Source organism: Somniosus microcephalus, chromosome 18 (genome assembly GCF_052327205.1).
Source record: "Somniosus microcephalus isolate GS21.2 chromosome 18, FLI_Smic_1.0, whole genome shotgun sequence".
Lineage (NCBI taxonomy): Eukaryota > Metazoa > Chordata > Chondrichthyes > Squaliformes > Somniosidae > Somniosus > Somniosus microcephalus.
In genome coordinates, this window is record NC_141004.1 from 41,487,416 (window position 1) to 42,064,131 (window position 576,716).

A 576,716-nucleotide genomic window follows, 5' to 3' on the forward strand; every position below is an offset into this window, starting at 1 on the left:
ACTTGGCTGATGACACCTATGAGAAACCCAATCAATTGAAGCCCAAAAGTGGTACAATAAATGTCATATGACCACCAGATGTGTTACTGAGTAATTGATCAGCATACTCAAGATGCGCTTCAGGTGCCTGGACAGATCTGGAGGCGCCCTTCACTACGCACAAGGCAGGGTCTCCAGAATGATCATGGTGTCATGCATTGCACAGCAGTGAGGATTGGAGCTGCAGGAGGAACAAGACACAGAGCACATATCATCTGCAGATGAATCCGAGGAAGAGGAGGAGGAAGGTGGCAACCACAACGCAGCTCACATAGCTGCCTGGAATTCCCTTATAGGTGAAAGGGTCACCACTGGACCAATGTAGCAATCACATCCAACGACCACTCTCCTCTCTTCCCACCCCCCACCGCCCCCACCACCACCCCACCACCCACCCCCCCGCCCCAATCTCACTGACATAAACCAGTCCTATAACCAATCAGCCACCCATTGCACATCCCCTCATTGGTCCTCGTCAATTCATGTGTTCTCATTCATGAACAAGCAACTGAAAAGGCGAGTTGCCACCAGCAACCTAGAATAGGTAACACAGGAAAGTGGTGCAAATCAACACATTTTATGTGATTCTCCTAAAGAATGGAAACTCCACAATGTAACATTTTCTCATACATCCATGTGCATACCCTTGTGCAACTACAAAGCTTTACTCTTCATTTTCCTACCACTTCTACGTAGTACAACCCCTGTGGCTTCAGCAGAGATAGAGGCAAGCTGCTCAGTTCCTGCTCTAACTGTTGAGATTATATTGACCGATGACGTCTGGGTGTTGGACCCCGTGAGGGCCCCTCCAAAGACTGCTCCACCTGCACCTGTGCTGGGGCAGACTCAGTCATCAGGAGAGGAGGCATCATGTTGGATACTGATTGGGGGAGGGAGCAATGGATGAGAAGCGGGAGCGTTTGAGTGGAGTTCCCTTTTCCATGTTCCCTTTTGCCATCATCCCTCTCTGGGCCAGTTGCACTTCACAGCTACCACTCCGCTGGATAGCAGATTGGTGCAGATCAGTGTGGCGCTGTAAGGTCAAGGCTAAGGTATCTGTCATCCTATTTAAGGTGCCAGACATGTTGACATCCACTGTCTACACGGCCGTGGTCAAGGCCTGAATGGACTCATTGGATTGCTGCAATTGATGCCCCTTTGAGTTGGCCACCCTATCCATGGAAGAAGACATCCTCGCAACGTCCTGTGACATCAACCCACTCATGTTTGAGCCGGACTCCTCCGTTTTCTCTGCAATTGTGGACAGAGTGCAGAGAAGGTCTGGCAGTATGTTGTAGATTTTCTGCTGCCCCTCAATGATTATCCTTTTCATTGATGGCCCCCTAGATACAGCATCTGTGTCCAGCTGAGCAGAGCTTTGAGAGGACTGTGCCCTCCGACGCGGATTCTTCACATCTGTCGCTGCCACCACTGTCTGCTCTTGCTGACTTGTGAAATGTGAGTCACCAGGTGAAAACTCATCTATCTGTCCAACTGGTCCCACTGAAGTGTGAGTATCTGCGCTGGTGTATGGTAAGGATGAGTCCTGTGATGGTGCACCCTCAGAAGGAATCAGTTCCTCGGAGGATTCATCGTCTGGGTGCTCCATCGACTACTGCTGCACACATGAAGGCCCTGGCGGAGAGAAAAGATATGAATTAGTACTGGCAAGGTAAGAATGTTGCAACTTCGCATTATGAAGATGATCGTATTTCACTCGCTGTTGAAATCAAGTCAATATGACTGAGTGCCGTTTGACATGTGGGCCGATGATCTTTAATTCTGTCACTAGTAGTTGGGAGCTCCCCGTCTCCCCATCTCCGATAGCCAGGGATGCAGAAATGTCACTGATCTCCATCGCTTCCTCCTCTGCAGTTGTTAATGTGAAATCTGTGGAGGATCACCTCTGGTTCTCTCCCTCTCTCTAGTGTTCTGTGCTCTCTTCTCCTGCAACGGGGAAAAGAACAGACCTATGAGTGACTGTAGTGGCATTTGTTCAGCCGATGAATGCTGTGCATTTGGTGAGGGTGACTATCAGGGAGAGCCATCAAATTGCATAAGGATCAGGGTGAGTGGCACCGGTGGCTGGATAGATGGGGAAGTGCACAGAAAGTGGATGAGTGCACTGGCAAGATAAGTGGGTGCGAGGGGTGATGTGATGGAGTAGGCTTGACAAGGCAGAGTGAGGAGGTCGGGCGATGTGCACAACAGGATGTTGGTGAATGTACAACTCTACTCCTCTTTCCTGACCTGGTTAGGCCATTAAAGCACTTCCTGCACTGAATCCATGAGCATGGCACAATGCCCCTGCTACTGACCTCCTCGGCCTTATCCAGTCAGCTTTGTGGCAGCAGTAGGTTTCTTCCTCCCATTGCTGAGGAAGAGTATCTCCTAACAACTCCTCACTACCCCGGCAGTACATCAAGCGAGGTGTCGTTAAAGCGGGGCGCAGCCTTTGAGCATCCCGAGTCCATCTTCTACCATTTCTGCCTCAATGCAAAACCTCCCAACTCCTCCAAATTCCATCATTGCATTGGTCCTTTAAATACTTGAGTTGAGATCGCGCCATGCAGGTCCGCACAATGCCCACTGCTGCACAATTGATTACAAACCTGGAAGTAATATTATAATTAGGTGACTGCGTTAAAATTGCACAGACAGACGTGCTGAAAGTTCTTCCGGGTTTCCCACCCGATATCAGCCCCACCCCCCCTCTGATCGTGCCTCTGAGTTATTATCGGGGCCTTTAATTCACTTTACAGTCCCTCACATTTTTCATTCAAGCATTGTGTGTGGGACTGACCCAACCCCCAGGGTGTGTGGGACTGAGCCCATCCCCCAGGGTGTGTGGGACTGAGCCCATCCCCCAGGGTGTGTGTGGGACTGACCCAACCCCCAGGGTGTGTGGGACTCATCCCATCCCCCAGGGTGTGTGGGACTGAGCCCATCCCCCAGGGTGTGTGGGACTAAGCCCATCCCCCAGGGTGTGTGGGACTGAGCCCATCCCCCAGGGTGTGTGGGACTGAGCCCATCCCCCAGGGTGTGTGGGACTGAGCCCATCCCCCAGGGTGTGTGGGACTGACCCATCCCCCAGGGTGTGTGGGACTGAGCCCATCCCCCAGGGTGTGTGGGACTGACCCATCCCCCAGGGTGTGTGTGGGACTGAGCCCATCCCCCAGGGTGTGTGGGACTGAGCCCATCCCCCAGGGTGTGTGGGACTGAGCCCATCCCCCAGGGTGTGTGGGACTGAGCCCATCCCCCAGGGTGTGTGGGACTGACCCAACCCCCAGGGTGTGTGGGACTGAGCCCATCCCCCAGGGTGTGTGGGACTCATCCCATCCCCCAGGGTGTGTGGGACTGAGCCCATCCCCCAGGGTGTGTGGGACTGAGCCCATCCCCCAGGGTGTGTGGGACTGAGCCCATCCCCCAGGGTGTGTGGGACTGACCCATCCCCCAGGGTGTGTGGGACTGACCCAACCCCCAGGGTGTGTGGGACTGAGCCCATCCCCCAGGGTGTGTGGGACTGAGCCCATCCCCCAGGGTGTGTGGGACTGAGCCCATCCCCCAGGGTGTGTGGGACTGAGCCGATCCCCCAGGGTGTGTGGGACTGAGCCCATCCCCCAGGGTGTGTGGGACTGAGCCCATCCCCCAGGGTGTGTGGGACTGAGCCCATCCCCCAGGGTGTGTGGGACTGAGCCCATCCCCCAGGGTGTGTGGGACTGACCCATCCCCCAGGGTGTGTGGGACTGAGCCCATCCCCCAGGGTGTGTGTGGGACTGACCCATCCCCCAGGGTGTGTGTGGGACTGACCCATCCCCCAGGGTGTGTGTGGGACTGACCCATCCCCCAGGGTGTGTGGGACTGACCCGTCCCCCAGGGTGTGTGGGACTGAGCCCATCCCCCAGGGTATGTTTGGGACTGAGCCCATCCCCCAGGGTGTGTGGGACTAAGCCCATCCCCCAGGGTGTGTGTGGGACTGACCCATCCCCCAGGGTGTGTGGGACTGAGCCCATCCCCCAGGGTGTGTGGGACTGAGCCCATCCCCCAGGGTGTGTGTGGGACTGAGCCCATCCCCCAGGGTGTGTGGGACTGAGCCCATCCCGCAGGGTGTGTGGGACTGAGCCCATCCCCCAGGGTGTGTGGGACTGAGCCCATCCCCCAGGGTGTGTGGGACTGACCCATCCCCCAGGGTGTGTGGGACTGAGCCCATCCCCCAGGGTGTGTGGGACTGAGCCCATCCCCCAGGGTGTGTGGGACTGAGCCCATCCCCCAGGGTGTGTGGGACTGAGCCCATCCCCCAGGGTATGTTTGGGACTGACCCATCCCCCAGGGTGTGTGGGACTGAGCCCATCCCCCAGGGTATGTTTGGGACTGACCCATCCCCCAGGGTGTGTGGGACTAAGCCCATCCCCCAGGGTGTGTGGGACTGAGCCCATCCCCCAGGGTGTGTGTGGGACTGAGCCCATCCCCCAGGGTGTGTGTGGGACTGAGCCCATCCCCCAGGGTGTGCGTGGGACTGAGCCCATCCCCCAGGGTGTGTGGAACTGAGCCCATCCCCCAGGGTGTGTGGGACTGACCCATCCCCCAGGGTGTGTGTGGGACTGAGCCCATCCCCCAGGGTGTGTGGGACTGAGCCCATCCCCCAGGGTGTGTGGGACTGACCCATCCCCCAGGGTGTGTGTGGGACTGAGCCCATCCCCCAGGGTGTGTGGGACTGACCCGTCCCCCAGGGTGTGTGTGGGACTGAGCCCATCCCCCAGGGTGTGTGGAACTGAGCCCATCCCCCAGGGTGTGTGGGACTGACCCATCCCCCAGGGTGTGTGTGGGACTGAGCCCATCCCCCAGGGTGTGTGGGACTGACCCGTCCCCCAGGGTGTGTGGAACTGAGCCCATCCCCCAGGGTGTGTGGGACTGACCCATCCCCCAGGGTGTGTGTGGGACTGAGCCCATCCCCCAGGGTGTGTGGGACTGACCCGTCCCCCAGGGTGTGTGTGGGACTGAGCCCATCCCCCAGGGTGTGTGGGACTGACCCATCCCCCAGGGTGTGTGGGACTGACCCATCCCCCAGGGTGTGTGGGACTGACCCGTCCCCCAGGGTGTGTGTGGGACTGAGCCCATCCCCCAGGGTGTGTGGGACTGAGCCCATCCCCCAGGGTATGTTTGGGACTGACCCATCCCCCAGGGTGTGTGGGACTGAGCCCATCCCCCAGGGTGTGTGGGACTGACCCATCCCCCAGGGTGTGTGGGACTGACCCATCCCCCAGGGTGTGTGGGACTGAGCCCATCCCCCAGGGTGTGTGTGGGACTGAGCCCATCCCCCAGGTTGTGTGGGACTGAGCCCATCCCCCAGGGTGTGTGGGACTGAGCCCATCCCCCAGGGTGTGCGTGGGACTGAGCCCATCCCCCAGGGTGTGTGGGACTGAGCCCATCCCCCAGGGTGTGTGGGACTAAGCCCATCCCCCAGGGTGTGTGGGACTGAGCCCATCCCCCAGGGTGTGTGGGACTGAGCCCATCCCCCAGGGTGTGTGTGGGACTGAGCCCATCCCCCAGGGTGTGTGGGACTAAGCCCATCCCCCAGGGTGTGTGGGACTGAGCCCATCCCCCAGGGTGTGTGTGGGACTGAGCCCATCCCCCAGGGTGTGTGGGACTGAGCCCATCCCCCAGGGTGTGTGGGACTAAGCCCATCCCCCAGGGTGTGTGGGACTGACCCGTCCCCCAGGGTGTGTGTGGGACTGAGCCCATCCCCCAGGGTATGTTTGGGACTGACAGCTGCAGAAGTGGTGTGAAGGATCCAAAGGTACACTGGTGAGTTTCAGAGGTAAGGAAATGCTAGGAAAATCATTTTTAATGGCTTTAGACTTTTCTTAATGTAATAAGGTTTGAAGTATTTGTGTAGTCCCACCTCATTGGGAGAACCTCTCTCACCAGTGACAGATCGCTTCTGTAACCTCACCTTCAGCTGCCATCTGTTTTATCCTAAGGAGAGCGTTTCGGAAGAGCCTGGGTGCAAGGGCTCACCTTTGTACAGTGATCATCAGTGTTTGCAGCACCTCGATGCTGTCAAACACTGAAAAATCATCTGTCAAACAAAAATGAGCGTGTCCCCTTTAAGAATACTGGCAGATGACGTGTCATCAACTGACGTCATCTGACACCGACTTTCTCTTAATTGGCGGCAGGATCGGAACCTGCAAGTCAGCTGACCCGCTCCCAACTTGCCTCTTCAGGTAAGATCGCGGCCCAGGTTTTTGGCCATTCAACCATAGAATCTTACAGCACAGAAGGAGGCATTCAGCCCATCGTGCCTGTGCCGGCCCTTTGAAAAAGTCATCCATTGCTGACTTTCAACAAGGGACCGAGGATTCATGCTGGCCTCTTAGATTGGTTCTTCCTGGTCTCCTGGGTTCACTATTATAATCAGTATGATGTTCCTGCTGGTGTACAGCTACTGCTGTGTGATAGTTTATGCGTCTATCAGCACGATTTAATGCTGTGGCACTGTAAAAGCCAAATTAAAGTTGCAATAAAAACTACCAGTGGTTGAAACTGGAATTGTTCATTGCAGATTACAACTTTGTGGTTTTCCTGCTGTTTTCCCCTTTAGTTATGAGCTTAATCAACTCTCAGTGACTCTGGCTATAAGAATTACCAGTGGTCATTAACATCCAGTAGAAAATTCAACCCGATGGAAAAGGAGCCGCATGAAATGTGATACTGCTTCCTAAAGTGGAACAATCAGCATTAAATCTGCTCAATATTAACATCAATTAAAAATTCCTGGCAAAAGTCCTTTTGAAAAGTTTCATGTTTCCTTACTGCAAAGTCATTATCAGTCTTCAGCCAGAATCATACTTTGTTCACATGAGGTGTGGGCAAAGCACTACTTGTAAACTGGGCATTGTTATGCAGAAGATGAACAAGTAACTGGTCATTTTAATTGAATCAATTCAATGAATTTAACCTGTGCTTAAGGATTAAGCATGTAATAACAAATTCCTAAAAAATACCTGCACATTGTAATAAATCCAACTCTGATACCTTTTCGGTGGTGACTGGATTCTTCATTGAGGTGATCAAACCAAGCTCAAATTAAGACAATTATAGAAATAGTAGATGCATTGCTGGTCATCTTCCAAAATTCTATAGACTCTGGAACAGTACCCATGGATTGGAGGGTAGCTAATGTTACCCCACTGTTCAAAAAAGGTGGTAGAGAGAAAACGGGGAATTACAGACATCGGTAGTGGGGAAAATGCTAGAGTCCATTATAAAAGATGTAATAGCAGAGCACTTGGAAAACAGTGACAGGATCGGACAAAGTCAACATGGATTTACAAAAGGTAAATCATGCTTGACTAATCTACTGGAATTTTTTGAGGATGTAACTGGTAGAATAGATAAGGGAGAACCAGTGGATGTGGTGTATTTGGACTTTCAGAAGGCTTTCGATGAGGTCCCGCATAAGAGATTGGCGTGCAAAGTTAAAGCACATGGGATTGGGGGTAAGGTACTGACTTGGATAGAGAACTGGTTGGCAGACAGGAAGCAAAGAGTTGGAATAAACGGGTCTTTTTCCGAGTGGTAGGCAGTGACTAGTGGGGTACCACAGGGATCGGTGCTAGGACCCCAGCTATTCACAATATATATTAATGATCTAGACGAGGGAACTAGATGTAATATCTCCAAGTTTGCAGACAACACAAAGCTGGGTGGGTGTGTGTGCTGTGAGGAGGATGCAGAGAAACTCCAATATGATTTGGACAGGCTGGGTGATTGGGCAGATGCATGGCAGATGCAGTATAATGTGGATAAATGCGAGGTTATCCACTTTGGTGGCAAAAACAGGAAGGCAGATTATTATCTGAACGGCAATAGATTGGGAGAAGGGGAAGTGCAACGAGACCTGGGTGTCCTTGTGCACCAGTCGCTGAAGGTAAGCATGCAGGTGCAGCAGGCGGCTAAGAAGGCAAATGGTATGTTGGCCTTCATAGCAAGAGGATTCGAGTACAGGAGCAAGGATGTCTTGCTGCAGTTTTACAGGGCCTTGGTGAGACCACACCTTGAGTATTGTGTGCAGTTTTGGTCGCCTTATCTGAGGAAGGATGTTCTTGCCATGGAGGGAGTACAGCGAAGATTCACCAGACTGATACCTGGAATGATGTATGAAGAGAGATTGGGTCGATTAGGCTTATATTCGCTAGAGTTTAGAAGAATGAGAGGGGACCTCATTGAAACTTATAACATTCTAACAGGACTAGACAGATTAGATGCAGGAAGGATATTCCCAATGGCGGGGGAGTCCAGAACCAGGGGTCACAGTCTAAGGATAAGGGGTAAGCCATTTATAAAATATAAAATGTGTTTTTCAGTGCCAGAATGGTTGTTCAGCAGCCAATATGCCATTAATAAGCCAGTTCATCCTCTTTCAACAAGGCTTAACTTTTTCGGGGGGCTTTAACAGCGATGTTCCAGCGTAATGGGGAAGTTTTTGTCAGGAACTGAAATTTGAATTAATTGCTGGCTTTGGGGAGTTCCACAGCGCAACCTGTGGAGGAGCAGGGAATGACTGACAGCAACTTGTAGATCTTCGCGCTTATCTGTGCCTGCGCTGATTCCAGAGGTTGCTGTCCGTTTCAGAGGGGTACTGATGGTGAACGCTGACAGTTTCGCCCTCATTACCACCACAAAATCTGGGCCATTGTTGATTGGTTATTGTCCACTTGATGAGTTTAGATTGGAGGGAGATGAGGCCGACCAGCCATGAGTAGCTTATCTCAAAAGGCTAATTTCTTTAAGAGACCGGTATTGTTCAGAGCTACGGTGATTAAGATAAGGCTGGTTGACCATCGAAGCATTCTTACTAAATTATTTAAAAGACATTACCTAGGATTATAGTAGTGACTCTAAGCACAGGTTATTTAATCATTTTAGTTTTAACTGTTTCATTGCCAGGCAGCATATGTCCACCGTATCTACCTGGGCTCTTGCATGAATCTTCCTTGACCTGTCCATTCTTGCATCATCTCGTTTATGAGTTCATGAATTAAATCATAATGTTTTTTCTCTTATCATGTACAATACTCATCAATATATAATAGTTTTGTGTCTCTTAATTATTCAGATAAAATGACCTATTTTCAGTCTATGTGCTCCTCTCAGCATACACTCTGAAAGAAGCAGGTTATGTGATTAATAGGTTTCTAAGAAGCTAGACTCTCTTACCTGGAAAGTATGTCAATTTTCAACTGCAAAAACAAAGGATGCCACAATTCACGAGGTTCTTGGAAAAAGTACTCAGTGATTGTCTACTTATCCCAAGAATCTTGGACGCATGATTTTAGGCTCCATCTACATTACACCTGTAGAACCAGTAAAACTAAAATTCTGTCCAATTCCAGAGTTCGGTCACAACCTGACTCCAGAACAAAGCAGAGTGAAACTTCCTAGAGAAAGGAGTCTCACTTGGCTTTGTTCCAGAGTTAGGTCAGGCCCTGCTACTGGATTTATACCACGGGGTCGAGTTTCCAAGATTGTGTTTGCTAGAGTTTAGAAGAATGAGAGGGGATCTCATTGAAACTTTTAAAATTCTAACAGGACTAGACAGACTAGATGCAGGAAGGATGTTCCCGATGGTGGGGGAGTCCAGAACCAGGGGTCACAGTCTAAGGATAAGGGGTAAGCCATTTAGGACTGAGATGAGGAGGAATTTCTTCACCCAGAGAGTTGTGAACCTGTGGAATTCTCTACCACAGAAGGCAGTTGAGGCCAAATCATTAAATATATTCAAGAAGGAGTTAGATATATTTCTTAAGGCTAAAGGGATCAAGGGATATGGGGAGAAAGCAGGGACAGGGTACTGAATTTGGATGATCAGCCATGATCTCATTAAATGGCGGAACAGGCTCGAGGCGCCAAATGGCCTACTCCTGTTCCTATCTTCTATGTTTCTATGTGTTGCCGATAGCTGAGGACAGGTGAGTGTGAACAAAGAATTACCTCCTTAGTGTTTGGTGCAAAATGAAACTACTACAGTTGTAGTGTTAAGATGCATAGTGTCAGATCATAACCATAGGTTTTGGAGAGACTCATGGTAATGATGGATGATTGACCTAAGCGTTCAAGAGTTCCATAAGTGATACTGTCAAGTAGTTTTACACTAGGAACACTAACCTGTAAAAGATAGTCGCTAGTGGCAAATAAAGGCAACAAGATCACCAGTTGAACAGCAGTGGCTGAAATCATAGATCCGAACTTCATAAGTTAACAATTTCTGTAATTGTTGAAAGTAGTTATGTTAAGACAATAGTTAGAAAGGTAAAGGGATCACCTTTCTTTGGAAAACGGTGAACAAATGCACATTTCCCAAGAGAAAGAAAGGTGGACTTGGAATAAGAGAGAATGAACATACAGGCACAGTGAGAATAAAATTTGTTGTTGATTATAATAGTCAAGCAGAATGAGCTGTGAAGGTAGTTCTTTGCCAATATCAGCAAGATTAAGTTGGAAGAGAAAAACAAGCCAAAAGCATTCGCTTTCTGTTTAAGAAAGCTGACAACTGTACTTTAAGAAAGGATGTGGTGTGAAAAGGAGAATTTGCGGAAGTTAAAAGAAACAGCTGCTGGGTGGGCAGAAAGACTGCAGCCCTAATACTGGGTTTACAGAAGTCATGAAAGGAGATAAAGTTGGCACAGGATGATTCAGATTGATGAATACTCCGGGCGCGATAGGTAGCATTTTTACAAGAAACAGCAGAATGACAGACATGATTGAACCAAAATAATGCCCGCCATGATTATTCTAGCTGGAATAGAAGGTTTCATACCTCCCTTTGTCAGATCTAACAGGGGAAAAAATGTGGTATGAAACCTTTCATGCCAGCTAAAATACATAAGTTATTTCATGGACACAGATAGAAGGTTCAAAAGACTGAAAGTAGTAGTTGGGCTAGGGAAAGGCAGCAAAGATTTCTTAGACTGTTCTATTTGGCTGACTTATGGGGTAAATTTTATGAGTTAGTATCCCTGGCACAGAACTTTATGTCAGAAATGGCTAACTTGTAAAATTTACTTCATCATGCCAAACAAGATGGGAATAACTTACAGACTGATTTGTCGCAGGGTATTTTACAAGCGTAGACATGAGACTGCTGGGAACAGCCTAGCAGTGGGGAGGCAGATAATGTAGGGTTTGAGGTGAGGAAATGGTCTAGGAGATTAGCTGAATTATTGGGTTAATGAAGAAAATAGATAAGTTGACTTATGAGTTATTCGGGGTCACTCGAGATAGCAAAGAACTCTGCATTAGTTTACCCCTGATTGGTAGAAGAGAAGTCGAGCCATTGCTGATGATGAACTTTTAAATCTTTGAGAATGATGATTTGAACTGAGGGGAAGCTGGAACCAATAGCTTTAAGAAGAAAATGTACTTAAATGCCAATATGCATCAGCATCAACCTGGCTCAGGTGGAAGCACTGCTTGACCCTGAGTCATACAGTTGTGAAACTGAGTACCAGTCCAACACGCAAGCACATGATCTAGGTTGACACTCAGTGTGGTACTGAAAGAATGCTACATTGTTAAAGTTGTCATTTTTCAGTAAAGATGTCAAACCGATATCTTGTTTGTTTGTTCTGGTGGTCCAGATGGTTGAAATGGATGTTAAAAAATCTCAAGGCACTATTTGAACAAGAACAGGCAGGTCTCGCAGTATCCTGGCTGTAAAGTCTGTGGGTTGTGCAGTTAATAAATACACAGACTTCAGAAGTAACAAATAAACAGGTCTTTACTATTCGGAGGTCCGGGCGAATCTGCCCTAGTTATCCTGTAACATCACTTATATACTGGTGTGGTCACTGTCAGTATTACCGTATACAGAAGCCAATCAAATAGTGCCACACCTAAAGTAGTTCTCTTAAAGGTGAACGGTTACACTCAATCGTTCCCTTAAAGGTAGACGGGTACATACACTACAATCCTCCCTTTTTAGCTTATTACTTACAGGGTCCCCGTTAAACATACATATCTTCAACTTCACATAACAATTTACAGATATACTCTCGGTGGAGAACAAACAATTTACAGAGATAATTCCGGTGGAGTCAACGTCATATAAAACAGTTTACAGATATACTTTCGGTGGGAGCAGTGCACAGGTTCAGTCTCTGCGGAAACAGTTCATAGATTCAGTCTCTGATCTTGACTCGTTCCGAACAGCATCTCTTTGGTGTAGCCGGTTCACATGGCTAGCGTGACTCCTCCATAGCCTTTTTCTTAACGTAACAGCTTGACCTTCCGTCCTGTTGAACCAGCAGTGCGGACTTTTACAACCAACTGGCTGTCTTGATAATTTTCGGGTTTTCAACTAATTTAGCTCCTTTCATGGTGTCCCGCCTGAGATGGTAGTATTTTAGACAGTTATTATCTCCTGCTTCTTCTTTTTCTTTTCTGCCTTTTTGAAACTCTCGGAGCTCCTTTCTCTGCGGCCATCTGTAGCGCCACCAACTCTCTATGTTCATTAGACCTTAAGTGCTTCATGCGGATTTCTGTACTTTGGGAGTTTTCATCACAAACTGGGCAGACCAGATCCTCGTAATATTCAGTGTCACTCAATAGGTCAGGATAGTATTCGGGGTCGTCCTGAGTTGGGCCAGTGAGGGGCCCTTCTACTTCCTTCTTATCCAACTGGACGTTAGCCGACGGTGGTTCCTTCTCTGACCATCTTTCTTGAAAAGACTTCTTCAAGCATTCATATTCATCCCGCTCTTCCTGGGATGTCTGCCATTCCTTCACGCCTGACCTCATTTGTGAGTTCAATACCTTCCCTTCCATCGGGGATTCCGTTATCAGGCTATTTAATCCTTCTACTGAAGTAGCTGTTTCCGCATTCTTCTGTTCCCCTTGACGTAATTCAGCATACTTTTGACATCCATGTGCAAGCTGTGTTGCCCCCTCAGCTCTCTCCGTGACTTTTGGAAGCTCCGAATTCTTTCCCTTTGAAACCTGAAACTCGTGTTCCCATTTTGGAGTCTTGTCCCTCAGCGTGTATAAGAGTTGGCTGGCCGTTAACTCTTCTACGGGGACACTGTGGATTAGCGCCTTCTCCATTTCATCCACCTTTCCCTCCAATGTTTTCACCTTCCTTTCCTCCGGTCCTTTGGTTTTAAGCGCTCGAAGAAATTGCGCCTTGGTGTTCTCTAACTCCTGATCAGGGGCCATTCCTACAGTCTCTGTGTTCCTTCCATTGGCCTTTCCTTCCACTGCCCGGATTCCTAGTTGAATATGTTCTTCAAGTTGTTGGACCTCTGCCATTGCCGCCTCATATTTGTCTTGGGTTTCCTTCAATAATTTAACGAGTTCTTGGACATCTTGAATTTCATGTTCTGCTATGTCTTCCACCTCTAATTTTCCATCTACGGATGGAATCTCTACCGATGAGTCTGTCTTGGCCTGGAGCTCGTCAAACATTTCCTGCAGCCTTTGTAATTCTCGCTCATGTTCAAACTTTAGTTGTTCATATTCTTTCACGAAAACTAGCTTTTCGGAGGTTGCCGAGTTAACCCCTTCCAGGATTGTAGTCTGGGCCCGTTCATACTGTTCCTTCAACTTGTTACACTCTGCTTGCAATGAGTCGTAGAGATGAACTGGGATAAAATCCTGGCTTCCTGAAGATTCCTCTTCCTTTAGGTCGTTCTGTAAATAGTCTAGTTCCTGAACAGTTTCAGGGAGATGTGGTCGGTACTTGGCCACGATGGCTCTATGGTCGCTCTTTTCTCGAGCTAGCTGTCTCTGTTGTCTTTCCAGGTTCTCCCATTCAGTGTCCCAGAACTTTTCCATATTTTTCATCTCTTGTACGAGACGGTCACTCCACTGTTCTAATTGTTGTCGTACTTTGACATAAGTTTGAGTCCGAGCTCGGTGTTCTTCCGTCGTGGATGAATCCTTAGCTTGATCAGGCTCAGAATTCTCTGTCAACCTGGAGTTCTGCTCTGTAACTTTATTCTTCTTGGTGACATAAGTCTTTCTGCATGTCTTTGTTTCCTTCCCCATCGTCGGCAAGTCCCCTTTAGCCTTGTCATGCATATTTGAATTGGTCTTATCGTCATCCATCTCAGAATCTGAGCTGATAGCTTGCACCAAATCCTCCTTCATTATGGCTTTTAGGTAGTGCCATTCCATGTCTATTTTCTTAATCCACTCCCGTCCTAGAAGTGGTGGTCCTCCCTCAGGTAATACGTACAAATTCATTCTTGGGTGTTCTTTCCCTCTATCTCTCACCTTGACTCTTATTTTCCCCATGGGGTATACATTATGCCCCGTGTATGTCTGTAATACGAACTTGGTATTTCTGAAAGGTATGTGAGAGAATAGCCGGTGGTAGTCCCTTCGGTTGATGACTGATAGAGCTGATCCAGTGTCCAGCTCCATTCGTACTTGGACTCCAGCTATTTTTAGTACGACCCAAATCGTTTGTAGATCAGTTTCTTTCCCCACATTGTGGATCTTCAGACTACCCAGCTCCTGGTTGTTTGGGTCTGAGTCTGAATTCTGTTCATCTGAACTCTTTTCAGCCACCTTGTGTACCTTGTTGTACTTTTCTTGTGGTGGCTTCCGTTGATTGTTGGTCTTTTTCCCGGACCTGCATACCTTCGCGATGTGACCCAGTTTGCCACATTTCCGACACTCTTGGTTCTTAAACCAGCAGTGATTCTGGTCGTGCGTGGTCTTCCCACAACGGTAGCATTTTGTTGTGCTCGAAGTAATTTGGTCCACCCCGAGTGCTGCCGCCTTTAGCTGCATTTCGGCCGTTCCTTTCGCTGCGGCTTCGTGTGATGCAGCTATGAGGACAGCCCTGTCCAGTGTGAGGTCGTTTTCTTCCAGTAGTCGCTTCTGCGTTCCTTCTTTGGACAATCCGCATACGAACTTGTCCCGCAGTGCCTCTGTCAGATTCCCTCCGAACTGGCAGTATTTCGCTAGCCTACGCAGTTCGACCAAGTATTCCGCATTGCTTTCGTCTTTCCTCTGCGTTCTTGCGTAGAATTTGAATCGTTCAGCCAGCATCACCGGTGTGGGGTTCAAGTGGTCCTTCAGCACAGCCACAATCTCTTCGAAGGTCTGATCCGCTGGTTTAGCTGGTGCTATTAGATGCTTCAAGAGCCCGTATGTTTTTGCCCCCATCGAGTTTAGCAATATTATCGCCTTGTCGTCTTCCTCTATTTTGTTGGCTTCGCAATAGATCTCTATGCGTTCCACGTACGTGGCCCAGTCTTCTATTTCAGAATTAAAGTCGTTAATATTCCCTCGCTTAGGCATCTTTCTTCCCTTGGGAGCAGCACCAGTATTTCTTATTTATTTATTTGTTTCCAAGATGGCAGTTTTCCCGCGAAATCGGCGGTTTCCCGCTCTTTCCTTCTCTCCCCGCCCACTTCAATGGCGGTATGTCAATCAAGATGGCGGTTTTCCCGTGAAAATGGCAGTTTCCCGCTCTTCCTTTCTCGCCCCGCCCACTTCAATGGCGGTTTCCCGCCTCTGGCGTCTTCTCCGCCTAATGGCGGCTTCCCACGTTTCTTCCCGGTGGAAGGGGTACGCTTCCCCCTCAGCGGACAGGTTCAGCCGCTGGCTGGCTACCGCACAGCTCCCCTTACTCGGCTATGTCTTTTCCTCCCGCCCGCACGGCTCTACCGGCGCTGGGTACACCCCGTTAGCGGAGGACAGTTCAGCCGCTGGACTGGCTCCCGCGCAGTCCCTCTCTCCGTACCCGGCTCTGTCTCTCTCACCCGCACGTTCGATGCTACCGGCCCTGGGTACCCCGTTGGTGGAGAACAGCTCACCGCTGGACTGGCTCTCGCGCAGTCTCTCACCCCGTTTTCGGCTGTGTCTCTCACCCACTCCCGCACGTTCGGTTTTGCCGGCTCTGAGTACCCCGTTGGTGGAGAACAGCTCACCGCTGGACTGGCTCTCGCGCAGTCTCTCACCCCGTTTTCGGCTGTGTCTCTCACCCACTCCCGCACGTTCAGTTTTGCCGGCTCTGAGTACCCCGTTGGTGGAGAACAGCTCAGCCGCTGGACCGGCTCCTCGCAGTCTCTCTCTCCGCACCCGGCTCTCACCCGCACGGTTACCGTTCGCCTCCCCAGCCCTCTCGCAGACCGGTGTTTCCCTCCCCGGCTGCGGCTGGGTTTCTCTTCCCGCGCCTACTCGCAGGCTCAGCGCTTCGTGGCTGCGTAGCTGCCCCGATTGTCCCGCCGATCGCGGTCCGGCTGTCACCCGACGCCGTTGGACCCGACTTTTGGCCGGCACAGCTCCCCCTCGACCGAGGTCGAGTGCTCTGCCCTTATCCTCCGGATGCTTCTACACCTTCCCCTACTCACAGTCTCTTCGGCCGCCTTGTTTCTTGCTGGTCGGCTCACTCTGCACCGTGGCAGAAGGGTAGTCAGTGCCTGTTGCTGATACAGCTTTTGTTGTTAGTCTTCCAGCTTTCTGTTGTTGCAGCCTCGTGTTTTCTTTTGGTAGCACGACGAGGGCGGTTGTCTCTCTTCGACGCTCTTCGATGCTTATGGTAATCTTGCCGCAGGGTACGATCGGACTCGTCGCCACTGTAAAGTCTGTGGGTTGTGCAGTTAATAAATACACAGACTTCAGAAGTAACAAACAAACAGGTCTTTACTATTCGGAGGTCCGGGCGAATCTGCCCTAGTTATCCTGTAACATCACTTATATACTGGTGTGGTCACTGTCGGTATTACCGTATACAGAAGCCAATCAAATAGTGCCACACCTAAAGTAGTTCTCTTAAAGGTGAACGGTTACACTCAATCGTTCCCTTAAAGGTAGATGGGTACATACACTACACTGGCCAATATTTTTCTCTCAGCCAATAACAAGCAGATTAACTGGTCATTCATCTCATTGCTGTCTGTGGGATCTTGCTATGTGCAAAAATGGCTATTATAACACTAATCAAAAGTAATGAATCATATCTGAAGTCCTTTGAGATATTTCTGAGATGTGATCAGCTGTAATATAACTGCAAGTCTTTCTTTTTTCCTTCTTACACACATGCTAAAGGTGGTAAGAGAGATTGATGGGAGTGGTTTGGAAAGGTTCCTAACAATTAAACCAATACAAGATTATAAAAATGTTACAAAGTGTTTGAGATGTAATGGAGCATGGTGATTTTAAATATGCTCTGGGGTACTCCAGTTACATCCAAGCTCTGGAAATAAATTTTTAAACTGCTTTTAAGCAAGACTTTGTTGATCATTGCAGTTACCAGCACTACTAACTGAGAGATCGTGCTCTCCATAGAGAATTTTAAAAATTAAATAATTCTATTTTACATTTATCACCAATCTGACACGTGGGAAGATTTCTCCTGCTTGCTATATATAATGGATTTCTAAACCTGTTTATAAAGATCTATTGTGGCTTTGCACACAGCGAGTCAAGGCTAAGTGTAATCATCAGGTGGAAGAAGGTTCGAAAGCAAAGGGTAATTGAACAAAGCTCTGAAGATGTAATTCACTCCACATTTTAAAGTCATAGAGAAATTCGGATGGTTAGCGTCTCCCGTTAGCACTTCCAGGGGGCGATAATGGGGCACTAACGACTTACTGCTCGGGCACGGCAATGTTGCCGCCGCCCACAAAATTCACCTGGCGGTTGTAGCGGCAGTAATCCCTGGAACCACGCTCTCCTGCGCCCAGAGATTGTGACGTCATCCAGCTGCACAGCGCCCCGTTAGCGCCCTGGACCCGAAATTCAGTTCCGCCCCCTGCAGCATCGCTGCGCAACGACACCGACAGCTGCAGGAGGCGTTGTGCGGGAGGCCGGGCGCTTCGGGAGTCCTAATTAAAGGTAAGGCCGCTGGTTTTCAGTACAAATGTGTTTCCTTCCTTTTAGGGTGCATTTTGAAAGTTTTTAAATGGCGCGATTGATCAGCCCTGCACTCTGTTAGAGTGCTTGGGGCAGATCGTCGAGGATCCCGGCTGCTGTCGGCGACGAGGGCGATAGTTCAAATGCAGAGCCTTCAGCAATGGCCCTTCCCTTTAAGGGAGGGAAGGAGCCCTCGGACCCCGGCAGCGCTGCAGTGGTCACTGTGCCGCGCTGCATCTCTACCGCACCCCCTGCTTGGTTTAGCACTCCAGAAGGGAAGTGGTAGCACTTGATTTAGTGCTCCACTGCCTTCCTGGAGCGCTAACACTGAATTTACCGAAAGATAAGAATGATTAGCGCCTGGCACTAATTTTTCAAGCTTTCAAAATTTAGCGCCCCAAACGAGGCTATACCGAATTTCTCGCCCATAGAGTACAAAACTTCATTTCTTTATCCCTCTGTTTATACCTAAGAATGGAGCAATAGTGGAACCAAAATCACATGAGATGCAAAACTGTTGACTTACTATTGGTTGACCGCCTGTTCTAATTGTCGGGCGGGTCTTGATTTAGGCAGCCAGAGTTCCTGCTTGAAACATGGGGCCGCCCAATCAATATATGTTAATCAGGGAACAGATGATGATGTAATGAGGGTCCCAACATCATTCTCATATCTTCCCACGTTGCTACCACTAGTTTCCAATTGCGCCCACAACCCATGGGCGGCACAAGTCCACTATTGCTAATGATATTTAAATGCACCCTTATCCGCTGTCTGGTAAAACATTGGGAAATCTTAGGATTGGTGAAGAGGCATGGGAAGCAGGGATTAATAATGCTAAGGCTAAAGTAGGTTGGTAGAGAGCTGCGCAGAGAGTCAGAGGGATGTGAAGGAGAGTCTTAACTTGGCAGGCTTGGTGAGGTCATTAAGTTTGTGTCCTGGTTGTGGCATTCACATGTTCTGCCATCTCTCTCCATTGCGGCTGAGATACTTGTCTGGGCATCTGTCCATTGGTGGGGAGGAGGACCTCCTTCCTACTGCTGACTTGATCTATGAGCACCTCTACCATTGCATCAGGGAATCTGAGGCCCCTGGTTGAAGTCAACTGCTCCAGAATATTGCTGTGTATTCTCCACCATCGAAAAGTGCTCCTCCCCTTTAGGTGCTGCAGACTGCCTGTGATATCTAAGTACCTGTCTCTATGTATTCAAGAATGCTATGTGACCACAACCATTATTTACCGAAATTGTACATGATAATAAGATTTAGAAAAGATAGATCTCATCACAAAATTCAAAGGAATCATATTTCCCATATGTTCAGCACTGTTGTAAACTTTGTTTAGAACCATAAATAGCAAATGTACTGATAACTGGTCTATTTATTGATAATAAAGATTCTCTTGAAACAAAAGGACACAATTTTAATTGAAATCTTGTAACTAACACAAGTTATTTTTATCTTAATTCTGACCATCTGCCAAACTCAATCAGGACACCACCTTGTAAACCAAACAATTCAATCATTTATCCATTATGTTACCTGGGAATGACTAGCCTGCACATGAGTCATAAATCAATCTATTTACTCTGTGTAATGCTGGCCATTGTATAAATATGTCTATATTCTCTGCAAAGATAACCTTGGGCCAACTCTCCCAAACATTAATAAATGAATCAAAGGAAATGCATGACTCGAACATGAATAAGCAGAATTGCTTTTAAGGTGTGGAAGTCATTTGTGGGTTAAAATGAACAAGTACAGCCTGAGACACACTAGACATTCTTGTCTCACTGAGTGCTTATACTACCTGTTCTTTATTTTCTCACCAGGTTTCCAAAGTTGGTCTTTTTACATTGGCCTCCTCCATTCAGCCCCTTGAGCCTGTTCTGGCATTCAATTAGAAAATGGCTGATCTATACCTCAATTCCACTTACCCGCTGTTGATCCATATCCCTCGATTCCCTTACATAATAAAAATCTGTCAATCTCAGTCTTTAAAATTTCAATTGACCCAGCAGCCACAGGCCTAGAAATTGAGTTTTGGCTTAGCCAGGGCTTTAGCGCCGGAAGTTAGTGCCGGCGCTAAGTCCCCCTGCGCGCGCCAAAAATTCAGCAGTGCCGCGCCCAAACGGCTGCCGGCGCTACTGAAGGGTCTTTGCGGCGGTACATCGGCGCTAACTGCCGTTTCGCGCCGCAATTCCGGCGCTGCGGCACCCGATGCGGTGCGGCAGGCTCGGGAAGTGCAGGCCTCCTCCTTCCCTTAAGGAGGAGCTGCCTGCACCCGATCGCGGCCCGCGAAAATCTTTAAAAAAATGAGCCCGGCACCTCGGACAAGTGCCGGGCTTGCTTCTGTTCCGGGCGGGGGGGGGGGGGGGGGGGAAGTCCGGGGAGGGAGCTGCGGCCAGGCGGCCGGCGGGAAAGCGGCCGGCCGCCGCGGGGCCTTTAATGCGCCGGCGCAAAGACTCGTAAGACTCTGTTGCCAGAGTCTTAGTTGCGGCTGTCACGGGCGAGGCGGCCGCAACTGAATTTCGGCGCTGGGGCCCGTCGGCATGGCAACCGGGACGCTGCGCACACCGATGACGTCATCGGTGCCGGCGCAGCGCTACCGGTCTACCGCGGCGTAAGGGCCCCAGGCAATTTCGGCGCCGGCGCCAAATGCAGCGCTAGGCCCTCTAGCGCCGCAAAATCGGCGCTAAGGGCACTCAATTTCTAGGCCACAGTCTTTTAGGGGAGAGAATTCCAGATTTCCACTACCCTTTGTGTGAAGAAATGCTTCCTGATTTCACTCCTGAGTGGCCTATCTCTAATTTTAAGATTATGCCCCCTTGTTCTGGAATCCCCACCAGAGGAAATAGATCTTTTTTTATATAATTTTAAACACCTCAATTAGATTATTCCTCAACCATCTAAACTCAAGGAAATACAACCAATGTTTATGCAACTTGTCCTCATGATTTTTCACTTAACGTTGAATTTTGCAAGATTAGTAAAGGGATTTTGCATACCAGCTTCATTCTTGGTTCTTCTGACTTACTGTCATGTGTTCCTAGATTAGTGATTTTCTGTTATTGGCAAGAGTAAGTTTACCTTTTTAATCTTTATCAGGTTATTACTACCCTCATTGACCTTGCTGATGAATCCTTCCACCTTGCTATGGAACTCTTCTTCCACCCTCCCTCCTTGCTGCAGAATCTTCCCTCCTTGCTGCCACCCCACTAGTCTTGTTTCAGGTCTCATTTGTGTTGCTGCTACCCCTTGTTGTTCCCACCAGCGGTGTTGCAGTGCCATTGAACTCCTTATTACAGCTCCTGTTGGTGTTGCCAAGTAAATCGACTGCTGAATAAAATTAGGGTTGGGATTAATGTTAGATTTGAGGATAGAGTTAGTATTAAGCTGAGAGATAGAAATGGGCTAAGGGAAAGAGTTAGGCTGACAATTAGAGTCAAGTTGATTTAGAACTGGGTTCGGGTTGATCTTAAGTTAAGGGGGAGTTTATTTCAGGGGTTGACATTTGCTGAGAGTGCGTATTTCGATGGGGAAAACTCATTACTAGATTCATGGGAATGGCGGGGGGTGGGGGTGGGTGGGAGCGGGGCAGGGAATCTCTTACAGGGGCCAATATATTCCATGAAACCAACCAAGATGCTTCATTGCTGTTCCCTCTATTCTTTGCTACAAGTCATACTGCCACCGTTCCCCAATTTCAAAATTTGCAGTGGGAGGAAATAAATGGGAGGGGCCAACTATTACTGGGGTGGAGTCAAAACTGCACAAGCACGTGATGGGGTGAATATTCCCTTCTTAGCAAACTCCACTTTAACCGTGGTCCAGTCTTGGAACCATGACACCACTGATTTTAGGGAAAGCTTAGAGAACAAAGCCCTCAAAATGCATGGGTTGTGATCCCAGCAGTTATGCAGTCTGTGTTTTCCAGCACTGACCCCATCAGAGTTTTCAGGGTCAGTGGAAAAACACCTCATTTATATGGGGCCGGCAGGTACCCACGCCACTACAGGCATGCACTACGGGCATCTTGGGCAGCTGCCTGTGCCATGCTGCCAATAACTACAGCACCTGGCTGCCATCTGGGAGGGGTCATTCCCACATCTACCGAGAGGCCATTCAGTCGCCCCCTCAGCACCCTGTGTAAAGAAGCTAATAATATAATAAAACTTTACCCATCTTTGGGGATCCAGGCCACTTCCCTGACTCCATGTTGTGGCCCACTTCCATCCTTCTGGAGGCCAGTATACTTCATCTGACTCAGTATACCACCCTCCACTCTTACGCTAGATCCCTTATGGGTTGAGAAAGTGGAAACTCCCAGTTTTCTTTTTATTCGTTCATGGGCTGTGGGCGTCGCTGGCAAGGCCAGCATTTAATGCCCATCCCGAGTTGCCCTTGAGAAGATGGTGGTGAGCCACCTTCTTGAACCGCTGCAGTTCGTGTGGTGAAGGTACTCCCACAGTGCTGTTAGGGAGGGAGTTCCAGGATTCCTCTCCTGTTTCTGTCTCTTCGGACATGGCTTGCCTTCTAGGGCACAGGCAAAGGCCCAACCATTATAAACCTGAGCGCGATTTCCAAACCTGGCATACCTGGGTCCCAGCCTTTTTCTGAGTGGTTCTGGTGGACACCCGCCAAACAGCCAAGGTATTTCGGCCCCCATATGTTCAAAAGGCTGTTGCCCCTGAATCCCATGTCAACAGCAATGGGAATAGATAAAATACAGCAAGAGTTCAAAGCTAATTTCAACTCGTGCAAAGAACAACTGCTGCAGTATAGAATAGTTTCACACATAAAATCCAGTTGCAGTTGTAGTGTATGTAACTGTTCTACCTTTAAGAGAACTATTGTATGTAACCGTCCACCTTTAAGAGAACTATTTTAGGTGTGGCACTACTTTATCTTGGCTGCTGTATACTGTAATACCGACGGTGACCACACCGGTATATAAGTGCTGTGTCAGGATTTATTGGGCAGATTCGCCCTGATCTTCGAATAGTAAAGTCCTGTTAAAGTTACTCTTGTAGTCTGTGTATTAATTCGCCATAATACCTACAGACTTTACAGTGGTGACGAGTTCGATCTTACCCTGCGGCAACAATACTTCCGAAGCAGTTAACGAGCGTCGCGAAGAGGCACCCGCCCTCGTCGTTCTGCTGAGAGAAAACTCGAGGCTGCAGAGCAAGGAAGAAGGAAGAATTCAGACACGAAGCCTTCCATCAGCAACAGGCACTGATTGTCCCTTCTGCCACGGTGGTGAGTGAGCCGATCAGCACGAGAAGCAAGTCGGCCACGGTGACTGTGAGTAAAGGGAAAATAAAAAAAATAAACGGAGGATAAGGGCGGTGAACTCGACCACGGTCGGGGGAAAGGAGCCGGACAGAAGTCGGGCCCAGAGGCGCTGAGACTGGGGCAGCGTGGAGCATGGAAGCCGCGGTACAAGCGGGCTGGGAGACGTAACGGCGTCGTGAGACAGCTAGACCGCGACCGGCGAAAAAGGCCGGGCAGCTACCGAGGCCACGAGGCGCTGCGACCGAGATCGTAAGGCGCGGGAAGATATAAAAATAAATAAACCGTGGTGAACTCAGCCGCAGCCGGGGAGGAAAGCATCGGACTGCAAGGGGGCTGGGAGGCGCGATTGGAGTGAAAAAGGCCGGGCAGCGACCGAGGCCACGAAGCGCTGCGACCGGGATCGTAAGGCGCGGGAAGATATAAAAATAAATAAATCGCGGAGAACTCAGCCGCAGCCGGGGAGGAAAGCACCGGACTGCGAGAGGGCTGGGAGGCGTGATTGGAAGCCGCTGAGGGAGAGACAGAGCCCGAGTGAGCGGGAGAGACAGAGCCCGAGCGAGGGAGACTGAGCGAGATCCAGCCAGCGGCTGAAACTGTTCGCCGTCAACGGGTTGTACCCAGCGCCGGTTGCCCTGCCGAGAAAAGGGAACAAGGAACGCACTGAAGCCGACGCGCAGGCTGCGAACCCCGAAAGCCAGCGGTCGTCGCCCGAGGGAAAAGCTTACCCCTCCCGCCAGGGGAAGAAACGTGGGAAGCCGCCAGTAGGCGGGGAAGAAGACAGAAGCGGGAAACCGCCATTTTGAAAGTGGGCGGGGAAAGAAGACAAGCGCGGGAAACCGCCATTTTGAAAAAAAAAAAGTTAAAGAAATATTTCGTTGTTGTTTCTCAGGAAGAGTGTGAAGATGCCTAAGCGTAGTAACATCAACGGTTTCGATTCCGATGTGGAAGATTGGGCCACATATGTAGAACGCATCGAGATATATTGTAAGGTCAATAAGATAGCAAATTATGACAAAGCTCTAACCTTACTAAACTCAATGGGTGCGAAGACATACGGGTTATTGAAGCATCTTCTATCACCAGCTAAACCGGCGGATCAGTCTTTCGCTAATATTGTTGCTGTCCTGAAGGATCATTTTAACCCCGCACCGATGTTAGCGGAACGATCAAAATTTTACGTGAGAACGCAACGAAAAGAGGAAAGCAACGCGGAGTACCTGGTTGAACTGCGTAGGCTAGCAAAATACTGTCAGTTTGGGGTAAATCTGACAGAGGCACTGAGAGACAAGTTCATGTGTGGGATGTCGAAGGAAGGAACACAAAAACGACTGCTCGAAGAGAACGATCTTACACTTGATAAGGCTGTCCTTATTGCAGCATCGCACGAAGCCGCAGCGAGAGGCACGGCGGAAATGCAGCGGAAGACAGCGGTACTCAGTGTGGATCAAATGACTTCAGGTACAACGAAATGTTATCGTTGTGGGAAGACAACACACGACCAGAACCAATGCTGGTTTAAAAACCAGGAATATAGAAAATGTGGCAAGCTTGGTCACATAGCTAAGGTATGCCGGTCAGGAAAGAAGACCAGCAATAATAAGTCACCGCAGAAGAAGTACAGAAAGGTACATAAGGTGACTGGGAAGAGTCCAGATGAACAGAATTCGGACTCAGACTCCAACAGCAAGGAACTGGGTAGTCTGAGGATTCACAATGTGAGTAAAGAAGCTGACCGACAAACTATCTGGGTCACACTACAGATTGCAAAAGTCCAAGTGAAGATGGAAGTGGACACCGGATCGGCGTTGACGGTCATGAATAAGCAAGATTACAAAAAGTTATTCAAACATATTCCCCTACGGGATACGGAGATAGTATTGCAGACATACACGGGGCACAAAGTATACCCCATCGGAAAGATAAAAGTCAAGGTGAGATACAAGGACAAAGATCACCAAGGGATGGACATGTATGTGCTGCCCAAGGGAGGTCCACCACTTCTGGGACGGGAGTGGATCAGGAAAATAAAGATAGACTGGCATTCACTAAACACAATGACGGTAGATTCCGGAAAGGAAGATGTCAAACCTGAACGGTTGTCCAGAATATTGGACGAAGCTAAAGAGGTATTCCAGCAAGGACTGGGAACACTGAGAGGAATTAAAGCAAAAATCAAGATTGCAGAACATGCAAGCCCAAAATTTTTCAAAGCCAGATCGGTACCTTACGCGATACGACCTGCTGTGGAGGCAGAACTGGAAGAGCTTGAACGTTCAGGGGTACTGTCTAAGGTGGACTGGAGTGAGTGGGCCACGCCCATTGTTCCCGTCATGAAGTCTTCATCAAGTAACAAGCCAGGGGGACCGGGAAAGGTCCGCATCTGCGGAGACTTCAAGATCACAGTTAATCCGGTGCTTCACACGGTACAATACCCGCTCCCGCGGATTGAGGATATCTTTGCTTCATTGTCTGGCGGGAAACACTTCACCAAGATAGACCTGGCACAAGCATACTTACAAATGGAAGTCGAGGAAGAGTCGCGCCAGTATCTCACAATCAACACGCACAGAGGCTTGTATCGTTATAATAGACTGGTTTTTGGAGTAGCTTCGGCTCCAGCAATTTGGCAGAGGGCCATGGAGCAGGTCTTACAGGGTATTCCAAGCACGCAGTGTTACTTGGACGATATCCTGATTACGGGAGAAGACGAGGAGGAACACCTCACAAATTTGAAACTGGTGCTCACCAGGTTGAAGGAATATGGCCTTCGAGTTAATCGCCAGAAATGTGAGTTCTTCCAGAAACGGATCTCGTACTGCGGTCATGTCATTGACCAAGAGGGGCTGCACAATCACCTGACAAGATAGAAGCTGTCGTGAAGGCCCCCGCTCCGGAAAATGTATCACAGTTGAGATCGTTTCTGGGGTTGATTAATTATTACCACAAGTTTCTGCCAAATCTATCCACGGTGCTGCATCCGCTGAATGCTCTGTTGCGGAAAGAAGTACCATGGAAGTGGAGCGAGGACTGTAAGAAGGCCTTTCGCAGAAGCAAGGCGTTGATTACCTCTGAGGAAGTGTTGGCTCATTTCAACCCAACGTTACCTCTTCGTCTAGCTTGTGATGCTTCCCCTTATGGAATTGGAGCAGTACTTTCACACAAGTTACCAAATGGCTCGGAAAGGCCAGTCGCATTTGCGTCCCGATCATTGACCTCCGCTGAGCGAAATTATGCTCAGATAGATAGGGAGGCCCTCAGCCTTGTGTGGGGAGTAAAGAAATTCAGTCATTACCTGCAGGGCAAGAAGTTCACATTACTGACAGACCACCAGCCGTTGGTGTCCATATTCAACCCTAACAAGGCCATTTCCACTATGACAGCGCAAAGGCTACAGAGGTGGTCCGTGTTACTTGGGGCACACCAATATGACATCGAATACAAAAGGTCCAAACAGCATGGAAATGCTGATGGGTTATCGCGCCTACCGTTGCCAGTAGTAGAAGAGGCGGCTACAGTGGACCCGGTAGAGATGTTCCACTCATCCATAGTGGAATGTCTACCAGTAACAAATTCGATGATCGAAAATGAAACAAGAAATGACCCGACTCTCTCACGAGTCTACGATTTAACAGTGGAGGGATGGCCAGCACATGGCGAACCAACGCTGCCCGCATTTTCGCAAAGAAAAGAACAGCTGTCAGTGTGCCGAGGAACCTTGATGTGTGGATCTAGAGTGGTGATTCCACCCAAACTTCAGCATAAGGTGCTAAAGGAGCTTCACGAGGGGCATCTGGGTGGAGTGAAAATGAAGAACCTAGCAAGAGCGTTTGTGTGGTGGCCAGGTATTGATGGAGACATCGAAGAAATAACCAAGAGCTGTCTAGGATGCCAGAAGGTCCAAAACGCGCCACCACAAGCTCCTCTGCATCCATGGGAGTGGCCCTCATCTCCTTGGCAAAGGGTACACGTCGACTTTGCTGGTCCATTTATGGACTCAATGTTTCTAATCACGGTGGATGCACACTCCAAGTGGCCGGAGGTAATAAAGATGTCCTCCACCACCACGGAAAAAACCATCACAGTATTAAGGACCATATTTGCCAGGAATGGGCTGCCGGAACAGATCTGTTCTGATAATGGACCGCAATTTGTGTCCGAAGAATTCAGGAAGTTCTTAAAAAGGAATGGGGTCAAGCACTACACGTCAGCCCCATACCATCCCGCCACCAATGGATTAGCTGAAAGGTTTGTCCAGACCTTCAAGAAGGCCATAAAGGCCATGGGTAATGAAGACATCAACCTACAACATAAGGTAGATAACTTCTTGTTGGCGTACAGGAATGCAACACATGCGGTCACAAACCAAACTCCCGCCATGATGTTTTTCAATAGAAGACTAAGATGCCGGCTGGATTTGATTAAGCCAAACGTCAGAAGGGACGTAGAGAACCGGCAATTTCAGGGCATGAATGAAAGGCCAACTAGATCCTTTCAGATAGGTCAACAAGTTTTGGCCCGGGACTACCGTACCGAGAAATGGCAGCCTGGAACTATTGGGAAAAGGCTAGGGCCGCTGATGTATACCGTGGACATTGGTGACAGCATAATAAGGCGCCATGTTGACCAGATCATAGGGTCATCCACAAAGGACCAACCTACTCCACAACCTTACACGGCTAATGCTGAAGCAGAGATACCCAGAGCACCTACCTCCGATCTGGTAATACTGGAATCAGATGAACCTGACACTGTCCTTCAAGCCGAATCGACCTTGCCAGAAGAACCTACTACCCCGCCGAAAACTACTACACCACCGAGGCGTTATCCGGACAGAGTCAGGAAGCCTCCAGAGAGACTGAATCTGTGAACTGTTTTGCATAAGTTGTATATATGTTATGATGTTATGTTAATGGGGAATAAGTATGTTGTAAGCTAAAAAGGGAGGATTGTAGTGTATGTAACTGTTCTACCTTTAAGAGAACTATTGTATGTAACCGTCCACCTTTAAGAGAACTATTTTAGGTGTGGCACTACTTTATCTTGGCTGCTGTATACTGTAATACCGACGGTGACCACACCGGTATATAAGTGCTGTGTCAGGATTTATTGGGCAGATTCGCCCTGACCTTCGAATAGTAAAGTCCTGTTAAAGTTACTCTTGTAGTCTGTGTATTAATTCGCCATAATACCTACAGACTTTACAGCAGTGGCTTTTATTTTCACTAAGTAATATTTAGCCCTTTGCCTGCTATACACAAATTTCTACAGATTAAGAATCTGCCTATAATTACTGTATAAACAGTGGTGCGGTCTTGAAAAGATCATCTACTTTATTTCTTTTCATTTGATCATTTCTTTCCTTAGTTCTAATTTTTAACATTTAATTGACAGCTGGTAAAATCTTTTGAAATGATCAGTCTACAAATGCATTGTTAGATGCCTGCAAACAAGTCTTCTAATACACAACTTTGATATTGGATGATAATATTCTTCTACCCTTCCTTCCTAGCGCACTGGGACAAACAACAGTTCACTGCATCTGATGGTATATTTGCTTACTGTGTTACTGGGTTCTCAAGGAAAGACTTTTAGTCAATAAATTTTATTTCCATGGGAAACTTGCTCATTAAATGGGAGCAAAGCTCTCGGTGTAATTTTATGAATGTTAAGTGCTTGGCCTAAAAATTCGGTTGCTTTACGCCTCCCATCACGGGCGCAAAGCAACTCACGTCCAGACGCGGCGCCAGCAACACCTCCTGCGGGAGGTTAGCGGTGGGTGGTAACTGTTACCGCCCCGCGGCACTGCACCACTGGCAATGACGTCATCACCGTGCGCAGCTCCCCGCTCGTGATCTTCGGTAGTGCCCCGTGACTTACCGCCGGATGCTATGACCGATGGGGTCAGGGGGGCCTACCTGCGGCCGGGGCGGTGCAAATTAAAGGCGAGGTGCCGGGCGGCCATTTTTGTTGCTGGCTGCCTGCCAGCACCTGCCCCCATTGCCGTCCCTGGCCTCCTGTGCAGCCCCCCCACATCTCTTGAGTGCCGGGCTCTTTTGCATGTAGCATCGCGATAGTCCCTCACAGCGCCCCAAGAGGGAGGCGGGGTGCTTCCTGTAGCGCCCCGCTTCCCTCTTGGGGCGCTACCAATGAATTTCGACAGCGGGGGTGCTAATTTTTTCGGGCCCGGCGAAGTTAGTGCTCCAAAGGGGGCGCGACTCAATTTCTCCCCCCTCATCGCTAGATGTGCAATTTTTCCTTTTTAACAATCAGAATGAAAGGGTTCCTCTAGATTTCTGTTAGTCCTGCATTTACCTATGAAGCAGTAAAATGGAGCCACTCCAGTGACATCTGCCGAGGGGATTGCCCTTCTATTACTGGTATCAGTGTGCTCGCTCTCTTTCCCCTTTCAGTTTCTGCCAAACATTGCTATGTTTGACTATTTAAATAGGACCACTAACTTACGCAACACCAAAGAATGTTAAACACAATATTCTGGAGTTTTAAGAGCTCTTTAGGGGTGATTTTAACTCTCTAACATCACTGTGGTGGACTCTCAGCCCCATTCCTGCCCGCCACCATATTGCCTCAGTAGTTTTGAACGGCAGCTTAAGTGCCCGCCTGAATCAGGCAGGAGCCTCATCACTTTGTGCAAATTCGGGCACTATGCAATTCCGAGGGACCACTGAGCAGAGCACGCGCCACACACACTCCGTCCAGTGAAGAGGAAGAGGCTCCAAAAAGGTAAGTGAAAAGTGGGGCCAAGAGGAGCAGGATCCACTGCCGCCCTAGCTCCATCCACCTTCGCGATCGGTTCCCACCCCCTCTACACCGAATCTACCTTCCTGTCAGATATTGCGTCAGCCCAGATCAGGGAGCAGGCGCCATGCTCCACCCGGAAGCTCAAATCTATCCTTTTAGTTCACCTTAAGCATATGGGGTCATGAATTGCCCCGGCCACTATGCATATTTCTTCTGGCTCACGTTTCTAGCAAAATTATTGGCCCAGAAATTTGGGTCAGAGGCTTCCCGCTGGTGCAAGCCCCCGACCTGCACTTACCTTGTGTGCCGGCCGTTGAGCTGTGGGCCCCTGTGGAATTCCAATCCGGGGTCTGGTCCAGCTGCCGGCGCGCAGTGCTTGCACATCCCAGGGGCGCAGTTAGTTCGATGCATCCCCTGGGATCACGTGGGCCATGGGGAGCCAATCAGAGCAGGGAATGCTCCATTCATAAGTCTGACAGGAAGTGCTGTCAAGACTTATAAATACTACGGCCCCAAAATGGCACTAAATCTTCAAATAAATTTTTTAAAAATCACATTTTTTAAATAAACTATAAATTATATGAAATAACTATTTTAAACAATAATTTAAATTTTTGAAAAAAAAAATATTATTTTCTAATGGGGCTAAAAATAAACTTACCTTGCTTTAAAGTATTTAAAAATAATAAACCCGTGGAAAAAATGTTTTAATTTTAATTAATTCACCACTTACCTTGTAAAAAGCAGGCCTTACGCCTGCTTTTTACATTTCTAAATTCTGCAGGCTTACCCTCGCGGGAAAACCTGTAAAAAAAAAACGAAGTTCGATGCACACGCGCAGCATCTCCCGCGCACGCATTCGACCTCTGAACCTCTTCGTTCAGAGGAACGGAAGTGCCGGTTCCCGCGCGTGCGCAGTGCATGCAGGAAATCGGCACTTCCATTGGGCCTACGGGTGAGTACCCCGTGCGTACTCACCCATGGAGACCCGAATTTCAGGGCCATTAATTTTCCTCTAGAAATACCAACAAGGCATTTTTATGGTTGCTTTTAAGATGTCTTTGCACACAGTGACCAGAGTCAACTTTCCTCATGATGCTGAGCTTTTCGGTAATGGATTAGGGGTTAGGATGGTTGGCCACTGTCAAAAGTGTGCTAGTGTTCTTGATTAAAGTTCATATGTTTTGATCCATTCTGTGGCTCTAAAAATCCAAGATAAGTGGCTTTTAAATTGTTTTCTATGGGTCTTCATGTATTTTTTAGATATTCAAATTTGTTAAACTTCGCTGGAAACTTCAAATAACAAAAAAGCCATTTGTTTCACAGGATTCAGGACCATGATATGAAAATTTGATTCAAATTGTTTGCAAGCCTTATGCTACAGTTGAATCTTGATATCAAATTCACAGATTAACAAATTACGCAATGGGGTGTCAGCATTCTGGAACTCATTCAATTCCAGTATTAAAAGTTGATAAATGGTTCATTGTTGTTCTCAACTGGTTTTAAATTTAAAGACTGGGTAAAATAAACAATTTTTCCATTCTGGTTCAACAAAGGCAAGAGCCTTTATTAGCCTATGCAAAAAAGGCTGGAACACGCCTTTAAAATTGCCTACAGAGGCCGTGATTTTGCGTTTGGTGTCGGGATGGGTGCGTGTCAGCTGGTTTCCGAGTTCCAGTCCCGCCCCCAGCTGCCTTCGCTCCACAGACGTGATTTTCCCTTGATTGACCTTGTTAAGCCCGCCTTGTGGGTTTACCAGCCAATTAACAGTAAGCGGGTCTGATGACGTCATTTGATGACGCGTCATCTGCCGGTTTCCTTAAAGGGACCATGCACAATTTTATTTTGACAGTTGATTTCTCAGTGTTTGACAGCATTTAGGTATTGAAAACACTGACAAACTCTTGCACCCAGGCTCTCCAATGACTCCCTCCATATACTGCAATAGATGGCAGCTGCAGGTGAGATGACAGAAGCGATCTGTCACTGGTGAGAGAGGTTCTCCCAATGAGGTGGCACTGGACATATAGTTGGATTTAAAAACTTGTAAGATAAAGAAATCTGTATATGTTTTAAAAATGTAGTAACCAACATTTTCTTTGCTCTAAAACTGACCATGTGCAACATGGCATCCTTGACACCACTTCTGTAGCTGTCACCTTTTCACAAACATCAGACCAGACTCACAACACGCCACACTTACCTAGCGTGGTGTCCAGACATCGGGAAACCCGACCCAGAAACGGGAAAATCGAAGATCAGGCTGAACACTACTGACAAATACCTGTTCATAGGCAGGTAATTGCATTTAATCCATTTCCTGCTGCTAGATGTTGGGTCCATTTGCAAATCGGGGACCCGACACTTGGGAAGGCTGTTTGGCGGTGGGTTGACGGCGGGATCGTGACCTGCCGTCAATCAATAGGACTTTAAGCACTGACCCACCTCTCTGAGCACCAGCAAAATTGCGGCCATAGGTTTTGTTTGCTGACCTGCAATATGGTTTATTCTAGCAGCATCCAAGCTCTTTTGTCCTTGCGGGTCACCAAGATACAAACCATGGGACTTCATGAACCAAGTATAACATTTAAATAAACGTTGCTATTAATTTGTATATACCTCAAACTGTCATTACTAAAATACTTTGTTGTTCAGACAATGCTAGTAAAGTATATTGCACTTGCAATGTTCTAATGTAATCTGAATCTGTCAATGCATTGCTGTCCTACAACACCCATATGCATACCCTTGTGCAACTAAAATCTTAACTCCTCCTCTTCCTAGTACTTGTACGTGGTGCAACCCCTGTGGCTTCAGCGGAGGTAGAGTTAGGCTGCTCAGATCCCTGCTCTGTCTGCTGAGGTGCTCTTGGTTGACGTCCTCTGGGCTTTGGAGCCTGTGAGGGCCCCAACAAAGATTTCTCCATCTGTCCCTGTGCAGGGGAAGACTCGGCCATCGGGACAAGAGGCAGCATGTGGGGTACTGACTGGGGGGTGGGGCTACGGGTGATAGGTGGAAGCGCTTTGAGCCGAGTCCCCACTTCCATGTCCCCTTTCACCATCATCCCTCTCGTGGCCCAGCCGCCCTTCCCTGCTAGCAATGAGCACCTTGCTGCAGATCAGTGGGGCGATGAACGGCCAAGGCTAGGGTATCATTCATCCTATTTAAGGTGGCATTCATAGTGTGCAAGCCAATGGTGAAGGCCTGCATGCACTCGTTCGATTGCCGCGTTTGATGCTCCATGCAGGTGGCCATTCCTTCCATGGAGGAAGACATCATCGCAAAGGGCTGCGACATCAACCCACTCATGCTTGAGACGGACTCCTCCAATCTCTATGAAAGCGTGCATGGTGTGGCTGGAATGTCTGCCAGTACATCGCACATTCTTTGCTGCTGCTCCAGCCCCCATGGTAGAGCATCTGCATCCAGCTGAGCAGAACTTGGAGCATCCTGCGGCCTCCGATGCGGACTCTCCACTGCAGTCCCTGTCTCCACCATCTGTGAGTGTTTGAGCTGGTGCATGGTCTGCACAAGTCCTGTGATGGTGCACCCTCAGGGGGAGTGACCTCCTCTGAGGAGTCATCATTGTCCTCATGGACCACCTCCTGTGGGATGCTTGAAGGCCCTGTGGGAGATTAAAGACATGAATTAGAACTGTCAAGGTAAGAATGTTTTAAATGATCATTATGCACATACTCATATTTCACTCGCTGCTGCCATCAAGTCAACATGAGTGAGTGTTGTATGCCGTGTGGCTGTGTGATATTTCATTCTGTCACCAGGTAGCTGTCAAAAGTATGAATGGGGATGACTACAAAAATGCACCAACACACTGAAATAAATAAATAAAAACTATTACATATATAAAATTAATTTAAATGGTATTTAATGTTAAACAACAATTTAATTTCTTGATTTTTTTTTAATGGCCCAGAAATTCGGGTCTCCACGGGTGAGTACGCACGGGGTACTCACCCGTAAGCCCAATGGAAATGCCGGTTTCCTGCATGCACTGCGCATGCGCGGGAAAACGGCACTTCCGTTCCTCTGAAAGAAGGGGTTCAGAGGTGGAACGTGTGCGCAGGAGAGGCAGCGCGTGCGCATTGAACTTACGTATATTTTGCAGGTTTTCCCAGGAGGGTAAGTCTCCAGAAGTCAGACATTTAAAAAGCAGTCACAAGGCCTGCTTTTTACAAGGTAGGTGGTGAATTAATTAAAATTAAAACATTTTTTCCACAGGTTTATTATTTTTAAATACTTTAAAGAAAGGTAAGTTTATTTTTAGCCCCGTTAGAAAATGTAATTAATTTTTTCAAAAATTTAAATTATTGTTTAAAATAGTTATTTCATGTAATTTATAGTTTATTTTAAAAATGTGATTTAAAAAAAAATTTATTTGAGGTTTTAGTGATGTTTTGGGGCTTATAGTATTTATAGGTTTGACAGCCCTTCCTGTCAGACTTATGAATGAAGCATTCCCTGCTACCATTGGCTCTCCATGGCCCACGTGATCCCAGGGGACGCATTGAACTAACTGCACCCCTGGGATACGCAAGCACTGTGCGCCGGCAGTTGGAGGAGGCCCAGGATCGGAATTCCATGGGGGCCCACAGCTCAACGGCTGGCACGCAAGGTAAGTGCAGGTCGGAGGCTTGCACCCGCGGGAAGCCTCCGACCCGAATTTCTGGGCCAATATGTTTTAACAGGGCTTAATATAACCGTACCTTATTGGATAGGGTTTTTAATTTATAAGCGAGTGATAAAATCTTATTTTTCTATTTATTTAAACTCTTACGCTGGTAAAAGCAGGCCTTACACCTGCTTTTACCAGGTGTAAGAATTCTATAGCCTTTCAGCGAGTGGAAGTTGAGCAAATAGCGCAACTCTCCACCCGCAGAGGCACTTTCCTTGGGCATGCGGATGATCTGGCAAGAGAATGACAGATCGCAAGTTCCAGATTTCAGCGCATGCGCTTTGCATGCCTAAACCCGGAACTTGTACAACTTGTACACACATCATAAGCACCCGTGAGGATCAGAAATTCAGGGCCATTATTCCCCAAAACAAAAATAAACAGAGTCCTGAACCATAAATATAGATGTTTCAGTGGTTTATAGGTTCTGCTGTTACAGGGAAGAAGATCTTCAAGTAGCAATGAAATTGTACGCTCTATACTTATCTCCTTTGTGTCTTTGGGAAAGGCTCCTCTCGGTCAGTAACTAATTTACACTGATTTGTCTGCTTTTTTGGGTGCATATATTTAAACCAAGTTTACATACAGTTTTCTGCAACATTAGCCTTTAACTGATAAAGACACAACCAAGTTGTTGAGAATCTCATTCTTCCCGATTCTAGTTGGGCTAAGAGCTAAAGGATGTGTGACAACACTTTTTATTTTGTTTTTCTCTGCAATCTCTTGTGTCACAAATGTACATGTTTTGAAATAAGGCCATCCAACCAATGGCTCACAGGCTGTAAGTGACCTGCAAACCTGGTGATTAACCATAAAGTCTCAGCAATACAGCTTCTATTCACACGTGTATTTCTTACCCAACTAATTGCTCCTCTCTGAATTTTGGGGAGTTGACAGTTTGGAAAGGGCTGTTCCCATCCGGCTCCCTTCATTGGTTGATTTATGCTCTCCCACTCCTCCAGGCTCACAAAATTTAAACAGAAAAAGTCAGCAGCTAAGAAATATGTGTAAGTAGAAGCTGTGATGCTGAGGCTAGCCAGGGATCATGAGCTGCATGTAGCCTGTAGGCCATAATTTGCACACCGCAACTTCATTGCAACAAATAGATATTTGGGGCACAAAAGATTGCAGAGGAGAAGAAGAAAAGTATAGTATCTTGATGCTCCCCTTTGTGTAGTAAAGGTAAAAACTGTTCCACAACCATTGGATTACGTATGCCAGACTGCCAGTGAATTTGTAACATGGTACATACAGGGTCGTCACTGAAGCTTACAAGGGCCCAAGGCCACTAATAGAATGGAATTATGTCATGTGGTTTATTGTCTGCATATTTCCCATTGAAAGAACTGTTTTCTCAATGCTGTTTCATTCCTAATGAATGACACATATATACAATGCATCGTTTATCATTAACAAAAAGGATTTGGAATATGAGCAGCATTTATTTCCACAACTATATGGTTGAAGTGCTGTTTGAAAGAATGTCTTGTTTGCAAACCAAAAGATATCCACATGTGCAAACCATCTTCACTCTATACACAAAACATATTAAAAGACCTGTGACAGGACTCAGTTATTCATGAAAGAAAGACTTATGAAATGATACTGAGCGGCCTACGGGTGGCGCTGTTCAGGGAGAGTATAAATACTCGGGCACAGGCCCAGCTTGCGCAGGACAGTCTTAACAGGAACTGGTGAAGGACACAACTAGACCGCCATGTTGTAAAACAGTTGATTAAAGCTTTGTTTAACGCTTAGACCAAGTGCCTAGTAGTTTTCTTACATCAATTTAATCAACTGGAACTTGCTCCACGCTCTGAGTGATTTTGGGACCAGACGGCTACGACTCAAATGGTAGAAGGGAACCAGACGTAGTAATCAATCCATCATGGAGAAATTACTCAGACCCGCCCGTCTTGACCTGGACCTGAATTCACCTACAACTCCTAATGTATGGAAACACTGGTATCGTACCTTTAGCAACTTCCTCGGGGCTTGTGGTGAGAATGTTCCTGATAAGTTATAAATGCTTGCCAATTATGTATTTCCTCATGTGTTTGGCTATATCAAAGACTGTGTAGACTATGACTCCGCTATCCAAATACTGCAGCAACTATATGTTAAGGCCCCAAACGAAATTTTTGCTCGGCACTTACTGGCCACAACTCGACAAAAACCCGGGGTATCACTTGACGAATTCCTTCAAAGCTTTGCAGGCTCAGCAAAGACTGTAATCTCAAAGCTGTCTCAGCTGAGCAGTACCAGGAGGAATTAATTTGTGATTCTTTTATTAATGGAATTGAGTCTCCCTTCATACGCCAGCGTCTGTTGGAGAATAAAACCCTCGAGTTACAAGCTGCCTCTGACCAGGCATATTCTCTGGACTTAGCAAAAAAAAAATGCAGATGCCTATCTTTTACCACGTGCACGGACTGCTGCTATCACTTTTAGTGACTCCTCCGATAAGCTTCAGGCGGAAGCCCTCACTGATGACGACTCTATCCTAGCTGATGATGACCCTACCCTAGCGGCATCTTGGCAATCTAAAAAGGAGTGTTTCTGTGGAGGTGCATTTCACTATAGGAAATGTTGTCCTGCTCGTAATGCAACCTGCAATCATTGCAGTAAGAAAGGTAACTTTTCTAAAGTATATCAGTCAAGAGCCTCTCCTAGGGTTACAGCTGCTATCTGTAAAACTGCTCCTTCCTCAAGAGCCATTACTAATGTTACAGCTGTCATCTATAAAACTGCTCCTCCCCCAAGAGCCACTACTAATGTTACAGCTGTCAAGTATAAAACTGCCCCTCCTCCCATCACACCTGTTTTTCCCCAAAGCCTGTCCCATGCAGGATGAAGGTTTCGGTAAATGGACACATTTTGAGTGCACTAATCGACTCATGTAGCTCTGACAGCTTCATCAGTGAGCAGGCTTTCTGTAAGTTAAAACTGCATATTTACCCCTCGGACAGGGAAATTGCAATGGCTCTGACGACACTGACCACCAACTCTTCCGGCTTTTGTCTTGTCGACCTTATTCTCAATGGCCGCACTTATTTTTCCACCCAGCTTGTGGTGCTCAAAAACCTATGCAGTGATGTGCTCCTGGGACAGGATTTCCAGAAGCAACACAAAAGACTCACTTTCGAGTTTGGAGGGTCAAAGCCGGAGCTTACTATTTCCAAAGTACCATTTTGTGCGCTTTCGGTGGCTTCGCTTGGCAAGCCCTCCTTGTTTGCCAATCTTTCCCCCCGATGTAAGCCCACAGTCACTAAATCACGACGTTTCAGTCAAGATGATCTATCCTTTATCGAGGCAGAAATCTCTCGCCTTCTAGCGGACGGTATCGTTGAACCATGTTCATCTCCCTGGCGGGCTCAAGTCGTCGTTGTTAAAAATCCTCTGAAGCAACACAAGAAACGTCTTTGCATCGATTACTCGCAAACTATTAACCAGTATACCGACCTGGATGCCTATCCACTACCACGCATCGATGACATGGTCAATAACCTTGCCAACTACAGGGTATTTTCAACTTTTGATTTAAAGAGCGCATGCCATCAAGTACCGTTAAAGGACTCTGACAAAAAGTATATGGCCTTTGAGGCCAATGGTCGCCTTCCATTTGGGGTCACCAATGGGGTGGCCGTCTTTCAACGGGCAATGGGCAGCCTAGTCAAACAGGAGAACTTAACGGACACTTTTCCATATCTGGATAATATCACCATTGTTGGTCATGACCAGAAGGAGCACAATGCCAACCTCCAGAAATGTCTTGGCGTTCTCCGTCATCGCAACTTAACCTTAAATGAGTCCAAATCTGTGAAATCAGTACCATCAGTCAACATCCTTGGCTACTGGGTGGGCAATGGTGTCATCAAACCGGATCCGGAGTGACTTCGTCCGCTTCAGGAGCTCCCTCCTCCTACGAATCTCGGCTCTCTTCGTCGGGCCCTCGGCATGTTTGCCTATTATGTGAAGTGGATACCCCACTTTTCTGACAAGATCCAGCCCCTGCTTCATGTGAAGTCATTTCCGTTGGAGGCAATGGCTATTTCAGCTTTCGACCTCCTCAAGCAACAATTGGAAAAAGCCACGCTTCGTCCCATCAATGAAATTCTCCCTTTCGTGGTCGAGTGCGATCAGAAATGGCGATCTTGGCTACCTTGAATAAGAACATAAGAACATAAGAAATAGGAGCAGGAGTAGGCCAATCGGCCCCTCGAGCCTGCTCCGCCATTCAATAAGATCATGGCTGATCTGATCCTAACCGCCAATCTACTATCACAGAACCATCTCCTGAATCTAATAGAATTAGACACACGAAATAGGAGCAGGATCAGGCTACACGGCCCCTGGGCCCGCTCCGCTACCCACAGGGCCATGTCAGATCCGAACCTAGACTCATGTCCAAATTCCTGCCCGCTCCCCGTAACCCTTAATTCCCTTTACTTCTAGGAAACTGTCTATTTCTGTTTTAAATTTATGTAATGATGTAGCTTCTGCAGCTTTTTGGGGCAGCATATTCCATGGACCTACCACCCTCTGAGTGAAGTAGTTCCTCCTCATCTCAGTTTTGAAAGAGCAGCCCCTTATTCTAAGACTATGCCCCCTAGTTCTAGTTTCACTCATCATCGGGAACATCCTCCCCGCATCCACCCGATCCAATCCCTTCACAATCTTATATGTTTCAATAAGATCGCCTCTCATTCTTCTGAGCTCCAATGAGTAGAGTCCCAATCTACTCAACCTCTCCTCATATGTCCATCCCCTCATCCCCGGGATTAACCGAGTGAACCTTCTTTGTACTGACTCGAGAGCAAGTATGTCTTTTCTTAAGTATGGACACCAAAACTGTATGCAGTATTCCAGGTGCGGTCTCACCAATACCTTGTACAACTGAAGCAATACCTCCCTATTTTTATATTCTATCCCCCTAGCAATGAAAGCCAACATTCCATTGGCCTTCTTAATCACTTGTTGCACCTGCATACTAACCTTTTGAGTTTCGTGCACCAGGACCCCCAGATCCCTTTGTACTTCAGTACTTTCCAGTTTCTTGCCATTAAGATAATAACTTGCTCTACGATTTTTCCTGCCAAAGTGCATAACCTCACACTTTCCAGTATTGTATTCCATCTGCCAAATCTCTGCCCACTTACTTAGCCTGTCTATGTCCCCTTGCAGGTTTTTTATGTCCTCCTCACTCACTACTTTCCCCCCCATCTTAGTATCATCTGCAAACTTTGATATGTTACACTCGGTCCCCTCCTCCAAATCATTAATATAGATTGTAAAGAGTTGGGGACCCAGCACTGACCCCTGCGGAACACCACTAGTTACTGATTGCCAGTCTGAGAATGAACCATTTATCCCAACTCTCTGCCTTCTGTTAGATAGCCAATCCTCTATCCATGCCAGAATATTACCCCCAATCCCGTGATTTTTTATCTTAAGCAATAATCTTTTGTGTGGCACCTTGTCAAATGCCTTTTGGAAGTCTAAATACACTACGTCCACTGGTTCTCCTTTATCCACCCTATATGTTACTTCCTCAAAGGACTCCAGCAAATTTGTCAAACATTACTTTCCCTTCATAAAACCATGCTGACTTTGTCCTATTAAATTATCAAGGTGGTCGACCCGTTGCATTTCTGTCCAGATTTTGCAGGGTAGCGAGCTTCATTATCCTCCTGTCAAGAAGGAGGCTACGGCTATCATCGAAGCAGTACATAAATGGAGTCATTTTCTCGCTCGTCGTCACTTCACGCTTATAACCGATCAGCGCGCCATGGCCTTTATGCTGGATAACCGGAAACACAAGATACAGCTCTGGAGAATGGAATTGGCCGCCTTTGGCTACACCATACATTATCGACCCGGCAAAGATAATGTAGCCCTGGGTACCCTCACGCGTGCATTCTGCTCTTCCATGTCAACTTTGACTCTTGCGGATCTTCATACTGATTTATGTCATCCTGGCGTTACCCGTATGTTACACTTTGTGCGATCTAAAAATCTCCCATTTTCTACGGAATATGTGAAAAGAACATGTTCCACTTGTACAATTTGCTCGGAATTAAAACCGCAATTCTTCCGTCCGTCGGACGGCTCACTCATACACGCTACACAGCCTATGCAGCGACTCAGCATTGACTTTAAAGGGCCACTGCCTTCTTCAACGTGAAACACCTACTTGCTTACTATGGTGGACAAATATTCACACTTTCCCTTTGCTTTCCCCTGTCCCAATATGCTTACTTCCACAGTGATCAAATGCCTCGATCAGGTCTTTTCCCTTTGCGGTATGGCCAATTTCATCCACTCTGATCGGGGTCCCTCCTTCATGAACTCAAAAGTTATCTTTCCCAACGGGGAATCGCCACAAGTAAAATGACACCGTTTCATCCTATTGGAAACGGACAGGTTGAGAGATACAACGCTATCATTTGGAACGCTGTTCGTCTTGCACTGAGGTCACACAACCTATCAGACCAGCAGTGGGAAACTATGCTCCCTGATGCGTTGCATTCCATCAGGTCTATCCTTTCTACATCCACCAATGTTACTCCTCACGAACGATTCTTCAGGTTCCAGCGTCGCTCCACTCATGGGACGTCCCTACCATCATGGTTGGCAGCTCCTGGCCCCGTGCTGCTCCAAAGATTCGTCCGATCCTCCAAGAGTTTTCCCCTCGTCGACGAAGTGGAACTAACAGATGTCAATCCTACATACGCGTACGTGCGGTACCCTGATGGCCGGGAGTCTACAGTTTCACTTCGGGATCTGGCTCCCTGCCTAACCGGTCCCACGGACCCAATCGATAGAGGGATAGAGGGATCCGTATTAACGACGCCGATACTCTGTGCTCCTCCAAGGAATGCGCCCTACCTGGGATGTCAAGGGATCTGCCAGCTACTCCGCCGGTCAATCACCGACTACTGAGCAGGATGAAGCCAGCTCGGCGCCTGTGGGGGCCCGCACCCGGAGTCACGATCTCTCCAGTCCCCCTCAGGTCGATCAAGGCGACATGGGCTCTGACAGCCTGCCAGTACGAGCCAAGCGACCCAGGGACCCAGACACGGTCCAAGGAGACATGCCTTCCAGCCACAAACGGAGATCCAAATGACTGCGGCTATTCGTAGTCCGATTAATCCGATAGAAGGAAGTCGCCGGACTACCAATCGTTCAGGCGGGAAGAATTACATGAATCAGTCATTCATGAAAGAAAGACTTATGAAATGATACTGAATGGCCTACGGGTGGTGCTGTCCAGGGAACGTATAAATACTCAGGCACGGGCCCAGCTTGCGCAGGACATTCTTAACAGGAACTAGTGAAGGACACAACTAGACCTCCATGTTGTAAAACAGTTGATTAAAGCTTTGTTTAATGCTTAGACCAAGTGCCTAGTAGTTTTCTTAGGTCAATCTGCAATTCTGTCTCAACTTTTAAAATAGACTTTTTTTAAATCAGTTTCAAATACATCAGCATCTTAGAATTTTTCATGAAGTCTTCCATGTATATCATGGTATCAACTTCCTAGAGTGCGATAACTGACAGAGTGGTGGGGGGTAAGGGGAGGAAGTAATTCTACAATACTGGGATGTCGTGTCTATTTGCAACACCAAATTTTTGATTGGTCCCCTTGGAGGACAAGACAAGATTTCTGATTGGCCTCTTTGGAGGACAAGACACACCCAACAGTTTGTCTGGAATATGTAATTTGATCCTGTCTGCTGGAGAACATAAGAACATAAGAAACAGGAGCAGGAGTCGGCCAATCGGCCCCTCGAGCCTGCTCCGCCATTCAATAAGATCGTGGCTGATCCAATCTTGCCCTCAACACCACTTTCCCGCTCTCTCCCCATACCCCTCGACTCCCCTGTCGTTCAAATGTCTGTCAATCTCCGCCTTGAATATATTCAGTGACTCTGCCTCCACAGCTCTCCGGGGTAGAGAATTCCAAAGATTCACAACCCTCTGAGAGAAGAAATTCCTTCTCATCTCCGTCTTAAATGGGCGACCCCTTACTCTGAAACTATGCCCCCTAGTTCTAGATACCCCCACTAGGGGAAACATCCTCTCAGCATCCACCCTGTCAATCCCCCCTCAGAATCTTATATGTTTCAATAAGATCACCTCTCATTCTTCTAAACTCCAATGAGTATAGGCCCAACCTGCTCAACCTTTCGTCATACGTCAATCCCTTCATCCCAGGAAACAACCTAGTGAACTTTCTCTGTACTGCCTCCAATGCAAGTATATCCTTCCTTAAATATGGAGACCACAACTGTACGCAGTACTCCAGGTGCGGTCTCACCAGCGCCCTGTAAAGTTGCATCAAAACTTCCCTACTTTTATACTCCATACCCCTTGCAATAAAGGCCAACATTCCATTAGCCTTCCTAATTACTTGCTCTACCTGCAGGCTAACTTTTTGTGTTTCATGTACTAGGACCCCCAGATCCCTCTGTACCGCAGCATTTTGTAGTCTCACTCCATTTAAATAATAATTTGCTTTTTCATTCTTCCTTCCAAAGTGGATAGCCTCACATTTTCCCACATTATACTCCATCTGCCATTTTTTGCTCACTCACTTAACCTGTCTATATCCCTTTGCAGACTCTGTGTGCTCCTCACAACTTGCTAACCCACCTATCTTTGTATCATCAGCAAATTTGGCTGCAGTACACTCGGTCCCTTCATCCAAGTCATTAATATAGATTGTAAATAGTTGAGGCCCCAGCACTGATCCCTGTGGCACCCCACTAGTTACTGGTTGTCAACCGGAAAATGACCCATTTATCCCGACTCTCTGTTGTCTGTTAGTTAGCTAATTCCCTATCCATGCCAAAATATTACCCCGTGGAATAATCAAGATCTTTGCAATGTGTAATTTGATCCATTCATTGTGACAGCCAGGATCCAGAGCTCATAGTGCTAACAGTACTGCTCCCAAAGAATAGACAGGGCTCACTCTCTTGGGTTAGGAGCACTCACAGCACTCACACTACCAAGTTTAGGTAGGAAGGGATGAGGCCTTGGCGGGATTTTAACATGAGGTTGAGAATTTTAAAATCAAAGTGCTGGTGGACAGTGTTCCCCCTAATTTTTTTTGGGTGCGTGGTCCCTTTAACAGGCTGCGCGGGCCATTCAAAATTTTGTGCATGCGCAAAATCTCCCATTCAAAAGCCGTAAGCGGCCTGCGCAGGAACGTTGTTGGTGGACCATGAGCCAATGTAGGTCAACGAGCACAGAGGTGATGGGTGAATGGGACTTGCCGTGTGTTAGGATACGTGCAGCAGAGTTTTGGATGAGGTCAAATTAATTGAGGGTGGAAGATGGAATGTTGGCCAGGAGAACATGGGAGTAGTTGAGTCCGGCAAATAACACATAAATGTAATGTTATGCGTGTTGTAGGACCAACACAGTATACAATCTCATTTTTAAAAATTTATTTATTTATAGCCCATCCCTAGCTGCCTTCTTGAATCGCTGTGGTCTGGGGGGAGAATAGGGAGAATGTCGTACAGGTGTAATGGGGGTGAGGTTGGAAGAACGTGATCCAAGCCTAACAGAGGCCGGGAGAATGTGATCTATCTTCCCATCTGGATCACGTTCTTGCTCTCATCACCTCCCTCCTTTAGACCTGGAACACATTCTTCCCCCCTCCCCACTGTTCTCACCGTGCTCCTCCCCCCGCAACAGGTTCCTGACCTTCTCTCCCCGAGTTCCTGACCTCCCCCCCGAGCTCCTGACCTTCTCCCTGCCCCCCTGAGATTCCTGACCTTCTCCCCCCTCTTTGAGCTCCTCCCTATCCCAGCTCCTTTCTCCTCCCCGCTTTGATCTGCTCTCCTCCCTCCCCTTCAATCCCCTCTCCTCCCTTCCCCTTCGATCCCCTCTCCTCTCTCCACCCCACATCCAATCCCCTGACCTTCTCCGCACAGAGCCGAGAAAAGTGTGGCAGTGCAGGCCGCAGCCACTGTACTGTTTGGTGCTGCGCGTGCACAACCAAATCAAGGCATCCATGCGCAGAGGGAGTCAAAAATGGCATGCAAATAATCACTCCATGGGGATAGTGTGAGGGCAGTACAACCCACTGCAAATGGGCAGACACTTCGACCTAGAAATTCGCCATCGATAAAAACCTGCTGGTGGCACCGCGGGCTGTTGTTAACGGACGCCAAAATGGATGGCGCTGGCAGGACCAGTAAATTGGCGCTGGTGGCTAATTAACATTAGCCCAGTGCTAAACATACCATGCAAGGCTGTTCTGGTGACGTTCGTCCTGGCAGGAGGCCCCACTGTAGTGTAGCCTCCACTGTCATTGCAGCAAGAACAGCCGGCTCTTAAAGCAAGGCTGTCATTTCAGAAAACAGTTTGGTCTCTTAAAGGGGAAGTGCATTCTGAAATGAAAAGAATAAAAATCATGTAAACATAGGCAGTTTTTAGTCCTTGCAGCTCAACTGCCTTCTGAAAAAAAAACATTAAAAAGAATTCCCAAATGGGAGTCTTCAGCTCTTAAAGATGAATTGCCTTCTGCACGTAAAAAAAAATGCTAAAAGTGTTTCAGCACTAACACAAATGACTCAGCAAGCCAGGGAAGGGACACCCAGGGTCTCGCATGCAGCACTCCAGCTTTGTGCAGGGGGTCAACACTGCAATACAGGCCCTCTACCCACAGGGGCCAGGAGGCCCTCCAGAAAGAATGATGTGGGACCACGTCACTGAGGCCATTACTGCCAGCAGTGTCACCTCCACCACCTGGCTCCAGTGCCCAAAGAAGCTTTATGACCTCAGACAACTGGTCAAGGTCAGTGAATGCATCTTCAAAAGCCGTCTCCTACCACCTGCCCCACTAGCTTCACACACTGCTAATGCAAGACTCCCTCCCCCGCCTCCAATCACTCACCTATGAACAATCTGTACCAAATACAACGCACACTTCCCATTCCTAGCTTCACCTCAGCCCCTTCAAGGAAACTGGCCATTCCTGGCAGGGGTATGGCTGGGCCCTTGGCCAGCAGCAGGGCAGAAAGGATACAAGGTACTGGTATCCTCATATATTATCATCCTTCTTGCATGCACCTCTTGCTTTCCCACCCTCCCCTCACCACAACTCCACCCTTGTGCCTTCCTCATTTCACACACCCAGGAAATGCAGCCTGACCAGTCAGCGGGTGACCAAGAAGAGGAAGAGGGGAGTGAAGAAGAAGACGAAGAAGAAAAAACACCATCACTCGATTTCACACTCCCAGCCACCAGCTCCTCAAGGTCAACCAGCAAGGCCACTTTCAGTCTCCTCAACTGAAAGTCAGCAGCCTTCCACCAGCCATGCTACAGCCACTGGGGTAGCACTGTGTGACATCAGTCGGATAGAGGACACACAAGACAGTCACTAAGGGAATGCATAAGGGTGATGACTTGATTTCTTGATGTCATCCTGGATGGATAGATGTATAAAGTTGGATTGGAAAGTTTGCTTTGTGGTGGCTTTTATTTCAGTATTGTGGCCAAGAGGACACCGTGATGGTCAGTAACAGAGGGAAGATAAGGTGTGGGACAAATGTTGAAAGGAGAATTGGGGTTGTGGTCACTGGTACTGCAGGCGGATCATTCCATCCCAATATCCCAGCCAAAAAGGGGCTGTCTGGGATGCATCCTTCCTTCTGCTTCCTCCTCTTCTGTTTCCTCCTCTTCTGCTTCCTCCTCTTCTGCACCTGTCTCTTCTGCATCTTCTTCTTCTGCATCTTCCTCTTCCCTCTGTGGATGCTGGAAATCTGGAATAAAAGCATAAAATGCTGAAAATACTCAGCAGGTCAGGCAGCACCTCGAGCTGAGGCGCGAACTCGGCTTCTCTCTGCATAGATGCTGCCTGACCTGCTGAGTATTTCCAGCAATTTCTGTCTTCTCAAATGCCTTCCTTTACCATCTGAGGTCTTGCCAGCATCCAGCAGCACTCCCTGCACACTTAAAAAACTTTTAAGTTTGCAGACGACACAAAGCTGGGTGGGCGTGTGTGCTGTGAGGAGGATGCCACGAAACTCCAGTATGATTTGGACAGGTTGGGTGATTGGGCAAATGCATGGCAGATGCAGTATAATGGGGATAAATGCGAGGTTATCCACTTTGATGGCAAAAACAGGAAGGCAGATTATTATCTGAATGGCAATAGATTGGGAGAAGGGGAAGTGCAACGAGACCTGGGTGTCCTTGTGCACCAGTCGCTGAAGGTAAGCATGCAGGTGCAGCAGGCGGTTAAGAAGGCAAATGGTATGTTGGCCTTCGTAGCGAGAGGGTTTGAGTACAGGAACAAGGATGTCTTGCTGCAGTTGTACAGGGCCTTGGTGAGACCACATCTTGAGTATTGTGTGCAGTTTTGGTCGCCTTATCTGAGGAAGGATGTTTTTGCCATGGAGGGAGTGCAGCGAAGATTCACCAGACTGATACCTGGGATGGCAGGAATGACGTATGAGGAGAGATTGGGTCGATTGGGCTTATACTCGCTGGAGTTTAGAAGAATGAGAGGGGATCTCATTGAAACTTATAAAATTCTAACAAGACTAGACAGACTAGATGCAGGAACGATGTTCCCGATGGCGAGGGAGTCCAGAACCAGGGGTCACAGTCTAAAGATAAGGGGTAAGCCATTTAGGACAGTGATGAGAAGGAATTTCTTCACCCAGAGAGTGGTGAACCTGTGGCATTCTCTACCACAGAAGGCAGTTGAGGCCAATTCATTAAATATATTTAAGAAGGAGTTAGATATATTTCTTAAGGCTAAAGGGATCAAGGGATATGAGGAGAAGGCAGGGACAGGGTACTGAGTTTGGATGATCAGCCATGATCTCATTGAATAACGGAGCAGGCTTGAGGGGCCGAATGGCCTACTCCTGCTCCTATCTTCTATGTTTCTATGTTTCTATGTTTAACATGTATTGCGCCAAACCACTACTTCAATAAAACAAAAAAAAAATCCAGTCCAAAATCTTAAATGCAAACTTACCTGAACGATGTTTGTGTCCCTTTAAGAAGTGCTGACAGCATCTCTGTCAGTCTGCTGCACGCTCGCTTTTCAGAACGAGCTTAGGACCCAGCGCTAAACTCATGCCACGTCACGTCACGCTCTCCATATTTGCATCTCCAGAGCCAGCACTGCTTTCGGCAGTGCTAAGGCACACACACCAAAATAACGGCCGCCAAGTCTCGCACCAGAGAAGGGCGTTGAAGTGGCGGCCGCCATTGTTCACCAGGATTGCAGCGCTAACTCTTGGCGGTAAGGTGGGGAATTTCTATGCCTTTGATTTGCTGATTAATCTGCAGGAGCAAACGGCTGCCCTGAAAGGTGCTGTGGTTATGGCAACCATTAGCTCAAATACACAAACAAATTTACACCACCGATTCAGACCCATTAAATGTAAAACATCATAGAATGTGTTAATTATCACTTCATAGAATGTGTACAGGATGAAACAATCATGAGATCAGAGCCATTGTTCTACATGAAACCACCTTCACAAGAGCAGACTCCCTAAGGATAAATGTTCTTTCACGGGTTTTTGAATGGCAGAGGGATATTATCAAATGTTTAAATTGCTTAAGTATTCCAGTGACTTTTGGAACTGACTGCTTTAACACCGGTTGCTACTGAATATTTTTTCTTCACCAACGGGTATGTGTTCAATAAAGGACTGGACGTATCTCACACCTGCAAGAGTACTACAATGAGTCATTACTAGAAGGTAGGTGTGGTAATGCAAAATTTTGGCCTGTGTCAAAATCCAAGAACTGCAGAATATAAGGGGGGAGAAATTCAGTATCGCCCCGTTTGGGGTGCAATTATCGGCCGGGCACAAAGTTTAACGCCTGGCGCTAATAATCGTCTCCGACTGCAAACTTGGCTTCTATCGCCCCTGGAGGTGATTGGAGTGCTAAATCAGGCGCTACACACCTCTCTTAAGGCACTGACGCCGAGGAGCGAGGCGCTGCCGAGGAGCGAGGCGCTACCTCAGAGCGCCAGCGAAGCTCATGTGATGTCAGTCAGCAATGGAACACAGACACACTGGCGCTGGCCAGTTTTTAAAGGGGAGGGTCGATCTTGCTCTCCATCCACACCCTACTCATTGCAGCCTTGAATCTTGGCCTGGAGACACCTGTACATCAAATCTGTTGGAAAGAACAATGGAGAGGCCCAGGGAAAGAGCTCAGAGTGCAGCCCCCATAGTCTCTTCTAAATCGATGCAAGGAAGGTCAAATCAAAATGAACCTGCAAAGTGCTGCTCAGTATCCAAAACTCCTTCACACAGCGTTGAATCTCTCCAGAAGTCTCTCTCTCTCTCTCTCAGAATGCGTGGTGCAAAAATGTCGCAGACAAAAAAGGGCAGGAAGCGTTCGCCTTTAAATAGCGCTCCCCCACTCCCTTCCCAACTGCAAAACGTTCCCCTCAACCTGATGTTGCTAGCGGCAGGCAGTAAGGCAGGGGGCACCACTCAATATCCGGTCCGGGGTGCTACCGGGGCGTTGCACGATCGACTGACATCACAATCTGCGGGCACAGGAGATCGTGGCAGTAGTGTTTAGTGCTGCCGCAAAATGTCTGGTCAATTTTGCGAGCGGCGCAAACATTGCCGCACTCAGGCGCTAGTTGCTTTGCACCCAATTAGCGCCCTCTTAGGGCACTAACGGGAGGTGCAAAGCAACTGAATTTTCCCCCAAGAACTATTGTACTATATTAAATCACTGTGCCATTACACTGTTATGTAAGTCACCTTTTGTGCTTGTCTGCACAAGAAATATCATTGCCGGGGACTGGAAGAATTTTCCATTTTTTTTTGCATTGGATATCAGCATCAGCGGCTGTCAAAATTTGTAAAAATCTATTAATTACAAGGCAGTGGCTCATAGTGGGTTTGGAACTTTGCAGCTATATTTCAAATGTGTTGAAAATGATTCACTGATTATGTCTGGCTGCAGTGCAATGAGTCTAAACTGGTTGAAAATATGACTGATAGGCAAAAGACCTCAGCCAGTCTTAACATAAAAGGTGACAGCATCATCCAACAAAATGAGTTGCAATAAAATGCTCTGATAAAAATTGTTACAAATAAATTACAACTTCATATATGCAAAAACTCACGAGAAACTTCATTGCTGCCACCTCATTTTGAAATGCTTTTGAAAAGATACAGTACAGTGACAAGGAAATTCATCTAACTAATACTATGTTTCTTTTTAAACAGAAATTATTTCCTTCAGTTGTCTCCACTCCCCATGCAAAATCCTCTGTAAAGTATTTTAAAGCCATTGTTTTTATGCTGTAAAGAAATACATCTTGTAACATTTAAGGATTTCACCATTTAGGGCATGGCAGAACAGTTTCATCTTGTAGGTATAATGATGTTATTGTAGTTGGCTTGTATATTGGGTTTTGTGTACATGCATACACATACACAGTGGAACCTCCGATATTTAGAATTGTGGATGGGGCATCTGTTCCCTCCTGCTTCCTCTCTCCACAGTGGATAATGGCCATGCACAGTCCTAGAATAATACAGTACAGAGGGAGGCCATTCAGCCCATCGTGCCTGTGCCTGCAACATCCTAGGAACAGGACTGATGACAAGCACTAAACAATATCAAAAAAAACATAATGTAATTTTATTAATAAGAAATGGAGATGAAATTTAAAAAAAAAGGCACTGTGCAGTGAGGCGAAACTCATAAAGGACTTCGTTGTGAATTTTTTTCTGACAATAGAAATGCAGATAATAGAGGTTCCACTGTAAGTATATTTTTACTTGCTGCATTATTTTTCAGATAACTTGAGCAGCATGGTTACACTCAGTGTCAACTGGCTCCGCGGTAGCACTCCTGCCTCTGAGTCAGAATGTTGTGGTTCAAGCTCTACTCTAAGTTATGAGTACAAAATCTAGTCAGACATTTCAGTGCATTATTGAGGGAGGGCTGCATTGTGGAAGTGGTTCTTTCAGATGTGACTTTAAACTGAGGCTCTGTCTGCCGATTCAGATAGAGGTAAAAGATCCCATGGCACTATTCGAAGAAGAGCAGGGAGTTCTCCTGGTAGTGTTGTCAATATTCAATCCTCAACCAACACCAAAGCAGATTTATGTCATTTATTTTTCATGGGACCTTCCTGTATGTAAATTGGTTGCTATAATTTCCTACAAAACAACAGTAACTACACTTCAAAGATAATTAATTGGCTGTGAAGCGAAGCTCTTTGGGACAGTCTCAGGATATGAAAGACATTATATAGGTGCACATTCTTTCTCAACCAAGATATTCCCGAAAGTCTTGCAGTACAATAGAAATCATAATTAGCTAAATTATGCCATCCTTCCCAGAATACATTGTGACATGAATCTTGTCATTCATGTGGAAATGACTTATGAAGTAATACTGGGCAGCCTGCTGGTGGCGCTGTCCAGGGAGAGTATAAATACTCAGGCATGGGCCCAGCTTGCTCAGGACATTCTTTAACAGGAACTAGTGAAGGACACAACTAGATCTCCATGTTGAAAAACAGTTGATTAAAGCTTTGTTTAATACTCAGACCAAGTGCCTAGTAGTTTTCTTACGTCACATTGCATGAAGGAAAAACAGTGCCTTATTCCCAGTAGAGAAACATGCAACAAGATAGGCTCCTCCACAGCACAACAATGCATAGGCTAAAGTAATAAATGACTATAAAGTAAAGCATGTGATTTCAAGAAACACCCAGGGGGAAAAATTCAGTTGGTTAGTGCCTCCAGTTAGCACCTGGCAGGGGCACTAATGGGGCGCTGATGCAGTAGTGCTGGGGTGAGGCGAATCCAGCGACGCACGCCAAATCTGGCCCTCCCATAGCGCCGTTGCCAACGGTTACCGCCAGGGACTTCAATGCCAGGCAGATCATGACATCAGTGAGCATACAACGCTCACTGGGCGCCCGATCTGCAAAATTCATTTTCGCCCCCCTGCCTTAGTGCCTCGCCCCGACAGTGACAGGGAGAGGAAGTGTCAAGCAGGCGGATGCTGGCTCCAGCGGCGCCACATAAAGGGATCATTAGTAATGAGTCACAGCTGTCAGGTTACTGCTGTTTCACTGCTTCCTTGTCAGTTTGACATTGTGAAACTGATTCATTCAGTCATTTAAAGGTTGTTTAGTATCAGGAGTATTGTGGCTACTAAAAATGAGTTACATTTATTCTCACAACATATCAAAGTGCTACACTTGGTTATATTAATGGGGGCTGTACTGGCAGTCGACCTCGCCCTCCAGGATCTACGGTGGAGGGAGTGAAGCCAGCGAGAAAGATTGTAACATGTGGCCAGTGGCAGGAGAAGTGTCATGAGGGCTCTCAACAGGAGGCCTTACCCTCCGAGGGTATTCCGAGAGCACTTCTCCATCCTCCAATTAAGCAAGGAGCAGTGTATTAGAAGGCTCCGCTTCAGCAAGGAGATGGTCACAGAGCTCTACCACCTCCTGCAACCAGACATCCAGCCTCAGATCAGGGCAACCACGGCTCTCTCAGTGGCAGTCAAGATCACCGTCGCCTTCAATTTCTTCACCAGCAGATCCTTCCAGTCTGCAACAGGAGGTATAGCTAACATCTCACAGTTCGCTGTCCATTGCTGCATCTGGGAGGTCACAGAGGCTTTCTATAGTAGGAGAAGGGACTACATTTCCTTCCCCATCACCAGAGAGAAGCAGGACGAATGTGCATGTGGCTTTGCCAGGATAGCAGGCTTCCCCATGCTGAAGGGTGCCATTGACTGCACCCACGGGGCTTTCTGGGCACTGCATAACAATCCTGAGATCTTCCGTAACCGCAAAGGCTACCACTCAATGTGCAGTTGGTGTGCAACAACAGACAGCGAATCCTCAATGTGAATGCCTGCTTTCCTGGCAGCAGCCATGATGCCCTCATCCTGCGCCAGCACTCATTCAGCCACCACGTCAAGCTCGCGGCTGGCTGGTCGTAGGCAAGGGGTATCCGTTCTCCACCTGGCTCATGACTCCCCTCCGCCAACTCCAACACACCTGCCCAGCACTCATATAATGAGAGCCATGCTGCCACCAGGAACATCATCGAGCCGACCGTCGGAGCTGCCTTGACTGCTCGGGAGGAGCCCTCCAGTACTTGGCTGAGCGGGTGGCCCATTTCGTCGTGGTTTGCTGCATGCTCCACAACTTGGCCATCATGAGGACACAGCCCTTGCCACCAGGGATTGCGGGACCACCTCAAGAGGAGGAAAAGAGAGAGGAGGAGGAAGAGGAGAATGAGGAGGAAGAGGAAGACAAGGAGGAGAAGGAGAAGGAGGAGGAGGAACAGGAGAGAGGAAGGAGGCAGCCACTCAATCGGCCTTCCGGAAGGGCAGTCCGCGACCGCCTCATCAGACTGCGGTTCCAAAAAGTTAAACCCCAGAGCCCCGTTGTTCACCACACCCCCATCATTCTATCCCTCTCGCAGACCATATCACAGTGCAAAGATGAAATGAGAGACACCACAAAATAATCAATAAATTTATCAATCAGCGAACACATATTTGTCGTGTATGTGCTTTAAGTCAGAACTACTTTTTACAGCTCCTGTATACTGTAGTACCGGCAGTAACCACACCGGTATATAAGCTGTGCGCATGCCTCTGTACTCCAGTCTAGAGATGACCCTCCTCCAGTAAAGACCTGTTGTTTGTTTATATACAGCATCTGTGTAATTCTTTATCCACTGAACCACGGATCTAACAGTGATGATGAGTGTTGATGCAAATCTACCAGCAACATTAAACCAAAAAAAAAAAAAAAATAGTCGAGTCCAGGAACACGGGCGTCGACCGCGAGCAACCGCCCAGCAGTCAGGCAGAGATCCAACTTCGCTGGGGAGGCTGTGGAGAGCCAGGCTTGGTTCTCCAGCCACAACGAGCAGTAAGAGATCGACGACAGGTCCAGAGCAGACCCTTCCCGAGCAGCAGCGGCTGGAGCCAACCGACGGCAGAGAGAGAGAGCCGGGCAGTGTCGACGGGGTAAGAAAGAGGGTGAAGAGAGCAGGGTGCAGCCGGGGATTGATCACCGACCGGCGTCGAGGAATAATACTGCAAACCGGAGAGAGAGAGGGTAAGAAACAGCCGGGTTCTAGACAGAGCAGCGTCGACAAATATCAAGAGAAGAACGCGCAGAGCACAGCCAGGGATCACGGGCTGATCAGGGTCCGCGGGGCGAAGCAAGGGGAGACGCCATTGAGCCGCGGAGAAGCAGGAAGAGTGCGGGAGGCGCCATTGAGCCACGGAGAAGAAGGAAGAGCGCGGGAGACGCCATTATACGAAGCCACAGCGGAGAAGACGGGCGAGCGCGGGAAGGAAGGAAAGCGCGGGAGACGCCATTTTGTGCCAGCGGAGAAGAAGGGGAAGCGCGGGAGGCGCCATTGGGGATAGTTAACGCACAACCAAGGATGCCGAAGAGTGGCAGTATCTCTACGTTCGACAATGAAGTCGAAGATTGGGCGACATATGTGGAACGTATTGAGGTGTACTGCAGGGCGAATGAAGTGCCAGATGCTAATAAAGCACTGGTTCTGTTAAATTCCATGGGTGCAAAAACTTATGGGTTACTGCGAAATCTAATAACCCCAGAGAAGCCGGTAAACAAGGATTTTGGAAGCATAGTAGAAATCCTACAGGACCACTTAAGCCCCACACTGCTGCTGATAGCAGAACGATTTAAGTTCCATAAAAGGAACCAACACAAAGACGAAAGCAATGCTGAGTACCTAACGGAACTGCACAAGCTATCGAAATACTGCCAGTTTGGAGCGGGACTCGCAGACACGTTAAGGGACAAGTTTGTGTGTGGGCTACAAAGTGAAGGAACCCAGAAACGGCTTCTATCAGAAAAGGACCTTACGCTGGACAAAGCTTTCAATATGGCAGTATCACACGAAGCAGCCGCAAGGGGCGCTGCAGAGATACAACGGAGACCGCAAAAATACGGCACCAACGAAATGACCTATGGAACAGGGAAGTGCTATCGCTGCGGCAGAACAACACATGACCAGAAAGATTGTTGGTTCAAGGACCAAGTGTGCAGACAGTGTGGGAAAGCAGGACACATAGCAAGAGTCTGCAGGTCTGGGAAGAAAACCAACAGTAAGAAATCTCCACAGGAGAAGTACAAAAATGTACACCAGGTGATGGACAGTGGTTCAGACGAACAGAAAAGTGACACAGACTCCGGAAGAAAGGAGCTGGGTTGTCTGAAACTACATAATGTAACCGAAATAGAGGATCACCAGACTATCTGGGTTACACTCAAGATAGACGGAGTCCAAGTGGAAATGGAATTGGACACAGGGTCAGCTCTAACAGTCATAAATCAAAGCGACTACAAGCGGCTATTTTCACACATACCCTTGAAAGCTACAGAGGTTGTCTTGAAGACGTATACGGGGCAAAAAGTCTACCCCAAAGGAAAAATAAGGGTGAAAGTGACATATAAAGGTCAGGAAATACCTAAAATGGATATATATGTATTGCCAAATGGAGGACCACCACTGCTAGGACATGAGTGGATCCGGAAGATACATTTAGATTGGCATTCCATACAGGCACTGAAGGTGGAGGCCAAAAAGGATGACGACGTCACACCTGGACGACTGTCAAAAATGCTAACTGACGCAAAAGAAGTGTTCCAGGAGGGACTAGGAACACTAAAAGGAATAACAGCAACAATTAAAATAGAGGATAATGCAAGCCCAAAGTTTCTGAAGGCCAGACCAGTGCCTTATGCGATCAGACCAGCGGGTGAAGCAGAGCTGGAAGGGTTGGAACGTTCAGGAGTACTGTCCAAAGTGGACTGGAGCGAGTGGGCTACACCCATCGTCCCTGTAATGAAGAGGTCGTTGAGTAATACGCCTGGGGAACCAAAGAAGGGCCGCATCTGTGGGGATTTTAAGGTGACAGTGAACCCAGTCCTTCACACGGTGCAATATCCGCTTCCACGAATTGAGGATATTTTCGCCTCACTATCTGGTGGTAAACGCTTCACCAAAATTAATCTAGCCCAGGCGTACTTGCAAATGGAGGTAGAAGAAGCTTCGAAACATTACCTTACGATCAACACCCATAAAGGTCTCTATCAATACAACCGGCTGGTGTTTGGAGTAGCCTCGGCTCCGGCTATCTGGCAAAGGGCGATGGATCAGGTCCTGCAAGGGATTCCAGGGACCCAGTGTTATTTGGACGACATCTTGGTCACGGGCGAAAATGATGGTGATCGCCTCGCTAACTTGGAGAAGGTGCTCGCCAGATTAAAGGAATATGGGCTACGAGCTAATCGCCACAAGTGCGAGTTTTTCCAGAAACAGATCTCGTATTGCGGCCACTTCATCGATGAAGAGGGGTTACATAAGTCCCCTGACAAGATTGAGGCAGTAGTCAAGGCTCCAGCACCAGAAAATGTGTCACAACTGAGGTCGTTCCTCGGGCTGGTAAACTATTACCACAAGTTCTTAGCAAATTTGTCTACGGTACTACACCCGCTGAACACCCTACTGCAAACAGGGGTAGCATGGGAGTGGGATGACGAACGTAGACGAGCTTTCCAGAAGTGTAAAGAATTGATCACATCAAAAGAGGTGTTGGCCCATTTCAACCCAGCACTACCAATTCGTTTGGCATGTGATGCATCACCCTACGGCATTGGAGCGGTGCTGTCGCACAAATTCCCAGATGGGTTGGAGAGGCCAGTGGCCTTTGCGTCTCGGTCACTAACCTCAGCCGAGCGCAACTACGCCCAGATTGACAGGGAGGCCCTCAGCCTAGTAAGGGGAGTAAAAAAATTCAACCATTATCTGCATGGGCAGAAGTTCACCTTGCTGACTGACCACCAACCACTTGTCTCCATCTTTAATCCTAAGAAGGGCGTGCCAGTAACGACTGCACAGCGGTTACAAAGATGGTCCCTGTTTCTAGGGGCGAATCAATATGAAATAGAATATAAAGGCACGAAACAGCATGGGAACGCTTATGGGCTATCGCACCTGCCACTGCCTACGGTGGAGGAAGCACCAGCAGTGGACCCTATCGAGATATTTTATTCGTCGATAATTGAACGATTGCCAGTAACAAACGCGGATATAGAGAAGGAGACCCGCAATGATCCGACGCTGTCACGGGTATATGAATTGACGGTGAGGGGATGGCCAACACATGGCGACTCACTGTTGCCAGCATTCTCATCCAGAAGAGAACAGCTGTCAGTATGCCAGGGGACAGTGATGTGTGGATCCAGAGTGGTGATTCCACCCAAGTTAAGGGAGAGAGTGCTAAAGGAGCTACATGAAGGTCATCTGGGGGGAGTGAAAATGAAAAGCCTTGCTAGGGCTTATGTGTGGTGGCCAGGAATCGACCAACAAATCGAAGACCTAACTAAGAGCTGCTTAGGATGCCAGAAGGTCCAAAATGCACCACCACATGCCCCTCTACACCCATGGGAGTGGCCCTCCTCTCCGTGGCAATGGGTGCACATTGATTTCGCTGGTCCATTCATGGACTCAATGTTCTTAATAGCAGTGGATGCTCATTCAAAGTGGCCTGAGGTGATAAAGATGTCTTCAACCACTACAGAGAAAACGATTGCAGTCCTACGGACCATATTTGCCAGAAACGGTTTGCCAGAGCAGATCTGCTCTGATAATGGACCACAGTTTGTGTCCGACGAGTTCCAAAAATTCATGAAAAGGAATGGGGTAAGGCATTACACATCCGCCCTGTATCATCCAGCCACCAATGGATTGGCTGAGAGGTTCGTACAACCCTTTAAGAAGGCGATAAAGGCCATGTGCGACGAGGAAATTCCACTACAGCATAAGATGGACAATTTCTTATTAGCCTACCGAAACGCGACACATGCAATTACCAACCAGACCCCGGCCATGATGTTCTTTAACCGAAGGTTGCGATCTCGTCTGGACTTGCTCAGACCAAACGTGCGAAGAAATGTTGAGGACAAACAATTCCAGCACATCAACGAGAAGCCGACAAGGAGTTTCAATGTAGGGCAACCAGTCTTGGCCCGTGACTATCAAAGAGAGAAGTGGCAACCTGGAACGATATGTACAAGGCAAGGGCCATTAATGTACACAGTGGATGTCGGGGAGAACATTGTGAGACGCCACGTCGATCAGATCTTAGCGTCACAAGAAGGCGTCAACCCCATGTCTCGAGTACCTGGGGATGAACCCGACATACCGGTAGCATCTACTTCAGACCCAGTAGCAGTGGAACCCGATGAACTATCCGATGAAAAGGGGTCAGAATCGCCTCTGCACCAAGAACATGAACCTCCGGAAAGGCGCTATCCCGAAAGGGTCAGGAAGCCGCCCCAAAGACTGAATCTATAAATGGACTTTTTGTTATTGAATGTACATGTAAAAATGTAATTGTTATTTGAATATTAAGGGGGTATTATTAATCTAAAAAGGGAGGAATTGTAGTGTATGTGCTTTAAGTCAGAACTACTTTTTACAGCTCCTGTATACTGTAGTACCGGCAGTAACCACACCGGTATATAAGCTGTGCGCATGCCTCTGTACTCCAGTCTAGAGATTACCCTCCTCCAGTAAAGACCTGTTATTTGTTAATGTACAGCATCCGTGTAATTCTTTATCCACTGAACCACGGATCTAACAATATTTACAGAAACATTATCACCTATTCACCCTTGTGCAATCCCTTCGTGCCTCTCGTTACTGTGCCTTTTTCTACTCTAGTGCTCCTACAAAGTGTTGGCCCAGTGGCTGCAGCAGGGCTGGTGGAAGGCTGCCGAGTGTCCGTGCGGGAGACTTCAGATGGTCTTGCAGGACGCCCTCGACCAGCTCTGGGCCTGGAGGGCCCGGCTGTAGGCTGTACCACCTCAGTATGGCTGGCAGCAGTCTGGGCTGGCTGGGTGACAGGCAGCGACAAGGACAATGGCGGAGTGCCGGTGGTGGAAGCAGGAATGCTGTCATCCTGAGAGAGGACAGCAGCTTCCTGCTCCACTGACCCACCGCTACTCCCCCGGGGCAGCACTTCAGCATCCCTTGCAACCTGTTGCAGCACAGATTGCTGGCCTGCTGCAACACCATGAACGTCCCGGTTGACGGTGATAGACCCAGACACGATGGCAGCAGTCAGAGCTTGCATGGCATCAAGCTGAGACTGCATGAGAGCAGTCTGAGATTGAATACCACCAAGCATAGACTGCATTACAGCACTAAGACGTTGTGCTGCTTCCGCCTGTGCTGCAATGGAAGCTGCCAGATCACCCATCACACGCGGCATCAGGTCTGGGTCGCCACGGTCTCTCAGGGAGTTTACCATCCTTTGTAGACTGGAAATGATGGGATCCATGGTGTACGCAGAGCTCTGAGCAATGTTGGAGGCGGGCTCCTCCACACTCCTTATCATTGCCGAGAGGCTCTTGGGCACCCTTGCCATTGCACCTATCATCTCCATGAGCATGCCCATCACCCTTCTTTTAAAGGTTTCCCCATCGAGTTCCTCATCTGAGTCCTTTGCAGCAGAACTCACGCATGAACTCATCCGCCGGGGAGCTGGCTCCCAAGCTACCCTTTCCCCCTGGCCTTGCTGCAGCCCGCTCATCCCCAGTGCATCACACCGTGCAGATCCCGCTACTATACTAGCCTCTAAAGAATGCGTAGTGCCAGTATCTGAGCCGGTGCCTGCGGGTGAGACATGCAGTGACACGGTGTCTTCTTCCTCCTCCTCTTCTCCCGCCTCGCTCTCAACGGTACCCTCAGGGACTGGCTGCTCAGGTGCTTGCTCATTATCTGAAAGCATAAAGGCACAAGATTCGGGCTAAGGCAAGGGGAGGGGGCAGGAAGAGAGAACTGCATGCATGCAGCCACAGCGCCCACACCTGGTGCCCAATAATGTCCTCCAGCTCAGACAGTGGTTGGGTGTCGGCTTGTCCCCCAGGTGTGTGCTCCTGCTGTAGGGGGTGGTGTGTGGTGGTGCTGTTTGGCGCATACGTCCAGTCAGTTATGCTCCTGACTGTCTTGTGAGCGGTTCGAATCGCTCCCACGCCCCTGGGTTCTAGACACCGGACTTAGGTACAGTGAAGACTCGAGTAGACAGGTGGTTGGATGTAAACAAAAATGAAGATTTTATTGAAGAGGAAAAACTTGATACAATCTCATGGAAAAATTACTAGTGTACACTTCTACAGGCGAAAAATACAAAAGAAGAAAAACTATATTTATACAGGGAATGGGGAACACACGGCACATTGAGGGAAAACAACTATCTTAACAATCCCCTTATCATTATCCCACCGCCTATACCTAACTAGGTTAAGCTATGAGGGGTCAGAACTTCATGCTCACCAATCAAAAGGTTTGTTAAACCCAAAACAGCGGTTGGGTTCGGGGTTCGCTCTTGGTGCTCTCTGGAGCTTGCCGTCGTCACGTGGCCTCCGAGCGCTGCATGGGCGTTGTCCAGGTTTGAGTACCCCAAAGTTAAAGTCTCTGTTTGGGTACTTTACCTTGCAGGGATGATTCTTCGTCGACAGCCGCCAGATTGAGTTGGTGTGCAGATATTCGATGGTCGGCTGAGGCTGAAGGCCCGATAATTCGAAGTCTCCCCTCAGTTCGTCTCCTAAGTTGGTCTTCTTCAGCCAGTCTTCCTCAGGTGGCCTTCCCTCTGGTGGTCTTCCCTCCTCCCCTCGTCGCGTCCCGCCTCGCCTGGCCTGAATTGTCCGTGCCCGCCCGACCCGGTGCCGGGGCTAGTTCCAGATGGAGTGGGAAAAAGGCACGGGCAAAGGCCAGGGGGTAAGCTCGGGATGGGGAATGAGCGGCAGCCACGAGGGCGAGGGGCCGAAGAGCAGCAGCACCAGCACACCAACCAACAAAAGAACACACCGATTGCTACCCGGGGGCCTTCAATTATACCTTTGTCGAAAACCCTTATCTGCACGCCAAATCAGGTTAGTTCTTTGTCTTAATCTTGGCGGGCTATTTTAAATAATGGTAGCAATCCATACTAACTGTTTTTAGATGACCGGTAATCGCATCTACCGGCCCGATAATCGACTTGTATTGTCATGAAAGTTCCTTGATGGGCCTGTCCAGCCTCGATGGCTCTGTTGATCTGTTTCCAATAATATATGTAGACTGCTTGATGGCCTTAACTATAGGCCTAAACTGAATTTAGATTTGTCTCCAATTCGGTCTAATGCATAATTCAGAGTCCTGTCTGGTTTCAAAATACAAAGTCTCTCTTCACAGACACTGCAGCTTTAGTTTCAATCCACAAGCTGTCTGCGTTGCAGAGTCCATTAAAAAAATCTCATAGGCTTTCTGCCACGAGGCATGGACGCCATCTTGGGTACCCTTTTTGATTTAAAATGTCCACGCAGGGTCCCGTTTATTAATAATAACAGCCTTCGGGGAAATGCAGAAATTTTGCAAATCTTACACTGCTCCCTCCTGTTGTGAGCCACCTTAGCCTGCAAGAAAAAGGAAAGTGTGTGAGTGAGTGTGGAGCAATATGTTTGGGTGATGTGCCTGCCATAGTTGAATAGCTGTGATTGTGTGCAAGGTTTGAGATGTAGGTGTGAGTGTTGGTAGATAGAGATTGTTGGTGGGTGAGACATAATGGTACCCCCCACGATGGCGATGAATGTGAAAGGAATGGCTTACGCATTGTAGGGATGCTTTATGGTTTTGGTGTGGGGTGGTGCCAACTTGGTGCATCATGGGGGTACAGCCTCAAGTGAAGTAAATCTGGCCATGGTGAGGCCATCCCTGGCCTCCCGGGCAGCAATGTGGTCGGGTCCTGATGCCTTGTGTCCTGTTGATTGCGGAGAAGGTTGGTGTTGTTGTTGGTGCTGCTGGTGTGCCTGGTGCTGCTGGTGTTGGGGCTGATCATGGAGGGATTCTGAGGACCAAGTTGAGATAGTTTCAAAGGCACTGATGCTGATGTAATAGGTGGCAGGTGAAGTTGAGATGACAGAAGCAAATCTGTCAATGGTGAGAGAGGTTGTTCCAATGAGGTGGCACTGGATAGAGAGTTGGCTCCAAACACTTGCAACCTGCAGAAAGCTCAATCTGTCTCCCAAATGCAGTAAGCAACAGTTCCTGAGCTTGGAAAGTGAACAGCTGTGAGATGGGAGCTTTTAGACCACTTTTATAGCTGTCAAGTAATCAGATAATTCAATGCTGAATCCACTCATGACCTGCTGAGCTGATGTGATCCCTGAGCAGTGTATAACCCATGGGGGAACACGTAAAATTGAAAGGTAAGCTTAAAATACTATTTAAGTGCCTCTTAACAATCTCTTAATGATCTAAATTACCTACCCCATCACTTGGTGTTGGGTCTGTTCAGCGCTGACAGACCCGACATCTGGGAGACTAGCATGGAGGTGGGTTGACAGCGGGTTCCCACCCGACCCACCACCGATCGCACCCGCTGACCCGTCAGAGCGTAGCACCGCAGTATTACAGGCTTCCCTCCCCTGATTAAAGGGGAGGAGCCTAGCGCAGCACGCACCGGGGCCCTGCTGGTCCACCAAAGAGCGGGGTACCGGGAAAACAGCCCGGCACTCAAGAGGAGTGCCAGGCTGAGTGATCACGGCTGGCACCCCGCATGAAGAAGTGGGAGCGGGCAGCTGCTGACAGACGGTCCAAAAAACTGGCCGCCCGGCACCTGCCCTTTAATTTGTGCTGCCGTGGCCACAAAAACACCACCCTGACCCTGTCAGACATATCGTCCAGTGGTAGGTTGGGGGGCATGACCGAAGTATGCGGCCGGGGCGCAAGCGAGGTGCTGTGCACGGTGATGACGTCATTGCCGGAGGTGCAGCGCCATGGGGCACTACGGCTACCACCGCCACTAACCTCCTGCTGAATTTCACGGGAGGTCTTAGCGGCGCCGCGCCCAGGTGCTAGGGGCTTTGCGCCCTATTAGCCCCCACGGGGCACTAACAGGAGGCGCAAAGCAACCCAACATTTCTCCTTTAATGTGTTGTAATGCATGATGGTAGGGCTAATGTCAAGTGTGTGTTTATTCCCTGCTGTGTTCTGAATTAAAGTGTGTTGAGAGGGAAAGAGACCTGTTTTTAAAAATGTTTTTCATTCACTGGTTGTGGGCGTCGCTGGCAAGGCCAGCGTTTTTTTGCCCATCCTTAATTGTCCTTGAGAAGGTGGTGGTGAGCCAGCTTCTTGAACCGCTGCAGTCCTTGTTACAGTGCGTGAGTAACAAGATGGTTTGGCCCCATCTAGAATACTGTGACATTCTGGACGCCTCACATGGTAGAAGATGCAAAGGGGGTTAAATTCGTGAGTGCCCAACCCTGAGTGTTAACACCCCGCGCACAAATGGTGAGGTCCAAGGAGCCCCAGATATTGGGCCTTGGACCCCATCATCATGCAGCCGGCGCTATGGGCCTGGAGTAAGGTTGGATGTCGGGGCCAGGGCCTGGATGTCGGAGTTTGGGGTACTCGGGGCTAACCAGTGTCGCAGCACTGATCTGAAACAGGTGTTAGGCCTCTTATTTGCATATGCAAATGTGCTAACGCCTGCTTCAGGCGTGGGTAAAGGATGCTTCTTATTTGTCCAATATGGCGGGTGGCGCACGTCCTGTCAAAAGTGTGCCCACGCTTCCTGCCTTCCATTTTGGGACTTTAGAAGGCTACTTAGCGCCTGAAAGCCGGATGTTACTCGGTCCAATTTAACGCCGCAAAGGCTTCAGAAAAGGTTACTCGATTTAGCACCAAGTTTAAAAGCCCTAAGCTATCACAATAGGCTCAGGGAGCTGGGTATTTTTACTCTAGGAAAACATCGACTTCAAGGAGACTTAATTGAAGTATTTAAAATGATGAAGGGACTAGACTATGTGCATGTGGATAGATTAATCAAATTAGATAAGTTATAGAGAGCGAGCGGACATGTGTACAAACTACATAAGCAGAGAATTAGGTTAGAAGTCAGGAGGTGTGTCTGTTCCCAGAGAGTCAGTGACCTTTGGAATGGATTGCTGGATCATGCCTTGGGTGCAGATTCACTGCAAAGCTTTAAAAGGAAGTTGGGCATGTTTGTAGAGGAGGCTGATATCACTATGTACAGAAGGTGGGTGCTATATCGGGTAATGTAATTTTTGGTCCTTGTTATCTCATTAACTTGTTTATGACCACCCTTTGGGGTTGGAGAGGGATTCCAAGAATCATTTTTTCCCTGAATTGGTCTAGGATGTTTTGTTATTTTTGCAGCTCTCAAGATATTACAGGGCTGTTTGTGGATGGGGAGTATTGGAGTGGTGTTGCTTAGTTGTAATACGGCTCCTTCATGGCTCGGTGGATGAGCTGGTCTTTATCTACCCATTTTTTTTGTATGTATGTTCATCTGACTGTTCAGTATGGTTTTAGAATGGGTTCGAATGTTTTTCCCATTCATAATTAGTGTGCAGAAAAATATGTCACAAATGGATATAAGGATAGATTTTCCTTTAGCCTGTGTCTTGAGAATCACTGTTCCTCACACACATGGCAAAGCAAATGAGATGGAAACTCATTGGGCTCGAATTTCCAAGCCCCGTGGAGGTGGGTTTGGAGGCGGGAGTGGTGGGAAAATTGCAGAATCGGGGGGCAGGAACCCATCCTGCCCCCAACCCGCCTCTGTGCCAATGTCCCAGGAGGCAGGTATCCGACCTGTGCTGGGAGCCGCCTCCCCGAGGCGGGAAGGGGATTAGTGCCAATTAACTGCCTGTTAACAGGTAGTTAACAGGCAGTTTTTTGCCTAATCCCTATTTTTAACCCTGAAGTGTGGGCTTCCCGACTGCTCTGAACCACGCCAAGTTAGCGAGGCGGACCATCGGTCTGAAGGGTTTGGAGGGGTCGAGATGCCCGTTGTACAGGTGAGTGATGGGTGTATTTGTGCAGAGGTAAGTGTGTGAGGTAAATGTAAAGTGTTTTAATAAGTTTTACTTACCTTTACTTTCTCCTGCAGGCTTCCTTCCTTCAGTTCTCGGGAGTCCCTCAGCTCACCGGCACAGAAAGCAGAATGGCCGCTGAACTGTCAAAAGCTGCAGCCTCTGCTTTCTGGTCTGGAGAGCTCTCTAACTGAGTCTGAGTAGAAGGACTCAAGTTAGAAGACAGATTGTCAGTGTTTGACAGCTTCACAGAGCTGTCAAACGCTGATTTTTCATCTGTCAAAAGCTCTTGACAGATGAAATGTCAATCGCTGACGTCACCAGTAACCAGGTGTCCCTTAATTGACCTGCTGAGCCCGCTGGGCGGGCTTAACAAGGTCAATCAAAGGAAAATAGCGTGGGTTGGCCACAAATCGATGGAGGCGGGACTACAACCCTCTGACGTGTGAGTGTCTGCGCTGGTGCTGGGTGCGCTTAATTCTGCTGACTCTGCGCCCTCAGAGGTTGCAGCTTCCTCTGAGGAGTCTGGATGCTCAGGCTCTTCCTCCTGGCTAGTGGGGATGGGTGCTTGCAAGATAGAGTAGTGTTGTCACCTGGTGTATCACAGCTCACAAGTGAGCATCAGCAGATTGTGCAGACAGGGACAACAGTGGAGAGTCTTAGTTGGAGGGCGCAGGACTCTCCCAGCTCGGCTCAGCTGCATGTCGACCCTCTGCCTCTGTGTCCATCCACAAGATCAGCGGTGCTGGAACTCCATGAACAGATGCAGGAGTCTCTGGCAGGTTTTGTCTCCAGGGTCGCTGTGAGTGTGGAGCGAATGGAGGAGTCCATTGTGATTATGAGCAGAGCCCTTGTGGAGTCATTGGTGCATGAACGCATCACCATGGAAAGGATGGCAACCTCCATGGAGGTGATAAGTAGCCAGAGTGCAGAAAACATGGTGAATGTTCTGAATAGAATGACATTTCTGGAGGAGTGATGGTCATCTATTGAACAGAGAAACCAAACCTTCATGGAAGTCCTTCTGAGTAGGACTGCCAGTGCAGATACGGGTCCCCATGGCTCTGTTGATGTGCAGCAAGGTGCTCTCAAGCCACTTGCAAGCGCTGAGTTGGACCTGACCCATGAGAGTGATGATGGTGGCAGAGAACAAGGAAGTGGGGGCTCCTCTCCAAGTGCTCACACTTCCATGCCACTGACAAGTCCTTGGTCAGAGCCCCACCAGAGCCCCCACCCAACACAGGTTTGCAACCCCAGAGGACGCCCGCCAAAATTGTCAAGACAGGAGCAGCAAGAATCTGAGCAAGGGGCCTCCACATCTGCTGAAGCCACAGGGGAAGCACCACGTAGGAGCACGCGTAAGAGAAAGATACTGCACAAATAGTCACAAGGGTAGTCACTTGCGTGAAATTTGATGTTTAATGTTAAAAAACCATCAGATGGTTACTGTAAATAAAAAAATCTGATGGCTACTGCTGCAGTTGTTGCGTGTGTCATTTCGCTAATGGGACTTCCACATTGAGGGCTTAGGATTACTTGGAATTGGCAGTATGGTGGTCAAATTGTTAGGAATCTGCTGGTTCTTGGCCATTGTCGAAGCTCTGGTAAGAAGTTGTGAGGCAAAAGTGCTTGATTGGCTAGGCTAAGCAAATCTGGCCAAGATGAGTGTGTTCCTTGCATCTCGGGCAGCAATTTTCTCACGTACTGCTGCCACTGGTTGATGGGCCTCTGCAAGATGTTAGTTTTCGCTCTTCTCCTCCTCCTCCACCTCCACCTCCTCCTCCTCCTCCTCCTCCTCCTCATCTGAGGAGGATATGTGAGGAGCCACTTGATCCTCAGGAATCTGCAAGCCACGATGCTGTGCCATGTTGTGAAATGCACAGCAAACCACAACGATTCTGGAGACCCTGGCTGCTGAGTATTGCAGGGCTCCACCGGATCTATCCAGGCATCTGAAGCGCATCTTCAGCAAACCGATGGTTTGCTCGATTATGCCTCTGGTGGAAATGTGGCTGGAGTTGTAGCTCCCCTCAGCTTCGTTGGATGACCTCCTCAACGGCGTCATTAGCCACGTCTTTAGGGGATAGCCCTTGTCTCCAAGTAGCCATCCGTTAAGTTGGTCTGGCAGACAGAATAGCGGAGGCACACTAGACTGGCCCAGTATGAAGGAGTCATGGCAACTGCCAGGGTACTTGGCACAAACATGCAAAATTTCCTTCTTGTGGTCACACACCAGCTGAACGTTGAGGGAGTGGAAGCCCTTGCGGTTGACAAAAATACTTGGATTGCGATGGGGTGCCTTAAGGGCCACATGTGTGCAGTCAATGATGCCCTGCACCCTTGGAAAGCCTGCCAGATTAGCTAATCCAACCACTCGCACTGTGACACTTGCTTGATCCTTGGTGAAATGGATGTGATTGTGCGCGATGGCAAAAAGGGCATCGGTTACCTGCATGATGCAAGTGTGTGTGGCCACCTGGGAGATGCCGCTGATGTCTGCTGCTGATCCCTGGAATGAGCCGGAGGCAATAAAGTTGAGTGCTGTGGTGACTTTGACGGCCACTGGTAAGGGGTGTTCACCTGGTCCTCTGGGCTCCAGGTCTTGTTGCAGCATTGCGCAGATGTCACCCACTACCTCTCGCAAAAGTCGGAGCCGCCTTTGGCACTGCTGCTCAGACATGTTGAGGTAGCTGACCCTGTGTCTGTAGACCCTGTTTGGGGGGTATCTCCTGTGCCGACGTGCTTCCATGCGCTGGCCCCTTCTGGCCTGTGCAGCTTTAGGTGGGGGAGCAGCAGCTTGGAGCTCCTGTTGGTGCTGCTGCTGTTGGTGCTGCTGTTGTTCATGGTTCTGCTGGTGCCGTGGCTGGTCTTCGTCCTCATCTGATGTCCAGAAGGGAAGGAAATAAATGGCTCCCATGCTTCTGGTATATGCCTCAGTTGAGGAAGCGCTCAGTCAAGGTGGCAAGAGGGGTTTCCCAGGAGGTCACACTGGAGATGGGTGCTAGGCTCCAAACTTCCACAGCTGTGGTTATGCCTTCTAAAAGTTCCCCCAGACCTGAGACAACAAAGTCCTGCCACCTGCAAATGATTGCTGATCAAATATCCTATTTAATGGTGGAGCTGCAGCTAATAGTCAGCAATCCAATTATGTTCCCGCCAGGTTTCACCGTCGTGTTTCAGAGCAGGCATGATTCATGTGGGAAAAGGGTTAAAATCACAAAGGCCTTTCAAAATGGGATAATAGAGATAATAGAGTCAATTTAGTGCTTGTTAAGGGCGTTAAGGGCCTATCCCGCCTCTTGGAGGCGGGATGTAGATGGGAGCAGTAACCACGATTTAATGAAAATTGCTTGGAGGCGGGATGGAGGCAGGGTTGGGGGTTGGGCTCGCCCGCCACTTTTTGCAATTTTAACACCCCACACGCCTCCATTCCCGCCTCCACGGCCCTGGGAAATTCGAGCCCATAGAGTACAAAAGCAAGGGAGTTATTGATGAGCCTTTATAAAACACTGGTTCGGCCTCAACTGGAGTATTGTGTCCAATTCTGGGCACCACACTTTAGGAGGGATATGAAAGCCTTAGAGAGGGTGCAGAAAAGATTTACAAGAATGGTTCCAGGGATGAGGGACTTCAGTTACGTGGATAGACTGGAGAAGATGGGGTTGTTCTCCTTAGAGCAGGGCAGGTCGAGAGGAGATTTGATAGAGGTGTTCAAAGTCATGAGGGGTCTAGACTGAGTAGATATAGAGAGAAACTGTTCCCGTTGGTGGAAGGGTTGAGAACCAGAGGACACAGATTTAAGGTGATTGGCAGAAGAACCAAAGGCGATATAAGGGAAAAAAAATTTACGCAGTGAGTGGTTAGGATCTGGAATTCACTGTCTGAAAGGGTGGTGGAGGCAGATTCAATTGTGGCTTTCAAAAGGGAATTGGATAAGTGCCTGAAGGAAAAGAATTTGCAGGGCTACTGGGAAAGGACAGGGGGTAGTGGGACTAGCTGAAGTGCTCTTGCAGAGAGCCGGCATGAGTTTGATGGGCTGAATGGCCTCCTTCTGCGCTGTAACCATTCTAGGATTCTATGATTATAAGACAATATGTGGAAAGCCCTTGATAATTCAGGGACAGTTAATAAAATTACTTACCATCAATAAAACACTATCACATTCATTTGGTTACTGCTATGATCACTGTGAAGCAATTGAAAGTTCAAATTATAATGTCCAATACCTCTTACTTTATTGTTATGCCTGGACAATGTAAAGTAACTAGGTAAAACTATTTAGAATATATATAGCCTTGCAATATTGGCACATCTTTGGCTAATCAGATAACGACATCTTGTTTTAATTATCTACCCTTTGTGATCAATTAACTGCTTCATAAAATCGATTTAGACTTTGCTTTGGGAAACTATAGCACATGTCATTACCTACAAACTTTTGCGGTGTTAACTTGCACATCAATAAGAAAAATTGTGACGCAACAGTGATGGCTACATTGCAGGGCTGCACAAACATGGACGCAGGAAACTCTCTGTCCTTGAAAGACACCTCTAGTCCATTAAAGCAAGAAAACAGCATTAAATATATGAAGTTGTGGCGGTACCACCGAGTGTCCCTTACTTACCGTACATAATTCCCTTTAACGTAACGATGTATATATGCGGTTTGCCTGTGCGGGACGTTTCCCCTTTGGGAGCGCGGGCGAACGCGATGACGCAGGTAAACGCGATCACAGAAATCACAGAAACCTCACAGTACAGATAGAGGCCATTTCGGCCCATCGAGCCTGCACCGACACATATCCCACCCGATCCCCGTAACCCCTACACCAACACATATCCCACCCTATCCCCGTAACCCCATGTATTTAATCCCCCTAATACTAAGGGTCAATTTTTATCATGGCCAATCAACCTAACCCCGCACATCTTTGGACTGTGGGAGGAAACCGGAGCACCCGGAGAAAACCCACGCAAACACGGGGAGAATGTGCAAACTCCACACAGACAGTCACCCGAGGCCGGATTCGAACCCGGGTCCCTGGCGCTGTGAGGCAACAGTGCTAACCACTATGCCACCGTGCTGCCATGATGTCATGACGTGGGAAAACGCGATGACATCACGTCGCACATCACGTGACCGCCCCAAGCGTGGGCAAATGCGATGACGTCACGCCGCACATCACGTGACTGCCCCAAGCACGAGAAAACGCGATGACGTCATGACGCAATCCCCGGGACGGACTAGTCAGTCCTCGTGGCATCTCCGCCTGGTTAAGACCTACTTAATGGCTCTCCTGTACCAATCTCAGCCAGCTGTTGGAATTTGATTATTCTTGCATTAAAGAACTATTTGATTGTTCTCCTGGAGTCGACCTCGATTATTTGATAGGCATTCGTCCAACACCTACAATTGGTGAATCCGAATACCTACAAAGTAAATTATTCAGCCTATCCTTTGGAGAGAGAAAGCTTCACTGCACCAGTATGCGATTGGAGAAATACATTAATGGCTGGTGAGAATTAGTATCTGAAGTTTGTAGAACAAAGACAATTGAGCAAAATCAACATGTGTAGGGTAGGAGAGCAAGAGATTAGGTAAAATATTTAAATTTGTTTGTAAACTATTATTCATTTTTACCTTTAGAATCATAGGATAGAATCGTAAAATCATATAGCACAGAAGTGGGCCATTCGGCCTGTCGTGTCTGTGCCGGCTCTTTGAAAGAACTGTCCTCGTTGCCCTTTACTCTGTTTTCTCCCAGTCTATGTTAGGGTAATTGAAGTCCCCTACTGTTACTGCTCTATTTTTACATTTCTCTGAAATTTGCCTACTGATTTGCTCCTTTATCTCCTTCTCACTATTTGGGGGTCTATAGTAAACACCCAGCAATAACACTGCTCCTTTTCTGTTCCTTTACTCTAACCAAATAAACTCAGTACAGTATTTGAACCCTGTAGTATATTGTTCCTTTGTGGAACTGTAATATTCTTGATCAATACTGGCACTGCCCCCCATACCCCCAACCCCCCGACCCCCCTCCTGTATTTTTCCTTCCCAATCCCTCCTGAATACATTGTAGCCAGGAATGTTTAGCTCCCATTCCTGCCCATGTTTAAGCCAGGTCTCCGTTATAGCCACTATATCGTAACCCCATGTGGCAACTTGCGCCTATAACTCGTCAACCTTATTTGTAACACTCCTCCCGTTAACACACATGCATTCCAACACAATGCTATTCGGCTTTGCTTTCTTTCTCAATATAATTCCTGCTCTCTCTACACTAATCTTTGTTCTGTTACTGTTAGTCTGTTTTCTATGCGCCTTGTCTATCTTCTCTGCTGCTTCGCCCTGGTGCCCCTCCCTAGGCTAAATTAGTTTAAATCCTTTGACCAAATTTGTTTTGTGTGTAGGTTTATAAAAAGGTGCAGCTAGCTTGCAATGGCGGTGTAATTCAATCTCTACTTTGCTCATTATCAAAAAACAGCTTGTGGAAAGTATTAAATCAGTTCAGGTGTGAAGAGTCAGAATATTTTTCACTTTGGGAAATTATAATTTCTCAAACAGCACAGAATGGTAACGTTGACAGTAAATGAATGTTTTACTTAAAACTAAAAAATGTCAATCAGAATTATTGACAATTTGTACAATGAGCCACACATGCAGCTAGAATTCCCTTTGGTGCAGAGATATCCATCCGCTTCTGATTCATCACTGTCCTCGCTGTGTTGAATTCAAATCAGTTTTCCAGTAAAGTTTGGTGTACATTGGCTACTGGAGGATCGGGGCGCACATCAGTCTAACTTATGGAATCATCACCAATGTCACTGTTGCAGGAAATTCCCAGCCATAGTATTTCTCATGAATATCCAATTTGGAGTTCATTCCTGTTACCTCTGTTTTCCTCACTTTTTGAATTGTAAAAATTTCAAAATATTTGAATTTTTCACGACATTTTTCAGAAACCACTTCTCATTGCTCAGAATGTTCAAGTTAATTCCTTTTTTTACTCTTCTACCAGGAGTGACCTGCACTCAAATCCTTACCAATAACAGGAAGACATTAATAAACTTGCAGAATGGGCACATAATTGGCAATGAACTTCAATATAGATAAGTGCGAGGTAATACATTTTGGCAGGAAGAATAAGGAGGTCACATACTCCTAGGAAAATACGTGTCTAAATGTGGTAGGGGAACCGAGGGATCTGGGGGTACAGATACACAGATCACTAACGGTATCGACGCAGCTGAAAAAAGGACATAAAAAGCAAACAAACCTCTGGGGTTCATTTCTAGAGGGATCAAATTGAAAAGCAGAGAAGTTACATTAAACTTGTATCGAACCTTGATCAGATCACACTTGGAATACTGAGAACAGTTCTGGTCTCCATATTATAAAAGGGTTATAAAGGCACTGGAAAACGTACAAAAAAAAATTACTAGCATGATTCCAGAAGTGAGAGGTTATACCTATCAGGAAAGATTGAACAGGCTGGGACTCTTTTCTCTAGAAAAGAGAAGACTGAGGGGGTGACCTGATAGATTATGGGGGAAATTTAACATGAAAAAACAGGTGGGTTAGAAGCTTGTGGGGTAGTTAAAGTTTAAAAAATCTAAATCCCAACCCCAACCCACCTTCAACCCACCCACTTTCAACTTTTACTCAGGCGGAACGGGGGGTGGGTTGGCATCTAACAAATGATAATGAGGCCTTGCACTGCTCTAACCTGCTGTGCAGGTTTAACTGCAGCCGGGCCTCAGAATCCTGGGCCTCGGAATTCCTGGTAACTGCAGTGAGGCGAAAACAGCCTCGGGGAGCAATCCTTGTGGGCCGGGGGGAGCAGGAGTGCTTCCCGCAGCCCCCCAAGCTCGCCCACCAGCAGCCCACCCCTCCCCGGGGTTGAGGATCGGACCCCCTCAGGGATCAATCTCACCCCCGGGGTCGGGGATCGGAAACCCCCCCCGCCAGCCTCTTTGACCCAGCACCTACCTGTTGCGGCATCCTGTCCTGTGCAGCCAGCGTTCCCCACCTGACTGGAAGCCAGCCTGTCAATCAGGCTGGCTTCCAGGTGGGGAACCTGCCCATGCCATCACATGCACACTGAGGAGTTCCTGCGGTCTACCAACCCGCCCCCCCTGTAATGATCAGTAACATGTCATTCTAGAATGGTACACTAGGTGCAGCTGTATGTTTAGTAGTGGGCTACCCACAAGGCAGTAGTCAAGATGGATGCCTGTACACTAGTCCACATGGCTGAATAAATGAGTAGCTCAAGCTAGCTGTTCATAATGAAAACGTCTATTTATTTATGAACATAACATGGTACCAAGAGTGGTAATATCTGCTGAATATTGCAAAACGTGACATGGAGAATTTGAAGCCATTGGAGGGTTTGAAACTCACGGGGAATGTTGACTGCAATTGGCGGACTTTCAAACAACAATTCGAACTCTACATTTCCGCCATCGGGTTCGGTACGAAGCCAGACGCAAGGAAAATAGCGTTGCTGCTCACGGTTGCAGGGCCGCAGGTGATAGAGGTATTTAATATGTTTGTATTTGATCAAGAGGAGGACGGAGAAAAAATGGATGATGTGCTAAAGAAGTTTGATACACATTGTTCTCCCAAAAAGAACGAGACCTATGAGAGGTACATGTTCCGTTCACGGACACAGCAGCAAAATGAGACTTTTGATAGCTTTGTGACCGATCTGAAACTGAAAGCACAGACATGTAATTTCCCTGAACTGAAACCATCCATGATTCGTGACCAGATTGTGTTTGGTATTCATGATAAAAAGGTCAGGGAACGTTTGTTGAGAGAAACTGAACTAACATTGGAGAAAGCTGTGAAAATATGCCATGCCAGTGAGCTAGCTCAACAGCACGCAAAGACTTTCAGTGAAATTAATAATAATGCGGCTGTAGTAAGTGATAGTGCTGCTGTCGGTGCTGTGTCCTACAAGGGGAAGAAACGTGGGCAGAACAGAAATGCTAAGCAATCGGAGGATGGAATTTTTAATTGTAAATGCTGTGGTTACCAGCACCAGTCAAGACAATGCCCAACATTTGGGAAAATGTGCACAAAATGTAATGGAAAGAATCACTTTGCCAAACAATGCTTTTCGAAAGTAAAAACAAAGGAAGGGCAACAAGTCAATGTGATTGAGGACACTGATTTAAGTGAGACATTTTTTGTAGGAATGGTGTCATGTGACAATATCAAAAAGGATACAGAAAATGTGCAGCCCTCAGGAATGGACAATGCTGAACATAAAGTTAATGCAGTAAAAGAGGACAAATGGATGATGCCACTGCAGGTAAATGGAGCATTAGTTACATTGAAACTAGACACTGGGGCAAAAGCAAACTTAATCAGTATGAGTGACATTAAAAATATGAAAGAAAAGCCGAAAATACAGAAAAAGTCAGTACTACTGAGGAACTATAATGGACAGAAAATAGATAGCTTAGGTGTATGCACACTCAAAGTGACAGTCAAAGACAAAGTGCATCATCTCATGTTTTCTGTTGTGGCTGAAGGACTTGATTCACTACTAGGTGACAAAGCTTGTGAGGACTTAGAACTGGTCAAGAGAGTCTACCGTATAAACTGTGCCATAAGCAGACCAGATGACTCGGTGGATTCTGTCGTGAGTAATTTCCAGGATGTGTTCAAAGGATTTGGAGTTCTACCATTCACTTACAAGATCCAGCTAAAGGAGGATGCTCAACCAGTGGTACATGCTCCACGGAGAGTTCCAGCACCCCTGCGTGACCGGCTCAAGAAAGAACTGGACAGAATGACCACACTAGGAGTCATCAGGAAAGTCGAAGAGCCAACAGACTGGGTTAACTCCATGGTATGTGTAAAGAAAAAGAACAATGATCTAAGAGTATGCATGGATCCAAAGGACTTAAATGCAAACATAAAACGTGAACACTACCAGATTCCCAAGTGAGAAGAAATCACCAGTGAAATGTCAGGTGCCAGATATTTCACAAAGCTCGATGCCTCACAAGGATTTTGGCAACTAAAACTGGATGAAGAGAGCACCAAATACTGTACCTTCAACACACCATTTGGCAGGTATTGTTTCCTCAGAATGCCTTTCGGGATAATATCTGCATCTGAAATTTTTCATAGAGCGATGGAACACATAATTGAAGGTCTGGAAGGAGTTCGGGTCAATGTTGATGACATCATCATCTGGGGCTCCACACTGAAAGAACACAATGAGAGACTGACTAAAGTGCTACAGAGCATATGCCAGAATGGACTGAAGCTCAACAAAGCCAAGTGTCAGTTTGGCGTCCAGGAAGTCACTTTCCTCGGAGATAATCTATCTGGTAAAGGAATAGAGCCAGATATGGAAAAAGTAAACGCCATACTCAAAATGCCCCGACCCACTGACAAAAAAGGAGTGCTATGCATCATGGGGATGATAAACTTCATTGGAAAGTTCATTCCTAACTTGTCAGCCAAGACAGCCTGTCTGCGAGACCTGCTACATAAAACAAATGAGTTCACATGGACAGAAAGACATGAACAAGAGTGGATGAACCTCAAAACAGTGCTGACAACGACACCTGTACTCACCTTCTTTGACCCAACAAAGAGAATCAAAGTGTCAATGGATGCATCAAAAGATGGCCCAGGCGCGGTCTTGCTACAAGCAGAGGGTGAAGATTGGAAGCCTGTTGTCTATGCCTCCAGGTCTATGACTGATTCTGAGTGTTGATACACCCAGATTGAAAAGGAATGTCTAGGCTTGGTAGTTGGATTAGAAAAGTTCCATGGCTACATATATGGACTTCCCACCTTCACAGTTGAGACAGACCACTGCCCACTGGTTGCCATCATAAAAAAAAAACCTGAATGAGATGTCTCCAAGGATTCAATGACTCATGATGAAGCTGCAAAGATATGACTTTGAACTGATTTACACACCAGGCAAACACATAGTGTTAGCAGATGCACTATCCTGAGCACCCACAATGAGTCATGTGAGCTCTACTGAGGAAGACGTGGATGTTCATGTGAGTATGGTCACTGTTGCGCTGCCCGTGTCAGACACAAAATCAAAGCAAATAGCAGAAGAAACAGTAAAAGATACAGTGTTACAAACAGTAATAGAGAACATTCATCATGGTTGGCCAAAAGGTTCCTGTTCAAACTACTATCACATTAGGTCAGAGTTGAGTGTCGCAAGTGGACTATTACTAAAACAGAACAGAATAGTCATTCCACAGGCTCTACATCGAGACATGCTCGAAAGGATTCATGAGGGACACCTCGGAATTGAAAAATGCAAAAGGAGAGCAAGAGACACTGTTTATTGGCCTGGCATAAAGAAGGACATTGAGAACATGATAGGCATATGTGAGACATGTCAGAAACACCAAAACAAACAAGCAAAGGAACCAATGATAGTAGCTGACTTACCAACAGCACCATGGCAAAAGTTTGGTATGGACCTCTTTCATTTGAATGGTAAAGACTATCTAATAGTGATTGACTACTATTCTAACTATCCTGAGATGGCGCTGCTCTCAAGCACATCAGCAAGCAGTGTCATAATGCATGTTATATCCATCTTCACCAGACATGGAATTCCCAGGATTGCCGTTAGCGACAATGGTCCGTGCTTCAACTGTAAGGATTGGCAACAGTTTGCAGCACATTATGACTTTCAACACATCACATCCAGTCCTCTGTATGCTCAGTCGAATGGTAAGGCAGAGAAATGTGTTCAAGTTCTCAAACAGCTACTGAAGAAAGCAACATAAAGCAAGTCTGATCCTTATCTCGCCCTGCTGAGCTACCGAGCCTCCCCTTTAGACTGTGGTTCTTCACCTGCTGAACTCCTAATGGGTCGCAAGTTGCGCACCACGCTACCCTGTTGTGCAAAAGAAAAGCAGAGTAAGGAACTGAGACAGAGACTTCAACTGTTAAAGCTGAAACAGAAATCACACTATGACAAGTCATCCAAAACTCTGAAACCATTGACAAGGGATGATGTTGTCAGGATTGAGGATCCAGATGCATGGAACAGGAAAGCTACAGTTCTTGAGGAAGTAGGACCAAGGTCATACACAGTTAGAACTGAGGAAGGACAGATTCTCAGGAGGACCCACCATTCCCTCCTGAAAACACAAGAAACTATCCAAGAGCAAATCGATGACAATGCCGCAACTGAATCTTGTCACTCACCACCAGAACAATCTAACACAAACACACATACAGGCTCTCATGAAAATACATCAGACTTGCCTGTGCTGAGAAGATCTACATGTGAAGTAAAAAAGCCTGATAGACTTAATCTTTGAGTACAAAGAAAACTATAATAAAAGAATGAAAAGCTTAGAGTTCATAAAGTAAAGCTTTGAAAATGCATTGACTGTTGTGAAGATGTTTATGTCATTATGATTGATTGATATTGATTGATAATTGATTTTGTTTAACCTCTAAGGAAGGGGGATGTAATGATCAGTAACATGTCATTCTAGAATGGTTCACTAGGTGGAGCTGTATGTTTAGTAGTGGGCTACCCATGAGGCAGTAGTCAAGATGGATGCATGTACACTAGTCCACATGGCTGAATAAATGACTAGCTCAAGCTAGCTGTTCATAATGAAAACGTCTATTTATTTATGAACATAACACCCCCCACCCCCACCCCCGGCCCGGATGGCTCGGAAACTGGAAAATCCAGCCCTATGGAAGGGTTTGATAGGGTAAACGTAGAGAAGATGTTTCCACTTGGGGGCAATACCAGAACTAGAGGGCCATAAATATAAGGTACTCGCGAATGAATCTAGTAGGAAATTCAGGAGAATCTTCTTTACCCAGAGTGTGGTTAGAATGTGGAACTCGCTACCACAGTTGAGGCAAATAGCACAGATGCATTCAAGGGGATACTAGATAAGCATGTGAGGAAGTAAGTAATAGAAGGGTATGTTAATCTACAGGACTGTCTCTGAACACCACCGTTCCCTGGGCAATCGTTGGAATCCCATCATGATAGTTCCTTCTCCTCACTGGCAGAGCTAGGAATTTCAAAGACCACATTTATCTGATGGTGCCACCTATTTCAGAAGATTTCTCTTTTAGTCAGCATTTGCTGTATATCTCTAGCAAGTTTTGTACTTGTGAGTCCTGGACTTTGTCCAGCTGGAGGATTTGAGATGGAAACCTCATGCTCCATGGAGTAATTCCCTGAAACTCAGGTCATTGTTGCTGCACGTCTTGAGGTTTATCAGGCAGATCTAGCTTGGTGAAAGATGACACAGAATCCCATTATGTTTGTGTTGCAGTGCCAAACCTTTCAGCAACATTATACTGGCCACTTCAAAAGAATCAATTGTGTACCAGAAGGCCTGGTAATGTTCTGTACTAGCGGTAGTTCAAATTTAATTAATAAATTATATTGAGTTTGAGCATTTGCCCATAAAAAACATGTTTGTGCATTGTATGATTATAAAACAATTTTTAATCACCAACATAATTCTGCTTTAAAATAACAACAGAAAATGCTGGAAAAACTCAGCAGGCCAGGCAACATCCGTGGAGAGAAATTAGAGTCAACGTTTCGGGTCTAACCCTTTTTCCAAATTCTGCTTTACTCTTGCTGATAAAGTGCTTGGGTTCCGTCAGCTCGCAATAACTGTACAAAGAACAAACTGTATACAGGTAGACTATCCTTTATCCGAAACCTCGGGACCAGCCGTGTTTCGGTTTTAGGAAAATTTCGGATTTCGGAAGGTGCGTGAAAACACTTCGGTTTTCAGAGGTAATTCGGTTTTCAGGAGTGCGGATAAAGGATACACTATCCCTTATCCGAAAGGGTGGGATAAATAACGACTATAAATACTGTAGGTACAGGGATAAATACTGTAGTACAGTTTATTTGTGAGGAAAACATTCAGTAAAACTTCAAACATGTACAGGTACAAACTAAGCTAAATACCTGTACATAAACATGCAATAAAGGTACATTACATCTGGCTTGAGGATCTTGGAGAAGATGGTACATCAGTGTTGTCATCATTGTCATCAGGTTGGAGTTGGACATCTGAAGATGGGCCAGGAACAGGATTCTCAAGTGATGAAGCAGCATTACATCTGGCTTGAGGATCTTGGAGAAGATGGTACATCAGTGTTGTCATCATTGTCATCAGGTTGGAGTTGGACATCTGAAGATGGGCCAGGAACAGGATTCTCAAGTGATGAAGCATGACTACGACAGATGGCCTTTTTAAAGACTTCTTCCAGTGTCATCTGTCTCATTAACATTGGTTTCTGTCTAAGCAGTCTCTCTTTAATTGAGTAAACTTGCATAATCTCTTGCTCACTGATAAATGCACGTTTTTCAAGGCCAGCAATTAACTGATCACACATTGTCACCATATCGTCTATGGGGATTTTTTCACCTGTGTTCACAATGTCATCATCATCATCAGTACTATCCTCATGCTTGTCTTTATTTAACACCATTTCAGCAATTTCCCCATCACTCAATGAATTCACAACAGGTGCATCATTGTCAATGTTCAGCACTTCTTCGATGTCAGCTTCCTCTAACGTATTTACACTTTCGGATGATAAACCTTTGGCGTAAGTGAGGAGGTTTGATATCATCATCCTCTCCTGACTGACAGGAAATCCTTCAAACTCATCATCTGCAGGTCCATCTTCATGAAACATCGTTGAAGGCCAAAGTCTGTGCCAAGCATTTGTTAATGTTGGTTTGTCAACATCGTTCCAAGCATTAGCAACTGCATAAATGGCATCCTTAACATTGAATTCTTTCAGGAAGCTTTGGATTCCTTCGCCTCTGTTGATTGCATCAAGCATAGAGTTCAAAAAAACGTCTTTATACTTGCTCTTCATGGAGCGTAAAATTCCTTGGTCACAAGGCTGTATTAAAGATGTCACATTAGGGGGAAAGTTAATGCCGAAAACATAACTTTTCACAAGAAGTTCAGGAGGGGGATGTGTGGAGCAGTTGTCCAGGAACAATAAAATTTTGCAGTTTTCTTCCAGTCCAACTTGCCTGCAATGAGCTCGTGTCGCTGGTACGAAGTGGTTATTGAACCAGTGAGAAAATATTCCTCTGGTTACCCATGCTTTCCTGCTCGCATAATAATGCACAGGTAAATTGCATACACCTTTCAAACATCTCGGATGTTGGCTTTTTCCAATCACTACCAACTTTAACTTGTGTGTGCCTGCAGCATTGGCACACCCAAGAACAGTCAACCTGACCTTAGCATCCTTAAAACCTGCTGGTGCACTCTCATCAGCCGTTGCTAATGTTTTTCTAAGAACGTAGCGCCAGAACAGAGCTGTTTCATCAGCATTGTAAATTTGTTCAGGACCGAGGTTTTCATCCGATATTATTTTTGCAAACTCATCTATGTAATTTCCAGCTGCTTCATGATCAGCAGAAGCTTTTTCACCACAGATTTTCAGATATTTTATACCATGACGCTTCTTAAATTTATGCAGCCAACATTCTGAATATTCACACTCAACTTCAATGTTCAGTTCTTCATGGTATATTCTAGCTTGTTTCATGACCATCAAACCAGTCAGTGGCACACGTTCACCTCTGCGTTGTCGAATCCACTCAATCAGCACACGGTCAAGATCTTCATTTTTTGCCCTATGCAATGTTTTCCTAATTTTCATTAGTTTATGGTCATCACTGTCAGTGTAAAATTTCAACAACTTGTCTTTCTGTTTCTTTAAGTCATATACGGTGGTACTTCCCACACCATATTCTTCAGTAAGATGTCGCACAGACACACCACGATCAAGCTTCTGCAATAACTCCACTTTCTGCGATATCGATAATGAGTGATGCTTCCTTCTCTGCTTCTCACTGTTACCCATTGGGGTATCTGCAGCTCTTTTTAGCATTTTCACAAATTGTTAAAAGCCAGCAAATATCTAAGAGAGCAGCAAATATCTAAGAGAGCTGCAAATATCTAAGAGAGCTGCAAATATCTAAGAGAGCAGCAAATATCTAAGAGAGCAGCAAATATCTAAGAGAGCAGCAAATAGCAGCAAATATCTAAGAGAGCAGCAAATAGCAGCAAATATCTAAGAGAGCAGCAAATATCACACAGAGCAGCATAACACCTGCGTGGGTCAAGCATCGGCAGCGTCGGGTCATGCTTTGCGCCACTTTCGGCTTTCAGAGGTTTTCTGGTTTCGGATGTGCGGATAAAGGCTGGTACACTATCTCTTATCCGAAATGGGGTGGGGGTCGGCGGGGGTGGGGTACGGCAGGGGGGTCGGGGGTCGGTGGGGGTCGGGGGTCGGTGGGGCTCGGGTTCGGCCGGGGGGTCGGGGGTGGGGGTCGGCGGGGGTCGTGGTCGTGCGCATTTCGGTTTTCAGAAGTCATGCTTTGTTCCACTTTCGGCTTTCAGAGGTTTTCTGGTTTCGGATGTGCGGATAAAGGCTGGTACACTTACGCTGAGTGATTTCAGTTTTCAGAAGTGCGGAAAAATGCTACACTATCCCTTATCCGGCTAGGCCTGTAAGTCGTGCGCCACTCTGGTCATGTCGTGCGCACGACTTACGCTGACCGAAAAACCCTTCGGTTTTTAGAGGGTTTTGGTTTTCGGAAGTCCGGATAAAGGGTAGTCTACCTGTAGTAACAAAGCAAATTATGGGTGCAAATGAAGTGTGTAATCTCAATGGACCTTCAAAGCTAAAAAATATCCTTAAATAACCACGAATCTCTTGTTTAGGAATAATGTGTGACCCTGCACTATTATGTATGCTAAACAAAAGATTCTGCTCCCTCGATGCGTTAGTGAATAAGAGCACTGTCCTTGGAAAAGTTTCCAAGTCTGCGCCCTGTTCAATGCTGAGTTGGATGATCTCAGCAGGAGCAGATTTTGGGGTGCTTCAAATGGACCTGGGTTGGAATGGGAAATAAAAATCAACCAAGCTTCCTGCTTCTGTTTACTATCAAGAAGCCCATGTTGGATCGTGTTCATCCATTGTTGTCAGGTGAGGACAGAATTAGGCTTCTCTTAGATTGTCCAAGTGGACATTCTTCACATGTTTAAGCAGGTATTTGACTGTGGAAGGCATCACAGCTCACATGTCAGGAATGCCGACTTGGACAATGCGCTGAGGGACTGTCAGCACATGGGAAACTACTCTTGTAAGAGTCAGCAACTTCAGGAGAAAAGGGGAGAAAGGAATTAGACTATGTGCTATGTACCACTATATGTATTCAAGTACTATGGCTATGCAATGCATGCAGTCCTGTTGCTATGGCAGCAGGAGCACTGCTCTTTAGGTGCTGCATGTGACTGCAGCACTATGAGCGGACCTTGTACACAAATGTGAGGTCAACTGCGTTGCATACTATCACTGCGTTCATGGTTAACAGAGCGTGAAGCAAAGGGGTATATTATCGAGCACCCGCAGCTCTTAAAGGGGGGCGGGGGGGGGGGGAGTCGCTGGTTGCATTAAAGTTGTACTGCGACTCAGGGGTAAAAACGGCTACAGCAAAACAAGGATAACAAATAGCACCCTTCCAGGTTGCAGTTTTGAACGTCCTATTGCTGGAGGTGTTGGAGGGAGAAAGAGACGTCTGACAAATGCCATGAGAGCAGCCTGGGTAGAGGAAGCAGAAAGAATGAATGCTGTCTTACCTGTGGCCAGATTCTGAAATCAGATGAGAAAGATAAAAGTTTGTCACGGTAAGTGACTCACACTTCCCACAATTTTACAATGTTGTCTTTAATACATTTTAACAGCACTTCATTGTAAGCTTGGTGGAGCATCACTGCACTCCTACTTTCCAAATGTGCACATACCCATGTTTTAGCATGGCAGTTTGTATGGCTGTTGGCAATTATTTGTTAGAAGTACAAAAACTACAGTCCCCTTCATTATTATTAGGGTAGATTTCAGTGATCAGTCACAAGGGCCTCGATATTACCCCTCCCAGGACAGGCGGGAGAGGGCGGGGAGACAGGTTAAAAAGTGAAATGCATGGAACGCGACCCCAACCCACCGCGTGTGTGCGTGGCGCCATTTTTGCAGCGGCGGATATCGGGACGTCCGAGTGTCCCGCCATGGAAAGGCGGAATGCTTAATTAACATATTTAATTCGGGTTCCCACAGAGTACTGGCAGCCTCATTTAGAAGTTACTGATGCTGTGCGTGTTTCCCAGGGGTCGGGTAACTCGGCAGTGAAATGGGGGCGGGAGCTGCCGGCTCCAGGTTGATGTTTCAACACGCGTTGTGGGCCAGGAGTTTCAGACCTGTTCCCCCCAGGCCCTTCAAGAAAGCCTTTGGTCTCCCCCCACAACTCCCGATTGCAGGCCTGCCCCCCCTGCCCCCATCTCCAGCCTCGCCGCCCCCCCAGCCCTCCCGATCACAGGCCTCCCCACCTCCCCCGCCAGCCCCGATCTCCAACCTCCCCCTCCGCCAGCTCTCTTGATTTTTTCCAGACAGTACTTTGCACCACGAGTTGGTGAGACAGATGTACGTACTCGGAAACACTGAGAGATTTTACTCTGCCAGATAAAGGACCACTGTAATGGAAGGTTGACAAGTCGGGAGATTGGTGGGATCATTTTATCATTTTGCATTGGCATGGAGGGGCTTTCTAAACAAATTCAGCCAATAAATAAAGGAAAGGATGCAGTAACTATAGAATCGTAGAAATTTACAGCACAAAAGGAGGCCATTCGGCCCATCATGCCTGTGCTGGAAATATTAAGGTGTGTATTTCAGCCATTTGTTAACTGTTGTCCTTTACCTTTTATCTGTGTTTTTTCTGCTGGTACTTAGGTTCTCATCAATTACTGTAAAAAAAAAATCCCTAGCACTATTACTGACACAAATGGATTTTCCAATGGGAACTATCCTGCCTGAGGTGTTTGGAAGAGGAGAACGAATAAAGGGATGCCAGGCAGGTCAGGTTGCATGAGGGGTCGCATTCTGTGTCCACTCACAATAACCTGCACACCACAGCTGCAGACAGGTGAACATGCCTCACTTTGGTAGATTATTAGTGCTTGCAGACCTTTGACTTCTCAAAGGAAATTGGGACAGCAAACACGATGGCACCATTAAGACATGTGAATACTGACTAATCCTAATTTTGGCTGCCTCCTCTGCATGATTTCTGAGGCAGTGCAAGAAAACAGCAAGTAGAAAACATGCATTAATATATAGATATATCATAAATATGCTAACCTCAAGAGAACAGTTGACAGGTGATGAAAAATGGGGGAGATGGAGGCAGTTCAGATAGTTTATCTTGCTCAACAGCACAAGCACACACAGACCCATGCCTCATTTGTTCTCTACAGAAAAACAAAAGAAAAAAAGGAAAATTCAATCTCTCCTGATGTCTCAGGTGGTATCAAACTTTCCATCAGAAAACAGAATAGGAATAAACGGGTCATTTTTGGGATGGCAGGGTGTAACTAGTGGAGTGCCACTCGGATCAGTGCTTGGATCTCAGCTATTTACAATCTGTATCAATGATTTAGATGAGGGGACCGAGTGTAATATATCCAAGTTTACTGACAATACAAGAAGGTGGCAGATGGAGTATAATGTGGGGAAGTGTGAAATTATCTATTTTGGTAGAAAGAATGGAAAAGCAGAATATTTTTAAAAAGGTGTGAGACTAGTACATGTGGGTATTTAGAGGGATTTGGGTGTCCTTGTACACAAATCACAGAAAGTTAACATGCAGGTACAGCAAGCAGTTAGGAAGAAAATGGTATGTTAGCCTTTATTGCAAGGGGGCTGGAGTGTAAAAGTAAAGAAGTCTTGCTGCAATGATATAGGGCTTTGGTGCGACCACACTTGGAGTACTGGGTTAATTTTGGTTTCCTTTCCTAAGGAAGGATATATTGCCTTAGCGGGGGTGCAATAAAGGTTCCTGGGGTGAGGGGGCTGTCCTATGAGCAGAGATTGAGTGGAATGGGCCTATATTCTCCAGAGTTTAGAAGAATGAGAGGTGATCTAATTGAAACGTATAAAATTCTTAGAGGGCTTGACAGGGTAGATGCTGAAAGGCTGTTTCCCCTGGCTGCAGAGTCTAGAAATAGGGGTCATAGTCTCAGGATAAGGGGTCGGCCATTTAGGACTGAGATGAGAAATTTCTTCATTAGAGGGTTGCGAATCTTTGGAATTCTCTACCCCAGAGGGCTGTGGATGCTCAGTCGATGAGTATATCCAAGACTGAGATCGATAGATTTTTGGGCACTAAAGGAATCAAGGGATATGGGGATAGGGTGGGAAAGTGGAGTTGATGTAGAAGTTCAGCCATGATCTTATTGAAGAGCTGAATGGCCTACTCCTGCTCTTATTTCTTATGTTCTTCTGTTCTGATTGGGACTGGTAGGGAAAATATCCAGGAATGAGATTAGTTAATGTATATTTGCCAAAGAAAAACCATTAGAGAAATGTTCATAACTGTTGCTGTAGAAACTCATCTGCTCTCAGGGACATCATATTGATTTATTTAAAAGAACATTTCTGCCTATTTGCCTTACAGAAAAAGAAAAAAAGAATGAGAAACAGAGTTGGAGGCAAAGAGACAAAAAAGTATTTGAGAACGAGAGAGAGAGAGAGTGCGGAAGACAAATAGAAAGACAGAGGGGGTAATTTTAACCTTAGCTAATGGTGTAAATCAAGCAATATCGAGCAATGGCTTATTTTTCTTTCTATTGACATCAATTGGCACAGTGCACAGCCATACCTGAGGACAGTGCACAATCCTCCTTTTTTTGTGAAATTTATTGCATTATGCATTATAGGTTCTGGTGGCAGTAGAGGTTCAGAGCACACCTTTCAACCTTTAGATGTGGCTGCGTCCTGAAGCCTTTCTGCAATTGTACAGAGAGGAGGAGCGCTCCTTTAGGTGCTTTGCATGGTACACTTTTTCGGAAGCTGCAACTCACAATTTTCATAAAGTATGCAAAGCTGAGCACATTCTTCCCGATTGTATTAAGCATTTTCCTTATTTGTATCCAAGTCCTTTAGACATGCAATACTCCATTCACCTGCTTCCTCCATCCCTGCAGCTTGCACCTTGGATTTCAATGGAGAATTTCCTCCTGCTCCAAAGAATACCAACACCTTTGCTGTACCTCCTTCATGATGGTAGACAGTGGTGTTCCCCAAGGGTTAGTGCTGGGGCTAGTGCTTTTTTTGATATATATAAATGACCTGGATATTGGAATACAGAGTAGAATTTCTAAATTTGCCAATGACACCAAACTTGGGGGTATGGCAAACAGTGAGGATGATACCAAGCGACTGCAACAGGACATAGAAAGGCTAGCAGAATGGGCAGACAAGTGGCAGAGAAGTGTGAGGTGATGCATTTTGACAGAAGGAACAGGGAGAGGCAATATACACTTAATGGCACAGTTTTAAAGAGTGTGCAGGGACAGAGGGACCTGGGGTTAATGTGCATAGGTCCCTGAAGGTGGCGGGACATATTGAGAGAGTGGTTAGCCAAGCATATGGGATCTTGGGCTTCATAAATAGAGGTATTGAGTACAAAAGTAGCGAAGTTATGCTGAACCTTTATAAAGCGCTGGTTAGGCCACAACTGGAGTATTGCATCCAGTTCTGGTCACCACACTTTAAGAAGGATGTGAAGGCCCTTGAGAGGGTGCAGAGGAGATTTACCAGAATGGTTCCAGGGATGGGGGATCTTAGCTACAAGGACAGGTTGGAGAAGCTGGATTTGTTTTCATTAGAGCAATGGAGTTTGAGGGGTGATTTGCTAGAGGTGTACAAGATTATGTTGGGTTTGGATAGGCGAAATCCACGTTTTGGAGCTGGAGCTGTGGCTGGAGTCACTGTGGAGCATCTGCGAAGCTGAAATCTTCGTGGATAGCATGTTTAACGAGGTGGTCACACCACAGGTAAAGAGTGCACAGGCAGACAGGGAATGGGTGACCGCCAGACAGAGTAAAAGAACTAGGAAGGTAGTGCAGGAGTCCCCTGGGTCCATCTCCCTCTCCGACAGATTTTCCGTTTTGGATACTGCTGAGTGAGATGGTTTCTCAGGGGAATACAGCAAGAGCCAAGTCCGTGGCACTATGAGTGGCTCAGCTGCACAGGAGGGGAGGAAAAAGAGTGGGAGAGCAATAGTGATAGGGGATTCTATCATAAGGGGAACAGATAGACTGTGGCTGCAGACGTGACTTCAGGATGGTATGTTGCCTCCCTGAATGGCTGCAGGGCATTCTGAAGGGGGAGGGCGAATCAACGACATGGGTAGAAAGAGGGATGAGGTCCTTCAACAAGAATTTAGGGAGCTAGGTAGCAGATTAAAAAGCAGGACCTCAAAAGTTGTAATCTCTGGATTACTCCCAGTGCCACGTGCTAGTGAGTATAGGAATAGGAGGATGGAGCAGATGAATGCGTGGCTAAAGAGCTGGTGCAGGAGGTGTAGTGTCCGCGTATCAATAATACACGGACTGCAGGAGAACAATAATAACAGGTATTTACTGAACAGAGGGTAAGCTTAAAACTGAAAGTACAGAAGCCTGCTATGGCTTTATATACAGGTGTGGTCACTGCCGGTACTACAGTATAAAATCAGTTCTCTCTTAAAGGTACATACACAACAATTCCTCCCCTTTTAGATAAACAGTACATAGCATTCATTTAACAATTAAATAATAACTAATTACAATTACAATTTTCTCTGTACTATATACATCAACTGAAATAATATCATTTATAAGTTCAGTCTTTGAGGAGGCTTCCTGATCCTGACTGGATAGTGCCTTTCTCGAGTATCCTGTTCTTGCGGCGGAGTCGATTCTGGCTCATTGTCATTGGTTGGTTCGTCAGCTTCCAATACCACTGATTATGAGGTAGACACAATCTGTACTTCGGGTTCATTACCAGCTGCACATGCTCGTGGTATGGGTTTGGCTTGTTCCTGTGACTCTAGAATCTGGTCAGCATGGCGTCTCACGATGCTCTCTGCAACATCCACTGTGTACATTAGTGGTCCCTGTTGTGTGCATATCGTTCCTGGCTGCCATTTTTCTGTTCGGTAGTCGTGGGCCAAGACTGGTTGCCCTATCTTGAAGCTCCTGGTTGGCTTCTCATTGATGTGCTGGAATTGCTTATCCTCAACATCTCATCTTATGTTTGGTTTGAGCAAATCCAGGCGACATCTTAGCCTTCGGTTGAAGAACATTATGGCTGGAGCTTGGTTGGTGACTGCATGTGTCGCATTCCGGTAAGCAAACAAGAAATTATCCACCTTGTGTTGTAGTGGTATGTCGTCGTTATACATCGCCTTTATTGCCTTTTTAAAGGTCTGAACAAACCTCTCAGCCAATCCATTTGTGGCTGGATGATATGGGGCAGATGTGTAATGTTTCACCCCATTATTCCTCAGAAACCTCCGGAAATCCTCGGACACAAACTGTGGCCCATTGTCGGAGCAAATCTGTTCTGGCAAGCCATTCCTGGCGAAGATGGTCCGTAGGACTGCAATAGTTTTCTCCGTGGTGGTGAAGGACATTTTGATGACCTCTGGCCATTTCGAATGGGCATCCATGGCGATTAGAAACATTGAGTCCATAAATAGACCAGCAAAATCAATGTGTACCCGTTGCCATGGAGATGAGGGCCACGCGCATGGGTGTAGTGGGGCCTGTGGTGGAGCGTTTTGGACCTTCTGGCATCCTGTGCATCTCTTGGTCATATCCTCGATTTCTTTATCAATTCCCAGCCACCACACAAACGCCTTGGCTAGGCTCTTCATTTTTACCCCTCCCAGATGACCCTCATGAAGCTCATTGAGCACTCTATCTCTCAACTTGGGTGGAATTACCACTCGGGATCCACACATCAAGGTCCCCCGGCACACTGACAGCTGTTCTCTCCTTGGCGAGAATGCTGGCAACAGTGAGTCGCCATGTGCTGGCCATCCCTTCACCGTCAAATCATAGACCCGAGAGAGTGTCGGGTCATTTTGGGTTTCCTTCTCTATACTTGAGTTTGTAACAGGTAGACATTCGACTATGGTCGAATGGAATATCTCAACAGGGTCCACTGCAGGTGCTTCCTCCACCGTAGGCAACAGTAGGCGCGACAGCCCATCAGCATTTTCATTCTGTTTTGTACCCTTGTACTCTATGTCGTACTGATGTGCCCCTAGAAAAAGTGACCATCTTTGCAGCCGTTGCGCCGTCATCACCGGAACGCCCTTCTTTCGGTTAAAAATGGAGACCAGAGGCTGATGATCAGTCAGTAGGGTGAATTTCTGCCCGTGCAGATAGTGATTGAACTTCTTCACCCCCCACACCAAGCTGAGGGCTTCCCTGTCAATCTGGGCGTAGTTACGCTCGGCTGAGGTTAACGAGCGCGACGCAAAGGCTATTGGCCTCTCTGAACCATCAAGGAATTTGTGTGACAGCACCGCTCCAATGCCGTAGGGAGACGCATCACATGCCAACCGAATCGGTGGTGTTGGATTGTAGTGGGCCAATACTTCTTTTGAAGTGATTAGGCACTTACATTTCTGAAAGGCACGCTTACACTCCTCACTCCATTTCCATGTTACTCCAGTTTGCAGCAGGGCATTCAGTGGGTGCAGAATTGTAGATAAATTCGGCAAGAACTTATGGTAGTAGTTCACCAACCCGAGGAACAACCTCAGTTGCGACACATTTTCCGGTGCTGGAGCCTTGACTACTGCCTCAATCTTGTCTGGGGACTTATGCAACCCTTCCTCATCAATCATGTGGCCACAATATGAGATTTGTCTCCTGAAGAACTCGCATTTGGGGCGGTTGGCTCGTAGCCCATATTCTTGTAATCTAGTGAGCACCTGCTCCAGGTTGGCAAGGTGTTCACTGTCATTTTCGCCTGTAACCAGGATGTCGTCCAAATAACACTGGGTCCCCGGGATCCCTTGCAGGACTTGTTCCATCGCCCTCTGCCAAATAGCCGGGGCTGATGCTACCCCGAATACCAGTCGGTTGTACTGGTAAAGACCTTTGTGAGTGTTTATCGTGAGGTATTTCCAAGATGCTTCTTCCACCTCCATTTGTAGATACGCTTGGGCGAGATCAATCTTCGTAAAGCGTTTCCCTCCAGATAGTGAGGCGAAAATATCTTCCATCCGTGAAGTGTGTTACCTTGAAGTCCCCACGGATGCGAACCTTCTTCGGCTCCCCAGGCGTGCTGCTCAATGATTTCTTCATTACAGGAACGATGGGTGTGGCCCACTTGCTCCAGTCCACCTTGGACAGCACACCCGAACGCTCCAGACTCTCCAGCTCTGCTTCAACGGCTGGGCGGATCGCGTACGGTAACGGTCTGGCCTTAAAAAATTTTGGGTTTGCGTTATCTTCGATTTTTATCGTTGCCGTTACTCCTTTTAGAGTCCCAAGTCCTTGTTGGAACACCTTTTTCGCGTCAGTTAGAATTTTTGACAGTCGTCCAGGTGTGATGTCGTCATCCTTTTTGTCAGTCACAGTTAGCGCTTGAATGGAATGCCAATCCAATTGTATTTTTCGGATCCATTCACGTCCCAATAATGGTGGTTCTCCATCTTGTAATATATATAGATACAGTTTCTGTGTTTCCTTGCCGTTGTATTTAACTGGCACCCTTATTTTTCCTCTGGGGTAGACTTTTTGCCCTGTGTATGTCTTCAATACAATAGACGTGTCCTTCAAGGGTATGTGTGAGAATAGCTGCACATAGTCTCGTCGATTCATGACAGTTAGGGCTGATCCTGTGTCGAATTCCATCTTTACTTGGGACCCTGCTATCATGAGGGTAACCCAAATGGTTCGGTGATCCTCCTTTGCGATCACGTTGTGTAACTTTAGAAAACTTAGGCCTAGAAATTCACTATGGCCCCGGCAGCTGGCTAACGGCCAAAAGTTAGCGCTGGGCGCGGAGCCATGTGCGACCGTCCGATATTCACTTTTTGCGCCCCAAGTCGGAACTGGCCGCTATTCCAGGGTGTGCCCGCCCCCGCTTGGGGCGCTGAAACTGAATTTCAGCGCTCTAAGTGCCGCTGCACCACCCGATGCGGTGCGGCAGGCTGCGGTACTGCAGGCCTCCTCCTTCTCTTAAGGTGGAGGTGCCTGCAACGGGGACATTGCCGCTGGATTGTGCCGGCAAATGAGCCCGGCACCACGGAGAAGTGCCGGGCTCGCGGAAAGCAGCCGGCAATGCCGCGGGGGGGGGGGTGGAGGAGGCCGGGGAAGGAGGTGCGGGCAGGCAGCCGCCGAAAAAGCGGCCGGCCGCACCTCCACCTTAAAGCGCCCCAGTAGCGCAGCAGTACGGCCCCGTTTTTCAATCGCTGTTTGCGGCCGCTGCATAAGAGGCGGCTGCAACTAAATATGGGGTTTGGGCTGGAAGCGGGGCGGAACCGGGGCACTGCGCACACCGATGATGTCATCGGTGCCGGCGCAGCGCTACCGGCTACCGCCGCCATTACCGCAGCGCTGAATATCAGCGCACCCTCTTACACTGGCGCAGAAACCCTATTTGGACGGTAACTGGGCGCAAAGCCCACTGAATTTCTAGCCCTTAGTCTCCTGCTCCCAGAGTCATTATCACTCTCCTGATCTTCCGAACTACTGTCTGTCATTTTTTTTACTTTCTTGTACTTTTCCTTAGTAGTTCTTTTAGTGTTGGTTTTCTTTCCCGACCTGCAGACTCTTGCTATGTGTCCCATTTTCCCACATTGCCTGCATACTTTGTCCTTAAACCAACAGTCCTTCTGACCATGGGTTGTTCTGCCGCAGCGATAGCACTTTTCTGCTCCATATGCCATTTCGTTAGTGCTGTATTCTTGTGGTTTCTGTTGTATTTCCGCAGCTCCCCGTGCTGCTGCTTCGTAGGATACTGCCGCGTTGAAGGCCTGTTCTAGCGTCAGGTCCTTTTCCGAAAGTAGTCATTTCTGGGTTCCTTCACTCTGGAGCCCGCAGACAAACTTATCCCTTAAGGTGTCTGCCAGTCCTGCTCCGAACTGGCAGTGCTTCGATAACTTGCGTAGTTCTGTAAGATAGTCAGCATTGCTCTCATCTTTGTGCTGGTTTCTTTTATGGAACTTGAATCTTTCTGCTATCAGCAGCGGTGTAGGGTTTAGGTGTTCCTGTAAGATATTAACAATCTCTTCAAAACTTTTCTCCATTGGTTTAGCTGGGGTAATTAAATTCCGCAATAGGCCGTACGTTCTCGCGCACATCAAATTTAATAATACCGACGCCTTTTTTCCATCGGCCACCTCATTTGCCTTGCAGTACACTTCAATTCTTTCCACATACATGGTACAGTCTTCTACCTCATTGTCGAAAGCAGTAATACTGCCACTCTTCGGCATCTTGGGTGGTTTAAAATGGCGCCTCCCGCGCTTTTTCTTCTTCCCCAATGGATTAAAATGGCGCCTCCCGCGCTTTTCCTTCTTCCCCAATGGAATAAAATGGCGCCTCCCGCGCTTTTCCTTCTTCCCCTTGCTGCCACACTGCTCCTTGCGTTCTACAGGGTAATAGCGGCGACCCGCAGCTTCGGCGCGTCTCACTTTTCCTTCCCCTCGTTTTATTTTCTCTACGCTGCCCGGTTCTTGAGCATCGACCACGCCCTGTGCGCTCCACCCTCTCTCTCTCTCTTTTCCTCCCGACGACGCTGCACGGCCCCTTTGCAGAGCCGCTCGATTGAGCTCGAGCCCGCCGCTCCGGAAGGGTCAGCGCACTACCTGCTACCAGCACGATTTGCTGGAACACCTTGACTGGGGAGCCAAGCCCAGCTCTCCACAGCCTCCCCTGCAATTCTCCGAACTCCGATGGATCCCTGGGCGGTTGCCCGCGGTCGACGCCCGTTGCTCTGCCTTCAACCTCCAAGAAGCTTCCTTTCAGGGAAAGATCCCCGTGAGGTGATGCAGTACTGCAGGTGAGTTCGAACCTTCTCGTCGCCAGTGTAGTGTCCGCGTATCAATAATGCACGGACTGCAGGAGAACAATAATAACAGGTATTTACTGAACAGAGGGTAAGCTTAAAACTGAAAGTGCAGAAGCCTGCTATGGCTTTATATACAGGTGTGGTCACTGCCGGTACTACAGTATAAAATCAGTTCTCTCTTAAAGGTACATACACAACAGGAGGGAGGGCTTTAGTTTCCTGAATCACTGGATCTGCTTCTGGGGAAGGTGGGACCTGTACAAGACGGGACCAACATCCTTGCGGGAAAGTTTGCTAGTACTGTTGTGGGGGGAGGTTTAAACTAACTTGGCAGGGGGATGGGAAACGGAGTGGAGCTATAGTAGGGGGTGATGCACAGCCAAATATAGAAGAAAAAACAAGTCAGCCTGGAAGGCAGTGCAAATGTGTAACGGCACAAGGGAGTATGGCAAGGCTGGATGGAATTTATTTTAATGCAAGGAGTCTTGCGAGTAAGGCAGATGAATTGAAGATGTTGATGGTATGATATTGTTGCTATCACAGAGACATTGTTGAGGGAGGGGCAGGACTGGCAGCTCAATATTCCAGGGTATAGAATCTTCAGGCAAGACAGAGGGGGGTGTAAAAGAGGAGGAGGTGTCACAATATTAATCAAGGAGTCAATTACTGCTGTAAGGAGGGATGATATCTTAGCAGGTTCCTCTAATGAGGCCATATGGGTAGAACTTAAAAACATAAGGGGCAAGCACTTTGCTGGAAGTGTACTGTCGGCCCCCAAACAGTCAGGGGGAGATAGAGGAACAGATATGCAGGCAAATCTCAGAGAAGTGTAGAAATAATAGGGTAATAAGAGTAGGGGATTTCAACTTCCCCAATATTAACTGGGATAGTCAGAGTGTGAATGGCTTCGTGGGTGTGGAATTCTTAAAGTGCATCCAGGAGAGCTTTTTGAGCCAGCATGTAGAAAGTCCTACAAGAGAGGGGGCAGTACTGGACCTAATTCTAGGGAATATACCCAGGCAAGTGGTAGAAGTGTCAGTCAGAGAGCATTTTGGTGACAGTGGTCATAATTCAGTGAGATTTAAGGTAGTTGTGATGAAATATTCCATTCATCACTGCCTGTGACTGTGGTTGGTTTCAGGTTCCCCCTTACCACTGTATTGCCTGTGACTGTGGTTGGTTTCAGGTTTCTCCTCACCATTGTATTGTGTATTGGAATGTATGGAATGTGTTGTGTGTAGGGCTCCGCCCATACCTGGCCTCTATGTAAGCCAGCTCAGTCTGGCCTCACAGCCAGTACTGCAGACCTCCAGGGAAGATACCTCTCTCCTATCCGTGTTATCTTCTAAGTTAATAAAAGCCTTGTTTTGTTTCGCTAACATCGAGTCTCGGGATTATTGAGGCACATCAATTTTATTAACTTATTTTTCAACACAATGGATCAACTCCTGAAACCCGAACGTTTGGATTTGGATCAGCATGCTCCGGACGCATCAGCATGCTTCAGACACTGGTTTATGTGTATGGAATTCTTCCTGGACAATTCCGCAGCCGTCAAAGACGCTACGGACGCTGCGAGTATGAAACTCGGAATTCTGCGGAATTGGGTAAGCCACCGGGTTTACCCCCTCATCCAAGACGCCGACACGTACCTGGCCGCCTGCGACATCTTAAAGGCGCATTACCAGCAGCCTACGAATGAGGTGTATGCTAGGCATCTGCTCGCCACTCGCGCACAGCGACCTGGGGAATCGGTGGAGGAGTTCCGAGGCACCCTGAAAATGCTTGGCAAAGACTGCAAGTGCCGAGATGTAAAAGCCGCAGTGTACACCGACGAGCTTGTTCGCGATGCCTTTATCACAGGCCTCAGCTCCACTTACATCCGGCAAAGACTGCTGGAAAAAACGGGATTGGACCTGAAACAGGCTGCGGACACCGCGCGATCCCTGGATGTGGCCCAGAGAAACTCGGACGCCTACTCTTCAGTCCACGCCGCCACGTGTGCACCAAGGGCGCCGCCATCTTGGAAGGCATCTTCCCCGCCCGGCAGCCCGACACCGTCGGGGCCCCGCTCTCCCCCCCCCAGAAGCCCTACGACAGCCGCGCCGCGTCGGGGACCCAACTGCTACTTCTGCGGGCAGCCAAAGCACACCAGAAACCTGTGCCCGGCGAAAGGCACCACCTGCTTTAAGTGCGGCAAGAAGGGGCACTTTGGGAAGGTGTGCAGAGGGAACCCCGCTGGAAAACCAAAACCCGCCACCGCCACGTGTGCGCCGTGGGAGCGGCCATCTTGGACGCCATCTTGCCCGACCTCGTGGGGTCCGCCATCTTGTGAGCAGACAGCGCGGACGCCATCTTGTCTCGATCAGGGCCCTACAGTGGCATCGGTCACAGTGGACCAGACCAGGCCCCACCCGCTATCCAAATCAATGGTGGACATCGAGGTAAACGGGTGCGGGGTTAAATGTTTAATTGACAGTGGAAGCACGGAGAGTTTTATCCACCCGGAACTGGCACGACAACTCTCCCTAAAGGTGGTCCCTACTCGGGGTACCATCTCTATGGCTGATAAAACCCAGACATCGACCATTCTGGGTTACTGCACGGTACAATTGTTCGTTAACGGGACTGTATACGATAATTTTAAAGTATTAATCATGAAGAATCTATGCGCGAGCGTGATCTTGGGCCTGGATTTCCAGTGCAACCACCAAAGCATCACGCTCAAGTACGGTGGGTCCCAGCCGCCCCTCACAGTGTGCGGCCTGGCTACCCTGAAGGTAAAGCCGCCTTCACTATTCGCGAACCTTACCCCTAACTGCCGGCCAATAGCGACCAAAAGCAGGAGGTACAGCTGGGAGGACAGGCGGTTTATCGCAACCGAGGTAGACAGGCTCCTGAAAGAGCGCATTATTGAATGCAGCAATAGCCCGTGGCGCGCCCAAGTGGTGGTGGTAAGGGGTAGTGAGAAGAAACGGATGGTGATCGACTATAGCCAAACGATCAACAGGTACACCCAACTAGACGCCTACCCGCTACCCCGCATATCAGAAATGGTGAACCAAATCGCCCAATACCGGGTGTTCTCCACCATCGACCTCAAGTCAGCGTACCACCAGCTCCCTATCAGACCAGAGGACCGCCCGTACACCGCCTTCGAGGCGAACGGACGCCTCTACCAATTCCTCAGAGTCCCCTTTGGGGTGACGAATGGGGTCTCGGTCTTCCAGAGGGAGATGGATCGCATGGTCGATGACCACCACTTGCAGGCAACCTTCCCCTACCTCGACAGCATCACCATCTGCGGTCACAACCAGCAGGATCACGACTCGAACCTCGAGAGGTTCCTGAAAACCGCACAAAAACTCAACCTCACCTACAACGAGGACAAGTGCGTTTTCAACACCACGCGCCTCTGCATACTAGGCAGCGTGGTGGAGAATGGGGAAATCGGACCAGACCCCGACCGATTGCGCCCCCTATGGGAGCTGCCCCTGCCCAACACTCCCAAAGCCCTGAAAAGGTGCCTGGGGTTATTTTCTTATTATTCCCAATGGGTCCCCAACTACTCCGACAAAGCCCGCCCCCTCTTGAAAGCATCCTCTTTTCCGCTCTCTGCTGAGGCCCACGCCACCTTCAAAAGCATTAAGCAGGATATTGAGCGGGCCACGCTACAGGCAGTGGACGAGAACACTCCATTTCAAGTGGAAAGTGATGCGTCTGACTTCGCCTTGGTGGCCACCCTCAACCAGGCGGGGCGGCCCGTAGCTTTCTTCTCGAGGACCCTCCAAGGGCCCGAGATCAGACACTCCTCCGTGGAAAAGGAGGCCCAAGCCATCGTGGAGGCAGTGCGCCACTGGCGCCACTACCTAGCCGGCAAACGCTTCACCCTACTTACCGACCAGCGGTCGGTAGCGTTTATGTTCAATAATAAACAGAGGGGGAAGATCAAAAATGATAAGATTCTTAGGTGGCGGATCGAACTCTCCACCTTCGAGTATGACATCACTTACCGGCCAGGGGCCCTTAACGAATCCCCAGATGCCCTCTCACGAGGGATGTGTGCCAGCGCCACCGGGGATCGGCTACAGACCCTCCACAACGACCTCTGCCACCCAGGGGTCACGCGGCTGTTCCACTTCATAAAGTCCCGCAACTTACCCTACTCGATTGAGGAAGTTCGGTCTCTGACCAGGAACTGCCGCACTTGCGCTGAGTGCAAGCCTCGGTTCTACCACCCCGATAGAGCCCACTTAATCAAAGCTACACGGCCCTTTGAGCGGCTCAGCTTAGATTTCAAGGGCCCCCTCCCGTCCGTCGACCGCAATGTTTACTTCCTGAACATTGTGGACGAATACTCCCGGTTCCCATTCGCCTTCCCCTGCCCAGACATGACCAGCGCCACGGTCATTAAATGCCTCAACAGCCTGTTCTGCCTGTTCGGTATGCCGAGCTACATCCACACGGATAGGGGGGCGTCCTTCATGAGTGAAGAGCTACGCCAGTACATGCTGTCCAGGGGTATCGCCACGAGCCGTACCACCAGCTACAACCCCCGGGGTAACGACCAAGTGGAGCGAGAGAACGGGACAGTATGGAAAGCAGTCACTCTAGCTCTAAGGACCAAGGGCCTCCCTATCTCCCGCTGGCAGGAAGTCCTCTCAGATGTGCTCCATTCGATACGGTCGCTATTGTGTACTGCCACTAATGCCACGCCTCATGAACGAATGTTTAGCTTCCCCCGGAAATCCACCTCAGGCGTATCCATGCCGTCATGGCTCTCCACCCCGGGTCCGGTATTCGTGCGAAGGCATGTGAGGGGCCATAAGACGGACCCTCTCTTGGAGCCAGTGCACCTACTCCACGCCAACCCCCAATACGCGTATGTCCGGCACGCCGACGGAAGGGAGGACACCGTGTCAATAAAAGACGTCGCCCCAGCCGGTAACGACAACAACCACGGCAATAGCAGCGACAACGACCACAGCAACTCTTACCCACCCACTACTCTTTCATCACCCCCGGAAGAACATCGCCCAACGGCAACCCCACCAACTACCCCTTCAACAACCCTGGCGGCACCCCCGGCAGAGACCCAGGAGGCCACCGGGGACACCCAGCCGACACCCGCGACACCACAACAGCCACGTCGGCCGCAGAGGACTACCAAACCCCCGAACAGACTAAATCTATAGAAGGGGTGAATGTGATGAAATATTCCATTCATCACTGCCTGTGACTGTGGTTGGTTTCAGGTTCCCCCTTACCATTGTATTGCCTGTGACTGTGGTTGGTTTCAGGTTTCTCCTCACCATTGTATTGTGTATTGGAATGTATGGAATGTGTTGTGTGTAGGGCTCTGCCCATACCTGGCCTCTATGTAAGCCAGCTCAGTCTGGCCTCACAGCCAGTACTGCAGACCTCCAGGGAAGATACCTCTTTCCTATCCGTGTTATCTTCTAAGTTAATAAAAGCCTTGTTTTGTTTCGCTAACATCGAGTCTCGGGATTATTGAGGCACATCAGTAGTCATGGAAAAGGACAAAGATGGACCGGAAATAAAGGTTCTAAATTGTGGGAAGGCCGACTTTAATATGATAAGGCAGGATCTGGCCAAAGTGGACTGGGATCAGATACCTGTAGGAAAATCTACATCAGAGCAGTGGGAGTCTTTCAGAAAGGAAATGGAGAGAGTACAATGCAAACATGTTCCCGTAAAGGTCAAGGGTGGGACCAACAAGCCCAGGGAACCCTGGATGTCAAGGATGGATTAGGAAAAAAAGGGAGGCTTTTGGCAGATACAAAGGACTAAAAACAGTGGAAGCCCTAGAGGAGTATAGAAAGTGCAGGGGGGTACTTAAAAATGAAATTAGGAGAGCGAAGAGGGGGCATGAAAAAATACTGGCAGGCAAAATAAAGGAAAATCCCAAGGTGTTTTATAAGTATATTAAGGGCAAGAGGATAACCAGAGAAAGAGTAGGGCCCATTAGGGACCAAAGTGGAAATCTTTATGTAGAGCCGGAAGATGTAGGTGAGGTTTTAAATGAATATTTTGCATCTGTGTTCACTATGCAGAAGGACGATGTAGGCATAGAAATCAGGCAGGGGGATTGTGATATACTTGAACAAATTAGTATTGAGAGGGAGGAGGTACTAGCAGTTTTAGTGGGCTTAAAAGTAGATAAATCCCCAGGCCCAGACGAGATGTATCCCAGGCTGCCGTGTGAGGCAAGGGAAGAGATTGCAGGGGCTCTGACACAAATTTTCAGAACCTCTCTGGCCACAGGGGAGGTGCCAGAGGACTGGAGGACAGCTAATATAGTACCATTATAGTAGGGATAAACCAGGGAATTACAGGCCAGTGAGCCTAACATCAGTGGTAGGGAAATTATTGCAAAAAATTCTGAGGGACAGAATTAGTCTCCACTTGGAGAGGCAAGGATTAATCAAGGATAGTCAGCAAGGCTTTGTCAGGGGGAGATCATGTCTAACCAATTTGATTGAATTTTTTGAGGAGGTGACTAGATGTGTGGATGATGGTAGTGCAGTTGATGTAGTCTACATGGCCTTCTTAAAACTTTTGACAAAGTCCCGCATGGGAGACTGGTCAAGAAGGTAAGAGCCCATGGGATCCAGGGCAATTTGGCACATTGGATCCAAAATTGGCTTAATGGCAGGAGGCAGAGGGTGATGGTCGGAGGTTGTTTTTGTCACTGGAAGCCTGTGTCCAATGGTGTACCGCAGGAATCAGTGCTGGGTCCTTTGCTGTTTGTAGTGTACATTGATGATTTAGATATGAATGTAGGAGGTATGATCAGTAAGTTTGCAGAAGACACGGAAATTGGTGGAGTGGTAAATAGCGAGGAGGGAAGCCTCAGGCTATAGGATGATATAGATGGGTTGGTTAGATGGGCAGAACAGTGGCAAATTGAATTTAACCCTGAAAAATGTGAGGTGATGCATTTTGGGAGGATTAACAAGGCAAGGGAATATACAATGAATTGTAGGATCCTAGGAAAGACAGAGGATCAGAGGGACCTTGGTGTGCATGTACATAGATCCCTGAAGGCAGCAGGACAAGTAGATGAGGTGGTTAAAAAGGCATATGGGATACTTGCCTTCATTAGCTGCGGCTTAGAATATAAGAGCAGGGAGGTTATGATGGAGCTGTATAAAACGCTAGTCAGGCCGCAGCTGGAATACTGTGTGCAGTTCTGGTTGCCACACTATAGGAAGGATGTAGTTGCATTGGAGAGGGTGCAGAGGAAATTCACCAGGATGTTACCTGGGCTGGAGCACTTCAGCTATGAAGAGAGACTGGACAGGCTGGGATTGTTTTCCTTAGAGCAGGGAAGGCTGAGGTGATCACCTGATTGAGGTGTACAAAATTATGAGGGGCATAGATCGGGTAGATAGAAAGGAACTTTTCCCCTTAGTAGAGGGGTCAATAACCAGGGGCATAGTTTCAAGTAAGGGGCAGGTGGTTTAGAGGGGATTTGAGGAAAAACTTTTTCAACCAGAGGGTGGTTGGAACCTGGAACTCACTGCCTGAAAGGGTGGTAGAGGCAGGAGCCCTCACAATATTCAAGAAGCATTTAGATGAGCACTTGAAACGCTACAGCATAAAAGGCTACGGACCAAGTGCTGGAAAATGGGATCAGAATAGACAGGGCTTGATGGCTGGTGCGGACACGATGGTCTGAAGGGCCTCTTTCTGTGCTGTATAATTCTATGACTCTATGACTATGACTCTAGGCTAGACGGGGAAAGGCTGTTCCCACTAGTTGATGGTGCAAGGACAAGAGGACACAGATTTAAGGTTTTGGGCAAGAGATTCAGTTGGATGTGAGGAAAAACTTTTTTACGCAGCGAATGGTGAGGACCTGGAACTTGCTGCCGACGGAAGTGTTGGAAGCAGAGACACTCAATGGCCCAGAAATTCCAGAACGGGGCTTGCAGCGCGTGCAAGCCCCGTATTTGCACTTACCCCGCGCTCGTGCTGATCAGCTTCTGGGACGCCTGAACTTGCAGAAATAGAAAGCACATTCCCGGGCAGCGTATGACATCACGCCGCCCAGGAGTGCAGCCAGCGCGAAGCCAGGAGCGTGCAGTGTAAGTGAGACACGCCCCTTGAGGTCTCAGTTTCACTGGACACGCCCCCAATGTTTCTGTCAAGCTGCTAAGGATTTTTACATGCAAAGCAGCAGTTTAAATAGGTTTTTGGAAGTTTTTTGAAGATTTTGGTAACTTTTATAAACTTTTTAAAATGTTTACATTATTTTGAGTAATCTGAAGTAGTTTTAAAGAGAATTAAAGCAATTTAAAGACTTTTAAAAGCCCTAAAAGAATTTTTTTAATTCCATTTATTTATTTAGCAATGTCGTCGTCATACGTGTCTTCACACTGTTCCCTTTGGGGAACTGTATGAAGTGGTGGAAGGATTTATGGCCATGATTAACGCTCATTCCGTGACCGTAACCATCTTTGAACCAGCCATTAGGGCGGTTAGTCCTATGGCGGGAGGGTTTTACGGGCTCCCACAAGCTATACAAGGAGGGGGGTGCCACCCACACCCACAGACACAAATATCCCACTGGATGTCAACCCAGAATTTAGAGCCGGAGCTCCGACTCCACTTGCCGGGACTGTCTGGAGCGGGGTTCGAAACCCTACCCTGATCTGGCCCAGCAGCGGGGATCCTACCGCTATGACAAAGGCCCAATCCAATTAGCAACGTGAAATGGCAGCATAGGGCTCCAGTCGCGGGGAGGGAAAAGGCGCAGGAAACGTATGGGTGTCACCTTTTGTGCGGAGTGGGCCTTTTGCGTAGCAGTAAGCATCCCCGCCGCTGGGCCAGAAGGAGTAGGGTTTTGAACCCCACTCCAGACAGTCCCGGCAAGTGGAGTCGGAGCTCCAACTTTAAATTCTGGGTGGACATCCAGCAGGATACTTGCGTCCGTGGGAGTTGGTGGCCCCCACCCCCTCAGATGGGTTGTGGGAGCCCGTAAAACCCTCCCGCCATAGGACTAACCACCCTAATGGCTGGTTCAAAGATGGTTACGGTCACGGAATGAGCGTTAATCACGGCCATAAATCCTTCCACCACTTCATACAGTTCCCCAAAGGGAACAGTGTGAGGATACGTACGATGATGACCTCTTGCGCAATGCACCTCCTTGGGCCCTCAGTCGCAGATGCGAGGGGGCAAGTCGTGCAATTGTTAAATTTTTTATTTTATTGACATGTAAAATGTTGGCCCAGTAATTCCCTTCCAAATGCGCTAGTACGGTCGGGGTACTTACGCATCTGGCCGGATGAAATGCCGGTTTTCAGCATTCACAGTGCATGTGGGGAAAACCGGCATTTCCTGTCCTCTGAACGAAGGGGTTCAGAGGCAGAACGCGTGCGACTGCAGAGGCAGCGCGTGCGCAGTATAATTCGCCGCTTTCATTAATGCTTTCAGTGAGGTCCAGTCATTACAACTTACACATGAAAAAAGCATGGGTACAGTTGCTCCACAGGCTAAGGAGGAAGATATTTCTTATCGTGCAGCTTCTGAAAGTATGTATGTCTGTATATATTCCTTTGCGTGTTATGTATATATTCCTTTATTTATGTGTATGAATGTATTATTTAATTATGACTTTCAGAGGAAGTAACTTATTGGAAAATCATAATTAAAAACATACATTCATACACATTAGTAAAGGAATATAAAACATACATACATATACGTAAAGGAAAATATGTGGACATACATACATAACTCATTCTCACATTCCAGTCACACAGCCACAATTGCTCCTTCTACCTACCGTTCTGAAAACCCTTTTAAAAAAAAAATGTAAACTTTAAAACTTACTTAAAATTTCTTAAAATAACTTCCCTCCCTTTCCCAAACAAAAATATTGCATTTCAAAAGCTCCACGATAAAATATATCTTCCTCCGCAGCCAATGAACAACTTTACATTTGCTTTTTTCACGTGTAACTTCTAAGGACTTACCCTCACGGATTTCATGAATGAAATCCACGAAGTTCACTGCGCAAGTGCTGCCTGTGCAGTCGCACGCGCTCGAGGTCTGGAAATGCCAGCATTCCCCGCATGCGCTGTTCATGCTGAACGCCGGCATTTCCAACGGCCAGAAGCGTGAGTAAGCCGACCGTACTCACGCTTCTGGCCTGGAATTTCTGGCCCAATGTTTTCAAGGGGAGACTGGATAGGCACTTGAGGGAAATAAACTTGCAGGGTTACGGGGATAGAGCGGGGGAATGGGACTGACTGGATTGCTCTACAGAGAGCCGGCACGGACTTGATGGGCTGAATGGCCTCCTTCTGTGCCGTTATGACTCTATGGGGGAAAAATTTAGTATTGCCCCGTTTGGGGCGCCATTGTCGGCCGTGCGCAAAGTTTAACGCCTGGCGTTAATTATCGCCTCCGACAGCAAACTTGGCTTTTATTGCCCCTGGAGGTGATTGGAGCGCTAAATCAGGTGTGTGGTGTATGTGCCTTTAAGAGCAATTATGGTGTATGTGCCTTTAAGAGCCCCAGGTGTGCGTAATGCCGGTAATTGCCACTTGGGCTATATAAGCCTGTGTATTGTGTATATCCTTTAGAAACCCCCCCCAGACTTGCTTAGTAAATACCTATGAACCAACTCCTGTCTTCAGTGTCTTTATCTACACACGGACACTACAGTGGCGACGAAGTGGAAACGGACTTACCTGCAATTCGGCAGCACCTCAAGGACATCGATTCCTCCAGCGTCCAGAAGACTCAAGGAAGTAAGAGAAACTGTGGTTTCACCAGCTGGCCAAGCTGGTGACAGGTACTGCGCTAATCCTTCCTGGGCGTCAGGCTGGAGCTCCAGCGGCGGGCTCTACAGCTGAGACAGGCAGCGAAATCGGAGGCAAGCAATAACGGACTGGGAGGGTGCACTCGAGAGATGGCCGGCGCGGCAAGCAGGTCAGCGTTTAGACCTCCGTCGGGAACGAGTCTCCAACAGTGAATAAACGGAAACCACAGTAAAACAGCGTTGTTATCGGTAGCAGCGGTGGGAAAGCGCGGGAAGCGCCATATCGTTGCTACAGAGAGAAAAAAAAAAATGCGCGGGAAGCGCCATATCTTTTCTAAAATGCCTAAATCTGGTAATATTGAGGCTTTTGATGGCGAAATAGAAGATTGGACCACATACGTGGAAAGAGTAAAGGTTTATTGCACTGCAAATGGCATAGCAGATGAAAAAAAAGCTTCAGTACTTCTGAACTTAATGGGCGCGAAGACATACGGGCTGTTACGAAATTTAATCACTCCAGCCAAACCAAAGGACAAGACTTTTAAAGAAATTGTTGATACCCTGCAGGAGCATTTAAACCCAACACCGCTGCTGATAGCGGAACGATTCAAGTTCTTCAAGAGAAATCAACACAAGAATGAAAGTAACGCTGATTACCTAACCGAATTAAGAAAGCTATCAAAGTACTGCCAATTCAGAGCAGGACTATCGGATTATCTTCGAGACAAATTTGTTTGCGGTCTCTTAAGTGAAGGAACACAAAAAAGACTGCTTTCTGAAAAAGATTTAACATTGGACAAAGCTTTCAGTATGGCTGTATCATACGAAGCAGCAGCAAAAGGAGCTGCAGAGATACAACAAGAGACACAGGACTTCGGCACCCATAAAATGACACAGGAGTTCGGAAGATGTTATCGCTGCGGCAGGTCCACCCATAACCAGAGGGACTGCTGGTTCAAGGGCAAAGCATGCAGGCAATGTGGTAAGATTGGACACATTGCACGGGTATGCCAATCTGGACAAAATAAATCTACAGACAGAAAACAAAAAATCAATAAAGAAAAGTACAGGAAGGTACAAATGATGACGGACAATAGCTCCGAAGACCAGAATAGCGATAGCGACTCCGGAAACAAGAGACTAAGCTGTCTCAAATTACATAATGTACTTGCCAAAGAGGATTACCAAACCATTTGGGTTACCCTCACAATAGCAGGGTCCCCAGTTAAAATGGAGCTAGATACAGGATCAGCTCTAACCGTAATAAATCGACGAGATTACGAGAGGCTATTTTCGCATATACCTCTAAAAGACACATCCATTATCTTAAAAACATATACGGGGCAGAAAGTCTACCCCAAAGGAAAAATAAGGGTGCCTGTGGTATACAACGGCAAAGAAATACAAAAGTTGTATTTATACATTCTACAAGATGGTGGTCCACCGTTGTTGGGACGTGAATGGATAAGGAAGATACGTTTAGACTGGCACTCCATTCAGGCACTGACGGTGACCAGTAAGGAAAAAAACAATGATGACATCATACCTGAACGATTAAAAGACATCTTGGCCAACGCCAAAGAAGTGTTTCAAGAGAAACTAGGAACCTTGAAAGGCATCACCGCCTCAATAAAAGTGGAAGATACAGCAATTCCAAAATTTTTTAAGGCAAGACCGGTCCCATACGCAATACGTCCGGCAGTCGAGGCAGAGCTGAAGAATTTGGAAAAGGCAGGCGTATTATCCAAAATAGATTGGAGCGAATGGGCAACACCCATCGTTCCAGTCATGAAAAAAACATTGAAAAATAACTCTGAGGAACAGAAAAAAATTCGCATCTGTGGGGACTTTAAGGTGACTGTAAACCCGGTCCTTCACACGGTACAGTATCCTCTTCCGAGGATAGAAGATATTTTCGCCTCACTATCCGGAGGGAAACGTTTCACAAAAATTGACTTGGCACAAGCATATCTACAGATGGAGGTTGAGGAGACCTCTAAAAAGTATCTCACAATAAACACACACAAAGGCCTGTACCAGTACAATCGACTGGTTTTTGGAATAGCATCAGCTCCAGCTATCTGGCAAAGAGCTATGGAGCAAGTCCTGCAAGGGATTCCGGGGACTCAATGCTACCTAGACGACATCCTTATAACAGGAGAAAACGACAACGAGCACCTTGCCAATTTGGAGCAGGTGCTCACTAGGCTGAAAGAACGGGGCCTACGAGCAAATCGCCCCAAGTGCGAATTTTTCCAAAATCAGATATCATATTGTGGCCACATAATTAATAAGGAAGGGTTGCATAAGTCACCTGAAAAAATTGAAGCAGTTATAAAAGCCCCAGCACCTGAAAATGTTTCACAATTAAGGTCATTCCTGGGATTAATAAATTACTATCATAAATTTTTACCGAACTTATCAACTATTCTACACCCTCTTAATGATCTTCTACAGACAGGAGTGATTTGGAAATGGAACGAAGACTGTAAACGTGCCTTCCATAAATGTAAAGACTTAATCACATCCGAGAAAATTTTGGCTCATTACAACCCATCACTACCAATCAGACTGGCGTGCGATGCATCCCCTTATGGCATAGGAGCGGTATTGTCCCATAGATTCCCTGATGGCTCGGAACGGCCGATAGCTTTTGCGTCACGCTCATTGAACTCAGCTGAGCGTAACTATGCCCAGATAGACAGGGAAGCACTCAGCCTGGTATGGGGAGTGAAGAAATTCAACCATTACCTACACGGACAAAAATTTACCTTGCTGACTGACCATCAACCCCTCATCTCCATATTCAACCCTAAAAAAGGTGTCCCCATTATGACGGCACAAAGGCTACAGAGGTGGTCCCTTTTTCTAGGGGCACACCAATACAACATTGAATACAAAGGGTCAAAACAGCATGGGAATGCTGACGGTTTATCACGCCTACCGTTGCCAACGATAGAAGAGGCACCTACAGTAGACCCAGTAGAGATATTCCACTCTACCATAGTGGAATGTCTACCGGTGACAAATTCTGCCATTGAAAGGGAGACAAGAAATGACCCTACTCTCTCACGGGTCTACGATTTAACAGTGAAGGGATGGCCAGCACATGGCGAACCACTGTTGCCAGCATTCTCGCAAAGAAGAGAACAGCTGTCAGTGTGCCGAGGAACCTTGATGTGTGGATCCAGAGTGGTGATTCCACCCAAACTCCAGGATAAAGTGCTAAAGGAGCTTCACGAGGGGCATCTGGGTGGAGTGAAAATGAAGAACCTAGCAAGGGCGTTTGTATGGTGGCCAGGTATCGATGGAGACATCGAAGACATGACCAAGAGCTGCCTAGGATGCCAGAAGGTCCAAAATGCTCCGCCACAAGCCCCTCTACATCCATGGGAGTGGCCCTCATCTCCTTGGCAAAGGGTGCACATCGACTTTGCTGGTCCATTTATGGACTCAATGTTCTTAATCGCGGTTGATGCACACTCCAAGTGGCCGGAGGTAATAAAGATGTCCTCCACCACCATGGAAAAAACCATCACAGTATTAAGGACCATATTTGCCAGGAATGGGCTGCCGGAACAGATATGTTCTGATAATGGACCGCAATTTGTGTCCGAAGAATTCAGAAAGTTCTTAAAGAACAATGGGGTAAAGCACTACGCGTCCGCCCCATACCATCCCGCCACCAATGGATTGGCTGAAAGGTTTGTCCAGACCTTCAAGAAGGCCATCAAGGCCATGGGTAATGAAGACATAAAACTTCAGCACAAGGTGGATAACTTCTTATTTGCATATAGGAATGCAACGCATATGGTTACTAACCAAACTCCCGCCATGATGTTCTACAATAGAAGCCTAAGATGCCGGCTGGATTTGGTCAAGCCCAACATCCGAAGGGACGTGGAGAACCGGCAGTTTCAGGGCCTGAATGAAAGGCCAACTAGGGCCTTCCAGATAGGCCAACCGGTTTTGGCCCGGGACTACCGTACCGAGAAATGGCAGCCTGGAACTATCTGCACACGTTTAGGACCACTGATGTACACCGTGGACATCGGAGACAGCATAATAAGGCGCCATGCTGACCAAATCATCAAGTCATCCGAAAAGGGACAACCTACACCACCACTCTATACATCTAACGATGAAGTAGAGATACCCATATCTATCTCCGATCCGGTGATACTGGAGCCCGATGAACCCGACACTGGCCTTCAAGCCGAATCAGCCTTGCCAGAAGAACCTACTACACCACCAGAAACTACTACACCCCCGAGGCGTTATCCGGACCGAGTCAGGAAGCCTCCTGAGAGACTAACTTATAATTAATTAATACAGCAATGTATATTATTTTGCATATAACATGTAATTAATAATTACTTAAAATATGATGTACTAGTTAGCTAGAAGGGGAGGAATTGTGGTGTATGTGCCTTTAAGAGTCCCAGGTGTGCGTAATGCCGGTAATTGCCACTTGGGCTATATAAGCCTGTGTATTGTGTATATCCTTTAGAAACCCCCCCCCCCCCCAGACTTGCTTAGTAAATACCTATGAACCAACTCCTGTCTTCAGTGTCTTTATCTACACACGGACACTACAAGGTGCTTCACATCTGCCTTAAGGTGCAAAGGCCAAGGAGCGAGGCGCTACCTCACAGTGTAATGATATCAGCAAATAGTGATGGTATTTGCCTGTTTGATTATTATGCCTTACCAGCATGTTTGTCTGTTTGATTATTTATGCCTTACCAGCAGAGGGCATGTGAGGGAGGCAGAGCAGTTTCGTTTTGGATGGATCTCTAAGATGGTGTCTCCTGTAAAGCAGTTAACTTACTTGAACACACTTTAGATTAAAAGACATGGGCCTAGAAATTCAGTTGCGTTCGCCAGCCGTTAATGCCATAAGAGGGGTATATTTCCAGCGCTAGGCACTTAGCGCCCGGGCGCAGGCCGATCTGCGCCTACGCCCAAATTCAGTCGACATTTAGCGCCGGCGCAAAGTGTTTGCGCCCGCTCAGCTGCGCGCGCAGCTTATGACGTCATTTCGTCGTGCAACGCTGTTTGTGCGCCCCAAACCGGAAATTCAGTGGCGCCCGCCCAATGTGGGCGTGGCGCTGTTAAGAACTGTGAAGTGGAACGCAACAGAGACCCTGTGGGCCTCGGGGAGCACTAATTAAAGGGCACTTACACTGACCTATAAAGCCCAGCCATTTTGCTGCAATGACTTTACTGCTTTGGATTTCTGGACAGAGGCCAAGGAACAGAGCTTACTGATTTGGGACAACATAGGAGAGGTATTTTTGGCTTCTGGCCAGAGCTTTGACATTTGAATCATTGTGATTTCACTGTTTGCAAGTTTATTATGGGGGCTGTATGGGGTTCCAACCCTCAGTTGCAGCATTATGTGCGAAGGGCTCGCAGACGCTGTGTGAGAGGGCCAGCCATGCCTAGACGCAGAGGGGCCATCAGGCGTCGGCAACGTAGGCCTTACCCACTTAGGCAATACCGGCAGCAGGTGTCCTATCTCACCATGACTGCGGCGCATTGTGTTAAGAGGCTGCGCTTCAGAAGGGAGGTGGTTGCAGAGATCTGCCAGCTGCTTCACAGAGATCTGCGTCCACAGCTGATGTGCAGGACGTCTCTCTCAGTGGAAGTGAAGGCCACGGTGGCTCTGAACTTTTATGCAAGCGGCTCCTTCCAAGCCGCTGCTGGGGACATAGCGAACATCTCCCAGTTCGCTGCGCATCGCTGCATCCGGCAGGTCACCGATGCACTTTTTGCGAGGAGACACCAATTCATCTCCTTCCCCATGACCCTAGAGAGGCAGGAGCAGCGTGCAGTCGGATTTGGCAGGATCGCGGACTTCCCCATGGTGCAGGGCGCCATTGACTGCACGCATGTGGCTATGCGGGCACCTATCGACAATGCCGAGGATTACCGCAACCGGAAGGGCTACCATTCCCTCAATGTACAGCTGGTGTGTGACCACAGGCAGCGCATCCTAGCTGTCAATGCCCGCTTTCCAGGAAGCAGCCACGATGCATTTATCCTGCGCCAGACTACTGTGGCTGACATGTTCGAGGCACAGCCTCCACCAAGGGGATGGCTTATTGGGGACAAGGGCTACCCTTTGTGTACATGGCTCATGACCCCGCTCCGCGCGCCCAGGACCCCAGCGGAGGAGGCATACAACGAAAGCCATCAAGCCACAAGGAACATCATAGAGCAAACAATTGGCGTCCTCAAGCAACGGTTCCGCTGCCTGGATCATTCCGGCGGATCTCCACAGTATTCGCCGGATAGAGTCTCCCAGTTCGTCGTCGTGTGCTGCATGCTGCACAACCTGGCTATCCGCAGGACTCAGGCACTGCCACCTGACGTTGCACCACCACCTCAGGAGGACGAGCAGGAGGACCATGAGGAGGAGGAGGAGGAGTACCAGCCCAGGAGGGAGCCACAAGGTCCAAGGGCCGTCCGCCGGCGGCTTATTGAACGACACTTCTAGGCCCCCTGTCAGGGAATGGCCTGTGGCAATGAACGCACCTGAATGCAGCCGCTCCGCAAGCCCTCAGCCGGTTAACGCAACAACCACTTGAAACATGACACCTGGACATGCTGAATAAATAAAAAGCTTTATTTTACAAACTCAGGGCCCTTCCCACATGAAACAGAAAAACAGACGAGACCCCCAAAAAACAGTCAAAAACATCTGTCACTCCCACAACCTGGGGAGGAATAACAAAACTTGCCCATCCAATTGGCCTTCATCATCGGCCTTACAAAAATAAGCCCCCCCCTCCACAACACAAACACCCCCATAAAAACAAAAAATGCCTTCATCTTCGGCCTTACCAAAATAAGCCCCCCCCAGAACACGAACACCCCCATATAAAAAAAACCGCTATCACCACACTCTACTGGGTGTGCCGAGAGGGCGAGTCCTTATGCAGGCTTCTCCGGCCCCTGCCCGACCTGCTGCTCCACCTCAACCTGGGCCCTGTGGGTGTGGCAAGGCTGGGGGAAGGCTCATGAGGGCCACAATGCGTGACGGCAGATGCCCTTGGGGGTCGGCCTAGACGAGGCCCGGCCCGGGAGGGGCCGGCTGCTGACTGCTGCAGCTGTGGCTGCCCAGCATCAGTCTCAGCAGCAGCTCGTCGCACCTTGGCTGGGGGAGTGGCAGTGTCGGCTGCACCAATGGGGGCAAGCTGGCTGATGCCAGGCGCGCGCTGTTCGCCAGAGACACTGGCACTCGGCCGGGCTGGCAGTGCAGCAAGCGCAGCAATCTGGTGGAGGCCAGACCGCTGTGCTGCAGCAGGGCGGCGGGTGCCCTGGCGATGCTTCCGCGCCACAGCGAGTGTGGCAGAAGTGAGTGCCCGAACTGCCCTGGTATGTGCCCGCATCAGATCTGCCAGTGTCTGGACGGCACCACTCATGGACTCGCGACTCGCGTCCTGCGCTGCCGTGAGTTGCTGGACACCCCTGTCCTGCGCTGCTGCGAGTTGCTGGACACCCCTGTCCTGCGCTGCCGCGAGTTGCTGGACACCCCTGTCGTGTGCTGCCGCGAGTTGCTCGACCCCCCTGGCCTGTGATTCCCCGAAAGCGACCACACTATGAGCCAGGGACTCAATGGCCTGAGGCAACTGTCCCACAACCCCCATGAACTCCTTGTGGCGCCGCTCCGACGCCGCGAACATCTCATCAAGGAGGCGCACCTCCTGGGCGAGGACCGTCTCCGGACTGGAGGGCGGACTCTCCCTCTGGGGAGAAGGCCGCCGAGCTGCCCGACCCTTCCCGCGTGCCTCGACCCCACTGGGCCCAGGAACTGCCCTCCCCTGCAACACTTCCCCCCTCTGGGGAGAAGGCCGCCGTGCTGCCCGACCCTTCCCACGTGCCTCGACCCCACTGGGCCCAGGAGCTACACCCCCCTGCAACACTTCCCCCTGCCTCTCCTCCAGGCCAGACGTCTCCCCTCCATTGCCATCCCCTGGCGTGGATGAGGGTTCCCCCGATGTGCCGCCTTCCTCCTGGTCCTCGTCGTCCTCCTCCTCCAAGGGCCTGGCACTCTGAGCTTCAGGGACCACCTCCTCCTCACCAGCTGAAAGCAGGAAGGCACAAGAGTAGCTTTAGAGTGAGGACAGGGCGTCAGCGAGGGAGGCATGAGTGGTGGCATTATGCGCATTGGTCGGACAGTGGGAAAGGATGTAGATCTGAAGCGCAAGGGCAACGAGAGAGGTCCAACCGGTCATGTCCTTACCAGTGGGTCCCAGTACAGGGTCCGCATCTCCAATGGCAACAGGGCCAGTCACCCGGCCACGCATGAGTTGAGCCACGCTCTCCTCCAGCTCACTGAGCGCCTGGTACTGGGGACGGCCTCCCCCGGTGGCAGACTGGCTCCTCAAATTCCGCGCCAGCTTGGCCTGCAAGAGAAAGGACGGCCTCTAAGTACAGTGTGGTGCCCTGTTGCTGTGTGCACTGCCTCCCATGGTCGAATAGCTTGGCCAGTGTGGTGCCCTGTTGCTGTGTGCACTGCCTCCCATGGTCGAATAGCTTGGCCAGTGTGGTGCCCTGTTGCTGTGTGCACTGCCTCCCATGGTCGAATAGCTTGGCCAGTGTGGTGCCCTGTTGCTGTGTGCACTGCCTCCCATGGTCGAATAGCTTGGCCAGTGTGGTGCCCTGTTGCTGTGTGCACTGCCTCCCATGGTCGAATAGCTTGGCCAGTGTGTTAAGTGCAGAAAGTGCTATTGATGATCATGCCAGTGCCATAGCTGCGGGAGGAGGGCTGCCCATTCGGCCTTTGAGGTCCCTTTGCCCATAATGTGAGGTGCACATGCAAGGATGAGGAGGACACTGGAAAGGGTACTCACCTTCACCATCCGAGTGAGGTCGTTGTACTTCTTGCGGCATTGGTCCGCACTCCTGGGGACATCGCTGATGGATGACACCCTGTGGGCGATTTTCTTCCAGGCTCTCCTGTACTGCCTCCTGGGAGCCTTCTTGCCACTGTCCGGGCACAAGATCTCTCTTTTCTTTTCCACACCATTAACCAGCACCCTCAAAGCATGCTCTGAGAAGCGCTGCGCTCGTTCACGGGCCTTCTCCATGGCTTCAGGCGCTATTTGGGTCCACCAGCAGTGTTGAGGCCTAGCTGCAGGGCTCCACTATGCAGGGCGTGGCAGCAGTCAAAATCGACCCTTCCCCCTTTAAGAGCTGGCCGGCGTCAGGGTGTCTGCTGTCAATCAAAACATGACCGCACCTGCACTGCGCCCGGCCTCGGCGTTATCAGTCCGCATCGCCGGCTTAGCGCCTGAAGATAGCAGTGCAACGCCAGTTTCAGCGCTCGCCCAAACTCTTGGCCAAATCTACTGAATTTCGGCGAAGTGGCCTACACTTTCCGGCGGGCGCTCACTTTAGCGATCGCCCGACTTTACCGCCCCAAAAGTGGCCAGACTGAATTTCTAGGCCATACTCTTTCATCAATGTGTCGTCATTGAACCCACATAGAAAACAATACATGGTGTCAGAAGGGATTGAAAGAGATGAAGAGGAAAAATCTGAAGTTAGCAACTCGACAAGACAGTGAACGGAGTCGTGGCAAGTAAGCTACCCAGCGAAATCAGCTCTTCACATATTAGCAAACCAAAGAACATCGTTACTTACCTTTGGAGAATAGCTAACGAAGTGAAAAATGGAAGGTTTACACCCACCGGCGAAGCTTCAGTTGACAGGTAATGTGGCTGAAAGTTGGAGGAGGTTCAAACAACGTTTGGAGTTGTATTTAGCAGCAATCGGAGCTGACGAGAAAAGTGACAAAATGAAAGCGTCAGTGTTCTTACATGTCGTGGGTGATGAAGCGCTGGAGGTGTATAATAACTTCACATTCGCTGCTGATGGAGACAAAATGAAGCTGGATAAAATAATGGAACAGTTTGAGGCCTACTGCATACCTAAACGTAACGTGACATTTGAGAGGCACAGATTTTTCACATGTGTACAGAAAACGGGAGAGACTATTGATCAGTATGTGACTGAATTGAGAAACAGAAGCAAAACGTGTGAATTTAGGGGACTGACAGACTCGCTGATAAAAGACAGACTGGTGTGTGGTATTCCAGATAATGGTCGAAGGGAAAGACTGCTAAGAGAGCAAAATATAGACCTGGGAAAAGCCATAGCACTGTGTAGGGCTACAGAGACTGTGATGTCGCAGGCAAAGGAGCTGTTCAGTGACAATAGCTGCAACGTGGATGCAGTGAGAAAGAACGGACACAAACCGTTTAACAAAAAGAGCGCCAATGTGAAAAAAGAGGCGTGGCCAGCGAACAAAAATGAAAGGGGCAATCGAAAGTCATGTAGTCGATGCGGAACACAGCATCCACCAAAAAAGTGTCCAGCATATGGTAAAACATGCAATAGTTGCAACAAAAACAACCATTATGCCCGTTGCTGTAAGAACCAAGCGCAACAAAGCAAGGTCCATGCAGTAGATGAAAGCGAGATAGAGGAGTTCTATGTGGATGTTGTGTCTGAAAACAAAAAAGAAGAAAGAGACTGGATGTTGACACTAAAAGTGAATGACATACACATTCCATTTAAATTGGATACTGGAGCACAAGTTAATGTGATATCAGAGACTGATTTTAAGAAAATTAGACCCAAACAAAAGATACATGGAACAAAAGTGAAAGTGACAGGATACTCAGGTACTGATATACCAGTGAAAGGAAAATGCATTGTCAAAGTGACACACAAGGACAGAGAGCACACGCTAGCATTCATCGTGGTGCCAAAGGATGTGCAGGCCATACTAGGCTTAATAGCCTGTGAGAGACTGAACCTGGTAAAGAGAGTCCTCGTTGTGGAAAGCGAAGGAGAGACAGTCTATGATGAACTCATGAAAGAGTACGACGACCTATTTCAGGGTCTAGGCTGCCTTCCAGGAGAACACACGATCAGAGTAGATAAAAGTATGCCAACGGTCATACATCCATGCAGAAAAGTTCCGTTTGCTCTTCAAAAGCAACTGAAGGCAGAGTTGGACAGGATGGAAAGCCTGAACGTGATTCAGAAGATAGATGAGCCAACTGAGTGGGTGAGTTCCCTCGTCGTTGTGGACAAAAAGATTGGAAAGCTCAGAATTTGCCTGGATCCAAGAGATCTAAACAGAGCAATAAAGAGAGAGCACTTCAAGCTTCCTACATGTGAGGAAATCATGTCACAGTTTGCAAATGCAAAGTATTTCAGCAAGTTAGATGCATCATCAGGATTTTGGCAGATGAAACTGGATGAGGCAAGTTCAAGACTGTGCACGTTCAACAGTCCATTTGGCAGATACAGATTCCTAAGGTAACCATTTGGCATTGCCTCAGCTCCTGAAGTGTATCACAAAACTATCCATATGATCTATGAGCACCTGGAGGGAGTTGATACCTCAATGGATGACATCATAGTATGGGGAACCATGAGAACTGAGCATGACGAGAGACTGAAAAAAGTGCTGGAAGCAACAAGGAAAACAAACCTGAAGCTGAATAGAGAGAAATGCCAGCTCGGGGTGACAGGACTGACATTCGTGGGAGATATCCTTAGCAGTGAGGGCATCAGACCAGATCCCAGAAAGGTGTCCGCCATTGAGAATATGCCAAAGCCACATTGCAAAAAGGACGTGCAGAGGTTTAATGGAATGATCAACTATATGGGTAAATTCATATCCAACCTCTCAGAAAAGATGGTGCCACTGAGACGACTAACTGAAAAGAACATAGAATGGGAATGGAATCATGAGCATGAGAAGTCATGGAGCGATCTAAAGAAACTGCTCACAGAGGAACCAGTTCTGAGGTTTTATGACCCAGCGAGGCCCATCAAGATATCATCAGATGCATCACAGAGTGGGCTCGGTGCCGTTCTTCTGCAAAAATATGACGACTGGCAACCTATTTGCATATGCATCGCGCTCAATGACAGATGCAGAGATGCGATATGCTCAAATAGAAAAGGAGCTGCTCAGCATCACATACGCCTGTGAAAGATTTCACCAGTTTGTGTCAGGACAAGCAATCAGTGTAGAGACTGACCATAAGCCCTTGATTGCATTGTTCCAAAAGCCACTAAATGGATGTCCGCTTAGAATACAAAGAATGATGATCAGGCTGCAATGCTATACAATGAATGTTGCATACACCCCGGGTAAGCTGATGTATACAGCAGACACGTTGTCCAGAGCTGTTGACCCAAGAGAGCCCGCAAACACCAAAATGGATGAAGATGTGAACGCCTACGTGGACATGATCACAAGTGCACTGCCCATAGCAGATGCAAAAATGGAGCTCATAAAGACTGAGACAAACAAAGATGAAACACTGAGACGACTGAGGAAAAGCATCTTGGGTGGATGGCCCAACATGAAGCAAGACTGCTCACCTGACATGGCAGAGTACTGGAACTGCAGGGTGGAACTATCAGTGGTCGAAGACATCATCTACAAAGGAAGTAAAATAGTTATCCCAAAGAGTCTGAGAAAAGAGATGCTAAAAAGGATCCATGGAGGACATCTGGGAATCGAAAAGTGTAAGAAAAGAGCACGAGAGGTGATGTATTGGCCACGAATCAACCAAGATGTGACAAATGAGGCGTCAAACTGCACAATATGCCTGAAATATCAAGCAAGCAATCCTGTAGAACCGCTAAAGCCACACCCAGCGCCAGACAGACCTTACCAGAAGGTAGGCGCTGACCTATTCGTATGTCAAGGGAAGGATATTCTTGTAGTTACAGACTATTACTCCCTGTATCCAGAGGTTTGTAGACTGTGCACCACCACTGCAGATGCTGTGATAACATGTATGAAAGCCATATTCTCCAGACATGGCGTGGCAAGCGAGGTCTTCACAGACAACGGACCCCAGTTTTACAATGCAAGTTTCCGACACTTTGCCAAAGAGTGGGACTTTGTCCACACAACGTCAAGTCCTCACTTTCCACAGTCCAATTGATTAGTGGAAAAATCGGTACAGACTGTGAAAAGACTGATGTACAAGGCAAAAGACAGTGGAACTGACTTCTACCAGAGCATGCTTGTATACCGCACAACGCCGCTCGAGTGTGGTATGTCACCAGCCCAACTCCTTATGGGACGTCTGCTAAGGTCAAACCTACCCATCCCGGAGAACCTCCTGAAAACAAAAGAGGGGGAGAAAGTGAGGAAGTTCAAAGAACAACAGAAAGAAAAGCAAAAGTACTACTATGACAGAGGAACACAAAACCTACCTGAACTCCACACTGGTGACCAAGTAAGGTTCAAAAACAAAACAAACATATGGACTCAGAAGGGAACTGTCCTGAGTGAAGTCCAACCAAGATCATACACCATTCAGACAGATGAGGGTGCTGTTCTGCGAAGAAATCATCGGGATCTTCTCATGGGACCAGCCACAGCAGGTCAAAAGACTGATACTGTTGAACAACCTGATCACACAGCTGAGAACCCATCATCTGAGGCAACAACTCAGATTCAAGGACAATCAATCAGAAAATCCTCAAGACACGTGAAGCCTCCTGAGAGACTCATTGAGCAAGTTTAAGGACTCTTGTTATAGAAGGAAGTAATGTTATCTTATTCTCTCTTCAAGTTCTAGTGTACAGGTAGACTATCCTTTGTCCGAAAACCTCGGGACCAGCCGAGTTTCGGATAAAGGAGAATTTCGGATTTCGGAAGGTGGGTCGGCGGGGGTCGGCGGGGGGGTCGGCGGGGGTCCGCGGGGGGGTCCGCGGGGGGTAGTGCGCACGACTTACGCTGACGCTCAGCGTAAGTCAGTCGGGGTCGGCGGGGGTCAGGGCCGGCGGGGTCCGTGGGGGGGTCGGCGGTTGTCGGGGCTGGCGGGGTCGGCGGTTGTCGGGGCCGGTGGGGCCCGCGGGGGGGTCGGCGGTTGTCGGGGCTGGCGGGGTCGGCGGTTGTCGGGGCCGGCGGAGTCCGCGGGGGGGGTCGGCGGGGGATCGTGCGCACGACTTACCCTTTATCCGAACTTCCGAAACCGGAACCCTCTAATAACCGAAGGTTTTTTCGTTCGTACGCACGACTTACGCTGAACGAAAAAACCTTCGGTTTTTAGAGGGTTTCGGTTTTCGGAAGTCCGGATAAAGGGTAGTCTACCTGTATTTACATATTTCATGTGAACACACAAAACAAGGTTAAAAAACCTTGATAATGATAATGATAATGTAAGTTCATTTAGTGTTACAGTTAAAATGCAGAGTAATACAAAGAAAACATGTTGTTAGATAAAAGTAAAATACTTTTGTTTTAAGAAAGGGAGATGTAATGATATCAGCAAATAGTGATGGTATTTGCCTGTTTGATTATTATGCCTTACCAGCATGTTTGCCTGTTTGATTATTTATGCCTTACCAGCAGAGGGCATGTGAGGGAGGCAGAGTAGTTTCGTTTTGGATGGATCTCTAAGATGGTGTCTCCTGTAAAGCAGTTAACTTACTTGGACACACTTTAGATTAAAAGACATAGGCCTAGAAATTCATTGACGCCACTTTTGGGGCGCTAAAGTGGGGCGTCCGCTAAAGTTTGCGGCCGCCGCCAAATCTATGCCACTTCTCCGATATTCATTAGCTTCGCCCTACTAGTTCGGGCGAGCGCTAAAACTGCTGCTGGACGCCTCTCTTTGGGCGCTAAGCCGGAGGTGGTGATCGATAGCGCCGAGGCCGGGCGCAGCGCAGGTGCGGCCACCTCGTGATTGACAGCAGACACCCTGGCGCCGGCCAGCTCTTAAGGGGGAAGGGTCGACTGTGTCTGCTGCCACGCCCTGGATAGTGGAGCCCTCCAGCTAGGCCTGAACACTGCTGCTGGACCCAAATAGCGCCTGAAGACATGGAGAAGGCCCGTGAACGTGCGCAGCGCTTCTCAGAGCATGATCTGAGTGTGCTGCTTGCTGCTGTGGAGAAGAGGCGCCATGTTTTGTACCCGGACAATGGCAAGAAGGCGACGGTCCTCGTCTACAGGAGAGCCTGGAGGCATGTCGCCAGCAAGCTGTCAGCCAACAGCGACGTCCCCAGGACCGGTGCCCAATGCCGCAAAAAGTTAAATGACCTCACACGCATTGTCAGGGTGAGTACCCTTTCCAATGACCTCCTCATCCTTGCATGTGCACCTCACATTATGGGCAAAGGGACCTGAAAGCTCTAATGGCCAGCCTTCATCCAGCAGCTATGGGACAGGCATGAGCATCAATTGCACATTCTGCACTTAACACACTGGCCAAGCTATTCCACCATGGGAGGCATTGCACACCAGATCATGGCGACACACTGGCCAGGCTATTCCACCATGGGAGGCAGTGCACACCAGATCATGGCGACACACTGGCCAGGCTATTCCACCATGGGAGGCAGTGCACACCAGATCATGGCGACACACTGGCCAGGCTATTCCACCATGGGAGGCAGTGCACACCAGATCATGGCGACACACTGGCCAGGCTATTCCACCATGGGAGGCAGTGCACACCAGATCATGGCGACACACTGGCCAGGCTATTCCACCATGGGAGGCAGTGCACACAAGATCACGGCGACACACTGTACTTAAAGGCCGTCCTTTCTCTTGCAGGCCAAGTTGGCGAATAATCGCAAGAGCCGGACTGCGACCGGGGGAGGCCGACCCCATATCCAGCCACTCACCGACCTGCAACATCGCGTGGAGCGCCTCATGGGTGGCCGGGTGATTGGGCCCGTTGTATGTGGAGATGCCGACCCTGTTCTGGGCAGCAATGGTAAGGACATCACCTTTTGCACCTCTCTTGTACCACTTGCGCATCAGATCTACATCCTTTGCCACTGTCCAACCAATGCGCTGAATGCCACCACTCATGCATCCCGCACTGACGCCCTCTCCTCACTCTAAAGCTACTCTTGTGCCTTCCTGCTTTCAGATGGTCAAGAGGAGGTCCCTCAACTTGCCAGTGACAGACCCTCCGAGGAGGAGCAGGAGGAGGAGCAAGAGGAAGGCGGCCCATCAGGGGAACCCTCAGCCACGGCCACCCAGGCCAATGCAGGGGACACGTCTTCCCTGGAGGGCAGCGTGGCGGAAGTGTCGAAGGGGAGGGGAGCTCCTGGGACCTGCGTGCTGCAGAAAGGCGGGAGGGGGGTGGAAGCTCGGCGGCCTTCTCCCCAGAGGGGGGATGCGTCGGAGGGGAGTCCAATTGCTGGGCCCAGCGGCCTCCAGCAACGCAGGAAGGGTCGGCCAGCTCGGCGGCCTTCTCCCCAGAGGGAGAGTCCGGCCTCCAGTCAGGAGATGCTCTTCGCCGAGGAGATGGAACGCCTCGAAGACTTGTCCGCGGACTCGGAGCGTCGGCACATGGAGCTCATGGCGGCAGTGGCACGGTTGCCTGAGTCCATCGATTCCCTCTCTCGGAGTGTGGCCGAGTTCGGGCCCTTAGAGGCCACCAGTCGGGCGGAATACCGGGCAGACCTGTCAGCGACTGGCCAGGTGATCAGTGGTGCCGTCCAGTCACTGGCTGCTCTGCTGCGGTCAGTGAACAGGTCAACACGGGCACTCACTGCTGCCACACTCGCTGTGTCAGCCAGGCATCGCCAGGGCACCCGGCGCGCTGCAGCAGCACAGCGGTCTGTCCCTCGGCAGATTGGTGCGCATGCTGCAGTGCTGGCCCGGGCGAGTGCCAGTGTCTCAGGCGACCAGCGAGCACCTGCCATCCGCCAGCTTGCCGCCATTCCTCCAGCCGCCACTGCCACTCCCCCAGTGGAGCTGCTGCAGCGACTGATGCTGGCCAGCCACAGCTGCAGCAATCAACAGCCGCCCGCTCGACGGCCAGACCTCGACTAGGCCGACCCCCAAGGGCATCTGCCGTCACGACATGTGGCCCTCAGGAGCCTGCCCCCAGCCTTGCAGCAGCCAATGGCCTTACTTTGAGGCGGAGCAGCAGGGCGGGCAGGGGCCACCCAAAGATGGCCAAGGCATCGCCCTAGCGGGCCAAATAGTCGAATGTGTGGCCATTTGTGTTTGTTTCTTGAGGCCGAGAATTGGATGTTTGTTTTTTGAAGGCCGATGATGTGATGTTTGTTTTTGACGAAGGCCGAGAATGACGGCCATTTTAGTTGCCCTATTTTGTTAATCCTCTCCAGGTTGTGGGAGCGAGTAATGTGTTTGAGTGTTTTTTGGGGGTTTCGTCTGTTTTTGGTTTTCATGTGGGAAGAGCCCAGAGTTTGTACAATAAAGCATTTTATTTATTCACATTGTCCATGTTTGATCTTTGAAGTGTTTGTTGCCTTAACCGGCTGAGGGCTTGCGGAGCGGCTGCAATCATGTTCTATCATTGGCACAAGCCATTCCCTGACAGGGGGCCTAGAAGTGACGTTCAATAAGCCGCCGACGGGCAGCCCTTGGACCTTGTGCCTCCCTCCTGGGCTGGTACTCCTCATTCTCGTCGTCCTCATGCTCCTCCTGCTCCTCCTCCTGAGGTGGTGGTCCAACGTGAGGTGGCAGTGCCTGAGTCCTGCGGATAGCCAGGTTGTGCAGCATGCAGCAAACGACGACGAATTGGGAGACTCGATCCTGCGAATACTGGAGGGCTCCCCCGGAGCGATCGAGACAGCGGAACCGTTGCTTGAGCACGCCGATTGTTTGTTCTATGAGGTTCCTCATCGCTTGATGGCTCTCGTTGTATGCCTCTTCAGCAGGGGTCGTGGGCGCGCGGAGCGGGGTCATGAGCCAGGTACACAAAGGATAGCCTTTGTCCCCGATAAGCCATCCTCTTGGGGGAGGCTGTGCCTGGAACATGTCAGCCACAGTTGTCTGTCGCAGGATAAAGGCATCGTGGCTGCTGCCTGGAAAGCGGGCATTGACAGCTAGGATGCGCTGCCTGTGGTCACACACCAGCTGTACATTGAGGGAATGGTAGCCCTTCCGGTTGCGGTAATCCTCGGCATGCTCAAGAGGTGCCCGCAAAGCCACATGCGTGCAGCCAATGGCGCCCTGCACCATGGGGAAGCCCGCTATTCTTGCAAACCCCACTGCACGCTGCTGCTGCTTGTCCAGGGTCATGGGGAAGGAGATGAATTGATGTCTCCTTCTGAAAAGGGCTTCGGTCACCTGGTGGATGCAGCAATGCACGGCGAACTGGGAGATGTTAGCGATGTCCCCAGTAACGGATTGGAAGGAGCCGGAGGCATAGAAGTTGAGAGCCACCGTCACCTTCACTGCCACCGACAGAGACGTCCTGCGCATCAGCTGTGGCTGCAGATCTCTCTGAAGCAGCCGGCAGATGTCTGCAACCACCTCCCTTCAGAATCGCAGCCTCCTAACACACATCGCGGTAGACATGGTCAGATAGGAGGTCTGCTGGTGGTATACCCTGCGTGGGTAAGGCCTCAGTTGGCGACGCCTGTTGCCCCCTCTGCGTCTAGCCAGGGCTGCCACTCTCTCACGGCGTCTGTAAGCCCTTCTGGCATAAGGCTGAAATTCAGCGTTGCCACCCAATGCACCCCCCATTATATGCTGGCAAACACTGAGCTCTGAATGAAGGCAAAGATAATTGGTAAGCTCTGGCCTGAGCCAAAAATACCTGTCCAAGTGTTGGTCCAAACCAGTAAACTCTCCTCCTTGGTCTCTGTCCAAAAAACCGTTGCACAAGAGTGAATGCTGCAAAATGGCTGGCCTTTATACTGCTGGGTAAGTGCCCTTTAATTTGCGCTCCCCGCAGCCCGGCTGGCCTGTGTACCGTTCCACTTCACAGTCGCTCGGGCCGCCCGGCGCACAATGGGCCGGCGCGAGTGAAGTTCCGGTTTGGGGCGCACAAAGGGCGTTGCACTATTAAATGACGTCATGATCTGCGCCGGCGCTAAATGTGTCCTGAAGTTGGGGAGAGGCGCAGATCGCGCTGCGCCCGGGCGATAAGCGCCTAGCGCTTGAGATCTACTCCTCCTAAGGCGCTAACGGCTGGCGCGCCCAACTGAATTTCTAGGCCATACTCTTTCATCAATGTGTCGTCATTGAACCCACATAGAAAACAATACACACAGCGCTGGTGAAGCTCATGTGATGTCAGTCAGCAATGGAACACAGACACACTGGCACTGGCCAATTCTTAAAGGGGAGTTCAGACGAATGGTCATCGACCTGAAACGTTAACTCTGTTTCTCTCTTCACAGGTGCTGCTTGACCTGCTGAGTTTCTCCAGCATTTTCTGTTTTTATCTTAAAGGGGAGGGTTGATCTTGCTCTCCATCCACATCCTGCTCATTGCAGCCTTGAATCTCGGCCTGGAGAGACCTGTACATCAAATCTGCTGGAAAGAACAATGGAGAGACCCAGGGAAAAAGCTCAGAGTGCAGCCCCCACAGTCACTTCTAAATAAATGCAAGGAAGGGCAAATCAAAATGAACCTGCAAAGTGCTGCTCAGTACCCAAAACTCCTTCACACAGCGTTGAATCTCTCCAGAAGTCTCTCTCTCTCTCTCTCTCAAAATGCGTGGTGCAAAAATGTCACCAACAAAAAAGGCAGGAAGTGGTCGCTTTTAAATAGCGCTCCCCCAGTCCCTTTCTGACTGCAAAATGCTCCCCTCAACCTGTCGTTGTTAGCGGCAGGCGGTAAGGCAGGGGGCGCCACTCAATATCCGGTCCGGGGCGCTACCAGGGCGTTGCGCACTCGACTGACGTCACAATCTGCCGGTGCAAGAGATCGTGGTGGCAGTGTTTTGCGCCGCTGCAAAATGTCTAGTTAATTTCGCGACAGGCGCAAACATCGCCGCGCCTGGGCGCTAATTGCTTTGTGCCCCATTAGTGCCCTCTTAAGGCGCTAACGGGAGGCGCAAACAACTGAATTTTCCCTCCTACGACTATGACTATGACTCTATGGGCTGGATTGTACCAGCCGAGATGAGTTGGGGGCGGGACTGCTGCCTTCCAGGTTCTAGTCCCGCCCCCAGTGACGTCTGATGAATGCACGCTATTTTCCTTTGATTGGCCTTGTTAAGCTCGCCCTGTGGGCTTACTGGCCAATTAAGGGAAAGCCGGCGACAGATGACATCAGCGTGTGATGCTTCATCTGTCAAAAAAATTTTGACAAATGAATTGTCAGCATTTGACAGCTTGGAGATGATGTCAAACATTGACAATCTCTATTCTAAGGTGAGCCCTTGCATATAGGCTTCCCAAGACTTCTCTCCTCAGCAGAAAGCAGATGGTTGCAGCATCTGAGAATGCAGCAGCCATTCTGTCATCTCTGCCGTTGAGATGAGGCACCTTCGGATCCTCAACGGTTGAAGCCTGCAGGAAGAAGCAAAGGTAAGGAAACTTTTTCCAACACTTTACACTCACCTCTCATACTTACCTGTTCACACTTGCACCCATCACTCACCTCTACATCTGACATGTTGACCCCTCTCACCCCCGCAGACCCACTGCTCGCCTCGCTGACTCTGGCGAGGTTTGCAGCTGTTGGGAAGCCTACAGCAGAAGGCTCAAAATGGGAAAAAGCCTCAAAACTGCCTGTTACCTACCTGTTAACAGGCAATTAATTGGCTCTAATCTCCTTCCCGCCTCGAGGAGATGGGTCCCTGCGCGACTCGAGGACCCGCCTCCCGGGAAGATGGCACGGAGGTAGGTTGGGAGCAGGGTCGGTACCCGCTCCCAGTTTCTGCCATTTTCCCGGCAGTCCCGCCTCCAAACCCGCCTCCTCAGGGCTGGGATAATTCCCCGTATGAATCTATATGACCACCCTTATTGCATCTTCCTAAAAAGGGCCATTCTCCCCACATTGCTTCTTCCATATATTCCACATTTTTTTCCTGAAAATACACAAGCACTCCCTTGTCAGGGCAACACACTGAAATCCCCACCCTGCCCCCTTCTCTAGCCAAATCTGATCCTGACCTAGCTCTGAAAGTAGGTGTCAGCTGTGGCTCAGTTGGTAGCACTCTCGTCCCTGAATAAGAAGGTTGTGAGTTCATAGTCCCACTCCAGAGACTTGAGCACATAATCTAGGCTGGAACTTTTGTGCAGTACTTAGGGAGCCCTGCACTGTCAGAGGCGTCGTCTTTCAGATGAGACGTTAAACTGGGGCTCCGTCTGCTCTCTCAGGTGGATGTAAAAGATCTAATGGCACTATTCGAAGGAGAGCAGGGGAATTCTCCCTGGTGTGCTGGCCAATATTTATCCTTCAACCAACATCATAGGATTACATAGGATATACGGCACAGAAACAGGCCATTCGGCCCAACCAGTCCATGAAGGCATTTATCAAATCAAATCAAAATCAAATCAACTTTTATTGTCATTGTTAGTGCACAAGTGCAGTACAACGAAATGTAGGCTTGCGGCTCCCGAGAGTGTACATTTAGATTAAGACATTTAAACATTCAACATACATTTGGCTTGTAATACATTAACATAAACATAACCATAATAAAGTGCATTGGCAGATGTGCAGGCTTTAGAGTTTATTTGTGGAGTTCAGTAGGATGACAGCCCTGGGAAAGAAGCTGTTCCTAAATCTGGTCGTACGGGTGCGAATGCATATGTAGCATCTCCCAGATGGCAGGAGGGCGAACAGACTGTGGCTGGGGTGGGTAGGGCCTTTGATGATGGACCGTGACCTCCGTAAACAGCGTTTCTGGTATATGTGCTCTATGGTCGGTAGCCGGGTGCCGGTAATGCGTTGGGCAGTTTTGACTACCCGCTGCAGGGCTTTCCGGTCATAGTAGCTACAGCTGCCCCACTCGAGCCTCCTACCGTCTTTCCTCATCTAACTCTCAGCATAACCCTCTATTCCCTTCTTCCTCATATGCTTGTCTAGACTCCCCTTAAATACATCTATACTATTCTCTTCAACCACTACCTGTGATAGCGAGTTCCACCACTAAAACAGATGATCTGGTCATTTATTTCATTGCTGTTTGTGGAACCTTGCTGTATGCAAATTGGCTGCTGCGTTTCTTACATACGACAGTGACTACACTTCAAAAGGTATCTAATTGGCTGTAAAGCTGTTTGGGACGTTCTTAGGTCATGAAACGCGCTATGTAACTGCAAATCTTTCCTTTTCTTTCAAAAGCCATTGTCCAGGTGCTGGGAACCTTCATTATTATTCATGGGAGAGCTAACCTTGCAATTTATGACTAGGCATGCCCACCCCACTGCCAGCACAGCAGTGCCCCAAGCTGCTGTAACCCTATACTGACAATGCTGCAATTTCAGGGCCATTGCATTTAGATTTAAATAGTATTCATGAATATTTATTGTGCACTGGAATTATGTTTAATCATATATAAATTGTGTATTAAAAATGTTAGGACCAAGCAGAGACATTACTACTATCAGTCATTGCTAATTGCAGTTTGTTGGATCTCAGTTCCTCCCACAGCTACATGGAGATAAGTTCCTCTCTGGAGGTTGCTCCACCCATTGTTCTGTGTCACGGACAATAATTATGATCTTTGCCTCTAATAGCTTCATGATGCCATCAAGACACTTCCTGATGTCCATTCCAGGTATGGTTTGCCCTGGAGATTGTATTGGTAATCTCCCCATACTCTCTCATTTACATCTCGGGGTAGTGGGAATTACTCAAAGTGCTAATTTTGGCAGTAGGCTTTCCTGTTGCGCATTTTAATCTACTTTCAACACCTCAAGTTCTATGCATGTGGAGTCATTTCTGGCTGCACAATATCAGGTAGTAGTTTGAAGGGCTCATGAGCTTGTTACATTTGTTAGCACAATTATTGCAACAGTTTTCTGACTTTTCTTGGATAAGCAGGTAGGAAATGCACTGATAATGTACTTACATCAGGGTGGTAAATTTCTTCAATATGCACAAAGTATCACCCAAAAATGCCTTCGACAGGCTTCATAGAAACATAGACGATAGGAGCAGGAGTAGGCCATTTGGCCCCTCGAGCCTGCTCCGCCATTCAATGCGATCATGGCTGATCATCCAAATTCAGTACCCGGTCCCTGCTTTCTCCCCATACCCCTTGATCCCTTTAGCCTTAAGAAATATATCCAACTCCTTCTTGAATATATTTAATGAACTGGCCTCCACCGCCCTCTGTGGTAGAGAATTCCACAGGTTCACCACTCTCTGGGTGAAGTAATTCCTCCTCATTTCTGTCCTAAATGGCCTACCCTTTATCCTTAGACTGTGCCCCCTGGTTCTGGACTCCCCGACCATCGGGAACATCCTTCCTGCATCTAGTCTGTCCAGTCCTGTCAGAATGTTATAAGTTTCAATGAGATCACCTCTCATTCTTCTAAACTCCAGCGAGTACAAGCCCAATCGACCAAATCTCTCCTCATACGTCATTCCTGCCATCCCAGGTATCAGCCTGGTGAATCTTCGCTGGACTCCTTCCATGGCAAGAACATTCTTCCTCAGATAAGGCGACCAAATCTGCACACAATACTCAAGATGTGGTCTCACCAAGGCCCTGTACAACTGCAGCAAGACATCCTTGTTCCTGTACTCAAACCCTCTCGCTACGAAGGCCAACATACCATTTGCCTTCTTAACCGCCTGCTGCACCTGCATGCTTACTTTCAGCGACTGGTGCACAAGGACACCCAGGTCTCGTTGCACTTCCCCTTCTCCTAATCTATTGCCATTTAGATAATAATCTGCCTTCCTGTTTTTGCCACCAAACTGGACAACCTCACATTTATCCACATTATATTGCATCTGCCATGTTTCTGCCCAATCACCCAACATGTCCAAATCATCCTGGAGTTTTTCGACATCCTCCTCACAGCACACACACCCACCCAGCTTTGTGTTGTCTGCAAATTTGGAGATATTACATCTAGTTCCCTTGTCTAGATCATTAATATATATTGTGAATAGCTGGGGTCCAAGGACCGATCCCTGCGGTACCCCACTCGTCACTGCCTGCCACTCGGAAAAGGACCCGTTTATTCCAACTCTTTGCTTTCTGTCTGCCAACCAGTTCTCTATCCAAGTCAATACCTTGCCCCCAATCCCATGTGCCTTAACTTTACACGCTAATCTCTTATGCGGGACCTTATCGAAGGCCTTCTGAAAGTCCAGATACACCACATCCATTGGTTCTCCCTTATTTATTCCACCAGTTACATCCTCAAAAAATTCCAGTAGATTAGTCAAGCACGATTTACCTTTTGTGAATCCATGTTGACTTTGTCCGATCCTGTCACTGTTTTTCAAGTGCTCTGCTATTACATCTTTTATAATGGACTCTAGCATTTTCCCCACTACCGATGTCAGACTTACCGGTCTGTAATTCCCCGTTTTCTCTCGACCACCTTTTTTGAATAGTGGGGTAACATTAGCTACCCTCCAATCCATGGGTACTGTTCCAGATTCCATCGAATGTTGGAAGATGATCGGCAATGCAGCTACTATTTCTCGGGCCACTTCCTTAAGTACCCTAGGTTGTAGATTATCAGGCCCTGGGGATTTATCGGCCTTCAATCCCATCAATTTCCCTAACACCATTTCGCTACTGTAATGATATCAGCAAATAGTGATGGTATTTGCCTGTTTGATTATGATGCCTTACCAGCATAATTGCATGTATTGATTACTTATGCCTGACCAGCAGAGGGCATGTGAGAGACAAGCAGTTTAGTTCAGTTTTGGTTTCGCTTTAGATGAATCACTAAGATGGTGTCTCCTGTTTAGCTGTTAACATAGATGAACAGACTTTAGATAAAAAGACATCTCTTTCATGAATGTGTCGTCATTGAACCCACATACAAATCAGTACATGGTGTCAGAAGTGATTGAAAGAGATGAAGAGGAAAAATCTGAAGTTAAATCAGCTCTCCACATATTAGCAAGCCAAAAGAGAACATCGTTACTTACCATTGGAGAATAGCTAACGAAGTGAAAAAATGGAAGGTTTACACCCACCGGCGAAGCTTCAGTTGACAGGTAATGTGGCTGAAAATTGGAGAAGGTTCAAACAACGTTTGGAGTTGTATTTATCAGCAATCGGAGCTGACGAGAAAGGTGCTAAAATGAAAGCATCAGTGTTCTTACATGTCGTGGGTGATGAAGTGCTGCAGGTGTATAATAACTTCACATTCGCTGCTGATGGAGACAAAATGAAGCTGGATAAAATAATGGAACAGTTTGAGGCCTACTGCATACCTAAACGTAACGTGACGTTTGAGAGGCACAGATTTTTCACATGTGTACAGAAAACGGGTGAGACTATTGATCAGTATGTGACTGAACTGAGAAACCGAAGCAAAACATGTGAATTTGGGGGACTGGCAGACTCGCTGATAAAAGACAGACTGGTGTGTGGTATTCCAGATAATGGTCTAAGGGAAAGACTGCTAAGAGAGCAAGATCTAGACCTGGGAAAAGCCATAGCACTGTGAAGGGCTACAGAGACTGTGAAGTCGCAGGCAAAGGAGCTGTTCAGTGACAGTAGCTGCAACGTGGATGCAGTGAGTAAGAACGGACACCAACCGTTTAACAAAAAGAGCGCCAATGTGAAAAAAGAGGCGTGGCCAGCGAACAAAAATGAAAGGGACAATCGAAAGTCATGTAGTCGATGCGGTACACAGCATACACCAAAAAAGTGTCCAGCATATGGTAAAACATGCAATAGTTGCAACAAAAACAACCATTATGCCCGTTGCTGTAAGAACCAAGTGCAACAAAGCAAGGTCCATGCAGTAGATGAAAGAGAGATAGAGGAGTTCTATGTAGATGTCGTGTCTGAAAACAAAAACGAAAAAAGAGACTGGATGTTGACACTAAAAGTGAATGACATACACATTCCATTTAAATTGGATACTGGAGCACAAGTTAATGTGATATCAGAGACTGATTTTAAGAAAATTAGACCCAGACCAAAGATACATGGAATAAAAGTGAAAGTGACAGGATACTCAGGTACTGATATACCAGTGAAAGGAAGATGCATTGTCAAAGTAACACACAAGGACAGAGAGCACACGCTAGCATTAATCGTGGTGCCAAAGGATGTGCAAGCCATACTAGGTTTAAAAGCCTGTGAGAGACTGAACCTGGTAAAGAGAGTCCTCGCTGTGGAAAGCAAAGGAGAGACAGTCTATGATGAACTCATGAAAGAGTACAACGACCTATTTAAGGGTCTAGGCTGCATTCCAGGAGAGCACACGATCAGAGTAGATAAAAGTATGCCAACGGTCATACATCCATGCAGAAAAGTTCCATTTGCTCTTCAAAAGCAACTGAAGGCAGAGTTGGACAGGATAGAAAGCCTGAACGTGATTCAGAAGATCGATGAGCCAACTGAGTGGGTGAGTTCCCTCATCGTTGTGGACAAAAAGAATGGAAAGCTCAGAATTTGCCTGGATCCAAGAGACCTAAACAGAGCAATAAAGAGAGAGCACTTCAAGCTTCCTACACGTGAGGAAATCATGTCACAGTTTGCAAATGCAAAGTATTTCAGCAAGTTAGATGCATCATCAGGATTTTGGCAGATGAAACTGGACGAAGCAAGTTCAAGACTGTGCACGTTCAACAGTCCATTTGGCAGATACAGATTCCTAAGGTTACCATTTGGCATTGCCTCAGCTCCTGAAGTGTATCACAAAACTATCCATATGATCTATGAGCATCTGGAGGGAGTTGATACGTCAATGGATGACATCATAGTATGGGGAACCACGAGAACTGAGCATGAGGAGAGACTGAAAAAAGTGCTGGAAGCAACAAGGAAAACAAACCTGAAGCTGAATAGAGAGAAATGCCAGCTCGGGGTGACAGATCTGACATTCGTGGGAGATATCCTTAGCAGTGAGGGCATCAGACCAGATCCCAGAAAGGTGTCTGCCATTGAGAATATGCCAAAGCCACAATGCAAAAAAGACGTGCAGAGGTTTAATGGAATGATCAACTACATGGGTAAATTCATATCCAATCTCTCAGAAAAAATGGCGCCACTGAGAAGACTAACTGAAAAGAACATAGAATGGGAATGGAATCATGAGCATGAGAAGTCATGGAGCGATCTAAAGAAACTGCTCACAGAGGAACCAGTTCTGAGGTTTTATGACCCAGCGAGACCCATCAAGATATCATCAGATGCATCACAGAGTGGGCTCGGTGCCGTTCTTCTGCAAAAATATGACGACTGGCAACCTATTGCATATGCATCGCGCTCAATGACAGACGCGGAGACGCGATATGCTCAAATAGAAAAGGAGCTGCTCAGCATCACATACGCCTGTGAAAGATTTCACCAGTTTGTGGCAGGACAAGCAATCAGTGTAGAGACTGACCATAAGCCCTTGATTGCATTGTTCCAAAAGCCACTAAATAACTGTCCGCTTAGAATACAAAGAATGATGATCAGGCTGCATCGCTATACACTGAATGTTGCGTACACACCGGGTAAGCTGATGTATACAGCAGACACGTTGTCCAGAGCTGTTGATCCAAGTGAGCCCGCAAACACCAAAATGGATGAAAAAGTGAACGCCTACGTGGACATGATCACAAGTGCACTGCCCATAGCAGATGCAAAAATGGAGCTCATAAAGACTGAGACAAACAAAGATGAAACACTAAGACGACTGAGGAAAAGCATCTTGGATGGATGGCCCAACATGAAGCAAGACTGCTCACCTGACATGGCAGAGTACTGGAACTGCAGGGCGGAACTATCAGTGGTCGAAGACATCATCTACAAAGGAAGTAAAATAGTTATCCCAAAGAGTCTGAGAAAAGAGATGCTAAAAAGGATCCATGGAGGACATCTGGGAATCGAAAAGTGTAAGAAAAGAGCACGAGAGGTGATGTACTGGCCACGAATCAACCAAGATGTGACAAATGAGGTGTCAAACTGCACAATATGCCTGAAATATCGAGCAAGCAATCCTGTAGAACCACTAAAACCACACCCAGCGCCAGACAGACCTTACCAGAAGGTGGACGCTGACCTATTCGTATGTCAAGGGAAGGACTATCTTGTAGTCACAGACTATTACTCCCTGTATCCAGAGGTTTGTAGACTGTACACCACCACTGCAGATGCTGTGATAACATGTATGAAAGCCATATTCTCCAGACATGGCGTGGCAAGCGAGGTCTTCGCAGACAACGGACCCCAGTTTTACAATGCAAGTTTCCGACACTTTGCCAAAGAGTGGGACTCTGTCCACACAACGTCAAGTCCTCACTTTCCACAGTCCAATGGACTAGTGGAAAAATTGGTCCAGACAGTGAAAAGACTGATGTACAAGGCAAAAGACAGTGGAACTGACTTCTACCAGAGCATGCTTGTATACCGCACAACGCTGCTCGAGTGTGGTAAGTCACCAGCCCAACTCCTTATGGGATGTCGGCTAAGGTCAAACCTACCCATCCCGGAGAACCTCCTGAAAACAAAAGAGGGGGAGAAAGTGAGGAAGTTCAAAGAACAACAGAAAGAAAAGCAAAAGTACTACTATGACAGAGGAACACAAAACCTAACTGAACTCCACACTGGTGACCAAGTAAGGTTCAAAGACAAAACAAACATATGGACTCAGAAGGGAACTGTCCTGAGTGAAGTACAACCAAGATCATACACCATTCAGACAGATGAGGGTGCTGTTCTGCGAAGAAATCGTCGAGATCTTCTCATGGGACCAGCCACAACAGGTCAAAAGACTGATACTGTTGAACAACCTGATCACACAGCAGGTCAAATGACTGATACTGTTGAACAACCTGATCACACAGCTGAGAAACAATCATCGGAGGCAACAACTCAGATTCAAGGACAATCAATCAGAAAATCCTCAAGACACATGAAGCCTCCTGAGAGACTCATTGAGCAAATTTAAGCACTATTGTTATAGAAGGAAGTAATGTTATCTTATTCTTTCTTCAAGTTTTAGTGTATTTACATATTTCATGTGAACACACAAAACAAGGTTAAAAAACCTTGATCATGATAATGATAATGTAAGTTCATTAAGTGTTACAGTTAAAATGCAGAGTAATACAAAGAAAACATGTTGTTAGTTAAAAGTAAAATACTTTTGTTTTAAGAAAGGGAGATGTAATGATATCAGCAAATAGTGATGGTATTTGCCTGTTTGATTATGATGCCTTCCCAGCATAATTACATGTACTGATTACTTATGCCTGACCAGCAGAGGGCACGTGAGAGACAAGCAGTTTAGTTCAGTTTTGGTTTCGCTTTAGATGAATCACTAAGATGGTGTCTCCTGTTTAGCTGTTAACATAGATGAACAGACTTTAGATAAAAAGGCATCTCTTTCATGAATGTGTCGTCATTGAACCCACATACAAATCAATACACCTACAAATACTGATTTCTTTCAGTTCCTCGCTTTCATCAGACCCTATGTTCCCCGGCATCTCTGGGAGGTTATTTGTGTCCTCCTTTGTGAAGACAGAACCAAAATATGTATTTAGTTGAAATAACAACAGAAAATGCTGGAAATACTCAGCAGGCCAGGCAGCATCCGTGGAGAGAGAAACAGAGTTAACGTTTCAGGTCTGGGACCCTTCATCAGAACTGGAAAAAGCTGGAGATGTAACAGATATTAAGCAGGTGCAGAGACAGGGGGAGGGGGTTTAGGAGGGGAGGAAGGAATTGAAAGAATACCCTGTACTTTTGTAAGAGGCAGGAAAGATAAAATGTTGCAAATGGGAATGGCAAAAATCATACTGCATGAAAAATGGGGGTAGGGATAATTATCTGAAATTGTTGAACTCAATTTTGAGTCCGGCAGACTGCAAAGTGCCCAATCGAAAGATGAGGTGCTGTTCCTCGAGCTTACGTTGAGCTTCATTGGAACAATGCAATAGCCCGAGTTCAGAGAGATCAGAGTGGGAGTGAAGCGGTGAATTAAAGTGAAAGGTGACCGGAAGCTCAGGGTCACCCTTACGGACTGAATGGAGGTGTTCCGCAAAGCGGTCACCCAATCTGCGTTTGGTCTCCCCAATGTAGAGGAGACCGCATCGTGAGCAGCGAATACAGTATATTAAATTGCAAGAAGTACAAGTAAATTGCTGTTTCACCTGGAAGGGGTGTTTGGGGCCCTGGACAGTGGGAAGGGAGGAGGTAAAAGGGCATGTGTTGCATCTCCTACACTTGCACGGGAAGGTGCCAGGTGAAGGAGAAGGGCTGTTGGGGGTGATTGAGAAGTGGACCAGGGTGTCGCGGAGGGAGCGGTCCCTTCGGAATGCTGAAAGGGGAGGTGAGGGGAAGATGTGTTTGGTGGTGGGATCACGTTGGAGGTGGCGGAAATGGCGGAGGATGATCCGTTGAATGTGGAGGCTGGTGGGGTGAAAGGTGAGGACAAGGGGAACCCTATCGTGGTTCTGGGAGGGAAGGGAAGGGGTGAGAGCAGAAGTGCGGGAAATAGAACGGACACGGTCAAGGGCCGTGTCAACCACGGTAGAGGGGAACCCTCGGTTGAGGAAAAAGGAAGACATGTCGGAAGCACTAGTATGGAAGGTGGCATCGTCAGAACAGACGCGGCGGAGATGGAGAAACTGGGAGAATGGAATAGAGTCCTTACAGGAAGCGGGGTGGGAGGAAGTGTAGTCCAGGTAGCTGTGGGAGTCGGTGGGCTTGTAGTGGATGTATGTTCAAAGCCGATCGCCAGAAATGGAGACGGAGAAGTCAAGGAAGGGAAGGGAAGAGTCGGAGATGGACCATGTGAAGGTGAGGGAAGGGTGGAAATTGGAAGTAAAGTGAATGAACTTATCTAGTTCAGGGCGAGAGCAGGGAACGGCACCAATACAGTCATCGATGTACCGGAAAAAGAGGTGAGGGAGGGGACCTGAGTAGGACTGGAACAAAGAATGTTCCACATATCCCATGAACAGGCAGGCATAGCTAGGGCCCATGTGGGTTCCCATAGCAACACCTTTAATTTGGAGGAAGTGAGTGGAGTCAAAGGAGAAGTTGTTCAATGTGAGAACAATTCCAGCCAGGCGGAGGAGGGTGGTCGTGGATGGGGACTGGTTGGGCCTCTGTTCAAGGAAGAAACGGAGTGCCCGAAGGCCATCCTGGTGGGGGATGGAGGTGTAGAGGGATTGGACATCCATGGTGAAAAGGAGACTGTTGGGGCCAGGAAACTGGAAACTGTTAAAGTCATTGGCCTAGAAATTGGGTTTTGGCTTAGCCAGGGCTTTAGCGCCGGAAATTAGTGCCAGCGCTAAGTCCCCTGCGTGCGCCAAAAATTCAGTGGCGCCGCGCCCAAACGGCTGCCGGCGCTACTGAAGGGTCTTAGCGCCTGGAAAAGGGCGCTAACTGCCGTTTCGCGCCGCAATTCCGGCGCTGCGGCACCTGATGCGGTGCGGCAGGCTGGGGAAGTGCAGGCCTCCTCCTTCCGTTAAGGAGGAGCTGCCTGCACCCGGCCGCGGCCCGCGCAAATCTGCTTAAAAATGAGCCCGGCACCTCGGACAAGTGCCGGGCTTGCATCTGTTCCGGCGGGGGGGGGGAGAGAAGTCCGGGGAGGGAGCTGCGGGCAGGCGGCCGGCCGCCGCGGGGCCTTTAATGCGCCGGCGCTAACTGCAGTAAGGCACCTCTGACAAAACGCTGGTTGCGGCTGCCACGGGCGAGGCGGCTGCAACTCAATTTCGGAGTTCGGGCGGGTTACCACGGCAACCGGGACGCTGCGCACACCGATGACGTCATCGGTGCCAGCGCAGCGCTACCGGAGCAATGCCGATTTAGGGCCCCAGGGAATTTCACTACTGGCCATAACTCTGGCGCAAGGCCCTCTAGCGCCTCAAATGAGGCGCTAAGGCGACTGAATTTTCAGCCGATAGAGTCATAGAGTCATAGGCCTAGAAATTGGGTTCTGGTCTTGCCAGGGCTGTAGCGCCAGAAAGTTTGCGCCAGCGGTAATGCGGCAGCGCCCGACGAAAATTCGGGTGCACCGGGCCCAGACGGCGGCGGGCGCTAAAACCCTCCTTTAGCGCCTCAAAACGGGCGTGAACTTGGGTTTCCCGGCGCTAATCCCCCGCTGCGGCACCCGATGCGGTGCGGCAGGCGGGGGAACTGCAGGCCTCCTCCTCCTGTTAAGGAGGAGCTGCCTGCAGCCGACAACTGTCCGGCGGATTGACCCGACATCTGAGCCCGGCACCTCGGGGAAGTGCCGGGCTCGCATGAGACACTGATCAGGGCCGCGGGGGGGGAATGCAGGAGTCCGGGAAGGGAGGTGCGGGCAGGCGGCCGCCGGGAACGCGGCCGGCCGCCGCTCCACCTTTATGCGCCGGCGCACACTGGGGGAAGACTCTGTTGCCAGAGTCTTAGTTGCGCCTGCCACGGGCGAGGCGGGCGCAACTGAATTTCGGCTTGGGGCCGGGTTACCACGGCAACCGGGACGCTGCGCACACCGATGACGTCATCGGTGCCGGCGCAGCGCTACCGGTCTACCGCCGCGGAAGGGCCCCAGACAATTTAGGAACCGGCGCCAATTGCAGCGCTATGCCCTCTAGCGCCGCAAAATCGGTGCTAAGGGCACTGAATTTCTAGGCCATAGAGTTTTACAGCACAGAAAGAGGCCCTTCGGCCCATCGTGTCTGCGCCGTCCATCAATCCCTGTCCAGTCTAATCCCATTTTCCAGCATTTGGTCCATAGCCTTGTATGCAATGGCATTTCAAGTGCTCATCCAAATGCTTTTTGAATGTTGTGAGGGTTCCTGCCTCTACCACCCTTTCAGGCAGAGAGTTCCAGATTCCAACCACCCTCTGGGTGAAAAAGATCCTCCTCAAATCCCCTCTAAATCTCCTGCCCCTTACCTTGAATCTATGCCCCCTTGTTATTGACCCCCCTACTAAGGGGAAAAGTTCCTCTTTATCTACCCTATCTATGCCCCTCATCATTTTGTACACCTCAATCAGGTCCCCCCTCAGCCTTCTTTGCTCCAATGAAAACAACCCCAGCCTGTTTAGTCTTTCTTCATAGCTGAGGCGCTCCATCCCAGGTAACATCCTGGTGAATCTTCTCTGCACCCTCTCTAAAGCAATCACATCCTTCCTATAGTGAGGCGACCAGAACTGCACACAGTACTCCAGCTGTGGCCTCACCAGCGTTTTGTACAGTTCCATCATAACCTCCCTGCTCTTATATTCTATGCCTCGGCTAATGAAGGCAAGTATCCCATATGCCTTTTTAACCACCTTATCTACCTGTTCCGCTGCCTTCAGGGATCTATGTACATGCACACCAAGGTCCCTCTGACCCTCTGTACTTCCTAGGGTCCTACCACTCATTGTGTACTCCCTTGCCTTATTTGTCCGTCCAAAATGCATCACCTCGCACTTTTCAGGGTTAAATTCCATTTGCCACTTTTCCGCCCATCTGACCAACTCGTTTATATCTTCCTGTAGCCTGAGGCTTTCCTCCTCACAATTTACCACCCCACCAATTTTCATGTCATCTGCGAACTTACTGATCATACCTTTTACATTCTCATCCAAATCATTTATGTAGATCACAAACAGCAAGGGACCCAGCACCGATCCCTGAGGTACCCCACTAGACACAGGCTTCCAGTCACAAAAGCAACCTTCGACCATCACCCTCTGCCTCCTGCCACTCAGCCAGTTTAGGATCCAACGCGCCAAGGCACCCTGGATCCCATGGGCTCTCACCTTCTTGACCAGTCTCCTATGCGGGACTTTGTCAAAAGCTTTACTGAAGTCCATGTAAACCACATCCACAGCATTTCCCTCATCCACACACCTAGTCACCCCCTCGAAAAATTCAATCAGATTTGTCAGACATGATTTACCCTTGACAAAGCCATGCTGACTATCCCCGATTAATCCTTGCCTCTCCAAGTGGAGACTAATTTTGTCCCTCAGAATTTTTTCCAATAATTTCCCTACCACAGATGTTAGGCTCACTGGCCTGTAGTTCCCTGGTTTATCCCTGCTACCCTTCTTGAATAATGGTACTATGTTAGCTGTTCTCCAGTCCTCTGGTACATCCCCTGTGGCCAGAGAGGTTCTGAAAATTTGTGTCAGAGCCCCTGCAATCTCCTCCCTTGCCTCACACAACAGCCTGGGATACATCTCGTCCGGGCCTGGGGATTTATCCACTTTTTGGCCTGCTAAAACCGCTAGTACCTCCTCCCTCCCGATGCTAATATGTTCAAGTATGTCACAGTCCCCTTGCCCGATTTCTATGTCTACATCATCTTTCTCCATAGTGAACACAGATGCAAAAAATTCATTTAAAACCCCGCCTACATCATCTGGCTCTACACACAGATTGCCACTTTGGTCCCTAATGGGCCCTACCCTTTCCCTGGTTATCCTCTTGCCCTTAATATACTTATAAAACATCTTAGGATTTTCCTTTATTTTGCTCGCCAGTGTTATTTCATGGCCCCTCCTCGCCCTCCTAATTTCTTTTTTAAGTATGCCCCTGCACTTTTTATACTCCTCTAGGGCTTCCTCCGTCTTTAGTCTTTTGTAACTGCCAAAAGCCCCCCTTTTTTTCCTAATGCATTTTTGTATATCCCTTGTCATCCAAGGTTCCCTTTGCTTGTTGGTCCCACCCTTGACCTTTACAGGAACATGTTGGCGTTGTACTCTCTCTATTTCCCTTCTGAAAGCCTCCCACTGCTTTGATGTGGATTTCCCTATAAGTAGCTGCTCCCAGTCCACTTTGGCCAGATCCTGCCTTATCATATTAAAATTGGCCATCCCCCAATTTAGAACCCTTATTTCCGGGCCGTCATTGTCTTTTTCCATGACCACCTTAAATCTCACCGAATTATGGTCACTGTCGCCAAAATGCTCTCCTACTGACACTTCCACCACTTGCCCGGCTACATTCCCTAGAATTAGGTCCAGTACCGCCCCCTCTCTTGTAGGACTTTCTACATGTTGTCTCAAAAAGCTCTCCTGGATGCACTTTAAGAATTCTGCACCCTCTAAGCCTTTCACACTCTGACTATCCCAATTAATATTGGGGAAGTTGAAATCCCCCACTATTATTACCCTATTATTTTCGCACTTCTCTGAGATTTGCCTACATATCTGTTCCTCTATCTCCCCCTGACTGTTTGGGGGCCTATAGTACACTCCCAGCAAGGTGCTTGCCCCCTTTTTGTTTTTAATTTCTACCCATATGGCCTCATTAGAGGAACCCGCTAATATATCATCCCTCCTTACAGCAGTAATCGACTCCTTAATTAATATTGCAACACCCCCTCCCCTTTTACACCCCCCTCTGTCTCTCCTGAAGATTCTATACCCCGGAATATTGAGCTGCCAGTCCTGACCCTCCCTCAACCATGTCTCCGTGATAGCAACAATATCGTACTCCCATGTGTTCAACAACAACTTCAGTTCATCCACCTTATTTGCAAGACTCCTTGCATTAAAATAAATGCCTTCCAGCCCTGCCATATTCCCTTTTGCCTTCACATATTTGCTCTGCCTTCCCAGCTGACTTGTTTTCTCCTCCGTATTTGGCTGTAAATCACCCCCTACTATAGCTCCACTCTGTATCCCATCCCCCTGCCAAGTTAGTTTAAACCCCCCCCAGCAGTGCTAGCAAACCTCCCCGCAAGGATATTGGTCCCCCTCTGGTTCAGGTGTAGACCGTCCGACTTGTACAAGTCCCACCTTCCCCAGAAGCAGGGCCAGTGATCCAGGAAACTAAAGCCCTCCCCCCTGCACCATCCCTTTAGCCATGCATTCATCTGTTCTATCTTCCTATTCCTATACTCACTAGCACGTGGCACCGGGAGTAATCCAGAGATTACAACCTTTGAGGTCCTGCTCTTTAATCTTCCACCTAGCTCCCTAAATTCTTGCTGCAGGACCTCATCCCTCTTTTTACCTATGTCGTTGATACCAATGTGGACCACGACCTCTGCCTGTTCACCTTCCCCCTCCAGAATGCCCTGCAGCCGCTCAGTGACATCCTTGACCCTGGCACCAGGGAGGCAACAAACCATCCTGGATTCACGTCTACGGCCACAGAAACGCCTATCTGTTCCCCTTACTATAGAATCCCCTACTACTATTGCTCTCCCACTCTTTTTCCTCCCTTCCTGGGCAGCAGGAGCACCCCCAGTGCAGGAAGTTGGCTGCTGCTGCCTTCCCCTGGTGAGTCATCCCCCTCAACAGTATCCAAATCGGTATACCTGTTTGAGAGGGGAATGGTCACAGGGGTCTCCTGCACTACCTGCCTGCTTCTATTGCTCCGCCTGGTGGTCACCCATTTCCTTTCTTCCTGTGCAACCCTTCCCTGCGGTGTGACCAACTCACTAAACGTGCTATCCACGACCCTCTCAGCATCGTGAATGCTCAACAACCCATCCACCCGCAGCTCTAGCGCCTCAATGCGGTCTGCTAGTAGCTGCAGATGGATGCATTTCCTGCACACGTGGTCATCAGGGGCAGTGTCCCTGAATTCCCACATAGAGCAAGAGGAGCACATCACGGGGCTGGGCTCTCCTGGCATGACTTACCCTTTAATTAATTTAAATTAAATTCACTATCACCAATTAAAGATACCTCTAAGGCACTTGTATAGTCTACCTACAGTCCCTGCTGCACCAGAAAAGACCCTAGTCACTATAAACTACAGAGTTAAAGTTTAAAAAAGAGAAATACTCACCAACCAATCACTTACCTGCTCCCTGGTGATGTCACACACTGATTACTTTTTACCTCTCTCCTCTGCTGTTGATTTGGTAAGCCTCGCAACTGCCGCCGGTTTTTAAGCCGGGCTCCTCCTCGCGTGACGGAGGGCGCCGGAAGAGTCGCGAATGTAGGTGGGAAGAGACTGGACAAGGGGAGAAAAAAGAGAGTCGAGATAGGAAGAGATAAGTTCCGTGGGGCAAGAACAAGCTGAAACGATGGGTCTACCAGGGCAGTCCTGTTTGTGGATCTTGGGAAGGAGGTAGAACATCGGTGACTGTATTGGTGCCGTTTCCTGCTCTTGCCCTGAACTAGATAAGTTCATTCACTTTACTTCCAATTTCCACCCTTCCCTCACCTTCACATGGTCCATCTCCGACTCATCCCTTCCCTTCCTTGACTTCTCCATCTCCATTTCTGGCGATCGGCTTTCAACACACATCCACTACAAGCCCACCGACTCCCACAGCTAACTGGACTACACTTCCTCCCACCCCGCTTCCTGTAAGGACTCTATTCCATTCTCCCAGTTTCTCCGTCTCTGCCGCGTCTGTTCTGATGATGCCACCTTCCATACTAGTGCTTCCGACATGTCTTCCTTTTTCCTCAACTGAGGATTCCCCTCTACCGTGGTTGACACGGCCCTTGACCGTGTCCGTTCTATTTCCCGCACTTCTGCTCTCACCCCTTCCCCTCCCTCCCAGAACCACGATAGGGTTCCCCTTGTCCTTACCTTTCACCCCACCAGCCTCCACATTCAACGGATCATCCTCTGCCATTTCTGCCACCTCCAACGTGATCCCACCACCAAACACATCTTCCCCTCACCTCCCCTTTCAGCATTCCGAAGAGACTGCTCCCTCCGTGATACCCTGGTCCACTCTTCAATCACCCCCAACAGCCCTTCTCCTTCACCTGGCACCTTCCCGTGCAAGCGTAGGAGATGCAACACATGCCCTTTTACCTCCTCCCTTCCCTCTGTCCAGGGCCCCAAACACCCCTTCCAGGTGAAACAGCGATTTACTTGTACTTCTTGCAATTTAATATACTGTATTCGCTGCTCACGATGCGGTCTCCTCTACATTGGGGAGACCAAATGCAGATTGGGTGACCGCTTTGTGGAACACCTCCGTTCTGTCTGTAAGGGTGACCCTGAGCTTCCGGTCGCCTGTCACTTTAATTCACCGCTTCACTCCCACTCTGATCTCTCTGTCCTCGGGCTATTACATTGTTCCAATGAAGCTCAACGTAAGCTCGAGGAACAGCACCTCATCTTTCGATTGGGCACTTTGCAGTCTGCCGGACTCAACATTGAGTTTAACAATTTCAGATAATTATCCCTGCCCCCATTTTTCATGCAGTATGTTTTTTGCCATTCCCATTTGCAACATTTTATCTTTCCTGCCTCTTACAAAAGTACAGGGTGTTCTTTCAATTCCTTCCTCCCCTCCTAAACGCCCCCCCCCCCCCGTCTCTGCACCTGCTTAATATCTGTTACATCTCCAGCTTTTTCCAGTTCTGATGAAGGGTCCCAGACCTGAAACGTTAACTCTGTTTCTCTCTCCACGGATGCTGCCTGGCCTGCTGAGTATTTCCAGCATTTTCTGTTGTTATTTCAGATTTCCAGCCTCCGCAGTATTTTGCTATTACATATGTATTTAGTTTGTCTGCCATTTCTTTGTTCCCCATTAAAAATTCCCCTGATTCTGACTGTAAGGGACCTACGCTTGACTTCACCAATCTTTTTCTCTTCACATATCTATAAAAGCTTTTACAGTCAGTTTTTATGTTCCCTACAAGCTTACTCTCATATTCTATTTTCCCCTTCTTAATTAATCCCTTTGTCCTCCTTTGTTGAATCCTAAACTGTTCCCAATCCTCAGGATTATTGCTTTTTCTGGCCAATTTATATGTCCTCTCCTTGGATCTTATGCTATCCCTAATTTCCCTTCAGGGGAGGATTTTCTCCCACAGCCTTCAGGTTATTATTTGATAAACCATCAGATACAATAGGTATTCTTAACAGTGAACTACTAATTAATGGCACTTTTATATGACCAAGTGCTTCAAGAACAGCAGAAAAAACAACTGGACACATGTTTAAGTCACAGCTCGGGACTGCGTATCTGGTTCCTGTAACTTCCTCCACAGCTGGCCAGCAAGCCGAGCACAGGACAGTGAGTCAGTACAAGGGGGAGAAATTCTGGGCTGACTGGGCAGCAGTGTAAGGTCATCCGCGCAAAACTGTGAATCTAGAAGGATCAGTGTGGAACTGGCAACACAAAACCTTCTGTTGACACGATGTGGGGCTTCCACAATCCCACAAAACTACCCACCATTTTTGGGAAAGCTAGTGTGATCCAATCGTTAGTAACCCTCTGTCACCACACTGCTTCTGCTGGCTGGTCGTCACAAGGTAATCTGGAAGTTTTATGTGTCTGATGTTGATGTTTTCTTTCAATGAACTGCAGATTAGCCATTAGCACACAGTACGTTCTTCTTCTGATTAATCACCAACCAGAAACACTTTTGATTCACTCTTAGAGAATGAAATATTTGATGGAATATAAAACCTTCCCAACTCTGTAGTTTCAGTCATCTTGTTTATTTCCTGGCTCTGTACTTGCTTATAAACTGTTAAATCTCTAACTTCTTCAAGTTCTGATCAAAGGTCATTGACCTGAAATATTAACTCCATTTTTCACTCTCCACAGATGCTACCTGATCTTCTGAATGTTTCCAGCATTTTCTGTTTTCATTTCAGATTTCCAGCGTTCGCAGTATTTTACTTTTGTATATATTTGGACTGTTCTGTTTCCTATGCTACTACCTTTATTTTGGAATTTTCCTTCCGAAGTTTTTTTAATTGTATGTGGTAAAGGAGCAAACCACATCTGGGGGACTCAGCAGATTCTTTCTGCCGCTCCTGGCCCCACAAAAATAATTTCAACACTTACCTGTCACCCATCAGATTTTACTGAGCAGAACAGCCACAGCACACACTGGCCTAGAAATTGGGTTTTGGCTTAGCCAGGCCTTTAGCGCCGGAAGTTAGTGCTGGCGCTAAGTCCCCCTGCGCGCGCCAAAAATTCAGTAGCGCCGCGCCCAAACGGCTGCCGGCGCTACTGAAGGGTCTTAGCGCCTGGAAAAGGGCGCTAACTGCCATTTAGCGCCGCAATTCCGGCGCTGCGGCACCCGATGCGGTGCGGCAGGCTGGGGAAGTGCAGGCCTCCTCCTTCCGTTAAGGAGGAGCTGCCTGCACCCGGCCGCAGCCCGCGCAAATCTGTTTAAAAATGAGCCCGGCACCTCGGACAAGTGCCGGGCTTGCATCTGTTCCGGGGCGGGGGGGGGGGAGAAGTCCGGGGAGGGAGCTGTGGGCAGGCGGCCGGCGGGAAAGCGGCCGGCCGCCGCGGGGCCTTTAATGCGCCGGCGCAAACACATGTTGGACTCTGTTGCCAGAGTCTTAGTTGCGGCTGCCACGGGCGAGGCGGCCGCAACTGAATTTCGGCGCTGGGGCCTGTCGGCATGGCAACTGGGACGCTGTGCACACCGATGACGTCATCGGTGCCGGCGCAGTGCTACTGGTGCAACGCCGCTTTAGGGCCCCAGGGAATTTTTCAACTGGCCATAACTCTGGCGCTAGTCCCTCTAGCGCCTCAAAAGCGGCGCTAAGGCTAGTGAATTTCTAGGCCACTCTGTCCAGTGGACGGGTTAAAATTGCTTCAGGATTCTAAATACGTTATAGGACCCTGATTTGCATGGATTCATCAGACTCCCACTTGATTCAGGCAGGTGCCACGGCCCTCCAGCCGGGTGGTAAATCATCCACCTCAATTTTAACTCTACTGCTGCCCCATTAACAAGAAGTTAAAATCCCCCCTTCTATCTCCATAGAGATTTCTTAAAATATATTGGCTAGAAAAAAACAATACATTCATCATTTTTAATATTGACATCCATCGAGCCACAAGAAGTAGGTTGAAAATTTTGAATTTGTTTACAAGTTAATCCATCCTGTAGGAAATACAGTGAACTGTTCCACCCATGGGGTTGAATAAGCCTGTGTTGATTTTTCTGGTTTTCCTATGCATTTTGGCAAGTGTGATATTATCAAAAGGTTGCTAACAATATTTACAAAGTACTTAATGACAAATCAAACCCTCCACTTAAAACTTGTTTTCACTATGTCAATAAAGCAATGATAAGAAGGGACCATTCAATCGAATAATAACCCTTCCTGTCTCCATGTAGTTTTAACAATTTTTACATGTTTTTCCCTGTGTAATTGTTTTCCTCCTCCCCCGTTTTTCTAAAAACAGAGTACAAAAATTGATTTAGAAGATGTAAATTGTACACGGATGTTTACTAATATCAATCTACGTATTTAAACGTCTTGCATATAGAACATGTTAGTAAGCCTTCACACCTCCAAACTGGCTGACACATTTTAGGCTTTCACTTCAAAAATGTCCATTGGGCAAAACCTCATGATTGACTGAAATATCTCACTGACGTAAGTGCAAGACAATAGAAAGAACACTTTGATTCACTAAAAACGTAGGGAAATTAGGGTTAGATAAGGAGCAAGCACTACAATAGCACCCAATAAATCATGTTTCCACCACACTTCTGGTGAAGTTGAGGCAACAGAGCAATACAAGCTCTGAGGAAATATCTGGCCTTAACTTAATACATGTCAGTGTTGTAATTATTGAAATTGTGGCTCTTAAACACTTCCAATAGGTGTGAACGCAACAGAGATCTTAGTTTTAGATTAAATTACTTTTAATAAAATGTCTAACCGTTTGGCACTTGTTAGCTTGCTTTCCTTTGTGCTTCAAGGGGGAATAAAAGGTGCACAAAAAATGTTAAGATCAATCATAACTGGGTGATTATTAATCTTCTTCTTAGGCAGTCCCTCGGAACCGAGGATGGCTTGCTCCCACACTAAAAATGAGTTCTCAGTTGACGGATGAGTCCAATGCGGGATCTACAGACTCTGTCACAGGTGGGGCAGATGGTGGTTGAAGGGGCGGGTGGGTGGGGTGCTTGGGTTGACGTGCGCTCCTTGCGCTGCCTGCGCTTGGCTTCCGCTTACTCCCGGCGAAGAGACTCAAGGGCCTAGAAATTCATTAAGGCGCTGCCAGCTTTGCGCCCAGTTAACGCCTAAAGAGTGATTTTGCGCCAGAAATGAGTTTGCGCAGATATTCAGCGCAGCGGTATTGGCGGCGGTAGCCGTTAGCGCTGCACCGGCACCGATGACGTCATTGGTGTGCGCAGTGCCCCGCTTCCGCCCCGAAACCGGCCCGATCCCCATATTTAGTTGCGGCCGCCTCCTCCGAAGCGGCCGCAAACAGCAACCAGAAAACGGGGCCGCCCTGCTGCCTTAGTGGGGCGCTTTAAAGCGGAAGGTGCAGCCGGCCGCTTTTTCGGCGGCTGCCTGCCCACACCTCCTTCCCCGGCCTCCTCCACCACCCCCCCCGCAGCATTGCCGGCTGCTTTCCGCGAGCCCGGCACTTCTCCGTGGTGCCGGGCTCATTTGCCGGCACTGTCCAGCGGCGATCTCCCCGTTGCAGGTAGCTCCCCCTTAAGAGAAGGAGGAGGCCTGCAGTACCGCAGCCTGCCGCTCCGCAGCGGCTGGTGCAGCGGCGCCAAGAGCGCTGATATTCAGTGTCAGCGCCCCAAGCGGAGGCGGGCACACCCTGGTATCGCGCCCGGTTCCGAATTGGGGCGCTAACAATGAATATCTGACGATCGCTATAGGCTTCCCGCCCAGCGCTAACTTTTGGGCGCTAGCCAGCTGGCGGGGCCATAGTGAATTTCTAGGCCAAGGTGTTCGACGCCTTCCCGGATGCTTCTCCACCACTTTGTGTGGACTTGGGCCAGGGATTCCCAGGTGTCGGAGGGGATGTTGCACTTTTTCAAGGAGGCTTTGAGGGTGTCCTTGAAGCATTTCCTCCGCTCACCTGGAGCTCTCTTGCCATGTCGGAGCTTCAAGTAGAGCACTTGTTTTGGGAGTCTCGTATCGGGCATGCGGACGATGTGGCCCGTCCATCGGAGCTGATCGAGCGTGGTCAAAGCTTCGATGCTGGGGATGTTGGCTTGAGCGAGAACACTGACGTTGGTGCGCCCACAAATGGGAAACTGTTCAACCTCCGTCGCCTCCAGTCCAGATCCAAGGTCGTCCCATCCTCTGTCATCGAATTACTGTATGCAGACGACGCTTGCATCTGCGCACACTCTGAGGCTGAACTCCAAACCATCATCAACACCTTCACCGAAGCATACGAGAGCATGGGCCTTACACTAAACATCCGTAAGACAAAGGTCCTCTATCAACCTGCCCCTGCCACACAGTACTGCTCCCCGATTATTAAAATCCACGACGAGGCCTTGGGCAACATGGACCACTTTCCATACCTCGGGAGCCTACTGTCAACAAGGGCAGACATCGATGACGAAGTCCAACACTGCCTTCAGTGTGCCAGTGCAGCCTTCGGTCGCCTGAGGAAGAGAGTGTTTGAAGACCAGAACCTCAACCCGGCACCAAGCTCATGGTCTACAGAGCAGTAGTGATACCTGCCCATTGTATGCTTCAGAGACATGGACCATGTACAGCAGGCACCTCAAAGCACTGGAGAGTTACCACGAACGCTGCCTTCGCAAGATCCTGCAAATCCATTGGCAGGATTATTAATAGGCCAGAACTGACTCAAACTTGGCAAAAGTAAAATAAGCTTAATTTATTGATCAGTCATAATAGTTCAGCCAACACTAGAACAACAGCATGCAACAAACAGTCAAGTTCTGCCAACCGCACATAAGAAAAGCCAATTTGGTACATTGTAACTCAACCTCCAGTAACCTAACCCTCCAAATATAGAATCCAGCTGTATTTTGAACATCCCAATGATTTTGCTTCTACTACCTTGCCATGCAAATTATTTCTTTCTTTTGTATAAGAAGTTTTTATAATATATCTATTCTAATTTTACATTTCATTCATTGAAATTTATGTCCTCAATTTCAGCTTTCCTGACTTCCTTCAAAGTAATATTCTGGATTTAATTTTTCTGCTGCAAATATTATTTTATATACAAAAGCAAAATACCCCGGATGCTGGAAAGCTGAAATAAAAACAGAAAATGCTGGAAATTCTCAGCAAGTCAGACAGCATCTGTGGAGAGAGAAACAGAGTTAACTTTTCAGGTTGATGATGAAAGCTCATCGACCTGAAACATTGGGCTGGATTTTCCCAGCCCTGGGGAGGCGGGTTTGGAGGCGGGACTGCCGGGAAAATGGCAGAATCTGGGGGCGGGTACCCATCCCACCCCCAACCCGCCTCTGTGCCATCTTCCCAGGAGGCGGGTAGCCGACCCGCGCTGGGTCCCTTCTCCTTGGAGGCGGTAAGGGATTACAGCCACTTAACTGCCTGTTAACAGGGAGATAAGAGGATTATCCCCATTTTGCTCACACAAGTGCGGGCTTCCCGAAGGCTTCGAAGCCCGCCAGGGTCACCGAGGCGAGTAGTGGGTCTGCGGGGGTCAGAGGGGTGTAAAAGTGCGCTGTGAAGGTAAGTGATGGGTGCAAGTGTGGAGAGGTGAGTATATGAGGTACGTGGAAAGTGATAGAAAAAGTTTACTTACTGTAGTGTATGTACCCGTCTATCTTTAAGGGAACTATTGAATGTAACCGTTCACCTTTAAGGGAACTACTTTAGGTGTGGCACTATTTGTTTGGCTTCTGTATACTGTAATACCGATAGTGACCACACCAGTATATAAGTGTTGTGGCATGATTGCTGGGGCAGATTCGCCCGGACCTTCGAATAGTAAAGACCTGTTTGTTTGTTACTTCTGAAGTCTGTGTATTTATTAACTGCACAACCCACAGACTTTACAGTGGCGACGAGTCCGATCGTACCCTGCGGCAAGACTACCAAAAGCAACGAAGAGCGTCGAAGGGAGACAACCGCCCTCGTCGTGCTACCAAAAGAAAACACGAGGCTGCAACAACAGAAAGCAGGAAGACTAACAACAAAAGCTGTATCAGCAACAGGCACTGACTACCCTTCTGCCACGGTGCGGAGTGAGCCGACCAGCAAGAAACAAGGTGGCCGAAGAGACTGTGAGTAGGGGAAGGTGTAGAAGTATCCGGAGGATAAGGGCAGAGCACTCGACCTCGGTCGAGGGGGAGCTGTGCCAGCCAAAAGTCGGGTCCAACGGCGTCGGGTGACAGCCGGACCGCAATCGGCGGGAAAACTCCGGGCAGCGACCGCAGCCACGAAGCGCTGAGCCTGCGAGTGGGCGCGGGAAGAGAAACCCAGCCGCAGCCGGGGAGGGAAACACCGGTCTGCGAGAGGGCTGGGGAGGCGAACGGGAACCGTGCGGGTGAGAGCCGGGTGCGGAGAGAGAGACTGCGAGGAGCCAGTCCAGCGGCTGAGCTGTTCTCCACCAACGGGGTACTCAGAGCCGGCAAAACCGAACGTGCGGGAGTGGGTGAGAGACACAGCCGAAAACGGGGTGAGAGACTGCGCGAGAGCCAGTCCAGCGGCTGAGCTGTTCTCCACCAACGGGGTACCCAGGGCCGGTAGCACCGAACGTGCGGGTGAGAGAGCGACAGAGCCGGGTACGGAGAGAGAGACTGCGTGAGAGCCAGTCCAGCGGCTGAACTGTCCCCCGTTAATGGGGTGTACCCAGCGCCGGTAGAGCCGTGCGGGCGGGAGGAAAAGACATAGCCGAGTAAGGGGAGCTGTGCGGTAGCCAGCCAGCGACTGAACCTGTCCGCTGTGGGGGAAGCGTACCCCTTCCACCGGGAAGAAACGCGGGAAGCCGCCATTAGGCGGAGAAGACGCCAGAAGCGGGAAACCACCATTGAAGTGGGCGGGGCGAGAAAGGAAGAGCGGGAAACCGCCATTTTCGCGGGAAAACCGCCATCTTGATTGACATACCGCCATTGAAGTGGGCGGGGAGAGAAGGGAAGAGCGGGAAACCGCCGATTTCGCGGGAAAACCGCCATCTTAGAAACAAACAAATAAAGAAGAATACTTAAAGAAATACTGGTGCTGCCCCCAAGGGAAGAAAGATGCCTAAGCGAGGGAATATTAACGACTTTAATTCTGAAATAGAAGACTGGGCCACGTACGTGGAACGCATAGAGATCTATTGCGAAGCCAACAAAATAGAGGAAGACGACAAGGCGATAACATTGTTAAACTCGATGGGGGCAAAAACATACGGGCTCTTGAAGCATCTAATAGCACCAAATAAACCAACGGATCAGACCTTCGAAGAGATTGTGGCTGTGCTGAAGGACCACTTGAACCCCACACCGCTGATGCTGGCTGAACGATTCAAATTCTACGCAAGAACGCAGAAGAAAGACGAAAGCAATGCGGAATACTTGGTCGAACTGCGTAGGCTAGCGAAATACTGCCAGTTCGGAGGGAATCTGACAGAAGCGCTGCGGGACAAGTTCGTATGCGGATTGTCCAAAGAAGGGACGCAGAAGCGACTACTGGAAGAGAACGACCTCACACTGGACAGGGCTGTCCTTATAGCTGCATCGCACGAAGCCGCAGCGAAAGGAACGGCGGAAATGCAACTAAAGGCGGCGGCACTCGGGGTGGACCAAATTACTTCAAGCACAACAAAATGCTACCGTTGTGGGAAGACAACGCATGACCAGAATCAATGCTGGTTTAAGAACCAAGAGTGTAGGAAGTGTGGCAAACTGGGTCACATCGCGAAGGTATGCCGGTCCGGGAAAAAGACCAATAATCAAAGGAAGCCACCACCAGAAAAGTACAACAAGGTACACAAGGTGGCTGAGAAGAGTTCAGACGAACAGAATTCAGACTCAGACCCAAACAACCAGGAGCTGGGTAGTCTGAGAATCCACAATGTGGGTAAAGAAACGGATCTACAGGCCATCTGGGTCATACTAAAAATAGCTGGAGTCCAAGTAAGAATGGAGCTGGACACTGGATCAGCTCTATCAGTCATCAACCGAAGGGACTACCACCGGCTATTCTCTCACATACCTTTAAGAAATACCAAGTTCGTATTACAGACATACACGGGGCATAACGTATACCCCGTGGGGAAAATAAGAGTCAAGGTGAGAGATAGGGGTAAAGAACACCCAAGAATGAACTTGTACGTATTATCTGAGGGAGGACCACCACTTCTAGGACGGGAGTGGATTAAGAAAATAGACATGGAATGGCATTACCTAAAAGCCATAATGAGGGAGGACTCGGAGCAAGCTATTAGCTCAGATTCTGAAATGGATGATGATAAGACCAAGTCGGAAATGGAAGACAAGGCTAAAAGGGACTTGCCGACGATGGGAAAGAAAACAAAGACATGCAGAAGGACTTATGGGACCAAGAAGAATAAAGCTGCAGAGCAGAACTCCAGGTTGACAGAGAATTCTGAGCCTGTTCAAGCAAAGGATTCATCCATGACGGAAGAACACTGAGCTCGGACGCAAACTTATGTCAAAGTACGACAACAATTAGAACAGTTGAGTGACCGTCTCGTACAAGAGATGAAAAATATGGAAAAGTTCTGGGACACCGAATGGGGGAACCTGGAAAGACTACAGAGACAGCTAGCTCAAGCAGAGAGCGACCATAGAGCCATCGTGGTCAAATGCCAATCACATTCCCCTGATGCTGTTCAGGAACTAGAATATTTACAGAATGAACCAAAGGAAGAGGAATCTTCAGGGAGCCAGGATTTTATTCCAGTTCTTCTCTACGACTCCTTACAAGCAGAGTGTGAGAAGTTGAAAGAACAGTATGAACAGGCCCAGGCTACAATTCTGGAGGGGGTTAACTCGGCAGCCTCCGAAAAGCTAGTTTCAGTAGAAGCATATGAACAACTAAAGGTTGAACATGAGCAAGAAGTCCAAAGGCTGCAGGAAATTCTTGATGAACTCAAGGCCAAGACAGACTCATCGATAGAAGCTCCATCCATAGATGAGCAATTAGAGGTGAAAATCATGGCAGAGCATGAAAGACAGGATGTCCAAGAACTTATAAAAACATTGAAGGACACCCAAGACAAGTATGAGGCGGCAATGACCGAGGTTCAACAACTTGAAGAACAGATTCAACTGGGAATCCTTTCAGTGGAAGAACAGGACACTGTAAGAATGGTCCCTGAACATGAACTAGAGAGCATCAGGGCGCAACTTTGCCGAGCGCTGAAAGCCAAAGTTCAAGAGGAACGTAAGGTGGAAGTATTGGAGAAAGAGGTGGATGAAATGGAGAAGACTCTGATCCACCGTGTTCCCAGGGAAGAGTTAACGGTCGGCCAACTCCTTCATATGCTGAAGGACAAGACTTGGCAAGGGGAACAATCTGAACACGAGCTTCAATCTTCAGGGGGAACAAGTTCGGAGCTCTCAAAAGTCACGGAGATAGCTGAGGTGGCAACACAAATTTTACAAGGATGCCGAAAGTACATTGAATCACGTCAAGGTGAACAGAAGAATGGGGAAACCGTTATTTCAGTAGAAGGGTTAAATAGCCTGATAACGCAATTACCGATGGAAAGGAAGGTATTGAACTCACAAATGAGGTCCGTCGTGAAGGAATGGCAGATAACCCAGGAAGAGCGGGATGAATATGAATGCATGAAGAAGGCTTTTCAAGAAAGATGTTTAGGGAAGGAACCACCGTCAGCTAACGTCCAGACGGGTGAGGAGGAAGAAGAAGTCTCTCTCGCTGGCCTAACTCAGGACGAACCTGAATATTACCATGACCTGTTGAGTGACACTGAATATTACGAGGATGTGGTCTGCCCAGCTTGTGATGAAAACTCTCAAAGTGCTGAAATCCGGATGAAGCACTTAAGGTCTAAGGAACATAGAGAGTTGGTGGCGCTACAGCTGGCAGCCGAGAAAGGAGCTCCGAGAGTTTCAAAAAGGCAGAAAGGGAAAAGAAGAAGCAGAAGATAATAACTGTCTAAAATATTAGCACTTCTACCATTCCAGGCGGGACATTACGAAAGTAGCTAAATTAGTTGAAAAACTGGAAAATGTCAAGACAGCCAGTTGGTTGTAAAAGTCCGCACTGCTGGTTCAACAGGACGAAAGTTCAAGCTGTTACGTCAAGAAAAAGGCTATGGAGGAGTCACGCTTGCCAGGTGAACCAGCTACACCAAAGAAATGTTGTTCGGAACGAGTCAAGATCAGAGACTGAATCTATGGACTGTTTCCGCAGAGACTGAACCTGTGAACTGTTTCCACCGAGATTATATTTGTAAATTGTTTTATATGACATTGACTCCACCGAGATTATATCTGTAATTTGTTTTATAGGAATTTGAAGATATGTATGTTTAACGGGGACTCTGTAAGTAATAAGCTAAAAAGGGAGGATTGTAGTGTATGTACCCGTCTATCTTTAAGGGAACTATTGAATGTAACCGTTCACCTTTAAGGGAACTACTTTAGGTGTGGCACTATTTGTTTGGCTTCTGTATACTGTAATACCGATAGTGACCACACCAGTATATAAGTGTTGTGGCATGATTGCTGGGGCAGATTCGCCCGGACCTTCGAATAGTAAAGACCTGTTTGTTTGTTACTTCTGAAGTCTGTCGGCTGAAAATTCAGTAGCCTTAGCGCCTCATTTGAGGCGCTAGAGGGCCTTGCGCCGGAGTTATGGCCAGTAGTGAAATTCCCTGGGGCCCTAAATCGGCATTGCTCCGGTAGCGCTGCGCCGGCACCGATGACGTCATCGGTGTGCGCAGCGTCCCGGTTGCCGTGGTAACCCGCCCGAACTCCGAAATTGAGTTGCGGCCGCCTTGCCCGTGGCAGCCGCAACCAGCGTTTTGTCAGAGGTGCCTTACTGCAGTTAGCGCCGGCGCATTAAAGGCCCCGCGGCGGCCGGCCGCTTTCCCGCCGGCCGCCTGCCCGCAGCTCCCTCCCCGGACTTCTCTTCCCCCCCCCCCCGGAACAGATGCAAGCCCGGCACTTGTCCGAGGTGCCGGGCTCATTTTTAAGCAGATTTGCGCGGGCCGCGGCCGGGTGCAGGCAGCTCCTCCTTAACGGAAGGAGGAGGCCTGCACTTCCCCAGCCTGCCGCACTGCATCGGGTGCCGCAGCGCCGGAATTGCGGTGCGAAACGGCAGTTAGCGCCCTTTTCCAGGCGCTAAGACCCTTCAGTAGCGCCGGCAGCCGTTTGGGCGCGGCGCCACTGAATTTTTGGCGCGCGCAGGGGACTTAGCGCCGGCACTAATTTCCGGCGCTAAAGCCCTGGCTAAGCCAAAACCCAATTTCTAGGCCTGTGTATTTAACTGCACAACCCACAGACTTTACACTTACCTTTGATTCTTCCTGCAGGCTTCAATCGATGGGTATGCAGAGAGTCTTGTACCTCTGTGGCAGAGATGACAGATGGCCGTTGCATTCTCCAATGCAACAACTATCTCATTTCTGCAAAAGAAAGAGGTTTGATGAGGTCTTGCATTCAAGAACTCATCAAACTACAGAGAATGTCAGTGTTTGACAGCTTCACAGAGCTGTCAAACGATGACAATTCATCTGTCAAAAATGTTTGACAGATGAAACGTCATACGTTGATGTTCTCTGTAACTGGCTGTCCCTTAATTGGCCTGCTAAGCCCGCTGGGTGGGCTTAATAAGGTCAATCAAGGGAAAATAGCGTGGGCTGGCCAGAAGTTGATGGAGGCGGGACTGAAACCCGACAAGTGGGAGTCCCGCCTCCAAAAGCTCCCCCTTGGCAAAATCCAGCCCGTTAACTCTGTTTCTCTCTCCACAGATGCTGCCTGACCTGCTGAGTATTTCCAGCATGTTCTGCTTTTATTATTATTTATTATTTTATATATCTGTTAGCTCCTCCCTTAACCCCTTTCTTTCTGGACTCTAACAGCCTAATTAAACGTTTGAAAACAAAGCTTGGTGTTACCAATCACTTCCTGCCTTACTGTAGTGGCGCTTCGTAATTTCCAAACATGCAGCCACTGAGCTTTGAGGCTTTTAACAACGAGTAGACGCGTGTCGAAATAAAATGTTCCAAAACGTAACTTTGTCTTTAAACTGTTTACTGTAACACCTTACAAACAGAATTACAAAGCAAAACACGTTTAAACGAACACGGTCAAAAACTGTATTGCTCCAGCCCTCAAAGCCTTTACCTTCTCTCTAGCCTCGTGGAGCTTGAACTGTAAAATGGCTGGATACCATGTGACAAGCTTAAGGACAGTACCATTGTAGCAAGAATAAAGGGGGTATCTCAGACTATACTATTGGAGCAAGAAAATAGGGGGTTTCTCAATACAATAAGTCAGTCAGGTAAATTAACTGTATTATACTATTTAACCAATATTTTAAAGTATTTTCTTTCTTAAACTTTCATGACTCTTACACTTATGTCGTCTTCTCCTCTACTCTTTTCAAGCTTAGTAGTTTCGTGCAGCACCACCACTTTAGTGATGTCTCAAAGTATAATCCAATGACTTGGTTTTTGAATTATGCACCTCAGAATGCAAAGGATGCAATTCCATTGTTGCGCAGTATATTCTAGAGTGTGGAACATAAAGAAAGAAATTGCCTTTCACATCTTCAGGAATTCCCCAAAGTGCTTCACAGCCAACAAATTAATTTTTGAAGTGCCACTGTTGTTTTTGTAAGAAAACACAGCAGCCAGCAGTACACAGCAAGGTTCAGAAACAACAATGAAATGAATGACCAGTTAATTTGTTCGTTGAAGGATGAATGTTGGCTTAGACACCAAGAGAACTCCTTGCTCTTCTGTGAAAAAGTTTCATGGACTCTTTTATGTCCACCTGAGCAGGCACACAGGGCCTGAGTTGGCACACAGGGCCTGAGTTTACTATCTCATCTGACAGATGGCACCGCTGATAAAGCAGCACTCCCTCAGTCGTACTTTTGAAGTGTAATCAGTGTTTTAACATAGGAAAATGTGGCATCCAAGCTGCACACAAGGTTCCACAACAGCAATGAGATAAATGAGAAATAAACTCCCCTGCTCTTCTTTGAATTGTGCCATGGGATCTTTTACATTCACCTGAAAGGGCAGAAAGCTCTGGAATTCCCTCCCTGAACCTCTCTGCATCTCTACCTCTCTATCTTCCTTGAACATGAACCTTAAAACCTGCCTCTTTGACCATCTGACCTAATAGCTCCTGAAGTGGCTCGGTGTCAAATTTTGTTTGATAACACTCCTCTGAAGTACCTTGGAATGTTTTACTACATTAAATGCACTATATAAATGCAAGTTGTTGTAGTTGTTGTTGTACCAAGCAGACAGTGGAAAACGATAACGTTCAATCATGTTCTATCATGAAAAGGTGCTGTTGAAACTGAAAGCAATGGGAATTGAAGGTAAATCCTTGGTGTAGATGAATGATTGGCTGAAGGAAAGGAAGGACCAGATGCTTGTTAGGGGACTGACATCAGAGTGGTGGGATCTACTGAGTGAAGTGCCCTAGGGTTTTGTGCTGGACTCCTAATGTTCCTAATCTACATTAATGACTTAGATACAGAAGCTCAATCAATCTACTCAAGTTTGCATATGATACTAAACTGTGGGTGGGGCGGTGGACACATTGAGATGGACAAGGCAGCCAGGAAACTATAATACCAGTTGGAGAAAAGGCACATAAATCCAAGACATTACACCATTGGCAGGAATCCACGGGTGGTGTATAAACAGCTAAAGGTGAAGCAGAAAGGGATCTGGATGTGTTAGCAGCATCAACACTTTATATGTCAAATCATTATCGAACAGCAATAAACAAAGCAACTAGTATGTTTAATCATACTTGCTATATCAGCTAAGTATAAGTCAGAAGAACTCATGCTAAGAGTTTTCCGATAATGAAGCAGCCCATATCACCTACTGTAGGACCTGGATAACATTTAGGCTTGGGCTGACAAGTAGCAGCATTTGTGTCACCTAAGTGCCAGAAAATGCCCATCTCAAACAAGAGAAAGCCTAGTCATCGCCCCCAACCTTAATGGCACCACCATAATTTTGAGTCTCTGGTCATCAATATTTTGGTGGTCACAATTGACCAGAAGTTTAACAGGACCAGCCATATCAACACTGTGGCTGCGATGGTGGCCCACCTTTTGACCCCTTCAAAGTCAATCTACTATCTACAAGGTTCAAGTCAGGAGTGTGATGGAATAAACCCCACTTGCCTGGATAGGAGCAGTTGTAAGAACACTCAAGGAGCTTGACATCTTGCAGTCCACTTGATTGGAACCCCACTATTGGATTCAATATTCACTTCCTCCATCACCAACACAGGGAATGTATGTTTTTATTCTGGACCAGAAGACTTCCCATGGTGTTGCTCACAGTGACTGGAGAATATGGTGTTTTATGTTATGGAGCACACATTATATTATCAGAGCCACTGAATTATGATGATTCAATAAGTAAGATTGTGGGCTGGATTTTGTCAATGGGGATGCGTTGGGGGCGGGACTGCTGGTTGTCGGGTTTCAGTCCTGCCCCCAACGACGTCTGGCCAACCCACGCTATTTTCCCTTGATTGACCTTGTTAAGCCCACCCTGTGGGCTTAGCCAGCCAATTAAGGGCAAGCCGGTGACAGAGGACGTCAGCATATGATGTTTCATCTGTCAAAGATTTTTGACAGATGAATTGTCAGCATTTGACAGCTTTGAGAAGCTGTCAAACACTGACAATCTCTGTTCTATGGTGAGTCCTTGTACTGAAGCACGGTGGCATAGTGGTTAGCACTGTTGCCTCACAGCACCAGGGACCCGGGTTCGAATCCGGCCTCGGGCGACTGTCTGTGTGGAGTTTGCACATTCTCCCCGTGTTTGCGTGGGTTTCCTCCGGGTGCTCCGGTTTCCTCCCACAGTCCAAAGATGTGCGGGTTAGGTTGATTGGCTATGATAAATTGACCCTTAGTGTTAGGGGGATTAAATACGTGGGGTTACGGGGATAGGGTGGGATATGTGTTGGTGCAGGGGTTACGGGGATCGGGTGGGATATGTGTCGGTGCAGGCTCGATGGGCCGAAATGGCCTCTATCTGCACTGTGGGGTTTCTGTGATTTCTGTGATTTCTGTGAAGACTCACTAAACCTCTTTCCTTAGCAGAAATCAGATGGCTGCTGTACCTGAGAATGCAGCAGCCATTCTGTCATCTCTGCTGTTGAGATGAGGAGCCTCCAGATCCCCAAGGATTGAAGCCTGCAGGAAGAAACAAAGGTAAGTAAACTTTTCTAACACTTTACACTCACCTCCCATACTTACCTCTCCACACTTGCACCCATCACTCACCTCCACAGCGCACTTTTCGATCCCTCTCACCCCCGCAGACCCATGCTGACCCTGGCGATGTTCGCAGCCGTCGGGAAGCCCGCACTTGTGTGGGTAAAATGGGGAAAAGCCTCTTAACTGCCTGTTAACTACCTGTTAACAGGCAGTTAGCTGGCTGTAATCCCCTTCCCGCCTCGAGGAGATGGGTTCCATGTGCGAGTCGAGGACCTGCATCCCGGGAAGATGGCACGGAGGCGGGTTGGGAGCGGGTACGGTACCTGCTCCCAGTTTCTGCCATTTTCCTGGCAGTCCCGCCTCCCCAAGTCTGGCAAAATTCCCCCCACGTTTTTATTACAAATTATGATGGGAGTATTGTTGGAACGTCTGGGGTTAAATGATCTGATTATGTCCATATTTTTGTGGAAATTGTAAATCAGTGCCCTTGATTGATTATTATTATGTTTGTTTGGCTCTGCATTGGATTTTATGTTTTACCTTTCTTTTAATGTCTAGGATCCACAGGAAGATGGTAGGCTGCAGGTCAGTGGGAGTGGTGTGGAACTATTGAGGATGTGGAATGATGTGGTTTGGTAGTGTTGGGCACTGTTATTAACTCAGTCCATCTCCAGAAGCTTTAGAAAATGTTTTCTCCAGCACTGAGCAGGGAGAGGCAGAGAGGGGATGTCTATGAGGCCTTTATGCTGAGCTTAGTTAACCAGCCAAGCCCAGACCATGGCAAATGACCACCTGTTCAGTGCTGGTCATTGGAGACTGAATGATGGGGAAAAAAACCTCTTGCACACTGCAGCCTTGGCAAGAATTATGGATACATCATAGAAAATAAGGGCAAAAAATATATTTTATAATCATGCATGTAATTGGGAAACAGGTCTGTGGGAGGAAGCAGGAAATTATAAGCAAATAAATAAAATACTTGCATGGGAGATAGATCAAAAAAATTAAAATGTAAATAACTAATATCAGATTTTGTGAGGGAATGACAAAGTTTATATCTTAAGAAAGTTTCCTAAAGTAGTAGGCAAATGATATTAAAATTTTACATGTGAGGCCTGTGTCTTTCAGTAACAGTAACGTGTATAATATTTTCACTTCAAGTTGCTCATGTGATATATTGCTTCAGCGAACTTGTTGTATTGGGCAAAGTGCTATCATGTTTAATCTACAGTAAGACTATGGTACACATCAGAAACCACAAATTACCAGTAAGTAATACTGTGAGATCCACTAGTAGTTTTATAGTTTATTGTGTATGATTGAATCAAAAGCAAGAATCAAGAGAAACAAAGTACAGATGTGTAGAGACAAATTAAGGTATTAGCAAGAAAAAAATAATTTTATCTCTTACTTAGAATGTAAAAAATGACTCAGTGCAATCCCTTGGTGATTATTCAATATATTTATTTTGCCTTGGGACAAAGAAATTCTAAATCTTTAAAGTTACTTCAGCTTGCAAATTTCATCTAACATTTTAACAGAATCATCAAATGCCAGGTTCCTGCATGTTTTACAGGATGTCAGGACACTCCTGCTAGCTGGATACAAAAGGTGCAAACCTCAAACAAAAGGTTAATGCCACAACAAACTTCTTATGTAAAAAGCAGAAAAAATGCTTGCAGATAGCCTTGCATCATTTTCAGACAAAGTTCCCCAAGAGCTTTCATATTTAGGACATCTCCTGTGGCATTACTTCTGGGTGCCAACCAGGAGCGAAACTGGTGGACTAGAGGCAGGTTTATTTTTATTTGCTTATGGGATCTGGGCATCGCTGGCAAGGCCAGCATTTATTGCCCATCCCTGGTTGCCCTTGAGAAGGTGGTGGTGAGCCGCCTTCTTGAACCGCTGCAGTCTGTGTGGTGAAGGTACTCCCAGAGTGCTGTTAGGGAGGGAGTTCCAGGATTTTGACCCAGCGACGATGAAGGAATGGCGATATATTTCTAAGTCAGGATGGTGTGTGACTTGGAGGGGAACTTGGAGGTGGTGGTGTTCCCATGCGCCTGCTGCCCTTGTCCTTCTAGGTGGAAGAGGTCGCGGGTTTGGGAGGTGCTGCCGAAGAAGCCTTGGCGAGTTGCTGCAGTGCATCTTGTAGATGGTACACACTGCAGCCATGGTACGCCGGTGGTGGAGGGAGTGAATGTCTAAGGTGGTGGATGGGGTGCCAATCAAGCGGGCTGCTTTGTCCTGGATGGTGTTGAGCTTCTTGAGTGTTGTTGGAGCTGCACTCATCCAGGCAAGTGGAGAGTATTCCATCACACTCCTGACTTGTGCCTTGGTGGAAAGACTTTGGGGAGACACTTGCCGCAGAATACCCAGCCTCTGACCTGCTCTTGTTGCCACAGTATTTATGTGGTCTGCATGCAGGGGGAGAGATGGAAGGTGGGCCTGGCAGTCAGTGCTGGGAAGGAGAGATGGAGCCGGCAGGTTGAGAGATTGACAGGTCGAGTCCAATGGGAAAGATGAGACTAGAACTTGAGTATTCAAGTTGAAGCAGGCTGATGTGAGCCAGCCCAGGCCAGACAAAGAAGCAGTTGGAGTGGGTGGTGCGGGAAGCACACAGAGCTGGGCCGAGCTAGGCGGGGAAACATTCTGGACTGGTAAAGGGCATGCTTAGAGAGATACGTGTGGGTTGGGAAAGCCAACACTGATGACATTGGTTAGTGAGGTTGCACATGCATGAAGAGGCCTAAAATATACTTGGAGAGCAGGCCCAGTGGAAGAGGGTATGAGCAAAACTCAAGCCCTGGGCTTCTGAGAGAGGGTAGATCTCTGAGGGAAAATGTATTGGACGAATTTCTAACAGGAGTTAGGCAACTTCTTAAAAAAGATTTGGGGGAATTATTTAAGTTTTTTGTGATATGTATATAGTAGGCTAACTGAGGAAACTACATAGGCATTCAGAGAATTGCAATTTTTTGGAATGATTTGATTGGTATGTTTGTGACTTTTACCAGTTCCTTATTGACAATCTTGGGGGGGGGGGGGGCGATTTGATTGCTTGGTTTCGTGTGGAATATGCTGGTTGGTGATTCACAGCGTTTCCTCTCCTGTTATGGGTTAGTGATTGGCAGTTGGGGGAGCAGCATTGTCAGGTGGGCGGTTACTTTCGCTGGTTCCAGAGCTGCTCTATTTGTCGCCACAGTTAAGCGAAGGTTTATGGTTCGAGGCAAAATTAAAACGACACGAAAGTTTTCGTTACATTCGGTCTTCTAAACATGTTTTGTTTAATATAACAGCGAGAGTTATCCAACAGCACACGTGTGTGTGTGTCAACCTGATTGTGTCGTTTGAGACAGTAATCCTTTAGTTTTAAATGTTGGATTTCATGGGGAACTTTCTGCCTGTTTTTAAAAGACCAATATTGTAGACGAATGCCTCGAACACAGTGCATTTCGTCATTCGCAGTGATCTCTGAACAAACTGACTGGTTTCACACACTCCGAGGCAGGTTCTTGTTTTGCCCTGGGCTACAAAAGGGTGTTACTACTTGGCGATAAGAAGTTTGCATCAGATATTGTAAAACTTCCTGTATGATTTGCTCTCCTTTTCTATTGGACGCAGGTGGCCACATAGACGGAGGAGCGCTGGTGCAAATATTTGCAGCTGGGTTTTTGCTCTCTGACTGTCCCGCTGTGTGTTGATAGTGCGGGTGAGGTGATCTCGCGGGGCACGGCAGGCAGGCAGCGCTCACTCTGCCAGAAGTGGAAAATCTCTGCCCAACTTCCCGGGCTCTTCAGCGGTGGGCTGGCGTGCATCGTCCAACTGAAGGCGGCGGGACCGTCCGGATAGGAGAGCGCAATGTCTGAAATGTCAAGCTTTCTGCACGTTGGGGACATCGTCTCCCTGTACGCGGAAGGCACGGTGAATGGCTTTATTAGCACCTTGGGGTAAGAGACCATTGTGACTCGCACCTGCTCGCCAAGAAGCTTTCCTCTTTTTCCCGGGGTGTATATATCCCGACACTTTAAAACCTTCAAGCAAACTCTGATCAGGTGTTAATTAAATATGTACAAGTTCAGCAGATATGTAGGCAAGTCAAACACTTTTAAAGCTCAGGGACTCTACTGGGTCCTAACTTCCGTCGGGTTCCCTGTTCATGCCAGTCGAGTTGAAGGTTAATGCCGTGATAACAGATATAGATTTAGATTGATTTTTTTTTTAAAGAGCAATAGTAAGTACCACTTTAAATTTACTTTCTGCTATGCAGTTAAGGCCTAGGCCCAGTATGGGTGTACTCTTTTGGTTTGGGTGATTAAAACAAATCAACTGTAACTTAAGTTTTATTTAAAGTTTTATTAAAGTTTTATTAACAAATAAAATTAAAATTTTCTTGGCCGGGGTGATGATGCACTCCAGTCCCCGTGGTACCTACCAGTCGTGGAAGGCCTCGAGCTTGCTGGCGGACACCACGTGCTCCATCTCCAGGGCCACCCGGGCGCGAACATGGCCAGCCAGTATGGGTGTAACACCATTGGTACTCACAAGTACTTCTCTTGTGGCTGTTTGCATTACTGCCTCCTGTAACTTTCCCACTGTTCTTGTCGTTTGATGAAATGTAGTGCTTTGCATGTCCCGAGGTCACGAGAATCCTCGCTCTTTTAAACCTATTCTAATCTGCTTATTTTCTTTAATTTTCCACTTCTTGTTCATTTGGGCTACACAATGCTCTCCCGCTCCACAAAAAAACACATGACACATTTTGAACAGTGATGGCCTTTGTGGGGGCTGCATGGTACTGTAGTGAGTCCCAGACTTTGGAGTAATGGTGATTTTTAAAGGAGCACTCTCGCCAACGTGTGTTTTTAGTATCTGGTGGGAGAAGAGTCGCGTGTTCCTTTCATCACCGTGACCCCCATGTGCAAGGGGTTCGACATGATTTATGTTGTTACTTGTTTACAAACAAAACTGCTTACCAGACTTTTTAATATTTTTGGGATGTAACAGGCTTGGTGCAGGGGCGGGGAGGAAAGAACAAAAGGGACGGTCTGTGATCGGGTGGAATGCAGGAGTGGTTAAATGTTACAAATGGGGATGGCAAAATCCTCAACAACTGCCCCCTCAAAAAATGGGGGCAGGGGCAACGGTCTGAAATTGTTCAACTCCGTGTTGAGTCCAGAAGGCTGTAAAGTGCCTAATCAAAAGATGAGGTGCTGTTCCTCGAGCAAACATTGAGCTTCGTTGGAACAGTGCAAGAGGCCGAGGACAGAGAGGTCAGAGTGGGAGTGGAGCGGTGAATTAAAGTGACAAGCGACCGGAAGCTCAGGGTCACCCTTACGGACTGAATGGAGGTGTTCTGCAAAGCGGTTACCCAATCTGCGTTTGGTCTCCCCAATGTAGAGGAGACCGCACCGTGAGCAGCGAATACAGTATACTAAATTGCAAGAAGTGCAAGTAAATCGGAAGGGGTGTTTGGGGCCCTGGACAGTGGGAAGGGACGAGGTAAAAGGGCAGGTATTTCATCTCTTGCACTTGCATAGGAAGGTGCTGTGGGGAGGGGCTATTGGGGGTGATTGAGGAGTGGACCAGGGTGTTGCGGAGGGAGCGGTCTCTTCGGAATTCTGAAAGGGGATGGGAGGGCAAGATGCGTTTGGTGGTGGGATCACGCTAGAGATGGCAGAAATGGTGAAAGTTGATCTGTTGAATGTGGAGGCTGGTGGGGTGAACAGTGAGGACAAGGGGAACCCTATCATGGTTCTGGGAGGGAGGGAGTGAGGGAGGGAATGGGGTGAGAGCAGAAGTGCAGGAAATGGAACGGACATGCTTGAATGCCATGTCAACCATGGTAGAGGGGAATCCGCGGTTGAAACCTGTTGCATCTCTAACTGTTTCCAGTTCTGATGAAGGGTCACAGACCTGAAACGTTAACTCTGTTTCTCTCTCCATGGATGCTGCCTGACCTGCAAGGCATTTCCAGCATTTTCTGTTATTTCAGATTTCTAGCATCTGCAGTATTTTGATACTTTTTAATGAAATAAAATATTAAAAACAATAACAGTCCTGCTTTAGATGCAGTGGCAAGTTCAAAAAATGGTGAAAATTATAAGTGATTTGATCCACCATAATTAGAATATTAAGCTGATCATTGGGGATGTCTAAATATTGCAGGGTGACCATATCTTCTAAACGGAATCCGGGGAGACACAGTGTGGGAGCACAGCAAAGTAGCTAGGATGCATTTCAAGAAAATCGGCATGACAACTTTGTTCCTTCTGCTAGTGGAATACGCGTAGAGACAGTGCCATTTTCACTTTACACCAAATCTCAAATCTTGCGTGTGTTCTGGCAATAGTGCTATACCATCTATCCTCGTCCCCGAATACCCTAACTTTTAATTTCTCAATTTTTAATCTGTTCCAAGCAGACTGAAATTTCCCATATAAGGTGTGAAACACCCTGGGGGTGATTTTCTCAATGGGGAGCTTTTGGAGGCGAACTCCCACTTGTCGGCTTTCAGTCCTGCCTTCATCAACTTCTGACCAACCCACGCTATTTTCCTTTGATTGACCTTGTTAAGCCCGCCTAGCGGGCTTAGCAGGCTAATTAAGGAAAAGCCGGTTGCAGAGAACGTCAACGTATGATGTTTCATCTGTCAAAAATTTTTGATAGATGAAATATAATTGTTTGACAGCTCTGTGAAGCTGTCAGTGACATTCTCTGTCGTTTGATGAGGTCAAGACCTCATCAAACTTCTTTCTTTTACAGAAATGAGATGGTTGTTGCGCCTGAGAATGCAACGGCCATCTGTCATCTGCAACATGGAGGTCCGAGACTCTCCGCATACAAACCGACTGAAGCCTGCAGGAAGAAATAAAGATAAGCACACTTTGCACTTACCTCAGATATTCACCTCTACACTCTTGCACCCATCACTTACCTTCACACCACACTTTTGCACTCCCCCCGACCCCCGCAGACCCAGTACTCGCATCGCTGACCTGGCGGGTTTCGGAGCCTTCGGGAAGCCCACACTTGTGAGGACAGAATGGGGATAATCCTATTTTCTGCCTGTTAACAGGCAGTTAATAGGCTTTAGTCCCTTCCCACCTCCAAGGAGATGGGACCTGGCGCGGGACGGCTACCCGCCTCCTGGCAAGATGGCTTGGGGGCGGGCTGGGCACCCTCCCCAAAATTCTGCCATTTTCCCGCAGTCCTGCCTCCATACCCACCTCCCCAGTGCTGGCAAAATTGCCCCCCCTGGTGGGAGAATTTAGAACTTTCCTTATTCAGTTTAAAAAAAAAACCACAATGCACCACACTAATCTGAGGTAAAGTAAATCCACTCACCCATCAGCTGTCCCTGCGCCCTCGGCTTCTCCCGTGCATTTTAAAGGTTCTGCCCTCCGGCCAGTCACCATTGGCCGATACACGGGGTTAGGTGACTCAATTCCTCCAGAGTGCAAAGCGGCCTGAGCTATTGATGGGGCCTTTTCTCTGCCGTGCTGCATTGTGGGAAGGCGGGGCCACCATCGTCGTCTTCGTTCAACCAGCTCCTGGAATCCGTCCCTGAGCTCAAACCGGGCAGGAACGTGCCGAGAATCCCCCGGTGTTTCTGTACATTCGGGTTAAAAAAACAAAGACTATATATGGAGACATGTTTTCTGAACCCGGGACTCTTCCAGCGACATTGTTTGCCCGGGGACACTGTACCTAACCCAGGAACTGTCCCCGGAAAACCGGGACATATGGTCAGCCTAAGATATTATAATTTACTATTAAAGTTTACACAATCATAATTTGCTTGCAGCAAAGCACAAAATGTTGTCAGACATCATGCTACTTGGCAGCACGGTGGCATAGTGGTTAGCACTGTTGCCTCACAGCGCCAGGGACCCGGGTTTGAATCCGGCCTCGGGCGACTGTCTGTGTGGAGTTTGCACATTCTCCCCGTGTTTGCGTGGGTTTCCTCCGGGTGCTCCGGTTTCCTCCCACAGTCCAAAGATGTGCGGGTTAGGTTGATTGGCTATGATAAATTGACCCTTAGTGTTAGGGGGATTAAATGGGGATATGTGTTGGTGTAGGGGTTACGGGGATTGGGTGGGATATGTGTCGGTGCAGGCTCGATGGGCCGAAATGGCCTCTATCTGCACTGTGGGGTTTCTGTGATCTGTGATCTTAAAAGAAATATAAAAGAAAAACTTGCATTTATATAGTACCTTTCACGACCTCAGGGTGTCCCAAAGCACTTTTGCAGTGTCATCACTATTGTAATGTAGGAAATGAGGCAGCCAATTTGCAAACAGAAATGTGCTAATGACCAGATAATCTATTCCAGTGATGTCGGTTTAAAACACAAGAATGATCATATATGATCAATGTGCTGATGTTTGATGTGTGTCCTGGACAAACAGAAATGTTATAAGCGATAAGGTTCCACACAAGTGATTAGCAAAAATGAGAGCGCACTGAATTGGAGGCAGCCTTTTGACTTGGGTTGGAAATTGGTTGTGAGGTCGGAGACTGAGTGTGGAAATAAAGGGTAAATCCTCTGATTGGCGGGATGTGACATGTTTTTCCCCTCCAGGGATCTGTTTTGACACCTTTTAATGTTTCACTATATATTTATTAATGACTTGGATGAAGGAACAGAGAGTTGTCTATCCAAGTTTGCAGATTACACTAAGTTAGGAGGGATAGTAAGTAGTACATATGGGAGCAGGAAGTTGCAAAGGGACATAGATAAATTAAGTGAGTGGGCAACACTATGGCAAATGCAGTTCATTGTTGGCAAGTGCAAGTCATCCATTTTGGACCCAAGAAAGATAAATCTGAGTATTTTCTAAATGGTAAGAAATTAGGAACTGTAGCAGAGCAAAGAGATTTGGGAGTCTAAGTACACAAATTACTGAAAGCTAGTAGACAGGTATAAAAAGCAATGAAAAAAGCGAATTCAATGTTGGCCTTTATCTCAAAGGGGCTGGAACATGAAGGGGAGGAAGTTCTGCTTCAGTTGTATAGAGTCTTGGTCACACCCAGTCTGGCGTACTGTTCAGTTTTGGGCAATGTACCCCAGGTAGGTATATTGGCTTTGCAGCACAGATCCACCAGAAATATAGAAACATAGAAGATAGGAGCAGGGAGTAGGCCATTCGGCCCCTCGAGCCTGTTCCGCTAGCTTGAATGATAGCTTAGAGGGTTAAATTAGGAGGACAAGTTGCATAAACTTGGCCTGTTTCCTTAAGTATAGAAGATTGAGAGGTGATCTGATTGCGGTCTTTAAAATGTTAAAAGGATTTGATAAGGTAGATACAGAGAAACTATTTCCTCTGGTGGGGGAATCAAGAACAATGGGACATAATCTTAAAATTAGAGCTCGGCTATTTAGGAGGGAATTCAGAAAGCACTTATCACACAAAGGGTTGTAGCAATCTGGAACTCTCTCCCCCAAAAGGCTGTGGATGCTGGGCCAATCGGAGCTTTCAAGACTGAGATAGATAGATTTTTGTTAGGTAAGGGTATCAAGGGATATGGAGCAAAGGCTTGTATCTGGAGTTGCCCTGATCTAATTGAATGGCAAAGCAGGTTTGAGGGGCTGAATGGCCTCCTCCTGTTTCTAGTGTACCTGTGAAGGGATAATTATTAGTCCTAGCCCTTTTCGGGCTACCCCAGATCAGGCGTATTCCCCAGACGTTCACCTTCAACTAAAGTTAAAGATAGCCGAATTCTATAAGTCGCTTAATTGGGTCTAAAGGTTCAGACTACCTCTCCCTAAAGGAAAGGAACGACGTGAAGATGTTACCATCCTCCAGATAGCACTTTTAATAAGTTTAACTAGACTGTAACCTTCCGGATATTGTGAGGGTCCGGAAAACCCCCACAGAATTCTGCAACTCCTTACAAAAGAGTGTACAGAAATTGAGTTCGTGAGTTTGATACAGAAATACTCTGAGACAATTCTAAAAATATATAGATTTATTTAAGAGCCAACATACAGTTAACAGCTTGTGAGTCAATCGCAACTTTAACAGTTCAAAAACAAATAGCTTACATTTCTTATCCTCAGAGATCCTTATTCTCAAATCTTAACTTCGTACATTTTTACATTTCTTATTCTTCATTCTAATCCAGAATATCCACCAAAATCAAATTAAAAGTACCTTGATCCCCGAGACTCAGTTAAAAACTTACAGTGCGTGCTTCTGAAGTTGAGAGAATTGCTTTGCCCCTTTCCAGTGACTTCTGACTGTCTATCTCAGAAGCTCTATTTTTATACCTTTTTTTAGTGGTTTATCCTTTGAAGTTTTCTGCTGATGTAAGCTAATTATCTCTAGTCACCTTCCTGTTGACTTTTCTCTATACTTACTGCCAATTCAACTGTTAGCTTGCAGACTTCTGTCTGTTGTTTAGGTGTTTCAAAAACTTATCATAAAACACAATATGACAGTAGTATTTATTTGATGTCATTCTTATCGAAGGGTTTCCATTCAATTCTTAATATTGGCTTAACTGTTTGAAAGCAGATGTCGTGTCTACTAACTATTCCATTTTCAATACAAAAACCATGCGATTGCTTGGCGTCATCTATTGAAGTCATATCTTCAAAGTGTTCTGTTGGTATCATATTTACAACATGTAAATTAAAGACACTTCAACTAGGGTGTTTGTTTTCCTAGCCATCTTAGTATATTATAATCGTGTTTCCTGTTTCATTTGATGTTACTTTTATAAAGGCACATGGTTTTTTAATATTCTGTGTTCCTGTTCAAAGTGTTAGTGTTTAACACTTTACTTGGGTCATTCCATTGTGTTTCTCCCAAACTCCAGACCTTTAGGAAGTGCCAAACTGCTATTTCAATAGGACCATTGTTTTAGTATTTTTAACCAATTCCCATTTCAAAAGCTTGTGGTGTTTACAACTTTTATGTTATCAAACCATCCCATCTCAGAAGCCTGTTTGCACAGCTTGTGTCGTTGAGACTTTAGATTTTTTAACCCAGTATATCCTGTATTAATAAAATCAGAAATCTGTTCATAGGATGGTGTATTTTTCTGAAATATGGCTTATTCCTTCACACCTGTGTTCCTAGTTCCATCTGCAAAGGATTATTCATCCTTATGTGCTGTATTCAGTGCCACTTCCTGTAAGCTGCAGAAGTCAATAAAGGAGTCATTGGCACTGTTAGGTCACATTAAAGCATGCATTTCACCAACAGTATCTGTTGCAAACAATTGTAACAGCAATTCTGACAGTCTTGAATGCTGTTTTTTACATTTACTAGTTGATCTCCTGTGGTATTACAAACTAGAAGTCTGGATGCTGCCTGACCTGCTGAGTATTTCCAGCATTTTGTGTTTTTATGTTGGATTTCCAGCATCCGCAGTATTTCGCTTTTGTAGCAGTCTGGAGCATGGTTTAGATACTAAGGTTATTGCTGTGTTCACCATGACCTGATTTTTTAAAAAAGCTACTGAAACCTTATGATGAAGTGGTCTAAATATGCACACCCTGATGTCCTTTAGGGGTTATTTGCAGAAACAAGTTGCTGTAGATTGGCTGCCTGTTAATCGTGAACTCTGCTCTTGAGTGGAGGCCAGGCTCTTGACGTCAGAAAATTAGCAGAAAATAACTTTTTTTTCAATATATTTTTGAAACATTTAAGTGTGGCATCTGAATTGTCACAATTTATATAAAATATATCTTGAATTCCTGGAAAAAAAGACTTGCATTTATATAGCACCTTTCACAACCTCAGGACATACCAAAGTACTTTGAAGTACTTTTGAAGAGTAGTCACTGTTGTAATGTAGGAAACGCAGCAGCCAATTTGCACACAGCAAGCTCCCACAAACAGCAATATGATAATGACCAGATAATTTGTTTTAATGATGTTGATTGAGGGATAAATATTGGCCAGGACACCGGGGAGAACTCCCCTGCTGTTCTTCGAAATAGTGCCATGGGATCTTTTATGTCCACCTGAGAGAGAAAACAGGGCCTCAATTTAACATCTCATCCAAAAGGCGGCACCTCTGACACTGCAGCACTCCCTCAGTACTGCACTGGAGTGTCAGCCTAGATTTTTGTGCTCAAGTCTCTGGAGTGGGACTTGAACCCAGAATGGAGTGGGATTTGAATCCTGGCTTGGCTCAGAGGCAAGAGTGCTACCAACTGAGCCACAGTTGATAGCGTAATGCAAAACAGTGAGAGCTGATGATTATTCTGCAAGTCAATGCCTGGTGGTTCGGCTGACCTAACTGGACAAGCAGCTGGAAGTTCCAGGCTACTAAGTCATGTGATTTGTAGCTGCTTATCCCTATAAAGACTTGGGGTGTCTTTAAGGCTTGCTTCTTGCAACCTGCACCAATATTCCTGGACTGAGATAAATGATGTTTTTGTGGGGATAGAATGTGCACTTCATATATCAGGCAACCAAAAACTATCTTGGATGAGTTACTGTGCCTGAGAGTATAAGGGAACGGGATTACTTACAGTTAAAATTACAATTTGTCTTGAGTACCCTGTGTCTGTTAATGTTAATTCAGCTCCCTGAACATGTGGAACCATGGACCAGTTTGAATCTGTGCTTTTCAGAAAGGAGAGGAAAAATTAAAAGAAAAATGAAAGCCGTGTATTGTGGAATAAACGCTTCGATTGTCTGTATTGGCGCACTGCACTTGTGGCATCATGTACCAAAAATGATCTGAGTCATCGGGCATGAATGCAGAGTTCATTGAATTACTTAGAACTTATGTTCTGATTTATCAAATACAAAAGCATTTATTGCAGAAAGTGAAAACTATGAAATGTAAAGCAGCCTCATTCGTGCATTTGAACAGTTTTAAAGGAAAGGAATTAACAGAATTAATTGATCAACCATCACTCTTCTTTCTGATACAGTCTCTTTTTTAGCATGGAGTATTTCTAAGGCAAGTTCATCAGAAATATCCCTGCTGGTAACATCTTTAATCTTGCAGAAAAAAACCATAACAGTCAAGTTCACTGATCTAGAAATAGACATGCATACAAATTATACTAATAGGTGCATTGTTTGAAAAGTTCAAATTTTCAACCAGTAATGCAAGTTGCAGGATATGTGAGGTAGTGTGCAATTCTTGGGTGGTATCTGTCATTTGAATTAACTATCATTTCCAGATCTGTATACAGCAACACTTGCAAAAATGTTAGGCTTTCAGTACTACAGCTATTAAAAAATATCAAATAAATTGGGCTCCATCGATGACATAGTTGGTAAATGTGATGCCTGGTCTGATACAGAGCCATACAGACTAGGTAGGCCCTCCACTTTCATCTCTGATCTGTATTAAATTAGCTGGTAACTGCAAGAGCAGCAAGAATGCTACAAATAGCTTCAGTATCCCTGGACCAGACAGAGTGGAGGGAGGAGGAGGAGGTAGTGGGGGGCGGGGGGAAGGAGGAGAAATTGTCAGAGTTTTCACCTTTGACTGTTATTCATTGACACCTGCTGGAAAGTGTGCATCTGTAGACATAGGGACAAAATTGGACTCAATGATATTGGGCACATAAATAGTCTGCTGATATTCACTGTCTCGGTTCATACATGAGAAATATTCACTCTGCTCTAAAAATTTTTATGTATTGTTAAAAAAAAATCCATCAGACTTTTTATTGACAGAATTCATCTGATGGCTTTTTTTAACAATAGATAAAATTTCACCAAAGAGACTACCCTTGTGACTACTTGTGCTTTATTTTCCTCTTACGTGTGCTCCTATGTTGTGGTTCCCCTGTGGCTTCAGCAGATGTGGAGGCCCCTTGCTCACTTTCCTGCTGCTCCTGTCTTGGCACCTTTGGCAGGTGTCCTCTGGGGTGGCGAGCCTGTGAGGGCTCGTCAACAGTCTGCTGCTCCTGCGGCTGTGCAGGGGTTGAGACATCTATCTCACTTGGGTGTGGACTCCGGTGGGGCTCTGACCGAGGGCTCTGCAGTGGCATGTAAGTGTAAGCGCCTGGAGAGGAACTGCTGTATTTGTGGCGTGTGTCATTTCGCGAATGGGACTTTCACATTGAGGGCTTAGGATTACTTGCAATTGTCAGTATGCTGCACAAATAGCTAGGAATCCGCAGTGTCTTGGCCATTGTCGATGCTCAGGTAAGAAGCTGCGAGGCAAAAGGGCTTGATTGTCTAGACTAAGCAAATCTGGCCAGGATGAGTGCGTTCCTTGCATCCCGGGCAGCACTGTTCTGGCGTAATGCTGCCACTGGTTCCTCCTCATCCATATCCATCACCATCTCCCTCCTCGTCCATATCCGTCTCCATCTCCCTCCTCGTCCATCTCCGTCTCCATCTCCCTCCTCGTCCATCTCCGTCTCCGTCTCCGTCTCCATCTCCCTCCTCGTCCATCTCCGTCTCCATCTCCCTCCTCGTCCATCTCCGTCTCCACCTTCCTCCTCGTCCATCTCCGCCTCCTCGTCCGTCTCCATCTCCATCTCCGTCTCCACCTCCCTCCTCGTCCATCTCCGTCTCCACCTTCCTCCTCGTCCATCTCCGTCTCCACCTCCCTCCTCGTCCATCTCCGTCTCCCTCCTCGTCCATCTCCGTCTCCCTCCTCGTCCATCTCCGTCTCCGTCTCCCTCCTCGTCCATCTCCGTCTCCACCTCCCTCCTCGTCCATCTCCGTCTCCACCTCCCTCCTCGTCCGTCTCCACCTCCCTCCTCGTCCATCTCCGTCTCCACCTCCCTCCTCGTCCATCTCCGTCTCCACCTCCCTCCTCGTCCATCTCCGTCTCCACCTCCCTCCTCGTCCATCTCCGTCTCCACCTCCCTCCTCGTCCATCTCCGTCTCCACCTCCCTCCTCGTCCATCTCCGTCTCCACCTCCCTCCTCGTCCATCTCCGTCTCCACCTCCCTCCTCGTCCATCTCCGTCTCCACCTCCCTCCTCGTCCATCTCCGTCTCCACCTCCCTCCTCGTCCATCTCCGTCTCCATCTCCCTCCTCGTCCATCTCCGTCTCCATCTCCCTCCTCGTCCATCGCTGTGCCATGTTGTGAAGTGCCGATTCTGGAGACCCTGGCTGCTGAGTACTGCAGGGCTCCACCTGATCTATCCAGGCATCTGAAGCGCATCTTCAGCAAACCAATGGTTTGCTCGATAATGGATCTGGTGGAAATGTGGTTCCTCAGCTTCGTTGGCTGGCCTCCTCAACAGCGTCATTAGCCAAGTCCTCAGGGGATAGCCCTTGTCTCCAAGTAGCCATCCGTGAAGTTGGTCTGGCAGCCTGAATAGCGGAGGCACACTAGACTGGCGCAGTATGAAGGAGTCATGGCAACTGCCAGGGTACATGGCACAAACATGCAAAATCTCCTTCTTGTGGTCACACACCAGCTGAACGTTAAGGGAGTGGAAGCCCTTGCGATTGACAAAAATACCTGGATTGCGATGGGGTGCCCTAAGGGCCACGTGTGCCATCAACGATGCCCCGTACCCTTGGAAAGGCTGCCAGATGAGCTAATCCAACCGCTCGCGCCGTCACACTTGCGCGATCCTTGGTGAAATGGATGTGATTGTGCGCGAAGGTAAAGAGGGCATCGGTTACCTGCGTGATGCAAGTGTGTGCGGCAGCCTGGGAAAGTCCGCTGATGATCCCTGGAATGAGCCTGAGGCAACAAAGTTGAGTGCAGTGGTGACTTTGATGGCCACTGGTAAGGAGTGTCCACCTGGTCCTCTGGGCAGCAGCTCTTGCTGTAGCATTGCGCAGATGTACCTGTCGTGAAAGTTGGGAGCCGCCTTTGGCACTGCTGCTCAGTCATGTTGAGATCGCTGACCCTGTGTCTGTAGACCCTGTTTGGGGGGTATCTCCTGCGCCGACAGGCTTCCAGGCGCTGGCCCCTTCTGGCCTGTGCTGCCTCAGGTGGGTGAGCAGCAGCCTGTCGCTGCTGCTGTTGGTGCTGCTGTTGTTCCTGGTTCTGCTGCTGCCGCGCCTGGTGCTCGAGCTCCTCTAATGCCCAGAAGGGAAGGAAAAAAATGGCTCCCATGCTTCTGGCATATGCCTCCGTTGAGGAAGTGCTGAGTGAAGGTGGCAAGAGGGGTTTCCCAGGAGTTCACACTGGAGATGTGTGTGAGGCTCCAACCTTCCACAGGTGTGGTTAAGCCTAGTAAAAGTTGCCCCAGGCCTGAGACAAAAAATCCTGCCACCTGCAAATGATGGCTGATCAAATCTTCTCTTTAATGGTTGACCTGCAGCTGATAGTCAGCAAGCCAATAGTGCTCCCGCCAGGTTTCACAGTCGTGATTCCCACCAGGCGTGTTTTACGTGGGAAAAGGGTTAAAAGTGCAAGGGACTGTTAAAATGGCATTACAGAGGCCATTTAGTGGTGATTAAGGGCCTTAAAGACCAGTCCCGCCTGTTGGATGCGGGACGGATTCGGGACCATCAGACACGCCTGAGTAAAAATGGCTCGGAGTCGGGAACCAGGCGTGGGGTGTCCCGACCGCCAGTTTTTGCGTTTTTTTTTTTTTTTTAAACTCCCCGCATGCCTCCAAGTCCGCCTCCACGGCTCAGTTAAAATTGAGGCCATAAACTCTGATAGAATTGTATTCTTTCTTTTGTCCAAGTATTTGCATATAAATTGGCAATATAGTTGATCAATTTGTGTAATTTAGATACAAGTAGATTACGAGGCAAGTGTAGGTAATAGATTTTGAACCATTCCTACTTTGCTCCTCGCATTGTCAAAATTGGCATAGCTGTCCCAAACTGGGTAAGTCGAAGTTACCAGTGAGCTTACAAACTACCTCAACCTCTTACATTAGAACTCCATTGCAAAAGTTGTACTTTTTTTAAATATTCATTCACAGGATGTGGGCATTGCTGGTAAGGCCAGCATTTATTGCCCAACCCTAAATTTGCTCAATTTATCTTGCAAGTGCAACTTTTGATAAGACAAAATGAATTACTTTATTTTTTCTATATTTTTGACTTTAGCTTTATAAAACTGATGCTTAGGTTTTAAATGGAATTTCAAAGAAATGAATTCTAAAATATAAGGTCGTTGGAACTTCTCAAAATGGACATGAGTAAAATGTATAAAACATCTATAATCCACGGCTATTTCCTATCTGCAATTATTTGATTTAATGGTATTGTTTCACTGTATTCCTTTTGCCTGCAGCCAACAGTTTATAAACATGGCCAAAAGTTACATCGTTCGTTTGGTATATCAACACATATTTGTATCTATTTAGAACTTAAGAAATAGGAGCAGGAGAAGGCCATTCGGCCCTTTGAGCCTGCTCCGCCATTCAATACGATCGTGGCTGATCTTCTACCTCAACTCCTCCTTCCAGCACTATCCCCATATCCTTCGAGTCCTTTTAAAATTAAAATTTAAAAATCTATCGATCTCTGTCTTGAGTATACTCAACAGCTGAGCAGCCACAGCCCTCTGGGGTAGAAAATTCCAAAGATTCACAACCCTCTAAGTGAAGAAATTTCTCCTCATCTCAGTCCTAAATGGCCAACCCCTTATCCTGAGACTATGACCCCTAGTTCTGGACTCCCCAGCCAGGGGAAACATCCACCCTGCCAAGCCCATTAAGAATTTTATGACCTAGAAATTGGGGAACACTGGAAACCTGCCGGTAACGTTGGCGGCCAAGGATAACGGCCGCCGGCCGAGAGAGCGCAGGCAATACCGGCATTTTGGTACTGCCTGCTCATTATCATCAGCATGACGGTGATTTGCTAGTGCAATGCACTCTTCGCAGTGCTAATCTCAGAAGGAGGCCAAAGGTCGCCTCTGTCTCCGGCTCACAGTGTAGGGGAGCTGGAAAGAAAGGAGTGACCCAAACAGTTGCCGTACATTCTCCAAAAATATTAGCTGCCAGTCCCTGCCACCCGATGTTTATTGATATTTTTTTTTTGTGTTTTTTGTTGTTGTTTGTTTATGACGTGAATGCAGGTAAAAGAGATCTTATTACAGATCATCTTCAATCATTGCAATGGAGTTCACCCGTTGATTTACCGACCCACAAACACTGGAGGCCTCCCGGAAAGATGCCAGAAAATGCAACCCACCCACCTGCCACTGATGGGCAAAAAATGAAAGTTTAAAAGAAGAACCTTGGCAAAGGTGGCACTTGAAGTTCTGGTGTCCATCCTCAAGTCCTGCCAGATGCCTCATGGCCGTTAACACTGCCGAAAGACCTGTTAGCGGCAGCAAATACTGGCATGACTTAACGCAGGCAGCAATGTGAGCCGAGAACTCCAAAATGGATGAGCTGGCGTCAACTCGGCATTGCACGCCGATTGACCTCACGTGCCACTTCATTAAAATAGTCTCGCCGATAACTGTTAACAGCAGCGCTGATGACCTGCCGAAAATGGCGGCAGCTGTGGTACATGCCACCAGCTGGCAGAAGAGCGCTGGCTGCCGTTTGTTCGCCATTACATGGCGCTATTGGGTGGTGCAAACCATCTGAATTTCTAGGCCAGAATGTTTCAATGAGATCACCTCTCATTTTTCTAAACTCGAGAATATAGGCCTAGTCTACTCAATCTCTACTCATAGGACAATCTCCCCCATCCGAGGAATCAGTCCAGTGAACGTTTGTTCCACTCCCCCTAAAGCAAGTATATCCTTCCATAAGTAAGGCGATCAAAACTGTACACAATACTCCAGGTGTGGTCTCACCAAGGCCCTATATAATTGCAGTAAGACATCTTTACTCTTATACTTCAATCCACTTGCTTTCCTAATTGCTTGCTGTACCTGCATGTTAACTTTCTGTGATTCATGTACAAGGACAGCCAGGCCCCTCTGAACACCAACATTTCCCAATCTCTCCCCATTTAAAGAATATTCTGCTTTTCTATTTTTTCAACCAAAGTGGCTAACTTCACAATTTTCCACATTATATTCCATCTGCCATGTTCTTGCCCACTCACTTAACCTGTCTACATCCCTTTGCAGCTTACTTTCCCAGCTAGCTTTGTATCATCCACAAACTTGGATACATTACACTCGGTCCAGTCATCTAAGTCATTAATATAGATTGTAAATAGCTGAGGCTTAAGCACTGAACCTTGTGGTATCCCACTAGTTATAGCCTGCCAATCCAAAAATGACCCGTTTATTCCTACTCTCTGTTTTCTGTCCGTTAACTAATCCTCAATTCATGCTAATATACTACCCCCAATCCCATGAGCCCTAATTTTGTGTAATAACTTCTTGTGTGGCACCTTATCGAATGCTTTCTGAAAATCCAAATATACTACATCCACTGGTTCCCCTTATCTCCCCTGCTTGTTGCAACCTAAAAAAGCAACAAACAATTGGGGCCAATTTTTCTTTTTGATTCACCTTTGCTAGAGATGAGGTGCTTAAAGGGGGTGACAGTAACAACTCAAGGAACTAGGAATATAGGACATCTTTGTGTGAATATCAAAGAGCAAACTCTCGGCTGAAAGGTAGAGCCCTTTATTTAACATAGGTACATAAGAAATAGGAGCAGGCCATTTGGCCCTTCGAGCCTGCTCTACCATTCAATAAGATCATGGCTGACCTTCTACCTCATCTCCACTTTCCTGCACACTTCCCATATCCCGTGATTCCCTTAATATTCAAAAATCTATCGATCTCTGTCTTGAATATACTCAATGACTGAGTCTCCACAGCCCTCTGGGGTAGAGAATCCCAAAGGTTCACCACCCTCTGAGTGAAGAAATTTCTCCTCATCTCAGTCCTAAATGGTCAACCCCTTATTCTGAGACTGTGACCCCTGGTTCTAGACTCCCCAGCCAGGGAAAACATCCTCCCTGTCAACCCCTGTAAGAGTTTTGTATGTTTCAATGAGATCATCTCTCATTCTTCTAAACTCTAGAGAATATAGGCCTAGTCTACTCAATCTCTCTCCCCTCATAGGACAATCCCCCCATCCAAGGAACCAGTCTGGTGAACCTTCGTTGCACTCCCTCTATGGCAAGTATATCCTTCCTTAGGTAAGGAGACCAAAACTGTACACAATACTCCAGGTGTGGTCTCACCAGGGCCATATATAATTGCAGTAAGATGTCTTTACTCATACTCAAATCCTCTTGTAATAAAGGCCAACATACCATTTGCTTTCCTAATTGCTTGCTGTACCTGCATGTTAACTTTCAGTGATTCATGTACAAGGACACCCAGGTCCCTCTGAACACCAACATTTCCCAATCTCTCTCCATTTAAAAAATACTCTGTTTTTCTATTTTTCCTACCAAAGTGGATAACTTCACATTTCTCCACATTATATTCCATTTGCCATGTTCTTGCCCACTCACTTAGCCTGTCTATATCCCCTTGAAGCTTCCTTGCATCCTCCTCACAACTTACATTCCCACCCAGTTTCGTCCCCTCATCCAAAATCATTGATGTAGATTGTGACTAGCTGAGGCCCAAGCACTGATCCTTGTGGTACCCCACTAGTTACAGCCTGCCAACCCGAAAATGACCCGGTTATTCCTACTCTCTGTTTTCTGTCCGTTAACCAATCCTCAATCCATGCTAGTATTTAACCCCCAATCCCATGAGCCCTAATTTTGTTTAATAACCTCTTGTGTGGCATCTTATCGAATGCCTTCTGAAAATCCAAATACACCACATCCACTGGTTCCTCCTTTATATATTCTGCTAGTTACAATCTCAAAAAAACTCCCAACAGATTTGTCAAACACGATTTCCCTTTCATAAATCCATGTTGACTCTGCCCAAGCCTATTATTATTTTCTAAGTGCCATGTTACCACATCCTTAATAATAGATTCTAGCATTTTACCTACTACTGATGTCGGGCTAACTGGTCTGTAATTCCCTGTTTTCTCTCTCCCTCTCTTAAATAGTGGGGTTACATTTGCTACCTTCCAATCCACGGGAACCGTTCTAGAATCTATGGAATTTTGGAAAATGACAACCACTATCTCTATAGCCACCTTTTTCAAAACCCTAGGATGTAGGCCATCAGGTCCAGGGGATTTATCAGCTTTCAGTCCCATTAATTTCTCCAGTACTATTTTTTTTACTAACACTAATTTCTTTCAGCTCCTCATTCTCGCTAGACCCTTGGTTCTGCACTATTTCCGGGAAGTTTTTGCGTTTTATTCCATGAAGACAGACACAAAGGGCTTGATTTTAATAGCCCCGAGGAGGCAGGTTTGGAGGCGGGTCTGTAGCGAAAATCAGAAAAAATGGCTTCAGACACCCATCCCGCCTCCACCTGATTTTCGTGATTGTCTGTTCAGCCGCTCCCAAACTGACCTGACTGGAACCGGCGGGACAGGTAGTTAAGGCAGTTAAGAGCCTATTTTGATAGTGGTTTCCTATTTTCATGCTTCTGGCTCCTGTTTCCCATCTTGTCAGAAAAAGGCCAGGTTCAAGGAGACGAGTTGCTGGAGGACATGATTTGTATTAATTGGTGGAGCACATTAAAAACGCCCCTGAAGCACGGCTGACATTCAAATACAACAACTTTGCTGTTGCAGGTATGGGATAAGATTTTGCACATCTACTGACCTTCTGACTGTTCAAGCTGACACCCACCTGAATGGAATAATTTCAGGCTACTTCGACTGTGCGCTTGCAAGCTTCTTGCCTCAAATTAAATCTATAGCAAGGGGATGGGAAAAAATTTATGTCCTTTTCATCCTGGTCCTCGTAATCGGAGGAGCAGCAGCTGTGTGGCTCAGTGCAGATCTTCCTGGGAGGAGGACGAGGCGCGCCTTGCAGGCCCTGTTGTGACCAATGCAGCATCCCTCCAGTTCACTGCTGCCTGTCAAGCAGGGTATGCACACTGCCATGCCACATTCGCATAAGCTTACTCTTCAACCATAGGTGGCTACCATATGGCTCTGTAATTGTAGATGACATTTGTCCAATGTCATACATTATCTCTGCTATACCCAGAGATATACCCGGTAATTTCCTATCACTTTCACCATCAGCATGACAAAAGCAAGTCGCCCTGAACTCTCAATGCGCTTTTGTCATTTCCCAGAACACAGGCCACACAATCATCTGTTTGCCATAATTTTTCTTTTATACATCGCAAAAGGATCATAAACCAAGAATAGTCAGGGGGAAAAAAAAAAGACAAAACACCCACGTGAGTCCCCTTGTGACTATATGTGCTTAATCTTTCTCTTACGCATGCTTCTACATGGTGCTTCCCCTGTGGCTTCAGCAGATGTAGAGGTACCTTGCTGACTAAGATGCTGCGCCTGATTAGATGCCTTTGGCAGGCATCCTCCGGGTTTGGAAGCCTGGGAGGGCTCTGCAACAGTCTGCTCCTCCTGCGGCTGTGCAGGGGCTGAAATGGCCATCTCGGTTGTCTCTGCAAAGTGGGTCTCTGACCGAAGGCCCCGCAGTGGCATGGTCGTGTGAGCGCTTTGAGAGGAGCCCACACTTCCTTGTGTCCTGCCAACAACATCCCTCTCGAGTCAGCCGCACCTCAGTGCTGGCAAGTGGCTGGAGAGCACCTTGCTGCACATCAGGGGGACCATGAGGACCTGTATCTGCACTGGCAGTCCTCATCACAAGGACGTCCATGAAGCTCTGGTCTCTCTGCCCAATAGCTGCCCATCTCTCCTCCAGAGATGACATTTTATTTTGAACAGTCACCATGTTTTCCTGACTTTGGCGACCTATTTCCTCCATGGCGGTAGACAGCCTTTCCATGGAGGTAGCCAGCCTTTCCATGGAGGTTGTCATCCTATCCATGGTGGTGTGTTCATGCACCATTGCCTCCACCATGGCAGTGCTGATGTTAGAGATGGACTCCTCCATTCTATCCACACTCGCACTAACCCTGGAGGCAAACCCTTCCAGAGACTCCTGCACTTGTTCCTGTATTTCCCGAGGCGCTCTTTTTCTGGATGGCCCCAAAGGCACAGCGTCTATGTGCAGCTCAGCAGAGCTAGGAGAGTCCTGCGACCTCCACCAAGGACTCTCCACTGCTGTCGCTGTCTCCACCAAATGCTGATGCTCAGGTGATAGACCAGGTGGCAACACTACTCTAACTCGTGAGGGCCCCATCGAGGTGTGCATTGCTGCGCTGGTGCTAGGTGTGCCGAGTCCTGGTGACGCTGCTCCCTCAGAGGCTTCAGGTTCCTCTGAGGAGTTGTCTGGCACTTCGTCCTGGATTGTGGGGAGGGGGGTTGCTCGATGGTCCTGTGGGAGAGTAAAGGCATGATTTAGACATCTGATATTGATGTAGCAGACACATCCTTTTGAGCAGATGATACAACGTGATTCTCTATGAACATCATATGTCATTGCAATCAATCACTAAATGTCAACGAGAGGGATGAAACTCTATTCTGTCACCAGTTTCCTCTAGTGTGCCTGTCTCTCCATCGCCCACTTCCAGGTCATCGTCACCTCCGACAATTTTGTGCGCAGCCTCCTCAGTACTTGTCAATGTTGCTAGGGTTGGTGTACCTCCTCCAGTCAGTGTTCTCTCCCTCTTATTGTGGGCTATCTTTTCCTGCAAGGAGGGACACAAGCGGAGTTTCAACCACAGTGATGGAGTGAGTGTGAAGAATCCCTACCATAGAAGCTTTGAGGGAGACGAAGATGGAGTAAGGTGCCAAGAGGAAGCTAACTCCCTGTGCGTTATTAGTTGTTGTCACTGCACAACAGTGAGAGCGAGTCTAAGGGGTGCATAGGCAGGATGCTGAAGTGATTCGGTGCAGAGACAGAGATGGAAAGGTAAGGGTGCAAGGGAAGTAAGGGTAAGGTGGTATGTGGAGGAGCAGGCTTACAACGCAGAGTGCTGGTGATGAGAAGAGAAGGGAAGCAGATTGAAGGTAAGTGTGATGGGCTACTCACTTTGGATGTTCACACAAGATCATTAAACTATTTCCTGCACTGGATCCAGGAGCGTGAACAAACGGACCTTGCGCTGACCTCGGCAATGCACAGCCAGGCTGCCTTGGTCTGCTGAGGAAGCTTCCTCCGGCCATCAGGAGGGAAGAGAATCTCCCTGCGCCCTCTAACAGCCTCGACAAGAGCATAGAGGGAGTCACCATTAAATCGAGGAGCTGCCTTGCCTCTGGAAGAAGTCATTGTGGATGGAGCAATCTCACTGAGAATCCAGAGGAGAAAGGCTCAGGCTGAATGGCAGCTTTAAAACCAGCTGCTATGATGATGATGTCATCAGAGGCGGCCAGCCGACCCGATCGCACTCATTGGACCAGCCAGCGCACCCCAATGAACTCAACAAGCTGATTAAATCAAAATCGGACATCAGCAGCTGAAGCGGCTCCCGAACCCGCCCACCACGCAACCTGGCTCCCACCCGCCTCGGAAATAAAAATCGAGCACAATGTATTTCTTAAGAAATGAAGAACAGACCATTTAGAGGAAGTAATGTTATTTAGTTTGGACTGTGAGCTCATAACTAGAGAGACAGGAGGAGTATAAAATTAAACTAGCTTCAGGCAAGACTTTCAGAGGAGCAGTTTCATCCTATAGAATGGTAGATATATATATATATATAATATATATATATATATATATGAGTTGTAGTGAAATGAATGAATGCTGTCCCATTTAAGAACAGGACTGAGAGTTATAAAGGGAAGTACAGAAAAAGATGGCTGAATGTTATGTGGAACATAAGCTGCTGGGACCATGTAACTATCGTCTCGGGGAAAGCAAAACTGAAACCAAACCAAGCAAGAATGAATAAAGCATAAGTAAAGGCCTTTCAACTGACTCAAGCTTGTCCTATCGGTATTCTGGTTTCCCCAGTCTAGTATCCAATCATGTTTTAAATGTCCCTGAAGTCTGCATCTCTATTATTTTTGGCCGATTACCTCATGTTATTCCATCTGTTATTTGATCTAAATTTAAATCTAAATAGGATGTACGGTAGAACCTTTCCTCAGGAGCTGATGTTTTGGGCTTTTTTCATATTCCATTTTCAGAGATGAAGACTAATGTGTAGAATTCATGTCAAACCTCTTTCATTTCCTATCCTATCCTATTTATTTTTCAAAGTATCTCGCTGTCTATTTAACCCTCTGTCAACCAGAAACATGGCTAACAAATTTTATTTCGGTTCCTTTTGCCGCTGTGTACAGGCTGCCTTTTCTTTGACATCATAACTATTCTAATACGTATTTTACTAATTATATTAAAAGCCATCAATTCCTTCTCTGCAGCTTTGCCTACCCTCTCCAACCTATGTCTGCACTCATTGGCTTGCTTAAAAGAAGACATTGGCTTCATAAACCTGTTGCTGCAATTTTCTGCTCGGAGGAGCTTAAGTTATTGGATTGGCATTTAAGCCTTAATGTCATCACTTTAGATCAGTAGAGTGAGTAATGCAGTAGCTGGAAATAGTTCAGAGTGTGATAGATTGAAGTTGTGTCACCATCAACAAAAATATATCTTATAAAGGGAAAATCAATCTAGTTCAAAATGTTTCTGAAGTGAATTTAATTCTTCAAATTCACGGGGCCGTCATATATATATATAGGATGCTGAAAATGGATGCATTGGAATTGATGGAAGTAGTGTGAAAATGTATCTAAGCAGTTTGTTTGCATATTTTATCGACCCATCATCCTCTGAAATATAGCTTCTATCACATTGACTGCTCGACTAATTGATTGAAAACTTCTCAGTCCAAAAGATATCTAGGACTTGGATTCATAGCAAAGAACCTTCGAAAAATACTGCAGATATATTCAGACGCAGTTAATTTTAACTTTAAAGGCCCAGGACTGATTTACTTTTAATTCACACCGATGTAAAAATCTGATTACTTCTCACATTGAAAATTATCTGAGTCTTTGGTGTTTCAGAATTCATTTGAAATTGCTCATGAGATTCTATTTAGAGATGATGGGCTATAGATAACCAGAATAGTTCAACAATGATTATGTATTCCAGGAAGTCTTTCGTACTCCTAAACGAGCTCAATAATTCACCATCATGAGCTGAGATAGTCTCTTTGTCATAATATATATGCATATATAGAAATAATAGATACATACCATAGCCTTGAAATTATGTGATGCAATATTATTATACAAATATGTTCATGGGAAATGTCCTTGCCAATTTAACAGAGGCATTAGGTTAATCCCTCTGTTAAAATAGTGGACAGTGGAATTTCATACAAATCCATTATGGTATTGCACAGGCTAATATTTAACCTTGTAGACTTCAAACAGCTGAATGACATGTCAGGTAAGTAAAGAGTTAAACAGCATTTGTTAAACTGGACAACTACTTATATTTAGGGTTTCTCGGCCCTAATATTCCACTGCTTTGTTGCCAAGGAAAGACAGATTTGGTACTCTTATTATTTATGAGAAGCATTTGTTTGCCAACACTTGTCCTTTCATTAACTCAGTTATCATTGCCATTTGATCCAAGTACTTTCCAGCATTTAACAATGTATTTGTAATACATCTCCAAACTGAACCACTTTTGAATGGAGGTGAGGCCATCATATATGAGACAAGTCCTTAGGCAATAGTTAAATCCTCCCCTTTGTATATAATGTACAAATAATAAGTATAGTCATAGCATTAAGACCAGGCTTGTAGTTCTGCAATAGCTGTTTGATATATCTTAAGAAATGTAAACTAACTCCCTTAATATGCATTTGTTACCATAGCATTAGCCATACGTTCAAATTGCTGGGCTCATAAGGATTTGGAATATGACAGCTAGCTCATGAGACTATTGTATTTTCCTGTTTGATGACTGACATGTTATTTGTGTTGCAGTGTATTCATAAAAAACATTTACTGTAATGATAGCATTGTTGTCTTTTGGATAGCTGACACTGTCTTTCAGAAGTTAGTACAGGAGGTCCCCAGGAGTGTGTCAGTATTTGGAGGGGGTTCCCATATATCATTTACAGTAATGATAGCATTGTTGTCCTTTGGATAGCTGGCACTGACTTTCAGAAGTTAGTACAGGAGGTCCCCAGGAGTGTGTCAGTATTTGGAGGGGGTTCCCATATATCAAAGTGTGGCATCTGCAGAAACTGTCACACAGAATCACAGAAACCCCACAGTGCAGATAGAAGCCATTTCGGCCCATCGAGCCTGCACCGACACATATCCCACCCGATCCCCGTAACCCCTACACCAACACATATCCCACCCTATCCCCGTAACCCCACGTATTTAATCCCCCTAACACTAAGGGTCAATTTATCATAGCCAATCAACCTAACTTGCACATCTTTGGACCTATAACATAAATGCATGGTTTCTACAGCAAAGTGGCCAGGAGCCATTACATTGTGGAAGCAGTAAAAGTTCTATTTCTGGTACAAATTACCACTGAAACTTAGTTTTCAGATGAGTTGTGTTAAGGTGTTTTGCTGAAGTTCTTGAATATGTATCATAAATAAATAGGAGTTCTGAAACTTCTGGTTAGCACAGCTGCTCCTGTGGATTGGCAGGTAAATGCACTATTTGCGTCAAATGCATTACTTGGCCAGCAAGGCCCCAGACGTGAGCCCTGGTCTGTGCTGATGTTAGCTGATCTCAGCTGGGGCAACAGTGGGAAACGTTACAATTGGCCTCAGAACTTTGGGCTAGGGAGGAGTATGTTTCTGATCGCAATTCAGTGACTCTTGTTGGAAAATTGCTGCGTGACTGTTGGGTGAGAACAGGATCAGGCTTGGCTGTGATGTGATGCCCCACCCATTTGAATAGCCTGTGGGCACTCGCAGTCTAGACTTGTATATGAAGCATGGCCACTTGTGCGAGCTGCTGGAGATTGGTAGTGCCCATGAAGCTTCAGCATAAGTTTGAACCTTCAGCAAAGGAATGAGAGAAAATTAAAAAAAAAAAAAAAAAGTGGTTGCATTTTCTTATAAAAGACATTTAGATATAATTATGTTAAAAATATATCTTCAGGCCTTTTAGATGTACAGTTTGTTTTTTCTTCAATCTTGCCCAGTTTTTACTATTTAACTTTGTAATATTATTACATAATACAGATGTTGCTGTGGATTAAAACACAGCTGGCTTGGAGCTGGCTATAAATAACCTGTCTATCGAAGTACAATCCAGTACCGCCTTGCTGTTAAACTCTTTGATACATTAACAATATAGCTGCCCTGATGAGTACAGACTCTGTTTGCTATAATGGCTCTTCTCTATAACATTGTTTTATTGGGACTCTGAAGTTTGATGAGAGAAAGAGGAGGTGAACATTGCATCCAGTTCTGGTTGCCAAGAAACAAGAGTGACATTGAAGCATAGGAGGTAGGGTAGAGGAGAGGCACAAGGCTGATCTCCAGCGTTAGAGGTCTGAGTTATGAGGAGAGACTGGAGAAACTTGAGCTTTTCAGCCTCGAAAGGAGGTGACTGAGAGGTGATCTTTATAAAGGCAAACAATGTTGTTAAGGGTATAGAGAAGGTTAACCCAGAATATTAACTTTAAATTAAACTTAAGGAGTAGAACAAGGGGGCACAGGCTCAAATTGGAGAAGAATACCTTTTAGGAAAGATATCAGTAAGTTCTTCTTCAAAGTTCAATATGTGGAAGAAACTTCCAGTTCGAGTAGTGGAGGCAAAAATCCTGGAATCAGAGATAATTGGATGCTACAATGGGGTATAATTTCCCCTAGTATAGCCCCCCATCTTTGATCTCTCAAGTTCAAGGGGCAAAGACTTGAGTGTTCTGGTACGCAAGTGGTTTAGTCATCTGTCTGCAAATCTGGCTGGACCACATCAGGCACCATCAGCCTTACTCTCTTCTGCTAATACTGCGCACTACTCCAGGATCATCCTGCAAAACAAAGATAACCCCCAATTCCTTTTCTCCACTGCCAACTGGCTCCTTAAACCCTTCTCCCTTGCTTCCACCACCCTCACCTCGACCAACAAAAACGAAGAGATTATGGACCTCCTTTGTCACTAAAATTGAGACCACCTATTCAGCTACCTCCACTGCTTCGCCCCTTCCCCTTGTGCCCCAAGTGAAACATCCCTCACCCTGGCTCTGAACCCGTGTCTTTCTCTAGTTTCTCTCCGATCTTCCCTTTATGCTTTGCCCCAACTCACCTTGTCCATGAAGCCCACCTCCTGCTCCCTTGACCCGATTTCCACGAAATTACTGATCACCTACCTTCCTCAACTGGCCCCCATGCTAGCTGACAAGGTAAATGGTTCTCTCTCCTGAGGTACTGCCCCTGCCATAAACTCCACTCCTGTATAACTGGCTCTATTCCTTTCATTGGGCACTCATTCAGGTTCAACCAGACTATGTGACACCCTGATCTGAGTTTCAAACCCCAATCCCATCCATCTCAAAGACCCCATATTTCCACCTGCATAACGTTGTCTGCTCTGCCCTTGCCTCAGCCCCTCCATTGCTGCATCCTTGACTTGTTTTTTCTCACCTCTAAACTTGACTATTCTGATGCCTTCCGTGCTCGCCTCCCATTCTCCACACTGCATAAATTACCTCATCCCAAATGCAACCACCGCCCTATCCTTCCTGTCCCCCAACATATTGGATTTACACTCCCTCTCCTTCTCTTCAGATGCCTTCAGGGCCTTGCTGCATCTTAATTCTGCAACGCCTTTCAGCTGTACAGCCTGTCCTGCATCCTACAGTCATCTGACTCTGTCGTTTAGTGTGTCCAACCCCCCACATTCAGCTGCATTAACCCCACTCTCTGGAACTCCCTTCCTAAACCCCTCTGCCTCCATTTCTCCTTTAAAACCTTCTCAAAACCCATCTTTTTGACCAAACTTTTGCTCACCTTTCTTACTCTCACCCTCCTTGGTTCAGAGTCCATTTTCTCTATCTCCATTTATGAAGTGCTTGGGATTTTCTTTTACATTAAAGGCATTTCATAAATACAACTTGTTCATTACAGTGGGCTGCTTGTGGCACAGGTTTTCTTCATTGACAGAAATGATGGTGATTGTCACTTTACAATTAAAGGTTAATCAGATTGAGAATAAATAACTAAATCTTATTAAACCAAAATTCTAAAAATGGTGGCATTTTTGAGTCCGGGTTTGAGAGAAGGTAATCCCTCTTTGCTTGTGACCATTTCTTGTCTGAGGATTCCTTCCTAGGTTTGCAATTGAAGTCCTTGTTTAAAGAAAGGAATACATTGAAAGCTACAGAAGTCCATCATCTCCTCTGGGAGGCTGCATACAAATTCCAGGCAACACACTCTTTTCCCATTGGGGTCTTGCCAGTTAAGAATCCATTAACTACAGTGGAAAACTGTCACTATAAAACACCAACTGTATCCCATAGTCTGTTGTGAAGGATTTGAGGCTGCAGGGGATCCACTATATTCACATTTTTAGGCCTCAAAGTTTTATGGCCTTATCCTTAAAATTAACATATCTGTTCTAATTTCCATGGTATAGCACTGGTGGCTGTTGGTTATTCTTGTAATTGATTAATTGATTACTGTACGACTGTTTTGATTGTTTTTAATATATAGTAAATAACTGTGTATCCTAACCCGCACCAAGTCCTCCTTACCCATCACTCCTGTGCTCACTGACCTACATTAGCTTTCGGTCCATCAATGCCTTGATTTTAAAATTCTCATCCTTGGGTTGTGTTCAAATCCCTCCATAGCCTCACCCCTCCCTATCTCTGTATCCTCTTCCAGTCCCCCAAGAACTCTGTGTTTATCTAACTCCGGCCTCTTGTGCACCTCCTACTCCCTTCACCCCACCATTGGCAGCGGTGCCTTCAGCCCTATAGGCCCTAAGGTATGGAATTTCCTCCCTAAACTTCTCCACCTCCTTTTAAGACCCTCCTGAAAACCACTCTTTTAGTCACCCATCCTAATATCTCTTTCTTTGGTTCGGTGTCAATTTTTGTCTAATTATGCTCCTGCGAAGGGCCTTGGGACATTTTCCTAGATTAAAGGTGCTGTATAAATGCAACTTTTTGTTGCCTATTTGTGTCTATCCTGGGTGATTGCATTGAACAGGATTCCATCATGACAACACTTGCTTTGGACTTGCAGTAGTTTCCATTGTGCTGCTGTCATGGATCTTGTTTTAAGCATTATAATGACTTGTGAATGAAAAGATTATGCAGTAGAATTTAGAAAATTACTTGAAGCAAAATATAGTATTGACAGCTTGGGGGCGATTTTAACTCGGGTGCGGGATGGTGTCGTGTTATCCGAATTTCATGTTTCCCACACAAATCTAAATGGATGTGGGAGATTGATGCAATTTTAACTTAAGTGGCCAATTGATTTCCAACGTGTGGGAAGCCTTGGCAAATGGGTTTTTCATGACTGAAAGTCCCCTCCGATGTCATCATTGCTGCTGTATTTAAGGTCCACAGCAAGCCTTGCTTCTTCTGCAGACTGCCAACCTTCTTGACTGTGCAGTGTGAGGGAGCTGCAGCAAAAATGCCACCGCTTTGTTAATGTACATAAAATTTCTGATGGCAAATGTTGCAGTTGTATCGTCTGTCATTTCACTAGTGGGACTTCCACATTGAGGGCTTAGGCATACTTGCAACTGTCAGTATGGTGGTCAGAGTGCTCAGAATCCTTTGGTTCTTGGCCATTGTCTCTGCTCTGGTAAGAAGCTGCGAGGCAAAAGTGTTTGTTTGACTAGGCTAAGCAAATCTGGCCAGGATAAGTGCGTTCCTTGCATCCCGGGCAGCAATGTTCTCGCATAATGCTGCCACTGGTTGATGGGCTTCTGCAGGATCCTGATCCTCCATCTCCATCTCTATCTCCCACGACGCTGTGCCATGTTGTGAAATGCACAGCAAACCACGACAATTCTGGAGACCCTGGCTGCTGAGTACTGTAGGGCTCCACCTGATCTATCCAGGCATCTGAAGCGCATCTTCAGCAAACCGATGGTTTGCTTGATAACGGCAACTGCCAGGGTACATGGCAACAACATGCAAAATTTCCTTCTTCTGGCCACACACCAGTTGAACGTTGAGGGAGTGGAAGCCCTTGCAGTTGACAAAAATACCTGGATTGCGATGGGGTGCCCTAAGGGCCACGTGTGCAGTCAACGATGCCCTGCACCCTTGGAAAGCCTGCCAGATTAGCTAATCCAACTGCTCACACCGTGACACTTGCTTGATCCTTGGTGAAATGGATACGATTGTGCGCGAGGGCAAAGAGGGCATCGGTTACCTGCATGATGCAAGTGTGTGCGGCCGCCTGGGAGATGCCGCTGATGTCTGCTGCTGATCCCTGGAATGAGCCTGATGCAAAAAAGTTGATTGCGGTGGTGACTTTGCCGGCCACTGGTAATGCGTGTCCACCTGGTCCTCTGGGCTGCAGGTCTTGCTGTAGCATTGCGCAGATGTCAGTCGCGAAAGTCGGAGCCGCCTTTGGCACTGCTGCTCAGACATGTTGAGATAACCCGCCAGTTTTTGCGATTTTTTTTTTTTTTTTTTTTTTTTTTAACCCCCCGCACGCTTCCAAGCCCGACTCCACGGCTCAGTGAAAATCGAGCCCCTTGTGTCGGCCCTCACCAACATCAGAGACTGGAAGAATATTTGATGGTATAACACCCTCAATGAATATGCTTACTTGCATAATAATGTGCATATGTATAATGAAGTCTGCCGTACACATTTGACAATGTCCCGTGGAACTTCTTTATTCACACAGCCAGCTATTTTTAGAAACAATTGGAAAAGAGCGCAGTTTGTATGATACTCCACCTATTAATCATCTTGTTGTCATGCTGAGTGAGAAGGCGAGAGATTAACTAAGACTTTAGATTAGTCTAAATGATTATCAACAATGGCGACAATATCCAGCATAATTGGGTAGTTTGCAAGCCACTTTGAATGCTTGAAAAAAATCAGGTACATGAAAAGATCAATCAGTGTGATCTTCCTATAGAAACTTCTGTGTGAAGATCACTTGCAGTCCCTCTCCATGTTGAATAGTCCTGCTGTTGGATACTACCAACAGTAACTTGCATTTATGTAGCGCCTTTAACGTAGTAAAACATCCCAAGGCACAGGTGGGCATTTTATTGAATGGGATACTGTTGTTCTATTGGGCTGTTTTTGGTTGGATTCAATGTCTAGAATGTTTAATCCAAAAACTTTGTCCAGTGCTGCTATAGTGTATCCATTCTGGCATGAACTTGCATTTAAAAAAAACTGCATTGAAGTTTTAATTTAGCCATTAGTTAAATTATATGAAGTACAATCATTTTAGTGAAAGTTGTGATTGGTGTTGTAATTATGTTCCTATTCCATTATTTTACCTGGAAAAGTACCTTTTAAGCCATTATTAGATGATTGTACTTCAGTTGTAAGCTGTCAGCTTCGGATAACCACCAACATCTTGATTGTGTAAGGTCCTTGTAAGTCACCTGTTTAATTGTATGTCTCAGTGATTTTTTTACTTAAATGCTCTTGGCTTCAGAATACTAAGGAACCTAAACTTCTCAACTAAATCCTAGCGACTAGAAACAGATTTTATTACATATTAAGACATTTCTGTTTGTTTTGCAGATTGGTGGATGACAGATGTGTGGTAGAACCAGGAGGTGGAGATCTGGAAAGTCCTCCCAAAAAATTTAGAGGTAAATTTGGTTCATCACATAACACTGCATAAAAGATACAGGCGATGGATAATGTGGTTGATAAGCAAGTATATATCGGTAATAACAGAAAATGCTGGAAAAACTCAGCAAGCCAGGCAGCATCCTTGGAGTGAGAAACAGAGTTAACGTTTCGGGTTGAAGACCCTTCGTCAGAACTGGAAACAAGCAGGAAAAGGAACAGATTTTAAAGCAAGTTTAGGGGCTGGGAAATGGGGGAGGGGATGAAAGAACAAAAGGGAAGGTCTGTGATAGGATGGAAGGCAGGCATATCGGTGTTGCTTTTAGTTAATTCAAACATCAGGAGCAAACGGTATACTTTTTTCAAAGTAATCCTTTTAATTGAATTATAATTGTCAACTGTTTCAACATTTTTAAATTTATGTTCAATTTTATTGTCAAATTTGTTATTCAGCCTTTTCTAAATGGACAATTCTAGCCACAATGTCATGGTTAAATGTTGTAAGTTTGTTCTGAAAATGGAAGGACATGTCCCATACATATAGGCCCGGAATTTGCAGTCAGCGGCGATGCAAAGGCGTTTGCCGCTGGCCCCGAGAAAAGTTGTCCACAGAGATCACGAGATCTCTGTGGCGAGAAGTTTGCCTTTTTCGACGTGCAAGTGACTTCACTTTAGTAACACGATCTGCTGTGAAGTCAACAAAGCTGTCTAAGCAGCCAATCACATTGCAGAATTCTCACAGACAGGGAAGCAGGAAATGAGAACCTGCTTTTATCCCGATTTGTTTAAAAATGTTAGAGAGCGCGTAACAAGGATTGGGGCTCTTGCATGGGGATAAGGTAGAACCTGAAATATCACGGACAAACTTTTAAAAGTAATTCTTTTTAAAGTTTCTTAAAAATTGCAATTTTTATCATGGAGAAATTTGACACTCCACAAAATTAAAGAGTTTTTCAATAACGTTTGTTTAATACTCTGTTAAAACCCCAGTTACACCTAATCCAACAAGGCCTAACTTTTAATAGGGTATTTAATAGCGATATTACCATGGAATAGCCCAGGTTTTCATCAGTTTTCACTGATTACACTGATTGATGGGGGGGTGGGGGCTGGCATAGACACGCAGCCAGTGTTGGAGCAATGAATGACTGACCGCAACTTTCCGTGTTTAAATGCACATGCGCTACATCCTGAAGCTGTGGTCAGTTTCAAAGGGGTAATAACAGCAAACGCTGTTAGTTCATCGTTATTACCCAGCACAAATTACGACCCGTAGAAAATACTCTTTCAACTTCTGATCGTCAGTCTCAATACCAGAAGGGATATGAAACCAATATACCCTTTTTCTAGATACGTCGATGGACTAGCATGGAGTTCTACCTAATATGTCTAAGGTTTATAGGTGCCTAAAATTTAGTTCACTTTTGGCCCATCCTACACTGCCCAGTCCATATTAACCATTCACAAACCAAACCAATTACACAACTGAGTAAACTGATTAACTAATATTTGCTAGGATGAAGTCTTATGCATTTTATTAACACATTTACGGTAACACAGATAACACCACCAAAGGATTATAATAGGTACTTAGGTAGATATTATTACTATTTGTAACAGAATTTAAATTGTTATAGGTACAAATGTAGTTTAAGTGTACTGTAGTGTGTCAGCATTAGCTAGCTGCGTTTTGCTTTACAACATTTATGCTCAGTGATCAAGATCGCTATATGGTTTAACAAGGTTAGGTTTACAGTTTGCATTCAATGCTGCTGACTAAATCAGTGGCTTTGAAAATACAGCTTACACCCATGGTAAAGTGCAACAGCATTCAACCTTATCCATCTAATAATTGGCGCTTTAATTTTCTTGGGGATGTTCACCTCCATCTCTTGAAAGTCTGTGGGCAGTAATGTCTGTGGTCATTGGCTGTCTTTTTCTTGTTTTTGCTAAACAAACCTTGCATGTATAATTTCTCTGTTGCTGTATTGTAATTTGTAGCCCTTCTGTTCTCAGAGACTTAAACTGTTAGACAACTGTGCGATACATGTGACAAGTTTGCTTTTGCCAAGTTAAACACTTAGCTGTCCTTAACCTTCCGATTTTTACTCTTTACTTTTCTTGGCTTCGAAGACCTGCTTCTTAAGCTTTTACAACTTCCTAAGAATTGTGAAACTTTCCAAAATCTTCTGGTTTGGGTTTGAAAAGTACAATTGTTATGCACTTAACTTCATAAAGTAAGACCTCTTTTTTATCTCCCCCCCCCCCCCCGCCCACCTATTTCATTATTTGAACAACCAAGGTGATTCCATTACATGGATTCCTTCTAAGGTGGCATTCAATTTAGATACACACGTCAGCACAGTAATGGCGCAATTTTGAAGTAAAGAAAAGAAAGAACTTGCATTTATATAGTGCCTTTCACAACCTTGGGACGTCCCGAAGTGTTCTACAGCCAATGAAGAACTTTAGAAGCGTAGTCGCTGTTGTAATGTAGGAATTTAATGTTGTAATGTAAGTAGTTGATGAAAACCATATAGTTTGTTAGATGTTAAAAACTCCTGCTCTTTACTTGACCTCAAATTATGATAACAAGACAGCAGACTAGAAAATAAGTCCTTCTGAAGCAAACTCCTAAATAATTACTTTGCGGTCAGTGGTGAAGTGATGGCACTCGCCGCTGACCTCGAAGAAAGCTGCCCACAAAGATCTAGCAATCTCTGGCATCGATTTCACCTCTCCGGACGTTAATTTCATTCTGGCGCCAAGTTTAGGGGATTTCCAGCATCCAACAACAGAGATGTCATCAAGCTGGCTAAGCAGCCAATCACATTGAATAATTCTCACAGACAGCAAATCAGGAAGTAAAATGCACTGATTATGCTTCACTTTTTAAATAAATTTTACAGAGAGCAAAATAAAGATTAGGACATACACATGGGATTAAGGTAGAAGCTGAAATATCATAAACAAACTTTAAAAATACATATTTATATTAAAAACCATGGAATTTTTATCACAATAGAAAAATTTGACATTCCAAAAACATAAAATTAGTTTTTCAGTGCCAGAAAAGTTGTTCAGTAGTAGTTATGACTCAGTATGCCGTTAAAAACCCCGTTACACCTCATTGAACAAGGCTTAACTTTTTTGGGGGGTATTAGCAGCAATATTAGAGCATAAAAGCTGAAGTTCTTGTCAGTTCAGTGATTGCTGGCTGCAGGGAGTTCAACAGCGTGACCTGTGAAGGAGCAGGGAATGACTGACAGCAACTTCTGGATTTCCGTGTTTAACTGCAGACTACAGAAGATGCTGTCAGTTTCACAGTTGTAATGACGGCAAACGCTGACAGTTTTGCCGTCATTACAACTGCAAGTTGCAGGCCATGATTTACCCAGACAGCACAATCAATCTCTCTCCTTTCTGTGGTTCCTTGGCCTGTCTGAATTCCAGTATTGACCCGTTTGGTTTTCTCAGAATTCAGTCGTGTGGTTTAAAAGATCACTTTTTAGGCCAAATTCCCTATCATTTAATTGATGCTTCTAGTTTCATTGATGCTTCTAGCTATTTGGGGAAAAAAGAGCAACAAATATTTGTCAATACTTTACCAGTTCTGTTTTATTTAACTTTGATAATATGAATTCCTATCTTTTGTATTTCACACACTTTCATTCATGTAATATATGTATCTTTAATTGCACCAGCCAGATTCAAGTGTTTGTGCCCTGCAGGAGGTGGGATTTGTAATCAATATCACCACAGAACTGTAGTTGCAGTCACTCAAAAGTAACTGATATAGTTTACAGTGATATCATTATACAAATAGTGAATTTCCTGTTGTGTTGCTCACGGTGAGTCAGAGGATATGGAAACGCATAGGCGATGGCATTCTTTTGTGTGGAGGTAAGGTGGTGGAGAGGGGGAGGATTACAGACATAGGAAAGTATTAACTGACTGCATTGTCCTGTACAAGTATTCCATCATGATGAGCAGCTCTTACAATTTTCTCCTTAGGATTTAATGAGGAGATTTTAGATAGCTGCCTGTGATCTTTGAGAAACATCAGAAAGAAAGTCTCATTAGCAACTAGTGTGTTGTTGAATCGGCACAATTCTGATGTAAATGATTTAGAGGCTGGTGATAAACAAAGTTGAATCTGCAGCACTTGAACTCTGCTGTGCTATGTGGCATCGGAGGGTACATTTACACTGCATGTTTAGTGTTGGTGCAGAGTGATTTCAGCTTCAACACAATGATAAACTGACAGTATAAATCTGGAGTCGGGGCCCAGCCTGACTCCTGAGACAGGTGGAGTGAGATTCCCTGGAGGATGCTCTCACCCACTGCTTCAGTTTGATACCACATGGAGTGTAAATCCAGTGTGGGGCCAGATCTGATTTGCAAGGTGCTCAGACAGCACCTGACTTTTTTTTTTTAAAAGAGAACAGAGATTCTCACCTCCCTGCTGACTAAATTTCTAACTTTTGGAAGTCGTACACAGATTACTCACCTAAACAGGACAGTTAAAGTACCAACCAGGGGCCAAAGAATGAAAGAGGGTTCTGCCTGACTGGACTGTAGCTATTGCTCTCAGACCATCAATCTGCTCAGTTATACAACCTGTGGAACCTGGTGGAATGTGGGGAGAGAACTGTGGTATGGTCATGAATACTTGCAAGATGCAGAATCCTTCAGTTACTTACTGATGCAGATCTGATGTGTAACAGAACACTTAAGGGTCAACAAGGACACTGAGGGTCCATAACCATACATGCGTAAAGGGCTAAAAAATATTGGGAATGAAGAACAAGGCAAATGATGGGACATGTAGCAAAAGAGGAGAAAACAAAGTCCAGGGGTGTGAGAAAGGGGAGACCTGCGAATACAATAGTCTTTTTTAGATATTAGAACATGAGATGTGCAGGTTTATTATGTTTTGTTTTTGGAAGTATTTAATTCTTTATAATCATAAAATTTGCATCACAGAAGAAGGCAATTTGGTTTATCGTGCCAGCATTAGCTCTTCAAATGTAACCCCATTTCCCTGCCCTTTCTTTGAACCCTATTCTATTCCTCCTTTTCAAATACTTAACCAATTCCTTTTCAAATGCTGTTAGAGTATCTATTGCAAAAGCCAGTTATGGTAAAGCATTCCACGTTCTGATAACAATCTGTGTAAAAAAAGAAAAAAATATTAATGGCCCAGAAATTTGGGTCGGGGGCTTCCCGCGGGTGTAAGCCCCCGACCTGCACTTACCTTGCGCGCCGGCAGTTGAGCTGTAGGGCCCTGTGGAATTCCGCTCCGGGGCCTGGCCCAGCTGCCGGCGCGCAGTGCTTGCGTGTCCCAGGGGCGTAGTTAGTGCGATGCGTCCCCTGGGATCACGTGGGCCATGGGCAGCCAATCGGAGGAGGGAAAAGCCCATTCATAAGATTGACAGGAAGACCTGTCAAAACATATAAATACTACGGCCCCAAAATAGCAGTAAACCTTCAAATAAATTTTTTAAAAAATCACACTTTTTAAATAAACTATAAATTACATTAAATAACTATTTTAAACAATAATTTAAATTTTTGAAAAAAAATAATTTTATATTCTAACGGGGCTAAAAATAAACTTACCTTGCTTTAAAGTATTTAAAAATAATAAACCTGTGGAAAAAATGTTTTAATTTTAATTAATTGACCACTTACCTTGTAAAAAGCAGGCCTTACGCCTGCTTTTTACATTTCTAAATCCTGCAGGCTTAACCTCGCGTGAAAACCTGCAAAAAAAACGTAAGTTTGATGCGCACGTGCAGCCTCTCCTGCGCGTGCGTTCGACCTCTGAACCCCTTCGTTCAGAGGATCGGAAGTGCCGGTTTCCCGCGCATGCGCAGTGCATGCAGAAAACCGGCACTTCCATTCGGCCTACAGGTGAGTACCCCGTGCGTACTCGCCCATGGAGACCCGAATTTCTGGGCCAATAATTTCACTTCCCCCTTAATTCTTCTAGTGACGAGTCTATGCCTCCTTGGTACTGATTTGCCAACCAGTGGAAACGGTCTTTCACTCCGTACTCTCTCAAAACCTTTCATCATTTTGAAAGCCTCTGTCGATTCCTAGTTTATCTCTGTTCCTGTGAAAAAGGGCCAGTTTTTCAAGTCTTTCTTCAGAACTGGAAGCCTTTCAATCGTGGCGTGACTTAGATTACTTTTAAGTTAAAAAGTTCATTTGTAGGGCGCGGCAGGAAATAATATGGTTGGTGAAAGGAGTTAAGATAAATTTTGTCAGAGATATACTTAAGAGTGAAATAAGTGTTTTAATTTTTTTGTTTGCTTGCTAGTAAATTTGAGCAAATGAGAATAATCTCCAGAAATGCTAAACATTTTCCACATCCTAAAATTTTACCAACCCCCTACAGATGTGTATCAGATACAAGGGCTTTATATGCAAGATAAGTAGTTCATTGAGACCTTCAGAATTTAAAAACTGCATCACATTGGAATCAAACTTTGTTAATGCAACTTTGAGTTTTATTGTCTTGTACTTTGGCTTGTCTATAGCAACAACAACTTGCATTTATATAGCACCTATAACGTAGTAAAATGTCCCAAAGCGTTTCACAGGAGCGTTATCAAACAAAATTTGACATCGCGCCACATAAGGAGATATTAGGACAGGTGACCAGAAGTAGGTTTTAAGGAGCGTCTTAAAGGAGGAGAGCAAGGTAGAGAGGCAGAGAGGTTTATGGAGGGAATTTCAGAGCTTAGGCAAAAACTACAGGTACTGTACTTCTGTATCAGTAACTGTCTATATTTAGCAGCTCAGGCAACCTCTATTCATGGACTAAATATCAAAGCCACCAAGAACTTTCTCAAACACACCTTTATTTGAACCAGGGCAAAGTTTGTTTAAACTAGTACAAGTAACAATGGATTATGCGTCAGTGGCCATAAACCTTGACAGACTTCGAAAAGATGAATTGGAATTGTTCACAGATCATTGTTCATTCATGGTGACTTTTTGTTCCAAGACTTCAAAAGAAAGAAATAACATTTTTTTTGTCCAATTTTCTCCCATTATCTTACTTCCCGATGGTGGCCACTTGTTCCATGTTTGTCATTGGCTGTCTACTACCTTCCTCAAGTAGCCATTTGCCATAAATGAGCCTAGACAGTGATTGTTAGTGGGTTATTCAACTATTGGGCCAATTATGTTCTCACTTGCTTCCCACAAAGTGCACACCCAGCAAGGACCACGTGACAGTGATCAGGAGCAGATATAGTTTACCCCTTCCCAAGCATGAGTTGGGGGAAATGTTGAGGTTCACATTCTTACTACCATTCAAGTTAAAATTGGCTAATTTAGCACTGGCCAGGATTCCTTCTGGTCTGCGGAATACAACTGCCAAGCCATTTGTGGGTGAGTGAAGAAGATTTAATGAAATTTCAATTATCTTAAACCGATGTGCCAAGAACTTGTAAGACCTTCAATTCCAACACTATACGTGCCAATAAGTTAGAATAAACTTTGGGCATGTTTGGGGAGTGGCTGTAAAATTCAGGTATTGAATGTTGATGTGCAGTCACCAGAATTCTGTTCGGAATTAGACACTGCTGTCACTTCACTAGCAAAGATTGGACACAGACATATGTTACTAACGGACCTGGCTGCCAACGTCATGGGCAGAAATGAATACATACCTCTGCAAATGAAAAAGAATACATATTCTGCTTCTGTACCATCAAATAGCAGACAGACATCTCCTTCTCCCTCATTATCACTGATTGAGAAAATGAGTAGATCTAGTGCTAGATTGGTTACTCCAGCTAGGGTTGCGAACTCTAGTTGGAGGCATTCCTGGAGGTTTGACCACGTGATGTCTGACCACGTGACATGTGTAAATGTTATTGCATTTACCTTATACATATATATAATAAAGGTAAGCCACTTTTTAGGCCTGATCTCTCTCCCTATCTCCTTGGACTCTGGTTTGGACTCAGGTTGTGTGTGAAGGTGACCACTCTGAACTGGGAGCCTCATTCAGAGCTGATCTGTCCTTGGACTTCACACAGCAAAACTGGTCGGCACAGACTGACCTGAACCTCGTTCTTAACTCCGCTGAGCTCCAATATTTCTAAACCAGTGCCTGGGCTTAGACTCAACAAAGGAGAGTTTTTATAGAATTATAGTAATTACATCACAGGAGGAGGCTGTTCGGCCCCTGGTGCAAATGCCAGTGCTGGCAGTCTCTCCTGTAACCTCATTCCCCCCAGATCCTTTTATATTCCTCCTTTTGAAATATTTATCCCTTTCCCTTTTAAATGGTGTTGTAGTCTCTGCCACTTGTGGTGAATCATCCTATGGTCTAATAGCCCTCAGTTCAAGACCCCGCCTTTCCATTTCCCCCTTGGTTCTTCCAGTGAGAATCTTCAGTCTCTGCCCCTTGTTCCCCATTCGCTCACCAGTGGAAACGATCTTTCACCGTTTACCCACAGTAAAGTCCCCAGGTTGCACTCGCCCCTTTATTGTCTTCCCCTCTGGAAGCCGCTCCACTAGCCCATGTTGCTGCTGTTGCTCCCGGCTCTACAGAAAATGCTGGTCCCCACACCCACCTCATTCCCCCTCACTCTTTCTTTCACCCCCCCGGGCCCTGCTGCTTGAGCCCCAATCCCGTGAGCACCAATCCACCTCTCTCTCCATTCTGCCTGAGGCCCAATCCTCCTGAAGCCCAGTCTCCCCCTCTCCCCCAACCCTGACCCTCATTCCCCAGTCTCCCTCTCTCCCTGCCCCCCACCCCGAGTCCCCATCCTCCCTCTTTCCACCAACCCCTATTGTACTTCTTTCCCCCGACCCCCATTTTCCCCCTCTCCTCAATCACCATTCCCCAGACTCCCTCTCTCTCTCTCCCTCCAAGCCCCCATTCTCGCCTCTTTCCCTGACCTCCTTCTCCCTCTCTCCTCGATCACCATTCCCCAGACTCCCTCTCACCTCCCCGAGCCCCATCCACTGACTCCCATTCTCCCACTTTCACCCAATCCTTTCTCTTCCCCCCCCCCCCAAAAAAAACCTCCAGCAAAAAAATTTGGGAACTCCCTATCTATCTAACAGCACTGTGGGACTACCATCACCACATGGACTTTTTGATAGTGATTTTGGTTCCAAGTGTGTTAGCAGTTTTAGTTGAAGCTCAAAGGATTAATTTTGCCACAGCAAGGTTGCTCTTGGTATTTGGCTACTGCACATTTCTAAACAGTGTACCCTTTCTTTCCTCGGAGAGCATGTTGACTGTGGCTGGGCATGCCATCCCACTTTGTTCTAACTCTACAGATTCTTGAGATTTTCTGGCCTGCTGCCTAATCTTCAATGGCCCACAAACTAATAAAACATGGGGCACCTTTCACTGCTGATGTAAAGTGCTATTACTGTGCAAATACCACAGCATCCTACCACCTAAATTGAAATGCAGTTTCAACAATGGAAAGATCCGTTATCCTTGTAGGAGGATTGCAAAATAAAGCAAGTTGTTGAAGAATTATTGAAATAAACATTTCAATCTCCAAGCGCCTCAGACCATTTTAAATCTCTGACTTACATGGGACAAAATAATGAGGGACAGTTGACTGAAGATGCCCTGTAAAAATACAAAACATTTTTGTGGAGATGCTAAAATGGTATGGATACATGCTTTTTAAAATCTTAACCAGATGTCTTATTACTATTATCATTGGATTGTTTTGAGTTACCAAGAGATTGATATACAAGCAAGAAACATTCAAAAAAGGGGCAGGAATTTGCATGTGATGTACTTTTTAGTCTAAAAATATTTGGGAATGAACACAAATATGTGTATTATGGAGCTCTCAAAAATGATCACGGGGCATCTGGTGGTATTTTTGACTTCTGACGTTGTTGTATATGAAATATAAAAAGATCAGTAGTGGATCAAAAGGTTGAATGTCTGACTGCATTTACTGCAAGTGGGGGCAGCTTTGAACATCGTAAAGGTCTCATTCCTAAAATAGCCCAAACTCTGCAGTTTTCTAATCTGAATTTTGAATTTCTCAAGTGAAGGCCATTTTCCTGCTAGTTTCTCTTGCATTCCACTTTGTTCCTTTCCATTTAGAGCAGATTTACTTGCATTGGATTTTTTCTCTGTTCCTTTTTAAAACTTGTTGACAATCTTTTGGAGCTGAAGTATTGACATTTGCTTCACCTAGCCCTGGAGGGCCCACTTGTTGCTTTTCTGTGATCTAATAAGCTTGTGAAATGTCTGTGATTAGTTAAGTTGCAGAAAATGGCAAGGGAGGGGCGAGCCGGAGTGCACCTTTTTCTTCCCGGTGTCTAGGTAAATAATAGCAAGTCCCAGAGATTGGAATAGAGAACCCTGACTCTAATATTATGTGGAAGAGCAGAGGGATTTGGGGTTCAGGCTCAAAAGCTGATGAAATACCGGGGTTAATGGCAAGCGGTGTAGGGGGATAAATTCGGGAGCACCCATTTCCACCCGCACAGTGTTAACAACCAGCGCTCAAATGATGAGTTCCGAGGAGCCCTGGATTTTGGGCCTCGGTCCTCATCATAATGTAGGTGGTGCTGCGGTAGGAGCCCGCACAGGTTAGTGCTCCAATTTCCAGATAAATGATCGGGTTGGATGGCGGGGGTCTGGAGGAGGAATGGGTGGGCCTCTGAGTCCGTGATTGAGGTTCAATGGGTCTCGGGTAGGGCGATCACAAGCCTCGGGAGTACTATTGGGGGGTCTAGGAGGTTAGGCCCGGGGCCGAGGGGAGATTGGGGGTGCCTGGAGGATACCTCAGGACCGGGAGTGACGGTGATTATGTTAAGAACTTACCTTTTTTTACTTGCGTGGTGTTTAGAGTTGGTTTTCCCCAGAGGCAAACTAGCACTGGCGCGGGCTGCCTCAGGGCAAATCAAAATCGCAGCAGGGACCAGAAGCAGGTGTTGGGCCCCTTATTTGCATATGCAAATGGACTAGCACCTGCTTCAGGTGTAGGTAAAGGATGCCTCTTATTTGCTCTTTACCAAGATGGTGTCGGGGGCACTTCCAGTTGGAAATGTGTGCACGCATCTTGGGCCTGATTTTCTAGCGTTAGGAGGCCGTGTAGCGCCTAAAAAAAATACTACAGAGCCCAGTTTCTCCTCCATATAATATAAAAGTTGAGATGCAATGGTAAATCTTTATAGAAACTTAAGATCACAGTTGGAGCCGATGGGAATCGGGGGGAAAACTCTCCACTGGCTGGAGTCATACCTAGCACAAAGGAAGATGGTTGTGGTGGTTGGAGGTCAATCATCACAGGCTCAGGACATCGCTGCAGGAGTTCCTCAGGGCAGTGTCCTAGGCCCAACCATCTTTAGCTGCTTCATCAATAACCTTCCCTCCATCATAAGGTCAGAAATGGGAATGTTCGCTGATGACTGCACAGTGTTCAGTGCCACTTGCAACTCCTCCGGTAATGAAGCAGTCCGTGCCCCCATACAGCAAGACCTGGTTGACATTCAGGCTTGGGCTGATAGTGGCAGGTAACATTCGTGCCACTTAAGTGCCAGGCAATGACTATCTCCAACAAGTGAGCGTCTAACCACCACACCTTGACATTCAACAGAATTACCATTGCCAAATCCCCCCCCCATCAATATCCTGGGGGTCACCATTGACCCGAAACTTAACTGGACCAGTCACATAAATACTGTGGCAAAAAGAGCAGATCAGAGACTGGGTATTCTGCGGTGAGTGTCTCACTTCCTGACTCCTCAAAGCCTTTCCACCATCTGCAAGACACAAATAAGGAGTGTGATGGAATACTCTCCACTTGCCTGGATGAGTGCAGCTCCAACAACACTCAAGAAGCTCAACACCATCCAAGACAAAGCAGTCCGCTTGATTGGCATCCCATCCAGCACCTTAAACATTCGCTCCCTCCACCACCAGCGTACTGTGGCTGCAGTGTGTACCATCTACAAGATGCACTGCAGCAATTCACCAAGGCTTCTTCAGCAGCACCTCCCAAACCCGCGACCTCTTCCACCTAGAAGGACAAAGGCAGCAGGCGCATGGGAACACCACCACCTCCAAGTTCCCCTCCAAGTCACACACCATCCTGACTTGGAAGTATATCGGCCGTTCCGTAATCGTTGCAGGGTCAAAATCCTGGAACTCCCTCCCTAACAGCACTGTGGGAGCACCTTCACCACATGGACTGCAGCGGTTCAAGAAGGTGGCTCACCACCACCTTCTCGAGGGCAACTAGGGATGGGCAATAAATGCTGGCCTTGCCAGCGACGCCCACATCCCATGAACACATTTTTTAAAATGTACTGGTTGCAGTTTTGGGCTGCACACTATAGGAAGGATGTTGAGGCAGTAGAGAGTGTTAATGCAGATTCACTAGGATGCTGCCTGTTATGAGGAAATACAAATACGAAGAAAGAGTTGAAAGATTGGGGCTTTTTCATTTGAATAGAGAAGATTAAGGGGTAATTTGATAGAAGTGTTTAAAATGATGGGGGAACGGGCCCGAGTAGATCGAAACAGAGCACTTCCAGTGATTGAGTCTAGAACGAGGTGACATAAATATGAGATTAGATATAAGAGATTTAGAACTGAGATCAGGGAAACATTTTTACACCGAGGGTTGCGATATTATGGAATGTGTTACTGGAGTTGGTGATTGAAGTATAGACTATGTCAACATTTAAGAATAGATTAGATGCGTGGGAATAGGGAAGAAAGGGATATGAGGGAACAGGGTGGGCACGTAGCATTAGGACTCCTACTTGTGTGCTGGATAAACATCAACATGAACTGGTTGGGCTGAACATCCTAGTTCCATGTTGTAAATTCTGCGTAATTCAAGGTAACTGTGGGTACTGAAATATATCATGAGCGGCCATGTGAATCTTCCTTTGAATGGTGAACTGGATAAACACTTTACCAAATTGAGTCACAGGGCTTTGAACAAATAACAACAACAACAACAACGACGTGATTTTATTGGTACACAGTTTAACACAATGAGCTATGTATTTCTCTACACTCCTCGACATATAAAACAATAAAGATACAACTTGCTGTTTTCCAAACAGATGCCTACTTACTGTAACCTCAAACTAGTCTAACTTCCCTTATTGGGCTGCCACAGAAAGCTTTAAAAACACAGCGGGGTATAAGTTTGTCTCGGACGGTATTGTTTTCTATGAGGAAATCTCTGCCTACCAGCTGCCTGTCAGAGCCCTCTTCTCAGAATGCCTTAGAAGCCGCTGTCAATAAAAGTCACTAGCCCAGGCTGGGGCCTATTCCTCGAGCTGTGATTATGTAGCCTGTGAACACCTCCACAGACACTGAAATGAAGGCAGCAGATGATACCCCTCTCATCATTTCAATATCCATTCATTGATATTGAACAAAGGCAATCTCTGACAATGACCTAAAATGTTTACTTCTAAATGTGATGGTTCTGTTCAATTAACATCTATAACTTTTTATTGTCCAGTCTATTAGTTAGCACTGATTAAGAATGCCACAGCCAGCTCATTCGGAACTAAACTGATATGTTCTCCGTTGATAAATACACTTTGTGATTATGTTTCAACCCTTTACCTGCTGATTCTAGCAATACAAAAATACAACTTAACAAATTCAATAAAGGCAAAAATACCTTCATTATTGGAGCATTAATCCTGCATTTAGATTGCTGTTAAAAGTTAGCTTTCATGGCCAAAAGTAAGGGCATACTATAAATTGAAGCTTGACCTTGTATGAAAAAGTATTTATGTATAGCGGGCCACAGGGCAAAAAATAAACTGCCTTAAGAATAAAGAAACTAAGAGTTTCGATAGCACTTTCTGTCCTCAGGATGGCTCAAATCACTTCACAGCCAATGAATTACTTTTGACGTGTCATCGCTGTTGTGTGGGTAAACACTGCAGCCAATCTATGCACAGGAAGATCCCACAAACAGTAATGAAATGAATAGCGAACGAATCTGTTTTTGGTGGGGTTGGTGGACGGATAAATATTGGCCTGGACGCTGGGAGAATTTTCCTACTTTCCAATGATTGGTGCCATGGGATCTTTTGTGCCTCCCTGAGAGGTCAAATGAGGCCTCGGTTTAATGTCTCATCTGAAAGACAGCACCTCTTGACATTGCAGCACTCCCTCAGTACTGTACAGAATTGTTGGCCTAGATGGTGTGCTCAAGTTCTGGAGTAGGGCTTAGACCCATGGTATCTGATTCAGAGGCAAAAGAGCTACCACTGAGCCAAGGCTGGCACCTTTACCATTAGGCTATGCGTGGTAAATAATACACAGCACCACAGAATACTCCTGATCTCTGACTGATGGAAAGCAGCACACTGACAATCTATTGGCTCAGCTAAAAGACAACAACTTGTGTTTAGTCAGTTTAAGATTAAATAGAAACAAAAAATAGCGCATTAGATTAGATCGATCACAGTACTTAACTTTACACTATCTGCTCCAGAACGAAGTTCTCTTCTGTAACTTGGGCTATGTATCTGTGATGACAGGTTTTATGTATCACTAAGCCCCAGAAGGTGACCTGCGAGCCTCTGCCCTATATAGCCAAACAATGTAGTAGTAAAGCACTGAAGAACAAAGGCTACCGTCCCAGGTTATAGCACTTGCTTCTCTTTTGACGTCCAAGCTGGTGCAAAGGATAGCTAATTCAGAGGCCTATAATAATTGCAAAAGCATAGATTAAGTAGAGCAATTGATTGGATAGTGATCAATATTAATGATTTTCATCACCTGGGTGGGCTTTGTGTCTTAATACTTGTTAAGTAATCAATATGAACGGAGCCGAGTCATCACCGTGTTTTAAAATTGGCATCGTCTTTGGTGAGCATTTATATGGCTTTGTAAACCAATCCCATAGAAACATATTTTACCACAAAACTGACATGAAAGACTACCCAGTTGATGGTATAGTCACAGCAGACTGACACTCTTTCCTTTGTCTACGTTTCTCCTCTTTGGCAATCCTAGCTTGTTCAAATCGTTAACTCCCTGCATACACACTGATCACCACAGTTTGCGGCCTTTGATGGTTTCCTCCCAGGTATTGATGTCTGTACCGCAAATTGTATTTCAAACTATCTTGGTGCCTCTCTTTCTGACCAGCAACACTTCTTTCGCCGGAGCTGAGTTCTGAATAAAGTCGTCTTCTTCTTAGGCAGTCCCTCGGAACCAAGAATGACTTGCTTTCACATTAAAAATGAGTTCTCAGGTGACTGATGAGTCCAATGCGAGCCGTGAGGGTCCTGACGTTCCAAGTCCCGAACTTCATATTAAAGGGTGGAAGATGCCTCTGTGTGAATTCTTTTAATGTGGGGTGGCCGTTGTGGTGTATGTAACCTGTTCCACCTTAAGAGAACTTAAGCCTGTTCCACCTTAAGAGATGTACTACTTTCTCTGGCTGCTGTATACGTAATACCGGTGGTGACCACCGGTATATAAGTACTGTGTAGTGATATTGCTGTTAGTATAGCCCTGACCTCCAACTAGTAAAGACCTGTTGAAACGTTATTCTTGTAGTCTGTGTCAGTAATTAATCTTAAATACAACTAGAACACACAGACTTAACAGCTGTTGCACACCAGCTACCACACGGGCTTGACAGAGCAAGGTCTTGGTCCAATGGCAAGGCGATCCAAGACGACTGGAGACGAGGCTCTGCTACAACGGCCTAGCACACACACACAAACATACTCCTACAGTCCTCCTCCCTCCTTCCCGCAGGTCCTCTCTGCCTGGGTTTCGCAGGATGCATTGTGATCCTCCCGACCTTACTGTTGGCCCGTGCTGCACCTTCCCCGGGCCCCGACCCCGCTGCTGATCCACGCTGTGCCACTCCTGGGCCTTGACCTCGCTGCTGGGCTCGTCCTCGCTCCTGGGACCCGGCCTCGGACTCCTTTACTGTCTATCCATGATGAAGCATAGGAAATGAGTCAAGCACCAGCGAGATACTCTATTACAACTGGTAGACCTTAATAATTCTTTTTCCTACAGACATTGATACATCATGCACATAAGGTATTGCGACTGTAGAATGGTGACCTGTTGAGGTGAGACAGATGGTTATTATCATTTTGGTCCTGATTGCCAATTTGTCTGATGCCACTGGAATGGACATAGAGGATTGAATTGAATTGGAAATAGTTAATGGCAAAATAATTACAAATGTGAAGTGTTCTAGTTGTTTTGGGAGTCTGGAGTTACTCATTCGGTATATGGGATCAGACCAGCGAAGGTGGGCTTTGATAACCATAGCTTCAATACTGTTACAACCGGTTTTTGAGTGGACAAACACATTAGTTTTGCCATCATCCCAGCGAATTTGAAGTATTTTGTGTAAGGAATGCTGGTGGAAGCACTCAAGAGTCTTGAGATGCCTTCTGTAAGTAACCAAGGATTCCGAACTGTAGAGTAGGGCTGAGAGAACAATGGATTTGTAAATCATAACCTTCGTAGATACATCCAATACTTTTTTGTCAAAAGCCACTGAGGTACTATTAAGGCGATGTTGAATCTCTTCATCGATGTTCGTACTCCTTGATAAATAGCTACCGCGGTATACAAAAGGTTCCCCAGTACAGCGAAAGCGATAGTAGAAAATCTGTCCCACATGCAGTCATAAAAGCTTCTTTAAAATTGTTGGAATACTGGTGTAGCTACAAATTCCTATAAAAATATATAATGTAGATATGTTTATGATGTATCCAGGTGAGCACAGAGTCAATTGCAGAGCTGTGCCGCCTTCTGCAAGGCTACCTGCAGCCAACCTGAATTACGGCTGTGGTAGTCAACATTTGTCCACTGTCCTCGGCATTTCTGCTTTTGCTTCCTTCCAGGTTAGTATAGGGATAATCAACAGTATCAACAAATGTGCTGGCCATTTGACCGATGTATTAGTCAGCATTTACTAAAATCACTAAAAAGAACAGATTCTCTGGTCATTGTCACATTGCTGTTTGTGGGAGCTTGCTGTGCGCAAATTGGTTGCTGCGTTTCCTGTATTACAACAGTCTCTACGCTTCAAAAGTATTTTGTTGGCTGTAAAGCGCTTTGGGACGTCCGGAGATCATGAAAGGCACTGTGTAAGTGCAAGTCTTTTTTTCCATTGAATAGGGAGCATGACTCTGCTGCAAAACTTCACTACATCGCTGCATTTTCCAGAATACAGTAGTCATTGGTCACGGGCATGTGGCCATCTAGGTAGCAGGTTCCCGCGCCACCTGTGGCATCATCAGGTGCTCCTCCTCATCTGTGCATGATGTCTCATCTGGTGCTACATCCTCAAGCTCACTAACCGCGTCCTCTGGGACATTTGTAGATGTGACTGTGATCGCTGGTGAGAGGGACGCAGGGTGGTGTGAGGTGTTGTCTTGTTCTGGCTCGTTGGTGGTGCTGGCAGACTCCTCTTCCAGATTTGCAGTGATAGAAAAGTAACAGCTTTAGACTGCTGACTCCAAGACCCGCCTTCAAGCAGTGCTTGCACAGCAAGATATTATGTGCGTTTTGTGTAGTTGTGTGTATGCCTACATGTGACTGAGTGCAAAATGAAACAAGACATAATGGGAGCTGGGTGTTACAAATACCTTTCTCTGCCCTTTTAATGTTCGAAGTCACACAACACCTGGTTACAGTACAACAGTTTTATTTGAAATCACAAGCTTTCGGAGCGCTGCTCCTTCGTCAGGTGAAGTGGAGAGATGCCTATAGACACAGATTATATACATAGAATCATAGAAACATAGAAGATAGGAGCAGGAGTAGGCCATTCGGCCCTTCGAGCCTGCTCCGCCATTCAATGTGATCATGGCTGATCATCCAAATTCAGTACCCTGTCCCTGCCTTTTCCCCATATCCCTTGATCCCTTTAGCCTCAAGAAATATATCCAACTCTTTCTTGAATATATTTAATGAACTAGCCTCCACCACCCTCTGTGGCAGAGAATTCCACAGGTTCACCACTCTCTGGCTGAAGAAATTCCTCCTCATTTCAGTCCTAAATGGCTTACCCCTTATCCTTAGACTATGACCCCTGGTTCTGGACTCCCCGGCCATCAGAAACATCCTTCCTGCATCTAGTCTGTCCAGACCTGACAGAATTTTATAGGTTTCGATGAGATCCCCTCTCAATCTTCTAAACTCCAGTGAGTATAAGCCCAATCGATACAATCTCTCTTCATACGTCATTCCTGCCATCTCAGGTATCAGCCTGGTGAATCTTCGCTGCACCCCCTCCATGGCAAGAACGTCCTTCCTCAGGTAAGGTGACCAAAACTGCACACAATACTCAAGGTGCGGTCTCACCAAGGCCCTGTACAACTGTAGCAAGACATCCTTGTTCCTGTACTCGAACCCTCTTGCTACGAAGGCCAACATACCATTTGCCTCCTTAACCGCCTGCTGCACCTGCATGCTTACCTTCAGCGACTGGTGCACAAGGACACCCAGGTCTCTTTGCACTTCCCCTTCTCCCAATCTATTGCCATTCAAATAATCTGCCTTCCTGTTTTTGCCACCAAAGTGGATAACCTCACATTTATCCACATTATAGTGCATTTGCCATGTTTCTGCCCAATCACCCAACCTGTCCAAATCGTACTGGAGTTTCCCGACATCCTCCTCGCAGCTTACCCTCCCGCCCAGCTTTGTGTCGTCTGCAAATTTGGAGATATTACATCCAATTCCCTCGTCCAGATCATTAATATATATTGTGAACAGCTGGGGTCCTAAGACCGATCCTTGCGGTACCCCACTAGTCCCTGCCTGCCACTCGGAAAACGACCCGTTTATTCCAACTCTTTGCTTTCTGTCCGCCAACCAGTTCTCTATCCAAGTCAACACCTTGCCCCCATCCCATGTGCCTTAACTTTACACGCTAATCTCTTATGCGGGACCTTATCAAAAGCCTTCTGAAAGTCCAAATACACCACATCCACTGGTTCTCCTTTATCTATTTTACCAGTTACATCCTCAAAAAATTCCAGTAGATTAGTCAAGCATGATTTACCTTTTGTAAATCCATGTTGACTTTGTCCGATCCTGGCACTGCTTTCCAAGTGCTCTGCTATTACATCTTTTATAATAGACTCTAGCATTTTCCCCACTACCGATGTCCGGCTTACCGGTCTATAATTCCCTGCTTTTTCTCTACCACCTTTTTTGAATAGTGGGGTAACATTAGCTACCCTCCAATCCATGGGTACCGTTCCAGAGTCTATCGAGTTCTGGAAGATGACCAGTAATGCATCTACTATCTCTAGGGCCACTTCCTTAAGTACCCTGGGATGTAGACCATCAGGCCCTGGGGATTTATCAGCCTTCAGCCCCATCAATTTTCCTAACACCATTTTCCTACAAATACTGATTTCTTTCAGTTCCTCTCTTTCATCAGACCCTATGTTCCCCGGCATCTCTGGGAGGTTATTTGTGTCCTCCTTTGTGAAGACAGAACCAAAGTATGTATTTAGTTGGTCTGCCATTTCCTTGTTTCCCATTATAAATTCCCCTGATTCTGACTGTAAGGGACCTACACTTGACTTCACTAATCTTTTTCTCTTCACATATCTATAAAAGCTTTTACAGTCAGTTTTTATGTTCCCTGCAAGCTTACTCTCATTCTATTTTCCCTTTCTTAATTAATCCCTTTGTCCTCCTTTGTTGACTCCTAAACTGCTCCCAATCCTCAGGATTATTGCTTTTTCTAGCCAATTTATATGTCCTCTCCTTGGATCTTATGCTATCCCTAATTTCCCTTGTTAGCCACGGTTGAGTCACCTTTTTTGTTTTATTATTATGCCAAACTGGGATGAACAAATTCTGTAGCTCATCCAATCGGTCTTTGAATGTTTGCCATTGCCTATCCACCTTCAACCCTTTGAGCGCCATTCCCCACTCAATCCTACCCAACTCGCTCCTCAGACCATCGTAGTTTCCTTTATTTAAATTGAGGACCCTTGTCTCTGAGTCAACTACTTCATTCTCCATCTTAATGAAGAATTCGATCATATTATCGCTCCGACCCAAGGGGCCTCGTACAACAAGATTGCTAATTAATCCTTTCTCGTTACATAATACCCAGTCTAAGATGGCCTGATCTCTGGTTGGTTCCTCGACATATTGGTCCAGGAAACCATCCCGTAAACACTCCAGGAATTCCTCCTCCACAGTATTGTTACTAATTTGGTTGGCCCAATCTATATGTAGATTAAACTCGCCCATGATGACTGCTGTGCCCTTATTGCACGCTTCTTTAATGCCATCCCCAACCTCCACCTTACTGTTTGGAGGTCTATATACCACTCCCACTAATGTTTTTTCCCCCTTAGTAATTCTCAATTCTACCCATACAGATTCCACATCATCAGAGCTAATATCCTTCATTACAATTGTATTAATCCCTTCTTGAACCAGTCAGAGAATAATGCCAGATGATTACAGGTAATCTTTCTGCAGTGTCCGTGTGTAGATAAAGACACTGAAGACAGGAGTTGGTTCATAGGTATTTACTAAGCAAGTCTGGGGGGGGGGGGGGTTACTAAAGGATATACACAATACACAGGCTTATATAGCCCAAGTGGCAATTACCGGCATTACGCACACCTGGGGCTCTTAAAGGCACATACACCATAATTGCTCTTAAAGGCACATACACCACAATTCCTCCCCTTTGAGCTAACTAGTACATCATATTGTAAGTAATTATTAATTACATGTTATATGCAAAATAATATACATTGCTGTATTAATTAATTATAAGTTAGTCTCTCGGGAGGCTTCCTGACTCGGTCCGGATAACGCCTCGGGGGTGTAGTAGTTTCTGGTGGTGTAGTAGGTTCTTCTGGCAAGGCTGATTCGGCTTGAAGGCCAGTGCCGGGTTCATCGGGCTCCAGTATCACCGGATCGGAGGTAGATATGGGTATCTCTACTTCATCGTTAGATGTATAGAGTGGTGGTGTAGGTTGTCCCTTTTCGGATGACTTGATGATTTGGTCAGCATGGCGCCTTATTATGCTGTCTCCGATGTCCACGGTGTACATCAGTGGTCCTAATCGTGTGCAGATAGTTCCAGGCTGCCATTTCTCGGTACGGTAGTCCCGGGCCAAAACCGGTTGGCCTATCTGGAAGGCCCTAGTTGGCCTTTCATTCATGCCCTGAAACTGCCGGTTCTCCACGTCCCTTCGGATGTTGGACTTGACCAAATCCAGCTGGCATCTTAGGTTTCTATTGTAGAACATCATGGCGGGAGTTTGGTTAGTAACCATATGTGTTGCATTCCTATATGCAAATAAGAAGTTATCCACCTTGTGCTGAAGTTTTATGTCTTCATTACCCATGGCCTTGATGGCCTTCTTGAAGGTCTGGACAAACCTTTCAGCCAATCCATTGGTGGCGGGATGGTATGGGGCGGACGTGTAGTGCTTTACCCCATTGTTCTTTAAGAACTTTCTGAATTCTTCGGACACAAATTGCGGTCCATTATCAGAACATTCCTGGCAAATATGGTCCTTAATACTGTGATGGTTTTTTCCGTGGTGGTGGAGGACATCTTTATTACCTCCGGCCACTTGGAGTGTGCATCAACTGCGATTAAGAACATTGAGTCCATAAATGGACCAGCAAAGTCGATGTGCACCCTTTGCCAGGGAGATGAGGGCCACTCCCATGGATGTAGAGGGGCCTGTGGCGGAGCATTTTGGACCTTCTGGCATCCTAGACAGCTCTTGGTCATGTCTTCGATGTCTCCATCGATACCTGGCCACCATACAAACGCCCTTGCTAGGTTCTTCATTTTCACTCCACCCAGATGCCCCTCGTGAAGCTCCTTTTGCACTTTATCCTGGAGTTTGGGTGGAATCACCACTCTGGATCCACACATCAAGGTTCCTCGGCACACTGACAGCTGTTCTCTTCTTTGCGAGAATGCTGGCAACAGTGGTTCGCCATGTGCTGGCCATCCCTTCACTGTTAAATCGTAGACCCGTGAGAGAGTAGGGTCATTTCTTGTCTCCCTTTCAATGGCAGAATTTGTCACCGGTAGACATTCCACTATGGTAGAGTGGAATATCTCTACTGGGTCTACTGTAGGTGCCTCTTCTATCGTTGACAACGGTAGGCGCGATAAACCGTCAGCATTCCCATGCTGTTTTGACCCTTTGTATTCAATGTTGTATTGGTGTGCCCCTAGAAAAAGGGACCACCTCTGTAGTCTTTGTGCCGTCATAATGGGGACACCTTTTATAGGGTTGAATATGGAGATGAGGGGTTGATGGTCAGACAGCAAGGTAAATTTTTGTCCGTGTAGGTAATGGTTGAATTTCTTCACTCCCCATACCAGGCTGAGTGCTTCCCTGTCTATCTGGGCATAGTTACGCTCAGCTGAGTTCAATGAGCGTGACGCAAAAGCTATCGGCCGTTCCGAGCCATCAGGGAATCTATGGGACAATACCGCTCCTATGCCGTAAGGGGATGCATTGCACGCCAGTCTGATTGGTAGTGATGGGTTGTAATGAGCCAAAATTTTCTCGGATGTGATTAAGACTTTACATTTATGGAAGGCACGTTTACAGTCTTCGTTCCATTTCCAAATCACTCCTGTCTGTAGAAGAACATTAAGAGGGTGTAGAATAGTTGATAAGTTCGGTAAAAATTTATGATAGTAATTTATTAATCCCAGGAATGACCTTAATTGTGAAACATTTTCAGGTGCTGGGGCTTTTATAACTGCTTCAATTTTTTCAGGTGACTTATGCAACCCTTCCTTATTAATTATGTGGCCACAATATGATATCTGATTTTGGAAAAATTCGCACTTGGGGCGATTTGCTCGTAGGCCCCGTTCTTTCAGCCTAGTGAGCACCTGCTCCAAATTGGCAAGGTGCTCGTTGTCGTTTTCTCCTGTTATAAGGATGTCGTCTAGGTAGCATTGAGTCCCCAGAATCCCTTGCAGGACTTGCTCCATAGCTCTTTGCCAGATAGCTGGAGCTGATGCTATTCCAAAAACCAGTCGATTGTACTGGTACAGGCCTTTGTGTGTGTTTATTGTGAGATACTTTTTAGAGGTCTCCTCAACCTCCATCTGTAGATATGCTTGTGCCAAGTCAATTTTTGTGAAACGTTTCCCTCCGGATAGTGAGGCGAAAATATCTTCTATCCTCGGAAGAGGATACTGTACCGTGTGAAGGACCGGGTTTACAGTCACCTTAAAGTCCCCACAGATGCGAATTTTTTTCTGTTCCTCAGAGTTATTTTTCAATGTTTTTTTCATGACTGGAACGATGGGTGTTGCCCATTCGCTCCAATCTATTTTGGATAATACGCCTGCCTTTTCCAAATTCTTCAGCTCTGCCTCGACTGCCGGACGTATTGCGTATGGCACCGGTCTTGCCTTAAAAAATTTTGGAATTGCTGTATCTTCCACTTTTATTGAGGCGGTGATGCCTTTCAAGGTTCCTAGTTTCTCTTGAAACACTTCTTTGGCGTTGGCCAAGATGTCTTTTAATCGTTCAGGTATGATGTCATCATTGTTTTTTTCCTTACTGGTCACCGTCAGTGCCTGAATGGAGTGCCAGTCTAAACGTATCTTCCTGATCCATTCACGTCCCAACAACGGTGGACCACCATCTTGTAGAATGTATAAATACAACTTTTGTATTTCTTTGCCGTTGTATACCACAGGCACCCTTTATTTTTCCTTTGGGGTAGACTTTCTGCCCCGTATATGTTTTTAAGATAATGGATGTGTCTTTTAGAGGTATATGCGAAAATAGCCTCGTAATCTCGTCGATTTATTACGGTTAGAGCTGATCCTGTATCTAGCTCCATTTTAACTGGGGACCCTGCTATTGTGAGGGTAACCCAAATGGTTTGGTAATCCTCTTTGGCAAGTACATTATGTAATTTGAGACAGCTTAGTCTCTTGTTTCCGGAGTCGCTATCGCTATTCTGGTCTTCGGAGCTACTGTCCGCCATCATTTGTACCTTCCTGTACTTTTCTTTATTGATTTTTTGTTTTCTGTCAGTGGATTTATTTTGTCCAGATTGGCATACCCGTGCAATGTGTCCAATCTTACCACATTGCCTGCATGCTTTGCCCTTGAACCAGCAGTCCCTCTGGTTATGGGTGGATCTGCCGCAGCGATGACATCTTCTGAACTCCTGTGTCATTTTATGGGTGCCGAAGTCCTGTGTCTCTTGTTGTATCTCTGCAGCTCCTTTTGCTGCTGCTTCGTATGATACAGCCATACTGAAAGCTTTGTCCAATGTTAAATCTTTTTCAGAAAGCAGTCTTTTTTGTGTTCCTTCACTTAAGAGACCGCAAACAAATTTGTCTCGAAGATAATCCGATAGTCCTGCTCCGAATTGGCAGTACTTTGCTAGCTTTCTTAATTCGTTTAGGTAATCAGCGTTACTTTCATTCTTGTGTTGATTTCTCTTGAAGAACTTGAATCGTTCTGCTACCAGCAGCGGTGTTGGGTTTAAATGCTCCTGCAGGGTATCAACAATTTCTTTAAAAGTCTTGTCCTTTGGTTTGGCTGGAGTGATTAAATTTCGTAACAGCCCGTATGTCTTCGCGCCCATTAAGTTCAGAAGCACTGAAGCTTTTTTTTCATCTGTTATTCCATTTGCAGTGCAATAAACCTCTACTCTTTCCACGTATGTAGTCCAATCTTCTATTTCGCCATCAAAAGCCTCAATATTACCAGATTTAGGCATTTCAGAAAAGATATGGCGCTTCCCGCGCTTTCCCACCGCTGCTACCGATAACAACGCTGTTTTACTGTGGTTTCCGTTTATTCACTGTTGGAGACTCGTTCCCGACGGAGGTCTAAACGCTGACCTGCTTGCCGCGCCGGCCGTCTCTCGAGTGCACCCTCCCAGTCCGTTATTGCTTGCCTCCGATTTCGCTGCCTGTCTCAGCTGTAGAGCCCGCCGCTGGAGCTCCAGCCTGACGCCCAGGAAGGATTAGCGCAGTACCTGTCACCAGCTTGGCCAGCTGGTGAAACCACAGTTTCTCTTACTTCCTTGAGTCTTCTGGACGCTGGAGGAATCGATGTCCTTGAGGTGCTGCCGAATTGCAGGTAAGTCCGTTTCCACTTCGTCGCCACTGTAGTGTCCGTGTGTAGATAAAGACACTGAAGACAGGAGTTGGTTCATAGGTATTTACTAAGCAAGTCTTGGGGGGGGGGGGGGGGGGGGGTTTCTAAAGGATATACACAATACACAGGCTTATATAGCCCAAGTGGCAATTACCGGCATTACGCACACCTGGGGCTCTTAAAGGCACATACACCATAATTGCTCTTAAAGGCACATACACCACACTTTCTAACTGCCATTTAATGTTCGTCATGGCAAGAATGTCCAGAGTGGCCTTCTCACAGCACACCTAGGGAGTGTAATTTCTGGGTTATCTAACAGTTTGCATCTATACCCTTGTATTAGGTGCCATCTTGCCATGCAAATAGAGGAGTAGTCTTGAGATATTGTAGTATAAGGATTACTTGGTGACAGATGAGTGCCTATCCTGCAGCTTATCCTGTGTGATCGTAGCTGTTCACGCAGCTAGTTTGTGTTAACAATGATTTGCTGCCAGAAGTACTTATAGAGCGGCAGTGTGCCAAAGGTTTCAGTTGTAAGTGGTGTCTGTTCCCAGGTTCTGTGGGCTCAGTATTGAACCCAGCTTATTGTTATCCTCTCCTGCCAGCGTGTTGCACTGCTGTCCTCGGGATGGTATACAATATAAAGGAAGCCATTTGAAGGGAGGGTGGCTCTGAAATGATACACTGGGCAACCCCGCCTCAGACCGCAGCCACTCCCCTTCATTAGGCATCGCATGGGGTTCGGTTGCTGCGCCGCTCCCATCACTTGCCCATAGGCTCCTTTATCTTGCCTCCACATTTGTTTTGCTGTCCAGTGAATTTTTTCCAGCTACCACTTTTGGTCCTCATGGCCTCTGGGGAAAGTAGCCAAACACGTTTACACCCCACAGTCTTTGGAACGGCTGCCAAAGATTTTTGACTCTTAATATAGCCATTTACCTCAAAGTGGCTCATTTATTTAAATCCAAGCTACAGCCTTTTAAGAGCCGCAGTTGCGCCAAATATTCTGTCCCTGGCACAACACACGGCATGGGGTTTGCTCTGCATACTTCATTAAGATGTACCCCGGGTGATGTGACTGTGTTGGCTGTTTTTTTTAATTTTGGGCAAGTGCAAAACTTACAGCGCACCGGTCCCGCTGCCTGAACAAGATAATATGGGTCGTAACTTTTGGAAAAAGTAGAAGCGATCCCTTAAAATATGAGTGATTATATCCCACAAAAGGTTCACGACATAATCCTGGAGATTTCGGTTTGTCTGTGATGGGCTCCGTGATAATCAAATGCCAGTGTCAGCTGCCTAGGTTAATTTGGATATGAATTTGAATGTGGATGAGATAGACATTTAAGCTGACATCCTGCATCCTGTAATATCGCCATTGTAAGTTCTGGACAGCCAACAATTATATAAGATTTATGGTAGACCCACAGACGCTCCAAGAATGTAAAAATACAAATTTGCACTTGAGCACCAGATGAAGAGTAAACACATCAGTCCAGTCAGGATACAAACAGAACCGATGCACGTACAGTATGCGGAAGCCATGGTTTTGAATTGGATCTGTTTCCTTGTGGGTCTGCACCAGTCGGGCTGCATTCCAACCCTTTGCTGTACTGTTGTGTCATGCTGAAGTGTCGCAAGGTTCGTTCTATGGACTGAAGCTGGTATGCTCCGTAAATTGCAGTAAAAATACACTGATGGTTCCTCGGGATCTAAGAGGGGAATGCAGTTAATAGCATTGTTATATGCCTCTTAACTTTTTATATATGAAGTTGTGGCAAAACCACCAATGGACTCCTATACAAATGCATAACTGTCTTTAACCCAATGTTACAGCATCTATGTTTGTTTGCTGAGTGTAAATAAGCTTTCTGTAAAAGTCCTGAAACAACGCGATGACGTCATCACGTGGGTCACGTGATGCCCCAAATGGCAGGAAACGTCATGACGTCAGAGAGTGGGAGGTCCCTTGGTCAGACCTTGTGTAACAAGCTGCTGTAAAGACCTGTTTGCTGTTGCTCCTGCATGCTTTTGTTTTGTTCGCTTGTTTAATTAAATTCGGTTGATTTATTGAACTGACTTGACCTCAGTGCTTCAGTTAGGGATCGGCCGATTCCTACAAAGTACCTGAAGTTGCTGTCCACTATCATTGGGAATGGATACGGTAGTCTGTGGGTAGCCCTCCTAATTCATGGCCTCATTGGAAGGGAAAGTAGTGTTACTGAAAAGAGAATTCTTCATAAAATGTTGTCCCCTCGGCTGGCTCTGACCTACCATTTTTTCCCCTCATTATTTTTCCCCTCCTGTGTTTATATGGCCATTCTTCAAGTGGGAGCCCAGACAGGCTATTAGACAATGGGACTAATTAGCCAAATCGAGTCAGGTCTCAACATGTGCATTTACCAACATGGGTCAATTGATAATGCTCACGAATTGGAATCTAGGATGCCTTTCTGTTTCCTTTTCCAGCAACACATAAGCCAGTTGTGGTAAGACCTGCAGTTTAATAAGAAAGAAATAACTTGCATTTTTATAGCGCCTTTTATGACCTCCTGGATGTCCCAAAGTGATTTACAGACAATTAAGTACTTTTGAAGTCTAGTCACTGTTGTAATTTAGGAATAATGCGATAATGTAGTTTATAACATGCATGTAAGAACAAAAGAGGTGTGAGAATTTCCATGACTGTACAAGCATCTTTTACAAACTATATAATGTAGGGTTCCATGGCAGTTCAAATGAATATATTTCCCTTTAAATACTGCCAACGCCACAAACATAATGTACTTCTGTGGGGGTTGTAAGGAAATAGAATACAGTGCAATATTCATTCCTACCCTTTCACATTGACTATGTGTAATGGTTGTCTCAATGTTGAATGAATTACTCAGACATGAAGCTGTGTTGGAGGCCACCTATTGACCCCAATATTTACGGGGAGGCGTGGAGGGAGCGGAGGAGGCCGAAAGCGGCTGAAGAACCTAGCAAGGCCAGGAATGCAGAGGTCCTGAGAAATTTAACGGCAGGATCTCATTATCATTTTTTGATTCCGTTTCCTGCCCAGTAGCCAAATTGATAGCCTGACCAGCAGCATGATGCTGCAGCCAGGGACCTTTTGAGGCGGGCAGGCTGTCGATCATGCTGGGGGCTGGGTCGGCCATGCTGCAGATTTGGGGTTGGTGGGTGAGGAGGTAGTCAGCGATTGCAGCAGGGGAGAGAGAGAGAGAGGCCGCGATCGGCAGAAGATAGGCCGAAGGCTTCCTTGAGGGGCAATTCTACTCCTCCTGACCCACAAGGAATGCCATAAAAAGCACTTAACTTCTGGAGCTGGTAGCTCGCTCCTCCCTTTTACTGTCCGGTTTCCCTGAGCCTTGGGAAACCCGGCTGGCAGCCATTAAATTTAAATCAGGCTCCTAATTGCACTATGGGAGCCTGCTTTAAATATGTTGGTCAAATTCCCCGCCTCTCCAAGACCAGACACTCGCATGATGCACTACCCACCTCTGTAAAAATGGCGGCAGGCATGTGCACACCGCGTTAGGTTCACTTTTCGCCTGTTTTAGGGTTTAATTCCACTCCCCTGACCACCTCCTGCCTGTTATTGGTGGCGGGGGGGGGGGTGGAGCGGGGGATATCGAGGTCATTGAGAAAGGTCCAAAGGTCCCAGTATGGAGGAGTTTCATGCTGTATAAATTATAAGAGTCATATGAGAATCAGAGGGATGACTCATATATCTGTTTCATCAGAGTCTGTTAACATGGGCTTTGTTGATGACCTATAAAAAATGTTAACCCAAACTATTACATTAAACTTAATTGCAGAGGTAGAATTGGATTCAAACCAGTAAAAATTCATTTTCGGACTGATATCAGGATCTTTTACATCACACAGAATCATCAATGCATGGACGAAATTTTCTGACTGAGAAGTGAATGAAAACTCTGGAATAATAAAAAAAAAACTATTGGTTGCTACATTGGACGGGGATAAGGATTTCTGGATGAATTAAGTCGGGCTGAATGGCTTTGCTTATCACTCATGTCTTCCCCAGGCTCATCTTGTCCATGAGACTCACCTCCTGCTTTCGCGACCCTATTCCCACTAAACTGCTGACCACCCAACTTCCCTGCCTGGCCTCCATGCTAGCTGATATTGTTAGCGGTTCCCTCTCCTCAGGGAATGACCCCCTCCCTTAAAAGTCGGCTGTCATCATCCTCCTCAAAACTAAAACCACCCTTGATGTCTTTGTCCTTGCAAATTACCACACCATCGCCAGCCTCCCTTTCCTCGCCAAAGTCCTTGAACGTGTTGTTGCCGCCCAAATCCATGTCCATCTTGCCCACAACTACATGTTTGAAACTCTTCAATCAGGTTTCTGCCCCCGTCACAGCACTGAAACGGCCCTAATCAAAGCACAAATGACATCCTATGTGACTGATCATGGTAAACTATCCCTCTTTGTCCTTCTCGATCTGTCTGCAGCCTTTGACATGGTTGACCACCAATGTTTTCTCTCATTTTTTGTTCTGGGTGCGTGGCCCATTCACAGTGATCTTTAACATTGGAAAAGCTGGTCCCGGGCTGTCAGGAACTGTGCGGCCACGCAGCTGAAATGGAACTTTGTTGACCACATCAATTTTCGGCCAATGGCTCTCTTCTGCTGTCTAGCTGAGTGGGACTTCCTTCATCTGGTTTTACGCTTACCTACCCAGTCATAGCCAGAGATTCTCCTGCAATGACTTCTCTTCCTGCCCCTGCACCATTACCACTGGAATCACCCAAGGATCGATCCTTGGCCTACTCCTATTTCCTTTTCTCATCTACATGCTGCCCCTCAGCAACATGATTCAAAAACACATCAGCTTCCATATATACGCTGATGACACCAAGCTCCATTTCACGACCACCTCTCTCGACCCCTCCACTGCCTTTGTGTTGTCAAACTGCCTGTCTCACCTCCAGTCCTGGATGAGCTGAAATTTTCTTCAGTTAAACATTGGGAGCACCAGGAGGTGGCGCTAATATGCCGTTGACCGCTGACGCCGGTTCCAGCGCCGCATGCCATATCCGTGTTGCTGGTAGTGCTGCCGATAACCTCGATTGCCAGGGAGCTTGCTATGATGGAGATTGTGACGTCAGTGAGTGTGCAACGCTCACTGAATGCCCAATCTCCCAACTTCATTTTAGCCAATGTACTTACTGGCTGGAGAAAGTAACGACAGCTTTAGGAGGTGGTGGCAGCAGCAGGAAGCTGGCCGCAGTGACGCTATTTAAAGGGATCCTCACCAATCACTCGCACCTGTCAGGCTTTTGCAATTTGAGTGGCTGTGTGCTACTTCCTGCTACTGCAAGAGTTTTTTCTTAGTCATTTCAATGTTCTTTGGTATCAGGGAGTGTTCTGACAAGTACAAAACTCCCTCTATATATTTTTGAAAGGCTTCAAAGTACTACACTTGCTAAAAATCATGGGGGCTGTACTGGCAGTCGATTGCGCCCTCCGGGATCTATGGCGGAGGGAATGAAGGCAGCAAGAAAGATGAGAACATGTGTGCAGAGGAATGAGGAAGGCCATCAGGGCTCTCAACAGGAGGCCTTACCCATCTAGGGTCTTCCGACATCACTTCTTCTACCTTTTTAATTAAGCGAGGAGCAGTGTATTAGGAGGCTTTGCTTCACCAAAGAGGTGGTCACAGAATTCTGTCACCTCCTGCAACCAGACCTCCCGCCTCAGACCAGGGTGACCACGGCTCTCCCATAGCAGTCAAGGTCACAGTGGCCCTCAGTTTCTTTGCCAGTGGCTCCTTCCGGTCTGCAACAGGAGACATAGCTAACATCCTACAGTTCGCCATCCATCGCTGCACCCTGGAGGTCACTGAGGCTCTCTACAGCAGCAGAAGGGACTACATTGGCTTCCCGATCACCAGAAAGAAGCAGGACGAGCTCGAATGTGGCTTTACCAGGATAGCGGGCTTCCACACGGTGCAGGGCGCCATCGACTGCACCCACGTGGCTTTGCGGGCACCACATAACAATCCTGAGATCTTCCATTACCACAAAGGCTGCCACTCACTTAATCCATTACCACAAAGGCTACCACTCACTTAATGTGCAGTTGGTGTGCGACCACACATAGCGAATCCTTAATGTCAGTGCCCGCTATCCTGGCAGCAGCCACAATGCTTTCATCCTGCACTCTTCCAGCCACCACATCAAGCTTGAGGGTGGCTGCTCGGAGACAAGGGCTATCCACTTTCCACCTGGTACAGGACTGCCCTCCGCAACCCCAACACTCGTGCCCAGCACTCATATAATGAGAGCCATGCTGCCACCAGGAACATCATTCAGCAGACCATTGGCTTATTGAAGCAATGGTTCCGCAGCCTTGACTGCTCAGGAGGAGCCCTCCAGTACTCGCCAAAGCAGGTGTTCCATTTCGTGGTGGTCTGATGCATGCTCCACAACTTGGCCATCATGAGGGCGCAGCCCTTGCCAGCAGGGATTGTGGGACCACCTCCGGAGGAGGACATGACCGAGGAGGAGGAGAAGGGAAGGAGGAGGCAGTGAGACAATCGGCCTTCTGGACAGGCTGTCCATGACCGGCTCATCAGACTGTGATTCGATTGAATGAAACCCCAGATCCCCGTAGCTCTTCACATCCCCATCATACCATACCTGTCTCACGCCAAATCATAGCGTCTTCCTGGGCGCAAAGGTGAAATGAGAGAGACCACAAAATATTCCAAACACCGTTAATACATTTATCTATAAACATATCACATGAATTCTAATAACTAATAAACCTTGTGCCTGCCATAGTTGAATAGCTGTCATTGTGTGCAAGGTGTGAGTTGTGGGTGTGAGTGTAGAGATTGTTGGGTGAATGCTGGGGGTGTGGTACATTGAACAGTGTTTAAAACTTGTGGTACAGATGGTACATAGATACATAGAAGATAGGAGCAGGAGTAGGCCATTCGGCCCCTCGAACCTGTTCCACCATTTAATGAGATCATGGCTGATCATCCAAATTCAGTTCCCTGTCCCTGCTTTCTCCCCACATCCCTTGACCCCTTTAGCCTTAAGAAATATATCTAACTCCTTCTTGAATATATTTAATGAATTGGCCTCAACTGCCTTCTGTGGTAGATAATTCCACAGGTTCATCACTCTCTGGGTGAAGAAATTCCTCCTCCTCTCTGTCCTAAATGGCTTACCCCTTATCGTTAGACTGTGACCCCTGGTTCTGGACTCCCCGACCATCGGGAACATCCTTCCAGCATCTAGTCTGTCTAGTCCTGTTAGAATTTTATAAGTTTCCATGAGATCCCCTCTCATTGTTCTAAACTCTAGCGAATATAAGCCTAATCAACTCAATCTCTCCTCATACATCATTCCTGCCATCCCAGGTATCAGTCTGGGGAATCTTCGCTGTACTCCCTCCATGGCAAGAACATCCTTCCTCAGATAAGGTTACCAAAACTGCACACAATACTCAAGGCCCTATACAACTGCGGCAAGACATCCTTGCTCCTGTACTCGAATCCTCTTGCTATGAAGGCCAACATACCATTTGCCGCCTTAACTGCCTGCTGCACCTGCATGCTTACCTTCAGTGACTAGTGCACAAGGACACCCAGGTCTCGTTGCACTTCCCCTTATCCCAATCTATTGCCGTTCAGATAATCTGTCTTCCTGTTTTTGCCACTGAAGTGGATAACCTTGCATTTATCCACACTGGGCAGATGCATGGCAAATGCAGTATAATCACCCAACCTGTCCAAATCATACTGGAGTTTCTCTGCATCCTCCTCACAGCACACACGCCCACCCAGCTTTGTGTCATCTGCAAACTTGGAGATATTACATCTAGTTCCCTCGTCTAGATCATTTATATATATTGTGAATAGCTGGGGTCCTAGCACCGATCCCTGCGGTACCCCACTAGTCACTGCGTGCCACTCAAAAAAGGACCTGTTTATTCCAACTCTTTGCTTCCTGTCTGCCAACCAGTTCTCTATCCAAAACAGTACCTTACCCCCCAATCCCATGTGCTTTATCTTTGCATGCTAATCTCTTATGCGGGACCTTATCGAAAGCCTTCTGAAAGTCCAAATACACCACATCCACTGGTTCTCCCTTATCTATTCTACCAGTTACATCCTCAAAAATTTCCAGTAGATTAGTCCAGCATGATTTACTTTTTGTAAATCCATGTTGACTTTGTCCGATCCTGTCACTGTTTTCCATGTGCTCTGCTATTACATCTTTTATAATGGACTCTAGCATTTTTCCCACTACCGATGTCAGACTTACTGGTCTATAATTCCCCGTTTGGTATGTAGCCTTCGCTCACCCTGACCACCCATATGAGCTGGTTAAACTTCTTCCTGCCCTGGGTGTGGGACCTGGGAACCACCATGCTGCCCGTGACGTGGTATGCCACCTCCCTCCACATAGTCCAGCAGACTTCTGGCGAGGGCCTCCTGCCAGTTGGGAGGTACAGGACTGCACGCCTTCTCTCCACCACTAAAACCAATGCCTCCAAAGCTTCCTCGGAAAACCTCCAGGCTCTCTCCCTGGGGCAGTGTTTTGCCATCAGCCTTTGTAAATAAGTGTTCCTCCGTCTTAAGGTTGTTGAGGCAGCTGCACACTCAACAATGCTGAGCATGAGGTGCTGCAGCATCATGGCCCTCCCCTTTTAAGTAGTGAAAAATGTCTGTGGCAATCATTACTTGCGTTTAGTCTACACCCAATATTGGTCCATCTTTTCAGTGTAACGCCAATGAACTTGGGTTTTTAGACAAGAATTATGACTGCAATCATTTTAATAAGGAGTGAGGACAAATTTTGCGTGCAGTCTAGATCATTTGCAACTGGTGTTACTTAACCATTTTTAGTCTAAACACCGCCCATTCCTCGGCTATAACGAATTTCTAACCCATTGCCTTTGGTCTCCACCACAAACTTTGTTCCCTAGCCATCAATTCTACCGCCCTCCCTGGCCACTGTCTCAGTTTGAACCAGACTGTTCGCAACCTCGCTGTCCTATTTCAGCCTGAGCCAACACCAACACCACCTGCTTCCACCTCCGTAATATCTCCTGTCTTCACCTCTGTCTCAGTCGATCTGCTACTGAAACCCTCATCCATCCTTTTGTTACCTCCAGATTCTACAATTTTAATGCTCTCCTGGCCGGCCTCCCATCTTCCACCCTCCATAAACTTAAGTTGGTCCAAAATTCCGCTGCTGTATCCTAATTCATACCTTTCCAGTTACCCATCACCCCTGGCTCCCGGTCCAGCAATGTCATGATTTAAAAATTCTCATCCTTGTGTTCAAATTCCTCCATGGCCTCTCCCTTCCCTATCTCTATAACCTTCTCCAGCCCAACAATCCTCCGAGAACGCTACATTCCTCCAACCTCTTGTGCATCCCCACTTCCTTCACCCCACCATTGGCAGCTGTGCTTCCAGACGTCTAGGCCGTAATCTCTGGAATTCCCTCCCTAAACTTCTCCGTCTCTTTCTGTTCCTTTAAGACACTCCTTAAAACTACCTCCACCTGCCCTAGTGTCTCCTTCATGGGTTTGGTGTCAATTTTTGTCTGACTACGCTCCTGTGAAATGCCTTGGGATGTTTTATTATGTTAAAGGTGCTATACAAATGCAAGTTGCTGTTGCAAGTATCTAGTAATACGCACATGTGCGTCCACTGGTGTTATCACTTTCAGAGAATTGCCACTGACTCCTAGCTAGTATAACTGTGTCCCTGACGACCATGTGTGAGGGAAGTGTATCCAGCTGCAGCTACTGGCAGACCACATTGTGGCGCTGGAGCTGCAAATGGATACATACTGGAGCATTTGCAATGCTGAGGACATCGTGGATAGTACGTTTAGGAAGTTGGTCACACTGCAGGTAAAGGCTGCACAGGCAGGAAGGAAATGGGTGACTGCCAGGCAGAGTAGTAGGCACAGGCAGGTAGTGCAGAGGTCCCCTGTGGCCATCCCCCTCTCATACAGATATACCACTTTGGATATTGTTGGGGGAGATGGCTTATCGGGGGAAGGCAACAGTAGCCAACTTCCTGTGGTTCTGCTGCACAGGATGGGAGGAAAAAGAGTGGGAGAGCTATAGTGATAGGGGATTCTATTTTAAGGGGAATAGATAGGCGTTTCTGCGGTCAAGGATGTCTCGGAGCGGCTGCAGGGCATTCTGGAGGGGGAGGGTGAACAGCTAGCTGTCGTGGTGCATATAGGTGTCAACTATATAGGTAAAAAATGGGATGAGGTCCTAAAAGCTGAATATAGGGAGTTAGGAGGTAAATTAAAAATTAGGACCTCAAAGGTAGTAATCTCAGGATTGCTACCAGTGCCACATGCTCGTCAGAGTAGAAATAGAAGGATATTTCAGATGAATACATGGCTAGAGGAATGGTGCGAGGGGGAGGGATTCAAATTCCTGGGATATTGGAACCGGTTCTGGGGGAGGTGGGACCAGTACAAACTGGATGGTTGCACCTGGGCAGGACTGGGACCGATGTCCTAGGGGGAGTGTTTGTTAGTGCTGTTGGGGAGGGTTTAAACTAAAATGGCAGGGGGTTGGGAACCTGTGCAGGGAGACAGAGGAAAGGGAAGCAAGGATAGAAGCAAAAGTGGAAGGCAGAGAAATCAAATGTGTAAATCAAACCGGGCCACAGTAAATAATAATTCTAAAAGGACTAAGAGTGTTAAAAAAAAAACAAGCCTGAAGGCTTTGTGTCTTAATGCGAGGAGCATTTGTAATAAGGTGGATGAATTAGCTGCGCAAATAGATGTAAACGGATATGATATAATTGGGATTACGGAGACATGGCTCCAGGGTGACCAAGGCTGGGAATTCAACATCCAGGGGTATTCAATATTCAGGAAGGACAGGCAAAAAGGAAAAGGAGATGGGGTAGCATTGCTGGTTAAAGAGGAGATTAACACAATAGTAAGGAAGGATATTAGCTCTGATGATGTGGAATCTGTATGGGTAGAGCTGAGAAATACCAAGGGGCAGAGAACGTTAGTGGGAGTTGTATATAGACCCCCAAACAGTAATGCTGAGGTTGGGGATGGCATTAAATGGGAAATTAGAGACGCGTGCAATAAGGGCACAGCAGTTATCATGGGTGACTTTAATCTACATATCGATTGGGCTAACCAAATTAGTAACAATACTGTGGAGGAGGAAATCCTAGAATGTATACGGGATGGTTTCCTGGACCAATATGTCGAGGAACCAACTAGAGATCAAGCCATCTTAGACTGGGTATTATGTAATGAGAAAGGATTGATTAACAATCTTGGGGAGGAGCAATCATAATATGATAGAATTCTTCATTAAGATGGAGAGAGAAGTAGTTGACTCAGAGACCAGGGTCCTGAATCTAAATAAAGGAAACTATGATGGTATGAGGCACGAGTTGGCTAGGATGGATTGGGAAACGTTACTTAAAGGGTTGATGGTGGATAGGCAATGGCAAACATTTAAAGATCGCATGGATGAACTACAGAATTTGTTCATCCCTGTCTGGCATAAAAATAAAACAAAAAAGGTGGCGCAACCGTGGCTAACAAGGGAAATTAGGGATAGCATAAGATCCAAGGAGAGGACATATAAATTGGCCAGAAAAAGCAGCAAACCTGAGGATTGGGAGCAGTTTAGGATTCAGAGAAGGAGGACAAAAGGATTAATTAAGAGGGGGAAAATAGAATATGAGAGTAAGCTTGCAGGGAACATAAAAACTGACTGTAAAAGCTTCTATAGATATGTGAAGAGAAAAAGATTGGTGAAGTCAAGCGAAGGTCCCTTGCAGTCAGAATCAGGGGAATTTATAATGGGGAACAAAGAAATGACTTACCAATTAAATACATATTTTGGTTCTGTCTTCACAAAGGAGGACACAGACAACCTCCCAGCGATATTGGGGAACATAGGGTCTAATGAGAGGGAGGAACTGAATGAAATTAGTATTTGTAGGGAAATGGTGTTAGGGAAATTGACGGGATTTAGGCCAATAAATCTCCAGGGCCTGATAATCTGCATCCTAGGGTACTTAAGGAAGTGGCTCTAGAAATAGTAGATACATTGCTGGTCATCTTCCAAAATTCTATAGACTCTGGCACAGTTCCCATGGATTGGAAGGTAGCTAATGTAACCCCACCATTTAAAAAAGTTGGTAGAGAGAAAATGGTGAATTACAGACCGGTAAGCCTGACATTGGTAGTGGGGAAACTGCTAGGGTCCATTATAAAAGATGTAATAGCAGAGCACTTGGAAAACAGTGACCGGATCGGACAAAGTCAACATGGATTTACAAAAGGTAAATCATGCTTGACTAATCTACTGGAATTTTTTGAGGATGTAACTGGTAGAATAGATAAGGGAGAACCAGTGGATGTGGTGTATTTGGACTTTTAGAAGGCTTTCGATAAGGTCCCGCACGTTAAAGCACATGGAATTAGGGGTAAGGTACTGTCTTGGATAGAGAACTGGTTGGCAGACAGGAAGCAAAGATTTGGAATAAACAAGTCTTTTTCCGAGTGGCAGGCAGTGACTAGTGGGGTACCACAGGGATCGGTGCTGGGACCCCAGCTATTCACAATATATATAAATGATCTAGACTGTTAAATCCGTGAATCTTGATGTATGGTGTCCTTCAACAAATAGACAGAGACTGCAGAGGAACAATCAACAGGTGTTTACTGGATGAGGGTCACTCCAAAAACTAACAGTACAGATCCCTACTCAGGGTTTATATACAGGTGTGGTCACTGCCGGTACAACAGTATACAGGAGCTGTAAAAAGTAGTTCTCCCCTTAAAGGTACAGACACTACAATTCCTCCCCTTTTAGATTAACAGTACCATAACATTTATTTAACAATTAACACTTTTAACATGCAACATTAACTGAAAATAGCCCATTTATAAATTCAGTCTTTGGGGCGGCTTCCTGATCCTTTCTGGATAGCGCCTTTCCTGAGTGTCTTGCTCTTGGTGCGGAGGCGATTCTGGCCCCCTGTCGTCGGTTGGTTCATCAGCTTCCGATGCTACTGTTTCTAGGGTAGATGCTACCGGTATGTCGGGTTCATCACCAGGTACGCGAGACATGGGGTTGACTCGTTCCTGTGACTCGAGGATCTGGTCGACATGGCATCTCACAATGTTCTCCCCAACATCCACTGTGTACATTAGTGGCCCCTGCCGTGTGCATATCGTTCCTGGCTGCCATTTCTCTGTTCGGTAGTCGCGGGCCAAGACTGGTTGCCCTACATTGAAGCTCCTTGTCGGCTTCTCATTGATGTGCTGGAATTGCTTATTCTCAACATCTCTTCGTACATTTGGTCTGAGCAAATCCAGACGAGATCTCAACCTTCGGTTAAAGAACATTATGGCCAGGGTCTGGTTGGTGACTGCATGTGTCGCATTTCTGTAGGCTAACAGGAAATTGTCCACCTTATGCTGCAGTGGAATGTCGTCATCGCACATGGCCCTTACTGCCTTTTTAAAGGTTTGTACGAACCTCTCAGCCAATCCATTTGTGGCCGGATGATAAGGGGCGGATGTGTAATGCCTTACCCCATTCCTTTTCATAAATTTCCGAAACTCTTCGGACACAAACTGTGGTCCGTTATCAGAGCAAATCTGCTCTGGCAAGCCGTTCCTGGCAAATATGGTCCGTAGGACCGCAATAGTTTTCTCCGTGGTGGTGGAGGACATTTTGATCACCTCAGGCCATTTCGAGTGCGCATCCACGGCTATTAAAAACATTGAGTCCATGAATGTACCAGCAAAATCAATATGCACCCGTTGCCATGGAGAGGAGGGCCACTCCCATGGGTGTAGAGGGGCATGTGGTGGTGCATTTTGGACCTTCTGGCATCCTGAGCAGCTCTTAGTTAGGTTTTCGATTTGTTGATCAATTCCCGGCCACCACACATAAGCCCTAGCAAGGCTTTTCATTTTCACCCCTCCCAGATGGCCTTCGTGAAGCTCATTGAGCACTCTCTCCCTTAACTTGGGTGGAATTACCACTCGGGATCCACACATCAAGGTCCCCTGGCATACTGACAGCTGTTCTCTTCTGGATGAGAATGCTGGCAACAGTGAGTCGCCATGTCTTGGCCATCCCTTCACCGTCAAGTCATATACCCAAGACAGTGTCGGGTCATTTCGGGTCTCCCTCTCTATATCCGCATTAGTTACTGGCAAGCGTTCAATTATAGTCGAATAAAATATTTCGACAGGGTCCACTGCTGGTGCTTCCTCCGCAGTAGGCAGTGGCAGGCGTGATAGCCCATCAGTGTTTCCATGCTGTTTCGTGCCCTTATACTTGATTTCATATTGGTTCGCCCCTAGAAAAAGGGACCATCTCTGTAGCCGTTGTGCAGTCATCACCGGAACGCCCTTCTTTGGATTAAAGATGGAGACAAGTGGTTGGTGGTCAGTCAGCAAGGTGAACTTCTGCCCGTGCAGATAGTGGTTGAACTTTTTCACTCCCCACACAAGGCTGAGGGCCTCCCTGTCAATCTGGGCGTAGTTACGCTCGGCTGAGGTTAGTGACCGAGACGCAAAGGCTACTGGCCGCTCCGAGCCGTCCGGGAATTTGTGCGACAGCACCGCTCCAATACCATAGGGTGATGCATCACACGCCAACCGAATTGGTAGTGCTGGGTTGAAATGAGCCAACACCTCTTTTGACGTGATCAATTCTTTACAGGTCTGGAAAGCTCGTTTACATTCGTCATTCCACTTCCATGGTACCCCCGTTTGCAGTAGGGTGTTCAGTGGGTGTAGTACTGTAGACAAATTCGGCAAGAACTTATGGTAGTAGTTCACCAGCCCGAGGAACGACCTCAGTTGTGACACATTTTCTGGTGCTGGAGCCTTGACTAGTGCCTCAATCTTTTCAGGGGACTTATGTAACCCCTCTTCATCAATAACGTGGCCACAATACGAGATCTGCTTCTGGAAAAACTTGCATATGTGGCGATTAGCTCGGAGCCCATATTCCTTCAATCTAGTGAGCACCTGCTCCAGGTTGGCGAGGTGATCACTGTCATTTTCGCCCGTGACCAGGATGTCGTCCAAATAACACTGGGTCCCTGGAATCCCTTGCAGGACTTGATCCATTGCCCTTTGCCAAATAGCCGGAGCTGATGCTACCCCGAACACCAGCCGGTTGCATTGGTAGAGACCTTTGAGTGTTGGTCGTGAGGTACTGTTTCGAGGCTTCTTCTACCTCCATTTGCAGGTACGCCTGGGCCAGATCAATCTTAGTAAAGCGTTTTCCTCCAGATAGCGAGGCGAAAATATCTTCAATCCGCGGAAGCGGATATTGTACCGTGTGAAGGACTGGGTTCACTGTCACCTTAAAGTCCCCACAGATGCGAACCTTCTTTGGTTCCCCAGGCGTATTACTCAACGACCTCTTCATTACAGGAATGATGGGTGTAGCCCACTCGCTCCAGTCCACTTTGGACAGTACTCCAGAACGTTCCAAACCTTCCAGCTCTGCTTTGACGGCTGGGCGGATCGCATAAGGCCTTAAAAAACTTTGGGCTTGCATTTTCCTCTATTTTGATCGCCGCTGTTATGCCTTTTAGTGTTCCGAGTCCCTCCTGGAACACTTCTTGTGCATCAGTTAGCATTTTTGACAGTCGTCCAGGTGTGACGTCGTCATCCTTTTTGGCATCTACAGTCAGTGCTTGTATGGAATGCCAATCTAGCTGTATCTTCCGGATCCATTCACGTCCTAGTAGTAGTGGTCCTCCATTTGGCAATACATATAGGTCCATTTTTGGTGTTTCCTTGCCGTTATATATAACGTTCACCCTTATTTTTCCTTTGGGGTAGACTTTTTGCCCCGTGTACGTCTTCAAGACAATCTCTGTATCTCTCAAGGGTATATGTGAGAATAGCCGCTTGTAGTCCTTTCGGTTTATGACTGTTAGGGCTGATCCTGTGTCCAATTCCATTTTCACTTGGACTCCGTCTATCTTGAGCGTGACCCAGATAGTTTGGTGATCCTCCATTTTGATTACATTATGTAGTTTCAGACAACCCAGCTCCTTGCTTCCAGAGTCTGTATCACTTTTCTGTTCGTCTGAACTACTCTCCGTCACCTTATGTACCTTTTTGTACTTCTCCTGTGGAGATTTCTTGCTGCTGTTTTTCTTTCCGACCTGCAGACTCTTGCTATGTGTCCTACTTTTCCACACTGTCTGCACACTTGGTCCTTGAACTAACAATTCTTATGGTCATGTGTTGTTTTGCCGCAGCGATAACACTTCACTGCTCCATATGACATTTCATTTGTGCCATATTCTTGCGGTTTCCGTTGTATCTCTGCAGCGCCCCGTGCGGCTGCTTCGTGTGATACTGCCATGCTGAAAGCCTTGTCCAGCGTAAGATCCTTTTCTGATAGAAGCCTTTTCTGGGTTCCTTCACTTTGAAGCCCACACACAAACTTGTCCCTTAAAGTATCTGGTAGTCCCGTTCCAAACTGGCAGTGTTTCGATAGCTTGCGCAGTTCCGTTAAATACTCAGCATTACTTTTGTCTTTATGCTGGTTCCTTTTGTGAAACTTAAATCTTTCTGCTATCAGCAGCGGTGTGGGGTTTAAGTGGTCCTGTAGGATTGCCACTATGCTTTCAAAATCCTTTTGCATTGGCTTCTCTGGGGTTACTAGGTTTTGCAGTAAGCCATATGTTTTTGCACCCATGGAATTCAACAATACCAGTGCTTTCCTGGCATCTGGCACTTCATTCGCCTTGCAGTACACCTCTATGCGTTCTACATATGTCGCCCAATCTTCGACTTCATTGTCGAACGCTGTGACACTGCCACTCTTCGGCATCCCTGGGTGTGGTTAGACTGGCTAAAAATGGCGTCTCCCACGCTCTCCCTTCTTCTCCGCTGCGGCTCAAAAATGGCGTCTCCCGCGCTCTCCCTTCTCCGCTGCGGCTCAAATGGCGTCTCCCGCGCTTTCTTTTCTTCCCCCGCGGATGCTGCTCAGCCCTTGAACACCGGCCGCGCTCTGCGCGTTTTCCTGCACGCCTCTCTCGTTGACGCTGCTCGGTCTTCAACCCCGGCTGCGCCTTGTGCGCTTTACCCTTTCTCTTACCCCGTCAACGCTGCTCAGCCTTCCACTGTGCCGTTGGTCGGCTCCAGCGGCCGCCGTCCGGGAAGGGTCCGCGCCGCACCTGCTGCCAGCCCGTCTCGCTGGAGTCTCCGCCGGATGGTCGACGCCCGTGCCCCTGGAATCAGCCTTCTTCTGCAGAGTTGCAGGTAGGTTCAAATCGACTCGTCGCCAATGTTAAATCCGTAAATCTTGATGTATGGTGTCCTTCAACAAATAGACAGAGACTGCAGAGGAACAATCAACAGGTGTTTACTGGATGAGGGTCACTCCAAAAACTAACGGTACAGATCCCTACTCAGGGTTTATATACAGGTGTGGTCACTGCTGGTACTACAGTATACAGGAGCTGTAAAAAGTAGTTCTCCCCTTAAAGGTACATACACTACATAGACGAGGGAACTAGATGTATTATCTCCAAGTTTGCAGACAACACAAAGCTGGATAGGCGTGTGTGCTGTGAGGAGGATGCCGAGAAACTCCAGTATGATTTGGACAGGTTGGGTGATTGGGCAGAAGCATTCGAGTACAGGAGCAAGCATGTCTTGCTGCAGTTGTACAGGGCCTTGGTGAGACCACACCTTGAGTATTGTGTGCAGTTTTGGTGGCCTTATCTGAGGAAGGATGTTCTTGCCATGGAGGGAGTGCAGCGAAGATTCACCAGGCTGATACCTGGGATGGCAGGAATGACGTATGAGAAGAGATTGGGTCGATTGGGCTTATATTCGCTGGAGTTTAGAAGAATGAGAGGGGATCTCATTGAAACTTATAAAATTCTAACAGGACTAGACAGATTAGATGCAGGAAAGATGTTCCCGATGGCGGGGGAGTCCAGAACCAGGGGTCACAGTCTAAAGATAAGGGGTAAGCCATTTAGGACGGATGAGGAGGAATTTCTTCACCCAGAGAGTGTTGAACCTGTGGAATTCTCTACCACAAAAGGCAGTTGAGGCCAATTCATTCAATATATTCAAGAAGGAGTTGGATGTATTTCTTAAGGCTAAAGGGATCAAGGGATATGGGGAGAAAGCAGGGACTGGGTACTGAATTTGGATGATCAGCCATGATCTCATTAAATGGCGGAGCAGGCTCGAGGGGCCGAATGGCCTACTCCTGCTCCTATCTTCTATGTTTCTATGTAACATGAATGAGGTAACATTATTTAATGGGACTATTTAAAGCAGCATCTTCAATACATAATGTATGACATCATATGCAAATACTATTTCATTTGAAAGCAGTTTTACTCTGAAAGACTGATGTAAATTGTGCTATCGCCAATATTTCCATATCACTTGACACATCTCTGTTTTACAGATGTCGATTGGGTTTAAACCATCCAGTTTGACAGCATTCTCTCTGAGGAAAAACTATTAAACCCTCCGGGCACATGTCTGTTGGCAGGTATTTGCCCTTTTTGTAGATAGCAGATTGAACTCCAGTGCTAACATTGACAAGCTTTTGCTGGACTGAATTCAGTAAGAACTCAACTCTGCAGCCAATACTGACCAAAACCACAATGAAACTTCTATAAAAGCTCGACCCATTGCCTGTGACCTTCATACCATAATATCAGTATTCTGGCAGTGTAGACTCAACTTAGCTGAACAGTGAAGTGAACCGTTGATGTCTTGTGCATCTTCAGGTCAGAGTACCTGATGTCCCTGCACTGACATCCTCACTCTACATCTGTGACTTTTGGGTTTTAGAGGCCACAGATCTGCAGTAGTGTTAGCATCGAAGGTTAAAGACCATGCAGTGGGAACGAGAGCAAGAGCAAGCCACGGCATTCTGGTAGAAGAGTCGTCGAGGCAGTCCCCACTTGTTCGTTAATGTGAGAGGATGTATATGAGGAGACCAATCCAATGAACAAGTAATGATTAAGTTAGCGGATACTATAAACTACTGGTAGTAGTGATGCTTTAAACTTTTAGAAACATTGAAATTTTAGGTAGTTTAAAAATGAAAAATTGTAAAATATAGTGGCAACATACTTCCTTGGAAAGTGAAACAAGTCCGTGTGGCATCCTGTGATGTGGCCTGGACCAGAGACCGTAAAGGATGTGCCTTCATTATTAGGCATCATGCCTCTGCTGTGTGCTTGTCTAAAAGGGGCCAATTTACCTCATGCGCGAGCCATTTATTTAACTTGCAAATGGTTTTTTTAAAGAAAAAATGAGTTATTTTTCTAGTTGTACGCAATTTTCCAAGGGAGCAGGCCAGTGGATAATAATGTTGATAAGGTACATATGGGGAAGTGGATGCCACAGAGCTGATTTTTTTCATTGTAGCAATCAAGAGAGCTCTTTTGACACTTTGGGCTGAATTTTGCCGGCGCTCAGAGGGCGGGTTCGGAGGCGGGTCCGATGTCATAATTGAAACAATTGACAGCAGTTTTGGAGCCCACTCCGGAAACTTGCATGGAGGCAGGTTCAAAGTGTCGGGTCTGCGAATTCAGAACAGACCTGACACCAAGCAACGGATAGTTAACTGCTTTTTAAGTGCTTGTTAACTACTATTTTGCTAGCCTATTTCTATTTTCACTTTTTACAAGGTTCACGTTATTTGGAGATCATGTCAGGTAAGTAGGTCGGGTTCTCTGTCTCCCCATTGCTGTGATTAGGTGACAGCTACAACAGTGGTATGAAAGCTACCATTTCACAGCTGTTCACTTTCCAGTGCCAGAAGCTTGAACCTTCAGGACTTGGAGGACACTTTTGAGCTGTATATAGTTTGGAGGTGTTTGGAGTAAACTCTCTATCCACTGCCTCTCCTTGGAGCAAGCTCTCTCACCACTGACAGATCGCTTCTGTCATCTCAACTTCAGCTGCCATCTATTCCAGCAAAATCGATGCCCTTGAAAAAATCTCACCTTGGCCCTCTGAATCCCTCCACGATCAGCCCCAACACCAGCATCACCGGGCGCACTAGCAGCACCAACATCCACACCAGCCTTCTCTGCAATCACCTGATGCTGCACTGGACACAGGGCATCATCGCCCATGCACATTGGTGCCTGAGATGCCAGCGATGGCCTCACCATATCCAGATTTGCTTCACTTAACACTTCAGTTTTACTAGGGCTCCTTGATGCCACACACGGTCAAATGCTGCCTTGATGTCAAGGGCAGTCACTCTCACCTCACCTCTGAAATTCAGCTCCTTTGTCCATGTTTGGACCAAGGCTGTAATGAGGTTGGGAGCCGAGTGGTCTTGGCAGAACCCAAACTGGGCATCAGTGAGCAGGTTATTGGTGAGTAAGTGCCACTTGATAGCACTGTTGATGACACTTTGCTGATGATTGCGAGTAGACTGATGGGGCGGTAATTGGCTGGATTGGATTTGTCCTACTTTTTGTGGACAGGACATACCTGGGCAGTTTTCCACATTGTCGGATAGATGTCAGTGTTGCAGCTCTACTGGAGCAGCTTGGCTGGAGGTGTGGCTAGTTCTGGAACACAGGTCTTCAGCATGACAGCCGGGATGTTGTCGGGGCCCATAGCCTTTGCTGTATCCAGTGCGCTCAGCCGTTTCTTGATATCACGTGGAGTGAATCGAATTGGCTGAAGACTGGCTTCTGTAGTGGTGGGGACCTCAGGAGTAGGCCAATATAGATCATCCACTCGGCACTTCTGGCTGAAGATGGTTGCAAATGCTTCAGCCTTGTCTTTTGCACTCACGTGCTGGGCTCCGCCATCATTGAGGATGGGGATATTCATGGAGCTCCCTTCTCCTGTTCGTTGTTTAATGGTCCACCACCATTCACGACTGGATGTGGCAGGACTGCAGAGCTTCGATCTGATCCATTGATGGTGGGATAGCTTAGCCCTGTCTATAGCATGCTGCTTCTGCTTTTTAGCTTTTTAGCAAAAATGTAGTCCTGTGTTGCAGCTTCCCCAGGTTGGCACCTCATTTTTAGGTACACCTGGTGCTGCTCCTGGCATGCTCTTCTACACTCCTTATTGAACCAGGGTTGGTCCCCTGGCTTGATGGTAATGGTAGAGTGAGGGATATGCTTGGCCATGAGGTTACAGATTGTGGTGGAATACAATTCTGCTGCTGCTGATGGCCCACAGCGCCTCATGGATGCCCAGTTTTGAGCTGCTAGATCTCTTCTGAATCTATCCCATTTAGTACGGTGGTAGTGGCACAACACGATGGAGGGTGTCCTCAGTGTGAAGACGGGACTTCGTCTCCAGAATGACTGTGCGGTGGTCAATGCTACCAATACTGTCATGGACAGATGCATCTGCGACAGGTAGATTGGTGAGGATGAGGTCAAGTAGGTTTTTCTCTCATGTTGGTTCTCTCACCACCTGTCACAGGTCCAGACTGGCAGTTATATCCGTCAGGACTTGGCCAGCTCGGTCAGTAGTGTTGCTACTGAGCCACTCTTGGTGATGGGCATTGAAGTCCCCCAACCAGAGTATATTCTGTGCCCTTGCTACTCTCAGTGCTTCTTCCAAGTGGTGTTCAACATGGAGGATCCTGTTGAATGGAATTGAATTTTTGAAAACCGTTTAATGTTTGTATCAATTCACTGATCTCTGGTCCCATAACAGTGTCAATTGCTAATTTTAACATGGAGTATTAATCCAAGCATGTGTTTTTTTTTTTCAGAATTCATATTGAAAGTACATTCACTATCCCATCAATGTGGAATTGAACCAGTAAATATTTTGTTGAGGGAATAAGTGTAAAATTGGTATCTCTAAGGAGTTAAGACATCTAGTGGCAACCATACTGGAAGAATGTGAAATTCAGCCTGGCACCTGCTTTGATAATTTAGATATTGAAATGAGGCTTGCATTGGCCACCAGTGCAGCTTCCATTTGCCTGGCTATTGTGTTTTCTGTAAACTGTGGCATGCTGCAAATCAGGAGCACAGGCCCAATTGTGTGACCCATGCTCCTTTTTAGTGAGGCTGCATACTACCAGCAAAGCCTTACAATATTGAGCCTTAAATCTACAGAGGCTATGCTGAGACTTTATAATGCACTGGTCAGATGACACTTGGAGTACTGCATACAATTTTGGAAGCACACTTCAAATGGGACTTAGTTGCATTGGAGAGGGTATAGAGATTAGCAGCAAGAATTATACAAAGTATAAGAGTGTTGAGCTATGAAGATAGATTAGAGAAATTTAAGGTCTAGACAGGTGGTTAAAGGGGACCCCATTGAGTTTTATAAGATAGTAAATAAGGTGTACGCAGAATATGACTTGAAGGTAAGTCAGGGCAGTAGGACAAGAGGATATTAATCTAAATTAGTGAAAAGGTCATTTCAAACCTACATTAGAAACACAATTTTTACTCGAATGATAAACATTTGGAATAATCTAATGGATAAGATGGTTGATTCAAAGATCATTGAGGTATTTAAAATACTCTACATGGCGTGGTAGCTTATTAGTTATGGTGCTAATCTAGCAATCCAGAGTTCAAATCCCACCATTGTGAAATTAAATTCAATAAAATCTGGTCAATTTTTGCTCACAGCAGAAAGAAAATGGTCATGAATCTTCTGAATCGTTACTATAAAAACCCAACTGGTTCACCGATGTACTTTAGGAAAGGAAAACTGGCACTGCTACCTGGTCTGGCCTGTATGTGACTCCAGTCTAGACTATGTGGCTGACTGTTAATGCCCTAAGGCCAACTAGGGATGGGCAATAAACGCTGCCATGCTAACGTCACCCATATCCCAAGGACAAACAAAAATAAAAACAAAAAGTTGGATGCTGTACTGTGCGAGTTTGATGCTGGGCCAGATGTTTGTTGCTTGTTTCTGACTTTAAATACGTCTCTACATGAGATTGCAATGCCACAGCGTGGAATCAAACATCCGTCACACAACACTGCCTCTACCACCGCAGTGAACTTGTACCACACAGTTTGAAGTACCTGATGTATGGCTCAAAATGTACTGGGCTCTGCTGAATTTCTGATATATAGCATCAAAGCTCTACCATATGGCTGCACATTTTGGCAGTTTGTCAATAAGCTTGCAATAAATTTCCATGGTGCAAAAATCAATGACCAAGAAGCTTTGTGACATTCTTTGAACAGAGTGGGTAGCAAATAAAACCAAAGTACCGTAAAAATGTGTACGGAAAAGAAATTAAATGTTTATGTATCTGAACAACCTTTTGTCATATTCTCGTTGCAGGAGGTTAGATACTCTGAATTATTATTTGGAGTTAATCCTAATAATGCAAATGGCACTTATCGTATAAACATTCAATCTCATTTCAGTCGTGTTCTCTCCCTCCCTTCTCTCTCTCTCTCTCTCTCCCCCTCCCCTTTTATAGACATTTATCAACCTACAGCTTTGATTTTATACTTTGTACAACCTTACCATAAAACTTAGTGGGGACTGACATAATGTTGATTCTGTTGGTAACCCGACTCCTTGAGATTTGAGTTTCTCGCACTGATTACAGTCTGCTGGTAATTTAGTCATTTTTTGCACTAAATATATGAATTATCCAATAATTTGAGTTGAGCAATGTAAATAACACAGCAAAATGGTAATTTAGTGCTAAAAAAATTTGAGCAGGCAACTTTGAATCAAGAGTAGACCAAAAAAGCCATTTCTAGCTGGAAACAAAGAAAGTTTATTTCACAGAATTTCACAGAAACCCCACAGTGCAGATAGAGGCCATTTCGGCCCATCGAGCCTGCACCGACATATATCCCACCCGATCCCCGTAACCCCTACACCAACACATATCCCACCCTATCCCCATAACCCCACGTATTTAATCCCCCTAACACTAAGGGTCAATTTATCATAGCCAAACAACCTAACCCACACATCTTTGGATTGTGGGAGGAAACCGGAGCACCCGGAGGAAACCCACGCAAACATGGGGAGAATGTGCAAACTCCACACAGACAGTTACCCGAGGCCGGATTCGAACCCGGGTCTCTGGCGCTGTGAGGCAACAGTGCTAACCACTATGCCACCGTGCTGTACAAGAGCTCTCAACATTCGGCAGTTTGAGATTCTGCTGTCTATTGCAACATTGAGTTCTGTTTGGGAGATCCACAAAGGAAAAAAAACCAAGTTGGTACAAAACTTAAAATAACACAAACCTATATAGCTGGTAGGTCAGATAGCCTGAAAACGTGCAGTAACTCGCGCTGCCACTTACTCAGCAGAGCCTGGAATGAAATGTACCAGGATGAACTATCACCAGTTAATTACACTTAATCATTACAGATAGAAAGCTCTTATTTTACTTCAATTATAAGAGGAGGGATCTACATCCAATCTTTTTGGATGAAATGTGAATGTAGGCATGTCATAATTTGCAGCTAGGAAATTGTCAAATTTCAATTTCTCAAAATGAAATGCTTTGTTGATGACTTGAAGGCTTACATCTATATAGTGCTCCTTGTGTAAAATGACATCTGCAAGTGCTTTACTAGCAGGAAGGGGTTAATGCTGAGTAGTAAATAAAGGAATTTGGGGTGCTGACTGAAAGCATAGTCTGAAGAGAGAGGTTCTTGGAAGCAACAAAAGAGGCAAAGTGATTTTGGAAGGGAATTGCAGAGATGCCGTGCCAATGGTGGAGCTAAAGGAGGAAGCGGATGAGTGGTTATCCAGAGTCAGAGGAATGAAATGTGAGCTTGTGGCAGAGCCACTGAGGGACTCTGAACAACTGTACATAATTCCCTTTAACGATGTGTTAGCTACAGACTAAATCTGTACCATTGTATATACTGTTTGCATGTACAGTGCGCGGTCCCTTTAAGAGCGCGGGCAAATGCGATGACGTCATGCCGCTAATCACGTGATCACCCAAACGCGGGAAAAACGTGATGACGTCATGATGCCATCCACGGGACCGCCCAGGCAGTCCTCGTGGAGCCTCTGACCTGTTAAGACCTGTATTCATAGTTCTCTTGCATCAATCTGTTTAAACTCGTTAGTTTGACATTAAAAACCTTTTTGATTGATTGCCTACGTTGAACTCAATCTCTAGATAGGAATTTGACCATTCCTACAAGCTGGCTTAAATAACTGGATAACGTTTCTCAGATAGGATTTGGCAAGGTCATGGAAAGATTTGAAAGCAGTTGATTCACTGGGGCACAGGCTTCCGGTGGAGTTTGACAAGGGCGTAGGTGATGGAGTGTGGAGAGGAGACTGTCCAAAATATTTTGGATTGGCTAAAGTTTGTAAAGGTGGCGGTGAGGTGGCTGGCAAAGAGAGAGTTTGAGAACTGCATCCTTAAAGTGCCACTGAAACCCACATCCTTGTTTCCATCAGCGGGAGTGTGTTGTGGAGGAAGGCAGCCTTGTCGACAGTCCAGGTGTGGGATAGAAACCTCCTTGCAGGATCAAAGAGAATGCTGAGCTGGTGTACCACTGGGCCCAGCCTGAACAAGCAGCCAAGTAGATTGGTGCAGTTAGTGCCAGAGGCACATAAGTGCTGCCAAGAGGCGAAGGGGATAGGTTCAGTCTTTCCGGCATTGAGCTGCACAGAGTTTGACTCGTTCAATACTTGATGTTAAAAAGGCAGTCAAATGACAACTGGGGCACCCCTCGAATCATTGATCAGAGAGGTAGAGTTAGATTTCATTGGTGTACATGAAGAAGCTCGTGGATGGTGTGCCTCAGGTAGAATATAGATAACGAATAATATAATGAAGCTCCGGGACACCCCATTCAGAAGCAGGGGGGAAAACTGTTCGAGGAGGCTTAAGGGGACATCTTCTCAATGGGATTGCCCAATTAGCGAGTGGAAATTGGATAATCGCAATTGGAAAAGTGGGCCAAGATCCATTACCCAGGATCTACACCCAATTTGTCATATGCAATTTCCTATGGGTAGGAAATACTGGCATAAGTGCCTGCCTGAAATAGATGGGAGCTTCATTTAACTATGAATTTGGGGCATAGACCTGCAGCATGCCACTTACTGACACTCAGGTGTGCAAGACTTCCTTTTGGAATCATATCCAAGTAAATTGAGCATCCAGGGTTGCTTGCTAATGATCAAGTGCGCAGAAAGTCATGGAAAGGACACAGTAATGTTAAAGTATATTTCAGCCATTTCTTATCCATTTGCTTTTTTATCGTTGTGTTTTTTCCTGCTGGCACTAAGATTCTATTATTGGCACCAGTGAGATTCCCATTGGGAATCCCCCCTAGCTGAGCTGTTTGGAAGAAGAGGACCAAGTGAGAGGTGCTTTATGCCCACCCTCCAGGTTCCTCACACCCGTATCTGCAGACAGAAAAAGAAAAAAAAGACTTGCATTTCTATAGCGCCTTTCACGGACGCCCCAAAGCGCTTTACAGCCAATGAAGTACTTTTTGAAATGTAGTCACTGTTGTAATGTAGGAAACGTGGCAGCCAATTTGTGCACAGCAAGCTCCCACAAACAGCAATGCGATAATGACCAGATAATGACAGAGATAAAGTACCTTGCTTTGGCAGATGATTCGTGCTTGTGGAGGCTTCTTTTCCCAAAGAAAGCTGGGTATCTGAATGCCTGACTAACTGTATCTTTGGATGCTTCCTCAGAATCGCCCCAATTACAGTATGTCATGCTTTCCGTGGCACTGCATGAAAGAAAGCACATCAGGCTGATCAACAACCAGCATACTCTGATTGGCCATATCTGCCAAGATGCCACCATCCAGATCGGCAGGCCCTGGAATCGTGTTTTCACAGGATTTTGGTCTTCAGATAGCCAGATGCAAAGCTGTGCAATCTGCTACAGGGACATCTGTACCTATTGTGCAGTGTAGGACTGGCACATCCGGGGACAGTAATTTATCAGCTACAGCCTAAAAATTGGCTCAACATCTTTGCAGATATGCTTCAATGCTAACCTTTGGTGATGGTACTGTGGAGTGGCACAGACAGCAACCCTCCTACCTCAGCAGCCATCAAATGAGTCAAGTGCTGGGAGGCATATCACTTTCCTGCAGATTCATGCTCGTACATTGGGGTTCCTTTCCCTTTGCCTGTCGTGTCTTTGCGCTTTCAACTTTGGCAAAGGCTGCCAATAGTTGAAATGCCTTCTGAACCTCTGACACTTCACTTTAATTGCCTGCATCCACTTAAAGTTCAACCTCATGTAATTTCTCACCCGCACCTGAATGTGCGCCTGAAGCTATGCATAATCATGACCCAACCATGGAAAATTGAGTGTAAAAAGCACATTTTACCAGGAAAACATGACTTCAGATGTAAACTGGAAAATTTAGATTTTAGTGATCTTTTAAGGATGGATTGCAGCAGGACCATGAAAGCACGATACCTCGGAGATGGACTGTTGATTAGAAGCCACATTCAGGGACCTAAGCAGTGAAAGAAGGAGCATGTAGCTGGGTGACAATAAGATATGCTTAAGGGCCTTGGAGAGAAAGAAGAGGTTAGAGATACTGGAAAGTCTCAAGTACTGGTCCAACCATCTAAGGCTTTGGTTTAGTACCTGATTGGCTGATTATTTAGGGCTGTGGTTCCACTCTGTGCCTGGTTGTATCTGTTCTCTGGTGCAGTGTGAAGGTTATGCAGAGGTGGGGGTCACCAGCCATACTTGAACCGTGTAGCCCACATCTTCAAGCAGTCAACCACCCAACCTTCTTTCTCTTTCAAATCACTGAGTCATGTTTGATCCCATGAGAATTAAAGCATTGCTGATTTCCTGGAAACCATGCATTGAGTCACATTATTTCCTTGAGGCTTTTGTGTCATTTGCATATTGATGGAATAGTAGCACTGTATTAAGCATGGTTGGTGCACTAATGCCGACCATTGTATAGTTAGTGATCCATTGGATCTTTGGGAAGCCAGCAATTTTGAAAAAAATATTGCCTGTGCAGTTGCTGCTGCTTCCTGCTGAGGTGTATACAATGTGGAAGGTGATAATCCAGGGCTTCAGCTATCTCCTTAATGGAGCAGTTCACAGCAAGGTAGTCAACTCCTGAGATGACCACTGTTGATGCCTGGAAGGTCTCTGTGGCATAAAATATGAGGAGAATGATGAGTTTCACTATGGATGGTTGACTATCCTTGCAAATCTTCATGGATCAGATGGCGTACCTCTGTTACAGCCTCCCCAGTGAGTATTCACCTCCTCAGACAGTTTCTCCAACAACCACGAGTAGCTTTTTCTGCTTGTGTTGGACTGCTGTGCTTCATGCGACTCTGTTGATTCTTTATCCCTTTCTTCCATAATATAACCAGTATTGGCTGCTCCACCCATATTCTGCCAGGAAGCTCCTGTAGTATTTTCGACACTTACTGCTCCCCTGTTACAATTCATTACCTTGATTCTCTTTATTGACTCTAGGTCTGATCTGCAGTTAGATGATCATCTTTTAATGTGCCCCCACAGCTGCAAAATGCTGCATGAGTTCTTCCTCAATGGACTTTCACAAAATGGCCATCTCTGTTCCTCTTTATTAATATGTTTTACTCATATTTTAGGTGATAGGAGTGTCAGAGCATTGCTAAACATGAGTCGTACATTGGCGCTTTCTCCCAATATCCCACCACTCTTTACTCTTTCCACTAAGATTCACAAAGAGTGAAATGTTGGCCCCTAAAAAGGTTCATGAAGGAGGAATAGCCACATGGGTGAGCTACCAGAGGAAAACTGGCATCCATGTCTGAGAGGTGATCTTAGAGCTATATAAGCTAGTTAAGGGAATAGTAAAGGCAAATCAGACAATTGCGCTAAATTAAATTGTGAGAGTATGACAAGCAAACACAGGTTCAAACTAGTAAAAGTTAAATTTAAGATTGATAACAGAATGTACGTACTTCACACAGAGTGATAAACACGTGGAATGAACTTCCAGGTCAGAGTAGTTGAACTAAAAGCCCTGGAATTATCTAAGGAACAATTGGATATCACAATGGGGGATTTTAGGGTCTTTTTGTATGGATGAACTAAATGAGTCAAATTGCCTTCCTTATCTGCTATTATCTTGTGCAATCCCAGCAAAAGTTGGGACCTGCAGCAAAGAAGGGGAGAAAATGGACAGTGGGGAAGAAGTTCCCCGCCAAGCCACACACCATCCTGACTTGGAAGTATATCACCGATCCTTCATCGTCGCTGGGTCAAAATCCTGGAACTCCCTCCCTAACAGCACTGTGGGAGTACCTTCACCACACGACTGCAGCGGTTCAAGAAGGCGGCTCACCACCTTCTCGAGGGCAACTAGGGATGGGCAATAAATGCTGGCCTTGCCAGCGACGCCCACATCCCATAAACGAATTTAAAAAAACTTGGGTGGAAATGTATCTCCGGTAACGGAAAAAAATAGTCATTTTGTGCAGCTGCTTATGTGATTGATCACTGACAGCAGTCAGTACCCAAATTCCAGGCTGATTGCAGCTATTTGCTTGACAATATTAATGCTGCCTTGACATAGGTTAATCTTTACATTGCTGCATTTAAGCATGTGTAAAAGTGTGGACTGGCATTCTCTCAAGTTGATGCATCACTGTTACAACTGTTGTCATTGTTACGAAAAGTTATACCCCCGGGCCTCAGTAATCTTTTTATTGAAGTTTTCTTCAAGCTGTTTTGAATCATCTATTACACTAAACCTCGGGATTATCTGAGAAAAGGTGTGGGCATACCACAGCTAAGACGTATCTTAATTGTCGTACATTGCAGTGTGCCCTAATGCAGAGTGAGCCAGACATCACTACTCACTCAGCCATTCCGTCGCTAACTTTTCTAATTCACTGTTCACTCAGTTCTTATCTTTTGTGAATTCTAATGGAAAGTAGCAGATTGAAGCTCCCTGATGGCTTAGCGAAATTGTCCAGGAATAGTGAGGTAAACTGCATCTGCCTGAAGCCAATGTATTAAAGTACTACTCATCTTGTTGGTTGGCCCAAACATTACATTTCTTCTCCTGCAGCAATGATAGTCAGTGAGGTTTGGCTTCCTAAACATCCCGGACTCAACAGCTAATCTTCCTGGTGCTTGGTCCCCAACCCTCCTGGCCTCCACAATGACTTTGCTTAATTCTTGGCTCCCCAGCCCTCCCCTACTTCACATTTGGAGTAATGTTCCTTGTAATACAACCAACAGCTATTTATAGTAGTCAAATCAATGCTGCACCATTATAATCCATTATAAGTCACTTGCCCTGGATTCTTATAAGTGTACTGAACTAATGCCAAAGCACAATAGATAGTTATTAGCCACCCAGCTCCTAATTAGCATCAGTCACTGGACATATATTAGTAATTCATCTTAAGTAATGCTTGCTCTACGCAGATCTCAAAATTAGCATTTGTTGGCAAGCAAGAGTATATATGTGAACAAAGGGATTTTTTTACAAATGTCTAATGCTGGACTGAATGTTAAAAGCAGAATTAGAAAATCATACAGAAACAAGGGTGGGCAGGGGAGGACCTTCAAAATGATTGTTATTACAGTGAAATTGAAGTTGGGTAACCTGATTAATTCCAGTTTGACAATGAACAAGATTTTGATGGTAGAAAATCAGGTGTTTTTATCTAACTTTCAGGTGTATAGTTCACTTTTTAGTATGGTGGAATAGGTGCTTTCATTGTTGGATCCAGATTTTCAAAGTTAATTGTGATTGGCATTCTTGTGTCTGCTAATTTTAGCAGAAAAGTAGAGGTGAGTAAAAAGTAACCGTGTCAGAAAACACAAACTGACTATTTGGCCCTGATTTTAACTACCCCCGCCTGGTGGAAACTGAGGGGGTGGGGGGGGGGGAGCAGTTAAAATAACGGGTGCCAGTTACTCCCAGCGATCCCGCTTCCTTCCCGGTGTGTCCTAATATTAACCTGCTCTCTTTAGCTGGCGAGCAGGAGACCCACAGGAAAGCAGCGGGGGTCCTGTTTTAAATATGCAGATCGGGTCCAATGATGTCATGAGGACTCAATCTGCAATATCAGCCAGAGGCCTGAGGGGGTGGGGGGGTGCAGTGTCAGCTCCCCCATCAGGCAAACCTACCAAGAGCTGCAACCTGGGCCAGAAGAGGCCCAGAAGGTATATTTGAAATTTATTTTTCAGGTTTTCTTGCGGGCCAGCAGGGGCAGGAGCCATTATCTACCTAACAAGCAGCTTGAGAAGCATTAAAGAATCATTAATAGTGCTGCATTGTGATTGGCTGCTAGTTTGGAGTACTGCTGTCAAAATTGTGCCCTGAAGAAGTGTAATTTTCAAAACCACGCTTTGCTGTGGTTTATGTTTAAATTTAAGATGAAAAGCAACATTTCTTTCATTTGTCAAGAAAAGGTTTAAACTCGAGCCGATGATCTGGTTTGTTTTGTGCATGTGACCAGTATTTGCATTGAAGCCCTGTGTAAGAGTCTATTCAGCTTCCACCAGGAGGGACATGTTCTCAGTGCCTATTCTTGTAGCTCTCCTGATTCAATCATATTGCTTCTCTCAAGCTGCCACTATCTTTTTAGAAGGAGTTGCTATCACTTGCATCTAAGGAGGATTGGAAATAAAATCGGAAAATACTAACTTTCCTTTTCAGAGCAATTTGAAACACCTACGTGGCTATTACTCATTATTTGTCGTTTTTGTATCCCTACCTGAATATTCTAAACTAAGTCTCTACAGAACTCTCCCATAACTGTCTAATCTTTAAACTCCAATCTTGCTCACTTCCCTGTGCACCAAGATAATGAATTGCTGGAAGTTGATTTTAGAAGTTTGTGACATTTCTAAATGTTATTGTGTTGACTGCATGGAAGTCTTGGTTTCTTCTAGACAAACAATGTGGGTGGGGTAATTACTTTTTTTCCCCCAATAGTAGCCAGGTCTGATGCAACTATAACAGCTGTGATTTTGCCGGCGCTCAGAGTGCGGGTTCGGAGGCGGGTCTGCTGTCAAAATCGAAATGATTGACAGCGGATTGGGAACCCGCTCTAAATCAGCCTCCGTGTAAGTTTCCAAGTGTCAGGTCTACGATTTCAGAACAGACCCGACACCAAGCGACGCGGGAGGCATTTTAGTTAAATGCTTCTTAAACACTTGTTAACTACTATTTTGCCAGCCTATTTCTATTTTACCACTTTTTTAACGGGGTTTGCATCATTCGGAGATCACGTCAGGTAAGTAGGTCGGGTTCTCTGTCTCCCCATTGCTGTGAATAGGTGACAGCTGCAAAAGTGGTATGAAAGCTACTGTTTTCCAGCTGTTCACTTTCCAATGTCAGAAGCTTGAGCCTTCAGGACTTGGAAAACACTTTTGAGCTGTATGCAGTTTGGAAGTGTTTGGAGTAAACTCTCTATCCACTGTCACCTCCTTGGAGCAAGCTCTCTCACCATTGACAGATCACTTCTGTCATCTCAACATCAGCTGCCATCTATTCCAGCAGCATCGATACCCTTGAAAAAATCTCACCTTGGTCCTCTGAATCCCTCCATGAACAGCCTCAGCAACAACATCACCAGGCACACCAAAATCACCAACAATACCAAGCTTCTCCGCAATCACCTGATGCTGCACAGGGCACGACATCAGCACCTGACAACATTGCTGCCTGGGAGGCCAGTGATGACATCACCATGGCCAGATTTACTTCACTTGACGCTGTACACCCTGGCTGCCACATTATGCGCCAGGTTGACACCACCCCACACCAGCACCATAAAGCATCCCTACAATGTCCAAGCCATTCCTTTCACACTCATCACAATTGGGGGGGGGGGAGGGGAGGGGAAGTTATGTCTCAACATTCACTGGAACTCACTAAAACACTTCCAAAGGTGAGCACAGATCTGTCTAATAAGGTAAAGTGTTGAAAATATAGATTTCAACACATTAACAAACTTCACATGGACATTGGCTAAACCACCCAGGTGCCTACCCTTGTGTTTTCTTAGTTCATATCCTTGCAGTAGGTTGAGTGTGAGTGTGAGGGATGTCTAGTGAGATGGGGAAGTGATAATGTAGATAGAAGGGGATGGGTGGAGGTCCAAGCTAAGTTGGTGTGAGTAAAGATGTGCAGGAGTAGGGTAGGGAAGGCAGAGTGATATGGATGTGAGTGGCACAGCAGGATGAGGTTGAGTGTGGCTTGGCAGTAATGTTTCGTGATCTGCTCAGATCATTGAAAGGTTTGCGCCACTGCAGCCTGGTCCTCCTGGCAACATCCCTTCTTCTGCCCTCCTGTTCATTGGCTGTAAAGCGCTTTGGGACGTCCGGTGGTCATGAAGGACACCATATAAATGCAAGTCTTTCTTTCTTATTTCTAACAAGCTAATATATGTAGTATTTTATCAAATGGCTTTTGAAAATGTTTCAGACTCTTTCAACATTTGGTAAATGCTGTCTCAAATCTATTAAACCTTTATTGAACTTAAATCAAATGTGTTATTTATACAAACTATGCAAACTAACCGATATAATCTATCAGCTTTTAAAACTCAGCTTGCTGACATCTGGCCGTCACTAATTGATTTGTCTCCCCTTCTCTTTGTTTAATCACTCGATGCATTCTGTATGTTATTGTTGAATCATAGAAATGTCCTCATCGAAGCAGGCCATTTGCCCCCAAGTGCTGCTGTGAACTCTTTTTTTCCTGTAGCTTTCAATATTTTTCTTCTTAAAGTGTTTATATTTAGGGTAAACATTCTGATGTTCTGCTCCTTAACCCTTAATTCTTAACCCTTAAATGTCGTGATTGACTTGGCTTCAAAAGGCACTTGCGGCAATGCATTTTATATTTTAATAACCTGTTGTATTAAAACACTTCTTCTAACCTCCCCATTGTGCTTCTCATACTAACCCCACGTTTTTGCCCTATTATCACCAACCAGCGGAAATGGGCTGTTTGATAATTACTCATAAGTAATGGTAAAATTATGGGCACAATTGCCTCGTCATATCACCTAGCGAACAAATTAATTAAAAATGAATGTAACTTAAATGTATTTAGTTGTGCTGAAAACTTGCTGGGGAGTGTGCCTTGAAACTAATTGGCAGCTAGTAATTCTGCAGCTTCAATGGTGCAGGATATTTCTGGGTGTTCCAAGAATTTAACTTGCCTGTTATTCCTACATCATCATCCACATTTCATCGTTTCCTCGTCTCAATTTATTAACACATTGGCTGGAATTTTCCCGCTGCCGTGTGTGCGGGTTTAGAGACTGGTCGGCAGTAAAAGTCGCAGAAAATGAAAATGCGAATGCGTCGGGAACGTGCTGTCATCCCGCCTCCTCGCGCCATTACTTCGGGTGCGTTTGCCAGCACGCCACGGACACGAACAGCAGAGGCGGGCAACCTAATTAAGCTCACACTTGTTGTGAGAGCCCTAACAGGGATTTTAACCAGATCTTTTGATTTTCACTGGATGACCACTGGAATCACATAGCTCAGGAACCACGTCTGTTAACCTGAGGCAGAAGCTCAGTCGCCATTGAGCTAGGTCATTAATGCAGAGCATAGATATTATGTCCGTGTGTAATTGAGACACGGACTGCAGGAGTTGGTTATAACAGGTCTTTACTGAGTGGAGACAAACTGGAACTAACTATGCAAAGTTACTACACAGGCTTATATACAGGGGTGGTCACTACTGGTACTGCAGTATACAGGGGCTGCAGAATATAGTTCCTTCTGCAAAGTACATACACTACAATAGAAATCCAAATAAATACTCCCACATGGCACCTCATTACTTGCCTAAGGGAAAGGCTCTTGCTGACTCCATTTTGAGCACAGATTTAGGTGTCTCGAGTTTACTTGATTGAAACATATAAGATCCTGATGGGTCTTGACAGGGTGGATGTGGAGAGGATGTTTCCTCTTGTGGGAGAATCTAGAACTAGGAGTCACTGTTTAAACTTAAGGGGTCGCCCATTTAAGACGGAGATGAGGAGACATTTTTCCTCAGAGGTTTGTGAGTCTATGGAACTCTCTTCCTCAGAGGGCGGTGGAAGCAGAGTCTTTGAATATTTTTAAGGCAGAGGTAGATAGATTCTTGATAAGCAAGGGGGTGAAAAGTTATCGGGGGTAGGCGGGAATGTGGAGTACTCCGATCAGCCATGATCTTATTGAGTGGCCTACTCCTGCTCCTAATTCGTATGTTTGTGAGTCTTTTCTGTAACCTCGGAAGCCACTCTCACCACGTTGTTAGTAACTGTCACAACATTGACAGATTGCTCCTCTGATCTCTACTTGACCTGCTTTCTATTACATCAGTATGGGTGCCGCTTATACTGTCTCGCCTTGGTCCTCACAATCGGACTATCCTGTGGGAGAGTAGAGATGATTTAGAAATGTTATTAAGAATGGGTAATGATACTATTATGCACATGATGAACATTCCCTGGCTGCTGACATCAGTCACCATACGAGTGACTGCTGTATGCCGTGCGGCTGTATGAGATGTAATTCTGTCACCAGGCTGCTGAGAGATTCCTATCTCTCTGTCTCCCACCACCAGCAGCTCTGCAACTCTTGAAACCTCCAGGGCCACCTCCTCTGCTGCAGTTAAGGTACAGAAGGATGGAGGGCCAACTCAGGTTCTCTCCCTTTCCCTGTTGTTGTGGGCTCTCTTCTCCTGCAAGGAGGGAAAGAAGTTTGAGTGAGACTGATGGAATGAGTGTAAGGAATGTATGGGTTACATCTGTATAGGGTGACTGTACTGGCCGTGCTAGACGTGCTCCTATCTAGCTATCCAGCAAGTTAAACACTCATTCAAAAATAATTCTTCTGAAGCGGTTGCTGTTTTGAAGCTTTACTTGAACAAATTTGTGAAACTGTAAACAAAGACAAAGTATGTTTTGTACATAAACTGAGTACTATACATTCGATATTACATAAGATATAAACATATTTACAACAGTAGAATGGACTAATTGTATAACTAACTAACATTTGAACTAACTTCTGTAACTATTAAATATTAACCTTTTATAAACATAGTATTATCAAAATATTACTCTGACAACATTGCTATTATGCTAAGAACCAAAGATACTCACAGATACTGCGCTTGGCCTAACATATGAAATCAGATTACATTGGATTGTAAATGGAACCTCTCATGGCAGATTCTCCATTACTCAAGTCAGGTTCTTCCTGGCAAAACTGCTTCCTGGGGTCAACAGGAAGAAAGGTAGGAAGGTCAAATGACCTCTCACAGGAAGAAAGATCAGATGACCTTTCCAGCATACAAACTGTTAACACAATAACCGCCACCAGAGGGTGCTATTGCATGTAAAAATGTCCAGAATGTCACAATGTCCATCGATCCAGAACAGTGACTATGAGGAAATGTGGTGCCAATGCCAAATGGCCTCTTTCTGCTGTGTTACTTGGTATGATTACATTAGGATGAGGGTGAGGGGTGGTTAGTCAGATTGTGATGTGAGTACAGGAAACTCTTTGGTATCCGGCACTGATGGGACCGGCGTGTTGCCGGTTGATTAAAAATTCCGGATGATGGAGAGGGTTATCTACCGAGGCTATTTTTAACAAACAAAAATTAAAAATCAAGAAATGTGCAGTATACAGTAATTGGGTACTCACCTACAGAATGTTGTGTTAAATGGATAGTGGAAGATGCTTGATTAAGTACAGTACTGCCAGTTGAGGGTAATCCATAACTCTTCAATGACTTCCGACAGCGCCAAGAAGCCGAGTAGTGGCAGTTTGGAGAACTACCCCCACTGACTAACTCGGCCACCGCGGGAGACTCTGACTCGGCAACATTTCCGGTTATTGAGGTGTTATTTTCGGAGTATGAATTTTGCCGGTTAATAGAGAATTCTGGATATTTAGGTGCCATTTAAACGAGAGTTTCCTGTATGTACATAGAGAAAGATGAATGGGTGGATGTGCAACGTATGTTGGTTTGACTAATGATGTGCAGGAGTAGGCTTGGGAAGGCAGAGTGATGGGGATGTGTTAACAGGCACGTAAGAGGACCTCCCTGCGTGCTCTGACTCACTCCACAAGAGTATGTAGGGATTCATCGGAAAAGTGGGGTGCAGCCCTCTGTCTTTGTGAAGTCATTTTTCTATTTCTCCACAACAAGACACTCCTCTGCAATCTACTCTCCACACCCCTACATGAACCTTCAAATTGTGGCCAAGGCTTCTTTAAATATCCCCGCTGGAAATGAGCCATTGATGCTGTCATCAGACCTGCAACATTTAATAGGGCTGGGAAATGCACATGTTTGCCTTAATAGGGGCCATTACGCTAAAGTCACTCTGAAGAACGGGCTGATCAATACATCGCAGTACTGCACCCGACCCAACTCGATAGGGAAAATTCCGGCCGTTATCTTTTTTGTTTTCGTACACCTGTCTTACCATGCCTGTATCGGATGCCCCTTGTGATGTGCCAAATAACTGCCCGAATCCGAAGTTAAAGCTTAAGACTGAAGCCTTTTATTAAATAAGAATCATGGCAGAGCTAACAGAGTCCATCATCGACCGAGCCCTTGGTAGAACATACCAGAAGAGGGGCGGGGCCAGGGAGGAGCATTAGTGGTTCCCCCTGGTGGAACATTCCAGACATTACAAGTGCAAGTACAAATATCAGAACACAGTTATTTCATCACACCTTGTTACTTTTATATTCTGTTGCTCGCGTTATTGAGAAAACTGAACTAAAAGTTTTTTTGAAGGCAAAGTTTATTTGTCGGTTTTTAGTTGGTAGAAGTGGACTATTCAAATTGGTCACAATATGCAATACAACTATTTATTGTGACACTGAATAACAATGCAGAGGTTCATCTGTACAATGAATATGCATGAATGCATTTTAATTCACTTTCAATGGCTTTTGCCTCAGCATTGCTGGGATAATGCCATAATCCTGGGGAGGAATGGCCTCTCACAGTGAAACAGACATAAGAAGAGCTGCTTTATCAGTCTTTTCCAGTCAAAGCAAATAAAATACGATAAATACAAGATTGCAAATACTATAAAGAACCCTTCCTCCATCATGTTCTGAATTTGGAAAGTTTTATTTAAAATTGAGTATCTGGTGACTATCTGCGAGTACTATACTTGGGTTGTGGTATGTCTACCTTTACAGCCTTTTGTCCACTTTTGGTCCCTGCGCATGAATATTTAGGCACTGGAGAACGTGGCGAGGAAGGTGAGCAGAATGATACCAAATTGTAGAGCCCTTAGTTTTGAGGATAGCCTTTGAGTTTGGACTACTCACTCTGGGGAAACACTGGCGTAGATGGATATGATGAAAGTTTGTAAAATGAAGAAGCTTTGGTTAGGTAAGGATGGTACAACTAGAGTTCACGCCTGTAAATCCATAGGTAAAGACTTGAGTTAAATGACAGGAAATATTTCTTTTCACAGAGTCATCGTTGTCTGAAACAAACTGCTGATATATTTGGTGAAACATAGAAGCATAGAAGATAGGAGCAGGAGTAGGCCATTCGGCCCTTCGAGCCTGCTCCGCCATTCAACGAGATCATGGCTGATCATCCAAACCCTAGCACCCGGTCCCTACACCGACAGCCATCCCACTCAAGCCCTATCCCCGTAACCCCAAGTATTTAATCCCCCCTAACACTAAGGGTCAATTTTTATCATGGCCAATCAACCTAACCCGTACATCTTTGGACTGTGGGAGGAAACCGGAGCACCCGGAGAAAACCCACGCAAACACGGGGAGAATGTGCAAACTCCACACAGACAGTCACCCGAGGCCGGATTTGAACCCGGGTCCCTGGCACTGTGAGGTAACAGTGCTAACCACTATGCCACCATGCTGCCTGTGGAATCACTACAGTCCTTTAAAAAAGACACTTCACAAGTTCATGAGAGAAAAGGCCATTTCCAGTTTTGGGGATGAGTTGGTTGTGATTGCAATGAGTCACTGATAACTGCAGTCTCCTGGAGCTTTCTTGATTATCTTAGGACACTGGAAAGTAATTTCCTAGAGTTTTTCTGGAATTGGCTGCAGTTTTTTCTTTTTTTTTAGCCTCTCCCAGGAGATGGGGGTAGGTGGACCTGATGGCCTTGCCTCATCCTTTCTTTTGTATGTTTGTTGTAATCCAGGTGCAGCAATTGGCCAGTTTACATTAGCAATGACAGGTGACGGGTTTGAGTGGTAGGGACTGAAGGGGGAGGACAGGAGCAAGTTTATACTGGCGGCTGCCTACTTCTGTAAAATTGGCCAATGGATAGTTTCTACCCATGAAATGGATGTGTCGATATTGGTGCCAGTCGAGAACGTAACATTTTAGGTAGGTTAGGGTTCATTTTTAGTACAACATTTTCACCTGTATTCTCAGTACATCTACATTTTAATGGCGGGGCGTGGAGTTGTGTGCGAGCATGTTGGAGTTCCTACCTTATTTGCCAATCCTAGTTGCAGCCAGGTAGCATAAACGAGGAAACCTGAGATTGATGGCTACAATATAATTGGAGCTTTTATAGTGTTCAAGGTCAGACCTCAAGATCCAATATTGGACAGCCTTTATACTGTGATCTTCATCTACAAGTATAGGCTTTCTGTAACTGTGCAGGGGAGAGAGTTGCCAGATTTCTTTTTCTCAAGTATGTGGATGAACACGGTTACAATTGATTTTTCAAAATGGGAGATGATGTTTTGCTTGATTTTTTTAATATTGGAGGGAGAATGATATTATGATTGGATCTCTGCGTATTTGTTGTTTTATATTGAAGTGTCCAATTAGTTAAGTTAAATCTGAGCTCCGGTAGTTGTAGAAAATATGCAATGCAGTTATTCTGTGGCTAACAATTAAAACAGTACTTTTTAATTGAAAGATCCATGCTCTGTGAGCTAGCCAATCACTGTGATGCCTTCCACTTAGTGTTTCATGCAATAAGCATTTGAGACTGTACCTGACTTGAGATTACTTTGGATCCCAGTGAGAATGGGATTGGAAAGCCCCACTCAATAAATTAATTTAATACTTTATTGGAAACCCATTGTTGAATGAATCCTTTTTAAATTAATGACAAAAGTCGATAATATTCACTGTCGTACTTTTCAAATTGTGATCAACACTCCAGAAGGCTCGTTAAATGGAGATCACTAAAATAAATAAAAAATCATGACAAGTTCTCACTCGGAATCATTTCCTTTTATGTTTTGCACATTTCTTTGGACTGCTGTATCTGTGCCTTATTGTTAAGTACTAGAATCTGTTGCTATGTGATTCTGGAACAGGATCCAGGAACAGCATGTCTGCACAGCATGTTTGCGAGGTGAATAGGAGAATAATGTTTTGGCATGTTTTCAAGGGAGTATCCATAGAAGAATGATTTTTTTTGTTTGCACAATGATCAAAAGGAAACCAACCAACTGTAAATGAGAAAATAATTCCTTCAGCTGGAGTGGGTAAGAGGGGTACATATCCTCACTGAAAGAATTTGAAAGAGATCGCTCCAGTTTTTGGTTGTTTGGCTACTGGAAAATAAACAAATAAATCTTTACCTGCTATAGACAGTTAATTAATTTTCTTCCCTATCTTACAACACTTGCATATATAAATGTTCATGTAACATAGGTATGGCTAGATAAAAAAGACCACGGTTCATCTAGTTCTCATTCTACCATCCTGGTCGTCGCATAATACAACATTAATGCATTTGTTGACTAATCAATCATGCCAAGCGCATGTGCTGAAAACCGGCATTTCCGATCTGTCAAGAATGCACTTGACAGTTCGGACATCTGCCCTGGAGAAGGGCCTCTGCGGGGGGAGAGTTCCGCTTTCTGGAGACTCTCCACCCGCAGAAAACCCTTAGAAATCTTACGCCTGGTAAAAGCGTAAGGCCACTTTTACCAGCATAAGAGTTGAAAAATAAGTAATAAAGAAATGTTTTCCCCACTCATTTATCATTTAAAAATACTTTAAAAAAGGTAATTTTATTTTAGCACCGTAAAAAAACTTTAATTATTTTATTTCAAAAAATTAAATTTTTGTTTAAAATATTTAATTTATTGTAATTTCAACTCATATTTTAAAAATGTGATTTAAAAGATTTTTTTTTAATGCTTTACAGTGTTTTTGGGGTGATCTCCATTCATATATTTGACAGGTCTATCTGTCAAGTGTATGAAGGGAGATTCCCTTCTCCTATTGGCTCCCCATGGCCCACGTGATCCCAGGGACGCTTGCGAACTGCATGCGCCTCTGGGATACGTGGGCCCTGTGCATTTCGAATTGGAGATGCCCAGGAGCGGAAGTGTACGCACCTCGGGAGCCCTCCAGTAAGTCCATAGATTTTTTCCAGATCGGAGGCCTCCGCACGCAGGAAGCTCCGATCGGAAAATATGGGCCGTCATGTCTCAAATTACTCCTATACTGCATCTTAATATATTTTCTGGAAGAATTATTAACAGGGTTGACCAAAAGCTTGGTGAAAAGAGATGAGCTTTAAGGAGGGCCTTAAAGGACGAGAGGAAGGTGGAGAGGTGGAGGGATTTATGGAGGGCAAGGTGCCTAAGCATACAGAGAGTTAGGAACCTGTCAATGAATATACAGCACAGATACTTGCCATTCGGCCCAACCAGTCTATACTGGTGTTAATGCTCCACATGAGTCTCCTCCCATTCCATCTCCCTCATCTCAGCCTTTCAGCATATCTTTCTATTCCTTTTTCTCTCATGTACTCATCTAGTTTTCTCTTGAAAGCATCTAAGCTATTTGCCCCAACCACTTCCTGTGGTAGTGAGTTCCACATTCTAACCACACTCTGAGAAAAGAAATTTCTCCTTGTTTCCCTACTGGATTTATTAGTAAGTATCTTGTATTTATGGCCCCTAGTTTTGGATTCTCCCACAAGTAGAAACATTCTCTCCACATCTACCCTGTCCAACCCATTCATAATTTTAATGACCTCTATCAGGTCACCTCCAAGTCTTCCCCTTAAGGCCCCAACCTGTTCAATCTTTCCCAATAGCTGTAATCTCTGAGTTCTGGTACTATCCTTGTAAATCATTTTTGTATTTTCCCCAGTGCTTCTATGTCCTTTTTAATAGTATGGAGAGCAGAACGGTGCACAATACTCTGCCTGACCAGGGTCCTATACAAGTTTAACATAACTTCACTACTTTAGAATTCTATACCCCTAGAAATAAATCCCAGTGCTTTGTTAGCATTTTAGTTGCTTTGCTAACCTGTGATGCTGCTTTTAATGAATTGTTCACCTGTATCCCCAGATCCCTTTGCTCTTCTACCCCAGTTTCTTATTTTCTGAGGTGCAGGTGATATTTCTATTTTTCCTGCCAAAGTGCATCACCTCACATTTCTCTGTTAAAGTTAATTTGCCACTTAACTGCCCAGTCTGCAAGTTTTCTAATGTTCTCTTGTATTATGTTCCATTCTTCCTTAGTGTTAGCTATGCCACCCGATTTAGTATCATCTGCAAATTTTGATACTGAGTTACTTGTTCCTAAGTCCAAATCATTTATATAAGTTATGTACAACAGTGGTCCCAGCACTGATCTTGTAGAACACCGCTTTCTACCTTCCTCCAATCTGAATAACTAGCCATTACCCCAACTCTCTGCTTCTTATTGTTTTTAGCCAATTTGCTATCCATACAGCTACTTGTCCCTGACTCCACATGCCCTTTGTCATGAGCTTACCATGTGGTATCTTATTGAAGGCCATTTGAAAATCCAAGTATACGACATCTACTGCATTAACCTTGTTTACTCTTTCCATTACCTCTTCAAAGAATTCGATCAGGTTAGTTAAGCATGAGATAGCCTTTTGGAAACCATGCTGATTACTTTTTATTATTTTCTGTTTCCTCTACTGTCACCTTTAGTATAGATTCCAGTATCTTTCCTACCACTGACGTTAAGCTGACTGGTCTATAGTCCCCAGGTTTTGTTCTATCTCCCTTTTTGTATATCGGAACAACATTAACTGTTCGCCAGTCCTCTGGCACTATCCCCTCTTCTATGGAACTTATAGTGCCTTTGCTATCTCCTCCCTAGTTTCCTTGAGTATGCATGGGTACATACCATCCAGACCAAAGGTTTTATCTCCTTTTAGTTTAGCTAGTTTGTCAATTATTTTCTCTCTATCTATCCCAACTGTATTAATATTCTTTTTAAGCTCATCCTCTAGTGAAGTGTCTATTTTGTTAACTTCTTTAGTAAAAATGTGGTGAAGTAGTTATTCAATACTTCTGCCATTTCTCTGTCATTATCTGTGGGTTTATCTTACTCACCCTTCAGTGACCTTATCCGTATTTTAATTTCCTTTTTATTATTTATTTGTCTATAGAACACTATTATTTCTTTTTATATTCCTTGATAATTTGATTTTGTAATTTATCCTTGCCTTGCTGATTTTTTTTTACTTCTCTGCTAAGCCCTGGAGGTGACCAGGAGCCAATGTAGGTCAGCAAAGACAGGAGTGATGTGTGATTGGGATAGGATACGGGGAGCAGAGTTTTGGATAAGCTTAAGTTCATGGAGTGAGGAGGGTGGGAAGCCGCCCAGAAGTGTATTCAAATGGTTGAGTCTGGAGGTCATAAAGGTATGGATGAGAGTTTCAGTAGCAGATAGGCTGAGATAGGGGCAGAGTCGGAGAATGTTATGGAGGTGGAAGTAGGCAGTCTTTGTGATGGAGAATATGTGGGGTTGGAAGCTCAGATCAGGGTTGAACAGGTTGCTGAGGTTGCAAACATTCTGGCTCAGCCTGAGACAATGGCTGGAGAAGGGGATAGAATTGATGGTATGGTTACAGAGTTTATGACAAGGACCTAAGACGATGTCTTTGATTTTCCTGATATTTAATTGGAGGAAATTGCGGCTCATCCAAGCCTGTTGGATAAATAATCTGATAACATGAAGGCAGTAGAATGGTCAAGAGAGGTGGTGGAGAGATGGATCTTGGTGTCAGCCGCATACATGTGGAAGCTGACCCCATGCATGCAGATGATATGGCCAAGGGACAGCATGTAGATGATGACAAGGAGGTAGCCAAGCATAGAAGCAAAGATCTGTGAAATAATGTTGCATTTAAAGTTTTTTTTGAGTTCTAAAATTCAGTAATTTGATATAAATAATTGACTTTGTATTAACATGAGCAGACTGTTGGCTTTTCCCTCAATATGCTGTTATAGACTCTTTCTCCCTTTCTCTTTCCTTTTTTTTCTGTCAGCCAGGCTCTGATGCAAGGTGGGAAGGGGTGCACATATCCAGTAAAAGAATTTAGAAAGAAGTTCGTAACAGTTCTACCTACAGAGAGTGAAATAAATATTTGCTTTTATTAAGTTACAAACCTTATTTTCAACATCAGAAATGTCAGTTATCACAAACAAAAAATGGTAGCCAAAAGGGTTTGAGTGATTTTCTGGTTTTTTTAATTGGTAGATCTTCCTCATTGCTCAGTGTTAGAGTTTTGATTTGTTGCCTTAGGGATGGCAGCATAGTTAACAGACAATATGGCCACCCTTTAAACTAATTAATTATGAAACATAATTTACGACAATATGGGATCCAACTGAAACTGGTAACTTTTTCAATCTATGGAGCTGCTGCTGTTGGAGTCAGTAGCTGAGAATGGCGAAGTGGCTGGGTGTCAAATGAGATCCACAAAATGGTGGTTCTCATGAGGCATCAAATACTGTGGAGCTGACTTTAAAAAATGAAAACCATAACCGATCTGTTCACAGATCATAAACACAATGTTGTCTGCCTCTCGACATTGTGAGGTGGATATCGGGCACATTATCTGAGCCTGACTTCATACACTAAGCGAATGACTACAGAGGACTGTGGAAGAGCAGGAAAATAAAAGTACCCGTCAAAGTGATTTGATTTTAGGGAAGTCAATTTTATGAAGGAATAAGTGCTTACTTAGTTCTATATCTGGAACTCACTGCCTGAAAGGGTGGTAGAGGCAGAAACCCTCATCGCATTTAAAAAGTACTTGGATATGCACTGAAGTGCCGTAACCTACAGGGCTACGGGCCAAGAGCTGGAAGGTGGGATTAGGCTGGATAGCTTTTTATCAGCCGGCACAGACACGATGGGCCTTACGGCATCCTTCTGTGCCATTGATTTCTAAACATTTTGTTGGGACTTAGAATAAGTGAAGACATATACAAAAAGCATTCATGAGCAATATTTTTCACAATTTTATTTTTCAAAGTGATGATCCTTCTCGAGAATAGTGTAATCAATGCTTACAGTTCTTCCAATATTAGGGTGTTGCTTTCAAATTTAAAGGGGTGATTAGCAGACAGTACATGAAGGCACAGAGCCAAACACACATTGATGTCCATCATGTTGAACTCTTTGAGGCAACAAATATCCTAGCACAGAAACTTACACAATATTTCTAAAATGTATTTTGTACCAGCTGCAGTATAACTGCACTACTTGGAAACTTTCTCAATTTAATTTTTAATGTTTTTAATGTTGGACGAAATTTCTGTACTATTGGCTCATTGTTAACATTAAAAGTAACTACCTTTTTAGATGCCAATAAACCGAGCTCTGTGCATACATGTTTGCACAAAGGCGTAAAGCTGTATTTCACACATTTTACCAGAGTGCAACAGGAGGAACCACTATAACTTGGGTCTGCTGGGTTAGCTCTGCTGTAAATGGTATCTGTTCCAAATGGTACCAGCGGCATAATGGTGCTTAAGAAAGGCATCTCGTGGTGTGCCCCATGAGTTGGATTTTTATCTTGCATTTTAGCTCGCAAAATTTTTGTGCCGCCCATTTCTGGAAATGCAAGGTCACGAGGTCACTGGGCATCTCGGGCCTTAGTGAACGACGTGACCAACAGTCTATCTCCATAACATGAAATTTAAGGATAGAGGAAAAAAAAAGAGGAACGACGGAGAAGGAAATAGGATGAATTAGAGTCAAATTAGATACAGAAAAAAAAATAGAGAGGGAAAGAAAGATTGGATCAAGAGAGAGAAAAAAGACAAAGAGAAAGTAAGAAAAAAAATGCAAAATTTAAAAAACTTCCATGAACAATTTACTACCTGCAGCAGTGAGTCTCCACAGTTTCAACTGTTCCCTTTCTTGGCCTCCAAGGTTGAGTGACATTGCAAGAACTTAAATCTCATCATTAGAAGGCTCCTTACATTGTTAAATACCAGTCCTAACTTTCTGCGGCGAGTTTAATTTGTATTTACGGCGCAATGCAGCAATTTCTTGAAACTCATGGGGAGATTGATGGCCAGATCCCGTTTTTGTGAGGCTATCGTTGGAGCGGCGCAAACCGTCCAGCATTTTGTGGCGATTTGCAGCTTATGCCGTATCTCCTCCTTGCCATGAATTGCAATTTTTTTAACACACTAAACGGTGAGCGCCATGAACTCGCTGTTATTTTCCCAGCAAATTCTCGGCCTTTGTTACCCTCCATTAATAAGAGGCCAGAGATCTTTCTCAGCTATAGAATAAAGTTAATTGCATTGTTCTATATTCTGTCCCTTCCTGTTATCGGGAATATAATCGCTTAAAACTGGAAACATTTCAAACCAGGTATAGAAGATGGAGTTTGGGCTGTTGTAGTGTCTGCTATAACTTTGTGGAGTTGCAGACTTCTGTGATGTTCCAACTTTTCAACGTGGGGCCCACCCTCCAAATATTAAAACACTCCTGGGGATCCCCTCTCCATTATTCTGAATGATGGTGTCAGCTACCCAAAGGAAAGCAGTGCTGCCAATGCAGAAAACATTTTTATTAGTATGTAGCAACCAAAATGATGTGCTCAGATACCAACATATACAGACAAATATAGAAATCTGATGACCTCCCAAACTCCTTATTGTCCAAGGCCTCCAATTTGAAAGCCTGTGCAGTAGAGCAGTCATCACCTTTGGCCAGTTGAAAGCAGTTTTACAGCTACATTCTCAGCCGCAATTAAGTAAATTTAAACTATCACGGGAATTTCCTTTCATCTCTGTCTAATTCTACGAAAACCTGGTACAGTACTTGCAGCATATATACTCTATTGTAGGTGTGTAGCTTTCCTGTGTGCAAAATGTGGACAAATTATTTAGATAGTAACGATAGGGCATCCTGTTTATAAAGAAAGGTCGCAAAACAAGCCAGAAAAACAGGCTAGTTAGCTAAAAATAAGTGAGTCTTTTTTACAGACATGGGGAAAATGCCAGTCCTGTCTATTTATCCCTACGAGTCAGCAACCACAAACTGCGAATAGCTACAATCTAATTCTTTCCTGTTACTGTGCAGTTATTGTTTAGAAACCAAGGTTATAAATCAGCCATGCGCAAATTTAAATAATCATTTCCTTTTCTGACTTCAGACTGAAGAACGTTAAACCTTTCAAAAATCCTAAATTATTGGGGTATAAGAAATTCACTAAGTTATATCGGATACATTTCTACAAGCCATTCCTACAACCTTTATGATGGTATCATGATTTTCTAACTGTAATGTAAGAATCAAATACAACAATTGACGTTCACAAGCACAAATGCAAAGTTAACATGTACACTGTGGAAAGCAAATTAGCAAATGTATTGCAGACTGACGCATCTCCTTGGAGACAGAAAAATTCTGTTTGTTAAATGGTGGATATTTAAAAATACGCCTGTGCACACGCAGAAAACAGTTCCATTGTGGAACGGAGATCTGATCTCGCAAGTGCAAAATTCTTCACTCGTGCGTGCTTGAATGTGAAATGGATTTGCTTCATGCTTAATCAAACTTTGACCTCCGCTGAAGGTGGTCATCTTACAAAAACTACAGTTAAATTAATAAAGAGCAGCTAGTTCATAGAATCATTGAGTGTCACAGTGCAGAAGGAGGCCATTCGGCCCATCGCACCTGTCCTGGCTCTTTGAAAGAGCTTTCCCCATAGCCCTGTAATTTTTTTCCCTTTTCAAGTGTATATCCAATTCCCAGTTTCATTCCCAATTTCAGGGAAATTAATAATAAATCAGGGAATCTGCTTCCACCACCCTTTCAGGCAGTGCATTCCAGATCATAACTCGCTGCATAAAAATTCTCATGTCCCCTCTGGCAGTGAGAGAATATGAGAGTAGAATGGCGATTAACATAAAAGGGAACCCAAAAATCTTCTACCAGCATGTAAACAGTAAACAGGTAGTAAGAGGCAGGGTGGGCCTATTAGAGACAAAGAAGATGATATATGCTTAGAGGCGCAGGGCAAGGCTACTTTGTACTTTTAATCGGTGTTCACTAAGGAGGTGGATGCTGACAAAATATCAGTAGAAGTGGAAAAGGTAAAAGCAATGGAAGGGGTGAAAATTGATAGACAGGATGTACTAGAAAGGCTGGGTATGCTTGGAGTGGACAAGTCGCCTGGTCCAGATGGCTTGCATCCCAGGTTGCTGAGGGAATTGGGGGAGGAGATAGTGGAAGGGCTTGCCATAATTTTCCAATCTTCCCTAGATGCCTGGATATTGGAATATAGAGTAGAATTTCTAAATTTGCCGATGACGCCAAACTTGGGGTGTGGTAAACAGTGATGATGATACCAATCGACTGCAGCAGGACATAGAAAGGCTAGCAGAATGGGCAGATGGAATTTAATACAGAGAAGTGTGAGGTGATGCATTTTGGCAGAAGGAACAGGGAGAGGCAATATACACTTAATGGCACAGTTTTAAAGAGTTGAAGGTGGCAGGACATATTGAGAGAGTGGTTAACAAAGCATATGGGATCTTGGGCTTCATAAATAGAGGTATTGAGTACAAAAGTAGAGAAGTTATGCTGAACCTTTATAAAACGCTGGTTAGGCCACAACTGGAGTATTGTGTCCAGTTCTGGTCACCACAATTTAGGAAGGATGTGAAGGCACTTGAGAGGGTGCAGAGGCGATTTACCAGAATGGTTCCAGGGATGGGGGATCTTCGCTACAAGGACAGGTTGGAGAAGCTGGATTTGTTTTCATTAGAGCAAAGGAGGTTGAGGGGTGATTTGAAAGAGGTGTACAAGATTATGACGGGTTTGGATAGGCTAGACAGGGAAAGGCTGTTCCCACTAGTTGATGGTGCAAGGACTAGGGGACACAGATTTAAGGTTTTGGGCAAGAGATACAGGGGGATGTGAGGAAAAACTTTATTATGCAGCGAGTGGTAATGACCTGGAACTTGCTGCTGACAGAAGTGGTGGAAGCGGAGACACTCAATGTTTTTAAGGGGCGATTAGATAGGCACTTCAGGGAAATAAACTTGCAGGGCTACAGGGATAGAGCGGGGGAATGGGACTGACTGGATTGCTCTACAGAGAGCCGGCATGGACTCGATGGGCTGAATGGCCTCCTTCTGTGTCGTTATGATTCTATGACACTGGTTCTTTTGCCAATCACCTTAAACCTGTGTCCTCTGATTACCAACCCGTCAGCCAGTTGCAACAGTTTCCCCTTTATTTACTCTTATCAAAACACTTCATAATTTTGAAACTGGAGCTTATTATTTGTCTTCGACCCCTTCATTTCCTATTGCTCGTAGATTCCTGTTTTGCCATACTTTATGTTACCCTAATTAAAATCTCTTGACCAACCTTATAGTGTGTTCAACTCTTCAATAGGTCCATTTTAATTACAATTATATTAGAAGAAAAAGGGTAGTCAAGGGTAATGTGAGCCCCTTAAAAACAGATGTGGGTAATATTGCAAATGAAAATAAGGAAATGGCAGACTTATTGAATAATTACTTTGTGTCAGTCTTCACAATAGAGGAAGAGGATAATATACCTGACATTCCAGGGAAATTAATAAAGAATCAAGGACTGGAACTCACTAAGGTTAACATAAGCAAGAAAACAGTATTGGAAAAATAATGGCACTAAAGACTGACAAATCCCCCGGACCTGATGGTTTCCACCCCAGGCTTTTAAAGGAAGTAGGTGAGGAAATTGCGGATGCTTCAGCCATAATCTTCCAAAGCGCTCTCAATTCAGGAATTGTCCCTTTAGATTGGAAAATTGCAAATGAAACTCCATTATTTAAGAAAGGTGAGAGAGAGAAACCAGGAAATTATAGACCTGTTAGTCTTAACATCTGTTGTTGGGAAATTATTGGAATCTATAATTAAGGACAGAGTGACTGAGCACTTAGAGAAATTTGAGTTGATTAGAGAGAGCCAACATGGATTTGTAAAGGGTAGGTCAAAAGAACATAAGAAATAGGAGCAGGAGTAGGCCATTTGGCCTTTCGAGCCTGCTCCACCATTCAATAAGATCATGGCTGATCTTCTACATCATCTCCACTTTCCTGCACTATTCCCCCATATCCTTTGATGCCCTTAATATTCAAAAATCTATCGATCTCTGTCTTGAATATACTCAATGACTGAGCCTCCACAGTCCTCTGGGGTAGGGAAGTCCAAAGATTCACCACCCTCTGAGTGAAGAAATTTCTCCTCATCTCAGTCCTAAATGGCTGACCCCTTATTCTGAGACTGTGACCCCTGGTTCCAGACTTGCCAGCCAGGGGAAACATCCTCCCTGCAGCTACCCTGTCAAGTCATGTCTAACAAACCAAAGAATGAAAGAAAGACTTTCATTTATATAGCGCCTTTCATGACCACTGGACATCCCAAAGTGCTTTACAGCCAATGAAGTACTTTTTGAAGAGTGGTCACTATTGTAATGTAGAAATTGAATTTTTTGAGCAAGTAATTAAAGTAGTAGACTGGGGACTGTCTATGGATGTAGTTTATATGGACTTCCAGAAGGCATTTGCTAAGGTTCCACATAAGAGACTGTTAGCTAAAATTAAAGCTCATAGAATTGAAGGCAAATTATTGACCTGTTCAGGAGGTTGGTTAGGCGATAGAAGACAGAGAGTAAGGATAATGGGTATGTACTTGAATTGGAAGCAGGTGACTAGTAGTGTCCCACAAGGATCTGTGCTGGGGCCTCAACTATTTACTATATTTATTAATGACTTAGATAACACAATAGAGAGCCATATATCCAAGCTTGCCAATGACATAAAGATTGGCGGTGTAGTAAATAGGATAGACGGGAGCATAACATTACAAAGAGATATTGATAGATTAAGTGAGCCAGCCTAAATTGGACCCACATTTTTGGGAGTCTAGGAGTGAGAGACTAATGGCAAAAAAACTGTTTGATTTCTATTAAGATCTTCTCTGTTATTAACCAAATCCCCCCAAAACTGTGTATTGTACTGTTTAACTGAAAATATTGCAGACATTATGCGATCAGTTAGAACATAGGCCCAGAATCAGTTCACTCTTGGTAAGTGGCCTGGGTAAGAGCTAAATCCATTTTGACTTTTGTATTCTTTTGCACAGATGAAAGCACTTGGAGATTCATAGATTGATTTCATGTTCATTAAGGAGTTATGTAATAACTATTTCCATTTGACTGTACTCCACTATTTAACCATAATTACCAACATTCAAGATGGAATGAATTGTCAGCTGGCTTATTTGGTAGCACTCTTGCCTCTGAGGCAGAGGTGTGGGTTTATGGTTCATTAATGGGCTTATGTAGGCTGATAGTTCAGTGCAGTGCTGAAGGCGTTTCATTGCTGAAGGGGCTGTTGTTTGGGTGAGACATTAACTCAAGGCCATGTCTGCCTGTTTTGGTCGATGTTAACGAGCCCATGGCTCTATTTGTGGAAGAGCAGAATGTTGCTGTGGTCAGCATTCTGCTCAACACCACAAAAACATTCATCTCATTGCAGTTTCTTGCTGCCACATTTATCCGCATAACAGCAATTGTACAATGTATCTGAGACATGATAAGGGACTATATAATGCTAAAAATATCAAACCAGCAGCTTCTTTTGCAGACTTTTTTTAATAAATATATAGTAATATTATTGGGCTGCTTGCTTGAATGAAGCTTGCACTGAATTATACTTATCATTGGTGTCAGCCATTACTAAATGATAGCACTCTCACCTCTGAGTACGAAGGTTGTGGATTCAAGATCCATTCCAGAGACTTGAGCACAAAATCTAGGCAGTACTGAAATGTCAAACTGGGGCCCCTTCTGCCAATATTTATCCCTCAAACCAACATCACTAAAACAGATTTTATGGTCCCTATAACATTGCTGTTTGTGGGTGTTATGTCTGACATTGGTGATAGGTACTCGATTGCCTTGGCCTGAGCACATGGAGTTTGATAGTGCTGTTATCGTTGTATTGTGCCTGACATTGGATATAGGTATTCGATTGCTTTTGCCTGGGAGAGGGTGTTTGGATCAGCCATTAAAAGCAACATAAACTGAGCTCTGCATACGGCCTCTGGATTATCTTTGCAAACGCAACACTTGGCGACGAGGATGGCTGAAATCTCTCTTCCACCACCTCCTCCCTTCCTTGCACTACCCGGTGAGCCCCCGATCCCATGGGTTCGCTGGTTACAGTCCTTTGAAACCTACCTCATTGCTCTTGGACTAGAAAATGTAAGTACAGCACGGAAAAAGGCACTGTTATCCCATTGCTTGGGAGCGGAGGGCCAGCGTGTTCTTGGGACATGCGCAGCAGACTCAATTCAAATGTATGATGTGCTGTGGCTCTGTTAAGCACACACTTCTCTGCCCCACAAAGTGCCCTCCTGCAGCGATTCATTTTTAGACAGCGTCACCAACTCCCCGGCGAGTCGGTGCATCAATACGTGGCTAATTTGAGGGGGTTAGCTAGCTCATGCAAGTTCGGTGCACTACAAGACGAGATGGTGCGTGATCAACTAGCAGAGCACACCAACAACGTGAGAGTGCGTGAAAGACTGTTACTCGAGTCCGAAGATCTGTCGTTGTCACAGGCAGTCAACATTGCCTTTCAAGTGGAGTCTGCAGCCGAATGTGCAGCGAAACTAGTACACACACCCAGTGACAGCGCCCTCGGCCCCGACAGCTCTGGCACTGTAATGCTCGCGCGGCGGCAGCAACGCGCGCTACCGCGGCAACAGTGTGGAACGTGCGGATCTCGTTCACATGCTACCAGAGCGCAGAATTGCCCCGCGCGCGGCCAAACCTGTCGCAATTGTGGATAACAAAATCTGTACTGGCCGCACTAGACGTGCTCCTATCTAGTTATCCAGCAAGTTAAACACTTATGCAAAATAATTCTTTGTGAAGCCGTTTGCTGTTTGAAGCCTTTACTTGAACAAATTTGTGAAACTGTAAACAAAGATAAAGTATGTTTTGTACATAAACTGAGTACTATACATTCGATATTACATAAGATATAAACATATTTACAGCAGTAGAATAGATTAATTGTATAACTAACTAACATTTGGACTAACTTCTGTAACTATCAAATATTAACCTTTTATAAACATATTATTGTCAAAATACTACTCTGACAATGTTGCTATTATGCTAACAAACAAAGATACTCACAGATATTGCGCTTGGCCTAACATATGAAATCAGATTACATTGGATTGTGAATCCCTTATGGAATCCTCCATTGCTGCCAGGTTCTTCCTGGAATTCTACTTCCTGGGATTCTACTTCCTGGGCTACACAGGAAGAAAGGTACGAAGGTCAAATGACCTCTCACAGGAAGAAAGGAACAAAGGTCAAATGACCTCACACAGGAAGAAAGGAACAAAGGTCAAATGACCTCTGTTTCATACAAACACACTGCTAACACAATAACCACCACCAGAGGGTGCTACTGCATGTAAAATGTCCATAATGTCCAGAACAAAATCACTTTGCCAATGTCTGCCACTCTGCCCCTGTTGCTACAAATGAACACTCTCAGTCCTCAAGCAGTTGGCCTATAATTCACAACGTGAGCTGTGGGCCAGTAGTGGCTTTCAAGTCATGCACAATTAACCTGAATGATGTATGCATCCCTCTGTTGTTGGATACCGGTGCCAGCATCTCACTGCTGAATGTGGACACATTCAAATGCTTTTTCAGCTCCCTGCCACTCTCTGCGCCCTCCACTGCCCTTTGCGGGTATGGTAATTCGAAAATTGGACTAGTGGGCTCAGTCAACCTCACTGTACGCTATGGAACAAAAGTTTTGCCAGATTTTTGTTTTCATGTGGCACGCCAAGGAGCTAACCTGATGGGACTGGATCTTTTCACTGACCTGGGTTTTTCCTCTCTTGGACACCGGCAGGTCTGCGATTCTCTACATCGCCTCACCGTGGCGCCAAATATGGCCAGCACTCTCCGAGGGTCTGGGCTGCCTGACTGCCTTCACCCACCAGCCCATGGTTGACTCCACCGTTACCCCTGTCATTCAGCCACTGCGCCGCATCCCGCTTGCTCTCCGTGACGGGGTCACAGCTGAACTAAAGCAGCTACTGGAAGCTGGCATCATCGAACCAGTTGATGCCTCCCCATGGGTCTCCAACCTGGTGGTCGCAATAAAAAGTCAGGTGGTCTACGCGTCTGTGTCGATCTTCGAGCAGTGAATAAGGCCATAATCCCTGACAAATATCCACTGCCCACATCAGAGGAACTCACAGCGCAGTTCTATGGTTCCATCCTGTTCTCGAAACTGGACCTTCGACGGGGCTATCTACAGGTTCCCCTCCACCCCAGCAGCAGGGACCTCACTGCTTTTGTGACACATGCTGGCATCTTTCGGTACACCAGGATGCCATTTGGACTTAGCTCTGTACCCAGCTGCTTCCAAAAGGTGATGTCCTCTGTGCTCGTGGGCATTCCTGGGGTGGCCATCTACCTGGATGACATCGTCGTGCATGGGCCCTTGACCTCCAGTCACGACGAATTCCTTCACAGAGTTTTCACAGCTCTAGCAAAACACAAGCTCACACTGAATGGCGAAAAGTGTGTCTTTGCTGTTTCAGAGATCGAATTTGTGGGGTTTCGGTTGTCGGCTGACGGTATATCCCCACTCCAGCCAAACGTGGATGCCATTCACAGCATCCTAGAACCCAGCTCTGCAGCACAGGTTGCCTCCTTCCTTGGCATGACTGGGTACTACCTGAAGTTTTTGCCCCAGTACTCAGCCACCACAGCCCCACTGCGCCAGCTCCTGCGAAAGGATGAGCCCTGGGTGTGGTCACAAGCCTGTACGGAAGCTGTTCGCCTCCTCAAATCGCAGCTCACATCGCCTCCAGTGTTGGCTCACTTTGACGTCGCCAGCCCCACCCTCGTCACCTGCGACGCGTCCGCTGCAGCTGTGGGGGCGGTGTTATCACAGATACAGAATGGAGTGGAGAAACCAATCACCTTTGCCTCCCGAGCCCTTAGCCCCACTGAACAGAAGTACTCAGTAGGCGAGCATGAGGCGCTGGCGTGCGTCAAGGCATGTGAGCGGTGGCACCTGTACACATATGGCCGTGCCTTCACCCTGCGAACCGATCATCAGGCTCTCACTGCCCTGCTGTCGACATCCGTCACGGGCCACAGACCACTGCCTCTACACCGCTGGTCTGAACGCCTCCGCCAATACAATTTCAGTCTCCAGTTCACACCAGGACGTGACAATGTTGTGGCAGATCTGCTCTCCTGCGCTGTCTCTGCCCCAGCCCCACTCATCGGGTCTGAACATGTGGAACAGGATATCGTCCAGATGCTGCAGACGCCTCTCCAAACCACAGTCTCTCTCCAGGAGCTCAAAAGGCCTCTGAACAGGATCCGGCCCTCTCCCAGCTGTGCACCTTCATCAGAGATGGCTGGCCTCGCAAGGTGCCTGAGGAACTGTCTGCCTACTCCAGAGTTAAAGAGGAGCTCTCCTGCTGGAATGACTCCTGTGTTGCACTTGCGCTCTGCACTGTGGTCCCAAGTGCCCTTTGTGCGCGTGTTTTATCCATGGCGCACGAGGGCCACTTGGGCATAGTGAAGCTCAAACAACGATGCCGAGATCTAGTGTGGTGGCCGGGTATCGACAGGGAAATCGAGGCCCTGGTCAAGGACTGTGCAGCCTGCCTTGTAAGTAGCAAGACTGGCCACCAAGCTCCTCCACCCCTGCAACCCCTTGCCTGGCCCTCTCAGCCCTGGGAGCACCTGCAGCTGGACGTCTGCGGGGAGATCCATGGTGTCCCCCACCATCAACGGTTCCTAGTGGTGACCTATGACCTGCACTCAAATTGGCCAGAGGTCACTGCCGTGGGCTCCGCCACCTCTCGGGTCATCATCGATATCCTTGAGTCCCTCTTCTCCCGCTGGGGGCATCCAAAGGCCATCACCACAGACAATGGCCCCCAAATGGTCTCTTCGGAACTCTCCTCTTACCTTGAGAGCAAGGGCATCCGTCACATACTACCACCCCGAGTCAAATGGGGGGTGGAGCGTTTTAACCAGACACTGAAAAATGGCCTCAGAGCACACCTATCCCAGGGGTGTGTGTTTGACAAGGCCCTCCTCCACACACTGCTGCACTACAGAGCCTCCCAGCATTCCACTACAGGGGTCTCACCCGCATCCCTCATGCTAGGCCGTGAGCTCATGCTGCCCCTTGGCAGGCTCCGCCCCTCGCTAGCTCAGAGTCCTGCTCCACGGGCTCAAGCCACAGTCGCTAGACAGCAGGAGAAGATGAAACTCCGCTTCGACCAGTCAAAGAGGGCCAAGGCGCCCAACATCTCAGTCTCCGATTGGGTCAGAGTCCGTAGGCCTCACCGCAACAATAAGATGGCCTCATCCTGGTCCTCCTCTCCAAATCAGCCACCAACTTGGACCAGCCACTTTCTGCCTCACTGACGGCTCTCGGTGGCATGCCAGCCACCTTCGGAAGGTGCCAGCACCCCCTGATGCGGGATTATATGGATCTAATCCCCAAGCCTTACCCCCAGAGTGGCGGGATGCACATGTGGCTCAGCCAGCCAACCCTCAAGCAGATATTGTGCCTCAGCCTGCTCCTCAGCAGTCCCCACTTCGGCCTGCTCTTCACCAGTCCGCACCTCGGCCTGTTTGTATACGTTCTCGCCCTGGCCACCTACAGGACTTTGTCACTACATTTCATGTTTGAAATTCTGTGAGGGGGGAGGAAAGGTTATGTCTGACATTGGTGATAGGTATTCGATTGCCTTGGCCTGAGCACATGGAGTTTGATAGTGCTGTTATCATTGTATTGTGTCTGACATTGGATATAGGTATTCGATTGCTTTTGCCTGGGAGATGGTGTTTGGATCAGCCATTAAAAGCAACATGAACTGAGCTCTGCATATGGCCTCTGGATTATCTTTGCAAACGCAACTTGCTGTGTGTAAATTATCTGCAGAATTTCTTACATTATAACAGTGACTACACTTCAAAATGACTCCATTGGCTGTAAAATGCTCTGGGGAGTCCTGTGGTCGTGAAAGACGCTATATGAATGCAAGTCTTTCTTCTCCGAGATATCTGAGCTCCTCTAATTCTGATCTCTTGAGCACCCCTGATTATAATCGCTCAACAATTGGTGGCGATGCCTTCTGTTGCCTCGGCCCTAAGCTCTGGAATTCCCTGACTAAACCTCTCTCGCTCTCTTTCTTCCTTTAAGATGCTCCTTAAAACCTACCTCTTTGACCAAGCTTTTGGTCATCTGCCCTAATTTCTCCTTATGTGGCTCGGTGTCAAATTTTTTGTCTTCTAATACTCCTGTGAAGCGCCTTGGGACGTTTTACTACGTTAAAGGTGCTAAATAAATACAAGTTGTTGTTGTAGTTTTGCTTTCTATTTACACTAGAATTCTTGCTATGTATCACACATTCTATATGTTTCTGTTGAGTAAGTGCTTGTCATAGTTAGATAAAGGTCCAGCGGAAAAAAGTAGTACATTGAAGAGGAGTCAATTGCAGACAAATCAGATATTATCACTAACTCCTTGTGAAAATAGGTCTTTAGCCCAGTCTTGGAAAATCTGTAAGCAATATCTTTCATAGTTTAAGCTCTAAGGGGGAGAAATTCAGTGGCGCCCCCTTTGGGGCGCTAACTTCGCCAGGGTGCTATTTTTAGCGCCCCGAAAAAGTAAGCATCGCTGTGATATAAATTCAGTAGCAGCGGCCCAAGCAGGAGGCGCTCGCTACTGGAAGTGCTCCCCCTCCCTCTTGGGCCGCTACCAGTCAATTTTGCGGCACTATGTGCAACTGCGCCACGCGCATCAGCATGTAGCGCTGCATCATTGCAGGCCTTCCTCCCCTGATTACAGGGGAGGGGCCTAGCGCAGGGCACACCGGGGCCCTGCTGGACCACCGAGGAGCAGGGTGCTGGGAAAACTCGGAGTGCCGGGCTGAGCAATCGCGGCTGTCACCTTGAAGAAAAAAGGGGAAGAGGGCAGGTGCTGGCAGTCGGCCCAAAAAAAGGCCGCCCGGGCCTGCCCTTTAACCAGCGCCACCGCGGCTGCAAAAATGCCCTCTGACACTGTCTGACATGATGTAAGAAAACTACTAGGCACTTGTCTAAGTATCAAACAAGGCTTTAATCAACTGTTTTTCAACATGGAGATCTAATTGTGTCCTTCACTAGTTCCTGTTAAAGAATGTCCTGAGCAAGCTGGGCCCATGCCCAAGTATTTATACTCTCCTTGGACAGCGCCACCAGCAGGCCGCCCAATATCATTTCATAAGTCATTTCCACATGAATGACAAGATTCATGTCAGGACATATCGTCTGGTGATAAGTCAGGGGGCACAACTGAAGTTTGTGGCCGGGGCACTGCGCAAGTTGATGACGTCATCGCCGGTGGCGCAGCACCGCAGGGCAGCACCGGCTACCACCGCCACTAACCTCCCACTGAGTTTCGCAGGAGGCGTTAGTGGCACAGCACCCGGGTGCTAGGAGCTTTGTGTCCCATTAGCGCCGCCCCCGGGTGCGCTAACTGGAGGCGCTAAGCAACCGAATTTCGCCCCCTAAAGATGCTGTACATTTTTTTTGGCACACAATCATTTTACTGCACAAAGGAGTGTATTTTTGTGTGTCTCCAATTCTGGAAATGGGATCTGGTTTTAGCAATGTAAATATGGGGACACTGTCATTGCTCTCCCATGACCTGAACTGACAAAAGCACGATAGAAGCCTGACATCAGACCACTTAATCTACTGTCTATGACAGGGAATGATAAGTAATGAAACTGATGTGGAAGATAGAATCAGTAGATCACATGTAAAAGAAAACACCCTCAGTGGTTCCAGACTGCAGAAATAGCAATGTAATTCCCCCATCCCAAAGGACAGTGCGATAACCCGAAGACTTTGAATTATGAGCATGCAATATGGGTAGATGGTGGCACTTCATCCCATTGGCGACCGAAGAGGCACCAGCAGTACCAGTTCAGTCTCACTGAACCAGCTTGTTTATTCATCAAACATTAAGTGCTTAATTGGCTTCCACTCTTATTTCCTGTTGGAATTCTTGTTTCAGTTGAAAAGTATGCACACCAACAATCTGTTTAAAAAGTTTCAGAAGAATATCCCAACAGTGGATGCAGCTGGATGTGCACGTGGAGTGAAGTTTAGAAATTCTGGGAGAAAGCACACAATGTTATTTTGTTTCAGTGACCTCCAGTGAGAACTGTGGAAACCCAAATCCCAACAGTCTATGTTTCCACCGATTAAACATGGCGTGTTGAGTAACAGAGCTACGAAATAGCCCGCAAGAGTTTGAATGACTCATAGTTGTCCTTGATAATGTTATTATTAAATATCTAAAATCTTTGTGTTGCAGATTGTCTCTTCAAAGTATGCCCTATGAACCGTTACTCAGCACAAAAACAATACTGGAAAGCAAAACAAGCGAAGCAGGACAAAGATAAAATTGCAGACATTGCACTGTTACAGAAGCTTCAGGTAAGAATCAGGAGATCACATCTCCTTTATCTTTTTTGCATGAATCTTTGATTTTTGAGACCCTTTTCAGAATAGATTTGATTTTTTTTGCCTCACTGGTGGACCATTGATAGAGATTCCAAAAAATTGTGGTTCAGTGTTTGCAGGTAATTTATTTAGCATATGCATACTTGGTGTATAATTCCAGCCATCTTGAAGAATTGTCATCACCAGCGTGCAAAGTGTGTAGGTCACCCAGTACGTTTGTTAGTGGGCATGATTCAACGACATGGGACACTGCTTGTATTTGTCATCCAAAGGCCCCATAGGTGAAGATTTGACGCGCACTGTCCCTGTTCACTTCAAAAGTGATTAAGAAATACCAAGTATGACATGGCCAGTTGAATCCTGGTTGACGATCTGCAGAATTAGCAGATGATATGGTGATCTATAGGAACATCTACTGTCCAGTCAGCAGATTTGATGAAAAACCACCAAATATCTACCTGTCGCTTAAAGGTAAATAGAAAAATACAGCTAGTCCTACTAGACCTAACTGTCATGTCTTCTAAACTGTTGTCCTTTTCAAACTTCATCAATTAAGTGCAAGAGCATTCAATTTTGAAATATCAACAACTTTTGAAGCATTGTGGATACATTAAGGTAATGTACTAAATCTGAAAATCCTGTAAAGGGACTTCTGTTCCACCTCCTCCTTGGGGCGCTACTACTCAATGTCGCGGCGCTACATGCAGCAGTACCACGCGTACTGACACGTAGCACCGCATCATTGCAGGCCTCCCCCCCCCCCCCCAATTAAAGGGGAGGGCCCAGCGCTGCGCACACCCGGGCCTTGCCAGACCACCGGGGAGCGGGGTGCCGTGGAAACAGCGATCGCGGCCGGCACCCTGCATAGAAATGTTAAAGACGAGCAGGTGCTGGCAGTCAGCCAAAATAAAAATGGCCGCCCGACACCAGCCCTTTAAGTAGCACCGCCACCCGCTAGCACCACTGCAAAACCGCCCCCTGATCCTGTCACACATATCGCCTGCCGATTAGTTCAGGGGGGCGTAAGGGAAGTTTGCAGCCAGGGCACGGCGCGCAGCGATGATGTCATCATCGCCAGTGGGGCGCAACTGGCTACCGCCGCCGCTAACCTCCCGCTGAATTTAATGGGCGCTAGGGCATTTGCGCCCCATTAGCGCCTCTGGGGGCACTAACGAGACGCGTAAAGCAACCGAATTTCTCCCCCTATTTATGATTAAGCCAAGTTTTGGGCACAGAATAATAGCTCTTCTGAATTATAGTCAGTTGTGGACATTTGCAAGGGAATTTCCAATGGATAATTGTTTATGTAGAAGACAATTACTGGAAACAGTTGTTGATGATTTGGTCTTGTATCTCTCCCGATGCTGGCAATGGCCTTCCGTGCTACCTCGGTTCCCTCATGCTGATGTGATGGAGGCCCTGCTGCTTTTTCTCCTTATCTGCAGGTGGAAGGATTGTATTTCTGTGTTGCATAATTGTGCAACAGAAGCCCACTATAATTGTTGAAAACTTGCAGGGCTGTACTGCAGAACTCCCCCCAGACCTATCGAGCACCTGACATGGGCCTTTAAAATACCGACTGACTGCTTAAAGTGGTTCCAAGGGCCTTTTTCCCCACTGCTGAGCTTGGATGCCAGAGTGGAATCATCTGCCAGTGCTGCAGTGGGTATCCCTGGTCTGCAAGCAACCAGCCAGAAGCATTGCTCTGGCGGAACAATGCAAGTATTGTGGATTACTGTAGTACAACAGAATCATGGCAGCTTCCTGCGGAATGAGCATTCACATGTAAAGTTAGCTGATTTGATTTGCACACTAGCTGTACATTGATAGAATGATGCTCTTTTTCATTGGTGAAATTGAGGTGATTCTCATATGGTGCATTCAATATCACCTTGTACCTGGGGAAATCATGCTAGTCTGCTCCCCCATATCCTTATTGTCTTCTTCAAAACACAGGAATGATGTGAATCCATTACTTTAGCTAAAATTTTATAAACTTAGAAGTACTCGCTTTAAAGGTGGAAGCACACTTTTGTGCCTAAGAAATAAGCAGTGTTAAAAAATTGCAGGGCCTTTTTGTTTTTCAAAAAACTTGTAGGTTTAGAGCATTTCCTGAAGCCATTGCCTCCACTGTGCTCTCCCATCTCTGGGACACCGAACTCATCTTAACACTACCACCTTGGTAGTGACATTGATTTCTGGGGTTTGAAGGGCAGAAAGGAAGGAAAATAACAAGGGGGAAAAATTCGTTGGCAACCATTTTGGGTTGCTAACAATTTAGCGCCTGTAATGATCAGTAACCTGTCATTCTGGAATGGTACACTAGGTGGTGCTGTATGTATATAAGAGTGGGCTACCCACGATGCACTAGACTACCCACAAGGCAGCAGTCAAGATGGAGGCCTCTACAGATACTGTACCTAGTCCACATGTGCTCAATAAAGTGTCTAGCAAAAGCTAGCTGTTCTTAATAAAAACGACTAGTTATTAATGAACATAACATGGTACCAGGATTGGTAAAATCTGCTGAATATTGTGCAACACGACATGGAGAATTTGAAGCCACCAGAGCGTTTGAAACTCACAGGAAATGTCGACTACAATTGGCAGACTTTTAAACAACAATTCGAACTCTACATTGCTGCCATCAGGTACGGTACGAAGCCAGACGCAAGGAAAATAGCGTTGCTGCTCACAGTTGCAGGCCCACAGGCGATGGAGGTATTTAATACATTTGTATTTAATCCAGAGGAGAACCGAGAAAAATTAGACGATGTGCTAAAGAAGTTTGATACACATTGTTCTCCCAAAAAGAATGAAACCTATGAGAGGTACATCTTCCGTTCTCGGACACAGCAGCAAAATGAGACTTTTGATAGCTTTTTGACCGATCTGAAACTGAAAACACAGACATGTAATTTCTCTGAGCTGAAAGCATCCATGATTCGTGACCAGATTGTGTTTGGTATTCATGATAAAGTCAGGGAACGTCTGTTGAGAGAAACCGAACTAACATTGGAAATTGCTGTGAAAATATGCCAAGCTAGCGAGCTAGCTCAAAAGCATGCCAAGACTTTCAGTGAAATCAATGATGATGCGATTGCAGTAAGTGCTGCTGTCGGTGCTGTGTCCTACAAGGGGAAGAAACATGGGCAGAACAGAAGTGAAAAGCAATCGGAGGAAGGAATTTTTAATTGTAAACGCTGTGGTTACAAACACCAGTTAAAACAATGTCCAGCATTTGGAAAAATGTGCACAAAATGTCATGGAAAGAATCACTTTGCCAAACAATGCTTTTCAAAAGTAAAAACTAAGAAAGGGCAACGAGTTAATGTAATTGAGGACACTGATTGAAGTGAGACATGTTTTGTAGGAATGGTGTCATGTGACAATATGGAAAAGAATACAGAAAATGTGCAGCCCTCAGGAATGGACAATGCTGAACATAAAGTTAATGCAGTAAAAGAGGACAAATGGATGATCCCACTGCAGATAAATGGAGCATTAGTTACATTGAAACTGGACACTGGGGCAAAAGCAAACTTAATTAGTATGAGTGACATTAAAAACATGAAAGAAAAGCCCAAAATACAGAAAAAGTCAGTACTACTGAAGAACTATAATGGTCAGAAAATAGATAGCTTAGGTGTATGCAGACTTAAGTGACAGTCAAAGACAAAGTGCATCATCTCATGTTTTCTGTTGTGGCTGAACGACTTGATTCACTACTAGGTGACAAAGCTTGTGAAGACTTAGAACCGGTCAAGAGAGTCTACCGTATAAACTGTGCCATAAGCAGACCAGATGACTCGGTGGATTCTGTAGTAAATAATTTCCAGGATGTGTTCATAGGATTTGGAGTTCTACCATTCACTTACAAGATCCAGCTAAAGGAGGATGCTCAGCCAGTGGTACATGCTCCACGAAGAGTTCCAGTACCCCTGCGTGACCGGCTCAAGAAAGAACTGGACAGAATGACCACACTAGGAGTCATCAGGAAAGTCAAAGAGCCAACAGACTGGGTTAACTCCATGGTATGTGTAAAGAAAAAGAACAATGATCTAAGAATATGCATGGATCCAAAGGACTTAAATGCAAACATAAAACGTGAACACTACCAGATTCCCAAGCGAGAACAAATCACCAGTGAAATGTCAGGTGCCAGATACTTTACAAAGCTCGATGCCTCACAAGGATTTTGGCAACTAAAACTGGATGAAGGGAGCACCAAATACTGTACCTTCAACACACCATTTGGCAGGTATTGTTTCCTCAGAATGCCTTTCGGGATAATATCTGCATCTGAAATCTTTCATAGAGCGATGGAACACATAATTGAAGGTCTGGAAGGAGTTCAGGTCTATGTTGATGACATCATCATCTGGGGCTCCACACTGAAAGAACACAATGAGAGACTGACTAAAGTGCTACAGAGCATACGCCAGAATGGACTGAAGCTCAACAAAGCCAAGTGTCAGTTTGGCGTCCAGGAAGTCACTTTCCTAGGAGATAATCTATCTGGTAAAGGAATAGAGCCAGATATGGAAAAAGTAAACGCCATACTCAAAATGCCCCGACCCACTGACAAAAAAGGAGTGCTATGCATCATGGGGATGATAAACTTCATTGGAAAGTTCATTCCTAACTTGTCAGCCAAGACAGCCTGTCTGCGAGACCTGCTACATAAAACAAATGAGTTCGCATGGACAGAAAGACATGAACAAGAGTGGATAAACCTCCAAAACAGTGCTGACAACCACACCTGTACTCACCTTCTTTGACCCAACAAAAAGAATCAAAGTGTCAACGGATGCATCAAAAGATGGCCTAGGTGCGGTCTTGCTACAAGCAGAGGGTGAAGGTTGGTAGCCTGTTGCCTATGCCTCCAGGTCTATGACTGATACTGAGTGTCGATACGCCCAGATTGAAAAGGAATGTCTCGGCTTGGTAGTTGGACTAGAAAAGTTTCATGGCTACATATATGGACTTCCCACCTTCACAGTTGAGACAGACCACAGCCCACTGGTTGCCATCATAAAAAAGAACCTGAATGAGATGTCTCCAAGGATTCAACGACTCACGATGAAGCTGCAAAGATATGACTTTGAACTGATCTACACACCAGGCAAACACATAGTGTTAGCAGATGCACTATCCCGAGCACCCACAATGAGTCAAGTGAGCTCTACTGAAGAAGACGTGGATGTTCATGTGAGTATGGTCACTGCTGCGCTGCCCATGTCAGACACAAAATCAAAGCAAATAGCAGAAGAAACAGTAAAAGATACAGTATTACAAACAGTATTAGAGAACATTCATCATGGTTGGCCAAAAGGTTCCTGTCCAAAATATTTTCACATAAGGTCAGAATTGAGTGTCGCAAAAGGACTATTACTAAAACAGAACAGAATAGTCATTCCACAGGCTCTACGTCAAGACACGCTCAAAAGGATTCACGAGGGACACCTCGGAATTGAAAAATGCAAAAGGAGAGCAAGAGACACTGTTTATTGGCCTGGCATAAATAAGGACATTGAGAACATGATAGGCAAATGTGAGACATGTCAGAAACACCAAAACAAACAAGCAAAGGAACCAATGATAGTAGCTGACATACCAACAGCACCATGGCAAAAGGTTGGTATGGACCTTTTTCATTTAAATGGTGAAGACTATCTAACAGTGATTGACTACTATTCTAACTATCCTGAGATGGTGCTGCTCTCAAGCACCACAGCAAGCAGTGTCATAATGCATGTGAAATCCATCTTCGCCAGACATGGAATTCCCAGGATTGCCGTTAGCGACAATGGTCCGTGCTTCAACTGTAAGGAGTGGCAACAGTTTGCAGCACATTATGACTTTCAACACATCACATCCAGTCCTTTGTATGCTCAGTCGAATGGTAAGGCAGAGAAAGGTGTTCAAGTTCTCAAGCAGCTACTGAAGAAAGCGACAGAAAGCAAGTCTGATCCTTATCTCGCCCTGCTGAGCTACCGAGCCGCACCTTTAGACTCTGGTTCTTCACCTGCTGAACTCCTAATGGGTCGCAAGTTGCGTACCACGCTACCCTGCTGTGCAAAAGAAAAGCAGAGTAAGGAACTGAGACAGAGACTTCAACTGTTAAAGCTGAAACAGAGATCATACTATGACAAGTCATCCAAAACTCTGAAACCATTGACAAGGGATGATGTTGTCAGGATTGAGGATCCAGATGCATGGAACAGGAAAGCTACAGTTCTTGAGGAAGTAGGACCAAGGTCATACACTGTTAGAACTGAGGAAGGACAGATTCTCAGGAGGAACCACCGTTCCCTCCTTAAAAACACAAGAGACTTAAGAAGAGCAAATCGATGACAATGCCGCAACTGAATCTTGTCACTCACCACCAGAACAATCTAACACAAATACACATGCAGGCTCTCATGAAAACACATCAGACTTACCTGTGCTGAGAAGATCCACACATGAAGTAAAAATGCCTGATAGACTTAGGCCTAGAAATTCGGTGGTTAGCGCCTAAAGAGACCGAGAATTGGGGCGATACCCAATGTTGGGGCAGGCGCAATGAAGATAGCGACAACTCCCATATTGACTGTAGATTTAACGCCTGTGCTAAGTGTTTGCGCGCGCCCGCGTGCGCAAGCAGATCATGACGTAATTTCAGTGTGCAACGCCTTTTAGGTGCCCTGACCGGATATTGGGTGGCGCCCGGAACCTTTACGCCTAGCGCTATTAGTGACAGTTCGAAGGAACGTTAGCAGGCCCTTCTCGTAGTCGGGGGGTGCTATTTAAAGGGGACAGCTCTAGTATAAAAGCTGCAGCCACTTGGCCTGTTCATTGCGATCATTGGTGGAGAGAGTTGGTGAGCAACTGTGGAGCAGAGCTTTTGGAATTTAGCATTAGAGTACTTGGGACCTTCAAACCTGTCCGGAGCAGTTGGAGCACTAGACCTAACAGCCTTTTGACCAACTGGCATCGGAATGGGCGATGGCCTCATGGCCGAACACTGTGAAGGGGCAGAGAGACGGCGGGAGAGAGGGCTGGGATTGGCCAGAAGGAGGAGGGGCAATGGAGGTCGGCCAATCCGAGGGTATGCTGCGAGGGTCTTTAGGCAGCATGACACGTCGGAGGAGCAGTGTGTGCGAAGGCTCCGATTCGGGAGGGACGTTGTTACTGAGCTGTGCCACCTGCTTGCTGAGGATCTGCAGCCGCGTCTACGGTGCAGGACCCCTCTGTCGGTGGCCGTTAAACTGACTGTTGCCCTCAATTTTTATGCCACCGGATCCTTTCAGTCAGCCACTGGGGACATTGCGAATATCTCTCAGTTTGCAGTCCACTGTTGCATCCGGCAAGTTACAGCTGCCCTTTATAGGCGAAGGCGTCAATTCATCACCTTCCCTCTGACCCTGGAGAAGCAGGCGGAGCGCGCGCAGGGCTTCGCTGCTATTGCGGACTTCCCCATGGTGCAGGGGGCGATTGACTGTACACACGTAGCTTTGAGGGCGCCATTCCAGAATCCTCAGGACTTCCGCAACTGCAAGGGGTTCCACTCCCTCAACGTGCAGCTGGTCTGTGACCACCACCAAATCATCATGGCAGTCAACGCCCAATCCCCAGGGAGCAGCCACGATGCCTTTATCCTGCAGCAGACCTCAGTTTGTGACCTTTTTGAGGGGCCGGCTCGACCACGAGGCTGGCTTATTGGGGACAAGCGCTATCCTCTCTGCCCATGGCTGATGACACCACTCCGTGTGGCCGCCACCCCAGCAGAAGAGCTGTTCAACAGCAGCCATCAGGCGACCAGGAACATTGTAGAGCACACTATTGATGTGCTCAAACAGCATTTCCGATGTCTGGACCATTCGGGGGGAGCCCTGCAGTACTCGCCGGAGCAAGTGGGTCACATCGTCGTCGTCTGCTGCATACTCCACAACTTGGTGATTCGACGCACCCAGCCAATTCCAGCTGTCCCTCAACGACCAGCAGAGCAGGCGGACGAGGAGGAGGAGGAAGAGCAGGCGGAGGAGGAGGAGGAAGATGGAAGGGCTCCTGAAAGTGGAAGGGCCATCCGTCAGAGGCTCATCAAGACTCGTTTCGAGGCCCCTCTGGCAGAATGATGGGTGTCTTTACTCCTGCGCACTTTGGATGTTTGAAAGCCTCTGAAGGCCAGCATCACTGTAATTAGTCACGTGTACCATAGCACATTAAAACTTTTCTTTATTGTCACAAAAGCCTTTCATTACAGCAAAACAACGTCATGTCAACAGAAACCATAACTAACAAAATAACAGTTAACTCTTCGGCAAAGCCGCAAAACTCAACAAACCATTTCCAACAATTACAACAGGTGAGGGTGTCCTTGAATTTGGCCAAAGAAACGTCTCAGCACCTCCCTCTACTGCTGGCCCCTTGATGGAGAACGACTTCTCTTTCGCGGTCGGCCCCTTCCCTCCCTGCTGCTCCTACGTAATTGAACCCCAGTGGCGGGGTCAAGGCTGGGGGACGCCTGCTGACTGTGTGGAAGCGCAGAAGCCCCTGAGGGACGGCCTGGCCGACCTCTGGGCTTGGAGGGTGCGGACGCAGGATGCTTGATCTGAGCATGGCTGGAAGCAGTGTGCCCTGCAGGTGGTGGCAGCTGCACTGCAGACGTACCAGCGCTGGCATGTGCAATGGTCACCTGCCGAGAGCGGACACCTGCACCATGGTCTGACGACACACTGGCTCTCTGAGGGGACCGGCTCGGCTCATCCGCCACAATCGCATGCTCCACTGATTCCTGGCCTTGTATGGGACTGGAAGGGCCCGGGGTGATCCTAGCTGATGCAGATAGGGTGGCTGCAGTGAGAGTTCGCGTTGCCTCAATCTGGGTGTGGACGAGGCCGGCAAGTGACTGCGTGGCAGCAGTGAGGACCTGTGTGGCAGGTGCCAGTGCTTCGGAGAAGCCCTGGACAGTTCTTTCCATTGCTTCTGACAAGGCCGGTGCCGACCGTTCCACTGCCTCGGACAAGCCCTGGACAGACCTTTCCAGGGATTGTCCGAAGCCCTGAACAGTCCTTTCCATAGCGGCCTCGAAGCCCTGGACAGTCCTCTCCATTGTTGCCCCGAAGCCCTGGAGAGTCCTCTCCATTGCTGCCCCGAAGTCCAACACACTCTTTGCCAGTGTATCTATTGACTGAGGCATCCTCCCCACTGCAGCCATCAGCTCAGTGTGCCTGAGCTGGGCCTGGGTGCTCATTTCAGCCAGGCGACGCACCTCCTCTGCACTCTGTGCAGCAGTCATCACTACCTGCCTTGCCCTCCGGGGAGACGGTGGCCGAACTTGCCTACCCCCCTTGCGTTGCTGCATGCCGCTTGTTCCGGCAACTGGCTCATCCTCAGAGCACCCACCCCTCCCCTCCAGGGAACTACTATCCCCAGTCTGCAGATGTGTATGCTCCCCTGAGATTGGAGCGGATGCTCCGGCTTCCTCCTGATCTTTGCCTCCGGAGGCACTGGCACTGGCAGCTTCAGGGCGTTGAGCCAGAGTTGGTGATGAATCATCTGAAAGCAGGAAGGTGGAAGAGTGGCTTTAGCAAAAGGACAGGTTGGCGGAAAGGCTCTGACATGGCTGCACACTGAGGAAGCATGCTGGCGGGGGGACCAAGTGGAAGGAAACAGCTGGAAAAGGTGAGAGCCTTACCCTCGCTGTCGGAAATGGGGTCGGCAGCTGCAGTGGTAGCAGGACCACACAGACGTCCTCCAAGAATCTGGTGCACTCTCTCCTCGAGATCCGTGAGAGTGACCACTTGTGGAGGCCCGCCACCGGTTCGACGCTGGTCCTTTCGCATCGCTGCCAGCTTGGACTGCAGGGGAAAGAAGGGGAAGCTCTGTAACATGATGCCTTGAAAGATCATCTCATGCCCCCCCATGGTGCAAGAGCCCTTACATGAGGCCTTGAGAGATCATCTCATGCCCCCCATGGTGCAAGAGCCCTTACATGAGGCCTTGAGTGAAATGTCCGTGTGTGTGTCCAGAAAGGGCCATGGGTGCTTGCTGACAGATGGCCATTGGGGCATTATGGCAACAGGGTGCACTGAACAGGGGTCCTGGTCGCCATGCTGCTGGAGTTGACCCTCAGAGAAACCTCCCTCCAAGATCGCCGGTAATCCTTTTGATTCAGCCTCCTGCCATTGTCAGGATACAGAACATCTCGACAGCGCTCCACTGAATCGGTTGCTGAAATCGCCCGGCGCAGATTCAGGGGGCGTGGGCAAATTTTGCAGGCGGAGTGAAAATGGGGCGCTGTGCACGGTGATGATGTTGTCATCGCCAGTGGAGCAGGGTGCTACTGGTTACCACTGCCGCTAAACTCCTGCTGAATTTAGCAGGAATCGTTAGCAGCGCCACGCCCGGGTGAAAAGTGGTTTGCGCCCTCCGGGGCGCTAACGAGAGGCGCAAATTCACTGAATTTCTAACCCCAAGAGTCCAGTAAACCAAGCCCCTGACTGCTGCCTACACATGTGATAGGGCAGGCAGTCTCACTGACTGTCAGGTGTCATATTTCTGTCACAGTTTTGAAGCAGAAAACCCAAGCCCATATCTCAGTGGGGGGCAGGGGGAGGGTGGGGGTTCGATCAGTTCCCGAAGCAAACTGGCAGCTCGCTCTGACAACCCCTCTCCTGCACTGTCATGGTGCCTGTTGGAAAAGTCATCTTAATGATCATTAAAATAGTTTTTTATCGCCAAATATGAAACGAATTTCTTTTCAAAATCTGAGTAAATTTTTTTTTTAAATTCCAAAATACAAAACAATGAGCAAGTGACTTAAAAAGGGTACAGTTAAGATGAACTGCAGCCCACAATAATTTACACAGTTCACAGACACAATTTTTAAGGGGCTCAGTGTCAGACTGTCACTTAACACCTAGGAATTCTGTTTAAATTAAAAGTAAAAATGGAGAACATATATTTGTTATGGGTCCAGCCACTTACTTGTCACTATGATGGTAGAATAAAAAATGTTGTTCATAGAATCATACAGCACAGAGGAGGCCATTCGGCCCATCGTTCCTGTGCCGGCTCTTTTGAAAGAGCGATCCAATTAGTCCCACACCCTTTCTCTTTCCACACTGCCCGACAAATGTTTCCTTTTTAATGTATATTTCCAGTTCCCTTTTGAAAGTTACCACTGAATCTGCTTCCACCACCCTTTCAGGCAGTGCATTCCAGATCTTAACAACTCGTTGAGTTTATAAAAAAAAAAAAAAAAAAAAAAATTCTGATCATCTCCCCCTTGGCTTCTTTGCCAGTTATCTTAAATCTGTGTCCTGTAGTTACTGACCCTCATGCCAGTGGAAACCGTTTCACTCAATCTACTCTAAATCAAAACCCCCTCATAATTTTAAACACCTCAATTAAATCATCCCTTAACCTTCTCTCCTCTAGTCCTGCCACATAATTGAATCCCTGGTACTATTCTAGTAAATCTCATCTGCACCCTCTCCAAGGTCTTGATATGCTTCGCCATGTATCTGCCCATTTCCCCAGTCTGTACGTTCTCCTGAAGATTGCTGCTATGCTCCTCGCTGTTCACTACATTTCCAAGTTTTGTGTCATCTGCAAACTTAGCAGTGGAAGGCCCGCTGAACCCTTTTTTGTTGAGGGAAAGAGACCACAGTGGGCACCTCTCCCTCTCCTCAGCCCAGTCTTGCCTTCTCCTTTTTAAAATGCTGCAACGGTAGTCCAGCTGCAGTACCAGTGCATTTTCTTTTCTTGGCAGCGGTGGGTTCCCTCTTGATGCCGGAGATCCCACCGGGAGCCTGCATTGATTATGAGCTCACCGCTCTGGCCTTCTCCGACTGGGAGAAGGAAAATCCAGCTCTTCATGTCCAAAATCAATGGATCCATTCCGCTGCTATTATATTCTCGACTCCTCCCAGTGCTATGGTCTTATTTCATAGTCTTTACTCCATCTCCTCGTTCCCTCCTATCACAAAACTTCTCATTCATTACGTCCATCACTGCTCCCTTCGTCCTCTCATCCCTGCTCCTAACCAGCCAGTTGTCCTTCTCAGTCCCATAATTACCAACATCATGAACTTGTATCTATCCTTTGGCTCGGTCCTTACAGCTTTCAAAAGTGTGCTCATCGTCTCCCTCCTTCAAACTCCCATTCTCTCCAACCACTATCTCAAGACAGCTTTGGTCGTCCCAGTGTTCAGTTCAAGCAAATTCTGGATCACCCACGACAATGTCATCAGGCAATCTGACAAATTCAGAATAAATTAATCCATATTGCAATCGAACCTTCACATTGCAGGATTCAAAATTGAAAACTATTTTCTGTTGTGTACAATTGATTCAGCAATGTAATTTGGGTTAACAACCTTACATACTCCATTCACCACATCCATTGTCCATGTAGCTTTAGTGATATGTGACATAGCTTCAGGCTTGCCAGAATTGCTGCATTACATTGCTTCCTTCCTTTTATGATGGGCAAGCAGAATTACAGCTGATGCCAACTTCATCCCAGCTTTCAGTTTAAAATTAAACATCCGATTTCATTAGCGGTTAGTCACTTTATTGTGTGGAGCCAAAACCCTTCCTCACTAAGTGATTGAAATCAAAAATTGGATTTGATGTTTCAACATTTTACGTGATTAATTATCCATATCTGCAAATACAGCTTTCTCATCTCTCACTTCTTTTGCAAGGGAGGGGCAGCTGTCGGTGAAATCAGTAAGTAGCTCAAGCTCAGAACTATGGAGGGATATAACTCCAGCATCATATTTGACTGATGGCTCCAATTTTTAATCCACTACTTATTTCTGGAGTTTACGAAAGATTGCCTCCTTGACTGCATTTGGCGTTCCCATAATTATTCTCCAGGTGCGGATTCATGTTTCCTAACCAGCGTCAATAGTTGCCTTTCCCAAGAAACCTGAATGGATGTTGTTAAAGTTGAGCTGTGAGCAATTCTGATTCCATGAGCCAACTCAGCAAAGCTTGGTGTTTATGCCTGGTACTGTGATAATCTCAAATGGAACTATATTTTGTTAATTAAAATTATAATGATTATATTATTTATATATGTATGGCATTTCACACAAGAGTCAAGATCAAGTGTGATCTGCAGATGAAGGGGAGTTAGAGGGTAGGGGAAATTGGACCAAGGTACAATTCAGTTCCCATCTTCAAGTCATAAATTCTGTACTTATTTTTATACAATACTTTTTTGCAATTAATTTATAAATAATATAAAAATCAAAGTTTCTTTTTAGTACAGGCTGATGAACTTGGAGATGCAAAACTGAGGTACTACAGCACCACCAGTGGCAGGAAGATGTAATTACAGTGTGACAAGTTTCCATAGAAAGCTTCCATTATAAAAAGAAAGGGGAGATATTGGGCACCTTAGTGCCTCCGGGCAGCGCTAATGGGGCACTACTGACTTTGCGACCGGGCGCGACGATTGTACCGACACCCGCGAAATTGAAGTGGAGGTTTGCAGTGGCGGTAACCTGCGGCCGGAGATCGTGACATCATCTGGCTGCGCAGCGCCCCGGCTCAGAAATTCACTCTTGCCCCCTGCCTCAGTGCCTGCCATGAGCAGCGATGGGTAGAGGAGGTGGAATGCAGTCGGATGAGTGTTGGAGGAGCGCTATATAAAGGCATCAACATCCGGCTTATTTTTAGTTGGCAAAGAATGCTGCCTTGTCAGTTTGACAAAAGCAAACCGGCGTTTTGAGTGAGCGTTCTCAACTTGAAGGAACATTCTGGCTGAGAAATATTTATCACTTTCATTTGGGTTACATTTGATAGTGCAACATTTCTATCATTTAATGGGGGCTGTACTGGCACTGGGCCTCACCCGCCAGCGTCACCGTTGGAGGCAGCGGAAACCGAGAAAAAGATTGCAAAATGTGGCCAGAGGGAGGAGGACCAACATGGCTCTCATCAGGAGGCCTAACCCACCCAGGGTATTCCAGCAGCAGTTCTCCTACATCAATCTCACTGAGGAGCAGTATCTTAGAAGGCTCCGCTGCACCAAGGACGCGGTCACAGAGCTCACATCAAGAGCACCATGTCTCTCTCGGTGGCAGTGAAGGTCACCGTCTCCCTCAATTTCTACACCAGCGGATCCTTCCAGTGTGCAACAGGAGACATCTAACATATCACAGTTTCCCGTTCATTGCTGCATCCGCGAGGTCACAGATGCTCTCTCGAGAAGGAGCAGGAACTACATTCCCTTCCCCATGACCAGAGAGAAGCAGCGTGAGCGTGCATGTGGCATTGCCACGAAAGCAGGCTTCCCCATGGTGCAGGGCGCCATTGACTGCATCCACGTCGCTTTTTGGGCACCTCATAACAGTCCTGAGGTATTCCATAACCGCGACCACACACAGCGCATCCTCACCGTCAATGCCCACTGTCCTGGCAGCAGCCACGATGCCTTCATCCTGTGCCAGAACGGTGTGCTAGCACTCTTCCAGCCACCACATTAAGCTAGTGGCAGGCTCCTGGGAGACGAGGGCTATTCGCTCTCCACCTGGCTCATGACTCCCCTCCGCAACCCCAGCACTCGTGCCCAACACCATACAATGAGAGACATGCTGCCTCCAGTAACATCATTGAGCAGACCAGCAGAGTGCTGAAGCAACGTTTCCGCTGCCTTGACCGCTCGGGAGGAGCCCCCCAGTACTCGGCTGAGCGGGTGTCCCTTTTCGTCATCATCTGCTGCATGCTGCACAACTTGGTCATCATGAGGGTGCAGCCATTGCCACCAGGCATAGTGAGACCAGCTCATGATGAGGACGAGGATGAAGAGAAGGAGGAGGAACAGGAGCACGAGCAGCTGCGACGGAGGACCCAGCCACTTCATTGGCCTTGTGGAAGTTGTGGTCCGTGACCGCCTCATCACACTGCGGTTCCAATGAATTCGAGGCCACTTCCCGGTTGCTCATCTAGTCCCCATCATTCCATCAATTTCTCATTCCATACCCCACCCCAAAGCTGAAATGAGACACATCACCATTTCTGCAACATTCCAATAAGAAATTTATCCAAGTTCAGTAACCACACATATATACAGCAACAATATTGATTCATCACCCTTGTGCAAACCCTCACTTGCCCTCTTTACAGTGCCTTTTCCATATCTAATGCTCCTACGTAGTGTCTCCCCAGTGGCTGCAGCAGGGCTGCTGGAAGGCTGCTGAGTGTTGGTACAGATAGCCTTGCAGAACGCCCTCGACCAGCTCTGGGCCTGGAAGGCCCGGCTATACACTGCACCACCTCAGGATGGGCGGTGGCGGTCTGGGCTGGCTGGATGATGGGCAGCGACAAGTGCAATGGTAGAGAGGCAGTGGTGGGAGCAGGAATGCTGTCACCCTGAGAGGACAGCAGGTTCCTGCTCCATTGACCCACTGCCACTCCCCCGGGGCAGCACCTCAGCATCCCTACTAATCTGCTGCATCACAAATTGGTGGCCTGCTGTGACACCGTGAGATCCCCAGTACACTGTGGTGGTCCCAGCGACGATGGCAGCAGTCAGAGCTTTCGTGGCATCAAGCTGAGACTCCATCATGCGAGCAGTCTGAGACGGGATGGCATCAACTATTGACTGCATTACAGCACTAAGATGTTGAGTAGTTTCAGCCTGTGCTGCAGTGGATTCTGCCACATCGCCCATGACACAAGGCATGTGGTCTCGGTCCCCATGGTCTCTCAGGGAGTTCACCATCCTGTCCAGACTACCAAGGATGGGCTGCATGGTATGTGCAGAGCTCTGTGCAATGTTGGAGGCGGACTCCTCCACGCTCCTTACCATTGCCGACAGGCTCTCGGGCACCCTCGCCATTGCACCTATCATCTCGGTGTGCATGCCCATCACCCTTCTTGTGAACGCCTCCCCATCGAGGTCCTCATCTGAGTCCTGCACAGCAGAACTCGCCCTCCAGGGAGATGGCTCCCGAGCTACCCATTTCCCCTGGCCTTGCTGCAGCCCGCTCGTCCCCGGTGCCTCACCCTGTGCAGACCCCTCTACTAAACTTGCCTCTAAAGATCGCGTAGTGCCAGTATCTGAGGTGGTGCCTGTGGGTGAGAGATGCAGTGACGCGGTGCTTTGCTCCTCCTCCTCTTCTCCTTCCTCACTCTCAGTGGGGGGCTCAGGGACAGGCTGGTCATCTGGTTGCTGATTCTCTGAAAGCATAAAGGCACAAGACTCGCTTTAAGGTGAGGGCAGGGGGGCAGGAAGGGAGCAAGGAATGCAGACAGTATCAGGAGCTGGAAAGTGGGAAAGGCTTGTGGTGTGAGGGAGAAGTGGGATGAGAGAAGGAGAGGGGATGAATATACCGTTGTTGCCCCCAAGAGGGTCGATGTTGCCGAGGGCCACGGCGCCCACCACCTGCTGCCCACCACCTGCTGCCCAATGAGTCGCAGCACTCGCTGCTCCAGGTCTGAAGGCTGCTGTAGCTGCGCATCACCCCTGCCTGTTCTGTGCTGCGCTCTCCTATTGTGGGCCATCTTGGCCTGCAAGAAAAATGAATGTGTGTGAGTCAGAGTCCAGCTGTGTGTTTTGGCGATATGCCTGCTATAGTTGAATAGCTGTGATTGTAGGCAAGGTGTGAGATGTGGATGTGAGTTTGATTAGGTGCAGTTGCTTGGTGGGTGAGTGGTGGGGCTGTGGTGGTTTGTACAGTGTGTACAAACTGAGGTTCAGATGCTGGTATGTAGGACCTGTTGAAGCATGCACTCACCTTGACCACCCGAGTGAGGTCCTTGAATTTCTTCTGGCAGTATGTCAGGCTGCGTACGACCACACTACTGGCCGAGACCTCCTGGGCCACTTCCTGCCACATTGTCCTGAAGACCTGGGGCAATGGCCTCCTTCCAGCCTCCGGGAACAGCACTGTCCTCCTTCGCTCCACTCTTGCAACCAATGCCTCCAATGACTCGTCCGTGAAACGACGAGCTCTCTCCCTGGGAGTGGGATCAGCCATCACGATCAGGGGATTCAGTTGTTAGCAGGTTGCCTTCACAGCCAGCAATGCTGATAATGAGGATCTACACAATGATGCAACCTCCCCTTTACGAGCTGGAAGAAGCCAGTGTGAAGGATCATTCCCGATTGCATTGCACCTGAAATTCATTATCACTCTGCTGGTAGCGCCACTGTAGCCCCCTGTTTAGGTCATTAGCGTTTGATTTAGCGCTCCAGCTCTTTCCGGGAGCACTAACAGCCAATTTAGGGAAACCTCAGACTCATTAGCGCCTGGCGCTAATCTTTCACGATTTCAAAATTTAGCAAGACCGAATTTCTCCCCCCACCCAAAGACTTACATTTATATAGCTCCTTTCACGACCTCGGGACGTCCTAATGTGCTTTACAGCCAATGAAGTACTTTTGAAGTGCAGTCAGTTGCAATGTAGGAATGTGAACATTAGAATTTATATTATGAAAAGTTGTCACAGGCAGTGTTCCCTGTAAGCTGTGCTTTGTTTTGCATGGCCTGTTTCTTTTAATGCGCGGTCCCTTTAAATTTCAGCGCGTGTGCATTATTTACACTGTAAAAGCCAGTGAGTGCCCTGCGCGGGACCTCTTGGATTACTGCGCAGCCGCGCGCGTCGCACCTTAGCGGGATCATTGGTCGCAGGCATGTGACATAAATTTGTCACAAATGTTCAAACAGCAAGTAAGGTTTTATTGACCAGAATTGCGTGCAGACATGATGGCCTGGAATTTGCGGTCAGCGGTGAAGCAAAGGCATTCGCCGCTGGCTCCGAAGTGAACTTCCCACAAAGATCTCACGATCTCTATGACGAAAAGTTCGGCTTTTCCGACGTGCAGTTAAAATCAACGTAATTTAGTGGGAATCCCCCAGCACGAGCTGCTGTGTCAAGAAGCTGTGACGTCAACAAGCTGTTTAAGCAGCCAATCACATTGCAGAATTCTCACAGACAAGGAACCAGGAAATAGAAAGCACTAATAATCAATCACTTTATAAAAGAAATTACAGAGAGCAAAATAAAGATTGGGACATATACATTGGGTTAAGGCAGAAGCTGAAATATCATGAACAAGCTTTAAAAAGAAAACATTTTTTAAATTAATTTTAAAATCTAATCATTTTTAACTTAATGGAGAAATTTGTCATTCCACCAATATAGAATTAGTTTTTTCATGGCCAGAATGGTTGTTTATCAGTAGTTATAATTCAACTCATTGTTTAAAAGAAACAGTTACACCTCATTTGAATGGGTCTAACTTTTTATCGGGTTTCTAACAGCGATATTTATTCAGAAAAAGGGAAGTTTTTGTTAGATCAGTGATTTCACTGATTGGCAGGGTGGGGGGGGGGGGTGGTCATCAGGACTGCAAATTCCAGGCTGATATTTAAAAAATCTATATCTATATTACCTGGGATGTTTTTTCTAAAGTTTGTAGGTAAGATATTTCTCGGGTGTAATCATAAACTTCACAATGACAGACATTTAGTACAGGAGGCTTTGGCTGCTTAGGATGCAGCCTATTCAATTACAGCACAGATTGGACTTCCATAACCCTCCTGGTGACTGTTTAACAGTCGTAGGTACTACAACCGCCATCGTGTTTGTAATAGCTGCAAATACAGCTTTAAAGGATCTAGGACCTGAAACGCATCAGCTGAGGTGTGTTATCCATAAACAGGAAATCCGTGGCAATCTGTGAGGTGATGGTGGCACTTTTAATATCCTTAACCGTACTGTAACAATGGAAGCTCTAGCATGTATTTTCGCTGCTCTGACTAATGTGAGAGCACCGTACGAGGCATTTTTGTTCAAGAAATGGCAGATGACTTACAAATTAAGAATTTACATCTCCTGCCACATCCCTCTGGCTGTTCGAGCTGTGGCAGGCGTATCAGTGACAGTTTTCCTGTTTCCTGCTGCAAACTTCACCAGAACAATGGTGATGTGGTTTCATGTAAAGGAGTGGAAATTGTTTCCAGTGAATTTGTCGGTCTCTGGCTGTAGTTTTGCAGTATTTTTGATTTTAGTTTCCTGAAATGTTATGAACTAATTAAGGTCCTTTTAATTAAGCTCCGTCTTGTTAAAGAGAATTGTTATTGGCCCAGAAATTCAGGTCGGAGGCTTCCCGCGGGTGCAAGCCTCCGACCTGCACTTAACTAGCGCGCCGGCCGTTGTGCTGTGGGCCCGCGTGGGATTCTGATCCTGGGCCTGCTCCAGCTGCCGGCACGCAGTGCTTGCGTATCCCAGGGGCGCAGTTAGTTTGAAGCGTCCCCTAGGATCACGTGGGCCATGGAGAGCCAATGGTAGCAGGGAATCTGTATTCATAGATTTGACAGGAAGACTGTCAAATCTATGAATACAATTCAGCCCCAAAACATCACTAAAACTTCAAATACTTTAAAAAATCACATTTTTAAAATAACCATAAATTACATAAAATAACTATTTAAACAATAATTTAAATTTTTGAAAAAATTAATTACAGTTTCTAACGGGGCTAAAAATAAACTTACCTTTCTTTAAAGTATTTAAAAATAATAAACCTATGGAAAAAATGTTTTAATTTAACTTAATTCACCACTTACCTTGTTAAAAGCAGGCCTTGCGACTGCTTTTTACAAGCGTAGCTCCTGGAGACTTACCCTCCCGGGGAAACCTGCAAAGAAAACGGAAGTTCCAGGCATACGCGCAGCCTCTCCGGCGCACGTGTTCGACCTGTGAACCCCTTCCTTTAAGGGAACGGAAGTTCCGGTTTCCCATGCATGCGCAGTGCATGCACGAAACCGCCACTTTCGTTGGGCCTACGCGTGAGTACCCAGCGCGTACTCACCCGTGGGGACTCGAAGTTCTTTTGGGGGTATTTATCAAGTGAAGTTTACTTTTCCCTTACCTCCTTTGTCCTCCTGTCTACAGATCTATTTGTCAATGGGGTGGTGGGGGGGATCATCATCTTTACCAAATTATTGGTGCTAGAGCACTGTGACTTTTTTTGTGTCATGAATGTAGTATATCTGTGACTTTTTTTGTGTCATGAATGTAGTATATATGAGTTACTCTGTGACTTTTTCACAATGCTGTTACATTTTTGCAACGCAAATTTTTAAAAAAAATTCACTTATGGGATCTGGGCGTCGCTGGCGAGGCCAGCGTTTATTGCCCATCCCTAATTGCCCTTGAGAAGGTGGTGGTGAGCCACCTTGTTGAACTGCTGCAGTCTGTGTGGTGAGGGTACTCCCACAGTGCTGTTAGGGAGGGAGTACCAGGATTTTGACCCAGCGACGATGAAGGATCGGCGATATACTTCTAAGTCAGGATGGTGTGTGACTTGGAGGGGAACTTGGAGGTGGTGGTGTTCCCATGCGCCTGCTGCCCTTGTCCTTCTAGGTGGAAGAGGTCGCGGGTTTGGGAGGTGCTGCCGAAGAAGCCTTGGCGAGTTGCTGCAGTGCATCTTGTAAATGATACACACTGCAGCCACGGTGCGCCGGTGGTGGAGGGAGTGAATGTTTAAGGTGGTGGATGGGGTGCCAATCAAGCGGGCTGCTTTGTCCTGCTTCTTGAGTGTTGTTACAATATTGCATTGCTATTTATGAACGCGTTTGTAAAGCTGCACAAATAACTTGCAAAGATCCCCCTTTGACCATTCTGTAACTGGAGGGTATCCAGGTGTCTATTGTGATTAGCTGAGTCAAATCCAATGCCTATTCTGTGTTCTGTTCAAATGAAGCAAATCTGCGGAAAGCGGTGCACATGGTTCAGTTTATCCACTCCAAATAAAGAATCTTTTGAACAGATTCACTTTAAAATAGATTGTTATACCCTGAATTATAGATCATACATGGAGTTTGGATAAATTTTGATTCAAAGAGTCCAAAATTGAGCATCTCTTTTACAATACTCAGAATATGTTAGCATGGAAGCCCCTCCCAGCATTGAAACCTGCCCAGTGATTACAGCCTCTCCATCAGTTGCTGTTGAGCTGTCCCTCTTATGCTGGATCAGAAAAGAGGTGTTGGCACCCCATGACAATAATTGGGACACAAACACATAGCAGTGGTTCACTTGATCCCTTTAAATCCCAAAGGAAGTCACTATCGGGAAGTTATTTTTTGCTTTATAGATTGATGTTGCCACTGTTACTTTTTGCACAGCCTTGTCTCCCAGTGTTATGGAACCATTCCCCAGCAGAGAGGGCATGCACATCATCTAGTCCTGGCCTCTGTCAATGTTACTCTCAGCTGACTGTGGAAGATAGGCTTATGTTGCATGGGCTGACAAGCTGGTTAACTCTTGTTGGGAAAGTGCCTAGAAGCTTGAGGCACTGTTTAAATTGTCAACAGTAATATACACATAACAACTCTAAGCATGATGCACACACTCCTAGCATAAACAGACTCTTGTGTGTCTGAGCATTCTCACGCTAAAGACCATTGTACCCTGAGTGGTCCTGCAGTGCTCTTGAGTCACAGGCAGTAGTCTATTTAGAACATTTGTGAGGAAGAAATTGGTTAAAATTAAGTTGCCGGTGGAAGCTTAAAAATGTCTTTTTTTCACCCCAAATCATTATAAATCTCTGACTCTTTCATTGATGGTAAATAAAAGGCATGTTGACACAATTTCACTTTCACCTCCATTTTCTTTTCACAGCATGCAGCTGAGCTGGAACAGAAGCAGAATGAAACAGAAAATAAAAAAGTACACGGAGAGGTGATAAAATATGGCAGTGTAGTGCAGGTATGTGCCGACTATAACAACAACTTGCATTTATATAGCACCGTTAGCATGGGAAAACATCACAAGACACGAGGGGGGCTAAATTCGGTTGATTTGCACCTCCCGGGGGCGCTACCCAATTTTTACCCCAAGGGAAATAAATGAATGCCGAACTAAAGAAAGGGATATTAGGAAGAATGTCCAAAGGTTTAGTCAAAGAGGTGAATTTTAAGGTGGGTCAAAGGAAGAGAGGGAGGTGTTGAGGCAGAGGGTTTTGGGGAGGGAATAGCTGAGAGTGGGGCCTAGGTTTATATCATGACATTTATAACTAGTAAACAGCCATTTCTACCAAATGATACCTGTCAAAGCAGCTTACAGATAATAAGGATAGTTTAAAAGCAGAACTTGTGAATATTAACAAATATTGAGAAAGCTTTTCAAGACGGAGTGTCACCATCAGAACCCCTTTTAAAAATCAAAATAGTTTTTTTTTTTTTTTTTTAATTTTTTAAAAAAAATTGTCATTGCTCACAGGTCCCTTTATTCTCACTCATTTCTGTTACTGTTGAATATAGTACTAGGTTGCCCATTATATTTGTGTGTGGGCATAGTTGTGCTCAACTAATAATAAATAGTAATTATTAAATAACCTTTTCATTTACTAGCATGTTGGTTATTGTGTCACCAGTTTGTTATACTACATTAAATATTTGGCTTACAATTCTAAAGTTTGTTCCGGTGCAACTTGGAAAAATGCATGAGGTTTTCCCTCGATGCTGAACATCTGAAGAAGAGGACAAGTCCTTTAGAGAATTCATCTACTGTTAGGGGTGGCAGTGTTGTTGGAGGGGCGGGGGGGACGGGGGGGGTGAAATGCACTCTTACTAATCATTAAGTGTTGGTTGACGCAAACTATATCAAGATAGGAAAATTGACTCTGAAACCGTGCATGGCTCTGGAGTTGCTTTATGATTGACAGAATGTCAACATTTTAATTTTAAGCCATTACATTTCTGTTTATACTGCTAATTGAAACATAAAAATTATCATAATTATCAGATATCAAAAATAAAATTGATTCTGCTTGGGAACTAAACTTTCTTCCTTGTTTTATCTGGTTTTGTGAGGCTTGTGGTGGACAATTCCTAGCATCTATTGGGCTGCACAGTCATCAATGCACTCATCGACCATGAACTTGCTCCTTTAGTTGTTGACACTGTCATCCATGAGTACAAGGGACACATGACTCCGGTGATAGTATTAGCTATTCCAAGGAGGAATGGCTCAGTTCCAATGTGAATTTCTTCCTGTATTCAGGCTGCAACCTTTCAAGAACGCACAATCTACAGTGGTTGCAAAATGGAGGCGCTACAGTGTCAGCACTGGTCGGAGGGTGGATTACTGTGCCACTGGTTTACATAAATAGTTTCTATTTTAAATGTGGACAGGAATTTATAATTGAAAAAAGTTAACAGGGGTTTCATGCAGATGTAAGATTAATATATTATCAATAGATGTGCGTGCATATGTATGCAGCTGTACTCTCCCTAAGTGTGCACTTTAGATGTGTATGTGGGCATGTTTTACAAAAACATTTTATTTTGACTTCATTAAGTATTTGTGAATGGTTCTTATTACTGAGAATTGCCGTGCATGTCCTCGCCACAAAATATACTTGCAGGTCATGGAAGTCTGAGGAGTGTATATTAAACCAGAATAATGAGCCATTAACTGCGACAAGAACTTGCTCTTCTGCTTGACCACATGTTCTGGTAACTATACTTTCCCAAAGGTATCGGAGAAATCAGCAGGTGAAATCGAGTTCAGCGGCACATTTGCAGGGCCTTTGCTTGCTGCAGTGAGCTCTCAACATCAAAATAAAAGCAAACCACTTTTCTGAATTCAAAAAGTACTTGGTTACCTCAGAATAGAGAATAATGTAAGCACAACTAACCTAAGATATTGCTCCAAGACAATTCAAAGCATCCCCACCTTTGTGTGAATCCTCATGCTGGTGGCGTTCTTTTTGTACATTTGTTACAGACTTTGTGACTGACGCCTAGCTGGAGGACCTCAAAATTCATTGTATTGAAACTACTGATAAAGGGAACTACTTTGTTGGTTCATGCAAGTGTGCAAGTATTATGGTTTGACTGTGTTCACCCTCTTCAAAGTCCTCGCATTCATAAAGGTGCTAAATATTTGAATGGATGTAGGAGTAACTCGGTCTCCCTAGGAATGTGGGTGGGGAAGCAAATGGTTATAGTTTGCAAGTACATTTTACAAGTGAGAGTGACCTTGTACATTCAACCAGTCATTTCCTCAAAACAACATGTAAATGAATCAGCAGCTACTGAAATGAAGCACCAGCAGATATTTTTGATCCACCAAGTCTGGAGGAAAACATTTGCATTGGCAAAATGACAGCTTTAAACCACAAAGGTCTATTTATAATTGCAGTTCAGTAGGTTGTGCTCAGTCAGTGGATGAGGTTATGTTACTTTTGCAGATGACTTGTACTGAAACTATTGATCGGAAGGGAGAGAGCCACCACCAAACTATTCATTTTTTGAAGTTTACTTTTTCATTTACGTGACTGCAAACAGGAAAGCTGCCTCTCTGGGGCCCATCAGTGAAAGAATGAGACGGGCTATGTTTAGTTAGTGACTAATTAGGATAAACACCAACAGCATTCAGAACTGTTACTGCATGTAACGTACTTGCATTGACTGATGAGGCCTTTCGATCTCAGTGTGCACTCTTCAAAAGCATAAACTCCTAGCCTGCAGAACTTATGAAGTGCAAGTGCTTGGCCTATCAAGCTAATGATAACAAAGTATGTCGTCATATGCTTGTGCTTGTTTTCTGTTCCCTCCCCAGTTATTTTTCTCCCTGCAGAAGGACCCGGATAATATCCTGGTAGGTAGGATTCATGCCACGTAAGTGCTCGGCAATGATTCAAATAAAAGGTCCACCCCCCCCCCCACCCTTGATCCTAAATGGTAGCATAATGGCTGAATCCCCTTCATCAATGTCTTGGCGGGGGCTGGAGTCACCATTGACTAGGAACTTAACTGGATCAACCATATCAACGACATGATGGCAAGAGCAGGGCAGAGGCTGGGTAATCCCTGATGACTGGCTTATTTCTTAACACTTTAATACCTCTACACCATCTACAAGACTCAAGCATTTGCAACTATCTTCAGCCATGATCCATCTCGGCCTCCTCCTGAGGTCCCCACCATCACAGAAACCAGTCTTCAGCCAATTCGATTCACTCCACGTGATATCAAGAAACGGCTGAGCGCACTGGATACAGCAAAGGCTATGGGCCCCGACAACATCCCAGCTGCTGTGCTGCAGACTTGTGCTCCAGAACTAGCTGCGCCTCTAGCCAAGCTTTTCCAGTACAGCTACAACACTGACATCTACCCAACAGCGTGGAAAACTGTCCAGGTTTGTCCTGTCCACAAAAAGTAGGACAAATCCAATCCGGCCAATTACCGCCCCACCAATCTACTCTCAAACATCAACACCGTGATTGAAGGTGTCGTCGAGTGCTATCAAGCAGCAGTTACCTGCTCACCGATGCTCAGTTTGGGTTCTGCCAGGACCACTCTGCTTCAGACCTCATTACAGCCTTGGTCCGAATATGGACAAAAGAGCTGAATTCCAGAGGTGAGGCGAGAGTGATTGCCTTTGACAACAAGGCAGCATTTGACCAAGTGTAGCATCAAGGAGCCCTAGTATAATTGAAGTTAATGGGAATCAGGGGGAAAACTCTCCACTGGCGTGAGTCATACCTAGCACAAAGAAAGATGGTTGAGGTTGTTGGAGGTCAATCATCTCAGCCCCAGGACATCGTGGCAGGAGTTCCTCAGGGCAGTGTACTCGGCCCAACCATCTTCAGCTGCTTCATCAATGACCTTCCCTCCATCATAAGGTCAGAAGTGGGATGTTCACTGATGATTGCGCAGTGTTCAGTTCCATTTGCAACTCCCCAGATAATGAAGCAATCTGTGCCCGCATGCAGCAAGACCTCGATGACATTCAGGTTTGGGCTGACAAGTGGCAAGTAACATTCGTGCCACACAAGTGCCAGGCAATGACTATCTCCAACAAGGGAGAGTCTAACCACCACCCCTTTACATTCAATGGCATTACCATCACCGAATCCCACACCATCAACATTCTGGGGGTCACCATTGACCAGAAAAGTAACTGGACCAGCCACATAAATACTGTGGCTACAAGAGCAGGTCAGAGGCTGGGTATTCTATGAGTGCCTCACTTCCTGACTCCCCAAAGCCTTTCCATCTACAAGGCACAAGTCAGAGGTGTGATGGAATACTCTCCACTTGCCTGGAGGAGTGCAGCTCCAACAACACTCAAGAAGCTCAACACCACCCAGGACAAGGCAACCCGCTTGAATGGCACACCATCCACTACCCTAAATATTCACTCCCTCCACCACCGGTGCACCATGACTGCAGTGTGTGCCATCTACGAGATGCACTGCAGCAATTTGCTAAGGCTTCTTCGGCAGCACCTCCCAAACCCGTGACCTCAAACAACTAGAAGGACAAGGGCAGCAGGCACATGGGAACACCACCACCTCCAAGTTCTCCTCCAAATCGCACACCATCCTGACTTGGAAATATATCGCCGTTCATTCATCGTCGTTGGGTCAAAATGATGGGAACTCCCTCCCTAACAGCACTGCGGGAGTACCTTCACCTCACGGACTGCAGCGGTTTAAGAAGGTGGCTCACCACCACCTTCTTGAGGGCAATTAAGGATGGGAAACAAGTGCTGGCCTTGCCAGCAATGCCCACATCCCAGGAACTAATAAAATAGAAAAACATTCGAGGAAGGAATGTGATGGAATATTCATCACTCCCTTGGATGGGTGCAGCTGCAATAACACTGAAGAAGCTTGCTACTATCCAGGACAAAGCAGTCTGCTACTGGACTCAATATCCACTATCTCCACCGCTGGTGCACTGTGTGACACTATGCACTATCTAAAAGATGCACGGCAGCAACTGGCCAAGTTTACTTCAATAACACCTCCCAACCCCATGACCTTCACCACTAAGTAGGACAAGAATAGCCAGATCATGGGAACACCGTCACCTACAAGTTCCCCTCGAAGTCACACATCATTCTCACTTGGATATATACTGCCACTGGGTTAAAATTCTAAAAATCCTATCTAACACCATTGTGGGAATATGATCAGCAGTAGGACTGCAGCAGTTCAAGGAGATGGCCACATTCTCAGGGTAAAAAATATGACTTTGCCAGTGTCCCCCAGATCCTGAGAACAGATCAAGTTACGTCTACCTCGAGGGATTTAGATAGAGAGGGCAAGGGTAACACGGTGATTGGTGCACTGAGCACAGCTGAGCAGGAGGAGGAAGGGGGCTGTTGCCACCTCATAGTTGCATGTTTAGCTTGTTGAAATCAGAATTATTTGACTTGCAAGTTAAATATTACTAACCACAATGCCCTGTTTGTTGCAAAATGTACACCTGGCTTTGGCAGTTTGAAGCTGTTTATATCACAGTGATTTGGGTAAGTCTTATGGAGCCTGAATTTCCTTTGGTCTTCTGCTTCCTTTTATAATGCAAAACATCAAATCCTGCTTCAAGGAGAAGACTCTATGGGGGAAAAATTTGGTGCCTTAGTGCCTTCTGTTAGCGCCAGCAGATGGTGAATCCAGTGCCGCACTGTAAATCCACCCCACTCCCGTTGCGCCGCCGGGGACTTCAACGCCTGGCAGATCATGACGTCAGTGAGCGTGCAACGCTCACTGGCCGCCCGATCTGGAAAATTGATTGTTGCCACTTACCTTAGCGCCTCGACCAGACAGCGACAGGGAGAGCTGGCGCACTGCTCCAGGAAGCCAGCATCAGCATTAATCTCTCCCAGCTGTTGGGGCAGGTTAGTTTCAGTGGTTTCTTGTCAGTTTCACCCACTCCAACAGTTTGACCCACTCGAACAGTGAGAATAATTTCAAGCTTCTTTTGTATCGGGAGTCCTCTGGCAACTACAAAGTAGCTACATTTATTGTTCCAAGATTCCAACTGCTACACTTGGCAACATTACGACAGAGGGAGCGTAGGCAGTGAGAAATACGGGAACATGTGCGCAGAGGAATGAGGAGGGACATCAGGGCTCTCACCAAGGGGCCTTACCCTCGTATTCCGACAGCACTTCTCCTACCTTCAATTAAGTGACGAGCAGTATATTAGACGGCTTCGCATCACCAAGGTGGTGGTCACAGAACTCTGCCACCTTCTCCAACTAGACCTCCAGCCTCACATCAGGATGACTTAAACCTCAGATCCCTTTTGCTCACCACATCCCCATTATGCCATCCCTGTGTCATGCCATATCACAGCATCCTCCTGGGCGCAAAGGTGAAATGAGAGAGACCACAAAATATTGCAAACTCCATTAATAAATTTGTGCATAAACATACCTGGATCACATTCATTCTAATAACTAATGACCCTTGTGCCTGCTATAGTTGAATAGCTGTCATTGTGTGCAAGGTGTGAGATGTGGGTGTGAGTGTTGGTAGGTAGAGATTGTTGCTGGGTGAGCACTGTGGGTGTGGTGCTTTGGGCAGTGTGTGAAGCTTGTGGTACAGATGGTGGTATGTAGCATTTGTTGAACCATTGAATCACCCTGACCATCCGACTGAGGTGGATCTGCCATGACTACACCTGCTTCAGTCCCCCGTCTCCATGTTGTGTTTCTTCTTGCTGAGGCAGCTGCCCAGCCAGCAATGCTGAGAATGAGGTGCTGCAGTATCAATGAACCTCCCTTTAAGTACTGGGAAAAGCCTGTGCCAATGATGAGTTGTGATTAGACTGCACCCGATATTGGTCCACCCTTTGAGTGTAACGCCAATGAGATAGGCCTTTAAGACTTGATTTAGGACTCCAATCATTTTATTGAGCAGTGAGGACGAATTTTGCGTGCAGTCTAAACCATTTGCGCCTGGCGCTAATTCTCAAACTTTTCTAATGATACCGCCCATTCCTGGACTATAATGAATTTCTAGCCCAATGAATGGGAAAAAAAGAAAGACTTGCATTCATACAGCGCCTTTCATGACCTCAGGACGTCCCAAAGTGCTTTACAGCTTTTGAAGTGTAGTCACTGTTGTAATGTACAAGATTGAATTAGTCCTATAAACAAGGCATTAAAATCCAATCAAAGTATTGATATTTTTCAGCCAGATGTGAGAACTTTCCCTAAAGGAAAAAAAACTGAAGAGCAATCCTTTTGCTAATGGAATTGCAAGAGAAGCCAATTTTCCCCCACCTCTCTTACAACTTATAAAACAGCAAATGTCTATGATCGTCGAGGTTATATTTACTCCTGAGAATACATTTACTTCTGCCCTTAATTGCTTCACTGATGTGTTACCGAGACGGCTCACTTGAATCCTGGAGTGGATCTATTCACTTTAATGGGAGCTAACCTCGAGCTGTCCAACCTTTCGGATGCATTCTTGTAAGATATGTCACCTGAGTGGCTGAGGATTGGCATGGAAATTCAAAATAGTAAGCTCTGGGGCAAAAATGGGGAGGGGAAGGGATGAGTGTGTTATGAATTACTTTCTGCCCCCTTTTGACATTAATTCCATCACACAGAAGCAGACACACATACAACAGTGGACAGTTTCCACATGCAGTTCAGCTGTCGGGGTGGTGCAGTATGTTACAAGGCTAGGCCCTCTCAAAGTTCTCATCCAGCCAGTAGGTGGTTGAGGTCTGAATGATATAGTGAACACAAAATCGACACCAAATTTCTTTCAATTTTTTTTTACTATGTCCTCCATTCAGATAAAACCAAATGCTGAAATTTTTTTAAAAAAAACATTAATGCTGGAAGTCTGAAATAAAAACAGAAAATGGTCAAAGTATTCACAGCCTTTACAGTTGCTGGGTCTCTAAGGATGTTTATCATAACCCAGAAGTAAAGGCACTGTACTAAGGACTATTACGTAGCATACTGATGATAAATGTGACATACTGGCTGCGATCTTACCTGAAGAGGCAAGTTGGGAGCGGGTCAGCTGACTTGTGGGTTCCGAACCCGCCCCCAACGGCGCCCGACGCACAGACGCTGCTTTGCGTCAATTGGCCTTGTTAAGCCCGCCCTGTGGGCTTGCCGGCCAATTAAGAGAAAGCCGGTGTCAGAAGATGTCAGTTGATGATGTGTCATCTGCCGGTTTTCTTAAAGGAGACACGCTCATTTTTGTTTGACAGATGATTTTTCAGTGTTTGACAGCATTGAGGTGCTGCAACCACTGCCAATCACTGTACAAAGATGAGCCCTTGCACCCAGGCTCTCCAGAGACTCTCTCCTTAGGATAAAACAGATGGCAGCTGCAGGTGAGGTTACAGAAGCGATCTGTCACTGGTGAGAGAGGTTCTCCCAATGAGGTGGGACTACACAAACACTTCAAAGCTTATTACCTACAGAAAAGTCTAAATACATTAAAAATGAATTTCCTAACATTTTCTTACCTCTGAAACTCACCAGTGTACCATTGGATCCTTCACACCACTTCTGCAGCTGTCATCAATGAAAAAACATTACAGCAGACTCGCAGCACGCCAAACTTACCTGGCGTGGTGTCCGGACATCAGGAAGCCCGCAGTCGACTTGGCAAAATTGGATAAAACCTCTTAACTGACTGTTAACTACCTGTTAACAAGCAGTTAAGTGGCTATAATCCTCTTCCCGCCACTCAGTCGGGTCCCTGCGCAAATCGGGGAGCCGACTCCAGGGAAGATTGATTGGAGGCGGTTTGGAAGTGGGTTCGGGACCTGCTGCCAATCTTTTTGATTTTGATTTTGTCAGCAGTCCCGCCTCCAAACCCAACCCCTGAGCGCTGGCAAAATCGCCCTCACTGTGACAGGATGTCAGACCTGCCAAGGCCCTAAACTATGCACATTTTGAACTTCTCTTAGAACAAAGCCCTCTGCTAATTGCCAGGTCAATCAATCTAGTCTGTTTCCCCATAGACCACCTGATTCCTGTCTCAATGCTGAAGAATCAACTTTCCTCTGAGGCTTATGTTCCCTTCGTGTTAGGTTATGTCTGTCAAGAGTTCAGTTTCATTTTTGCTTCTTACTAGCTGTAGCTGCCAGTGAGAGGAGCCCATATCCTGCAGTAGGCAAACCCATTCTGATATGGCCATCAATCTTAAAACCACTTTCTCTTATGAGCAGATAGTGTGAATATATTAGTAATAATATATTCTTGTTTAACGATTTTTTAGTACTCTTTTCCAACTCCTCCCAAAGAGCTGCCATTCTCTTTTGCTTTGCCTTCACTGTCCAAATCTCTCGGGTACCAACAGGATTTATTACAGTATCTTTGCTCATTATTTCACCCGTGACAACAATTTATCACTGAGCATTCATAACTTTTAATATATCATCCAGGGAATTTGTATCTGGTAGCCTTGAGTGGACAGCTAGGTAATGATCTGAATGGAAGAAGTTATGAAAATCAGGGGATTTAGATAGTAAATAATAATTTTATAATGATCACAAATCACAGACAAGTAAAAAATAAATTCAACTATTTTAACAAGCTCGAATATCTTAGCCACAGAGTTCCTGCCTTTTAGACGTGCTGAATTTTTGTAATTGGAGCAGATTTGGGGGTAGTTGTCCTAGGTCTCTATCCCCTTGTACTGCATTGACATTTCTGCTGGAAGTGGGGCCAGTTCTGTTTCATTTTCCCTATTGCAGTGCAAGCCTGCATGACGAAGGTGCACTTGCTTGTCAGGAGTTGATCCTGGGATAAATGGATGACATAGAAATTTCAAATGCCTGTTTCAGTCAATGGAAGGGAACGTGAGAAATTTGAAACCTTGCCAGCTTTAAGCTCTTGAAAAATCTTTGTTTGGAACAACTTGCTTCCTTATGTCACAGCAAATTCTTGCCCTTCCCCTACTCCAGTTGCATTGAAAATGCCATGGGCACTTGCAATATACTAATGTCCCTGATCCTGGGATTTAGCATAGGGTTAGGAGAACATGCATGGGGTAGGCAGAAATTCTGCCCTGCTCCTGATCCATCCCAAAAATACCTTCTAAGGAATTTATGGATGATAAACGTCAGGAGGAATATTGGAACATATTTTGACTGGTGTGCATGCACCAAAGCCAATTGTACCACTTGTCGGCACCTCAGGTTGCACAATTAAAATATATAATTATACAGCTTTCCATTCATTCTTGCTGAAGAGTGACATCCTGTCCTTTTCAAAACTGCGTTGAGATGAAAATGCCACACATTAGAAATGCAACACAACCTTGTGAAACACTGTAAACTTTTGAATACCTCCTTTTAGTTTTTTTTTTAAACAAGTTAACCTTGTTCTAAAATGCATACTTTCCAAATCTCTTGCAAAGTATTGGTGACACCACATTTATGGATCACTTGATTGCTCACCCACAGTGTCTTCTACATCACTTACAATTGCAGTCTTTCATTCAAAGTGAAAATGAGTGGGTAGACTTTCTAGAAAGATGCCTTGCAATGACATGCTATCACGACTGGGGATACAATGGGGCTGTGTTCTCTGTGACTGTGCATTGAGATATTTTGGCAGTGATTATGCAGTAACTAGCTCCAGTTTTTTGTGTTGTTAAAATTCCATTTCTCTACCAGCACGCTTGACGTAGGTTCTCAGCAAATTGGTAATTTCAATAATCAGGCCATTGTTTCGTATAAATTGAAATGTGCACTCTTATGCATGAAGTGAATGAGATGTCATGTTACAGATCGACCAATTATCTTTTTACCTCTGTATTTTACTTTGGAGATTACATGGATTTCCCACTATCCAAAAGCCAGAAATAGTACACTGTTCAGACCATGACATTCAGGCTGAAGCTAATGACCAAACTTATTTACAATCAATGTAATTACACAGAAGCATAAGACCACCATAAAAGAACTGCAGTACAATAATGAACTTACATAACTTTCACAAAACTTAAATTGTTCTGGAAATCATAAAACATGCAAGATCTTAGAGACCTTTTCAGTATCAATTAGCAGAATTACTAATGCTATGTTATGCTGCAGAAATTCACAGAGCCTCTTCTCACTGCCTTCACATGGAGATACAAGGAAAACCCCTGATTATTAAACAATTCTGCTGGGCTTCCAAAGGCGAGCTTTGACATACAAGATTTAAGAGGTTCTTCCTTAACTGACAGACACTCATGATAATCAATTCTACCATTTGGACAGATAGGGCATTAACAGTAACCCCTTAGCTGTCTGTTGAGTTGATTGCTCATGACACTTGGCCAAGGCTCTAAATAACTCGCATTGGAATTTTGATTTGCTTGAACCTGCTTTGATAATTATCAACATTAAAAAATATTTGCCTTATTTGGTGTTGTCACTTTAAGCTCATGCTGTCATATAGTATACGTGTTGTAGGTACTTTTACATATTGTACTTGTACACTGCACCAAAATCTTACAACTACAGTTTGTGACCTGTTCCTCGTAGCCTCACAGAAGTAACAGATGAAAATGGTTTCAGGCCAATTTTTGAACTGCTTCAAGCAGTCTCTTTAAGGACCGCTGGTTAGGCTGCTCAACGCTATTACAAATTACAATCAGGGTCCTATGTTCGTCATAGGACCTGATTTTCATATTGAAAGTGGCCTCCCACCTGAAGCAAGCGGGCACTCGGGCTGCACATCAAAAGGCCCCTACTAAGGTGGTAGTGGCTGGAATGCCAGCGTAAAAGGGCAGTAAGTGACCCAATGCCCTTTCAGGTCACTACTGCCCTGGTTACGCCAGGCAAATTAACCACACAGGAAAGTAACTCACATTGTCACAGACTGACTGCCATGGACTAACACATTACGACATAAGAAATCAAATGGATAACCAGGCCACAATGAGTGCAGACTGATGGAAAATAACATGATGTGCCTCATTGACTTAATTTTGAAAGGTTGTCGGCCCCATTTTGAAAATATAAATATAAGATCTGTGGACATCTCACCCGTCAAATATGCCTGAGTACTAGTCAGCAATTAAACTGGATCAGGATTTCTACAGATTTTGGCTAATTTGTAATGTTTTAGTACCTCAGCTATACTGCAGCTGAATTTAAACTATATTACATTTAAAGTCTAGAAGAAATATTGACCAATTTAAAAAAAAGTTCCTGACATGTTTATAGAATGAATCTAGTTTGAAGAATGAGATTGTTCTATATCTTACCAAAAAATATCATTTCTCTTTTGTTACCTTGGATCTCTTACACTTTAATATGCACCATGGGCCCTGCACTGTGCATCAGAAAGGTAACACTCACAGCTATATTCAAAGGGAATTGAGTATTAGATTCCAAAAATATTCATTTGCAAGTTCAAATAAATAATCAGGAAACTTAATGTTAAATAGTGGGGCACACTAGCTGGTGTGGGAAAGGGATCATTATGAAGCGATGTAATGGTTACTAGGATTGTTACCTGTTACCTGTTGCTGCGTGCTCCCTAAATAGATAACATATGCTTTCAATTGTCTATAGAATGACCATTGTTGATGTTACTAATTAAATATCTAATAATGTGGAAAATGCTTGCTTTCTAAATAAATAGTCTCCCCTTCCCTGAGTTATTGTCAATTGTTTTCCTCTTTCAGCTGCTGCACATGAAAAGCAACAAATACTTGACTGTGAATAAGAGGTTACCAGCTCTCTTGGAGAAGAATGCCATGAGAGTCACTTTGGATGGTACAGGGAATGAAGGCTCTTGGTTATTCATTCAGCCATTTTGGAAGCTAAGGAGTAATGGAGACAATGTAAGTGTGTACCAGTAATCGCATAGAAATACTGACTGATCTTGAAGGAAGTAAAAGATAAATGTTGGGTGTTGAATCTGCCAAAACAATCCACTACTTCAGGATCATTCTGGAGAGCAAAGATAGCTCCCAGCTTTTTTTTCCATGATCAACCATTTCTCCAGTCCCCGCCTCCCTCACCACCCACCACAAGCCTAAGGAGCCCATGGACTGTTTCCATTCATTCATCTGCTTCTGCTGCTTCCCCTTTTCTTCTTGCCATTAAGCCAAACTTTCCCCCAGGCTCTCCCCTGCCATATTGCTAATCTGTTTCTTTCTCTAGTTTTGCTCCTATTTTCCTCATGCCCTCTATATGTCCCTGAGACCCACATCCTGTTCCCTTGACACCATTTCCACTAAACTGCTGGCTATCTAACATCCTTTCCTAGCCACTATGTTAGCTCCCTCTCCTCAGCTACTGCCCCACTCCCTTTCAAAACTGCTGTCATCACCCCCTCCTCAAAATACCCCATTCGAGACGTCTCTATCCTTGCAAACTACCCCCCACTGACAACCTCCCTTTTCGCTCAAGACTGTGAATGTGTTGTCTTCCCAGTCAAGGTCCATCTTTCCTCAGCCACAGAACTGAAATGGCTCTGCTCAAAGTCACAAATTACACCTTATATGTCTGTAATCATGATGGGTTTTCCTTCCTCATCCTCCTCAACCTCTCTGCAGCCTTTGACACGGTCAACCACACTATCCTCCTCCAACACCTCTCCTCCATTGCCGTGCTCTGGGACTACCCTTGCTTGTGTCCACTCTTGCCTATCCGATTGTAGCCAGAGCATCTCCAGCAATGACTTCTCTTCCCATCCCCCACACCATTACCTTTGGCGTCCCCCAAAGACCTATCCATGGTTCCTTCCTCTTCCTCACCTACATGCTACCTCTTCATCATCTGGACATGGAGTCAGCACCCGCTTCACCACCTCGCTCGACCTCTCCACTGCCTCTGCTGTCAGAATGCTTGTTTGACATCCAGTCTTGGATAAGCTGCAGTTTCCTCCAGTTAAACAATTCTAGACCAAAGCTATCATCATTGTCCTCCACCATAAACTCCCTATCCCTCTTCCCTGGACTCTGTCTCCGGTTACAGCATCCTGTTCGACTTCAAGTTGAGCTTCTAATCCTATAACCTCATCATTACAAAGCCTGATTACTTTCACCTCCATAAGATTGTCCGCCTCTACCTCAGCCCATCTGCTGCCAAAACCCTCATCCATCCCTTTGTCGCCTCCAGACTCGAGCATTCCAATGCTGTCCTGGCCAGCCTCCCATCCTCCACACCATAAGCTTCAGCTCATCCAAAACTGTGCTATCCATATCCTATCCTGCACCAAGTCCCACTTAGCTGTCACTCCTTCCCTTGTTTCTTGTCATGGCTCCTGGTCCCTCAATGCACCCAAATTAAAATTCTCATCCTCATGTTTAAATCCCTTCATAGTCTTTTCCCTCCCTATCTCTGTAGCCTGCTCCAGCCCTACATGCTCCCCGCAACTCTCCGTTTCTCTAACTCTAGCCTTTTGTGCCTCCCCATCTTTGTCCCATCGTTGGTGGTCGTGCCTTCAACTGCCGCACTCTGGAATCCTCTCCTTAAATCCCTCTGCCTCTCCACCTCCCTCTCCTCCTTTAAACCTCCCTTTTTAACCAAGTTTCTGGCCTTCCCCACTTAATGTTTCCTTCTTTGGCTCAGGATCCATTTTTATTTGATTGCACCTTGGGATTTTTTTTACATTAAAGATCTCCGGATCAGTTGAGTTCTTACCTCCTTGAGTGCCTGGATCACTTGACAGTTCAGGTTTTCAAAAGGCAAGAACATTAGAGGGGGAGAATATAATGTGAGAGAACTCAAAAGGTTCAGGGAGATTGATAGAGCAAGAAAGACTTGCATTTATATAGTGCCTTTCACGACCACCGGATGTCTCAAAACGCTTTACAGTCAATGAAGTACTTTTGAAGTGTAGTCACTTATAATGTGGGAAACACGGCAGCCAATTTGTGCACAGCAAGCTCCCACAAACAGCAATGTGATAATGACCAAATAATCTGTTTTTGTTATGTTGGTTGAGGGAGAAATATTGGCCAGGACACCGGGGATAACTCCCCTACTTTTCTTAGAAATAGTGCCATGAGATCTTTAACGTCCATCTGAAAGCAGACAGGGCCTCGGTTTAACGTCTCACCTGAAAGGCGGCACCTCCGACAGTGCAGCACTGAACCAGGGGTCACAGTCTAAGGATAAGGGGTAAGCCATTTAGGACAGAAATGAGGAGGAATTTCTTCACCCAGAGAGTGGTGAACCTGTGGAATTCTCTACCACAGAAGGCAGTGGAGGCCAATTCATTAAATATATTCAAGAAGGAGTTGGATATATTTCTTAAGGCTAAAGGGATCAAGGGGTATGGGGAGAAAGCAGGGACCATGTACTGAATTTGGATGATCAGCCATGATCGCATTGAATGGCGGAGCAGGCTCGAGGGGCCGAATGGCCTACTCCTGCTCCTATCTTCTATGTTTCAGCACTGCACTGGAGTGTCAGCCTAGCTTTGAGCTCAAGACCCTGGAGTGGGCCTTGAACCCACAACCATCTGACTCAGAGGCGAGTGTGCTAAAACTGAGCCACAGCTGACACGACTGGATCCAAGAGGATCTAAAAGGGAATTCAAGGTAGAAAATTGAAAAGAAGAGAGGATCAAGAGAAATAAACATGAATATCGCATGGTTAGGATCTGGAATGCACTGCCTGAAAGGGTGGTGGAGGCAGATTCAGTTGTGGTTTTCAAAAGGGAATTGGATAAGTACCTAAAGGAAAAAGATTTGCAGGGCTACGGGGAAAGGGCGGGGGAGTGGGACTAGCTGAAGCGCTCTTGTAGAGAGCTGGCACGGGCTCGACGGGCCAAATGGCCTTTTTCTGTGCTATAGCCATTCTATGATTCTATCCAACAAGAGCGAGAGAGGGAGAGAGAGAGAAAGAGAGAGCTACTGGCCTCTGCAGCAGGAGCAGCATGTGTTTTGTCAGCTTCACGTCGGAGTGCAAAATATGAGTCCATTTCAGGCCAGGCTCACAATCAGTAGAAGCAAACAATGCTGTGCTTTCTTTGGAGTACAGCATCTTTGAATAGATTAATGGCCCAGAAATTCGGCTCTCCACGGGTGAGTACGCACGGGGTACTCACCCGTAGGCCGAATGGAAATGCCGGTTTCCTGCATGCACTGCGCATGCGCGGGAAACCGGCACTTCCGATCCTCTGAACGAAGAGGTTCAGAGGTCGAACGCGCGCGCAGTGGAGGCTGCGCGTGCGCTTTGAACTTAGTTTTTTTTTACAGGTTTTCACGCGAGGTTAAGCCTGCAGGATTTACACATTTAAAAAGCAGGCGTAAGGCCTGCTTTTTACAAGGTAAGTGGTCAATTAATTAAAATTAAAACATTTTTTCCACAGGTTTATTATTTTTAAATACTTTAAAGCAAGGTAAGTTTATTTTTAGCCCCGATTTTTTATAAAATTATTTTTTTCAAAAATTTAAATTATTGTTTAAAATAGTTATTTAATGTAATTTATAGTTTATTTAAAAAGTGTGATTTAAAAAAAAAAAAAAAATTATTTGGAGATTTACTGCTATTTTGGGGCCCGTATATTCATAAGTTTTCACAGGTCTTCCTGTCAATCTTATGAATGGGCTTTTCCCTCCTCCTATTGGCTGCCCATGGCTCACATGATCCCAGGGGACGCATCGCACTAACTACGCCCCTGGGACACGCAAGCACAGCGCGGCGGCAGCTGGGCCAGGCCCCGGAGCGGAATTCCATGCGGCCTTACAGCTCAACTGCTGGCGCGCAAGGTAAGTGCAGGTCGGGGGCTTACACCCGCGGGAAGCCCCCGACCCGAATTTCTGGGCCATCAAGTTTATGTCAAGGATGCAATGATTTCAAAATCTGTTTTGCATATCTAAAATTGAGCTTATTGCTTTCTGTGTTTTATCAATGATGTTCCGTCATCAGATCACAATATCATGAAATTTCAAATTTTGGGATTGCAAACAAATTTTCAAAGTTAAAAGGTTGCACTGTTCCATTTTTCTTTTAATCTTAAAGTGATAATTTTATTGTACTTGTACCAATATATGTACTATATATGTTTCAGGTGGTGGTTGGAGACAAAGTAGTGTTGAATCCAGTCAACGCTGGACAGCCGTTGCATGCAAGCAATTACGAGCTGTTTGACAATGCAGGCTGTCAGGAGGTAAGAACTCAACAGAGGAAGGGAATGTCAGAAGATGTGAGCGAAGAGAAAAGAAAGTGATGGAGAGAAATGAAAGAGAGAAAGCGGATCTAAGAGGGATTTAAGGAAAGAAAATTAAAAGGCAGAGAGGATCAAGAGAAATAGAAATGAATATCCAACTAGAGAGAGAGAGAGCGCTACCAGCCTATGCAGAAGTAGCATCCTGTAGTTGCAACTCTTCCTATTTTGTCAGGTTCATGTAAGATTCTCATAAATTAAAGTGTTATTACAAAAAAGAAAACACATAGAAGAAACCAATGTGGTAGAAGGTCCTAACCATCACAGGAAGTGATAATAGGAAGTACTTCTGTACAAATATGAAATGTACAGGAAACTTTGGTTTATCCGGAGGTTGTATGTCCAGAATACTTGCTCTAACGGCAAAAATCAGGAGCCGTTTTCTATATGTTTTTTTAGTTCTCGTTGATTTTTTTTTCCCAGTCAAGCACTGCAAGGTCTGTAGCTATAGCAACAGCTTCAGCTACAGACGCTTGCAGCTGCAGCCGACTGTTTTGAACAGGGTTTGTTGATTCACACGGAGCTTCTCAGTCCGTATGTTTAAACATTAACTCTGGTATGTCCGGCACTTTTGATGTTACGGCACCAGCTCGGTCCCGTCAGTGCCGGATATCAGAAAGTTTCCTGTATTTGGGAGTAGGGGTAAATTGAATTCCCCTTCTGTTGACGCGCGATTAAGCTGCGTGCAAGAGTCTGACGCCAATAATTTTAGAAATAATGAAAAATCATTTGTAGTGCTAGGAAGTTGATAGGTTGTCCACAGTAAGAAGGTAATTGTTTTCTCTTCAATACTGTTGTATTTATTTTTAAATTTTCAACTACAGGTAAACTCTGTGAACTGCAACACAAGCTGGAAGATAAATCTCTTCATGAAGTACAGTGACTATATGGAAGATGTTTTGAAAGGGGTACGATTTATTGTAAAGTTGTTGGAAGAACATATTGCTGAAGAATAATGTTGATAATGCACAGCTCATTAGGGTAGAAATTCTGAGCACTGAAGTTCAGGTGGGAGCACAATGCGCTCGACCTACAATTCTTCATGCATTATTTTCACATGGACATTAACCCATTTATTTTAAACTTTATTTGAAGCAGAAGATAATGCTTGTGGCATTAGTTTTGGGTTGGTCTAGGAAAGAGCCAGCAGAGGCACAATGGGGCGAATGGCCTCCTTCTGTGCTTGTTAGGCTCCTATGGTTCTATGGTATCCCTGAACTTCACCTGTTGGAACGTCTACCCTTTCAGTTTTAGGAATTTGATTGGTTCCTAGGAGCCATTTATCAAATATTTTGACAGTGTAATTTGTGTACTGGTGGCATTATACTTTTCTCACACTTGAGAACCGAAAACTAATAAATGTTCCTGTTCTGATGGACACCGTCAGTACACGCCTTGACCATTTGGAATCTTGAATTTGCGGGAGATAAAATGGACACATTGTCGATATTGCCTGAGATGAACAGTCAGCCAATTTTCCTCTTCAACTTTGATTTCTGTTGCTGGAGCAAAAAATTTGATAACAAAAAGCTGTGGCTTTGGCTGCCAACCTCTCTCCATTAACTCATTTTTCTCAGGATCTCAAACTGTAAAACTCCTGATTTCCCCCCGGCCACTTTTCCTATAATCCACAGGCTTTCCAAACCCAAGCTTTACGCCACTATTTCCTGATTTATCTCAACCCTGGTGGTGCCCCACACTGTGGGCGGAGAGCTTCCATCTGGGTTTCTCAATACAAGAAAATTATCTGATTAACCCATGCATCACCTGACTGGCAGGGACATTTGGAGCCCAATCGACTGCCAGAGAAAATGGATGCACCTCATTCTTTGGACTATCATGGAATATGGATCATAGAAACATAGAAGATAGGAGCAGGAGTAGGCCATTCGGCCCTTCGAGCCTGCTCCGCCATTCAATAAGATCATGGCTGATCATCCAAATTCAGTACCCTGTCCCTGCCTTCTCCCCATATCCCTTGATCCCTTTAGCCTCAAGAAATATATCCAACTCTTGAATATATTTAATGAACTGGCCTCCACCGCCCTCTGTGGCAGAGAATTCCACAGGTTCACCACTCTCTGGGTGAAGAAATTCCTCCTCATTTCAGTCCTAAATGGCTTACCCCTTATCCTGAGACTATGATCCCTGGTTCTGGACTCCCCGGCCATCAGAAACATCCTTTCTGCATCTAGTCTGTCCAGACCTGACAGAATTTTATAGGTTTCGATGAGATCCCCTCTCAATCTTCTAAACTCCAGTGAGTATAAGCCCAATTGACACAACCTCTCCTCGTACGTCATTCCTGCCATCCCAGGTATCAGCCTGGTGAATCTTTGCTGCACTCCCTCCATGGCAAGAACGTCCTTCCTCAGGTAAGGTGACCAAAACTGCACACAATACTCAAGGTGCGGTCTCACCAAGGCCCTGTACAACTGCAGCAAGACATCCTTGTTCTTGTACTCGAACCCTCTTGCTACGAAGGCCAACATACCATTTGCCTTCTTAACCGCCTGCTGCACCTGCATGCTTACCTTCAGCGACCGGTGCACAAGAACACCCAGGTCTCTTTGCACTTCCCCTTCTCCCAATCTATTGCCATTCAAATAATAATCTGCCTTCCTGTTTTTGCCACCAAAGTGGATAACCTCACATTTATCCACATTATAGTGCATTTGCCATGTTTCTGCCCAATCACCCAACCTGTCCAAATCATACTGGAGTTTCATGACATCCTCCTCACAGCATACCCTCCCACCCAGCTTTGTGTCATCTGCAAATTTGGAGATATTACATCCAATTCCCTCGTCCAGATCATTAATATATATTGTGAACAGCTGGGGTCCTAGGACCGATCCTTGCGGTACCCCACTAGTCACTGCCTGCCACTCAGAAAACGACCCGTTTATTCCAACTCTTTGCTTTCTGTCCGCCAACCAGTTCTCTATCCAAGTCAATACCTTGCCCCCAATCCCATGTGCCTTAATTTTGCACGCTAACCTCTTATGCGGGACCTTATCGAAAGCCTTCTGAAAGTCCAAATACACCACATCCACTGGTTCTCCCTTATCTATTTTACCAGTTACATCCTCAAAAAATTCCAGTAGATTAGTCAAGCACGATTTACCTTTTGTAAATCCATGTTGACTTTGTCCGATCCTGTCACTGCTTTCCAAGTGCTCTGCTATTACATCTTTTATAATGGACTCTAGCATTTTCCCCACTACCGATGTCAGGCTTACCGGTTTATAATTCCCCGCTTTTTCTCTGCCACCTTTTTTGAATAGTGGGGTAACATTAGCTACCCTCCAATCCATGGGTACTGTTCCAGAGTCTATCGAGTTCTGGAAGATGACCAGCAATGCATCTACTATTTCCAGGGCCACTTCCTTAAGTACCCTGGGATGTAGATTATCAGGCCCTGGGGATTTATCGGCCTTCAGTCCCATCAATTTTCCTAACACCATTTCCCTACAAATACTGATTTCTTTCAGTTCCACCCTTTCATCAGACCCTATGTTCCGCGGTATTTCTGGGAGGTTATTTGTGTCCTCCTTTGTGAAGACAGAACCAAAATATGTATTTAGTTCGTCTGCCATGTCTTTGTTCCCCATTATAAATTCCCCCGATTCTGACTGCAAGGGACCTACACTTGACTTCACCAATCTTTTTCTCTTTACATATCTATAAAAGCTTTTACAGTCAGTTTTTATGTTCCCTGCAGGCTTACTCTCATATTCTATTTTCCCTTTCTTAATTAATCTCTTTGTCCTCCTTTGTTGAATCCTAAACTGCTCCCAATCCTCAGGATTATTGCTTTTTCTGGCCAATTTGTATGTGCTCTCCTTGGATCTTATGCTATCCCTAATTTCCCTTGTTAGCCACGGTTGAGTCACCTTTTTTGTTTTATTTTTATGCCAAACTGGGATGAACAACTTCTGTAGTTCATCCATTCGGTCTTTGAATGTTTGCCATTGCCTATCCACCGTCAACCCTTTGAGTGCCATTCCCCAATCAATCCTACCCAACTCGCTCCTCAGACCATTGTAGTTTCCTTTATTTAAATTGAGGACCCTAGTTTCTGAGTCAACTACTTCATTCTCCATCTTAATGAAGAATTCGATCATATTATGATCGCTCCGACCCAAGGGGCCTCGTACAACAAGATTGCTAATTAATCCTTTCTCGTTACATCCATTTCTACCCTAAGATAGCCAGAGTCAGCTGCAATAGTCTCATTAGATAGTCAGCAACTGTGAACACGTTTCCTCACTCAACCCTGTAAATCACCAACATGAAAACCAATATCCGAAAAATAGATTTTAATAAAGAAATTACCTTTGGAGCTATGGGTTGGATTTTGTCAATGGCGCATTGGGGGCGGGACTGCTGGTTGTCGGGTTTCAGTCCCGCCCCCAATGATGTCTGGCCAACCCATGCTATTTTCCCTTGATTGACCTTGTTAAGCCTGCCCTGCGGGCTTAGCTGGCCAATAAAGGGAAAGCCGGTGACAGAGGATGTCAGCGTATGACGTTTCATCTGTCAAATCTTTCCTCAGCAGAAATCAGATGGCTGCTGCATCTGAGAATGCAGCAGCCATTCTGTCATCTCTGCTGTTGAGATGAGGCACCTCCAGATCCCCAAGGGTTGAAGCCTGCAGGAAGAAGCAAAGGTAAGTAAACTTTTTCTAACACTTGACACTCACCTCTCATACTTACCTCTCCACACTTGCACCCATCACTCACCTCCACATTGGACTTTTCCACCCCTCTCACCCCCGCAGACCCACTGCTCGTCTCACTGACCCTGGCGAGGTTCGCAACCGTCGGGAAGCCCGCACTTGCAGGGGTAAAATGGGGATGAGCCTCAAAACTGCCTGTTAACTACCTGTTAACAGGCAGTTAATTGGCTGTAATCCCCTTCCTGCCTCGAGAAGACGGGTCCCTGTGCGAGTCGGGGACCCGCCTCCCGGGAAGATGGCACGGAGGCAGGTTGGGAGCGGGTTCGGTACCCGCTCCCAGTTTCTGCCATTTTCCTGGCAGTCCCGCCTCCATACCCACCTCCCCAGGGCTGGGAAAATTCCCCCCTATGATTCCAGTCACAATAATGACAGAGCATGAACAATATAATTGTGCATGTAGAAAATACCTAGTGTACTCCCATTGCTTCTGTGTGGGATTTTTGGGGCATTTTCAAATAAATCCTAAATGGTCCAATGTATCTATTTTTGGGTTGGAATTCTGGTGAATTCTTTATTGATTAACCTGTCTAACTGAAAAGGATTAAAGATTTAATTAAAATAGCAAGCCAGGAATTTTATACGAACACAGTAACTGGGGCACTAAAAATAGTTTTCAATGGAATTTGAACCGTCCTGGTTTTTAATTCATTCAGTTCCTGTTCTTAACTTAGTGTATGTTGATATCATCAAAGGCTTAAAACAATTATATCACTCCTCTATTCACTTTTGAGGAGGACAGATTGTAATATAATCTTTGTTGGGCTGGTTTTCCCATTAACTTAGCAATTTACTTAATTGATAATAATTTGGACTTACATCTAACTTGTTTACTTGGTGCACCTTTGATATGAGTACTACTTCTTGTTCACTTGACTTTTTTTGGCACTAAATGGCATAGATAAACACATTTATACACCGTAGCTTGGTACAATTAGGGTGCTGGGAACATGAGAGCAAACCATCTCCCTGCATCACTCTCCTATTTTTACATTTGAAGTCCGCCACCAACCTCTTCAGGGCCATTTGGGTCCAGGAAGGAGGTAGTTATGACTGTTAACATGGTGAGCCATGAGAAATGGGTCCCAGTTGCCACTGAAACAGGGTAGGGCATGTGATTTACATTGGGGAGCACTGTCAACTGCTCAAGACCCGCTCAGCAAGAGCCAACTGTACCACAGTAGTATAATTTAGAGATGTGCTTGTTTGTGAGTGATTTTTTAGAGTTCATGTGTGAAAGTCTTTTTTGTGCACAGAGAATTTATGACAAGAACCTTTGGGTTTTAGAATAACTTGTAATAATGGTCCCAATCATAACTGCGGGGGGAAGATTTAGCGGCCGGGAAACTGGATGGAGGGGTTTCCAATAGGTCCTGCCGAATTTAACGTCCGGACACGATTTAATTTTTTTTGTCTGTTTCGTGGCCACAGCCAGACAGATTAGAAGCTGGGTGGCTGTTGGGTGGGTAGGCCTGCAGCTCCAGGCCGCAGGGTCGGACAGCGTCAGAGGGCAGGACAGCGGGAGGGGAGCTGCCACTGGGAGGTGAGTGGACATCGGGAGAGGGTCGGACACCTGGAGGGGAGCGGACATGGGTGGGGGCGGGGGGATCTGATCGTGGGGTTCCGGTTGAGGGAGGGTTTTCGGCCGATTACAGGGGTCCGATTGGGAAGGGGGGTGGTTTACAGGTTTGCTTCAGGGATTGGAGGGGAAGCATTCCTGCTCCTCCTGGCCCACAAACCATGCTGGAAAGGCACTTACCTGTTCCATCCATCCATTCTCACCTCCCTTCAACTGCTGGGTTTCCCGAGGCACGGGAAACCAGCCGGCCAGCGTAATATTTAAAATGGAGGGAAAACCTCAGGCATGCAGCCTCGTTACAATATTTAAATTTGTGACCCACCTCCGGAGAGCAGGTTAGTCACCTGCCCCCAACCCGCTTCTGATTAAACTGGAAACACATGGGGGTCAATTTTCTGCCAGCCGTCGGGCGGCTTTCCAGGCGGCCGGGGGCAGAAAATCGCCGAAAAAGTGGGTCGCGACCCCCCCCGCCTGATTCCCCGCCCCGTCCAATTTTCGGACCACTGTTTCTCTGCGACCCGCTTCAGTCCCGGCCGCCGCTGGCAGGACTGGTCGTTGGAACACTAATGACCAATTATTGCCTTGTTGAAGTAGATTTTCCGGGGCCGTTGCGAATTTTGGGCTTTCCCCACCTGAAACACGCCTGCGGGGAAACCCGCTGATGAAACCTGGCGTGAAGCTGGCCGGCTTGCTTGCTTGCAGCTGCAGGTCAATCGGAGAAGCTGCGATTTAAAGGGACAGCACTTGTATGTTGAAGGACCTTGTTGTTGCAGGTTTGGGGCTACTTCTTCAAGGCTTAGGCACAGCTGTGGAAGGTTGGAGCCTCACACACTTCTCCAATGCGATCTCCTGGGAAGCCCCTCTCGCCACCCTCACTCAGCGCTTCTTCAGCGGAGGCATCTACGAGAAGCATAGGACGCCTTTTTTTCCTTCCCTTCTTGCCATTAGAGGATCTCCAGCAGCAGAGGCGGCAGCTGCAGAACCAGGAACAGCAGGATCAGCAACAGGAGCACCAGGCTGCTGCTCACTCACCTGAAGCTGCACAGGCCAGAAGGGGCCAGCGCTTGGAAGTGGCTTGAGAGCACCTTGCTGCGCTTTAGGGGGCCATGGGGACCCGTTTCTGCACTGGCAGTCCTACTCAGAAGGACTTCCATGAAGATCTGGTTTCTCTGTTCAACAGATGGCCAACGCTCCTCAAGAGATGTCATTCTCTTATGAACACTCACCATGTTTTCTGTACCCTGGCGAGTTATCTCCTCCATGGAGGTTGCCAACCTTTCCATGGTGATGCGTTCATGCGCCAATGACTCCACAAAGGCTCTGCTCATGGTCGCTATGGACTCCTCCATTTGCTCCACACTCGCAGCGACCCCGGAGACAAAACCTGCCAGAGACTCCTGCATCTGTGCATGGAGATCCAGCACCTCTTCTCTTGCGGATGGACCCAGAGGCAGAGGGTCGACATGCAGCGCAGCTGAGCTGGCAGAGTCCTGCGCCCTCCGACGAGGACTCTCCACTGCTGTCCCTGTCTCCAGAATCTGCTGAGGCTCACTTGTGAGCTGTGAAACACCAGGTGACAACACTACTGTATGTCCCGAAGGTCCCCCCGAGGTGTGTGTGTCTGCGCTGGTGCTGGGTGCGCTTACTTCTGCTGACGCTGCGCCCTCAGAGGTTGGAGCTTCCTCTGAGGAGTCTGGCTGCACAGCCTCTTCCTCCTCCACAGTGAGGACGGGGGCTCTGGATGGTACTGTGGGGGAGTAAAGTAAGGAGTTAGAGATGAATTGCCAAGGTTCTTCTGGTGACTCGTTGTGAGTTGGCATCTGCTGACACCTGCATCCATGCAGCATTGGTCTCAGTGGGAGGCCTCTTCCTCCCTGACCTAGGGAAGAGGACCTCCCTGTGGGCCCTAACCCCATCCAATAATGCCTGCAGTGAAGCCTCGTCGAATTTGGAGGCAGCTTGGGGTCTGGCACTGGCCACAGCTGCTGCAGGCTCCACTGCCATCCTGTATGGTTCGTTTGGAAGCCTTCAGAGGATGCAGTGCTTGCTATGGACCTTGAAAGCACCATGAATGATGACATCATACTGTGGGGATTTCTGACTCGAATTGGACAATTAGCAAAGCTTCCCACATGCTGGGAATTAATTGGCCACTTGAAGGAAAATTGCGTGGAGCTGGCTGACACTTTTTTATGTGTGTCAGAAACCCCACATTCAGGGAAACCCGACCATTTCCCACACAAGCCGAAAATCGGGGCCATGAACTCTAACAATCACTGGAAGCACTCCTGCTCCTCCTAGCTCCTCATTAAGGTGCCTTGAAGAAAAACTTGTACGCCAGTTTCTCTGGAGGCCTCCAGCATTCCCTTTAAGAGCTGCTGGTTAGGCCACTGTAGAGCCTGAAAAACCAGTTAGAGCTTGCGTGCTTCGACTCATTTAAACAAATTTAGCAAACAGGTTCTCCTTTTTAGTATTGAAGTGAGGTCTGCGGCACTCGCCTTAAAAAAAAAAATTAAGTAATCGCCTGAACGCACAAATAAATTGGGCACAGGACGTGGCTCTGATAAATTCGTCATTGTTGCACCCGTTTTATGTCTCTGTCTCAAGTGTTATTTACAACAATGCTGGCAGCTAAACAGAAATCAAATAAAATTTATTAGAATAAGCCAGGTGGTCAGGAGGGAAAGATAACCTGTGACATTGGTAAGTACTATGTAGACAACGCTACTCCAGAGTGCACAGCCCTGCTAGAACGGTATTATTGTCCAGAATTTCTATATAGTATTCTATAATACATGTATATATAAATAAATGGAACAGTAATTCAGCATCATTGATAATGCCCTTGGCCATATGAGTTGCTGTTATTTTCATTAAGATAAAGTTCCTGACAAATAATCTCTCGCCTCTAGCATTCAACCTCTTTCTGTTGCAAACGTCTGTCTTTATCTGATTTGTTGATAGCAGTATGGTCAGTTCCCTTCTGAACTTTCCTCTCTTGTTCCCTCTACGCTGCAACACTGCCATCCTACATGCTGTTTCCACTTCCTACACCCCCACTGTGATGAAACCAAGACTCATAGCTCTAATTATCTCATTCTTTCCCAGATGCTCAAAAGCATGGAACCTCTTAGCCTCGTCCTCCTTCTACAAATTTCAGGTTTTAACAACTTAAACTTGATGTCACTACTCCCTTATTCTTTACTCTTTTAAACGTTAGTGGCATCTTGTACAATGGCCATTGATTGGCCCATCTCCTTGGTTTCTCAGTTTAAAGAAAAATATGTAGCCCAATCACAATGGGCCAGATTTTGCCAGAGCGAGTCATCTCGCGGCGTGCCCCTTAGTTAGACTTACAATTGCACGGTTAGGTTTTAAATGTGTTTGCCCATAAGTTGCTGGAAGTGCGAGCTGATAATGGCACAGCGAGGGCAACAGGGCATCTGGGATCTTGGTGAACAATGTGACAAACAGTCTATCGCCTTAACCAGTGAGATTAAAGGATGGAGAAATAAACAGTGGAAGGACCGAGAAGGAGGTTGAATTAGAGTGGGTGAATTCGCTGTCTAATCAGGTACAGAAAGAGAGGGAAAGAATGATTTAGAGAGAGAAAGGAAAAGTAAGAAAAAAATGTAAAAATTTAAAATTTGACATTTAAAAAATCTCCGAAAGCAAATCACAATCTGAAGGAATGAGACTCCACCCTTATAATTATTTACTTTCTGTGCCAGCGAGGTTGATCGGAAGTCATTCACAATTATCACATCGTTAAAAGGGTACTTACTCTGATATTACTGGACTTAACTTTCTGTGCTGAGTTTAATGAGCAATTAATATGTAAATGGAGCTTCATGAAAATAAGCGCAGGTGCCATTTTAGCTAAGCTAATGGTGGAGCGGCGTAAATCAGTCAGCAACTCGTGGCGATTCGCAATTCATAGGGGTAGCTCTTCCTCGCCACAAGTTGCTGGCCGATTTGTGCATTAATGATGATGTGCATCGTTCGGGCACCGTTATTTTTTCAGCAAAATGTTCTACGTCTTTTTTTTATTTCTTGATAAAAGACCGTGTTGACAGGAGAGAATCACTGTCCTACTCAAACGAATCTGGAGCTTTCTTTTCTTGGATGTGAATATTTTAATCTCCCTTGCAGGGTGATGTGGTACGACTGTTCCATGCAGAGCAAGAGAAGTTTCTCACGTGCGATGAATACAAATCAAAGCTGCATGTATTTCTGCGTACAACACTGCGTCAATCTGCCACCTCGGCAACGAGTTCAAACGCACTCTGGGAGGTTGAGGTAATTTTGAATGTGGGGGAAATGTACCTCTGTGTGTTACATATATTCTACAAACAAAATTATACCCATTATTTTATCTGCAATAATCGTTTGTGATGAAAGCCTGTGTGTGTGTCTTCACTCACATTTGGATTAATTAAAAAATAAATTTCCACAAAAAGAATCACCTAGATTCGACTCTGCCTAGCATGCCAGGAAGGAATTAGAATCAAGGTCAAATGGCGCACTTAGAAAAACAAATGCCCTGGGACCTTTTCTGCCCTGAACCAGCCCTAACTAGCTGCAATTCACTTTCAATGACATGAAATATCAGTGCAGAATGAGTGAAATTCATGTGCTGCTGGGATTTACTCCAGACAGACTACTATTACCTCGAGGGACATTTTTGAGTGACACCTGTTTCTGTGGGCACTGACAACAACTGAAGGCAAAGGAATTCCTTCTGCACTTGTAACAACCGAACTGTGCTATTTTGTAATAATACAGGCCATAGGGGTGAAATGCAGGGGTGTTTGAGATAAATAACCCATCAGAAACAGAAACAAAAGGGCAATTTTTTTTTTTTTTTTTTTTTAAACATGAAGTGCTTATTATGATGCCTAATTATCAGTTGCAGAACTAAATTCTGCTGGCTTTCATTGGGGTAAAAGAGAGTGCGTATTCAGTAATTCAACAGACAATAGATTCTTTAGCAAGCGCATGTGAATTTGAGATCTGTGCTCCTGCTAGCTTGGAAAACTTCCCTGTTTACCCGTGGGTCAGGGTCAATCTTTTCTGCCAGGTGGGAGGACAGTGGCTGTCATTTCCTTATCCATTCCCTGCTCTTACCATGCAGACCAAACAAAATGTATTGCAGCAAGGATAACCTTAGACATATGGGGACTTCTGTTGCACATTAACTTGTGACTTGCTTCCTACTGTAGACTATGTACAATCTATGTAACAATCACCAACTTCCTATTGTTTATAATAATGACCTATCTCTCTTTTCTTATAGGTTGTCCACCATGACCCCTGCAGAGGAGGTGCTGGCCATTGGAACAGCCTCTACAGGTTCAAACACTTGGCTACAGGCCATTACCTGGCTGCTGAGGTGTGATTATCATTTTTACTTTAAAGACTAATGCTACTCTGGAGAGAGAAATATAAAGTAATATTCCTAAAACTGTTAAAGGTTTTTAAAAAATTGGAAACTATCTACAGACTGAGAATCCAAAAGCAGTCTTTTGGAGATCTGCCATACTCGATTCCCTGCTTGGTTGACCTATCTGATGGATACGCCTCCCGGTAGCTACCATTATTGTGAATGAAGTTTGGCATCCTTGACATGCTGGCTGTTAATCTCAGTGTAATGAAAACATTATGGGTGAAAGATTGGGTTGCTTTGCGCTGAAATTCAGTGGGAGGTTAGTGGCGGCAGTCGCCGGTAGCGCACTCCTGGCGCTGTGCCTCCGGCGATGACATCATCGCAGTGCGCAGTGCCCCGCTCGCGCCCCCAGACCTACCGCTGGACGCTATGTCTGACAGGCTCAGGGTGCCGTGTTTGCGGCCATGACAGCACAAATTAAAGGGCAGGTGCCGGGTGGCCATTTTTTGGGGCCGCCTGTCAGTACCTGACCCCTTTTGCCTGCTCATGCTGGGTGCCAGCAAAAGGAGTGCTGGGCTGACTGATCGCGGTGGTCCAGCAGGACCCTGGTGCGCGCTGCGCTAGGCTTCTCCCCTTTAATCAGGGGAGGGAGACCTGTAGTACCGGGACGCCACGTGCCAACACGCATGGCGCTGTTGCATGTAGTGCTGCAATATTCAATGGTAGCACCCCAAGAAGGAAGGGGAGAGCTTCCAGTAGCGCCCCGCCTCCTGCTTGGGACGCTACCACTCAATTTCCGGCCTGAAAAATTTAGCGCCCCCTCGGCTGATTTTCCCAGGTAGCATCCCGAGAGGGAGGAGGGGCGCTGCTGGAAGCACGTCGTGCCGCGATACTGCAGGCCTTCCTCCCCTTATTAAAGGGGAGGGGCCTGGCGCAGCACATCCCGGCGCCCAGCTGGGCTGCCAGGGATCGGGAGTGCCGGCAAACGAGCCCGGCACTCGAGGAGTGCTGGGCTCACGGAGAGCAGCCTGCACCCCGCGGGGGGGCTTCACGGGGGCCGGGGACAGCAACGGGGGCAGGTGCTGGCAGGTGGCCAGTAACAAAAATGGCTGCCCGCCACATCCCCTTTAACTAGCGCTGCCCCGGCCGCAGGTAGGCCCCCCTGACCCCGCCGGACATAGGGTCCGGTGGTAAGTCGGGGGGCGCCACCCAATGTTACAGCTGCGGCATGAGTGGGGTGCTGCGCACAGCGGTGACGTTAAGGCTGGCGGCGCGGCGCTAACGGTTAGCGCCGCCACTAACGTCCTGCTGAATTTCGCGGGCGGCGTTAGTGGCACCGCGCCCAGGCGCTAGTTAATTTCCGCCCCGTTAGCGCAAATCAACCGAATTTAGCCCCCAATATTTCTAAAAAGGCTGGAGATGTACTTAACGGATATGTTAAGAGGTGAAAATCTCAGCATACTGGATCGTTGTGAAGTTGCTTTTGAGCTAGTAAAACTGAAAATTTCTCTAAAGAAGACATGACACTTTTGAAATGATCTTTGAGGGTATGGCTTAAGTTGTAAGCAGTGTCCCCTCTTTCAAGTGATACTTCTGTTCCATGATACCACTGATACTTTTAATAGGATCAAGGACACTGAACAAAACATGCGCAAAGTATATAAACAAGGCTTTAGAGGAACGAAAGATTGTTTGTACTAATGCATAATCGGTAGGTAACAGAAGCCTCCATAGAGGTGCAACTTGTACATTGGATCCCAGAAGTTTTGCAAACCGTTCAGGGTGGCAGATCAATGGCATGGTGCCAGTTTTGTCCACTGTTTTGGACTTGCTTTGTCTGGAATTGTGGGGACAGGATTATTGGAATAATTTGGGTGGACACCCCACTGCTGTGGAGGCATTTGTCCCACAGTAAGCCCTTAACAGGCTACGGGGGAAAGGTTAAAAAATTAACTTAGGTCCCACAGGGGTCCAAGGGTAGCATGTCAAAGATAATCAGTCCCTTTGGGAAGCATTACCTTTGTTGAATCACACCTGTGGGCTTCTTCTGTGCCCCCAATGGAACCCAAGGCTGCTCTCTCAGTAGGCATGAGAACTGCTGGGCGGAAGAGAGATGCAACAAACGGAATTCTCAATGAAGTCCAGGATACCACCGAGATACACCCCTGAAATGCTGTTGGGAAGTAAGAGGGGTGGGTAGAAGATGCTAGACCACTCTCTCCACCCCCCCCCCCGCCTCCCTTGCCCCAGTCAGTATTTTCAGGGTATGTTAAATGGGGTGGAAACCCAGTAAGTCCGTGTTCCACCCTAAATTCTGACCACCATCACAGCTTTTGCTGAATTCCACCTCCCCAGGAGCCAGAATTTCTTGGCTTGGATTTCATTAAGTGTGTTTTCTCATCAGTGTACCTGAGACCCATCTGATGCAGTTAAAATAGGCTTGTTTATTAGTCTGTCAAGAACCTGCTTAGCTGAGCTTTCACTTCACTACATTTTACTTAAAGGAGTAAAGATTTTTCCATGGTGTTGAAAGCATTCTTTTTATGCTTATATCATTTGTAAAATCAATGTTATATAGTCACCATTCCTTTTCTCTCTTCTGTCCTCTTCCTGCCCCCAAAGTTAAAAGCCAGGTGGCGGTAAAGCCACAGACCAATTTTTTGTCATAAATATAAAAGTTAGAAGTGGCGGGTTCAGGCAGAACCATCTCATCACACCTAAGAGATATGTGACCAAGGAAAACCATTGCAAAAAATGTTAGAGGGTTCAAGAGCCAATTGGGTGTGTTTCTGGAGAACTGGTAATAGAGAAATAAGGCGAGAAGGTAAAGTCTGCATAAGGTCATACACTGCTTCTTATTTCTTGAAAACCACATTGTAGACATCGGCAGGATAATTTTGTTGAATACTTCATGTGTTAATGGACTGGTCATATCGTGTAACAGAGGGAGAGAGGAACAATATGTGAGCTATAGGCTTTTGAGAGCTCTGTATCCGTGATAGGGGTACAACTTTAAGGAGTTATATAAAATGTCAATGACAAAGGCAAGGCAGGAGAGCTTTAAGGTATCATTGACCTTAATTGCCTTTAATCAGGAATGACTCCCAGCCTGTAAAGATAAAGGGTAGGGAAAGAGTTCAGTTGAAGAGAGGAATTTGGAGAGGAAGTAATTGAGAATGAGAAGGTGTATGCTGGAAAGGAATCCCTCTTAGTGCTTTGTTCATCGCTACACTGAAAGACACAACTGCCGCAGCTGAATAAACCTGACTTGTTTTAATCATTAAACTCTGGTCTCCATGCCTAATGGACCACTGGGTCCTGGGCCTGCTTCAACTTGTTACACATGGAAGTATTTATTTGCCTGTTGAACATTATTTCATTGTGTTTGTGCATCGATGAATTGTGTACTTTGATTAAATCCCTTTATTGGTGCTATGTTTTTCAGAGTTTTTCCATAAGGTTCAAAGCATTCCTTTTTCTCACGTCATTTGCATTGATCTTAATCTCAGTAATCCACTTGTCTCACTGATGTGCAGTTTTGGCAGGAGCACAATAAGATAAACTTGATTTTCTTTATTACTTGTAATATGATATTCAGTGTGATTCTGTTTCCTGGATGATTAAGGCAGTCTAATTGAAGTGATCTGAGAAGAGGTGATATTTGGAACATATAGCAAAACATTTCTCAATAACAAGGTCTCAATTAAAGGATTTACAAAGTATAATGGAGGGAATGGGAATGCCTTTATGCTGCTCTCATGGAATGATGTTGCATCTCTCTTCCACCCAGCAGTTCTCATGCTTACTGAGCGAGCAGCCTTGGGTTCCATTGTGGGCACAGAAGATCCATGCTCAGTGTTCCCAATGTAGCAAGTTCTCAATCTCCAGCTTGCTGCATTCATAAAAGTTCCATATTATGAAGGGAAAATCAGAACTGAATGACCTAGGTGACCCTTGGGTTTCTACAAGTGGCTTATTCTAGAGAAGCACTGGCAGAGGACCATGCATGGTGAGGGGAGGAATGCAGGGGGAAGATACATGTGGAAAGACTTGTGTGGCAACTATGGAAATGCAAATGAATTGAGTTCACACACGCCTCCATTCACTCTCTCCTTAAGAAGCACCACTCATGGGGGATTAATTAGTGAGCATGAGAGGAGTGCAAGAGTAACCTACAAAGCACGAGTGGCCAGGAACAGTTGGGGATGGATGATGAAGAGCCACTGGAAGGAGAGCCAGGTGTCTGTCATCGGCTGAGGAACCTCAGAGCCCAGATCACAGGGCATTTAGAAGGAAGATGCCTGTGAAGCACTAAAAATATGTACAGGCACTTGGGACAGTATCCTAGACTGTGCTGCAGATGGTGACTCAGTTGAAGGGGTCTTCAATCAAACCTGCAGCACATGACAATTCCAGAACAGCCAACTTGCACCATCCCCCAACAGAGGACCTAATGGCAGTCATACCTACTGGCATGGAAACTGTGACTACTGCTATAGATGCCTTGGGTGGTAGGAGCGGACAGGACTGTCTCTGCTGGCGTTAAGTAGAATGTGGCTGGAATATAGACAAGTATCTCTCAGGACTTCAGTGATTTGATTGGTACAATTTGGGCAGCTGTTTTGCTATTCAGTGGCCAACCACAGCCAAGGTCCAGTACTAATGACCTGGTATGTGTGTGGATGGGTGCCAAATGCCTCCTGGCTTCCCTATGTTTTCCATACTCATTCATTCTCTTCTTCCTCTAAATAGCACACATACAAGGGAATCCCTAATGGCTACGGTCTCTCAGGACAGTACCTCATATGTGCCCTACTGCCAACCCCTTCAGATGCCTGCAGAAACTAATGAGGGCCTGGCTTCTCTTGCAGAAGTGGCTGAGACACAGCACCTAGCAGGTCTTGTTTGGCCTCAGCTGCCCTGTGATGAGGACCACACCAGTACCTAAAGGCTTCTTTGTGCCCTCCTAACACTGAGGCAAAAAGTAGAAGATTAGGACTGAAAGAGCACACCATTGCAGTCACCAAGGAGAAACATGGTGGAACAAAAAGAGTAGGAAGATGAACAGGTCATTTTTTAGTTAAAAATCCATATGCGATTTGCAGACTGCTTTTTGGCTAGGTGGGCAAATGCCTTGGAGAATGCTACAGAAATGATAAACATGAAATGTGAGAGCCAGATCACCAAATAAGAACAATTTGGTGTTTTTGAAAAGGGGTAACAGGAGAACAGAACTATTGTAGCAGTGGCCGCAAGTAATAGTTAGGAAAAGCTGTTCCAATTAGCTCCCTGTAGACATCTTACAGCCAGCAGAGGGTTCTCCTGTGCAACATCTTCCGACTGTTGACTCACAGCTATCCTCTAGTCTTGTATTCCTTCCTCCTCCTCCTCGTCCAGGGTATGCACTGGGAGTCCACCTTGAAGAGCAAAGTTGTACAGCGTGCAGCACACCACCATGTTTCCAGACACCCTGGCTGGACTGTACTGCAGAGCTGTACCTGGCACCTGAAGTGCGCCTTCAGAGTACTAGGTGGCTGCTCTATAATGATTCTGGTGGCACCATGAACCTTGTTACATTGAAGCTCACCAAGGCTCCGAGGGAACTGAATTGGGGTTATCAGTCACTGCTGCAGAGGGTAGCTCTGATCTCCAAGGAATGAAAGAAAGAAGGAACTTGCACTTCTATAGCGCCTTTCACGACCTCTGGACATTCCAAAGCACTGTACAGCTAATTAAGATACATTTTGAAGTGTAGTCACTATTGTAATGTAGGGAAATGCGGCAGCCAGTTTTGCGCACAGCAAGGTTCCACAAATAGCAATGAGATAAATAACCAGGTAATCTGTCCTAGTGATGTTGGTTAATGGATAAATATTGGCCAAGACATCAGAAGAACTCCCCTGCTCTTTTTCAAATAGTGCCATGGGATTTTTTATGTCCACCTGACAGTGCAGACAAAGCCTTGGTTTAACATCTCGTCCGAAAGAGAGCACCTGTGACAGTGCAGCACTCCTTCAGTACTGCACTGACGTGCCAGTCCAAATTATGTGCTGAAGTCTCTGGAGTGGGGCTTGAACTTAAACTTTGTAATTCAAAAGTAAGTGCGCTACCATTGAGTCACAGAGCCATCCAAACACTTGCTTTTCAGCTGCAAACACTGATGGCATGGTGGACGGCCTCAAACTTAAAGAACTGTGGCATTTCTGAATAGCAAGCATTAACAGGCATTATTTGACGTTTGTGATCACTTACCATGCATTTATCAACTGAAACCTTTTCCTGGTGAGGAAGTTGTTTAGACTGTTGGGAAGAGGAATGTATGGTGCAATCAATGACACCTTGCACCTTGGGGAATCCTACCACACAGTAAAACTGCATGGCTTTCTCACGCTGATGAGAAATGTCCATATGGAATCAAATCAAATCAAATCAACTTTTATTGTCATTGTTAGTGCACAAGTGCAGTACAACGAAATGTAGGCTTGCGGCTCCCGAGAGTGTACATTTAGATTAAGACATTTAAACATTCAACATACATTTGGCTTGTAATACATTAACATAAACATAACCATAATAAAGTGCATTGGCAGATGTGCAGGCTTTAGAGTTTATTTGTGGAGTTCAGTAGGATGACAGCCCTGGGAAAGAAGCTGTTCCTAAATCTGGTCGTACGGGTGCGAATGCATCTGTAGCGTCTCCCAGATGGCAGGAGGGCGAACAGACTGTGGCTGGGGTGGGTAGGGTCTTTGATGATGGACCGTGACCTCCGTAAACCGCGTTTCTGGTATATGTGCTCTATGGTCGGTAGCCGGGTGCCGGTAATGCGTTGGGCAGTTTTGACTACCCGCTGCAGGGCTTTCCGGTCATAGTAGCTACAGCTGCCATACCATACTGTGATACAGTTCGTCAGGATGCTCTCTATTGTGCAGCGGTAAAAGTTAGAGAGGATCAGGGGTGACAGGTTACATCCCTTCAGCCTCCTTAGGAAATATAGGTGCTGCTGGGCCTTCTTCACCAGAGAGGAGGTATTGAGGGACCAGGAGAGGTCTTCCGTGATGTGGACTCCGAGGAACTTAAAGCTGTCCACCCTTTCCACCACAGCCCCATTGATGTGGATGGGGGTGTGACTTCCGCCTTTAGACTTCCTGAAGTCCACAATGATTTCTTTGGTTTTCTTGGTGTTAAGGGCCAGGTTGTTATCGGCGCACCACTTCACGAGATGCTGGACCTCCTCCCTGTAGGCTGACTCATCGTTGTTGGTGATCTGGCCTACTACCGTGGTATCATCCGCAAACTTGATGATGGTGTTCGAACCATGAACAGCCACACAGTCGTGGGTGAAGAGGGAGTAGAGGAGGGGGCTCAGCACACATCCTTGTGGGGCCCCCGTGTTCAGGGTCAGGGGGGGGGAGGTGTGGTTACCTAATTTGACAGACTGGGGTCTGTTTGTTAGGAAGTCCAGGGTCCAGTTGGGAAGGTGTTATACTTGTCAGCTCCAACAAGCAATGTAACTTTTTGTATGCATCTGTGTACAGCCAAATGGCTGATTGGTACGAATGTTTCCAGATGCAACCTTAAATGACCCTGTGACATAGAAGCTTAGGGCCGTGGTAACCTATTATGGTGCCTCTGGTAGGGATGGGCTCCAGATGTGGTATAGCCTCAGGAGTGCTGTGCACGCAGATGGAGAGCAGCACCTTGGTCTGTAGATATTGGTGTGAGGGTACCTGAGAGTGGGTGCCACATTCCACCTGTGGTGCCCAATTAGCCTGGCCTCCCTGTATTCCTCTTTTTCATCAAAATCACACAGAGGGGACTTCCTAGTGGATACACCATTACATCCTCTGTTGAATGTTTCAGGGTAATAAAAGGAAGCCTCAGAAAATTAGGCTTTGATGAAAAGAAACAAAACAAATCCAAACTATCATTGAGAAGCAAATTTAGAATGATTTAAAGGTCCTATAAAATGTTCTTTTTAAATTCACTTCTGCCTGTCAGCAGCTGCCTAGCGATTCTGCCTGTTATATACCAGCCCTGGTAGCAATGGGAGGCAGTTCACATACAGCTGCCAGTGTTTGGGTGGGTCCCGCTAGCCACTGATCCAATTTCCAGTGGATAATCTTTATGGGCTTTAGGGGGCAGCTGAACGGGACTTGGTGCGAGATAGGACACGGGTAGCTGAGTTTTGGATGACCACGTTTACGTAGGGTAGAATGTAGGAGGCCAGCCAGGAGTGCGTTGGAATGGTCAAGTCTAGGGGTAACAAAGGCATGGATGAAGGTTTCAGCAGCAGATGAGCTGAGGCAGGGCCGGAGACGGGCGATGTTAGAGGTGGAAATAGGTGATCTTAGTTATGCCGCGGATATGTGGTTGGAAGCTAATTTCAGGGTCAAATATGACACCAAGGTTGCGAACAATGTGGTTCAGCCTCAGACAGATGCTCGGGAGAGGGCTGGAGTCAGTGGCTAGGGAACGGAGTTGGTGGCGGGGACCAAAGACAATGGCTTCGGTCTTCCCAATATTTAATTGGAGAAAATTTCTGCTCATCGGACAAGCAGTCTGACAATTTAGAGACCGTGGAGGGATCGAAAGAAGTGCTGCTGAGGTAGAGCTGGGTGTCGTCAGCGTACATGTGGAACCCAATGCTGTGTTTTAAGATGATGTCGCCAAGGGGACAAGATGAGCGTGGAGAGGTCAAGAGGGGAGATCGGCGAGAAACTGGAGAAAGATGCGAGTTCAGGGCTAGGGCAGGGGGGAATCTTAGAGGAAGTTTGACCCGGTGGGCTAGGGAAAGAAGCGAAGTGGCAGAGGCAGCTGATCAGATGGTCTCAATCTTAGAGACAAAGAAGTCCATGAGCTCCACGCACTTGTTGTTGGAGGTGAGTGTGGAGGAGACAGGGGAGAGGGGTTTAAGAAGTCAATTAGCAGTAGAGAATAGTAGCCGGGGGTTATCTTTGCATTCTAGAATGATCCTGGAATAGTGAGCAGTTTTGGCAGACAAGAGTAGAACCCGATAATGCTTTGTGATCCAGCCAGGTCTGGAGGTGAATGGCTAAACCAGTTGTCCGCCATATCCGTTCAAGTCTGCGTCCCTTGGACTTGAAGGAGCAAAGATGAGAGCTGTACCGGGGGAACGGCCAGGGTGAGAGAGAGTAATTGTTTTAATAGGGACTAGGGCATCAAAGATGGTGGTGAAGGGGCAAACACAGAAGGAAGTAGAGTTGGTTGGGGAAGGGAAGGGGGATGTGGGTGGAGAGCAATACAAGGAAGTGGTCAGAGATGGCCTTATCTGCGATTGACACGGTGGGAGTCGCGAGGCCACGAGAGATGGCAAGGTGAAGGGGGTGGCCATGAATATGGGTTGGGGAGTTCACATGGAGGGAGAGATTAAGGGAGGGAGGGAGAGATTAAGGGAGGATAGGAGATAAGTGGACTCAGGAGAGAGAGCATGATGACTTGAGATGGAGGTTGAAATCACCGAGGATGAGAAGTCGCTCAGTGCTGAGGGAGGAAGGTAGCGAAGATATCTCGGTGATAAAATTTTTATTGTACTTGGGTGGGCGGTAGAGAATGAGAATTTTAAATAAGAAGTGAGAGGGGTGGAACAAGGTGAGATGCTAATAAATGGAAGTGTTTCAAGCAAATGAAAGAAAACACACTTTTTTTAATGCCCCTATGATTTTTCTCCTGGGTTGCTCGCAGCAGTGACCGAGATTAATCTTTAATTCCTGGAGACTGCAGATCCTGGCGGGTTGCATAGAAACATAGATAGAAACATAGAAGATAGGAGCAGGAGTAGGCCATTCGGCCCCTCGAGCCTGCTCCGCCATTCAATGAGATCATGGCTGATCATCCAAATTCAGTACCCTGTCCCTGCCTTCTCTCCATATCCCTTGATCCTTTTAGCCTTAAGAAATATATCTAACACCTTTCTGAATATATTTAATGAATTGGCCTCAACTGCCTTCTGTGGTAGAGAATTCCACAGGTTCACCACTCTGGGTGAAGAAATTCCTCCTCATCTCTGTCCTAAATGGCTTACCCCTTATCCTTAGACTCTGACCCCTGGTTCTGGACTCCCCGGCCATCGGGAACATCCTTCCTGCATCTAGTCTGTCTAGTCCTGTTAGAATTTTATAAGTTTCAATGAGATCCCCCCTCATTCTTCTAAACTCCAGCGAGTATAAGCCCAATCGACCCAATCTCTCCTCATACGTCATTCCTGCCAAACCTAAATATCAGAGATAGTAATTTAGGATTACTGTCTGTTCCATCACCATACGTTATATCCATAACAACTTTCAATAGGTACAGATTTATTTTGTTTTGCTTCTTTCGGACAACCTTTACATGATTCGATAGCTAACTTTACCTTGTCCTCTGTTTTTAAGCATTTTGATAGTTTTCTTCTTTGTGGACAGAAAATATTAATTTCATTATATTAAATCTCAATTTTCTTTTAGGAAAACTCAGCTTACAAGGGAGATGCCTCTGATTCAAAATCTGTGGTAAGTTTTATTTTTAATGTCAAACACTGAAGTGAATTTAGTACAAAAATTAGTCAGTAAGTTCTCTGAGACAGAAGTCGTAGTTGTACAATTGGGAGTATTGTCCCTGGGGTAAGGAGGGGGGAAATAGCCAGGGTTCCCTCTCCACATAGCTATCCTATTGACTCCTAATGTCAAATGAGGACTGGACTGGGTTCAGCTGTGATGCTGTTGAAGATTGAAAAAGAGAGAGTTGCATTTATATAGCACCTTTCATGACCACTGGACATCCCAAAGTGCTTTAAAGCCAATGAAGTATTTTTTGAAGTGTAGTCACTGTTGTAATGTAGGAATAACATTGATTCACTGTGTAGGCTCACGTGTGAAGAATGGTGATGTAGGTAAAGTACTAAAGGGCTGGCAACACCTGTGGAACTGTACTCAAGCAAGAGTCTCTGCCTTCAAGAAGGGAGAAAAGGAAAGAGAATTGGTGAAAGAATTATAACTCTGCGAGTGCCAAGCACTCGGGGATTTAATTTGTGCAGGTGCTGGTTGTCCTATGGCGCAGTGTATTCATATTCTGATGCACTGTACTGGGAAGGTGGGATGTAGGCTCCACCCCATGATTCCGCACAGAACATGGCGGGTTTCTGATCTTGGCCAAGTGAGATCATCTCAGAGCTACTGACTAAAGGTGAATTGTGGCTGTCATGGGCCTTATCAACTTCTCCAGTTCCCGTACTATGTTACTGAGGAGTGCTGACACAGCATGACAGCTGACTGCGACCTGCCTACTTTACTTTACTTGAAAAGGGACGAGGAGCAGAAAGATTAAAAAATGATGGTCCGGGTGAATCATCTGGGGTAAATAAGTTTTTGTTGAAAGAGAAATTTGCCTTTAAGCCATTATATAAAACACCACTGCTCTTTTTAGAGTAGTTATTATGTAAAGCTACTTTTACAGTATTTATAGACTGTCAGCTGTGGCTCAGTGGGTAGCACTCTCGCCTCTCATTCAGAAGGTTGTGGGTTCAAGTCCCACTCCAGAGACTTGAACACAAAAATCTAGGCTGACACTCTAGTGCCGTCTTTCGGATGAGAGGTTAAACCAAGGCTCTGTCTGCTCTCTGGATGTAAAAGATCCCAGGGCACTATTTCGAAGAAGAATAGGAAAGTTATCCTCGGTGTCCTGGCCAATATTTATCCCTCAATCAACATCACTAATAGGTTGAAAGCATTCTGTGACTACACTGTGTTAGGCATAAAGAATGAACAGAAACTACTTTAAATTGGATGTTACACTCTCTCAGCAGGGGGACTCCAGAACCCTGAATCGAAACAGCAAGAGAAAGGCCGGGGACAAGGTCAGGTACAAACTAGTGGCTGTGCCCCATGGAAATGACATTGCATCGCTGTTTGAACAGGATCCAACTACTCTGCAAAAAACAGATTCATTTGTGCCCAGGTACTGAAGTTGAAAATGAAAGCTAACAGGTTGTACCAGTTGCTTTATGGCCCTGTAACACCTCATTCTGGCAGTAGGTGTGTAAAGATTAGTCATCTGCTTCACCTTCAAATTTAAACTATCATCACATCTCTCAAAAGATCTGGGGGCTTTAGATCCAAATTGTTTCTAAGTTACTGCTTAAGTTAATAAGTAGGATCCTAAAATCTGAATTAGTCTAGATTTGGTTTATGTAAAGTTTGGCCCAGTATGGATGATACATGTTTGTCTGGCGTAGCTCTGTTGATTGAACACCACATTTGGCACCACTAAGTTACAGTATCTACTAACTCTAGGAATAAAAGGGGAACAGCATTGCACCCAATGGGAACATCTTGACTAATGGAGACTAATCTCTCCTGTTAAATCACCCTTGAAGAAATATGGGGGGAGAAATTGGGTGAGTAGCGCCACCTGTTAGCGCCTAAAGAGGCAGTCAGTGGCTGTAGCACCACTGGCTGCATCTGCGGCGATATTCAGTAGGGGCGCTAATGGTGGCGTTAGGCATTTGCGCTGCGCCGCCACCGATGACGTCATCGGTGTGCGCAGCGCCCCATTCGTGCCCCGTTCGCGATATTTGGTAGCGAACGCCGCAGTTGCGCTGCTCGCTACCCGCGCCCGGTTCACGGGGCCTTACTGTGCCGGCAGCGGCGCAAGTTAAGGTGGAGGTGCGGGGCGGCCGCTCCCCGTCCCCGGCCTCCTAACCGCCCCCCCCCGCGGCATTGCCGGCTGTTTCCCGAGAGCCCGGCACTTCTCCTTGGTGCCGGGCTCATTTGCCGGCACTCGCGATCGGGGATCGCGCTGTTGCAGGCACCTCCCCCTTAACAGTGGGAGGAAGGCCTGCAGTACCGCAGCGTGCCGTGCCGCAGCATGTGGCGCTGCGGCACGTTGCGCTGCGATAATCAGTTTCAGCGCCCTAAGAGGGACGCGGAGCGCCTCGAGCCTCGCCCCGTGTCCCTCGAGGGGCACTGAAACTGAATATCTGGCGATCGGTATCACTCCGATCGCTGCGCTAAATCCTGCGCTCCGCCGACTTTTGCGCCACTGTGGTGCCCCAACCCAATTTCTAGGCCTTGTTCTATGCATGCCTGTCCCTTGTGGTTTATTATGTCACATATTTTAGTCAGCATTGTGTATGAAACACTAATTATAAGTGTAAAAATACATCATTACTAATGACTATAGATCAAACTCATTGTTGTGATTCAGAATGTGGGCATTCCTGTTTGATGAATGCGCAGCCATATTTTCATCCCATTTGCACGTGCACTTTGCAGGTACCTGTTTTGACAGAATCAACCTCAGCTGGCAATCTCATGCAAAAGAACGACTGGAAATCACAGCCAAATTTTATTTTTTATAACCATACTACTTCCCTTCTCACATAAATTTGAATGTTTTCCCAAATAGAATTATGTTTCCATAAAATGAATTAATAGTTTCAGTAACATCATTGGACGCACATGTTGGTGCTGATGTTTGGAATGGAGGTACTAATATTGTACTACTTCTTAAGATAACATGTCTATCTTTAAAACCCACGTATGTTGAAAATTATTAAATCTTTGTGTTAGTTTCAGGAACGTCTTGAGTTTTTTCCGTGCCATATTCCGCTATAAATTTCAGGTGTGAAAAATCACACTTAAATCTGAGTCTAAAATGGGGGGAATGGATAGAAAAGTGCTATACACTGGATAAGTGCCACAAAACGGGCTCTTTTAAGGTTAAGATGGAAGTCTGAAGATTCAGGGGGAGTGTAACCCCAACTAACTCCATGCTTTACTCAGTGTTTGGCACTGTCTTTAAATTCAAGGAAGGAAACAAATCCCTGCCTTGGGCATTCTCAGTAAAATCATAGACTTGTACAGCATAGAAGGAGGCCATTCGGCCCCATCACACCCCTATCCACTTGGTCTGATTCCCCTTCCCCATACCCTTTTTCTTCTCTCAAATAAGCATCAATAGGAAACTTATTTTAAACAGAAATACTTCAGGGATTATAGAGCCGAGACTGTGCAGGGCCCCACAGTTATCCACAGTGTGTATTGAGAAATCACAGACTCACTACCCATAGTGTTCCATACAAGTGGGCCGAAAATCATGGGCAAGATGCCTATGGTTTCTCTATCCATCTGTAGACAAGGCCCCCGCCGATAGGGTGAACCATCACTCCTATAAATACAGAACACTAGAGGGCTGAGTTCCCAAGTCAGAGCTGGAGGTGGCGATCGGGAAATTGTGGAAACACTGCTCATCTTATTTCCGCGGAAAATCATGGGCAGCATGGCCACAATATCCCAAAATCTGTGGCTGACAGGTGAGACTTCTTGCTGGCAAAACAAACACAGAAAATTGGTTCTTTTGAATATAAATTCATTATTTAAAACACTTCCATTTGTATGTAAGCATGCCAGTCATTTCTTACAAATACTCTCTTCTATATTTCAGGAATTCGTTTGTGAGGTTGAGGCATCTGTGTACCAATACGTGGATTCAAAGCACAAATATTCCTATTGATACCGATGAGGAGAGGCCAATAAGACTAATGGTAGGTAGTTATTGAATTGAGGTTCCTTTGTCTAATTTTAAGTTTCCCGGTCACGTTTAGAATGATAGTCTATGTTTCTCAGCATATTAAAAATTGCCAGTAGTGGCAACTCATAGTTCTGTGGTGATTCACTAAATGTTGCAGTCTCTCTGTGCAGTTTTCTAGGTTTGGTGAATCACTATAGATTCGGACTGGATTTTGGAAAAGAAACAGATTTGTTCCATTCAATGTAATCTGTGCAATAAATGCAATATAACCCTGAAAGTCTACACCTTACTATTGTGTGTAGGGAGGTTTTGTTGCAATTACTGAGAGATTTAAAAAAAAAGTTACAAAACAACCTTAACTTGTGCACAAGAAAGAATTAAAACTAGCACAATACTCCAATAATTAAGGAACGTTTTTGTTTTGGCTTACGTTATTTCAATTTATCGGGAATTCTATGTAATGGGGCAGGCTTAATGGGAACTAAATTGGTTCATTGGAATTCTCTGAATGGTGGTGAACAGGTGTGATCCAAGACAGTGGGGCTGAATGAGAAATGTGTTTTTTTGAAGTTCAATAGAATGAAAGTGAATGCTAAATAGAGTATTGGAATTGTGTGTCTTTTTATTAAAAAAAAAAAAAAAATTAACTAACTTTGTAGAGTGCCATTTGTTCTACAAATGACCTGCCGCACACACTGCTGAGGGGTATTGTTTGCTTGGATCAAGTGTGCATTTATGTGAAGTTCACTGTAGGTCTTCAACTTTACATTGATTAATTGGAAGGACAGATTGAAATATATTAAATACCTCTGGAATTAGCCTGCATACATAGCATAAATAATCGTGAAAATTCTGTAAATGTTATCTTTATTTATTTTAGCTTGGAACATGCCCGAGCAAGGAAGACAAAGAAGCCTTTGCCATTGTCTCGGTTCCAGTTTCAGAAATCCGGGATTTGGACTTTGCAAACGATGCCAGTAAAATTCTAGGGACAATTGTTGAAAAGTTGGAGCAAGGGACCTTAAACCATAATGACCGAAGGTAACACCAGAACCTTTTTCCTATGAAGTATATCTTCCAAGTGGCTATCGTAGGATTGTAGTACATAAGTTTAGTCCTGTGATCTCCAACTATTGATTTTTCACTCTTAGCTGGGCTTATCAGGGGAAAGTGCCAGCTAGAGGTAAACCGCTTCAATTGGAAGGGCAAGTGAAGTGGGGCTGGGTTCGTGCACCTCCATCTGACAGCCAGCTCGATAGCGGCAGTGGTTGGAGTGTAGGTTGCCTGCAGATCAGTCAAGTCTCGATGATTTAGGAAAAAAGTCCCATTAATGTCTCATGAAAACCTGAGGCATTGTTGATCAATTCTCTTGTCCATAAAAGTCCCAAAGTGTGAGCCAAGCGAGGTTCGATGAATGGCCTTTTTGTGGATCCTTGCAGCCTTGCTCTGTAGCTGTGTAGTTGCAGGTGTGAACTTGATGCAGAGCAAAATCACCAACTCACTGAAGGCAGATTTAATTTTGACCAACAGCAAAATAATTATACTTGCCCATGTTAGCAGAGAAAAAGCTGAATACCTCACCCTGCAGTGGGATAAGATGGCTGCCCACTGTTTTGTTTTTAAGAGCAAACTGTTCCAGTATACACTTTGGGCAGGGTGAGGTTGTATCATTAAAAAAAACATAGATTTTGCAGTACAGTTTGCAATTGGGTAAGTATTTTTTTTTCCCTGGAGCTTTTGAGAAATGGTTTTTCTTGCCCCGCTGCAAATCTGTGCTGGTTTTCTTCAGAACATTTTTTTTTTGCAGTGATTATGAATAAGATTTCAAAGTGACTGAATTATAGTGTGTGACGAATAGCGAAATTACTGCCATGGGAGAGTAGGGAAGGAAAGTGAGAACATTTTGTATGTGTAGTGTTTATATAACTAGAGGACAGACATAGATTAGGGCTTGGACCCTGTCTGTAGGCTGTCCTGATAACTTAAAAGCACTGAATCCACAATTACATTATGGAGCTATGAGTGGAATATGGACCATATTGTTACTCTTCTTCATGTCTTCTGTTTGTACTATGCATTAGCTAAACAAGAGGAATATGTGTTCATTTTAAATGCAAATCATAATGCTGTACAGATCATGGACTGGTTCCTGTGAAGTCACTGTGAACCATTTTTCTCAGTTATACCATCATCTCCTTGAAAGATTTTATCTGTTTTCCTTTATTCTTCTGGAGTTTTTTTTCTTCTCTTAGTTTATTTCCTTTTTCTTCTTCCTTTCTTCAGTCTTTTCTTCTTCTCAGTCTTCTCAATCACCTTTTGCTCTGTCTGAGGAGATCAGGAGGCTTTACTATCCAATTAGGAATCAGCTGAATTCTGGGATAAAACAGGTATGGAAACACACGGTGATTCACTGCAAGAGAATTCAATTTGTTCGTGCCCCACCCATTATAAAAACAGGGCAAAATATATGATTGCTCAAACACTCTCTTTGTACCAGGCAGTGTTAAAAACACACAACATCCTCCAACTGACTACTGTCATTATCGTAGGCTGCCAAGCATTACGTTTCCTCCTGGCATGTCAAGACTAGTGTTGATGTAATTTCTGGGATTGCTTCTGATCTACAATATTTAACCTCCTACCAGGCTAATTAAGACCTATCTTGAATCGTCCTTTTTAATAATGAATGTTTTTTAAATACAGCCCCCACCACTTACACCGCTCATGCTTATCATGGACAGCTGCCTATATCGGGCAAATGGCACTAACCATTTGTCATTACCATAGACGTCAATTACAAAGGAGTTGCTTAAAATGGATTAATTGCGCCGACTATTTTGTGCAGTTCAATACTTACCGATTTTAAAGAGCTCTGCTGATTTCAGACAAAGTCAGGTCTTCAAGCAGCTTTAGTTAGCTGTTCACACTGTTAGCAGAAGGTGGAGACTTCAGGCCGCTTCAATCAGCTGATTTAAGCTGCCGCAAGTCTCCATGTTCGGACTGCCTCCCGTAGCTGTTAACAGTGTGAACAGCTGATTGAAGCTGTCAAGTGAATAGGTGTCAGTTTTCCAAACCCACATGATCTGACGCTTCTTGCTTCACTTTCACAGCTGACATGGTTTCACGTGTTTGAGCACGGCAGTGTATTGGAATGAATGCAGCTCCAGGGCTTTGTTGCACAGCTGTGCTGCTCTGTCCGTGCACACCTCAATCGCATGTTCCAAATCCCACGTTCCACGTTTCAAATTGACAGTGTGAACAGCTGATCGAAGCTGCCTGAAGTCTCCATCAGTTGTTCACACTGTTGACCGTTACCGGTGGTAGTTGGAAAGTGGAGTCTTCAGGCAGCTTCAATCAGCTGTTTGCACTGCTTTACCATCCACCACCTATAGCGGGCAAATCATGTTCCCGTTCTATCCAGTGAGGACTGTATTCAATTCTGCACATTTACCTTTGTTGGTGAACATTATTTCCTGTGGTCTTTGGCCTTTCTTACTGAGATCAGTGACAAAGATTTTGCATTATTATCTGTCTATTATAGGTTTGCAATCAAATTATTGGAAGATCTTGTTTTCTTCGTTGTGGAAGTTGCCAACAACGGTCAGAATGTTCTGGACATCGTCATGACAACACCCAACAGGGAACGACAAAAACTGATGCGAGAACAAAATATACTGAAGCAGGTAAATACCATTAATAACAATGTAATGGCTAAGATTAAACAAAACAATACATACAATATGGGCGACTGCACATTACTGAGGTACCACCGAAGGTAAACATTTCAAGTAAAATCAACACACTGGGCTGGATTTTATCAATGGAGGCGAGTAGGAGGCGGGACTCCCACTTTTGGGGTTGTAGTCCCGCCTCCATCGAGTTGTGGACAACCCACTCGATTTTCCCTTGATTGACCTTGTTGAGCCCACCCAGCGGGCTCAGCAGGCCAATTAAGGGCCACCCGGCAACAGGTGACATCACAGATTGACATTTCATCTGACAAGAGCTTTTGACAGATGAAATATCCGCATTTGACAGCTCTTTGAAGCTGTCAAACACTGACAATCTGTACTCCTTCTGTAATTCCTTCCTCTCAGACTGATTTAGAGATCTCTCCAGAACAGAAAGCAGAGGCTGCAGATTTTGACAGCTCGTGGCCATTTTGCTTTCTGTGCCGGTGAGATGAGGGACTCCCAAGACCTGAAGGAAGGAAGGCTGCATTAGTAATTAAAGATAAGTAAAACTTATTTAAACACTTTACACACACCAAACATGCTTACCTCTGCACTAATGCACCCATCACTCACCTGAACACCGGACCTCTCGAACCCTCCAAGCCCTTCAGCCCGACGGTCCACCTCGCTAACTTGGCATGGTTTGGAGCCGTCGGGAAGCCCACACTTCAGGGATAAAAATAGGGATTAGGCTAAAAACTGCCTGTTAACTACCTGTTAACAGGCAGTTAATTGGCACTAATCCCCTTCCCGCCTCGGGGAGGCGGCTCCCAGCTCAGGTCGGGTACCCGCCTCCTGGGAAATGGGCATGGAGGCGGGTTGGGTTTGTGCCCCCCCCGATTTTGCGATTTTAACCCCCCACACGCCTCCATTCCCGCCTCCACGGCCCTGGGAAATTCTAGCCCACTGACTTTATTTACTGTTAGTCTATGTTAGACTTAATTTAGGGTTCTGGCTACAGTCCCTCAGTCAAGCTGCTAAAATTGCAGCTTAATGTTCTCTAATAATTTCCAGAACAGGTAATCCATTCTCCAGATATCCTTAGTTAATATGAATATGGGAATAAAGAAAAATATTGTGATTTTTTTAATTTGTAAGACTTTGAAGTAACTCCTCTCCTCCCCCCCCCCCCCCCCCCGCCCCATGCTTACTGATGACCACCACATGACCACAATCTGTTCCTTTCCTGCTCGAAACAAATCTCCAGATTTGGTGATTCTCCCTCCAGTTCCTTACTAAGTCTTTAGCTATTAGTATTATAAAATGACATGACCCTTGTCTCTTGAGAGCCTTCTTCGATGGCTCAGTGAGTTTACCCAGTGAGTAGCTGAGCCCTACAGACTAGGAAGACCTGACCTTTGATCAGGGCTCAATCCGCTGATCTCAGCTGGGGCTCTCGGTCTCCCTCATTGCTTCGGGGTAAGTTGTCAAGGTTCCTGTCCTGATGGTTATCCAGTGACTGCTGTTGGAATTGTGCACCTATGTAATGTTGGCAGTCCCAATACAGTTGGTCATTCAGGTCGCTCCTGAGAATCTCTTCTTGCAGTAAAATATCAGTGTGAGGGATAGAATTTTGCTGTAAATGGTTCTGCTAGACGTGTTTTTTATAGTGAAAACACTATATAATCATCAACCTGTTGCCTCCTTTGCGCAGATATTTGGAATCCTGAAGGTTCCTTTTCAAGATCGAGGAGAAGGGCCCATGTTAAAGTTGGAGGAGCTGGCTGATCAGAAGAATGCACCATACCAGTACATGTTCCGACTCTGTTACAGAGTACTTAGGCATTCACAGGATGATTACAGAAAAAACCAGGTACGGTGCAATGGCTCATGCCCATTGGTTCAAACTCAATTCTTAAGCATGACCTCAAGCGGGAATGAATGTCTTCAATGAGCATCCGTGAGGCAGATTTGTAAAACAAGGTTTTTCTAATATCGCTATTGAGAGCAACCGGCAATGTACAAAGGGCACAATGTGAGACAGTTTGCTTCTACAAAGTAGCACATGTTACTCAAGTACACAAAATAAAAATACAGAATTTATAGACTAGGTGAGCAGTAATTTCACTGCTTCCAAGATCTGAGAATAAAAAGTTTGATTAATCACACAGGATGTAACACTTAATGATCAGTGGCAACATGTGGTGTTTCTGAACTCATTCACGCTGAAGGTACTCCCAGAAGCCATAGGCCCTCAGGATAAAAGGTTTCCCTCCACTGACTGGACTGCAGGCTTTCTCATTCATTCATGAGATCATCACTCACTTGTGCCTGTGCTGCTTGGGAATTCTAACATGGAATAATTGCCAATACACACAGTCAGCAGTGAGATACCCCTGTATTTTATTTACAGTTAAAAGTAATAGAGAAAAGTGTAGATACCACTTCATGTATGAACCTTGCCAGTTGGCTGTAATTAAAGGAGGAGTGCATTCTCATTGTCCTGCCTACTTCCAGCTCCTGCTATTGTATGGCTAAATCATTAATAAACTAACTAGTGGTGATAGAACTGGATTCCCTTCCATAAGACAGTTTTCCATAACCTGTGACATTGTCTGGGGCGTGCTGACCTCCATGCCTGAATTCCTGTTTTGTGTCCCCATCATGCGTAGCAAGGCATCGGAAGTAATAATTCATAAAATCTACCTCACAAAGAACCCAGATGAAACAATGCTTTTGTAAGGCACCTGACTCTTTTGGAATGTTTATGGGAGGGTGTGGGGGGGGGGGGGGTGGGTGGGGGAGGGGGAAGGAAGCTATTGTATTTGTACAAAACTGTGCGGCAACAGTGAAACTTCCAGGTTTCAAGGGTACTAAATCATTGAGTAGTAATCTCACGCCATGCAGTCTTGATGAGGGCGGAGACGATGGGGTTAGAAAACAAATGTATTTTTGTTCGCCATCTCCCTCTTGTTACTGTGCTAGGAACACATAGCGAAGCAATTTGGAGTGATGCAGTCTCAGATTGGCTATGACATTATGGCTGAAGACACAATCACTGCTCTGCTCCACAACAACCGGAAGCTGCTGGAAAAGCACATCACAAAAACCGAGATTGAAACCTTTGTCAAACTGGTGAGGAAGAACCGAGAACCCAGGTAGGATGATGCATGGTTTTTGATGTGGTCCATCCATTCAATGTGCTTCAGTCAGGTGTGGTCAGTGCAGTACAGCCATTGAGTTCAGCGTTGGTCGAATGTTCTGTGAACGTCTCGGAAGCAGTTTCTGCTGAGGGGCTTCCTCCAGCCACCTCTGGAGTGCTGAAGTAGTCTTGTATTGTCAGAGATACAGTCCTTTGAGATCCCGTCTGCCTATTCAGGTGGACATTACTTGAAGATTGGGGAGTTCTCCCAGTATTTTGCTCAACATTCTTCTCTCAACTAACCCCACCAAAAAAAGATTAAAAGGCCATTCATTTCATTCCAGTTTTTGGGATGTTGTTGGCACCGATTGGCTGCTATGTGTGCCAATTGTTACTGCATGCCACAAGTAATTAATTGTGCCAACTGCTTCGAGATTTAAACATGATTGGCTACGGTTTCAGCTTGCTGCCAGGCAGTAAAACTGGCATTGTGGATTGGTCGCTGGATAGCTAATCTCTGAGTACAAATACACAAATCACTAAAAGTTGCAACACAACTAATTATAGACCAGTCAGCTTAACATCGATGGTAGGAAAAATAATGGAATCCCTACTAAAAGAGAAAATAGAATATCTAGAAACCAAAAACATAGTAATGAATAATCAGCATGGATTTCAAAAGGGAAAGTCTTGCTTGACAAACCTCATTGAATTTTTTGAAGAGGTAACAGAGAGAGTAGACCGTGGTAAGATGTAATTTATCTAGATTTTCAAAAGGCCTCGATAAGGTACCCCATAATAGACTGATGTACAAGGTCAGAGAATGCGGAGTCAGGGGACAAGTAGCAGAATGGATAGCTAGCTGGCTTCAAGACAGAAAGCAGAGAGTAGGGGGAAATGGTTCACAGTGGCAGAAGGTGGTTAATGGTGTTCTACAAGGATCAGTGCTGGGACCACTTTTGTTCACAATTTATATTAACGACTTAGACTTTGGAATCAAAAACACAATTTCTAAATTTGCGGATGACACCAAATTGTGGGGGGGGGGGGAAGTCAAAACTAAGGAGGATTGCAACAAATTACAGGAGGACATTAATAAACTTGCAGAATGGGCATATAATTGGCAAATGAAGTTCAACACAGATAAATATGAGGTATTACCTTTTGGTAGGAAGAATAGGGAGGTCACTTACTACTTGGAAGGTGCGAGTCTAGGTGGGGTAAAGGAACAAAGGGATCTCGGAGTACAAATACACAAATCACTAAAAGTTGCGCCACAGGTTAACAAGGCCATAAAAAAGCAAACCAAGCACTAGGGTTTATTTTTAGAGGTATAGAATTGAAAAGTAGGGAAGTTATGCTAAACCTGTATTGAACCTTGGTTAGACCACACTTTGAGTACTGCGTATAGTTCTGGTCGCCATATTATAAAAAGGATATAGAGGCACTGGAGAGGGTGCAGAGAAGATTTACAAGGATGATACCAGAAATGCGAGGGTATACATATCAGGAAAGGATGAACAGGCTGGGTCTCTTTTCTCTGAAAAAAGAAGGCTGAAGGGTGACCTAATAGAGGTCTTTAAAATTATGAAAGGCTTTGATAGAGTGGATACAGAGAGAATATTTCCACTTGTTGGGAAGAGCATAACTAGAGGCCATCAATATAAGATAGTCACCAAGAAATCCAATAGGGAATTCAGAAGAAACTTCTTTACCCAAAGAGTGGTGAGAATGTGGAACTCGCTACCACAGGGAGTGGTGGAAGCGAATAGTATAGATGCATTTAAGGGGAGGCTAGACAAGCATATGAGGGAGAAGGGAATAGAGGGTTATGCTGATAGATTTAGATGAGGAAAGACGGGAGGAGGCTCGAGAGGAGCATTAACGTCGGCATGGACTGGTTAGACCGAATGGCCTGTTTCTGTGCCGTATATCCTATGTTGTAGAAACCATCTGCTTTCCATTGGTTTCTATAACGATTGGCCAATCCACAACGCAAGTTTTAGGCCCGGATGGCAAGTTGAAAATCTACCCCAATAAATCAGGGCCCAGGTTACTTTTGGTATTACTCGAACAATTGGCTGCAGCTTTAAATAGCTGAACAAGTTTTGATTTATGCAATTGGATAGTAACAGTGTGTGGATTATGTGGCACTGTAAATAGGGCACACAGTTGCATCTCAGATTAGCTCCCATTCATTTTAAAAGGGAGCAGAAGTGATGGGGAATATTTAAAAATAGGTTTTTAATTTTGTAAGTGATGTGATCAAATTCTTTTTTCAAATTAATATATTTTCTACACAGCTCATAGTTAGAGTTTTAATTTGTTGCTGCTTTATCAATACAAGATTTGAGCCAATCAGGTGCAAGTGTGACACAGAAACATGCACGTAGATAGTCTGATGGACATTGAAGTGTGATGAGCACTGAAGTATTTTGGACAAAATGCCTCTGCTGTAGAATTTATCAAAAAACAATAATGAAGAATAAGTAATAGCATTAAATTTAAGGCCAGGTAGAGACATAACACACTCACCTGGCTTCAAACACAGGATGAATCATTGATTCAGATGAGTTTAATGTCCTTTCCATTCATGCATGTTATTCTTGGGCATGACATGGCCTAATAGCAAGGAAGGTGGAACTTGGTGGCTGCACTGAGGTTAAGACTCAATGGGGGGATTTTGAAGCTGATGTCATGATGCCTGGACCATCTTCTGGATCAGGCCTCATTTCAGTGTAGCCCATTTGGCACTTGCAGCTCACTAGTTGTGGCAGGTCAGGGCTGGGGAGGGGAGTCAACCCCGGAGGTTGTTGAGCACGAGCCAGCAGCAGGCTTCAGTAGTTCTGTGGAGCCAGGAGGAACACACATGTACCTCCTTGCCCCACAAAAATTCTCAAACACTTTTTTTTTCATGAGCAGCCACTTACGATTCCTTTTTGGACCAATGGTAGGGTGGTTTACTGCCTGGTACGTATGGGCAGTGCAAACTCCACCCATTTGTACCTGAAAATTGCACTCCCCGGCACCCTTCACGCTCCCCCTTATTTAAAAAAAAAAGGCCAATATTTCTATTTCCCTTGTGTATTGTAGCAATTAATAACCTTTCAGCACCAAGTGCTGACATCAGTTGCTTCAAATCAGTCATAGCTGCTTCCAGTAAAGTGGAAAGGACGTAAAATCATGGCCCGGATTTTGCATTGATAATGATGGTGAACTGTAGCGTTCGCCATCATTTCCTCTCTGAAACTGACCATAACTTCAGGATTTAGCGCATGCGTAGCTAAATGAGGAAATCCTGAAATTGCGGTCAGTCATTTCCTGCTCTGCCATCGGCCGCGCTGTGGAACTCCCAGAGCTGGCAATCCATGAAATCGATAGCAAAATACTGCAGAGGCTGGATCTATTTTCTTTTCTTTCCAGTTTTGAAGAAGGGTTTCGACCCGAAACGTCAACTCAAATTTCTCTCCACGAATGTTGCCTGACCTGCTGAGTTTTTCCAGCATTTTCTGTTGTTAATCCATGAAATCAGTTGGACTGATGCAAACTTAAGGTTTTCTGATCTAATTACACTGTTAAACACCTCATTAAAAGTTAAGTCTTGTTGGAATCGGTGTAACTGGGGTTTTAACAGCGTATTGACTGCTGATCAACTGTTCTGGCCCTGAAAACCAAATTTTATATTTGTGGAATGTCAAATTTCTCCATTATGATAGAAAATTACTAGATTTTAAAAGTAATATATATTGTTTTTAAAGTTTGTTTATATTTCAGCTTCTACCTTAACCCTATATATATATCCCAATCTTTATTTTGCTCTCTAAAATTTTTTAAATGTGAATTGAATCAGTGCTTTTTATCTCCTGGTTTGCTGTCTGAGAGCTCTTCAATGTGATTGGCTTCTTAGACAGCTTGATGACATCACTGCTGCTCTGTGCTGGGGTTACCCTTTTGACGGCGCTACAGTCAATTTAAAGTCGAGAAACTTAAAGGTTTCGCCACAGAGATCGCAAGATCTTTGTGGGCAGCTTTCTTTGAGGTCAGCACTGACCGCAAATTACGGGCCCTGTTGTTTAAGAACAATAAGAATCAATTTTATGTCAGGAAATCATTATTTGAGTATTAAATGTGGTGTTTGGAAGTGGAATATTCCTTCAATAACATATTGTTAGAAAATGATTTTTAAAGAAAACTTTGTTGGGTTATACAATGTTAATATTCTAATCTAACACAACTTGTTACAATTCTAATTTTTTTTAATATTCATTCTGTAGGCATTGTTGGCAAGGTTGACATTTATTACACCTCTAGTATCCGTGAGAAGGTGATGATGGGCCGCCTTCTTGAACTGCTAATGGTAGCAGTTTGATATAACTGAGTGGCTTGCTAGACCACTTCAGAAAGCAGTTAAGGGTCAACCACATTGGTGTGGAACTGCAGTCACATGTAGGCCAGACCAGATAAGGACAGCAGGTTTCCTTCCCTAAAGGCCGTTAGTGAGCGAGTTGGCTTTTCATGATAATCCGTCAAGTTCATGGTCACTTTTACTGATATCAGTTTATTTCCAGATGTTTTTGAAAATAAGGCTTTGTGGGTTAAAGTATGAAGACCTGTCGAGTTAAAGGGTTAATTAAATAATTTGCAATTTTATCAAATACTTGTCTCTAATTCTTGTCCCTTTCTAACAGATTTTTAGACTATTTATCAGATCTCTGTGTGTCAAATAACGTCGCCATTCCAGTAACCCAGGAGCTTATTTGCAAATGCGTGCTGGATCCCAAGAATGAAGATATTCTCATAAAAACTGAGTGAGTTATAGCTTTTTTTCAACAACACAAAATAATGCATTATAGGAGTTATCCTGTGTTCTTAATTTTTTGTTTAAAAAAAAAAAAATCAAAGCTGATTTCAGGTACTGAATGAAACAAATAGGTTTGAGCATCGGCTTTACATTGCTTGATTAAAAGAGCAAGAACCATTCAGATCAAAACTATATAGGACAACTCATTTAAATGTCATCCTGTATTCACAGTATTCCTGATTAATAAATCAATAGCTCTCCAGTCGCTGTGGCATCTTCCAAACTGGCATGCATCGTACATATAGTGTAACTGTAACTTCCAGTTTATGAATACTGTACTTCCAAGTCTTGTGTGTTCCTTTTTTTAAAAAAAAACCCAGCAAGATGATTGACCTGCAGTGTGTAATCTATCAGTCTCGGGACCGATATGATTGGCACGAAATTGGAATCGGTAGGGCCCATTGTTTGGGCACTATGGATGCCATTTGGGTACCAAAATGGCAAACAATGCGCGTGCACACATTTGTGGCGGGGGGGGGAATTGCACCAGACACCACATAGGTGAGGGCGTTAGTGCGTGAGCAGCTAACGTCCGCCGGAAGTATGCAGAGCAGGCAGATCATGATGTCAATCAGTGTGCAATGCCGATTTGATGCCAGCGGTGCCATTTTGGAGCTCAGTGCTCCAGCCAATGCCCTCACTAGCTCCAACAGCTGAACACTCGTTTAGCAGCAGGTTGATTTCTTCTGGCTGTTGGCACGATTCTACAAGTGGTTGGTGCTTTCCATGAATGTTTCAAGTTGTGAAAGTCTACAGGGAGTGGTGTGACAGGCGTGGAAGGACGTTTTGCTGACTTCAAGGCTTCTGCACAAACCAGTTGCTCCCAGACATGCGTGCAATACAGCATGACTTGGAGAATGAACAGAGGCCACAAGCTGCTAGAAGAGGGAGGAGGAGGAGGAGGGAAGAAGGGCTCTCAGCAGGAGGCCATATCCAGCCAGGATGTTCAAGGAGCAACTTTCCTACCTGAATCTCAGTGAGGAACAATGTGAGAGATGTCTGTGCTTCAGTACGGACATCCTCATTGAAATCTGCCTCCTGCTGCAGCCACAACTGCAACCCCAGAGCGGGGCAAGGACCGCATTGCCAGTGGCTGTGAAGGTGACCATGGTGATTAACGTTTATGAGTCTAGTTCCTTCCAGGCTGGAGCTGGAGATATTTGCTTACACCATCTGCAGCTTGTAAATCAGAAGAGTGTGTGGGATGAGGGGGAAGTGGGATGTGAGAAGGAGGATTAGGTATGAGGATACCGTCATCTTCGATGGTTTCAGCCCCGCTGCTGGCCACAGCCTCAGCAATGGCCATTCCAATAATGGCCAGCACCATCTCCTCCACGGGGGTTTGAACATGCAGGCGCGTTTGTCCCCCTTGGGTTAGTTCCTGCTGCCTCTGGTTGTACACTGCCTTGTCCTGCAAGAGAGAGGGAAGTGTGTCAGTGAGTGTCATGCAATCTGTTTGGCTGATGTGGCTGTCATGGTTGAATAGTTGGCAGTGTGTGCAAGCTGTGAGATGTGAGTGTGAGACTTACAGGAATGCCAAGTGTGTGTGCGTGAGATGAAGCATATGAATGTTGGGTATGAGTCCTGATTGATAGCGATTGTTGGTAGGTGAGTAATGGGGGTGTGGTGATTTGAGCAGTGCCTGAGGCTACTGGTGCAGTTGGTAGAATATGGCATCTGAAGATGCAGTCACTGACCTTGCCCACTCGTGTGCGGTCATTCAACTTCTTGTGGCACTGCATCCAGGTCCTCGGGGCTAAACTCCTGGCATTGATCTCCATGGCTATCTGCTTCCAGGTGCAGGTTAGCTTTACGCCGTGCAGGCAAGCTTTAACTGGTGCAAACCTCTCACGATATTGGCCCCCTGCTGATGCGTCCAGCCAATGAACAGCGCAGTTAGCACTGGCTGCACGCAGAGATCATTTAAATGAGCAGGCAGCACAAAGTTCCGTGCAGCCTGCATTGCAATCAACGGGTGCGGGTTAATCGCGCATCGCAATCCCCGTGACAGTTTTCGGGGGTGTCCAATTTAGCCCTCGATAGCTTTTCTCTTTCATGAGTGTTGGGGCCCAAAGCAGATTGAGTTTGACTCTTTTCTCATTATGTTTCACAATGCACTGACCCCTCAAGTTAGGGAGTAGTCACCACACCAGAGTGAAAGGCAAATTGCCTCATAAGGGAACGTGCTTGTGTATTTTCTTTGGCTGAGACTGAGGCACATTGCCAAAGATGTAGAAGGAGTTTGGCACTGCAGTTGACCTGTCATACTTAGTCTGGGAATATTTGCAGGTATTTGTGGTTGCGATGTGGGAAAATGTTCTTTTATTCAGTGCTATTGTCTTGTTCCATAAGTGTTTATATACAGACACAGAGTGCCATCTACAATATTTTTCTGGGATTTCCAAAGCTCTTCCGCTGAAGTTATGTTGAACGAACAGAAGAATCGGCAAGAAAATTCATCTCTGCAGACTTTAGATATGGCAAGAAAAATCACTAGAAATGAAGTGAGAATATATTAGGAACATAGGAACAGGAGTGCGCCATTCAGCCCTTGATCCTGTTCCGCCATTCCATTAGATCATGGCCGATCAGTATCTTAACTCCATCTACCCTCCTTGGTTCCGTAACCCTTTATACCCTTGAGAAATATGCCACTACAGCAGTAAAATAAGAAGAAATATCCTGACCATCCACGTTTAATTATTCTTCACCATCTCGTTACATTTACCACAGCAATCTGGAACATTGTCAAAGCTAGATATTTTCTGTGCCCAACCATCTATTTAGGCATGGAGACCGTGAATTTAACAATAACTTACACTTGTATAGTATCTTTAATGCAGTAAATGTCCAAAAACATTTCACAGAGGTGGAAAGGCGATGTTGGGAAGGACACTGAACAGTACCAGGAGAAAATTCAGGGGCGATTATGAAAGGCATGTTCAAAGAGACGTTTTCAGTAGATGTTTGAAAGTGAGGAATGAAGTCACACGGTAGAGGCGATTAGGCAGAGTGTTCTACAGTTACGACAAAAATGCCTAAAGACCCTGTCATTGATGGCGCTGGGGGAGGGTAGGCAGATATAGGGCAGAGGTACAAGCTGGGATGTAGGGCTGGAGGAGGTTGTAGAGGTAGGGTGGAGTGAGGAATTTGTAAATGAAGGCAAAGATTTTGAATTCAGTAGGCTGGGGGAAGGTCAGCTGATGGTAGGCCCCATGGACAGGGGTAATAGATGAGGTGGATGCGGGTGACGAGAGTTTTGGAGTTCATGAAGGGTGGCTGGTGAGGAAGGCACTGGAGAAATTGAAAGCGGCGATTTTTACTGGTTCCACTGAGGTGATAGCAGGGAACAATTTACAGCCCCATTCACTGACTCCATCCAGAAAAGCACCTTCCTCTGGGTGTCTGGAGTGCCCACCTGTTTCAGGTGGTAGACACTTTTAATATTCAAATCGGGGTCCTATGACAAACGTAGGACCCCAATTGCCATTTTGGGAGACAAGCAGGCAGAGCGAGCGCCGTGAATGCTCCGCCCAGGATTACTCAGCAGTACAGCCAAAGAGAATCAAAAACGATAAGTTTAAAATTATTTATGTGGGGCCATGAGGACCAAGATTGCTCCTCCGCGCTCCACAAGAATAATGTGGGCTACTGCCGCCCAGGCTCCCTAACTATCCGACAAACCTGCTACAGATAGCTTTCTGAGACCAATAATGTGCGTATCAGAACATTATAAATGGAATGTCACATTGTTGATGATCCTCTATTATCCACAAATTGAAGGAGAGCTATCGCTGAATACAAAGTGCAACAGGGTCCTGCTGTTTAGTTAAAGCATTCTTCAACAGAGTGAGCATGCATTTGTTGCTAGTAAAAGCAGGACTGTGTGCAGAATTGTAAATGGAACCTTTGGGGCAATCTGTAGCAGGTTTCTAATGCAAAGGTTGAGATGCTTCCTTCGCATCCCTTTATGAGTTCAAGTATCAGCAGGACCTCACAATATGACATGCCAACCGCGCATAAGATTGGCCAGCTGTGCTATTGTTCATGTTTGAGGGGCCGTATGGCCTGCTCCTGTTTCTAAATAGGATCAATGTTGAGATAAAACATCAAAAATTGAGGGCTCAGGTGGACATAAAACATTCCATGTCACTATTCAAAGAGGAGCAGTAAGTTCTCTCGGTGTCCTGGCCAAAATTCCTGCCTCAAGCAACACCACCAAAAACAGATCATCTGGTCACTCATTCATTTACTGTTTGTGGGACCTTGCTGTGTGCAAATACTGTTGTGCTTTCCTTCATAACAACAAGGGCTCTCATTCATTCATTGTAAAGCATTTTAGGACTTCCTGAGGGCATGATAAGATGCAATATAAATGCAACTGCATGTTCTATTGTGATTTTTTTTGTAATGCAGTACTGTATAAGGAGTGGAGAAGTTGAATACTCTGTTCCATCTTCTTTGTAGATTGAGGCCAGTGAAGGAAATGTCTCAGTCTCCAGAGTACATGAGTATGGAGTACTTTGAAGAGGAAGTTTGGTTGATCTGGACTGACAAACTCAAGGAAGTCCAGGAGAAGAGCATCAGACAACTAGCTCAAGAGGCCAGAGCTGGAAATGTTCATGATGAAAATATCTTGACTTATTACAGGTAATTAGCAAATAGTTTATTAACATAATACTTGACTGACTAGTGTAGACTTATTCTTTGCTTTTAATAAAGTTCCATTCGCAACTCTCAGGTAATGAAGCAGTCCGTGTCCACATGCAGCAAGACCTGGACAACATTCAGGCTTGAGCTGATAAGTGGCAAGTAACATTCGTGCCAGGCAATGACCATCTCCAATGAGAGAATGTCTAACCCACTCTGCTTGACATTCAATGGCATTACCATCATCAAATTCCCCCACCACTAACATCCTGGGGGTCACCATTGACCAGAAACTTAACTGGACCAGCCACATAAATACTGTGGCAACAAGAGCAGATCAGAGGCTGGGTATTCTGCACTGAGTGACTCACCTCCCGACTCCCCAAAGCCTTTCCACCATCTGCAAGATATACTTGCCTGGATGAGTGCAGCTCCAACAATATTCAAAAAGCTCGACACCATCCAGGACAAAGCAGCCCGCTTGATTGGCACCCCATCCACCACCTTAAACATTCACTCCCTCCTTCACCAGCGCACCATGGCTGCAGTGTGTACCATCTACAAGATGCACTGCCAAAGCTCGCCAAGGCTTTTACGGCAGCACCTCCCAAACCCCCGACCTCTACCACCTAGAAGGACAATGGCAGCAGGCGCATGGGAACACCACCACCTCCGAGTCACACACCATCCTGACTTGGAAGTATATCACCGTTCCTTCATCGTCGCTGGGTCAAAATCCTGGAACTCCCTACCTAACAGCACTGTGGGAGTATCTTCACCACACAGACTGCAGCGGTTCAAAGGTGGCTCACCACCACGTTCTCAAGGGCAATTAGGGATGGGCAATAAATGCTGGCCTTTTAAGAGATGCCCACATCCCATAAATGAATAATAAACAAAAAAGAAGCAGTATTGTATATGCTTGTTAATGAACAGTGCTTCAAACAATCGAGTAATCATTCGATTTTATGAGGGTACTCTGATTATCATTTTGTGGCGAAGCTAAAAGTTGCCTTTTTGGAAGCTGTGCTGGTGACCGGAGCAAGCCTCGTTATACCTACAGATTTTATTTACTCCTTGAATGGATCTTGCTGGCAGCGCTGCTTGCCCTCCTGAAATGGGCACAACAAGGCGCGAGTGGCTGGCCTGCAGGACTAGGAATCTTAAAGATAAATGTAACTTCTTAATTGAAACGTTATATTTTTTTAAAAGTTGCTATATCAACATCTTTATTGGTACATCAATTTTTGTTGCCGCTTCAGCTCGATTTTTTTGTATGGTGAAACTGTTATTTCCAACTCCATTCATTTTGTTTTGTTCTCCGGATTTCAGCAACCCTGGCAATGCTGCATTTATTGCCTTTCCCTAGTTGCTCTGAACTTTTTTTTAAGGCTATTTAAGAGGTTTTTAAGTGTCAACCATATATTGTGGGACTGGAATCACATATAGGCCAGAGTAGGTAGAGATCACAGGTTCCCTTCCCTAAAGGACATTAGTTGGTTTTTATGATAATCTAGCAGCTTTCAGGGTCATTTTTACCTGATGCCAGCCCACAAATTACCAAATGAATTGAATTCAAATTCACAATTAGCTACAATAGCCTTGAACTCATGACCACTGGGTTGCTAGTCCAGTACTGTAAGCATTACTTTACTGTACCCACTCATCAAAGAACCATAGCACGGCAGGAAGCCAATATCCCATCATGCCTGTGTCAGCTCTTTGCTAGTACAATTCCAAACTAATCCTACTGACCTCCTTCCCCATAACCTTGTCTCTTCTGTTTCAAATATTTATCCAATTTTCCATTAAAAGATGCAATTGTAGGAATGTCTAGTTCCTATCCAAAAGACTGAGGTCCACTCAGGCGATCAAATAAATGAGGTTTAATGAAAACTAACAGAGTTTAACGGATAACTACAGGAGAACATCGAATATAGGTCTAGTCAGTTCGGAGGCTCCATGAGGACTGCTTGGGCGGTCCCGTCATCATGTTTTTCCCGCCGGTGGGGGATCACGCGATGAACGGCGTGACATCATCGCGTTTACCCGCGCTGTTAAAGTGATCGCACTCTGTACATGTAAACAGTGAAAACAAAGATACAGACTCAGGCTGTAGCTAACATATTATTAAAGGGAATTATATACAACTGATCGGAGTCCCTTAGTGGCTCCGCCACATGCGCCCCCCCCAGAATTGTTTAATAGCAAAAGTAAAACGGCGAGGAGGCCTGACAAGCCTGTCAGATTGACTTCTGTAGCCTTGAAGTGGAAGCTGATGGATGGCGGGCGAGCTGGCGGACGGTTGCGTTTGATCTGGCACGGCGACTGTGGGCGGTCGGCTACGTTTTGGCGGTTGTGCGATCTCGACTGGGCGGTCAAGGTCCAAGTGAGCCGGCTTCAACCGGTCAACCGAAATGTGGTCCGGTTTACCACCGATATCGACCGAAAAAGATTTGTCTCCCAGCTCAATCACGCGGAAAGGACCAGTGTAAGGGGGTTTGAGCAAATCCCGATGCGCGTCGTGGCAGATAAACACATAGTCAGCGTTCTTCAGCTCAGCTGGGACGTGGGAGCTCTGCAAGCCGTGATGCGACATAGGCACTGGAGCGAAACTTCTGGCCGCCTCCTGATGGCTGATGAGCTGCTGGGATGTGGACCATGGCTCTGTTGGAGTCGGAAGGAAATCTCCTGGTACACATAGCGGCTGGCCATATACGAGCTCCGCCGAGGACGATTGAAGATCCTCTTTAGGTGCCATACGAAGACCCAAAAGGACCCATGGAAGCCTGTTCACCCAGCCCGCGCCTTGAAGGCTGGCTCGCAGTGCGGCTTTGAGCGACCTGTGGAATCGTTCGCACAGGCCGTTCGCCTGTGGATGGTAGGCGGTGGTGTGATGTAGCTTGACGCCGAGCCCCTGAGCCACAGCGTTCCAGAGATCAGAAGAAAACTGTGGCCCACGATCAGACGAGATGTCTGCCGGTACCCCGAAACGGGCGACCCAAGAGGAGATGAATGCCCTGGCGACGTTTGCGGAAGTGGTGGATGACAAAGGAACTGCCTCCGGCCATCGAGTGGTGCGGTCCACCATTGTAAGAAGATGAGTAAACCCATGCGAAGGTGGAAGTGGCCCCACCAGGTCCACATGCACATGATCAAACCTACGTTCCGGAACAGCAAAAGTGGCCAATGGAGCCTTGACGTGACGCTGCACCTTGACCTTTTGGCAGACCACGCAGGTGTTGGCCCAGTCGCGAACATCCATGTGCATGCCCCGCCACACAAATTTGGATGACATCAGCCATTGCGAGGCCTTCATGCCAGGGTGCGACAACCCGTGTATGGCGTCAAAAACTTTTCGGCGCCAGGCGACCGGCACGATAGGGCGAGGATCTCCTACGGAGATGTCGCAGAGTAGCATAGTGCCCGCGGCATGGAATTTGATGTCAGCCGTTTGGAGGCTAGAGGGGTTGGTTCTGTAAGATTGGACTTCTGGATCCGAGGCTTGATCCGCAGCCATGAGGGCATAAGTCGATGCCGAGCTGGACTGCATGAACGGTCGCGCGGGAGAGGCAATCCACCACCAGGTTGTCTTTACCAGACACATGCTGAATGTCAGTGGTGAATTCTGAAATAAACATCAACTGACGTTGCTGCCGAGCTGACCACAGTTCGGCGGTCTTGGCCATAGCGAACGTTAGTGACTTATGGTCCACAAAAGCCGTGAACGCACGTCCCTCTAGCAAGAACCGGAAATGGCGGATGGCCAGAAAAATAGCTAGCAACTCCCGGTCGAACGTGCTGTACTTCTGTTCATTTCGCCGTAGTTGACGGCTGAAAAACGCCAGCGGTTGCCACGTCCCATGTACCCACTGTTCCTGCACTGCGCCGATGGCGTAGTCCGACGTGTCGGTGGTAAGGGCGATGGTGGCACCTGGCAGCGGGTGCGCCAGCATGGTTGCGTTGGCTAAGGCGCCTTTTGTGTCGACGAACGCCCGGTCCATGTCGACCGTCCAGCTAATCGGATCCTTGCCGGACTTGCCCTTGAGGGCCTCGTACAGGGGCTGCATGAGCAGAGCTGCATTAGGGACGAACCGGTGATAAAAATTTACCATCCCGAGGAACTCCTGCAGGGCCCTGATGGTCTGCGGGCGCGGGAATGAAGTAACTGCCTCCACCTTCGTTTGCAGGGGAATTGCGCCATCCGATGTCATGCGATGGCCTAAGAAATCAATCTGCTGCAGGCCGAACTGGCACTTGGCCGGGTTGATGATCAAGCCATGTTGACTGAGGCATCTAAAGAGGGTGCGCAAATGGCAGATGTGCTCTTCTTTATTAGGGTTGGCGATGAGGATGTCGTCGAGGTAGACGAATAGAAATTTGAGGTCCCGAAGCACGGAGTCCATCAAGCGCTGGAAAGCCTGTGCAGCGTTCTTCAATCCAAACGGCATCCGCAGAAATTCAAACAGGCCGAATGGGGTGATGACTGCAGTTTTCGGGACATCTTGCGGGTGTACGGGGACCTGGTGGTAGCCACGGACAAGGTCGACTTTTGAAAAAATGGTATTTCCCGCCAAATGGGCAGAGAAATCCTGAATATGAGGGATCGGGTACCGATCAGGAGTAGTGGCGTCGTTCAGGCGTCGGTAGTCGCTGCAAGGCCGCCATCCGCCGCCAGGTTTCGGAACAATGTGGAGAGGCAAAGACCAGGGACTATTCGACTGGCGAATAATCCCTAGCTGCTCCATCGTGTCGAACTCCACTTTCGCAGCTGCGAGCTTGCCAGGTTCGAGGCGCCGGGCCCATGCATAGACCGGGGAGCCAGTAGTGGTGATGTGATGTTCAACACCATGTTTCATGGCCGTGAAAGAGAAAGTAGGTCAGGGAAATCTCCGAGGAGGCGAGTGAAGTCATCCGGAGGTGGGAACGTGCAGGAGACAGTGCGCGCCACGGTGTTACCGCGGTGGCATGGGATGGAGTGAAAAGTGGCCGCAGTGATCAACCGGCGGGGCCGTACATCCACCAGGAGGCCGTTGGCGCACAAAAAATCTGCCCCGAGGATGGCTTGAGAGACTTGGCCGTGATGAAATCCCAGTAAAACCGCTGGCTGCCGAAGCACACCTGGACCCGCCGGCTTCCGAAGGTCCGAATGGCCCCGCCATTAGCTGCCTGGAGGGAGGGGCCATGCCCCCTGGCCTGTAGATCAAGATTTGACGCAGATAGGATGCTACACTGCGCCCCGGTGTCGCAGAGGAAATGTCGACCAGATAGGGAGTCGTTGATGAAGAGGAGTTTTCCCGAATTACCGATTGCCATCGCAGCCGCGGGGCGCTCGTTATAACCGGTCCTCTTTCGACAGGGTGGCTGCTGTTTATTTTTGAGCGAAAAGCTGCAGGGAGGGCGGCAACATCTTGCTTTCGCGCCAAAACGGGCATGGTAGAAGCACAACCCCGCAGGTTGAGGGGCTGGAGCAGCGTCTGGGGGATGGGCGCCTCATGGCAGCGCAGTACAGCTGTGTCACCGCGAAGATCTTGTCCGCGTCGGCAGCCAGCTCTGCGCAGTCTGTAACTTCCGACCTGGCTAGGGCAGCCTGAACTTGCTCCAGTAGCTAGCTGAGGAATAGCTCCCTGAAGAGGAAGCATTCAGGTTCGGAGCCCAGGAGCGTGAGCATTTGGCTCATGAGCTCGGATGGCTTGGAGTCCTCGAGGCCGGGCATATTGAGCAGCCGGCGGGTGCGCTCCGACTTCGTGAGCCCGAAGACCTGTAACAACTGCGCCTTTATCGTTTCATACTTGCGATCTTCTGGTGGATTACCAAGCAGGCTGATGATCCGCGAGGCTGTGGCGCTGTCGAGGGCGGAGACCACGTGATAGTAATGGGTCTGATCCGCAACGATGTTCCTGATTGCGAACTGGGCTTCAGCCTGGATGAACCACGCGGCTGGCTGTTGCTCCCAGAACTGTGGTAGCTTCAAAGCAACGGCGTTCGATTCCATGTTCAGTAACTTCTGCGAAAACCGTTCGCAAAAGTCGGGGTCACCAATGTAGGAATGTCTAGTTCCTATCCAAAAGACTGAGGTCCACTCAGGCGATCAAATAAGCGAGGTTTAATGAAAACTAACAGAGTTTAATGGATAACTACAGGAGAACATCGAATATAGGTCTAGTCAGTTCGGAGGCTCCATGAGGACTGCTTGGGCGGTCCTGTGGCTGACGTCATGATGTCATCACGTTTTTCCTGCCGGTGGGGGGATCACGTGAGGAACAGCATGACGTCATCGCGTTTACCCGTGCTGTTAAAGTGATCGCGCTCTGTACATGTAAACAGTGAAAACAAAGATACAGACTCAGGCTGTAGCTAACATATTAAAGGGAATTATATACAAGATCGGAGTCCCTTAGTGGCTCAGCCAGTCCCTGTGGCAAAGCATCCATGCTAAAGTAACCCTGTATGTAAATACATTTCTCCTAACCCCTCTCCTCATTCTATTCGTGATCATATTGAATTGAAGACCACTCGTCACTATCTCACCAACTAAATTCACTATCAAAACTCTTCGGCTGCAATTTTATCAGCGCACAGAGGGTGGGTTTGGAGGCAGGACCACTGTCAAAATCAAAAAGATTGACGGGGGCAGTATCCCACTGTCAACCCGCCTCTGTCAGTTTCCCAAGTGTTGGGTCTGTCATCTCTGAGCAGACCAGACACCAAGCGGCAGGTCAGCCAATTCAGATACTTAAAAGCTTGTTAAAAGGTACTTAAGCAGCATTTTCCCATGTACTTACCATTTTACCAGATTTTTCATGAGGTTCCCGGCGCTCGGGAATCACGTCAGGTAAGTAGGTTGGGCTGTCAGTGACTCTTCATTCCTCTGAATAGGTGACAGCTGCAAAAGTGGTATAAAAGCTACCATGTCACAGCTGTTCACTTTCCAACGTTAGAAGCTGTATCCTTCAGGATTTAGAATACACTTTTCAGCTTTATGCAGTTTGGAAGTGTTTGGAGTAAACCCTCTATCCACTGTCACCTCCTTGGAACAACCTATCTCACCATTGACAGATCGCTTCTGTCATCAACCTCACCTGCCATCTATTCCAGCAGCATCGATGCCGTTGAAAAAAATCTCACCTTGGTCCTCAGAATCCCACCACGATCAGCCCCAACACCAGCAGCACCAGGCACACCAGCATCACCAACAACAGCACCAACCTTCTCCACAATCACCTGATGCTGCACAGGACACAGGGCATCAGCACCTGACCACATTGCTGCCCGCGAGGCCAGGGATGGCCTCACCATGGCCAGATTTACTTCACTTGATGCTGTACACCCTGGCTGCCACATGATGCGCCAGTTTGGCACCACCCCACACCAGCACCATAAAGCATTCCTGCAATGCCCCAGCCATTCCTTTCACACTCATCACCATTGGGGGTTGGGGGGGGGAGATGGGGTGGGGTGGTGTAAAGTTATGTCTCACCATTCACTGCAACTCACTAAGTCACTTCGAAAGGTGCACACAAATATGTCCAAGAAGGCAGAGTGTGGAAAATAAAGATTTCAATGTTTGGCAGCACATCAACAGAAACTTTACACGAACATTGGCGAAAACACCCAAGTGCCTTCCCTTGTGTGTTGTCAGTTGGTATGATTGGACAAGGATGAAGGTGAGTGTGAGGGGTGGGTGGTGAGATGGGGATGTGATAATATGGGTGGAGATGCAAGGTAAGTTGGTGTGAGTAGGGTTGGGAAGGCAGTGTGATGTGGATGTGATGAGTGGCACAGCAGGATGAGGTTGAGTGTGGCTTTGCAGTAACGTTTCGTGATCTACTGAGATCATTGAAAGGTTTGCACCACTGCAGCCTGGTCCTCCTGACGACATCCCTGCTTGTGCTCTCCTGTGCAATGTGCAACCAGGCTGTGATGGTCTCCTGGGGAGGTCTCTTCCGCCCATTGGAAGGAAAGAGAACCTCCCTGTGTGCTGTGACTCCCTCCATAAGCATATGGAGGGAGTCATGAGAAAGCCTGGGTGCAGCCGTGCACCTCTGTGCAGTGCTAGTCAGTGTTTGCAGCACCTCAATGCTGTAGAACACTGACAACACAACTGTCAAAATGAATATGGCCGTGGTCCCTTTAAGGAAACCGGCTGATGACGCGTCGTCAAATGACGTCAGCAGACCAGCTTTCTTTTAATTGGCCAGGAACCTCGCAGGGCGGGCTTAACAAGCCCAATCAACGTAAAATTCTTCTTACAGCAGGAAGGAACTGGGAGCGGGGTTGACATATGCCACCTACCTCGGCTGCACTTAGTAGGTAAAATCGTGGCCTTCATATCTATTAAATCTCCAGTTAGCCTTCCTTCTCCAGTGAAAATAGTCCCAGTATCTCAAGTCTCTCTTCATAACTATAGTTTCCCATCTCTGACATCATCCTGGTGAGTCTACGCTTTATTCTATCTATGACTTTAATATCCTTTCTATACGGGGATACCCAAAACTGCACACAGTACTTTAACTATGGCCCAACCAATGTTTATATAAATTCATCAGTACATTTTTATTTGTGTACTCTAAGCCCTTATTTTTAACCCAAAAATCAATTGGCCTTTTATGGCTTTATCCATTTGTACATGCACTCTTAGGGAATTATATTTTTGAATCTTCATGTACTCCCTTCAGTGTCTTTCTAGTAAGTGTATACTCCCACTCTTGTTTTTTCTCCCAGATGTATTATTTCACATCCATTTTAACTTGTATCTGCCTACTGTCTGCCCATTCCCCTAAATTGTCTATAACTGCCTGAATCTTTTACAGTTCTCCACACTTTGCCAAACCTACTTTTTTGTTGTCAGCAAATTTTGAGATTGTGTTTCCTATACCCAAGTCCAAATCATCTCTCTCTCTCTCTCTCTTTCTCTCTCTCTCTATCTCTATCTAGAATATATCTATCTATATATCTCTATATCTACTGAGAATAAAAGTAGACTAAGCATTGACTTTTGGGGTACACAACTTTCAATGCTTCTCGAGTCCAATCCACACCCATTTACCCTAACTCTCTGTTTCTTGTCCATCAGCCAACTTTCTATCCATGCTGAATTTCCTCTTTCATACCATACGTCTGAATGTATCTAACAAGCCTCTTGTAAGACACAATGCCTTCTGAAAACCTATATACACTACAACTCTGCATTACTTTATCTTTCCAATCAATCATTTCTTTAAAAATAACCTCTTAACTCTATACAACCATCTTGCTTCCAGCTGCAGTTTCATTGCAGAAATCAAAGTGGGCATGATGGGGGAGTTCCAATTGGGCTCAAGATTGGGGAGAAAGCGCAGTTCTCAGGGGGACAAGAAACACAGGTGCAACTGTACCTCCATGCGTTAAGCATGCACCTGTCCTCACTCCAAGACCTGCATTTACTGGCCCAGACATGCATGTCAAGACCAATCTTCAAAAATGAGGCTGCTGCAGAGCTATTTAATTTCCTGGAGGCCAACTTACAGGTAATTTGTATCACAGGGCCCCTCACATCTTGTGAGTGTTAAGGGTCAGTAAAAGAATTCAATTTTTATACCACTGGATCCTTCCAAGCCAGCACAGGCAACATATGCCAAATTAATCAGGTGCCCACAGGTGTATCAAACAAGTGATAGAGGCATTTTTCACAAGGGGCAACATATTCATAATATTCCTTGTGGAAAGGAGGCATTTGCACAACATAGCACAGAGCTTTTCTTGGATGGTAGTGTTCCCAAGAATGCAGAGCCTCATGAATGACACACTGGTACTGTACATATCATTAGTGTGGCCACCACCTCCTGACAGGCAATGGACATTGTTGGCTTATGGCAAAGGTGCCCTGGAGTACCAAGCAAGGCGAACTGCCTTGTGCAGCAGCATGTCCACCTTAGCAGCCATCAAACCGGGGGTTGAGTGCTACGCCATTCCATTACTTGCCCATAGATTCTATTTGTCTCCACATTGAGTTTCCTTTTTGTCTACTACTTCTTCCCTCCTCCTCCACCCACCACAGCCTTGGAAAAGACTAACAAATATTTTCAAATCCATTTTTAAACTTTATAAAGGCAGAATAATATTTGTTTCCTTATGCAGCCACTAAATTTGAGTGGGCAGGTCCCTTTAAATTTGAGCTGCTGGCTGGACTTTCCATTTGTTCCTTTAAGGTAGCTGCTGGAATAAGGCCCAAACTGTGCAGGCTGCTTAGACTATTCAGATAACCCTGATCTTGTAAAATTGTGTATTGTCAGCTTGCTTTGGAAGTTAGTCATTCTCAGCACAAATCCCAGGAGTGCAAAATCAGGATTGCAGTGTCTGAATTTGGATTTTATGTTCTGTCCCTTATTCCCTATAGCCGTAATGAGGTAATATGAATGCTAATAATTTGATTCCTCTTGCATGAACAGTCTGCATTACATGGCCTTATCGCAAATGAGAACACTAATAAAAGATTTATAAAATTCTTACAATATTACAGCAGAATTTAATTGTCTGCCTTTACATTCAGATACATGGAAAGTAATAATCTGGCCACTTGCAAGTTCCTACTTCATTTCTTAATTTGGGTGACAGAAGCAGAACTACCAAATACTTTAAGCCTATACATAAATTTTGATTTTCATCCCATTAGTCTGGGCTGGATTTGAACCCACATCCCAGTGCTGAAAGGCAAGTCTTTATCCCATTGCATCGCCCAGTCACCTACTTGCTGATTTTTCATACCTCTGCTTCCATACTGAATAGATTTATACACTCACCCTAATGAGATATTTTGAGAGTAGACCTTACGATGATATCTACAGTGTATGGGAGCTACTGCAGTTGTATATGGAGTAAAGGTTGTATTTGGACAGTGTCAATTAATTTCCTTGTGGACATGGCCTGTAAAACAAAGCTTCATCCAATTCAGCAACAGTTGACAGTCTTGCACCGAGAGTCTACAGGATGACAAGTGTGGAAAATGGGAAAATGAAGTAGAAGAGGCTCCTCTGAGGTTCAGGCTGAAGGACGTTGTTGGGGCAAAAGAACGTTTCGCAAGTATATTTTTAATATGTCCCAATTCTTATGTTTTAGGTATCAGCTGAAACTCTTTGCAAGAATCTGTCTGGATCGTCAGTATTTGGCAATTGATGAAATTTCCAAGCAGCTGAGTGTGGATTTGATATTTCTGTGCATGGCAGATGAAACATTGCCATTTGATATACGGGCCTCATTCTGCAATCTGATGTTGCACGTCCATGTTGACAGGGACCCGCAGGAACTGGTAACTCCGGTGAAGTTTGCTCGGCTGTGGACTGAAATACCTACAACAATTACTATCAAAGAGTAAGACCATTTTTACTTGTCTCAACAGGTTTACTTGAAGTAGATTAAGCTTAGATAGAACAATTTAGGAATATGTATTGTGTAATCCAGAGAAGGTATAATGCATTATTATGGGCTGGATCTTGCTGGAGCGGGGCATCTCAAAGCATACGTCGTTAGACTTTGTCCTGCACCCTTCAGTTCGAAAAACGTTTGCTCCGTAACTTGCTGAAAGTGCGAGCTGATAACGGTGAGGTGAGGGCAACGGGGCATCTGGGAGCTTGCTGAATGGCAGGACCAATGGTCTATCTCCTTAACCAATGAGATTTAAGGATTGAGAAAGAAACAGGAATGACTGAGAAGGAAATAAAGTGAATTAGAGTCAAATCAGGTACAGAAAGAGAAATTGAGTAAAAGAAAGATTGCATTAAGAGAGAGAGAGAGAGAGAAAAAGAGACAGAAAGGAAAAGTAAGAAAAAAAATTCAATTTTAAATTTTTTAAATCTCTCAGAACAATTCACTACCTGAAGGAATGAGACTCCACACTGTTAATTGTTCACATTTAATTGACCGGAGAGGTTGATTGGCATTGCATTACAATTATCACTTCATTTAAAGCGTACTTACACTATTAATTACCAAACTTAACGTTCTGCGGCGAGCTTAATAGGCAATTAATGTGCAAAAGCAGCAAGTTCTTAAAAATAATGGGAAGGTTGGGGGCAGGATATTGTTTGTGCGAAGCAAATGACGGAGCGGAGTAAATCGAGCAGCAAGTTCTGGAGAGTCACAACTCACATCATGGCCTAGAAATTCGGTGGGCTGCACCACCAGTTAGCGCCCAAAGAGGGCACTTAGTGGCTTTAGCACCACTGGCCACGCCCACCGCGAAATTTAGCGGGGTGCTAATGGCGGCGTTAGCCTGTAGCGCTGCGCCACCACCGATGACGTCATCGGTGTGCGCAGCGCCCCGCTACTGCCCCGATCGCAATACTGGGTCGCGCCGCCCGCTGTACCGCCAGCCGCAATCTGCGACCGGTTCAGGGGGGCCGACCTGTGGCGGTAGTGGTGTTAATTAAAGGGGAGGTGCAGGGCAGCCATTTTTTTTGCTGGCCGCCTGCCAGCACCTCCTCGCGCCGCCGTCCCCCCCCCGGGGCAGTGCCGGCTGTGTCCCAAGAGCCTGGCACCTCTCCTTGGTGCCAGGCTCTTTTGCCGGCACTCGCGATCTCTGATCGCGCTGGTGCAGGCTCCTCGCCTTTAAGAAGGGGAGGAAGGCCTGCAGTACCGCAGCGCGCCATGCCGCAGCGTGTGGCGCTGCGGCACGTTGTGCTGTGATATTCAGTTGCAGCGCCCCAAGAGGGACACGGGGCGCCTCGAGCAGTGCCCCGCTTCTGTTTGGGGCGCTGAAACTGAATATCGCGCTGGCGCAAGCGGCTCCGTCCGGAGCAGAAATTCCGGTGCCCAGGCAAGCTTGGCGCCCCGAATTTCTAGGCCTATATCTCTTAATCCCTGAACTTGCTGGTGGATCTGCACATTAATAATGCCATGCGTCGTTAATATGCCATTATTTTCCCAGCAAGATCCAGCCCTATATTTTAAATTTTATAAAAAGCATTTTCTTTCAGTTGACAGCATAACAATTACCGTCCTAACCGCCTAACCTTGTAAAACCCCACTCTGGCTATCACATAACACATTCCAGACACTGAAACCCAACAGCTGTGTTGATGAGAATTAGTGTTGGTGAGAGAAAATCTGACAGCAGTTTAATTTTCGTTGGCAGTTATGATTCCAATTTGAATGACTCACGGGATGACAAGAAAAACAAATTTGCTCATACAATGGAATTTATGGAAGATTATCTCAATAATGTGGTGAATGATGCTCTTCCATTTTCTGACGAGGAAAAGAATAAGCTCACATATGAGGTAATTATTTTTTGTGCTTGCTTCCTTATAATTAATAATAGTTCTCACTCAGTCTGAACAATTCTGACAGTCTGGTGCACACAGATAGATGTTTTATCAGGTTTGGTATCTACAGTACCAAACTTTACTTACAATGAAGGCTGCTATTTTTGACTGATTTTCTACAACAGATACATCTTGTCTCAGTGTGACTACAAGATCTATAATCCATGTTCTTTAAACTAGTGCTCAACATTTCAACTGCCATTTTGATATGTGGAGGTTCTCATTAGTACTGTGCTAGAAACACTGGGTAAAAGCTGGTGACTCTACTGTGCATTCCTCCCTCAATCTGCTCGAGAATTCTCTCCGTAAATCTTTTCATCTTGCTCTTGCCTTTCAAAAATCTCTTCAAAATCTATCTCTTTAACTATCCCTTCAGTCATCTTCCTTAGCTTTATTCTGGCTTTTGCTTTGAGTCAGTATCCCCCACCTTGGGGCATTTCACTACATTAAAGATTGTACAAGTTAATGTTGTCTGGAACTGTAGGCTTCATGCGTGTCTTGGTATCAACTCCAGTACATACATATTGTGAACTGGGTAAACTGTATGGTCACCATAGTAGATGGGTTAGTGTTTGAGTAGAAGACAAATGATTAATTGAGAGGCAAAGTTTACTTTTTAATAATTTCTGGTACATGTAAATGGTATATACACCCTAGATATGTTTCCTGTATGATATGGGGAGGGGGGGGCGGCGTTGTATAAATATGTAGATCAGGAAAGAATGTAGCAAAAACAATGTGGTTATAAGGGGAGATTTTAATTTTTATGTACACTGGGAGAAGCAGAACATACAAAATAGTAAAGGCAATAAATTTCTAGACTCTATCTCATAGAGTTATACAGCACAGAACGAGGCACTTCGGCCCATCATGTCTGCACCGGCCATCAAGCCCTGTCTATTCTAATCCCATTTTCCAGCACTTGGTCCGTAGCCTTGCAAGCTATGGCGTTTCAAATGTTCATCTAAATGCTTCTTGAATGTTGTGAGGGTTCCTGCCTCTACCACCCTTTCAGGCAGTGAGCTCCAGATTCCAACCACCCTCTGGGTGAAAAAGTTTTTCCGCAAATTCCCTCTAAACCTCCTGCCCCTTACCTTGAAACTATGCCCCCTGGTTATTGGCCCCTCTACTAAGGGGAAAAGTTCCTTTCTATCTACCCTATCTATGCCCCTCATAATTTTGTACACCTCAATCAGGGCCCCCTCAGCCTTCTCTGCTCTAAGGAAAACAACCCCAGCCTGTCCAGTCTCTCTTCATAGCTGAAACGCTCCAGCCCAGGTAACATCCTGGTGAATCTCCTCTGCACCCTCTCCAATGCAATCACATCCTTCCTATAGTGTGGCGACCAGAACTGCACACAGTATTCCAGCTGTGGCCTATCTAGCGTTTTGTACAGCTCCATCATAACCTCCCTGCTCTTGCCTTCATTAGTCGAGGCATAGAATATAAGTATCCCATATGCCTTCTTAACCACTTTATCTACCTGTCCTGCTGCATTCAGGGATCTATGTACATGCACACCAAGGTCCCTCTGATCCTCTGTCCTTCCTAGGGTCCTACCATTCATTGTGTATTCCCTTGCCTTGTTAGTCCTCCCAAAATGCATCACCTCTCTCCTTTTCAGGGTTAAATTCCATTTGCCACTGTTCTGCCCGTCTGACCAACCCATCTATATCGTCCTGTAGCCTGAGGCTTCCCTCCCCTAGGTCGGTTTTCTAGAACAATGGCCTAGAAATTCAGTAGCGCCCCGTTTGGGGTGCCAGCCTCGCCAGGGCGCTAAAAGTAGCGCCCCGGAAGCATTCGCGGCCGCCCACCGGAAATTCAGTTGGAGCGCCCCAAAGGGAAGCGTGGTGCTACTGGAGGCGCCCCGCATCCCTCTTGGGGCGCTGCAACTGAATATCGTTGCGCAACTTGCATCAGCGCCACACGCTGTGGCACATCGCGCTGCGGTACTGCAGGCCTTCCTCCCCTTCTTAAAGGGGAGGGGCCTTGTTCTGCGCGATCTGGGGCCCAGCTGGGCCACCGAGGATCGCGAGTGCCGGCAAAAGGCGCAGAGGTGTGCTGGCAGGCGGCCAACAACAAAGATGGCCGCCCCGCACCTCCTTTAATTTGCGCCTCTACCGCCGCAGGTAGGCCCCCCTGAACCGGTCACACATAGCGTCTAGCGGTAAAGCAGGGGGCACTTCCTAATATCGCGGTCGGGGCGTCAGTGGGGCACTGCGCACACCGATGACGTCATCGGTAGCAGCGCAGCGCTAACGGCTAGCGCCACCATTAGCGTCCCGCTGAATTTGGCGGGAGGCGTGGCCAGTGGCTTGCGACCTACTTAGCGCCCTCTTAAGGTGCTAACGGGTGGCGCAGCCACCTGAATTTCTAGGCCAATATGTTTTAGAACTGCCGAGAGAATAGGCCACACTGGATTCAGTGATGAGTAATGAATCAGAACTAGCTAACAATCTGACGGTGAGGGAATATCTTGTAAACAGTGGCCATAATATGATTGAATTTGATATTAGGTTTGAGAGGGAGATGGGAGTCAAAAATTTAAGTAAGGCAAACTTCGAAGGGATGAGAAATGAATTGGCTGCAGTAAACTTGGCAGAAGTGTTAATAGGAAAGTCTACAGACAAGCCATGGTAAATATTCAAAGATGTATTTGGTACACTGCAAAACTAGTACAATCACCTAAGAGGCAAAGGCTCCACTTGTGTAGTTCAGCAACCATGATCAACAAATGAGATACGAGACAGTATCAAGCTGAAAGATAAAGCTTACACAAATGCAAGGAAAATTGAACCCGCAGACTGGAAGAGCTGTAAAAAGTAACAAAAGGATACAAAGAAAGCAATAAACTGCAAAAAGGAATATGGAAAAAAAAAATTATATAGTTTCAAGCCAAGTTTACTCCTGTGGAGTCGCAACGGGCCCCCTTGTAGCCTGCTCCAATCCCGCCCCCTGCCCCCCAGGACTTGCCTGAGGGCTGCTGCCGACATTGATCTCTTTGTTCAGGCGAGCTGTCTGCGGTGGCTCGACCAGTGCTGAGCATGCTAATGAGGCCCGAGAACCAATTTTCATCGATCCTTGGGCCTTTTGTGCAGCACCAATCCAGGTCCGAAATATACCTCTCTACATGTTTTGGTGGGGGAATCCAGAACAAGAGAAGATAATGTTAAAATGAAAGCAAGGCCATTCAGGAGTCAAATCAGGATGCACTTTTTCAATGCAAAGTGTCGTGGAAATCTGGAACTCTCGCTCCCCAAAGGCTGTGGATGCTAGGTCTGAGATTGATAGATTTTTGTTGGGTGAGAGTATCAAGGGATATGGAGCAAAGGCGGGTAAATGGAGTTAAACATATACTTGGCTTGAAACTATATAATTTCTTCACACCCTGAAAAGCAGACTGACACATACCTTCCACCCACTTGTCCCAACGAGAGCCACAGGAGTCACACGTACCACGACCCCCTCTCAATTAAATTGTCAGGAATTGAATTACAACTACACATTACATCGAAAAACTGTCACAATGGGTTCAGGATGGAGGAAAACTATTCACATTGCAAAATAGTATATTGCATGTGTGTTAAAGGACAGCTGCACCTGAACTTAGTCAGGGTGAGCACACCTAGTTTTATTTTGAAGAAAATCCTGTTTATTTGTACTTCTCTTGATCCGGGTGTGTACCTGTGCTTCTCTCTGTAGTTGACTTAATCTGTATGTCCGAAGTTGCTATTTATTCACTGTCTTCTGTTACTTGATCTCTCCCCTTTCCAGTTATTCTCTTTTCTATCCCCTCTTCAGTTTGTTAATTTTTTATTTGCTTCTTTCTGCTGTTTTCTGATTTCGTTGGGCCTTTTTTGGAGCTGATCCACACTATTTCTCTTTCTCAGCAAGATTTCTCAACCCCACCGCACACACTTGAGTCAACTGGACTGTCTATTCTCCTTTCATTCCTGTGGTCTACATTTAAAAAAAAAAAAAATCACCTTTGACAGCACAGCACAGCTCTCTGCCATTTTGTGGCATATCATAGTGGCAGGTGACAATTTGGGCCAAACAAGTGAAAAATGGCACTTTAGCTCCATAGAGTAGGATTTAGCATTTTAGACTGTAGGACCGAGAATGGGAGCTAGAGGTGGCTTTTATTTTGGGCCTTACAGGCTTTATGCCCAGGCCTGAGGGTTCCATGTGAAACTTTCAGGTGAGAAGCACTGCTGTGGCGTACAGTTGACTCTGATTTACAGTCGCCTTCTTAAATACAGGGGCCTAGAAATTCAGTTGTTAGCGCCAGCCGCTAGCGCCTTAGGAGGAGGGGAAGTGGGGTGCTAAGCGGCTAGCGCCCAGGCGCGGCGCGATCTGCGCCTCTCGCGAACTTCACTCAAGATTTAGCGGCGGCGCAAAACCGCAGCGCCCGCTCAGCTGCACACGCAGATCCTGACGTCATTGCATGGTGCAACGCCCTTGGTGCGCCCCGAACCGGAACTTCAGTGGCGCCGCCCTTCTGTGCGCCTGGCGCCCCCAGCGACTGGTAGAGGGGAACGGTTCCCAGTCGCTGTGGGGCACGGGGGGCGCTAATTAAAGGGGACTCCTCCTGCAGTATAAGTGGCAGCCATTTTGTTCCACTCCTTCTTTGTGAGAGACGGATATTTGGAGAGAGACAAAGGGAGAGAGCTTTCTGGTTTGACTCAACGCTCACACAGGTACTTCTGGCTTCAGGCCAGAGCTTTGCACTTGGATTTAACTTTCAGTGCCATAGCCTTGATTCGACACGTATAATGGGGGCTGCAATGGGTGGAAACGTTGGCTTACTGCATTGCATTTAAAGGGCTCAGAGACGCCGTGAGAGAGTGCCAGTCATGGCCAGACAGAGAAGGGCCAACAGGCGTTGGCACAGGAGGCCTTACCCACCCAGGGTATATCGCCAGCAGTTCTCATATCTGAACATGTCTGAGGAGCAGTGTGTTCGGAGGCTGCAATTCAGAAGGGAGGTGGTCACTGAGATCTGCCACCTGCTTCGCAGAGATCTGCAGCCACAGCTGAGGAGCAGGACGTCTCTGTCGGTGGCAGTGAAGGTGACGGTGGCTCTCAACTTCTATGCCACCGGCTCCTTCCAATCCGCTACTGGGAACATTTCCAACATCTCCCAGTTCGCGGTACATTGCTGCATCCGCCAGGTGACCAATGCCCTTTTCAGAAGGAGACGTCAGTTAATCTCCTTCCCCATGACCCTGGACAAGCAGCAAGAGCGTGCAATGGGATTTGCAGGAACAGCGGGCTTCCCCATGGTGCAGGGCGCCATTGACTGCATGCATGTGGCTTTGCGGGCACCTCTACAGAATGCCGAGGATTACCGCAACCGGAAGGGCTACCATTCGCTCAACGTGCAGTTGGTGTGTGACCACAGGCAGCTCATACTAGCTGTCAATGCCCGCTTTCCAGGCAGCAGCCACGATGCCTTCATCCTGTGCCAGACTTCTGTGGCAGACATGGTCGAAGCCCAGGCTCACCCACGAGGATGGCTTCTCGGGGACAAAGGCTATCCTTTGTGCACCTGGCTGATGACCCCGCTCCGTGCGCCCAGCACCCCTGCTGAACAGCGATACAATGACAGCCATCAAGCAACCAGCCCTACAGTACTCGCCTGAGCGAGTCTCCCATTTCGTTGTAGTGTGCTGCATGCTGCAAAACTTGGCTATCCGCAGGACTCAGCCACTGCCAGCAGACATTGGAGGACCACAGGAGGAGGAGGAGGAGGAGGAGCACCAACACGGGAGGGAGGCACAAAGGGCAAGGGCCGTCCGTCGGCGGCTTATTGCAACTCGGTTCTAGGCCCCCTCTCGAAATGGCATGTGCCAATGAAAGAAAATGAATGGAGCCGCTCCGCAAGCCCTCAGCTGGTCAGGGCAACAAATACTTCCAAAAACAAACATGGACAATGCGATTAAAGAAAATTTTTTACTGTGCAAACTCTGTGCCCTTCCCACATGACAAACTAATTCAGAGAAACCCCCCAAAAAACAGTCAGAGACATAACTGGCTCTCTCAACCTTCAGAAAATGCCAAAAGCAGTTAAACCAAAATGACCATGATCCTCGGCCTTTATAAAAAAACAAACAAAACGGTCTCGGCCTTCATATATAAAAAAACACTCTCGGCCTCATATATAAAAAAAACATTTGGCCACACCTTCTACATTTTCCCCTGCTAGGGTGATCCGCCTCGCTTCCACGAGTGGCCCCTTCCCGCCCTGCAGCTCCTCCTCAATGGGACGCCAGTGGCTGCAGCAAGGCTGGGGGAAGGCTGCTGAGGGTGAGATGGTGAGACGGCAGATGCCCTTGGGGGTCAGCCTGGACCAGCTCTGGGCCTGGAGGGGCCGGCTGCTGACTGCTCCAACTCTGCTTGGGTGGCAGCAGTCTGTCCTACGGGTGGTGGCAGCTGCAGTGGAGGAGTGACAGTGTTGGCTGCAGGAATGCTGCCAACCTGACAGAGCACAGGCACTCCCTGGTCGGCTGATACACTGGCACTCGCACGGGCCAGCACTGCAGCATGCGCAGCAATCTGCTGAAGCACAGACTGCTGGGCTGCTGCGGCGCGGAGAGGGCCCCGTCGATGCCTGACCGATCCAGCGAGGGTGGCAGCAGTTAGTGCCTGTGTGGCCCTGGTCTGTGTCTGCATCACACCAGCCAGTGAATGCACGGCACGACTGAGCACTTGGCTGGAAGCCGCCTGTGATGCAGCGAAGTCCTGCTGACTCCTAGCCTGTGCTGCCGCAAAGTCCTGCAGACTCCTGGCCTGTGCTGCCCCGAATTCCTGTACACTCCTTGCCAGTGATTCTATGGAGTCAGGCATCCTTGCTGCTGCAGCCATGAGCTCAGTGTGCCTGTGCTCAGCCTGGGCGCCCATTTCAGCAAGGAGCCGCACCTCCTCTGCGCTCACCGTAGCAGTACTCAAGGCCAGACTCTCCCTCCGGGGAGAAGGCCGCCGAGCTTCCCCACCCCTCCCGCGTTGCTGCAGCCCGCTGGGCCCCGGAGCTTCACTGTCCTCCAACCCTTCCCCCCCCCCTGCTCCCCTCCAGGGAAGACGTGTCCCCATCATGGCCATGGGCTGCCTCGGCTGAGGGTGTCACTGATGGGCCGGCTTCCTCTTCCTCCTCCTCGATTTTAGAATCAGACACAGTGCCAGCTTGAGGGCCCGCATCCTCACCTGGCGATTCACCATCTGAAAGCGGGGAGGCACAAGGGTTGCTTTAGAGTGAGGACAGGGCGGCAGCGAGGGAGGCATGAGTGCTGCTATGCACTGCATTGGTTCGATAGTGGCAAAGGATGCTGGTGTGAGGTGCAAGTGGAAAGAGAGAGGTCAAAAAGGTCTTACCATTGGGGCCCAGAACAGGGTCGGCATCTCCACTGGCGACGGGGCCAATCAGCCGGCCTGCCATAATGCGCTCCACATGCTGCTCCAGGTTGCTGAGCTGTTTGAGGTCAGGACGGCCTCTCCCGGTCTGTTGCTGCTGCCTGCGGTTGTGGGCCAGCTTGCCCTGCAAGAGAAAGGACGGCCTCTAAGTTCAGTGTCAAGCCCTGATCTTGCCTGCACTGTCTCCCATGGTGGAATAGCCCTGACAGTGTCAAGCCCTCATCTTGCCTGCACTGCCTCCCATGGTGGAATAGCCCTGACAGTGTCAAGCCCTCATCCTGCCTGCACTGCCTCCCATGGTGGAATAGCCCTGACAGTGTCAAGCCCTCATCTTGCCTGCACTGTCTCCCATGGTGGCATAGCCCTGAGAGTGTCAAGCCCTCATCTTGCCTGCACTGCCTCCCATGGTGGAATAGCCCTGACAGTGTGTAAAGTGCTGAATGTGCAAGTGATTTTCATGACAGTCCCATAGCTGCTGGATGAGGGCTGGGCATTAGGGCTTTCAGGTCCCTTTGGCCATAAAGTGAGGTGGACATGCAGGGATGAGGAGGATACTGGAAAGGGTACTCACCCTGACAACCCAAGTGAGGTCATTTAACTTTTTTCTGCATTGCACAGGAGTCCTGCCAACCATGCTGTTGGAGGTCACCCTGTTTGCCACCTCCCTCCAGGCTTTTCGATACTCGCTGGGCAGCGGCCTCCTGCCACTATCAAGGAAGAGGACAAGTCGCCTGCGCTCCACTGCGCCAACCAGTACCTTCAGGGCACCCTCGCTGAAGCGCTGCGCTCGCTCCCTAGCCTTCTCCATAGTCGTGGGCGTTGAACTGTTGAAGCAGCTATGTTCAGGCCTTGATTCAGGGCTGCAGTGTGCAGGGTGTGGCAGCCAAACAAATCCACCCTCCCCCTTTAAGAGCTGACCGGCGCCAGCGTGTCTGCCCTCAATCAGCAGCTCGCCACACCTGCGCTGCGCCCGCCCTCGGTGGTAGCGCCCCAGCTCGCCGGCTTAGCGCCTTATTATAGTCGTGCATTGCCTGCTTTAGCGCAGCAGCAACCTCTTGGGGCGATGCAACTGAATATCGGTGAAGGTGGCGCTAAGTTGCGCCGGGCGCAAAATTTAGTGAATGCCCGGCTGTAGCGCCCCAAACGTGGCTATACTGAATTTCTAGGCCAGGAACTCTTGTGCTGTGACTCCCGTGAGACCCAGTGGCAAATTTAAAATCTGGGAAGCGGCCATTTTACGTGAACAGAATGTTCTGATTCACACTGTTATGCACAGATTTGCAAAAAGTACCCACTCAGTGCAGAGGCCAACATTGGTCTGGATCAAAATTGGAATTGTTAAAAATTTCTTCAAACTGACATAAGGTGTCACCTATCACAACTGAGGTTCCTAATATTAACTTGGAAGTATGGAATGGTTCTTGTGGCTACTTTGATACAAGATAAGTCTTCAGCGGAAAGTCAAGCCTCCATTTTAAGATATCTTCCTGGTTTCTCGCTTATGTGTCATGTAAATTGACCAGCACAGTACACTCAATATGAAAGTCTTTCACTCCAGTAGGACTTTTTAAAGCACTCTTCCATCCTGAATATGAGCTCCTTCAATGCTGAGGTTCCTGCAAGTAATGTTTGTGTATTGATACTGTTCTTTAGTAGGTTTTTATTCAAGCATATGGCCTGTATATACTACACCCGGACAACAAAAAATACAGTTCTGTCAAGATTTTTTTTGGAAATCTATATCTTGATTGCGTGTTACTGTTGCCTATTTTGACAGATTTATTGTATTGTTAGAACTAAAACTAAACTAAAAATAACCCACTATGAATTTTTTCATCAATTTTGTCTGTTATAATTGTTAATCAAAGAGGAGCAGAGATGGTATTTTATTACAGTCACATCGAGTGATGTGGCATGTCGCGTGACCTAATGAGCAATCTATAAAACAGCTTTAGGTATTTGCTGTAAACCATCATGTATTTGCTAATGTCAATACTATCCACCATTTCACCTGTTTTTCTTAAGCCTCTATCAAAATATGCCATCTGGCTTTGACTGTAGTAATTCACTGATTAAACAGTTTTTATGATGGGTGGTAAACATACTTATGTTGAAAATCTTCTTGCTGACGAGGTCTGTAGCCATGCATTGAAGAAATACCTGCTGATGCCAATGAATTTTGAACTGCACCAACGTTAGAACAGAGAAGCTATCTCACCTAAACCTAACCAGCATTCCACTTCAGTTGAGGTTATTATTGGAACATGCGTAAAATGAGCTGAAACAATTTGTATTAGTGACCCAGGGTTTATAATACATATTAGCTGATCAGAGAGTAAAGACCAACTGTAGATTCGGGTCCAGTGGGATTTGAGGATGGGTTTAATTGGACCCGGACCAAGGCAGGACTGCAGTGACGGAGGCAAGAAATGGTCAAAGTGGAAAGTCAGAGGGAGGCCGGGGGAAGTTCTAACGTTGGTGCAGTTCAAGCAGAGTGGGGGTAGAGGATGGTAGAGAGGGAGCATGGAGGTGAAGGAAGAAGTGGAAAAAGGGGAAGGATGGGGAAAGGAGGAAAGATGGGAGAATAGGGAGGGGGGGAGAGACAGAGAACGGGAAGGGGACAGGAGGGCAAGCAACAGGGTGGGGGAGAGGCAGGTGGATGACTGGGAGGGCAGGGAGAGTGGGAATAATGGGGCGGGAGATGGAGGGAAGGGGAGACGTTGGGAAGTAAGGGTGAAGTGGGCTGAGGGGAAACAGCTGTAAGGTATTCATAGATAAGCTCCACGCACACTCCGTTACTTGCTGAAGTTTATCTGAGAGTTTGGATCAGTTGTTGGATTTTGTAGGGATTCACCTGATTGTTTACATAGCTATGGCTCAATGGGGGTGGGTAGTTTGCTCGGGCATATTCGAGTGGTTTGTGATCCTTGGTACGTGAAGGAGTGAGAAGAGGCTGGGGAAGTTTTGTTAAGTTATATTTATAGAGAGGAGTAGCACCAGGAGCATAGGCAGAGGCTGTAGGTGCAGCATTTAGAGCAGAGTATTGCTAGGACAGTGGGCAGCGGGTGGATTTCTTTTTACAGGTTCTTTGCAGTGCTGGATGTGGCCTTTTGTTTGCTTTACTCTTATCTCGATAGGAAAGCTGTGATCGATCTGTCTTGTTCTATGGCACAAATTGACAAAGGTTGAGACCTGGAATGAGAGCTTCTGTGAGAGCCGGGAGAAGTATTGTTGAGGTGTTGTCTCAGGCATGATCCTCCCTTGAATTGGGTGGGCAGTGGAGACACAGTCCAGGGTCGCCAGCTGAGTGGGAGCAATGTGAGTGGGGAGATGTAGCGGCCGATAACAACCAGGGGCGGGCAGTAGCCGAGACTCACCAGACACACAATCAGTAGGGAAAAAGAGATGGATGGGGGTGGAGTAGAGTGCCAGCCCACAACAGGTCAGAGGCACGATCAATGGCTGGAAAACCTGTCAAAGTGGAGCAATTAAATTTTTGTACAGCCTTTTAACCATGGAAAATCACAGGTCTGCATGAACTGAGGCCAAAGAGAAGCTAGAGAGGGTCCTGGAGGCACAACCTTGAATCGCCCCCGAAATAACAATTGAGGTTGGAGGCGGGGTGGGGTGGTAAGATGGCACAAAGAGCGAGAAATTAAAAGTTCAATTTATTAAATATATTTTTTCAGAAAAAACTTAGGAGAGAAGGTCCAAAACCTTAAAAATGTTTGTGAATATTTTAACAGAAAAACTTTAAGATAAAGCAGCTGTGGCGAGGGTGAGCAGGACAGTCAGATGCCTGCGAGAAGTGGAAAATTTAAAACTACTGAGATACTTTTAAAGAAATAAAATCACATTAAAAATAAGAGATTCTTACCAATTAAGTGATCTCAAAACCAATGGTGACCAACTACAATTCAATAAAGTGATCGTAACACTTGTGTACAATAGCAGCTACTGTGCGTGTCACACAGTGAATCTGTGACAGGCAAGGTGTGACAACCTTCACATAGAAAATTCCTATCACACCATCACTTACAGGCATAACATTTACCACAGGAACAATAATAGGAGCAAGCTTCACAAAAAACATTTCTAATAAAACACATGCCCCACATGTTGAATGTAATATATAATAAATAGATAGACATATGTATAGTGGTGCTTTTCCAATGGACATCTTCAGTACTGAAGTATAAAATAAAGATGAGGAAATTATTTTTTTAACAACCAAAATGGCAGCGTATAGATAGCTTTCCAGGAAAAATACCTAGTGCAGCTTTGCAGACCTGGGTTTGAATACCGTGAAATTGAACATCTTTCAGGATTAACTACTTATATTAAATTGCCTTAAATCACTAGTCATAATATTTGTTGCATGGACCCCGGATAAGGTTCTTATTTACTCAGCAGGGCAAGGATTCAAGCTGTGTCCTGTGTGTGTGAATATAATGTTGTGCATCGTATGTTGTAACATCACGAATCCTCATATTTTGCATTCTATTCTAGGCGGTCAGCTTGGCTCGACACCTGATCTATTTTGGTTTCTACAGCTTCAGTGAGCTCCTGCGACTGACTAGGACACTCCTTGGTATTATAGATTGTATTCAAGATCCCAGCGTTATAGATGCTATGTATCATGATGAGGGGACAGGTGAGTATTTTAGTACAATAGATTTGTTCTCCGGATATTTACTTAGTAACTGTGGGGCCAGTTTTTGATGTGACCCCTCTCAGTGGACAGTGGGTTGGAGGAGCAAGCCTACCACCTGCCCTATGAAAACATTCTGAACCATTTTGATAGTTGGGCCTCAGTACCATATTTGTGGTGAATTTCTCACACATTCAGAGCAACTCACTGATCAGTGGGGGCAGGGGGGAGGTGGGGTGATAAATTTCTTTGTCTCCTCTGCAGAGGCAAGGCCATTGAGTTAAGATGGGGTGGAGGTGAACCCCGGGGTTCGCAGAGAGTTGACGTCGGACGGGTTGTTTTTTGTGGGGCCAGAGGAAGCATTAACGCTGTCTAGGACCCACAAAAATTGCTGAAATAGCTACCTGTCCTGTTTTTGGAGTGGCCTTTAGCAGTCCCTTTAATGATTGTTGGTTAGGCCGCTCTGCATCCAGTACTGCTGGACACACTGCGCACTTCACCCACTGGTACTTGAAAATTGTATTGGGGTCTTGTTGTGTCAGATCCCGATTTACATTGTACAATGAAGCTTCCGTCTGTTTCTGGAGAGTCTTGGCCACCTACCTGAAGGCCCCAATCAGTATGGTGGCAGGTGGAACAACAGCAGGAACTGGGGGCAAGTTCTCTACTCTGATTCTGAGCATGTGAAAATGTGAATGAAAATCAGGGCCATAATATATATATATGTGATATAAAGGAACTGCACCAATATATACCTGCAATTTACAATCTGAAATATAACCTGTGCAGAAATACATTCACCAGCATCAACATCACTTAGTTTGAGAATATCCATTCAAGCAGTTTAGAAAGATTACATTGCAATATCTTATTTTTTTTTAAAAAGAAGCAGCTTTTCACGCTTCTGCAGGTTGCGCAGTTTGAGCAGACATTCCACTTTCCTGGTTCTTGTTTAATATCTGCTTAAATCACACATTCATTCTTGTGAACACATTATAAGCCATTACAAAGTAATAATTTTTGTGGAAATTCCCTCCTCATAAAACAAGTCACATGTGTCTTTTAACTGTCTACTTTTATAAATATCAAACGAGAATTCAGATTCCAAACTCCCAAGGGATGAAGAGTTAGGGCAGTGTGTGTTCCTTCACAGAATACACAGCTCTGGCCCAGTTCAGGGTTGAAATTTATTGGCGATGTTAATGATGAATGTGGTAACGTGCTCCTATTAAAAAAAAACTTTGTTGCTCACTATTTTAATCTATTCATGTTAAGTAGCTCAGTACCTTCATTAAAATAGCACACAAAGGATTGTCAAGCAAATGTTTTAATGCTTTTGCTACTAATATTGAACAACACATTTTCAACCTATATATAGATTTTGAATGGCTCACCATTTGAAATAAATGATGATGCCATATATGCACTTCTATTTCCCTGTTCCAGTATAGGCTTCCTTCCTGTGTTACGATGGGTGATGCTAAAACAACTGCCAGCTGTGGCTTCAGTCACAGTCACAAAGGCAAGTCCTTTTGAAAACCAAAATAACTCCTTACCTTGCAATGGCAAGGAATCAAAATAAAAGCAGTGAGAAGAACATCTCATTGCTGACGCACTTGTAAAATTTCCTTAACAGCTGTTGAATCTACAGGGATTTTAAAGATTTTCAAAGTTCTTGCCTTGTTTAATATTTACTGGGGAGCTACCGTAAGTGCTTAGTTTAAAACAAACTGATTATAATTTTACACCTTTCTCCAATTCCAATGATCCTTTCCAGCATAAAATCATTTTTCAGGTGATGTATGAGGAAAAAAACTGCTGCAGAATTAAGTTGACATTATCTATAAAAAAAAAAGCCCTGCTCTGTACAATAATGGATTACATGGCCAAATTACACAGCTCTTGGGATATTCTCATAACACCGGTTGGCTACAGCCCTGCCAACCCCAAAGCCCACCTCTTTTTCCTATATTTGTTTCAGGGAAAAGTATGAAGAAGTCAATCCATGGAGTTGGACAGATCGTATCCACTATGGTTCTAAACAGAAAACAGTCTCTCTTTGGTTCTGTTCCACGCTCCAATGTGAGCATAGAACCACAGATAAAGCCAAAAGATATTCCAGACAGTAAAAACATCACCGTTATGGACACGAAGCTGAAAATCCTGGAGATTTTACAGGTACGAAAGATCATTGGGTCCACGGTTACAGTATTAACCTTTTGCTTTTATCCTTGTTTTCAAGGTCTTAATCCTAATACATTCTGTACAGTGTAGGTGACCAGAGTTAATCTATAATTACAGTAGGTTTTAAGTATTTTTAAGAGTGCTGCTGTGTATTCGGGGTATATTGACTTTTCCTGGTTTGGGTGCTCTCTGATCATTATCTAAGTCAGTCGTAAATGCCAATCTATACCCACTTTTACATTAGAGGAATGGAGTGGACTGCCTCTCCTAACATTGACTGTACTCATAACTATAAACAGCTGAACACGAAGGGAACTGAAAGCTTCACTGACCCACAAAAATATAGGACTATGAATTTGCTGTTGGATTAAAGCTGGAATCACTCCACGTGTTCACATTCCAGCTCTGCAGATTAATCTGCGGAGCCCAGCACCCCTATGGAGATTGGCAGTCGATGCAGAAATTAAAAAGGGAGTAATGCACAAAGGTCACTCTTCTGAAATGGAAACAAAAAGAAAAGAACCTGGTAAAGTAAAAATGCCTCATAGGATTCTCTGTACAGCCATTCCCTGACATGCCCATAGTTAGCGTGAACAGAGTAACTCTGGTGTGAGGGGATACCTGAAAGAATCCATGGTGCTGTAAAGTAATAATTGGAATGAGGATAAGGTACATACAACAACAACTTGTATTTATATAGAACCATAGAAATCCAATAGGGAATTCAAGAAATCCAATAGGGAATCCAGAAACTTCTTTACCCAAAGAGTGGTGAGAATGTGGAACTCGCTACCTCAGGCAGTGGTTGAAGTGAATAGAATAGATGCATTTAAGGGGAGGCTGGACAAGCATATGAGGGAGAAGGGAATAGAGGGTTATGCTGATAGATTTAGATGAGGAAAGATGGGAGAAGACTCGTGTGGTGCATAAACGCCAGCGTGGACTGGTTGGGCCGAATTGGCCTGTTTCTGTGCCGTACATCCTATGTAATCCTATGTAATATAGCACCTTTAATATAGTAAAATGTCCCAAGGCACGTCTCAGGAGGTTCAGTCAGTAATTTGATACTTTCCAGAAGAAACAGAATCCAAAATATGAAGACAGGAAGAAAATGTTCATTTACCTCCTTCCCCCATCACCCTCCCAAAGAAAACTGTTCACTGAAGTAATTTAAGTTCTTTACTTTTCAGTTCATCCTTAATGTCAGGTTAGACTTCAGAATCTCATACCTGCTGTCAGTCTTCAAAAAGGAATTTGTTGACAATAACCCTATCCCAGAGAGCACAGCTGAAGGCGCCATCGCTACATTTATGGAGTCCACAGGTAACATAAAGAGTAACTTGCCTCTCGGGAGTGTTTGATGTGAAATTCTTGTGGAAACAATTCGTCTGCTCAGCATGAATGAATTCTGAGTTCTCTGTGAGCTGTCCAGTAGTTTTTAAAAACACTGGGGGGGCAAAATTGGGTCGCATCGTCTTTGGGGCGCTAACTTCGCCGGGGTGCTACTTTTAGCTCCCTGAAAAAGCTAGCGCCCCCACGCCCAAAATTCACTGGTAGCACCCCATTAGGGAGGTGGGGCGCTACTGGAAGCGCACTGCCTCCCTCTTGGGGCGCTGCAAGTGAATATCGCAGTGCTACGTGCAGCAGCGCCATGCTCTGTGGCACGTCGCGCTGCAGTACTGCAGGCCTTCCTTCTCTTATTAAAGGGGAGGGGCCTAACGCAGCACAGCACAACCCGGGGCCCAGCTGGGCCACCAGCCGGCAAAAGAGCCCATCATTCAAGAGAAGTGCTGGGCTCACGAAGCATAGCCGGCACCCCATGGGGGAGCTGCACCGGAGGCCGGGGACAACAACAGGGGCAGGTGCTGGCAGGCGGCCAGCAAGAAAAATGGCCGCCCGGCACCTCCCCTTTAATTTGCGCCGCGCTGGCCACAGGTAGGCCCCCTTGACACTGTCGGACATAGCGTCCGGCGGTAAGTCAGGGTGCGCTACCGAAGATCGCGGCCGGGGTACGAGCGGGGCGCTGCACACAGCGGTTGCGTCATTGCCAGAGGCGCAGCGCCACGGGGTGCTAACTGGTACCGCTGCCCCTAACCTCCCGCTGAATTTCGCGGGAGGCTTTAGCGGCGCTAGTTGCTTTGCGGCGCTAGTTGCTTTGTGCCCCGTTGGTGCCCTCTTAGGACACTAATGGGAGGTGCAAATCAACCGAATTTTTCCCCCCTGATCTCTGTAAATATGTGAGATACTTCCATGTGAATGTTGTGCTCCTTCAATTCTGGAAAAACAGTGTTTCTGAAAAGAATTGTAGCAGGCACTTCACTGGTTTGGTGAGCTTGTTGGGCAATATTTCTTCTGGTCGCTGTGTATCAGTGACATCATAAACAGCTTGAAGATTTCCTCTTCTCTGAGTAAAATTGTAGAATACAAATTAGAGACGATAGTAAATGTTCCCACCATGTTTGTGATATTATCAACTTGTAGTAACCAGAAGAAATCTTTCTCCATTGCCAGAACAGATCAAACTGCTTTTCCTTGAAATATTTACTTACTCTCCTACAACCCTGAATGCATGAACAATTGGCCCTTCTTAAAAACAATCCCAGAAAGACATTGGGAGGAAGTGCCTTTCAAACACCCTGAAATCTATGAGTTGTATTTCACACAACTTGTTTAGTGTAAAAACAGTGTGAGATCTACGGGGGAGAAATTCGGTGGAGCCACAAACGGGGCGCCAAGCTCGCCTGGGCGCCGGAATTAGCGCAGCAATCGGAGCAGTTGCGACCACCGGAAATTCAGCTTGAACGCCCCAAGGGGGACACGGGGCGAGGCTCGAGGCGCTCCGCGTCCCTCTTAGGGCGCTGAAACTGAATATCGCAGCGCAACGTGCCGTAGCGCCACACGCTGCCGCACAGCGCGCTGCGGTACTGCAGGCCTTCCTCCCATTCTTAAGGGGGAGGGGCCTGCACCAGCGCAATCGGAGATCGCGAGTGCCGGCAAAAGAGCCCAGCACCGAGGAGAAGTGCCGGGCTCTCGGAAAACAGCCGGCACTGCCGCGGGGGGAGATCAGGAGGCCGGGGACGGAGGTGCTGGCAGGCGGCCGCCGAAAAAACAGCCGCCCCGCACCTCCACCTTAATTTGCGCCACTGCCGCCACAGGTAGGCCCCGTGAACCGGGCGCGATTTGCGAACGGCGCTACAGAGGCGGGCGCTACCGAATATCGAGATCGGGGCGGTAACGGGGCGCTGCGCACACCGATGATGTCATCAGTGGCGGCGCAGTGCAACAGGCTAACGCCACCATTAGCACCCCAGCTAAATATCGCGGGAGGCGTGGTCAGTGACGCTAAAGCCACTGAGTGCCCTCTTTAGGCGCTAACTGGTGGCGCAGCCCACCGAATTTCTAGGCCAATGTGTATTAATTGAAATGTTGTCCTTTTGTAAAAGCACAAGTTTATTTGGGTCACTGGTGTGGGAAAGGAGTCAAAATATTGATCTAAAATAGTTTCACTGATGATTATTTTTCAAATACGATTAGTTAATTTCCTGTAGCATTGATCATGGCCAATTTTTTTAAAACATGTATATATTGTAGCTATCTCACAGCTTGTCTCCCAATCTCTAATTCTTTGGGGGGAAAATTTGGTTGCTTTGCGCCTCCCGTTATAACGGCGCAAAGCACCTAGCGCCCGGGTGCAGCACTGCTAACACCGCCCACAAAATTCAGCGGGAGGTTAGTGGTGGCGGTAGCTGGTAGCAGCCTGTGACACTGCGCCTCTGGCGATGACTTCATCGCCGTGCGCAGTGCCCCGTCACGCCCCGACCTACCGCCAGACGCTCTGTCTGACAGGGTCAGGGTGCTGTATTTGTGGCCGGGGCGGCGCTAATGAAAGGGCAGGTGCCGGGCGGCCATTTTTCTTTGGCCACCTTCCAGCACCTGCCCCCTCTGGCCTCCTCCTGCCGGGTGCCGGCCGCGATCGGTCAGCCCGGCACTCCTCTTGAGTGCTGGGCTCTTTTGCCGGCACCCCGCTCCCCGCTGGTCCAGCAGGGCCCCGGTGTGCGCTGTGCTAGGCCCCTCCCCTTTAATCAGGGGAGGCCTGCAATACCGCGGTGCTATGTGCCGACGCACGTGGTGCTGCTGCACGTAGCGGCGCGATATTCAATGGGAGCGCCCCAAGAGGGAGGGGGAGTGCTTCCAGCAGAGCCCTGCCTCCTGCTTGGGATGCTACCAATCAATTTTGGGCGCAGGGGCGCTAAAAGAAGTTGGCGCCGGCGCAACCCAATTTTTCCCCCTTTGTCTTTTCCTTTCTGTTTATCTGTCTCTCTCTCCCACATGCTGTTCTAGCCATTCCTATAGCTTGTGTTTGCCTCCAACTCTCTTTCTCGTTATCTTCATTCTCTCTCCCCCGATCCTGTCTTCTGTATGTCTCCTCGTCTCTCTCTGACTCTCTGACAATTTCTGACTTCTAAATAATTCACTTTGTCTGATTTTTAACATATCTGGTACACTGTGGCCTCAATATTAAACCCCCCCCCCCCGCACTCCCACCCAAGCTCCAATCTGCAGCCTGCCCACCTCCCGATTGCCGGGGACCGTCCCCAAGGGTCCCCGGCTGCGACCTCCTGCCACTGGTTTTCCCACCCAGCAGCCAATGCCAATTTGACTGGCTACCGGGTGGGAAACGGAATAAGGAAATGGTAACGAGGTCCTGCCGTTAAATTCGGCTGGCCCTCCGCGTCCTGGGCCTCACTGGATTCTTCAGCCGCTTTCGGCCTCCCCAGCTCCCCGTAAATATCAGGGCCTTTGTGTGTCCCCCTCATAATGCCTCACCAAGCTTGGGGCTTTTTGAAAAAGTAGAATCTGAAGCTGAGGGTGGAGATAGGAGGAATAGAGCTCTGGTTATATAATTAACTGGATTTAATACTACTGTATGCTGTCTATTTATTACTACTGGGATGCAATTTTGGTTTTTTTATTGCATATTCTTGTGCTGTTTTATAATTATTATATATTAATACAGGAAACTTCGCGATATCCGGCACCGACGGGACCGGCGTGATGCCGATCTATGAAAACTTCCGGACAGACCAGCGTTAATGTTGAAGGATACGGAGGTTTTCATCTCCGTATCTGACAACAAACACTGTTGCTTAGCAACAGCTTGTAAACAGTCGGCCCGTACCTTGGAAGCATCTCTGTAGCTTAGCAACAGCTTCAGAGAGGCTTTCCAGAGACTGACTGTTTAAAAAAATGCTAGGAGAAGAAAAAAAAAGAAAAAAACCTAACAAAGCGGCTGCTGATTTCTGCCGTTAGATCGAGGTTTCCGGACATACAACCTCCGGATAAACCAAAGTTTCCTGTATTATTAATGGGTTGCAGTAGATTGCCTGTATTATATTTGTTTCAGTTATTATTATTGCTGACTGGGAATAATTCCAGAGCTAGTACTGACCTGCCTGGATTCTGGGCAAGTTGGGAGGACAGAGAGGCCAGGTCAGGTCAGGGTTGTGCAGGAATGCAGCCAGCTCAGGGCTGAAGTCAGAAGGCAATAAGGCTAGGTCTTTGACTCAGAGACACGCAGGTCAGGCTGAGGCCGTGAGGCAGTGCGATCATTGCTCAAACAAATAAAATCAGGAGTTTGTTCATTGGACGTGAGACTTTCACGTGAAGTTATCAAGGCCATGACTGGCTGTGTGACAAAAGAAGCACATTCCTTTGCACATATTTGAAGCCTCACCTTGTGGTAGCTCCTGTAAATTGTATTCTTTAAATGGTTGAATGACTTTGCCACACCTGCATATTCTTCTTTGTTATAAAGGGGGGCATTACACTGGGATTCTGGGGTCAGCTAGCTGGGTAGAGATCATGAAATATGTATCGAGAGTCCAAGTGGGGTGTGTTACGCTGTTTCTGGAAGAGGGAAAGAGGTTCTGGAGCCAAGTTTACGGGTGAGTTTGTGATTTTTTTTGTGTGTGTGTATTTTTAATTTTATGAGTATATAGTGCAGTGGGAGCCATTGCCATAGATTTTTGGGGGGAGGGAATACGACTGGATACCTTTTTGTGACTGAAACAACACGACACCGATGGTCCTAATTGGTCCCTTGTTGCACGGTCCTGGCACCTGCTTTATTCCTGGTACTGGGATCTGATAGATTGAAGTCTAATCACATGTTTGGATGAGATTCGCCGAAGGAACAGTGGTGCATGGTATTGTGATCAAAGGGGCTTTACAGATTATAGGATTACAGTCACACAGATGCAAAGTTTGAATAATCTGGATAGATGGAACACCAGAATTGCTGCCCTTGCCTTACAGCATTGTTTCCATCCAATTTCATAACTGCTGGAAAGCGCAGAAGGGAACCGATTTGACAAAATCACTACTTCTGCAATTTCAATTAATTTGAATCCTACTATGAGTAACTTAAGAGTGAATTATGGCAAGTTTTTTCTCACTGACCTAAATGATTGGGGATGTTACTTGAACTCCACCTTTATTTTTTCAGTCACTACAGTAAACCTGGATCGTATTGGTGAGCAAGCAGAATTAATGTTCGTGGTTGGGTAAGTGCCCTGATAATAACTTTGATTCTTTTTTGTTCTAAGATTGCAGCAATTGGAGTTTATAAATGTGAAGGTAGAATAGAGGATACACAGAGAGCCACCGTACATAATTTTAAATCACAAATGTAACGGTGCAGATTGTTGTCTATTCTTTTGGCACTCTGCAGTTTCTCATTTACATAAGAATTCTCAACCACACATTCCAGTTAAAATTAGAACGTGTGTTAATAAAATTCCTTATGTATCACTGCCCTCGCACGTGATGGTGTTGAACTGCATTAATAGATCCTTTGGGATTCCTTTTTAAAGTGCTAATGCTGCCAGGTTCCTGAAGCACAGGCCTCGTGCAACCAGCTACAAGCCAAGTATAAAACTGCTGGGTCTTCCCGGCAGCTGGTCGCCGTCATTCCCGACAGTTTTACATTTGGCTTGTAGCCGGCTGTGCAAGGCCTGCACTTTGGGAACTCGGTGGCACTCGTGTTGGTCTCGCACAATATATAAACACTTCCACTCGACTGATTCACTCTGATGAATAGTCCTTGCCCGTGACCCCAGACAATGGCCTCGCGCTGCACTGAACCACTAACAGTCACACGGCTAGATTCTACCAGGAAGTCCTCATAGTTCCACTGTTGATTTTGTTTTGTGCAAAACGTCACTAATCCTCACCTCACACCTTGACAAGAAGAATTAAGAAAATGAAAGAAGGCTTGCCTCATCTGTGTGAAGGGTTCATGCTCTATAGAATAGAGCAAGAGAATGGAGACATCATTGATTTGCAAAACCACTCCCAAGATGAAGCCCCCCCCCCCCACCCCCCCGAAAAAAAAAGCTTACAATCCTATAGATGATGCTCAGTGACTGGCATCAAAGGGGATTTACCTGTCTTGCTGCACTGCTGCAGGTGTGTTTAAATAGTGCCACAGTCACAGCACTGCTTCATGGCCCCACACCGTGCACACAGTTTTAACCCATAATCACTTTCGACTCTCATTCTCAATACTATCTCAGTGACAATGGTGCTGAACCGTGACCCCAACAATGTTCATAATCCATTTGTGCTGTGTAGTCGGCCCTTTGCTTTATTCTAACCATACTTGGGTTAAACTTAAAAAAAAAAGCTCAAGCCAGTTGTTTAGCTGTAGCAAGATGTGAGATTGATATTCTAAACAAATATTGAGAGAGCCTCCCCAAGGACAGACATCAAGCCAGCATTAGATGTCACCCCAACATTTGCCATGGTATCATTAGAGTTGCTGTGTGATCCTTTTCATGAATAGTCCAACAGATTTGACCCTTTACATATTCAATCTCAGTCTCTGTCCGGACTCTTCCCCGTTTGCTTTTTCAGTGCCTTGTCTTGATTTTGATTTTGAGATCCTAGTCACAACTCGACTAGGGCTAAACTTGTAAATGGGTGTCAGGCACGTTTCCAGTAATAACACATGAATTCCTTGGGTGTGACAGACTGTGTCTTGGTGATGGTACAGTACTGGGTGTTGTAAACCGCTCCATTGTTTTAGTGCTTCTGATCTTGTTTTGTTAATGCGCTTCGTTTTCTTTTATTCAGCAAAAGCAGCAGTCCACTGGAGGTGGATGATGAGGGGGGCACAATGTTTCTGCGAGTACTCATTCACCTGACAATGCATGACTATCCACCACTTGTTTCTGGATCTCTGCAGCTCCTTTTCAAACACTTCAGCCAAAGGCAGGAGTTGCTAGCCACTTTCAAACAGGTGAGGAATGGACTGTTGCACCGCTGAGCGACAAATACCAAACTTGTAGCTGCAACAGGCTTGGAGTTATGGACAATTGGCCTGTAGAAGCAGTTTGCAAATTTCTAGCCTGGATGTGCTTCTCTCAAATTGACCTGTGAGCAAGATCCATAAAGCAAAGAGATGCTATTTGCAGAGGAGTGTCAGAAGGAGGCACAATGCCCCTGATTTTAATGCAGAGGGGGCGGGTACGGTGCAGGTGGCGAATCCGGGGAGTCCGGAGACGAGGCGGTCCGGCCAATCTTAACAGCTGGGCCTCATTTCCATAAATTTTCTCTGACTCCCACCTGACCCCAACCAGTGGGCAGGAGCAGGGACTTCGGGCGGCAGGAGGCCGCAGCCAGGGGACTGTGGGATCCGTACCCGGCAGTCAACTAAGTGAAGCCATTGGGGCGGTGGGTGGAGGGTGGAGCCCGGGACAAGGGAGGTCTAAGGCTTCCTGCCCCTCCTGGTCCACAAGGACACCTAAAAAAAAAAAAAAAAAATCTTTTTAAAACTTACCAGCCTGGGCCTTTTCTGGCCAACCGTCCCCCTCCTGACAGGTTTGGCCTGACAGGTAAGCCGTCACTGCTATCCTGCTGAGGCCTCCAACTAAAATTGCAGATGGGATCCCGATGACTTCATCGGGCCCCAATCTACATACAGTATTTGAACAAGACCCGGTCGGCGGAGTTACAATCGGGGCCAAAGAGTGGGAAACAGACAGAAATACACAAGGAAGGAGATTGAAAGAATTAGAGAATGGGAAACAAGTGAAGTGGGAATATGTCCGTTAGGAACACACAGAACATGAGAACATAAGAAATCGGAGCAGGAGTAGCCATTCGGCCCTTCGAGCCTGCTCTGCCATTCAATGAGATCATGGCTGATTTTCTGCCTCAACTCCATTCACCGGCCATATCGCCGTATCCCTTGATGCCCTTACTAGTCAGAAATCTATCGACTTCTGTTTTGAATATACCCAATGACTGAGCCTCCACAGCCCTCTGGGGTAGAGAATTCCAAAGATTCACTGCTCTCTGTGTGAAGAAATTTCTTCTCATCTCAGCCCTGAATGGCCTACCCTTTATCCTGAGGCTGTGGCCCCTGGTTCTAGACTCCCCAGCCAAGGGAAACATTCTCCCAGCATACACCCTATCAAGCCCTGTAATAATTTTGTATGCTTCAATGAGATAGAAGGTCAAATAATTTTGTATTTAAAAAAAAAAAAAAATAGTAATGTGTGGAAATATTTAAGATCAATTTTTTAACTCCTTTCACACATCAGTGGCAAAACAAGCCTGTCTTTTTTCATCAAGGCAACACCGAGATTAGATCATTCAAATGAACCTTCAAATCCAGTATTGTTTTTGTACTGTATTCAAGTTGTATTAGTACTAGTATTTAGTTGCTCGTCTCTGTCACTCCGAATCCAGGGCTTGTGCGGGGGCGGCGTGGGGGGGAGAGGGAGAAAGTATTGAATCTAGTGGCCAGTCACTGAATTGCTAAATGACATGGTATTGTTAACAGATCTGACTTAGATTTAACTGACTACTTAATAAACAACTTAAGTTCTATTTCGTATGTTTGTTCACATGTTACATTGGGTGAGTGAATATTGCCCTTTGAAACAGAAGTAATGTGTATAATAGATTTATACAAGCATTATTTCCTTTTTTCTCCATCATGCTCCTCACCGGAGCGTATCTAAGTTGTAAGTATGGGGCAGTGAGCTAAGTGTACGTGGGTTTCATTACGTTGGTTAATATATAGTTCAGAAGTTTTCGTGGCTCACTGCAATTTCATGTTAAATAAGTGAAATTGCTGGAAGATCCTGGATGTGTGTTATGATATTGCAGTGCTGAATAGCATTGCAATTTTCCAAAAAGTGTTATTTTAACTGGGGTTAACCCATTTATTTTGAACAGGTTAACAATGGTGTTCCGTTAATGGCAATCGGAAATTGTAGGCTTGTATCTCACAATGTGACTGATGACATTCACAGATGCAGTGCACCCTATAAAACACAAGCCTAGATTTTCCAGCTGGCATTATTTTAACACCAGTGTTTAACTCAGTCAATGTATTTTAGATCTTTTTAAAACCTTCTTAATCTAGATTATTCTGGTTCTGGTATCTTGAGTCTCTCTCATAGGTGTGTCCCAATGCCCTTTACCTTTTTTTTTATTCATTCACTGGATGTGGGTGTCACTGGCAAGGCCAGCATTTATTGCCCATCCCTAATTGTCCTTGAGTGACTTGCGAGGCCATTTCAGAGAGCAGTTAAGAGTCAACCACGTTGCTATGGGTCTGGAGTCACATATAGGCCAGACCGGGTAAGGACGGCAGATTTCCTTCCCTAAAGGACATTAGTGAACCAGATGGGTTTTTATGACAGTCCGATAGTTTCATGGTTTTTATTCCAGATTTATTTATTTAACAGAATTTAAATTCCCCACCTGCTGTAGTGGGATTTGAACATTGTGAGTGTCTCTCCTTGTCTTCAGAGCTAGGCAAGCTTTTGACAATGTGTCCGGGCAAAAATAGGAAAATCCTGTTTGCTAATTGCGATTAGCTGTTGGACTGTTTTGTACCTCCTTAAGATTTTGCTTTGGAAGCGGTAAAGCATTACATCAGATATTGGTTCTAAATTTAACATATTTTAAGATATCAAGTGAATTTATTAAACCATCATGAACAAGCAAATAACGTAACTATGATACAATGCAATTATATATTCACAGTAGAATGTCTTTTAGCTAATGTGCCAAGTAGGCACAATAATAAGAGTTGCTATTTAATATCAACCTATTCTTTTCTAGGTAATTTCTATAAACGTCGTCCTTTTCTTTCTCGCAACTATTTCTGACTGTGGGTGTTAACTACCCGCCTTCTGTTTTCCGGTGATGTTGCCAATCAGTTAAACTACTCCCTGAATACCTCAACTCAATGAACAGATCCAGCCACTTAAATATCCTTGCACCACTTGCCATGGTTGTTTGGATTTTTTTTTATATAACTGACAGTCAGATTAAAAATAATTTGTTGCCATGCATTTAACCAAACCAATCACACTGCCTGTAATTTTCAAAATGACTTTGGTTCCTCCCTTCAAGCCTATGGTTCGAAACTCACAGCTTTATACAGGGATCTGAGCTGTAGTCCTTTTTTAAAATGCTTATATACAGTGAGTGGATTTGAAGAAACAGCCACTAACTAAAACCAGACAAATGTAGATAATTTGTCACAACAAACATAAACCTGACAATTGCACTATGTGATATTAGCGTATCAAATGACTTCATTGAAAAAGTAATTTTATATGTGCTAATTTTATATTCTTGTTACTGATTCTCCCCATCTGTCACCAGTAAAATAGCATTTTTTAATCATACTTTTACTTAGTGGAAGTGAAAGTGATGTCTTTGTTTTTCTTCCCTGTTAGGTCCAGCTTCTTATATCACCTCAAGATGTTGATAACTACAAAGTGATCAAATCCGATTTGGATCGCCTGCGTACAATGGTGGAAAAGTCCGAGCTCTGGCTGGATAAAAAGAGCAGCGGAGGAGCTGAAGGAAAAAAGACAAAATCGGAGGTAACTACTCCTTGTATCAGCTATATATTTATACCCTGGGCTCGCTGACCTACATTGGCTCCCGGTCCAGCAATGCCTTGATTTTAAAATTCTCATCCTTGTTTTCAAATCCCTCCATGGCCTCGCCCCTCCCTATCTCTGTGACCTGCTTCAGCCCCACAACCATCCCAGATCTCTGCGCTCCTCCAATTCTGGCCTCTTGTGCATCCCCGGTTTTAATCCCACCACTATTGGCGGCCGTGACTTCAACTGCCTCGGCCCTAAGCTCTGGGATTCCCTTCTTAAACCTCTCCGCGTCTCTACCTCGCTCTCCTCCTTCAAAGACGCTCCTTTAAAAACCTACCTCTTTGACCAAGCTTTTGGTCACCTGTCCTAATATCTCCTTATGTGGCTCGGTGTCAAATTTTGTTTAATAACCCTCCTGTGCAGCACCTTGTGACGTTTTACAATGTTAACTGCGCTACAGTATATAAATGCAAGTTGTTGTTGTTGCAGCCTGGTTCGAAAAAACCCATCCGGGGTTTACCCTGCAAAAAAAAAAAAAATTCAAATGTCTGCAAATAACAACTCATTAATTGATTAACAAATATTACCTAGTTTACTTTCTGGTCACACTGGCAAAGTAGTAATAAAAGGAATGAGCTGGGAGTTTAATTTCCTATAGCAGCACCACTGGTTAATGAAATGGTATAAAATACTATTGTGCACTATTTGAAGGCAGTCGTTAAATAGTTTATTTCAAGCAGATTAATGACGCCATTAAAATGGGAATTTTATGCCAATACGTTAACCTGTGCACTGTTTTTGTGATCCGCTATTTCAGTGTCCAGGCATTGATGGGACATAAAAAAAAAAGCCTTTGAACACTGCTGATTAAGCTTCAGCAGAATGCATTTTACGATATGTAATGTCCCTCCAAAATTTTATGGGAAAGGGTCAAAATGCAACTTTATGACAATGAATCATGTTAGAAAACATGGAGAATAGATTTCAACACCGTCTGCATAATAAATAGGATAAATTTGCTGGCGACAGTTAAAGTGACTACAGGAAAATAACTGCTTTGCAACATATACACAAACTCAGGTTTATCTTCCTAACTTCACTCGTGTATTTTATGTGATTGCTTTTCTGCTTTGCAATACGTTCTAAGTTAGGTTGTATTTATTTTGTGGAACTGTTCCAAAAGTGCTGTAGCTTGTAGATTGGGGGATAATTTTAACCCCCAAAAAACAGGTGGGTTTGGGTCAGTTGGGAAGTTATAATGTTAAAAATCTGAAACCGGAACTCAGCCCTCCCCAAACCCACCCACTTCCAGTTTTAACGAAGGAGGGATGAGGGGCAGGCGACCAATCCGCTCTCAGGAGACAGGTCGGTCATTGAATTCGGGCCTTCATTTTAACAGGGTTTCAATTTTCAACCCATGTCGACCGGGTTTCCCGGGCCTCAGGAAACCCGGCAGGCAAAAGGGAGGTGAGAAGGGCTGGATCCATCAAGTAAGTACCTTTTACTACACTGCATGTGGGCCAGGAGGAGCAGGAGTATTTCCTCCAGGCCCATCAAGCTTACCTGTAAACACCCTCACACCTCCACGATCTCCGCCTTCCCCCCGCTCCCGCCCGGATCTCCAACCCCCCCCTCCAATCTCTCCCCGACCCCCCGCGATCTTCGACCACCTCCAACCCTCCAAACCACGCTCTGCCCACCCCCCCTGATCTCCACGGTGTTCGGGGATACCGGGAATTCTGGTATTCTCGACCATAACTACTCCTCCCCACTCCGAAAACCCGTTTCAGTGAATATCGGGGCTATTGTGTCTCTGCTGGACAAATCCTGCTAAGAATGAATGAAGATGGAGCAGATGACTGCATTTTTGTCATCTCAGTAACATAACCAAATTTGTGGGCAGAGATACGTTCAGATGGAAGGTTTGATGGGTGAATGTAAAAGATCGAGGAGACTTGGGCATATTGTGGTTACAGACTTGCACCCAAAATTCCGCGATCTCTTAAGCCATATAGCTTGTTTGCGCCTAGGTTACATGTATATATGTCGCGAATGCAGAGGAACTCCAGGCCAGGGATTCAATATTGATCATGATGGCTGTTTTCTTTTATTATGCATCTTGTTGAGGTAAAAAAAACCTTTCAGCTGGAAATACCTTCAGTGCAATACCATCGCTGTGCCAACAGGTGGTGGTGTTGCACTGTAACAATTCAGGCCATGTACAGCAGAACAGACGTGCTGGGCCTCCTGTACACCAGGAAATTTCTAACTGAACGTCCTAATGGCTCAGTGGGTAAATACATCATGGGCAACAGCAATTTGCACTTTGACAGCACCATGTGGACGGTGAAGTTGAGTGAGGACGAGTGAAGTCGGAGAAGAGGGGGCTTGGGGAATTTTAACTGAAGGTTGAATAGACAAAGGTCCCAGAATGGACTCCCAGCGGGCACCCACGCCTGCAGGCGGCAGATTTTTGTGGGTAAAATACTAATAGACGGAAAATTGTGGGCAGTACAGTCATGATTTCCTGACCTGCGCAGCTGGTGGGCAAGGCTCCCTATTGGAAGCGCCGGAAAATGACTCTGTTTAGAATTTCCTACCTGTTTCAGATTTATGAGCCACTTGTCTAGATGTATCAACACAAAATGATTTTATTACCTTGCTAATGAAAAGCGCAGGCTTGGATGAGTGCATGCTGTTGTTGAATTTCGAGATGTCACTTTTTCTGTCTGATTCCACCCTTCGATTGTCTGTGTTTCAGGAGCCTGTTGATGATGCAGCTTTGGAGAAGACATTAGGAGGAAAAAGCAGTGGGAATTATAAAGTTGCCAAAGAGGTGAGTTGTTTTCTTTCGGTAGGTACGGGGGCAATTAACGGTGTCTATCTATCTCCCTCAATTCCCTGGCCGCCCAGCACTGCAGGTGGGCTGACATCCTGAAACCGACTCCCAGATCTCCCATTGCGCTTCATTGAGCCATCACTCAGGAGGAGGTGTACAAGAGTATTCTGTAGATGACTGTTCAATTTTTCCCCACTCACCCTGTGGGAATGAACTCACTTGCTGACTGATTCCCCATAGCAGTATGGCCAAGGTGGAATTGAAACAGCGTAAGGCGACGGGACATAGACCCTTGACTCACTGTTTCCTGGGGCATTGCATATTCTAATGCACAGCTCAAGAATGGTATTGCTAAGGTCCTTGAAACAAGCTGCCAACAAGGCCTCTCATCAGGGGAATGGAAGCTGCAAGGTGCTGACACAAAAGAGCTGGGAAAATTCACGGAATGAGGAATATAAAACCAGTAATAATGAGACAGTTTGCCAGTTGAACCAGTGGTGTAGCAGTTACACATCAGGGGTAATTTTATGAATGTGTACTTCACCCCTATTATATCCTAGGAATTAGGGAGGCCATATTAGAAGATGAGGTGGGAGATTGTTGAGAAGCACAAACGATGTTAGTCCTACATGAGCTGATCTGTAATGCAAATCTTTTCAGATTTTGGAGCGGCTGAATAAAATGTGTGGCGTTGGAGAGCAAGTTAGAAAGAAGCAGCAGAGGTTGCTGAAAAATATGGGAGCTCACAAAGTGATGCTGGACCTGCTGCAGATACCTTACGACAAGGTGAGCATATCGTCGCATCCAGAGTTGGTTTTCTACATTCTGACAATGACTTAACAAGAAAAATGAACAGGACTTACATAAGATAACTGTGAGGCCGTGAGTGGTGGCCTTTTATTAGAAGATATTTTTGCTGTTTCACTGTTTGTTTGGCTTAATTTTATTCCAAGGTTTTGCCCCTTTATTTTCTCTCAGTCTCTTTGAGTCCCCCCTCCCTGTGCCAGCACAGTTTCTGGCTGAGTGGGTCAGCAAGCCCCCTGCTCTGAGGCCTGTGTCAGTGCATAATTGAGCCAGCAGTGAGAGTGTGTGTGAGTGTCACAGTGACACTACCTTGAATTATCCTTCCTTCACTTTTCCCATCGCTGGCGCCAAGCTGAATTTGTTTCCTCGCTGACTCTCGAATTGGATTTTGCTCCATTGCTGCCAGCTCTCGGATATTGGACTGGCTACCTTTCTCCTATTGGCTTCTACCTTGCAACAAAAATGGTTTCCTGCCAGACCATATATTCTAAGGTTTCCCTTGTGTCCATTTGCATGTCACTTTGGACCCAAGACTCCGACTCTCGCTATTCCTGTTTGGTCATTTGCTGGCTCTGCCCTGCCCTCTCCTCCACTTCATCTCATGCACCATTCCTCCTCCAGTCACCTTCCCCATCTACAGCACCATACCTCCCTCAATCCATCCTCACTTGACGTTACTCCTCCAGTCACCTTCCCCATCTATAGTACCATACCTCCCTCAATCCATCCTCACTTGACATTCCTCCTCCAGTCACCTTCCCCATCTACAGCACCATACCTCCCTCAATCCCTCCTCACTTGATGTTACTCCTCCAGTCACCTTCCCCATCTACAGCACCATACCTCCCTCAATCCATCCTCACTTGACGTTACTCCTCCAGTCACCTTCCCCATCTACAGCACCATACCTCCCTCAATCCATCCTCACTTGACGTTACTCCTCCAGTCACCTTCCCCATCTACAGCACCATACCTCCCTCAATCCATCCTCACTTGACATTCCTCCTCCAGTCACCTTCCCCATCTACAGCACCATACCTCCCTCAATCCATCCTCACTTGACATTCCTCCTCCAGTCACCTTCCCCATCTACAGCACCATACCTCCCTCAATCCCTCCTCACTTGACATTCCTCCTCCAGTCACCTTCCCCATCTACAGCACCATACCTCCCTCAATCCCTCCTCACTTGACATTACTCCTCAACCATATTTTCTCTCCTGCTGCTGTCCCAGTCTCGAGTCCCTGAAGAATGAGCACATTGCCTCACTCTGTATCTGGCCATATTTTCAGCCATGCCCAATGCGGCTTCCCCAGAGGAATATTCCTTGTCTCACCCCTTGCTCCTTACGACTATCTCGTCTAAAAGAAAGAACGAGACTTGCATTTATATAGTGCCTTTCACGACCACTGGATGTCCCAAAGTGCTTTACAGCCAATGAAGTACTTTTCTGAAGTGTAGTCACTGTTGTAATGTAGGAAACGCGGCAGCTAATTTGCACACAGCAAGCTCCCACAAAGAGCAATGTGATAATGACCAGATAAACTTTTTTTTAGATGTTGATTGAGGGATAAGTATTGGTTAGGACACCAGGGGTAACTCTCCTGCTCTTCTTCGTAATAGTGCCCTGGGATCTTTTACGTCTACCTGGGAGAGCAGATGGAGCCCCGGTTTAACGTCTCATCCGAAAGACGGCACCTCCGACAGTGCAGCTCTCCCTCAGTATCGCACTGCAGTGTCAGCCTAGATTTTTGTAGCTCATTCCTTGGGGTTAACCTCTCTATCTTCTTTCCATCTCTCTCCGCTCTTCCCCAGTTCTCCTCTTTAACCCCACCAGTGGATCATTAGTCACCCTGCTGCTTCCAGAATGTTCACTCCTCCGCAAACATGACCCCTGACCTCATGAATTAATCTATCAACATCCTGGCACTGACAGAAACCTGACCTCATACCATCTCTCGTGACCTTTTCACTTCTGAGTTCCCAATCTCAATTACAGACAGGGGTCCATCTGACCACTTTCTCATCATATTTACCACCCACATTACTTTACCTTTCCCTAACACTGCCATGCAAGTACTGGGAGCGAGTAGTCTGATTGCTGCATTGTATTGGTTGTGCATCAAGCAATCGTGTGTTGTTATGGAAACAATCTTGCAAGAAAGTATTACGAGCAGCTCACTGCACTTCTGTGGCCTGTGAAGACTGTTGTAATTCTGACTTTCATAATCTCATGGTCATGTGCTTACATTCGGACACTGATCTCAATTTAAAATGATCACTTAAGAGAGGGAGGAAAGAGATTAGGAGAATTTTCTTTGAGCAGAGGGTTGCTGGAACATTGAATGCTTTGCTCTAGAAGCAACTGAGACAGAGAGCATTGCATCCTTGAAGAGAAAATTGGACAAATACCTGAAGCAAAATGAGATACCAGGCTACGAAGCGAGAGAAGGGCAGTGGGAGTGGTTTTGGATTGTTGCAATAAAGAACCAGCAGAGACACGATAGCTGCGATTTCCCCAACCTCGGCAGGTCCGTGGTGGGCGACAGCGGCGGGTCCCGGCCTCGCTGCCGGCTCCAGCCCGCTGGGTAGAATGATTTTCCCCTGATTGGGCTTGTTAAGCCTGCCCAGCGAGTTTCCCGGCCAATTGAAGGAAGTGGGTCTCATGACGTCATTTGATGACGCCTCATCAGCTGGTTTCCTTAAAGGGACTATGCGCAAATTGATTTTGTCAGTTGTGCTGTCACTGCACAAAGCTACACCCAGGGTCTCTGACATGAATCTTGTCATTCATGTGGCAATGACTTATGAAATAATACTGGGCGGCCTGCTGGTGGCACTGTCCAGGGAGAGTATAAATACTTGGGCATGGGCCCAGCTTGCTCAGGACATTCTTTAACAGGAACTAGTAAAGGACACAACTAGATCTCCATGTTGAAAAACAGTTGATTAAAGCCTTGTTTAATACTCAGACCAAATGCCTAGTAGTTTTCTTACGTCAACCTCCACCAGCACACAGGGTGGTTCTCATCCCTTCCAAGGGTGGAAGAGACTTCCCCAGGACACCAACGCAGCCTGGTTGCACATTGCACAGGAGGGCACAAGCAGGGATGTCGTCAGGAGGACCAGGCTGCAGTGGCGCAACCCTTTCAATGATCTCAGTAGATCACGAAACGTTACTGCAAAGCCACACTCAACCTCATCCTGCTCTACCGCTCATCACATCCCCATCACTCTGCCTTCCCTACCCTACTCCTGCACATCCTTACTCACACAACTTACCTTGCACCTCCACCCATCCCTCTCTATCTACATTATCACTTCCCCGTCTTACTAGCCACCCCTCGCACTCACCCTCATCCGAGTCCAATCATACCAACTAACAACACACAAGGGTAGGCACCTGTGTGTTTTAGCCGATGTTCATGTGAAGTTTCTGTTAATGTGCTGTCAAACATTGAAATCTTTATTTTCAACACTTTCCGTTCTTGGACAGATTTGTGTGCACCTTTGGAAGTGGCTTAGTGAGTTGCAGTGAATGGTGAGACATAACGGTACCCCCGCAATGGTGATGAGTGTGAAAGGAATGGCTTGGCCATTGTAGGGATGCTTTATGGTGTTGGTGTGGGGTGGTGCCCACCTGGTGCATCATGTGGCAGCCAGGGTGTACAGCATCAAGTGAAGTAAATCTGGCTATAGTGAGGCCATCCCGGGCAGCAATATAGTCAGGTGCTGATGCCCTCTGTCCTGTGCAGTATCAGTTGATTGTAGAGAAGGTTGGTGATGTTGCTGCTGCTGGTGTGCCTGGTGATGCTGATGTTGGGGCTGATGATGGTGGGATTCTGAGGACCAAGGTGAGAGAGTATAAAGTGCACTTATGCTGATGGAATAGATGGCAGGTGAAGTAGAGATGACAGAAGCGACCTGTCAATGGTGGGAGAGGTAATGAGGTCAGAATAGATGGAAATTTGTGTAAAGACTAACAGCATCCTGAATCTGTAGTGGAAATGCAGTTTAGAGAAGCTAGTGGCTAAGGGAAGGTATCTAAATCAGCTGGGAGCTTTGACGACATTTGAAGCTGTCAACTCATCAGCTGATTCAATGGCCACTGATCTCCCGCCTCAGCTTCACAGACGAGGTCTAAGCACAGCGGGAACCTGGTGGGTGACCTGTCAAATTCAAAAAGCTGGGAAAAAACATTAAGTGGCTGTAAACAAGCCACTAATGATTTTAATTGCCTCAGTTCTGGCAGACCCGACATTTGGTAAAGACGCATGGCGGCGGGTTGGCAGCGAGGGTCCCGACCCACTGTCAAAAAAAAGCAACTTTCCCACCCAACCCACCACCGATCGCACCCGCTGACCCCCTGGAAAATTCCCCCCAATGGGTTCCAAGCTGTGCAGTGGGTCTTCATATCCTGTATCTAACACAATAGATCTTATTAACTGGGTATGCATGCCTTGTGTAACACACTGTATGTTGTCCAGTGGATCTCCAGATTCATATACATAAAAGAATGTCTGTTATCCAACAGGTCTACAGATCATGTGTGTAGCACAGTATTAGCCAATGTGTCGCTAGGCTCTTAGTGTAACTTTATGATGAGTCTGCAGACATCGGCCAAAATTTCCTCGGAGCTGCTCCCACTTCACCGCCACCAAGTTTGTCAGAAGTGTGGCAGAAACCCTTGTAAACGAGGTTTGCCGCCACATTTCCAGCTGAGTTATGGCAGTGGAGCAGGAGCAGCTCCGAGGAGATTCCCTGCCATTACTGATGAGGCTAGCTCCGTGTCTTTCAAAGATTCTGTACCTTCCTTGTGTATCACAATGTATGTTTTCCAGTGGGCAACACCGTGTCTTAGCATGTGACTATAGACTGTTCATGTAACACAATGTGCATTATTCAGTGAATCTACAGAGTCATTGATACAAAGCAGAGGCGCACTGGGGGAAGAAAAAATGCCCCATTGTGTATAACGCCTCCATAATAACATTTGGACTTACTCACAAAGGCTGTTTACTAAGTTCTTTCTCAGTATAATCATCTGTGTCTATTCTGTAACTAATGAATAAAGGTTGTGTTTTGTTACAGAATGATGCAAAAATGTGTGAGATTTTGAAGTACACTCACCAGTTCCTTCAGAAATTCTGTGCAGGAAGTCCTGAGAATCAGACTCTGCTTTACAAGCACCTGAACCTGTTCTTGACTCCTGGAGTAAGTAACCTTACACTAGATTTAGATTAGTCAATGTCCACAGGTTGTTATTCTTTTCAACAGCAGTAGCCCATGCTGAAAGTTTCAATGAAGTAAACGCTGATATCCTTTCAGCTATGAATTGTCAGCTTGATGTCATTAAAAGTGCAATCCGGGAAAAGGACTTTAGTGACTCCACACCAAACCTTGGTGGCAGAATTTAAAATTGGCCCAGATTTTCCTGCAACGGTGAGATTGGTGACGTACACCGCAAAGCGCGCCAATCCCGCTGTTGCTAATTGGCTCCAAATGTTGCTGGTTTTCGAATTAGAATAGGCCGCAGCAGAGCACCGCGGCGATCTGAAGAGCTGAAGTTCGCCATCCGGAGCAGCAGGAGGGTTTCAGTGAGCGGAAGCGGAACTTCTTAAATAAACGTTAATCTACAGTCGAGCTTTGTATTAAACACTGATGTCTGGCTAAAACACTCGCTTGCCCCTGACAGAAAGATTAAGAGAAAGAATTGACTCGGCTGCATCTGTTCAAACTCCGCTGACCCTGTGCCAGTGAGTGCTCCTTTATACACATAGGCTCGTGGTTAGGGTTGCCAACTCTGATTTGCTGTATTCCTGGAGATTTGACCATGTGACATTTGATCACATGGCATTCAATCACGTGACATTGCTCGTGCGATGCTTAATCATGACATTTGAACGCGTGACGTTTGCCCACTGTTTGCAAATGTTATTGCATTTACCTTGGTTGAGTATCTTAGTCTCACCAAGCCCCAAATAAAATATTTGACTTTCTGTTTTATAGTGAGGTGAATAAAATAATTTATAAATCAAAGAAAGAACACAAAAAAATAGAAAGATTTAAGGATTAGTAAGGACCTCTTGCCTACTCTTCCCTATGTTGTTGGTCCCAACATGGACCACAATGACTGGATTCTCCCCCTCCCTCTCCAATATCCTTTCAAGCCGGTTCGAGATGTCCTTCACCAGGCAGACAACATACCATGTGGGACTCTCGATCCTCTTAGAAAGGATGCTGTCTGTCCCCTTAATTAGTGAATACTCTACAACTACCACATTATGCTTCCCCCTCCTCCTCCCTTTGTCAGCCTTCTGGTCCAAGGTGCTGTGGTTAGCATTCTGGCTGTCCTTCCGACAGTCCTGCATCCTTATCCTTACAGGTAACAAGTACATTGTGCCTGTTGGATAGGATCAGTTTCTGCGGATCCTCGTTCTCTATCTCGCCTGGGTTCCCCTTACTCTGTACACCAACCCTGTTCTGATCCTGCACCTCTCTACGAGGTGTGACCGAGATCTGGAGCAAACTGTCCAGATACTCCTCCCCCCTCCCTTATGTGTTGGAGTGTCTCCAACTCGAGCTTCAGCTCAATGACTCTGAGCCGGAGAGATTTGAGGCGGAGACATCTACTGCAGACGTGTTTGCTCGGGACAGTCTCGCTGTCCACAAACTCCCACATACTGCAGTCCAGACACACAACCTGCTCTGCCATATCTTAGTCTATATTTATTTATAGATTCTTTTTAGCTTTAAGGCTATATAACTGTTTAGCTACGACCAACGCTAACCACTAAAGACACCAACCAATAACAATACTTATCTGTAACTTACCCGCGCCACTCCACACTCTCTGTGGTGACTGTGACATCACTTTTTGAGCTTTCCCTCTCTTTGTCTGGTGTCTGCCGTCTGCCTCTCCCGAGAGCCTCTGCTGCTGCCAGCTCTTGCGCGCTGTTTAAATCTGCCTTTCTACTTACTGTCTCAAGCTTACACAAACCACTACAAGTGTTCATAGCTAAACAAAGCACCTCCTTCCTCCTCTGCACTGAATCCCTATTCTCACCAAATTCTAAACTTCCCACTCTGTTCACGATCCACTCGGTTAACGTTGCGATTGTGGTTACGCTCTGTGCTCCAGCAGAAATCTTTTTTTATACACCTTTTGAGCCACACCCAAGCTACAACTCGGGAGACCAATCGCCCATTCTGGTAGACTGCCGCCGAAAGCAGGAGGATCGGAAACCCTACTCTCGGTGAAGGATGTGACCCCTGACATGTATCAGTCATTCATGAAAGAAAGACTTATGAAAGGGAGAGTATAAATACTCGGGCATGGGCCCAGCTTGTGCAGGACATTTTTAACGAACTAGTGAAGGACACAACTAGACTTCCATGTTGTAAAACAGTTGATTAAAGCTTTGTTTAATGCTTAGACCAAGTGCCTAGTAGTTTTCTTACATCAACCCCGCTGTGGTCATACCAAAAAACTCCTCTCACTGTTGGTTTGTTTAATGCACAAGGTGAATAACACTGGAGCTTAATTGCAAGCATCAACGTATTATGGGCGGATGGCTCGAATATCTCCACACCACAAGAAAATGACTTCTGCAGCAGCTGCACTAGAAAATCAACATGATTAGAACATTAGTCTTGTATTAATTAAAAATTGTTATTCCTAAACCACTGTAATGGCTGTACTCAAGTCACTTCAACCTTCAGCTTGCTGGTATAAGTTACGTTCTTTTAAAAGTTTCTTTATTTGATGCTGAACAAATGTTTCTAATAGTTGTTTCTTCTGGAGAAATGTGGAACTTTTGACTCCGCAATGGCTTTATTTTGCTTCCAAAAACGGTACAGGAAATAAGTGCTAACATTGGGCCAAGTAAGCGAATGAGTAAAAACCGCCCTGGTTCCTTTGTGATCTGAGGCAGGTGAAATGTTCCCAGGATAATCACCATCACGAAAGTATAGCAACAAATGTCCAAATAATGGATAAATAACACCGTGGACTACAATTTGATTTTGGCTCTCATAAATCACGGCCACCAGCACCAATATTTTTAAGTCTAACTGAGAACTGGCTGAAATGCAGGAAAATTGCGATTGCCATTACTTTCACTGGGGGTGGAGCTATGATGATCTTCACACTGTCTTCAGCGAGGGTAACGGTGGAGTGGCGCAAAAGTCCCAGGAGATACGAAGTGGCATAATTAACAGCGGGTCACTTATTCCATAATTTCCTCTTCCTAGAAACATAGAAGATAGGAGCAGGAGTAGGCCATTCGGCCCCTCGAGCCTGCTCCGCCATTTAATGAAATCATGGCTGATCATTCAAATTCAGTACCCTGTCCCTGCCTTCTCCCCATATCCCTTGATCTCTTTAGCCTTAAGAAATATATCCAACTCCTTCTTGAATATATTTAATGTATTGGCCTCAACTGCCCTGTGTGGCAGAGAATTCCACAGGTTCACCACTCTCTGGGTGAAGAAATTCCTCCTCATCTCAGCCCTAAATGGCTTACCCCTTATCCTTAGACTGTGACCCCTGGTTCTGGACTCCCCCGCCATCGGGAACATCCTTCCTGCATCTAGTCTGTCTAGTCCTGTTAGAATTTTATAAGTTTCAATGAGATCCCCTCTCATTCTTCTGAACTCTAGCAAATATAAGCCTAATCGACCCAATCTCTCCTCATACCTCATTCCTGCCATCCCAGGTATCAGTCTGGGGAATCTTTGCTGCACTCTCTCAATGACAAGAAAATCCTTCCTTGGATAAGGCGACCAAAACTGCACACAAATACTCAAGGTGTGGTCTCACCAAGGCCCTGTACAACTGCAGCAAGACATCCTTGCTCCTGTACTTGAATCTTCTCGCTATGAAGGCCAACATACCATTTGCCGCCTTAACCGCCTGCTGCACCTGCATGCTTACCTTCAGTGACTGGTGCACAAGGACACCCAGGTCTCGTTGCACTTCCTCTTTTCCCAATCTATTGCCGTTCAGATAATAATCTGTCTTCCTGTTTTTGCCACCAAAGTGGATAACCTCGCATTTATCCACATTATACTGCATTTGCCATGCACCTGCCCATTCGTGGGTCCCTACAACATAATGCTGCAAGTCCCCAGGAAATCCTGGGCCAAAGCAATGATTTATCATGTGCCCCATTGAGTTATGTTGCAACAGGATCTACTGTTGGAAGGATAAGCAGCACTACTGGGCTCCATGGAACCACAGTTCGAACCAGACCCAAATTGCTGGCATCCTGCCAACATTAGGCAGGTGAATTCTTATTGAGTGCGTCCTCCAGCCAGCACTATATTCCACATAGCTCATCTCTGTATAGCTGATGGTAAGCTCCACTTCTATTCATAGTCACTATACACTAGGTGCCACCTCAGTGCCAGCTAGCAGGGATGTTCTGGGGATGACCTTCTCCCTCAGTCTGGTGAGATGAAGCTGCTGGGTTAGAGTCTTGGTTGCATTGAGGTGAAAAGTGTAAAGAATAGATTTCTGTTCGCTGGGAAAACATTTCAGAGTCTTTCTCTGCTAAAGAGCTCAACTTTTAATCAATTGTTTCCATCCATGCAGCAAGATCCTGCAGGCCTATTTTGGGTCGAGTCCCAAGATGCAGCTGAGGTGCTGAATGGCTACTTTGCATGGGTTTTGGCTCACCTGTGATGCCAACATCAAATCCATGGACACCAATGCAGAATTAGTCCTGGCGAGGATTAGGATTCTTAAGGCAGTCAAGGCTGCTGGCGCTCATGGTAGTCACCCTAAAGTACTAAAATAATTTTGGATACTCGGGGGGTGGGGGCAGGGGGGGGGGATTTTTCCCAGCCCTGAGGAGGCGGGTTTGGAGGCAGGACTGCCGGGAAAATGGCAGAAACTGGGAGCGAGTACCGACCCCGCTCCCAACCCGCCTCCGTGCCATCTTCCCGGGAGACGGGTACCCGAGTCGCGCAGGGACACGTCTCCTCGAGGTGGGAAGCAGATTAGAGCCAATTAACTGCCTGTTAACAGGTAGTTAACGGGCAGTTTTGAGGCTTTTCCCCATTTTATGCCTGCAATTGCGGGCTTTCCGATGGCTGCGTACCTCGCCAGGGTCAGTGAGGCAAGCAGTGGATCTGTGGGGGTGAGGGGTCGAAATGTCAGCTGTAGAGGTGAGTGATGGCTGCAAGTGTGGACATGTAAGTATGAGAGGTGAGTGTAAAGTGTTGGAAAAAGTTTCCTTACCTTTGCTTCTTCCTGCAGGCTGCAACCTTTGAGGATCCGGAGGTACCTCATCTCAATGGCAGAGATGACAGAATGGCTACTGCATTCTCAGAAGTGGCAGCCATCTGCTTTCTGCTGAGGAAAGAGGTCTTGGTGAGCCTTTGTGCAAGGGCTCACCTTAGGACAGAGATTGTCAGTGTTTGACAGCTTTGAGAAGCTGTCAAACGCTGACAATTCATCTGTAAAAAAAATTTCGACAGATGAAGCGTCATATGCTGACGTCATCTGTCACCACCTTTCCCTCAGTTGGCCAGTAAACCCGCAGGGCGAGCTTAACAAGGCCAATCAGCATGTCTTGGGTCAACATCCGGCTCGCGGTCAAAGCCATCGAGTCGATAAAAGCGATACTGCGCCCCGGTGCCACAAGGTGCATCGAGGCGGCTCAAGCGTGTGGGGCGATCCCGTCCGAGCTTTCCCCCGTTCGGACGGAATTCCTTATCGGCGCCCAGCCCCGAAACTCCCCTCGGGAACCGGCGCCTCATAACTTGAGCCGTCTCGAGGAAATACCCTCCGTGCCTTTTCATTCCGCACGGAGGTGTTTCCTGTATGGGCTGCTCCTGCACACTTTCCACTTTGTCATCTTCGCCTGCCGTCCGGACACCCGTCTTGCCTTCCGGCGGAGGCGGAGGTCCCCGATGGAGGGCTCTCTATGCGGGAGTCCTCCCCTGTTCTATTGGGGACTTGACCTGGAGGGTGTTGCACGGAGCAGTCCCGTGCAACATAGTTTTAAGTAGGTTCACGGAGTCCCAGGCTGCCTGTTTGTTCTGCGGCCTGGAGGAGTCCGTTTTTCACATTTACGCTGAGTGTGAGAGGTTGCAGCCCCTCTTCCATTATTTGAAGGGGCTGCTCCTCGATTTTTGGTTGCACTTCAGTCCCACGCTCTTGATCTACGGTCACCCGGTGCGGAGGGGAGCGGGCGGGTTGGAGGACCTCCTCGTGGGTCTGCTCCTGGGCCTGGCCAAGAAAGCCATCAATTGGTCCAAGCAGCGGGCGGTCGAGGGGGTCGTCCGGCCAGATTGCCTCCCTCTCTTCCGCGGCCATGTTCGCGCCCGGGTGGCCCTGGAGATGGAGCACGCGGTGTCCGCCGGCACGCTCGAGGACTTCCGCGACCGATGGGCGCCGCGGGGACTGGAGTGCATAATTGATTTGAATAACCAAATTCTGATTTGATTTGTTAACATTTATTTAAAGTTCTATTAGTTACAGCTTGTTTGTTTATTTTTTGATTGGTGCTACCAAAAGAGGAACAAGGCCAATCAAGGGAAAATAGCGTGGGTTCGTCAGACATCGCTGCAGGCGGGACTAGAACCCGGAAGGCAGCAGTCCCACCCCCAACTCATCTCAGCTGGCACAATTCAGCCCTCAGTGTCTGGGGTTAGCAGCAGAAAAAAGACAAGTTAAAGTTTCAAATCTTCATCGCTTTTAATGCAATGTCTTATGCAAATCATTCGCCTTTCCTTTTTCAGATGCTGACTGACCTGCTGTTTTTATTTCAGTCTTTCCTGTGGCTGTGTAATGTCCTTTTGTGGTAGAAGATGTATCTGTGGTGTCTCTGGGGTAATGCTGATGTGTCCCATTCACTGAGCTCTCTCACCTTTGCAGCTCTTGGAGGCTGAGACCATGCAGCACATCTTCATGAACAATTATCAGCTGTGTTCAGAAATAAGTGAAACCGTCTTGCAGCATTTTGTCCAGTGCTCAGCAACGCACGGCCGCCATGTGAAGTATCTCGAGTTCCTGCATACCATAATAAAAGCTGAGGGAAAGTATGTCAAAAAGTGTCAAGATATGGTGATGACTGAGGTAAAAGCAGCTCTGAAGGCACCGTGCAATTTTTGACTCTTTTTCACTGAATGTCTGACTTGTAAACGTTACAAAAAGGTTGCGTTCTTTTTGAGTACCATATGTTTTATATCAACAGCTGACGAGTGCAGGTGATGATGTTGTTATCTTCTACAATGACAAGGCCTCATTTTCTACCATGTTGGAAATGATGAATACTGCTAGAGATGGCGTGGAGGAAAACAGTCCCCTCGCGTATCATATCTCGCTGGTGGAATTGCTTGCAGCCTGCGCCGAGGGCAAGAATGTTTATACAGAAATCAAGTGTACCTCACTGCTGCCTTTGGAGGACATTGTACGAGTGGTCACTCACGAAGACTGCATAACCGAGGTATTGCCAGCTGTTTAGCGATAGGCTCAGACAATTCTGAATGTGGTTCTCTAACTCTATTAGCAATCAAGCAGATTGAGGCAGAGCAAGAGTGAGGAAAATCAAGTAGACAATTATTTTTTTTTAAATTTAGAATTTGGTAATTTAGTTAAAGAAGGTTGCTGCAAAACCAGTGCAGAATCTAGAGTTCAGCAAATTGAAATACAACACAGCGCATTGAAGTAACTGGCGTGGTACAGGTGGGATCTGTCATGCAGGTTGTATGAACCCAGGTTGCCCACCAAACCAAGCATACGGGAGTGATGTGTTATGAGCGTGACCAACTAGAACAATGCACAGTATTCTCGTAGGTCAATTGGTTTACCAGGGGGATGGGCAGTGCCTGCTTAATGCTAGCCCACCAACAAATTGCTTAGATTTAAAAGCAAAATACCGCAGATGCTGGAAATCTGAAATAAAAACAGAAAATGCTGGCAATATTCAGCAAGAACAAAAGGGAAGGTCTGTGATAGGATGGAAGGCAGGAGAGATTAAGAGACAAAAGGGATGATGGTGCAAGGCAAAAGGAGATGGTAAAGGGACAAGTTAGGAAACAAAAGATGAGTCTAGATGAAGTGTAAATGGCAATGGCAGCTGTTGATGATTCCTGCCTTCTATCCTATCACAGACCTTCCCTTTTGTTCTTTCCTCTCCTCCCCCCCCCCCGCCCTCTTCCTGCTCCTACACTTGCTTAAAAACCTTTTACATCTCCAACTTTTTCCAGTTCTGATGAAGGGTCATCGACCTGAAACGTTAACTCTGTTTCTCTCTCTACAGATGCTGCCTGACCTGCTGAGTATTTCCAGCATTTTCTGTTTTTATTTATGCTTCAATTTAACATTGTTTTGTCGTTTAAATGTATATATTGGTATGGTAGTGGTACTCATAATGTGGCCCCTGAGTACTTGTGGGCCTTGTGTTTCTGGATCTGAAGCACAGAGCAAAAGAGAGAGAAAGTCGTCCTCAACAAAAGTTAATGAGTAATTCTGACTCCTCGGCACCAGTGTGATTTACAGATTTTTGCAGAGACACCATCTATTAGAGATGAACAGCATTTTCCTGGAAGCTGTGTACTGCAGTTGCACTTGCCCATTCATCTGGCAGGATGCCCTGCTACAGCACAAAAGATTTTGGGGTTATATCTTCCTGCATTTGCTAACGTTAGCAAAAAAGTATACATGAGTTTAAAGGTGGAAAGACCATGTTAAACTCATCTGCTTTTACACAAACATTAGCAAATGGAGAGAAATAAAGCTATTAAAGGGAAAGGATCCAATGGAAATTTCTAAGGAGGAAAAAAATAGAATAATGACAGGGATATAGTCTGCTTCATTGCTATTGATATTTCAATGGACTTACCGTTTACAGCTGTATATGTTTATTTCTGTTTATTAGGTGAAAATATCCTATGTCAATTTTGTGAATCACTGTTATGTGGACACAGAAGTGGAAATGAAGGAGATTTACACCAGTAACCACATCTGGAAACTTTTTGAGAATTTCACAGTGGACATGGCTCAGGTAGGTCTGTGAAAGGTTTGTCAGAGATAGTGTGTAATGCTAAGAGCGCAATGAAATAGAGAACAGAACAAAGTAGAGAATGAGGAAAGTGTAATATTGTATTGCTTGGGAATGTGCTAGAACAAGGGTATCCAAGGCTTTTGTCTTTGTGGGCCACATGTGTATGCACCGTGGAGTCTTGTGGGCCACATGTGTATGCACCGTGGAGTCTTGTGGGCCACATGTGTATGCACCGTGGAGTCTTGTGGGCCACATGTGTATGCACCGTGGAGTCTTGTGGGCCACATGTGTATGCACCGTGGAGTCTTGTGGGCCACATGTGTATGCACCGTGGAGTCTTGTGGGCCACATGTGTATGCACCGTGGAGTCTTGTGGGCCACATTAAAAATATAAAGCAGTGCTTCACATTTATCCACCAATGAGGCAATTAATGATAAAAATAGCCCTTCCCAAACCTCCAAGCTCACCAAATCCAAACAGACACAACCAGTCGATAAGAAACCTAAGCCTAATCGAGCTTGCGTACTGGGGCTTTGCGGCTCTGATTGCCGGAACTAGAAGGCTGACATAGTTTGGGCATCTCCGTGCGACCAAAATCCCACCGAGTCCCTGAGAGGTTAATATGACGTGACTCCCTAGAACGGAAGGCTATCACTGTAGTTTTGTCGTATTTTATCCTTACAGAAAGTTAACAGTATTTTTTTCTAACAAACATGATCAAGGTTCAACCAGCATTTTATTTTCTTCTTGACGATACAATTTTGTGACAAATTTGAATCTAAATCTAACAAATATATGTAATCTATTCTACAATTTTATAAGTTATGGAAGCCTGGAGAGATCAAGTACTGAGGCATATTACTGCAGTATCAGCCTGTTTGAATTTGCTTATTGAAAAAACAAAAGCTGACATTTTATATATTGCAGTCGTCAATTATTTAACATTACATTTCAAATTCTGTGAATAATAAAGTAATAATGAAGTCTAAAAGCTTTAAACATGTCATCATTGTTGTTTAGGCAAAATACATCTGAAAATTCTTGAAATATAATTTTGGATATAAATATGAAGAATAATTAGTCTGCAATATTGCTCAGATTTTTAATAAACTAATTCAATATACTGTACTCCATTTAATGCAAAGGATCTGCTTTTGTTTTAATCATACAAGGTTTGCAGTAAAAGGGAGAAAAGACTTTCAGACCCTGTTCTGGAGAAATATGTCGTGACTGTTGTCATGGATACCATCAGCGCATTCTTCAGTTCTCCATTCTCTGAAAACAGCACATCACTGCAGGTAACTCATTGGGAATTCTTCATTATTAAGCTTTAAGCAAAACAAGATTTCCCCTTTTTTCAACAATGCCTGCATTTCTACCAAGGGTTTCCACCTAGTCCAAAACCATATAGGTACAGGATAAGGGTGAGATGCTGGTGGGATTATGATTTGCGTTCTGGCATTGGCTTTGTTGATGATGAAAATTCATCAATAACCACAATAATTAACTCCTAACTAACACAAGACACAGAAATAACTGGAAAATAGACTTTGCTTTCAACAAAAAAGATGATTGGCGTAGGATCTTGCATCTTAGAAATTTCCAACGAGCCCACTCATTGGGCTGTCCATTAAACCTGTCTCCCATATGGACTCAAATCATTCTCTATCCAAGACAATGGACAGACAACACATACCGCTACTAATGGTGCTCCGTTGCATACTGCCGGAAAGAGTGTGGGAGCAGCTTTGGGTGATTGAAACGCCTAAAGTCACCCTACAATGATAATGGGTTCAAGTTCACTTTTTGGCATTTCATAGAAACATAGAAGACAGGAGCAGGAGTAGGCCATTCGGCCCCTTGTGCCTGTTCCGCCATTTAATGAGATCATGGCTGATCATCCAAATTCAGTACCCTATCCCTGCTTTCTCCCCATATCCCTTTAGCCTTAAGAAATATATCTAACTCCTTCTTGAATATATTTAATATATTTAACAAATTGATGCAATGGCCTTTTTGCAGGTTTCACACGGGCAAATTAACATGAGGATTGTTACACAGTAAATCTTTGTCAAGAAAATGGAACATTTTAAATTGCTGCTTCAGGAATGTATTTCCTCATTGCATGTGGCTGACATAACAAAATGAACTTATTTTGCATGCCGATATATTATGGTATTTAATGTGGTACCTCATGCCAGGATCCTTGTGTAGTAATGAACATATTAATGATTTCCCCCTGTTCTCATTCTTAATGTTGACAGGCGCACAGTAGATTGTTCCATTTTAGCCTGAATACATAATGACTTCATGTATTCCTTCCCATTTCCGGTAGACACACCAGCCTATTGTTGTGAAACTGCTGCAGTCCACATGCCGGCTTCTGGATTGCTCGTGGCTACAACAGCAACAAAAGTCTTCAGTGGAAACCTGTATTAGGACACTAGCTCTGATGGGTAAGGTGAAGGATTGTTATGTTAAGTGATCTGAACACAAAATAAATGAGACCATTCAGGCAACCCACGGCACACACGAGCTGTTCTAGAGCGATATCCTTTACCATCTTGGCCATCAAAACATATCCTCGCAGCAACAGAAATCAGTTTATTATTGAGCTGGTGGAAGCCTTCTTTTCTGTCTGTCTTCCTTTCACTTCCCTAGCTGAAGTGAACCTTCTTTTGGTTTCTCTAGATAACCAAAGTACAAGGAGGTGATTGCGTCTCGGGTGGCAGCAGAAAGCATCGGCAGCGCGTGTTACGCGCTGCCCCATTTTCATCGGGAGGTGCATAAAACAAGCTGCTGATTCGCTATCACCCATTTTGCACTACCACCCGAGAGGAATATCGCCCCCACCCCCCTCCCTCCCCATATATTCAAAATGACATTGGCAAAGCCAGGAGTTTTCTACAGGTATATCGGAGGAGTGCTATTTCTCTACTAGCATCGTCGGTGGTAGAGTCCATCACTTATTGTAAGAATTAGTTCCTCTTGGATGAGCGTTTCTGCTGGGACCACCATTTTGAATGTGGGTGAGTTAAACAGGCTGTTTCTCCTCTGCCCTCCCTGAACTGTAGCCTGTCCCCAGCATTGACGGACATTTTGTAGAAATCTGCAGATTTAATTAAATTAGTTGGATGATGTTTATTTGTTCATGACGTAGTTTATTGGGGTGCTATGTTTGACTATTTTAAATGTTGTAGGATGATTAAAAGGGCCTTACGCAAGTGAGTTCAATTGTGCTAGATGACTGGTTATAAATGTTCAGATTGGCTAAGAGTTGTTTCACATATTGGCCCATATTTTCCGATACCTATGGGTGTATACGAGGTGTGTACACACCCGTAGGGACATCGGAAATGCCGGTTTCAGGCATGTCAAGTGCATGGACTGAAAACCAGCATTTACAATCTGTCAAGAATTCTCGACAGATTGGGCACCTGCCCTGGAGAAGGGCCTCTGCGGGCGGAGAGTTTCGCTTTCTACAGAACCTCCGCCTGCTGAAATCACTTAAAAATCTTACCAGCATAAGAGTTTAAAAAAAAAAAAAAAAAAAAAAAATTTCACTCATTTATAATTTTAAAATACTTTTTAAAAAAAGGTCAGTTTTTTTTTACCCTGTATAAAACTTTAGTTATTTTTTTCAAAAAATTTAATTTTTGCTTAAAATATTTAATTTAATGTAATTTTAACTCATTTTAAAAATGTGATTTAAAAAAAAAAATGTATTTAATCTTTTAGTGTCTTTTTCAGTGATCCCCATTCATACTTTTGACGGGTCTATCTGTCAAAAGTATGAAGGGGGATTCCCTTCTCCCATTGGCTCGCCTGGCCCATGTGATCCCAGGGACGCTTGCGAACCACATGCGCCCCTGGGATACGTGGGCCCTGCACATTTCAACTGTGGAGAGGCCCAGGATCGGAAGTGTCCGGGCCTCGGGAGCCCTCCGGTAAGGGCATAGATTTTTTTCTGATAGGCACCCGCACGCAGGAAGCCTCCTATCGGAAATTACGGGCCATAATGAATGCACAGGAGTGCCCCCAAAAGACTGTGAAACCCAGTCTGTTTAACTGACCACGCCACTTGCCAGGTTGGTAGGAAAAGCTAGTGTAACCTTGTGGTTTTTCATTTCAGCAAAAAGCCGTACACTACCCCTTCCATTGGACCTGGATGCGCAGGCTAACAACTTGTTAATCAGCCAGTCATTGGCATCTCAGAGAAATACTCCAAACTTGAAGGCAAACACCCGAGCTTTCCCTCGTGCTGCATGCACACAGCAGCAGTGGGACTACAAGAATATCATTGAAAAACTACAGGTTTGCTGCTTTTTAAAACCTTTACTGCAATGGTCTACTATACAGTGCCAGATTTAGAAATTTCTCAAGGATGGGTTGAACACTTAAGAAGTAGCTGGCACATCTCCCTCCCTTCCCCCCCACCCACCCCACCAATGTTTTATTTTATTTTTGACATTAGTTGTTGAATCATGATTTTTCAATAAGCACTGATGGCGGGTAAGGTTCCAGGCCTCTGGTGCGTACTGGGAAAATTATCTGTATAGTTTTTATGATATTTATACTAATTTTTATGATTTGTATCAGTGTTAATATAAGAACGCCTACCACACTGTGTTGAGGACAATACAGTTGGAATGGTGACTCATATCTCTTGTGGTACTCTATCGGTAGTAAAACCAGGTGTTTCTTGACTCTTGTAGCATTAATTTGTTGCTGCCCCCCTCCCTAATATCCTTTACCATTTTGTCTCCGTTCTGGTCTGCCATAGATATTCTCTCTGGTCACCTCTGTCGGTGGACAGCACCTCTCTCTTATGTTCAGTCATTCGCCCATATTATCCAATGTCTAATTATATAATAGTGTAAGCTGGGGGTGTGACAGTAGGGTTCCCTTGTGTTCTGTATTGGATAGCATGTCCTTTGTAAGCACCCTTCTGTGTGCTTCTCCAATCTTTTTGGCAGAGACTGATTATTATTACTATAAAGAGAAAAGGCCAGATATGAATCATTAAACTGCTTTATTTTACAGATGACAAGTCAATGTGTACAGAGTAACAGTTACAACAAATCTCACTTAACTTAGCAATTTAACTTCAATTCCTTCCTTGTAAGCAAGAAATATACTAAACCACACTATCCTGTAGTTAAATATAACAAAAGAACCTGTATTTATATTGCATTTTTCATATCCTCATCCCAAAGCGATTCCCAGCCAGTGAAGTACTTTTGAAGTGTAGTCATGTGAGGAAAAGCGACCACCAATTTGCACACAGCAAGGTCCCCAAAACAGCAATGAGATAAATGAATAAATCTATTTTAGCGGATGTTGTTTGAGGGATAAATGTTGGCCAGGACACCAGGAGAAGTCCCCTGCTTTTCTTCAAATACAGCCATGGAATCTTTTATGTCCACTTGAAAGGGCAGACTTTATTTAACATCTCATCCAAAAGACAGCACCTCTAACAGTGCAGCACTGCTTCAGTACTGCACTGCAGTGTTGGTCTTGATTACGTGTTCAAAGCTGTGAAATGGGGCTAGAACCCAAAACGATCTGAGTCCATGGTGAGAGTGATTTACTTGCCTTGCTCTCAGCAGACCTCAGCAACTCACCTCCTGCATGTTCCCTTGTTCCCTGCCCCACAGGAAGTTGGGGGCCTAATTCCTGAGCCCTTCCTTTGTTTTGCTGGCTAGAAGAGCTGGAAGTCAAGCATGGTACCGCGCCCCCAACTATGAAACTAGTCTCCTGCAAAGCCTAAAGTGTAAATGTTTGGTGGCAGCTTCTGAGATGAGGTAGCATATCCCCAATGAGTTTCTTTGGCTGCTCTTATCATGCCAATCCTTCTTCTTATCAGCTCCAGCATGTGACTGTGAGGCGGGTTTTACACTTTTGTTAAATCACTTTTTTAAATTTAAAAGCAGCACTTCAACCTAACTAACTAAACTGACCTATCTGTCTTCCTGAAGTCCTTCACGGTCCTCTCTGCCACTATTTGCCAAACTCACTATTGTGTTGTGAGCAAAATCCGAAGCTTGTATTCCCTGTAAGTCCAAATCATTCATATATAGACTATATACTGTAAAGTCAACATATGTGATGTCAAAACACCTCATTAAAGCAGTTATTGGTAATAGTTTTGCTACATTGCAAAATTTAGTGGTTAAAACTGAATAAGAGCTACAGTATGCAATGCATTGAAATCCACAAGTCAGAAGCATACTATGACACTTATTCCAACCATGTCTAGATGACGATGGCACTTAGGTCTTTATTTCTCCTCCTGTTCTTATATATTCTTGTTTAATTCTCTGTAGGATATCATCACGACTCTGGAAGATCGGCTCCAGCCACTGGTGGACGCTGAGCTCTCTGTTCTTGTTGATGTCATGCATCGGCCAGAGCTGCTGTTTATGGAAGGAACAGAAGCCAGGCTGCGGTGTGAAAGTGGAGGATTTCTCTTTAAGTAAGTGAGCAAACTAAGGCCGAGTGTAAAGTATTACAAGAAGAATTTTCTACCGATGCAGGGCTAGCACCAAACCTTTTTGCCGATGTAGTGCATTTACTCTATTAGCAAAGCAACGCCGTTGCCTCCGACACTAACTGGCAGTTTTAATGCAGACAATGTAATGTGTATGGAGAAGAGGTGCTCTGCTGGCCATGTTGAAATTCATACAAGCATAAATGGAAATGTCTGAAATAAAGCACAACATAATTGCTTTTACAACCATATTTGCATTATGGGATTTTCAGAACATTTGGATCTTGGTATTAGTTAAAAATCTAGACACTTAGTGCAAAGAGCAGCACCCATTCCTCTCCTGACTGACAGATGTCTCTTCCTCCCGCCCATTGTAGCACATGTTTCTTAATGCTGCTGCTGAAGAAAGAACTCGCATTTCTATTGCACTTTATTATATCCTCAGTATGTCCTAAGGCACTATCACCTCAAACATTTACTTTTGAGTGCAGTTGCAGTTGTTGGGTAAGGAAAGACGGCAGCCAATTTATGCACAGCAAGGTCCCACAACAATATATGAGTTTAATGACCAGTTAATTGGTTTTTTTTTGGCGGTGTTGGTTTAGGGAAGAATGCTGGTCAGGATAACGGGAGAACTCCCTAGTCTTTGAATTGTATTGTGGGAGCTTTTACATCCACCTGGACGGGTAAAAGGGGCCCCATAACTTCTGACAATGTAGCACTCCTTCAGTATACTACTGAAATGTTCACCTTGATTATGTGCTGAAGTCCTGGAGTGGGGTTTGAACCCACTTATGAGAAAATGAAATGCCTTGCACCTCGCAGTAGAGCAGGTTCTATGTGTCAGCAAGAAGCCTGAAAAAAATTAATGCTGATGCATGTTTCAGTGACACGGTAGCAGATTTTTGCCTTGAGTGACTGATCACTGGATAAAGATAATGGTTGAGTTAGTTTGTTCTAATGATCTATCACAGTTTGGATGCCATAAACCTGCAAAGTGAAGCGTGAAGGTTTGTGAACAACATCGGAGCTCCAAGAGTATTTTACGACCAGTAACTCACTTCAACATGACCATTATTTTATGTAATAAAAAGTCGTTGTTATTTTTGAATGGCCCAGCAGTAATAGTGCTGCAAAGTCTGCAGAAGTCCCACAGCGCACCATTGTCCACAACTATTTGGAACAACCATCTTCTGAAGACAGCAGCAATTTTTATGTACAATCCACCAAGATTACTTCGATGACATCTCTCTCCCTGCGACCTCTACCACCAGGAAGGACAAGAACAGTGATACTATGGGAACACCATCACCACCAAGCCACTCACCATTCTGGCTTAATCTGTGTTTTCATCATCGTTGAGTCAAAATCCTGGAATTCCCTACCTAATACCATTGTGGGTGCACAAGGACTGCAGTGGTTCAAAATAAGGTCCACGACCACCATCTCAGGGTAACTAGGGATGGGCAATAAGTATGATCTTGGCAGGTTCACCCGCATCCCATGAACAAAATAAATGTTTGAAGCTCCTTTCATATCTAGACCACAATAACCGGATGACCATCTCTCCGATAGCTGTGAAAGGCCTAGGCTGAAGTGAGTTTGAGTAGAGATACTAGCTGCAATGAAAATCAAGCACCTCTGTGTATTCAATCATAGTTAAATTATGCATAATTAAATGAATTATGGATGATGGTGGAGCTGTTTCATAATTTATAAGTTTTAAAAAGAAACTAGCAAATTTATCATGCGAGAACTAAACACTTAATCAAACCATACCCAGTAGAGTCTCTTTGTTTTATGCCCAGGCCACATGTCTCAATATTTAAACAACAATTTGTTTCTGTTTTAATGGACAGTGTAGTTTGTAGCAGCTGCACGCAACACCCAACAGGTGAAAGAAAGAAAGAAATAACAACAGAAAATGCTGGAAAAACTCAGCAGGCCAGGCAACATCCGTGGAGAGAAATTAGAGTCGACGTTTCGGGTGAACCCAACGTCGACTCTAATTTCTCTCCACGGATGTTGCCTGGCCTGCTGAGTTTTTCCAGCATTTTCTGTTGTTATTTCGGATTTCCAGCATCTGCAGTATTTTGCTATCGTGAAAGAAAGAAAGACTTGCATTTATATAGTGCCTTTCATGATCTCAGGACATCCCGTAGTGCTTTACAGCCAATTAACTACTTTTTGAAGTGTAGTCACTGTTGTAACAAGATGCTGAGCAGTCATGATATTGACTATCGTCACCATTGATTAAAAAACACCCTGTAAAAATGTGTCATCCTCTAGAAACTGTTAGATCCGTGGTTCAGTGGATAAATAATTACACGGATGCTGTACATAAACAAATAACAGGTCTTTACTGGAGGAGGGTAATCTCTAGACTGGGGTGCAGAGGCATGCGCACAGCTTATATACCGGTGTGGTCACTGCCGGTACTCCAGTATACAGGAGCTGTAAAAAGTAGTTCTGACTTAAAGCACATACACTACAGAAACCACATAACTGTTCGAATTAGGTTTCCACAAAGGCAGATAGAATTGTAAGGGTATTATTCATACTTGCTAGCCATGGAGTGGTGCCAGTGACTCATGGCCCTAACGTGAGGTGGCTGTGCAGTTGTAGCTCTTTAGCGGCTAAATTGGACCGTGTAGCGCCCGTTTTTTAGGCGCTACGTAGCCACATAAGGATTGAAAATGGTGTCCGAGATGCTCACGCACGCTTCCAACGGGAAGTGCGCAGGACGTCAAACAGGAGCAATCCTTTACCCGTGTCTGAAACAGGCATTAGGCCATTTGCATATGCAAATAAAGGACCTAACGCCTGCTTCTAGTCCCTGCGGCAACTTTGGTTTGCCCTGAGGCAGCCAGTGCTGGTCGCCTCCAGGAAAACCAACGCTAATCCCCACGTAAGTTTAAAAAAAAAAGTACTGATCATAATCACCACTGCTCCCGACCTCCTATCCCCTCCGACAGCATTCTAACCCCTCATACATAATCCTGAGGCCGGCAATCTCCCTGCCCGGCCCCCACTAACCCCCTCCCCACCCATCAATATTCCTGAGGCCTGCAATCTCCCTGCCCAATCCCCCACCGATCCTCGATCACTGACGCCAAGGCCCATCCATTTCTCCTCCAGACCCCCGCGATCCAACCCGCTCACTTACCTGGAAATTGGAGCACTAACCTGTGCAGGCTCCTACTGCAGCGCCACCTACATTATAATGAGGCCCGAGGCCCAAAATCCAGGGCTCCGCGGACTTCTCCCGCTATTAACACTGCGGGTGAAGCAAAAATGGGTGCTCCCACATTTATCCGATATGTTCCTAAACTTTATTAATCTGCTTATTTTTCTAGGTTAATTCAGCACACAAAGAATCTCATGTCAACAGAAGAGAAGCTCTGCATTAAAGTTCTCTGCACCCTTCAAGAAATGTTGGTCAGAAAAAACAGCTATGGAGACCGGGTAAAATAAAGAAATCTAATTGCATCCCTCTGGGACTGTTGCTTATACAGAAAATAGCCAAAGAAGGCCCATTACTAACACAAACCTGTATTTGGGTTCTATATTTCAGGAGTTCTAATCTACATTTCACATTAACTGCTACCTTTGTTCTATATATTTTTGGTCTCCTCAAAGGCAAAAAAAAAAAGAGGATAGAGTGTTGTATGCAGGCCAGGATTAAATGGTACAGACATGAGGATAAATATTTTGACGTTTTGCATTGGGGGGTCAGAGCATTTCTGCAGAACTTTCAGGAGGTTAAATACATGGCAGAGCCAATGATACAATAGATTGTACAAGATCTGTGCAATGAGTGGGATTCATGGTGGAATGGAATTTGCATATTTAAAATGTTACACTGATAGATGTGTTAGTACAGTTGTGATCCATTTTGTTCACAAGCCATTCACAGGACAAAGCATTTATACATTGCATTTGTTGGAATTATAGGATGCGATCTTGCCAGTCCTGGGGAGGCAGGTATGGAGGCTGGACTGCCGGGAAAATGGCAGAATCTGGGGGCATGTGCCCAACCCGCCCCCAACCCGCCTCCGTGCCATCGCCAGGTTCCGTCTCCTTGGAGACAGCAAGGGGATTAGTGCCATTTATCTGCCTGTTAACAGGTAGTTAACAGGCAGATAAGAGGATTATCCCCATTTTACCCACACAAGTGCGGGCTTCCTGAAGGCTCCGAACCCCGCCAGGGTCACCGAGGCGAGCAAGGGGTCTGCGGGGATCGGAGGGGGGGCAAACGTGCGCTGTGATGGTAAGTGATGGGTGCAAGTGTGGAGAGGTGAGTATGTGAGGTAAGTGGAAAGTGTTAGTAAAAGTTTACTTACCTTTGTTTCTTCCTGCAGGCTTCAAGAGTTGGGTATACGGAGAGTCTCGCACCTCCGCGGCAGAAATGACAGATGGCCGCTGCATTCTCCAATGCAGCATCCATCTAATTTCTGCTAAATAAAGAGGTTTGATGAGTCTTGAATTCAAGAACTTATCAAACTACAGAGAATGTCAGTGTCTGACAGTTTCACAGAGCTGTCAAACGATGACAATTCATCTGTCAAACATTTTTGACAGATGAAACGTCATACGTTGATGTTCTCTGTAACCGGCTTTCCCTTAATTGGTCTGCTAAGCCCGCTAGGTGGGCTTAACAAGGTCAATCAAGGGAAAATAGCGTGGGTTGGCCAGAAGTTGGAGGCGGGACTGAAACCCGACAAGTGGGAGTCCCGCCTCCAAAAGCTCTCCATTGGCAAAGTCCAGCCCATAGTATCTACTTGAGCAGTGTAATGTATTTGAGTGCTGGGGAGCAGGGTTATTGAAGTTCATGCCTTCAGTGAGGGAAGGGGCTTGTTGTAGATGATGTTATCTTATGTCTTAATTAAGATGTGTACCCACATTATCAATTTCAAATCAAACATTTTGGGATGAAGCACTGGGATTATTATTCTTCATTTCATAACCCAGTGGCTTTAGTGAAATGTACATTTGGCTTTCACAGGGAAAAAAATTCCCATTCCACAGAAGAACCAACATTTTTGGAGGGATTGTACTAACATGATTTGAGCCATCCCACTCAACATCTTGGAGTCTCAGCTGCTCTGGACTGAACTGTAGTTGAAGTGGTGTCAAATAATAGGTAGACTTTCCAATTTAACGGGAAGTTACGATTAAGACGATACATTTGCTGATTCAGGTGGGACTACAGCAGTGACTGCGAATATGTTGGAACTTTCAGCCCCCAGTACTTATCACGTGATTCTTTTCTTGCAGGGAAATGATTTAAGAAAAACTCTTCTGAGCAACTACCTTTATAGCAAAAAATCAAACTTGAAAAGTGACTCCATCGATCTGTCCATTGGAGGTATTTATTAGCAAAATACAAACATTATTATTCAATCAAGCTGCACTTTCATTGTAATTTTGTACTGCAGTGGAAACTTTATTATCCATCGTAATGGAGGGCCCCCACCACCAGTGGATGATTGAGATTCTCTAAATTGTGGCCTTGCAGTGGGTCACCAGGTACAGGAATGAATAGAAGTACAATACAAATAACAAAAGAAACAGTCAAGGTCATTTTCTCAGTTCACACTATGGCATTTTAGAAAATCGCAGCAATTTTGCTATATGAACTGAGGAGGGCATGGCTTCCCATTGCCAAGGTTTACTCAGAGAAAATTGGGCCCATCAGATAGTTTTGTTCACGCAAGAAGGAGATTGAATGAGTACAATTTTTTTTAACTGCAATAAAATGTTGTCCCACACAAGGCTTTGTCCAGTGCAAATTCTGCTGGATTGTAGGAAGCTCTGCTGTACATGTAATATTATAAAGAGCATGTTTTAGATTCTTTGATAATAGTATCAATGTGTGCATTGAAACAAAAATGCATTTTATGTTTAATAAGCAAACCACTACATCAAGTGTATGTGTTTACTTTAATCCAGATTTTAATTTGTAATGAGCTATAACTTTAACAATAGCTGCAACAAACGACACATTACTATAGATCTTTAAGAAACATTTATTTTTTCCCATTCTCCATTCATCCTTCAGGGTTGTACTGCATACAGTTTACAGGCTGCGGCACGACTTTCTGTAATGTTGATTTTCACACATTTATCAAAAATAGTAATGTCTTTATTTTATTCTTGTATAAGATCTCGATAAGTGTCAAGACTGGAACTCAATAGCTCCTATCCAATGTCGCCTGGACAGAGAAGGAGCCACAAAACTGGTTGCAGATCTCATCACGAGCTCCAAAAGTGACAAGATTTTCCAGGAGAGTGTTTTATTAGCCATTGCCTTGCTAGATGGAGGAAACACAGAAATTCAGGTAACAACCCAGACTAGTGATAATGACCATTGTAATCACCTTCATGCCTGAACCTTGGTTGAAATGCAGTAATATTGAACTTTATTGCTAGTGACCATGTATTTACATGCAATGGATGTGCCAACATGCTCCCTACCTTTACTGTCTCATATATGCGGGTAACTTCAGTGCTCCTGTGCTCTTAACAGGAATGCACACTGGAAGGAAGCATGAGTTGGAGATAGGGCTACTACACTAGCACTTGATTCTCTGATTGTTACAGCCTTTGAGTGTGGCTCCTTTCACGCAGTGCAGTGCTACTGAAGTTACTCTTGAATTTCATGCATCTGGTTGAGACAGAGTACGGGCACGACAGTAATGAAGACTGCAGTGCATATAAACACAATGGGCCAGAAATTAGGATCGGGTGCTTGCCGCGCGTGCAAGCCCCCGATCTGCACCCACCCTGCGCGCTGACATCTGAAGCCCGGGCCTGCTTGCATTTCCTGTCACTGGCCCGGTTCAGATGTCGGCGCGATGTGCTTACCTGATCCAGCGGCATAGTTAGTGCGATGTGCCGGCTGGGATCAGGTGAGCACTCTGCAGCCAATCAGGGGAGGGGAAACTCATTCATGAGTTTGATAGTAAAGACTGTCAAACTCATGCAAAGTACGGGCGCCCAAAAGACTAGTTTAACTTTAATTAAAATTTTAAAAAACATCCCAATAACTAAATAAACTATAAATAACTTTAAAAAACGATTTAAAACAATTAATAAAATTTTTGAAAAAAAAATATTTTTACGAAATCGGGTCTAAAAATAAACTTACCTTACTGCAAAGTCCTTAAAAGCAATGAAGCTGTGGAAAAAATTTAATAATTTTAAATAATAGACCACTTACCTTCAAGAATCCACTCCTTACGCCTCCTTTTTTCATTTCTAAAAAGTTCAGGCCCTTGCACACGCGCAAACCTGTCAAAACGAAGGAAGTTCAACGCGTGCGCGCAGAGTCCTGCGCGCAGCATTGGACCTCTTAACCCCTTAGTTCGATGGAGAGGAAATGCCGGTTTCCCGCGCATGCGCTGTGCATGCTGAAATCCGGCACACCGTCCATACTCACGCGTTGGGACCGGAATTACTGGCCCATTACTGCACAACAGACGTGGTGGGTTATATCTTCTGATCAGCATTATTTTAATGCTAGTGGTAACCCACTTAAAAGAAATAGGTTATACAACTGGGTTGTTGCTGATGGCAGAAAATTAAGGGGTGATCTAATTGAGGTGTTTAAGATGATTAAAGGAGTTGATAGGGTAGATAGAGAGAATCTATTTCTTCCAGTGGGGAAGTCCAGAACAAAGGGGCATAATCTTAAAATTAGAGCTAGGCCGTTCAGGGGTGCGGTCAAAAAGCATAATAAGTAGTGGAAATTTGTAACTCTCTCCCCCAAAAAGCTGTTGATTCTAGGTCAATTGAAAATTTAAAAACTGAAATTGATAGAATTTTGTTAGGCAAGGGTATTAAGGGTTACAGAACCAAGGCGGGTAGCGGGGAGTTAAGATACAGATCAGCCATAGTGTAATTGAATGGCAGAACAGGCTCAAGGGGCTGACTAGCCTACTCCGGTTCCTGTGTTCCTATTCTAATAACGCCAATAGAAAAATAAACCCCAGTGCGTCTTCTGAATTTATCATACAGTATCGAAATACTAGTGATCCCAGGTATTCTTGTTTTAAATGGAAATCACAGAATCACAGATTCCAGTATAATGCTGCAACAACAAGGATACAAACAGGATTTTAATTCCGTTTTATCCTAGCCAATTTGCACTCTTTTTTAGACCCTCTTTTATTCCTTTTGTACAGTGGCAGTTAACAAGCAAGATGAGCTAGAAAGACAAAAATGCTGGAAAGGTGAAACAGAAGAAAATTTTAAAAATGCAGAGAGTTCTGTCAACATTTGAAAAGAGAACAGACAAGTACATTTTTTGAGTAGAGTCCCTTCAGCAGTTAGAACTCCAGAGAGCATCATTCTCAAAGCACTTTGAAGGAATACCACTTACTGCAGATATTCTGTTCTCTTGCATGCACATTGTAGTGGAAAATACTCAACTTCCAGAGACTTGGAGATGCACATTTTCATGAGTCAAGAGCAGTTATTGGGTCTTCACTTAAAACTAAGCTCTGATTATTTAGCTGTGAGAATTGCGGGTCGACAACTTCCAAAGGGCCATAATTAGTAAAGGCAGCACCAGTTAATGAAAACAAGGAAAAGCAAAGCATGGAGGTTTTGACTCTCCCTTTAAGTGCTGCTCCTTTGGGACCGCGTATGAGAATCTCAAAATGCCTTTAGGTAAGCAAACAGTCACTCACGGTACTTTGCATTTGACCAGATTTAGGGAATGCCACGTCTGTGCTGCACGGTTCCCCTTTTACACTCTGCTTTGGGAGCCAACCCCCTTATTGCTGCTGGCTCCACTGCTAAATACCGAAACCCCACAGCATTGGCTCCCACATTGACTTTACTGACCCTTGTGTCTTCCTAGCTGCACCAGCCTGCCGTCACCAGTCCCCCAAACGTGGGGTGCATCTGATGGAGGGAGAGCCCACAGGCCAGCTGCTGGGTGAACTCCTGTCGCGCGAAGGTGCCTTCAGTCTCCCCAAAAGCAGCAATTGTATCCCTTTGTCGATCAAAATAACCTATATGTAAAACCAGAAAAAAGTGGAAACACAAGGCAGACTCATCAGTATCGCAAAAGAGAAAGGAGCCTGCGGTGGAATAGTTAGCTGTCTTTTCTCTCTTCAAATACTGACAGCCTTGCTGTGTATTTCCAGCATTTTTGGTTTTTATTTTGGATAGCTACCGAACTGAGCAAATGAGCATTCAGTCTCCCAATGTCAATGTAGCACAATATCTGATTAAAGAGTTCAACCCTAATGTCCCATAACTAACTCTAAATGGGCTGGGCTGACGAAGACCCATCAGCTCCCTGCCTGGGATCACTAATGACGCATGTTAGCAAATAAACAAGAAAAAGTTACAGTTTAACAACAGACCATCTTGAAAATATCCAGTAGGTCAGAGAAAAGCAGGTTAATGTCCCTGGTAGGACCATCAGCTCTGATGCACGATCCAGAATCGCATCTGTCCAGTTTTTGACTAGACATTCTTGTGGTGTATGTAACCTGTTCCACCTTAAGAGAACTACCTTAAGAGATGTACTACTTTCTCTTGGCTGCTGTATACTGTAATACCGGTGGTGACCACACCGGTATATAAGTGTTGTGCAAGGATTTGCTGGGCAGTTCAGCCCTGACCTTCGAATAGTAAAGACCTGTTAAAAGTTATTCTTGTTGTCTGTGTCCAGTGATTGATCCTAAACCTAACTGGGACATACAGACTCAACAGTGGCGACGAGTCCGATCTTACCCTGCGGCAAATTTACATCCAAGGCAGCTTCGTCCTCAAAACGGGCGTCGAGAAGAGGCATCCGCCCTCATCATCCTGCTGAGCACCATCGCACGGGAGGCATCGAGAACCCGGGTTAAAAAGAAAAAGAATTCTGACCACGAAGCCCTCCATCAGCGACAGGCAGTGTTCATCCCTTCTACCACGGTGGTGGGTAAGCCGATCAGCGACACGAGCAGAAAGTCGGCCGCGTTGACTGTGGAGTAGGGGAGGGAAAACGGAGGAATAAGGGCAGAGAGCTCGACCACGGCCGGTAGAAAGGGCCGGGCTGCAATCGAGGCCGAGAGGCGCAGCGACTGGGGCAGCTTAATGCTCGAGAGCCGCGGAGAACTCAAACGCAGCCGGTGTACAGGACCGGGCTGCGAGGCAAAACAGCGTCGGGGAGTTGAGAAGCTTAAGGCACGAGAGCCGCGGAGAATTCAAACGCAGCCGGTGTAAAGGACCGGGCTGCAAGCGGGGCTGCAAGGCAAAGCAGCGTCGGGGAGTGTGAACCGCTGGGGAGGCGAGAACGGCAGCAGCAAGGCAATCGCCATTGCAGCCAGCGGGGGAAGAAGGCAAACGCGGGAATCCGCCATTGTAGTTGGCGGGGGAAGAAGACGAGCACGGGAAAGACCGCCAAGCGCGGGAAGCCGCCATTTTAGTAGGCGGGGGAAGAAGACAAGCGCGGGAAGCCGCCATTTTAAAAAAAAAAAAAAAAATTTTTTTAACTTGCAAGGATGCCTAAACATGGGAGCATTAATACCTTTGATAGTGATGTCGAAGATTGGACCACATATGTAGAACGCATGGAAGTTTATTGTAAAGCAAATAAGGTACCAGATGATGAGAAAGCATTAACCTTATTAAGCTCAATGGGGGCGAAGACATACGGGCTATTGAAGCACCTTCTATCACCAAATAAACCGGCGGATCAGACCTTCGCGAATATTGTTACTGTCCTGAAAAATCATTTAAACCCCATGCCGCTGATGATAGCGGAACGATTTAAATTTTACAGAAGAACGCAGTTGAAAGACTAAAGCAACGCTGAATTTTTAATTGAACTACGTAAGCTATCGAAGTACTGTCAGTTTGGGACAGGGCTAGCAGATGCGCTGAGAGATAAATTTGTGTGTGGATTGTTAAAAGAAGGAACACAAAAGTGACTGCTTGAAGAGAATGATCTTACGCTTGATAAAGCTGTCACTATTGCAGCATCGCAAGAAGCCGCAGCAAGAGGCACTGCGGAAATGCAGCTACGGTCACCGGAACTCTGTACTAATCAAATGGTCTTGAGTACAGTAAAATGTTATCGTTGTGGAAAGACAACACACGATCAGAACCAGTGCTGGTTCAAAAATCAGGAATGCAGAAAATGTGGCAGGCTTGGTCACATAGCTAAAGTATGCCGGTCAGGAAAGAAGACCAGCAACAAAAAGTCACCGCAGGAAAAGTACAAAAAGGTACACAAGGTGACAGAGAACAGTTCGAACGAACAGAAGTCAGATTCAGACGCCAGCAGTAATGAACTGGGTAGTCTAAGAGTACACAATGTTGGTAAGGAAGCAGACCTCCAAACAATTTGGGTCACACTTCAGATAGCAGGAGTCCAAGTGAAGATGGAATTGGACACTGGATCAGCATTGACGGTCATGAATAAGAAAGATTACAAAAGGTTATTCCCACATATTCCCCTACGGGATATGGAGATTGTATTGAAAACATACACGGGGCAAAGAGTATACCCCATCGGGAAGATAGAGGTAAAGGTGGTCCACAAGGGCAAAGAAAGCCGAGGAATGGACTTATATGTGCTACCTGAGGGAGGTCCACCACTACTGGGACGGGAGTGGATTAGGAAAATAAATATGGACTGGCATTCCTTAAAAGCACTAACGGTAGATTCCGGTACAAAAGATGTCAAACCTAAACGATTGTCCAGAATATTGGACGATGCTAAAGAGGTGTTCCAACAAGGACTGGGAACACTGAGAGGAATTACGGCAAACATCAAGATTGAAGAACATGCAAACCCGAAATTTTTCAAAGCCAGACCGGTACCTTATGCAATACGACCTGCTGTGGAAGCTGAGCTGGAAGGGCTAGAACGTTCAGGAGTACTGTCTAAGGTAGACTGGAGTGAGTGGGCCACGCCCATTGTCCCAGTAATGAAGCGTTCATCGAGCAACAAGCCGGGGGAACCGGGGAAGGTTCGCATCTGTGGTGATTTCAAGATCACTGTTAATCCGGTGCTTCACACGGTGCAGTATCCACTTCCACAGATTGAGGATATCTTCGCTTCATTGTCTGGCGGGAAACACTTCACCAAGATAGACCTGGCGCAGGCGTACTTACAGATGGAAGTTGAGGAAGAGTCACGCCAGTATCTCACGATCAACACGCATAGAGGCTTGTACCGGTATAATAGACTGGTTTTTGGAGTGGCATCGGCTCCAGCAATTTGGCAGAGGGCCATGGAGCAGGTATTACAGGGAATTCCAGGTACACAATGTTACCTGGACGATATTCTGATTACAGGAGATGATGACGAGGAACACCTTGCAAACTTGGAACTGGTGCTCACCAGATTGAAAGAATATGGTCTTCGAGTTAATCGCCAGAAATGTGAATTCTTTCAGAAGCGGATCTCGTACTGTGGTCATGTCATTGACCAGGAGGGGCTTCATAAGTCTCCTGACAAGATCGAAGCTGTTGTGAAGGCTCCCGCTCCGGATAATGTATCCCAATTGAGGTCGTTTCTAGGGTTAATTAACTATTACCATAAGTTTCTGGCAAATTTATCCATGGTGCTGCACCCGCTGAATGCTCTTTTGCAGAAGGGAGTACCATGGAAGTGGAGCGAGGACTGTAAGAGGGCCTTTCGCGAAAGCAAGGCATTGATCACCTCAGAGGAAGTGTTGGCTCACTTCAACCCAATGCTGCCTATTCGTTTGGCTTGTGATGCTTCTCCATATGGTATTGGGGCAATACTCTCACACAAGTTGCCAAATGGCCAAGAGAGGCCAGTTGCGTTCGCATCCAGATCATTGACCTCCGCTGAGCGCAATTATGCTCAGATAGATAGGGAGGCTCTCAGCCTTGTGTGGGGAGTAAAGAAGTTTAATCTTTACCTGCAGGGCCAAAAGTTTACGCTTCTGACAGACCACCAGCCGTTGGTATCCATTTTTAACCCTAAGAAGGGTGTTTCGGTGATGACAGCACAGAGACTCCAGAGATGGTCCCTTTTCCTAGGGGCACATCAATATCAGATAGAATTCAAAGGTACAAAGCAGCATGGTAATGCTGATGGGCTGTCGCGCCTGCCACTACCTACAGAGGAGGAGGCACCGACGGTTGACCCTGTTGAGTTATTTCACTCGACCATCATCGAATGTTTACCAGTCACCAATGCAAGTATTGAAAGAGAAACCAGGAACGACCCGACACTGTCCAGGGTCTACGAAGTGACAGTGAAAGGATGGCCAGCACATGGTGATCCACTGTTACCGGCATTCTCAGCAAGACGAGAACAGCTGTCCGTCTGTCAAGGAACATTGATGTATGGAACAAGGGTGATTATTCCTCCTAAGTTAAGAGAGAGAGTTCTAAAGGAACTGCATGAAGGTCATCTGGGGGGAGTCAAGATGAAAAGCCTTGCTAGGGCTTATGTGAGGTGGCCGGGTATCGACCAACAGATAGAGGAGCTGATGAAAAGCTGCTCAGGGTGCCAAAAAGTGCAAAATGCACCTCCGATTGCACCGCTGCATCCATGGGAATGGCCTTCAACCCCATGGCAATGTGTACATATTGACTTTGCTGGTCCTTTCATGGACTCCATGTTTTTAATTGTGGTGGACGCACATTCTAAATGGCCAGAAGTGATTAAGATGACTACCACTACCTCGGAAAAGACGATCGCGGTGTTAAGAACGATATTTGCGAGAAATGGATTGCCAGAACAAATATGTTCAGACAACGGACCGCAGTTCGTGTCAGAAGAATTCCAGGGATTCATGAAGAAGAATGGGGTGAAACATTATACCTCTGCCCCATATCATCCGGCTACAAACGGGTTGGCCGAGAGATTTGTACAAACGTTTAAAAAAGCAATAAAGGCCATGAGCGAAGATCAGATTCCACTACAACACAAGGTGGACAAATTCCTACTGGCATATCGAAACGCCACTCATGCAGTGACAAACCAAAGTCCTGCCATGATGTTCTACAACAGGAGGTTGCGGTCCAGGTTGGACTTGTTAAAACCAAATGTGCGGAGGGAAGTTGAAAACAAACAGTTCCAGCATATAACCACTCGGAGTTTCGAAATAGGACAACCAGTGTTAGCCCGGGACTATAAAAATGAGAAATGGCAATCTGGAACAATTCGGACCAGACAAGGACCCCTGATGTACACGGTAGATATTGGTGAAAATGTAATACGGCGTCATGCTGACCAACTGGTAGAATCGAGAACAAGGGTCGAACCCATGGTTACGGCAGAGACAACCGTGAAAGAAGTTAGTGAACCTGAAGCATCTACCTCAGAAGTGAATGTACCTGATGATGATGTCCAATCCATAAGAGACCAACTAGATGAGTCACCCCAGCAACGAGAATCAGAGACCCCTGAAAGGCGTTATCCAACTCGAATCAGGAGGCCTCCTCAGAGACTGAATCTTTGAACTGTTTTGCATGAAGTTGTATATATATATGTTATTATGTTATGTTAAATGGGGATATAACTGTTAAGCTAAAAAGGGAGGATTGTGGTGTATGTAACCTGTTCCACCTTAAGAGAACTACCTTAAGAGATGTACTACTTTCTCTTGGCTGCTGTATACTGTAATACCGGTGGTGACCACACCGGTATATAAGTGTTGTGCAAGGATTTGCTGGGCAGTTCAGCCCTGACCTTCGAATAGTAAAGACCTGTTAAAAGTTATTCTTGTTGTCTGTGTCCAGTGATTGACCCTAAACCTAACTGGGACATACAGACTCAACAATTCTGGTTTTTGATTGGTACATCTGGACATTTCTAAAATGGAAACCAGACACCAAAATATTGGCCCGGATTTTGCGGTCAGCGGTGAACGAACGGCACTCGCTGTTCATTACACTTCCACTTGCCCACAGACGTTCTGTGGGCTTTTGCACTGGAACTTGCGGTAATTAGAGAGCGAATAGGCAGCGGAGCCCTCAACAGGGGATCTGGGGCCTGTATGAACCGGGCAAGCAACAGTGGGTCTCCTTAACCAATCAGATTGACGAATAGTTGCTGAGACACTCAGGCCCCGACATTTACTGGGGCGGGTCTTGTGAGCAGGGAGGCGGAGTTTTAGCCGGGGGAAGTCTGGGTTTCCCCGCACGCTATGGAGTTTTGACAAGCTTGACTCCCTGTCAGACAGGGAATGCTCTGGAGGAGGCCGCAGGTCAGGAGCTGGTAGGGCGTCTACAGCTGGCTCATAGTGGGAGCGTGGGTCCGGTTCTGGGAGTGGGGGTGGTCTGATCGCGGGGGTTCAATCCTTTTGCCTTTTTTGGCTATTTTCTGCATTCAACAGCTGAAATCTGACTTCTGCGAACAGGTTTTTGCTGGTACTGGACTGTTTTTGTCTGCGTGGAAAACTGTTTTATTCCAGTCATGGCCGTTGTGTTCGTCGAGCTGACCACTCACTCCCCGCTGGACACAATGGTCTCCATGCTCTGTGCGAAGCCTGGACGCAAGTTGGAGCTGGACCCTTCCATGCTCTGAGCCATCGTGTGCAAGCTCGCTAGCAGGCTGCCCAGTGCACTTAGCATTTCCTGCACTATGCCCATCTGCCTTCTTTAGTAGGCTGAGCCCTCAAAGTCAGCATCTGAGTTCTCTGCATCAGAATTAGCACGTGTTCTTGCCATCCAGTGAGCTTGCACCTGTGGCATGCAGTCTCTGTACCCTAGCTCCTGCACACTTGTGGCCAGTGATTCACACTCTAAAGTGCACATGGTGCCAATCTCTGAGCTGGTGTGTGCCAGGGTCAGATCAAGTGGCACTGTATTTTCAGGCAAGCTGGCCTTATCTCTCAGCATTTTAAATGAAAGAGAAAGACAAGGGTTAGCTTTCCGTGTGAAGGGAGGGCAGAGGGAAATTAGTGGCTGATGGAAAGTGACAGCAGTTTGTCATGCAGAACGTGTAGGCTGAGATTGATTTAAGAATGAAAATAGAGGATACAAGAAACCCTGGGCGACGTCTCCTCAGCGTTATCACTCGCCACGGCCATGACTTACTTCCTGCCCGTGTTGGCCAGCACGTCGTCTTCCAGAGGAGAAAGTGTGTGAAGGTGGGCTCGGCCTCCTCCAGTCACCGCCTCTTGCCTCATGTTGCCTGACCTTCTGCAAGAAAGAGGGAAGTGTGTGAGTAGGAGAAGGAGGTGGAGTGAAGTGTGATACAGTGATTGGAGGAGAGTGAAGGGAAGTGGGAAAGGTGAGTGTTGTCAGTAGTGAGGCTAAAGGTGGTGGAGGGGTGTGGAGAGAATAATTGAGGTGAGAGTTAAGATTCTTACCTTAACAACTCTGGTGACGTCATTGAAATTTTTCTGTCATTGCAGCCATCCATGTCTTGGGAGCTAAGCTCCTGGCATTGACCTCCTCAGCCACCTCTTCCAACTGGTGGTGGAGGTGTTGCTGGAGGGCTTTATGTCCCCTGAAGGGAACAGATCTCTCTCCATCTGCCCACCATGCCCAGGGCCTCCAAAGTGGCATTGTAGAACCTAGGGATCCGTTGAACAGGTCCTGCAGTAATTTCTGTGTTCACAAGCATTCCCTCCTTTTTGCAGCCACCATGCCCCAGAGGTGCTGGCTGCCTTTAAGAAATGCCCGATTTACCACCTGCACCCCCCCTCCCCAAATAGGTTTGCAGCCAATTAGCAGTACCGATAGCGCTGTCCGCCACTTGACCTATGATAATGAGGTCCCAGCACAATTTTCACATGATCCCTGTGCCCAAGTGAACAGGCACATGTATCCCATGCCTCACCCCCTTCGTGACTGTTGTCAGGTGCGATCAAATATCTAGGCCATTGAGTCAAAGTTCAAGTCCTACACTAACATGTTGTAAGATCATTTTCTTCATCACAGGAAACTATTATTTTTGTATTTGATGACCATTTATTGTTCCACTTTTGTGAAAAAGGCCATGGTAAATAGCACAAATGGTTTCATCACAAAAACACTTGATATCTAGTTGTGAGTACAGTTGTGGCCTGAATTCTTCATCCTCCAGGGTGTGTGTGGGTGAACCATGCAACCAGACCTCCCGAAAGAATAACTTTGATTAGTTTCCGTCCCGACATAGTTCTGGAGACCAGAGACTGAAATGGGCTGTGATTTATATACAGGCACTGAAATCCTGAAAAGAAACATGTAATTTTGAGAACACAATGTTCTTGAGTACTGTGCTCGAGAGTGACCGGTGCAGTGACCCTCTTCTGTAATGATGGGCAAATTTGAAATTCTAAAAATACAGCCTATCTATGGGGTCGATTTAAACTTTGGAGCAGGTTTCGGGTGGCGGGGGTGCGAATGGAAAACACACTTGTTGACATTTGTTCATTTTAGGCCTGAGGCATTTTAACTCCCAGGTCTCATTTAAATGCAGCCAGTCCACTTCCCACCTGGAATGGCGTGAAGAGGACAACCGAGTGGCTACCAGCAGGCGGAGATCGGGTGGCCCTTGGCTGCTTACCGGCTTCCAGCTAAGTGGCAGCGAGAGGGTTTCGGGAGGGGATTTCATGGGCAGGGGAGGTTGCCACTTTCCTGACGAAGGGTTTCGACCTGAAACGTTGGGCTAGATTTTCGTGGAGCCGACAGGCGGGGTTTCAGGTGTGTGGGGGGGGGGAAATCCCGAATTTGGATGTCCCGACACCATCCCGCCCAAAACCCCCGCCCCACGTAAGTTTCAGGGGCGGCGGGTACCCGCCCTGCAATGGGACCTGCCGAAACCAGGCGGGAAGGGATTAGTTCCAATTAACTGCCTGTTAACAGGTAGTTAACAGGCAGTTTTTAGCCTAATCCCTATTTTGAGGGGTGTCGTGTGGGTTTCCCGACGGCTCCAAACTGCGCCCGGTTAGAGCAGGCGGGCCGTCGGGTTGAAGGACTTGGAGGGATCGCGATGTCGGTGCTCAGGTGAGTGATGGGTGCGTGAGTGTAAAGGTAAGTGTTTGGTGTGTCTAAAGTGTGTAAAGAACTTTTACTTACCTGAACAGCCTTTCTTCCTGTAGCTGTCGGGAGACCATCACTCAGCCAGAACTTAAAGCTGAATGGCTGCGATCTGTCAAAAGTGACAGCCTTCAGCTTTGAGTGCCGGTGAGAGTTCTAACCTAGTCTGTGCAGAAGGACTCATGTTAGAACTCAAGTGTCAGTGTTTCACAGCTTCAAACAGCTGTGAAACACTGATATTTCATCTGTCAAAAACTCTTGACAGATGAAATTGCAGTCCGTGATGTCACCTGTTGCCGGGTGGCCCTTAATTGGCCTGCTGAGCCCGCTGGGCGGGCTCAACAAGGTCAATCGAGGGAAAATCGTGCAGATTGGCCGGACGTCGAAGTAGGCGGGTCAAAAACCCAAAAGGGGAAGTCCCACCTTCTTCCCGACAGGTTTGGGAAAATCTACCCCGTTGGCTCTATTTCTCTCTCCACGGATGTTGCCTGGCCTGCTTTGTTTCAGCATTTTCTGTTGTTAGTGCCACTTTCCTTATAGTGCCCGGAGCAGCTTCCCCGCTCAGGCTCCCGTTAAAATGCCAGCAGTATCCTTTGACATAATAAGATCCCGCTTTACATCAATTTAGGAAGCTGCTGCCTGCTTTAGGCGGGCACCTCACCCACCTGCAGAACCCTACAGGTTACTATCGGAGACAGTGGGAAAGGGTTGAGTTCTGAGTGGTTAAGTAACCAGCTCGATTTTAACTGCCCATCCGCCTGGTTACCACCAGGCAGGTAAGGTTAAAATCAACCCCTGTTAAAATATATGGAACAAGAAATAGCAAAATACACAGCCGAATAGAAACTTTTTTGTCAAAAACCTGATGAGAACCTCAGAGCCCTGAGATGTCACGGGCCTTTGTTTTACTGTATAAAGTCGCCAGTTGCCACAGGACACTCAAGTCGTGAGGCAATTGCTTACTAAAACTCAAAGTTTCTGTACATTCGAATCTTTGTTATTATCATGATCATAACCATGTTCTTTAATTGCGAGCCTCCCAAGTGTCCTCAACCAATTGTCCTGTCTCTTTCACACTGAAGAATGGTCTGAATATCAAGGCGTCAAAGGAAAAACACTTTTTGTTAAAGCTTACAATAGATTCTTTCCCCCAAGCCATGGCTGAATAATTGACCACAACCAATATGTGTTAAGATAGATGAGATTAATATTCATTTGATTGCATTTCTTTTCTAAATGGTTTTTATTAGAAACAAATATAAGCAACATTAAGAGGCCTTTGAGTGAATGTCAACCAAATCTGAATCTCAGTTCCATTTCAAAATGACAGCTTATCGCTTTAATAACGTATCAAAGAGTTAGTTATTGCTGTCTCGGGTCCTTTTCATAATGTCACTAACTTTTTTTTGCACTGAATTATCCGGTTATATTTTGGGGATTGTTTCATTTTGTTCTCGCTTGTCACTTCTTTTTGTTCCAATCCTTTAATCTTGGAGCATTAATTTGTATCCTAGTTCTTTTAAATGTCAACATTTGCTTTCTTGTTATCAGAATGGTGTTAAATTTTTATAAATTAAATTTCTTGTTGTCTTGAGGTATTTTGTACCAATAGTTGTGGGAGTTTTATCTCCACTTACCAGTCAGTCTGCGTGATAAACATACCTTCACGCATAGCGCTACCGAAGGTGATCTTTAGGTTGAAGGTTATGACCCTTATCATTTGATCTAGTGCGTCATCCTAAAGTATGAGATATTGAGGTACAAGCTTGTTTGCTAATATGTGCGGTTGATTCATATTTTGTCTCTAGAATTCCTTCTACAGTCTTATGACTGGTGACAATAAATCAGAAAAGTTTTTCAAGGTGCTTCATCAACGCATGAAAATTGCTCAGCAAGAAATCAAAGCAACTGTTTCAGTCAACATGAATGATCTGGGAAGCAAAATAACAAAGGATGATGTGCACGAGAAAACAGTTCCCAATCCGGGACCTGCTCACAAAGGTTAGAGGGTTCTCACTGATATTTGGATTGTCTTGTGCGAGCCACCACAAACTGTGAAGCAGAGAAGGAATACTGCTTGAAAATTCATTATGAATACGGATGCCATTTTATGATGATACCACAATTCCTCTTACGAAAGAAATCTGATGCCTCAATATTTGCTATATGCTGTGTTTGGAAACCAGTCAAAAACATATTAAAAGTGCTAAGTGAGTCACAAAATTTCATTTCAAAATGCATTGAAAACTCCTGTGTCAAATGCTGTCTATAGGAAGAAACATTCCAAATGTGTCCACAGTAGCTGCAGTACCAGTTGTACCTGTAGGTTGTGCGTGGGAGTTTCCAATGCAATTAATGACTCTTGCAGTGAATGTTACGTGACTGTTACCATTTATCTAGATGTAATCTTAATCTCATTGAGCAGAACAGGCACAGTAAGTGGCAAAAAAAAAAGATCTGGAGCAAGCAAAGCTACTTAAAGTTTAAATTTGTTTCCCTTGGTGGGATTTAGGAAAAAGCCTTCATGTTTGTAGAATTGTTAGTCAGGTCGTACTGCTTCGTCGCAGTGGAGTCCCATGATGACCCAGCTTGAGGCCCCATCATTCAAAATAGCCTGGGATGGCTTCCTGAAAAACTGCTGGTCTATCTGTTTCCCTGCCGTCGTCCTGAAAGGTCAGAATCCACTGCCAACACAGCTAAGCAGTCCCTGCAGGGATCACCTGTCAAAGTCTCTCAAAAGCCATTCCCTGAGTTTTCCTTAGGATGAGCATGCTGGGTAACAGTTTATCATCCGTATTATTATGCTCCGTGCCTACCACACTGAATGTGCTTTCGTCCCACTGTACTCTGTAAACCCCCACCGCTTTACCAAATGCCATTCTGGGTCCAATGCCGCTAGAGATGATATCTGGGGGTAGATTTTCCCGAACCTGTCGGGAAGAAGGCGGGACTTCCCCTTTCGGGTTTTTGACCCACCTACTTCGACGTCCGGCTAATCCGCGTGATTTTCCCTTGATTGACCTTGTTGAGCCCGCCCAGCGGGCTCAGCAGGCCAATTAAGGGCCACCCGGCAACAGGTGACATCACAGACTGCAATTTCATCTGTCAAGAGTTCTTGAAGCTGTCAAACACTGACACTCTGAGTTCTGACATGAGTCATTCTGCACAGACTCAGTTAGAAATCTCACTGGCACTCAAAGCTGAAGGCTGTCACTTTTGACAGATCGCAGCCGTTCAGCTTTCAGTTCCGGCTGAGTGATGGGCTCCCGACGGCTACAGGAAGAAAGGCTGTTAAGGTAAGTACAGGTAAGTAAAAGTTCTTTACACACTTTAGACACACCAAACACACTTACCTTTACACTCATGCACCCATCACTCACCTTAACACTGACATCGCGACCCCTCCAACTCCTTCAACCCGATGGCCCGCCTGCTCTAACCTGGCGTGGTTTGGAGCCGTTGGGAAACCCACACGAAACCCCTCAAAATAGGGATTAGGCTAAAAACTGCCTGTTAACTACTTGTTAACAGGCAGTTAATTAGCACTAATCCCTTCCCGCCTGGTTTCGGCGGGTCCCAATGCGGGGCGGGTACCCGCCGCCCCTGAAACTTACGTGGGGCGGGGTTTTGGGCGGGATGCTGTCGGGACCCCCAAATTCGGGATTTCCTCCCCCCCCCCCCCCCCCCCCACACGCCTGAAACCCCGCCTGACGGCTCCATGAAAATCTAGCCCCTGGTGTCTTGAGTGCAGATCATAGGCAGGAAACAAGGAAAGTGCTGAGCCCAGATCAGCAGCTCAAGTGCCAAGAGCTTTTCCCAAGAATGGACCTGAATACTGCATTTGATCCTAATTCCCGAAGCGGAACACCATGGGTGATCAACTCGTTTATTACAAAAATGTGTATTTTAACTACAGTCAACTTTAATTTGTGATATTTGGAAAATACGATAAGTGCGTCTTGAGATCTATAATGATTTAAACAAAATATATATGGTAAAATTATAACTTCTTTGAACTATTTTAGTAAATAGTTACCAATGCAGATTGAAGCTAAAGCATAGATTCAGTAAAAACAAGTATCTGTATTCTGAGGAATGACTACATTTTCCAAAATGTTAATTGTTTTTCTTATAGCTAATAAGTCTTTGTAGTTGTCAAAGCGATCTTGATTTAAATTATCATAATAAAGGAAAAATAGGCAGTTCAGTGGAATAGCATCATGAAACCTCCAATGGGTTGCTATCATGCTGTGCAATATTAGTAACAAACACATTAACACCTTCTTCTAAAACTCCTCTGTCTGCTATTTTAATGAAGCCATTCACATCTGTTCTAGTAGCAGATAAAGAATTTCATACAGACATTGAATGTGTTTGATACTAATATTGCACAGCGACAGTGGTTGTGTTTCTATTGAGTTTCAATCATTGCTTGTTTTCCCCTTTAGGAAAGAACGTCCATGTTTTGTTAGCAATTGCTCATAACAAATTAGGAGATGCTGAACACGGGCAAAAGGAAGCTGAAATCAGCCCAGCAGTGACAATAATGAAGCCTATCCTCCGGTTTCTACAACTCCTGTGTGAAAACCACAACAGTAACCTCCAGGTTAGATCACATTAATTGTCTCTTATAAGTCATCTTCATTGATGCTAGAAATGCCAGTGACTTTGATGTCAGGGAGTTGCTGTGTTGGATCTGGATCTCCAGAAGTTCCAAAGGAGCAGTGGACAAGGTATAAGATTAGAAACCACTGTCAGTGATATTAGTGGGCAAATGCTTAACATGATATTGGCCCAGAAATTCGGGTCGGGGGCTTCCCGCGGGTGCAAGCCCCCGACCTACACTTACCTAGCGCGCCGGCAGTTGACCTCTTGGCCTGCGTGGAATTCCTCTCCGAGGCCTGTCCCAGAGGCCGGCGCGCTATGCTGGCGTGTCCCAGGGGCGTAGTTAGTGCGAAGCGTCCCCTGGGATCACGTGAGTAACAGGCAGCCAATCGGAGCAGGGAATGCTCCATTCATAAGTCTTGACAGATAGACCTGTCAAAACGTATAAATGCTGAGGCTGTAAAACTGTACTTTACCTTCAAATAAATTTTTTTTTAAATCACACTTTGTAAATAAACTATAAATGACATTAAATAACTATTTTAAACAAAAATTTAAATTTTTGAAAAAAATAATTTTATAAAAAAACGGGGCTAAAAATAAACTTACCTTGCTTTAAAGTATTTAAAAGTAAAAAACCTGTGGAAAAAATGTTTTAATTTTAAATAATTGACCACTTACCTTTGAAAATGAAGTCCTTACGGCTGCTTTTTACATTTCTAAAATGTACAGACTTACCCGCACGTTAAAACCTGAAAAAAAAAGGAAGTTCAACGCGCACACGCAGACTCCCGTGCGCCGCATTTGACCTCTGAACCCCTTGGTTCAGAGGATCGGAAGTGCCGGTTTCCCGCGCATGCGTAGTGCATGCAAGATTCCGGCACTTCCATTGGGTCCACGCGTGGGTACTCCGTCCGTACTCACGCATTGGGACCCGAATTTCTGGGCCATTGTTCGGTCCACTATTTTAACAGAGGCTTTCACCTGCTCATTTAAATGGGTTAGTACCTTCATTAAAATACCTGATAGAAGAATATCATACACAAGTGACCTTGGAGGGGGTGCAGCGCAGATTCACCAGAATGATACCTAGATAAAAAAAGGTTAATTTAGGAGGAAAGGTTGCGCAGACTAGGGTTGTATTTCCTTGAGTATAGAGGATTAAGGGGTGATCTAATTGAGGTGTTTATTTATTTTTTATTCTTTCATGTGATGTGGCGTCGCTGGCAAGGCCAGCATTTATTGTCCATCCCTAATTGCCCTTGAGAAGGTGGTGGTGAGCCGCCGCCTTGAACCGCTGCAGTCTATATGGTGAAGGTACTCCCATAGTGCTGCTAGGGAGGGAGTTCCAGGATCTTGACCCAGTGACAATGAAGGAACGGCGATATATTTCCAAGTCAGGATGGTGTGTGACTTGGTGGGGAACTTGGAGGTGGTGGTGTTCCCATGCGCCTGCCGCCCTTGTCCTTCTAGGTGGTAGAGGTCACGGGTTTGGGAGGTGCTGCCGAAGAAGCCTTGGCGAGTTGCTGCAGTGCATCTTGTAGATGGTGCACACTGCAGCCACGGTACTCCGGTGGTGGAAGGAGTGAATGTTTAAGGTGGTGGATGGGGTGCCAATCAAGTCATGTCCTGATGATTATAGGAGTTGATAGGGTAGATAGAAAGAAATTATTTCCTCTTGTGAGGTGTCCAGAACAAGGGGGGGAATAACCTTAAAATTAGAGTTAGACTGTTCAGGGGTGATGTCGAGAAGAAACTTCTTCACACAAAGGATCATGGAAACCCGGAACGGGACATGGGGCCTGCTTTCACCCGCGTAAGGGTTAATATTATTGTTAAATTAAAAAGTTAAAAACAAAAAATCATACACATTTAAAATTAGTTTGTAAATTTTGGCCTGGATTAAAATGTTTAAAATTATTTTTCAAAAAATGTAATTTTTATTGTAAATGCTTCATTAAAGGGACTTTTAATTAAATTTGAAAATGGAAACATTTACTTTTATTCCAGTTGTGTAAATTATTTAATTATTTAGGGATTGGGTTCATGTTTATGGGGATCCCGTTCGTAAATGGAATCCCCATAAACATATGAGGAATTCTCCTTTCTGAGAGGAGGACCTGGCCCACATGATCCCAGGGACACTTCTGAACTGCCTGCGTCCCTGCGATCCGTGGACCTTTATGCAGGCATACGCCTGCAGGCCCAGGACCCCAAGTCTCCGAAGCCCGGGAGCCTGAAGGTAGGTGCAGATTTTTTTATCGGATTGGAGGCATATTCCAGCCCATTATTTCCATTCCACACTTCAGGGACCACATAAATGTTTTAATATTACTTCTAGCAAAAGTAGAGTACTGGTTTTTAATCGTGCACGGTTTTTGGTCAGAGCCTGTTTTGCCTCCTTGGACAATGATTTTGACCTAATGACCACGTGTGTTAAAAACGAATGGTTCGTACTTTCCGATCGGAGGCTTCCCGTGTGCGGTGGCCTCCGATCTGGAAAAATCTACGAACTTACCTGAGGGCTCCCGAGGTGCGTATACTTCCTCTCCTGGGCCTCTCCAAACTCGAAATGCGCAGGGCCATGTATCCCAGAGGAGCATGCAGTTCGCAAGTGTCCCTGGGATCACGTGGGCCATGGGGAGCCAATAGGAGAAGGGAATCTCCCATCATACACTTGACAGATAGACCTGTCAAATATATGAATGGAGATCACCCCCAAAACAGAGTAAAACATTAAATAAATAAAAAATAAAAAATCACTTTTTAAAAAATGAGTTGAAATTACAATAAATTAAATAATTTAAATAAAAATTAAATTTTTTGAAAAAAAAATTAGTTTTTAAGGGGCTAAAAATAAACTTACCTTTTCAAAAAGGATTTTAAAATTATAAATGAGTGAAAACATTTTTTTAAAACTTTTTTTTAACTCTTATGCTGGTAAAAGCAGGCCTTCCTCCTGCTTTTACCGGGCGTTAGATTTCTAAGGATTTTCTGTGGGTGGAGGTTCTGCAGAAAGCGAAACTCCCCCCTCAGAGGCCCTTCTCCAGGGCAGGCGTCCGATCTGCCAAGAGCATTCTTGACAGATCGGAAATGCTGGTTTTTAGCGCATACACTTGGCATGCCTGAAACCGGCATTTCCGATGTCCCTACGGGCGTGTACACAGCCCGTACGCATCGGAAAATACGGGCCATTCTCTCGGTACTAATGTTTTGCTTCTGGGCCTTTGTATTTTTAAATAAAGAGGATGTACAAATTGAATCCTCGTCTGCACCTAAACCTTGCATTTCATTCTATTCTCCAAAGTTTTATCAGTAGCACTTTTTTCCTTGATTGATTGTGTACGTTTCCTCAACAGAATTTCCTCCGTTGTCAAAACAACAAGACAAATTACAACTTAGTCTGTCAGACTCTGCAGTTCTTGGATATTATGTGTGGAAGCACCACTGGAGGCTTGGGGCTGCTGGGATTGTACATCAATGAAAATAATGTGTTACTTATTATTCAAACACTGGAGACACTAACAGAGTACTGCCAGGGACCTTGCACTGAAAACCAGGTACACATTATACCCAATATTTTGACGCAGACACGATGGGTCAAATGGCCTCCTTCTGTGCTGTAAATTTCTATGATTCTATGAATATTACTGAACCATGCCCTGTGTAGCATACATGGAGGCCAGTTTCCATTTGGCATATTGGTAGAATGGGACTCTTCCCCCTGGTACAAACTGTAAAATAAAAATCTGCTAGTGCCAACTTCGCTGTTTTCCTTTCTCGCTTAGTGTTACTAGCATGAACTTACCAGGACTCAGCAGACAAGGGATGACATTGGCCTGAAATTTGCGGTCGGAACGACGGCAGACTGACAGCATTCGCCGACATTCCGCCTTTGAAACTGGCCACTACTTTGGGATCAGACGCATGTGGAAATCCTGAAGTTGTGGTCAGTCATTGACGGCTCTGACACAGGCTGCGCTGTGACCCCCACCCCACCCCCCACAGTGCCGGCAATCTGTGTAATCAGCCAAATCAGGGAAACTGGCGCAAACTTCGGCTCTTCCGCAGTAATTATGCTGTGAAATTCCCCACTAAAAGTTAGACCCAAAGGGATTAGGTGTAACTGGGGTTTTGATAGCATTATTGCTGCTAAACAAATGCTAAGGGCCTGGAAAATTAATTTTAATTTTGTGCAGTGTAAAATGTGTCAATTTTAATAAAAATTAACATTTTTAAGGAACTTTTCCAAAAAAAAGTTAATTTTTAAAAAAGTTTGTCCATCTTTATCTCCGGTTTGCCTTTTCCCCCTTTGAGAGCCCCAATCTTTGTTTTTCTCTCTCTAACATTTTTAAAAAGTTAGAATTTTAAGAGCTTACTCACTTCCTTGTTTGCTGTCTGTGAGAATTCTGCCTTTTGATTGGCTGCTTAGACAACTTGTTGACGTCACAGCAGTTCACACAAGGGAATCCCCATTAACTTCCGTTGATTTGAATTGAAGGAAAACCCGAAGTTCTCGCCACAGGGATCGCGAGATCCTTGTGCGAAGCGTACTTCGGGGCCAGCAGGGAACGCCTTCACTTTGCTGCTGATCGCAAATTCTGGGCCAGTGAGTATTAGGGCAGCACATTGGTACAAGAAGACTTCCCTTTTAATTTTGGTACAGCTGGCAAAATCCAGGGTGGAGATTAGTTCAATTTGAATGAGTACTTTTCACTGGTGTAAAAGCTATTTCAGGAAGGTTAGGCATAACAGCCCTTAAAAAAAAACCACATGAAAACAGAAAATGCAAGAAACACTCGGCAGCTCAGGCAGCTGTGGAGCGAGAAACAGAGTTAACGTTTCAGATCGCTGACCTTTCATCAAAACCCAGTAGCCTATTAACAGGTTGTTTTAATCTAATCTTTGTAAAATGGACAATTGCTCAGTCACTGAGTCATTACCTATCGATGATGCAAATTGCAGTCCATAGTGGTTTCCTAGTAGGAGTGACTGATGAAAGGGAGCACAATGCTCGCCTGTGAGTGTTTCTATTAGGTTTATGTGAATTCAAAACTTTTAAAATATAAATTGCATTCTTTTGCTTATATCAGTAGATGCAAAGCACAGCTTTAATAAGGTAACATTCCTGAATGTATTTCCTGCTTACTGCTGCGAGGTATTTCAGCAGACTGTTTTGATTTTTCATTGTCTAGACTTGCATTGTAACTCATGAGTGCAATGGCATTGATATTATCACCGCACTGATCCTGAATGATATCAGCCCACTCTGCAAGTACAGGATGGACCTAGTGCTACAGCTAAAGGTAAGGAGAGGTCTGGGCAAAAACATTGATTGTAGATGCCAACCAATATGTTCAATGTAATCCACAGTATTGTCGATGCACTACAAAAATTATTGGACTGGGTCGAACTTGTGTAACAAGGCAGTGACACAATTGAGGAATTCAGATAAGAACATAAACCAGAAGAGGCATTCATTTCTTCATACCCATCCCATTTTAGAACAGAGATTTTATTTTTATTTCTGGAGATTGTGGATTCTCAAGGACTGGTTCAAATTATATTTAAAGTCATTTGGGAATCATTTTGACTTTAGGTGATGGTGTGAAATGGGCGATATCGCTTGTTATATATCTCTCCCGAAAAATGGGCGAAACACATACCAATTTCTACCCCGTAGAGTATTTGCCAGGACACTTTTTTGCTTATGTGGGATCAGTCATGGTAATGAGGGCTATTGATGGAGACCTTTTAACAGGTTGTCCATGTGCATTTTATGATGTATTGGTGTGTGGAAAGCAGGAAAATAAAAGAGTATAATTCACATTAAAAAATAAAAACCAATGTACATCATAAATTCCATAGGATGTACTTTCTAAATGAATATCAGTTTTCATGAGGTTCAATCCTGAAAAAGTTTTCATTAAAGAATGTTTATCTTTTCTTTTTGACAGTGCCAGTAGTTACATTAAGTACTCATGTATTATCCTTAATATTTTTGTTAATAGGACAATGCCTCAAAGCTTTTACTTGGACTTATGGAGAGTAGGCATGACACTGAGAATGCAGAGAGGATCCTCTTCAATATGAGGCCCCAGGAATTGGTGAGAGTGTTAAACTGTTAATAAAAATATTTTATTTATGTTCAAAAATTTTGAACTCGAGCATATCACTTTGTGATGGTTCACTACTGAGCTGTACCTGAAATGGGTCAGCTGAACATCTAAAATAAAAACAGAAAAGCTGGAAACACTCAGGTGGTCAGGCATTGGGAGAGGAAAGCAGGGTTAATGTTTCTGATGTCTAAGTGTTTCCAGCATTTTCTGTTTTTATTTCTAGCATCTTCACTGTTTTGCTATTTGCCTAGCTGAACAACTATTATACTTATACAAAATTCCACATTTTTAGGATTTACGAGGTGCTTTGCATCTAAAAATGTTGGTGCATTAGTGTTCTTGCCTCCGAGTCAGAATGTCGTGACTTAAGCATATAATCTAGTCTGTCACGCTCAGTGCCACATCTTTTGAACTTAATAATGTAACATTTGCAAAGGAAAATTGGTCATAAACTATGGTAGTATTGGAAAAAGAGAGAGAACTTTTATTTACGTAGCCTTTCACATCCTCAGGACAACCCAAAACACTTAGCACCCAATTAAATACTTTTTAAAATGTAGTCATGGTTATGTAGGCAAACACGGCAGCCAATATTACACGTAACAGCAAACGAGAGAAATGAGCAGTGGTGTTTGGTGTGGGAGGAATGTTGTTCTGGACACTGAACAAACTCTTTTTCATATATTGCCATGAGATCTTTAACATCCACCTGACCAGGCAGGTGGGGGGCAGTTTAATGTCTCATTCAAAAGATGTGGCACTGATTGTGACAGACTAGATTATATGCTTAAGTCACGACATTCTGACTCAGAGGCAAGAACACTAATGCACCAACATTTTTAGATGCAAAGCACCTCGTAAATCCTAAAAATGTGGAATTTTGTATAAGTATAATAGTTTGCCTGATGAAAGAACTCACATAACTCGTGTAATTTGCATCTATTAAATTAGCCTAGTAAAATGAATCCTACTGCTTTTAGAGCACATTTCAAGTACAACAGCATTGATGAACTCTCTAGTCTAATAGTTTAAATTAAAGGTATATTTTTATTGGGATCTGCTTAATGGGGGGTATGGTAGCATAGAATTGCAGTTGACGATGACTTTACCACAAAGAATACAGCATTCGCAGTTTCAATCATTGGTTCGCGCTATCACTTGATGTGGTATTCTTATGACAAAAGGAATGTATGAAAGAGAAAAAAGTGACATATTCTGATGTGACGGGAAGCACACTTCTGTCCTAAGTATTTAATTACTCCCACTTCTTGAATTATGCCCTTTAAGGTTGGCGTTATAAATAAGGCCTACCACCAAGAGGAAGAATGTGAGAATTCAGAAGTTTCCCCAAGAGATGTGGGACACAACATTTATATTTTAGCCTTACAGGTAATGCTGTTTCTATTTGTTTCTTTGAATATTACCTTTAACTCTCCTGTTCTCTTCTCTTCACGTGTCTGTGGCTTTCTCCTGAGCAATATGATCCTCACAGCTGTGATATGGTGTGCTTCAGGGATCAATGGGAGGAGGTCAATCATAGATCACCAGCTGTTTTTAAATGAGGGTCAGACTATTCAAATGGCCAGCGATGAAACTCCTAGGGCTGGATTTTCATTGAGGAGGCAGGTAGGAGACAGGACTACAACTTTTGGGGTTGTAGTCCCGCCTCCATCAAGTTCTAGCCAACCCACACGATTTTGACTTGATTGACCATGTTGAGCCCGCCCAGCGGGCTCAGCAAGCCAATTAAGGACCACCCGGCAACAGGTGACGTCACAAATTGAAATTTCATCTGTCAATACCTTTTGACAGATGAAATATCAGCATTTCACAACTGTTTGAAGCTGTCAAACACTGACAATCTGTACTCCAGGTTAATTCCTTCCTCTCAGGATGATTTAAAGATCTCCCCGGAACAGAAATCAGAGGCTGCAGATTTTGACAGATTGCGGTCATTCTGCTTTCTGTGCCGGTGAGATGAGGGACATCCGAGACCTGAAGGAAGGAAGGCTGTAAAGGTAAGTCAAGATTAATAGAACTTCTATAAACACTTTACACAGACCAAGCACACTTACCTCTGCACTCATGCACCCATCACTCACCTGAACACCAGACATCTCGACCCCTCCAAGCCCTTCATCCCGACGGCCCGCCTCGCTAACTTGGTGTGGTTTGGAGCCGTCGGGAATCCCACATTTCAACAATGAAAATAGGGATTAGGCTAAAAACTGCCTGTTAACAGGCAGTTAATTGGCACTAATCCCCTTCCCGCCTCGGGGAGGCAGGTCCCAGTGTGGGGTGGGAACCCGCCTCCTTTGAAACTGGCATGGAGGCGGGTTGGGGCGGGATGGGGTCGGGACAGTCCCTAGAATCACCACATATGTTCCAAATGAACCGTTATAGAAAAATAGGAGCAGGAGTCGACCCTTCGAGCCTGCTCCGCCATTCAATATGATTATGGCTGATCCTCTATCTCAATACCATATTTCTGCTCTCTCCCCATACCCCTTGATGCCTTTTGTGTCTAAAAATCTATCTATCTCCTTCTTAAATATATTCCGTGACTTGGCCTCCACAGCCTTCTGTGGTAGAGAATTCCACAGGTTCACCACCCTCTGAGTGAAGAAATTTCTCCTCCTCTCAGTCCTAAATGTCCTACCCCTTATCCTGAGACTGTGACCCCTCGTTCTAGACCCCCCAGCCAGGGGAAACATTCTCCCTGCATCCAGTCTGTCTAGCCCTGTCAGAATTTTATACGTTTCAATGAGGTGTTATGTTCATTCATTCAAGTGGCTACAGTATTTGCAGTAGTCTTAAGGTCCTGTGAAATATGTAGTTGCAAAAATGTGGGGCCCCTTAAGAATTAAGGGTTGGTGGGGGGGCGGGGTGGTGTTGGGGAGAAAAGTCATTCCAGATAAAATAGAACATGACCACATTGCTACTGAGTACAGGCAGCAGAACCTCTAAATGATTAGTGTACCTGACACCAGGTAATGCATGAGATGAATATTGTTGGTTAATAGGCCTTTGTTTCATCTGCTGCCTTACCATGTCTGTTTTACTGTGAGATTAGTGTTTGATGACCACAGGACTTTTCCAGCTCTGTCGCACATGGGCAGCTCTGCCGGCTTCTTCCAGCTCTTTTCACTGTTGGCATCAGATGGCATATGTAGTGTGGCAGTGCCACTACCTCATCACAAGTAACGGCATGGGTGAGATCAAAGATTTTCTAAAGCTTGTACTGTCTATTCCAGTTGTCACGTAACAACAAACCACTGCAGCAGTTGCTGAAGCCAGTCAAACGGGTACAAGAGGAGGTGGAAGAAGGTATTTCAATGGTGAGCCAAAAAAACTTTAATGAACAGGAATCATTACACACGGTTGACTAAGTATGTGCCCCAAAGATTTGCATTTCCCATAGTGTTCATTCAGAATTTGGGTTAATCAGCCAAAATGCATTGCCGGCTTAAGAGTTTGCACTTCCTGAGATCAGATGTAGATTGCCCTTTTGTTAAAGCACTATTTTGTGTGCTATATTTTGGCAGATCATGTAGCCTGACATAAGAAAACTACTAGGCACTTGGTCTAAGCGTTAAACAAAGCTTTAATCAACAGTTTTACAACATGGAGGTCTAGTTGTGTCCTTCACCAGTTCCTATTAAGAATGTCCTGCGCAAGCTGGGCCCGTGCCCGAGTATTTATACTCTCCCTGGACAGCGCCACCTGTAGGCCGCTCAGTATTATTTCATAAGTCTTTCTTTCATGAATGACTGATTCATGTCATAGCCCATTTACAATTAGAGGTCCCTAGAATACACTGGGCACGAGGCAGGGGTTTGTGTGTGCGCGTGCATCAGACTACCCATTTAACTTCATAATTAACGACCTATGAACAACATTGGGCCAGAAATTAGGATCGGGTGCTTGCCGCGTGTGCAAGCCCCCGATCTGCACTCACCCTGCGCGCTGACATCTGAAGCCCGGGCCTGCTTGCATTTCCTGTCACAGGCCCGGTTCTGATGTCGGCGCGATGTGCTTACCTGATCCAGCGGCGTAGTTAGTGCGATGTGCCGGCTGGGATCAGGTGAGCACTCTGCAGCCAATCAGGGGAGGGGAAACTCATTCATGAGTTTGATAGTAAAGACTGTCAAACTCATGAAAAGTACGGGCACCCAAAAGACTACTTTAGCTTTAATTAAAATTTTTAAAAACATCCCAATAATTAAATAAACTATAATTAACTTTAAAAAAAAAACTATTTAAAACAATTAATAAAATTTTTGAAATTTTTTTTTTTCACGAATTCGGGTCTAACAATAAACTTACCTTAGTAAAGTCCTTAAAAACAATGAAGCTGTGGAAAAAATGTAATAATTTTAAATATTAGACCACTTACCTTCAAGAATCCACTGCTTACGCCTCCTTTTTTCATTTCCAAAAAGTTCAGTCCCTTGCACACACGCAAACCTGTCTAAACGAAGGAAGTTCAACGCGTGCGCACAGAGTCCTGCGCGCACGCGTTGGACCTCTTAACCCCTTAGTTCGATGGAGAGGAAATGCCGGGTTCCCACGCATGCGCTGTGCATGCTGGAATCCGGCACTTCCAACGGGCCCACGCATGAGTACACCGTCCGTACTCACGCGTTGGGACTGGAATTACTGGCCCATTATATTCTCAGCAATTGCACCTTGCAAAGGTGAATTTTGGGACCTTTGTAATCAGTGGCAGGGATCTTTATTGCCCAGCAGAATGCTTATTATCTTAGTGTAACTGCATAAACAACAACTTGCATTTTTATAGTGCCTTTAACATTGAAAAACATCCCCAAGGCACTTTGCAAAGGCATAATCAGAAATGAATGGATGCTGTGCCAAAGAAGGTCAAAGAGATAGGTTTTAAGGAGGGTCTCAAAGGAGATGGAGAGGTGGAGGAGTCTAGGGAATGCCAGAGCACAATATGTCATCCGAAATCCAGTGCCGCTAGCAGAATGATGTCTCCTTAGCACTGCACCTGCATGCCAGTCTTGGGCAGGAGCTCAAATTCCCCAGGTGGGTGAAAAAGTGAGAGTAACTCAAATAATTGTACAAAATGTTCAAAGATTGATCTCTTTATAATCTAACTTTTTCAAATTTTGGTCTTGCATAGCAATCTCGGGTATTTCTTTGCATGTAATGTGCACTATAGAAATATAAGTTGTGTTGCTGATTATGAACAACAATGCCAGGTTTTGATATTGAAGCCTCAAATTGTTCCAAGTGAGTCCAAAGCTATCATAGCCATAAAATTCTGATGATAATTGGGTATTTTATTGATATGGAACATTATAAAGCTTAAAACGCAAAGTATTCCACGGCTTATATTGCCAAGATAACGTGTCCCCTGATTTTTCATGTGTTCTGTTGTACTGAGTGGGGCCATAAATTGAACAGGAAGTTACTCGACCTGCACCAACCTATGACGGCATCCATGAAGCATTGAAATGAAATTGGGGAAATGGCGTTCATTTAAGAAGCAGCCCATTCATTATCATAACTTGGAAGTCTACTCTTGGTAGTTTAGCTAACCATTTAACTTAATGAATGCCTTTGTTAGCCAAAGATATATAGTAATTAAGTAAATCCTGACTGCAGAATTGCTGGGTTTCTGTGGCAGTAAATTAACTCAAAGTAAATTGCCATCGAAACCAACTGAGGCAGTAATATGATTCTGAGATACAAAATAACTTTCTATTTTGTAGAATTCCTCTTCCGAGGATAGCAGGAATAGAAATGTAGCTCCCAATTTTGTTGCAAGTGTTTCTCAGTTGTCTGTGTTTTGGTTACGTAACATACAATAAACGCCTTGGCACGTTTTCCTACGTTAAAGATGTTATGTAAATTTAAGTTGTTGTTACCGAATGTTATCAGCCTATCAGGTGTCAGTCATCATCACACACTGGCATCTTGGTTTAAAAAAGCTTCTCTTGTGTAAAAGTTTTCATTTCATTTAATTCAGCTTGTAGGGTGTATAATTTAATTTGAGATGAGGTACACATAACCAGTTTTTACAGAAGCCCTAATCTAAAAATTACTTTAAAAAGACAAGTGAAGCAACACGTACACAGAAAGACAGGACTAAAAATACTCAGATTTTGCTTCAGGATGTTGAATAAGCAGCAATAAATCCTCTGACTGACTGGTGATTTAACGCCTTTTTCTACATTTTTCCAGCTTATGCTGAACAACATGCAAATGCTGAAAACAGGTCATCAGGAGCAACAAGAAGAGGAAGACCCTTTGACCTACTATTCGAACCAAACGGCACAGATAGAGGTAACATCTTAACAAATGTGTCTTCGGTTTGTGGGCCTGGCGATGTGCTATTTGCAGTTGAGCAGTGCCACCAAGACCAATAAGCACCTTATTGCTGGCACAAGACTCTGAACAAGGTCCAAAAAGTTGCCTTTTTATAGCAGTAGGCACCATATAAAGTGCAAATTATAGCAAAGACTGTTTTACAACTGGGTGTCTTATATGGTTGCCTGTTCATGAAGGAGCACTAAACAACCTGAATCATTGCAGAGGCTGTGGTCGGCAGTGTACGGAACTGCTGTACTTCATTAATGCTCTGTGGTTCGCCATATCATTTCAACGTCAAAAATAAATGAATGTTCATCACAAAACATTTTTCAGTTTATTCAAATAAAAGCCAATGTAACAAAATGGTTTGCAGTTTCTCATAGCCTCATAGAAAACAAAATCCCCAACACCCATCTGAATCCCTAGGCATGTTTCCTACATTACAGCAGTGACTACACTTCAAAAAGTATTTCATTGGCTGTAAAGTGCTTTGGGGCATCCAGTGGTCAGGAAAGGCGCTATATAAATGCAGTTAATTCTTTCCTTTTCCTTCTCTTTTTTTTCTTTTTCTTTCTTTCCTCTCTAATTTAATTCATGTTTAAAAGAACGTTACAATATATTTTATTCTATGGCAAGCGGTTCCTTGTCGTTTAATCTATTTAAGATCATCTATCCCAGTATGAAACCCACTGGGATGTTGATTGTAATTAGTTGTTTATAATATTTCAGCTTCTACCTAGGTTAAAATCAGTTACGAAACAACAGTGGAAGTTTAAAAACTCGCACAGTAGGGGTTTGGCCAGCTCAACATCTTGGAGTATGAGCATTTATCATACATTAATGCCACTTTCATGGCCAATCAGTTCACTTGATTATAATAATCTACAGTAATAAATCTACGCAGCTCTTTGTCACCTCCTAGAGGATTCTTTTCAAGTAACCTGAACCGGTCTCTCAGTGCAGGCAACTGGCAGTAAATTTGAAATGGTGAGAAAACAAAATCCCTAATACCCATCTGAATCCCTAGGTATGTTATTGCTTGGTAACTCCTTCTAATGTGTGTGTTTTCTGATGTGTAATCACTCCCAGATTTTTATTGGCCTGGAATTTGCGGTCAGTGGCGAAGCAATGGCGCTCGCCGCTGACCTCTAAGACAGCTGCCCACAAAAATCTAGCACTCACTATGACAAGGATTTCACTTTTCCTGACATTAGTTTGAATCTGGCATCAAGTCAAGCGAATCTCTAGCATCCAGCAACAGTGGTGTCATCAAGTAGGCTAAACAGCCAATCACATTGAAGAATTGTCACAGACAGCAAACCAGGAAGTAAAATGCACAGATTATAATTTACTTTTTTAAATAAATTTTACAGAGAACGAAATAAAGATTGGGACATACACATAGGATTAAGGTAGAAGCTGAAATATTATAAACAAACTTTTAAATAAAAAATTATTATATTAAAACCCATTTGATTCTCATTAATGGAAAAATGTGGCATCCCACCAATATATAATTAGTTTTTCAGGGCCAGAACGGTTGTTCAGCAGTCAATACACCGTTAAAAACCGAGTTACACCTCTTTCAACAAGGCTTCACTTTTTCGTGGGGGGAGGAGGGGTGGTGGGGGTTTAACAGCGATATTCCAACGTAATAGTGGAAGTTTGCATTGGGCTCTGGGGAGTTCCATAGCGCAACCTGTGGAGGAGCAGGGAATGACTGACAGCAACTCCTGGATTTCCGCAATTATCTGCGCATGCACTGACTCCAGAAGTTGCTGTCGTTTTCAGAGGAGTAATGACGGCGAACGCCATTACCACTGCAAAATCCAGACCATTATTTACTATCTAGTGCAATGTGAAGTACTTCAGGAAAAACTGAGCTGGACACTTTGGAGTGGCTGGAATCATATAACACAAACTGACAGGATTGGTAGCAGATATGGCAGGGTGGTTGTGTTCTTCACTGCTGGACCTGATTCAGCAATTTAGAGTCAAGGATCAACTGAGGCTCCTTGGTGGCCAAAAGTAATCGAATCACAGCATGTCCAGTGAATAAATACAATCCGATTTAATCATTTTAAATTTTTGAAGTGTAAAAGCAATGTTTTGAAGTTGATTTTATTTGCAGCAGCTTATTTTTATGTATCCTCAAGATAATAAAAACTGGAGGCCAGGCAGCTATTAAGGATGCGTGGTGTCAGTCTGTTTAACTGCATTTTCCAACTGTGTTTGTGGTCACCAGATTATTCGGAATGACCGAAATATGGAGCAGATTGTATTCCCCGTGCCAACTATTTGTGAATACATAACAAATGAATCAAAGCATAGAGTGCTCAACACTACAGAACAGGATGAGCAAGGCAGCAAAGTCAGTGACTTCTTTGAAAAGACTAATTTTTTATACAACGAGATGATTTGGCAAAAGAAACTCAGAAGTAAGACCATTTTGAAAGATTTTCTTTGTTTCAGAGTCAATTCAAAGATTCATTGTTGTCTGGAATTTGTGTTGTGAAAAAGAGAATTTGCTGCATAGGGATACTGGACTAATCCACAGTGTGTAGAAAAAGGCAGCAATGGCACTATTGTACTTTTACAATTGTTTTGGAAGAGAAGGGACACACTGAAAAGGTTCTAAAATGTAGAGAATAGAATTTAAAAACGAGGTGCTTAGAATTCAGGAAGGACTATTTCATACAAATGGATTTAATTTCCTCATTATGTATTTGTTGTGCAATAGTTAAGGCATTCGTGGTAGTTCCTGTCTGCATATTTTAATGCAGTTGTTGGCACATTTATTTTAAGATAGTGCAGGAATTTATGTGAATGCATTTACCAATGTGTTAAAAATAATGCACAAGGAAAATTAAACCCAAAAATGTAGTAATGATATGAAGTTAACAGAGAACGCCGTTCAACCAAATAGTATGAAGTATGAGGGAAAAGTAAGTGTCTGTACGAAATGACAGAAATTAAATGACTGGAACAACAATGTTTAAACAGAACTTGTTCTTAAGGAAAAATAATTTAATCACAGATTCTTTCAGAATAATTTCACTTTGGAGAGTTTATTAAATTATTTGGCTTGTACTAATATTTGAAGCTAATATAGTTGCATATTTTTCAGTTAAATCCCACCCTTCTAGAATACAATATTCAAACTGTGCTATTAAAAATTAAACTAAAGCATGACTTGGAATCAATCATGTTCTACAGATGTGGAAAGATCTCATTCAAAAGTTAAAGAATACTCAGAAAGAGGATCATTGGGTTGGGGTTTCAAATCATTCCAAAGTGCAGTGTGTTAAACAATTGTACACTGTAGTACTGTTTGTATTTTCACTAAAGTGAACGTTCATCTTTGAAGCGATGATACCACAAATAAACAAAGAACAAGTCTCTTTGTGTAATGCTCTTTCCTTCACCCTGAATTTCCTCATCCCTTTCATGAAGGTAGTGATGTACTGGAGTACAATTCACAGGTGCAAACCCTGGTACCAAGTGGCCCTTCTTCACAAGTGAGCCCCCACAGAGAGTGTTCACAGACTAGTCTCCATGATTGGCATTAGAGCTGAACCCCATCCTGTTTGTTAATGTTCACACACACACACACACACTCTTGGTACTTTTCAGCATGGTTCGCTGGATAACAATCAGGAGTGGAAGCCTTGCTGATTTTCCCTCCCTAGCCTGGGGGAATGGATGCGAGTTGTGTGTGTGCCCCTCCTCCCCTCCACTGCACCCCCCCTCCTCTGCCCCCCCTCCCAATACCCAATATCTGTCTAAGATTTGCTCACATAGCACAGATCACGGATTGGACTGGGAGCATGAGGGTTAATTCTGCAATTCCGTGATCTATGACTCCCAGCAGATAGTCAACGTTGCAGCGTACGAGTTGGGGGAATGAGAGCTTACTGTGTTGCATCCCTGTCTCTGACCTAATCTCCTTTGGAGAATGGCTTCCCCACTGATATTAAGAAGTTAACTGTAGTGTATTTATTCACTGAGCCTTCAGGATAATCTTTATCCTCATTACAGTATTCCACTTCCTACTTGTAAGTTATTGCAGAATGGGCATGTAAATTGCAAATTAATTTCAATATAGATGTGTGAGGTGGTGCATTTTGGTAGGAGGAGTAAAGAAGCCACCTACTCCTTGGAAAATAAGAGTCTAAATGGGGCAGAGGCGCAAAAGTATCTCTGGATACAGATATCATTAAAAGTAGCAACGCAGCTTAACAAAGCCATAAACAGGGCAAACAAAGCGCTGGGGTTCATTTCTAGAGGAATCGAATTAAAAAGCAGAGAAGTTCTGTTAACCTTATATAGAACCTTGGTTAGGCCACACATGGAGTACTGTGCACAATTCTGGTCTCCATATTACAGAAACGATATAGAAGCACTGGAGAAGGTGCAAAAAAGATTTACAAGAATCATACCAGGACTGAGAGGGTGCAATTATCAGGAAAGACTGAACAGGCTGGGGCTCTTTTCTCTTAAAAAGGAGAAGACTGAGAGGTGACCTGATGGATAAAATTATGAAGGGGTTCGATAGGGTAGACGTAGAGAAAATGTTTCCACTTGTAGGAGAGCCCAAAACTAGGGGCCATAAATATAAGATCGTCACTAATAAATCCAATAAGAAGCTGCTTTACTAAATGGAGTGATTGAGGCAAATAGCATTGATGCATTTAAGGGGAAGCTAGATAAGTCCATGAGGGAGAAAGGAATAGAAGGATATGTTGATCGGGTGAGATGAAGTAAATAGAGTGGGAGGAGGGTCGTGTGGAGCATAAATGCTGACTGGCTTGTTTCTGTGCTGTAAATTCTATGTATGGAATTCTATTGTGTGATGGGAATTCAGCATTCAAGGGGGTTCAGGAGAAATCTTGGTAAACACTCAAATTGAATTTTAATAGAGAATTGAAGCAGCAAATCTTTGTGCACTCACTGATTAGATGGAATTATCTCCAGCAAATATTTTATAGATTGCAAATTTTTATAAGTATTGTCCCTTTTTTTTTGTTAGGCATGCCCCTGCTGTACTGGTTCTCCAGGAGGATGTCACTGTGGGGCAGCATCTCCTTCAACCTGGCTGTGTTTATCAACCTGGTCATTGCCTTCTTCTATCCATATGGAGAAGACACTTCAATGGGTAGGCAATCATGGATTATTTGAATGTTTAAAATGTCCATCTGGATAGATTATGAATGATTGTCTGTGAATAATTTGGCTAGCATTTAATCAAGGACTTATCTGACTTAAATTTTGAAAGGCAAAGTCCAAATACTTTGTCATCCGAATAAAGAGATTAAGTTATGTTGTTTCATTTGCTATTTACTCTCTCTTATGTTTATTCTAATATGTATTTTCTATGGTGTGCCTTGATAAAGTTCAAACAGCACTAATAACAGTTAAAAATAATGGAAAATCACATTGATAAAGACTGTAAGGACCAATTATGCTGTCACTGTTGGAGCACAGTACATCTGTTCTTTAACTCTAAACCACAGGCTCCTCTTGTAATGAGATTCTGGGATGAGAGGGTTGCTCTATGAGGAGAGATTGAGTAGATTGGACCTATACCCTCTGGAGTTTAGAAGAATGAGAGGTGATCTCATTGAAACTTATAGGATTCTGAGGGGGATTGACAGGGTAGATGCTGAGAGGTTGTTTCCCTTGGTTGGAGAGTCCCAGGATAAAGGGTTGGTCATTTAGGACTGAGATGAGGAGGTATTTCTTCACTCAGAGTTGTGAATCTTTGGAATTCTTTACCCCAAAGGGCTGTGGATGCTGAATTGTTGAGTATATTCAAGGCCGAGATAGATAGACTTTTGGACTCTAGCAGAATCAAGGGATATGGAGATTGGGCGGGAAAGTGGAGTTGAGGTTGAAGATCAGCCATGATCTTATTGAATGGCGGAGCAGGCTCGAGGGGTCATGTGGCCTACTCCTGCTCCTAATTATTATGTTCTTATGAGATGCTTAGGTGAAGGGACTTGATCCATAACCCAGCATACCACAAAGGTTGAAAAGAATAAGAAAAAAGACAAGTAGAGAAGACAATAAATAATGGTTAAATGACATCAAGCTTAGATTTTTTAAGCCTGAGAGAAGGGGTTCCACTGCTTTGATAACCAAATTTGATTTGGAACGACAGCCATGTAAGGTGCAGTTAGCTGCTGCAGAAATTGTATTGCCAGTATCCTACAGGCATAATCTGAAGGCACACCTCAATGATTAGAAAGAAGATTATAACATGCTTTGTTATTCAATAAAAAATACATTAGGTCAAGAAACACAGCAACAATTTGTTTTCTATTTTTCTTCTTGCAGGAGCCCTGGATTCATCCTTTCTCTCACTTATTTTTTGGGGTGTAATATGTTTCTTAGTAGTTTCTGTGCTTTCCAAGCGATATGGCCTCAGGCCATTAATAATAGCACTGATAATTCGATCTATATATTACATTGGAATAGGCCACACATTGTTTACACTGGGATTACTTAATGTAAGTATGAAGCTGATTAATTGCAAACTTTTATGTTGAATTATGCAAAACATATGCTCACTTGCTTGGATTGAATAAATATTAATTCCACAATAATCCCTATTGCCAAAACAACGGTTCTCCTATAACATCTATGGTTTTCATTCTATTTTTTAGTTGACTAATGTATTATTTGATGCAATAGCTGGATAATTATCTAGAGAATCCTAAAAAAAAATCAGTACAAGGTGCCCTCACTTCGCAATTAGCGGACAAATGGGTGGTCATAGGAATTGCATCTAAAAGTGATGCTGGCATTTACCCACGCTCGACAAAAGACTTCACATTTCAATTTGTTTGCTGGAGTAATTTGGCAAAGTGCCAAGATCCTTGTACACATCCTCCATTTAATTACTTTGAGGATTACCTGATATATGGGCTTAAGTGAACAGATAATCACCCACCTGAAAAATCAAATACACAACAGGAGAGCACGTGACTCGGCGTGTTAGTTAGTTAAGGAGATAAGAGGATTCATTCAATCTGAAGAGACAAATTGGATAACTCTTAACACATGCATGTATCTCAGGCCAGTGCTGTCTCATTTTACAGAAAATTAAAGAACCAGACCTAAATTAGATGAATTAGTATATGCATTGACTGGTGTGAAAAGAATGAATAAGAAATAAGAAAATTACATTTAACTTTAACTCAGTAGTAGGGGAAAAGAACTTGAATTTATTTAGTGCGTTAGCACATCTCACGGTATGTCAAAACATTTCACAACAGTGACTGTTGTTATGTAGATATGCATGGTAGCCATTTTTCACATATTAAGATGCCACAAACAAAATAAAATAATGACAATCTGTTTTTTGATGACGGGAGGAATATTAGCAAGGACAATGGGTAATAATGTCTTCAATAAGCTCTATGGGATCTTTAATATCCACTGAACCACAATATCAAGCAGACAGGATCTTGGTTTAACATCTCACCTAAAGGACAGCATCTCTGATAGTGTAGCACTTCCTCAGCAATGTCCTGGAGTGACAGACTAGATTATGTGCTCGCCTAGACTGGGACTTGAATCCTCCACAAAAGTGTTACCAACTGAGCTAAGCTGACACTGAGGCTCCGAATATCCTAGGATCTCAGCATCCAGGGTTCTCCAGCGCTGATCCCATTGGAGTATGCAGCGTCGTTTAAATATCCCACTTCACTAGGACTGCATCTTGGGCGCCCACTAACCCCCGCAGACTCGAAAGTCCAGCAACTGCTATCTTATAGGCGGGCGGGGGGAAGCAGGGGGAGAGGGGGGTGTTTCCAGTATTACATTTAACACCAACAGTAAACCAACAGCACATTCAATAGAAAACCACCATCGCATTCAACAGTAAACCACCATCAAGTCCAACAGTAACCCACCATCACGTTCAACAGTAAATCACCATCACATTCAACAGCAATGGTAAGCCACCACCAATCAACAGAAACAGTATTGCACTTATTTTGCCATACACTTGGAATATTGGAATATTTTTGATGTACATTATTTTTCTATTAATTAATTTTTCTCTTTCTTATATTCAGCTCATCAACAAAATAGTGTATTTGGTTAGTTTTGTGGGCAATGGTGGGAAATTTATCATTGGATACAAAGCCATGATCATGGACATGGCATTCCTTTATCATATTGGATACATAATGACAAGTGTGCTGGGGCTCTTTGTGCATGAGTTTTTCTACAGTATCCTGGTATGTTATATCTTCATTTATGACTATTTTATCCTTAGCTTTTTAATCAGAAAACATTCCACCTCACCTCTGTTGCATTTTGCAATGAGCTCTGGTTAGGTTGAATTGTTGCTTAAAATGTTTTATCTCAATAAAACTTTGCTAGAAGTAAAAAAAAATATTGCATTGAAATTGATGTGGCTTTTTGTCATTAAAGACTGAAACTACACTGCTTGAACATGTATGCAAATTGATTCTGCGTTTCATTCCCTGCTGTCTAACTTTAAAAATATTTCAACTTGGAACTAAATTATGAATCATTCAAGTGATGATTTGTTAATCTAGCTATTTAAAAATGCATAGTTAGTAGAATAGAAATGGTTAGAATCGATGAATTTTATACTCATTAAAATAAGGGAAGCCAGTGCCGAGGAATAGGACATCTTTCCACTTTGTGGACACTGCATCAGCATGAAACAACCCTTGATCAGGCACAGCTCTTCCTTTTGACTGTCTGATTGCAATGATCTCTGTGCTTTCCAAGTCTTCTTCAAATTATTCTTGCTTTTTAAACCACGATCAAAAAACAAATCAGTTCTAACGAAGGGCCTACACCAGAAAGGAAAGGTGCACTGAATGAATATAAATTTTAAATTAATTTTGATTTGGTTTCAATAAACCTCAAATTCAAACCTACATTATCATAGAAATGTATTTGTGGAAAGTTGCTAAATTAGACTATCCTCCTATTCTACGGAGTTCAGAGCGTAGAAATGGCACATTTAAAAACGGAGAAATGTAATCTTACCATATATCTGATTTCTGTATTTCAGCTGTTTGATTTGATCTATAGAGAAGAGACTCTGTTTAATGTCATAAAAAGTGTTACACGTAATGGCCGCTCCATCCTCCTGACAGCTGTGCTTGCTCTCATCCTTGTCTATCTCTTCTCAATTGTGGGCTTCCTCTTCCTAAAGGATGACTTCATTTTAGAAGTTGACAGGTTACCAAGCAGCAAGACACCAGGTAAATATAGTTTGACACAATGGAACTCAATTGTAATTAAGATTCTGAAGCTCTTGGTCATTGGACGGGGTTTTCCGCTTCTGCACCTGTCCGCCTGAGAGATCCCACCCATTCGCTTTAATGGAAATAAATTGTGGAGTGGCAACACAGAAAAGGGAAATCGTGGCCAGTATGTCTGGCATCAACTGCTCGGCCATTCCACTACATACAAACTGACCAGAGTTTTAGAGCCTGGAGTGCATCCATATTTGTTTCTTCTTAGACTTATGTGACATAGGACAGCCTGGTCACAAAGTATATTTCTGCACTAAGATGGTATGACACAAATTAACTAACACAATTCCTTACATCATAATTTCCTCATCTTGGGCCTGTGATCAAGGAGAGACCTTGAGTGCTGTAACGTCGTTCTTCCCCACAGAGAGGAAGGGAAATTATAGGGTTAATTGCACATCTCCTAGTGGCTGATTCATAATCAACATTGTCAAAGGGCTGAGGCCTGAGGGGTGGTAGATGGCACATTGAGACTTAAAGAGAGTAACTTAAATAAATTTGAAAATGGGACAAAAAAAGCCCAATAAAATGAGAAGATATTGTTCAGAGCAAGAATTTTGTGCTGGGACCAAGTGTTGAGGTTAGGAGAACAAAACTGAATTAGGTGCATAGACAAGAAGCTTCAGGCGAGGCAGAACAAGCCATCAGTAAGACAATGTTAAACAGACTGTGTGAAATGTTTCCTTTGTTAATAGGTCCATTTGCAGTACATGGAAGAGCAATAAAGGATTTCATGAACTCATGTGCTGCTGACGATGTTAATTGTTCTGCAGGCATCCAAGACGCTGAGTCACAAGGTCAGCATATTAAAGTTTAATCCACAGGAAAAAATTCTGCACATCTCTCTACAGATCTCATAAACCAAAATGTTGCAGAAGATATATGCTGCATTAGTTTATGAAAATGGTTCCTTTCCTTGTCCCCAGTTTCCTCCCATCTTCTGATTCCTGCAGGACCCATATATTTCCCGTGGTACTGACATCCCTCTGATAACTCACCCGAGTGTTTTCTATTCATGCATGAGCCGACAACAAGTGTCTTTTCACATGTGTAGGTCATCATAGCTGACACCAGGCCTGTTCTCACCTGACTGCCGTACATCTGTATTTTCTGGCAGGAGGAATTAGATAGTCATCAGAAGTGGGAATCTATAGATTTTTCCCATTTTGAAGCCAGGGACACTGAAGCCCCTAGAGATCCCTTAGCTGAGATCAGCTACAAGTGCAGACCAGAATTAAACTTGGAACATTCCTGGAATGACTCAGTACTACAGTCGATGGTGTATTTTGGACACTTGTGTGACCAGAGCAGCTCTAAGACTGTTTTTCAACAATACCTGTACAAGTGGTTGCATTGCTTATGATGAATTCCAGTATAATGTGCATATTGATATTGATGTATTAAAATTTTCCAAAAGCTATCTTTAACAGCGCAAGTATTTAGATTTGAAAATCTATTTTTTGAAAAATCGGAGGTATATGTTTAGTTCTTTTGTTTAGAATTTTAATTTCATTCATCTAGAAAGGTGCAAGAATATACAGTTTAAATTGTGGAGTGGGAAAACACTGCAGATTCAGGTGTGAACTGACAGCCTCAAATTCTTCAATCATGCTCACTTCAAAATTCCTTAGGATACTGGGTGTACAGGATGATTTAGAATTCAAAAGCTTCTTAAACACCCACAGGTATTGAACCACTGTACGCATTCAAATTTGTTAATACAAAAAATGAAGGGAATAGCAGAAACAGAGTTGTGTTTAATTCTGGGCACCGCACTTTAGGAAGGATCTGAAGGCCTTAGAGAGGGTGCAGAAAAGATTTACGAGAATCAGGGATGAGGGACTTCAGTTACGTGGATAGACTAGAGAAGCTGGGGTTGTTCTCATTAGAGCAGCGAAGGTTGAGAGATTTGATAGAGGTGTTCAGAATTATGAGGGGTCTAGACAGAGTAGATAGAGAGAAACTGTTCCCATTGGCGGAAGGGTCGAGAACCAGAGGACACAAATTCAAGGTGATTGGCAGAAGAACCAAAGGCGACATGAGGAAAAACCTTTTTACGCAGCGAGTGGTTAGGATCTGGAATGCACTGCCTGAAAGGGTGGTGGAGGCAGACTCAATCGTGGCTTTCAAAAGGGAATTGGATAAGTACCTGAAGGAAAAAATTTGCAGGCTACGGGGAAAGGGCGGTGGAGTGGGTCTAGCTGACGCGCTCTTACAGAGAGCCAGCACGGGCCCAACAGGCTGAATGGCCTCCTTCTGTGCTGTAATCATTCTATGATTCAGTTAATGGTCTTCCTCATGTGCATTGATTTCATAATCTTGTGTGAATAATAGAATATAAGTTTACAAAAGTTATGTTAAGGCTTTATAATACATTAGTGAGACCACACTTGGACACCACAAAAGGATATACTTACATTAGAAACAGTACAGAAAACAGCAACAAGACTGAAAACAGCAACAAGACTGATCTCGAGTGTAAAGGGAGATGAGCGATGAAAGAAAGATTTCCAACTTATTACATCTTTCTGAAACCCTCATATACAATTATTTTGAAGCTGAATGACAGTTATGTGGGCAAATGTGGCAGCCACATTGTGCAAAGCAAGATCCAATAAACAGCAATGACATGAATAACCCATTAATGATCTTCTGATTGTGGTGACTAAGGAAGGGCTGTTGACTAACAGACCAAGAGAACTCCCTGCTGTTCCTTGAGTAGTGCCATTGGATCATAAATGACCAGCTGAACCACGTCTACAGTAAGGATGGGACATTGTTCATGTGTGGAAAATGTAGCTTCAGTCATATTAGCCTTGCCTTTCCGATCAGCATTATTTTAATGCCAGTGTTAACCCATTTAAAATGAATAGCTTATTCTGGCATTGAAATTAAATTGATTGGAAAATATAGGTTCTTGAGTCATGATGGTGTAGGTCATTTAGTGGCAGGTGATAGGTTCTTCCCATTGCTACTGGTCCTAATCTGAGCCAAACTTTTATGAATGGATACAAGATACTTTCTCACCGAGAGTGAGGGATTATCAGAGTAGAACTCAACCTACTTGCTTTACTGGTCTTGCTCTTCCAGTGACCAGCTACAATTCTAGCATTGGCAGAAGCCTGAAGAGAATTGCCTACCTGTCCTCTCAGTCAGTGTATGAAATAGCTTGTGGTGCAAGAGGGATCTTGGGGAACTAAAATGGATGATTGGCATGGTGGAAGCGAGGAAGATCTCTCCACAAGTGGATTCAGATTATTGGCAGTGCAAGACTCACAACTGAGTAACTTTCATAAAAAATTGACTAAGACCAATTGGCAAAGAGCACATAGTCTAATTAGTAATCATTACATTTTTCAAAGAGCACTGGAGGCAAATTCTAATTTACTTTTGCTGCTACTTCTGTCATTACAGATGAGGAAGAGAGTGACAAAGAGCGTGCCTGTGACACTCTATTGATGTGTATAGTAACAGTACTGAATCATGGTCTGCGTAATGGAGGTGGTGTTGGAGATATACTCAGACAACCTTCAAAAGATGTAAGTAAATCTTCGTAATGAGACAGCTGAAAGCATTTGTCTCTCACCTTTGCAGTTGGAAGTTTAAAATCTAGCACTCAGTAACCACAATTACTTATTGCCCTATATATATAATAAGTGCCAGAAGTACTGAGTTGCCTCTTGAATACCTAAACAGACAAACTCCCTAACCAATGTCAGTAAACATATTTTGAGTATATGCTATATTTCCTCTCCTTCACAAATGTATAAGTTGTTATTTCAATGTTATTACAATAGGAAAGACTGAAACTCATTAGGCCTTTTTGTTTCTCTTCGTTATACCTTGTGTATTAAGTAAAGAACGGTGTGGAACTACCTCAGTATCTATGAAGCAAAATAAAATATTGTAATTCATTTTTGCAATTTTTAATCATTTATATTTTTAAACTTTGTGTAATGTAATCTCCCCCATGCCCCCCCCCCCCACCGCAATTTAAAAAAAAATGTTATCTCCCTCTTTAAGCATTCCCATGCTACCTTCCATTCCCCTCATCAAGAAGGTTGACTTGTACACCAGCTCATCGGCCCCATTAATAGGGCTTATGAACCCGTCACTAAAAAGTATATAAAAGTGACGGGTGATTTAATGCCTGATGTTATCCAATTTCCCGGTGGGAATTTGCCTGTCCCGCTCTTGGCATCGCTTCGGATGGCACAGATGGGAATTGAACAGGCAAACCAACATCCCTCCAGTGTACTGCAATATCACTCTGGCTGTTCTAAATTTTCAACATTGTTTAAATATACAGTCATAAAGTAGTTGTGAGTGGCAGCTGCATCTTCAAGTTAGGCCTGTGGCGATGAATTACCCAGAAGCACATATATGTACATATTTGGGGATGAAGAAAAGCTGAAAGGCTTTTTTTTTAATGTTGTCCAAATAGGGATCAAAGTCTGGAATTGGGAAGAAGGAGATCAAATCTAGAATAATAAACTTTTATTTTCAAAGGATTACAAAGTATTTACAGCACAGAAACAGGCCCTTTAGCCCAACAGGTCCATGCCGGTGTTTATGCTCCACACGAACCTTCTCCCACCCCTCTTCATCTAACCCCATCAACATATCCTTCTATTCTTTTCTCCCTTCTGTGCTTAACTAGCTTCCCCTTGAATTCATCTATGCTATTCATCTCAACTACTCCCCGTGGCAGTGAGTTCCACATTCTAACTATCTGGGTAAAGAAGTTTCTCCTGAATTCCCTATTGAATTTATTAGTGACTATCTTATATTTATGGCAACAGTGGTGAGCGGCCTGCGCGGGACCTCCAGATCGATGCGTGCCTGCGCAGCTTAAGGGGAACGGAACGTTGGTCACGAGTCTACTATGCAGTACCTTATCGAAGGCTTTCTTAGAAATCCAAATATATTACGTCTACTGCATTACCCTAATCTACCCTATCTGTTACTTCAAAGAATTCAGTAAAGTTGGTCAAGCACGACCTTTCCTTTTGGAATCCGTGCTGACTACCCTTTATTATATTTTCAGATTCTAGATGTTTTTCTATTACATCTTTGATGAAGGATTCCACTATCTTTCGTACCACCAATGTTAAGCTAATTGGTCTATAGTTACCTGGACTTGTTCTATCTCACTTTTTATATTTGAGTTTTTTATTCAGAAACATCAGCTTTAAAATAGAAAGGGAATAACAGAAATATTTAACTCAAGATGTTGGAAATTTAAACTGGACAATGACCTTTCTAAAAGGTCAATAAATAAACCTAAGAGTTAGAAAGGGACAAGCCAGGTTATCATAAAACAAAAACAGCTAAAAGGCGTAGAAGAGTAGATCCAGCAAATAGAAAAGAACAGAATTGAAAGATCACAAAGAGGGACAGGGTCAGGAGACCGAGAGAGAGGGGGACAGGGTCAGGAGACAGAGACAGATAGAGAGAGAGAGGGGGCAGGGTCAAGAGACAGAGAGAGAGACAGGGTCAGGAGACAGTGAGAGAGGGTAAGGAGACAGTGAGAGAGAGGGGGACAGGGTCAGGAAACACAAAGAGAGGGACAGGGTCAGGAGACAGAGGGAGGGTCAGGAGACACAGAGAAAGAGGGACAGGGTCAGGAGAGAGAGAGGGACAGGGTCAGGAGAGAGGGACAGGGTCAGGAGAGAGAGAGAGACAGGGTCAGGAGAGAGAGAGAGGGACAGGGTCAGGAGAGAGAGAGAGGGACAGGGTCAGGAGAGAGGGAGGGACAGGGTCAGGAGAGAGAGAGAGGGACAGGGTCAGGAGAGAGAGGGAGGGACAGGGTCAGGAGAGAGGGAGGGACAGGGTCAGGAGACAGAGAGAGAGAGAGGGACAGGGTCAGGAGACCGAGCTGACAGAATTGCAGGGTGGAAAAGGACAAGTCTTGGGAAGAAGCTGGGAAACAGAGACACAGCTAAGAGATGAGAGACAGATATGCTCAGATAAAAATATGGATGAGAATGATTTATTTGGAACATCATGAAATAAATAAGGTAGAAAATAACCAAGAAATATTTACATCACATAGGAAAAGAAACTTAAACTTACAAAGAGAAAGTAAGAAAATTAGTTTGGCAAAGACAGACCTCACTAGGGACTGGGCTAGTTTGTTTAATTGGAAAATGTTTCACTTATTAACTAATTAACATTGAACTCCAAAAGGCCTGAGAAATTTTCAAAATAAAGCAACTTTTGCCTAATACAGTGTCTGAAAAATGATTTTCTGTAACTTTCAAGTTATTTATTCAAATGATTCTGCAGAAACATAGAGACATTGAACGTGCAGATTAAATTCAATCCTGCAATGATTGATTTATTCCAGGAGGCACTGTTTCCCGCCCGTGTTGTCTTTGATCTGCTCTTTTTCTTCATTGTTATCATCATTGTATTGAACCTGATCTTTGGCGTTATCATTGACACCTTTGCTGATTTGAGAAGTGAGAAGCAAAAGAAGGAAGAAGTCCTCAAGTCGACCTGCTTTATCTGTGGTAGGTGCAGACGTCCAATACTTGTTGTGCAACAAATAAATAGAAACAGCCGGTAAAAATGTCTGCTGCAGTAATTTAATGTTCGGGTTGAAAATAATACATTAGCCCAGTTCACTAGTACAATGAAACACCTTCCAGAGGCTACATTAGATTTTTCTTGATCATTTGCTGGTATATATCTTATTTTGACACGTTGGCTGAAATGTCATGATTTTCAGATAATGCACATATAAAATAGATGTAAAGGGATTAAATGTGTTACTTCTATTTCTTACATAAGGTACAGAGTTGTCAGTGCTGGGAACATGATGGTGAAATGTGTGATCAACAATAATAGCACCAATCGCAAACCTATTTAAACACATGGAGCTGCATTTATTTTTCAGTGACTTGCATCAAAATAGGTTGCAGTTTAGAGCTAAAATGAGTAACTGTCACTCCCAGTGACTGATACTTGGCGGGTCTGGATCTCTATGTACCAGACTTATTATAAAACTATCATTTGTGACAAAAAAGTATTTAAATAATGTTGCATTGTCAGATTATATACACCTGTAAGTATCCTTAATATTTCCAGTGCACATGGTATGACTGAAAATAAAATTATCCCTGTTCTCTTACCCATTGCTGGGATCGTGCAGGCCAAAGAGCTTTTTGTTTAGGGTTTCCATGCAACCAATAGTTCAATCTCTCCTGAAAGACAGAGGCTCAAGTTTTCCAAAGTGTCAAAGAGTGTGCACTTGAGTCATACAGTCCAAAAGATCCCAGGTTTTAATCCCAATGTGTGAGGAGTTAGCTGACCTCAACTGGGGTGGCAGGATGGAGGCAACAATTGATCTGAGCATCCCTTGGCTGAAGAGGGTGGATGTGCCAAGGTAACCACTCCTGATTGTTATCCAGTGACCCCTGCTGGAACATGCACATGTATGGACACTGGGTGAAGACAGGATTGGGATCAGCAGTGATGCCTCTATGGTACAATAGCTCGTAGACAGAAACATAGAAGATAGGAGCAGGAGTAGGCCATTTGGCCCCTCGAGACTGCTCCACCATTCAATGAGATCATGGCTGATAATCCAAACTCAGTACCCTGTCCCTGCCTTCTCCCAATATCCCTTGATCCCTTTAGCCTTAAGAAATATATCTAACTCCTTCTTGAATATATTTAATGAATTCACCTCAACTGCCTTCTGTGGTAGAGAATTCCACAGGTTCAACACTCTGGGTGAAGAAATTCCTTCTTATCTCTGTCCTAAATGGCTTACCCCTTATCCTTAGACTGTGACCCCTGGTTCTGGACTTCCCCGCCATCGGGAACATCCTTCCTGCATCTAGTCCGTCTAGTCCTGTTAGAATTTTATAAGTTTCAATGAGATCCCCTCTCATTCTTCTAAACTCCAGTGAGTATAAGCCCAATCAACCCAATGGGGACGTTTTACTACGTTAAAGGCGCTACATAAATGCAAGTAGTTGTTGTGGACACTGACTATCTGTCTAGGCTCATGTGCACAATGGTTATTTATAGGCCAAGTATTAATATACATACTCCAAGTTAGTGGAAAAGAACTATTGCCTGTGGAACTGTACCTCAGCGCACGTCAATGCCTTTGGGGTGGGTGGGGAATTTACAAAAAAAAGTGTGTCAAATAAAGTACCTGTTTAAAAAGCAGTTAGAAATTATATTAATTACCTGTAACTCTCAGATTCAAGAAAATCTAAGAAAACTCCTTCCTTCCCATGCCGACTGGTTTTCTTTGTTTTCAGCACCGGCTCCATGATAAACATTAATATTACAGATATAAAGTTACATCTAACATCAGGAATAACTACCAACTACAGTGCAGTTATGCAAAAAGTAAACGCTGGGAATTTTCTCTTTGCTGTCACTTCAGCCAAAGATCAGCAGAAACCCTATTTACACAGGGAACCCCCAAGGATTTCCTGGCGACAAAGATTCAAATGCTTTGCCAGTGCCTCCAGCGGCAAGCAGCTCGAGAGTTGCTTTTTTCCCCTGGGCCAACAGTAAGTAGCACATGTGAATGGAACCTTTCTGCAATGACCGTTGCCGGATGCTGCCATTTTCTTTCTTGCTATGTGCAGGTTGGCATTGAGAGAGGCCCACCATCGGGATATTAAAAGTTGCAGTTGTGACTTGTCACCGTGTGCATTGTTCTGCTGTTGCCGCTGGTGCTCTGAAATCCACGCCACAGTGGAAACGAGGCAAATTCAGACGAGTGGGAGCTAAAACATACGACAGAACCAGAAATAATCTGCAGTTTGAACGAACCATTTTCTGGGCTCGGTAACTTTATTTTTTCTGGAAGTAACAGTCTTGTTTTGTTTTGTGCAGGCCTTGAGCGAGATAAGTTTGACAACAAGACAGTATCATTTGAAGAGCACATTAACAATGAACACAATATCTGGAATTACTTGTACTTCATCGTATTGGTTCATGTCAAAAAAAGAACTGATTACACAGGTCCGGAGAGCTACGTTGCTCAAATGATAAAGGTAATATTTTCATAAAACCAAGTATTGTATTGAGCTTCATCTTGTAGCTGTCAACACAATTTGCTGCTGCATAAATTTGTATACTTACTAATAGAAGAGGCTGTGTGGTGCCTTCTGACCTGCGAGTCCCAGGTTCCAATCTAGCTCAGATCAATGGGATGACGGTATCTTTACCCTGCTGGCTGAAATGAATTTAGGCAATCACATCCTGTTTCTACATGTATGAGCAGAAATTAAAAACATAACTGCCCCTAATTCAGCAAATAATCCGCACAAAATTGGCAATGTCCGTCAGAGAGGCCATAAAATGGCTGGTTGGGCCGTGGAAAAATTCAGTCTGATGCATTAAGTGCACTTCTGAGGTTGAGGTTGTTGTGGCAGAGTTGAGGGAAGCCTTATTCTGTAGCTGACCATATTATACCTGACCTAAGATTATTTGATGTTGACTCCAGTCTGTCAGTCAGCTTTCATGGCCATATGCTCAGTCTAAAGTTAGTCATGTCACTGGGGCAGACACACACAATGAAATGCCACCTGTCATTTCTTGTTATTTTACGACCTGTTTCATGGACTATTCTTACAATGTTCTGGCTTCTGTTTGTATAGGAGTTTGAACAGTTCAGTTTAGACTCTGGAACAGTTCCCATGGATTGGAGGATAGCTAATGTCACCCCACTATTTAAAATGGGTGGTAGAGAGAAAACGGGGAATTATAGACCGGTAAGCCTGACATCGGTAGTGGGGAAAATGCTAGAGTCCATTATAAAAGATGTAATAGCAGAGCACTTGGAAAACAGGACCCCAGCTATTCACAATATATATTAATGATCTAGACGAGGGAACTAGATGTAATATCTCCAAGTTTGCAGACGACACAAAGCTGGGTGGGTGTGTGTGCTGTGAGGAGGATGCAGAGAAACTCCAGTACGATTTGGACAGGTTGGGTGATTGGGCAAATGCAGTATAATGTGGATAAATGCGAGGTTATCCACTTCGGTGGCAAAAACAGGAAGACAGATTATTATCTGAACGGCAATAGATTGGGAAAAGGGGAAGTGCAACGAGACCTGGGTGTCCTTGTGTACCAGTCGCTGAAGGTAAGCATGCAGGTGCAGCAGGCGGTTAAGAAGGCAAATGGTATGTTGGCCTTCATAGCGAGAGGATTTGAGTACAGGTGCAAGGATGTCTTGCTGCAGTTGTACAGGGCCTTGGTGAGACCACACCTTGTAGTTTTGGTCACCTTATCTGAAGAAGGATGTTCTTGCCATGGAGAGAGTGCAGTGAAGATTCACCAGACTGATACCTGGGATGTCAGGAATGACGTATGAGGAGAGATTGGGTCGATTAGGCTTATACTCGCTGGAGTTTAGAAGAATGAGAGGGGATCTCATTGAAACTTATAAAATTCTAACAGGACTAGACAGACTAGATGCAGGAAGGATATGATAGCAAAATACTGCAGATGTTGGAAATCCGAAATAACAACAGAAAATGCTGGAAAAACTCAGCAGGTCAGGCAACATCCGTGGAGAGAAATTTGAGTTGACACTGCCCTCGACCGTGTCAGTTCTATCTCCCGCACTTCTGCCCTCACCCCTGCCCCGCCCTCCTGGAACCACGATAGGGTTCCCCTTGTCCTCACCTTTCACCCCACCAGCCTCCACATTCAACGGATCATCCTCCGGCATTTCTGCTACCTCCAAAGTGATCCCACCACCAAACGTATCTTTCCCTCCCCTCCCCTTTCAGCATTCCGCAGGGACCGCTCCCTCCGAGACACCCTAGTCCACTCCTCTATCACCCCAAACAGCCCTTACCCTTCGCCTGGCACCTTCCCGTGAAAGCGGAGGAGATGTAACACCTGCCCCTATACCTCCCCCCTTCCCACTGTCCAGGGCCCCAAACACCCCTTCCAGGTGAAACAGCGATTTACTTGTACTTCTCACAATCTAGTATACTGTATTCGCTGCTCACGATGCGGCCTCCTCTACATTGGGGAGACCAAACGCAGATTGGGTGACCGCTTTGCGGAACACCTCCGTTCAGTCCGTAAGGGTGACCCCGAGCTTCCGGTCGCCTGTCATTTTAGTTCACCACTCCATTCCCACTCGGACCTCACCGTCCTTGGCCCCTTGTGATGTTCCACGGAAGCTCAACGTAAACTCGAGGAACAGCACCTCATCTTCCGATTAGGCACTCTGCAGCCTTCCGGACTCAATATCGAGTTCAACAATTTCAGATCATAAGCTCGGCCCCCATTTCATTTTTTCTTGTAATTTTTCCACTCCTTTTCCCCCCCCCCCTTTCCTTTTGTTTCTCTCTCACACCTGGCAGCTATCTTTTGCCCTGCCAGTACACTTTACACCTGATGTCAGCCTATTACCATCTCGTCTAGCTTCTAATCTCTTTTACTTCTTTTGTTTCTTTTATTCTTTTGTCCGATCGCAGCCCTGCCTTCGATCTAGTTTCTTTTCTTTCCAGTTTTGAAGAAGGGTTCGACCCGAAACGTCAACTCAAATTTCTCTCCACGGATGTTGCCTGACCTGCTGAGTTTTTCCAGCATTTTCTGTTGTTATGCAGGAAGGATATTCCTGATGGCGGGGGAGTCCAGAACCAGGGGACTCAGTCTAAGGATAAGGGGTAAGCCATTTAGTACTGAGATGAGGAGGAATTTCTTCACCCAGAGAGTGGTGAACCTGTGGAATTCTCTGCCACACAAGGCAGTTAAGGCCAATTCATCTATATATATATATGTAAAACTGTCTGTCTGTCTGGCTATACAATCAAAAGTTGTAGAGCGTACCTACACATATGTTATATCAAAAGAAAGCTTATCATTAGGGGACTCTCATAGGCGTATTTACTTTTTTGGTCGGACAAAAATTGTGCCGACGGTATCCAAAAAACGTTCAAAATTCCGCTCATTAGCATCGAGTGGGGGCGGGTTCATTGCGTGTGCGGGCGGGCCATCCTAGAGTTGAGTGACGTGACGATTGACCAATCCTACAGTTCAGTGACCTGACGGTTGACCAATCGGTGCGTGTGTGGGCGGGCCTTATCATTCTGAACTGAGGTGAGTGTCAGCCATCTTGATTCGTAAGTTTATTTTTTTTCCCACTTTCTGCGTGTTTCTTTTCAAATATAGATTTCCAGCAAAAAAAAAGTTGCTTTTAAAACACACATTGTTTTTAAAAAAAGTTAATTAATTTGTAAATCTTTTCTCTAACCTCTATAATTTTCCTACCTTTCACCGTTTTTGCAGGCCTGGAAGCCTGGGCCTCTGTTGCCCAGCCACGCCCGAGCAAGGCACCGCCCCTCCCGCTGAGCCCGCCCCGCGATCGCCGCCATCTTTGTAAAGGCTGGCGGCGCGGGACTGGGCCGAGCGTAGCCATCGCCGCCATTTTGGTAAAGGCTGGCGGGGCGGGAGGGAGCCTAGCGGGAGGTGAGTTGCGGTCACCGCGGGGCTCGGGCTCAGCTGATCGGGCGCTCATCAGGGGTCGGCCCGCAACACATCGACCGGAGGAGCGGCGGCTCTCTCTCTCCTCCCCCCCCCCCCCCCCCCCCGCGGCTCGGGCGGGGGGCCGGTGCTCGGGAGGGCAGGGCTCGGGAGGCCGGCGCTCGGGAGAGCGGGAAGGGAGGGGAAGGGTTACCCCGGCAACCAGGCCCGGCCCCCTCTCACAGCCTCAAGCCGGCTCACGCCCGTTCCCGGGGCTTGGCTCCAGCCGCAATCGGCGGTCTTGAAGCTGGGGCTCGGGGGGCGGGGGGCGGGGCTCGGGCTGACCGGGGCGCTGCGCTCGGCTGGGCCATGTCAGTGCGTGGGGCGGCACGGAGCTCCGCGGAGCCATCGCCGACAGAGGGGAGAGGGTCTGCTGGCTCCCCCCTCCCTTTCTCCCCCCCCTCCCTTTCTCCCTTCCCCCCTCCCCTCTCCCCCCAGCCGCTCTCTCTCTTCCAACAACAACATGCCCTCAAAAAACCCTCGGCACCGCCGGGCACTCCAGCTAGTTAAATATATTCAAGAACGAGTTGGATATATTTCTTGAGGTTAAAGGGATCACAGAAATCACAGAAACCACACAGTGCAGATAGAGGCCATTTCGGCCCATCGAGCCTGCACCGACACATATCCCACCCGATCCCCGTAACCCCTACACCAACACATATCCCACCCTATCCCCGTAACCCCACGTATTTAATCCCCCTAACACTAAGGGTCAATTTATCATAGCCAATCAACCTAACCCGCACATCTTTGGACTGTGGGAGGAAACCGGAGCACCCGGAGTAAACCCACGCAAACACGGGGAGAATGTGCAAACTCCACACAGACAGTCACCCGAGGCTGGATTCGAACCCGGGTCCCTGGCGCTGTGAGGCAACAGTGCTAACCACTATGAAGGGATATGGGGAGAAGACAGGGACAGGCTACTGAATTTGGATGATCAGCCATGATCACATTAAATGGCGGAGCGGGCTCGAGGGGCCGAATGGCCTACTCCTGCTCCTATCTTCTATGTTTTCATAGTTATGCTCCTAAGCTTAATGTCCTCATTATACTACGGTTTTCATGTCCAATTTGGTTTCTTTTGAACATTAGAGTGCGGCTCAAGTGCCTGCACATTTGTATTCCAGGTTGTAAAGGAGAAAAGGAGTGTTGCTGGCTGCAAGCAGTGTGCCCTGGTAGACAAGTCAGGTGGCATTGATCAAGTTCAGCCGTAGCTCAGTGGTAGACTCTGAATGCGAAGGTTGTGGGTTAACGTCCCACTCCAGAGATTTAGGTACTGTAGTACTGAAGGAATGCTGCACGGTTGAAGGTGCTGTCTTTTGGATTAGACGTTAAACCGAGGCCCCATGTGCCTGCACAGGTGGCATTATTTGAAGAAGAATCGGGGAGTTCTCCCAGTGTCCTGCCTAATATTTATTGCTCGACTAATGCTATTAAAACAGACTATCTGGTGATTTATTTAATTGCCGTTTGTGGGACCTTGTATGAGATTTGGTTGCTGTATTTGCCTACAAAACAACAATGACTACATTTCAAAAGTACTTAATTGGCTATGAAGCACTTTGGGGATGTCCTGAGTAAGTGAAAGGCACCATATAAATGCAAGTTCTTTCCTTCAATGTACCTCACTCATGGAGGGTTAAGTATAACAAGGTCAGAGACTTTGGGCCATTCCTAAAATGAAGACAACCTGACATCAGTTGCTGTTTCTTTCTTTACTTCCCGTAGACTAAAAACCTGGATTGGTTTCCGCGCATGCGTGCTATGTCTCTGGTCAGCAAAGAAGGGGAAGGAGAACAGAATGAACTTCGAAATCTACAAGACAAGCTGTTCTCGACAATGAAGCTAGTAACAAACCTCACAAACCAACTTTCAGAACTAAAAGAACAGGTATATGTTTAAAATAAAAGTGCCTCATATAATGTACAATAAGGACAGATATGCATATGAGGGGGTCGGAGAGGAATTTTCCAGAGTAGTTTTTCCATTATTGCCCTGGATTTTTCTCTTTTTTTTGCCTTTTTCAGGCGATTACATGGCTACGGGGGAGAGGTAAGGTGGGGGTGTAGGAAGTATCTGGTCATGAGGCTCTAGCCATCACGAATGTGGGGCAGGCATGATGGACCAGCTAGTCTTTTACTGCCCATCATTTTCGTCTGTTCGTATGAATTCAGATGAACCTAACATTAATTTTGCAAGGTAAACTCTGAGCTTCCAATCTCAAACTGGCTCAGCTCCACCTTAGTCTGAGGAAATTTGGAATCCACCCAATTTCTGTGCAGAAAAATAATTGCCAGTCAGTCAAATGACTGCCTACCCTCTCATAAATTACCCTTATCCTCTCCTTCCTCACACAGCCATTTTCTCCATATCGCCCCTAGTTGGAGTAGTGAGGCTGGCCAAAGAAAATGCAACAAAAAATAAAAACTCAATTTCACTTTACTATGAAGGTGGGGGAAATTAATTTATTGCAAACAAACCCTTTGTAACGAACAAGTGGTTGATTCAGTCTAATAACATTACTGTTCAGTGATAACATTATCACTTAAGGAAAGCCAGCACGGATTTGTTAAAGGCAAATCGTGTTTAACTAACTTGATCGAGTTTTTTGATGAGGTAACAGAGAGGGTTGATGAGGGTAATGCAGTTGACATAGTGTACGTGGATTTCCAAAAAGCGTTCGACAAAGTGCCACATAATAGGCTTGTCAGCAAAGTTGAAGCCCATGGAATAAAAGGGACAGTGACAGCATGGTTACGAAATTGGCTAAGTGACAGGAAACAGAGAGTAGTGGTGAACGGTTGTTTTTCGGACTGGAGGAAGGTATACAGTGGTGTTCCCCAGGGGTCGGTTCTAGGACCACTGCTTTTCTTGATATATGTTAATGACTTGGGCTTGGGAGCACAGGGCACAATTTCAAAATTTGCAGATGACACAAAACTTGGAAGTATAGTAAACAGTGAAGAGGGTAGTGATAGACTTCAAGAGGACATGGACAGGCTGGTGAAATGGGCGGACACACGGCAGATGAAATTTAACGCAGAAAAGTGCAGTGTGATACATTTTGGTAGAAAGAATGAAGAGAGGAAATATAAACTAAATGGTGCAATCCTAAAGACAGTGCATGAACAGAGAGACCTGGGGGTATATATGCACAAATCGATGAAGGTGGCAGGGCAGGTTGAGAAAGCAGTTAAAAAAGCTTATGGGGTCCTGGGCTTCATGAATAGAGGTATAGAGTACAAAAGTGTGAAAATTATGATGAACCTGTATAAAACACTGGTTCAACCTCAACTGGAGTATTGTGTCCAATTCTGGGCACCGCACTTTAGGAAGGAAGTGAAAGCCTTAGAGAGGGTGCAGAAAAGATTTACGAAAATGATTCCAGGGATGAGGGACTTCAGTTACGTTGATAGACTGAAGAAGCTGGGGTTGTTCTCCTTGGAGCAGAGAAGATTGAGGAGAGATTTGATAGAGGTGTTCAAAATCATGAGGGGTCTGGACAGAGTAGATAGAGAAACTGTTCCCATTGGCAGAAGGGTCAAGAACCAGAGGACACAGATTTAAGGTGATTGGCAAAAGAACCAAAGGCGACATGAGGAAAAGCTTTTTTACTCAGCGAGTGGTTAGGATCTGGAATGCACTGCCTGAAAGGGTGGTGGAGGCAGATTCAATCACGGCTTTCAAAAGGGAGTTGGATAAGTACCTGAAGGAAATGAAATTGCAGGGCTACGGGGAAAGGGCAGAGGAGTAGGACCAGCTGAAGTGCTCTTGCAGAGAGTCAGCACGGGCTCAACGGGCCAAATGGCCGCCTTCCATGTTGTAACCATTCTATGATTCTAACAATGCTTATTTAGATTTTAAGGCAATTAAATGAAAATGAGTCATCATTTGTTTTTTTATAGATGACAGAACAAAGGAAGCGCAGGCAGAGAATGGGATTTGTGGATGTGCAAGGTAACCCATCAAACACAAACCATCAGATGGCTAAAGCATGAAAATTTCCAGTGTACTACGATTAATACCGAAATATCTCTGCCTAGGAATGCTGTTGTGTATTATTGACATCTTTTTTCACAACAAAAGAATATCTAAATGGTAGATTAGATTGAAACAAAATATATTAGAATTTTCTCTGGGACTGTGGAAGAGATCTTAAAGTAAGGAAACTACATTTTGCAAACTGCATGTGAATTAAATAATTTGTAAATTAAAAATGAGTATAGTTCTTGGGGAAGGGATATGGTTTGATGTTACAGGTTCTGGTGATTGATGTCACTGTGCAATACTTTATTTTAAAAATATGTGATTATTACTATGTTCTTACTGCGGGTTATATATATTTTTAAAAAGTGTGTGATGTACAATGTCATTCATTTCTGTGTTTTACATTTTGGTAAAATTGGAAAACTCTTCTGATTGCCTGCCTCAGGCAGGGAAACATTATCACTCTATGAACCTTCCACTACTAACTTCCTCTGTAGGTTGCTGTAACATGTTTTGAATCAAAATCATTAAACTGCAGTGTCTAAACCCACAAGTTTAATGCTGGAATAGGAGACAGAACAGTATCGCCTTGTAATTTAATCAGCATGAGTTCCTCATCCCAGGATTGGACTTGTGTGTTCACTCTCTGTAGTCACGTATAAATAAATATTTGGACACATGCAGTGCCAGTGTTAAGATTTGTTGCATTCACAGAATGCACTGGCTACTACACTACCATTACAATTAATTCTCAGAATATGGAATCTACAAGAAATCAGTGTCCACTTGGCAGATGACAGATTGTTGGATTCTAATAAACTTTATTTTAAACTGTTTGTTGGAATATGAAATGTTTTATACCAATCCTGTGCTATAATGAACTATGAGACAACAAAGCACCTCATCACATCTCTCTGAAATGTCTCGACATCTTCACATATGTGTCCAAGCATTCTGCCTTCCGCATAAAGAAAAGTCTATGATTAGCCAACTGCTATTTATATGCTACAAAGTGTACTGTATTCGGTATCTTCAATTTTCTGATGTTTTGGGTGTGTTAAGTTTGCCCTATGGATGAGTGAGGAACCTTATAATGAATGAGTAATGAAGCCAGTGGGTTAAAAGGGTCTGTGTATGCATGGTTTAAAGGCAGTAACATATTGAGGAGTAGATGTATCCAATCTAAACCTGAGATGTCTTGTATACTTTACAATTTTCAGATTTTTAGGGTATGGGGTGGAAATGTGTCAACACTTTTTGTGTGGTTGGGTCTTGTGAATCCTACAAAAAAGTCTAGCAGGTCTGCAATGCTTTTGTCCTGGTTTGCAGCCGAAGTAGCAGACTAGCACATTGTAAACATGTGGCATTTTTGTCATATAAATGGCACATATTGGCCCGTATTTTCCGATCGCAGGCCTCCCGTGGGCAGAGGCCTGCGATCTGGAAAAATCTATGCCCTTACCTGAGGGCTCCCGGGATATCTGGGCTATTAACATACAAGCATATGAAAAAGGACAAGAAAAGACCAGATAATCCATCAAACCTGCTCACACCATTAAACCCACTCCCACAGCATCTCCTGGGAGAGGCAAAACGACAGAGAAAACTTTAGGAAATAACTCTGGGAAATTCCTCTCCGACTTCTGTAGGTGTACAAGCAAACTCCAGGAGATCACGGCAACTGGTGCCACTAGCTCCATCAATCCACCGACCTTATATAATTGGAAAGGGTTATTTTTCACCTTCACCACCTGGGTGGTAATCTAGTGGAGTGGATTGCCCACCCGTTGTAGAATCCGCCTGATTTTCATCCTATTGAAATCAATGAGATCGAAATCAGATTCACGCTGTCAGATTACCACCCAGGTGGTGAAGGTGAAAATGGCCTCGGAGATGTCTTCCACTCACAGGAACTCATCTAGCTCCCTTCTGAACACTTGCAACAAATTCACAATCAAACAGTGAAACATCTAATTTAATAACTTTTTAAATGTAGATTTTTCATAAGATACTGCTCCTCCCAAGTAATTGGCCTGAGTAAAAATACATTAACTTTTCTTTCTTTGAGAATTTTTGTTGATGCTGGGAATAAAATCAAATAATCATTGAGGCATAATTGAAATACTCAAGCGCTTAATGATCAATACAAATATACTGAAGGAAGATCAGCTCGTTCTCGGAGTGCAAAGACAAACATGCATTTATTTTTGAGGGCTAGAATAAAAGGGAAGGAAGATTTGCTACAGCTATACAAAACCTTGGTTAGCGCACATCTGGAGTACTGTGTACAGTTATGGGCGCCGCAGTTTAGAAAGGATATATTGGCCTTGGAAGGAGTGCAGTGCAGAATGTTACCAGGGCTCTAAGGGTTAAATTATGAGGAAAGATGACAAACTAGGCTTGTATTCCCTGGAATATAAAAGGTTAAAGGATGATTTGATTGAGGTTTATAGGCTTTTGAAAGGAATTGATGGGGAGAAACTTTTTCTGCTGGTGGGGGAGTCCAGGACAAGGGGACATTACCTTTAAATCAGAGCCAGGCCATTCAGGAGAGAAGTTAGGAAACCATTCTTCACACAAAGGGTGGTAGAAGTTTGGAACTATCTCTCACAAAAAGCAGTAGATGCTAGCTCAACTAATAATAAAAAATCTGAGTTCGATAGATTTTGCTAGCCTAGGGTATTAAGGGATATGAATCCAAGGTGGGTAAATGGAGTTAGGATAGAGATCAGTGGAAGTGGAACAGGCTCTAGGGGCTGAATGGCTTACTCTTGTTCCTATGTAACTTCATTTTTGAAAATCAAATCCTAAGTCTAATGATTTTTTCCAACAGACCTTATTTCACATAGAGTAGATTCTAGTTTCCAGTGGTTATGGTGTGACCCAGCCCAATAACTTAACCAGGTGAAATGAGGTTTGGTTTATTAGTTATACTAATAGCGTAAGGGTGTATCACCCTAATGTTAATATAACTGGAATTTATCACAGTTATTACTGAAGACTTCTAATGATGCATCTGCAACAGATGTTGTAAATTTAATTTGAACTTTAAGCAATTTCTTCTTTTCCAAAGATTTGTTTAATGTAACTGAAAGTGACTGAAAGTGACTATCAGAGACAGAAGCAAATAATAATTACTTGAGATTCAATAACTTTGGTGTAAGGGAAGGCACAGACCTTATTTTCTATCTTTACCTGAAAGGAGTATGGCATGTGAACATATGCATTGTAAATAATTAAAAACAACAGCAAATAACCATTTCATTCCTTTTATTTTCACTAAAGATCAAATGATATGATGTCAAGGGAAAGAACACAACACAAGAATTAGGAGCAGGAGTAGGCCATTCGGCCCTTCGAGACTGCTCCGCCATCTTTGACCTCAACTCCACTTTCCCGCCCGATCTCCATATCCCTTGATTCCCTTAGAGTCCAAAAATCTATCGCTGTCAACCGTGAACATACTCAACGACTCAGCATCCACAGCCCTCTGGGGCAGAAAGGCATTCTGGCCACGTCATTTACATCTGAAACTTTGAGCTGGGACTAAGATATTCAGACCAGCAAGGTTCAGTACCTGGTCTGTGTTGATTGTTCTCAGCTGATGGCAGGATTACCTCAGATGGCTGTAGTATTTCTTTTTACACCTCTTGTGATGTGCATTTTTCCACATTAAAGGTGCAATATAAATGCAAGTTGTTGGTGGCTAAAGAGAGCAAAAATCACCCAGTGTTCCTGCTCTTGATCACTAAGCTGCTGGAAAGTGTCTTCTGGATATCAAATGACCCGCGTATAAGATGACACCCCACCTCATCTTGGTTTGAATTCACTGTTCTATTGTAGGCAAATGCAGCAATTCTCACACAGCGAGGACCCACAAACAGCAATATGATAAATGACTAGTTAATCTGTTTTTGGTGGGGTCAATTGAGGGATAGATGTTGGTCAGGAGAATCCTCTGCTGTTCTTCAAATAGTGCCATGGGATTTTAATATGCAGTTAAATACAGTAAACTCTCGTTTAAACGGCACCTAATTATCCAGAATTCTCTAATAACTGGCAAAATTCAGGAGTAGGTTCAGGAGCCCAAAGGTAAGTTTTACTGTATATTTGTGGCTGTGTAACCGGGGTTCTCGTATCTTTTGCCGATAACCATGGCTCCTGCACCTCTGGTTGTGTAACTGGATTCCCTGCACCGTGTAACCGGGGCTCCAGTACTTGTGGCCGTGTAACCGGGGTTCCTGCACCTGTGGCCGTGTAACTGAGATGCCTGGATCTGGGGCCATGTAACCGGGGCTCCAGCACTTGTGGCCGTGTAACAGGGACTCCTGGATCTGTGGCCGTGTAACCAGGGCTCCAGTACCTGTGGCCGTGTAACAGGGACTCCAGTACCTGTGGCCGTGTAACCAGGGCTCCTGTGGCTGTGTAACAGGGCCTCCTGGATCTGTGGCCGTGTAACTGAGACGCCTGGATCTGTGGCCGTGTAACCAGGGCTCCAGTACCTGTGGCTGTGTAATAGGAGCTCCTGCACCTGCGGCCGTGTAACGGGGCTCTCGTACCTTGGTAGATCTCTCTCCTTTATCTGGAATTTTTAATCAACCGGCACCATCCCGGTCCCGTAGGTGCCGGATACGAAAGAGTTTACTGTAGGTAGGCAAGACCTCGGTTTAACAACTCAACTGAAAGCCTCAGTACTACAATGGACACTTTGGTGGGGGGTAGGTGGGCTTGAACCCACAACCTTCTAACTTTGAGGCAAGCGTGCTATCACTGGGCCTAGCTGACACATGAGGAATAGCCCCATAACCAAAGCACCAGCAGTTTGCCACTGCTGGCGACACCATACCTCGGCTTTAGTCAGTGTTTTCAGGAAAGGAAGACAATTGGAGTAAGGGAATTCTGAACTACACTGGTTTTTGCAGTAACTGTTAGCCCTAAGGTTTGAAATCAAGCACATTCTTAACCAATCTATTTGAAGCACTTCTGATGTTTAAGGTTATTCTCTTTTTAATGGTTTCCTCTGACTCTGAGTCATGACTAATTTTCTGACATTAACTCAAAATTAAGATAGCACTGAAGGCTACTTAGTTAATAGACTCAATTTCCATTTCAGCATAATGTAATTATGTGCAAATGATCCATAAACAACCCATTGTGGTTCAACAGAGAAAAAAATCTGTTCAACAAATTTGGAAAAATATACTGTATTTTCTCCCTCTCCACTCTGTTCAGATACTTTCAGTATCATTCATCAGTTAATCTACTAGAGAGGATAGAGTTGGATACTGCAGCAACTGCTTCATCAACCAGTCTCCCCTCACTTCTTCAGCTAAGATGCTCTATCTACATGAAGCCTATGTTTTAATAACAGGAGAGATGATTTACGCTTGCTAGATACTGAAAGTAACCAGGGATGGGGAGTATAAATGCGCCTCTGCCAGCGTCGCTCATATCCCAAAAACAAATGAAAAAAATTATTGGAATACATAATTGAGTAGAGATTATATTTTATTCTGAAACTAATACACTATAAAACATAACAGTAATGGAGTGTAATGTTTAACATTGTATCTAATGAGTTACTTTTTGTCACCATTTGTTTTAAGCATCTCACCAACTGTTGCAAAATAATATTTATTTAAATGGGAGTAGCAACATTTTTAAAACAAAATTGGCTTCTGATTTTGGATATATTCACAGCACAAATAGTCCCTGAAAATAATTTATGTATGTGTTTGAGTTTAAAAGTACTATGATTGGGAGGCAGGATACTTGGACCCCCAATCACTGCATGAAGTACCATACTGTTCCGCAGTTGTCAAATAGCATAACAAGGCACTGCAGGTGCAGCTTCTTGCATCAGAGATCAACATCCAGGAATCACATAGGTGTTAGTGTTTGAACAAAGATCCAAGCATGTTGTCTGCAGAACAGAATAAGTCATAGCAGAATTGAGAAGAAAAGAATTCCTAATCTTTAGGAAAGTAAACCAGACCAAAGGGGAGCTGGAGCTGAAGCAGAAGCAACAAATTGGAAGAAGGGCAGGAAACAGTGATTATTTGTTTAGTGAGTTATGAGGCGGTGGTGTGGGGAGTAGTCAATTGACCAGTGTTGGGCCTCCTGCTAGTTATAACTGATAAATTAACATTGGGGTGATACACCCTTATCCAATACTAAATTCAGGATTTTGGTTGGTGGGGAGGTGGGGGGGGGGGGGAGGTGTTTGAGGGGCCAACAAAATGAGCTAAATTAAATCTTTGTGAGCAAAACAGTGGCAAATGAACTTCACTATGGTATTCGCTGTATAGTATTACACACAGGAAGAAAACATGGGTAACATCTGTATTCCATGAATGGTGTTGAAAGGAAGAAGTTTAAAATATCCAAGGGTGGAGGTGGGTGGTTTACTCAGTGCTAAACCTGACATGCAGTCACAGTGAAGCAGCAAAAGAATGCTGAATTTTATATTGCGAGAATACAAATGAGATGTCATACTAAAACTATACATTGTTCTGGTCAGACCTTCCCTCTATTGTTTTGGCCACTAAGACATAAAGGACTCATTCACATCTCAGTGAAGAGTCACAAAACTGTCAAGGACTGAATTAAGAGAAAGAATGGGGAAGCTTGTGCTCTTCCACCTGGAAAGCTCGTGATTGAGAAGGGGACTCGAGAGGTATATAAGGTAGATAACCATATACAAAAATAAATCTGGAACAGTGGCACATACACAGCCTTAAACTGGAGAAAATATGTCCCAAGGCAAAATGAAAATGGACAGAGACAGTTGGATGCTGTGATTGGGGGTGGTAAAGAGGGGACGTACTGTACAGCTAGGATGGCGGAATGGTTTTCCTCATCTGTATCTGTCTTTCAAAATAACCTACAGTGACGATTTATTGGCTTTGCATTATTTGTTTCAATGCACACAAGCTATAAGGTGGAGGGGGGGGAAAAGAGGAGAGGTATAAATTATCTCTCCCATCTATCACAGTAAACTGGATGCATTAAAATAGTGCAGAACCAGTAAATCTTTAACAATTGTAAATACTGGCAATACAGCGGCGAATGTTAAAATTAGGCAAAATAAAGGGGGCCGGGAAAGGAAGCTGAAGAGAAGCTCCTAATGTTAAAAGGCAGAAGCAGATTGAAGAAATATTGGAGACGAAAGCAGCATGGCAGAGAGAAGAGTTTAGCATTAAATACTAGAAACTGGAGTTTCCTGGTTATCTATGCTGGTGTTGGCGGGGAGGGGAGAATGAGAAATCAGGCAGGTAGCCATCATGCTGGTGCCCCAACACTGCAAGATGCTGCAGAAATTTCCCTCCGTCTCACCTGAGATGGGTGTTGCAGCAGCAGCGCAAATGGCCCACCATGCACACCCTACGTATATAAATTACCCTGATCCACCATCTTTAGGGGGAAAAAGCTGCATAACTCTGTTTGAAAGGAATTGAAGTTACAATTATTCACATAAGTGATCAGACTTAAAATGTTTCTAGTTTTGAAACCAAGGAAATCTCACCCAAAATTTGTCAGCATTGAATCGTGCAGGTTTTGATGTTGGATATAGCCTAGAATTTTGTTTGATTGTCTTTGGAAGTCAGAAAAAAACAATCAGCAGCAGCTTGGAGGTTTCAGCTGTGATAGTTGGCTCCTTCAGGAGATTTAAGTGGGTTGGGTAGAGTCCATGATGGGGCAAACTGCAGAATTCTGTGGTGCAGGGGCAAAAGGTGGAAATTGGCTTGATGAGCAAATTTTATCATACATCTCTTAATTTTAAAGTCAAAAATAGTTCCTTTTTCTAGTAAGTACACTGTCACAAAGATTACTCTGGAAAAATATGACCATCTATATTTTGTGGCATTTTAGAAGTAATCCTTTACTGGATATTACAACTTATTTTTAAACTTCACAAACATAAGTTGGATTTACATTTACACTTCAGAAAATGTGAAAGTACACATTCAGGGATGTTTATTGGTATACTTCAGTCATCAAAAATAAAGACTTCAATTTTTTAAATTATGCAAGATTTTATTTCCACCAAAACCTGCACTATTAAAAAAAGTCATGTCTAGAAACCAGACCTTTTATTATTTAGAAACTGCAGCGTGTGAGATCAAAGCAGCAATACTAACGAGATGCAACAGTTAGACATATTCCTTGGAGACATCTTCTGGTTTGCCTGTGAACTTCTCTCGCAGCTTTTTCCACATGCCTTTCTTCATTTCTTCTATCTGTTTCATGTTATCTATCAATAAAGAATAAAACAATAATAAACAAAAGACATACTATCTGGGAATCCTGCAACCCACAAGCATTGAAGTCAACTGTACCAATCCAAATGTCACCCTGGCTGAGATCAGCTAACTCAGCACAGAGCAGGAATTGAACCGGAATTCTTCTGGTGTGTATGATTTTACCAACTGAGCCATCAGGGAAGCTTGAATATGACACTTCTTAAATATATTAACTTGATGTAAAGAAATCAGGATGTGCCTGTTGAGGTAGTAATGTTAGAGGATTTACAATATATTTCTGCCATTTGAGGAAACTTTTAGCCAAAAGTAGCATTAAAAATAGTCTTGAAGGGATGTAGAGCTAGAAGTTTGCTACCTTTATACTTCTGTCCTCCTGATTATTCTCTTGCTTTTCCTGGTGTAATCAAGAAGAGAAATTTTATAGAGAGGTAAACAAAACAATTTGAAATAAAGCAAAATATGTGATGATTCCTTTCAATACAAGACTACATAATAGCCAATTTTCTGTGCATTTACAGATTTTCTATGACAGAAAATGTGTTGGCCATTAAATATAATTAGCATTGTTATACAACTAATGAAAATGTGTCATTTTTCATCCGCAAAGGCATTTGTATTACCCCTAAGGTACCTGAAAACAATTCTTTTCCTGATTCAATGGTTTTCTGAACACACATTTATCAGTAATGCTGATAGAACTTCCCTTTTTAAGGAGAATGATGCCGCAGATAATATAAGTGTTCCAGTACAATAATAAGGCAGTACAAATGAAAACTGCATAAAAATAATGAAAATCATTGCCTCATCCGGCGGTTCAAGGTTTATCCCCTCAATAGGGCGTTGGTGAGACCACACATGGAGTACTGTGTACAGTTTTGGTCTCCTTATTTAAGGAGGGATATACTTTCATTGGAGGCAGTTCAGAGAAGGTTCACGAGGTTGATTCCTGAGGTGAAGGGGTTGTCTTATGAAGAAAGGTTGAGCAGGTTGGGTCTATACTCATTGGAGTTTAGAAGAATGAGAGGTAATCTTATTGAAACATAAGATTCTGTGGGAGCTTGACAGGGTAGATGCAGAGAGGATGTTTCTCCTCGTGGGGGAATCTAGAACTAGGGAGCATAGTTTCAGAATAAGGGGTCGCCTATTTAAAACGGGAATGAGGAATTCTCTACCCAGAGAGCTATAGAGGCTGGGTTGTTGAATATATTTAAGGTGGAGATAGACAGATCTTTGAACGATATGGGAGTCAAGGGTTATGGGGAGCGGGCAGGAAAGTGGAGTTGAGGCCAAGAGCAGATCAGCCATTATCTTATTGAATGGCGGAGCAGGCTCAAGGGGCCAAATGGCCTACTCCTGCTCCTATTTCTTATGTTCTTATGTAATAGCGCAGCCAGAGAGACCAGGAATGCCCCAGGTTCAATCCAAGTTTGTCTCAAGTTAGTTCCTCTCAGCCAAGGGGATAGGGGCACTCCAACTGGCCTCAATGTTTGGGCTAGGGGGAAGCAAATTAGCCAGGATTCCTGGTCAATATTTAGCAACTCACGCTGGGTGTATACATTTTGGGACAAGATCAGGTTTGGCTGTGATGGCCTTTTGGGGTCGAACAGCCTACCAACACTCACAATCAAGATTCACACAAATAAATAATAACCACTTTGAGGTACTAGAGGACAACTGCTGCCTGTGGAACCACACCTGCAAGGAGTCATTTCTTTTGGGGAAGGGGAGGGGGAGGGGGGGAAGAGAATAGTTTTTTTTAAATCTTTGAATCAAATGTTTGATATAGTATGGAATCATCCATGGTGAATACCAACAGGCAAAAACAGATGGAGCTGTGTAAATTCTACATAATCTAAACACCAAAACTATTATATTTAATTTGCAATCATTTGTTTCCACCCTGGCAGATTTGGTTACTGGTATTTTAAATCAAGTTAATGCATTATAATACTATCCATCCTAATTATAACACACTGGATAGTGTTTATAATACCATGTCCCTATTTCTAGAGGCAATACAGTGTACACACACCTATAGTAGGTGAATAAACATGTCAGTGCTGCTACTGGGAAACAAGAACATAATGCTGAGTGCACCAGAACCCACACAGTTTCTGGTTTCCAAAAGATAGTAAGAGAAGGTATTAAATATTGCTTTGTATTTATAATGTGCTAGAGTGACTGAAATACAAAGTACATATAGACAGAATTATCAGGAGTTAAACTACTGAAAACAATATTATGAGTGGCCAATGTTTATGCAGGCAGGGGTAAGCAGGCCAGGCAACGGTGCTTTACTTTCGCCCCCTTCCATACTACAAACAATATTGCAGTGCAATTTCAGAACCATGCACATTAAGATCTTTGTATTTTTTTAATCAATTGCTGGGCTTTCAAGATGTAGACCATCTGAGGCAACATAGAAAGATTTTCTTAGCACATTAGCTACTAAAATCTTCAGTGCAGCAAAAGTGAACCTTTAATTGCTGCATTTTGTAAATTGTAACTCATTCATTTAAAAAATGCACGTCCTCACATTTTAACCCCTGGGTTTGTTGCAGCATGCAGTACCAAACTAATGGATAGTTTCTTGGCATGTTGAGGTTTGTGAAAAGTTCTAAGCAGTCTCAATTTTTGCAAAATACTTTTCTATGCCAGTTCTAAACTAAGTGGATGCCATAAGATAAAGCTAGCTTGGGCATTATTTGTGAAGGTGCATACTTTAAAAAAATGTCAAACCTCAATGTTCAAAAAATCCAAGTATTACAATTTGCATTAACTAAGCAATTTTCAAAGAATAAAAGTGCTCGAATACAATTGTGCAACTTAGGCTTACTGCCTTGACCTTCGCAAGATGCTGTAAAATTGTTTTATTTATAATAGACTCGTGTTTTTCACTTTCATAAATGTCAAGATAAAAGAGCTACAATTCCCATCATTCTTCTGATAAATGATTTGAATCAAAGAACTCTTCAAGGCATCTGAAACCACCCTCCTTTGCAAAGTTAAGATAGAAATGTCATTTAGTGCTAATGCTATCCCAGTGGGAGGTCAGGAGAACTCCCCGCAGAAATTTTACCCCTGGTGTATCTTCCAGTACTCTATTTCTTAGCAATTTCCTTTATAACTTATATTCCTCACCAGTTCAGTTATCTGCTTGCAAGTACTCATAACAACTTTAGTGGAGAAGAAAATTCAAATTTCTGCATATTGGGCCAGATTTTGCTTAAAAAAGTGTCTGAACGACGCACACAGTTATTAATGCATAAATCAGCCAGCAACTTGTGCTGCATTTGCCCATTAACTGTTTGTTAAACTCGACACAGAAAGTTAAGTCTTGTAATTAACCGCATAAGCACCCTTTACTGCCGATCAACCTTTCTTGCCCAGGAAGTAAACAATTATAATTATTGAGTCTCATTCCTTCAAGTTGTGAATTGTTTTAGGAGACTTTAAAAATGTCATTTTAAATTTAATTTTTTCTTACTTTTCCTTTGTCTCTTTTTCTCTCTCTCCTAATCCAATCTTCCCTTCCCTCTCTTTATTTCTCTTTCTGTATCTGATTTGACAGTGAATTCACCCTACTTCTCAGTCCTTCCCTGTTTCTCAATCTTTAAATCTCATTAGATAGGGAGATATACTATTTGTCCCGTTATTCACTCAGGTCCCAGATGTCCTGGCTGCACTGTTATCAGCTTGCATTTCCAGCAACTTTGTGGACAATTTTTTTTTTTTAACTTTAACGTGCACCATCAAGTCTAACTAACAGGGCATGCCAGATTATGCCCCATTCCAGCAAAATCTGGCCCATTAATGTTAACCTCCCTGATTATCTCGGCTTTCTTATACTTAAAGGAATACCTTTGATGTACCAAAAGAATCTTCATTTCACCCAATGTTAATTCAGATTTGCTTTTCCAATTTCTTTCTTCGTACTGAATATAATTTTAGAAGTTCTTTGCTTTTATGCGCGCTCCAATCTTCCTCCTTTCTGGTTACTTTCAATTGTTTAACTCACTTTTCTTTATCAATGTTGACTTTCCTACTTAATCGTGGAATCTAGGTTCTGATATTCTTACCTCAATATATTGGTACTCTCTACAGCTATTCCTTAAATGTAATTCTTATGTTATTTCTTCTGACACTGGCCCAAACACTTTTTTTTCCTCCCTTTCTTAGATTAAAAACAAGCTTTCCTGAAATCTGGTATTTGTTTTATTACTCCCTCCCCATCTTTGCTGGAGCCGTGCCACAAGGCTGAATCTAATGACATCACTGGCACTAAAATAATCTGCAATCTAAACCCAGATTGAAATAACAGATCAAACAGGGACTTCCCAGCACACTTGTAAATGCAAAGTTAAGTGCTGCAGCATGAGCTCCATGAATTTATCATCCATTTTTAAATGTCTGCACCACCATTTCACCCCATCTCAGAAAACTAAAATTACTTACAACACACTCCCTTTCTCTAATGTATTTTCCTCCATTTCTTAAATGGAGAAATAAAATAATTCCAAACATTATTTCCAGTGGTAAACTTGTTTCACCGAGATTCATCTTCACCCTCCCTGGTGGAAAAGAGCAAGGCCTAGAAATTCATTGATGCTGCGCCTGTTTTACAGGCGTAAATGGGCACCTTGGCGTCCAATTTGGTGGGCAGTGCTGGTGCGCACATTCTGCACCTGAAGTGCGTCACACTCCACATTGGTAAAGACTCCAGTCTAGGCATTCAGCACCTGTGGCTGAAACGGGCATTAGGCTATTTGCATATGCAAATAGGGGGCCTAATGCATACTTCAGGCCACCTTCCCAAAACTGGGATGCCCTGAACGCAGTAGCACCGGGACTGTTGCGTTCAGGATAACAATGTCTACATGCAGTCTAACCAGCGGTCCCTTTCCACCACCAAAAAGGTACGATTTTAAAACAAATACTTACCTGCACGTATAGCCAGGAGCAGGAGTGCGTCTCCCGGCTCCACAGCATTCCCGTAGATCACTGCCAACCCCCGCTCGGCCCCTTCCCGATTGCGGAAAATATCGGTCCTCGTTTGCTTCTATATTACAATGGCAGGGCTCTTATCGGTCAGATGATAAAGTCTGAAGTGGTTACCTGTTGCAAGAACCATTCGGCATTCTTCCACTGTTACACCAGTAAAACTTGTGTTTCTGAGACGAGGGTACTGAAATAAAATAAATTGCTACACTTACAATGTATTTGTTTGCACAGTTCCGTACACAACTTCATGCAGTCTTCTGATATTCTGGCATATTTGGACACAATCAATCAGATTAAGTAACATTTTAAAGTATTTTTCAAAATTCTGCAAAAGTAGAAAGAATTCAATTTTAATGACTTGCATGTGTACAGAGGGGTTTCAATAAAAGATTGTGGGGGGGGGGGCGGGCAAAGAAATTGATAATTACAGCCTGTAATCAAATTTCTTGTGAACCTCAATCAAACTCAATTTGCATTTGCAGAATTGCTGGAACTGAATTATTTCAGAAATAAATAATAATTATAACTAGGCTTGTATTACTATTCTCTGAAATCCTATTCTCTGTCACATCTTGAAAATTTCCTATCCAACTTTATTCAAGCTTAATTTGGTATACAGATACTTTTTAACATAGATAAACATCCATGAGATATTTATTGCTGATTTCAATGTACACTTGGCTGGGCTTGTCACTGGTGGGTTCTTCCTGTTGGCAAATTTCTCTACTGACATTACAGAACTTTGAAATGCTTAAATATCACTTCCTACAACGGCTACACTTTCAATCAACTCAACCACCAAGAAATGGCAAAACTACTTACATCCTATGATCATACAAAACTTAGGAATACTTTGTTTCCAAAAATAAAATGCACAAGAAATTGATCTGTTCTGACCAGATTTGAAGGTTCCATCGGGTTTCAGCGACAATGTTTTATTTTAGTCATCCAGATTTGAATATCCCGCTCAAGCTGTTCTCCTTATCCTCCCTCTAACGGCTTCAATCCTCACCTAACTACATCTAGGCCAGCTTGTGGTGTTGAATTCCTAACCTATCCCCTTTTAATCTAGCAATGTGTTTGGTATGCGAATACAAAAGGAGGACTAAGAAGTCAAACCGGCAGTACCTTGTTTTTGTAATAAGCAGAATGGATTCTGGCTAAACTTTCATACATCTGGTCACATTTCTCTGGATCTGTAATCTGAACACAAAATATTTAAGCAAACGTACTAAACAGTGTCAATTATATAAAAGCCAGCAGTGGTACACACATCCTAAGGAAACTGTGGCCCCAATATTTATGGGGAGGTAGGGAGGCATTCCGGATGAGATCACGGGGGGAGGGGGGAGGGGATCTTGGATTGACTGATCATGGAGAGGGAAGCAGGTAAGCTTAACAACAGAAAATGCTGGAAAAACTCAGCAGGTCAGGCAACATCCGTGGAGAGAAGTTAGAGTCAACGTTTCAGGTTTGTTGGACTTGGAGGACACACTCCTGTTCCTCCTGGCCCACAAGCAGTGCTGTTAATGCATGTCCCTTGTGGATCCGGCCCTTGCCTCCTTTTACTTGCTGGGTTTTCCGAACCCCAGAAAAATGGGTAAAAAATAAAAATCCTGTAAAAATGGATGCACCCAACCTCCTTAAAAGATTTTACCAAGCAACCTGCCTCCTGAGAGCAGATTGGTCATCTGTCCCCCAATTTGCCTCCATTAAAACCGGAAATGGGCAGGTTGGGATCGGGTTTGAGATTTTTTTAAAATTTTACTTCTCACCCGCATCCATCCCAGCCGTTCTTGGGGGTTAAAATGACCCTCTATATGTCACTTTATGACTTCTATAAATCCAATAAGTCATTCCACTCTTACCAGCCCTTCATAACTCCCGGAGCAGCAAGACGTACATGACAAACAACCCTACACTAACTATAACTGAATTGTCATTTTTTATCTTGTATACTGTGCTTATAATGGAATCAACATAACATGTCTTGGCACATCCATAAATCGTTGGTTTCATTTTAACTTAGAAGTAATTTGTATGTAGGCAAGTTCTGATGTAGATAAGTGAGACTAGCTTTCTGTCCAGCAGTGCAATATTGTTTTGTTCCCCAACGCAATGTCCTCACAATGTTTTTGGAGGGGGGGTAGTTTCACTATTAATATCCATTTTTAAAGCACATCCATATAAAATGAGTTGCAAATAATCAATTTTCACTCCCTGCTGTTTTCCCTTCCCATCTTTCTTATGATTTGGCTGTAATTGGTGATCATATCTAGCTAATTAGCTTGGTGTACTAAGACTGCACACCTGAGGCAGCTAAATTCAGTGAGCTTTAATCATTAATTCAGGGTCCATTATCAATAACTTTGTCATTTCAAATGTGCATGCCAATTCAGCTCCCTCACAGTCAATACTTTAGCTCTTTCCTAAACTACTTCTTTAACTGTCAGCTTTGCCCATTTAGTGCTGAGTCACAGACAGCAGGTTCCGCTCCTTTTCCAGGACTGTAAGTCCAACACCCAAGGATCCATCCCTGGGTCCTCCTCTTCCTCAACTACGTGCTGCCCTTTGCAACATCATCCACGGACATGGAGTCAGCTGCCCATGTATACTGACGACAACCAGCTCTACCTCGCCACCACCTCTCTCTCTTGATCCCTAAGTTACCTCTGTGCTGTCAAGACTGATTGTCCGACATTCAGTCTCGGATGAGCGGCAATTTCCCTCAGCAAAACACAAAGACCAAAACCATTATTTTTGGCCCTTGCCCAAAGTCCGCACCCTTGCACTTATTCCATCTCCCTCTCCGACCACTGTCTTGGGCTGAACCAGGCTGTTTCGACCTTGAGCTGAGTTTCCAACCCCAAATCTTCTACATTACAAAGAGTGCCTACTTCCACCTCTGCAACATTACCTGCTCCACCCCTACCCCAGCCTATCTACTGCTGAAACCCTCAGCCAGGCCTGTTTCACCTCCAGACTCTGCTCTCCTGGTTGGCCTGCCATCCTTCACCCTCCAGAAACTTCAGTTCATCCAAAACTCTGCTGCCCATATCCTATCCCACACTAAGTGCCACTCTCCTAACACCCCTGTCCACACTGATCTACATTTGCTCTTGGTCCCCCAACATCTCAAATTTAAAATTCTCAACTTTGTCTATAAGTCCCTTCATGACCTCACCCCTCCCACCCCGAACTTTCCGCTCCTCTGACTCCGCTCTTGTGCAAACCCCCCTCCCTTCAACTCATCATTGCCTGCCATGTCTTCAGCTGCTTAGGCCCCACACTCTGGATTCCCTCCCTCAACCTCTCCAGCTCTGTCTCTTCCTTTTAAGACCCCTTCTTAAAACCCACCTCTAAGTTTTTAGTCACCCCTCCTAATATCTCCTTCTTGGTCCCATGTTCATTTTTTATTTATGTCTTGAAGAACTTTGGGATGTTTTTCTACATTATATAAATGCAAGTTGATTCTGAGTTTAAAAGGATTAACATAAACATTTTAACTGGAAGACAGAATTAGCAGAAGGTTGACATTTGAAGCATAAATGCTTCTGCTAACTAATCTAGGCTGACATTTCAGTGCAGTACTGAGGAATTGCTGCACTATCAGAGGGACCATCCCTCAGATGAGACGTCAAATGGTCTGCCTATTCTGGTGATTTAGCTGGATGCTAAAAATTCCACCGCAGTCCTTGAATAAGGTCAGGTGTATTCACAATGCCCTGGCAAACATTTCCAACTTAACCACCACCAAAAACAGATGAACTGGTCATCCATCTCATTGCTGCTTTTGGGATCCAAGAGTGCGTAAGATGCAATATAAATGCGAGTCTATCTTTCTTTCCCTTAACAGTTAGTGCGTCAATACTGTTATAACTCTGTATCCACTGACAAGGCAATATTTATTGCTGATCTCTGGTTACCTGAGGGCAATGAGTCAACCATCTTCTGGAGTCACAAACAGTCCAGACCAGGTAGGAGTCGCAGGTCTCTCCCTGAAGGACATTAGTGGACCAGTTTTTTTTTGCAACAATTTGGCAGCTTTCAGTCATAGAATCATAACAGCACAGAACGAGGCCATTCAGCCCATCGGGCCCGTGCTGGCTCTCGACAAGAGCACTTCAGCCAGTCCCACTCCCCCGCTCTTTCCCCGTAGCCCTGCAAATTTGTTCCCTTCAGGAACTTATCCAATTCCCTTTTGAAAGCCACGATTGAGTCTGCCTCCGCCACCCTTTCAGGGAGTGCATTCCAGACCCTAACCACTCGCTGCATAAAAAAGTTTTTCCTCATGTCACCTTTGGTTCTTTTGCCAATCACTTTGAATCTGTGTCCTCTGGTTCTCGACCCTTCCACCAATGGGAACAGTTTCTCTCTATCTACTCTGTCTAGACCCCTCATGATTTTGAATACCTCTATCAAATCTCCTCTCAACCTTCTATGCTCCAAGGAGAACAACCCCAGTTTCTCTAGACTGTCTATGTAACTGAAGTCCCTCATCCTTGGAATTATTCTCGTAAATCTTTTCTGCACCTTCTCTAAGGCCTTCACATCCTTCTTAAAGTGGGGTGCCCAGAATTGGACACAATACTCCAGTTGAGGCCAAACCAGTGTTTTATAAAGGTTCATCATAACTTCCTTGCTTTTGTACTCTATGCCTCTATTTATGAAGCCCTGTATCCCGTATGCTTTTTTAACTGCTTTCTCAATCTGCCCTGCAACATTCAACGATTTGTCCACATACACCCCCCCTTAGGGCTGTAACCTTTAGTTTATAGTGCCTCTCCTCGTTCTTCCTACCAAACTGTATCACTTCGCACTTTTCTGCGTTAAATTTCATCTGCCATGTGTCCGCCCATTCCACCAGCCTGTCTATGTCTTCTTGAAGTCTATCACTATCCTGCTCACTGTTCACTATACTTCCAAGTTTTCTGTCATCTGCAGATTTTGAAATTGTGCCCTGTACTCCCAAGCGCAAGTCATTAACATATATCAAGAAAAGCAGTGGTCCTAGTACCGACCCCTGGGGAACACCACTGCGTACCTTCCTCCAGTCCGAAAAACAACCGTTCACCACTACTCTCTTTCCTGTCACTTAGCCAAATTCCTATCCATGTTGCCACTGTCCCTTTTAGTCCATGGGCTTGAACTTTGCTGGTAAGCCTATTAAGTGGCACTTTCTCAAACGCCTTTTGGAAGTCCATATTCACCAGATTGCCCTCAGCAACCCTTTCTGTTACCTCATCAAAAAACTCGATCAAGTTAAACACGATTTGCCTTCAACAAATCCGTGCTGGCTTTCCTTAATTAAACCACACTTGTCCAAGTGACTGCTAACTTTGTCCCTGATTATCGTTTCCAAAAGCTTCCTCACTACTGAGGTTAAACTGACTGGCCTGTAGTTGCTGGGTTTATCCTTGCACCTTTTTGAATGAGGGTGTAACATTTGCAATTTTCCAGTCGTCTGGCACCACCCCCCCTTTCTAAGGAGGAGTGGAAGATTATGGCCAGTACCTCCGCGATTTCCTCCTCAACCTCCCTCAGCATCCTTGGATGCATCCCATCCAGTCCTGGTGACTTATCAACTTTAAGTTCAGACAGCCTATCTAGTAACTCCTCTTTATCAATTTTTATCTCATCCAGTATCTCCACTACCTCTTCTTTCACTACGAGTTTGGCAGCATCTTTGTCCTTGGTGAAGACAGATACAAAGTACTCATTTAGTGCCTCAGCCATGCCCTCTGAATCCATGCGTAGGTCTCCTTTTTGGTCCCACCCCTCCTCTTACTACCCATTTATTAATTATATATGCCTATAGAAGGCTTCTGAATTCCCTTTTATGTTAGCTGCCATTCTATTCTCATACTCTCTCTTTGCCCCTTATTTTCTTTTTCACTATCCCTTTGAACTTTCTATATTCAGCCTGATTCTCATTTGTATTCTCAACCTGACATTTGTCATACACGGTCTTCTTCTGCTTCATCTTATTCTCTATCTCTTTCGTCACCCAGGGAGCTCTGGCTTTAGTTGCCCTACCTTTTCCCCCTCGTGGGAATGTACCTTGATTGTACCCGAACCATCTCCTCTTTAAAGTCAGCCCATTGTTAGATTACAATTTTGTCTGCCAATCTTTGACTCCAATTTACCCGGGCCAGATCTGTTCTCAACCCACTGAAATTTGCCTTCCTCCAGTTATGTATTTTTACTCTAGATTGCTCCGTCCTTTTCCATAGCTAATCTAAATCTTATGATACTATGATCACTGTTCCCTAAATGTTCCCCTACTGACACTTGCTCCACTTGACACACTTCATTCCCCAGAACCAGATCCAGCAATGCACCCTTCCTCGTTGGGCCAGAAACGTACTGATCAAGAAAGTTCTCCTGAACACACTTCAGAAATTCTTCCCCCTCTCTGCCCTTTCCACTATTACTATCTCAGTCTATATTAGGATAATTGACGTCCCCCATTATTATTACTCTATAGTTCTTGCACACCTCTAATTTCCCTGAAAACTTGCTCCCCTAGCTTTCCCACTAGTTGGTGGCTGATAGAATACACCTAGTAGTGTAATGGCACCTCTATTATTTCTTAACTCTAACCAAATAGATTCTGTCTTTGACCCCTCCAGGGCATCCTCTCTCTCCAGCACTGTAACATTCACCTGAACCACTACTCCCATCCCACCTCCTTTCCTTCCCTATCTTTCCTGAACACCTTATATCCAGGAATATTTAAAACCCAAACCTCCCCTTCTTTGAGCCAGGTCTCCGTTATCGCCATGACATCATATTCCCATGTGGCTATTTGCGCCTGCAGCTCACCAACCCTATTTATCATGCTTAGTGCATTTACTGTAAACCTGTCTTAGGCCTTCTTGTATTCTCTCTTAATCTGACCCCACCTAATACCGTACTATTTCTTACTCTACTGCTGTCTGGCTCGCCCCATCCTTTGTGCACTTTGTTTCTGGTTTCTAATGCTACATCCTGGTGCCCATCCCCCTGCCAACTTAGTTTAACCCCCCAACCCCCCCTCCCTCCCCGAGGACATTGGTGCTCGGTTGAGGTGCAACCCGTCCGGCCTGTACAGGTCCCACTTTCCCCAGAACCGGTCCCAATGTCCTAGAAATCTGAAGCCCTCCCTCCTGTATCATCTCTCCAGCCACGCATTCATCTTCTCCATCCTCCTATTTCTATACTCACTGGCTCGTGGCATTACTACCTTTGAGCTCCTGCTTTTTAATCTCTTTCCTAGCTCCCTAAAATCTGCCTACAGGACCTCATCCCTTTTTCTACCTATGTCGTTGGTACCGATATGGACCATGACCTCTGGCTGTTCACCCTCCCCCCTCAGAATGTTCTGCAGCCGCTCAGTGACATCTTTGACCCTGGCATCAGGGAAGCAACATACCATCCTGGATTTGACAGTTATTCTGCTTTTCTGGTGCCAGCCCATAAGTTACCAGATTTCTGTATTCAAGTTCACAACATGCCATGGTGGGATTATAACTCTCAAACTCCAGTGATCACTAGGCTACCATAACCCCCAACAGTTGACAGTGCATGTAGTTAGTTAAGATGGCTGAGCAATTATTTTTAAGCTGTGAAGTCTCTTCTACTTTGTTAACTGATCTTAATAACAAACACTAAGGGTGTCAGAATTCAAAGTATCTCACTGAACTTACCAGCATGTTTTAAAGGGAGATGCAGGGAAAACACATCTGAAACTAAAAGAAACCCAGCTTCCTATATCTCCATTTGCTTTTCGGTTAAATATTCTAAACTGATCAAATACAGATCCTGTACTCCTTTTGACTCTATCCTGCTCTGTTATCAGTTGAAAGTAATTTAAAACGGCAAATTAAAATGTTAGGCATTGGTAATACAGCCACTGTACAACTTTGTGAATCTATTATTCAAAATGTACCATTATCAGCAAAACTGGAGATGGCAGGTAACCTATCAAGCAACTGGAAAACCGTTTAAGAAAATTTTCCAAAAATTATGAGATTACATCACATCTCATTAAGCAACCAAAAGATGCCAGGACTGCTACGCTAATTGCTAGTATTGACTGAAAATACTTGATAATCTTCAGTTTGAGACAGATGAAGAAAAGGTCAATATAGGGGTTGTTCTTGACACGACAGAACAATTTTGTGTTAAATTTCTGAAACCTATTGAACAAATATTTAACAATAAAGATCAACGGTTTGATGAAACAATAGTTGTATGTAGCTAGTCTGTATACCTTAGCTATGGGACTCTTGGGGAAAAAAGTATAATCAGACACAATAGTTATTGGGATACAGAATAATGGGTACAAAAGAGTAATGTGAAAAGACTGTTACAAGAACCAGAGTTGACATTGAAAGCTTACACTGAAATATGTATAACTAGTAAATTGACTGCAAAGCAACTGAAAGAAATAATTACATAAGAAATGTGCAATTTTAGCAAGGGAAAAAAAATGACTTCAAACGTGAAGAAATTCCAAGAAACTTTGAACCACTCCTAAAACGGGTTGTAAATATTGTGGAAAATGTCATGTCAGAAACAAAGAAGCCCGTCCTGCTTGAGATCAGAAATAAAATATATGTGGAGAACAGAATCATTTCCCAGCCAAGTGTCCAAAGCTCAGAAATTGGAACAACGGCAAACGGCAGCTATACAAGACAGAGGAAACTCAGACGAAGGTTATGTTCGCTCATTTAAATTTGTTGGATTTGTAGAAGACCAGTATGATAAATTATGCCATTATACACATACTACAAGAAAGTCAGACTTCAGCTAGACTGTCAATGTTGCTACTCCCACTGTTTTACCTGAGACAGTTTGATAATCCAAGTGGCAGAGAACATTAGGATTCTAACACTACACTGTTCATGTTCCACAGAACAGAAGTTAAGCCAATAGGGAAAAGAATCAATATTAGAAATCCCCAAAACAACAAAAAGCACATCTCAACTAGCACCAAGTGGATGTAGACCTATTCTAGGTTCTGGAGTCAATCGACATATGATTTACTTTCATAAGTTACATAACATTTTGATGACTGAATCATCAAAATTCATAAAACACCAAGTATCAGGCAAGGAAAAGTTACCAGTCACACTGCACCTTTAAATTGATCCCAAGATCCCACCTACACAGTTACAACCCAGGAAACGACCTCTAGCTCTAAAACAACACCAAGCAGCATATTAATGAGCTGGTTGATTGGAACGTCCTTGCACCAGTCGGTGTCGCAACTTACTAGGTCCCTTCAAAGGTGATCAAAAGTGATTGATGAAGTATGATTATGCATTGATCCAGTCACTTAACTAATTTGTCAAACATAATTGTTACCCACTTTGAACCATAGATGATGTTCTGTCTGAACTAACAAAAGCAAACTTATTCATGGTTGCAGAAGCAAATACAGGAAACTTCACGATATCCGACACAGACGGGACCAGCGTGATGCCGATCTATGAAAACTTCCGGACAGACCAGCGCTAATGTTGAAAGATACGGAGGTTTTCATCTCCGTATCTGACAACAACATACACTGTTGCTTAGCAACAGCTTGTAAACAGTCGGCCCGTACCTTGGAAGCGTCTCTGTAGCTTAGCAACAGCTTCAGAGAGGCTTTCCAGAGACTGACTGTTTAAAAAAAAATGCTAGAAGAAAAAAAAAGAAAAACCTAACAAAACGGCTGCTGATTTCTGCCGTTAGATCGAGGTTTCTGGCCATACAACCTCCGGATAAACCAAAGTTTCCTGTAATAGGCTTTGACATGTTGTTGAAGAATCAAGTCTGCTGGGACTATTTCCATTGGGGCAGAAACAGCTAAGAAATTTAAGAGTTTTTCCCCCCCCCCAATTATGAGAAGTTTTGATTGGGTGAATAGGGAAAGACCATTTCCTCTGGTTAGGGAGTTAGTGACGAGGAATCATCAATCTAAAATTGTCACTAAAAGAATGAGGGAGACAGCTGAGGAGGAACTTATTTACAAGAGCATTGAGCAGTTAAGGCACAGAACACGGCATCCTTTAAGGGTAAAATAGCTAAATGTTTGAAGCAGAGGAAAATACAGGGTTATGAGAAGAGAGAGCACGGCAGTATGATTAGTTTTGGATTATTCTAGCAAAGAGCTGGGACAGACACTGAGCCAAATGTCCTTTCTGTACTGTAAATTTATTCAGCTCCTGAGAAATAAGCTCAACACCATGGGCTCAAACTATGCTACAAATAACAAGCTTTACTAAAACGATTGGTACAGTAGTGTGAAAGAGACACAACTTTGTATGAGCTTTTAATACATGAATGGTTGGACTGGAGAATAGTTATCATTCTCGTTACGTTTTTACTTTGTTTTTCTTTTGTTTGATGTGGGAGGTGTTTTAATAGCTCTGAATCTTTGTATCCATAAACAGTCAAGTAAAGAAGGAACAAACTTGCATTTATATAGCATCTTTCACATCTTCAATGCCTCAAAGTATTTCACGAACAATTAATTATTTTTGAAGTACAGTTACTATTGTTATATAGGGAAATGCAGCAATCAACTTGCGCAAAGCAAAGTCCTACAAAGGACAAATGAGACAAGTGACCAGATCATGTTTCGGTGACCTTGTTTGAGGAATGTTTGCCAGAACAAAGGGTGTACTGTATTTGTATGATTGATAGTGTCAGTAAGTAGTGCAGATGGGTAACAAGTTCCTATTACTTCCTGGGTGAATTATTACTCTTCTAAACTCCAGCAGATAACTAAAGTAAGAGGTGACTTGATTGAAACATACAAGGTCCTGAGGGGTTTGGACAGGGTGGATGTGGAGAGGATGTTTCCTCTTGTGGGAGAATCTAGAACTAGGGGTCACTTTAAAAATAAGGGGTCGCCCATTTAAGACAGATGAGGAGAAATTTTTCTCAGAGGGTCGGGAGTCTTTGGAACTCTCTTCCTCAGCGGGCAGTGGAAGCAGAGTCTTTGAATATTTTTAAGGCAGAGGTAGATAGATTCTTAGTAAGCAAGGGGGTGAAAGTTATCAGGGGTAGGCGGGAATGTGGAGTAATCGGATCAGCCATGATCTTATTGAATGGCGGAGCAGGCTCAAAAGGTCGAGTGGCCTACTCTTGCTCCTAATTCGTATGTTCGTAGTTCCCTGATGGGGAATTTTAGTGTTGCATCTTTTATTGCCCTCTGCACAAGCAAAAGGGCAGTTTAGATCTTGTCCAGCTGGGCTGAGTCTGACTGACTCCCTCGTGCCCCTTGATCCGGCTGGGCCGGGCCAGGCCTGACTGCCGCCTCACTGGGCAGAGTATAACTGCCGTCTCACTGGATCGGGCCAGGCTGCTCTCACTGGGCCGGGCCGGGCCGGGCTGCTCTCACTGGGCCGGGCTGCTCTCACTGGGCCGGGCCGGGCCGGGCCGGGCTGCTCTCACTGGGCCGGGCCGGGCCGGGCCGGGCTGCTCTCACTGGGCCGGGCCGGGCCGGGCCGGGCCGGGCTGCTCTCACTGGGCCGGGCCGGGCCGGGCCGGGCTGCTCTCACTGGGCCGGGCCGGGCCGGGCTGCTCTCACTGGGCCGGGCCGGGCCGGGCTGCTCTCACTGGGCCGGTCCGGGCCGGGCCGGGCTGCTCTCACTGGGCCGGGCCGGGCCGGGCTGCTCTCACTGGGCCGGTCCGGGCCGGGCTGCTCTCACTGGGCCGGTCCGGGCCGCTCTCACTGGGCCGGGCCGGGCCGGGCCGGGCCGCTCTCACTGGGCCGGGCCGGGCCGCTCTCACTGGGCCGGGCCGGGCCGGGCCGGGCCGCTCTCACTGGGCCGGGCCGGGCCGGGCCGGGCCGCTCTCACTGGGCCGGGCCGGGCCGGGCCGGGCCGCTCTCACTGGGCCGGGCCGGGCCGGGCCGGGCCGCTCTCACTGGGCCGGGCCGGGCCGGGCCGCTCTCACTGGGCCGGGCCGGGCCGGGCCGCTCTCACTGGGCCGGGCCGGGCCGGGCCGCTCTCACTGGGCCGGGCCGGGCCGCTCTCACTGGGCCGGGCCGGGCCGGGCCGCTCTCACTGGGCCGGGCCGGGCCGGGCCGCTCTCACTGGGCCGGGCCGGGCCGGGCCGCTCTCACTGGGCCGGGCCGGGCCGGGCCGCTCTCACTGGGCCGGGCCGGGCCGGGCCGCTCTCACTGGGCCGGGCCGGGCCGGGCCGCTCTCACTGGGCCGGGCCGGGCCGGGCCGCTCTCACTGGGCCGGGCCGGGCCGGGCCGCTCTCACTGGGCCGGGCCGGGCCGCTCTCACTGGGCCGGGCCGGGCCGGGCCGCTCTCACTGGGCCGGGCCGGGCCGGGCCGGGCCGCTCTCACTGGGCCGGGCCGGGCCGGGCCGGGCCGCTCTCACTGGGCCGGGCCGGGCCGGGCCGCTCTCACCGGGCCGGGCCGAGCCGGGCCGGGCCGCTCTCACTGGGCCGGGCCGGGCCGGGCCGCTCTCACTGGGCCGGGCCGGGCCGCTCTCACCGGGCCGGGCCGGGCCGCTCTCACCGGGCCGGGCCGGGCCGGGCCGCTCTCACCGGGCCGGGCCGGGCCGGGCCGCTCTCACCGGGCCGGGCCGGGCCGGGCCGCTCTCACCGGGCCGGGCCGGGCCGGGCCGCTCTCACCGGGCCGGGCCGAGCCGGGCCGCTCTCACCGGGCCGGGCCGGGCCGGGCCGCTCTCACCGGGCCGGGCCGGGCCGGGCCGCTCTCACCGGGCCGGGCCGGGCCGGGCCGCTCTCACTGGGCCGGGCCGGGCCGGGCCGGGCCGCTCTCACTGGGCCGGGCCGGGCCGGGCCGCTCTCACTGGGCCGGGCCGGGCCGGGCCGCTCTCACTGGGCCGGGCCGGGCCGGGCCGGGCCGCTCTCACTGGGCCGGGCCGGGCCGGGCCGGGCCGCTCTCACTGGGCCGGGCCGGGCCGGGCCGGGCCGCTCTCACTGGGCCGGGCCGGGCCGGGCCGCTCTCACTGGGCCGGGCCGGGCCGGGCCGCTCTCACTGGGCCGGGCCGGGCCGGGCCGCTCTCACTGGGCCGGGCCGCTCTCACTGGGCCGGGCCGGGCCGGGCCGCTCTCACTGGGCCGGGCCGGGCCGGGCCGCTCTCACTGGGCCGGGCCGGGCCGGGCCGCTCTCACTGGGCCGGGCCGGGCCGGGCCGCTCTCACCGGGCCGGGCCGGGCCGGGCCGCTCTCACCGGGCCGGGCCGGGCCGGGCCGCTCTCACCGGGCCGGGCCGGGCCGCTCTCACCGGGCCGGGCCGGGCCGCTCTCACCGGGCCGGGCCGGGCCGCTCTCACCGGGCCGGGCCGCTCTCACCGGGCCGGGCCGGGCCGGGCCGCTCTCACCGGGCCGGGCCGGGCCGCTCTCACCGGGCCGGGCCGGGCCGCTCTCACTGGGCCGGGCCGGGCCGGGCCGCTCTCACTGGGCCGGGCCGGGCCGGGCCGGGCCGCTCTCACTGGGCCGGGCCGGGCCGCTCTCACTGGGCCGGGCCGGGCCGGGCCGGGCCGCTCTCACTGGGCCGGGCCGGGCCGGGCCGGGCCGCTCTCACTGGGCCGGGCCGGGCCGGGCCGGGCCGCTCTCACTGGGCCGGGCCGGGCCGGGCCGGGCCGCTCTCACTGGGCCGGGCCGGGCCGGGCCGGGCCGCTCTCACTGGGCCGGGCCGGGCCGGGCCGGGCCGCTCTCACTGGGCCGGGCCGGGCCGCTCTCACTGGGCCGGGCCGGGCCGGGCCGGGCCGCTCTCACTGGGCCGGGCCGGGCCGGGCCGGGCCGGGCCGCTCTCACTGGGCCGGGCCGGGCCGGGCCGGGCCGCTCTCACTGGGCCGGGCCGGGCCGGGCCGCTCTCACTGGGCCGGGCCGGGCCGGGCCGCTCTCACTGGGCCGGGCCGGGCCGGGCCGCTCTCACTGGGCCGGGCCGGGCCGCTCTCACTGGGCCGGGCCGGGCCGGGCCGGGCCGCTCTCACTGGGCCGGGCCGGGCCGGGCCGCTCTCACTGGGCCGGGCCGGGCCGGGCCGCTCTCACTGGGCCGGGCCGGGCCGGGCCGCTCTCACTGGGCCGGGCCGGGCCGGGCCGCTCTCACTGGGCCGGGCCGGGCCGGGCCGCTCTCACTGGGCCGGGCCGGGCCGGGCCGCTCTCACTGGGCCGGGCCGGGCCGGGCCGCTCTCACTGGGCCGGGCCGGGCCGGGCCGCTCTCACTGGGCCGGGCCGGGCCGGGCCGCTCTCACTGGGCCGGGCCGGGCCGGGCCGCTCTCACTGGGCCGGGCCGGGCCGCTCTCACTGGGCCGGGCCGGGCCGCTCTCACTGGGCCGGGCCGGGCCGCTCTCACTGGGCCGGGCCGGGCCGCTCTCACTGGGCCGGGCCGCTCTCACTGGGCCGGGCCGCTCTCACTGGGCCGGGCCGGGCCGGGCCGCTCTCACTGGGCTGGGCCGGGCCGGGCCGCTCTCACTGGGCCGGGCCGGGCCGGGCTGCTCTCACCGGGCCGGGCCGGGCTGCTCTCACCGGGCCGGGCCGGGCCGCTCTCACCGGGCCGGGCCGGGCCGCTCTCACCGGGCCGGGCCGGGCCGCTCTCACTGGGCCGGGCCGCTCTCACTGGGCCGGGCCGCTCTCACTGGGCCGGGCCGCTCTCACTGGGCCGGGCCGCTCTCACTGGGCCGGGCCGCTCTCACTGGGCTGGGCCGGGCCGGGCCGCTCTCACTGGGCCGGGCCGGGCCGGGCTACTCTCACCGGGCCGGGCCGGGCTGCTCTCACTGGGCCGGGCCGGGCTGCTCTCACTGGGCCGGGCCGGGCCGGGCTGCTCTCACTGGGCCGGACTGGACCGGGCCGGGCTGCTCTCACTGGACCGGACTGGACTGGGCCGGGCTGTTCTCACTGGACCGGACTGGACTGGGCCGGGCTGTTCTCACTGGACCGGACTGGACTGGGCCGGGCTGTTCTCACTGGACTGGACCGGGCCAGGCTGTTCTCACTGGACTGGACCGGACCGGACCGGGCTGTTCTCACTGGACTGGACTGGACCGGGCCAGGCTGTTCTCACTGGACTGGACTGGGCCGGGCTGTTCTCACTGGACTGGACTGGGCCGGGCCGGGCCGGGCTGTTCTCACTGGACCGGACTGGACCGGGCCGGGCTGTTCTCACTGGACCGGACCGGACCGGGCCGGGCTGTTCTCACTGGACCGGACCGGACCGGGCCGGGCTGTTCTCACTGGACCGGGCCGGGCTGTTCTCACTGGACTGGACCGGACCGGGCCGGGCTGTTCTCACTGGACTGGACCGGACCGGGCCGGGCTGTTCTCACTGGACTGGACCGGGCCGGGCTGTTCTCACTGGACTGGACTGGACCGGACCGGGCCGGGCTGTTCTCACTGGACTGGACTGGACCAGACCGGGCCGGGCTGTTCTCACTGGACTGGACTGGACCAGACCGGGCCGGGCTGTTCTCACTGGACTGGACTGGACCGGGCCGGGCTGTTCTCACTGGACTGGACTTGACCGGGCCGGGCTGTTCTCACTGGACTGGACTGGACTGGGCCGGGCTGTTCTCACTGGACTGGACTGGACTGGGCCGGGCTGTTCTCACTGGACTGGACTGGACTGGGCCGGGCTGTTCTCACTGGACTGGACTGGACTGGGCCGGGCTGTTCTCACTGGACTGGACTGGGCCGGGCTGTTCTCACTGGACTGGACTGGGCCGGGCTGTTCTCACTGGACTGGACTGGACCGGGCTGTTCTCACTGGACTGGACTGGACTGGGCCGGGCTGTTCTCACTGGACTGGACTGGACTGGGCCGGGCTGTTCTCACTGGACTGGACTGGACTGGACTGGGCCGGGCTGTTCTCACTGGACTGGACTGGACTGGGCCGGGCTGTTCTCACTGGACTGGACTGGACTGGGCCGGGCTGTTCTCACTGGACTGGACTGGACTGGGCCGGGCTGTTCTCACTGGACTGGACTGGGCCGGGCTGTTCTCACTGGACTGGACTGGGCCGGGCTGTTCTCACTGGACTGGACTGGGCCGGGCCGGGCTGTTCTCACTGGACTGGACTGGACTGGGCCGGGCTGTTCTCACTGGACTGGACTGGGCTGTTCTCACTGGACTGGACTGGGCTGTTCTCACTGGACTGGACTGGGCCGGGCTGTTCTCACTGGACTGGGCTGGGCTGTTCTCACTGGACTGGACTGGGCCGGGCTGTTCTCACTGGACTGGACTGGGCTGTTCTCACTGGACTGGACTGGGCCGGGCTGTTCTCACTGGACTGGACTGGGCTGGGCCGGGCTGTTCTCACTGGACTGGACTGTTCTCACTGGACTGGACTGAGCTGTTCTCACTGGGCTGGACCGGGCTGTTCTCACTGGGCTGAACTGGGCCGGGCTGTTCTCACTGGGCTGGGCCGGGCTGCTCTCACATGCCCCGGGCTCCCTCCCCGCGGCCTCTCCTTGTGTGGTGCCCTCTGGCGCTTCTCCTGCGGCCTCCCCGCCTGCCGTTGCCGGGGTTACCTGGGTGCTCTCCCCTTCCCGGAAGGCTTGCGCCACTCGCTGCCGCAGGAAAGCGCCGAGATCGCGGCCTTTCTTGGTGGGATCGAGGGGCCACTCCTCGCAGAGTCTGAGGAAGCGCCGGTAACGCGTGGCTGCCATCTCGGCGCACACTGGTCGGCCTCCGGCAGCGGCGGTTTAACGGGCCGCCAGCACCGACTGTCGACTCACAGCTCAAACAAAATGGCGGTCAACAGCGCCTGGCATCGAATGTGCGCATGTGCAGTACACGACCGCCTGAACTACGTCATCAGCTGCACGCGCTGTCAATCAAAAGAAAGACTTGCATTTATATAGCGCCTTTCTCAACCACCGGACGTCTCAAAGCGCTTTACAGCCAGTGAAGTACTTTTGAAATGTAGTCACTCTGGTAATGTGGGAATCAAAGAGAATCTTTGGCTTCTTCACTGCCTCTGAATGAACTTGTTTTCAACTGCACATTTGCTGTTTGTGTTTTGGAACATTTACTTTGGTGTAAGTATAGATTAGTTTGACCATGGTCACTTTTGAAATTAGATGCAAAGCTCTTTCAGTCATCTTATAATTAGATAGTTAGCGACTCTCCCGTGGCATTGCTCATTATATTACAACAGTGACTAAACTTCAATAAGTACTTAAATAACAACAGAAAATGCTGGAAAAACTCAGCAGGTCAGGCAACATCCGTGGAGAGAAATTTGAGTTGACGTTTCGGGTCGAAACCCTTCTTCAAAACTGGAAAGAAAAGAAAATAGATCGAAGGCAAGGCTGCGTTCGAACAAAAGAGACAATAAAAGGTATTCATAGATACATAGATACATAGAAGATAGGAGCAGGAGTAGGCCATTCGGCCCTTCGTGCCTGCTCTGCCATTTAATGAGATCATGGCTGATCCTTTAATTCAGTATCCCGTCCCCGCCTTCTCTCCGTAACCCTTAACCCCTTTTGCCCGTAGAAATATATCTAATTCCCTCTTAAATATATTTAATGAGCTGGCATACACTGCCCTCTGTGGCAATGAGTTCCACAGGTTCACCACTCTCTGAGTGAAGAAATTCCCCCTCATCTCTGTCCTAAATGGTTTAGCCCTTATCCTTAAATTATGTCCTCTAGTTCTGTTCTCACCCGCCAAGGGAAACATTCCTTCTGCATCCAGTCTGTCTAGACCTGTCAGAATTTTATACACTTCTATGAGGTCCCCTCTCAATCTTCTAAACTCCAGTGTGTACATCCCTAAACTACATAGTCTCTCCTCATAGGTCATTCCCGCCATTCCTGGTATCAGCCTGGTGAATCGCCGCTGCACCCCCTCCATGGCAAGAACATCCTTCCTCAGATGAGGCGACCAAAACTGTACACAGTACTCGAGGTGTGGTCTCACCAGTGCCCTGTACAGCTGCAGCAAGGTATCCCTGTTCCTGTATTCTAACCCTTTTGCTATGAAGGCCAGCATACCGTTTGCCTTCTTGACCGCCTGTTGCACCTGCATGCTCGCCTTCAGTGACTGGTGTACAAGAACACCCAGGTCTCTCTGTACTTCCCCCTCTCCCAATCTATTGCCATTTAAATAATAATTTGCCCTCCCGTTCCTGCACCCAAGGTGGATAACTTCGCACTTGTCCACATTATAGTGCATCTGCCATTTATCCGCCCAATCGCCCAGTCTGTCCAAATCGCTCTGGAGCTTCCTGGTCTCTTCCTCTGAGCCCACCCCCCCTCCTAGTTTAGTGTCGTCTGCAAATTTGGAAATGCTGCATCCGACTCCCTGATCCAGGTCATTAATGTAAATTGTGAACAGCTGGGGGCCCAGGACAGATCCCTGTGGTACCCCACTTGTTACTGCCTGCCATTCAGAAAATGAGCCGTTTATTCCAACTCTCTGTTTTCTATCTGACAGCCAGTTCCCTATCCACGCCAAAACTTTCCCCTTTATCCCATGAGCCTCAATTTTCCATGCTAATCTTTTATGTGGGACCTTATCGAAGGCCTTTTGGAAGTCCAGGTACACCACATCTACTGGCTCTCCCCCATCTATTCTACCAGTTACTCCCTCAAAAAATTCCAATAGATTAGTCAAGCACGATTTACCCTTTGTAAATCCATGTTGACTCTGTCCTATCCTGTCCCCATTTGCTAAGTGCTCCGCTATTTCATCCTTAATGATGGACTCCAGCATTTTGCCCACAACTGATGTAAGGCTTACAGGTCTGTAATTACCTGCTTTTTCCCTACCCCCCTTTTTGAATAGTGGGGTAACGTTAGCTACCCTCCAATCCATCGGCACTGTTCCCGAGTCTAATGAATTCTGAAAAATCATCCTTAGTGCATCCGCTATCTCTAGGGCCACCTCCTTCAGTACCCTAGGATGCATGTTATCAGGCCCTGGGGATTTGTCCACCTTCAATCCCTTTAGCTTCCTTAACACCATATCCTTAGAGATATTGATTTGCGTCAGTTCCTCCTTTGCCAATGTCCCTATTTTTCCCGATATCCCAGGGAGGTTTTTTGTGTCTTCCTTCGTAAAGACTGACCCAAAGTATGCATTTAGTTGATCTGCCATTTCCTTATTTCCCATTATATATTCCCCCGTATCTGACTGCAATGGACCAACTTTGGTTTTCACCAGTCTTTTCCTTTTGATATACTTATAAAAGCTTTTGGAGTTAGTTTTTATATTTTCCGCCAGCTTGTTTTCGTAAGCTATTTTGCCCCTCTTGATTATGCCCTTTGCCCTCCTTTGCTCTATCTTAAACTGTTCCCAATCTTCCGCTCTGGCGCTTTTTTTGGCTATTTTATACGCCCTATCTTTGGATTTTATGCTGTCTCTAATTTCCCCTGTTATCCACGGTTGAGTCACCTTTTTAGATTTCCTTTTATGCCAGATTGGTATAAACAATTTTTGCAATTTTGTCATTCTATCTTTAAATGTTTGCCATTGTTTATCTACCTCCAGTCCTCCCAGGAACGTTGTCCAATCAGACCTACTCAGTTCCCGTCTCATGGCATCATAATTCCCCTTGTTTAAATTCAGGACCTTAGTCTCTGAGTCAATTTCTTCGCTCTCCATTTCGAGTGAGAAATCGATCATGTTATGATCGCTCTGACCCAAGGGTCCCCGTACAACAAGATTACTGATTAGTCCCTTCTCATTGCACAGTACCCAGTCCAATATAGCCTGTTCCCGAGTTGGTTCCTCGACATATTGATCCAGATAACCATCCCTCAAACACTCAAGGAATTCCTCCTCCTCATTATTTTTACTGATTAGGCTAGTCCAATCTATATGTAAGTTAAAGTCACCTATGATGACAGCTGTGCTCTTATTGCACGCTTCTCTAATTTCCCTCGTGATGCCCTCCCTAACCTCTATTTTACTATTTGGAGGCCTATATACCACTCCTATTAATGTTTTTCGCCCCTCGCTATTTCTTAGCTCCACCCATATAGATTCTGTATTAACTGAGTTAATATCCTTCCTTTCAATTGCATTTATCCCCTCTTTTACTAGCAATGCTACCCCTCCTCCCTTTCTTTTTTGTCGATCCTTCCTAAATACTGAATACCCCTGTATGTTAAGCTCCCAGCCCTGCTCACCCTGCAACCATGTTTCCGTAATCCCAATTAGGTCATAATTATTAACCTCTATTTCCACAGCTAATTCATCTACCTTGTTCCTGATGCTTCTCGCATTAAGGTATAAAACCCTCAGGCTTTTTTTATGCTCACATTTTTTATGAATTAGTTTGGCCCTTTGTTTTTTGTTCCTCACCCTTTTATCATTTATTTCTGTCTGCCTTTCACTTTCCTCTATTTCACTACATAGGTTTCTAGCCCCCTGCCATACTAGTTTAAATGCTCCCGAACTGCTTTATCAAAAATTACCCCGAGAACATCAGTTCCATCTCTGCACAGGTGTAGACCGTCCCTTTTGTATAGGTCACACCTACCACAAAACTGGTTCCAATGCCTCAAAAATTTAAAACCCTCCCTCTTACACCACTGCTCAAGCCACGTATTTAGCCTAACTATCCTGTTCTCTGTACTCTTACTAGCACGTGGCACTGGTAGTAATCCAGAGATTACTACCTTCGAGGTCCTACTTTTTAGCTTGGCTCCTAACTCCCTAAATTCTACTTGTAGGACCTCTTCCCTTTTTTTAGCTACGTCGTTGGTACCAACATGTATCACGACAACTGGCTGTTCCCCCTCCCCCTCCAGAATGTTCTGCACCCGCGCCGAGACATCCTTGACCCTTGCACCAGGGAGGCAACATACCATCCTGGAGTCTCGGTCGCGACCACAGAAACCCCTATCTATTCCCCTTACAATCGAATCCCCTATTACTATAGCCCTGCCACTCTTTTTCCCTCCCTTCTTTGCAACAGAGCCAGTCATGGTGCCATGAGCCTGGCTGCTGGTGCCTTCCCCCGATGCGTCACCCCCCCCGACAACAGTACCTAAGACGGTGAACCTGTTGCTAAGGGAGACAACCCCAGGGGATTTCTGCACTACCTTCCTGCCCTTGCTCTGCCTTTTGGTCACCCATGTACTGTCTACGCTGGCCTTAACCTGCGGTGTGACCAACTCACTAAATGTGCTATCCACACCCCTCTCAGAATCGTGGATGCTCCAAAGTGAGTCCATCTGCAGCTCAAGGGCCGTCATGCGGTCCCACATGAGCTGCAGCTGGACACACTTCCCGCACACATAATCGTCAGGGACACAGGAAGCGTCCCTGATTTCCCACATGTTACAGGAGGAGCATGACACAGGTCCGAGCTCTACTGCCATGACTTAACCCTTATATTACTTTTTAATTTTCTAGTTTTAGTTTATTTATCGACTTTTGTTTTCCCGAAGCTTACTTAGACCAATGTATACTGTACTCCTCTTATTCCTTTTTAAACTAACCAAATCCCACTAGTTTTGGTTTTACTTTCTAGGAAGGTTTGAGGAAAGTACTTACCAGTTAGTCTTACCTCCCTGGTCTTTCGCTGACTTCCTGGTCTTGTGTCCCCTTGGTCCTACGCCGACTTCCCGCTCCTCCCGGTTCCTGCCCTGCTGAAAAGAAACTGAGACCAAAAAATTTGTGACCTCTGTTTTTAGACAGCTGCTAAAAGACTACTAGGTTAGAGGAGGAGGGTGGGTGGGGTTTCCTACTCTGTAGGAACTCGGGTTTAAGCCACCACCCTCCTTAAATACCTTTCACCTGGGTGCTTCCCACCAGGTCCGCTTCTGAAAAAAAGCTCACGAGCTGGACTTCCGCCTCAGCTGTTTTTTTAAATGGCTTTTTACCTCTCTCCTTCCCTGAGATTGGAGATTGGTGAGGCCTACCTGGGCCTCTGGAGCCTCTTGTAGTCGCTCTGCCGCTCAGCTCCGCCTCCACCCGCTGCCGATGCCGCACTGGGGCCTACCTGGGCCTCTGGAGCCTCTTGTAGTCGCTCTGCCGCTCAGCTCCGCCTCCACCCGCTGCCGCACTGGGGCCTACCTGGGCCTCTGGAGCCTCTTGTAGTCGCTCTGCCGCTCAGCTCCGCCTCCACCCGCTGCCGATGCCGCACTGGGGCCTACCTGGGCCTCTGGAGCCTCTTGTAGTCGCTCTGCCGCTCAGCTCCGCCTCCACCCGCTGCCGCACTGGGGCCTACCTGGGCCTCTGGAGCCTCTTGTAGTCGCTCTGCCGCTCAGCTCCGCCTCCACCCGCTGCCGATGCCGCACTGGGGCCTACCTGGGCCTCTGGAGCCTCTTGTAGTCGCTCTGCCGCTCAGCTCCGCCTCCACCCGCTGCCGCACTGGGGCCTACCTGGGCCTCTGGAGCCTCTTGTAGTCGCTCTGCCGCTCAGCTCCGCCTCCACCCGCTGCCGATGCCGCACTGGGGCCTACCTGGGCCTCTGGAGCCTCTTGTAGTCGCTCTGCCGCTCAGCTCCGCCTCCACCCGCTGCCGCACTGGGGCCTACCTGGGCCTCTGGAGCCTCTTGTAGTCGCTCTGCCGCTCAGCTCCGCCTCCACCCGCTGCCGATGCCGCACTGGGGCCTACCTGGGCCTCTGGAGCCTCTTGTAGTCGCTCTGCCGCTCAGCTCCGCCTCCACCCGCTGCCGCACTGGGGCCTACCTGGGCCTCTGGAGCCTCTTGTAGTCGCTCTGCCGCTCAGCTCCGCCTCCACCCGCTGCCGATGCCGCACTGGGGCCTACCTGGGCCTCTGGAGCCTCTTGTAGTCGCTCTGCCGCTCAGCTCCGCCTCCACCCGCTGCCGCACTGGGGCCTACCTGGGCCTCTGGAGCCTCTTGTAGTCGCTCTGCCGCTCAGCTCCGCCTCCACCCGCTGCCGATGCCGCACTGGGGCCTACCTGGGCCTCTGGAGCCTCTTGTAGTCGCTCTGCCGCTCAGCTCCGCCTCCACCCGCTGCCGCACTGGGGCCTACCTGGGCCTCTGGAGCCTCTTGTAGTCGCTCTGCCGCTCAGCTCCGCCTCCACCCGCTGCCGATGCCGCACTGGGGCCTACCTGGGCCTCTGGAGCCTCTTGTAGTCGCTCTGCCGCTCAGCTCCGCCTCCACCCGCTGCCGCACTGGGGCCTACCTGGGCCTCTGGAGCCTCTTGTAGTCGCTCTGCCGCTCAGCTCCGCCTCCACCCGCTGCCGATGCCGCACTGGGGCCTACCTGGGCCTCTGGAGCCTCTTGTAGTCGCTCTGCCGCTCAGCTCCGCCTCCACCCGCTGCCGCACTGGGGCCTACCTGGGCCTCTGGAGCCTCTTGTAGTCGCTCTGCCGCTCAGCTCCGCCTCCACCCGCTGCCGATGCCGCACTGGGGCCTACCTGGGCCTCTGGAGCCTCTTGTAGTCGCTCTGCCGCTCAGCTCCGCCTCCACCCGCTGCCGATGCCGCACTGGGGCCTACCTGGGCCTCTGGAGCCTCTTGTAGTCGCTCTGCCGCTCAGCTCCGCCTCCTCGAAGCCAGACGAGATGGTAATAGGCCCGTGGAGACAAAAGGCAGCTGAGATTAGGTGTGAAGTGTACTGGCAGCTGCCAGGTGAGAGAGAGAAACAAAAGGAGGGGGGGGAGGGAAAGGAGGACCCAAAACAAAGGAGTGGAAAAAATTATAATTAAAAAAGTAATAGGGGCCGAGGTTACTTCATTGGCTGTAAAGCGCTTTGGGACATCTGGTGCTCGTGAAAAGCGCTACATAACTGCAAGTCTTTTTTTCATAGTCTCCCTGATCCATCTTTGTTGCTGACTCTTTCCCTCCCTGCTTCTCATGGGAACTGTTTTTTGCTTCACTCCTTTGGGTGGACAGAGTTGCAGGATGAGGAGCGGAAGCGACAGCCTACAGAACCAGGATAAGCTGCCTGTTGGAAGGCAACAGGTGAGAGGGCCTGCTGGTAGAAAGCCTCACCCAGCCCACAGGGTTATAGGACTAGACTTACTTACATTGGATATTTCTGAGGAGCAGTGCAGGAGGAAGCTGCGCTTCACCAGGTAGGATGTCGCTGACCTAAGCATTCTCTTGCAGCAGGACCAATCTACCTGTTGCAGATGCATCTGTCCATGACAGCATTGGTGGAAGTGACCACCGCACAGTCCTTGTGGAGACGAAGTCCCGTCTTCATGTTGAGGATACCCTCCACCATGTTGTGTGGCACTACAACCGTGCTAAATGGGACAGATTTCGAACAGATCTGGCAACTCAAAACTGGGCATCCATGAGGCGCTGTGGGCCATCAGCAGCAGCAGAATTGTATTCAACCACAATCTGTAACCTCATGGCCCGGCATATCCCTCACTCTACCATTACCATCAAGCCAGGAGATCAACCCTGGTTTAACGAAGAGTGCAGGAGAGCATGCCGGGAACAGCACCAGGCATACCGAAAAATGAGGTGTCAACCTGGTGAGGCTACAACACAGGACTACTTGCATGCCAAACAACAGAAGCAACATGCGATAGACAGAGCTAAGCGATCTCACAACCATCGGATCAAATCAAAGCTCTGCAGTCCTGCCACATCCAGTCATGAGTGGTGGTGGACAATTAAACAGTTAACAGGAGGAGGAGGCTCCAAAAATATCCCCATCCTCAATGATGGTGGAGCCCAGCACGTGAGTGCAAAAGACAAGGCTGAAGCATTTGCAACTATCTTCAGCCAGAAGTGCCGAGTGGATGATCCATCTCGGCCTCCTCCTGAGGTCCCCAGCATCACAGATGCCAGTCTTCAGCTCATTCAATTCACTCCACGTGATGTCAAGAAACAGCTGAAGACACTGGATACTGCAAAGGCTATGGGCCCTGACAACATTCCGGCAATAGTACTGAAGACTTGTGCTCCAGAACTAGCTGCGCCCCTAGCCAAGCTGTTCCTGTACAGCTACAACACTGACATCTACCCGGCAATGTGGAAAATTGCCCAAGTATGTCCTGTCTACAAAAAGCAGGACAAATCCAACCCGGCCAATTACCGTCCCATCAGTCTACTCTCAATCATCAGCAAAGTGATGGAAGGTGTCGTCAACAGTGCTATCAAGCGGCACTTACTCAGCAATAACCTGCTAACTGACGCCCAGTTTGGGTTCCGCCAGGGCCACTCGGCTCCTGACCTCATTACAGCCTTGGTCCAAACATGGACAAAAGAGCTGAACTCAAGAGGTGAGGTGAGAGTGACTGCCCTCGACATCAAGGCAGCATTTGATCGAGTGTGGCATCAAGGAGCCCTAGCAAAACTGAAGTCAATGGGAATCAAGGGGAAAACTCTCCATTGGTTGGAATCATACCCAGCACAAAGGAAGTTGGCTGTGGTTGTTGGAGGTCATTCATCTCAATCACATGACATCACTGCAGGAGTTCCTCAGGGCAGTGTCCTAGGCCCAACCATCTTCAGCTGTTTCATCAATGACCTTCCCTCCATCATAAGGTCAGAAGTGGGGATGTTCGCTGATGATTGCACACTGTTCAGCACCATTTGAGACTCATCAGATACTGACGCAGTCTGTGTCTATATGCAGCAAGACCTGGACAACATTCAGACTTGGGCTGACAAGTGGCAAGTAACATTCGCACCACACAAGTGCCAGGCAATGACCATCTCCAACAAGTGAGACTCTAACCATATCCCCTTGACATTCAATGGCATTACCATCGCTGAATCCCCCACTATCAACATCCTGGGGGTTACCATTGATCAGAAACTGAACTGGACCAGCCATATAAATACTGTGGCTACAAGAGCAGGCCAGAGGCTGGGAATTCTGCGGCGAGTGTCTCACCTCCTGACTCCCCAAAGCCTTTCCACCATCTACAAGGCACAAGTCAGGAGTGTGATGGAATACTCTCCACTTGCCTAGATGAGTGCAGCTCCAACAACACCCAAGAAGCTCGACACCATTCAGGATAAAGCAGCCCGCTTGATTGGCACTCCATCCACCACCTTCAACATTCACTCCCTCCACCACCGGCGCACTGTGGCTGCAGTGTGTACCATCTACAAGATGCACTGCAGCAACTCGCCAAAGCTCCTTCAACAGCACCTTCCAAACCCGCGACCTCTACCACTTAGAAGGACAAGGGCAACAGACGCATGGGAACATCACCACCTACAAGTTCCCCTCCAAGCCACACACCATCCTGACTTGGACCTGTATCGCCGTTCCTTCACTGTCGCTGGGCCAAAATCCTGGAACTCCCTTCCTAACAGCATTGTGGGTATATCTACACCATATGGACTGCAGCAGTTCAAGAAGGCGGCTCACCACCATCTTCTCAAGGGCAGTTAGGGATGGGCACTAAATGCAGGCCTAGCCAGCGATGCCCACATCCCATCAATGAATAAAACAAAGACCTGCTGCCAGCTGGACCAGGGGGCCATGCTTTCCCATTGGTTGTCTAAAAGTCACCACCGGCCATAACTTTGCTACAGGGGACATCACCCACATCTTCTAATCTGCAGTGCACAGCTGCATCAAACAGGTTGCCAATGCCCTCCATGCCAGAGGAAACCAGTACTTTATCTTTGCGATGGATGCCAACAGCCAGAAAGGGAAAGCTCTGGTATCTACAAGAGTGGCTGGTTTTCCACATGTTCGGGGCCTAATAGACTCCAATGTAGCTATTTGGACACCAGAAGACGAGCCAGCAGCTTATGTGAACAGGAAAGCTTTCCATTCCATCAATGTTCAACTGGTGTGTGATCACTACAGAAGGGTAATACAAGTCTGCGTCAGTCTTGCTGGAAGCTGTGGCACTTGTCCATCCCCCCACTTTTCCCCCATCCAGGAATGCCATCCCCCCACTTTTCCCCCATCCAGGAATGCCAGAGGATTGCCTCCAACTAGCTGATGACTCCCCTCTGCAACCCCACCATGCCTGAGCAATACAGAGCCATGGGACCAACAGTAACCTGACTGAGCATACCACAGGCAATTTGAAGTAAAGATTCAGGTGCAATGATCACTTTGGGGTTCCCTAAAATATGGCTCTGTCAAAGTGGGCCACGTTATTGTAATTTGCTGCATTCTGCACAACCTGAAAATGCAAAGAGGATTGGAGTTGGAGGAGGCACACGAACAAGAGACATTATCTGATGAGGAAAAATTGAATAAAGGTGATGAAGAACCACAAGAAGGAGGGCCAGCAGAATGCATTGCAGGTCGACAGGCAGGGAGAAGCTGATAGAGCAGTGCTTTCAGTGACCTCCTCGATTCCCTACCTGTAAAATCATGAAAAAACACTGGAGTTTTGTTACCCCCTTGATTCTGCATTGAAGAACATTGAAACCATTCCGCCAACTTCTATGTCAATAACTTTCCGACAATGGAGACTAAGAAGCTGTACATAAGAACATAAGAAATAGGAGCAGGAGTAGGCCATGCGGCCCCTCAAGCCTGCTCTGCCATTCAATAAGATTATGGCTGAACTTTTACATAACTCCACTTTCCCGCCCTACCCCCATATCCCTTGATTTCCTTAGTGCCCAAAGATCTATCGATCTCAGTCTTGAATATACTCATCGACTGAGCATCCACAGCCCTCTGGGGTAGAGAATTCCAAAGATTCACCACCCTCTGAGTGAAGAAATTTCTCCTCATCTCAGTCCTAAATGGCCGACCCCTTTTCCTGAGAGTATGACCCCTTGTTCTAGACTCTCCAGTCAGGGGAAACAGCCTCTCAGCATCTACCCTGTCAAGCCCTCTAAGAACTTTATACGTTTAAATGAGATCACCTCTCATTCTTCTAAACGCCAGAGAATATAGGGCCATTCTACACAATCTCTCCTCATAGGACAGCTCTCTCATCCCAGGAATCAATCTAGTGAAACTTTGTTGCACCGCCTCCAAGGCAAGTATATCTTTTCTTGGGTAAGGTACCCAAAACTGTACACAGTACTCCAGGTGTGGTCTCACCAAAGCCCTATATAATTGCAGCAAGACTTCCTTACTCTTATACTGCAATCCCCTTGCAACAAAGGCTAACATACTGATATACCTATCAATTCAGTTCATGAAAAGCGACGAGTTAAGTTAGTAACTATAGGTGTTTATTGGCTAAATAACAGAGCCCACCCTTGTGGGTGATCGGATCCAACAAGGAGGAATACCAGCCAGTCGACCACCTTTATACCTGGGCAAGCAGGCGGAGCCATGGGGCGGAGTCAGCTGTGGTCAGCCCAGGTATAACAGCGTGACAAGAGGTGACCTTGTGTAGTGATACAACAGTGTAAACAGTGATAACCATAGTGTAACGATATAAACAGTGATAACCATAGTGTAACGATAGTGAACGATAAAAGTGGTTTACCACATTCACCCCTTGTTTAAATTTGAGTCCGGCGGGGTGAAGTGTACTACCAGTTCGGGTATGTCAGTCTGTCCGGAGGCCTCGTAAGCCTTTCTGATCGGCGCAGCAGCGGCGGCGGTGATGCAGTATCCGATGTTAATGCTGGTGTCTGCGTGGTCGGCGAAGGCTCGTGGGGTTCCGGCATGCCATCTACCTGGGCTGGATTTGGGGGGGTGGTGGGGGGTAACGGTGGTGTCTCAGGGATGCCCGAGGGTGCGAGGTCTCGTAAGGAGACTGTGTCCTCCCGCCCGTCTGGGTATGCCACATAGGCGTACTGGGGGTTGGCGTGCAGGAGGTCCACCCTCTCGACCAGGGGGTCCATTTTATGGGCCCTCACGTGCTTTCGCAGCAAGACGGGCCCCGGAGAAGTCAGCCATGTTGGTAGCGAGGTTCCCGTAGTCGACTTCCTGGGGAAAACAAACATTCGTTCATGAGGGGTGGCGTTAATGGCAGTGCAAAGCAGCGACCGGATGGAATGCAGCGCTGCCGGGAGGACTTCCTGCCAGCGAGAGGTTGGGAGGCCCTTAGACTTTAAGGCTAAGAGAACGGCCTTCCAGACAGTCGCGTTCTCTCTTTCCACCTGGCCGTTCTCTCGGGGGTTGTAGCTGGTGGTCCTGCTTGCAGCAATACCTCTCGCTAGTAGGAACTGGCGAAGTTCCTCGCTCATGAAGGATGAGCCCCGGTCGCTATGTATATAGTTTGGGAACCCGAACAAGGCGAAGAGGTCGTTCAGGCATTTGATGACTGTGGCACTGGTCATGTCTGGGCAGGGGAAGGCAAAGGGGAAACAGGAGTACTCATCAATAATGTTGAGGAAGTACACATTACGGTCAGAGGACGGGAGGGGCCCCTTAAAATCGATGCTCAAGCGCTCGAAGGGGCGGGTGGCCTTGATCAGGCTTGCTCTGTCCGGCCTAAAGAAATGCGGTTTGCATTCGGCACAGGTTTGGCAGTTCCTGGTCATGGTCCTGACCTCCTCGATGGAGTAGGGCAGGTTGCGGGCCTTAATGAAGTGGTAAAGTCTGGTGACCCCAGGGTGGCAGAGGTCGTTGTGGAGGGTCTGCAGTCTATCAATTTGCGCGTTGGCGCATGTACTTCGTGATAGAGCATCTGGGGGTTCGTTCAGTTTACCAGGCCGGTACAAGATATCATAATCATAGGTGGAGAGCTCGATTCTCCACCTCAAGATCTTGTCGTTCTTGATTTTGCCCCTCAGCTTGTTATTAAACATAAAAGCGACCGAACGCTGGTCGGTGAGGAGGGTAAATCGTTTGCCTGCCAGGGAATGCCTCCAGCGTCGTACTGCCTCCACGATCGCCTGGGCCTCCTTCTCGACCGAAGAGTGTCGGATCTCAGGGCCCTGTAGGGTCCTTGAGAAGAAGGCCACAGGTCTCCCCTCCTGGTTAAGGGTTGCAGCTAGGGCGAAGTCGGATGCATCGCTCTCCACTTGGAAAGGGATAGACTCATCCACCGCGTGCATTGTGGCCTTAGCAATGTCTCCCTTTATGAGGGAGAAGGCTGCGCATGCTTCTGCCGTCAGGGGGAAGGAGGTGGACTTCATGAGGGGTCTGGCTTTGTCCGCATAATTGGGCACCCATTGGGCATAGTAGGCGAAGAGCCCCAGGGTTCTCTTCAGCGCCTTTGGACAGTGGGGGAGGGGAAGCTCCATGAGGGGGCGCATTCTTTCGGGGTCGGGGCCGATGACTCTGTTCTCTACTACGCAGCCGAGGATGGCAAGACGCGAGGTGTTAAACACACATTTCTCCTTATTGTAGGTGAGGTTCAGCCGTTGGGCCGTACGGAGGAATCTCTCCAGATTAACATCATGGTCCTGCCGGTCGCGGCCGCAGATGGTGACGTTATCTAGATAAGGGAACGTGGCATGCAGCCCGTTCTGGTCAACCATCCGGTCCATCTCCCTTTGGAAGACCGAAACCCCGTTGGTGACGCCGAAGGGAACCCTAAGGAAGTGGTAGAGGCGGCCATTCGCCTCGAAGGCAGTATACTGGCGGTCCTCAGGGCGGATAGGGAGTTGGTGGTAGGCCGACTTAAGGTCGATGGTAGAGAATACCCGGTACTGTGCAATCTGATTGACCATATCAGATATGCGGGGAAGGGGGTATGCGTCCAGCTGGGTGTACCGGTTTATGGTTTGGCTGTAGTCGATGACCAGGCGGTTTTTATCGCCGGTCTTAACGACTACGACCTGGGCATGCCAGGGGCTGTTGCTCCTCTCGATGATGCCCTCCTTCAGGAGACGCTGCACCTCAGAGCTAATAAAAGCTCTGTCCCCGGCGCTGTACCGCCTGCTCTTGGTAGCGACGGGTTTACAGTCGCGGGTGAGGTTGGCGAACAGGGAGGGGGGCGGGACCTTGAGGGTGGATAGGCCGCAGGTGGTACGCGGTGGGTGGTTTAAAAGCTGCTGGTTGTCGACTGTGAGTGGGGGGAGGGGTCCACCGTATGCCAAAGTGACACTTTGAAGGTGGGATTGGAAGTCCAGCCCTAGTAGGACGGCAGCGCAGAGCTGGGGCAGGACGAGAAGTTTAAAATTTTTATACTCCGTGCCCCTAACCGACAGGGTCACAACACAGTAGCCGCTGATGTCTGTAGAATGGGACCTCGACGCCATCGAGATCCAGTTGCGCGTTGGCCGGACAGTGAGGGAGTAGTGGCTCACCGTGTCTGGGTGGATGAAACTCTCCGTGCTTCAGCTGTCAAACAGGCAGGTCGTGGCGTGGCCGTTTACTTTGATGTCCATCATGGACTTGGACAGGTGATGCGGGCGAGCTTGGTCAAGTGTGACGGAGGCTAGTGTATGGCTGAGCGAGCTGCTGTAGTCTGCGGGTGAGGCGGTGGTCGGGTCTGGAGACAAGGTGGCGGTCGAGTGTGGTGAACAAAATGGCGGTGCCCACGGCGTTGAATAAAATGGCGGAGAAGATGGCCACCCCCACAACTCACATGAGGCACTGCCGGCGTTGGTGGCCTTGATCAAAGATGGCCGCCCCCACGACTCACACGAGGGGATACTGGCATCTGTGGCCTTGATGAAAGATGGCCGCCCCCACAACTCGCATGAGGCACTGCTGGCGTCTGTGGCTTTCCCCCTGCAGGCCTTCGCGAAGTGACCTTTCTTGTGGCAGTCGGAGCAGGTCGCGTTTCTTGCAGGGCAGCGCGCCCTCGGGTGTTTCGCCTGGCCACAGAAGAAGCAGCCGGCGGCCCGATCGCGGGGCTCCGATGTTGCAGCCGGTACCGGGGGTGGCGGTCCCGATCGGTTCCGGGACGCCGACGCTGTGGTAGGTCCCAGAGGCGGCGGTGCGAGGGGTATTGCGGCCGGGGTCGGGGCCGAGTCCCAGGGTCGCGCAGCACAGTACCTGGAGTACGCCTCGAGGTCCCGATGGGCCACTTCCAGAGAGCGAGCGAGGGCTGCAGTTGTATTCAAGTCGAGGTCCTTTGATTCGAGCAGTCTTTGCCGTGAGTAGTCGGACCGAAGGCCTTTCACGGAGGCATCGCGGATATTCCTTTCAGTATTTTCTGCAGCCGTTACAGCTTTAAAGTCACAGTCCCTGCCGAGTGTTTGTAGCGCCCGTAAAAATTCATCTACAGACTCTCCTGGCTGTTGCGAGCGGGATCTTAGGAGATGTCTGGCATACATAGAATTTACAGGGCTCCGGTACTGCTCTTTCAGTAGGTTGAGGGCGTCCTCTTATGTAGCAAGGTCCCAGATGAACGCAAATACTTCAGGGCTCACCTGGGCGGTCAGAACTCTTAGTTTGGATCCCGGAGGCACGCCGGATTCTCCCAGGTAGGATTCAAAACAGCTCAGCCAGTGTTCGAAGTCGAGGGCTGAGTTCGCTGCCTGTGGGTTTAGATCCAGGTACGGCGGTCGGAGGGCTCGCAGCCAGGCCGGCTGCTGGGGCTGTTGTAGATGGCCGTTTGGCTGAGGCTGTACGTCTGACTGGTCGTTTGGCTGCTCCGTTGAAGACATTTCAAAATTTAGCCAATAAAATTGATATACCTATCAATTCAGTTCATGAAAAGCGACGAGTTAAGTTAGTAACTATAGGTTTTTATTGGCTAAATAACAGAGCCCACCCTCGTGGGTGATCGGATCCAACAAGGAGGAATACCAGCCAGTCGACCACCTTTATACCTGGGCAAGCAGGCGGAGCCATGGGGCGGAGTCAGCTGTGGTCAGCCCAGGTATAACAGCGTGATACAACAGTGTAAACAGTGATAACCATAGTGTAACGATATAAACAGTGATAACCATAGTGTAACGATAGTGAACGATAAAAGTGGTTTACCACACATACCTTCCTAATTGCTTGCTGTACCTTCATGTTAACTTCCTGTGATTTGTGTACAAGGACAGCCAAATCCCTCTGAATACCAACATTTATTAGACCCTTTAAAAAAAAATTGCTTTTCCATTCTTCCTATCAAAGTGAATAATTCACAATTCCCCACATTATATTCCATCTGCCAAGTTCTTGCCCAACTTGTCTATATCCCTTTGCAGCCTTTTTACTCCCTCCTCACAGCTTACTTTACCGCCTAGCTTTGTATCGTCAGCAAACTTGGATATATTAAACTCAGTCCCCTCATCTAAGTCATTGATATAGATTGTTAATAGCTGAGGCCCAAGCACTGATCCTTGTGTTACCCCACTAGTTACAACCTGCCATCCCAAAAATGACCTGTTTATTCCTACTCTTTGTTTTCTGTCCATTAACCAATCCTCAATCAATGCTTGTATATTACCCCCAATCCCATAATCTTGTGTAACAAGATTTTGGCCTAAATTTTCCTTATCTTGGCGGGCCCGGTGTGGGCGGTATCCGTGGCAGGTCCCAAACCCGCTGCTGGCTCCATCCCGCGGTAGAAAATGAACTTACCTTAATGGGGCCTATTAAGCCCGACCCAATGAGATGGAGCAGGTCTGGTGACGTCATTCATGATGCGTTTTAAGCCGGGATCCTTAAAGGGACCCTGGCCACATTAAATTTTAAGTTTAATCTAACATAGTGGGTGTTGAATCTTTACTGTACAATAATATAATAAAAGTTAGATATGAGTGACAAAGAAATATTTAAAGTAATATAACTCCATCTACAAATACGATCAAGAACATAATAGAAAAGTACATTAATTGGGAAGTTATTGGTGCTATAGTCCCAAATCTATAGACTTTTGTATCAGTAACTGGTACAAATAAAAGATGTGTGTGTATAGGTAATACATAAAATTATGCAGATTTTAAATGTAATTGTAAAGGGGTGGATTTACAATCTTCTGCAAGTTCAGCGGAAGAGCTACTAAATCCCTGACAAACAGTGTAAGTGGTGCTTAGAATGTGTTCTGGGATTTCTGCAGCTCTTCCGTTGAAGTTAGCAATGGACAAGTGAGAGAACCACTCCAGAAATTCACCCTAAAGTCTCAGACTGAAAAATTAAATTCAGTATATTCAGGGACTGAAAACAAATTGAACCAGTGGAATGAGTGATGAGAATGACATGTCACAGTTGATGACTTGATTTAATGTGTAACTGGACAATCATAGTATACAGTGAGAAAAACCTGACCAGAAACAACACAAGAATTTATTTAAATGGTACGTCATTTTTTATAGTGCAGACCAATTCACTGCAATTACTGTTGAGTTGGAAGGCAACACCCGAGAATGGCCAGTGAAAAATATATTTCCATCACCATTTACATCCCTTCAGGAATTTTTGAATTAACATTTACCAGTAGCTTTTCAAGTAGAACAGAATCTCCATCAATCTGTTAGCTGATGTAATCAACATGTTTTTATTTTGGTTTGTTTTTCATGCTGGAGCAATGGCCACAGAACTCACGCCTCAGGTTGACAGACAAGGTTCCCAAGCTGTGTGAATCCCATGGCCATGCAGGGAAATTTAAAAAGTAGGAGGAAAAAGGCTCTTAAGTGCCTGTAAAGTACCTCACAATGATTTCAATTGGGTCCCCCGCCACTGCTGGTCAGGTCGGCTCCACGCTGACCGATGCGCCTGTGGGAAAGGCGTGTGGGAACGAGTTAACAGCGGGTACCCGACCCGCTGTCAAAAAAACTACTTTCCCACCCGACCCACCACTGATCGCTCCTGCTCCCACCACAGAAAATTCAGCCCAGTCGTGTGGCACCTTATCGAATGCCTTCTGAAAATCCAAATGTATTACATCCACTGGTTCCCTCTTATATACCCTGCTAGTTACACCTTCAAAAAACTCTAATAGATTTGTCAAACACGATTTCCCTTTCATAAAACCGTGTTGACACTTGTCTAATCATATTGTGATTTTCCAAGTGGCCTGTTACCACATTCTTAATAATAGATTCTACTCCCATGACATGCCCCTCCAGTGGCTTCAGCAGAGCTGGTGGAAGGCTGCTGTCGCTCATGGCCGTGGACATGGCATTCTCATGGCCGGCAACGTTTGGGAGCTCAAGCCTCTGAGATCCTGGCTGCTGACTGCAGCACTTTGGTTGCTGTCAGGGCAGTCTGGCCCAGCTGGCTTACTGGCACCATGGTTGATATTGGTTGAGGAGGTGGCGAGGAAGCAGATGTGCTTCCATCCTGAGAGAGGGCATTACGTGCTGTTCCCGATGAGCCATTGGCACTCCCATGGGCTTATCACTTCCACTCTCCTCTGCATTAGAGCAGACTGCAGAAAATGAGTGACACTTTGAAAACCCCTATCTATTTGGTTTATTAATCTGTCCAAGATGGGCATCTGCCTCTCCAAGGCAAAGCACAGGTTCCGCAGCCATTTGTACTTCCACCAAAGCTGCAAAGGGTGTGAATATTGACTCCTGTCATGAGGGCCCAGCTGCATTGTCCCGGGGGGTGGCCACAGTCTCCAAGGTAGGCTGCCGATAATAAATAAAAATTACAGCTGAGAATTCTTCATTTGAGGTAAGGGATCTTATCATTGGGGAATGGAACATTTCAAGTACTCTTTATCACTCTGAGGTGAGTTACAGCGCAGTTAGATGCAGAGTAATATTGAATGAGGGGTCAGGGGTTGCTACAGCCCCTCAAAGGAGTGGACTGTAAGAAAGGGGGAAATCTTCATTTCTGAGTCTTCCTACTAACTAACGCCCAAGTTGAGAAAGCAATAAGTAAATTAGGAGACCATGTGTGGTGGGAAGTAGCCTATAATGTCAACCAACATCCTTGGGCACGAATGATATCAGCAGGCCTAGTGATTGCCCAGTGTTTGGTCTTAATAGTCCTTATGATGTCTTGTTATTTGAAACGTCTGACCATCCAATTGAACCATCAAATTAACAATTTAGAGCTGGCACGATATATGCAAAATCAAAATAGCGTTTCCTCCCTCTCAAGGTGGGGAGTATGTTAGAAATCAGGGGTGTCCAAAATGTATATGGTTATACAGATAAAATTGTGATGCGAATAATGCTGTGTTTACATGATGGTTTTAGAACTGGAGACAAAAAGTCTCTTCAGACTAGTATCGGAATAATTAGATAGATGCTTAGAATCTGCTTATGTTTTGGTTCCCTGCGGATGTTATAACATTTTGCACTGCGATGGTCATATATGACCTTGTTTCCAGGCTGCTGTCTGCTGTTTATGTGCTGGGAAGGTTGTTTTTTGTATCTTTAATTTGACCAACCAAGGCCCACCATTATATTTCTTCCATTACTGCTAATAACAATATTATAATGCTAAGTTAGGATTTTGACTTTGTTTAACAAAACTGCTTTAAAATGCATAAGTTAATCAGTGTATGAGAATAGAATAGAAGATATCTATGGGAATTTAATGATTCATTCAGTGGTACAATAGTCTGATAATTAAATAGTTTGTTTTGCATAGCTAAAGCTGCATGAACAGCATGAACATAAACTACTGATAACAAGCAGTTACAAACATCTGATGGCCGAGAATAGCAGGCCTGACTCCAAACTAGGGTGGATAGGGACAAGGGAGATAAGAGAAATTCCGATGGGTAGGCCTTCAAAACGTATAAGCAATAAAGTATGTGTAATGATTGTGAAGACCCCTCCTGTAGGGGAGGGCTTTCATCCAAGAATTAAGACAAAGAACTCGATGCCCCATTGGGTAATGAGGTTTTAGGGGAACATCTATAGGTTAGATGGTCTTGTCAATAATTTGGCCTCAGGCCCACCCCTAAAAAGAGAATAAAAGTAACACCCTGAGTGTTTGCTCACGCAGACGGTGGAGGGAAGTGTGATGAAATATGCCATTCCTCAGGCACTCTGTATTCTCTGTGTTTGATTGTGCCTGTGACTGTGGCAAGCAGGGGAGTTTAGTTTCAGTTTCATTTCCTTACCTGTATTGTATTGTGTGTAGGGCTCCGCCCATACCTGGCCCCTACTTAAGCAGGCCCCAGCGTGTCTCACAGGCAGTACAGCAGATCTCTGGATGAGAGACACTTCTCCACTGTGTATTACTTTCTGAGTTAGTAAAAGCCTTGCTTTGCTCCGTTAACGTTGGGTCTCGGATTCATTGAGGCACATCAATTTTATTAACTCAGTTTTCAACGCAATGGATCAACTCTTGAAACCCGAACGTTTGGATTTGGACCCGCATGCTTCGGACGCATCGGCACGATTCGGACACTGGTTTAAGTGTATGGAATTCTTCCTGGACAATTCCGCAGCCATCACAGACGCTACGGACGCTGAAAGTATGAAACTCGGAATCCCCCTCATCCAAGACGCCGACACGTACCCGGCCGCCTGCGTCATCCTAAAGGCGCATTACCAGCAGCCTACGAACGAGGTGTACGCTAGGCATCTGCTCGCTACTCGCACACAGCGACCTGGGGAATCGCTGGATGAGTTCCTAGTCACCCTGAAAATGCTTGGCAAAGACTGCAAGTGCCAAGATGTAAAAGCCGCAGTGTACACTGACGAGCTTGTTCGTGATGCCTTTATCGCAGGCCTCAGCTCCACTTACATCCGGCAGAGACTACTGGAAAAAACGGGATTGGACCTGAAACAGGCTGTGGACACAGCGCGATCCCTGGATGTGGCCCAGAGAAACTCGGACGCCTACTCTTCAGCCCACGCCGCCACGTGTGCACCAAGGGCGCCGCCATCTTGGAAGGCATCTTCCCCGCCCGGCAGCCCGACACCGTCGGGGCCCCGCTCTCCCCTCAGAAGCCCTATGACAGCCGCGACGTGTCGGGGCCCCAACTGCTACTTCTGCGGGCAGCCGAAGCACACCAGAAACCTGTGCCCGGCGAAAGGCAACACCTGCTTTAAGTGCGGTAAGAAGGGGCACTTCGGGAAGCTGTGCAGAGGGAACCCCGCTGGAAAACCCGCCACCGCCGCGTGTGCGCCGTGGGAGCGGCCATCTTGGACGCCATCTTGCCCGACCTCGTGGGGTCCGCCATCTTGTGAGCAGACAGCGTGGATGCCATCTTGTCTCGACCAGGGCCCTACAGTGGCATCGGTCACAGTGGACCAGACCAGACCGCACCCGCTATCCAAATCAATGGTGGACATCGAGGTAAACGGGTGCGGGGTTAAATGTTTAATTGACAGTGGAAGCACGGAGAGTTTTATCCACCCTGAACTAGCACAACAACTCTCTCTAACGGTGGTCCCTGCTCGGGGCACCATCTCTATGGCTGATAAAACCCAGACATCGACCATTATGGGTTACTGCGCGGTACAATTGTCCGTTAACGGAACTGTATACGATAATTTTAAATTACTAATCATGAAGAGTCTATGTGCGAGCGTGATCTTGGGCCTGGATTTCCAGTGCCACCACCAAAGCATCATGCTCAATTACGGTGGGTCCCAGCCGCTCCTCACAGTGTGCGGTCTGGCTACCCTGAAGGTAAAGCCGCCTTCGCTATTTGCGAACCTTACTCCCAACTGCCGGCAAATAGCGACCAAAAGCAGGAGGTACAGCTGGGAGGACAGGCGGTTTATCGCGACCGAGGTGGACAGGCTGCTGAGGGAGCGCGTTATTGAACGCAGCAACAGCCCATGGCGCGCCCAAGTGGTTGTGGTGAGGGGTAGCGAGAAGAAACGGATGGTGATCGACTATAGCCAAATCAATCAACATGTACACCCAATTAGACGCCTACCCGCTACCCCGCATATCAGAAATGGTGAACCAAATTGCCCAATACCGGGTGTTCTCCACCATCGACCTCAAGTCAGCGTACCACCAGCTCCCTATCAGACCAGAGGACCGCCCGTACACCGCCTTCGAGGCGAACGGACGCCTCTACCAATTCCTCAGAGTCCCCTTTGGGGTGACGAATGGGGTCTCGGTCTTCCAGAGGGAGATGGACCGCATGGTCGATGACCACCACTTGCAGGCAACCTTCCCCTACCTCGACAACGTCACCATCTGCGGTCACAACCAGCAGGATCACGACTCGAACCTCGAGAGGTTCCTGAAAACCGCACAAAAACTCAACCTCACCTACAACGAGGACAAGTGCGTTTTCAACACCACGCGCCTCTGCATACTAGGCAGTGTGGTGGAGAATGGGGAAATCGGACCAGACCCCGACCGATTGCGCCCCCTACGGGAGCTCCCCCTGCCCAACACTCCCAAAGCCCTGAAAAGGTGCCTGGGGTTATTTTCTTATTATGCCCAATGGATCCCCAACTACTCCGACAAAGTCCGCCCCCTCTTGAAAGCATCCTCTTTTCCGCTCTCTGCTGAGGTCCACGCCGCCTTCAAAAGCATTAAGCGGGATATTGAACGGGCCACGCTACAGGCAGTGGACGAGAACACTCCCTTTCAAGTGGAAAGTGATGCGTCTGACTTTGCCTTGGCGGCCACCCTCAACCAGGTGGGGCGGCCCGTAGCTTTCTTCTCGAGGACCCTCCAAGGGCCCGAGATCAGACACTCCTCCGTGGAAAAGGAGGCCCAAGCCATCGTGGAGGCAGTGCGCCACTGGCGCCACTACCTAGCCGGCAAACGCTTCACCCTACTTACCGACCAGCGGTCGGTAGCGTTTATGTTTAATAATAAACAGAAGGGGAAGATTAAAAATGATAAGATTCTCAGGTGGCGGATCAAGCTCTCCACCTTCGAGTATGACATCATTTACCGGCCAGGGGCCCTTAACGAATCCCCCGACGCCTTCTCACGAGGGATGTGTGCCAGCGCCACCGGGGATCGGCTACAGACCCTCCACAATGACCTCTGCCACCCAGGGGTCACACGGCTGTTCCACTTCATAAAGTCCCGCAACTTACCCTACTCGATTGAGGAAGTTCGGTCTCTGACCAGGAACTGCCGCACTTGCGCTGAGTGCAAGCCTCGGTTCTACCGCCCAGATAGAGCCCACTTAATCAAAGCTACACGGCCCTTTGAGCGGCTCAGCTTAGATTTCAAGGGCCCCCTCCCGTCAGTCGACCGCAATGTTTACTTCCTGAACATTGTGGACGAATACTCTCGTTTCCCATTCGCCTTCCCCTGCCCAGACATGACCAGCGCCACGGTCATTAAATGCCTCAACAGCCTGTTCTGCCTGTTTGGTATGCCGAGCTACATCCATACGGATAGGGGGGCGTCCTTCATGAGTGAAGAGCTATGCCAGTACATGCTGTCCAGGGGGATCGCCACGAGCCGTACCACCAGCTACAACCCCCAGGGTAACGGCCAGGTGGAGCGAGAGAACGGGACAGTATGGAAAGCAGTCACTCTAGCTCTAAGGACCAAGGGCCTCCCTATCTCCCGCTGGCAGGAAGTCCTCCCAGATGTGCTCCATTCAATACGGTCGCTATTGTGTACTGCCACTAATGCCACGCCTCATGAACGGATGTTTGTCTTTCCCCGGAAATCCACCTCAGGCATATCCATGCCGTCATGGCTCTCCACCCCAGGTCCGGTACTTGTATGAAGGCATGTGAGGGGCCACAAGACGGACCCTCTCGTGGAGTCAGTGCACCTACTCCACGCCAACCCCCAATACGCGTATGTCCGGCACGCCGACGGAAGGGAGGACACCGTGTCCATAAAAGACGTCACCTCAGCCGGTAACGACAACAACCACGACAACAACAGCAACAATCACAGCAACTCTTACCCACCCACTATCCTTTCATCGCCCCCGGAAGAACATCGACCAACGGTGCCCCCACCAACTACCCCTTCAACAACCCTGGCGGCGCCCCCGACAGAGACCCAGGAGGCCACCGGGGACACCCAGCCGACACCCGCGGCACCACAACAGCTACGTCGGTCACAGAGGACTATCAAACCCCCGAACAGACTAAATCTGTAGAAGGGGTGAATGTGATGAAATATGCCATTCATCAGGCACTCTGTATTCTCTGTGTTTGATTGTGCCTGTGACTGTGGCAAGCAGGGGAGTTTAGTTTCAGTTTCATTTCCTTACCTGTATTGTATTGTGTGTAGGGCTCCGCCCATACCTGGCCCCTACTTAAGCAGGCCCCAGCATGTCTCACAGGCAGTACAGCAGATCTCTGGATGAGAGACACTTCTCCACTGTGCATTACTTTCTGAGTTAATAAAAGCCTTGCTTTGCTCTATTAACGTTGGGTCTCGGATTCATTGAGGCACATCAGGAAGAGCCAAGCAGAAGTTGGGCTGGTCGAACGCTCTTTCGAGAGTGATCCCATGCTCACCAACTCGGAGGTTCCAGATGAGAGAGAGAGAGAGAGAAGCTGGAAGCCAAAGAACTGTTCATGCACGTCAGCCATCTGTCCAATCGGGATTGGTACCAGCTGCTTGTCACGGTCGTATGTTTTTGCTGTATAACTAGCATGTTATATTCCGTCTTAAACTCTGATTAAACACAATATACCCACCATATTGGTTTGCAGTCAATCCTGATTATTTGAAAGACCAGAGAGATAAGCTACTAATTAGCTTAATCTCTACACACTTTCATCATCCTCTTAACAATATGTTTCATCCACAGTCTTAGAAGGATACCTTTCCACACCAGCCATTTTGTGACCTCTCTGAGATTACCAATTAGTTGAGCAAGTTGTTTGTTGTCGCTCTCATCTTACAAAACTGCATTTTCACTGCTTCAAGGAGTTTTATGTATTTTACAGCTGTCAAACAGGAGTTGGATGCTGGCCTGCTCTGTCACTTGTCTGGAGACTGTTTTGTGCCTCCACAATGGTTTTCCTTTTAATTAATTTTTGCCCCCACCCATCACTTCTTTTTCCTCTCCTCCTTCAGCCATAACAAAGGCTGCTAATGAGTTGCGATATCTTTGGAGCTTTTCCAAAGGCTGTAAGAATTTTTGACCTCCTATGCTGCCACTTACTTTTATGTGTATGTATCCCTTTAAATTTCACCTGAATTCACCCCCCCCCCCACCGCCCCAAACAATTAGGCTATTTCTCTGCAGAAGGCCAAAGCAGCACATATGAATAATTATGCTAATGAGCTGACCATGGAATTTTCCAAGGAGTCAACTCTTTGTACTTCTGGTCATCTTTGCACTGGTTTTTAGTCATTCAAACATTTATCTTTGCTCTCTCTTGAAATTTTGCAGTGTGTGTCTCACTTTTATTCTAGATTTGAAATTGTGCTAAAACATTTTCGGTACCAAGTGTGATTAGCTAAACTTTCATTGTAATCTCAATCATGTTGTCAACATTCTTTTTAGAAACTTAAATATTTTACTTTACTGCTGTTAATTCCACTTTGAAACTATAAATTTACAACTGATCCTTTTATGCCAATAATAAATTAAAACACAGAACATTTGCGACATTTAGGATTATGGGCAATTCAAAATACTGCACTATGTAACAAAACAAATACCTCTGTGTTAAGCAACAAAATTAGATTTACTATAGCTTTACCTTTGCCTTTTAATAGATAACATGTCACAAGGTGCAAGGGAAAGATAATGGGCCGTATTTTCCGATCGGAGGCTTCCGATGTGGAAAAAAATCTACGCACTTACCTGAGGGCTCCCGAGCTGCGTATACTTCCGTTCCTGGGCCTCTTCAAACTCGAAATGCGCAGGGCCCACGTATCCCAGAGGCGCATGCGGTTCGCAAGCGTCCCTGGGATCACGTGGACCATGGGGAGCCAATCAAAGAAGGGAATCTCCCTTCATACACTTGACAGATAGACCTGTCAAATATATGAATGGAGATCATCCCAAAAACACTGTAAAACATTAAATACAATTTTTTAAAAATCAAATTTTTTAAATTAGTTGAAATTACAATAAATTAAATATTTTAAACAAAAATGTAATTTTTTGAAAAAATTAAAGTTTTTTACAGGGCTAAAAATAAACTTACCTTTTTTAAAGTATTTTTAAATGATAAATGAGTGAAATTAAAAAAAAAACTTTTTTCAAATCTTATGCTGGTAAAAGCAGGCCTTACACTTGCTTTTACCAGGCGTAAGATTTCTAAGGGTTTTCAGCAGGTGGAGGTTCTCCAGAAAGCGGAACTCTCCCCCCGCAGAGGCTCTTCTCCAGGGCAGGCGTCCGATCTATCAAGAGCGTTCTTGACAGGTCAGAAATGCGGTTTTCAGCGCATGCACTTGGCATGTCTGAAACCGGCATTTCCGATGTCCCTACGGGTGTGTACACAGCTCGTACCCACCCATAGGGATCAGAATATCCAGCCCAATGTATTGCTTGGACTGTCTACCTGTAGTTAAGATTTTGCATAATTTTTTAAAATCATTTTATCTTTGAAAACTTCAGAAAGAGAGTTGCAATTAAGACCAAAATCCATTTGAAATATTTTATCTGTGATAACATTTCCTCATATACTTTTGACAAAAGTAGACAAAATATTTCCATCCCATCCTATTCCTGGAGCCATTTCTGAGCAATAACTTATTAAATTGCGAGGTCACTGAACAGCTTGCAAGCAATTCTTTTCCCAAAGAAGTAAACAATATTGTTTGTATTAATATGATGAATTAAACCTCCACAGTCCAAATATTGCTGTTATATATGCACTGCCTCACATTCTGTAGAAATCTCTCTCTCTAATATATAAACACTTGTAAATTGTACATATTTTATTCATGATGTGCTTGATCTAGGATGCTTTTGTGTATGCCACAACACAGTGACAAGACCAGTGGAGCTACGGTAAATATCTACAACAATAGTATCACATAGGTTAGGCAACCTTTAAGAGCTGATACAATGCTTGCTGTGATGGAAGAAAGATCACCAAAGAGGACAGGTACACCAAGTTAGATATAATGCTGCAGTAATTCGAACAGGTATTATGAGGATTTTTTTTAATGTGAAATAAATTTCCTAAGATCAAGAGTTAAAAGACAATATACATGGACCTTCTAGTTTTTGAACTTTCAGCTAAATTGGTAAAACTTGGTGAACTTTCTATTACCTTTTAGCAATGTAATCTTCAGAACATGAGAGATGTCCTGGTAGGAATGCTTCAAGTGTAAAATTATGATATTTGGCAAACAGCTGATTATATCTCATGAATTAGGGACCTTCAGGGTTACTCTATAACTAGCAACATTTTAATTATATTTTAAGTACATATAGTTTTACTATTAAAAGCATACAAAAGTATTGTCCTAATATGTATAGAATATGAATATAAAGTTGTGTTTAACTTTATTTGATTAGATCTTGGAGCTTTTACAAAAAGGCTATGTTTGCATCTCCCAATCACAAAAAAATAAAGGGAATATATTAAGTAAGCCTCAATGAACCTGCAACCATTCTAATTCAAACCTATGTAAAAAAAAAAAATGAAGATCAATGGGAGTTAAATGTGCAGTCTCTGAAGTAGTTGCTGGTACATAACAAATCAGGATAAAAATAGGTTGGAAAGTTGTAGTAAAGGTGTCCAGGTTCTAGAATATAAATGGGTCTTAATACCCATCTAACATGTTTTACACCTCCTAAATGCAGCACACATTTCATGGATCCCAACAATATTCCTTTAGCCCTCTTAGGCACATATAACTGCTATAAGTTCTGAAATACCCATTGGTAAAATTGCATATATTAATCCAGGGATTTTGGGGGTGATTTTGCCAGCCCTGGGGAGGCGGGTATGGAGGCAGGACTGCCGGGAAAATGGCAGAATTTGGGGGCAGGTGCCCAACCCGCCCCCAACCCGCCTCCATGCCATCTTCCTACGAGGCGGGTAGCCATCCCACGCCAGCTCCCGTCTCCTTGGAGGTGGGAAGGGATTAAAACCTATTAACTGCCTGTTAACAGGCAGAAAATAGGATTATTCCCTTTTTTCCCTCACAAGTGCGGGCTTCCCGAAGGCTCCAAAACACGCCAGCTCAGCGAGGCGAGTACTGGGTCTGTGGGGGTCGGGGGGTGCAAAAGTGTGGTGTGAAGGTAAATGATGGGTGCAAGAGTGTAGAGGTGAGTATCTGAGGTAAGTGCAAAGTGTTTTTAAAAGTGTACTTACCTTTGTTTCTTCCTGCAGGCTTCAGTCAGTTTGTATATGGAGAGTCTCGCACCTCCGTGTTGCAGATGAGAGATGGCCGTTGCATTCTCAGATACAACAACTATCTCATTTCTGTAAAAGAAAGAAGGTTGATGAGGTCTTGTATGCAAAACCTCATCAAACTGCAGAGAATGTCACTGTTTGACTGCTTCACAGAGCTGTCAAACGATGACAATTCATCTGTCAAAAATTTTTGACAGGTGAAACGTCATACGTTGACGTGCTCTGCAACCGGGTTTCCCTTGATTGGCCTGCTAAGCCTGCTGGGCGGGCTTAACAAGGTCAATCAAGGGAAAATAGCGTGGATTGGCCACAAATCGATGGAGGCGGGACTAAAACCCGACAAGCAGCAGTCCTGCCTCCAACGCGCCCCCTTTCACAAAATCGCCCCCATTCATTCTCATTAATACCATTACAGAAGAATTCAAAATTGTAACGTTTGTGGACACCCAAGAACGATGGGGAATTACTCTCTGCACAAATAATAAGTCAGTGCTAAATGCCCATGCGAATTTATAATATTCTGTGGCCTCTTCTCAATTAACATCTATCAAGGTTCATCCAGTAGCATATGCAAATTTACCAACTGTTCAGTAATAAAAGTGTGTGAGCAGCACTAAATAAAAACATTAATGCCCCTTCATGAATATTCATTTCAAGTGCTCAGTTGGTACCATCGCCATTCTTCAACGTCAATGCATTATTCTAGTCAACAACAAATTTTAAAATACCCAAATAAGCAAATCTACAAGGTATAAATCGGATAATTCAAACTTCAAAGAGGCATTTTATTGGCTGAAACTAGTTTTATTTAATTGAAATAAATGACACAAATTTCCTATAGGAGCAATCAATATGCACCTTGGAGTGCAATGTTGCTGTTTTTGTACATACGATTTCAGGAAATAAAACCACAGATTTCAACACCATAAGCTGTAATCCACAAATATGTCGTGAAAACAACAGAATTGTAGATTGAGTATTATTTTTGAATTAGCTTGTATAAAGACTCGTGCATTAATTTGATAAACATCTTGCGGATATTCGTGAACTAACCTCTTTGGGTCATAGCTTCCTTTATGTCTGCTTTTTCAGTAAATTAACATATATAAACAGGGTATCAAGATTGGTTAGAAATCACGATGGACTTTTTGTCCATTTGTGTCACTACACGGAGTCTTGTTTCCGTTTACAATTTCATATGTAAATTTGTCACATGTATGAACAAAATCCTAATTACAACAAACTTTTCTTTTGATACTTAATTGTTTTTAAACTACAAGTATTCCCGTTGATAAATCGTCAAAGTCCAATCTATCTCAACTGCATTAATATGGTTCTCTTCTGTTGTTCTGTTCAGACTTTCTTCTTCTGCATATAGTTTTGGTCTCCTTATTTAAGGAGGGATATACTTGCTTTGGAGGGTGTTCAGCAAAGGTTCACTAGGTTGATTCCTGAGTTGAAAGGGTTGCCTTATGAGGAAAGGTTGAGCAGGTTAGGCCTATACTCATTGGAGTTTAGAAGAATGAGAGGTGATCTTATTGAAAAATATAAGATTCTGAGAGGTCTTGACAGGGCAGATGCTGATAAGATGTTTCCCCTTGTGGGGGAATCTAGAACTAGGGGCATAGTTTCAGGATTAGGAGTTGCCCATTTCAGACGGAGGTGTGGAGGAATTTCTTCTCTCAGAGGGTCGTGAATCTCTATCCCAGAGAGCTGTGGAAGCTGAGTCAGTGAACATATTCAAGGCTGAGATAGACAGATATTTGAGCTACAGGGGAATCAAGGGTTATGGGGAGCAGGCAGGAAAGTGGAGTTGAGGCCAAGATCAGATCAGCCATGACCTTATTGAATGGTGGAGCAGGCTCGAGGGGCTGAATGGCCTACTCTTGCTCCTATTTCTTATGTTCTTATATGGATCTAAAGGAAGTGATGTGTGATTGTTTACTCTGCAATCTGCTTTGACAGTAATCTTTGACTAGTAAACTCATGCTGCCTCATCCCTTTCAAACATATAGGTAGATGTATGTAATTGTATATCTATCAAAGTGATCTCAATCAGAAAACCCAAAGGATGATTGGTGTGGAAAAGTGGAAAGATTCACATTTGCGGGGTGCTGTGTTGAGTTTGAACGTGGATTTGGGGTAGAGATGTATTTGACCTGTTCTATACTGATCTGCGAGATGTTGGCTGCAATTTCACCGACTGAGGCGGGTCCAGGTCAGGAGAGTTTGTTATCAGACTACGAACCCCCTGCCGTCTACATCCCGCCGAGAAAAAAGATTTTCCGTTAATGGGCCTTGTTGAGCCCACCATTCGCGTTCCCCGACCCTATTACAAAGTGCAGGTCAGGTGATGTCAGCACTGACACTTCTTTTGCCAGTATATTTAAAGGGCCCATGGCCCCACTTCATTTCACTTCCTCAAGTTAAAGCATCCAGTGCAGAGATACTTTGTTCTGTTCATAAAATGAGCTCACAAAGGCAAAGGGCTGCTCCTCGCTTCAGTGATGACTCCCTCCATGTTCTTGTGGAGGGAGTCAGAGCACGCAGGGAGGTTCTCTTCCCTGCCAGTGGGCAGAAGAGACCTCCCCAGGTGACCAAGGCAGCCTGGCTGCAAATAGCTGAGCAGGTAACAGGCAGGTATGTGGTGATGAGGACCTGGGGTCACTGCCACAAGCGTTTTCATGATCTTCTACGATCTGGAAAAGTGAGTATAAAGCCACACTTACCTTCATGCTGCTATGCTTGTTATCACTTCCCCATCACTCAGCATTCCCAACCCTACTCCTGCACATCACAACTCAATGCAACATCCCTTGCACTTTCACCCATCCCTCTCTATCTATCTACATTATTGCATCCTCATCTTACTATGCACTCCTCACACTCACCCTCATCCTAATGTAATGACATCAACTAGCAACACTAAAGGAGGTGACTTGTTACAGCCACCCCACCCCATTATAGTCTCCCTATAAAGATCTAACACATCCATTCCTTACACTCATTCCATCACTCTCACTAAACCATCTCTTCTTTCCCTCCTTGCAGGAGAAGAGAGCCCACAACAAGAGGGAGAGGGAGAGAACGGGAGGTGGCCCTCAATCATTGGCCATTCTCACTATTGCATAGGAGGCTGCTCTGGAGATCACTGGAGCAGTGGGCTAGCTGGAAGTGGGGGACGGAGAGAGGCGCTCATCTGAACAACCTGGTGTCAGAATCATTTTCCATACACCTACATGTCATTCATCAGTCACTCATATGGGGGCTGATGTCAACAGGAATTGATTGCTTATAATGTGCATAATGGTATCTGTATGCAATGGACATATCATATATCTAACTGATGTCTTTACTCTCCCACGGGTCCATCAACAGCCCCCCGCCCTGCAATGTCCTTGAGGAACAGTAAGAGCAAACATCAGAGGAGGCTCCAGCCTCTGAGGGTGCAGCATCACCTCTGATGTGGCAAGCCAGCACCAGCACAGATACAATCACCTCGGTGGATCCGTCGCGAGATAGAGTAGTTTTGTCACCTGGTGTCTCACATCACAGGTGAGTAAGAGCAGATGGTGGAGACAGGGTCAGCAGTGGAGACACCTTGTCAGAGGGTGCAGGAGTCTCCTAGCTCTGCTCAGCTGCATGCAGACACTGAGCCTCGGGGGCCATCAAGGAAGAGAGCGGTCCTGGAGCTGGAGCAACAAGTGCAGGATGCTCTAATAGGTTTTGCAACTGTGGTGACTGCGAGTGTGTAGAGAATGGAGTGAAGGGATATTTACTAGTACTAGCCCCTTTAGGGCTACCCCGGATCAGGCGTATTTCTCAGACATTTACTTTCAACTAAAGTTTGAGGTAGCCGAATCCTAAAGACGCTTAACTGGGTCTAAAGGTCCGGGCTATTTCTCCCTAAAGGAAAGGAACAACCCGAGAATGTTACCATCCTCAAGCTAGCGCTTTTAATAAGTTTAGCTAGACTGTAACGTTCTGGATATTATGAGGGTCCGGAAAACTCCCCCAGAATTCTGCAACTCCTCACCAAAGAGTGTACAGAAATTGAGTTTGCGAGTTTTTGATACATAAGTCTTATGTGAGACAATTCTAAAAATATATAGATTTATTAAAGAACCGATATGTAGTTTACAGTTGGTGAGTCAATCGCAACATTAACAGTTCCAAAAAGAGAAAACATGATCTTTTTAACAGAGAATCTTACTTTCAAATCTTAACTTCGCTGCAGTACTACAGTTCCTAAAGTTTTCTACACAGGATATCCACCAATATCAAATACCTTTGATCCCCGAGGTACAAAGAGTGGTAGACTACAGAGCCACCTCTGAAGCCGAGAATCGCTTTACCGGATTAAAGCGAGTCTGTTATCCCATTTGAGAGTTCAATATTTATACCCTTTTCCAGTGGTATTTCCTTTAAGGTTTTCTGCTGATGCAAGTCAATTATCCCTAGTCATCTTTCTGCCGACCTCTGCAATTCTTATTGCCACATCAGCCAGAATCATGTCTCATCTCTAGGTGTTCTAAGTTTACCATATAAAAATGGTGTGATGGCAGGTGTTCCTTACTTGGTGTCATCTTTACAAGGGCAGATGTTTCTTATCTTATGTGCTTCTTTACAAAGTGTAAATTAGAACACCTTATCCAGGGTGAACCATTGTTTCGTTTCCAAAAGTTCAGCTTGTCAGAGCCCTTCACCTTCTGTTTCAATGAGGTTATTTATTCAGGGTCAACAACTGTCTTATCTCAATAGCCAGAATGCTTCCACAGCTATTTCATAGTTACGTTTCTAAATTTCCAAACCCAGTTGGTCATGTTGTAATAAGGCCAGAATTCTTTCATAAGATAGTGTATTTCTCTGAATAGGTTATATGGCTTATTCCTTCACAGGAGGAGTCCATCTCAAGCATGAGCACCACCGTGGCGCATGCACTTGTGACTGTTGGTTCCTCCATGGACAGGATGGAAACCTACATGGAGGACATAATGCACCAGTCACATGAGCACATGGTCTCAGTTCAAAATAGATGGGCATCTATGGAGGATAGAAACCAGAGGCTCATAGAGGTCCTTGCTAGGAGGAATGACAGTATAAATATGTGTCCTCATGGCCCCACTGATGTGCAGCAGGGTGCTCTCCAGCTACTTGCTAGCAGAGAAGTGCGGGTGGCCCATGAGAGGGATGATGGTGGGAGGGCACATGGAAGTGGGGGGCTCCTTTCCAACGCTCACACTTCAACCCCCTTGCCTACCCCTCAAGCAGAGCCCCAGATGCCTCCACAGACAGCGATGACTGAGTCTGCCACTGCACAGTTGCAGGAGGAGCAGACTTTGATGGGGCCCACACAGGCTCCAAAATCCAGAGGATGACCGCCAAAAGTGTCTAAGCAGATGCAGCAGGGAAGTGAGCAGGCTGCCTCTGCCTCTGCTGAAGCCATAGGGGTTGCTACACGTAGAAGCACTTGGAAAAGAAAGATGACACATAAATAGAGTCACAAGGGTAGTCACTTGGGTGTTTCTTTCAATGTTATTGGCAAGTTTCTGTTAAAGTTATTTTGTGGAATAAATCTTTAAATTCGTTAAATTTGTGGTCCTTGGCAAATGTGTGTTGACACTTGGAAGTGGCAGAGTGGATGGTCAGGGCTACTTTAATTTCCATCAGTGCTGCTGAGATAGATAAGATACGACTGATCATTGTAGGGATGGTTAATGGTGTTGATGTGGGCTGATGCCAATGTGGCAATGCATGTGGCAGCCACATGTCTGTGTTGTGTGAACTTAACTAAATCTGTCCATGATGAGGTGATTCCTGGCCTCACGGGCAGCAATGTGGTTGTGTACTGGTCGCATTGGTATCGTCGGCTGCTCAAGGTCTTAATCATCATCTACCTCAAACTCATGCTCCTCCTCCTCCTCCGGTGAGGCTGTGCGCTGTGCGCCTTCTTTCTCATGCAGCGCTAATCCTTGCTGCTGCGCTATATTGTGCAGGGCACAGCAGATCGCAATGATTCTGGAGACGCTGCGTACTGCAGGGCACCTCCTGATCTGTCCAGGCATCTGAAGCATTTTTCAGCATGCTTATTGTTTGCTCTATGACACTTCTGGTAGAGATTTGGCTTTGATTGTAATGTTCTGCTGACCTGGGAGTGGAGTGAGCAGCGACGCCCGACCAGAACGGACCTGCGTGAGATACAAGCAGCGCGGCAACTTTAAAAGGAGGGGCAAGGCGAGGCCCGACCACAGCGGCTGACCTGGGAGTGGAGTGAGCAGCGACGCCCGACCAGAACGGACCTGCGTGAGGTACAAGCAGCGCGGCAACTTTAAAAGGAGGGGCGAGGTGAGGCCCGACCACAGCGGCTGACCTGGGAGTGGAGTGAGCAGCGACGCCCAACCAGAGCGGACCTGCGTGAGGTACAAGCAGCGCGGCAACTTTAAAAGGAGGGGCGAGGCGAGGCCCGACCACAGCGGCTGACCTGGGAGTGGAGTGAGCAGCGACGCCCGACCAGAGCGGACCTGTGTGAGGTACAAGCAGCGCGGCAACTTTAAAAGGAGGGGCGAGGCGAGGCATACCAATTCAACAGCAGGGGAGAGAGGTAAAAAGTAATCAAAGTGTGACATCACCAGGAAGGAGGTAAGTGATTGGTTGGTGAGTATTTCTCTTTTTTTAAACTTTAACTCTGGTTTATAGTTTCTAAGGTCTCTCTAGTGTAGCAGGGACTGTTGGTAAACCAGTTAACTGTAGTGTAATTAGTGGGATTGATTGATTTAATTTAAATTCAATTAATTAAAGGGTAAGTCATGGCAGGACAGCCATGCCCCGTGATCTGCTCCTCCTGCGAAATGTGGGAACTCAGGGACACTTCCTGTGTCCCTGACAACTACATGTGCAGGAAGTGCATCCAGCTGCAGTTACTGACAGACCGCATTGCAGCGCTGTAGCTGCGATTGGATGCATACTGGAGCGTTCACGATGCTCAGGACATCGTGAATAGCACATTTACGGAGTTGGACACACCGCAGGTAGAGGTTGGACAGGAAGAAAGGGAATGGGTGACCAACAGGCAGAGTACTAGGCGCAGGCAGGTAGTGCAGGGGTTCCCTGTGGCCATCCCCCTCTCCAACAGATACACCACTTTAAGTACTGTTGGGCGGGATGGCTTATCAGAGGAAGGCAGCAGCAGCCAACTTCCTGGCACCAGGGGTGGCTCTGCTGCACAGAATGGGAGGAAAAAGAGGGGTAGAGCTATAGTAATAGGGGATTCAATTGTAAGGGGAATAGATAGGCGTTTCTGTGGCCGCAAACAAGACTCCAGGATGGTGTGTTGCCTCCCTGGTGCAAGGGTCAAGGATGTCTCCGAGCGGCTGCAGAACATCTTGGAAGGGGAGGGTGAACAGCCAGTTGTCGTGGTGCATATAGGCACCAACGATATAGGTAAAAAGCGGGATGAGGTCCTAAAAGCGGAATATAGGGAGTTAGGAGATAAATTAAAAAACAGGACCTCAAAGGTAGTAATCTCAGGATTGCTACCAGTGCCATGTGCTAGTCAGAGTAGAAACAGAAGGATACTTCAGATGAATACGTGGCTAGAGGAATGGTGCCAGGGGGAGGGATTCAAGTTCCTGGGACATTGGAACCGGTTCTGGGGGAGGTGGGACCAGTTCAAACCGGACGGTTTGCACCTGGGCAGGGCTGGAACCGATGTCCTAGGGGGAGTGTTTGCTAGTGCTGTGGGGGAGGGTTTAAACTAAAATGGCAGGGGGTTGGGAACCTGAGCAGGGAGACAGAGGAAAGGGAAACAAGGATAAAAGCAAAAGATAGGAAGGAGAAAAACAAAAGTGGCAGTCAGAGAAATCAACGGTTTAAATCAAACATGGCCACAGTAAATAATAATTCTAATAGGTCTAAGAGCGTTAAAAAAACAAGCCTGAAGGCTTTGTGTCTTAATGCGAGGAGCATTTGTAATAAGGTGGATGAATTGGCTGTGCAAATAGAAGTAAACAAACACGATTTGGTTGGGATTACGGAAACGTGGCTCAAGGAAGGCCAGGACTGGGAACTCAACATCCAGGGGTATTCGACATTCAGGAAAGATAGGCAAAAAGGAAAGGGAGGTGGGGTAGCATTACTGGTTAAAGAAGGGATTAACACAATTGTAATGAAAGATATTAGCTCTGATGAGGTGGAATCTGTATGGGTAGAATTGAGAAATACTAAGGGGAAAAAACGTTAGTGGGAGTGGTTTATAGACCTCCAAACAGTAAGGCGGAGGTTGGGGATGACATTAAAAGGGAAATTAAAGAAGCGTGCAATAAGGGCACGGTAGTCATCATGGGTGACTTTAATCTACATATAGATTGGGCCAACCAAATTAGTAACAATACTGTGGAGGAGGAATTCCTGGAGTGTTTACGGGATGGTTTCCTGGACCAATATGTCGAGGAACCAACTAGAGATCAGGCCATCTTAGACTGGGTATTATGTAACGAGAAAGGATTAATTAGCAATCTTGTTGTACGAGGCCCCTTGGGTCGGAGCGATCATAATATGATCAAATTCTTCATTAAGATGGAGAATGAAGTAGTTGACTCGGAGACTAGGGTCCTCAATTTAAATAAAGGAAACTACGATGGTCTGAGGAGCGAGTTGGGTAGGATTGATTGGAGAATGGCACTCAAAGGGTTGACGGTGGATAGGCAATGGCAAACATTCAAAGACCGAATGGATGAACTACAGAATTTGTTCATCCCAGTTTGGCATAAAAATAAAACAAAAAAGGTGACCCAACCATGGCAAACAAGGGAAATTAGGGATAGCATAAGGTCCAAGGAGAGGGCATATAAATTGGCCAGAAAAAGCAATAATCCTGAGGATTGGGAGCAGTTTAGGATTCAACAAAGGAGGACAAAGGGATTAATTAAGAAAGGGAAAATAGAATATGAGAGTAAGCTTGCAGGGAACATAAAAGCTGAGTGTAAAAGCTTTTATAGAAATGTGAAGAGAAAAAGATTGGTGAAGTCAAGCGTAGGTCCCTTGCAGTCAGAATCGGGGGAATTTATAATGGGGAACAAAGAAATGGCAGACCAACTAAATACATATTTTGGTTCTGTCTTCACAAAGGAGGACACAAATAACCCCCCAGAGATGCTGGGGAACATAGGGTCTGATGAAAGGGTGGAACTGAAAGGAATCAGTATTTGTAGGGAAATGGTGTTAGGAAAATTGATGGGACTGAAGGCCGATAAATCCCCAGGGCCTGATAATCTACATCCCAGGGTAATTAAGGAAGTGGGCCTAGAAATAGTAGATGCATTGCTGGTCATCTTCCAGAACTTGACAGACTCTGGAACGGTACCCATGGATTGGCAGGTAGCTAATGTTACCCCACTATTCAAAAAAGGTGGTAGAGAAAAGGCGGGGAATTATAGACCGGTAAGCTTGACATTGGTAGTGGGGAAAATGCTAGAGTCCATTATAAAAGATGTAATAGCAGAGCACTTGGAAAGCAGTGACTGGATCGGACAAAGTCAACATGGATTTACAAAAGGTAAATTGTGCTTGACTAATCTGCTGGAATTTTTTGAGGATGTAACTGGTAAAATAGATAAGGGAGAACCAGTGGATGTGGTGTATTTGGACTTTCAGAAGGCTTTCGATAAGAGATTAGCATGCAAAATTAAGGCACATGGGATTGGGGCAAGGTATTGACTTGGATAGAGAACTGGTTGGCGGACAGAAAGCAGAGAGTTGGAATAAACGGGTCATTTTCCGAGTGGCAGGCAATGACTAGTGGGGTACCACAAGGATCGGTCCTAGGACCCCAGCTGTTCACAATATATATTAATGATCTGGACGAGGGAATTGGATGTAATATCTCCAAATTTGCAGACGACACAAAGTTGGGTGGGAGGGTATGCTGTGAGGAAGATGTCATGAAACTCCAGTACGATTTGGACAGGTTGGGTGATTGGGCAGAAACATGGCAAATGCACTATAATGTGGATAAATGTGAGGTTATCCACTTTGGTGGCAAAAACAGGACGGCAGATTATTATTTGAATGGCAATAGATTTGGAGAAGGGGAAGTGCAAAGAGACCTGGGTGTTCTTGTGCACCAGTCGCTGAAGGTAAGCATGCAGGTGCAGCAGGCGGTTAAGAAGGCAAATGGTACGTTGGCCTTCGTAGCAAGAGGGTTCGAGTACAAGAACAAGGATGTCTTGCTGCAGTTATACAGGGCCTTGGTGAGACCACACCTTGAGTATTGTGTGCAGTTTTGTTCGCCTTACCTGAGGAAGGACGTTTTTGCTATGGAAGGAGTGCAGCAAAGATTCACCAGGCTGATACCTGGGATGGCAGGAATGACGTATGAGGAGAGATTGTGTCGATTGGGCTTGTACTCACTGGAGTTTAGAAGATTGAGAGGGGATCTCATCGAAACCTATAAAATTCTGTCAGGCCTGGACAGACTAGATGCAGGAAGGATGTTCCTGATGGCCGGGGAGTCCAGAACCAGGGGTCATAGTCTAAGGATAAGGGGTAAGCCATTTAGGACTGAAATGAGGAGGAATTTCTTCACCCAGAGAGTGGTGAACCTGTGGAATTCTCTGCCACAGAGGGTGGTGGAGGCCAGTTCATTAAGTATATTCAAGAAAGAGTTGGATATATTTCTTAAGGCTAAAGGGATCAAGGGATATAGGGAGAAGGCAGGGACAGGGTACTGAATTTGGATGATCAGCCATGATCTCATCGAATGGCGGAGCAGGCTCGAAGGGCCGAATGGCCGACTCCTGCTCCTATCTTCTATGTTCCTCAGCGTTGTTTGCTATCCTCCTCAAAGGTGTCATGAGCCACATCTTTAGTGGATAGTCCAGGGGTAGATTTTCCTGGAGCCGTCAGGCGGGGTTTCAGGTGTGTTGGGGGGGGGAATCCCGAATTCGGGGGTCCCGACACCATCCCCCCCAAAACCCGCCTCCACGTAAGTTTCACAGGAGGTGGGTACCCGCCCCGCACTGGGACCCGCCGACCCGAGGCGGGAAAGGATTAGTGCCAATTAACTGCCTGTTAACAGGTAGTTAACAGGCAGTTTTTAACCTAATCCCTATTTTGAGGGGTGTCGTGTGGGATTCCTGACGGCTCCAAACCACGCCAGGTTAGAGCAGTCGGGCCGTTGGGTTGAAGGACTTGGAGGGGTCGCGATGTCGGTGTTCAGGTGAGTGATGGGTGCATAAGTGCAAAGGTAAGTGTGTTTGGTGTGTCTAAAGTGTAAGATTAAATTACCTGTACTTACCTTAACAGCCTTTCTTCCTCTAGGTTTCGGGAGTCCATCACTCAGCCGGCACTGAAAGCAAAATGGCTGCGATCTGCCAAATGTGACAGCCTTCAGCTTTCATTGCCAGTGAGACTTCTAACTGAGTCTGTGTAGAAGGACTCAGGTTAGAAGTTAGACTGTCAGTGTTTGACAGCTTCAAACAGCTGTGAAACACTGATATTTCATCTGTCAAGAACTCTTGACAGATGAAATTTCAGTCTGTGACGTCACCTGTTGCCGGGTGGCCCTTAATTGGCCTGCTGAGCCCGCTGGGCAGGCTCAACAAGGTCAATCAAGGGAAAATCACGCAGATTGGCCGGACGTTGATGTAGGCGGGACTAAAACCCGAAAGTTGAAGTCCCGCCTCCTTCCCGACAGCTTAAGGAAAATCTACCCCCTTGTCTCCAAGCAGCCAGCCGGAAAGATTGTTTGGAGGTCTGAAGAGCTGAGGAATGGTGGATTGGTGCAGGGTGTAGGAGTCATGGCAGCTCCCAGGGAACTTGGTGCACACATGGAGAATGATCTTCCTATGGTTGCAGATCAGCTGCATATTGAGGGAGTGGAAGCCCTTGCGGTTGATAAACACTGCTGGGTTATGATGGGGTGCCCTTATGGCCACATGTGTGCAGTCAAATATGCCCTGCTCCCGTGGGAATCCAGTCAGAGCTGCAAAGCCAACCACTCACTCAGCAGCACTGACTTCATCAGTGGCAAAGTTTATATAATTTGCTGACTTGTCAAAGAGGGCATCATTCACCTGTATGATGCATCTGTGTGCAACCGACTGCGAGATGCCGCAAATTTCTGCTTCAGGTGCCTGGAAGGAGCCTGAGGCGAAGAAGTTGAGGGCAAGGGTGACTTTCACAGCTACTAATAAGGCATGTCCATCTGCTCCTCTGGGCTGCAGCTCTTGCTCCAGCAATCTGCAAATGTCTGCCACGTCCTGGCGCGATAGCCTGAGCCTCTGTTGGCACTGCTGCTCAGTCATGTTGAGGAAGCTCATCCTCTGCCTGTAAACCCTGTGCTGGGGGTAGCGCCTCCGGCAAAGTTCAGCCCTGTGCTGATGCCCTCTGCCCTGTGCAACATCAGGTGTTTGAGGTGAAGGTTGTCGCTATTGCTGTTGTTTTTGCTGCCGGGGTGCCTGGTTCTGCTGGTGTTGGGGCTCATTGTGGTCAGATTCTGAGGACCAAGATGAGAGAGTGTAAACTGTATCCATTCTGATGTAATAGATGGCAGGCGACGGAGAGATGACAGAAGCAAATCTGTCAATGCTGAGAGAGGTTGTTCCAATGAGCTGGCACTGGATAGAGAGTCAGCTCAAAACACTTGCAAGCTGCACAAAGCTGTATATGTCTAGCAAATACAGTAACCAACAGTTTCTGAGCTCTGAAAGTGAACAGCTGCAACATGGTATCCTTTATACAACTTCAGCAGCTGTCAGGTAATCAGATAATTCAATGCAGAAGCAACTCACGACGTGGTGAGCTGACGTGTTCCCCGAGCAGCGGGTAACCCATGTGGAACACGTAAAATTGAAATGTAGCCATAAAATAGCAGTTAATTGGATGTTAACAACCCAGTTAATGATGTGAATTGCCTCCCCCGCCGCTTGGTGTCGGGTCTGATCAGCGCCGACAGACCTGACAACTGGGAGACTCGTGTGGAGGCGGGTTGACTGCGGGCTCCCTATCCACTGTCAATCTTTGCTATTTTGACAGCGGACCCGCCTCCGAACCCACCCTCTGAGCGTCGGCAAAATGCAGCCCGTTGATGCTGGTTGCCCAAAATGACTCTGGAGAAAAAAAAGGCCTTATTCCCTTTTGTCTTTATAGGTTTAAGCCTCAGCCTCACAAAGGATAATCTATAGTAAGAGATTTAATTGGTAATTCGTGTTTGCCAGCATTTAAAGACTGGTAAACTCAAAATCTGAAGCCGAGTTGCATACATGAAGAAATTCTATTCTGGTTGCACTTCTTGAGCTAGAGAAGACAATATTATTCCATGCAGTGCTCGCATATGAACATTTTAACATTCATTAGAAAATCTCTGTTAATGTGTCCATTAAATTAGAAGACAAAGAAGTTGATACAAACTCTTCAATCCTTCATATACCACCCTATTTTCAAGGTCTTAATTTTGAGCAAATGCATTCAAAATACATGGAAGTAATCTTTTCCTCTGGTTATGCACAAATGTGACAAGATAAATAAGAAGCTAACATTTTCAGGCAATTACTCTAAGTGCTGTGGTGATTTGCACACATACTTCCCAAATTGAATTCATAATTCTATAATTGTTTTGCACAAAACATCATACTTCTTCATAAAAAGAAGGGTCATTTCTAACCAGATAGTTTGTCCAGTGCAAATTACTACACAACAAATTGTACGCCTGCATGTGTCATTCCGAAAATGTCTCATGAAAAATGTTTTGATCCCAGCTCTGCAGCTCTGTTCTGAGAAAATATACATTATAGTATTTCCTGTATTACATTGTTTAGCTGTTACTACACACAGCATTTCCACAGAGGAATTCCTACAGGTAATTCTTTTTGCAATTGCAAGACTGCTGGGCCTTTCAATTTTGAAGTTTTAGAAATATGGGAGTCCTGCCAGTGAGATTATTATTCCCATAAAACATATTCTATTTCCAATATTTATGAACCTATGTGACATGACCTGAGGACTGAAAGAATGAATGGAGAATTTTGGAAATTCTATGCACAGCTAAGGTGAGGGCAATGCGTGCTGGCAAATGGCACATTTTCCCCCTAATTTTTGCATGTAGACCAAACATCAAGTGCTTCAGTTTACATATTACATGGACCAGATGAAGATTAAAATGTATGATATCCATGTACAAGTCAAGTTCCTGAATCCTAACTTGAGAAGAACACCTCCAGCTCACCATATTTTCTACATAAACCACTTCTATAGGTTCATGTTTGAGACGGCCAGTTTATAGAGAATTGTGAGCAGGTTTGTGATGTGGACTTGTGTACACAGGCAGCTGCATTGCTACTTCCCGGAACTATTTTAATTTAGGAGGCTAGAACCAATGAGAGAGAGAGGAGTCATTCCTCAGTTTGGGTGTACTCAAACTCCAATAAAATGGCCAAAGTAAAATTAGAATGACCTGCTGTTTTTTGATTGTTGGCTTTTATGATTAAACAGGACCAACAATGGAGTAACTCTTTTGAGCCTAAGAGAAACATATACCCCTTAGTATTGGTGAATGGGTTTTGTCAGACTATCTGGGATCAGAATATAATTCCATGGGCTTTTGTCAGCAGAAAACTCAAAGTAAATCGAAGGAGTGCTCTCCCAGAAAGTTAAAAAAAATGTAGTGGGAGTTAACGGTGACAAATAACGTGGATTTTAGAAAGAGTCAGGTTAATTTGCAGGAATTATGGACACTACTGTTCCCTGACACTTGCGCTTCAGTCAGCCCCAACAATCAATGGATTGTGTGTAATGCCCACATTCATCATGAACTCAATATAATGGTTTGATCACTGGGAGCTTTAAATGATGAACTGCAAACTGGTACGCGCCGATTAAAATAATTTTACTTCAAAGGAAACTAAACCCTGGTCAAGTTTCTTAAATGACATGATTCTTTTTCGTAAACAAAAAACAGAAAATGCAGGAAATTCACAGTGGGGTAGACTATAACTTTTGCCACCGGGCAGAAAACTGGCAGGAGCAGATCAGCCGCCTGTTATGCACCATACCCAAATTTCCTTTCTATTGAAGTCAATATGTAATGACAGGTGGCCAATTCGTCAGTGTCAATTCACTAACTGGCTGTGAAAGTTAAAAGCTATCCCAGTAAGTCTGTCAGCATCAGTAAAGAGAGAAGAGACATTAATGTTTCAGGTGTAGTGCCTCCATCAGAACTGAAAGATGAGCAAGCCCATCAGTAGGACTGGAAAAAGTTACTACAATCACAAAGTGGAAGTTAAATGGGTTAAATGCAGAGTGCTTAATAGAAAATAAGGAAACTGTTAGGTGATATAAACGATCATCTCACTGAGACAATGTAAAGAACAAAAGAGCATGCAAATAGCTAGGATGGTGAAAAGACCCGCACAAAAAAAAAGCAAGAATATGGGCAAAATTGAAATTAAAATACGTTCACTTGAGCCTGCGATGTATTGCCAGTATTTCCTTTTCCTGTTTTTGCACTTTGTTTCTTCTCGGTTGCTCTTCTTGCTGCTTAGTTACCGCAGATGTTTCTCAGCTGCTTCTTGAATGCTGTGCTTAAAGAATTCGGTGGTCAATTACTTCAACCACCTAGCTTGTTAACACATTTTTCTCTCTGTTGAGAATTGGAAATAAATCTCTAGGTCTTACAGACCCGTGGTTCATGTGTAAACCCTATTAGTATAATTACTCATAGTAATGAAACTATTGAAGAATAGGGCACTCATATTTTCCACATTAAATCATCGGCCTGGATTTTAACTGACAGTGAGGTTTGGGCAGGGAACCAAGTTAGCTTCCTGCCCACATGCAGCAGAATGCGACCTCGCTGATTTTAATGACTAGGCCGCATTTAAATCCCGCCAACCCATATCCTGCTCGGAACAAGTGGGAGGTCGGTGGGCATTGACAGAAAATCACAGAGCCAGAGGCCAGCTATCAACACAAGGTAGGGGATGGGATTGTGTTCCGTGGGGGGGGTATGGGTCTCGTGTTCGGGAAAGGGGGTGGGGGGTGTGCGGGGAAAGGGGTGGGGGGGGGCTGCGGGGCAGGGGAGACCCAAGTTTTCCTTGTGGGGCCCAGAGGAACGCTACTGCTCCTCCTGCCCCATAAAGGAAAGAAAGGCACTTAACCTCTTTCAACCTCCTCCAGGGCTGTTCCTCTTCTGTCCCAGATTGACCTGGTGGGAAAGCTACAGCAACTTCACTGGGAAGCAAAGATCGCAGGAAGTGCATCCCATGATTTTATGTCTGTTTAATGAATTAAATATCACCGACTGCGCACCCGTGACTTCCTATGGGAGCTGGTTTCTGCTGGAAAGCACCAGACCATGGAATGCTATGAGCAATGAGCCATCAATCAGGTTCACCAGGTCATATAGACATCGTTGGACATGGATAGCATTTTTTTAAAAACCTTTTTTTTTTCTGGATCAAGAAAATAAAATGTTGACGCATAAAGCCAAAACAGTAAAATATTACATTAGAGGAAATCATGATTAAACTGTAGGAGTGCTCTGTTCGGACACAAGGGAGACTGTGGGAAGTGCCGGAGACTGCAGAGGAGAACCAAAAGGCTAATCCCAAGAGTTGAAGGTCTGATTGAGGAAAAACATTTAGAGAAACTTGAACTTTTCTATTTGGAAAGGAGGTACCTGAGGGTTGATCATAAATGGTTATATAAGATAATAGAATTAGAAAGGTAAATCGAGAATATTACTTCAAATTAACTTGTGAAATAGGACAAGGGAGTTCAAACAAGTGACAGATAAATTTAGGACTATTAATAGGAGCTTCTTTATGCAAAGAGTGATCAACGTATGGAATGGACTTCCAGATAGAGTACTAGACTAGGGTCTTTCTGGATGGAGGAGTTAAAATTGGTCAAATGGCCTTCTTCATCTAGAAATATCGTGTGGTCTTGTAAGTCTGTCTTTCCTTCGGTCCGCTGCATAACTATTACCCTGTCGCTATGCTTGTCAGATGAATTATTTTCCTTGTTTACTTATTTGTCCCTTTTATCTCTGTTTTACATAGAATCTGCAGCACAGAAACAGGCCATTCAGCCCAACTGATCCATGCCATCGTTTATGCTCCACACGAGCCTCCTCCCACCCTTCTTCATCTAACCCTATCAGCATATCCTTCTATTCCTTTCTCCCCCATGTGCCTATCTAGCTTCACCTTAAATGCATCTGTGCTATTCACCTCAATTACTCCTTGTGGTAGCGAGCTCCACATTCTTGCCACTCTTAGGGTGAAGAAGTTTTTCCTGAATTCCCTGTTGAATTTATTGGTGTCTATCTAATATCTATGGCCCCCTAGTTTTGGTCACCCCCACAAATGGAAATGTCTTCTCTGTGTCTGCCTTATCAAACAACTTCATAATTTTAAAGACCTCTATTAGGTCACCCCTCAGCCTTCTCTTTGCTAGAGAAACAAGCCCCAGCCTTTGCTTTTAAGTCTATCCTATTAATTCTAGTATCAGCCTTGTGAATCTTTTCTGCACCTTCTCTAGTGCCTCTATATCCTTTTTATAATATGGGGACCAGAACTGTGCACAATGCTCTAAGTGTGGTCTAACCAAGGTTTGATACAAGTTTAACATAACTTCTCTGCTTTTCAATTTTATCCCTCCAGAAATGAACCCCAGTGCTTGGTTTGCTTATTTTATGGCCTTATTAACCTGCATTGCTACTTTTAGTGATTTGTGCATTTGTACCCCTAGATCCCGTTGCTCCTCTACCCCATTTAGACTCTTTATGTGGCCTCCTTATTCTTCCTACCAAAATGCATGACCTCACACTTAACTATATTGAAATTCATTTGCCAATTACACATATATTCTGCAAGTTTATTAATGACTTCTTGTATTATATTTGTGTTTAAGCCCAGGACATGCATAAAAATGGCAGGCAACATGTCACAGGTGGGTACTGAAGATGGGTAAGGAGAGATCAGCGCATGGGCTGGAAAATAATGGGTCGGAGACCTCCATGGGTGCGTACGAGGTGCGCAGGCGCCCGTAGGTGCCTCACAAGTGCCGGTTTCAGGCATGCAAAGCACATGCACTAAAAACCGGCACTGGCGATCTGTCAAGAATTCGTTTGACAGATCACCCGTCTGCCCAGGAAAAGTGCCTCTGCGGGTGGAGAGTTGCACTTTTTGCACAACTTCCGCCCGCTGAAAGGCCATAGAATTCTTACACCCGGTAAAAGCATGCGTAAGGCCTGCTTTTACCAGCTTAAGAGTGTTGAAAAATAGAAAAATTAAATTCGATAGCTCATTTATAAATTAAAAATACTCTTCAAAAAGGTAAGTTTATATTTAATTAAATGGAATTTTAATTATGTAATTTTTTAAAACATTTATTTAATGTGATCCCCATTCATACTTTTGACAGTTCTGTCCCTACAGGCCTGTCGAAAGTATGAAGGGGGATTCCCTTCTTTGATTGGTTCGCCTGGCCCACATGATCCCAGGAGCCCTTGCGAACCGCCTGCGCCCCTGGGATACGTGGGCCTCTGTGCATTTCCAACAGGAGAGGCCCAGGATCAGAAGCCTCGGGATCTACAGAACCAGCAAGTAGGTTCATAGATTTTTTTCCAATCGGAGGCACCCGCCCGCAGGAATCCTCCGATTGGAAATTCAGGGCCAATAGCTTTCCTGAAAATAGTTGCAATACACCTGGGTAAGAGAGAATCTGGGAATGGGGCTTGGAGTTTTATTTGTTCTTGGGATGTGGCTCCATTTATTGCCCATCTCTAGTTGTTCTGAGGAGGTGGTGCTGGTGGGTCTTTTCCTTGAACTGCTACAGTCCTTGATGCTCCAACAGTTGCATTAGGTCGGTAATTTCAGGATATTGACCCAGCAATGATGAAGGAAGGCTGATATATGCCCAAGTCAGGATAGTGCTTGACTTGGAGAGGAACTTGAAGATGCTGGTGTTCTCATGATATTACATACAAAGAATCTACAGCACAGAAACAGGCCATTCGGCCCAAGTGGTCTATGTTGGTGCTTGTACTCCACACAAACTTTCTCTCACTCTAATTACCTCTTCCTACCCTGCTCCATATCCTTTGATTTCCTTCTATCTCGTGCATGCATCAAGCCTCCCTTTAAATATGTCAACTGCTTTAATCACTCCATATGGCAATTAGTTCCACATTCTCACCACTCTCACAACAGAAATTCCTCCTAAATTATTTTTGCATGCAGGTGCAACAGGCGGTTAAGAAGGCAAATGGTATGTTGGCCTTCGTAGCAAGAGGGTTCGAGTACAAGAACAAGGATGTCTTGCTGCAGTTGTACAGGACCTTGGTGAGACCACACCTTGAGTATTGTGTGCCGTTTTGGTCGCCTTATCTGAGGAAGGATGTTCTTGCCATGGAGGGAGTGCAGCGAAGATTCACCAGACTGATACCTGGGATGGTAGGAATGACGTATGAGGAGAGATTGGGTCGACTGGGCTTATACTCGCTGGAGTTTAGAAGAATGAGAGGGGATCTCATTGAAACTTATAACATTCTAACAGGACTGGACAGACTGGATGCAGGAAGGATGTTCCCGAGGGCCAGGGAGCCCAGTGTAATGATATCAGCAAATAGTGATGTTATTTGCCTGTTTGATTATGATGCCTTACCAGCATGTTTGCAGGTATTGATTACTTATGCCTGACCAGCAGAGGTCATGTGAGAGACAAGCAGTTTGGGTTTAGTTTCAGTTTCGTTCTAGATGCATCACAAGCATCGTGTCTCCTGTAAAAGCTGTATGAAAGAGTTGAACAAACTTTAGATTAAAAGTCATTCTCTTTCATAAATGTCTCGTCATTGAACCCACAAAGAAATCAATACATGGTGTCAGAAGTGATTGAAAGAGATGAAGAGGAAAAATCTGAAGTTAAATCAGCTCTCCACAAATTAGCAAGCCAAAAGAGAACATCGTTGCTTACCATTGGAGAATAGCTAACGAAGTGAAAAAATGGAAGGTTTACACCCACCGGCGATGCTTCAGTTGACAGGTAATGTGGCTGAAAATTGGAGGAGATTCAAACAACGTGTCGAGTTGTATTTAGCGGCAATCGGAGCTGACGAGAAAAGTGATAATAAGAAATCGTCAGTGTTCTTACATGTCGTGGGTGATGAAGCGCTGGAGGTGTATAATAACTTCACATTCGCTGCTGATGGAGACAAAATGAAGTTAGATAAAATAATGGAACAGTTTGAGGCCTACTGCATACCTAAACGTAACGTGACGTTTGAGAGGCACAGATTTTTCACATGTGTACAGAAAACGGGTGAGACTATTGATCAGTATGTGACTGAACTGAGAAACAGAAGCAAAACATGTGAATTTGGGGGACTGACAGACTCGCTGATAAAAGACAGACTGGTGTGTGGTATTCCGAATAATGGTCTAAGGGAAAGACTGCTAAGAGAGCAAGATCTAGACCTGGGAAAAGCCATAGCACTGTGTAGGGCTACAGAGACTGTGAAGTTGCAGGCAAAGGAGCTGTTCAGTGACAGTAGCTGCAACGTGGATGCATTGAGTAAGAACGGACACAAACCGTTTAACAAAAAGAGCGCCAATGTGAAAAAAGAGGCGTGGCCAGCGAACGAAAATGAAAGGGACAATCGAAAGTCATGTAGTCTATGCGGTACACAGCATCCACCAAGAAAGTGTCCAGCATATGGTAAAACATGCAATAGTTGCAACAAGAACAACCATTATGCCCGTTGCTGTAAGAACCAAATGCAACAAAGCAAGGTCCGTGCAGTAGATGAAAGCGACATAGAGGAGTTCAATGTAGATGTTGTGTCTGAAAACAAAAAAGAAGAAAGAGACTGGATGTTGACACTAAAAGTGAATGACATACACATTCCATTTAAATTGGATACTGGAGCACAAGTTACTGTGATATCAGAGACTGATTTTAAGAAAATTAGACCCAGATCAAAGATACATGGAATAAAAGTGAAAGTGACAGGATACTCAGGTACTGATATACCAGTGAAAGGAAGATGCATTGTCAAAGTAACACACAAGGACAGAGAGCACACGCTAGCATTAATCGTGGTGCCAAAGGATGTGCAAGCCATACTAGGTTTAAAAGCCTGTGAGAGACTGAACCTGGTAAAGAGAGTCCTCGTTGTGGAAAGCGAAGGAGAGACAGTCTATGATGAACTGAATGTTGCGTACACACCGGGTAAGCTGAGGTATACAGCAGACACGTTGTCCAGAGCTGTTGACCCAGGAGAGCCCGCAAACACAGTGAAAAGACTGAAGTACAAGGCAAAAGACAGTGGAACTGACTTCTACCAAAGCATGCTTGTATACCGCACAACGCCGCTCGAGTGTGGTATGTCACCAGCCCAACTCCTGATGGGACGTCGGCTAAGGCCAAACCTACCCATCCCGGAGAACCTCCTGAAAACAAAAGAGGGGGATAAAGTGAGGAAGTTCAAAGAACAACAGAAAGAAAAGCAAAAGTACTACTATGACAGAGGAACACAAAACCTACCTGAACGCCACACTGGTGACCAAGTAAGGTTCAAAGACAAAACAAACACATGGACTCATAAGGGAACTGTCCTGAGTGAAGTTCAACCAAGACCATACACCATTCAGACAGATGAGGGTGCTGTTCTGAGAAGAAATCGTCGAGATCTTCTCATGGGACCAGCCACAGCAGGTCAAGAGACTGATACTGTTGAACAACCTGATCACACAGCTGAGAACACATCATCTGAGGCAACAGCTCAGATTCAAGGACAATCAAACAGAAAATCCTCAAGACACGTGAAGCCTCCTGAGAGACTCATTGAGCAAATTTAAGGACTATTGTTATAGAAGGAAGTAATGTTATCTTATTCTTTCTTCAAGTTCTAGTGTATTGACATATTTCATGTGAACACACAAAGCAAGGTTAAAAAAACCTTGATCATGATAATGATAATGTAAGTTCATTAAGTGTTACAGTTAAAATGCAGATTAATACAAAGAAAACATGTTGTTAGTTAAAAGTAAAATACTTTTGTTTTAAGAAAAGGAGATGTAATGATATCAGCAAATAGTGATGTTATTTGCCTGTTTGATTATGATGCCTTACCAGCATGTTTGCAGGTATTGATTACTTATGCCTGACCAGCAGAGGTCATGTGAGAGACAAGCAGTTTGGGTTTAGTTTCAGTTTCGTTCTAGATGCATCACAAGCATCGTGTCTCCTGTAAAAGCTGTATGAAAGAGTTGAACAAACTTTAGATTAAAAGTCATTCTCTTTCATAAATGTCTCGTCATTGAACCCACAAAGAAATCAATACACCCAGAACCAGGGGTCACAGTCTAAGGATAAGGGGTAAGCCATTTAGGACAGAGATGAGGAGGAATTTCTTCACCCAGAGAGTGGTGAACGTGGAATCCCCTACCACAGAAGGCAGTGGAGGCAAGTTCATTAAATATATTAAAGAAGGAGTTGGATATATTTCTTAAGGCTAAAGGGATCAAGGGATATGGGGAGAAAGCAGGGACAGGGTACTGAATTTGGATGATCAGCCATGATCTCATTGAATAGCGGAGCAGGCTCGAGGGGCCGAATGGCCTACTCCTGCTCCTATCTTCTATGTTTCTATTTAGTGATCTGTCAATGGCTACTTTATATCTATGCCCCTTTGTTCTGGACTCACCCACAAGTAGAAACAGCTTCTCTATTGAACCCCTTCATAACTTGAAAAACCTCTATCAGGTCTCCTCTTAAACTTCTCTTTTCCAGAGACAGGCGCTCCAGCCTGCTCAATTTCTCCTGATAGTTGCATCATCTCAATTCTGGCAATGTTACTGTTCTTGTCCTTGTTGGTGGTGGAGATTACTGGGGAAGAAGGAGCTTTGAAGTAAATTTGTGAGTTGCTGCAGTGCACCCTGTAGATCGTACATACTTAAGCCACAGTGCAATGATGATGAAGGGTGTGGCTACTGAATTTAGTAACGGGGCACCGATCAAGCAAATGGTTCTATCCTAAATGATGTTGAGCTTGTGGAGTGTTGTGGCTGCATCCATCCAGGCAGGTAGTGAGTATTCCATCACACTCCTGAATTGAGCCTTGTTGATGGTGGGGAGTCTTTGAGGGGTCTGGAGGTGAGCCACTCACCACAGAGTATCCAGCCTCTGTTGATATGATTGGTTCAGTTAAGTATTTTGCCAGTGGTGACCCCCCAAGATGTTGATGCTGTGGAACTTGATAATGGTGGTGCCATTGAAGGTCTGTGATTTCTTGTTCAAGATGATCATTACCTGGCATTTATGTGGTGTGCATGTTACCTGCCTCTCGTCATCACAAGCCTGGATGTTATCCAGGTCCTGCAGTAGGCTGGCAGGGGCAGCTTCATTATTGGAGGAGTTGTAAATGGAACTAATTTGAGTGGGAATGGATGAGAGTGGGTGTCAGGTGAGAGCGAGTGATGGGCTGGGTTGGGAGTGAGCAAGAGATGATACCAGGGGTTGGATGGTCATCCTGCTGCTGTTTGATAGTTCTGGATTTCCAGTTGGGAAACAGGTGTAACGATGACCAATTTCTACCCCTGGAAATCTTGTGGCAAGTAATTGCATGCCTGAAATATTGTTTTCCAAAATTGTAGGAAATCTCCCTTTGTCATTTGAATGGTTAGTTACCATGTGGATAGAATTGAAAATTCAACTCCATAGTTTGATTGTAAATGAGATGTTTTAAGTTGTTGCAGGATGTAGAGCCATTCTTTCTGATTGTGTTAACAGCAAATTGGGGTGAAGAACTGAATGGGGTAATTTTAACTTTAATCGCTGGGTGTAAAACAGGTGATAGCTATTTCATGCCCGGTGATATAAGCTAAGATTCCCCCATTAATATGTCCTGTTGCTTTGTTATTTTACCAGTTCAACATGAAACATTGAATAGTTGATTAATTATTTTTCAGGAGTTCATTAGTTTGTAAATCTGAGTATTTGAAAGGAAATGTTGGATGTCTGTAATAGATTGATCTGGCCTCTGACTGCAAAAATCAAACCATTCTATAAGTTATTTGACCAATATCCATTTGTCTGTGTCACAGTATGGCCGCGATTTTGCCTACCGAGGTGGGCTCAGTGCGGCCGAGGTAGGTGGCAGATGGCAGCCCCATTCCCGGCTGCATCCCGCTCTGTGAGAAGAATTTTCCATTGATTGGGCTTGTTAAGCCTGCCCTGCGAGGTTCCCAGCCAATTAAAAGGAAGTGGGTCTGATGATGTAATTTGATGATGCGTCATCAGCTGGTTTCCTTAAAGGGGCCATGTCCACATTCATTGACAGTTGTGCTGTCGGTGTTCCAGAGCATTGAAGTGCTGCAAACACTGACAAGCACTGCACAAAGGTGCACTGCTGCACCCAGGCTCACGCATGACTCCCTCCATATGTTTATGGAGGGAGTCACAGCACGCAGGGAGATTCTCTTCCCTTCCAATGGGTGGAAGAGATCTCCCCAGAACACCAATGCAGTCTGGTTGCACATTGCACAGGAGAACACAAGCAGGGATGTTGTTAGGAGGACTAGGCTGCAGTGGTGCAAACCTTTCAATGATCTCAGTAGATCACAAAACGTTACTGCAAAGCCACACTCAACCTCATCCTGCTGTGCCACTCATCACATCCCCATCACTCTGCCTTCCCTACCCTACTCCTGCACATCTTTATTCACACCAACTTACCTTGCACCTCCACCCATCCTTCTCTCTCTATCTGTATTATCACATCCCCATCTCACTAGCCACCCCACACACTGACCCTCATCCTTGTCCAATCATACCAACTAACAACACACAAGGATAGGCACTTGGGTGTTTTCGCCAATGTTCATGTAAAGTTTCTGTTGATGCGCTACCAAACATTGAAATCTTTATTTTCCACACTTTGCCTTCTTGGACAGATTTGTGTGTGCCTTTGGAAGTAGCTTAGTGAGTTGTAGTGAATGGTGAGACATAACGTTACCCCCCACATTGGTGATGAGTGTGAAAGGAATGGCTTGGGCATTGTAGGGATGCTTTATGGTGCTGATGTGGGGTAGTGCCAACCTAGTACATCATGTGGCAGCCAGTGTGTACAGCGTCAAATTAAGTAAATCTGGCCATAGTGAGGCCGTCCCTGGCCTTCCGGGCAGCAATATGGTCGGGTGCTGATGCCCTGTGTCCTGTGCAGCATCAGGTCATTGCGGAACAGGTTTTTGTTGGTGATGCTGGTGTGCCTGGTGATGTTGTTGTTGGGGCTGATCGTGGTGGGATTGCGAGGACCAAGGTGGCATTTTTTCAAAATTACCGATGTTGCTGGAATAGATGGCAGCTGAATTTGAGATGACAGAAACGATCCGTCAGTGGTGTGAGAGCTTGCTCCAAGGACGTGACAGTGGATAGAGCATAAAGCTGAAAAGTGTATTCCAAATCCTGAAGGCTCCAGCTTCTAACATTGGAAAGTGAACAGCTGTGAAATGGTAGCTTTTATACCACTTTTTCAGCTGGCAACTATTCAGAGCAATGGAAAGTCATTGACAACCTGACTTACTTACCTGATGTGATCCCCGTGCACCGTGAAACTCGTTAAAAGGTGGAAAAATGCTAAGTACATGGTAAAATGCTGTTTAAGTACCTGTTAACAAGCTCTTAACTATGTCATTTGGCTCCCCCGCTGCTTGATGTCGGGTCTGTAAAGTGCAGACAGACCCAGCACTTGGAAAACTGACATGGAAGTGGGTTGACAGTGGGATTCTGACCCATTGTCAATCTTTTCTATTTTGACAGTGGACCTGCCTCCGAACCCACTCTCTGAGCACCGGCAAAATTCCAGCCGATGTGTGGCATGCATTTACTGAAGGGGCAGAAACTTTGGTAAACACAAGTCTACATTTTGAGTGACCCAGGGATGCTGGATTCATGCACTAATATGCTGGACTATGGAATAGTTGAAGTAGAAACCTCCTCTTGGATTCCTCATGTGATAAGCCTCTGCTCTCACTGGAGGCCATTCAGAAAGCAGGTGAGTGGTTCTGAGCTCCACTAATGGCAGAGAGGAGAAAAACTGCTGCCTGGTGAGTTAACTTGCTTCACTCTCCTTCAATTAATGGGCAGTTACCATTATGAAGACCTAGGAAAAGCAATTCTTGGCTCTCCTGGTGATTGGGGAAAAAGACATAATACACTGCTCAATGTTTCTTCATCTGCTTGGGTAGCTGCTTTATCCTTATCCAGTAACTTCCCACATTACAACAGTGACAACACTTCAAAAGTACTTCATTGGCTGTAAAGCACTTTGAGATGTCTGGTCAATGAGAACTCACTGGGAGGGCATGAACTTTAGTCCTACTATACCATGGTGTGGTACATTAGTCTACCAATATATTCAAACTTTAAATTTTGTGAGCCAGGATTAGAATGATATGTTGCAATGTATCACAAATAATTAACAATTATTGGGTGAAAGACTGAAGATCATAACAAACCCCAACTATAATTCCTTGGAAAAAAGAAAGTAATTTCAGTCTCAATACTTTCAGCTGGTGCTGTGATAAGCATATCTAGAGAAATGCACTGTGAGACACAATTCATACAATTCAGTCATTCATGATTTATACTATGATTTCACTAACCCTATAATTTTGCTTCCTGATTACAAAATAAATCTTTTGCAATGCATAACAATATTATGTCATCACTGCATCAAAATAGATTTCCATCTCATTCATAAAATGTGATTTGAAAACTTCTTTTAACAGACAGTACCATTTTATTGAGGCTAAATATCACACAATTTTACCTTGTGGTGCAGAAGTTGTCTGCAAATCTTTTAAACACCAATTTCATGATTTAGGACATAATCTGAACCTTTCAAATAAATGATGGTCTTATTATATGCAGACAGGCACCCACAATGTATACATGATCATTGGCAATGTTTTACCTTTTTATAAAAGTAAAGCTTTGTCAATCATGAAGGGCAAAATGTTGAAAATGCTGCACTATGGCTGCAATGGGTTGTATGTCACGAGACTGTATCTGAAATCTCTGATAACTGATCTACATGGGATTTTCACTGACTGAGGGCTGCATCTGCATTAGATCCCAGAAATGACTCCATTGAGAAATGTTGAGACTTGTTGATGTTCACAAGTACCGTTTAGCATATGTCACCATTTGATCTCGTATTATTTTTTCCTTTTGCATTACATATTTTGGCAGTATTATTTTAGATGGGAAGGAAATAATCAAAAGAAAGTTTTGTTTCACAAACTTACAAAAAGCCTTTATATCTACAGGGTAAGACAAACTCAAATGATTATTTTACATGAATTTAATATATATATTTTTTTATTCGTTCATGGGATGTGGGCATCGCTGGCAAGGCCAGCATTTATTGCCCATTCCTAGTTGCCCTTGAGAAGGTGGTGGTGAGCCGCTGCCTTGAACCGCTGCAGTCCGTGTGGTGAAAGTGCTCCCACAGTGCTGTTAGGGAGGAAGTTCCAGGATTTTGACCCAGCGCCGATGAAGGAACAGTAATATATCTCCAAGTCAGGATGGTGTGTGACTGGGAGGGGAACTTGGAGGTGGTGGTGTTCCCATGCGCCTGCTGCCCTTGTCCATCTAGGTGGAAGAGGTCGCGGGTTTGGGAGGTGCTGCCGAAGAACCCTTGACGAGTTGCTGCAGTGCATCTTGTAGATGGTACACACTGCAGCCACTGTACGCCGGTGGTGGAGGGAATGAATGTTTAAGGTGGTGGATGGGGTGCCAATCAAGCGGGCTGTTTTGTCTTGGATGGTGTTGAGCTTCTTGAATGTTGTTGGAGCTGCACTCATCCAGGCAAGTGGAGAGTATTCCATCACACTCCTTCCTTGTGCCTTGTAGATGGTGGAAAGGCTTTGGGGAGACAGGAGGTGAGACACTCGCCGCAGAATACCCAGCCTCTGACCTGCTCTTGTTGCCACAGTATTTATGTGGCTGTCCAGTTAAGTTTCTGGTCAATGGTGAACCCCAAGATATTGACGGTGGGGGATTCGACGATGGTAATGCCGTTGAATGTTAAGGGGAGGTGGTTAGACGCTTGCTTGTTGGAGATAGTCATTGCCTGGCACTTCTGTGGTGCGAATGTTACCTGCCACTTATCAGCCCAAGCCTGAATGTCGTCCAGGTCTTGTTACATGCGGGCATGGACTGCTTCATTATCTGAGGAGTTGTGAATGGCGCTGAACACTATGCAGTCATCAGCGAACATCCCCATGTCTGATCTTATGATGGAGGGAAGGTCATTGATGAAGCAGCTGAAGATGATTGGGCCTAGGACACTGCCCTGAGGAACTCCTGCAGCGATGTCCTGCGGCTGCTCTGATTGACCTCCAACCACCACAACCATCTTCCTTTGTGTTAGGTATGATGCCAGCCAGTGAAGACTTTTCCCCCCAATTCCCATTGACTTCAGTTTTACTAGGGCTCCCTGATGCCACACTCAGTCAAATGCTGCCTTGATATCAAGGGCAGTCACTCTCATCTCACCTCTTGAATTCAGCTCTTTTGTCCATGGTTGGACCAATGCTGTAATGAGGTCTGGAGCCGAGTGGTCTTGGCGGAACCCAAACTGAGCATAGGGAGCAGGTTATTGGTGAGTTAGTACTGCTTGATAGCACTGTCGATGACACCTTCCATCACTTTGCTGATGATTGAGAGCAGACTGATGGGGTGGTAATTGGTTGGATTGGATTTGTCCTGCTTTTTGTGGACAGGACATACCTGGGCAGTTTTCCACATTGTCGGATAGATGCCAGTGTTGTAGCTGTATTGGACCAGCTTGGCTAGAGGCGCAGCTAGTTCTGGAGCACAAGTCTTCAGCACGATAGCCGGGATGCTGTTGGGGCCTATAGCCTTTGCTGTATCCAGTGCACTCAGCCATTTCTTGATATCACGTGGAGTGAATTGAATTGGCTGAAGACTGGCTTCTGTGGTGGTGGGGACCTCAGGAGTAGGCCGATATGGATCATCCACTCGGCACTTCTGGCTGAAGATGGTTGCAAATGCTTCAGCCTTGTTTTTTGCACTCAAGTGCTGCGCTCCACCATCATTGAGGATGGGGCTATTCATGGAGCCACCTCCTCCTGTTAGTTGTTTTATGGTCCACCACCATTCATGACTGGATGTGGCAGGACTGCAGAGCTTTGATCTGATCCGTTGATTGTGGGATTGCTTAGCTCTGTCTATAGCATGCTGCTTCTGCTTTTTAGTATGCATGTAGTCCTGTGTTGCAGCTTCCCCAGGTTGGCACCTCATTTTTAGGTACACCTGGTGCTGCTCCTGGCATGCTCTTCTACACTCCTTATTGAACCAGGGTTGGTCCCCTGGCTTGATGGCAGTGGTAGAGCGAGGGATATGTCGGGCCATGAGGTTACAGACTGTGGTGGAATACAATTCTGTTGCTCCTGATGGCCCACAGCGCCTCATAGATGCCCAGTTTTGAGCTGCTAGATCTGTTCTGAATCTATCCCATTTAGCACGGTGGTAGTGCCACACAACACGATGGAGGGTGTCCTCAGTGTGAACACAGGACTTTGTCTCCACAATGACTGTGCAGTGGTCACTGCTACCAATGCTGTCATGGACAGATGCATCTGCGACAGGTAGATTGGTGAGGATGAGGTCACGTAGGTTTTTCCCCCGTGTTGATTCTCTTACCACCTGTCGCAGGCCCAGACTGGCAGCTATGTCCTTCAGGACTTGGCCAGCTCGGTCAGTGGTGGTGCTACCGAGCCACTCTTGGTGATGGACATTCTGTGCCCTTGCTACTCAGTGCTTCTTCCAAGTGGTGTTCAACATGGAGGAGTACTGATTCATCGGCTGAGGGAGGTCGTAGGTGGTAATCAGCAGGAGGTTTCCTTGCCCATGCTTGACCTGAAGCCATGAGACTTCATGGGGTCTGGAGTCAATGCTGAGGACTCCCAGGGCCACTCCTTCCCGACTGCACACCACTGTGCCATCACCCCTGGTGGGTCTGTCCTGCCGGTGGGACAGGACATATCCAGGGATGGTGATGGAGGAGTTTGGAACTTTGGCTGAAAGGTATGATTCTGTGAGTATGACTATGTCAGGCTGTTGCTTAACGTGTCTGTGGGACAGCTCTCCCAATTTTGGCAAAAGTCCCCAGATGTTGATGAGGAGGACTTTGCAGTGTCGACTGGGCTGGGTGTGCCATTGCCATGTCCATAGCTGTTGCCGAGGTTGATGCTGGGTGGTCCGTCCGGTTTTATTCTTATTGTTTTTTGTAGCAGTATGGTCAAATCATTTGGAAATGAATCACCTATTGGTAATATTTGTACTATTGAGTAACTTTCTAGGTTTTGTAGCGACCGACTAATAAATGTTTTTGTATGTATATATTTATTTTATAAATGAACCAGGCTTGTGGATCAATTCCATTCATTACACCAAGTAACAGTGAGGCATGACACCTTAATGAAACACTTGGGAACATCAATTAACACTCCAGCTAGATTCCTTGCTATTTTTATTTACTGCAAACTCTGCCTTCATATTGCTGTCAAGGTCTAAGATTAATGAAGGCATACAGCTCAATGATAATCGCCATGGAAATGACAGATAAATACGTTGGAAATACCAATTGTGGAAATCTGCAGTATTACTCATTTGAGATTCAGTTCTGAGGTTTTACTTCCAACAATGAGGTTTTTCCAGTTTTTGCATGTTTTGCGCCAAATAGCTCTTTGATGATAATGACTTCCTCTAATATACACTTCAGAATGTGTGTGCCTGACATGCAATGCCAGTGCTAATCATTAAGAACACAAAATGCAAACACTCAGCAAATTAGAGAGTGGAGAGAGAGTCAACGGGGGGGGATTTTAACCCCAAAACACAGGTGGGTTGGGGTCAGATGGGAGGTTGAAGTGTTAAAAAACTGAAACCCAACCCGGACCCGTCTCCAACCCAACCACTTCCAGTTTTATCGGAGGCGGGATGGGGGGCCGGCTGCTAGCCCACTCCCAGGAGGCGGGTCACCCATTTAAATATAATAATGATGAGGCTGCGATTTAACCACCATTTCAAATTTAACTCTGGATGGTCAGGTTTCTCAGGCCTTGGGGAACCCACCAGCAAAAGTAAGGCGAAGAATGCTGGATCCAGGAGGTAAGTGCCTTTACACTTACCTGCTGGATCCAGCGCCCCTGCCTAATCCACCTCCTGCGATCGGACACCCCCTCGAGGTCTCCGATTATCCTCTCCTGCCTCCGATTGCCTTCCCAGACACCCCCCTCCAGCCCCTATGCTGCTCCGGCCCGATCCTCTCTTTCACCCGCCCACCCCCCCCCCAACTGATGCTCCCCCAGCCCCTTGTTTTGTTTTACACACTTTGTATAAAACTAATAAATTGCAGGACAATGGAGTATTACAGTTTACCTCTTATGAGTAAGACCATCAGACCTAATGCTTAATATCAGCACCGTGAGGAAAAGCCTGGCATTAGGACCCCTAGCCTGGGTCTTCAAAACAATAGTAGTCCTTACAGATGCCTGCAGGCCAATGACAACTCAGCATGTGATCACGTGAATATAATAGGTATTCCTTACAGATGCCTGCGGGCCAATGATAATTCAATATGCAAATGTTACAGCCCCTTTCTTTTAAAAGAAAAATGTTATGCATTACTTTTAAACCTTTCTTCTACATAATGTTCTCGGTAACATAAACATATAAGTAAACTCAGCATTTAACTAGCGCTGAAAACATCTCAATGTTTCAATAACGATGTACAGTTTTTTTTAGGGCAGCGTTCCGCCTACACCCTTTGATAGTTCACAAGTCAAGGATAACTCTAGGCTTGACCTCTCGTCCCGATCTACTATGGTATGAAACTGAGCATGCTCCTGAATCGGTCAAAAATTCAGGTTCAGGTTTAGGTTCAGGTAAGTATGATGTGTTTTGTGTATTGCTCTGTTCATCACACTCTGTTGAACTGATCCTCTCGTCGGAATGACGGTGTTGTTCCTTGGTGTTCAGGAGGTGCCTGCGATTGCAGTGGTACACCTGTCCTTCTGGGGTGCGGGCGTGATACGATTGCTCAGTATCAGCTGGCTGGATGACGACTGCTGGCTTCCAGTAGTCATGCTCCTGGATTCTGATGGATTCTCCATTGTGCAGCGGCAGCAGTAGTCTAGCTGACCTGTCATAGTGTCTCTTTTGGTGTTGCTGTCTCTGTACACATTTTGCATGCACTTGCTTGCAGCTGACGACCTCTGGCTGCAGCTGCTGGTTGGTGCTTGGAAGGATTGCGCGAAGTCTGCGGCTCATCAACAGCTGTGTTGGTGACTTGAAGTTGTCAACCGGAGTGTTGCGGTACTCAAGGAGACTGATGTAGGGGTCTCTTTTGTCTGCTTTGGCTTTGTCCATGAGTGTTTTTGCAATCTGGACAGTTTTTTCAGCAAGGCCATTACTTTGAGGGTAATGTGGGCTTGATGTGACATGTGTCAAATCCCATGCCTTGGCAAACGACTCGAACTCTTTTCATTTGTATTGGGGGCCATGCCATGCCTGGCAAAGGCTGCCTTTAGCTTGTGGATCACAGCTGCAGATGTGGTGCTGTGAAGCTTATCCAGTTCAAAAAATCTGCTGTAGTAATCAACAGTCACTATGTAGTCCTCGTTGTTCCATGTGAACAGATCCATTGCCGCGACCTGCCAGGGCCTGTTTGGGATACGATGAGGTATCATGGGCTCCTTGACATTTGATTGGCGACGTTCTAGACAAATGGAACATTTTCCGACAATGTCCTCAGTGTGTTTGCACATTCTGGGCCAAAACATAATGTCACGTGCTCTTTGTTTGCATTTTTCCATGCCCATATGTCCAGCATGAATTTTTGTCAACATCTCTTCTCTGAGACTGGTAGGAATGATGATTTTCTCCCCTTTGAAGATGATTCCGTTGATTTGTGACAGTTCGTCTCTGTTGTTCCAGAATTCAGATATGCTCTGAGGGCATTTCCTCCTTTCCTCAGGCCATTCTTCATGTATGACTTTGCTCAGCAGTGTGAGTTGTGCATCTTTCTCTGTTCCTGCTCAGATCTCCTTCTGTTTTGAGTCACTCACAGGTAAGCTGTTGTACACCATGTGCACCTGCACATCCATGCCTTCACTGAGGCTGCTGTCCTGGTAGCTAAGAGACTTTCTGGAGAGCGTGTCTGCGACAGGAATGTCTTTGCCTGGACGGTGAATGATTGTGAAGTCGTACTTCTGTAGCTAAAGGATCATTCTCTGTAGCCTTGGTGGGGCTGCGGCTAGTGGTTTCCTCATGATTGACTCGAGGGGTTTGTGGTCGGATTCCACAATGACTTGTCGGCCATAGACGTACTGGTGGAAACGCTTACATCCAAACAAAATTGCATATAGCTCTTTCTCGATTTGAGCGTAGTTGATTTCACTGTCTGTGAGAGATCTGGAAGTGTAGCCGAAGGGCTTTCCTTCTTGCAGTAATACTGCGCCTAGTCTGTACTTTGACGCGTCCACTTGTAGTCTGAGCTCTTTGTTGGGGTCAAATTAGGCAAGAACTGGTCCTGGTTCTCTGGTGATTAGGTCTTTCATTTTCTGAAATGCTGTGTCATGTTGTTTGTCCCACAGGAACTCATTGGATTGTTTGAGCAACTGACACATGGGTGCGTTGATTTCAGAGAGGCTCAGGGCAAACTTGGCTAAGTAGTTAACCATGCCTAGTACTGTCTCTAGCTCTGTGCGGTTCTTTGGCGGCTCCATCTTCTTGATGGCAGAGATTTTCTCTGGATCCAGCTTAATGCCATCAGTTGAGAGGCGATGCCCAAAATAACTGATCTCGGTGGATCCGATTATGCTTTTCTCAGGGTTGAGCCGGATACCTTTCTCCCGTGATCTTTGTAGCATCGCACGGAGATTCCTGTCATGTTCCTCGCTATTCCTGCCATAGATGAGGATGTCATCTACGATTGCGACTACTCCGTCGAGGCCTTCATAGGTTTCGTCGATCTTCCGCTGGAATTCATCCTGAGCTGAGATAAGACCAAATGGTAAATGCAGAAATCGGTAGCGTCCAAATGGTGTGTTGAACGTTGTTAGCTCAGATGACTCTTCCGTGAGCTTGATAGTCCAGTATCCTGATCGTGCGTCCATTACACTGAAGTAACGTGCTCCCACTAGCTTGGGTGTGATGTCATCTAGCGTTAGTAGAGGGTAGTGAGGGCGTTTGATAGCCTTGTTCAAATCTCTGGGGTCGAGACAGACTCTGAGCTTGCCTGTACATGGTTTCTCAACCATTACTAACATGTTGACCCACTCTGTCAGTTCTGTTTCCCGGATGATGATTTCTGTATTCTCCATGCTCCTTCAGGCGACTATGTAGAGCAAGGGGTATCCTTCTTGGTGGGCAAACCACAGGGGTTGCTGCTGGGTCAAGGTGAATAGTGCATTCACCTGGGAATAGTCCGATTCCTTTGAAAACGTCAGCAAACTCCTCCATGACTGTCTGCTTCTCAACTGATGCTGACAATGATAGCACTAGCTTGTTGAGGTCCATGTCTAAACATACCTTTAGACCTAGCACTGGAGGTGCTCGAGTGTCAACAATGTAAAAGTCCAACATCATGTCGCTTTCTTTGTACTTGCATTTCATCACGCATGTGCCTTTTACAATGAGCTGCTCACCCCCATAGCTGGTCAGTCTGCATGAGGTGGGCTGTAGCTCACACTCATCCTTCAAGCTGTGATACTCACTCAGAGGAATTACATTAACCTGAGCTCCAGTGTCTAGTTTAAACCTAAGCTCTGTGCCCTGTTTTCCTATCTCAAAATCTGCAAAGGCTTGCTCAGTCTCTGAAATCTGTTTTTTCTGTGACACAGAATCAATAAACAGTTCCACTGCATTTGGCTCTCTATCTGGCATATGGCTGTCACTCACTGTGTGTACTGCTTTTCAAAAAACAGTCCTGCAAACTTTAGCAAAGTGGTTCCATTTACCACATTGCCTTCCTTTGGCAGGGCATTGCTCCTTTTCCCCATGCACCTTGTTTCCACAATATCCACAGTTTTTGAAGCGTTTTATGTCTGTGTCGCTCACTTTTAGAACTCTCTCTGTTCTTTCTGTTCTGAAACACGCTCTCTGGGCGGTGTTCTTTGGTGTGTGTCTATCAACTGCGTGCACTGTCTGGTCATGCGAGCTGCTCGTGGTGCCGGTTATGGTTTTCAACTGTGCTTGGGCTATCTCGTGCGATCTAGCTATGTCCATAGCTTTGTCCAGCGTTAGCCCGGATCCAACATTCAAAAGTTTCTCTCTCACTTTAGCTGAATGTATTCCAAACACGATGCAGTCTCTGACCATCTCATCTTTATCTGCATATTCACAGTCTCTTACCAGCAGTTTTAACTCAGTCACGTACTGTTCAAACGACTCACTAGCTCCTTGTACTTACATAGATACATAGATACATAGAAGATAGGAGCAGGAGTAGGCCATTCGGCCCTTCGAGCCTGCTCCGCCATTCAATGAGATCATGGCTGATCATCCAAATTCAGTACCCGGTCCCTGCCTTCTCCCCATATCCCTTGATCCCTTTAGCCTTAAGAAATATATCCAACTCTTTCTTGAATATACTTAATGAACTGGCCTCCACCGCCCTCTGTGGCAGAGAATTCCACAGGTTCACCACTCTCTGGGTGAAGAAATTCCTCCTCATTTCAGTCCTAAATGGCTTACCCCTTATCCTTAGACTATGACCCCTGGTTCTGGACTCCGCGGCCATCAGAAACATCCTTCCTGCATCTAGTCTGTCCAGGCCTGACAGAATTTTATAGGTTTCGATGAGATCCCCTCTCAATCTTCTAAACTCCAGTGAGTATAAGCCCAATCGACACAATCTCTCCTCATACGTCATTCCTGCCATCCCAGGTATCAGCCTGGTGAATCTTCGCTGCACTCCTTCCATGGCAAGAACGTCCTTCCTCAGGTAAGGCGACCAAAACTGCACACAATACTCAAGGTGTGGTCTCACCAAGGCTCTGTACAACTGCAGCAAGACATCCTTGTTCTTGTACTCGAACCCTCTTGCTACGAAGGCCAACATACCATTTGCCTTCTTAACCGCCTGCTGCACCTGCATGCTTACCTTCAGCGACTGGTGTACAAGAACACCCAGGTCTCTTTGCACTTCCCCTTCTCCCAATCTATTACCATTCAAATAATAATCTGCCTTCCTGTTTTTGCCACCAAAGTGGATAACCTCACATTTATCCACATTATAGTGCATTTGCCATGTTTCTGCCCAATCACCCAACCTGTCCAAATCGTGCTGGAGTTTCACGACATCCTCCTCACAGCATACCCTCCCCCCTAGCTTTGTGTCGTCTGCAAATTTGGAGATATTACATCGAATTCCCTCGTCCAGACCATTAATATATATTGTGAACAGCTGGGGTCCTAGGACCGATCCTTGCGGTACCCCACTAGTCACTGCCTGCCACTCGGAAAACGACCCGTTTATTCCAACTCTTTGCTTTCTGTCCGCCAACCAGTTCTCGATCCAAGTCAATACCTTGCCCCCAATCCCATGTGCCTTAATTTTGCACGCTAATCTCTTATGCGGGACCTTATCGAAAGCCTTCTGAAAGTCCAAATACACCACATCCACTGGTTCTCCCTTATCTATTTTACCAGTTACATCCTCAAAAAATTCCAGTAGATTAGTCAAGCATGATTTACCTTTTGTAAATCCATGTTGACTTTGTCTGATCCAGTCACTGCTTTCCAAGTGCTCTGCTGTTACATCTTTTATAATGGACTCTAGCATTTTCCCCACTACCGATGTCAAGCTTACTGGTCTATAATTCCCCGCCTTTCCTCTACCACCTTTTTTGAATAGTGGGGTAACATTAGCTACCCGCCAATCCATGGGTACCGTTCCAGAGTCTATCGAGTTCTGGAAGATGACCAGCAATGCATCTACTATTTCTAGGGCCACTTCCTTAAGTACCCTGGGATGTAG

At 46.0% G+C, this 576,716-nt stretch overlaps 2 protein-coding genes and 1 long non-coding RNA gene across 6 annotated transcripts; 1 reads left to right on the top strand and 2 right to left on the bottom strand.

Annotated features, from left to right (window-relative positions):
- The first annotated feature begins 160,417 nt into the window (after positions 1 to 160,417).
- itpr3 (inositol 1,4,5-trisphosphate receptor, type 3) lies at positions 160,418 to 485,328 on the top strand. Of its 2 annotated transcripts, XM_086011397.1 has the most exons (59): positions 160,418 to 161,157; positions 190,690 to 190,760; positions 275,556 to 275,677; positions 297,344 to 297,430; positions 310,125 to 310,283; positions 314,468 to 314,566; positions 315,448 to 315,531; positions 325,093 to 325,239; positions 326,237 to 326,332; positions 336,790 to 336,834; positions 338,124 to 338,278; positions 340,766 to 340,865; positions 341,733 to 341,893; positions 344,394 to 344,535; positions 346,241 to 346,399; positions 347,512 to 347,684; positions 352,357 to 352,476; positions 356,997 to 357,179; positions 368,277 to 368,528; positions 370,291 to 370,435; positions 382,400 to 382,544; positions 384,523 to 384,719; positions 385,916 to 386,048; positions 391,231 to 391,288; positions 392,859 to 393,024; positions 396,488 to 396,637; positions 399,405 to 399,479; positions 400,143 to 400,268; positions 405,378 to 405,500; positions 412,171 to 412,371; positions 412,490 to 412,741; positions 414,176 to 414,301; positions 415,475 to 415,600; positions 416,638 to 416,758; positions 418,435 to 418,616; positions 420,629 to 420,777; positions 424,149 to 424,257; positions 426,070 to 426,160; positions 426,958 to 427,133; positions 440,559 to 440,751; positions 443,199 to 443,356; positions 446,715 to 446,915; positions 448,551 to 448,661; positions 449,367 to 449,462; positions 450,762 to 450,863; positions 452,729 to 452,812; positions 455,685 to 455,786; positions 458,059 to 458,251; positions 460,843 to 460,968; positions 462,150 to 462,322; positions 463,895 to 464,059; positions 464,872 to 465,064; positions 465,814 to 465,915; positions 468,533 to 468,657; positions 471,468 to 471,633; positions 473,984 to 474,144; positions 479,375 to 479,536; positions 481,552 to 481,603; positions 484,919 to 485,328. In XM_086011397.1, the coding sequence occupies exons 1-59, from the start codon at positions 161,069 to 161,071 to the stop codon at positions 484,930 to 484,932; spliced, it is 7,974 nt and encodes a 2,657-aa protein (XP_085867523.1). In that variant the 5' UTR covers positions 160,418 to 161,068; the 3' UTR covers positions 484,933 to 485,328. The 2 variants fall into 2 exon arrangements, with proteins under 2 accessions (XP_085867523.1, XP_085867522.1); XM_086011396.1 differs by lacking the exon at positions 484,919 to 485,328 and having other exon boundaries at positions 160,419 to 161,157; positions 481,552 to 482,469.
- LOC147105241 (uncharacterized) lies at positions 396,531 to 406,165 on the bottom strand. Of its 2 annotated transcripts, none has more exons than XR_015081719.1 (3): positions 405,417 to 406,160; positions 399,302 to 399,423; positions 396,531 to 396,611 (listed from the first exon to the last, which is right to left on the bottom strand). It is a non-coding gene; the product is annotated as an uncharacterized LOC147105241 (long non-coding RNA). The 2 variants fall into 2 exon arrangements; XR_015081720.1 differs by having other exon boundaries at positions 396,607 to 397,164; positions 405,417 to 406,165.
- A 1,795-nt stretch (positions 485,329 to 487,123) lies between the features above and the next one.
- Positions 487,124 to 511,632, bottom strand: uqcc2 (ubiquinol-cytochrome c reductase complex assembly factor 2). 2 transcript variants are annotated; one of them, XM_086011398.1, is made up of 4 exons: positions 511,378 to 511,627; positions 496,027 to 496,101; positions 495,013 to 495,082; positions 487,124 to 489,887 (listed from the first exon to the last, which is right to left on the bottom strand). In XM_086011398.1, exons 1-4 carry the CDS (start codon positions 511,513 to 511,515, stop codon positions 489,787 to 489,789), a joined length of 384 nt encoding a protein of 127 aa, XP_085867524.1. In that variant the 5' UTR covers positions 511,516 to 511,627; the 3' UTR covers positions 487,124 to 489,786. The 2 variants fall into 2 exon arrangements, with proteins under 2 accessions (XP_085867524.1, XP_085867525.1); XM_086011399.1 differs by lacking the exon at positions 496,027 to 496,101 and having other exon boundaries at positions 511,378 to 511,632.
- Positions 511,633 to 576,716: the final 65,084 nt, after the last annotated feature.

Coding starts and splice junctions, on each gene's coding strand:
- itpr3 (XM_086011396.1), top strand. CDS start 161,069: ATGTCTGAAATGTCAAGCTTTCTGCACGTTGGGGACATCGTCTCCCTG. Junction 399,480..400,142: donor ATTATAAAGTTGCCAAAGAG/GTGAGTTGTTTT, acceptor AAATCTTTTCAG/ATTTTGGAGCGGCTGAATAA. Junction 412,742..414,175: donor ACGAAGACTGCATAACCGAG/GTATTGCCAGCT, acceptor TCTGTTTATTAG/GTGAAAATATCCTATGTCAA.
- uqcc2 (XM_086011398.1), bottom strand. CDS start 511,515: ATGGCAGCCACGCGTTACCGGCGCTTCCTCAGACTCTGCGAGGAGTGG. Junction 496,102..511,377: donor GGGAAGGGGAGAGCACCCAG/GTAACCCCGGCA, acceptor TTTTGTGTTCAG/ATTACAGATCCAGAGAAATG. Junction 489,888..495,012: donor CCGAATGGTTCTTGCAACAG/GTAACCACTTCA, acceptor CTTTATTGATAG/ATAACATGAAACAGATAGAA.